This window comes from Carassius carassius, chromosome 5, assembly GCF_963082965.1.
Source record: "Carassius carassius chromosome 5, fCarCar2.1, whole genome shotgun sequence".
Classification (NCBI taxonomy): domain Eukaryota; kingdom Metazoa; phylum Chordata; class Actinopteri; order Cypriniformes; family Cyprinidae; genus Carassius; species Carassius carassius.
Genome location: NC_081759.1, coordinates 18,149,182 through 18,641,228, shown reverse-complemented (window position 1 = coordinate 18,641,228; position 492,047 = coordinate 18,149,182). Strand labels below are relative to the sequence as shown.

At 37.4% G+C, this 492,047-nt stretch overlaps 11 protein-coding genes and 2 pseudogenes across 20 annotated transcripts; 3 read left to right on the top strand and 10 right to left on the bottom strand.

The window, feature by feature from the left end:
* Positions 1–4,153: 4,153 nt before the first annotated feature.
* On the bottom strand, positions 4,154–4,978 carry nanos2 (nanos homolog 2). Its single transcript, XM_059549108.1, has one exon. It carries the CDS (start codon positions 4,866–4,868, stop codon positions 4,425–4,427), a length of 444 nt encoding a protein of 147 aa, XP_059405091.1. The 5' UTR covers positions 4,869–4,978; the 3' UTR covers positions 4,154–4,424.
* Positions 4,979–7,182: 2,204 nt separating this feature from the next.
* On the bottom strand, positions 7,183–215,191 carry abr (ABR activator of RhoGEF and GTPase). 4 transcript variants are annotated; one of them, XM_059549969.1, is made up of 23 exons: positions 214,318–215,191; positions 123,905–124,071; positions 114,443–114,541; positions 110,486–110,671; positions 104,052–104,159; positions 102,910–102,970; positions 88,962–89,014; positions 88,158–88,298; positions 85,955–86,076; positions 85,157–85,325; positions 82,808–82,930; positions 82,499–82,574; positions 81,966–82,070; positions 73,396–73,470; positions 66,932–67,029; positions 66,706–66,837; positions 16,626–16,685; positions 16,432–16,541; positions 16,002–16,141; positions 15,235–15,369; positions 15,009–15,114; positions 10,291–10,441; positions 7,183–7,871 (listed from the first exon to the last, which is right to left on the bottom strand). In XM_059549969.1, the coding sequence occupies exons 1-23, from the start codon at positions 214,988–214,990 to the stop codon at positions 7,782–7,784; spliced, it is 3,180 nt and encodes a 1,059-aa protein (XP_059405952.1). In that variant the 5' UTR covers positions 214,991–215,191; the 3' UTR covers positions 7,183–7,781. The 4 variants fall into 4 exon arrangements, with proteins under 4 accessions (XP_059405952.1, XP_059405953.1, XP_059405954.1 ...); XM_059549970.1 differs by lacking the exon at positions 214,318–215,191 and adding an exon at positions 164,072–164,374; XM_059549971.1 differs by lacking the exons at positions 123,905–124,071; positions 214,318–215,191 and adding an exon at positions 118,661–119,005.
* An 8,805-nt stretch (positions 215,192–223,996) lies between these two features.
* On the bottom strand, positions 223,997–231,762 carry aspa (aspartoacylase). Its single transcript, XM_059549966.1, has 6 exons — positions 231,257–231,762; positions 229,741–229,936; positions 229,107–229,200; positions 228,828–228,935; positions 224,486–224,595; positions 223,997–224,239 (listed from the first exon to the last, which is right to left on the bottom strand). The coding sequence occupies exons 1-6, from the start codon at positions 231,496–231,498 to the stop codon at positions 224,042–224,044; spliced, it is 948 nt and encodes a 315-aa protein (XP_059405949.1). The 5' UTR covers positions 231,499–231,762; the 3' UTR covers positions 223,997–224,041.
* Positions 231,763–232,495: 733 nt separating this feature from the next.
* Positions 232,496–254,560, bottom strand: pho (phoenix). The gene is made up of 5 exons (XM_059549965.1): positions 254,068–254,560; positions 251,065–251,350; positions 238,178–238,275; positions 238,038–238,095; positions 232,496–237,713 (listed from the first exon to the last, which is right to left on the bottom strand). Exons 1-5 carry the CDS (start codon positions 254,298–254,300, stop codon positions 233,142–233,144), a joined length of 5,247 nt encoding a protein of 1,748 aa, XP_059405948.1. The 5' UTR covers positions 254,301–254,560; the 3' UTR covers positions 232,496–233,141.
* A 6,187-nt stretch (positions 254,561–260,747) lies between these two features.
* Positions 260,748–266,799, bottom strand: LOC132140195 (15-hydroxyprostaglandin dehydrogenase [NAD(+)]-like). The gene is made up of 7 exons (XM_059549003.1): positions 266,521–266,799; positions 266,302–266,425; positions 266,122–266,228; positions 265,947–266,040; positions 261,267–261,343; positions 260,949–261,112; positions 260,748–260,871 (listed from the first exon to the last, which is right to left on the bottom strand). Exons 1-7 carry the CDS (start codon positions 266,611–266,613, stop codon positions 260,748–260,750), a joined length of 783 nt encoding a protein of 260 aa, XP_059404986.1. The 5' UTR covers positions 266,614–266,799.
* A 2,736-nt stretch (positions 266,800–269,535) lies between these two features.
* Positions 269,536–277,588, top strand: LOC132140906 (spermatogenesis-associated protein 22-like). The gene is made up of 8 exons (XM_059549964.1): positions 269,536–269,715; positions 270,041–270,124; positions 270,404–270,544; positions 271,550–271,688; positions 274,680–275,022; positions 275,202–275,307; positions 275,391–275,488; positions 277,099–277,588. The coding sequence occupies exons 2-8, from the start codon at positions 270,091–270,093 to the stop codon at positions 277,288–277,290; spliced, it is 1,053 nt and encodes a 350-aa protein (XP_059405947.1). The 5' UTR covers positions 269,536–269,715; positions 270,041–270,090; the 3' UTR covers positions 277,291–277,588.
* Positions 277,589–279,527: 1,939 nt separating this feature from the next.
* Positions 279,528–434,741, bottom strand: LOC132140905 (LHFPL tetraspan subfamily member 7 protein-like). The gene is made up of 3 exons (XM_059549963.1): positions 433,928–434,741; positions 393,900–394,038; positions 279,528–279,951 (listed from the first exon to the last, which is right to left on the bottom strand). The coding sequence occupies exons 1-3, from the start codon at positions 434,156–434,158 to the stop codon at positions 279,725–279,727; spliced, it is 597 nt and encodes a 198-aa protein (XP_059405946.1). The 5' UTR covers positions 434,159–434,741; the 3' UTR covers positions 279,528–279,724.
* Positions 434,742–435,708: 967 nt separating this feature from the next.
* LOC132140903 (A-kinase anchor protein 10, mitochondrial-like) lies at positions 435,709–451,654 on the bottom strand. Of its 2 annotated transcripts, none has more exons than XM_059549961.1 (15): positions 451,416–451,654; positions 449,818–449,865; positions 448,702–448,887; positions 445,490–446,041; positions 443,480–443,578; positions 443,032–443,116; positions 440,455–440,578; positions 439,806–439,942; positions 438,898–439,042; positions 438,611–438,781; positions 438,389–438,498; positions 437,916–437,998; positions 437,552–437,604; positions 437,302–437,397; positions 435,709–436,895 (listed from the first exon to the last, which is right to left on the bottom strand). In XM_059549961.1, exons 1-15 carry the CDS (start codon positions 451,435–451,437, stop codon positions 436,890–436,892), a joined length of 1,917 nt encoding a protein of 638 aa, XP_059405944.1. In that variant the 5' UTR covers positions 451,438–451,654; the 3' UTR covers positions 435,709–436,889. The 2 variants fall into 2 exon arrangements, with proteins under 2 accessions (XP_059405944.1, XP_059405945.1); XM_059549962.1 differs by having other exon boundaries at positions 437,916–437,995.
* A 3,711-nt stretch (positions 451,655–455,365) lies between these two features.
* Positions 455,366–458,439, bottom strand: LOC132140902 (selenoprotein W-like; annotated as a pseudogene).
* Positions 458,440–458,568: 129 nt separating this feature from the next.
* ehd2a (EH-domain containing 2a) lies at positions 458,569–464,254 on the bottom strand. 3 transcript variants are annotated; one of them, XM_059549960.1, is made up of 9 exons: positions 464,089–464,254; positions 463,448–463,556; positions 462,840–463,135; positions 462,065–462,241; positions 461,696–461,793; positions 460,706–461,118; positions 459,781–459,945; positions 459,184–459,645; positions 458,569–458,896 (listed from the first exon to the last, which is right to left on the bottom strand). In XM_059549960.1, the coding sequence occupies exons 3-9, from the start codon at positions 463,115–463,117 to the stop codon at positions 458,888–458,890; spliced, it is 1,602 nt and encodes a 533-aa protein (XP_059405943.1). In that variant the 5' UTR covers positions 463,118–463,135; positions 463,448–463,556; positions 464,089–464,254; the 3' UTR covers positions 458,569–458,887. The 3 variants fall into 3 exon arrangements, with proteins under 3 accessions (XP_059405943.1, XP_059405941.1, XP_059405942.1); XM_059549958.1 differs by having other exon boundaries at positions 458,569–459,645; XM_059549959.1 differs by lacking the exon at positions 464,089–464,254 and having other exon boundaries at positions 458,569–459,645; positions 463,448–463,854.
* A 1,408-nt stretch (positions 464,255–465,662) lies between these two features.
* Positions 465,663–475,134, top strand: znf541 (zinc finger protein 541). The gene is made up of 16 exons (XM_059549001.1): positions 465,663–465,769; positions 466,144–466,295; positions 466,392–466,629; positions 468,099–469,104; positions 469,182–469,228; positions 470,630–470,741; positions 470,816–470,941; positions 471,042–471,384; positions 473,130–473,175; positions 473,321–473,463; positions 473,675–473,778; positions 473,853–473,928; positions 474,013–474,101; positions 474,492–474,608; positions 474,716–474,792; positions 475,044–475,134. Exons 2-16 carry the CDS (start codon positions 466,163–466,165, stop codon positions 475,132–475,134), a joined length of 2,748 nt encoding a protein of 915 aa, XP_059404984.1. The 5' UTR covers positions 465,663–465,769; positions 466,144–466,162.
* A 245-nt stretch (positions 475,135–475,379) lies between these two features.
* LOC132140899 (zinc finger BED domain-containing protein 4-like) lies at positions 475,380–482,411 on the bottom strand. Of its 4 annotated transcripts, none has more exons than XM_059549953.1 (3): positions 482,126–482,411; positions 476,727–479,964; positions 475,380–476,660 (listed from the first exon to the last, which is right to left on the bottom strand). In XM_059549953.1, the coding sequence occupies exons 1-2, from the start codon at positions 482,382–482,384 to the stop codon at positions 477,287–477,289; spliced, it is 2,937 nt and encodes a 978-aa protein (XP_059405936.1). In that variant the 5' UTR covers positions 482,385–482,411; the 3' UTR covers positions 475,380–476,660; positions 476,727–477,286. The 4 variants fall into 4 exon arrangements, with proteins under 4 accessions (XP_059405936.1, XP_059405937.1, XP_059405939.1 ...); XM_059549954.1 differs by lacking the exon at positions 482,126–482,411 and adding an exon at positions 481,227–481,367; XM_059549956.1 differs by lacking the exon at positions 482,126–482,411 and adding an exon at positions 481,030–481,126.
* LOC132140900 (alpha-soluble NSF attachment protein-like) lies at positions 481,496–490,174 on the top strand (annotated as a pseudogene).
* Positions 490,175–492,047: the final 1,873 nt, after the last annotated feature.

Here is a 492,047-nt window from a genome sequence, read left to right as displayed (position 1 = left end):
ATTCTTCTGAACCCAAAAAGATGCCTAAAAACTTAAATCCATCTTTTTCCCACCTCACATTTCCAGGGATAACAGGTTTTACATTGATATGACCACATTCCTCTTTTTCAGTGCACCAAAAAGCTTTGGTTTTGCTCCAGTTCAGTTTAGCAGAAGGTGCTCTCTCATATAAAGAGATACTGTAAGTAACAACATCAATATCTCTTTGATCTTTCACGATCACAGTTATGTCGTCTGCATATGCTGTTAACTTAAACGCATTGCAGCTACCATCTACCTGACATTTCCTTTCTCAACATGCATAGGAGTGGTTCCACTGCTAATGCGTATAACTGACTGGATAGTGGGCATCCTTGTCTTATGCCTTTAAGCAAACTTATTGGTTTACTTAACCCACCACCTATTTTTAGAATACAAGAGGCATTCATATATAAGAGTTTGATCCACGACATGAAACCTTCTCCAAACCCAAAAGCAGTCATTGTATCATACAGAAAACCATGATCCACTCTATCGAATGCTTTTTCCTGGTCTAGGAACAGTAAACCAACATTCACTTCATGTAGTTTAGTGTCATCTAAAATGTCCCTGATCATTAAAATGTTATCATATATTGATCTTTCTGGTATGCAGTAGGATTGATCTTGATGTATCACGTCTCCTAATACAGTTTTCAGCCTATTTGCCAACACTTTAACTATTAGCTTATAGTCCGTTGTAAGAATTGACACAGCCCTCCAGTTTTTAAGATCACTCAAGTCCCCCTTTTTGGGTAATGTTAATACTGCCCATTGGCAACTTGTGGGAAGGCATTTTCTTTAAAACACTCTTGGATCACCTCATACAAATCTTTTCCGATGTAGTTCCACATAAAGTCCACTGATAGTCCATCGATTCCAGGGGCTCTTCCCGTCTTCATCTGTTTAACGGCATCAGTCAACTCCTCAAATAATAGAGAACTGTCCAAACTCTCCCTCTGTGTTTTAGTGAGAGAAGGCATCTGCTGCAGAATCTGTGAAACACATTCAGGATCCGTTTCTTCCTTTCTATACAAGTTTGAGTAAAAGTCCACCGCAATCTTTCTCATTTCTCTTGCCTCAAAAGTCTTTTGTCCATCGGGTTTTGTCAGACAATACATTTCATTTTGTTGTTTTGACACCTTTTCCAAATTAAAAAAATATGCAGTGGGAGCATCGATCTCATGAACAGACATAAATTGTGATCTTATCAGGGCACCTTTTGCCCGCACTGGCAAAAAATCTTCTAGATCTCGTTTCTTTTCACCCAACATGCCAGCTGAACATGCATTAGATTCCTGAATCATTCCAGATGTAATGTATAAAATCTCTTGTTTTATTTTTCTTGTTGAAAAACATGAATACTGCTGACAAAATATTTGTATTTGTGTCTTTCCTATTTCCCACCATTGTATCAAATTATCAAAATCCTTTTTCTTAGAAACCCATTCCTTCCAAAACATTTCAAATGAACTCTTTTTCTTTCAACAATGCAGTATTAAATTTCCAATATGGACTTTTACATTTTGCTTGAATCAAAACAATATTCACTGTGATAAAATTGCGATCTGATAGAAAACATGGAAAAATATCACACCCCATTATTCTATTATTTTCAGCACACTTGACAAAAAACCTGTCCAGTCCGGCTACACTTATCCTTCCCTGCGAAACTTTGGTCCATGTAAAGTGCTTCACCTCTTTATTCCTGTCTCTCTATACATCTACCAAATCATTCTGAACTATAAAACTTTTTAAAACAGCAGCTGATACAGGATGTGGTTCTTCATTATTCCTATCTACAAGAAAGTTAAGAGAACAATTCCAATCCCCACCAATGATTAACATACCATCTAAAGTGTAGCTTTTTAAAAACTCTCCTAGTTTTCTAAACATGATTATTTTATCTGCCCCTTTATTTGGAGCATAAATATTTATAAAAACGAATATCTGATTTTCACCATCAAAATACGTCCTCTCTCTATTTCTGTTTCTGATAAAATGTTAACATTAAGATGAGTTGCAAATAAAATAGCTACACCTGCTCTAACATTTGTACCATTGCTTGAACAGAAGTTTCCTTCCCACCACAAATTTAACTCCGATTCATTTTTTATATCACTGTGGGTTTCTTGTAAAAATATTACTTCTGAGTCTTTAAGCCCAAGAAACTCAGAGAATAAAACTCTTTTTCCTCCATCCCTTAACCCATTAACCTTCAATGATCCTAATCTAAGAATCTGCATGACATGGAAGATGGAAAATATCAAATGACAGAAAAGAAAACCAACAATTAGGATATATCCCACACCCATGTGCTTTATTTTTTCCATTTTGACAATTTTACGTTTTCTTTCTGAGTTTTACGTACGTTTGTTAGAAACTTTTTCAGCCGAAATCGTTTCTGTTTTGAAATGACCTCGTAGCCCGTCGACTTCTGTGCTTTCACCACGGATTTTATAAACTTATTAACATCTGGGAAATATTTTGCAACATCAACTTTTTTCCCTTTAGTTAAATCCAGAAATGCATTTCATTCTTCGACAGAGTCACTATCCTCATCACTGTTTTCACTCTCCATAACCACATTATTCTGTAGCACGCTTACACTCGCAACCTCTTCAACATACACACATTCCTTCTCCTTAACAACATCCACTACATCCCCCAAAACAATCGCGCCTACAGCCTTATCACCAGCTCGCATAGATGAAATAAACTCACTCACCTCCGACTTTGAGCTTGGATCTAAAGCACTCTTCTCGGGTGGAGAACCAGTCTGTGGGATAATGCTGGGTTTCTCTGCCGAAACCGTAGCCTCCGAATCGTTCTCGTTAACCGCGTTCATCTTGTTTTTTCCCTGGAATCATTCCATCCTTTGCAAATATGGGCCTTTTTTCTTTATCTTGACTTTCGCTTTTTTCGCTTTGCACTGTTTGCTTATCCATTTCGTTCTTTTCATTTTCTGATTGTATCTTATGCGGGCACGTGAACTTTTTATGTCCTAAATCCCCGCATTCGTAACACCTCAAGCTATCCGTTGTCGTTTAACAACATGAAAACTTGTCTTCGAATAGACAGCACATGTTTTAAAGCTGCGTTCTTACACCCCAGCGAACTTTCCAAAACGACTCAGTTCTTTTAGAATTTGCTTGTTGGAAATGAATGGCGGAGCATTTGAAATGGTAACCCTGGTAGCAGGTGCACTTTTCAACAAGGCTGTTAAGAGAGAGAGAGAGAGTAAATGCAATCGTTCCAAATACATATTTTGAGAGAGGCAGTTTAACTTAGATATCAGATATCTGCATAAGAATCACTGTAACTTTGAAAGCTTGTCTGGGGAATCTGTAATTATTTCATTACGTTACACTACGTATTGTTTATCTTTATTTTACATATCTATAAATGCGTAGTTAATTATAAAGTAAAGATAATTTATGTTGAGAAACGTTTATATTTAAATTAGTCTAATAAAGGATCTGTAAACTAACGTCAGCTGAAAACCAACCACCACCACATCGTATCTATCAAAGTAACTAGGATACGATTCGACAGCAGCTTCTGAAAGCATCAACTGTCCCGGTATCTGCTGGATATAATACGACACACAAGCAAGCACAAACACTGACCGTGTTCATGTTTCCCGCACCGGCGTGCGTGCGCTCTTCTTCTTCACTAGTTTATAAGGAGCATAACACACCGTTGGTTTATAGCACCACCTACAGTTCTTAGTGCAAGCAGCATGGACAAATTATTCTTAGAAATAATAATAATCCTTCAGAGTAAAATTTCCTTTATAGTATCTATTTAACTTTCAAAATATTTTAGCGTGTTTTTAGAATCAGAGAAGTCAAATACCTGAAAAAGTATTCCTTAACTTGTTAAATTGACAGATGGATTTAAGAGACAATTCTTTTCTTAAACTGATGCACAGATTGTAAAGAAACCTTCATTTACATCAGATGTTAAACCAAGATTGTGTATGGCCTTGAATGTAAACAGAGGGATTTTGAATTTGATGCGAAACTGGACCGGGAGCCAGTGGAGCTGTTGGAGGACGGGAGTCATGTGTTGAATCCTCGGAGGGGCTCCTTCGAGTTATGATGCGGGCAGCTGAGTTCTGGACCAGTTTGAAGTTTATGGAGAGATTTGTGAGGGAGGCCAAAGAGGAGAGAATTACAATAATCCAGACGGGATTATTATTATTATACGACTGTCAACTGCCAAATCAAATCAACAACGAGGAACGGATTCAAACCTGTTTTTGATGCACTAGAAAAATATTTTTATTTTAAAATTAACCATAGAAGCCCGTTTCAACCGTTAACATGTAAACAACCTTTTGAACACATTTTCACAACAGACTTCGAACACAGACGCACGGTGTTGTTGACGGAGTCCACTGATTCACGGGTCGCCGGTCTCAGGTGTGTTCCTCCGCGGACAGTAGTGGCGGGTGTGCGCCCGGTCTCCGGTGGCGGAGCAGAACGGACACACGTAGCTCCTCAGGATCGGGCAGAGGATCCGTCCGTCTCGGGCTTTCAGTCTGTGACTCATGTACACCACCGGAGTCTCTCCGTTTTGTCGGCAGAATCCGCAGGAGTCCCGAGGGGTCCACGGGTCTCGGCTGGAGGAGGCGGAGGTGCTGGAGACGCTGCTGCTGGATCCGGTTCTCACGAAACCCTCCGCGGGCGTCCCGCCGACATCTGCGGCGTGTTCTCGGTCGCGCTGCTCCAGCAGCTGCGACAGGGTCCCGCGGAGGTCCATGTAGTCCCGCCACATCAGGAAACACCCGTCAGCTGCGGGGATGCTCTTCTCTCGCTCGGTCATAGAGGGGGATGACTGCATCATGTCTGGTTTGAAGCAGGTGTGTGTCACCCATCTTCACCCCGAGCTATTTATAGTAGACTCCAGACAGGAATGTGGTCTGTCTGGGGCGATGAACCCCTGACCCACGCGTGACCGAGGTCATTGCAAGGTCACTGACGCAGACACGTGCTCCTGTTTGTTGTAGCCCTACGTGCCAGACTGAGAGCACGTGAGCGCTGTTGTCTGTCTGGCTGGCTCGTTTAAACATTGTAACACTTTCAGCTAGCACATGCCAACTTTTGCTGTTAGAAATAAGTTGCCAGAACCTTCCAGTAAACAGCCTCACAAAAGTATAAGCAAAGTATAAAATAAAACAATCCTTACAAAAATAAAGTTTATTCAGTTGTGCTATTTGTATACATATTTTAAACTAAAAAGAGGTATACTTTAAAATATAGGGTGAATTCAGGAAAACTGCCTTTCCCAGATGCTTTTCTTTTCTTCATTTACTGTTGACCCCCCCCCCCCCCCCAGTTCATATAATGTTATTTGCAAGATATATATTTTGAGATCATATACTCCAATAATCTTTGATTTACAAAAGATAATCGGTATCTTAATTAGAAATTATAAAACACACACACTGTATACACACATACACATATGTATTGTTTATTAACACTGTATTATAATCAAACAACAAACATATTCAACAACATATAAAACATATAGCCTGTATTAGAACATATAAGTGTGGTATTATTGTGTTCACTTGTTACCCCATACCCCAAACAAAATATGAGGATATAGTAATTTTAGTTTAATGGACTGACAAACATGATTCTAATTTAAGAGGGTTTAGATCTGGATGTTTGAAAGCAGCATACAAAACCACTGCTACATGAAACACACATTTGTGTAAGTGAACTATATAGACTGTATAAAAACAGGTGAACTATTGATTTAATAACCCTTTTCAGATACATACAACTTCCCCATGTGACAACTAGCCCCTGTGTGTTTAATGCAAAAAGTGCTACCTATTTGATAACTATTTAAACTAATGAAATCCTTTTTACTAAAATTACACCAACACCAAATGTGGTTACTGAGCATTTAATGAGATGCTGGATCATGAATTTGCTCTCATCTGTGGGGTCAATCTCTGTCATTGAATGATGGGATCCGACTCGCTCCTTTAATTCATCCCAAAGCTGTGCAGTCAGGTTCAGGTCCAGGTTTTGTGCAGGCCGGTCCAGATCTTTCAGTAAATTGTTTGTGCTTGGACCTCACACAGAAGCATAATCATGCTGAAAAAGTTAAGAAATAACTTTGTCATAAAGCTGTGTATGTAATGTAGCGTTGCTTGAGCTTTTTGCCATATAGTACCTGGCTTTGTACATGCTTTTCATATGTCATGCTATATCCGTTTTTACACCTATGCATAGATTACTGTGCCTTTTTCTTCTATCCAACAGTTCACACCTTTAAAGCCACCCCACATAAACATATTTAAGATATTTGATTTCAAGCAGTCCTTTAAAATAAAACGAAAACTTGCTGTGCTCAATGTACTTTTTATTTATTTTACTAAAAACGGGGGAAAAAAGGTCACATCAACATTTACCCTTGTTAATACAGTATACTCAATATCTTTCAAACAGAAATCAAATACACCAGTTTTTAACGTCCTTTTATATTAAAATATCAAATGGTCTGCAATCAAACAGTGCTTATGAAGTACGTCACTGGCTTTATAGAAGAAATGTTTAATTTTTCCCTCTGCTCTGCCAGTGATCTTCAGCAGTGGAGTAAAAATAATAACAATAACAATAATAATAATCATTAAATAAAATCAAAATACAAAGAAGAAAATGAACCTTTGTGTTATCCTGCCACTTTTCATCTGACAAGCTGAACATGCAAAAGAGGGCGAATAGCACAGATCTTTCTACAGAATAAACGGAAGTATCACCAGACACTTCAACTTGCAAAGATGACAGGAGATGATTTTTCTCCAAATCAAGACATAGTTTTGTGTTTTTCCGAGTATAATCTCACTACATTGCATACCACGACTTGTCCCAAAAGCTGGCATATTTAACAGTTAGTTTCTCTCTTCGACAGTATAATCAAGTCTATACTGACAGGAAGTTAAAACAAATCAAAAAATGAAGAAGGACTCCAAAGTGTACTGAACTGTACAAGCACATTAACAGTATATATTCATAATAAATAGGGTGATTTTTGGCCTGGATGTACTTGGACAAGGAAGGTCTGGGATTTCAATGTTTTGCCCAGAAGGAAACACTCGCAGCATGAGATATGTATTTTGAAAGATTGCATTTGCTCTCTCTCTCTCTCTCTCTCTCTCTCTCTCTCTCTCTCTCACACACACACACACACACACACAATGACAGCTCACTGTCATCGTTGACACATGCACAGAAGCTTTTGAAACTAAACAAAACAAACAAGTAATATTTCTAAAACATGTAAATGCTGATGTTTACTGGAACATCTCTCCAGGAAGAGAGCAATTGCAGTTCATTTCCAGCTCCGGGATCACTGAACTGGGCTTTAGAGGAGACGCCACAACTGATGCAGACATCCCAGCATGCATCTGCAACTCAGACCAACCAGCATCCCAAGACACGAACCTTCAGATGGGATGGTAAACGAGGTGCTTGACGTAGTAGGACATGTGTTTGTGTTTGGCAGGACACAAGTGTGATAAGGTGATGCTGGATCCTGGGCTGGCTCTGATGGTCCTCCTCTCGCTGCAGCTCTTCTCCGCGCTGGATCGAAGCGTAAGCTCCCTTTACACATGAACATGACTGGAGACAACAAACACAGGGGGAGAGCGGCCACAGTCTTTCACTGTCCCCCCGCTGGACCGTTGACTTTGTACACAAAAAAGACATTGTTTGAGAGCAAGGGAGTCTGTTGTTGGGGTTAGACGTCAGTTGAGAAATAGAGTGTGTTCTTCTTCAGCTCAGCGAAGGATATGGGTGGATGCTGCAGGTAGTACAGCAATACCTGAACCTGTGAAGACAGAGGAGCATTTACAGTGAGGCAGGGATCTGTCAGCATTATTCACCCACACCACTCCTACATGAATAACACTGTGAGTTTAGTCTGAACAAAAAAAGAAAAAAGAAACTACTACTTTATAGCACAGACCATGCCAGATCTATGTTAGAAGTTCAGAATTAAAACCTGTTCACACTAAGAATGAAATCTATAAAGATAGCTACTTAAGCGTCCACACCAGCAGATTATATCTTCTGTTTATAAGCACACACTCGTCTGTCGCTTAACATTCTCAAGCTCATTTTGGTGTCATAGTTTTTATCGTTCATCAGCTGGAAAAAATCATTCTGACAATGTCAATCTGGCTTCTCTGGGCCCTTAGTAATGACTGAAAAATAAGGAATGAGCAGAACATTGTGTCCTAACCAGAGGTCACGTTATTTATTATAATAACAATAATAATAATAATAATAATAATATTTTATTAATATTAATATTAATAATATTTTAGATAATACTTATTATTATTACTGTAGTAGTAGCAGTAATAATAAAATTTTTGTTATTATTATTTTTATTATTAGTAGTAGTAATAATACTAGTATTAAGGCTAAGAGTATATGAGCTCAAACTCAAGTGTCACTCAAAGACAAGTGTCTTCTTTCAAAATATACCAAAATTATTAATGTACTGCAATCATTTAAGTTTAGATGTTGAAAAAAAAAAATAATAATAATAATAATTGGTGAACCATGGAAACAGCTCATGTTATGGCTGGTTAAGATGTTTGGATCAGGCCATTCGTTCAGTTTCTGATATATCATGAACAAACCATAAGAGCCAACAACCTTTCTCAGGAGGTCTGCTTAGAACAGATGTTAGCCTGTCTAATTAATATTCATGAGCCTATCTCCTGATTGGCCTGTTGTTTTCTGAGTGACGCACGGCCAGGCCAACCACAGGTAACTAGAGTTAGCCGACATCACAGCGCTAGCTGGAGGCAGCAAAACAAAGTGAAACTGGAGGCGGCCCACTCAAACCAGCGCAGATTCAGCTACGTAAGGATCTTAAAATATAATCTTGTTGTTATGTTGGGTGCCAGAATCAACGTAATACAGCCTCAAATGAGAAATTTGATTGCATATCTGCTGCCACAGCCAGACAAACCAACTGAGACAGCTGTGGTTAAACATGATAAAACGAGCGGACTGGACAGAAACGATCGTCAAAAATGCTCGTGTTTGCAGCGCACACTTATTGAAAACGTTCAATAAAGTATTGTCTTTTGTTGTTATGGACGAGTCTACAGATTTCTTGCCAAATGTTTCTTGCATGTCAAAATGTCTGTGCCCGTGTGTAAAACAACAAACTGACGATTTATATATAATCATTTTTAAATATATATACATTGTTGTGATTTATTGTGGCTGAAACAATAATGTAGCTGTAAAAATAGTTGCCTGCTGAAATTGAAATATATAAACATGATCATCATGACATGCTAGATGAGTTTGTCTTCACTATGCACGTTAGATGTGATCCACCTCATAGTAACAATCCTGTCAGATCGTCCATCCTTTGAGTGAGAGTGTAACGTTACAGGTCGGCCGATCTGGTTTTGTGGTTAAAGTTAACCTTTTCGACATGTTTCAGTGCTGTTGTTGCTCAATGATCAGCAATGGCACGGACGGGATGTTGACAAAAGTAGAGTGGGACGGTGGGCGGTGCTCGGGGTGGTGTCTGAAGGAGGTGACTGTGTAGTTATGATGACAACTTTTTACGGAAGTCACAACGGTTCGTGAAAAATCACAGCTACTTTTAAGCAGGCTGTGTGCATTTTACTGTGGACAGACTATTTTGAAATTTATATGGCAGCTAAATAGCCCCTAGACCTCAGATATCGTGAAAAAAGCCTGGAAATTTCAACTTTGACAATATGGGACCTTTAAGCTTTTTTGGCATCTGATCGCAAATGTAGCCAAATTTTGGAGCACTTAGATTAGCAAGCAAGATCCTGGCAGATCGCTAGGTCCGGTCCTCACAGATGAAGAAAAAAAGTGCATAGGAATCTATAGATGGAATGAAATTTTAATTTGACAACAAGTATCCGATTCCTGACCTTAAGTATCTGATTCTGGAATCGGAATCGATTTTCGATTCCCAACTCTAATGCTGACAACATGAGCGCATAAATACACGAGTGAACTGAAGATGCCCAGGACTGTGCTCTCACCTGAGGTCAGTGTTATATGATAGCATGGAAATCAAGACAATGGAATAATCACAGAGCACATCAGCATCACAATGAGCGCTGATGTGCATCTTCAAACTGTCAAACACACCAAAACACAGGCCATTATGGTGATCTATGCTATATCCATGCTGGGAAAGACTCCAGGAGTGAGCAGTGAGTATGTAAGCCACGACTGACCTGTGCCATGACATCATGTGACCAGATGTCAGAGGCCAGCGTGATGTGGGCCTTATTGATCTCTGACTCCGACGGTCTCAGCAGAGTGGGGCCAAACACTGTGGCCAAATTATGCAGAGACATCTTATTGACCGGCTCCTTCTCTGCCACCCTGAAATGAGAGGAAACAAACACCAATACAGAACTGAATCACATCTTATAAACAATCATCAAGTTGAACACAGTTTATTAGAATGTGTGTGATGTATAGAGCTGGCCAGCAGGTGTCAACAGTGAGCAGTGCTGTTAACTCAATCCAGCATGTGTTGTGTCCGTGATGTGTTAATGGGCAGCAGTTACAGTTAGCAATAAGGCCTCCAGAGAGATTATTTCTGACACTGTTTATAAACCCGAGGCCTTGCTGGTGTGGCGGGATGCAGTTTTCTGGCTCATGCCTCCCTGGGTGACGCTTGATTTGCTGCAGCTGTGGGTGGTTCTGGGCAGGTAACTTTGAGCCAATCGCGAGGACTACTCCCCCTTTATAAACCGGGACTTTTCTTTGGATAAATGATGCCACCGGTATGCGACTTGTCTTGTTTACCTGCCCAGTGACCTGATGTCTGCCTGGTTACCTGTCTACCATAGCGCCGCAGGTATGGTTAGCTTTGTTTCTCTTTTCACTCGTTAACTCTATAAAGTGGGCTTATAAGGAATGTTTCATGTTGTAGAATCCCCGGTGCGGCAGCAGCCCTTTCACCAGCTGAGTGTGCGCTCTGCTATCAGCAATCAGAGCTCAGCGCCTGTGACGCAATGTTGTTAATCATAGGGAGTGCTATTTAACCGGGGGTGCGGCCGCCAGTTGGCTACATCGACGCTGAACAACTGCTGCTTTGCTTATACTCTTCACGTTACATGTTCACATATTTATGTCGTACCCGATTGCCTTTTCACACTGGACCAAGGAGGATTGAACTCAGTTGTGATGTTTTTCATTTGACCTTTTTATGTGATTTGTCTAGGGTTGATTGTTTATTTTTGATTTATTGTGTGATTGAGTCCCTGTTCATATTGCTAACCCCAGTATAATCTTGGGCCTTAGAACGGGTGACTGATTAGACATTGTGTTGTAATTGTTATTTTCGTTTGTTTAACTTTCAAGTGTCCATTTTGTCCAGGTGCTGAGAACTGCCAGTGGGAGCAGTGCCCCTTGCGGTGGTGGGTCCCTTGGTGTGTGCTGTGGCTGTGTTCACTGAGTGTGGCCATTTCCCTTGCGGTGCGTGTGTGTGTGTGAAATCGACACGTGTGATTGGGGTGTCTTTTAAGGATGCTCATTGCTCGAGCCACTAGTCTCCCACTGGTAAGATTCCGCCCTGTCCTCTTGTTCTCTCGTTCTAACCAGGCACTCAAGTTCGTGGATGGATCAGCCAGAGACAGTGGCCCGTACAAAAATGCATTTTTTATTATTACTTAAAAACACACAATGATCACACCCCCGAGAGAAGAGGGGTCCCATCCCATCGTGGCGTAGTCTGCTACTGTCCTATATGCCCCTCCACTGCCACATTTGGCATAGTCGGCAGGATCGCTTGGTAAAGCCAGAGACGTGTACCAAATTTTTGTTTTGGTTTTCCTGTTTGTGTGTTTTTTTTTTTTTTCTTTACAAGCAAAACAGCAGCTGTTCTTTGGTGGACCGGTAACAGGGCAGGTAAGGTGGGGATTCTTTTTTTTGCCAATTAGATTGTGCATTGTCAAAATATGGAACGGGGTGGCCAAGGGGAATGAGTTACAGGTGTCGAGGGGCTTGATAGCTCCGCTGAAAGCAGGTAATGAGCGCCTGCGTCAGACCCCAGGCCCTGTGCCTGCCCGGCTCCTGGCCCGGCTCTCGCGTTTCTCGTTGAGTAGCCGTCATAGCAAGTGTTTCTTGTTGTGTAGCCGTCATGGCAGAGCACTTGTAACAGGTGTCTGATGTTTCTCGTCGAGTAGCCGTCAAGGCCAGAGGACTTGTACCGAGTATCTCGTGTTTCTCGTTGAGTAGCCGTCATAGCAAGTGTTTCTCGTTGTGTAGCCGTTATGGCAGAGCACTTGTAACAAGTGTCTCATGTTTCTCGTCGAGTAGCCGTCAAGGCCAGAGGACTTGTATCAAGTATCTCGTGTTTCTCGTTGAGTAGCCGTCATAGCAAGTGTTTCTTGTTGTGTAGCCGTCATGGCAGAGCACTTGTAACAAGTGTCTCATGTTTCTCGTCGAGTAGCCGTCAAGGCCAGAGGACTTGTACCGAGTATCTCGTGTTTCTCGTTGAGTAGCCGTCATAGCAAGTGTTTCTCGTTGTGTAGCCGTTATGGCAGAGCACTTGTAACAAGTGTCTCATGTTTCTCGTCGAGTAGCCGTCAAGGCCAGAGGACTTGTACCGAGTATCTCGTGTTTCTCGTTGAGTAGCCGTCATAGCAAGTGTTTCTCGTTGTGTAGCCGTCATGGCAGAGCACTTGTAACAAGTGTCTCATGTTTCTCGTCGAGTAGCCGTCAAGGCCAGAGGACTTGTACCAAGTATCTCGTGTTTCTCGTGGAGTAGCCGTCATAGCGAGTGTTTCTTGTTGTGTAGCCGTCATGGCAGAGCACTTGTAACAAGTGTCTCATGTTTCTCGTCGAGTAGCCGTCAAGGCCAGAGGACTTGTACCGAGTATCTCGTGTTTCTCGTTGAGTAGCCGTCATAGCAAGTGTCTCTAGTGTTTTTTTCGTTGTGTAGCCATCAAGGCCAGAGGACTTGTACCAAGTTTCTCGTGTTTTTCGTCTAGTAGCCGTCATGGCAAGAGGACTTGTACCCCGGGTCTCTCTGTATTCGCTCTACTAGTTTCGCATAGCGAAGGTGAGTGTCTTGGGGTTATCGTCGGGGCGCCGATTTAAAAAAAAACTGGGGCGGATTGTGGCGGGATGCAGTTTTCTGGCTCATGCCTCCCTGGGTGACGCTTGATTTGCTGCAGCTGTGGGTGGTTCTGGGCAGGTAACTTTGAGCCAATCGCGAGGACTACTCCCCCTTTATAAACCGGGACTTTTCTTTGGATAAATGATGCCACCGGTATGCGACTTGTCTTGTTTACCTGCCCAGTGACCTGATGTCTGCCTGGTTACCTGTCTACCATAGCGCCGCAGGTATGGTTAGCTTTGTTTCTCTTTTCACTCGTTAACTCTATAAAGTGGGCTTATAAGGAATGTTTCATGTTGTAGAATCCCCGGTGCGGCAGCAGCCCTTTCACCAGCTGAGTGTGCGCTCTGCTATCAGCAATCAGAGCTCAGCGCCTGTGACGCAATGTTGTTAATCATAGGGAGTGCTATTTAACCGGGGGTGCGGCCGCCAGTTGGCTACATCGACGCTGAACAACTGCTGCTTTGCTTATACTCTTCACGTTACATGTTCACATATTTATGTCGTACCCGATTGCCTTTTCACACTGGACCAAGGAGGATTGAACTCAGTTGTGATGTTTTTCATTTGACCTTTTTATGTGATTTGTCTAGGGTTGATTGTTTATTTTTGATTTATTGTGTGATTGAGTCCCTGTTCATATTGCTAACCCCAGTATAATCTTGGGCCTTAGAACGGGTGACTGATTAGACATTGTGTTGTAATTGTTATTTTCGTTTGTTTAACTTTCAAGTGTCCATTTTGTCCAGGTGCTGAGAACTGCCAGTGGGAGCAGTGCCCCTTGCGGTGGTGGGTCCCTTGGTGTGTGCTGTGGCTGTGTTCACTGAGTGTGGCCATTTCCCTTGCGGTGCGTGTGTGTGTGTGTGAAATCGACACGTGTGATTGGGGTGTCTTTTAAGGATGCTCATTGCTCGAGCCACTAGTCTCCCACTGGTAAGATTCCGCCCTGTCCTCCTCTTCTCTCGGGGGTGTGATCATTGTGTGTTTTTAAGTAATAATAAAAAATGCATTTTTGTACGGGCCACTGTCTCTGGCTGATCCATCCACGAACTTGAGTGCCTGGTTAGAACGAGAGAACAAGATTCTTTGGGTGTAACTCCCATCGTGGCGTAGTCTGCTACTGTCCTATATGCCCCTCCACTGCCACACTGGCTAATTACTGACATTTCACAGAGATTTGTGTGAATTGCCACAGCAGTTTCACACGGACTAAAATAAAACAGAACCGTGCGTATTTTATGATGTACATTTGAAGCTGCCATCTTCACTGTCAACAACAAGTTAGTCCTGTCATCACTTCATTTTAATATATTTAAAAATTTAATTTATTCCCGGAAAAAATCTGGAATTAATCAGCAGCCATTACTTCAGTCTTTAGTGTCACATGATCCTTCAGAAATCATTCTGATATAATGATTTGTTGTTCAAGAATCATTTAAAGGTAGAAGGGGAAAAAAATCAGCTTTGCCATCACAAGAATTACACTTCAAATTTCAAACATATGTAATATCTTAACGTTTTTAAAAAAGTAATTTATTTCACAAAATTGCTGTTTTGCTGTATTGTTAATCAAATAGACGTCAAAATGTCCCACAAGGATAGTAAGACCCAAAATGTTTGATCTCGCAGGGACATTGTTTGATCCCCATTAAGAAAACACTCTAATAATAAAGAAATCATAAGAAAAGATGTTTTTTTGAAAATGTTTTCTGTAAGGGTTGTGTTTAGGGGTAGGAGATAGAATATAATTTTTACTGTACAATCTTTATAAATCATTATGTCCATAAAACATGGAAACCCAACATGTGTGTGTGTGTTTACCTCTTCAGGTGTTCCAGTAGGGTGAGGAATGTGATGAGATTTGGGTCTGGTAGTGACCGCAGCAGATGCATCATGCAGTTTTCTTTTGCTGCAGGATCTGAGAGAGCTGTGATAAAGAGTTTGACGAAGAGGAGTGTTATTACACCTCCATCACCTTAATTCTAAATGACTCTGTTACTAATCAAACGGTGATGCAGTTTTAAGTGTGAAAGGTGAAAGGTCATACCAATGCCCTCCATGAAGGCCGGGTACAGCCGGTCTGTGAGAAGAGGTTCTGGCAGCTCCCTGAAATACAATTTCAGTGTCCCTGCTATGGCATTAATGTCCATATCACTCAACATCATCAGGATATCTTTGGTATCTGAGAAAGAGAGAGAGAGCGAAAGAGTAAATGATTAGCCATCGAAACAAATACTCTTGGAAGCTGAGTAATAAGCTTCCGGCATGACATATGACATAACAGTTAGCAACACATGAAGGTACAGCTCTGGAGAGTCCCTACAGACTCTGTGTGAGTGGGTTTTTGAGTCAGCTGACAGCTGGAAGGGCTCAGACCTCTGCATGGCCTTTCCCACAGCACTGCTGCTGCTTTTAGACTCAAGCCACAGGCCTCCACTGACCACACATAACCAGACACTGATGGGAAATCAAAGCAAAATACTGTATAAGATGTAGTACGTATAACTGAATGGAGGAAAATCTCACTACTGTGTGCAAATTGCCACCTCGCAAATTGGCTTCCCAGCCAATCTGACCGCAAGGTATCACAAAATAAAAATAAAGACTAATTTTGCACTTTTGCATTTAAAAGCATGCATAATTATTATGCACTTTGATATTCAGTCCGAGTTAAACCTCTTTTTTGGCTAATTTTTTCATTTTTTTTTCTCTTTATTTATTATATATCACTATTATATATTTATTTATCTATTATATAATATGCACACGGTGTATAGTAGTTGGATGAGTGTATGAAGTGTAAGAGTCTCTTACTGGCGTCAAACGCAGCTTTGAGGGCCTGGATGTCCGTGGCCACTCCAGAGATCCTGTAAATCCCCACTTCATCAATCCCTCTCTTCTCCACCTCCTCAATGCACTGCCGCACAATGTAAGGCACCTTGGAGCGTTCGCGCCTGAGGAACGACAACAGGCAAAATGTACAGTACGTGAGAGTCTGTGCAGCTTTGACAGTGCCATATTTTTTTTGCAGTATATTTTGAGTGTTTAAAGTCATGGTGAAACTGACATAATAGATTTTTTTGGCCTTATTGTAACATCCAGTTCCTTTTAATTTAATATAGGCTATACTTTAAGGTCAAAAAAAAAAGAAGAAGAAACAAATGCATGGATGAATCATTCACAATAGGTTTCAATAGTTTGCATTCAGAAAACATGTCAACTTTAAGCTTGAGATTTCACTCACTTTGTTACCACACTTATTTTGACCCCAAACACGCCGCTCTGTTTCTTAGATGGCGTCCGCTTCAAGCTTAAGTCCCGACTGGTAAACTTCATGGAAAACTCCACTTTAATCTGAAAAATAACCATAAATGAGATATGAGTATAGGGCAATAATGCAAAAAGTATCAATATGTTTGATGAGAAATAAATTAGTACCCCATTCATTTCTATGACGTCCATATGCCAGTTTTTGGACTGCACAGTCTGTGGGTCCAGCTGTGAAGAGACAGAGAGAAATGAGTGTGAGAATTACTTCATCGTTAGCACAGAACATTATGATGCAATTATTGCTGCTCAGTACAATGCAAACACTATGTCCTCAGAAAATATTGTTTTAGGTCAAAGGTTAGTGCTGAGAGACCACAGCAGACCAAGAGTGCTGGATTATTATTAAATTAAGAAAAATATTTCAACAATGAATACCAATAAATTGCCTCCAGAATGAAAAAGGCCTGAGGCTCAGAACAGCCACAGTTTTGAGTATTTCAGTACAGTATCAGTATGCATGAGGGTGTTTCAGGTTTATGATGCAATATTTTGAGCTATGTATCTGTAAACACCTGCGTTGTATGTTAAATTTCAAATGTATTTAATGGTATAGCTCTCTTTACAACATACCTTGTTTCAAAGCAGCTTCAAAATCATTATGCTAAAGGTTCAGTATTTCTTAATGCCTTATAGTTGCATTTAGGAGATTAGAGCTGGGTGATGATAATATAGTTTACATTTTTGATGTTGCAATTTGCTATATAGTATGCGTTTCTACATGCCAACTCTTTATGTGAACATTTTAAACCTACAACAGCAGCTTACTTCTATTTCCTCTCCCCCACCCTCCCCTCTTTTTTTTTTTTGATAAAGATTACTAAAAATCATTTTGCTATTCTATCTAAAAATCCCCAGACAGTCCTTTCTATAAAAAACCCCTGAGAAACTCACAGTAGATTTCTTCCCTTGTTATTACATATCTAGACCGTGAAGTTAACTGTATTAGACTGCTGCATGAGAGCAAGAGTCCAGCATAGATGAATCAAACCTGAATGAAGCACAGCACTATAAACACAACATGAATCAAAGTGAGAATCACTACTATCCATGAGCTGGATGTGACAGTGACAAAACGGTTATATTCAGAGATCAGGCCATTTAGAGTGTTTAGTATTACCCATAACTCATAAGAACTCATGCATGCTATGATATTTAGGTACATTCGGGCTACTGTCCTGTGAACATATAAGGAAAAGCACTTGCGACAAAATCTGTGCTTTTTCCATTAACACACAACTCTCTAAGGAGAGCAGACTTAGTTACATTCTCTCTCACATACACACCAGTTTCCCATGCTACATGCCACAGACAAGATGGATGATGGGAAGGGCTATCTAGGAAGGGCTCTCCCCACTCTTAAACTAATCTGTCAATCAAACCCAAAGGTAAGAGACACAATAATAAATAATCTCAGCGTCTGGACCACATCTGAATCCAGTTAATGATCACCATTAGAAATCAACTAGATCTGCTGTGCTGTTCCACACTAAGACTCCGTCCAAAGCAATTCCTGTGCTTGTGCATTTAATTAAACTTCACTGACAATCAGCATGAAGTTGGCTTATGCATGAGGGAACACAAACAGCACACCTGCTGACAAATCTGCCATAAAATTAAGATTTACAGGAAAACATGCGTAGGTTGAGTAGCTTTTTATGAGAACGTCTGACAAAGTCCGTCAAGCACATAAACTGCATTAGCTTGTATAGCTAAAATCAATTCTCTCAATACAATTATTGGGCAATCATCATTACTGATGTTGTTTATACACATATTAGGGCTATAATGAGATTATTATTGGATATTTATGGAATGCTGCAGCCGTGTTATTATCCCACGGCTAAAACAATACAACATGTTTACACCAATCAAATTAAGAGGTTAATAAATGGATATTTTGAGATCAGCAGCGAGGACGCAAGTGGGTCTGGTGTTTACTGTGGTTAATCCAAATCAAGTTGATATTTTCTGATATTTTAAGAGATGCATTGAATGTATTGACCTTGACACAGACATGAGGGTCTGATGCAGGGGTCTCAATGATATCCTCTACGCATGTCAAAACACATGTAGCCGTCAATGAAAATAACAGTATTTATCACTCCAAACATTAGTGACAATTATAATATAATTTCTGCAGTCTGAACGTAGCCTTACAGATCCCAAATGTCTATGCTACACATGCCCTTACTTGAGCCCTTCTCTAACCTTCTGGTGCTTCTTACAGTACTTCATTCAAAATTTATGGACTCAAACGGGTCCATGATATGTCTAGAAAATCCTTTAATACAGCTAAACGGCTTACCCTGACAAAGACTCGCCTTGTAGAAACCTCATCTGTCCAAGTGCTTTTCTCCAAACTCTTAGTAAATGTCCTGAGGGATTTCACCTCACATTTTCCTCTGGGAAATCTCAAAGTTTGGGTTAAAAGAGCTAAAAACGAACGTCTGTGAGATTATTTTAACAGCATACTCAAATGATCCCCAATAAGCCAAACTGGATGATCATATTAAGATGAAGTGAAGGTCAGAGAAGAAACTTATTCTCATCACTCTCAGCACTGGCCAACCGTCTTCAAGACAGCAGTCAATAGTACTGTATCTTCAATGTCCTCACTGAACCGCTCAGGGATTGCACAACCAAAACAAAGACAGAAGCTGTCTTTCTAGAATATATTAAAATAGAAAAGTTAATTTAAACTGTGATTATACTTAATATTGGCTGTTTTTCTGTACTATAATTAAATAAATGCAGCATTGGTGAGTTTAATAATATTCTTTTTTATAAAAATGTAAAAATTTCTTCCAACCTCAAACTTTTAAATGGTTGTGTATTAATATACAACAAGGTCAGAAAAAAAGAGAGACTTCAAGCTCATAACAATTTCTTTGTCCCAGCAGTGTAGATTCAGTAAGAGTGCAGAAGTATTTTTGTATCTGTCAGCAAGAGCAGAATTATCCAGGCAATGAAGAACCAACATTGGAACCAAATGTCATGAAAAAGTCATAACAAAATTCATTTTTCATACAGTATAACGTGCAGTGCGCTGTCAGATGTATGAATGAATGGAGGCAGTTTTGTGTGACTGCTGTAGCTCTGTGCTCATCCTCCTTACATAAAGAGCCTTGGTATTGTATAATAAAGCTTAACGCATGGCTGAAGACTCATGTGACTCATGTTGTGAGCAAACAAGCACGAATACAGCAAAACACAACTTCTATTATTTATGCCACTTTGTTTATACTGTATGAACCCACAAGGAGCAATACAGGCTAAAGCACTAAAATAAACATGGCAAACAGCTTTGTTCAACAAGATATCAATAAAATATCAAGCCCTGTTTCATAATTTTCCTGATCAACTTATTTTTCATGACTATATGGCACGCTACAGCCAGACACCCAGCGTTACCCTTCACACATCTCTCTGTAGCATGTGGCCAGTAGTTACATCTCTCACTCTGGAGAAATCTTGGCTTTTGTAGGAAAACGCGTGTTTGCTCAGTGTGTGGTGTGCATGGGAAAAAGGCGTAATTTCTGTGGTATTCAGAGGTTGGTGTGGAGGTCAAACTGATGTTTGCTGTAGTGTTCTGATGCATTGTGCTGATGTCACAGGTTCGGCCTGCCGGGCTGGACTGGGCCTCTTCCAGTAAATTGAATCACATAGGAAATGCCAATAATCTGCTGATTCATAAACATGGTCATCAATCCCCAGCTCACATCTTTTACTATCATCGTACATATTTTTGTAAAACATATTAAGAGCTCTTCCATATAAGGCATGTAAAAACACGAGTTGCGACCGTCCTTGTGATGGAAGTACTAGTGGTGGTAATACCATAGAACTTTGATAAATACCACAGTACTGAATCATAATCATGTATAGTACATATACTAAGGTAAAAAGCATTTCTTTAAACTTTCTTTGAACCACAAAGTACCATTTACATTAATATCAAAGTCCCAGGTATTACTTTAGTACATTCATTTTTTATAAGGGAGGTTTCTTTAAAGAAAACAATAGCATAATTATAAAACATGGTCCAAACAAGTGTCCAAAAATATGACCAAAGGGTTTTTACTTGCGTGACTGCTAAAAAAATAATTTTAAATAGAAGTAACTACAGAAAATAAAAACAACAACTCCATGAGTCAAGATATCCAGCTATCGTAAATACCCTGAAAGTTATAAAAGCATAAGATATATTTTTAACAGACCATTGGATGCTAATGACTCTGTTGCTAATAAATGCAAGCCAGTTACCCTAACAGAGGACAGTGTCATAAATCAAGCTAAACATCTGCTAAAAGAGAACCATGAATAATACAATTCCTCATGGACCCATTTGGTCCAATTGGAAAAATTATCATGAAACAAAGCGTGAAAGAATTACTGAATCAGACACAAACAGTACAAAAGCATAACCTGTATATTTAACACAGTACAATCATGTATACTGGACACTGGACAAACAAAGTAAAATGGAAACATCCAGAGCCATGCTATATATCAAAGTACCATGGTATTGCCACAGCACTTAACTGTATAAAGAAGAAATCCAAACAGGACAACAGCTGTTGTGTCCAGTAACGAACCTCACCATCACCCTCCTCCACTTCATTAGCCCAATAAGCAAGGCCGTGTGGGGGTTCAGTAGCCCCTCACAGGGGTCTGGTGCCCTCACACTTGCAGCAGAAGATTTATGCATGTGATAAAAGCATCCATTAGCATAAAGCTGGCATTTAAAGGCCTTTAAAGAGGAGCAGGGTTCATCAGTTGTTCAGTCATTAGCATGCTATAACCTGGAGCAGTATAGGCTAAAGAGAAGATAGTTACAGCCGAGGATGGGTTCATCTCTGGGGACATATTCCTCTTGTGCATAATACATCTCTTTCACACAGACCCTCCCTCCTTCTGTTCTTTCATTCCTTTGAAAAGAGGAACAATTTCTGCTTCACCAAAAGGGCCACTATAGGGAGCATTAGTGTGAGCAGTCTTCTTACAATCAGTTTTCCTTTTTCAGGTCAACTACAGCCAAAAATTTACTTAATACAGAATAATAGCATAGGCTCTTTGAGTATTGAGGTTTGTTATAAAGGTAGTTCAACTTCAAATTAAAGGAGTGTCATTTACCCATCATTTACCCCCATGCTGTTCCAGAACTGTATGACTTTCTCTCTTCTGTGGAATATATAAGATTTCAATGAAAATCTAATTCTGTACAGTATGTACGAATGAATTACATTTCCAATGTATTCCAATGCATTTGATCTTGCATAAAAAGCAGTGATTCTCAACTGGTTTTGGTTCAGGACTAAGATTTTACATTGGAATTAACATTAAAGAAGTTCATTTCCAGAATGAAAATTCTCTGATAATTTATTCACCCCCATCTCATCCGAACTGCAGTTTCAATGCATCTTCAAATTGCTCTAAACAATCCCAGCCAAGGAATAAGGGTCTTATCTGGCGAAACGATAGGTCATTTTCTTTAAAAAAATTATAAAAAAATGTGTATAGATTTAACCACAAATGCTTGACTTGCACTAGCTCTGTGATGCACATGTGGGAATTCACACATTACGTAATCACGTTGGAAAAGACACGTTTGGCTAGTTCTTCATTCACATTTTGTTCTCCAACTAAATCAACTAAATCTAAATCATCCAACATCATTGTCAACCTTTTTTTTTAAAGGGTGTTTCACTTTCTTTTCACGTTCGCTTTGTAAACACTGAGTCGGTTCTTCCGCTAGTGCAAAACGAGCATCTGTGGTTAAAAAGTATATACATTTGTATTTTTTTTTGAAAATGACTGATCATTTCACTAGATCACCCTAATTCCTCGGCTGGTATCATGTAGAGCCCTTTGAAGCTACATTGAAACTGCAGCGAAACTTCAACCTGTTCGCTCCTACTGAAGTTCACCATATGGACAAAAATCCTAGAATGTGAAGTGAAGAAAGACATGAACTTCTTGGATGACTTGGGGGGAGTAAATTATCAGGATTTTTTATTCTTAAAGTGAACTTCTTCTTTAAGTGGTGATCCAAAACAGTATCAAAATTGTGTACAATTCTACAAAAATGTATTCTCAGTCAATCTAGTGACTATGCTTGGCATCTTCCAGGAAATAGAAATAAGTAGTATACATCGGTTGCAATGCATTCTGGGATTGAATGCATACACTTAATAATGTGCACTATGGATTTGGACACCACTTCAAATGGCTGTTTCCTCAAATAGTGAACTATATACCTTTCACAAAGGATTTATGGGGCAATTTTAGACACAGCCTATGTTTCTGGCCTGAAGGGCGGGTTCTGTTAAGAATTACGTTTATCAAATAAAAGTGCATCTGTGGAGGTCAGACATTATAAGCAGGTCATAAGGCAACACTGGGATCATTCATGACCATATCAAAGGAACACACTCGTACAGATAAACACACACACTCTCTTGACCACAAAGACTCATTCAATATTCAGTCAATGAGACTGGCCATCTGTGAGAGAGTGTTTCAAAGCATTTTAAAGTGCAAATGACTGCAAAAATGAGGTTTGTTTATAAATGTAATTGGTGGTATGTGGCAATTATGTGTGTATCTATTACACCTGTGTCTGAATACGAGCATATATGAGTAAACAGACAGTCTTTATCTGTCAATACCTGTGGGAAGACAAACACAAATACAGGTTGTGTCTGCACAGTACATTTGTGTGATTTACAGGCAATTTTCCTTCTATGAAGGAATTTTTATCAGATCAATTTAATATAGATGATGTTTCAGAAACAACGGAAGGAGTAGAAGTCAGAAAGACGAGGCAAGAGCCAGAGTACTTCAAAAGAGCATGTGCTTGGCAAATGGAAAGACATGGGTCTTGCTTTGTTGTGTATTAATAACAAAATCTATTATCATAGAGTCACAGGGGGGGTCTTTGTCTGTAACCTGTCTCTATAGTCAGACCTGTGTCAGTGGATCAGGAAGAGCACAGACCTGACTGGGCAGAGGACACACAGAAACACAGCAGAGGCTAAAATGCTTTGTTCTTATAGGCAGAAAAACTATGCACATAAATTACTGCTCAAAGTGCTGGCAGGGCAAATACCCCACGTGGAGAGACCTAGATCTCGCCGACTCACATCGGCACACAAACACACACACAGCTGCACACCTACTCCCACAGTTACATGCAGAGTGTGAAGGCACTGATCTCATCACAGCAGAACAATCATTCAGCAACACTGAGCACTGAGCTAAAATGAATAACATCACCAGTGCCATTCCATCAATGTTATACTAGTCACACTAGAAATTACACCGACGAGCAATCCTTCTCTCTATAGCAGGGGTCCACAACCTTTCTTACTGTGTGAAATTTTGATTTGAACTGCCGATCAAATGTTTGAGGTCAGTAAGAATTTTTTAAAAGAAATCAAAACTTTATTCTGCAAATGGGCCTTAAACTAATCAAAAGGGACAGTGAACACATTTATGTTACAGAAGATTTCAATTTCATAAAATCTTTTTATTCACCATAGAGTAATGAAAAAGATTATTCAGTTGTGTGTTAGAGTAAAGGTGTGATTAATTGACCTCCATCAGTGGGTGGGTGATACTTGCCAGGGGCCCTAAGGACAGCAGGTTAAAGTGATAATTAACCTGTAGCTGCAGCCAGCCCACACACACACACACACACACACACACACATACATACGATAGTTTCTGATAATTGTTGGCTTTCCACAAACTTCTATTGTTTTATACTGACCAAAAAATATGTTTTATCCCTAAGCCATCCATAAACCAACACTTTACAGAAAACTTGTTTGCATTGTCACACTTTCAGATAAACATCATTTAGTATTTTTTATATTATTATATTTTTGCTCCCTCATGAAGACCACAGGCCGGTCCCTACAATGTCAAACATTTCAGGTTTTACTATCCTTAACATAATAATTAACATATGGACAATGTAGCATAAACAAGTACACACAAACAAGACAGCCCAACTAACATCTAACAACCAACACATTCATCAAACGAGAGTGAACAAATCACTGCAGAGGGTGTATAAAAGTAAAGGAAGGAGAAAAGACATCATTTTATTACTATTAATTACCCCCAAAATATTTAAATGTCTTCATGTTCAGTAACTTTGTAATACGTACTCATCATCCAAAAAACAAACTATATACAGGTGAAGAAAGCAGGTACAAGAGAGAACTGATCAGCTACAAAGATGCAAACACCTTTCACCAAAAAATATCAGACAAAAAAGAATTTTAAAGGATCAACATTCTGCATTTCATGTCCATAAACAGAGCATGATAAAGTGATGGTTCAATCAGACTTTCAGTCAGTTTAAGACCAGGAAACAGGCAGAAAACAGACAGAGAGAATTAGAGCAGATGGAGAGAGAATGAAAGAGCGAGTAACCTTTTGTCGGAGCAGTTTACTGCGCACACGACCCCACAGTTTGGCGCCGGTGTTGGTGTGTCTTTTGATGGCTGAAGGATCGTCCACGCAGCAGTGCTGCTCCATGCGCTCACACACTGAGTTCAGATTACAGTCCGTCACCACGATCTCTGTCATCCTGACTGTGTTCCTCTCGCAGCCGTGCACAAGGGGCACTGACCCCCAAAAGACCAGTAGAATGATTCCCAAATGTAAAACCAAACTCTTTCCAAATTATTCACAGCAGACTGCTTAAAAATATGTTTTTAGAATATGTATATATATGTTTTTTATTTTTTTTTGGAGGTTTACAAGACAAAATTCTTCACTTTTTGTGTCTTAAATGCTCTGTAAGGATGGAGCGATTAAAAAACGATTAAAAATCAGCCGAGAAATGAACTCTGTGAAAGAAAGAGCTCATTTCTGGAGGAAAGTAAACATTGCCATGCTTTCGTCTTTTCTCAGGCTTAATAACTGAACTATAGATCCTTCAGTAAATGTTGAAGTAACTCTTTCCTCTGCCTGCATTTCTCTCCTGCTGCTCACTCCTGCGCTCTTCTCAGCATCTGATCTCCAGAAATCACAGAGACCGAGAGGAAGAAAGAGTGGGAGGAGAAAGGGAGAGCGGGAGGGAGTGAGGGAGTGGGTGAGCTGATTCTATCACCAAGCAGTTTTTAAGTCTCTAGATGCGAGACGGAAGGGGAGGCATTCTTTGTGTGCAGTTACCTCAGTATCTCACAAAACGTGTTTAACCCCCAAATTAAAAAAAATATTCAAAATTCAAAAGAAATTATGTTTAGCATAAAGAAAATAATGAATTTTTTCCATTGTGACACAATATTCACAATGAATTTTTTTTTTAATTCCCGAAATCAGATCAGTATTATGCAATAAATTAATAAATAAATAAACAAACCAACTGTGATATGTAATGCACATTATCTGTTAAGTGTTTTTCAGGGCCAATTCCAGTAAGATTATTACAGTTCAAGCAGACCGATAACCGATATTTTGAACTGATATATATGTCTGGTGTAAAAATGAAAATTAATGTCAAACTTAAGAATAACAAAAACTTTCTTTAAATGCTTTTAAAGTATTTTATTGGCAAATCGGTTTTGAAAATGACCAATACGATAAACATAAAAATGCTTAATATCAGCGCAGCTAAACCATCGAACCCTAATGTAAAGCAAGTGTAGTGTAAAAACGCACATATAATATGCAACAAAATTTTGGAGTGTATAATTTTTTATATAAAATTAATACTTTTCATCAAGGATGAACTAAATTATTCTACAGTTTATTGCAAAAATATTTATATTTAACATAAATGCTGTTCTTTTAAACTTTCATCAAAGGATCCTAATATTTACTGAAATATTAACCCTTTCGAGTTGATTAACACGTATACGCGTTATGAATCATTTTCTCCTGATAACCCCGAAAAGAACTTAAATGACACTTTCATTATTGATCGTACAGATAAGAGCAATACATCAATCGAATCTGTAAAGGGTCTACTTTTTTTTGTATACAGACATAATAACAACAAAACTTTGTGCACTTATAAAATAAAGATAACAAACAAGGTGTGCTGTCTGCAGCCTTTGTCTGCGCTGATCTTTATTTAGACAAGCGTCATTAAAATGAACTGTAACTCAGTGAATACTCAACGAAGAGACATGAGAGAGATATCTATAGAAAGCTTGACATGTCTACTTTTAAACTAAAAAAGTGCTGCCGAAAACAAATATTCTGTGATAAAGTAATCCATATGAAAACAACGCGATGTCTGTTTTTCACGTCTCCCTTCATTATATCTAATGTGACCACGCCCCCGCGCTGAACGCGCTATTCAGATTCTGATGTTTCATTGAAGCGCACGGCTTGAATACGCCCATACAACAGAAAACAACACAGCAAGACTGTTCTTCAAGTTCTTTTTATTTTACTGTTTGCTTCGCAATGAGAGGAATAAGACATAATTCACCCCAAAAAGATGTGATGTGGTTGAGGATTTGAGATTTGGATTTCCTCAGGAAAAAAGAATGAAGCACTTTATTCAGCAGAGATCATAAACATGAGTAAGTCTCTTTTTATTTATTTATATACTTGTACTAGTTTTCACATAACGTGTAAACATTTTACTAGTTAGGCTTTTTCCAAAGACTTTTTCCAAACTATAATTTCTGACTAAATATATAATCAAGTGAAACATTATGAAGTTCCAATAACAATATACAATACTATACCATTCAAAAGCTTGATGTAAATAATATAAATGTAACAAATAAATGTAACTGTAACAAATGTAACAAACAATGCTGTTCTTTAAATTTATCCCCCCTAAAAAAACTGAAAAAAAATATTCTCAGCTCTTTTCAACATTAATAGTAATAATAATAATGATAATAATAATAACAATAAATATTTTTTTGTAGAAAATCAGATTGTTAAAAAGATTTCTGAAGGATTGTGTGACTGGAGTAATGATGCAAAAAATTCAGTTTGAAAGTCAGTTTTGATTGTTCCTAATACACGGTTTAACTGCTCCCCCAAGTGGATATTAAATTATGTTGTGGGATAATTAAATATATTCTAAATAAACTACAAACATAAAATTATATACATTTATTTTCTCCTCACATTCTTTCTTGTAACTCCTTCCTCTCAGTGACACAGCTGACTGAAAGGCTCATTATGCAGCTCATTATGCAGGCCTTTGTCTTCTCAGGTGTAAATCACAATGATATTCATGATAGGTGATGCCTACTCGCACATGACTTTTACCAACAAAAAGTGGCTTAGAAAATTTAAATAAATATATATTTTTTTGTAACTGAGTAAACAAGATCATTTTTGCCTCAATAAACATTCGTCTCAATAAACTCCTAATTTGCTGCTTATTAATAGTAAGGTAATTATTAAATTTAAGTATTGGGTGGGATTAGGAATGTAGAATATGGTCATGCAGAATAAGTACTAATAAACAGCTAATATGATAATAACAGGTAAGCCAGTAAGGAACTAGTTAATAGTGAGAACTGGTCCCTATACTAAATTGTTACCCATCTATATTATATCCATATTTATTTATTCATATTTATATGTTATACGTTCATATTCATTTATTTACAGTAATAAGAATCACCACTGTGATTAATTAGAATAACTTAAAAAAGGAGTAAAATCTAAATAAAAACAAACTAATAATTTGATGGAAAACTTACTTAATTGTCCAAAAAAAATTAGTGTTAATCACACAGAAATCTTACTGTTCGGAAATATGACATTTTCCTCATACTCGCCCACAAACCCCAGTGAGACCTGACATGAACCACCATGCTCTCTACTTCACTTCAAAAACATCATAGACACAAAGTTAGAGACAAAAATACCCTTAAAGTTTGTGCGTCAGTGAACACAAACACATTTCATCATCTGACACTATAGTTACAGAGCACATTCTCTGCTTCTATAATCTCTGCAGTGTGTGTGACTAGGAGCCTGAGGCAGGTGTTGGTGTATATATGTTGGTTATGTAAGCAGGAGTGGGACTGTTCTACATCTTCTGTCCTCATGCTAGTCTTTAGAGCAGCACGCAATGGTTCCTACCAGGTAATTTCACTCTGCTTCCTTCTCTCTCTTTCCATTTGTCCTCTTGCCACCTTTCCTCCATCCAAATCTCATTTATATTGCATAAGACCCGGAAAAATCACTGTATTATTAGTTCTTTGTGAAAACCTCACAGGTGCTGCAGGAGCTTTGCCTGGTGTATGTGAAGATCAATCGGGTGTACTTAAAAATAATGTGGTACTAGTGCTGCACCATGCACCTAAGCACATCCAGTTACAAAGGATTCATCTGAGCACTCTGTGTTTCAAGGCTCCCACGGACTCAGCATCCACAAAACTCAGCAGCACATTCAAACACAAAAACTTCCATGTATCACCTGCTTCCTGCGTGTTAGTTTATTCACTATTTTGTCTAATTTGATTAGATTTAAAATTAACTCAGCTCTGCGTAAAACATTTTAAATGTATTAGACAGAATTCCATAGATTAAAAATCAATGCAGAAAGTGGCTTGGAATTATCACAATAGAATGGTTAAGACTGAAGTCACAGTGGCCAGTCTTTCCAATAACCTGCAGGAAAAAGTTTTACATAGTCAAGCTGTTGTTGATTTGTTGCTGGTTCAAGTCTAAAAGCTCTAACTAGCTTTGTTAAAGGAACACGCCACTATTTTTGAAAACAGAGTTACAGTGCCCCATTATGCCTTGTGTCATGTAGCTGTATGTGAACATAAACTATCTGCAAAGTTGTGAAGCCAACAGATAAATTTTTATCTTTGTCAAAAAAACAAACAAAAAAAGAGTCGGCTCACAATCGCCCAAATGAGTTGTCAGGAATTTGAATCTTATTCTGTTACGGCTCTATGTCACAAAGTAACACATTTGCATAATGTCCGTCCACATTTTAGGTTGCAACAACAAAGTTCCTTGATTATTACGCCGGAATGAGAGTATAGTTCCTAGCTGTATCAGCCTAGAAAATCACAACTTTTCATTTTAATATCATTTTAATAATATCAAAACTCTTTGGTCATTTTTGAGCGAGATGCTAATGGTCTAATCAGACTGAATGATCTATGCTACGCTGCAGCTAAAAGTGCTACCACCAGTGAAAAATAGTGGTGTGTTCCTTTAAGACTGTCTATCAATTCAATTATCAACATTGATTCAATTCAAACTCAGCCTTACCAACTCACAATCTGTCTGATAATACATTATATCCATTAATATTATTTAATGGACATGAGCTAAAAGTTAATTTTACATTAACTAAAAGGACCTTATTGGTAAAAAATTATATGCAAAGAAATCTGAACTGAAAATCCCTTACTTCAGATAATATTTTGTATGTAAAATAAAATAAAATATCTTTACATACAATGTACCATAGTGAAAAATAAATCTATTAAAATTTTTCATGCTAAGTATACTATTAATACATTTGCATATTTGTGTACTTCATACAAATAGCCTGGAATTGTACTTTTAGTATACTAAAACAGGTATACTTAAAGTCTGTTAAATTAGAACAACTAATTTTGTACTTAATGTAGTGCCGAAGTCCAACTCAAGATAAACAAGTATATCTTGTAAAACTATTGCAAGTATACTTCAGCTACACTTTAAATATCTTGCTTTTAAAGACCAATATTATTCAAAAATCATACAGTCCTCATCAATAGTGACATTAAAACATGTTTTAGGCTTAATATTAGGAAATGTGCATTGTGTACAAGTAGTACTCCAAATAAAATTTCATAAAAATTTGTATATCAGTAAATATACTTAGTATGAAAAAATTTATTTTAAATATAGTACTTTTTCTTACTAGGGTATGTTTATGTTTACATTTTAAAAAGGGGGTCACCATTAAATTTGGTGTTCCCTAATTTAAAAAAGTTTAAACCCCTCATCTAGACTATCTTGCAACAGCTAAAGATCAGCTTTGACCAACTAGAAATCATATAAAACTGGCTACCATTAACAGAATCCTTGCTCTCTGTAGAGTGTGTGTGTGTGTGTGTGTGTGTGTGTGTGTGTGCGTGTGTGCTGTGGTGGGGGTTTACATGTACTAAAACATATGGAACAATGATGAGCTTTGACCTTAATATATGATAACATTACTGACGTGTGCATACAGAAATGTGCTAATGCTAAAATCTTCAGATTATAGTTCTATCTCAGTCTGACACAAGACTGATAAAGAGTGAATTAAAGGCAGTGAGAAGTGAATGTCTGACACACAGCGGCACATCCCTGGATAGTGAGAATCTTAACCATTTCTACCAAAAAGACACATGCCAGATTCAAACCTGAATTTCCCAAATAAGCACCAGAGCTCAAAGTGTTCACTGTTAGGCCAAGGCTCTGTTAATAAAGTAACTCTTGGAAAATTCATTTGAATTTTTATGTATTCCTTTTTTAGATAAAGACCAGTGTGCAGCATACTAAATAACCTCCAATCTGAGGGCACGGCTTTGGCCCCAGGGCTGCTTCAAAGAAGACTTAATGGGCCAAAAGGAGACAGAGGGATTAAAACGGCTGCGGCATCAGTGATATAATTACTGATTAAGATGCGTTGGGTGTTCTCAGCAGCTTGAGCGCTCTACCTCTCTTTCTCTCTGCCTCCAGAGGGTAGTGGTAAGAGGACATGTAAGAACACTGCGACTGGTTATTTTTAAAATGGAGATGAAATGCAGCAGACTCATTCGGGCTATGCGTCATCGTTTTGAGGAAAGAATGTTTGGGAAAAATCAGAGAGGCGCTTTAGAATGAGGCAGCAAGGCTTAAACATGCCTTAAACGTTTTATGGGATTGAACAGTGAAACCTGTTTTTACTATAGTACAACTTTTCTCAAGAAGCATCATGCACCTTTAGAGTAAAGCAGATTTTGGAAAAAAAAAAAAAACTTATTTTACAAAAACATCATTATTTTTTTATCTTAAAAGGGTCCTATATGCCATTTTAGAAAGTCTTGATTTGGTACTAGAATAGGTTTTCATATATGTTTATTTCAGAAGCACATTATTTTGCACATATTTTACATTATTGTGGCATCTCTCTTCCCAGTCTGTCTCTAACGCACTGTTTAGTTCCTGTTTTAATGTAACCCCTCCTTCCGAAATAAAAAATGTGCTGTGATTGGTTAGCTGCACATACATACATATACATATACTGTAGCCCACATGTCCTTGCTCACTAAACAAAAATGCATTACACGTACACATAGAACTACAAACTATTTTCCTTATTGTCTTATCTTGCCTATGGCAGTGAGTCAGGACTGCTTCTGGTGCACCCTACAAAACTAAAATAGGTCTTCTCTAGGAAAGTAGAGCAAAAAATAAATAAATAAAGGAATTGAGTCGACTTTAGCATATAAAGGGGATGGTAAGTGCTTTATAAGGGCTCTCCCTTTCATCTCTTCAGAACTGAGTGACAGTGATGCTCATTAAACAGGTCAAGCTAAAGGCTGAAAGAGGGTGTTTAGATGAGGGCAGGCACTCTATTCTCTTGTTTTTCTCTTTCTTCTCTGCCACAGAGTGGCTTATGACAACAATGCATGAGGGAGGTGAACGATTTTCATCTCACAGCCGTTTTTCATTCCTTCTCATGTTTGAGGCCACGTCTTGCTCTATGTAGTTTTCCGTTACATTCGTTAAAAGTGATAGGCTTCCCACAGCCCTATGTAGGACAAATGGTTTGGAGAATTTATGAATGGATGGATTGATGAGGGCTTGTCCCTGAGGGCCTTGAGATATCTTCAGGTGGAAGTTTAACAGTGGATGAAGCAAAGCTCACAAGGGTGTTTGGTGACCTAAACTACTATTAAAATGAGTGACAACGGATGAACTTACACGAAAGGCACAATCATAACCTCAGTCCACAACCTTGCCTCACTAGTTATTCATGGACATAATGACTACATCTGAATGCGGCTTTTCGACCAGAGCCACACACACACACAAACACAAAAAGGGTGGCCCGGTAACCATACGCTTAAGTTTAAACCACACAGGTCCATTTTCAGACACTACTTCACAGTAATCCCAAACATACTGCTTATACTGACTTCATAATCACAGAACTCAACTTCAGAATATAATAATGTCTGTTTACAATGAGTTCCAGTTCTGGGGAAAGTGGGGCGAGGAAATTATATGGACTTTACTGTGTGAAGACGTCATCTGGGCATGTTTTAAAATGTAGATGGCCTCAGGGCATTACACATTATAGGATATGTCTGGGTTTAGGCAGACACATCATAGTTTACCATAGACCAAATCAATGTGGAAACTACAGATACAGTAGCAACTACAAGACATCACCAGTTAATGGATTTGGTGACATTTAAACAGTGTTTTAAAAGGGTATTTAATTTAAAAAGTTGCATTTATTTGATCAAAAATACAGTAAACGTTATAATATTGTGAAATATTATTATCATTTAAATCCCGGTTTTCTCTTTTAATATATTTTAAAATGCAATTTATTCCTGTGATGATAAATCTGAATTTTATGTCACAACATACATATTTATGTGTGTGTCTTCATAATTTTTAAACAATTTAACATCGTAATATTTTAAACATATTTTAAAATAATCCTTAACCTTAACCTAAAACCTAAGTGTTTTTTCACGTTTTAATACCCAATTAAAAATGCTTTTAATTAAGCAGCTTCTGCTTTAATATTTGTGTGATGATTTGGGATGGGTGCTACCCTTATGCCATAGGAATACAAATGAACATAGAGAGATGAAAACATGATGAGCAGAACTTCACAGATGTTTGTAATGGTGATGATGGGAGGGTTGGAGGGGGCTGGTAAAGGGGTGAGAGGTGTGTGTGTGTGTGTGTGTGTGTGTGTGTGGACGTACTGGATGCTGTATAAGCCAACAACCTCAAAGAAAATACCACAGTATTACCATTTGGGATATTTTTGGACACTACAAAGGACGTAATGCCACAGTATTTTTTAAAGTTGCTGAGAATACCAAGTAAATACCATAAATGAATGTGGTGGTTATTCATTACTGTGGTGTACATCAAAATACCACGATATTACCATCACTGCCCCATGGCAGAATGTAGATGTAACAGAAAAGCCATGGATCTGCTGCAGCACAGACGCTGAAACACTGTGTCTGTGAATCACAAAGATGCAGAAAGGATGGAGAGGGAGGAGGAATCGAGGACAGAAAACAGGATCGGGGCTCCAGCCTTTCATATGAAGAGCTGAGGGTTGGGTGGGTGTGGGTGTGTCCTGAGGGATCGAGGGGGGCTTTGAGTGCATTAGCAGACCCTGCATTCATGTGCGGAGTGCAGAGCCCGTCCCACATCAAACCCACCCTAATGATGGTTTAAAGAACAAAAGCAGTGCCGCAGTTATCATACATACTTCTTTCTGCACACGTGTGTGTGCGCAGCACCTGAGGGGCAGGAAAAGTATTAGAGCACCTTGACAGATTCGTAGATGATGCCGGGTTGCCGGGTGACTGTGTTTGCACTTACTATAACCACTTTAACTGAACCAATATTTAGAACAGTCACACTCTGATGTACTGCAAGAGGAAAACTGAAATTTAATAACAGCTCTGATGCATGCATCATTAGATATGCACTAATTAAATCTACACTAACAATGACCTTAATAACAACGACAACACAAAATACACACTCTTCTCATCCAAAGTCTTGACACAAAAGCAGTCTGTGAAATGTCACTGTAGCATCTGTGCGTCAGTGTGTTTTCGCTGAACTCGGCAGATTGTCCCAGTTTGATCTCATTTGAGCTTCACGTGGATGATTTTGTATATCGTCAAATATTCAACAGCGATGATTAAGATTCCTAATATTCGACAGGGGGATTCTGGGTGAATCTCATGAAGAAATGCCTGGGTCATATTTCAGCGCAAAATCTAAACAAATAATAAAACTTAAAAAATATAAAATAATTAAAAAAGCATATTTTATCATAAGTTATTTTAGTATGATGTAATGGTAACACTTTATAATAAGGTTCATTAGTTAACATTAGTTGACTACATTAGTTTACATGAACTAAGAAATGAACAATACTTCTACAGCATTTATTAATCGTTAATTAATTGTGTTTGCTAACATTAATGCACTGTGAACTAAGTATACAATGAATGACTGATTATTATTAACCAACATTAACAGAGATTAATAAATAGTGCAATAGATGCATTATTCATTGTTCATTAGTTACTAGAGTATATTATTGTACATACAGTACACAGCATATTCATGACACTATTATGAATGTGTTCACAGTATGCACACGTGACAGAATCCGTGCACAACAGCATATAAAAATAGCTTTAGATCAACTTAGGTTTTATTTTTACATTTCAGTTTACATGTTAATTTTATTTTGTTTAATTATTTTGCTGAGCTTTTAAAAATGTCATTAGTTTTGTTTTTTAAATTAAATTTTTAGATTTGTATTTTATTACAGTTATCCTTTTAGTCATTAGTACTTCAGCTTTCAGTCAGGCAAGATTTTCAAGTTTAAGTGTTTCATTTAGTATTGATATTCAATTTTATTTCAGCTTTTTTAAATTCACAGTTTTTAATATTTTTTTTTAATATAGCCTAATAGCCCACAACGGACTCTCACGCAGTGAGTGTGTCCAACTGCAGCTCTTTGATACATACTGTATGGCTAGAGTAATGAAAGGAGAAAACTCTCTCACATTCTCTTTCTCTCAGAGGAAATCCAATAACCCTTGAGATCAAGCAGTTTCCCCTTTCTGAATAGCATAGAGACAGGCAGAGGTAAACATCCTGCCAGAGGAATGGAGGTATGAATGGAGAGACAGAGCAGATGAGTTTCTGTATGGTTACTGCTACAGTACAAATACAAGGGATCTCGGATCAGATGAACTCTACAGTACGGATCATCGTACACAGCAGGGGTTCATGTCATGTCATGTCGGGCATCTATCAGATGTTCTCAGGGGATGTGTGCTGGTTCTGACATGAGTGTAAGCAGTGTACCTCGACTGTGGGGTGACTCGAGTGTGTATAAGTGTGGACACTGATGTGACAGGTGTGTGTGCTGTGACCTACTTCCAGACAGATGGAGGCAGGAAGCAGAGTTCAGAGATTTTTCGGAAGTTAATAATTCAGTCTCACACCAAAGAACAGGCACAGGAACTGTCTGCCACACAGGGACCGACAGACAGAGAAATAAAGGCTCTGTTCCGAAACCTAGAGAGCTCCCTGTAAAGATGTGATCATGCTGACAAAGGTTAAATCACTGGAGTTGCTAGAGTAAATTATTCATTTAAAATTTGCACCCCACACATTAACACACAGCACACAAAACTATTGGAAGTAACAGTAATTTATACTGATAGTGGAATAACATATAAAATGATTTTTTTTCACTAGCCTTTAGCAAAGCATCTCGGGATTGCCTTACCCCAAAGCTGCCTTAAAATTTGGTCATAATGGGTAATCCTCAAAGGCAGCATAATACTGTTGCTAACCTTTTGCAAATGCCTTCACATTAGGAGCGTGCCTTAAATGTAGGGAGCCTAGGTAGGGAGTGATACAGACAGAGAGTGAGCATTATCTGTGATCACAGGCATTAGCATGTGAAAGCTCATAAAAACACAATCAATATCAAGCCTGAAAACACAAGTCATACATTCACATAATGAGCTTTTCCATGGGCACATGGCGCTAACATCATTACAGCAGCGCTGAGGAGAGAGAAGCATCCTGAGGTGTACAGAGCACATATATCATGGTTATATCCTGCGTGTTGATCTCTCTCTCTCTCTCTCTCTCTCTATCTCATATAAACACACTTTAGTCAGGGACCAGGGTGTTGAATGATTACACTGAGGAGAGATTTTAGACACGGCTGCTAGCGATATCCAGAGGTGGAAAGTAACGAATTACATTTACTCGCGTTACTGTAATTGAGTAGCTTTTTTGTGTACTTCTACTTTTTTAAGTATTTTTTTTAATCTGTAATTTTACTTTTACTTAAGTATATTTTGTTTGAAGTATTGTACTTCGCTACATTTTAAAACACATTAATTACTGAGTAAAAAAAAAATCGCTCCCTGGAAGCTATGTCAGTAAATAATGGGCAGGAGGGCAAACTGGCGCTAAAATCACAAGAAAGATGCAGACGGACAAAACAGGCGTTAGTGGTGCAGACACCGCTGAAAACGAAACCCCGTCATATTCTAAAGTTGAACTCGAAGGAAATGAAGTGAACCCCTGGCCATATGTATGCTCTATTATGCTGTGTATGCTGTGCTTGCCTAGGGAGACCAAACTAGCAGTTTATAAAATCTCGACAAGACATCAACCCCACGTAAGCATATAGAGGTGAGCTAAATAATTGCGTCATTGCATAGGTGGTTAAAATGATGCTTTGACATTTTAGCAAGAGGTTTTGCACAAATTAGCCAAAAAGACTGGTGCGGAGTGTGCGATATATATTGTCTGCGATAATATCATAATTGTTGTTTTAATGATGTACGCGCGCATTTAGAGTGTTCTTTCACTGTGTGATTCAGTCTGTTGAAATGCATTTAGAATGAAATCAATCAAAATGATTTAGAAGCAAATCACACAAAGAATGCTGTCTTTTCCTCTAAAAATCATAATCACACACACACACACACACACACACACATATATATATATATATATATATATATATATATATATATATATATATAGATCAGTGGGGATTTCTTTAAGACTGCAAGGGAAGCTCAGCTTCCCCTCTAATGTAAAAAAAAAAAACCCAACGGTCAAATATGTACTATTGTGTATTATGTATTGTGTTAATCAGCTACATGTCGGCTGACTCGATTTTCTTCTCATACATTCCCGTAGCGTCACAGTGCATTTCCCTGTTGAAGCCGAGCGTCCATTGACTTCGATGGGGCTGCTTTGAACAGTTTTTTTCAGTGCTCCGAAGCTAGACGGTCATTGGATAAATGCTGCGATTATGTCCCGCCCACGGACGCTCAGCGTCTCTGGAGGTGAATGAAGACTGGGCTTCCGCGTGATGATTGGAGGATCTGTCGATCTCCTTTTGACTGACAGCGGTCTGCACCATAAGAAGTCGGTGAAGCTGTTTCAAGCTCAGTCCCATGATCGCGGATTTCTCAAGTGTATTCGAAAGACAAACTGCGGCAATATTTCTTGATTTTTGTAAAATGCAGAACCACCACAAAATTAAATTGGTAACTAAGACAGATTGAAAATGTGCGCGCGCACACACACACACACACACACACACACTATAGCCATCTAGTGATTTATTACAATTTTTAAACTGAATTTCCCCAAAAATGGGCAAAAATCTTACATTAAACCTTATAAAATTATCCATGGTATCCCCATGTATGAAAGTTAAAAATCTGGGTCTTTTATGAAGTGAATTTTACCTGAAATGCTTTTTTCTTTTTTTGTAAAAAAAAAAGCCTATTTAAATAAATATTTATTTATTTATAGAAATGTAAAAGATTTAAATCCTCCAAAAACTGTACAAAGTTTAGTAAAAACATAAATGAACAGAGTAAAATTATATTTGTAAAAAATTTAAATATTTTACTATTACAAAATGAAATGTTATTGTCTGGGGTCAAAAAGACCCCGAGTGTCACTACAAATGAAGACCATCAGAGGGTTATAATGTAGGCCGAAAATTAGCTTCCCCTCTTTGAAAGACCAGCAGCCGCCACTGATATATATATATATATATATATATATATATATATATATATATATATATATATATATATATATATATATATATATATTTTTTTTTTTTTTTATTTTTTATTTTTTTTTTTTTTACAACAGGACAGTAAACTAAGAGACTTGCGTTTTAGACACCATATTGCCATTGTTTTTGCTCTATTTCTACAACAAAAATTTATTCCAAACACAGCCACCAAAGCAAAATTTTGCATCTCTGAGCAACATGACAGTGTTTCGTTTCTGAATGAATCAACCGTTTAAATGATTTGGTTCAATCGCAATGACTCACTTATTAACAGTGACTTGCTGACACATACTGGCCATTTTAATTTCACATTTAAAGTATCTTTTGATTTTTTTTTTTTTTATAATTAAGTTTTTATAATTTCAAATGAGTATTCAACATTTTATGTCTGGCATATCAAAACATTATTCATGCATTTGTAACTGCAGGTTAAATGCATTCTTGTCCTGCACTAAACAGTGTAATACATCTAAATGCCACGTCCGATGAAGCTTTTGCATTTCCTCTGTATTGAAAAGATGAGTTTGTTGATACTGATTTGCCAGATAACAGCCCAAATGTTTTATTATTCTAAATAACTGATTCCTTTAATTAAAAACTACTAGTTTGAGATTAATAGACCTATCCCAGGGGTGTCAAACTCAGTTCCTGGAGGGCCATAGCCCTAACCCTGCTCCAGCACACTTATCATGTAGTTTTCAAATAAACCTAAATGATTAGATTAGCTGGATCAGGTGTGTTTAATTAGGGTTAAATCTAAACTGTGCAGGACTGTGGCCCTCCAGGAACTGAGTTTGACACCCATGGCCTGTCCCATTTTTGACTCCCTCCCACTGGTTAAAATGTAACTAAGTAATTTTTACTCTGAGTAAATTTTAAATGAGCTACTTTTTACTTTTACTTGAGTGGATTTTTTAGACTGGTACTTTTACTTGTACTTAAGTAAAATTTCATTAATGTAATGGTACTTTTACTTGAGTAGAATATTTTTGTACTCTTTCCACCTCTGGCGATATCATGAGGTAAAGTACACAGATATCAGAAAATGTGCAGTCTAGTTATCAATACTTTTTCAATGTCAGATGCAGATAAAAATATCTAGAAAGATGGATGGTCCACATATATAATCTAATGTTAACAAATGATATGTACAGTTCACAACATCTGAACTGAGGTTTCACACAATAGTTATTTATTATTCACAAATCATGTATGTGTTTTTTGTAAAAAAAAATTAAATAAAAAAATTAAAAAAAAATTCCAATTATGAGTTTTTGTTATAAAGCAGGACATCATTTTCATACATGTCCACTGTAGAGGATACCAGGAATTAAAGCATGTTTATTACATATTTTTCTAAACACAACAAATGACTAGGGAAATAAATTATATTTAAATATCCCTATGAAATATAAGATGTTATAATGAAAATCTTGCCAATTATGGCTTCCATTATTACACTTCTTTATTCCGATTAATATGTAAATTAGATACAGTGTTTAGACACATTGTATATAATGGAAAACCTTCTTATGGCCTTTTTACACATATTGCAATTAGCAACATGGTAAAACATTTTTTTGTAATTTTTATTTTATTTTATTCTTGATGTCTTTTACAGAGAACATAACATAGCATAACATATATATGTTATAAATGAACATATAAACATATAAATATACATATGTCTTATTCCTGTGATGGTAAAATACATCTACTTTATATATCTATACATGATACAAGTGAAGTGCAGATTTTGAAATAAAAATATAGCAAATGAACATGAGTCCAAACTTCCTGTTGCAAACGAAAACACTTTCACACAGGAGCCACATTATCTTTCTCTCACACACTTACACATCCTAAGATGCAACACTTAGGTGGATTGATTCCCTCATGAGAAAGACAGCAGTGATTTAGAAAGAGTTTATGAGAACGACCCCCTGTGCCCGATCTGTCCTGCACTTCCTCAGTAATAACAGACACGAGTGCTCAAGCAGTCTGCAGGGGACAGGAATATATGAAGCTGTGGGTTGGGGTTTGTATGGAGGCTGACAGATGCTCCAAATGATACAGACTGATGTGCAGAGAAAAAGATAAAGAAAGAAGAGACAGAAAAATAGGGGACTAAAGAATGAAAAACACACTGTGCCTGTGTTCACACAGTGGGTGTGCAGTGGGCGACACTAACTCTGTGTGAATATGTGTGATTACCAGCCACTTACTTTCAATCTGTTATGCAACACTTGGTTTAAAGACTACATCAGCACATGCTCCACTTTTCAGCTCAAGTTGCTCTATCTTCACACAGGAGTGCTATGTTTCTTAATTATTATGCGGCAGCACTTATATGCATGAATGTGGCATGACATCTATTATGTAAGACAGAACTGCAAAAGGGGACACCGAAACAACCCTGGCGAGATGTAGGGGGGAAAATCCAGGCTTAAATACAGCTAAGACAATTATAATAACCTAGTACAAATTTTCATTAAAGCTGGGGTCTTCAACAGGGGGTCCAACAATTATTGTTGCAATTTTAGTGATACAAAATAAAGTTATATATGAGTTTCCTTCTTAAATATTTTGAAGTTGGTAACAAAACAGTTGACGGTAGCCATTGACTTCCATAAGTATTTTTTTTTTTTTTTAATTTTCAAAATATCTTCTTTTGAGCTCAGCATAAGAAAGAAACTCATAAAGTTTTGGAACAATGTGAGAGTGAGTGAATGACGACAGTATTTTTATTTTTAAGTGAACTATCCCTTTAACCCATGTAGTTCTCTTATACACGTAAGTGCACATACTGTGATTTAAAGTGCAACCGATGTTCCTTAATCTGCTAATCTTATTTTATCTAACAGAAAGAACTAGAATGATAATTCAGGGTATCCATCTTTAAAAAAACACAACAAACAAATGCTGACAATAAAATACAAAACAATAAGTCCTTTTTTTTTTATTATTTACAAGAACCCAATTATTTAACTTCAATCTCACCCATTCTTAAGCAGTTAACCCTTGAAAAAGGTCACAAAATGATCCCTGAGGTCAAGCACAGATGATGAGGCACATATATATATATACAGTACAGACCAAAAGTTTGGACACATCTTCTCATTCAAAGAGTTTTCTTTATTTTCATGACTATGAAAAATGTAGATTCCCACTGAAGGCATCAAAACTATGAATTAACACATGTGGAGTTATATATGGAATTATATACATAACAAAAAAGTGTGAAATAACTGAAAATGTGTCATATTCTAGGTTCTTCAAAGGAGCCACCTTTTGCTTTGATTACTGCCTTGCACACTCTTGGCATTCTCTTGATGAGCTTCAAGAGGTAGTCACCTGAAATGGTCCTCCAACAGTCTTGAAGGAGTTCCCCGAGAGATGCTTAGCACTTGTTGGCCCTTCCGCCTTCTGTCTGTGGTCCAGCTCACCCCTAAACCATCTCGATTGGGTTCAGGTCCGGTGACTGTGGAGGCCAGGTCATCTGGCGCAGCACCCCATCACTCTCTTTCTTGGTCAAATAGCCCTTGATGCCTTCAGTGTGACTCTACAATTTTCATAGTCATGAAAATAAAGAAAACTCTTTGAATGAGAAGGTGTGTCCAAACCTTTGGTCTGTACTGTATATATATAATGTTAATATTTATATATATTAATATGAAAAGTAATATTACTAAACATTCTTCAATAAATAAAAAATACTTATTGACGGTTTTTATTATCATTATCATTATTATTATTGAATTTAAATTTAGAGTTTGATTATTTGAATAAAACTAAACAATTTAGTAATCTGAAGTCATTCTGGAGACCCCTTCAAAGATTTCTCCAGCCCCCGGGTTAAGAACCACTGTTATAGACAACATGAAAACAACAGTTTTATTACATAATGTATACAATGTGTTCTAAAAGTCAGAAGCAGGGGTTTTGGATAAAAATATAGGAAACTAAATGACTTCTTAAAGATATAAGTGAAATGAAGGGATGATAAAGTTTCAGCTTCAATTTCAAGCTGAGCACATCAACATTCAAAATAAAAGAATAGACAAGCAGTTGTGTGAAAGGAATGTGTGCAGTGAAGACCTGGACCCGGGGAGATCCACAGGAATGACAGAAGTCCATAACAATGAGCTCACACAGCTAGAATGAAGGAATGATCTGGGAATCTATTCACAGAAATGATGTTGATGTGCAAATCTGACATTCTTAGCATAACAGTCACACAGAGTTCAGGTTAGCACAAGAAGAAAACTCAAACCCTGTATAGGGTCCATTAAAAGCATTATATGATCACGATATATGATCACAGCCCTGCAACAGAATGATTGATATTTAATAATTAGACTAGTAGCACACTAGAAACGCAGGTTTACGGAACGTATTCTAAACAGACCATTCGTCACAGTAGAAAATATGAAAGCCTACAGTAATAGTTCTTGATATTTACAGTAAAAATCAGTGGATTTGTTCTAAATGTTCTGCTTTGATATCTGTAGTGGTAGTGCTTTAACAGGAATTAATTTAGTGATGCAACTTCCCAGAGAGGGTTTATGAATGCTAATGCTAACACTCTGATAGCTAAAACAGTCTCTCTGCGAAGCCTCTGTGATGATTATTCAAAAGAGGTTAATTCTTGTCAGACTAAAAAAGATACTAAAACCCGTCACTACTGTTACAGCACCACTGTTACAAATATTAACACTAAAAACGCAGATCTGAAACATATTTATATAGCTTACAACATGACCTTAAAGCTTTATAAACAAACCACAAAAGTTAATGTGAGCTGTTTTACAATTCATTATTCAAAAATAGACCTTTACAAAAGCCTGTTATGCTGCCCTTTCTGTTATTCTCTCTGCCTCAGAAAATTTCCACACACACACACACACACACACACACACACAGAGAGAATATTTTCAAGAAGGGTCCCACAGCTGGGATTCAGTATCCGTACCAAACAAGCGTCTTGAACTCGACAAACTGCCAATCACCTCTCATCAGCACATTAACTTCCTGCATATGGTCATACTGTCAGGACCCACCAACTGCTCTAAGATCTGCTTGTAGACACATGCCAAAGATAACTAGTACATTATCGTATGTTTCCCCCTCTGCTAGGTCTTCGATGACCAGATCTAGTTGATATGATGCAATAATAAGGTGTATTGAATCAGCTTTTGGTTCTCTGTGGTCCAGAAGCAGGTCTGAGAGCTTGCAGTCAGCTGATTAAACAGACTGTCTTGTGGCACCTTCTCGAGTGTTTATTTGGGTCTTGACCCATTTGGATCAGATTTTCTGGGAGCAAAAAGAGGCTAATGCAACCCTTCCAGCATTTAGAGAAATATGCTCATACACAGAGAACCACGTCCAAACATACATAGCCAAAACAAATAAACAAATAAAATAAATATACATCTTGATCTTAAATCTATATCCTAACATACCGTAATTCCTCAAATAAAAACCGGTAGTCAAATAAACGCCGGGTCTCTTATAGTGGCCGGGGGCGTGGTCAACACGGACAAATAAAGGCCGGGGGGAAAATTTGTGCAGCAGAGCCAGATAACGAACGTACACGCCCACTGCCGGAGCGTTTCTCGTTCTCGAGTCAAGAACCGGTTGCATCGGTCGTCGGAAACCGAGAACCGTTTCTGTCGGACGCGTCCGATTCGAGAACCGAGGAGCTGATGATACTGCGCATGCGTGATTCAGCGTGAAGCAGACTGACACAGAGCGCGTCTGAACCGACCTGGTTCTATTGGTGATTGATTCTGAACTGATTCTGTGCTAATGTTATGATCTCTGCCCACTGGAACGCTATCACTTTTAATTTAAAACAGGTTATTTAAAACAATTACTTATCAAATAGATGGTATTAGAAATAAAGGCCTGCCTCTAATAAAAGCCTGCTTCAAATAAAAGCCTGTTACCTTCTGCAGTTCAGGTAAATAAAGGCCCCGGCTTTTATTTGAGGAATTACGGTATACTATATACAGTATCTTAATTTTGATATACACTACCAGTCAAAAGTTTTTGAAGTGAGATTTTTTAAAGAATATTCTTCTGCTCACCAAGCCTGCATTTATTTGATCCAAAACACAGCAAAAGCAGTAATACTGTGAAATATTTCTACAATTTAAAGTAACTGCTTTCTATTTGAATATTTGAATTTAAAAATGTATTTATTCCTGTGATCAAAGCTACATTTTCTGCATCATTACTCCAGTCTTCAGTGTCACATGATCATTCAGAAATCATTGTAATATGATGATTTGTTGTTCAGGAATATTTTATTATTATTATCAATATTTAAAACAATTGAGTACATCAGGATTCTTTGATGAATAGAAAGATCCAAAGATCAGCATTTATCGGAAATAAGAATGATTATTAGAATGATTTCTGAAGTATCATGTGACTGGAGTAATAATGGTAAAAATGTTGCTTTCAAATCAAAGGAATTAATTAAATTTCAAAATCTTCAAATAGAAAATAGTCATTTCAAATAGTAAAAAATGTTTTTGCTGTACTTTGGATACTTTGCAAATAAATGCACGCTTGGTGAGCAGAAGAGACTTTAAAGACATTAAAAATCTTTCTGTTCAAAACTATTGGTAGTGTAAACTGGATACACACACACAAACTGTATACACTCACACACAAACAAACACACACACACACACACACACACACACACACACACACACACACACTCACTCACACTCACACACACACACACAAACTGTATACACTCACACACAAACAAACACACACACACACACACACACACACACACTCACTCACTCACTCACTCACTCACACACACACACACACACACACATATATGATGCATTAAATTAACCAAAAATACAAAGATTTTATTCTATTTTTTTTAAATTAACACTATTTTTTAAACTTTCTATTCAAAGAATCCTGAAAAAAAAGTTTCATGGTTTTCATAAAAATATTAGGCAGCACAACTATTATTTTCAACTTTTGTACATAAATAATAATAGCAAGGCCATCACAGGACTAAATTATAAATATGTTTACATTTTTATGTAATAAAAACTATTTAGTTTTATTTATATATTTATTTGTACATTTTCTAACAAATAAATGCAGTATATACATGAAGAAAATTTTGTTCTGATATGCTATTGGTCTAACAACCATTGAAGTAAATTTAAAATGTAATCTCAATGAAAAACAATAATAATCTCTTCATTGCATTAATTTCACTCGACAACCTCTCAGACAGCATTTAGACAGAGACACGTAAATCCCATGATATCAAAAAAAATTCTATGTTGATGAGCAGAGGCGTCTGTACTGAAAACAAACCCTAGATATCGCAGGGTGACGTACACTGTTGTGACATCTGACGCAATGTACAGGCGACACCTGGACTGGAATCCTGGATTCACTCCACAGAGCGTCTTTATATCAAGAATACAGCCTTCACCATATCAAATCGTATCACACACAAACATTCCCATTATAACACACCACCTACCTTAACAGAGCAAAGTTAAAACAACAAAAAGCTTTCTTCCTAAAACCTAAAATCTACAGCTGAATAACTGTGTGAGTGCATCTGCAGGAATGAGAAGGAAGTGACATTTAAAGGTGCGGGAAAATGTTCCTCTGACATTTCTGTCAAACTCCCTTTCGGAGTTACACTGATTTGTGTGGTGAAGAAGGGGATTTTCCATCGGGGGACTTGATGATGTCTGGGTCATGAATGAGGGATGTAACCTTTCCGTATCTCTTACTCTCTGTTGTTATCGGTTTCTCTGTCGTCATGTTTTGGTCATCTTTAAATCGCCAATCAGCTCAATGGTGAATCTCACAAAAAACTGCCTTGGAAAATCGATGTTTTAATCCCCAAATCACCCTTCCCATTGTCAGTAGCCTATTTTAAAGCCAAAATATCAATTTCATAACTCTATATCTCTCGGGCATTCTCATTTGGAACTTCTCTAGCAATGACAAAGTGTTTCAAAATAAGTTGGAAGGTCTTCAGGGATCCCATTTTTTTTTTAATTACATTACATTACATTTCCAGAGGTTTATAATTTACTGGGGAAGTATTTTTAGAACTTGGCAGTACTAGTAAAATGAATATTCTTGAAATCACACTTTTAACTACCTCATATAACCAGGATTTTCAAGGCTGTGGACCCTCGGTTCTTGATTATTTTTTAAAGCTTATTTTAATGCTTGTTTTATTTTAGATCATTTTAAGTAATCTTGTGGCCCCATTTGAAGTTTGCTGAAGTGCCCTGATGCTCTAATGTTAAAACACACACACACCAGTAGCGTAGCCAGGAATCACAAAGTAGGTGGGCCCAGAGAAAATCAGGTGGGCACAGCCTAAAATGCATCTGTTATCAAAATAGGCCAACACAACTACAGTACACCTGCTTCTTGAATACACCACAGTTTAATGAGAGCACAAGCATGTATCATGTCATCATAAGCAGTGTTAAGAACATAACGATAAGCATTTCCACTGCGCGCGGCCACACCACACACACACGCGCATCTGACAGATGCAAAAAACACCATCATTAAATCAGCAGGACAGTAGTGGACAGTGTGTAAAAACAATGCTTGGTCTGGCTCAGCGGCCACATAAACTACGTTATATAACAACATTAACTAGGCAACTAGTGTACATAGTAAACGTAGATTGGCTTACTTTTGATGCGCTTATAGACGGTTTCAACGGCCACAACATAAACAAACATTACTGCGCATGCGCGCTTTTTGGACCTAACTTAACTTCCGTTAGACTTCCAAATAGAATCAATAACAACAGCCAAGTCCCTCTAGAGTAGATAATTTTTGATAACAAACAAAATATGTTTGCCGCGTGGATCAGGCTGACTTAATGAAAATGCAAATTCATTCTTTGGCAGCAGGAGATGTTTTAAAGCATAGACATAAAGCGCGAGAAATAGAGGCTTCCCCAGTAACAGTTGTAAACAGAGCAGAGCTGGTACGCTCATACGCTGCTTTATCAGGCATATAACACGCAAGTCTTCCTTCAGAAATACAGCGAAATAAAAACACCTGTGCCTCGTTTTGATATTTAAACATATAAATGTAAGTAAATAATTATTATTATTAAACGTGCAGTACGTAACGTTACTCATGTTTATTCAGCGAAGCCTTTTTGAAAATCGATCAGTTTTAAAATTGTGGCGAGTCTCCAAAAATAAATAAATGTATGGGAAACACATCCCGCAGCACAACCACCTGACCCCAACTTCAGTCTACTCATCACCTTGACTTTAACTGCGTTTGTAAAAGGCACTGCAGCCAGACCGATATACACAACACAGACCGGAAGTTAACTTAGGTCCAGGCGCGTGCGCCCGATGAAACCGTCTATAACAGGAGACGACGGGGCTTTGAGTTGTTCAGCTCCTTACTACTGACTGATGGCTGAGGCTCCTGAACATCTGCATCATCTTCCTCCTGCGGCGGCTGTGGTCTTTTTGACACGAACTTTAATAAGTTGCTCTGTTTCATTTTTCATACTTAGCTAAACTTCAGTGTCCCTCTGTGAAATGTGCACCACGTCGTTGTGAAGGGGGGATGGGCTGTTCGCAATCTGACACGGGCATTTCATAATCACCATGACAACCAAACAAGAATCAAGAAACATTAAGATTTATTTTTATAGGTCAAGTATTGTGATAATTGCAACATAATTTACTCCTTCTGTTGCGATTATCACAATACTTGACCTATAAAAATAAATCTTAATGTTTCTTGAATCTTAATTTCTTCTTTAAATTTCTCATTTATAAGATCTATAGTAAATCTAATTTATTTTCTTTATCAATATATTTATATTATAATTTATTTTGGGGGTAAAATATCATCCAGACAACAGAAACTTAATAAGACTAAATTATGCTGTGCCAAAATGTCACTTTCGGTCAGCCTGCTGCTTTAACCCAGCAAATGACATTTGAGAGTGTAACAGACTCAAATACTGTAAGAACTGATCTTAAAGGGAAACTTGAGGGAAAATGACAGTTCTCCACTGCATTTGTGTGTGTGTGTGTGTGTGTGTGTGTGTGTGTGTGTGTTTTATGGAGGTCAACTATGGGTTCATGCTGAATTTAAGATTACTTACAATGGATAAGGTGATTGTCTTTTACAAAAAAAGCTATTAACAGTTGTGTCAACAGTAAATATCTTATGGGCTAAGTGTGTGCGTGTGTTTTGAAAGTGTTTTAAAGCAATAGCCTCATGGCTAAATAGTTCATCCTCATCCAGCAGGTCTGTAGCTACAGATAAGAGGCAGTTAAAGCTCGTCTAAAGCAGCCCAGCGGCTGAGCTATTCACTGCGTCTCACTCGGCTCAAGTGAATAAGCATCAGAAAATGTTTGAATGACGACGTGCATTTATTACCTGTATGAAAACACTGACTCCACTACCACTTGTACTCAACATTGGCCCAGGAGAATTATAGCAAGTTAAAGCAAACCACACGCACACACATCTTATTATCTACACAAAATAATGTGTATTCCTTAGATCCCACAGAAATATTGACATCTGAAATCACATGGTGTCTCTGCTGTCACTATACTACACATCAGCTATCGGTGCTGAGAAAGCAGAAGTGTGATCTGATTGTGTGATGGTTCCCCAATGAGCAGACAGTATTGATCAGACCTGACCACATGTGGACAACAGACACGGTCCATAACCATGAGAGCAAACACACATTACAGCCATGTGCAGGGATTCTGCAGGTATAAAATTTCCTATTACTGTTATTCCAATTATTAATAATATATAAATTCTCAGCACTTCCACGCAGGGCACTTTATTGGGCATTATTGTAAAAAACATGTTCTAAATAGGCAGAATGTGACATGTTTCCAGTCAAAATTTTCACAGCAAATTAGAAGTTGTTTGATGTTTGTACAGTACTGCGATTACTCAATGAACACAGTATCCCAGCTTAAAGCAGTCTCTTAAAACTTTCTCCAACATTTCTGTATGGTTGTCACATTTGGCCACATAGTGGAAGTCATATGCCGCGTTTCCACCGAAGTTACCGGGAACATTTGTACCAGGAACTTTTTTCCCCAGGAACTATTTTCCCCCCAGACCTGTTTCTTTTTTCGTTTCCACCGCGGTGTAAAGTACCGGGAACATTAGGCAAATAGACTGGTGACGTAGATCTTCGCGCGTTTCTCAATACAAAGTACGCTGATTTTGGACTTGCTTCCTCGGTAGTTCAGACTTTGCGCATTCGACTCGGGAGTGTGATGTCCGCGACGACGTAAGTCCGGTAATTCTGCAAACAGCAGCGTACTTGATAACATCAGTCAGCTCGCCTTGACTACTGCAATTTTCCTCACTGTATATTTATAATAAAATGAATTATGATATAAAAAACCACTGCCTCCTTTCGTTTTCATTTAAACAAAATAACAGCTGCAGAAATGTAATTAGTTCAGGGATATGTGTATATATACAGCCATTACAATGAAACGAAATATTATATCAATTTGCCTCTTTTATTTTCATTTTAACATATAGATAAATTGAATACAGACCAAAGATAACCTGTTAGATTTACCCAAAACTAATTATATGTTATGTTTAACCACTAAAGAGACATCAGAGCCAGCGGCACACATCAGAAGGTCTAGCCGAGGAGAGGCTGCTCTCTGCGGATAGATAAGCACTGAGCTCCCGCTGATCGCGTGGAACTGACCATCTCCGAAAGCGGCGAAACATATTTTTAAATAGACGCTGTCTTTATAAATAAACCTCAAATTTGAGTTTTAAACAACTACATTCTGACCTGAAATACTTTTAAAATTACATTTCATGACACAATAAAAGTAATATTTTGAAAATGATCCGAATAAATGGTGGTTGAAGTCACAATGGTGCATGAACTCAATGTTTAGTGACCAAGTCCCGCCCCCGAAAGTTCCGGAACTTTGAAAAAGTACTACCTCGCCAGCAGGGACTTTCTGAGGGGCATTTTTTTTTTTTACCAGGAACTTTATTTACTTCCTGGTTCCCGCGGTGGAAACGCGGCTATATATTGGGTACAGAGAATTGTTACCATCCTGAGCTTTAGCCACTATGCCACACCACCCACACCAAAGCATGATTTGAGGTTTGTGGATGTTTGTTCACAATCTTCTGCAGTACACAGTACATCATCTGTGATAGGTCTCTCAGCTGATCACTACACAGATCACCAGGCCTGACCAATGCAGAGAACCTGAGATAGGAAAGAGGACCAGCAGGAAATTAGGAGCAGGAGATAGGAAATGCTCAGAGGGCTTGACCAGAAAGTGAAGCATTGGAAAAACACAAGAATGGCTGGAAGAAAAAAATAGAGAGATCTGAAACCAAGAGTGGGAAAAGCAGGGGATGCAAAATGTTCCGTCCTGGTTCCTTAAGGGACAAAAAGAGAAAAGACGGATTACATTGAGGGCAAAAATCTGGCACGATTAATAATGGGAAATCTGATTAGCCGGCTGGCAAACAGAAATGGAAGCCCAGGGCAATGTGTGTGTGAACTCACTATATCTCACAGAGGCCAGCAAGAATGCCAAGAAAAGAAAGACAAATTCATCCTCACATACAGCACAAAAAGTCTCTTTATATCAGTCACACACATACTAGAAAAACTGGAACTACAACTGGAACTAAATATATCAATTACAGGTTTCACAATATAGCAGTATTGATGACAACGAAGTGCCAATCAACATTGTATGCTTTTGTACCTTTATAATAACAACATTTTTTACCAACACTTGTTATTTTTATTATTATTATTTATAATTTAATTATTCAAAATTTGGCCACAACAGTCACAAAAATTGATATTGTGACAGCCTCATATAAATATAGATACATATTTTAAAAAAACTAATTTAAATATAAAGTAAATATATAAATGTTTAACTAATTAGAATGCTAAAATCGAAATATAAAAATAACGCACAACATTGGTGCATAAAAAAACAGTGATCAACACACAACGTTCAAAAATGAAACCGATAATACAAATAAACATGATGAAAATTAGAGGAACTTGATGAAATTTATTAGAATAAAGGAAGTTATAATAATTTACAAGTTAAAAAATTTTTAAATATATACATAAAACAGTCTACAAGTGCCCAAAAAAGTAAAAGTGCACTGGGTGTATTGGTATGTTACTCTACTTATGTGTACTGATATGAAATCTCTGGGATACAAACACAGGACACGAGAGAACAACTGCTTTCATCCACCAAGCCTTCATACCAATATCATCTGCTATTCATGAAGAGAGAGAAGGACAGGAATGCTCTCTGGCTTCATCGTGGCACTTCTGAATCAATCATCTTTGGTATTCAAACAGGCACTTGGTCCAAATGTGCTCTCATGGGCTTTGTGTTTCCTGTAAAAAGTCATACATAGGGGTTCGGACTTCCCACTTTTTCTTAGCTTTTTTGTACATAAACACATACCATACATGATAAAACACCCCGTGGGTGAACTATTTTAGGTTGGAATATCAGATATACGCTTGATTAGATCCAAAAATATCATTTGAAACAAAAGGAGAACAAAAGAGAAAAAAAAGAGTAAAGGAGGAGCTGGGACTGCAAGCCAGTTTTCAAGTGAAAAGCAGCATTATGCTCAATTCTCCATCGTCTGGACATGTTCAGTTACGACAGACAGCTCAGTAAAACTCTCTCAAAGATAATCCAGTGGACCCACTATTATACTTCATTTGTAGATAAATGTCTATGAGTTTGAATAAAATGGCTTTATCTTGCTGGAGTTTATTGTTGTTTCTAAATCATGTTACTTGTTACCGTAGTTTTTAATGTGCACAGTAACTGAAATTTAAAACTATTAAAAGAAAAGTTTCAATAAACTGTTGCTCAGGTAAAATCCACTACGTATCAATATATCTTCCCTTGGTGCTTTGAACCAAAACTGAACCCCAGGTATCAGAAACAATATCGATGCAAAAAAAGACAGATTGAAGCATCCCTACATGCAGCCAACATACAGCGACTCATTAAAACAAAGGAATACCATAAACAAACTGTGTGAACCTGAGAGGGACAGCAGAAATCAGGTTAAGCGGAAAACAACACATTAAAACACATTCAATAACCCTGGGCTCTACTTTTTTCAAAAGAAAAGTCCAACATTTAATATGTAATAGTACAGTACTACAGTATGTACTGTAGACTATATACAACACACTAAATTAATAACATAATAAAGTTTAAATAAAAAATTATATGAATTAGTTTAATCCTACACACAAAAAAAGTTTTAAAGAACCGCATTTATTTGAAACAGAAATCTGTTATAACATCATAAATGTTTTTATATTGTCACTTTTGATCAATACACTGTGACCTTGCTGAAAAAACATTTTACTGACTCCCAACATTTTTAACAGAAGTGTGTGTGTGTGTGTGTGTGTGTGTGTATACAGTATATACTGTATAGATAATCTAAAATATTCTCAAATATGATGCTCTGTGACATAACGTTGCTTATTGCCACAGATTCAAAAGAGGAAAGCTTCAAAAGGGACAAAACATTTTAGAAATAATAGGGAAATGATGCTTTACTTTCATGAACTGAATATAACCAATACATAACCAATGCATTTTCTCAATTTATTCACCAGTGGCATGTGCATCATAAATTGAAATTTGAGCCTGAATGTACAAATAGAGCATTACTGGAAAGGCAAGAAGGTTTTGTGTGGATGGAGGATGTGTATGAGAAGAGGGTAGTTCCCAGGGGGTCTTCAGAGCAGCGTGTGTGTGTGTTTGTGGGGGGGGGGGGGGTTCTAGGGCTGTGCATGGAGGGTACATCTCTCTGATTTATGTTTTTGACATGCTGACATATTGTTTTATTGGACCACCTGCCATCATTCTTTCTTTGTTCCATGCTCTTGTGCTTTCTGTTGGGAGAAATAAACGACCAGCTGCAATCTATGATTAAATACTCTCCACCCAAACAATGCTGCTGTTCTTTCTTTCTGACTGTTGTTTCTGTCATAAACTTCAGGAATACATTTGCTCAGGTACATAGTTTTTGCCCTACAGCAAAAAGACAACACGCTGGCAGAATGGTGCACAAAAAGCTTACAGATGCCATGAAATATAATGGATTAGATTTTTAATGAATCTTTAGATCTAACTTTCAGCTGTGGAAAAAAAGTCAAGTTTAGTTAACGTCCTGGAGTATACTAGCATAAAGTTGGCCTCAAAACAAATGATTTTGCAGGGTCTATAATTTTCAAAATGAAAACAGGTGAATTGTGATGAGGATGATGTAACTCCACACCACGGGAAGCTGTGTTAACATCTCTATGAATGTGAGGGAGCTCTGCTCCGCTGAGGAGATGCTGGTGCTTTATGCTTTAAATGGGTCATATGATGTTGCTAAAAAGAACATATTTTGTGTATTTGGTGTAATGCAATGTGTTTAAGCGGTTTAAGGTTAAAAAAACACATTATTTTCAATATAATGTACATGATTGTTGCTCCTCTATGCCCCGCCTTCTGAAACGCTTTGATTTTTACAAAGCTCATCGCTCTGAAAAGTGAGGTGTGCTCTGATTGGCCAGCTATCCAGTGCATTGTGATTGGCCGAATCCCTCAAGCGTGTGACGTGTTCAGTTCGATTTGGTGAACTGTTTCAACCGATTCGCTAACAAGATCCGGTTAAATAGAAAGATTTGTTTGCAATCTGGACATCACTAGACCAGACAAAACCAACAAAACCCATTACAAACTAGGCATTTGTTGCATCCAGTGGGGACATAATTACTGATTATAATGACTTAGGGGCCGTTCACATATCGCGCCTAAAAATGCGTGGAAAACGCTAGGCGCGCCGCTTTCTCCTTCTTTCCAAAGCGCTCGGGCAGTTGCCCTGAGGCGTCTGCCTTTGCTAAGCAACCATGACATGCTCTCTCCATGAAGACGCAGAAATTTCAGCAAAGGAAAAATGGATTTGCAGCTCTAAAAATCCCTTGCAGTAGCTCTGCTACTAAAATCATTTCAAAATGACAATCCTATGGTCAGCTGTTCCTTCATCTTGGCTGAGCTTTCAACGTTGTTACGGGAAAGGATGAAGCTGATTGGTTAGTTCTTGTCACATGAACTGCGGTGCGCTTGCGGCATTCTGAAAAGTTGAGATGTTTTTAACTCGATGCGGTGCGGACGTGGCAGAAAAAAAAGGGCGCGTCGCACTGCGTGCGCATCGCAACCGCGTCGCTTCCATTATGAGCGCGCATTCCGCGCGCCTACATTGGAAATAACGAACTTGAGCACGCAAAAGGCGCGATATGTGAACGGCCCCTTATACTGTCTTTTTACACGTTGCGTATCGCGCTGCATAAACATAAAACCATAAAACCATAAAACCAAACGTGGTTTGAATCATTATTGGCAAATTATTTAAATATAAAAAACTTACTTACAGGTTGTGAGTCAGAAGCACCAGACTGTCCTTGCAATGTTTGAACTGCCCAACTTAATAGAAACAGCCTTTGTGCCACAGACGCATTGTAGGCTACTGGTTAAGGAAACAGTCCTCATCCCCCATAAACTGCACTGCACACATCTGAATATTTGGGTTAAACTGTTCTGGAACAGTGTTGTAAATACAACTTAACCACTGATTTCTATGTGTATCCTCTTTTGGAAGGCCAAACAAAGTAGTTTCGCTTTCACAATGAAACACACAGCATCTCCACAACATGGCGGCGGCAAAAGTGAGAATCAAAGGTTCTGCCTTCTGTTTTTGCGTGAACATTTGGGCGGCGTTATGCAAATCTAGACATGTGAAGGCATGTTAGAATGAGCTGTTTTACTAGGGTGTGGTTGACTCTTAACTTCATAAAAAATATCAATTTGGATTTGAGACTTTAGTCTTTGCAACTTTACAAATCTTCTTTATGCACCAAGAGCTTGTAACACTCCAAAGAGAAAGGAAAACTTGAAAATGCATCATATGACCCCTTTAATACATTTCGATTCAGTGTCGAGATAAATCTTTACACTGTGATTGTCTAATTTTCTTCCCTTGACATCCAAAAATATTAACAAAATTTGTCTGTAGCACTTCTGCAGTTCTTTAATACAAAACAGAATTAAGGCATAATGTGTGAATAATATATTATTTTTGCTTTGCTTGGTATACTTTTATGAGTAAACAGCCAATGCATTATTCATTACCAAAGGATTTGTATCTTTTTATTGCAGATGATATACTGTTGAAATAACTACTTACTAACAATGTAAACAAACATTACATTTAGGGTTGACCCCAAATAGTCGACAATTCGATGCTTCGATTTCAGGAGCCTGATTCGACTAACAATCTCACAGTCGAATATTCGCAGGCTGTTATGATTATGCCATCTGACTATATGGGGGAGCTCAAAGGTCTGATTTCACATAAAACTTGCATTTTTCTCACAATAAGTTAATATGCAGCCTATTATGATAAAGCTGTGAATAAGAATCTGGAAAGAAAGAAGCTTCAAATTAATATTTTAAAGTGCGTGAATAAATCCAACCACCCCTATAGATCCCCAGAGGCCCCTGATTCCATCAATCTTGACAGATGGGTGTTTTATGGCGCCCGCAGATACATACGCTCGCACACACAAACTTGCTGTAGGGTGCACATACTAGCAAATTGGTGGGACAGATTTGTTGCATATTAATGGAATCAGTTTGCGGGTCCAGCTGATGCTAGTGGCTGTCTACATGCGACAGTATGTGTTTGAGTCGATCAAAAAAGCTGCAACTTTGGCATCACTACTCAGTATTTTCTCAATCATCAAATCTTTTTACCTTGTGTATGGTGTATTGATGTTTATACTCATTCTGGCTTTATGCTTTAACCTTTATTTTTGCTTCTTTGGTAGTATACTGGTGTTCAATTGTTCCATTATTTTCGCTCTTTGCATCACCAAACAGCACATCGCTAATAGTGAAATCACCACTAATTACATTTATTGTCCTACAGGTTTTTCTGTCCATTTAGACAAAATCTCTTTCATCTGTTTTAAGGTTAATTCATTGTGTTCATAGACTGTTTTCTGTAACTTGACCTCTTTTAGATAACTAAAAGACAGATAGGGTACAAGTGACAGATAGGGTACAAGTGATTTGTGTAAAACATTTCAGAAACAGAAGTGAAAACATTTCAGCCGGTGTATGTATATCGTGTATATATTATTTACCTAATATAAGATGCATTTGGTTGAATCAAGCACTTCATTGTAGTAATATGGTGAAGTCTCTTCTTTTGTCTCTTGTCAAACTACATTGCAGAATATTAATAACCATGACTGGACTGTCACACCTATACTATTATAATGAGAACACCATTATAATAAAACGCTGTGAATTTAGAGTGTAGCTGCCGTGTTTCTGCGTGAAGAACGTGTCCGAAAAAAGGAGTTCATTCAGAGCCGCGTAGACACTTTCATTTGCATTCGGGCTCTTTTTGCAGATAACCTGAGTCAAAATATTAACGTTATGTTGTATAAATAAAGAAGCATATTCTATATGAAATTATGAGTTGAATCCCATTGATTAAAAATTTGCTATCAAATGCACTCTACTGGTCATTTTCAGCGCGTGCCTCTCAAAACAGAAATGCAGAACATTAATAACCTCTGTCAACACTATTGTAAAAATTGTGAATTGTTAGGGTTTTGCTGACGTTTAGTGTTAACTATCTTTTAATCAAAACATAAAAACATTATTTCCCCCGTTTATATCTGCGAGGCATTTATAACACATATTCCCTGTGAGTTAACATCAGTAATTATGGCTGTCGAATATCTGACTTGACTCAATGTGTTTTGCCCCGCCCCCAAACATATGATTCGACTATCAGTCGAATATCAGCAAGATTCGAAAATTCAGATTCGACTATGAAAATCCTTAGTTGGGGGCCACCCCTAATTACATTACATAATGCTTGTAATTTATGATGCATTTTGTATTGTAACATATTTATGTTTACAAACAACAGCAAAAAATATGCCCATCCCAAATTTTGTGCCCCAAAAATGTTAAAAGGTGTAGTTCACCCAAGTGCGTTCCTAGAGAAAAATCCCAGAACCTTGTTAGTGATGTAGAGATGATATAAGAGTGGAAAAATAGGGTGAACTCAGTGAACTCATTGTTGTTCTACTCCTTAGCTCCATAATGCACTTGAGCGTCACTGTTTTGAGCTCTCTGAGCCCTGATGAATATTTGAGCTGTGAAGGAGAAAAAGCAACCAAGAGAGAGGAAATGTATTTCTAGAACCGGGAGAGAAATTATCCTATAGTTACCCATTGTTCTTTTTCTCAGTCAATAAATACTAAATAATAAATAAGTCAATAAATTCTAAATCTGATTAGACTTTCCAAAGAAAGACTCAGATCAACACAAGCTGGCAGAGTTGTGAACTTTGGTGAATTTCAGCTAAATTAAGAGGTTTTCACTGGGGCTTTGTTTTCCACTTCCTGTCTAAACATGACCCAATTATATCCGATCCTCACTGCTAAATTCTGCTTTTATAGACAGATCAGTGCAGACTTGAATCTAGCAGGAAAAGCCTTCATTTCAGTAATCGGTAAACCTGGAATTAGTTATCTAAAAGAGGTCAGGTTACAGAAAACAGTCTATGAACACAATGAATTAACCTGAAAACAGATGAAAGAGATTTTGTCTAAATGGACAGAAAAACCTGTAGGACAATAAATGTAATTAGTGGTGATTTCACTATTAGCGATGTGCTGTTTGGTGATGCAAAGAGCGAAAATAATGGAACAACTGAACACCAGTATACTGCCAAAGAAGCAAAAATAAAGGTTAAAGCATAAAGCCAGAATGAGTATAAACATCAATACACCATACACAAGGTAAAAAGATTTGATGATTGAGAAAATACTGAGTAGTGATGCCAAAGTTGCAGCTTTTTTGATCGACTCAAACACATACTGTCGCATGTAGACAGCCACTAGCATCAGCTGGACCCGCAAACTGATGCCATTTACATTTACATTTATTCATTTAGCAGACGCTTTTATCCAAAGCGACTTACAGATGAGGACAGTGGAAGCAATCAAAAACAACAAAAAGAGCAAGGATATATAAGTGCTATAACAAGTCTCAGTTAGGTTAACACAGTACACCTAGCATGGGATTTTATATAATATAGTATAAAGAAAACAGAGAGAATAAAAAAAGAATAGAGCAAGCTAGTGTTAGAGGTCTTTACACATACACACACACACATACATACAATTGCATAATTAATGAAAAGAAAATAGAATATAAAAAGATTAGAAAGGTAGTTAGAGAATAGAATTAGAATAATGAGTGTTAAAGTTAGAGGGTCAAATAAAGTCATATATTTATATGCAACAAATCTGTCCCACCAATTTGCTGGTATGTGCACCCTACAGCAAGTTTGTGTGTGCGAGCGTATGTATCTGCGGGCGCCATAAAACACCCATCTGTCAAGGTTGATGGAATCAGGGGCCTCTGGGGATTGTAGGATGGTTGAGGGAAAGCAAGAGAATCAGAGGTGACATGACATATTACAAAAAAACCTGACAGATGGAGTTGTTATGATTAATGACTGTCCATAGTATTCAGATTACAATATGCTCCATGCATGCACGCACAGCCACTGGGAAACAATAACGGTACATGGATCCATCCTCAACCGTATCCACACAAAGACAACCCGAAGATGCCAAAACCAAGAAATCTAGCCTGACATACTAGTTTTTTTTATTTATTTTGTAACATAAACCAGATCAGGATAGAAAATGACACCACACCTCCGTGGCTAACCGCAAATCTTTCTAGGAAGACAAATAAAGTGTAAATGCTCTTCACGCCTGATGAACCTTTTGCTGAAGGTGTAGCTTAATCTATTTTAATACATGTCATCTGGAACCAGGCTGCCAGAAAGCTGTTTTCTTACACAATTATGTTTCGAGAAGGTGTGGGTTTGTGGAGAAACCTCAAAGCGCAAAGCTGGCTGTTGTTTGTCTCTGTGGGGAGCTCTAGAGGGGTTCGGGGTGAGAGGAGTTCTGTTCTCAATGGGTTTGTTCCAGCTCGAGTTACAGTGAATAAGAATACTGCCTCAAAGAGGACATGCCATCCTGTTCCACCAGCACATGGACAATGAGAGTAGAGGCTTCTAAGGCATTAATTCTTCTACTACTAAAGATACTATTACATTTTTTTAAAGAGTGGTCTAATACTGATCCAGACCAATTCAATCACTGTGCATACAGTTAAAATCCTTGACCTATGCATAAAAATAACTTATGCAAACAAAAAAAGTTTGTGAAATCTTCAGACTGTATATCTCCACCCAGGTTTACAAATCAATGTCTATTCAGCATTCATTCATTCATATTATTATTAATAATAATAAGTATTATTGTTGCATTAGTCTTAAACATTAGATGAAGATGATACCAAGTTCTGTTGGATTCAAATTAAATTATTTAATCATGATATACATAAACATACGCATTACTGTACAAAAGATTAGAGTAACTAGGGTAACCAAAAGATAAGGGTAATACGTTTTTAAAAAATATATTTTTTTTTAATTAACATTAAATTGATCGAACATGGTAGAAAAGCCATGTATAAGGCAGCAAAAGATTTATATTTAACATATTTTTTTTACTTTCTATTCATCCCAGACTCATTCAAAATGACCAGTTTCCACAAAATGTTAAGCAGCACAATTGTTTTAAACACTGATTAGAAAAGTTTCTAAAGTTTTAACATAATAAATGATGTCAGGGAATAAAAAAAAATGCTGTTGTAGTGTAAGATATGGCTCCCTTTAAACCACTTAGGCCATCCTTAAAATTATTGTTGTTTGCCGTAACCCGACCGACCCTGTCAATTTAGCACCGACTCACTTATTATTATTTTTTTTGCTTTTAGTCCGACCGACTTGCCGATTGTAAATTTGCGTTAAGACCGACCAATTATTTTTTTACTCTTCAAACAACTAATACAAACGCAATAAAATACTATTAATTATATTTAAGTAAGTATTGTTAATATATAAATTCCCTTGGCCTACATACAAATGAAGGCTATCTTCTTTAATTAAAAAAAAAACCCTTGACGTCATCTATGTTTACACAGATGTCATACTATGGCCTGTGCGTTCGCTTCGTCTCCTCTCACTCACTGTCAGAGTCAACGGTTCGCGCTTGGTAATGATGGCTGCGGCTGCAGTAAACCAAATGTTTGCGGTCACTGTTCAAAGTCATATGGGTTCGGGCACCATAATACATCTAAAAAAATTCATTAAAACAGCTCGACACCGCTTTAACTTGGCACAAAGTTCTGGAAAAACTGTGCCCAGATCTTTTCCCATTCCTTCTCCTCTCTAGTCTAAAACCGTGACCGTGTCGACTGTCACTTTATGTTCAAAAATCTATTACACGAATCAACCAACACAAGTTTCGAAAACGAAAATAAGAAAATGATTTTAACGACCTTTTCTCGGAGCGCGTCCAGGTATTTTTTTTTTTTTTTTGAACAGGCGTCACACAGCAACTGCAGCTTCGGACAAACACGCATAACAGCAAATAATACTTCTGCACAATGTTTCTCTTTTTACAACAGAAATGTGAATTCAGCCGGTAGTCAGACAGTCTCATACAGATTCGGTCTTGAATCGCCTAGGGCTGTCAAAATAGCTGAAAAAACGAAATTCGAATTTTTTACTTAAATATGATCAAAATTCGAATTATATTCGAATTTTAAATGCATAATTTCAGTTAGGGTGAAGAAAAGCTTTTTGCTTCTCTTCTGAGGCTCAAGATAGCGCATCGAGCAAAATATTACTGCATGTTTATTCAAAGCATTAGAATACATGACTGTGAAAAAAACATAATATTTAAAATAATGTTTATGAACCAATTATTATTAAGTGGCTTCAACTGGATAGGCTAACATAACCTTATAATGCAATGACACATATATTGTCATCGCATCTCGTCCGTGTACACGAGGTGAAAGATGATACAGCAGATCCTGCGTGTCGAGCTCGTCCGCCTTTGAAAGTTGTGTAGAAACAGCTGTGCGCGCGGCGAGATGGAATGGAACACGTACCGGGGTTCATAAGGCAGCTTCCTTAATGCACACCTAAAATTCATATGCGCATTCGAATGTGGATTTTTATATTAAATTCGACGAATATTCGAAAAAATATTTTTTTGATAGCTTAAGAAAATCGCCTATGCGATTTTTTTGTTGTTGTTGAAATTTAATCGTAAACACAGCAAACTGTAAACACAGTAAATGTTTTGCATTATGGCAGTCCTGCTTATTGTTTTTCGAAAATGTTGCGCTCCTGTTTGTCATTTTGCACGTAACTTCATGCCAATAAATCATCAGAAATATTGGTCTTTACCAATATATTGAATCTCCTCCTGCCTGTTATCCGTGGATTTACCTATATTTGGTGTTATTTGCCATATAAAACTTTAGACATGCAAAACCGATTTTACAATCGATTCAATGAACACTCGTCACTAAAATCAAACAGGATTTTTTTCACAAAAGTGACAACCCAAGAAAGCAAAGTAAACGTTCTCTCATTTGTAGGTTGCATTGACACCTAGCGGTGGATGCAAGTAAAACAGTATAACAGTACCTCATTTTTTTTCTCACCTGAAATTTATGCAATAAACATGTTTTTGACAAAGATTTAAATTTGTTTGTGGTCTATATAGCCTGCATCAAAATGAGGTTTGCAATGATGCGCCCGAAGGCACGGGTTGAAGACAGTCAGTGACGTCACGATATGCTAATTTGTTTAAATTCATAACAACGTCATCACCATCACAAAAATTTACTTTTTTTTTTTTACATTGAAACCTGAAAAAAAAAATATAGATACCTACCGACCCTTTTTTTTTTTTAATTACTGCTACTGCAAACCAAAATATTTTTAAGGATGGCCTTATGTATGAAAGAGAGCATTGTGTTGACAAAGCATAGCATTAGTTGCCTTACAGGGAGTAGAGGGGGATAAACCCCACCCAGAGAGATCGTTATAACTGAAAGAGTTTCCACAAGGACATTCAACACAACACTTCACAGCCGAAGAGCTGAAAACACATGAAAAGACCATAAGATACTGACTAAAGGGGGAGAGATAAATCGAAAGCAAGGCATGAAGAGAAAGAGGACTCCCTGAGGGAGAAGAGGAGGAGGCTGGTGAGGAGAGGAATAAAGCATAAAAGCAATCTTACACACTTCCTGCCTGTGAAATACTGCGGTTGTCGTCTGTGGCATTATATAACAAGCCACTACAGAGAAAAGCAAAACATCATATCACTATCTACATTGATGTAACACTCTCAGGTCACTGTGTTTGGTATGATGAAAGTGTTTAGAAAGTTAGACGATGAACTTGTTTTCACTAGTTTTTCATACTAGTTCTGGTACTTTGGAACAGTGTACAAATTTTACATTACAAAATCCAATAACTTTTTAGAAAGCATTAAAAGCAAAAAGTTAGTCTTCTCCAGAGAACTATTAAATACGTTAGATAAACTTCATTTTACAAAATGAAAATATATATTTTGCACTTTATTAATGTAAAACACCAGCATGACAGTAAATGTTAATAATTTTAAGCAACATGTCTTTTTCAATCAAGCTTCATTGGACAGGATCTGTGAGTGTTTGTATTTGATTTGACATAGTGACAGATATTGATTCGTTTTCCATCAGAAGAACCGGCCGGTTCACTCTTTACAAAACGGGAACAGCACTTAAAAGCTCTTTAATGGACAATAACAGATGAAACCCCCAGAGGTCAAAGATCAACTCCCAGTGGTCCCAAGCCAAGCAGATATGGTGAAATAAAAGGCCTGAGTGATATTAATAGATCACACCAGGTTCTGACTCAATCAGGATGATCCTGGGGCTTTTAGAAACACCGTCTTAACCAGGCAGGACAAGCGTCAAAGAGAGTTTACAGTGACAGCAACAAAGCCATTCACTGAGCTGCGATGCACAGCTTCTTCTGATTGGCTTTTATTTTGCTGTTTTGCACAGTACTGTGGTTTCAGTGTGGGCAGAAAAATTACTTTAAGCTAGAAACTTGATGAGGAATGTAGATGAAGATCTGGTGACTGTGATCATCATATTACTTTACAGTATTTTATCCACTTCATTAACAGTCTTTGGGTTTTTTCTCCCATAGAGTGACATGAATCATGATCATGCTGCTTTGTGGATGTGAATAGATGAATAGAAGTTTTCCCATCTCCCTATAAAACATGACTGTAGTACCAGGGTCCAGTAAAAGCAGAAGGGAGTTGCTACAATGAGACCATTTAAGGATTTTTACATGTAGGAGCCAGAAAGTTGTTAAATAAATCAGAATCTCTCAAGGGAGGGAAGGGAAACATTTGGGCTCCGTCCACCTCAACCAGAGAAGTTAAGAAAACAGACGCTCAGAGGGAAAGATTTAAACAGAAGATCAGGCTCAGATACTCATGATGGCAACACAATCACAGCATTACATAATCGAAATGACAGAGACTGATTAGTTTGGAGGATTGTGTGTTTTAGAGCATAAGAAGGTCCAGATGTTGACCTTGCCCGCAATATCACTGATCACAGACATGTAAAGTCAGTAGAATGTAACAAAGCACCTGGCATGTATTTAATATTATCCTCAACACATGACTGACAATGATTTAGCTCTCTGCAATTATATCTTTATTTTCATTCCTTTTGGCCAGCTTTTTTGCAGAATAAAATAAAGTTTATGCCTTAGTTTCACAAATCAAATCAGACAGCAATACTGGGTACAATATTTATTTACTGTATTTTATGAATATGTTATATATATATATATATATATATATATATATATATATATATATATATAGCTCTTGTAAATGTCATGCTAGTGATGCTTACTGTACTTACCTAATATTAGAATAAAACTGCATTTAAAAAAAGAATAAAAAGGCAGTCTTTTTTTTCATTTGCAGTAAAAAACATTTTATTCAGCAAGAATTAATTAAATTTATAAAAAGTGATATTTTTAAAATAAATGCTGTTCTTTTTAATCTTTCTATTCAAAGAATCCTGAAATAATAATAAAAACAGCGACAATAATAATAAATGCTTCTTAAGCATCAAATCAACATATCAGAATGATTTCTGATGGATCATGTGACACTGAACAATTGAGTAATGGCTGCTGAAAATCCATGCATGTACGTAACCATGGTACTTACACCAAGTGGTATTTGAAAAAAATATTTGAAATTACTATCATATATAAAAACGACTTGCTACAAGCATGGGATGCACATCAAGAAGCCATGGTGACAGCATACTTACAGTTGCTTAATGGTATACTTTCTAGTTAGTGAGTGAAAAGGCAACAAATCTAGTAAAATGGTGGTATATTTCACTGCTACACCTTTCCATACATGATTACATCCTCATGTTTCTCTGTAGCAGCTGTTTGACTGCACAGCCATTATCACATTAGAGGGTTGTGATGAGGTTTAGAGAAGGCCAGCGGACAGGTGCAGTATGAGTTTAATTAAACCTGATGAAGTCATCAAAGTATCCCATTCTCTCTGAGTGATGAGTACAGCTGCCTACTCCACACTCAGTAGCCCTCTCATACTGTACTGTGTGTGCATGTGCCATCATTATATCCACAGCACAACATATCATTCCACAGCTACATTCATGGCAATTGCTTTAAAAATGTGCTGCTCCTGGTGTTAGATCCTTAAAAAGAAGTACTGAAGTTAGACATACAAACCCAACTAACCGAATGAACTTGATGCAGAAAGTTACAAGGTCACAGACTGAATCAAGCATATATTATTGACCTAAAGGGTTGAGTGTCTCAGTAATAACCTGTATAAAGACCCTCAAATGAATCTAAATCTGCTTCAGTATCGACCTGTGCACTGCACAAAGTCTCTTCTCACCAGCGATTTAAACACCCTCTTTAAACTCACTTACACATGGACAAGGCCTCTCACATGCACAGAAAGAAGTGACTTTAGTTTCAGAAGCCGCTTGTATTCCTGTCCAGGAAGGAAGGTATTAACTAGAAGGCCAAGCAACCAAATATCTCTTAAAAATATACTTTACACCATAGGAGAGAGTTAAACGGGCCAGAGGTCACACATACTGAAGGGCGAGTGTGAAGTGCACCTCTATAAGAGCAGCTGTGCCCTTCTCACTTTGAAGATTTAGTTTCTATTATGAGGGAATATAAGATGCTTGTTTTACAGATTGTGCTACTTCCCTCAACAAACACACATACAGTGAAACACTGTGAAACTTTCTGCAAAATCTCATGTGCTCCAACATACTGGCCTACAATATTAAAGGAACACTGCTTTTTTTGAAAATAGGCAAATTTTCCAACTTTTTTTTTGCATGCTCATTGGCATAAAGCATCTCTAAGACCTCTCTATTCCCAAAAGACCATCACTATGAGTCACTATGAGTAGAAGCAGTGCTGTATGCATGTGTTTAGCGGGTTGTGATAACGTGTGTACTGTATATGACACACACCACATTCTCTGAGAAAACAGAGAATTATCTCTTGTGCTGTTAATTCACCTCTGGCTACAATCCCAAGAGAATAACATGAACATAAAACCGAAATAAACCTCCAGTCAAATTAAATCCACCTCATTTTTAGCCCCCAAAAACTGCTCTAGATGTTTAAGTGTAAAGCTTAGCAAAACAAGATCAAAATGGCTTGATAATGACAGCATAAAATAGCATTAACGGTTAAAATGGTTGTAGCAACAATGCATACAACTAAGAAAAAAGACGAGTCTTATCAAAGATTCTTCCTGAAAGGGAATTTTCTTCTGTTGATGCAAGTCCGGATATCTGCTTCTAATGTCAGCTTCCATACAGCAAACACACTGATCTCAACACACACACACACACTCTAACTTCAGTCTAACTGGTGCATTTCCCACGTTTGTGAAGTGAAAAAAATATAGACCATGGGTTCTCAGGAAGTAAAGCTGCCCATGTCAAAAACACAGCACCACAACACACCATCTGCAGAGCACATGCTCAAACCAGACAACAATAAAATGACTCTCATCAGGAAACCACAACAAATTAAGTCTGACCTTTTGTGGTCTAAACCAGTCTGGTGGGGTCTACTCAAAGACCTGAGTGTTTACGGTTTGCGTACACATCGTGGTTTAGCAATGTGTTTGTCTCTTTGTCCTACCTGTACTTGTCCCTTTCCCATGATCTTGTCAACGATCTCATTATTGTCCTTATTGAGCTTTGTTTTGTCATAACACTTCTCGTAGCACAGGATCCGCAGACACTGAGAGCCCTCCAGCTCTATTTCGAACTCCTAGAGGAGGACAAATTAATTAATGACAGATACATGATGGTGATTTGTCAGGTGATTTTTCTTTATTATAATGATACACTTTTAAAAAGCTGACCTCATTCCACTGTGGTTCTGTTGTGTCTCTGAAAACACGCGTTTTGGCCTTACTGACAAAGTAACCAAAAGAGTCCACCTCCAGGGTACAGTACAGATCTACAGAGAACACATGAGAAAAAAAATACTTTCATAAAAAAGGCCATATGGAAGCTGTTACATACACACACCTTAAAACACATAAAAGTTGAATTCCATATCAATGTGCTAAGTTGCTTTTATGTTAGAAACCAATAAACAACCTAAAGATCTGTATTACTTGGAAACAGAATTATTTATTCTATTCCATTTTATTCATTTATTTTTATTTAAAAATCAGAAATTGACATTGATAATTGGTACTAGATAATATTATATTAATATTTGTATTAAACTTAATATCACAACTACTACTACTACTACTTAAAAAATCTAAATAAATAACATACACATTGTTCTAAAATATTTTTTTTTACATTTTTATTCAGCAGCAATGCATTAAATTGATCAAAAGAGACAGTATAGACATTTAAATCAATACAAAAGATCACTATTTCAAATTAATGCTTTTTTTTTTACTTTCATCCAATAATCCTGAAAAAAAGAAGTATCAGTTTTCATAAAAACCTTTTCAACATTGATAATAATAAGAAATGTTTCTTGAGCACCGAATCAGCATATTAATATAATTTCTGAAGGACTGGAATAATAATGTTGAAAAGAAAGCTTTGTTATCACAGGATTTTTTTTTTCTTTTTACAATTTTTAAATGGAAAACAGCTATTTTAATTTATACAAATATTTCACAATATTATTATTTTATTGTCTTTTGACAAATAAAATAAATACACACGAGACTTTTGTCAAAATATTTTAAAATCCCCAAACTTTTGAATGGTACTGTACCTTTTATTACAGTAAATTGCTGTGGCTAAATGCAGTAAGCCATACAAATCCATGCACTACAGATTTTCCCACTGTTACGGGGGTTTTAGGAATTGAAAATATGAAAACCACTCCATACCAATCACTGTAATGCAAAGCCTCTCAGGGTTTATTGCTTTAATAAATGTGTTTATATTAAATTAGCACTGTAGCTTAGTGCAGTTAAAGAAAAATCGCAGCCTTAGTATGATTAATTTATTTGTGTTAATTAATCAAGGCATGTAAGTTTAGTTCTAACACTTAATGGTTCACTGTGTAGACATGGTGTCAGCATTTAAAACCTTAAACGATTTTTGCACCCTGCTGGTCTAGCATCTGTTTCAGATACATCCATTTGTGTCAATACTGAAACACAAATCAGTGATGGTCAGGACACACACACACACACACACACACACACACACACACACACACACACACAAAGGAACAGGGCATTTGTCTTATCAATCTGTCTGTGTCTTACAGCAACATGTCTCAAGTGCTCACACACTTCTCTAATAGAAAATGAACTTTATCACATTGCTATAGTTTGTGTGGCCAACTGACAGTTTGATGGATTACAGCTCGCCATGACCTCTGACCTCTGCAATGCGTGGGGTGTATTGTTGAGACAGGAGAGAAATGAGGTGATGTTCAATTAGTATGGAGGTGGTGTCACACAAGCGGTCGGTCGGCTTCAAAACACTTTGTGGGGCTTGTGAGCGTGGCTTTAAAACGAGTGTGCAGTCAATCAGGCCACTGGTAATTGATAGTGTGGTGTGTAATGTGTATGTTAATACATGTGGGGTGGGTGTGTTGCTTTATAATGAAGCTGTATGTGCACACATACACCCCAGCTGTGTCAGCACACACGTCTTCAGCTCGTGCCAAAATGATCATAATAATGAGATAACACCAAAATGTCACCATTGGGAATTTCAGGGTTTTCTCTGAGGCCAGCTTTTTGATTTGGGGGTAATTCAGTTAAATTTTTTTGGTGGAAGCAACCTGGCCCTTGTTAAAAAGAAGTACACTTTTTAAATATATTCACTTTAAATATAAAATAAAAGGACAAAAGATTATCAAAACAACGATTTAAATGTACTCTCTTAAAATATATTTAAGTAGCCTTTCCTTTCATTATTATTATAGTATCTGTTGATTCAGTTTTTTTGTTTTTTATATACTTTTAAGAATTAAAGTACACAGTACAAGTGCACATTCAGTATGGTTAAAGGGTTAGTTCACCCAAAAATGAAAATTCTGTCATTAATTACTCACCCTCATGTCGTTTCAAACTTTGGAATACAAATTAAGATATTTTTGATGAAATCCAAGAGCTTTTTCACAGCAACACAACTGACCAGTTCAAGGCCCAGAAAGGCAGTAAGGAAATTGTTTAAATAGTCCATGTGACATCAGTGGTTCAACTGTAATTGCTGTCTATTCAGGATCCGAAAGCTGTCGGATTTCATCAAAAATACCTTAATTTGTGTTACAAAAATTAACAAAGGTCTTAAAGGTTTGGAACAACAGGAGGGTGAGTAAATAATGACAGAATCTTCATTTTTGGGTGAACTAACCCTTTCTGCATTTCTATTGCAAAAGCTAATTGCCCAAATTAAGTTTAAAGGAACTATTCACCCAAAAATAAAAACTTAATTTACTCACCCTCATATCATTCTATATCTGTGTGACTTACTTTGTTTTGAGGAAAATAAAAGATAATTTGAGAAATATTTCAGTGTTGTTTTAGTTCATACAATGGAATTCAATGGGTGCCATACTGTTTAATTACTAACATCCTTCGAACTATCTATGTTTTGCATACAAAAGAAAGTCGTGCAGGTTTAAAATGGCATGTGGGTGAATAAAGGATGAGAAATGTTCATTTTGGCTGAACTTTCTCTTTAATTATAATTGCTGACTATACTTTTTTAGTTTGTATGCATTTATAACAGATGAAAATACACTACAACTCGAAAAAATAAACAATATTTAGCTATCACTGCTTGGGGCAACACAAATTTAAACCAAAATAAATATGAAGCATAAATTATCTATTTAGCATCTGCTAAATAAAAAAAAATCCATTCTTAAATAATGAATGATGTCTTAAATGAAAAGACCTTTACCCAAACCCATCCTGTCCCATTCAGTAGAGCTGTACTTCAAACATCACTCAGTTCAGCCCCACTTCCTTGCTCTCAATACTAAAAACATGAAATAAGGGCAGCTATATCTCTCCACATAGTCAGAGGACTTAGATTTTAGCAGCACCAGACACAGAAACCTAGTTCTTCAGAGAACAGGAAATGTATTTATAAAAACATCCTGCAGAGTGGACTAGGACGGTGAGGTTTGCAGATGGTGACCACTGAGTGTAAATCAACCCTCAGTGAGAGTAGTGCTTCCACGGAATGTGTTTTTAAAAGGGGTCAGATGCAAGAGAAGACCTTTAGTGGGCTCTAAAAGACTGATATAGTGCACCGTCATTACTTCAGCCATGCTTTTGACTTGACATGAGAGGTTTGTGTGGTAAAAAAAAGAGGTTGTTACTAAGAAGAGGTACCATTATATAAAAAAGTAATGAATAAATAATTGCAAAGCGGTTTTGCACTTTGGTGCATATGTAGAAAGACAATAATGGCTCTGTATTATACAAAGAGTGTAATTGTTTGGAGTTTTAAATTTGACCCAAATGTTTATGGTTGCCCCACACAATGGCGGATGGGAAGTTTCGTCATCTGGGTGAGGAACCGCATCCTCGGGCTGATGTTCCCAGATGAAATGAGATGGTGATGAGAGCCATATGGCAACCAGTCCCTTCACACACGTATACTGTAAACATGCAGATGAGTTTATACAGATGAAGAACATTCATAAAAACTTAACATTGGACTTCAAGCAACTTGGGCTATGCGCTTCTCCACTCTTTCTCCACATTCTAGGATCTTGGTTTACAAATTGAATACAAAACTTGCTCTCATCTGAAAAGAGGACTTTGGACCACTGGGCAACAGTCCAGTTCTTCTTCTCCTAAGCCGAGGTAAGATGCCTCTGACGTTGTTCGTGGTTCAGGAGTGGCTTTACAAGAGGAATACGACAACTGTAGCCAAATTTCTTGACACGTCTGTGTGTGATGGCTCTTGATGCCTTGACCCCAGCCTCAGTCCATTCCTTGTGAAGTTCACTCAAATTCTTGAATCAATTTTGCTTGATAATCCTCATAAAGCTGCAGTTCTCTTTTTCGGTTTCTTTTCTCTTTATCTTTTTCTTCCACACTTTTTCCTTCCAATCAACTTTTTGTTAACATGCTTGGATACAACACTCTGTGAACAGCCAGCTTCTTTGGCAATGGATGTTTGTGACTTACACTCCTTGTGAAGGGTGTCAATGATTGTCTGAGACCATTTTGAAGGCTCAGGAAACCTTTGCAGGTGTTTTGAGTTGATTGGCTGATTGGCATGTCTCCATATTCTAATTTGTTGAGATTTGTCGTGAATTGGTGGGTTTTTGTAAAATGTGAGCAAAAATCATCACAATTAAAAGAACCAAAGAATTACACTACTTCAATCTGTGTGCACTGAATTTAATACACCAGTTTTACAATTTGAGTTGAATTACTGAAATAAATTAACTTTTCCTCGACATTCTAATTTATTGAGAAGCACCTGTAAATTTGTATTGTGAAGCAAAGCTGATTTTTTGTTTCGTTTTTTGCATCCATTACTCCAGTCTTGAGTATCATATGATCAGAAATCATTCAGAAATCAATCTAATATGCTGCTTTGCTGCTCAAAAAACTATTTTTCTCATTATTATCAAACAGTTGTGCTAATTGAAGGAATCTGCTGCTGTATGAACTAGCCATATGCAACTGATAAGATTGGAAATCTTGGAGCAAAAGGATTAGATGTTGTAAGCTAGCAGAACAGTAAAGATAAATCATTTACTTTAAGCGTCAAAAGTTGTGGTTAGTATTCTGGGTCAGTATTTTTCTCCCTCAAACTCTTTTTATCAGGAAGCCAATGTCAACGACCCAGTTTTCATTAATGGCCCAGAGCGAAGATTTTGATGCATTTCCTGTCAGAGTGGTTCAAGGCATTTAATAAGATTTGGAGAGGAGGATTCAATCAGGGGCCGAGATGGAGCAAGTACATCCCATATAAAAAGATATTCAAACACCTGCATATCCATATGCGCAACACATGTTTTCTATCACTGTCACATTCAAGAAGACCACAACACCACAAACTCCATGACAAATGACTTGAGATGAGCCAAACACAAAAAATGAACCAAGAAAACAAGCATTTAAAAAAAACACAAAGCAGACTTACACAATGGCTCTTTTGAATCATTCTTAAGGAACAATATTGTGCGATTTATTAGGGCACTGTTATCAGGGCTGAGCTGATCTACAGAATCTGCTGGCCACATGCATAAGTTATGCAAATTCACTTTACATAAACGTGATTGGGTATTTCAGTCAAGCCCTGACCTCATAAAGCAAAGAGACATAATCAGTAAATACATATGTCCTGTGTGATGGAGCCATGGGAGAGAATTTTCAGATACAGATTCATCTCTGCCACTCTCATCTATACTAAAAAGGAACTTATATAACAGGAGTTTCTATGTGCATGAATCTTGTACATCTCCCACAGTGCACATATTTCATCCTTTGCAGAGGCTTTTGTCAGCTTGATTTAAAGGCAACATGACAATGTTAACACAATGAAATGTATTTCTATATAAAACAGGAAATACATAGAAAGAAAATGCTATGTTCTGAATAAAATACCTTGCACATTATACAGTATATATACAATATACTGTATACTCACACACATTCATCACTCAAGAAATTAAAGACTTAGAGTGTATCAGTGCCTGCCCTATTTTCAGCCGCCTTGGTTTCGGAAATATTTTTCACATTAATTTACTTCACGGACCATACTGCATTCCATTGAAATGTTGAATGGTACTTCCCCTAGTATGTTCTGTTGTACGCTACTCATTTTGTTGAATGTTGTACCCACAAGTCATTCAGAAATCTGCATTCAGTAAAGGGCATACATATTATATATATATTTTTAAAAGTCTGTAGGGAGGTTTGTGACTTCATTCATATTGTTTTTCTTTTTTTCCATCTAATTGCTCTCCTACACAATCATAGTAACTTACTCTTAGCACAAGTGCAACAGTAATATGCAATAGTGTTTACAGTTAACTGATGGAGAGTTCATCTAAGGTGAACACTTGAAAAAAAGTGTAGTTTTTCATTAACAACCTTCCTCTTTCTTCCTTTCTCCCCAACATATGAGGTCAATTACTTGTGCTCGGCATAATAAGACAATACATCTGTATAGATCAGCATTGCCCAAAGTGTGGGCTGCAGCTCCCCTGCTATACTTACTGGGCCACAGACCACACTTTGAGAAATGCTGATTCATACAAATGATTTTTTTCCATTATTCTTTATTATGCAGGATAAATGTGTTTTCAGTATTTTTTATATTCTATAAAAAATGAAACAGACAAGACACTTTGACTTACTGGCAGATTCTTTGAAGCCCGTGGCTTTATGGACGATCACATGCAGGAAGCCGTACAGACCAGGAGATTCCTCATCTGGAAGAGAAAAGAAACGCTCAGTAATTGTATGTGTGTGTGTGTGTGTGTGTGTGTGTGAGAGAGAGAGAGAGAGAGAGAGAGAGAGAGAGAGAGGGGGAGATGAATTTATGAGGTGTCCAAGTCCTTCCTTTTGTCATCTTGCAGCATCTCCATCTTTAATCTACCCACAATCCTCCATTTTCTGCCTATTACTGATGGATAACAGATAAAGACACATATGCAAGTGTCTATTCACCCACATGCTGATAAAACACATACTGTACATACTACTAAGATTAAAATTGGAAATTACCCAGACCACCCAAGAGTAGGTTCAAGCCTGTTTAAAGAGTGTGTGAAGGGAAGAGGGGAAAGAAGACACCTGCCATAGTATCCAATCCCCACTGTTTCTCTCTCTGTGCACATCAGCTGGTGAATGCATGTCTGCTGTAATGTGAACAGTGCTATTACAGAATATCTCTTGTTTGTGTGGTCCATTTCTGTGCTGGACTGGTGATAAACATCAGGCTATCTGAGTGTCATTGCATGTGTTTGGATTGTTCAGATCCATTACAGGACTTGATGCTCATCACACTCAAATTCCCATCTACAACATGAAATAAGACACTGCGATTAGAATGTGGTTATAAACAGACAACAGAGACTGATTTAAATGCTAAAACTAGCAATTAATATCTTCTAGTCATCCAACAATATAACCACTTTGTGAGGACAGGAAGTTTATTTACATTTTATTTTTAAATATAGTTGTTTATATGTATATTGGAATCTTCATTGTTTACATTGGAAATAAACATTTTAAAAATTATTTATTTATTTAGTTTGATAGTAAGTTGCCATGAGGATGGAGTCCTGATAATAAATAATAAAATAAATAAATAAAAGTTGTAGTTATATAAAGTAATATTATATATTATATTAGTAATATTAGTAGTATTATTATTATATCTTATCACATTTATTTGTAATACTTTTTTTTTTAGCTTTGTAAATACATTTATATATGTATTATATACAGAGTATCTGTAGATGAAGAGTGGCGTCTGAATTGTACTTTTTAAATGAGCATTTTTATTAATCTCCTGTGTTAAGGTTCAGTAATTTTACTTTAATGGCAATGTATAAGTCATTTTCTATTCCATTAAAATAAAAGAACTGAACATATACACCAGGGATAGGCAACTCCGGTCCTGGAGGGCCACTATCCTGCAGAGTTTAGCTTCAGCCCTCATAAAAACTCACCTGCCTGTATCTATCTAGTAATCCCGAAAACACTGATTGCCTTGTTCAGGTGTGTTTAATTAGGGTTGGAGCTAAACTCTGCAGGACAGTGGCCCTCCATGACCGAAGTTGCCTATCCCTGATATACACTCACCTAAAGGATTATTAGGAACACCATACTAATACTGTGTTTGAACCCCTTTCGCCTTCAGAACTGCCTTAATTCTACGTGGCATTGATTCAACAAGGTGCTGAAAGCATTCTTTAGAAATGTTGGCCCATATTGATATGATAGCATCTTGCAGTTGATGGAGATTTGTGGGATGCACATCCAGGGCACAAAGCTCCCGTTCCACCACATCCCAAAGATGCTCTATTGGGTTGAGATCTGGTGAGTGTGGGGGCCATTTTAGTACAGTGAACTCATTGTCATGTTCAAGAAACCAAGTTGAAATGATTCGAGCTTTGTGACATGGTGCATTATCCTGCTGGAAGTAGCCATCAGAGGATGGGTACAAAGTGGTCATAAAGGGATGGACATGGTCAGAAACAATGCTCAGGTAGGCCGTGGCATTTAAACGATACCCAATTGGCACTAAGGGGCCTAAAGTGTGCCAAGAAACATCCCCCACACCATTACACCACGACCACCAGCCTGCACAGTGGTAACAAGGCATGATGGATCCATGTTCTCATTCTGTTTACGCCAAATTCTGACTCTACCATCTGAATGTCTCAACAGAAATCCAGACTCATCAGACCAGGCAACATTTTTCCAGTCTTCAACTGTCCAATTTTGGTGAGCTCGTGCAAATTGTAGCCTCTTTTTCCTATTTGTAGTGGAGATGAGTGGTACCCGGTGGGGTCTATTGCTGTTGTAGCCCATCCGCCTCAAGGTTGTGCGTGTTGTGGCTTCACAAATGCTTTGCTGCATACCTCGGTTGTAACGAGTGGTTATTTCAGTCAAAGTTGCTCTTCTATCAGCTTGAATCAGTCGGTCCATTCTCCTCTGACTTCTAGCATCAACAAGGTTTTTTGCCCACAGGACTGACGCAAACTGGATGTTTTTCCCTTTTCATATCATTCTTTGTAAACCCTAGAAATAGTAGTGCTTGAAAATCCCAGTAACTGAGCAGATTGTGATATATTCAGACCGGCCCGTCTGGCACCAACAACCATGCCACACTCAAAATTGCTTAAATCACATTTCTTTCCCATTCTGACATTCAGTTTGGAGTTCAGGAGATTGTCTTGACCAGGACCACACCCCTAAATGCATTGAAGCAACCGCCATGTGATTGGTTGATTAGATAATTGCATTAATGAGAAATTGAACAGGTGTTCCTAATAATCCTTTAGGTGAGTGTATATAGGAGCCTGATAAAAAGTCATTTTAGATTAAAATTTAAAATGGCACTTAGAGACTTTTACATCTGAACTCTTCATATATGAACATAATTTATATACAATGTACCTGTACTGTATACAAAATCAATTCCAATATGTCCAAAATGTTTTGTAAGTGTCTAGATGGCAGCTTTGGTATCAGTACTGAAAAAGCCAAATCAATGGTCCAATAATGTAAAGTACTAACAGTAAAGTCATGTAGACTAAGAATTTGAATCACATCAAAGGTCAGTGCTGATCGGAAAACTTTATAAATTTCAAGTTTTGCTCAAGTTGCACTAAATATTACATACAGGTCAGATTAAAACAAGTGTCACAGCCCCTATTTTGGCTGGTCTTTTCTGGAAACACTAATGAAGAATTCTGTAAATTAGTGCTGGTGGAAAGAATGCAGATGTCAGAGTAAATGAAAACAGTGTAACATAAATGAAAGTCTACCGCTGCCTTAAAGTTGCCATAGAATGCAAAAATCACTTAAATTTTATTTATTTTATTTTATCTGTTTGAACACAGTTGTGTGGCACAGTGTGTGAAAACAACCAGCCTATAATGGTAAAAACCCACCCACTCATTATTTTATATTCCAATAATTCATAAACAGTCTCTCCACACTAGCAGTTTCAGGTTTCTCACTACTATGACGACATAGTTGGTGAAAGTCCTGCCCATTTGTGACTCTCTCTGCCCTATTAGCATATACACAGCCCTGAGTGAGAAGCTGTGGTCCGTCATTACTGTTCTCTGCTGTTGCTGTGCCAAAGAGCCATTAAAAGTGTCATGTGTTGGGATGCACCAATGAACATAGCAGTCTCCATAGACCGCTGAGGACACGGTGGTTAACTTTCATTTTCAAAGGAAATGTCATTTACTTTGTGCTAACACCAGACTCGACTGCCTCACAAACGAGGGTCAGTTCAATACCAATGCTTCGTGCACAAACGTCCAGACTCTAGACAAAGTAAGCATCACGCATTATATTTTGTTTTTCAAAATAGCTTCTTGGCTCTCTGTAAGGCTAATGTTGCTAAAGCTACCATTGTCTACCATTGCCTACATGTGCTACCAGAATGATCGTGAATAGGAATGTGGAAGTAAAAAATTGCATTTGGAAGAAATGTGAGGTCAGTAACATGGTCACCACCAGTTAACCATAACAATGATATGCTTGCGAGCATGAGCTCTTGAAGCTCAACCAGGGTTCCCAGGTTATCACAACAAGCCACCCGCATTCTGGTGGGATTAAATACGCATTTTTGGTGGGAATCTCCAGGTAAAATTAGCATTTTAGGGGCTAAATATCACGTTATTGGGGTCGCTTCAACCCATGGGAAAACCACAGACTTGGCAACACTGAGCTCCGCACTCATCTGAAAAGGGAGGCGGGAGCAGCAGCTCATTTTCTTTAAAGGGAACAAAGTCTTCTGGACTTAAAGGCTCTCGTCCAGAGAGGAAACCTGCTGCATGTGAGGGGTCTCTGGGCCTACAGAACCAGGAATGACTTCAGGGTGGCCTTGACCCTCAAGCACACACAGAGTGGCTTATTTTATCAATATTAGAAGCAGTGGGTGGCAGTGCTCAAGTTGCAGTCTCCCTTTCTCTGCGTTTATTTAGCAGGAAGTAATCTAGCCGAGATGCTCTTTGAACCTAAACTGCCTCATCAGAACAACAAGTGAGAGAGTAAACAATCACAAACCTGTGCGTATTTGTGGACATGTGATCATAATCCAGTCCAAAAGTAAGAATCAAATGTCATCTCATCACACAGTCCAGAAGCACTTTGAATAAACTAGCACCTTTAAGGACCTTTTATATATGATTCTACGCTGCTCAATGCATTTAAGTCAATGGGCCCTATTTTAACGATTTAAGCGCATGGTCTAAAGCGCAGGTCGCAGGTGCACTTAGGGTGTGTCCGAATCCACTTTTGCTAGTTTAATGATGGAAAAATGGTTGGCTCGCCTGGCGCATAGTCTATAATTGTTGTCCCATTCTCTTACTGAGTACTGGGTGTGTTTTGGGCATAATGTGCAATAAATTAATCAGAGTCTCATCTCCCGTTCCCTTTAGGAGACAGTTGCGCTCACGCCATGGCGGATTCGCTATTTACACGGCGGAATTTGCAAGCACAAAGACTGAATGTTTCTTCAGAGAGGAAACTGCTCATGCGTGCGGAATTAGGTAGTCTAATTATGAATATATGCAGTGACTATCCATTATGACATGTAGCCATTTTTATATTTATGTAGCCTACAAAATATTAATCTTTTGCATTGTAATCCTTTAATTTTCAATATTTAGAATGTCTGTGTGCTGCTGCGCATCCCTGAGTGTGTAATTAGCAGAGTGTTCACTTGTTGTTCAGACCAGCATGCCCATGGGCGCACAAATGGATGCAAATGCATTTGCTATTTAAACAACATGGTGCAGGACATGAAAATTATAACTGTATCAGGCTGAAACTAGCGGAAAACACTTGCACACCTGGCATCACTTTGCATAAGGTGTATAATAGGTCCCAATAAAGTGACGTTATGCACATTTTGGTCTTTTTTATGATGTCTTTTAGGAGTACAAGAAGGATATCTGCCATTCTGGAATGAATTTATAAGCCTTTTATATTCCAAATCAATTGTTAAATTTGAATTTGAGTTCTTGAATTGAAACAAAATCCTGAATTTGAATGTAATTTTATATTCCAAGTTCATTCTTGATTTTGAATCTAGCTTTACTGAGGTAAAAAGCAGGTTGTGGAATTAACATTCAACTTTTAAATATTTTGAATTAAATTATTAAAATAAATTGAAATAAAAAAAAAAAAATAATAAAAAATAAATAAAGTTCGTCAAGACAAACTTTGATAGATTAACTGAACTTTGTTTGAAGTTTGAAAGTTTTACAGGTTTTAGCCAAAAATGCAATTAATTCCAGCTTCCTATGTGGTTAGCTAATTCAGCTAATGAATTAAAAGATTTAGTTCTTGAAATTCTGAATTTTGTCCTTGAAGTACAAAGCAACAAGAACTGTTTAAAACATGAAGGGATCTTGAAAGCCACATATTTCATATTATTGTTGGTTCCTCAGTTCCTAATCTAATTTAAATTCACCAACAGCACCTTGAAACACTAACGTTTCGTGAACCCACGTTCAACCGCTCTTTTTCTGATGTATCAAAGCAATTGCCAGGACTTTTTTTCTGTTCTAAGTTCAAACATGTTTAAGCATTTCCACTTCTTCTTGCAACATCAACCTTCCACAACACTATTTGCAATGCCTTTCATGTGGAGGTCAAAGCGGCGCTTGATGCTTAAACCCTGATGTGAGTCACGTGAAGGGGCCTTAACGCTCTCACTTCACCAATGAGCACAAAACAGCAGCCGGCCATCATTTAATTACTGTTTCCCTCCATCTGAGAGCTCTCAATGTCAGACTGTTTCTGTCATAATGGAGACAAATGCTCCTTACAGCCCTGATTTGTCAGCTCAAACTGCTGGTGTCCAGAGGAAAGAGGGTATTTGTGAGTGTGTATATGGGGTTCATGGGGGGTGTATTTGAGGGTATGTGGCAGGGGTTACATTCCTCCACCAGCTGCTCCTTATTTTACCTCATTTGTGGCATCTTAAATTTCGTAGCAGGAGGGATGTTGTGGGGTTCAGTGCAAGTACAGAGGGGGTCTTTCTATGTGTGTCACATACAAGACACAGTAAACACAACTACTATGTACTTACACCAAAAGTCAAGCTCAAGAACCCTGGGCCAGATACGACCTGCTAGCAGCACTCTTTATACATACTCGAAAAACTGATATTTATATATGAACTCAAATGATGCTTCAAATCCAGTGTGATTTGTGCTTCCACAGATCAAGTTACATGAATTATTTTACATAATATTTAACTATTTCTCTCCTGATTCAGATGCTATGAATTGTTCAGTGGAGAAAGTAATACTATGGACAGGACTGTTTTGAAGATTAAAAAAATGGATGGATGTATTAGAACCACATTGATTTAAACTTCACAAGATGTTAATTGGTGGACTATGGATTGCTTGTGGATTATTGTGATGTAAGGGTGCAGGATATACATCGGTCGATGATTAATGCGCATCTCGTCAGTAAAGCCAGTTCTCTAATCAGCGGTAAATTCCATCAGGTGCGTGATTTCACATAGAGCAGCTGTTACTACACGGAGCCGTTGTTAACTGACAAGCTTCAAGCTTGAAGTGTCTAATTTTAAATGAACAAATTCAAATCGAAAACGAATATTCTCTGATTATGTAATCTGCATGAAACTAAAGTGAGGTACAGTCTTTCCCATATCTGAGCTCATTATATGCAGTCACCTGCGAGCAAACACCCTTATCTAGATACAAAAATAGATTAAAAAAATAAAGATTGTCCAATTTTTATCGTTTTTGAAAGAAGTTCTGCTATGAGGAATTTACTTCAGAAGAACAGCAAGATCTGACTGCTTTATTCAGCAGAGAAGATCATTTATGTAATTCATTCTTACCTACATTAGTTAACGTGTTATTTTTTTACCTAAACCTGTATGGATTTTACTAGTCGGGCTTTTCCTGAACATTTTGCCAAACTGAAATGTATTGTTGAACTTTTCTTAAGCTTTTTTGTTATTCAGATATGTTGTTTTTCAGAGTATTTATATTTGTTAACCAAAGTTTTATAAAAATGTTTAAGTATTACAGTTGTTTTAAAGCTAAAAGGCTAAACTATTCTATGTTTGACTGAAATTGAAAGAATAAAGAGTTTAATTCAATTAATATTTATAGGGATTTTAAGATGTAGCATAATTAGCCATTTGAATAATTAAGTTACGTATTGAGTAACTAAGTTACTTTTCAGAGTAATTAGTAATTTAAATACAATATTGATGATGTATTTAGTAATTAATTACTTTTTGAAAAGTAATTACCTGGCACTGAAGTGAAATTGAATAAATTCACTTCTTTTCAAAAGAAGAGTGACATAAGCAGCAGTTGTGAGTGGGGTGGCCAACCCTAGCCCCGCGCCTGCGTTAACTGCGTTAAATATTTTGAATGTGTTAAAGAAGACTGTGTTAACGTGCTAATTTTGACACCACTAATATATTTATTTATATACAGTTTTTATATATATTTATTTAGATTTATATCAACTCCACGTCTCTGGTGGTTGTTGGTCCACAGCCGTGGTAAAAATCTGCCACCGTCACAGCCCTAAATGCAATAATATTTCTGAACCTATCACCAATCACCCATAATTCACCAGGAGAGGTGTGCATTATGTGTACAGCAGCAGCACTTATAGGAGTGTTGCCCTTTTGATAGTGACCGACTCCAGCTCTGCTGACTGGGGTTGCATGTGGGAGGTGATGGACAGATGGCTTTAATGTCATCCAAATTGAAACATGTCAGGGTCCTCACAAAAATAAACAGCCAAGTCCTGAAACGCGGCTCTGGCCAGAAGTAAATAAAAGCAGCATCTACATGGCACGGGTTATCAGTGGAGTAAAACCACATTGTAAACTATATTTCTGAAAAAAAAATATTTGGATTTCCATGTGATGGAAAGAGAAATTGAGGAACAAAGAAACTGCGGTAGTGAGTACTGAGTACAAAGGAATTTAACTGGAATTTGAAGGGAAAGAAACAAGGTATAATCAGTACTGTTTTACTGCAGTTCTTCTAAATGTAACTTTCTGGACATCTGAACAATAATTATGATCAACAAAATTGATATCACAGACACATTTTACCCTACTCTCCTCTACTGTAAGTTCTTATTCAGTATTTGCATTTGATCCCTCCATCTATAGTTGAAGCTACGAAGCACTGAATCAAAGAGCAGAGTGCTGTTTGTCTCTTACCATCTTTGTTGCTGGTGACAGGGATGTTGTGGACAGTTCGGAGTTTGAAGCAGGAGCCGGTCAACACTTGTAGCTCTACTGAACTCAACACACAGGTCTGCGGGTCTGAAACACACACACACACACACACACACAGTGAGCTCTACACATCAAGGTTATTATCACTAATTAAAACCATTAAAACCATTTAAATAAAGCTGCAACAAAAAAAATAAAATATAAACATAATGTGAAAAACCACATGAAATAGAAATAAAATAAATTAAATCTAAATAAATTAATAGTGAGAGTTTACTATAATATTAGGACATACATACTGAATATAACTTAATATATGAATATATATATTATAAATAAAACCATCTTGCTGCCCTTTTTTAAAGTTTGCTGAGGCCCCCTAGTGGACCTTGGAGAGCAGTACAGGAGAGGTAGCTGGGCCAAATCAGAAATGAAGGATAGTGTCATTTTGTACTGATGATGTGATATTGTATTGTAATAATAAACCGATGTTTTAATAGAACAAGTCATCTTACCTTTCTTCTGCAGTTTCTGAATGCTCTCCCTCCATTCTGACCTCTCATAATCTGAGGACAGCAGGAACAGGTAGCTCTGGAGAGAGAGGGAGAGAGAGAGAGAGAGAGAGAGAGAGAAAGCGAGCTCAACAAAAACAATAGCTCCCTCTACTGGAATGCCATAAACAGCAGAAACATTTTATTTAACTGCAAAATATTTAATGTAACATCCAGTCTAGCAAGATATCTGAGAGATCATGTCAAATAAACATCAAACTAGCCTCCCACAAGGACTAGTGCAGTAAATCAGATGCTTGTGCGATGCGGTACCTTGCCGTGTTTGTTGTGGATGCGGAATGGGATGGTGGGAGAGTGTAAAAGCAGACACGACTCCTGCTCATTCATCTTCTTCCTGAGACGATCCACATTACGACTCTGAGCCTTCTGTGCTTTCTGTTCACACACAAATCAATCTGATATTAGAGCTTTAAAAATGTGCTTACAGTCAAAATATGCCCGAGACATCTGTCATCATGTGTTTCTCAGATACTAACACACACACAGCAGCCAGCATGAGTGTAATCAGTAATCTGCATTTCAATCAGAGCAACTTCCTGCTCTCATTAGCCCTCTCTTTCCTTCTCATTCTCTCTTATTACTCTCAGAACGGAGTTAATGAAGAAACCAAGAGCTCCACAGAGCAAAATTGCAAATTGAAATGATTTCTACACCAACGTACAACAGTGTCCAAAAGTCTGAAAATATTTCTTTTCCATGGTTTTCCATATCAGGACATAATAAAATATTCATCTGGTCCTTGGCAAGTCTTAGAATTGGGAAAGTAAAACCTCAGATGGACAGCAACACATGACATATCACACAGTGTCATAATTTATTTAACAAAAACTAGGCCTAAATGAAATGTAACAGTCAAGGGTGACAAACTGAGGAGACACAGACATAGATATATATGTGTGTGTGTGTGTGTGTGTGTGTGTGTGTGTGTGTGTGTGTGTGTGTGTGTGTGTGTGTGTGTGTGTGTATGTGTGAAATCACTTATGCATGCCAATGTTGCATATATTTATATATATAATATATAAAATAAGTAGTAAAAGTTAAGATAATATTTTAAAACAATCAAATTGTGAAACAGAATTAAAAATATATATAATTTATTTGTGTGATGTCATCGCTGACTTTTCAGCATCATTATGCCAGTGTTTCACTGTCACATGATCCTTCAGAAATCATTCTAATATGCTGATTTGATGATGAAGAAGCATTGCTCATTATTATCGAATACCTCATATTTTTGTGAAAACCATGATTTTAAAACAGTACAAAATGTTTGTTTGTGAAGAATTCAAAGTAAACTGTGTCTTAATGTTTGTGTGTCTGTGAGAGTTTACACGGTCCTCCTCTCATTGTGTGTATGAGCTTTCCTGGAAATGATGTTATCAGGCCTCCACAGCTAATTAAAGAGTCCAGAGCCCCGCTGCTCAGTCCGTTAGTGTGTGTGTCAATGTTATATTATGACGTGACACAATGGAATGGGCTACATGACTGTGGTGCAGTAATCGCTCTGAACAGAAGAAACTCCCAGAAGAGACACCCTGACAATCCCAGGAGCGAGTGCTTTCAGAGGGGAACATGTCAGCTAGGATAAACAAACCCACTCTTACAGTGAAGTCACCCACATTACTGAAGCTGAGAGCTGGGGTGTCACCTTTCCTCTGCGTGTGAGGTGCTGCCTCGCTGTCCTGTGCTGACCTCAGCTGAACAATGAAAGTGGGCGGTCTGAGATACTGTGACCTGCTTCAGCAATGCCAAACATCAGTAAACAAACCACAAAATCCACTTTCTCCCTTATCTACAAAACTATTCTTCAGAGTCTGGCATTACTTGAGATTAATAAAGACTGATAATTAAGTGAAGAATCTCATAGTTCTTTGTAGTAGAAAGAGGCTCTTTAGATTTTTTAAATGATCTTTATACTAAGAAAAAAAAAGCAATGCTGTCTGAAAGCTTCGTTGGGATACCAAGAATGGTTATTCAATGGCATCATTGCGAGAAAAATAAATTAAAAATAAAAACAGACAAAAACATACCCAAATCATTACTTATTTCACTTTAATGATGATTTGATTTGTTTCTTTTCATTGCCATTAAAGTGAAATAACTGGAACATAAACAAACATATAGGAGCCTGAGAAAAATGTGTGTGTGTGTGTATCAGTAAAGATTTTTTTATGTTTTTTTAAATGTTTTTCCTATGCTCATCAAGGCTGCATCTCTTTGATCATAAACACACCAAAAAAAAAAAAAAAGTTACTTTGTGAAATATTATTTAAATTAAAAAAAAAAATCTATTTTAATATAGTTTAAAATATTATTTATTAATGTGAAGCAAAGCTGAATTATTAGCATCATTACTCCAGTCTTTAGTGTCACATGATCCTTCAGAAATCATTCTAATATGCTGATTTATAACCAGTGTTGGAAACAGCTGTGCTGCTTAATAATTTTTTGGGGACCTGTGATACTTTTTCAGGATTCTTTGATACATAAAAAGTTAAAAAGAACAGTATTTATTTAAAACATAAAGTTTATATATATATATATATATATATATATATATATATATATATATATATAAAATGAATGTAAGAGAAACTGTACCTTCTCTTTCTGGATATCGCTCTTGATGGAGGAGATCTTGATCTTCATCTCCTCGATCTCATGTTCAGGGAGCGTCTGGACGTGAGGGAGAGAATCCGAGTCATCCAGAGTCTGGAAGCTCAGATCAGCCAGAGGGATGTACCATTTACATTCATACTGCTGATGTCTCCTGAAAAACAGATCAAGCAATGTTTAAATGTCAAATAGGAGCATATTTTAAATTGGCAACCATAGTAAATTTATATATTAAGTATATCACTTGAGTGCATTGTGTATAATTTGCTTCTGCTCACATACACATAAACACATGCCTCGTGATGTCTTTCTCTTCCTGTCCTGACAGGAAATGCCTATGTGGAGACTGATGTAACTAATTAATCGAAGCACTTTCTATTGTTTAAACACAAACATTCGCGCACACACGCTTCGGGTATCAGAATGTGTTTCCGCAGACAAAATTCTTGATAATGCGCTCTTATTATGAAATGATTATGATGCCCAGCATGGCTTTGCAGCAAAATATAATCTGCTCATCATCATGTATAACAACCAATTGAAAACATCTTCTGCCTAATTCAAAAAAAAAAAAAAGCTTTAGTTACAGAAACACAGAGCTGCATCAGGATAACAGCAGCTGTCAATCAATATCATGGTGTCTCTGGCACTGTAACTGCAACAACAACAGAGTGACAAATGAGGTCGCGCCTTTGTAAATCAAAAGACTTTATCTACTGGCACCAAACATACAGCGGCCTGTAGAGAGAATGTGAGTTTGTGTGTGAGTGTCCATGTTCATACCCAACTGCGGTCTTTTTCATCTTGGCACAGAGCAAAAGGTCTGTGAAGAGGAAGACATGACGGAGTTTACGCGTCCCCTCCGACACCTCCACCAGGAAGCCATCCTTCACTAGCTGACGAACCTGCCAGAGACACGAAACACCCAGCGTTACTTCCTGTGGACTCATCAGAGCAGAAGCACACAGAACATGAGGGATGACAAAGGTCATTCATCACTGACACTGTACAGCTTGATCATAAACAGTGGTGACACTCAAACATCAAATATTTATTTTAAATAATTGTGATGAAGAAAAGTGAGATTATGTTAACACATAAATACAGTTGATCCACTCATACTCCTATGTGGAGCTCATGAGCTCATCAAACAGTCACAGATAAAGGTTGGGAATAACGTTGAATAAATAACGTTGTGCCAATAATGTGGCTAACACTCAAAGCAGGTGGCTTACAATGCTTACAAATCTTATGGTGGCCGAGAGAGCAGCTTAAGAAAACACATGCAAATAGAAAAACACCAGCAAATCAAGAAAACATCTTCATCAGTTTGACAGCAGGTACTGAAAATGATAACAACTAGGGCTGGAAAAATAAATCGATGCATCGCAAATCGAGAAATGATTCAGCATCGATTCTGAGATTTTCCGACTGCATCGTGATTCTTTCTTGAATCGATTCTGAGATTAGTTTTAAACAGCAGATGGCACTGCATGCTTTAGAAACACCCGTACTCTGCTCGTTTCCAAAATTTTACAGACACTTGAACCTAAAATAATCATTCATAAAATTCGAAAAGGTTGAAGCGAATTACAAAGGTGTTCACAGTGGGCTGTTTACATTAATCTTGTATCATAAAAGCATTCTAAGATGAAGTGAAATTACATGACTCTTTAGCACTCTTCTTCATGAGCATTTGAGTGTGCGGATAAAAACTCGATTAGAGCGCCATCTGCTGTTAAAATATAAGCTCATAATCGATTCCAGAGGAATCGCGGTCCACGTATCGATTCCTGATTGATTTATCCTCCGAGCCCTACTAACAATGCAAACAAATAAAGAAACGCGCTGCAAATGCTCACAACACAACCAAATAAAGAATTTCTTTGTTTGGTTGTGTTGTGACTATTTGCATCGCGTTTCTTTATTTGAATTTGTTGTGAGTATTTGCAGCGCGTGTGTTGTCATTCAATCTATATCTTTTTTTCCCATAAATGACTACACCCCTTCTGAACAAATACAGAATATATATTTCCGTTACGATCACTAATACAATTAATTAAACGATGGAAAAACTGAAAGGTAATAATCATATACTTCATAAAAGAAGAGAAATATATGTAATTGACATCTGTAAAATAAGTAAATTAACCAGTTTTGTTTAAATTAAGGCTTGCGGAAATGAGTACACCCTAGATTTAATTCAACAAATATATAATATTCTAGTATTTTGTGTGTCCTCCATAATTTTAAATACACTGCTCTGATCTTTCTTTGCACAAAATGTACAAGTTCATGAAAAATGGTCACATCTGTCCTGTTTAACTCCTGGAGGAGAACCTCCTTAAATGCCCTGGTCTTAAATGGTGAGTGTTTCTCAACTCATCTCTACAGAATCCCCCAAAGGTGCCCAAGAGTGTTAAGTTTGGGAGAATGTACTGTATACAGTCATTGTCATGTTGAAAACATGCCCAACAATGCAGGAGAATGAGGAGAAGGTAGCATCTTCTGTTTCAGGTTTTGAATTACATCACACAGTGGTATGTGAGTTCATGACACTATTGATAAAGCACAAAACGCACCCCTGAATGATTGCAGCTCATAATTGATTAATCTGTTGATTGTTTATTTGATTAATTCAATAGTCAGGTAACAGAAAAGAAAATGTGATTCTTTTAATAAATTGAGACTCAACTGAGGTGGTCTTGGACTGATGGTTTTGCTGTAGGTAAAAGTGCATCTGGTGCAGTGGGAACGAATGCAACATAAAGGCCACAAACTGAAACTAAGTACACATACCAGGTGCCAAATTTAAAAGCTATTAATAAAGTAGGTGTGAAAACACTCTTATAAAAGGACTGACACCTCAACTGTCTTAGAAATGCCTCATTCTATAATTTTGCATACACAGCAGAGAACTGATTTTGTAAAATTCAGTATATTGTATCATCTTTCTCTGTTGGTAGAGACACACAGAGTCACACACCTCTCCCTTCGGTGTGGTCACGGCAGTCCTGCGCGGGTCGATCTCTTCATTGATGCTGGACAGGAAGTTCTGGGATATTCTCAGAGCATCCTGAAGCAGAGGGAAGTCTGGGTGATCCTTAGGAGTGTGTTTCAACAAGTCCTGAAAAACAGATAACATATCTGAGATTTACAGTATGTTTATTCTTTAAGTGACAATCCAACTATTAATAAATAAAAAGAAATAAGATAAACCTACACTACAGTTTATTTAAAAAAAAAAATCTTATGCTCACTAAGGCTAAATGTGTTTGAAATATATGTCAGATTTCTATTTGAATAGGTTTGATTTTTTTTAAGATTCCTCTCATGCAGGTTTTACCAGTTTTAATGATATATATCTGGATTTTGAATATCCTTGAGATTCATGAAGAAAAGTGGTTTTGACATGTTGTTACTGGTATAGCATATGTTGATCTTTACACAGTAGAGTTTGATAGTTGGAGTGCCTCTTTATGGCAAAGATCACACTTAATTACGGATTACAGGTCAACATCTGGACAAGGCCAAAATGTCATCACAGAAAATAAGCAAATAATTAACATGCAAAGAAAATCTTTCAAGTTAACAAATCAAGTGTTTTATTAATGACAGTGCCAAATCTCTATTGAATTAATTAACTTGGTTAAATTATAAGACTCATATTGTACAAATAGAGTACAAACATAACAGCATGTGAATTTGTCTTAGTAAAGGTGACCTTACAGTTTTAAACCTGACGACATGCAATCAATAGACGTATACATTTTTAAAGAGAGAAACTCACATGCAAGACTAGAGTGCTGCGAGTCACGCGGTCAATAGGCTTGTAGAGGAGAGCTGCAAAAACAAACATTAAAGGATTATTGATAGAGTCATCATAAGTCATGAAATAACCTTTTATACAGTAAGATTTATAAGATCTCAACTAAAAAAAACACTCATACTTCCAATCATACAAATGCTCCAAACAAACCCAAAGAGAAAAAATAAATGAAGAAACACCCTTCCCCAAACTCTATTACACAGCTGACTGAGCAGCCAGTCACTACAGATAATAGCATCATCTCTTCACAAACATGAGCATCCAGGACAAATGAATGCAAACACTGAGAGGAGATTCAGTTTATGTCTTTAGTTCTACTCTCTGTAAATCCACACACTCTCAATAAGCTGACAGATTGAGAGAGAAGGAAACGCATATCTGTCAGCTCACAGTATCATGCCCTCCCTCTAGCCACATCTGTGATTCTGAACATTGCAGTGGGATATGAATACCTCATACCATACACCCATGTCCAAGCTTCTGCTATTCTGTTCCATTTATCCAACTCATTAGATTCAACACAATGTGATTCGATGCAATATGATCGTTTTAACAATAACTTATTTGTTAGAATTAAATAAACAAAAAAATTATATTGAAAGTACATTGAAGATTTGAAAATAACTTTAAATAAATTACATTCAATTGCTGCATTTTATTAATTAGTTTATTTTCATAAAGATGCAGTGGTAACCTCAGTGAAAGTGACGTGACATACAGCCAAGTATGATGACCCATACTCAGAATTCGTGCTCTGCATTTAACCCATCCAAAGTGCACACACACAGCAGTGAACACACACACACTGTGAACACACACACACTGTGAACACACACCCAGAGCAGTGGGCAGCCATTTATGCTCATTTCATTTTATTAGAAGTAGGCCAACAGTGCCCCCAACAGAATTAAAACTCCTTACTGAATGGGCTTTAGGACCCGGGGGAGGCTGCCACTGCATGTGCTACTCTATCACACACCGGAACGCATTCTGTACATGCATTCTCAGTTTAAATGCGGTGATCCAAAACAGTGAATCTAATCACCATTAGTCAAAACTTTGCTTCAAAAATGAGCCACACTGCTGACTTGATTTAATCGCTAGCACACCCTGAGCACTTGTGAGTTAATGTATTCCTCTTATCGGCAAGACATATAGGCTTCATTTTTCATATCAGGCCAATGCCGATATTTAAATTTAAAGCCATTATTGACCGATTGCAATACTGGTACAATAGTATTGTGCATCCCTAAAAACAAATCATAAATTAAGTGTCTTCTGACTTCTAACCCCCAACAGGCCTGTTTCATAAAACAAGTTTACCAAGTAAGCCAGGCTTATTTCAGTTAGTCTGACTCAATGTCAAATGATTTGGTTTCATAAAGCAAATTTAACATACAGTAGATCAAGCTCAGTCAGTGTGACAAATTGTGCTGGGAAACTAACCTGGTCCGGGGCAGGCTAACTGTTTTTTATTTTTATGTGGAAGTTTTCACGTGAAAATAACTTGTTTTTACTCACTTCATAACGTCAGCCCAGTGTTTGAAATAAACCCTTCTGCGAGATGATGTGGCTTCTACACAGAATAAGGCACGCAACATATTTCATAGTATTCTAAGCAGTGATAAAGGCGATTAGCATTGCATTATTGATATATTTCATTATAATGAGAATTATAGTAAGAAGAACTCAGATAAACCATATATTGCTGTAGTCGTGTGTTTATTAGTCACATTGAATCAATGAAAGCATTTATATCTTCTGTTTATTCAGCAACCGCTGCAGGGATTTCCTGGGTTTCTTTTGTGGGGCATACTTGGAGGTCCATATTTGCAATTTCGATTTCATTTTGGTTTATCGTGCAGCCCTAAATGCAACATTATCTTTGTAAATATATATGGCTGTTAGATTTTATTTAAAGAGACAGTTCACCCAAAAATTATTTAATTATTTACTCAAGTTATTCCAAACCTGTGTGAATTTCTTTCCTGTGTTGAACACAAAAGAAGATATTTTAAAGAATGTTGGTAACCATGTTAATAGTATTTTTTTCCACAGACTGAGTTTTCATTTTTGGGTGAGCTAACGGTTTAATAGTTAAAATGGTGAATGTTATTCATCCTGAACTGAAGCTGTATCTCCCACTCGAGCAGCATTTCTGCAGCATTATCCACTAAAACAAGGAACAAAATTCATCAGTGTAGTAAAAGTACCATTTTAAACACCCGTTTAAATAAGAGTTCACACCAACAGATGATAACATTCTGCGTCCTAACATATAAATGCACAAGCTCTTTTAAAGTCATCTTTAAAAAATCATTCCAAAAGTGATTCTGCTTCCGCTTGCAACTTATCAAAATTAGACTACTGTCTTCCAAGAAGTACCAGGTACACACAAGGAGCACTGCTACATACAATTTCCAAAAGTGCACTGACACACACAGTCTTGTGAGCAATGATCAGGAAAGAGCTTTGTCTATCATTTCTTTGACAGTACTAGTGGAAGAATCCTGCACGTTCACATCTTCATTGTCTGACAGGGTTACGACAGGTCCTATGGTGATCCTGCTGTCTTTCACTTTAATGGACAATGATTCCCAGCAGTCCCTTCTTACTCATGCTCAATTCATTCAATTACAGTATCACATCACAACAGAGCAGAGCTCTCTGACAGGGCATATTTCCCACGAGCCTCTGCAAGGCTGATGGATTACAGTAGAGAGAGAGAGTAGAAAGAAAGGTTTGAGGAGCAGAACAGAGAAGTGAGCTAAACTAGTACAGCATCATTTATCAATTAAGATATAAAAGCAGTAATCAGTCTGGTCTCTCTCATGCCAGTGTTCATTTGCACTAGCCTTCAAATGGCATTATCCAGGGTTCTAAATTAACTTTTTTGATCACCAGCCAATGTGAATTTCCACTAGCCATTTTTTGTTTTTTTTGGTAAAAATAACAAATTACGAGTGCCACTGAATGCATTTGATCATTTTATTAACATTGTTGGCATGAAAAACACATATTAAGTACAATGCATACAACAAAATATACACTGACTCAAATTTTAAATTATTAGTTCCCACCACGAAATTGCTTGTTTTGTCTCATCTTTCTTATTAAATCTTTGTATTCCACCTCATACTACACTTGATAGAGAATCACTTAAGACACTTTGCTGTAGACCCATTCCACATAATAATATTCATTAAAACTGTATGTTAACACGTAGGAGCTTGCTGCATGAATCTGTGAGTACGGTTTACAAATCCATGGGAACGGATTGCGAAAGTGTGTGCACGGATTATGAATTCGTGGATACAGATTCAAAAACCAAGGGTGCGGTTTACAAAATCTGAGCGCACGGATTGGAAATTCGTGGGCACGGTTTGTTAAACCGAAGGAACAGTTTATGAATTTGTGAGTACGGTTTATAAACTGAGGGGACGGATTGCAAAACCGTCGCCACGGATTGATTGTTTTTTCTCCTACAGGTGACGTGCGGGGCTCCGTAATATCCTCATCCCCTGCCTCGTTCCTCTTTTCGCCCCCAGAAATCTGTCCCAACCACCGCCGCATTTAGTTTAATCTTAATTTTTTTCTTTAATAGCTAACTCCCTCCTCTTTCAATCTATGTTCCCTGCTCTGGCTCCATTCGTTCTTCTTCCTTGTGTTTTCTGATGGACGCTCTATTCGTTTCCATGTTTTTTCGCGCTGGTTTAACTGCAAACTGCGTGCAGCCAATGGGCATATGAAACGTCATCACGTAGCTTTACAGCACAGTGTTCATGGGAAATGTAGGAAGTGCTGCCAGGGGGATAAATGACCGAGAACAGAGCCTCATGCCATGGATCACCAGCCAAACTGGCTAGTAAGTTTTAATTAACACCCACCAAAATTAATTTTAACCCGCATTTGGCAGGTTGGCGGGTGTTAATTTAGAACCCTGGCTTTATCAGCATTTTGTATGTTGGATTTGGTGCAAAATATGTGTCATTTTGCTTGTCTGTGCAAAACATGTCAGCACAATGTTGGGGTGGTTGGAATGGTGCTGCGGTTGTTACATCTTCTGACTGAGTGCAAGCATTTTGCATTTTCCTGGGTGGTTTTTAGAAATATGCTAGTGTGTTATTTGTGGTTGCTAGAACACTGCTAGGTGGTTGCTATGGCATACAGTGTTAAGGATGGGCGCTAGGAAGTTGCTAAGATGTTCTTTGTGGTCACTATGGTGTTGTTGGTTGGTCGCTAGGACATTGATAGTCAGTTGCTATGAGTTATGGTGTTCTGTTTGGTCACTAGGTATTTGCTAGGGTGTTCTTTGTGGTTGTTACATCATGCTAGTCGGTTGCTAGGGCATTGCTAGGTCCTTGCTATGAGTTATGGTGTTCTGTTTGGTCACTAGGTAGTTGCTAGGGTGTTCTTTGTGGTTGTTGCATCGTGCTAGTCGGTTGCTAGGGCATTGCTAGGTCCTTGCTATGAGTTATGGTGTTCTGTTTGGTCACTAGGTAGTTGCTAGGTAGTCGATATATTGTCCAGCCCTAGTGGTTACTATGGGATATGCTGTTCAGGATTGTTGTCCTGGTGCTTGTTAGGCAGATGCTACAGTGTTCTTTGTGGTTGCTACAGTCTTGTTAAGTGGGTGCAAGGGTTGTGATGAGAGTTTTACTAAATGAATGGTTACTGTAAGTGTTTTAATTGCATTGGTGCTAGGCAGTTTCTATTCTAGTCCCTACTCAGTGGACTTTAGCTCATTCTACCTCACAAATCCTAACCAATCCCAGCTGATTGGATCTGGAAGGGAACCAATCAGGTCTTCATTTCCCAAAAGCATTGGCACCAGTGCTCTCTATGAGCTACTCAGACTAACAATGCTTTTGAGAGATGCAGCCCAGGACAGTCGCTTTAGATTGTGACATCCAATCACAACCTTGAAGCACATCTCAGCACAGACACTTGCATACTAATTTGAGTTCAAGATGCCCTTCACACAGTCAGTCTCAGAATAAACCCCTCTCGATCAATATAACTACTGATTTCCCATACATTCATCCTGCTGGACTGAGAGGAAAAGGACCAGAGTAATATGAGAGAATATGAGAGAAATAGAGCAGCGGGTGATGGAGTGATTACAGTAGGTACTGTAGACATCTGTACTATGTTTTTGTATTTGTGTCTTTGTATTGGGAGTTGTCAAGGTCAAATGGGACAGCATTGTGTGATTAATCATCAAATTTGGTCACTTTCAATCTCTGTCTATAATAGATGGATCACACACTTACGGTATATACATTTTACAAGGACTTTCCATAAAGGCAGCAATGACAATAATTCACATTTACAGTATTATATGCATTAAAATACACTGTTTAAAGTATAAACAAGCAGAATGGAGGGGAGCATCTCTTTAACAAAGAATACAGTTTAAATTCATATGCATCTGAAAACACTTTTAGGTGAGCTTCTGAGTCAGATCTCAACCTTTGAACCCTTTCCATATTTCCTAAATCCACCCACACTGAGTTGAGTGAGTTTAGTATCATTGGGAGATGAAATAATCTAAATGTCACTTTTATGAGTCTAACTAGCTTTGGAAGAGGAAAACAAATATTGCAAAAATTGCAGTGGGCTGACACTGCCTGAATCATGCTCACATAAGACAAATATTAGTCAGTTCTTATGCTTTGCTAAATACAAAAAAAAGTGTTTGAAGAATTCTGTCACATCAGCTAGGATCTGAAAGAGAAGAACTGAGATCTAGTATTGGATGGGACATACTGTACTCTGAGATATGATTGGACAAAGCAGGTTTCTCTCAGTGGCAGAAGACATTACAGGCAGGGGTGAAAATCTCATCTAAATGTTGGGGGGGACAATAAACATAACATTTCTTACGAGCAAGTTTTGAAGGGGACACCAATAAAATAGGCAAAATTGTACTTAAGGATATGTGTACAGAGAGGAAAGCCTTACTATTGCATGGAGACCGTTCCATTATCATCCTTCTCAAAGTTTCTTTCTGGTTCAATGAAAAAGCTGACTAAATTGACCAAAACATTCTTCAAAACAATTTTTTTTTGCAATGTTTTTGAAGTTGTTTACACAATCAAGCCACCAAAATACAATGGAATTTGAACTTAACTTCAACTTTTATTTATTTATATAGCACATTTAATAGCAAAGTTGTTGCTTCACAGTTATAATTAAAACATGCATATTTATAAACATTTGCCATGCCTAGCAAAATGAAGGCATACACACTCTTAGACATACACCCCCACACAACTGTATAGTGAGATCGGTATAGACGTGAAAGTGAGGGGGGGGGGGGGACAAAAAATAATAATTTATTACATCAATGACTGATTTGTTCCAAAAGTGGATTCACTCAGTTAGGAAACACCTCCTCAGTGTGTTTCTCAAAATAAGTGCTGTTACTGCTGTAGCTTAGTTTTCAATTTTTTCGTTGGTGAAATAGGGCTAAAACAGGCAATATGGTGCCTAAAATGCACTTAATATTAACTTCTTGTTTATTCAATTTTTATAAAAATCTAAATCACATTTATTATGCTAATATCTGGAGAACAACTGCACTCTATGATGTTATATTAGATTAACTATATTAAATAGTTCGGTTTGTTATCATTTTTGTTTGACAGGAAGCTGTTAATTTCTGTTAGATCGTTGGCTGGCTGGTTGTTCATCATTTCTAAATGGATTTAAATCTGCAAGCCTGTTTAAGGTTGTGTTTACAAGTAAGCATACTTGTACTTTGATAACTGCATTATTTAAAGTTAAAGAAAAATCAGGAGTTATCTTGTGGTGCTCATAATATACAGTAGCCTAGGCTACCCGGGCTGGGTAACGTTATGTGCGAATTTTGATTAATAATATGTTCTGTGATAATAAATAAATAAAAACGCCATGTGGAATAGCCTATTGCTGACTGTCTTTCCTGTTATTGTTATCCTGCAGTGTTAATTTAGTCGGATGACTGACGTTATTCATTGTCGGGAGTCACGACTTCTAGGTGCATTTAAAGGGGCCGGGGGCTGTGTCTGTCATGTGTGAGCCGCTGCAAACGGCTTTTAATTTTTGGTAACGCATGAGTACTCTAACGCGTTACTTTTATGAATAGGTAACGCTGTATCATAACTGATTACTTTTAATTGATGGTAACATTGTAACCTAACTAACTACTTTCCAAAGTAACTATACCCAACACTGGTGATCATACAGTAATAGCAAGCTGATTTGGGCTGATTTGCACTCAAACAGATGGTAATCATGCAGATACATTCACATTCAACATAAAACACACTCTCATATATATAAAAACTGTCTAAAATTAAAAGAAAGAAAGGAAAATGCGATCGCTGTAAGTTCTGCCTCCATCAGCATCAGGTGCGTCAGAGCGCGTCACCAGCTCTCAGGAGAGAGCGCCAAATTCAAATAAACTATCTTCCGCCTATTTTTCATTCATTCTTTTTTCCGGTGGATCGCCTCATTCTGTTTGTGACACTGTACGCTGCAAAACCATGCCGTGTTTTTACTACCAAGACGCAGTTTCCGACCGTGAGTTACTCCATAACGGACGCAAACAATTCTGTCGCTGAAGAAATGAAATGTAAACAAAGGAATTATGATCCATATTACAACGTTATTGCTTCGTTGGACTAAACGTGCTTCATGAGATGTCGTTCAGTGGACCCTTACCTTCCTAACTAAACCGGGATTTACAGCTGTGGATGTGTTTATGACTCGTTATTACGACGGATCTGGTATGTACTAGTGATGGGAAGTTCGATTCTTTTCCGCGAACCGGTTCCTTTCAGACGGTTCGATTCAATAAACCGGTTGAAAAAAACGGTTCACCGGTTCTTTTACGCTCGACGTAATGACGTCATTGGCGATGACGTTATGGCGTCACGTCTATCAAACATTCAAATATATAAAATCAGTAATCATAACTTTAGTCAGTTAAAAACCTCATAATCATGAAAAGTTTATAATTAAGTTTTGCAACAACGCACCCAAATACAGTAACAGCAATAATGTGCATATGAGGATTTAAGTCTTGAAGATATAAAGTAAATAAATTAGGTGTCATCAGCGCAGAAACCACTATACATAAACCATTGCGATGTATTTGTTATTAAATGAACTTACTTCGCCAGATTGCCCCTTCATTCAAGCCCTCGGTTTACCCGCGCTCATAACATTAGCACAGAATCAGTTCAGAATCAAATACCAAAAGAATCAGTTCGGTTCTGTGAGTCAGTCGGCTTCACGCTGAATCAGGGATGGGACGGTATCAAAATTTAATATCACGATTATAGTGACTAAAATTACCACGATTATCAATATTATCACGGTTTTGTTGAAACGAGATGAAAGTGTTCAAAAATAGTTGATGCTCACACTGAAAACATTTCAGCAAGTTTTATATTTAATAATCAACAAACAACTAATAAAACAAGCAACTCTATGCACTTAATTTAAAGAAAGATTAAATTCTGTGGCATTTCCTTCCTTACAATGAAAAGTGTAGAAGCATAGAAAAGTCACTGACTTTCGCCATTCCTTCTCGAAAAAAAACAAAAAAACATTGTGCGCTGCGCTTGCGTCAGACTGTTGCTGGCTGGACATGATTTAATAGCGAGTTATTAAAACCGCGATAATCAAACACGGTTTTAATGATAATTCATTTTTAAACGATATTACTAACCTTCAGCACATTTTATCACGGTTATCGATAAAACCGGTTATCGTCCCATCCCTACGCTGAATCACGCATGCGCAGTATCATCAGCTCTCCTCTGTTCTCAAAACGGACACGTCCGAAAGAAACGGTTTTGGTTCAGTGTACTGATGACCCGAAAACCGATGCAACCGGTTCTTGACTCGAGAACGAGAAACACTCTAACCGGCACGTGCTGCAGTTCATAGCCTAATCAGCGGCTCTACTCGTGTTCATGTTCTGTTTACTACAAACTCAATTTGTGAATGTGTCATCATTAGCTATAAATACAGTACACATATTTCATAAATCATCCCTTATTCCTATTAAACAGAGTCTTTAGAGTTCTTAATTATTGTCAAACTTCCCTGAAACCCCCTCTGGCCTATTCATAATCTACAATATACAGATTAGAAACATTCATCTTAAAAAAATAAATAATAATAATAATAATAAAAATGTATATAGATATTTTATCACACTTTCCGAAATACTTTACACGCATGCGCAGTAGCATCAGTTCATCGGTTCTCAAATCGGACGCGTCCGAAAGAAACGGTTTTCGTTGAGTGTACTGGTGATCCGAAAACCGCTGCAACCGGTTCTTGACTCGAGAACGAGAATCAGCTCATCGGTTCTCAAATCGGACGCGTCCGACAGAAACGATTCTCAGTTCAGTGTACTGGTGATCCGAACACCAATGCAACCGGCTCTTGACTCGAGAACGAGAACTGCTCCAGCAGAGGGCGTGTTCGTTCGTCATCTGGCTCGGCTCGGTGTTCATCTTCAGTTCGGTCTACACAGCAGTTCAGTCAGTGTACTGTTTGAGTAAATGAATTACTCCGGGATATTGGTTTATTCTGACTCAGAGGGAGTGTCAGTCAAATCTTAAGTAATTTGTGGATTAATGCTTATTGGAGACGTGAACCGTTTCAAACGATTCAGTTCGATTTGGTGAATTGGTTCAACCAGTTCACTAAGAAGAGCCGGTTAAATTGAACGATTCGTTCACGAATCGGCCATCACTAGTATGTACAGCGTTTTCATTGCTTATTTTTTTTGTGTGTACTGCTTACACAAATGTAGCAAATACAGTCTTTATAAGCTTTCCATTGAAAAACAGCGATCTGTCGTCGATGCTTGAGGCTTAGATCTTTATAATGATACATAGTTTGTCAAGATTAAATTTTTCCTGTTTCATTTAATCTATTCATAATCACTGACACGTGTGAGTGGAGAGGCTTTGAGGACGAGGGCGTTCTGGTGCAGGTTAACAGGTTAAAATGCCTTTTTGGTGGCTTTTAGTCAGAAACCATAAAGAAAATATATTCAATATCGATACTCATTATAAATACTTGGTAAATTATCAGCCCAGCCGCTCCGGGAGAAACCATAGACTGTATAAAAACAGGTTCAAACTACTAGCACGTAATTTACGTCTCTATGATGGTTGGTTGATATTCCAGAAGGGAGGCTAGCCTCCTCTATGATGTTACTTTTCTCAGCACTCCTCAGCGCTGAAAGTGAACACTCGATGCTGATTGGTTCACCTGGCCTCCCCCTCCCCTTCCCCTTCTCTTTTACTTAGCGGTGTAATTACATCAGCAGATTCGCCACATTCGTGATAGAAAAGCGGAGCTTTCATGTAATGGTATTACCACTGTGAAATTACAAACAAAATTATATACATTCTGAGACATGAACTGAAATGAATAGTGAATTTTATTAAAATGAAATCGTCCTTATTTTCAACAAAAAATTTGGGGGAAAACTGTGCCTCCCCTGCCTCACCCGACGAGCCGCCACTGAAACCGACTAAATCAGTGAACGCGGGAAAATATAAATGCGCACCCGCAAAAGACTTGTATATGGGTGTGTGTAAGATGTTATTAAATAAGCTAGGTAAACGCCTGTATAAAACAAAGGTAAATGTTAAAATCGCTAACAGCGCAGACTACATCGGTGACAAAAGTAAATTGGTACGCAATAATATTTTTGGACACGATTTATTAATGACTCAGCATAATCTATATTAAAGAGAAAATAATCGCGTCATCCGATGTTTAATGTGAATTAAGTAAGCTTGACTTATGGAGTTCCACAACTACCGAAACACGTTGTTTTCTTGCACCGGACTGTGTGTGTGTGTCGGTGGTGGTGGTGAGGTAAAACGGGAGCAGGCAGTAGACCAAACCAATGTGAGGCAAAGCAGGGAGAACTCGAGATGTTTAAAACTTTTTTTGTTGTTGCTCCGTTTGCATTTGTATTGTTTTACTACTTACACAATTAGTTTAACTATATATCATTATATTATTTAAAATACACATATTTCAATTATATTTCAGGGGGGGACAACCCTCAGATAGGGGGGGGTCTGGACCCCCCCGACCCCCTCGCGATTTCCGCCTATGACCAGGCATGTAAAGCATAAACAAACTTAATATATGCACTTGGGGTCGAATGACTATTGATTTTTAATGTCGACTTTTATGTGATGAAAGTCGAGTCAAAGTCGACTAGTCGCTGATTTTAATGAACTAATAATTCTGGAGCTGAGACTCAAAAATCTTGTGCACAGCTATGGCATATGACACAGCGCTGCCCACGTGGCTATTGCTTCTATAATAGCAAATTTTTATAAGTTCTTTTGTCTTTGGGTCTTTATATTTCTCACAGATTTCTGCTAGTTCTAAATCAGATACAGATAAATTAGCACAGTAAATATTACATTCATATGAATAAGAGCTGCATGGCTAATCGTTAAAAGATCGCGATCTCAATTCAGAAACCCACACAATCTCATTTCTAAATGACAACAATTCCCAGAGTCTAATAAAACTTTGACAAAGTCTTACCGGATCTGTGTTCGCACTGCCACTGACACAGAGGGAGCAGTTATCATTTTTGGTTAAGAAACATCTTCACAAACTGGTAAAAATTGGTATATATTATATATACACTACCAGTCAAAAGTTTTTGAACCATTAAGATGTATATTGTTTTTTACACCAAGCCTGCATTTATTTGATCGAAAGTACAGCAAAAAAGTTACACTTTTGCTGTGCTAGGTACCCCAACAGAAGGGTACCAAAAAATGCTACAGTACAGTTCGCTATTTTGGTACCATTCACAACTTCTGACAGTGGAAACGGAAATAACTGCGTACTGTACTGTAATGTACTGAACCTTACTGCTCAGTGGAAACAAGCCAATACTCTACTGCTAGACTCTACTAGCTGATCGCAGGGGAAAACTGTGTAACAATCTTTAACTGTCTATTAAGGCCATGATATTTTATTAATTAGAAGGATTGCAAACTTGGTGCATTCTCCAAAACATTCTCTATGTCTCAAAACAATTATTACAAAAGAAACTATAAAATAAGATAAAACCAAATACAAAGCAAAGCGAAAACAAAACAAAAATTTTTGTTGATGTGTTTTTTGTATGCCACAAATTTTTCAGATTACAACAGTGTGCATTCATCTAATGTCACATTTCTCACATTTTCATGGGTTTCATTTGCTCCATTTCATCCCTTAAACCTTTACACTCTGACACGGACTTGGCTCCACTCTTTAGGGGGTTGATTACATCTGATTGGCTATAATTTGGTAGCTAAAAATCTGATTGCATGAGAGAGAAAGTGCACAGGAGATTACTGATCAATCAGTCACTACAGTGCTACCTATCAAGTTTTTATATTGGTAATCAAAACCATAATTGTTTATCATACTAACTGTATGCAAAATGGTTTCAAAATCAACAAAATGTATAGAACAATTTAGCATATCCTTAATACAATTGTAAATTAATACAATGAGGCCAAACTGGAAATAAGGCCATTTTGGTCTAAATGGCTGTTGAATTTTAGTAATTCAATACACCACAAAAGCACATTTTGGATGGTGCAAACTTTGCATTCAAAAAAGTGAATGTGTTCTTATTTTGAGTCACATTTTTATTTTTATCTTGTGTTGTTTTGTAGAGTTTGAACATGCAGACTTAATTCGTGATGCGTGTCTGTCAACACCAAAAGATATGGGATAAAATGATCCAAAAATAAAGCAATTTTAACGCTGTTTATCTTTACAGTACCCTGTTGTAAATAGATGTGCAAATTATTTTTGAGACGTGACCCAGCTGAGCACATTCTGACATAAACATCCATTGACCAATTAGAACAGGACGAACAGTTCCAGTTGTTCATTTGGAAGTTAAATTTTACTGTGTACCAGCTTGGTTTCAAACACATTTGAATGTTTCCATATGGATTTTACACATTCCTATCCATCAAACACTTTGCCAGAGCTTTGTCTTGTACATACTTAAGCAATACATTATGAGAAATTTTTTTATAAATACAGTCATGGCTAAAGGGCATTATCAGGAACAACACATGAAAAATTTAAGACATACATTTTCCTAAGACATTACTTTAAGCTTATATATCACGACATCCTCTGACAATCTGACAATTTAGTCGCTGAAATATCATCTAAGATTAATAACTAATGACATTAATAACATGATGCTTGAGGTCTTACAACTGCATTGAAATATCAGACATGCATAATTACAGACAAATGCACTGAAATTAGATCAAACGTGTTTACCAGCAGAACTAAGCTCTAGAATGGTTCAAAACCACAGACAGAAAATAATTTCTTGAACCAATCTGCATAACAATCACAAATGGAAAGTTATCCAGACTATCAAAGCCTTAAAATGCGGTATAGTTACCATAGGTGCAGTTACAACACAACCGGAGAACCAGCAGGACCTCCATGACAAACTTCCAGTGATCCTGCAGACTGCTCTCTCACTACTTCATCCTCATTTTTGCACCCCCTTTTATCCGTCCCTCACAAACACCACCAAGACAGAGAGAGAGCGAGAGAGAGAGAGAGAGACTCTTGCTCTCCAAACCACTCAGAATGAGCAAGCACGCACTCTTCCTCACACTCACACACATTTGAGTTGTGGATGCTGCATACACAAGGAGGAAGGATGTAGAGCTGAACTCATTCTTAAAGAGACACTGCTCGCAGTTCACTCATTCAAACATAACCATCCACTCTCTCAATGAACCGTCAATCATCACACATTTTACTGCATTGTAAATGCAGATCGCTCATGCATGTCACACACATCACTGATCAATAGATACGCTCTTACCCTCCATGGTGGCGGATGTGGGGCAGTCCTTGGATTCTTTAGGACCTTTAACTTTCAGATTCTGTTGACAGAGAAGATGCTCACTATAAATACACACAGACACAAGCACACACACATACAGAGCTCATGGCTGGCTCAGGCAGCAGAATGTGAAGAATACTTCCTGTATGGAATAATGAAGAGAAATGTGATGGTGAAGGCTTCTTGTGTATGTGTGTGTGTATGAGCAAATGCACCAAGCTGATGATTATAACTAGACCTACATTCAGTGATGTAAATGCCTTACAATAATGTTGCTATGCAGATGTCCTGAGAAGTTTTAGCCCATTGCTATGTGGTTGCTAGGGTGTTGCAAGGTCAAAAGGGTCCACCTCCCATGATATATTGGGGGGTTAAGATATGGCTGGATGGTTCCAATGTAAGATTTTTACCCTTTTAATCATCTGTCAAACAAGTCTGAGGCATCAAAATATGACGCAGATGCAGGACACGATGCGAGCATTTTAATAGTTAGAGTTGGGGGGTTGTTCAAATAAGTATGAGAGATAGTAATAGCGAAACAAACACCACTTATATTGTAATGGATGTGTTACATGTATATAATGGATATCTGAATGTTTTGAAGAGCTTAATGCTGTTTTCTGATGTTTCAGAAGCTTTAATCAGTGTTTATTATAGAATGTATGAATGAATTAATTTTTTTAAAAAGTAAACATTCAAAATCATAATTTCTTAATGTCAAATTTGTAAATTAATGGGGATGCCACAAAAATTAATAAAAATGTCCTCGAAATTTAAGGTATGGTTTGAACGAATCAGTTGAGGAAATGATTCAATGACACATTCTTAAAGACGGTCACATTTTTAATTGTTTAGCCATTTTGAAATCTGAATAAATGGTAGTTTTAGTTTCATATTTAAAAGTAATCTATCATCTATTTGTTCCATCATTTCATATCTATATTCAAAATGTTAGACACAGATTTTCATTCACATTGGGGAAAACTTAATACTGATCATTTGACTAAACAACGGACAATTCTGGACCATTTCAAACATTAGCTCCTCATTAGTGAAGGATGTACTGCAGACAGTAATGATCAGGCCTATAGTGGCGGGTGGTAGGAGGCAGATAAGCTCACCTCAGAGATCTTCTGAAACTGGCTGTTGGCCTGGCTGCATTTCTCTGCCGTCTCCACTGCCCTTTTATAGTTGTCCACAAAGGCTTTGTACACACCGAGCTGACTGGCCTAAGAAACAAGCAGCGAAAATCTGTGTTAAATGCAGTACAAATACACAGACAGAAAGAGAAAGGTGGTGGTACGGGAAAACCACAGAGAAGAGGAGGAAAAGATTGGAAAAACTAGAAGCAGAAGACAGAAGGATGAAAAAGACTGAAAAATGGCAATGCTGAAACATTAATTTCATCTGTAGGCCTCTTAGAAAATTCATCAAAGTGTGTTCACAGTGGACGCTTTCTGCTGAAGTGAGTTCATCCTCAGGATAAGACATGAGATACAGACAACAGAGCTTCTGCTGAGAACTCTGGAGACTGAAAGACTGAGACGGGGAGTTTAAAGCAGACTTCATCACACCACTTCAGATCATTTGCTGTAATAGCAGTCAGAGGAACATGAAGAACTGTTATGAATCCCATACAGAGTGAAGCACAACCATCCTGGGGCCTGAAATTAAAGCACAAAGTTTGTCATTTCTTCAGTACTAGCATCGTCAAAAGGTATTGAGCAAAAAAAAAAAAAAAAAAAAAAAAATACTACTACTAATAATAATTTGTTAAAACTGCCCTATCTGCCTTGGGCCAGCAATCAGCAAGTTTTGCCCCAAAGTCAGGATGATCTAACAGAGGAATGTTTTGATGTTAACTAGCCAAAAATTAACTGTGTTTCAAATCCAGATGGCTGTGAGCTTATATCAGTATAATGAGTATTTAGCCTGCCTGTAAAATCTTGTAAAACTTGTCATTTTCAATACTGTTCCATAGCTCTCTTATCAAGGCTTTTTTAAAATTATCATTAATATTATTTTTTTATTTATTTGACAAGTTTACAAACAGTACAAAATAACCAGCACTTAAAAAAAAAAAAAACTGTAGAGATTAAAAAACACAATAAAAGCCATTGGTTTATTTCCATTGCGGTCCTCACTGTTAATATAAAGGACAGAGACTATGTACAGAAGTCCATAAGAAATAAAAAACAATATCTCCTAACCAAACATTATATAAAAAAATATATATATATTCCCTTTATTGACACTCCATGCAAAACATAGTTTTTCCCCATCAAACTTTTAAATTTACAAGGACAAATTAAAATTCCTTCCCCTAAGAAAGTTGTTGTTTCACCCTATGAAAGTAATTTTCTAAATAACCTGGAACCACATTATTTATAAAAAATGTTAAAAAAAAAAAAAATGTGTCATTGCCATTTAAAAAAAACACTCTTTTCCACAGTTAACAAACCCAAATCCTTAAAACACTGACTACACAAATGCGTTTGAGAATGAATTCTAAAATTATTCTAACTAATTTGTTTTAAGCCTTTTGTAATTTATCTTTCATAACCTGGAAACAACTACTACACTAGAAAGAGGTAGCAATCAAAATGGGGTTGAATCAAGGCCCCTGAAAACAATTTTAAGGAATGAACATCCATTAGTCGACTTGCCTCGCCAAAAACCTAACTTTACAACGTTTTCATTAATACCTTTTTATCCATAAAATCACGTTAATTTATTATCTATTAAACAACCTAAATAATTTGCTAATTTTTTTGACTCCATTATATCATTAATCTTAACCAAAAAAAGTGTCATCCTTATTTAATTCTATTCTAGAAGCAAAGAGAATGACTTCAGTTTTACCTATATGTAGATAATGTTTATTGTCTAGAAACCATTTGGACATCTCTTGTAACAGCAAACTCATTGTTTTCTCCAGGACTCTTTTATCTTGATGAAATACTAAAATTGCTCCATCATCAGCATAAAGAAAAGGTTCCACTGAACATGCTGCTTTAAGAAAATGTATATATAAGAGAAAAAAGAAGGGACCTAAAATACTCCCTTGAGGAACTCCACAATTGATTGATAAAGAACCAGAAAATATACCCTTAACATCAATCCTCTGACTTTTGTCATCAAGATAGGACTAAACTCCCCTCTAGCAGTACACTAAACTGTATATATTATGGAAGTACATTACACTATTTAATTTAAAGATAGTAAAAAACACAAGCATAACAACTGGTAAATTAATTTTATTATTTGATGTAATATTTCTGCTCTGAAAATGTGGAAAATATAGTTTCACTTCAAACTATTGTTTTCTATCACCAAAACTCATTTGATTTAAAACATCCCAAATATAATTTTTTAAGTTAAAAGCTGTAGTTTTTATTTTTCAGATGTGTTTGGTTTTTTTTTAAGCCAGATGCCGGTATCTTAAACAGCAGTTTGGCAATTGGCAGATACAGTATAAAGCTGATATATACAGATATATACACATGTGACCCTGGACCACAAAACAACAGGATAAATAAAAATTTTTTTGTAACTTATACATCATCTGAAAGCTGAATAAATAAGCTTGTTAGGATAGGATAATATTTGGTCAAGATACAACTATTTGACTAATTAATTTTACTTTGTTGGATCAGCAGCTATGCTAATGATGTCTCTATTTGTTTCTGTTTTGCCACGGGATTTACATCCCGTCTGGATCCAGAACACCTGAGAAGAGATGATGCTGACCCCTCAGAGGACCTCAGATGATGCTAACCCTGAATCAACAAACAGAACTAACAAATATTGCTACAAGTGTGACTGCATCATATAATAATTATCAATTATTAATAATATTAATAATGTTCATCGTCTGGCTGACTACGTCTTGTATTAATTTTTCTAAAAATCCTGTCATACGTACACAAACTGACAGTCACCACTTATAAGCTACATCATTTTCTGTAAAGTTGCTTTGTAACGATTTGTATTGTAAAAGTGCTATAAAAATAAACTTGAATTGAATTGAATTGAATTTGAAAGTCTGGGATCTGAGGCTGCAAAATGAGCAATGCATATTACAAAACAAAAATTATGTTTTGATATATTTACGGTATGAAATTAACAAAATATCTTTATGGAACATGATTTTTACTTAATGATTACTTAATGATTTTTGTCATAAAAGTAAAATTGGATCATTTTGATCCATACAATGTATTGTTGGCTATTGCTACAAAAATACTCATCCTACTTATTACTGGTTTTGTGCTCCAGGGCCACATATTATATTAAACTATCTAATTTAAAGATAGTAAATAACATAATCATAACAACTGCTGCAATTAACTTTATTATTTGATACATAATGAATTAAATTATGTATTCTTAAAGACTAGACAACACATAGAGTATACAGTACAAAGTGATTATGACATAGATATTACATGGCAGCCAACTGGATCTAATAGATCTAACATTGTGGAATTTAATATAAAGGCAATGGCGATATATTCCTTAACCACTTCAGATTTAACAAAGCAAAAAGATCGAAATCATTCAAAAACACCACTGTCATTCAAACTCTAACTTGACCTCTAGCTCGCTCTTTCTTCTTTCTATTGTCTTATGATCCATCTTCTCTGTGGTGATTCCTGACTTGTGTAAGGTAATGGATTGCTGTATATTTGTGCCCTGAAGTGAGAACTGCATGATGAGACCCTGTGTTCTCAATCTCCATCACAGCATGCTCTTCTCTCCCGCTGATTGAGAGAAGTCTGAAACACAACACATCACACGGACATGCTGTCGTCACCTAGCAACCCCGCATGAAACGCTCTGACTCTTCACCAAGCGTGTCCACAGACGTGCGCTGATACGCACGCACAAGTCACAAAGACGAAGTCAAGAGAGAAACATTTGTGGGAAGAGAAGTGCAGAGCTAATGAGTGGGGGAGTGAGAAAGAAAGAAAGAAAGAAAGAGTGAAGGGTGACTAATAGAGAGAAACTCTGCCTCTCTCCAATCCAATCCATCTGGATTTGCTCATCCTAAACATTTCCTTCTGTTCAAAAACAAAACTTTTTTCTTCTCGTCTCTTTTAGTCTTATTCTTTTGTGCTTCTTTTCCTCTTCACTAAATTTCCAGAGCAATAGGGAGTCTGTAATTACTCCATCTGCTAACTCAACCACTGTCACAATGTTTTACTAATCGTCTGTCTGTGTGTGTGTGTGTGTGTGTGTGTGTGTGTGTGTGTGTGTGTGTGTGTGTGTGTGTGTGTGTGTGTGTGTGTGTGTGTGTGTGTGCGTGTATCTGTTTGTGGAGAAAAATCTTTAGAAAAGTCCTGTTTCATAACCTCCTGCCATCTGCTGTTTGGTTCAAGAGATAAATGAAGTGTAACCTGTGATGAAAATCCATCCAGAGTGGAACACAGTGAATTTAACAGCACAAGATAACTTGCATTTACAATGCATTCTTTATTGTTTTGTTGTTTATGTAAAATTTAGCGGTATAATAAATGAGATTTTTGTTTGAGTTGTAATGTTTTATGCCATGTATTTTTTTTATATTGGTACTAATAAATAAGATTTATCAACTTATACTTGCATTGATTTTGTGTTAAACAGTGGACAAAATGATTGAATAATTTTTACTAGAATATTTTTTAGTCCATAAACATTTGAAATCTGCTTAGCAACAATAGTTTTGGGGCCTTACATGCTTCCCCTAACTGGAAGGGGAAATCACATTTACAAGTCATGCAGAAAATACTTAATTTTTGAAATATACATCAAATATTGTCAAAAGGATTGAAAATATTCAGACACATATTCTATATCACTCAGCTTTACTACACAAAAGACCAGAATGTTGTGGGCCACTTAACTTTTAACTCTACGGAAATCACCTGTTGTTCACATATCAAGACCCTTAGTAATTGTTATGTGAATATGCATAATTCATTTAGCTCTGAGTTACTGTAGTAGAGTATAGTACTGTATATTCCTGGTCCTATTTAACTCATATGCTTGAAGTAATTGAGATTTTTTTTTAAGAAATGTAACATTTTTTCTTCATCATTTCATAACAGATTTCCATTTAAAAATAAATGCTGTTCTTATGAATGTTCAGTTCATCCGAGAAAAAGAAAATGGGGAAAAAATGGATCACAGTTTCCACTGTATTTTGCTCAAATAAATGTAGCCTGTGTCAGCATTCCATAAGAGACTGTGAAAAAAAAATCTTACCCAACCCAAGCTTTTGAATGGTAGTGCATTTTAAATCTTGATTTTCCCAACATTCAGCACAGAAAATGTAAAAAACTGAACATCCATTAATGTCATTCAATTGAAAATAAATTGAGAATAAACAACAAGATTAATAAAATATTTAAATGCAGTTTGAAGAGAGAGCTAACTCCAGCAATGTGCTCCATCTAGAGTCCGTCAATGAGACACGCAATAGCCCACACCTAGACAGCTTTTCAGTCATCATAAACATGTGGCTTCTCTAGTTTCATGCAAACACATGCACAGTCTGCAAACACACAGGCCTAAATAATGCTGAGTGTTTCATTTTCATCTGGCACTACTTAGACATCTTCTCTCTGCTGTTTCTTTGAGTCTCAACAGATCCTCTTCTATCTTTCAACTCTCAGAGAAAGATGATTCTTATCAAGTGCATTTATGTAGTCTGGCAAAGTGTCTTCTAGATATGAGCCAAACAGTACATGCCCATATAAAGAGAGATCAATATATAATGCAAGAGTCTCAAAGAAGGTTTAAAAAGTAAAGGCTGAACCCAGTGTTCAAGTAAAAAGCACACTGTATGACTGACTCAAATCTTTACATATGAAATAAGCATTACATGAGGAAATCAAATATTTTTACTATAATATTTGTGCATTTACTATAACAGCCGCCAAGACTAATATGATGATTTGTTGCATATTAAGGCTCATTCACACCAAGCATGATGACTATAAAGATAATGATAAAGATAAAGTTCTAAAAATTTTTCTCAATATTAAAGAATAGGAGAGTCCACACTACAACTATAATGATAAAGGCACAGAGAAACAATATCGTTGGAATCATTCAGAACTATTTTTTCCAGCTGATGAACGATACAAACATTGACAGCCAATCGGAATCCATCCTGCTATAACGAGCTCGAGAATTTAAAGCAGCAGACGCACTTGAATAAACACATGCTATCGTTCACTGGTGTGGACACTAATATCGTAATTATTATAGCTATCTTTATAGTTATCGTTCTTGGTGTGTACGGGGCTTTAGCATTTTGTGCTACTTAATATTATTCTGGAAACCGGGATTTTTTTCTTTCAGAATTTTCAGATGAATAGAAAGTGTTAAAGAACAGCATTTTATTAAAATTGAAATTTTTTCAAACATCATAAATGTCTTTTCTGTTCATTTTGATAAATTTAATGCTAAAAAAAAAAGTGTTATTTTACTGACCCTAAACATTTGGTATTACCATCTAGGGCCTTTGAACAGTGTGTTTGTCAGGACACTATGTGCCAGGTGCACTCACCAGTTTCTGGAAAAGATGTCCGACAGTGACCTTCTCATCCCACTGCTGAATGTTGGGAGAAAGAGCATCGTAAAACTCCTTATGGATCTCAAAGATGTCTTGGATCATGAAGAAAATAGTGTCAATCTGCTCCATTGTCAGCACTGGCTTTGATGTAGTAGCTGTGGCTTTAAGAGGCTTCATGGGCTGAGAGAGAGAGAAAGAGAGGTCAATTAGTTAACATGTTCACTACTCGCATGCATTTATATATTAAAGGTACAATTTGTAAGATATTTGCAGTAAAATTTTCAAAAACCACTAGGCTAGTGTTATATATTTTGTCCAGCAGATAACTAACAATATCTCTAATGTTTTCAAGTACTTGTAAATCATGAGAAAATTCCCATTCTAAACAGTGACACGGGGCAGTGCAGTCGCCTGTCAATGACGTTAGTTACCCTTTGTTACCGCCTTTACTGACGTAGAAACCACGTGACAGTGTCGTGTGGACAAATGCAGAAGTAGCTTCGCGACAAATTTCAACTAGAAAGAGATGCCGATCTCGCTTGTTTTACTCGACAGGTGAGTTGTTTTGATTCGTATCTTTACAGAAAACGTATGCTATTATAACGATCAACAAGATCAGTATATTGTGGTATACACGCCAAACGCGGGGCATCGCGTCTCTAGACCGTGCGAGGACGCATCTGATCCATCGACTGATCGCGTCTTTGCATTGACTTTGTATGTAATCTACTCGCGCAAATTGTTGAACTCGCGTTAAATCCATGATTTGTCTTTCCGTCTGATTGATGGCCATCAGCGGTTGGGTAGAAGACAACAAATCCCATCATTCAACGCTCCTTCTTAGCATCATCAAACCACACTTGATTGTTATTTTTTTGGTAGTGCGCCCTCTAGTGGCAGGTCCTACAACCTGTACCTTTAAGTAATGCATTTTAATGTTAAGTAAAAAATGACTATACTCAAAATCCTTAAATTCAGTAATAAATGACTGAATGTTAACATAAAAACCCATGTGGTTTGGTTATGTGACCCCTGATAATAATAATGGCACTGTTGCATATTGTGTAATTTATACCCACAAACAACCTGCCCAGCAATCACTTCTGGGGTGATTTAAACTGAATTAAACCATTAAGTCCTTTTCAATGCATTTAGTTCTGCCAAAATTCATGTAGTTCTCATGTAGTACAAATTGACTGGTGGGTCAATTTCCCTCTCCACTTCCTGTGAATTGATGTATCGATTAACATTCATGTCTTTTGCATTTTCAGTGTCGACTAAACAGGGCAGAGGGGTGCTCTGTGTGTTTGTAAATCTGACAAGAGAAACCACATGAACAAACATTGCACAGCACATGTGTTCTTTCTTCAGGGCTGATAACACTGTCTTTAAGTGCAGGATGGTTATTTTCAGATAAGCGTGACTCATAGTAAGTTGCTCTCCTCTGCATCATGATACTGCTTGACAAATGCTGTTTTTTTTCCCCTGTACTGATATATTTCTGATTAAAGCAGGGGTTTGAGCGGGGCATGTCAACGAGCCTGTTTCTTTTAAAATCACCCATAATCTTTTGTTGCATCTAAGTCACAAACCATGATGATTTGCAGCTCAATGTGAGTCATCCGTAGTCGGTTTTGGGGAGCATTTGATTGGATCAGAAATACATTTTGTCCATTTTCCCAAAAGAGAACGATTTACAGTGACATTTGGAAGGCATAAACACTGAAAACTATCCAGGGTTCAGTAGGATTTTTGAATTCTACTTTCTGAAGGCCAAATGAAGTGCTTTTGTTTTCTCCTATATACACACAGCATCTCCCTGACATGGCTGCTTCAACACTAACTGATGTTACTGAAACCATGCCTTCTTTCTTTGCGTGAACATTTGGATGGCATTATGCAAATATTTCCACATAATTACATAGACATGTGGGTGCATGTTTGAATGAGCTGTTTTAGGGGGCGTGGCAGAGTCATAAACTTTATAAAGAATATCTCTTTGGATTTGAGACTTTATTCTTTGCAACTTTACAGATCTCCAAGAGCTTGTAACACTTCAAAGAGAAATACAAAATTGAAATCACATCATATGATCCCTTTGAGGAACATGGGCTCAGAAAAATCTACTTAATTCATGCTTAATCGACATTAAAATCAACTTCATTCAAAACAAGATTTCATTCCTATTTGTTCTTGTTTTAAGCATAAACTCATTTAATTTGTTTTCAGTTTATCAGAAAACATCTCCATCTCCAGCGAATGTCTCTTTATTTAAGGATGTTTAGATATTTCTACTGGAAAACAAGACAAATATACTGAGAAAGATAAAAAAAAATGTAGCAATCAATGCAACATCTAATACAACAACTTTATGAATCCAAGAATTTTTGCTCTGATTTAAGACATTTTTGAAGCCTTAATTTGTCCATACAACCATGTGTTATTCCATAGTTTTGATGAACTATTCTAAAAATAGCAATAACCTAAAGGAATAGCCACACAACTTTGAATGCGAAAAAATAAACATCTTTTAGCGTAAAAATTAAAAAATCTTTTAGCGTAAAAATAAATATTTCATGGACAAGTAGTGGAAAGTGCATTTATCAGTGCCATGTGCAGTGGTCTCTGTCAAAAAACACATTACTGGATATTCACAATCTTATCAGCAGTGCCAGACATCTGACATCAGCACGACAGGAATCAAGTTCCCCTCTGTAATTCCAAGAAATGACTGGAGAAGATGAATAAACCTGTGCTTGCTCTGCCACAGTATTTGTAGCTGTATCCTTGCAGGTCCAAACTGCTGAGTAATGTTTGGACAGGAAGTGTGCAGCAGAGAGCAGACACATAAGAACACCCATTTTTACATTCATTCATCAGCAAGTTTGCTTAAAGGAAGACAGGAGATATCCAGGTGTTCTTTGAAGACTGTAACAGCAGGTAGCACAGTGTGTGTCCCGCATAATGAGCACACTAAAAAAATACAGTGGATTTGTGTGCTTGTTACTAGTTTGATCTGTTTAAAGGTTTATTTTTGCTCTGTGTCCACTCTTATCAAACCCAATGAATGATCTAGAAATCCAATGTTGATTCAGCTTCTATTTGACTATGATTACTAATAGGTGGGCCGATACCGATATTAGGGAGTAAAAAAAAGCACATTCCGATATATCAGCTGATATTCTTTGTTTATATTATATTACAGTACCAGTCAAATGTTTGGAAACCTTCCCATTCGTGTGTCCAAACATTTGACTGGTACTATATATAGAATACAATATATACATATAAACAGAATATTATACAGTATATATATATATATATATATATATATATATATATATATATATATATAAATAGGCAACAGGCTCATATCGGCCGTTAATATTGACAAAAAGATATATCAGTCGGGCTCTAATTAGTAACAACAGCAAAGCAAGACAATACTGAGACGTAATTTCAAAGAATGAATGCTTTGAACAGCAGTTAAAAAAAGAGAAAAAGTCTGACAGGAAATGACACATTCAAACAGCAGAGGAACAAAGCATTGGTAGACATTACATTTCAGCATTTTCTATAAATAGGAAATGCTGCTTCCTGATTGGCTGAGTGTACGCATGCCCTTTACGCTGCACTCTAAGCAGCCATATTGCAGAAAACATGCTTTTCCTTGCTCTTATGAAATATAAGATTAAACTTATTCTAAATAAACTCTGATATCTAATCATAACTGGGGTTTATTTAGATTTAAAAAAAAATAAACTTAAAGTTTAAAGTAGTATAGCAAGCAACAAGGGTCATTGTTTTGTAATATAAAATAAAATAAGGCAAAAGGTCCCTTTACCAGCTTTAAAACACTATGCATAGAGTCACAAAGAACAGGACTGTGAAGTTCCCACATCAGGTTTCTCATGAAGTGTGAGTGACGACATTTGTGGCAGTGGTACTCACAAGTAGCAATGCCTCTAGCTGGTTAATATAGATCTCCTCACTGGCCAGAAAACCAGATAGAACCAGTTTCTTCATCTCCAGACCTTTCTCTGTGTCTCCCTGAAACAGAAACACATACAATACTACAGAATAAGTGAAACTGAAAAACATGTAACCAATTATTCTTTGAAATTATGAGTTTCTGAACTCTTTCCCCGCCAATGACAGAAATTTCCAGCTTTCCATGTTTTTACTGGTATACTGTAGGAGGTGCTATCAAACATCTTCTAAAGAGTATTGAACATCTGGATCAAAAACAGATGAAGAAAATGCAGAAAGTAATGATCGAAATGTAAACAGATGCATATGTAAAATAATGTGATCATCATACTTTAAGTGCAGCTGATGGACTTAATCTATGTTTTGATCTTTGTTCCAAATATCATCCAGATGTGGTCTTTGACAAAAACATGATTTTCTCAGCTTTTCGTTCAAAGATTCATTAAACTTAAAGTGTTGATAAAAAAAAAGGTTTTTTGTTCAAAAGCAGAGGCTCTGTTCCTTCTTTCAAAATATTGCATGTTCAGATATTCATACAACAAAATATTTTGGGAGCCATAATTTTGTGAAAATGCTCAAAAATGATTGCAATTTAAATATTTAGAAGGAGTTAAGTAGGAGTCAAGAGATATAGAAGGAACAGTTTTTTTTTAAATTCATAATTTACTCATGTATTGTCAACTTCCTGCTTCTGTGGAGCACAAAAAGTTTATTTTTAATAAAAATATCATGTGTAGTCATATTTACTACTACTCTGCAAAATATTGTTAGCAAAATCCAAGCCATTTCAATAGTACTTTGCCCAGTCTGAGGTTTCGGGCAAGGGTGAAAAAATTCCCCATGTAGATTTCGCTCATGTTCAAGGTTATTTTTGTGTGATCTGTGCTTCATACATTGCTACATTATTGACAATTAACTTTTTTTGACCCCAATAGAGTGGAGATGTCAATATTTTCAACAAACAACTTAAATGGCAGCTATTCTCATGCAGAAGATTTGAAAGAGTTTGGAAAAGCAACAAGAGTGACCAGAGCATTTTTCAAAAATTCACCTTTTGTGTGAGTTCCACAAAAGAAAGTGTCATGTTTTTAATGACAAGAAGATGAGAATTTTTGAATGAACTACATCTAAATAAGACAGGAGAAATAGGTTTCAGCTACTGAGCACCACCTGTAGGTAATAAAATAAAATCCTGTGCTTATCTTTACTGAAAAATCTACTATACTAGTCTGTTCTAATCTATCTCCCTCTCTGGTGTGAAATTTCTCAGGTACAGACACACCCTGTGAATTCACCCTTCAGAGTTCACACTGTGTGTGTGTGTGTGTGTGTGTGTGTGTGTGTGTGTGTAGTGGTATATTTGGTTTATGAGGACACAAATGTGTATAATGATATGGGTACTACAACGTAAACATGGTTTATGAGGACACTTCCTGAGTCCCCGTAAAATGCTCAATTGGTAGAGCATTGCGTTATCAAGCGCAAGGTTGGGGGTTCGATTCCCCGGGAACACCTGATAAGTAAAAATTGATAGCCTGAATGCACTGTAAGTTGCTTTGGATAAAAGTGTCTGCTAAATGCATAAATTAAATTTTCAATTTTATTTAAATGTATTTAATTTAAATAATGGTGTTTTATGAAATTCAAAAATTGCCAAAACAGTAGTTTTCAGTAAGGGGTAGGTTTAGGTGTAGGGTTGGTGTCGGGTGAAATAAAATACAGCTTGTCCAGTATAAAAACCATTACGCCTATGGATAGTCCCCGTAAACCACAAATGCAAGTGTGTGTGTTAAAAAAAGGCACAGACATGCTATTTAAACCCAGCCATTTGAACAATTACATGATTCAATCTGCGTGAAAGAGAAGTCCTCAAAGCCTTCAAGTATAATCCGTTTTTCAAATGTCTGCTTCAGTGTTATTAAGTCCCAACAAGTCACTCCTTTTTAACTTTCCATTTACAACAGCTCTTGCATTATTTCATGACTTCATAAACTGTATGTGTACTGTATTACTGTACATTATCAGTCTTGACATTACTGTATGTGTAAATTCTCCCACCATGTCTGTCCACCAAAACCACTACAAATATATGAGAATAACTCAAAACCCATGAAAGTTGATTACATAAAGGAATAAACAGCAGTTCTATCTTAAAAGACAGGAAGTACCACCCTTATGACTAACTACATCTGAAGAGAGCAGCCAAATATATCCACCATTGCCCTTATAATTCACTGACAAACACTCCTTTGTCAGAGCACTAGTGGATTTATTCTGTAACTCTGCAAAAATCTAAAAGTTCAGCCTGCAGTGAGGCAGCTAACACTGATACATACGTTAAGAACTTATGGTACAAATAAAAAGGAAATTACTTTTGAAACAGGTTGTGAAAACCCTGAGAAACCATTTAAAAACCATTAAAAAGGCAAAGTTTACCCTCCAACCTCCAAAAATATATATTAAAAAATGTTAATCATTTATTCTCTCTGATTTCATTTCAAACCTAAATGACTTTCTGTGGAAAACCAAATATAGATTGATATTTTTGAGGAAATGTTGGTAAGTGATTAATTTTCATTTTGGGGAGAAGTAACTCTTTAATGAATAGCTGTGACTTCTAGTTCTACGCCCAGTGCTGATAGTGATAAGATATTGATAAGGAATAATGACACAGGAAGGAAATTATTTATAATTATAAATAATTATAATTTTACTGTAATTTGTGTGAGAGAGAGAACGGGCAAACAAGACAGAAGAGGAAGTTACTGAGACAGAAGTTTTCTAGGCTGACAAAACGAACAATGTACTGACAGATTTAAAAAAAAAAAAAAAGGCATTTCTGTACCTGAAATAGTTTTTTATCTGTTCTATGTAAGTCATTATAAATGAATATCCATTTTGGACTGAGTCTGGTGAGTTAAGTTCAGAAAACAATTTAAAGGGTCACTTTGGTTGTACCACATTTAGCCAATTTTTTTTTTTAAAGAAATAATACTTTTATTGAGCAAGGGAGCATTGAAAGTAAAAGTAAAGACATTTTAAATGTTACAAAAGATTTATATTTAAACTCATTTCCAATAATCATGCTGGAAATCTTTTTTTTCATCATGGTTTCCACAAAAATATTAAGCAGCACAAATGTTTTTAACTGTTAATGAGAAATGTTTTGTGAGCTTCAAATCAGTACATTAGAATGATTTCTGAAAGGTCATGTGACACTGAAGACTGGAGTAATGATGCTAGGAATTCAGCTTTGCCATTACTGGAATAAATCACGTAAAATGTGTTAAAATAAAAAAGTTATTAATTGTAATTACATTTTACAATATTACTGTTGATTCTATTTTTTAACACATAAACTATCTATTTTAGATCTTCTGTCTTGTCAAAGGATGAACAGAAAACGTAACATGTGCTGCTCAACAGTCCTTTTTCCTCTTCAGCACCATTTTCTTTTTCCTTCTTTTGTGTACATGGAAAACAGTAACTCAAACTCCGACAGTTCAGCTCAGTCCTTGAGCTCTAAAGTCTTGAACGAAACTAAACCGGTTTAGAAGCACTGTGTTAAAAAAATGCAATGCTGTAAAGAATTTGCCTAGCCAAACTTATGAAAATTCTATCATAATTTACTGACACTTATGTCATTAAAAACCAATATGATGTTCTTATTTCCATGGAAAACAAATGGGAATGTTTTGGAGCAAACGGAGCATGTTCACCAATGCTTTTTTTCCACTTGACCTCTAAAGAAGTAAACAAGCAAATCATACAGGTATGGAACATAATGAGGATAAATAAACAATGATAATAAATAATAATACATAATGAAGAACTTTCATTTCAGGGTAACTGTCCCTTTAAGAGAATATCGTTCTAATGACAGCTACAATGTGAAGTCATTGCTGTAGGAGTCTTAGTCCCAAGTCAAATCACAGCACTGTTTTTGTCCTTGTGTTGGAGCAGGATAAAGACCATTCAGAAACCGTTTACACACTCACAGTTGCTACATATGACAGGTACAAAGCACAAAAGTCACACACACTCATGGAACTGAACAAAACCTAATGCCACGTCGCAAAAAGCTTTAATACTTTCCACCTCACTATTTTTAGCCATTGAAATGTCTGTCAGCAAGCCAGCAGAGGAAGAGAGAACTGCTACTCAGCCTGTCTCTCTCACCTTGAACGTCCTGAAGTCCACTGGTGTGAACGGACAGTCCAAGTCCATCTCATCGTCAAACACATCTTCATCCTCCAGAACTTTATCCAGAAAACCCAACACCTCCTCCTCATCCTCCTCCATGCTGACGGCCGATGCCTCTCTCTCCTCTCCCTCCGTTTCACTTGCTGCTTTCTTTCCTTTCAAGTTTTGACAAGCCGCCCGTGACACATTGGTGCCTCTGCTGGAAGTCTACCTTTTCTGTCCACAGAGGGGTTTTTTCTTCCTTTCTTTCTCTCTGGAATGGTAACGTGTCCTCCCTCTCACACAAACACAGAAACAGCCACTTGCTTCCTCTCTCTCTCGTATACACACACACACACACATGCACACTTCAACCTCAAATGGCCCGGCTCTGCACTCACACACACACACACACACACAGGCTTGAGCTGCTGACGTCCCTTCCTCTGAATGCGGTTCTGTCTTCCTGGTGTGTGTCAATTCCGGGTGCCCTGGGTTAAAAGACTGTCCACCATTTCCCTCTCTGGCCTTAACAGGTTTCTTTCTTAGTTTCTTGCTCACTTTGTTTGATTGTTCCTGTTGAGTTACTAAGTATTATAAGAGTGACTTAAATCTGAATGAGTTTAATAGCAGGTTTAATCACTGAGACAATGCTCTTAAGCTGTCTTCACACAGTAAAACAGAACACCATAACACCCCGAATTTAGACCTAGTGACCAACAATCACAAATTTGCTGAAAATAATTAGGCTGGTTATAAAATTAGCATACACTTTATGCACTTATTCTATGCTTTTTTAAATAGGATAAATAGTGTGAGTAGTGTGTTCACACTGGAAATTCCAACAAGAAATTCTCTTCAAATACCCTGATGATACTGGACATGTTGAAGTTAATAATGCTTGTTAAAGTTGAATGTTATAGTGTATAGGTTCTCCTTAAACACATATCATGCTCTCCTGTACTCCAGGTACTAACACATCAATAAAATACGTTCTCAGATCACATTACATTCATCAACACTTCATGCTATGTTTTTAAGGTATGCTGGTATTAAAGATTTGTTCATTTAACAAAGTTAAAACACTTGTAAAGTGACACTCTAATAGCTTTACCTGCAGTGCACACAGACACACACACACACACACACACACATTTTGTAAGTGACTGTGTGAAGAACGAGATCAAAGTCTGGTTGACAAAAAATTGGAACTCCACCCATACTTCTGAACGATCACACCCAAGCACACATCACACTCATGATGTCAAGCTCTTCCGTAACCTTCGTGATAAAATTATCATGGGATTTCCATAGCACATGTGAAATATTATTGGAAATCCTTGAATAGAAGTCAAAGAGGAATCCCTGATGATGCTCATCTAGTGCTCAAAAGAGGAACTAGAAGCAACATGACAAAAGATGGCATAATAGTTTAGTGTTCAGGGCTTCTCTTTTTCTCACAGAACACCGGCTGACACAACATTAACCACCGCTGGGAACTGATAGAAATTAAACACACCAGTTGGTCTCTCATTCATTTGATGTAGTGAGGTGAGTGAAGAGCGGAAAGTCCTCTGCTCTGTAAGATCAGCACTGATGTCAGAGGAGGTGATATATAGTCTCTGTGCAGCGGTTATATAGGGCTCTCAGAGCTCCTCACAGCACTGCCCACACGATCTGATCCTCTGAGAGGCCCTAACGAAAGCAAGAGAGGAGGCAGAGAAAACACACAGCACATTTCTCACGAGCAAATTGCCTGTGTGCTTCTCCACGCTTGACTTGATCTGCAGCCAAGCTCAAAGCAGGATATAAATAGTGGCAGGTGACTGCTTTTTTTCTATATCCTGTAGTTACAAACAGTCACTCAGGCATGCTAGTATAGGGGTGAGAGATATACTAGCTGAAGTGATGAACTGGCCAGTTCAATCACTTCACACTCACACATGGAAGAGCTTGATAATAAAAAAAAAAACAAGTTGTTTTCTTTGGTGTTGAACTGAACCCCACTCCCTTAATTACAGTTGCAAACAAAACAAAACAACAAAAATGGATTTTAAAATACTGTCAAACCAAAATAATGTTTTTAAATAAAACATTACATATTTAACTTAAATAATTTCACTATTTTATATATATATATATATATATATATATATATATATACACACACACACACACACACACACACACGTTTGTTTTTGTGAAAAGTGGGCACATCCCATAGGCGTAATGGTTTTTATACTGTACAAACTGTATATTCTATCGCCCTTCACCAACCCTACACCTAAACCTCACAGGAAACTTTGTGCATTTTTACTTTCTCAAAAAAACTCATTCTGTATGATTTATAAGCGTTTTGAAACATGGGTTATGTCTTCATAAGTCACCCTCTCCTTGTAATACCGGTGTCATACCCATGTCATTATACAGAGTGTGTCCTGATATGTCACAAAAACAAGAGCACACACACCTAGATACATATACAAACAAACATACATACAAATTTTATCATGCTCATATGTGTAGATTCAGTAATTTAACTTTTATGGCAAGAAATAGGTTATTTTCATTCCATTAAAGTGATATACAGTAACTGAACAAAAACAGGAGCATGAGGAAAATGCTAATTTTAGAAGAAAAGTTCAAAAGACACTTAGAGGCTTTTGCATCTGAACTCTTCAAATGTATTTTTGGTATACTAAACTAGTATAGGCCTACCTAAAGTCTGCAAAATTGAAACTAATTTTGTTCTTAATGCACTTTATTTGTGTGGACGTAGTGCTGAGGTCCAACTAAAGAGATACTGATGTATATTTGATTGTGGAACTACTGTAAGTAGACTCCAGGTACACTTAAAATATTTTGCATTTCAAGACTGATATTATACGAAGATCATACAATTCTTATTAATAATAAAACACATTTTAGGCATAAAATTAAGAAATGTGCATTATGCATTAAAGAAATACTCCAAGTAATACTCAAACTATAATTTTACATCTGTAAATCTTAAGTGATATGTCAATAAATATGTTAATGTATTTGAAATATACTTGGGATGAAATAAATGTATTTTAAATAAATTATGCCAAAAGATTTTTTTACTAGGGTGTGAGAAAGCACTTCATCTGCTCCACCACTAGATGGAGATGCTGTTCTAAAAGCTTGAGCCTGTGGCCACACACCTCACTATCAATTTCACCACTTCAACACTAATTATCTGTGGCACACAATGGAAACAGTCATGCATGTTCATAATGGGCATAAACACGTGACAAACACATACACCTCAATGTTAATTTATCTCTGAACTGCACATTATAAACAGCCAAATGCATTCATCATCATCACAGGATGATGTGATGTAGCGTGACACTTCAATTAACAGAAATAACTATTCCATTTCCATTTGACTGAAATCTATCTGAATATTTAACATTTTGACTTGCGTGTGTTTTCATTCATTAAAATAAATGACTGTTGGTTTGGTATTTTATTATGAATGTTACCTAAACTTAATATTGCCAGCCAAACACATGAGACCTAAAATATTTAACCCCTCAGATTTTAAATGAATATTTCAGTCATTTAAAACACATTCATGGTTCTTTGATATTACTTAATGATCACATGACATGCAGGTAAGCAAATAAAATGATTTGCATTTATGTACATTTTATCTTATTATGATAGAATTTATCAACTTTTCATCAACTCACAAAAACCCTGAAGCTCCCTCATGAAACCCAGTTTGAGAAACCCTGATCTAATGCAATGACATATAAACTTCAGAGTCCAATTAATTTAAGCTGTAATTTAGCTTTTATATGCATTTTGCATTTACACAGGAAAGCTCCACATATTCTTATTGTTTTGGCATTGGGGCACTGCATTTTATCTTGGTATGCTAAGACACACCAGGTGAGGATGGACTCCGCAAAGCATTCATTTCATTGCTTAAAGCTATGAAAGTGATTTAGCCAAACAACCACACCCTCATTTGTCATGTCAATACAGCACACCCATGTGAAAGCGAAAGTGATGAAGAGAGTAATGCTGACATTTACAACAAGGGCTGCTGGAAAGACACAGTGAAGTTCCTCAGAGCCACCGCAATCTTAATCGGTGCTCTTAGACTAAAGATGAAGTGTGTCACATGTTCTCTGTAACAGCCATTAAACATTTTAATAAAATATATGGCAGACAACAACAGATCCAAACATGTACACACCATGTCTGTGACACACTATAAAGCTAATCTTAAAAATAGTGTTTTTATTATCTTCCTATCCTTTGTATATGACATCATCTCATAACACTACAGACACTTCAACGCTCTTTAAGTGTTAGTTAGTTTACCCAAAATGAACATTCAGTCATCATTTACTCTCCCTCAAGTCATACGAAACCAGTATTGCTTTCTTCCTTCTATGAAACCGAGAAGATATTTTGAAGAATGCCCTGACCACTCAATAAAATAATAATGAATACATGATTCAGAATTTCCCCTATACCTTTCAAAAGCTTGGGGTTGGTAACACTTATATTTTTATTTTTAAGAAAAATAATACTTTTATTCTGCAAGCAATGCATGTCAAAAATGACCATAAAGGCATTTATAATGTTAGATTTCTATATCAAATAAATGCTGTTCTTTGAAAATATCTATTAATCAAAGAATCATGGTTTCCACAAAACTATTAAGCAGCACAAATGTTTTCAGCATTAATAATAAGAACATTATGTACATTATGTATTTCTGAAGGATCATGTGACACAGAAAAAAAAGAATCATTCAATCATTCCCAATAAACCATTTTGATATATTTTGTGACTAAATAAATACAGCCTTGGTGAGCTTATGAAAAATGTCTTCAAAAAAACATTGTCAAAAATCTTACAGACCCCAAACTTTCCAGGCAAAGCCCCTCTGCAAATATGGACAGCAAGATTTAAACATAATATACTTCACAGATTTAAAAAAAAAAAAAATATATATATATATATATATATATATATATATACACACACACACACACACACACACACACACACACACACACACATATATATATATATATATATATATATATATATATATATATATATATATATGTATATATATATAAAATAAAGAAATCGACAAAGAGATGTTTACCTGTTTAATGACATGTTAACTGTTTAATGACCTTTTCTTCTAATTCAAAGCACGCACACAAACACTTAAACATGCAGTCATACCCCTTCTGGTGGCGTGGGTGAGACGGCCTCTCTGTCCTGTCCCCGTGCGCAGAGGTGAGGGGACATGGTGGGCGACTCGTCAATGAATGGCATGGTCTCTGAGCCATCCTGAGACTTCCTGTCCTCTGCAGTTTCTCCCTCATAGCCATCAGTGTTGTAGTTAAAGTCTGGAAGGAGAAAACAGAAGAGTGTAAGATAGAGTTAAAAGAACTTGGCTCACACCACAGATTAATGCCGCCATGTTGGGCCGCTCAAACATTAGCGATGTTGACAGCACTACAGTGTTTACACTTCTGAAGAAAACCAATCCACAAATGGTGCAATTAGTTGTCTGTGCAGAACATAGGGTGTGCTGATGTGCAGAAGAGCGCGAAGACTCTGACAGGATCTGTAGGGTATGGTGGGAAGGGGCAGAAGGAAATGTGTGGGCATTTTAAGATGCTGTAGTGCAGTATCACATCGGCTGCAATGGCTGACTGTGCAGTGGGCGAGAAAGTGATTGATCAAAGCTCTGCCAATATTAAAGATTCAAAGCAGAAGCCAGCAGAGAAGCAAAACCTTTGAACGGCTAACTAATATACAACTATTTATTACTTAGTTTACACAATTAGACTAAAGTTGCAGCTTCAAAACAGAACCAATGAATGGGAAATGCATTTAAATGATATTTGAAATAGGCCTATGCCATTATCATACTTTTACAATTTGTTTACAATGGGGCATGCTTTCTGTTGTTAGTGATCATTCAAGTTAATGCATTTTGAAGCAGCAAGACAACTGAAAAACATTATTTGTGAGGTGACATGAAGAACAGAGACAAATGTATCATAAGCAAAGTCCAACAACTAGCTGACAAAAAATCTGGTGGCTAATGATGATATATAAATATCAAAATATAAAAAATATCAATAGACTAGTTGGCAGTGGTTTGCAATGGTTTTTTCGGGGTTGTGTGTGTTCGTGTGTGTGTGTGTGTGTGTGTGTGTGTGTGTGTGTGTGTGTGAGTGTGTGTGAGTGTGTGAGAGAGAGAGAGAGAGAGTCTGTGTGGTTGTTTGACACATTGAGAATATTGTATAGGCTCACCTCTTCATTTATGTGTGTTTGAGCTGCATTGTGTTGGATTTATTGGACAAATAAAAATAAAATGCTTTGAATTGTAATATTTTTCATTCATTTCCTATGGGAGAAAACCGCTCAGATTAAGGAAACTATTAAAAAATAATAAAAAAAAAATTAGTAGGCTACTCAATGGCTTTTTTTGGTGTGGGAGTGTATTTGTGAGTATGTTTGTGTGTGTGTGTCTGTGTGTGTGTGTGTGTGAGAGAGAGAGAGAGAAAGAGAGAGAGAGACAGTTTGACAAACTGAGAATGCTGTATAGGCTCAAACTTTCATTTCCTTGTATGTTTGATCTGCATTGTGTTGGATTTGTTGATTTTTATTAGACAAATAAAAAAAAATGCTTAGAATTTTGGTATTTCCCATTTTTGGACACAAAGGTCAAATTATGGAGTTTTTATTTTTTAACCACTTAACATTGTTGAATCAAATCCTCTTTGTGTGTGTGTGTCTGTGTTCAGGTGGCAAACTTACAAAAAGTAGCCAAGTCCTTTCTCAGATTAAAGAAACTATAAAAAAATTAAAAATGCCCAGATTTGTCCCAAAGGATGATTGAGGGTTAATGCTAAACCATGCTAGAAAAATGCTAGCAATGTATTAAAATGCCAGGTCCATTCTAATAATGCCAACAACTCCTAACAAAAGGCTAAAATATTATATAAACATGCTAGAATCATGTTAGCAATGTGATAAATTAGGGATGCACCAAATGTTCGGCATAGCAAAAAAATCTCTTTCAGTGTTCTGCCAAATAATGTGTACAGAACAATGACTAACACAACCAAATAGAGGCACGTAATAATGCAGCAAACATGTCGGCAGTGTGAAAGTATTTAAAACGAGAAACACGCAGAAATCATTATAACTTATAAGCATGAAGCACCGACAGCGAGAGACTGTTTAGAGAGTGTTTGTTTAGTGCTGCATCACATGTCTCCGATGAGAAGAAGAGCTGGCTGATGCTGGTGGTTAGGTTACTGTATAATGATTGAAATTATGAAATGGCCTCACACGATTAGTAAATAAACTGTAGAATGTAATATTTTCTAATGCACGCACGAAACTGCATGTATTCTGAAAGCACTGCACGAGCTCTGCAGAGAAAAAGCAACAACTCTATTCATCAATGATAGTATTTTCATTTTATTGCTGTTCTGAAAAATAAAATAAAAAAGACAATAATGATAATAATAATTACCCTACAACAGCTCTATTAATACATTTATTATAACATTAACACAAAGTGTTCAAATTGGGATCTGTGATATAGTAATGTTTTTAAAGAAGTATCTTCTGCTCAGCAAGGCTGCCTTTATTTGTACAGTAAAAAATACATGCCTGATTCAAGTTTCAACAATGGGCAAAAAATATTATTTCACTAACTAACTAGTTAAATTGTGCTTCACTGGCATAATGTCTGCTAGAAAAAAAATTCAGTGTAAATATTTTTAAATTGTTGTTTTGTAATTTTTTTTCTTTTTATTGAAAAGCAGTAAAAAGCACATTTTAGCTATGTAATTCATGCAATGGTGAAAAAAAACTGTTCGGTATTCGGCCCTTGGCCCAGTGTTTCATTTTGTTCAGCCAAGAATTTTCATTTTGGTGCATCTTTATGATAAATCAATCTAGAAATGTCAAACAATTTAGCTTCATGATAAAACATGCAAGAAACCTGCTAAAATATCTTTCTGTTCATCTTTGATCTACTGTATCCACCTATCTACTGTATCTGTCTAGACTGCAAACCTTTAAAAGCTTTTAAAACTACTTCAAACTTTCTGACCAGACTTTTACGGTTTTTAATTTAGTCTTTTTGTGACAGATGACAGCATTTCACAGAAATCACATTGAAAAGAACCCAGAATATTCCCAGTTAAATTAAACTTTAAGAGCACAAAGAGGAGCAAAAATCTCCTGTAAAAGTGTTAAGAGTTCAGCAGCATTCACAGGAGTCCCGTCTTCAGTCAAATGGAACATGCAGTGTGTTTGTGTCAAGACACACACTCCCACATGGCCAGAGACTGGCACATAAACAAAAGATCTGCTTGACAACCCAACCCCGGGGGGAGGGGCCAGCCTGTCTGTCACCACGGTTGTTACCGTGACGACCATTGATAACCAGTACAGGAACAGACCAATTGCAACTCAACTTAGTTACAATGGCGTGTTCCTTTCCCTTGAAAACACATTATGTGTCACGTCAAAGTGACACTGCCTGTCACTCAATACTCAAAGAAGAAACATAGCAAATACAAAAAGGCACCGTATGCTTTTTCTTCTTTTTACTACAAAACAAAGCTTTAGTTTGATCTTCTAACTGGTCTATGTATGTGAGCATGTTTACATTAGGAGAGATTAATGGTGTTCGATAAAGAGGCTGGTCATAAGACAGCACAGGAAATAACTGTGCCATTTAACTGCTGAACAGAAAAATGGGTTGAATGTGGGTCAACAGGCTCTCATATCCGTTTTGCCTACAGCACATTCAGACGGGCCCAAATATGAGGACACAAGTGTGTAAACATAAACATGGTTCATGAGGACACTTCCTGTGTCCCAATAAAACTAAAGGCTTAAAAAACTCATTTGAATTTTATGAAATTCAAAAACTGGCTGTAGTTTTCTGTAAGGTGTAGGGTTGGTGTAGAGCGATAGAAAACACAGTTTGTACAGTATAGTGTATTATAAGCTTACTGGGAACGGGGGGGTGCTTAAAGGGTACAAAAACGTACCCATTAAGCACAGCCAGACTTTTTGCATTTAATAATGTACATCTAAATTTTAATGCTTTTGTCATTTAAAACAAAATTTAATATTTTTGTGTGAGAGATTAATATTGAGCCACATGTTGGTGATTTCGCAAATAAGTTTCAAATGTGTCTGAGTTGTATTTGTATTTGTATTTTTCTGGTTGAATATCTAACAGCAGGCAGTCAAAATTATCAAGGCAGACAAAGTAGGTAGCCAAATTTTCAAAACTGGTTCAGTACAGTACTAAATGTTGTCTACATATGCAAATTACGTGTGCCTCATATCACACTGTGTATAAATGTGTGTTAGAGAGAACTAAACACCAAGAACACACCAGTAAATAGTTAATATACTGTACACTTCCTTTTTTTAAAAATGTATTACCCTCGTGAAGTAGCAAAAACACAACACACTGCCCTGTTTGGCCTTGATGCCCGTTTAATGCGTTTAGACAGCATACATGGGAAGAAAAATCGATTGGTACTGTACATCAGCAAACCTGTGCGGCTTTAGCGAAGAGAGACTGTAGTCACATGTGGCTCCATGTACATATACTGAATGCATTATGGGATTTTAGCAACTGGTTTCTTTAGCTAGGGAGCCACAGAGAAGAAAAATCCAATATAAATCTGATGGTATAAGAGATGTTTTAAAGAGATTAACAAAGATCCCACATAGTGTGGGGGCAAACAGTTTAAGCATTTAAGCTAAACAACATGGGTTATTCAGTCTTTTAAAGTAAATACTCTGATTAGAAAGACTCAACTGCCAATATTTAGACATGTTAAGAAAAATCTGTACACACACACACACATGCACCCTATCACATATACACACACTTAATCCGTCTTACTATGGGGTGAAATGATGGATCGCAGGATGCATGCAGCCTCAAAGAAGAAAGCCATGTGAATGCTATCCTAAACTAAAAAAGGTCCAAAGCACACAGCACCAAACAGACCTCATGTTATCAGAGGAACAACTCACACACGCACACACACACATTTATTCAAATACATGAAAATACGATTTAAGGTAAACAAGTGTCTGAGCTGTATCTGAAAAATGCTTCATAGTTCAACAGACAAAATAGACAGAGTTGCTATTATTTGCCACAAAGACTATTTTTGTTGTCTTTGAGCCATGTATTCTTGTATTTTAATAGAACCAAAAAAAATTTAACCAGGGAAATTTCACAATTCTCTATCCCACACTGAATTTCACAGCAAAAACTACTAGCTAACGTAACGTTCAAACTATGGCTGTGCAAATAATCAAAATTCAGTAAAATACAGTAATCGAGATAAAACTATTTTTGTGCCCCATTCCACCCCCATGTTTGATTGTGTAAAGGTAAATGGGATCCGTGTGGCTCTTAAAGTGACAGTGGGCTAATATTCTGCTTTATATTAATCAAACAACAGAAGACAAATTCAAAATCACTCACAGCTCTTGACTGAAGGACCTTTGCAGCTTAAATAAGAAACAAAGGATGTTTAATTCTTACAGTGATTTGTATCAGATTATTCAATTTATCTCATAGGCTGTTAACTAAATACTTTAGACTTTTTCATTTGTATAATTTTTATACTATTGTATTCCTTTGGCTTTTTATTACTGGCAGTTTAATTATTTTCAATAATTTTGAGGCCCTTTTTTTATATATATATATTTAACTTATATTAGTTATTCTAGTAATCTGCTGTGGTGTTGAGAATTGTGACATTTCGCTGGTCTCTAAAATGTATGTCATAGCAACCTTATTTACAGAAAACACATATTTGATATAACAATCTTTCATATAAAGTTTTGGTCATATGGCCACTAATAATAGTGTTAAATAACCGTGATTACAATATTGACCAAAATAATCATGATTATGATTTTTGTCAATCAAGCGGCCCTAGTTCAAACATTAGTAAAAACAAAAAATAAAATGAGAACAATTATACAAATACCAATAGCAACAGCACAAATAAATCTAATAGAAACAAAGATACAAATTAGGTAAACAATGCAATAATTTTTCAGCTAAGTCTAAAAGTTTTATTCAGGTAAGATATTATACAAACTGAATGAAGTAATCTACACTGTATAAATAGAATAAATAGTAAAAATATAGAATATAAACCTTATTAAAGCTGCAAAAAGTTACTCAGTCAAGACCAGTGAGTGATTTTCTCTTTTATGTTGCTTGAGTAACATTCAAGGATACCTATTATGCCCCTTTTTACAATGTGTAATAAGTTTCAAGTGTGCCTGTGAAGTTTCAGCTCAAAATACCCCACAGATCATTTATTAAATCATTTTGAAAATGGCTATTTTGAGTAAAACCGGAAACACTCTTTTTGTGCAGGTCTCTTTAAATGCAAATGAGCTGCTGCTCCCCGCACCCTTTTCCAGAATAGGGCTGCCTTTACGGCTTGTATCTCAGATACTCTACCAAAAAACATCTGTTTGGTATTGTTTATCATGTTTGTCACACTGAAATCATGTGTTACCATATTAGTTTACACTTCTGATATACAGATTTCTGAGAGCAAATATGCCAATTCAGAGCGCGTGCACAGAACATGGCTGTCACTTGACATGTGAGCACTAAACTAAGGCCTCTTTCAAGTTTTATTGCGCTTAAACTGTCAAATATACACAAGTTTATGTTAAAATCAACATACAAAGTTACAGAAAACTTTTGCCATAATATTAGAACTGGTATATAGTTCTATTCAAGCACACCAAGACATTACATTACATTTATTCATTTAGCTGACGCTTTTATCCAAAGCGACTTTCAATTGCTATATATGTCAGAGGTCGCACGCCTCTGGAGCAACTAGGGGTTAAGTGTCTTGCTCAGGGACACATTGGTGTCTCACAGTGGACTCGAACCCAGGTCTCTCACACCAAAGGCATGTGTCTTATCCACTGCGCCAACAGCAGCTTTGTTGTGTGCTCTGGGTATCTTGGGCATTAATGTTAAAACTTGCAAGACATAAAAAGACATCCTGACCTGAGTACTTATTGTCAAGCCTTTGCTGGTAATCATAGAGTTGAGAAAAACACACAATATTTATAGTATACTATACTGTCATTAGTTTTCCATTGATATTTTGATATTAATTTCCTTTCTAACACTAGTTAATAATAATATGTTTATTTTTTATAGCACCTTTCAAGGACACGTTACAAAATAATACAAGCAAATTGGCAAGAAAAATACACCAGACTAGGGCTGTCACTTTTTTTTCAATATTCGAATATGCATTCGAACATGACGTGAAATATCCGTAATCGAACTATAAATAAAATATCCGGTTTTTAAAATGCCATGTGTAGCGCATTTTTTACAGTCTATGATTAGACTGTAGACCGTTTGTTTTTTATTTTATTCTTTGCCATCTTATCCAGTAGAGGGCACTCTAGACGTACCAAATCACGCGAATAATAGCTAGTAGCCAGGCACGTCTGTGCGCTCCTAACGTGTGTTCTCCACCGTGGGGAACATTGTAAATAAAAAAGAGAGCCGCACTTAATCCAGATCAAGTTGATAAACTGGTGTTTCTTGCAAAAAATATTAAGAAATGAATTAGGCTAGGCTATATGCCTTACTCCTGCTGCTGTTTAAGTTGTAACATTATTGTTTGCGCCTGTTCTGAATTGTTTTTTCTTTTCTTTTTTCATTTAGCCTAATGTTGTGGGATATGCATAGTGGCACTTCATATAAGTTGATATTCTAAGTTGATAACCTGCTGTTTCAAACATTAAGTAAAAAAAATAATAATCCAGATAGTCCTGTTTATGACTCTATGTGAATACATTTGTGATTGAATCTCCATTAGGCTACGGTGTTTTTTTTGTTTGTTTTTCACGGGGGGCGGACACATAGATATTCGAATATATTCGAATACATTGCATGATATTCGATATCCATTCGAATTAGATTTTTCTCAAAAGTGACAGCCCTACACCAGACAGTCAAAAGCCCCAAGACATTTCACATGGAGTTAGACACAAATGTCAATGTGTCAGTTTTTTTTTTTTTACTTTACTTGTCCACTAAATGCACATAAAAGGTGCAACAAAAATCTACAGATTTCCTCTAGGCTACATCTGTAATGTCTTTGGAAATGATGAGTGCACATCCTGGTTCTTGAGTGGCTGAAGCAAAACTGTAAAATTTGATTTCAAGCCATTTTCTTGCAGACAAGGAGAAGTGTTCAGGCGTAAATGGTAAAAGGCTTGTAATAGTTGTTTACTGTCCTGCTTTCCATAATAGCAGCCGGTCGGAAAGGTCAACAGTCCGGTCTTTGTTCAGAGCTGTGTGAAAGAGCTGTCTAACCAGCACACAGGCCTGTTAAAACACGCCACATTAACACTGATTACCTGAGCCTTTCATGATATGAATGAAAGGAAAAACACACATCTGCTTACCTCACTAAATAATCTGCTATTAAAGGTGCTCTAAGTGATGTCACACATTTTTAGGCCAAAACATTTTTTGTCACATCCAGCAAACATCTCCTCACTATCCGCTAGCTGCTTGTCCCCTGAACACACTGTAAAAAAACGGGGTCTCTCTAGACACCACAGGCTCCACAAACAACAAGAAAAACAAACTGGGCTCACCCGCACCACAAAACATAACAAACTGTTCCAGCCAATAACCGACAAGAAAGATTTGGGGGTGGGGTTTGGGGGGTTAGTGCACGGATGAGGAGGAGGGAGGGTCTAGCTAGCCTCCGTTTGGTTTGACAACAATTTGAACGTCAACAAGAAGTTACGACTCCCGGCATCGCTTAGAGCACCTTTAAAGCAATAAACCAAAAAAAGCCATTCATTATACATCCAAGGTTAACGTTTTTTTTCTCTCTCTCTTTTTTTCAGGGGAATATAGATCTAAAATGTTTCATACTGCTTTTGTGTTTACTAAAATTTACTTGCAAGTCAAACTAACTCATTATGAAGGCCTGCACATAAGTTTTTCAGCCTGGTTCTCATAAAAGATCCTAGAGATTTGGTTTGGTCCTTACACTGCACATAGTGTGACCCATTAAATATATAATTAATAATTCATTTTTTCTAACATCAACAAAATCAAGAGTTCCTATTTAAATATATGACAGATTTATTTTTATTCAATTTAATCACTGTATGTTGTCAATATAAATTTAATTCCAACCGTATATGAAGTAATGAAGTAGTTTAATCAATTTACAGACAGAATATTAATGTAAAATCAATGTTAACAAAAAGAGAGAGGTATGGTAAAGGAGACAAATATCCCCTTAAAATTTCAGTATTTCAACTCAAATCGATCAAACTCAGAGAAACTGGATGGAAGAATGTTCCAGCAGTTATATTGACCCTGAGGACATTTAAATCTGCCACACTTATGATTGAACACCCAGCACTCTGTGCTCACAAACTGCCAGAAAGTTTTTACTATAGGTAAATGTGATCCATAACTCACAGACTGTAATGAAACAAAACCCTCAAGAGGACACATTAAACCTGTGTCATTAATCACATGACCTGGCCGAGCGCCACTGTGTCGACTGCATTTGGCATTTAAATGAATACACGGTTTAGTGTAAACAGAAGCAGGAACACAATCACTTCTAGCTATGCAAGCAGTATCGTGTAAAATATTTGAAAATATTATTACAAAGTATTCATTTTCTATTTTTAGCGAATTTAAAATGTTATTTATTCCTATGTAGGTAAAGCTGAAATTTCAACATCATTACTCAGGGCCCTATTTTAACGATCTAAACTCAAAGTGTTAAGCGCACGGCGCAGGTGCACTCAGGGCGTGTCCAAATCCACTTTTGCTATTTTAACGACGGAAAAAACGGTTGGCGTGCATGGGCGTATGGTCTAAACAGGTTGTCCTTATTCTCTTAATGAGTAATGGGTGTTTTTTGGGCGTAAGGTGCAATAAATCTATCAGAGTCTCATCTTCCATTCCCTTTAAGAGCCAGTTGAGCTCGTGCTATAATGGATTTGCTATTTACACGGCAGAATTTGGCAACCGCAAAGACAGAACGCGTCTCCGAGATGAAACGGAGCTGCTGGTGTGCGAGCAAATAGATTTTTCTGATACATGCGATGACTATCCATTATGACATGTAGGCATTTTTATATATATATTTATATATATTTAATTAGCCTACAAAAAATTATTATGCATTGCAATCCTATAATTTTTCATATTTGGCATGTTTGTGTGCTGCTGTGCATCCCTGTGTTTAATAAGCAGCGTGTACGCTCTTTAAATAACAAAGAAAAAACAGTGCCAGACTTTATACCAGGTTTGAGCTGGTCTATGGCGCAGTCTATTTTCAGCTTCTTAAAATAGCATTGCACCAGCCTGTTGAAAACAGTTGTGCTGTCATACTTTTTTCATGATTCTTTAATGAATGAAGGTTGAAAAAGTCACTTTGTGTTAAAATAATGATTAGTAAATACAGAAAGTAACATTAAGCTTCTACAGTAGCTTAATAAATGCTGTATTAGTATTGTTCATTGCTAGTTAAAGGGATAGTTCATCCAAATAGTAAAATTATGTCATTAATGACTCACCCTCATGTTGTTCCAAACCCGTAAGACCTCCGTTTATCTTTGGAACATAGTTTAAGATATTTTAGATTTAGTCCGAGAGCTCTCAGTCCCTCCATTGAAGGTGTGTGTACGGTATACTGTCCATGTCCAGAAAGTTAATAAAAACATCATCAAAGCAGTCCATGTGACATCAGAGGGTCGGTTAAAATTTTTTGAAGCATTAAAAAAAAATTTGGTCCAAAAATAGCAAAAACTACGACTTTATTCAGCATTGTCTTCTCTTCCGTGTCTGTTGTGAGAGAGAGTTCAAAACAAAGCAGTTTGTGATATCCGGTTCGCGAACGAATCATTCGATGTAACCGGATCTTTTTGAACCAGTTCACCAAATCGAACTGAATTGTTTTAAACTGTTCGCGTCTGCAATATGCATTAATCCGCAAATGACTTAAGCTGTTAACTTTTTTAATGTGGCTGACACTCCCTCTGAGTTCAAACAAACCAATATCCCGGAGTAATTCATGTACTCAAACAGTACACTGACTGAAATGCTGTGAAGAGAGAACTGAAGATGAACACCGAGCCGAGCCAGATAACGAACAAAAGACTGACTCGTTCACGAGTCAAGAACCGGTTGCATCGGTTTTCGGATCACCAGTAGTTCTTTCTGACAGTTAGATTCAATAAACCGGTTGAAGAAAACGGTTCACTGGTTCTTTTGCGCTCAACGTAATGACGTCATTGACGATGATTGCCCTTGATTCAAGCCTTCGGTTTACCCGCGCTCATAACACTAGCACAGAATCAGTTAAGAATCAATCACCAAAAGAATTAGTTCGGTTCAGATGCTCTGTTTGTCAGTCTGCTTCACGCTGAATCACACATTTAATGATTCCTAATGTGTTAACTAAAGTTGTGATGTAATGAAATGAACTTCATTGTAAAGCATAAAGGACAAAGTTGGCACAACTCTTCCACACCATGTAATGGTAATGAGTCATGATGTTACATCAGTGCTTCATGATGACATGGCTAGAGGTTTGATGATGTCACAGTTCTTGTACACACTACAGTATTTCAACATCAGCTCCCAATAACACACAAAGGCACACGGATCCCTCCTGATGGACAGCCAGCTACCCTTTAGCCCCGTCACTGTCAATCAACAGCTTGTTTCCATGCCGAGTGGCCAGGCTGCCATGACAACGTGAGATTCTTCAGTGCAGTCACTGGTTGAATGAGATTGAGAGGATCCTGAATATGAAACAATTCTCTATTTATAGGCATGCGAGTGAGTTTAAAGGTACCAACTATAATGGACATACAGTGAAAACAGCAGAAACACAGCACACTGACATAACACATCAAACTGTTTTCAGCCAGTATGGGGAGTCAATAAACCTTCCTATTAAGGATTAATTATTGGAGAAATAGATACTACATTTGCAAACTAAGTATTTCAATTGGTTACTGTCATTGTTGGTGGTGTCTAAAATAGTTTCTAATTAAATTGAGTTTGAAACATCTTTTCACCACCGCTGATTGAGGGCTCTTTGCAAGAGAAAATGAACTAAAAAATACACTAAACACATTTTTTCATGTACATGTATGTTGTTTTTGTTCCTTTTCATCTAAATTTCCATTACTATTATATAGAGAGACACAACATTTCAGGTGCAATTCCAGGAAAAGTCACATTTTGGTGGCAAAAATATGATTAGATAAAGGCATTTATATGATTAATACTGTGTAAAAAAAAAGAAAAGACAAAAGTAGCTTTAACGTCAGATGGCACACCTACAGTCTGCCAACGGATCATTCACACAACGTCTGATGCATACTGCTCACTAAAATGCCAATGAAAAAGCCAGAACGTATTACTTCCTGATGGAAGGTCTCCACACATTGTCCTAATTTGTTTATTGTTGTCTATAGAATATTCACGGTGACTGCTATGTCATCATTCTAAATCAGACACCACTTTGTTGCAGCACGGTCTATTATTGCGGTAGCATCGATTTCAGATTCACTCCAGTGTAAGTGGAATATCCTTGGACAGAACAGGCTACATACAGTGTGCAGCAGACTCTATGCTCTATGCCAGCAATCAAAAGTCTGTCTCCAGCCAAACCTGGGCTGAATTAGCATGCATGCACCTAAAATAGAATAGAACCCAGCAGGAATCATTCATCAACAGGTATCCAGTCATCCCTGGAAGATACACACAGCTGCTAAGAGGAAAATAAGCCTGATTAAACTCATACTGTACATGCTGTTACTGCTGGGCGCTTTGACCAAAAATCAGTATCACAATTTTTGTTGTTGTTGTTTTTTTCATGGTTTATCTTTTTTTTCTTTCTGACTGTGCCTTTTTATGATTCAAATTTAGTAGTCAAAGAGCGGAATTTTCACCATCATTACTCTAATCTTCAGTGTCACATGATTCTTGAGAAATCATTTGAATATTCTTGTTTGATGCTCAAGAAACTTTTATTATTAACACTTTAGAAAACAGCTGCTTCTTTTATTTATTTATTTATTTATTTTTTGTGGACAGATTTTTCTGAATAAATCTGATAGAAAGCTCATAACGGAAACATCTTTTGTAGCATTATAAATGTAACAAAATAAAACTGATCAAATTAAATGATAAAAGTATCAATTTAATTAATCCTCGCCATGTAAAAGCAATAACTGAAAAAATACTTTTGACCAGTATAGTGTACACATATTTAAATCTGAAAAAACAGACCAAAAATAGTGATGACGTATCAAAATTTTACAGCTGTATAAAAATTTAATGAGGTTACAACTACTCTTAAACAATGTTACATCCCTTTTCCCGGATCCTTACTTTCCAGCAAATACAAATCACTCCTTCATTAGACATTAAACATACAAAAAAACTATCCATTGTAGAGTCTGGTCTGATGAATTCAATCATCTGCTCATATCTGCTGGTGAAGACAGACATTATGACAGGAAGTTGATTAGCTTATGTAATCAGTAGGAATGAGTGCTAAACGTCTTCTGGAGGAAGAGAAAGAGACAAATATCTGAACTTGAACAAAACATTTCATTAAAAATGTAGAATATAGTACTATATTTGAAGATGAAGAGTTTGACAGATATTGTAGTGGAAAGATTGAGAAAGAAAGATTTCTGCAGATAAAGATGTATTTTAACATACTGTAACAACTGGCACACATCCGTGTTTAACACAAGTAAGTGTTTCCTGTCTCCTCTGAGGGCTGATGTTGAGCGGAGGCTCATTTCTCCGCTGTAATGGAGAGACTGAGGGGATGCATGTCTGGTTCACATGTAAAGTACATCCCACCCAGTCGACTCTGCAAGATGATTGATGAGCAGCAGATACACACACGCACATCGCCCATGTTAAAGTGGACAACTTAAATGTCATTTCATAGGAAACTGATTTTAGTGAATGCAATTAAATGTAAGGTATTAGACGCCCTCCAACACAGTGTTGGGCTGCTGCTGTTTGTATTATGTGTGCATGTGTTAAACAGAGCCCCAGTACTCTGCTGTGTTTGAAGAACGGCTGTAATCTAATTTGCTGAGTGCAGAGTGATGATTAGTCCCTCTGCTGTAAAGCCCACAGCACAATTCCGAGGGGATCTGAGATCACACTTCTGCCTCTCCACACTGATCTCAGCATGAGCCAAGAGAAAAAAACTCATTCACAAGCTCCTTATGCAGAGCTCCCTTCTGAAGAGCTCTCAGAGCTGCTGAGGTTTAATTGGTTAGTATTTATTTGTGTCTCATTGAATGGTTGGTTTACTTTATTGTATTTTTAAATAAAATAATTAATTTTGTTTCTATTTTGCATTTGTTTTGTATTTTATTTATTTATATTTTGTTGCTTTATTTTGTTTTGCTGTTTTGTTCTGTTTTGTTTCATCCCAATTCACCTTAACTATGCTCTAAAAGTTTTTTAAGTATTTAAAAACGTTATTTTAAAAGACAAATTTTTCCCCCATAAACTTGCCTACTCTTTTGCAAAATATATAATTTTACATGTGAAGCAAAAGAGTAGGCAAGTTTATGGGGAGAAAAAAAAGAGAACCTAAAATAACTTTTTTTTTTTTTTTTTTTTTCTTGTTTTGTATCCTGTTTTGTTGTCTTGTTTTTTTCTTGTTTTTATTTTGTAATTTTGTTGTGTTTTGATGCATTTTATTTTTGTTTTGTTTTGCTAAATTATTTTGTTTTACTCTTTTATTTGGTTTAACTTTTCTTTCATCCACATTCACAAACGTATAATATGTTCGTAAGGAATGTACTTTTATTCTGAAAAAATTGTCAAACTTATGTGTGTAACAGAAGAGTAGGCAAGTTTTAGAATGTATTTGCATCTTTAAAAGAAAGTTTTGCCACATAGTTACGTTCATCCTGTCACCATAAACTGGACTATCAACTTTTCTGGTTCCAAACCTGGAATTGCAGTTCTTTGCAGCAGTATATTCCATGTGTGGGTTGTGATCCAGCACGGATTAATCTGTTTTGAGGTGAATGTGTAGCTGTCAGTCACCACACGGGTGTGAATATTCACTGTACTTAGTATTCACAGATTCTAGCCTAAGTCTTGGAATATATTACCCAAATAAGAATTTTCACCATATATTGTCATCTGAACAAATAAGTAACAAGTCTGCCACGCTTTGTTCTGACCAACTGAGGAAAAAACATTACAATAAATCGCGCTACCCATGGTGATTGAATCTAATGATCGATTAGCTCATATCACATCAAACCCTGCAAATAATAATTATTGTTATACTTTATTCTCAAATTATTAATGTTAAAGGTGCCATAGAATACAAAAATCACCTTTATAAGGTGTTTGAACACAGTTGTGTGGCCGCAGTGTGTGAAAACAACCAGCCTATAAATGGTAAAAACCCACCCACTTATTGATTTATAATTCCAAAAAAATCATAAACAGTCTCTCTACACAAGCAGTTCCAGACTATGACGACATAGTTGGTGAAAGTCCTGCCCATTTGTGACTCTCTCTGCCCTATTAGCATATACACAGCCCTGAGTGAGAAGCTGTGGTCCGTCATTACTGTTCTCTGCTGTTGCTGCGCCAAAGAGCCATTAAAAGTGTCATGTGTTGGGATGCACCAATGAACATAGCAGTCTCCATAGACCGCTGAGGACACGGTGGTTAACTTTCATTTTCAAAGGAAAGGTCATTTACTTTATGCTAACACCAGACTCGACTGCCTCACAAACGAGGGTCAGTTCAATACCAATGCTTCGTGCACAAACGTCCAGACTCCAGACAAAATAAGCATCACTCATAATATTTTTCCAAAATAACTTCTTGGCTCTCTGTTAGGCTAATGTTGCTAAAGCATTAGTGTTTTCACTAATGCTGCCTTTACATGCTACCAGAATGATCAATATGTGAGGTCAGTGTCACGGTCACCATAACACCAGTATGCCCACAAGAATGAGCTTTTGTTTCTGAGGAAAATAACAGTACATTTTTGTCAGTTATTTTATCTAAACAGATCGAATAATTTCTTCAAGATTTCAAAATCAAATAGCCTACTGATAATGTAGTAGCACTGTAAGATTACATTTGTTTGAATGCATTATTGCTAAAGTGATTGCGTGTGAATGTGCTTTATCTGTTTAAATCATGCTTTAACCCGAAAATAATCAGTAAAAGAAACAGACAAACTCATATAGCCTTTAACATCCCGCTCGACTATTGCAGTCATTATAACCTGATCAAGCCATAGCTAAATATGTTTAACATGAATTCTTGCTGAATATGCAGTTATATGACAGGCTGTTGGCATGAATTGTACTCGTGATGGAGGCTGCAGTCAGAATCACACCGCTCAGTTCATCCTTTGCTCTGCGGCGTGTCTCTGTCAGACTCGTGGTGGAGGGTTGAGCCACTCTGAACTACGGGAGCCTGAGTGGTGCGTCGGTGGATGTTGAAAAGAAAACCGATTTTCATTCAAACAAACCGATGCAAATTACAAATTCGAGTTAATTGATAAAATCGATTTATCACCCAGCCCTAATTGCTTTCATATTATTTAATGAAAAAAAATGCAGCTGCATTTAAATGCAGGTGTGTAAAATATGTGCAAGATTTGCACTGCAGGTGTGATGGTAGATGTGCAGCTTTTTTTCTTATTTATTTTATCTTCATTACAAATCTTGTTTGGTTTCATTTTGGATAATTGCATGTAAAAAATAATTTTCGTTGTAATGCAAAATGTGAATTAATATTCATATGCAAGTATTTGTGCAAAAATTATTAATTCGCATTAATGACAGGGCGCATTAATATTCAACATTCAACAATCTGTGAATGTTGCATTTCTCTGTCGGAGAGAGCCAGCACTGTGAATTTCATCTTGCAGCAGACAAGAAAACATTTGTTTATTAATAAATAATTAAAATGTCTCATTTTTCACAATTATTAGGCTACTTCTGCATGTACTTTGTGGCAAACTTAATGCATGTGCTTGAGCGAGGAATATATTAAGATTTGATTATGTAAATTTAATATAAACCTCTGATTAGTTGAATATAACAAATGAACGACTAGAACTAGAAAAATCTTACGTGGGGACAGACCATTTTTTAGTCTATAACCAAAACAACAGTCCTATATAAACCGGTTCAGCAACTTTGAAAGCCTCATAAGACACTGTCCATATGAAAGAGCAATTCACACCTTTATCTCGACCCCCACAATCCACACATAACTAACCCCAAAAACCCAACCCCCTCCAGCTGAACAGAATTCTGTCTGTTTTTTGGCTGTGAAGAACGGTGTGTTACTGGGCTGAAACATGCCTGCACTCAGCAGCACTACTCTTTGTATTCATTATATTCTCGCAGCCCATATTATTATTTTCACAAGACCATAATGATAATAACAAATCATCAATTAATAATTAATCATTATTTTACGAAAATCATTGTTATTTGTGATCGTGGATGTTTGCGGAAGGCTTTAAGACCAAGCGGAATCCTATGTTCCCGCCTCACAGCGCGCGGGACTCGCGCTCAGTGACGCAGCTTTACTGTCTGCGGTTTGACTTTACTGAATCAGATTGAGGCGAATACAACTTATTGATCATGAGACCAACATTTAGCAAGCAGGAAAACATTCATTCTAACAGAAAGAAGACGTATTTTATTGAGCTAATGCTGTTAAATAGAGAGAGAGAGAAAGAGAGAGAGAAACAGTCTAGGGCTATTCTTAAACTTAGAGCTCATTATATTGAAGTACAAATCCAAACACCAGAAATGTTATGCATTTTATGAATAATGAAATGTTATAAAAAGTATGCATTTTATTTATTCACATGCTGTATGGTTGTTGGTATTTAGCAGTTAAAACCTATTTTTAAACTTGAATTTAAATACTATTAAACTAACTTTTAAAATATCAAGGAGTTTATAAATTAAAAATGGTAAAATGTCACAGTGCATGTTAAATAGCCTAAATGAACTTGTGTTAATAATATAATTTGATTTTTTTACATGAAAAACTCCTGTATAAAATGGGACAGCAACCTTTATAATCAAACATTTTGAAATCGTCCACAGCTGAGCAACGCGAGAGGGGGATCTGCACCAGAACGCGTGAAGTGAATGTGATGAACGGTCATTTTCAGATGCAATGGAAAAAACTAAACAAAAAAATAGCCTAGATTAGGCCCATGCAGGCTCTGCTCTCAAGTATATAATACTTATAATTACTGTTAACCCAGAGTAACACATTTTAACGGATTAATCGCCTTTTTTCAATTGGTGCATGTTTTCTTTATTTATTTATTTTTAAACACGCTAAAAAATTAAATTAAGTTTGTGAGAGAAAAAAAATATATTAATCATGTATAGGTTTAATTTTAATGTATTAATCACCTATTTTCGTTTGCTGCATGTTTTTTTTTATATATTATATAATTCATGTATAAATTGCATTTTATTACATTTAGAAATAATAACGGCTGGCCTAATAATGTTATCATGTACAAACAGGATATATTTAATTCCCTTCACTTTGCAACAAATCCTTTAAATTTAACAAATATATCAGGACAAAACAAGAATTAAAAATATAGAATTCTAATGAATAAATATAATTGCAGTATATAATAATATAGGCTTAGCTATAAACAAACAAAAAATAATAATAATTTAAAGCTAAGCATAAGGTAAGGTTGGGCTTTCTCTTTCTCTTACTCGGGAGAAATCCGTTTCCATATTCGTGATGTTGCCCATTTGAAGCTTAAGTATTATTTGTGAGGTAAAATAGGCTTTGTTGTTCACGCGTGTTTCAGTATCGATGAAAAAAAAAATCATAATTAACAATATGTGGAGTAAGTGGACCGCTGCTAATGCTGAATGTATGGTGAACGACTGCTGTTTCCAGTGAATATGTGCACGAGACACCAGCGCGATCAAACAACTGAAACAGAAAATACTCAATTTTTGGACACACATAAGGCATAATTCAAAAATGCAAAGTGTTAGTAGTTTGAAAAAAATCAAGAATAAAAACAGAGTTAATAATAATTATTGCTAAATGCTGGACCCTTCCCATTTCGCTCTGCATATGGAACCTGAAGATTTTTTTTAAACCAAGAATGAACCAAAATGAAAATGAAATGAAAACATTTAGCTTTTTATCTATCTATCTATCTATCTATCTATCTATCTATCTATCTATCTATATATTTTGAGATCACATGCACACTCTGGGGACATCAGAGAACATTAAAATATTGTATTAAGAAATTCTTTAAACCCAAAAAGCAAACTATGTGAAACCCTCTGCCAAAACCTTCCTGAACCACTCAAATAAACGTTGTGAATCGAGCCAATGTAAGGCGATAAATTTGAAAACTGGCTTGTTATGTACTTGCTCAAATATTGATTTTGGATCATTTTTACCCAAAAAATGTTACAGCTTTAAATATTTTTTTCAATCAGGTTAAATATTTATTATTAATCACTTAATAAAAATCCCTTTATTTAAATCGCTTTACTTATTTGTTGGATCTGCACATCTGCCATGTGTTTCGAAGCACAATGGGTTGTGCGCAATATTAGCGATTACAGTGTGTAAATCTGCACTTCAAACTCCTACTAGAAATAATAGACCATCCGGGTAACCTTGGGATACTCATTTCTAGAGCCTATGATTAGAAACACACTAATTCTTATTTTTAATATTTAGGACAGATGTTATGTGAATTAGGACACAGCATTTATTTGGTTTTGTTTTGTTTCTGACAGATAATGCTTTTACCAATGTTAAATTGTACCCAAACAAACTTGCCAAATAAGCACTCGGATATTAAATTTGAAACATATAGTCAGAAAGAGAAAAAAAAGAGAGCAGGAAAATGAGAATACAATGCCCTTCCTCAGCACTTTTGTGCAACTGTTCAGGAGAATTGTGTAATCTTTTGCAAAGCTCTCTGGCTCACGCTGTCTTTCTGCATCTCTAGATTTTTAACCCTGTGGAAACAGAGGCAAGAGTAATATCAGTGTGTGTCTGCGTGTATGTCAGTCTCATCTGGTGAGGATTATTGAGGGCACGAGGGGGATCACAGTTTCTCTTCAGGGACATCATTAGGAAAAGAATGAGGAGTGAAAAAGATAAGCGATCACAGTATATAGATGAATCAAATCTAGATCTTTACATTTTCCACAAGACGAAAATCTTAAAGCCAATCACTTAAAAGGTAACAGCACATTTCTAAAACAAAACTCTACAAGAGGATTTAAGTGTGTGTGTGTTATATTCGTTTGGTTACAGGAAATAAAAGTTGGTAAACTGTTCATCCAATGCAATGTCCATAGCACCCCTTTCCCTCAACATGAAAAACAGTAACAGTGAAGCTTGCCTATAAAAGATGAACAAAATGAGAGGAGGGGTTGAGAGGAAAAAGTGGGGTGGTGAAAGACAGTTGCCATCTGTTCTTTTCTGTAAAGACGAGACCGAACACACATACACCTCAGAACATGTAGAGCACAAATATCAACTCAGTTACAACTTTAGCAAACAATACAAACACTGTATCGAGAGCACTCGATGCCAGTGGCCAAAACACACACACACACACACACACTCCGCATACAACACATGAGCTAATAGTGGCAGAGAAAATTCCAATCAGTCTCACCATCACAGCGATAAATTGGAATTTCTCTCTATGGAAGCATCCCATCTGAGGAGCCAGAAGATGTTCAGCAGAAACGGACACATCTATTTTCCACAGTTTATTCTCTTTCTCTCTCACACATCATCACTACATTCATTCATTTTCTTTTTATATCTCCCTTTATTCTTACTCGTTTTGTTTTTCTACTGGATCTGGGCTTGGCTGATGCCTGAAACCCGTGGTTCTCTGTTACGCTTTGAATTACTGCTCGACCGATATGTATTTTTTGACAGCAGATGCTTATAACTTGGAAAGCAGGTGGGCCGATATGATTTTATTTTCATTATTATTAAGAAATTTTAATATTTCAAAAATTTCAAAAAAGAAATGTGTAAAAGAAATGCACTTATACTTTAGATGACCTTATTTTTACCAAATAAATAAATATTTAATACAAATATAATTAAAAAGAAAGTAAACACTGTAACCAACAGGGCACTCAGTATTCAGGAAAGTTTGTGTGCATTGGGAATCATATTTTTCAAATAAAGCCAATTTAACACTCATTTTACACACAGCACACAGAGAAAATGACATGAATATGACAGTGGGTGAATGCATAAAGCGCAGCACAAGTTTAAAGTTTAAAGCATTAAATTAACACGAGCCGACTGTCACACAGAGAACACGCGATCATGCTGGATTAGGGCTGTAGCTATCGAATATTTTAGTAATCGAGTATTCTACCAAAAATTCGATTAATCCATCGATTAATCGAGTAATCAGATAAAATGTGTTTTTGCTTAATTAAAGTGCAATATTAATTATGCAAGAGAAAATAAGACTCCTGGGTCTCTTAAATTGAACAACTAAGTTTCCTTTTTTAGAAAATTTTTATTTTTATTTTTAAATGCATAGAATGCAATGCATACATCAAAAATAAACATTTAATTATTACCCATTGTTTCTCTGTCTGTACTTGTACTGTGAACAATGACAATAAAGTTGACAGATGAATTAAGTGCATTTAAGTGCCATTCAGTTGGGGTTTTAAATAAAGCATTTTCTGAGATGCACATTAAACATTAAACACATAAAACATTATTTAAATTTTTTGGTAAACAAAGGGGATTTACTATTAAAAATAAAATGGAAGAAATGTTGTGTGATTAAACCGTAAAAAAAAAAAAATGTTTGATTTTTTTTTTTTTAGTAGGCTATGTACATTCTGCTGAACAATAGTCTTTAACCTGACTTTTATTTTGACGGGTTGACGTACCTTTACAGTTCTGTGTATGTGATGTTATGCTAGTTTTACTCAAATCAAACGGTCAAATGCTCATGAAGTGACTGTCAGAGCAGTTCTGGATCTACAGTTCTATCTACACACTCCACGAAGTTCTCTTTACGTTTGCCCGCGCCCTCAGATCAAAACACTGCAGACTCCTTGCAGTATGAGATTTCGGACTCAGCGCTTGTGTCTCCTTCCGCTTTGTGGGTGACGTAAAAGCGTTGTGTCACATTTAAAAAAAATCATTGCGAAAGAAGCTGACGTGAGATTTATAATAAATTAAAAGAAGCTTCAAGGCAGAGGAATTTGCCTCGATCATTTTTTGTAATCGAGTTACCCGAGTTACTTGAGGAATCGTTTCAGCCCTATGCTGGATACACATGCACACTTCACAAGACCACACAGCTCGATTCGACTGAGTTTGCAAGGATTTGTGAAATTAAATGTTCATTCGTCATTCAAAGATTTGTTTAAATAATATAAATGCATATTTGCTTAATGCTGACGGCAAACGAGAAAGTATTATAATGTTTGCCTTTCTATTACTAATATGCCTAATATAAAATAAATCATTATAATACTTTCTGTATACATTAATTCCTTTGTTTAACAGTTCTATCTGATTATTAGACAGACTTCTATTCATATTAGACAGAACTGTTAATGACGACGACAAACAAGAGAGAGAGAGAGAGAGAGAGAGAGAGAGAGAGAGAGAGTGTGTGAGCACTGTGTGTGCTCAGACGCTGCCTTTCTCAGCACTGTCAAAATAAATGTCCCACCTCGAACGTAACGGCCAAGCAGAAAAACTTATCGGCCGATGCCGATATTTGAAAAATGCCCAATATCAGCCAATATATAGGCCTTGCCGATATATCGGTCAACTACTACTTTGAAAAGCGCTGATGTAATGTTATCTATCTATCTGACATTAACAAGCTTCTGTTTGAAAGGGTGACAAGCTACGCAATATCGCGTTCATTATCGAAGGCGATTCATCTGCAATAATGAACACAATATTGCGTAGCTTGTCAATGATCTACGGCTGTGTCTATTAAGTGTCGCTCCATTTGAAAGCAGGTGATGGCAATTTAGCGGTAATCACGGAACCAGATTTACAGACTAGATGTGCATGATCACATCGTTAGATATATCGCCCAGCCCTACCCAGAACACATTAATGGCAAGCACCACTCACATTATTTCCAGAAAATGTATCTACTTGTTTTGCTTATTCCTCCAATTAATTGCTCTAATACACCTCTAAGATAATCACTGTTCTTTAGCAACCACCATTTTAGTAAATTTCCACAATGTTGGGCTAGACTGAAGAGGCAGTGCAAGTGATCTGTTCATCTGTAATACCACAATAATAATGCACTTTATACAACAAAAGGGCTGTTTTAGTAATATTATTGAACTTGGCTGGGACCTGCAAGCTTGAACATAACAAGCAGAGGAGGCTGAAGCTCATGCAGAGAGATTTGAGAAGATCTAAAAGGTCAACAGGCTGCTTGAGTCTCTAATGCATTCCAGACTGCATCGGTAAACAACACCTGAACCCATGAGAAGAGAGAAAGAGAGAGAGAGAGAACGATGGTGAATAGAGCGTCGCTCACTCAATGTTTTTCAAATACACTGGAGGAGAAAACTAACGTTTACCTCAATTCTATGTCTGTAATCTTTTTGCTTTTGTATTAAAATGCAGGGTTGTTGTACAGAATTTACTTAAAACTTTACAATTCACACAAATCAAAACTATTGTAACATTCCTTTGATAAGTTATTTAACAATAAAATAATATTATACTAGACTGTTATTATTTATTAGAGTGAACAACTTCTAAAAACCTTCTATCCAATAATCATAATAAGCTTTGTAAATTTTAAAACAAAACAAAAGCCCGAGCTTTCAAAAAACTTTATCATAATTTTATAAATTCAAACCATGTTGTTTTGATGCAGTTTAGTATGATATGACAGATCACTGTAGCCTCCTCATTTCAAGCAGCATCATCTCTTAATTTTTACTACGAGTTTCTTGCACAAAATGAACATGAATAAATATAAAAGAGTATGTTGAAAGAAATAGTACAATTTAGAGAAATATATAATGGTTAGTGTAATAATATTTCATATTTATAATATTTTTTCCATATCCTTTTGTCTTCATTATTTAATGTATCTTTGAATAAATCTGTCATAAAAACAAGCCACCATTTAAATGTCTATATTTCAAAAACAAACTGAAGTAGAAAAAATTATATCATTAAAATATATATATATATATATTAAAATGGCCTTTTATGCAAGTTCTGTTCATGTGTGACTCCTTTGAAAGGTTACAAAGATTAGGTAGCACTTAAGTACTACTACAGTCTACTAAGTTTTTCTGGAAAACGGGTCTTTGCGAACTTGACAGAAGAACTCTGATGTTTACCATTCTCCATATTCAGCAATAAGAACTAAATAGTAACACTCACAAAAAACCGGAGATGGCCTAACCTTTCAAAGGTCCTGACAACTCAATAATGGCATATAGAAGACTTCTTCTAAAAATAAGAACACTCTGATTGGATTGAAGCAGAAAAAGAGGGACAGAAAAAGAGACATATAAAATGACAGGGATGCTCCTGAGATTATGTGAAGCCGGCCTGGATCCGAGAAGATAAGTGATGTGTTGTAAATACCATATGCAAGCACCTCACGCGGTCGCCACGGCAACAGTCATGCGCATCCCCCATATGTCCTAATTATTCCGATTCTCCCAGATGGAGATGACATGACTCTTCAGTAATTACTCGAACGAGTTTCCGAGAGATTCTACCACTTGGTATGAGCTGGACGACACAGCGAAGGGAGGAAGAGAGAGAGAGATCTGTTTAAATCACAATATGAACACATCCTTCATCTGCTCATATTCAGTCTGAAGGCTTCCCTTTTTAGGTCACCAAGCTCCCAAATCACACCACACACATACTGTTGATATATGGGCATAACAACAGCATGCCAAGTACTAAAACGTTGTGAATGTGTACCTTTAAAGGGATAGTTCACCCAAAAATGAAAATTACCCCATGATCTACTAACCCTCAAGACCTAAGTGTATATGGCTTTCTTCTTTCAGATGAATACAATCATTAGAATACAGATGAATACAATCGTTATATAAAAAAATGTCCTGGCTCTTCCAAGCTTTATAATGGCAGTGAATGGGGGTTGAGATTTTGACTCCCAAAAAAGTGCATCCATCCATCATAAAATGAGCTTCACATGGCTCCGTTAATATATAGGCCTTCTTAAACAAAGCAATGCGTTTATGTATCCACTATCCAAGTCAAACTATCCATAGGACCTGACCAGGTCACATACAGGCATCCCCACAAAGCGGTTTTAAACAGACCAGAGACAAAAAGTCATAGTCGCAAAGTCATAAATTTATGATAAGACCTTCACGTTAACATTATTGCAGCACCGGCAGCGCTCCAAGCATCATAATTACACTGAGCAATGCAATGTCATGAGGAACTAGAAGTCTGAAGGGCTTTTAATTAGAAGGATTTAATTATCCTGATTACAGGAGGACAAAACATGCCAGGCAATCACAGGGAAAATGTCAGTTAACATATTAATTAATCAGCCTGAGGTGAAAAACTTAAAGAATTCTGCAAACTTGAGCTACTTCAAAACAAAAAACAAAACCTAACAGAACTAACAATAAAATGTATTGCTCAGAAAATGCAGTGCCTTATTTGCTTAAGTCATTAGCTGCGTTTACATGGACACTACTAATCCGATCGTAATAGGACTAGAAGCATAATCAGAATAAAAAAAGTCACATGTAAACACGTCAATCGGATTGAATTGGCCAGATCCGACTAAAATTTTGATCGGATTGTAAGGGGTGGATAATCCCTTTTGTAATCCGAGCGAGAGGAAATGTAAACACTTGATCAGATTGAAAACTGAAACGGGAAAGTACAGTGCAAGCGCAGTGAGGTAGACATAGCGTAAATACGTATGACGCACGGAACGAGCTGTTCTTCCTGGTGACTAAAGTGTCATAAATAAGTGTCCTGTCATTATAAAACTCCCCTTTCACTCAGCGTATGTGAAGTGGAACAGGACCACGTTCCACCAGTCCTTATTTAAAACTCTCATCAACAGACAACAAGTTTTGGGTGCGGGAAGGGACACTTTTACACTTTTTTTTTTTTAAGTAACATTAAGCAGCACAGCAGTTCATGTGCTGGTCGTCGCCTAATTAGGACCCGAAGTAGATAAATATCACGTGTGCTTTTTTAAAACAGCATGCGACAGCAGCGGGGAAACTCTGTATATTCATGCAGTGTGTGCATGTCAAAAGAGTAAATCCGATCAGAAGCTTGTGACATGTAAACGAGCATATCAACCCGATCACTTTATTCAGTGTTTATGTAAACACTACGTTCGGATTCGTCAATCAGAACAAATTCAATCCGATGGAAGCAAAAAGTGTCCATGTAAACGAACCTATTGTGTATCAAACCCATCGGTTTAACAAACATTAACTAGGGCTGGAAAATAATTCAATATTAATAGGCCTATATACACTCACCTAAAGGATTATTAGGAACACCATACTAATACTGTTTTTGACCCCCTTTCGCCTTCAGAACTGCCTTAATTCTATGTGGCATTGATTCAATAAGGTGCTGAACGTTCGATTTGGTGAACTGTTTCAAAAAGATCCGGTTACATCGAATGATTCATTCACGAACCGGCAGTGTTGGGGAGTAACTAGTTACATGTAACGGCGTTACGTAATTTAATTACAAAATTATTGTAACTGTAATTAGTTACAGTTACTAAGAAAAAATGAGTAATTAAATTACAGTTACTTATGAAATTTTTAACGATTACAAAGGGTTACATTTGAATATTTACACACATCCACATACAGATTTAACTGATATCTTTCCCAAATTTCACTGACTATTCTGAGACATACTGCCCTGATAATTTCCGGGATGCGGAAATACAGTCTGGTTCGTAGAATCCAGTCTTAAAAACGGAATGCCTAACGCGGACGGAATATGCCACATTTTGGATGACTAAATCAAAAGTAGGTCTGTACACTTGAATCAAAACATGACATCGACTAGTCTGTGAATAGTAAGCCCCACAAATGCAATATATGACTTGCACATTCTGCGTGTTGGAAATCAGGCGCGGACTGGACACCGGGAGAACCGGGACAATTCCCGATGGCCTGGCAGCCGATTTGGCCCGCTATTTAATAACATTATTGTATAATTGCCTGCCGAATGTACTAAAGCGATCATTTGTGAATCCGCCATTTGATAATTAAATCTCTAATAAGTCATGAAGTGTTAGTCGTGACTCGCGCGCTCTCCGCGCCTCCGCCAAACGGTTTGGATCAGACTCAGAGAGAGAGAGAGAGTCGACTGTGGAAGCGCACAGCTGGAGCAGAGAAGCAGAACTACTGTTTAGGGTTTCAGGTCAGTTTCATCTGTAAAGATGCTTTTTTGTCTTTGTTTTTTTAATCAAGCAGCAGCACGTTGCTCATCAGTCATCACTCAAAATACTATATAAAGGACATCATTATTATCTGTTGTAATGTCACAGTAGTAATTTAGCTGAAAAAAAAATCCGATTTTTTTATATAGGTTAAGGGGGAGCTACGACAGACAACAACACAACCCTTACGAAAATTAACATTTTAATATTTAACTATAAATCCAGAGAAAATGGTTACTATTGTTTAACTGTGGTAACCAAAAATGTAAAATTATTTTACAAATGTATTTATTTAAAAATAAATACAAATCCATTTGCAAAAAAACAAAAACAAAACAAGGTTATTTTAATTTTAGGCTAATAAAAGCATGGTTAATTTTTTGTTAGGGAAAAACATGACTCGTGTACAGTATCAGGATTTTTCTATAAAGATATTGTAGTATTGTAGAGTATTGTATTGTAAAGTATAGTTTTGTTCAATCTTGAGTATTAAAGTCATGAGAGAGATGGATAACAGGGCAAAATAAAGAGACTGAAGAGAAAAATGGAAGTGAAGGTGCAGTTCAGGAGAGAACTTTTAATTATTTTGCATGTCCCCAAATTAAAGATTTAAACCTTTTTTTTATGTCAGGTCCAAACAAAAAATAGTTTTGTCCATGAACTGGTTTGTATGAGTTTGAATTTTCCAGTCTGAATTTTTTTCCCAGTCTGCCCCTCCTGTAAATTAATGGCAAAGACATGGTTTCACTTACTACACATAAGCCTACTGAAGCTAAGCATTGTTTGCTTGACTAGTTTCAGCAATGACTCAATGACTATTTTTACATGCGCACGAACAATGCGATTATAATCAGAGCAAGGACTCAATCGCATTATGATGTTTACATGTCAAGAGCAAAGCTCTTCACTCCCGTTTACATGCAATTTCCAATATTCTTATTATTCGCTAAGAACATGGTTATTTTTTCCCTGCCATTATTTACATACCCCACTGCACAGCACAAATAATTGACTCAGAAAGAGCAGGTTTGTTACTGGCCGCGGTTTTAATTTATTTACGTCTAATGCAAAACACATTTGTATGGTTGTATTCCATGCTTTTCGGTGCAATAGAAATGTGATGGCAATTCGTTAGCCTACACTGCCGTCGCATTCTACTCGCCATTTCTGGATGAGGGTAAGGAGCAGACTGGTGGTCAAGGAATTGTGTTTTTCACAGAAATGCGATGCTTTCTTTCCCGCCATTGGTTCTAATCTATACATTACTACAGGTGCGCATCACGTCATTCATGTATGTCACAAGCACATGCGCACTTTAATCAGAGCAGCAAAACTAGGATTAAGGTGTTTACATGCCTGTATGTTTTGATTAAAATCGAAAAAGTTTAATCGCAATATTGCCAAAATCTCATTATAATCACATTAAGAGGGTGCATGTAAACACACTCAATGAGTGTTTATGGGAGTACTGGAAGAACCTGTAGTGCTTGACTTCACTTGGTACTTCCTGAAAATAATGGGAAGAAATAATAGAGGGGTATGAAGCAAGTGGACATGTTGCATAACAACTGCATAAAAGGCTTGTCAGCAATGTTCCTCTCATAGAATGCAGTGCTGTCTTCTGTCAGTGCAGATCGGTCATTACAGACAGACCTCGGAGAACTCTGATGATGTAAGATACACAGTTCACGACCCAGATTTGTCTTTTTTAACCATGCTCAAATACCGCCAGATTCAAAAGTTGACATTTCAAGCAGCGTTAGGTCAGGAAAACACAAAAACTTAGAATACTGGCTGCCATTTAATTTGCGAAGTGTAACCATATTGATTTAGTCAGTGAACAGCGCTGGCTTGACATGCAGTAATGATTAAGGGGTCACTGGCTGACAGCTCTTCCACAGGAAGCATTTAATATGGTCATGAATTTCATTCAAAAGCTCTGAACATCGGAGCTTTTGAACCCCATCGGAGCGGGGTTCTCTGAACATCATCCAGAGAACCCCGTGTAACGGATAGTTTGCAATTCTAATAGAGTGAATACATCTCCACACGGTTCTCAGGGGGAAAGTCAGAGTTGTTTTAGCGTATTGTGAGTGTCTTTCTGACAGCAGCTGTACACAGGCAGGCTGTGTGAATCAAATGACATAAATTATCGGGAGCAGAGGTGTTTTTCATGTGAAGGCAAAGAGATTGTGTTTGTATCGTCTCTCGTTCGCTGTATACAGGAAAGAACACACATTAAATCAGTGTCTATACGGCGCCATACATATTTCTGTCTGACGTGAATCAATTTTTCCCAGCCATGAAATCTCATTTCAAATCAGCCTGGTACCAAACGCAGACATGTCAATCAATCTCTGGCAGTATGAGAGATGAGGGAGCAATGAATGGATGGATGGAGACCAGAAGTCCTTCAGAAGTCCTTAAAGCAGAGTCAGTCAAACTCCCTGTTGATTGTGTTTCCTGAAGCGGTGTAACCAACAATGTTAAACGTTCAACCCCTTTTAAAAAACAAAGCATAATGAATGAAAGAAATGTTGAAATATATGTGAACACAAGCCTGAATCTACATAGTTCCACACTATAGTCAAATGCATGTCTCATGATTAAAACATGACTAAAATGTAAAAACAGCAAGAAAAATAGTACGTGTGTGTGTGTGTGTGTGTGTGTGTTTATGAGGGAGAAAGGGAGAAAGATATTCTTAAAATATGAAAGGAAGGTGGGAGAATACCAAGATTTGCATTTCCAGAAGGAAATACCAGATCTCACAAGGCAGGAGATTAAATGGTAATAAGTTTGTTTTGAGGCTCGGCTTCAGCATAAACAAAATAACACACCAGAGCTGCTTTACCACTGATGAAGAAGAAAAAGAGAAGAAGAAAAAGAAGGTGAACAAGGAGGAGGAGAAGGTGGATGACATAAATGAGAAGAATAAGGATAGTAAGACGTAGGAGAAGAAGAATAAGGAGGAAAAAGAGGAGAAGATGAAGAAAAACAACAACGAAGAAGACAGAATGATGAAGAAGAAAAAAGAAGAAAAAGACAAACACAAAGAAAGGCATGAATAAACATGAAGGGTGTAAACCGTAATCGTGCCATAGGGGATCTCTGACATTGATCAGTAGCTTCAAAGCAGATTAGTCTGGTCAGGAAAGATGACATCTAAAGAACATGAGAATGTGGCTCTGATATTAACTTAACATAGTGAAGACAAAGACTGATCTCCCCATCAAAGCTTCTATTAGAGAGAGCCTCAAAGTTCAAAACTGTGCAAAAAAATCGTAGCTACAGATCATTAGATAAGCATCATCATTACTTGATGTGATTATGTTTTTGACCTGGTGGACAATAATACTTTCTGAAGGAGGGACCTAAGCCATCATAGAGACTTAGAGATGTATTAATTTTACCTTCTAGTATGTTATTACCCAGAACACCCTCTGACTAATGACTAAAACATGTAAGGCTGGAAACACATGAAATGTTGAAAATGATTGGCGGTTCAAGAGGAGAATGCTCTTCATGACCATCCCTCCTCTCATCCTAATCCTCACCGCCCCTTTCTCCTCTCTTCCTCTTGACTGGCCTAAATGCTTAATCACGCCTTGTCTCCCCGGTGGAGTAAAAAGAGGCCAGAGGTCCCATTGGCTGAGCCATCTGGTGTGTGGTCTGTGATGCTGTGCTCTGATTGGTTAACAATCTGAGGGCAGAGTTAAGAGGTCCCCAGTTACCAGCTGAGAAGGGCAGGGCAGGGCATGTCTTCAACCATGACAACACACATTATACACACACACACACACACACACACATGCTCCTCGGTGGACAAAGAACCAAAAGGCATATGAGACAGGGCTCAGAGATCTAATTATGCATACATAACATACATTTAATATTTTAAAATATCATATTTCACATATTTCACTGCCACTTTATGTGTCTCTTCAGTCAACAATTATTTTAACCTCATCAGTTTGCTATTTGAATACAGAGGTTTACTTAATCCATTTCCATTAAGACTACATGAATAGTTTGCACTGAAAATTGCATAAACTGGGCAGGGATTTGTAGTTCCCCAGCATGCTTTGTAGAGGACTGGATGGGGAGAATGAATATTGAAATTAGTGTTATAGGGCATGTCTTCAACCATGACAACACACATTATACACACACACACACACACATTAAAATTAAAATCCTGGCCGGGACATGTCCCGTATGAACGGCGCATATGGTCACCCTAATATTAACTATTCAGGTGCTGTTCATATAATTAGAATATCATCAAAAAGTAGATTTATTTCACTAATTCCATTCAAAAAGTGAAACTTGTATATTATATTTATTCATTACACACAGACCGATATATTTCAAATGTTTATTTCTTTTAATTTTGATGTTTATAACTGACTACTATGGAAAATCCCAAATTCAGGATCTCAGAAAATTAGAATATTGTGAAAAGGTTTGATATTGAAGACACCTGGTGCCACACTCTAATCAGCTAATTAACTCAAAACACCTGCAAAGCAATTTATTTAGATTATTTCTGACAGCACCGACTAGTGCTTGAAGTAATCGATCACTCGACTACTCGACTAGTCTATGCAAACCCTAGTGTCTTTCTTTCTTCAGTCAAAAAGAAATGAAGGTATTTGAGGAAAACATTCCAGGATTTTTATCCATATAGTAGACTTCAACAAGGTCTACTATAGTTGTGCTTCAAAGGGCTCTACATGATACCAGAAAAAGAATAATGGTCTTGTCTTGCGAAATGATTGGTCATTTGGCCATTAAAAAAATAAAAATGTACATACTTTTTAACCACAAATGCTCTTCTTGCACTGGCTCTGCGATGCATGTCCGAAACTTTATGTATTATGTAATCCTGCTGGAAGTGTCACACGTGGTTAGTTCTTTTTCTGTGTACTTTGCCTTAAAATTATCACTTTAAAATCGTCTTTTTTTATTTTATTTTTTGCAAAAGATGTTTGATTTTCTTTGCACGTTTGCTTTGTAAACACTGGGTCGATACTTCTGCCTACTTCACATGAGACCTTTCCAACATGACTATGTAATGCATGAGGTCGAGCTAGTGCAAGACGAGCATTTTTGGTTAAAAAGTATAGAAATTTTTATTTTGTTTTGAAAATGAAAAAATGTTTCACTAGATAAGACCCTTATTCCTTGGCTGGGATCGTGTAGGGCCCTTTGAAGCTGCACTGAAACTACAGTTTGGACCTTCAGGCCACTGGGTCCCACTGAAGTCCACTATAAAGAAAAAAATACTAGAATGTTTTCCTCAAATTTTTTTATTTATTTTCAAATGAAGAAAGAAAGACCCAAACATCTAGGTTGACATTGGGGTGAGTAAACTCTCGAGAAAGTTTTATTCTGAAAATGAACTAATTCTTTAAAGTCCCTGTAAAGTCAATTCTAAAAATTGTTTCTGAATGCATTATAAATGTTACAAATGTATTGGGCGGGGCTAAAAGGGGGGTTTGATGATACACTGGAGCCCCCGAGCCATGGCCCCTCCCCTTACACTATAACTAGAGCACATTCAGCGGTTCTCAATTCCAGTCCTCGCACACCCAGCTCTGCATATTTTGCATGTCTGTCTTTGTTAACACACCTGATTCAGAATCAGCTCATTAGAAGTGAAATCAGTGCATGAACTGTGTTCCCATTGACATGGTCCCTACACAGTGTTCACTGCTCCCTACTCCCTGAGCAGGGGAAATCTGTTGAAGTTTACCTCACTTCAGAACATTGATTCATGAATTACATGGATCAGAGTAACTTCATATACCTCGGTAAATAAATACAATTTAAATTCACATCGTGCACACTTTAGTGCACTTTGATTGCAAATATATACGTTCCATTTGAACTGGAATCATGGTGGAATATCCTGTGATGTCCACTTCGCAGGGGCACTTACGTTCGATAGAACAAATGTCTGAAGCCATAAAAGAATCACACAAAATGTGCAGAGCAGGGGGCGCGAGGACTGGAATTGAGAAACGCTGCTCTAGTAGAGTCCATTCAGGCTGTAGTGGTATTTGACAGTTAAGAGCGTACACGCCCCCAGTGTTTGAGAGCAGAGGATGCCACCCATTTGTTCAAGATTTTGATCACTTATTTACTTGGTGGATTTTGGTTAATTTGGCGGGGTGGTTAATAATGCATTTTTTTGTGGTGTAAACTCAGAACACATATTAAATATTGCCTTTACATGGACTTTTAAGTTCTTCATTAGAGTGACACTTCAAGCTAAACACCCAGTCTTCTACGGATTCATGTTTTCCAGAAACCAAACAGGTGCCTTGGAGCTGTATCACTCACTACAGCAGAACGTGACTTGAGCATGAAATTAAGGGGGAACTACAGAATCACCAACATCAAATCAGTGCAGAATTATGTAAGAGCAAAAGAGAGACAGTTTCTATTCAGAACAGTTCTTAAATTGCTGTAATGGGTCTCTTTCCACTCTTTCTCTCTCTGTGCCTTAGAAGTCATTAGTCTAACTTCATTCATTGTTTATGAATAATTAATTAAAAGCCATATAATGAAAGTTAATGGGGTTCCAAAATGACAAAGAGCGCCATAAAAGTGGTCCATAGAATTTGTGTGCTACCTTCCAAGTCTTGTGAAACAAATTTAACCTAACCTCACTATACAACTGCAAGCAGAACTTGCACCTGTAAGCACCTTTACTCATTTCAAGCTGATATTTCAAACTGATATATTTAACTGAAAAGCTTAACTAAAGACCTCATCGGGGCATCAATAGGGTCACAGTAGAGACATTGAGCTCAAACATCATACACAAGTGCTTCTCTCTTAAAAACTGTTCTTACACCATGTGGCTTGAAATGTGTGTCTTGTTCTTGTGCAGTGTGAGTGAGATTCAAAACTGCAGCTCACTCCCTGCTTCAACAATCCCCTTTACAGCTCTACATAAAACCCAGGAAAGCCATCTCTCATAAAGACTTCACTGCCCACATTCATCCATGAGAACAGAGCTCAAACAAAATGAAGGCTGACATGGCCACAGTGCACAAACTAAACACAGAGACCACATCTCAATAAACGAAAGGAAAATTCTGTATTAAAAACCAATATTGGAATTATGGAGCTCTATGGACACCGCTGCATTGTTTGAAACGTTACTTGATCAGCAAAGCAGCATACAGGTGCATTTCAATAAATTAGAATGCCGTGGAAAAGTTAATTTATTTCAGTAATTCATCTCAAATTGTGAAACTTGTGTATTAGATCAATTCAGTGCATACAGACTGAAGTAGTTTAAGTCTTTGTTTTTTTTAATTGTGATGATTTTTGCTCACATTTAACAAAAACACACCAATTCACCATCTCAACAAATTAGAAAACTTCGTAAGACCAAAAAAAAAACTTTTTTAGTGAGTTGTTGGCCTTCTGGAAACTATTTTATTATACTGTACATGTACAGTACTCAATACTTGGTAGGGGTTCCTTTTGCTTTAATTACTGCTTCAATTCGGCGTGACATGGAGGTGATCAGTTTGTGGCACTGCTGAGGTGGTAAGGAAGCCCAGGTTTCTTTGTCAGTGGCCTTCAGCTCGTCTGCATTTTTTACTCTCTTGTTTCTCATTTTCCTCTTGACAATAGCACATAGATTCTCTATGGGGTTCAGGTCTGGTGAGTTTGCTGGCCAGTCAAGCACACCAACACCATGGTCATTTAACCACCTTTTGGTGCTTTTGGCAGTGTGGGCAGGTGACAAATCCTGCTGAAAAATCAAATCAGCATCTTTAAAAGCTGGTCAGCAGAAGGAAGTATGAAGTGCTCCAAAATTTCTTGGTAAATGGGTGCAGTGACTTTGGATTTAAAAAAAAACACAATGGACCAACAACAGCAGATGACATTGCACCCCAAATCATCACAGACTGTGGAAACTTAACATTGGACTTCAAGCAACTTGGGCTATAAGTTGTTCCACCCTTCCTCCAGACTCTAGGACCTTGGATTCCAAATGAAATACAAAACATGCTCTCATCTGAAAAGAGGACTTTGGACCACTGGGACAGTTCTTCTTCTCCTTAGTCCAGGTAAGACGCCTCTGATGTTGTATGTGGTTCAGGAGTGACTTAAAATGAATACGACAACTGTAGCCAAATTCCTTGACACATCTGTATGCCTTGACCCCAGCCTCAGTCCATTCCTTGTGAAGTTCACTCAAACTCTTGAATCGATTTTGCTTGACAATCCTCATAAGGCTGCGGTTCTCTCGGTTGGTTGTGCATCTTTTTCTTCCACACTTTTTCCTTCCACTCAACATTGACAAGCTTGGATACAGCACTCTGTGAACAGCCAGCTTCTTTGGCAATGAATGTTTGTACCTCCTTGTGTCAATGATTGTCTTGTGGACAACTGTCAGATCAGTAGTCTTGCCCATGATTGTGTAGCCTAGTGAACCAAACTGAAGGCTCAGGAAACCTTTGCAGGTGTTTTGAGTTGATTAGCTGCTTGGCATGTCACCATATTCTAATTTGTTGTTGAGATGGTGAATTGGTGGGTTTTTGTTAAATGTGAGCCAAAATCATCACAATTAAAAGAACCAAAGACTTAAGCTACCTCAGTCTGTGTGCATTGAATTTATTTAATACAGCGGTTTCACAATTTTAGTTGAATTACTGAAATGAACTAATTTATTGAGAAGTACCTGTATTAGAATGATTTCTGAAGGATCATGTGACACTGAAGCCTGCAGTAATGCCTGCTGAAAATGAAGATTGGCATAACAGGAAATAAAATTGCACTTAACAATATATTACATTAGAAAACGGTTGTTTCAAATTGTGATAATATTTCAAGATTTACAAAAACTCCTTTAAAAACATTTTTAAAGAAAATCATAACAACACCAAACTTTTGACCAGTTGTGTATATTTAATCAAAAATATTTCTCCTAAAATAACAAATCAATCAACAATTGAAACACTTACTGCACGGTTATAATGAATTATTCAAATTTTCTTCTATGAAAGCATGTGCTGCTGAATTAAATTTCAACAGATAAATCAACAGATTTATAAATCTGTATTAGTGTAATAAATATAAATACTTTCTTTTTTTATTTTATAATCTGCTTCATATCAAGCCGAAAAACTCAACTCGTATACAGCTTCTTTTAGACCCCTGACCTCTGCACACCTCTCAAATCACTGCAGAGAGCCTCTCCAGTCAGCAGGATTCCACAGACTCTAGCTCATCCAGCTTTAGTACTGCACTTGTGCTCTTGTCTAGCTGCTTTGGTAAATGCCACTAAGCTAGTTTGCTTAGAAAATGTCGGTAAATGTCAATGTCCCTCCTGTAGTAGTAGGTATGTCTCTCTCTCTTATGTAAAAGAGCTCTTCCGATGCTCTTGTAAAGTCACATGAGAGTGATTGTGCTCAATATTTCTGCATGCCTATAGAATGAATATTATGGAATACAGGATGATAGAGATAGTTGTATGAAACAATTTGCATGGGAGAGTCTTGCTAAGGTTATTATATGGGACTGAATGACAAAATGAAATGGCTTTTTGATAAGAGGTGTGCTGGTGTTTTTCAAGGTAAAAAAAAATTGCAATTTCACAGAGAACACTTTAGAGCAGTTAAGGTACATCACAGAGAAATTTCAGAAAAATTGTGTGTGCAAAAATGGTAAATTGTTTCCAGCCTCACATTTACAGTGTATTTTGTCTCACATTTTCTTCAAAATCTACTGAGTGCTTTTCAAAAAGGGGGGTTTATTTTATCAAAGGGTTTGCTTACAACAAATTATCTTGATTTGTTTTCCTAACAAGAAAGGAAAAACACTCCCATAGAGCAGGAAAATGTAGTAGAGCGTATCAGTGAGCTACTGTATCTCACAGCATCACGACTAAAGCTCTACAGAGTGCTCAACTCACTCCAGATAACATACATCAAACCAATATGATAGCTGGGAGACTCTAAAGGAGAGGATTGGAGTGGGAGTGTGAATCTGACACACAACAAGAGTAAAAAAAAAAGATGCAAATATACAGGAAGTGACATGAGGAGGGAATATCTCGGTGAGAGAGAATAATCCCACGAGACACATGTTCTACCAACCTGATTCAGTCTAACAAAGAGAGTTTGACTACAGCTGCTGGACATGAACACACACACACACACACACACACTCCACATCAATGTCTGACTAAGTTTACTGCCTCTCAACCACTCTGAACAGAGGAAACCATGACAACTGAGCAGAGAAAGAGTGTAGAGGAGGCAGGAGATGATATCAGCGAGGCAAATGGAGAAAATGCTGTGAGGAGGTGGAAGAGAGATCCACAGAGATCAACTGAATATATGGCTTTAATAACCAGAATGAATCCATTTCCATTCCAGAGACACAACTGAAATTAACAGATAAACAAATTGATGAAGAGATACATAAATACATTGATGACTAATGGATTTTATTTTTATGCTTTCGTGAGAAAAAAAATCTGGCAACATGAATTCCCCATTGACAAGTTATGGAAATAACAAATACGATTATATTTGCTGCTGTTAATATACTCTTGCTAATAGCCTCTATGGAAACATTGTGTCATTTGAAATGTACATCCTTTATTGAGCAAGAAAGCCTTTTAATGTTTAATAACGGCCATCAATTATTAAATGGCAGTACCATACCACCTTCAGCACTGAACAAAAAAGGTTCAAACAATAAAAACAGTATCAGTCAAAGCCAATCCAAAAACACTGTTATAACTGTTTCAAAGAAGTTAATGAAGCTTGTTAGTGTATGTTAATGAGTGCTGGGGTAATTTGTTAAAGAGCTCATGACTGGCAGAGACTGAGGAGGGCTTTGATTTGGGTTTGTGTTTTTAATGGTCTCTTCACTGGTAAGGTCATCAAAACTAGACAAAAGCTGAATGCGTCCTGCTGAAGATATGTTTTTCCCCTGTGAAAATATCTACATATCAGGGGCTGAATTTTCTTAATGAATTCTCACTTGCTCTTTTGTTCTCTTGAGATCTTCCTTTCACTGTGTGTGTGTGTGTGTGTGTGACCCTGGTCTTAAGTTGCTGGTGTATATTTGTAGCAATAGCCAAAAATACACTGTATGGGTCCAAATTATTATTTATGCCAAAAATCATTAGAATATTTAGTAAAGATCATGTTCCATAAAGATATTTTGTAAATGAACTGTAAATATATAAAAACGTATAAAAACATAATTTTTGATTAGTGATATGCATTGCTAGGAATTCATTTGGACAACTTCAAAGGCGATTTTCTCAGTATTTAAATTTTTTTTCACCCTCAGTTTCCAGATTTTCCAGCTTTTAGATCCAGCTTTTAAATCTCAATTTCGAAAAATTTTGTTGTCCAGGGTCACATATATAAAATTTCATTTTTTTATTTTATGTTCAAACTAAATTTGATATACTTTTTTAAATAAAGTTTTTTATTTATAAAATAAAAAAATAAAAATTCAATATATATATATATATATATATATATATATATATATATATATATATATATATATGGAGCACTGACATGGTAATACTAGCGCGCGCACACATACAGACTCACACACACACACACACGTGATTGTGTAAACAGGGGCGGATGAGGGGTGAAACTAATAACATCTTGTGGGGCGATTGCCTCTTTTCCTGAATTACCAATCATATACATTATCATACAGACACACACACACAGTCACTCACACTCAAATCTCACGTAATTCAGTGTGAAATGATGGGGTGGGGAGGGGGTGTTTGCAGTGGATTAGTGCTTTCCTGTTAACTCAATGGATTCTCTGTCGTGAATGAAATAAGCTCTCGCTCTCTCTTTCTCTCAGCGTTCATTATCTCTCCATCCCTTCCAGCGTGATCTGTGCCTTTCTGCCAGCCTTTCCTCCATTTAACGTTCTCTGAAAGCCCTTTATGTAACTCAACCTTACAGCGGGAGCAAATGAACGGCAGACTAAACAACCACAACAAGTGCATCTCCTCAGTCCAGCATTACCCACAAACCCCTGCTGACCGCTTCTGCCCATGACTTCCACCCAAAGATAAATATCCCATCTGACTTTAAACAGTCAACACAACATTTGAATATTCATGAGAACAGCATGTACTTTGGGTCTCCTACAAACAAATTTGGCATATTACATTCAGCCATGGAAATGTAGTCAAGGCATATTTTATGTGACAGACGAGACGAGAAGAAAAAAGGAGAAAGTAAAAGTGAGAAATATAGAACTGAGGAAGTAGAAAACGACAAGGAAGAAAGGAATGATAGAGAGTAAAAGGAAACAGAAGAAAAGAAAGTAGAGAGAAGGATGAGAAATGGACAGAAAGGAAACAGGAGAAGGAAAATGTTATCTTTTTTAGTATTTATTATTATTCTGAATTTGCTGTTATTTTTTTGTTTTCAGTTTTCGTTTTTTATTAAAAAATTTTTTTTTAACTTTTTTAGTACCAAGGCAACATTTCTACATTCATTTTTTAATATAATAATTTTAACAATACTTTTACTTCAATATTGTACTTGGCCAGATAGTCATCACAGATCAAACAGTTAATAAACAACAAAACACGACATGTCTGAGAGCCTAATTCAAAAAGAGCTGAAGATAACAATATGAGCATAAGCAAATTCAGCAAAACACTCTCTCTCGCTCTCATTCACACACACACACACACACACACGTTGAGGACAGAGGCTCCAGTACATACTGCTGTAAAGGGTGTCTATCCAGGAGAGCCTGGGCAGCTCGCGAGTGCTCAGGTGCTCCATCCCCCCGCCTGCCGTCTCCTCCAGCGCTGCGTCTCCTCCAAATGCTCCCCCGCTGTCTTCACACACTCTCTCGCTCCCCTTCACTCGCCTGATCTCCTTAGTGATTACGGAGAGAGCTGGACATATCGGAGTTTGAAATATGAAGCTGCTGTGTGTATTGCTAAGGAGCGATCCACGAGTCAGTGTGTGTGAGATGGTTAGTACTACAGCTCCTCACATGTAAGACATCAGCCTGGAGCCGCTCGCTGCCAACGGTTGCTATTGGAAGGGAGGCACTCCTCCTCCGCTCTCTCTCTCTCACTCACTCGCTCACTCACTCACTCAATCCTCTTTTTTTTGATCCACTGCCTCTTTCCTGTTATCTTTCATCCTCTCTTTCTTTTTCATTCACTCTTATCTAATTAGTGATGCTTGCTAAGGCAAGTACACCATTACTATTGTTTATGCTTAGGATTAGGGATTGGAACAAATGCTTAATAATATTGCCTGACTTTTGGTGATTTCGATTTTCACGTGGTGGATGATAAAAATCTTTTAAAACAAAGCTGTGGAAAAAACCCTGCTTAAGGTGTTGGACAAATCTTCATTGAAAGTTTGTGGGCAAAAAAGTCACATTTCTATGTCGCTTCATACATCATTACATGTTTCTCATTACAGTTAAGTAAAAGGGCTTCAAAAACATCTGTTTAAATGTGATCAAACAAAGAAATAAGCCCCAAAAAAGCTGTGGTTTACAGTGAATTTATAACTCGTGGAGTGCCTAAAACCCCCTTAGCTATTATAAATTCACTGTAAACCACGGCTTCATGGGGCTTACTGCTTTTTAACACGGTCATTCCATAAGTAGCAAGGTTTCACAGAATAAAACAATAAATAAAGTGTGATGACGTAAATAAAAACATTATTCTTCTACCAAACAATGAAGTTCCTCAGAAACAGTTGAGGTTCCAACAAAGTGGTTGCCGAGCAACACACAGAAGTAAACAAAGGTGTATGTTTGTATAGTAATTTATAACAGCTTCGAATGTGGCTCAACCAATCAGAATCAAGAACCGGAACTATCTGTTTTATAATGAAATATTTATAACGTTGCTTACTTATCACTGCAAATATATGCTAAGTATTGAATACATTTCTCGGTGTGTGTTTACACGTTTTGAAGACAGCAGGAAAGCTAAACCAGAACCACTAACCTCAGGAGAGGAACGAAAACACTAAACTGGAGGAGAGGAGATGGATGGAGAAACACGCGCAGCAGGGTGCTGGTTCAGAGACATGAAAGAATGAGGGATGCAAATAGATGGAAGGAGAGAGGGAAGAATCCACTGAGGAGTGTGTAGGGTCTGAAGCTGATGGGCCGTGTCAAATCTCTCTCTGTGGGTTCCTGTAGCAGCTCATCATCTCATTCTCACTGGTCCTGGAGAGGCTGATGCATAGACATATAAATACCTAGACGCCTCATTGGCCGCTCGACCGCACGTCAACGTCGCCGCCATATTGGAGCGGGCAACTCTCATAACTCTCACATCAGGACAGCAGAAAACGTACCTGACTCATCGACAGATTGGACACCTACAAACCGTCACACGATAATAAAAACAGATCTCGGGGTGTTATCTTTCACAAATAAGACTCAGCTGTTCTTTCTCGATGTTTTTTGGTCATTTTTAACATTATGTTGACAGCTTAATTAACCACCAGTGTCAGACTATTAATAATAGCTAGCGATATCGCTAACGTAGTTAGCAGTGAAAGCTGAGACTTTATAATAATTTTAAATGAATTCTTATTACGTTTTAACTTATATTGCCGTTTATATAATAAACTAAATGGTGTTATGAGCACAATATACAGAGTGAGCCCTTTGACTGTCTAGATTAATTATGGAGCTAAAGCTTCTCTCTTTAATTTCACTACCGTTACTTATTTACAAAGATTAAGTGCTAACACTTTAGAATAATAGTCCTTTAGTTAGTTAATGTTAATGTTAGTTAATTCATTAATTAACATGAACAAACAATGAACAATACATTTATTACTGTATTTATTCATCTTTGTTCATGTTAGTTAATGCAAATACAGTTTTTCATTGTTAGTTCATGCTAATTCAGAGTACATTAACTTATGTTAACAAGCACAACTTTTGATTTAAATAATGCATTAGTAAATGTTGAAATGAACATCAACTAAGATTAATAAATGCTGTAGAAGGATTGTTCTTGCTTAGATCATGTTAACTAAAGTAGTTAACTAATATTAACTAATGGACCGTTATTCAAAAGTGTTACCGATTAAGTTTATCATCACTTGATTATAAGGATTTCATTGCTTTTCATAAAACTGTGAACTGATTCTATGTATTCTTTTTTCTTCCCTTTTAGCCTTTTGCAAACAGGACAAAGACAGCCTTAAGGAAAGCTGAGGAAAGCTGTTCTCTGCATTTCCAAGAGACAAGACTATACCTCCACAGATTAGTGTTAAGTTTGTACTAAACCCAGAGCAGCCCTGAATGAATCGACAGAATGACCCTGCTCATATTCTAATACTATAGACTGCATTTAAAAAGCTTTGCACAGGCTGTTTAATGCTGATCATGTACTGCGTGTCTTTACACAAAAATGACATGATGTAAATAGCCTAGATATGAAAAACACAGGAACTCATAGTGAGTTCAGCTACAATATCACATTGAACTCATTGTGATGTTGTTATAATGATTACTAATTTTGATTAATCTAAAGTTTTTTGAGGGGAGCATCTCATATTCTGGTCTGTGATAAACATAACTATACTTTGAGATTTTGTTGTGCAAGGTTAACCTCACACACTCACACCCAAACATTCATATGTGTTAACATACATGGAAAAATAAACCACTGTTTCAAAATGTGTGTGCATTATAGAACAAAATGTCAAGCATCATCAAGTTATGAGGGGCCGTGCAAGACTTAATTCATTCTGGCACTCTTACACGCTTACATTCTCCTTTCACATACATATATTCTTGCTTTCACACACTTACATTCTCCTTTCATATGCATATATTTTTGCTTTCACGCGCACAAACATTCTCCTTACAAATACATATATTTTTGCTTTCAAACTCATACATTCTCCTTATACATATATTTCTACTCTCACACACATACATTCTCCTTTCACATACATATACACACATACATATATAGAATGTATGTAAGAGAAGAATGTATGTATGTGCGAGAGAGAGTATAGTGGAAACGGAAGGCGTTTAGTTGAAACAGAAGGCAGGTTAGGCACGATCAGGCTCACCGTAACAGGTCTTGATCAGCATGGCTGAGGTAGATGAGGAAGCCGCAGATGTATTTCAGCAAGCTATCTGGGTTTTAAAAAATAAATAAATATTATTATTGTGAAAAGGTTACATGGCCTCGTCCTTTGAGCGACTTGTGATTGAGGACGTGAGCTCAGCCTCAATTGTGAAGCGTCCAAGGTTTTTTTTTTTTTCATTTAATTTAGGAAGTGAATAAAGTGGGAGGTTGCAAGTTAGGGACAGCGATATCTTTATGTTATTTAAATAACTCAAGACTCATTGTGGTTTATTTATTTTTAGATTTTCATTTACTTATTTAATTATTTTTTTTCAATTGCAGTTCTGCTTGCAGCAATAACTCAGTGCTAGATTAGTGATCTATAAGTGCCACCTGTTGTCAGAGATTGAATTAGCATTTTCATCAGAATCAGAAAGAGCGTTATTGCCAAGTGTTTACACACAGAAGAAATTTCAGGAGCTTCCAGTACAGAAAGTACAAACATAGTGCAGACACACATATAATTAAGGAAGTAAATTAATTCAGCCAATCTGATGTTTTTGGTTTTGTGCACTTGCTTCATGTTGCATATATTTTTTGTTTGTTTGTTTGTTTGTTTGTTTGCTCAAGGTTAGTTTGGCCAGTAACAGAGCAAAATAAACATTAAATAAATGTAAAAAAAAATTAAAAAAAAGAACTAAATAAATTGGCAACGAGAATGGGAATCGGCTCATTTGATTGTAAAATAAATAAAATCCTGATCAGTGCATCCTTAACTGGAATAGTTAGGCCTACCTGAAAGACCTGAAAAAGCATGGTTTATTTCAGTTTTATCTTTGAACTATTGTACCTATTTGTGCAAAGTGGTTATTATTTATTACAATACAATGTTACAGTCAACAATGAAAACAATAAGTCTTATTGATTGATTGATTGATTGATTGTGGCAAGTCCTGTAAAAATTTTGCCAGGGCAAGTAAAGAAACAATTAAACTACTGGCCAAACCGGACCAGTAGAAAATGTCTTTAGCGTTAAGCCCTGTTAATACGATCAAAATCAGTGTCTTAGAACTTGTACACAGATCTGTAGAACACGTAGGTTACATAATGATTTGTTAAAAATAAAAACTTAAAATATGTACTTGAAAAGAAAACAGGATGACTTTAAAAGAAAATAGCATAACTGTAAAATTGTGAGGAAGAGCTGAGCAGGTCTTGCTCATGTATTTCCTGGTCTGAGAGTGACTTCCTGCTTATACAGGAAGTAATGGATACCAAAAAAGGTAGAAATATATATATATGTAAAAGGAGAATGCATGTGTGTGAAAGCAAAAAAAAAAATATGTATGTGTAAGGAGAATTTATGTGTGTAAAGCAAGAATATATGTATTTGAAAGGAGAATGTAAGTGTGTGAGAGTAGAAATGTATGTATGTGAATGGAGAATATATGTGTGTGAGAGTAGAAATGTATGTATGTGAATGGAGAATGTATGTGTGTGAGAGTAGAAATGTATGTATGTGAATGGAGAATATATGTGTGTGAGAGTAGAAATGTATGTATGTGAATGGAGAATGTATGTGTGTGAGAGTGCCAGAATGAATTATGGCTTGTATGGCCCCCCATATCAAGTTTTTAACATTATTTGACTCATTAATTGCAATAAAATAGAAAATCTTGAGGGAAGCGGCGGATAATTAATCTTTATTAGTCAGGTTTTGTCTTCACAACTAAACCACTCTATTCCCAGAGAAAGACAGAACTGAAAACTGAAATAAAATGTGTATCTTGAGCTGAGATTGATTCAGAGGAATTAATTAATTAAACACAATTTGGAACTCATGTCCACAATTTTTTTGTGTTGTGTCATAAATTGTGTCTTAATTAGATTAATAATTATTACACAAATAGTATTTTAAAATTACATTTCAAATTTTTTTATTTTACTCTTTAATTTACTAATAATTTATTCTTCATTTTTGTCTATTCTGTATTATTCCACCCTTGATATTACATATTCTTCTTGCTATTATTAACCTATTGTTGTTCAGTTATTTATTATGGTATTATACATATTATACATATAATTTTATGCTATTATAAATCTATTATATCACATACCGGTATGTTATTGTACCGTTGTACTCGCTTTTCATATTATTCACTTTACTTTAAGTTGTACTACATATACTTTTTAATATAACATATCACTTTTACTATATTTCTACTGTGCACTGTATCAGTGCACATTTTTATTTTCACTGAATCCATAAAGCCTCATCAGTTACATGTGTTATTATTTGTTGTGGAGTTCATCTGTAGGCTATAGTGCTATCAAAATGAAAAGCAGACTACAAGTGTGTCACTCTTTGATTTGTATTTACTTGTTTTATTCAATTTTCTCAACGATAGTAAATTATTAGTGTTTAAAGATGTATTATTTAGATTTTATCCCAGTATTTCAAAGGGAATGAGCTGTGTTCTGACCTGAGACACAAGAAAGAGAGAGAAAAAAGAAAAAAAGGTTGGGATTGAACACAGAGAAAGTAATAAAACAACTACATTTAATCTAATGTACATTCAAATTACATTACATGCATATTTCACAGTTATACTAAATTAATAGGGATGCACAGAATTTTCGGCCACCGAAAATTTTCGACCGAAAATGGCCCAAAAGTGCATTTTCGGCTTTCGGCCGATATACTTTTATCACCGAAACAACACGGCCGAAATGTTGTGATGACGCAAACAGAAACCGCGACCTCCACGTGCACCTGCATAGCGCAGACCATGAGCTCCCCGCGATATTCACTTCACACCAGTGAGAACATTCTCTCTCTTCTTATTCCTTTATTCGCAGCACTAAAGCGTCTCCTAACAAAGAGATTAAGACGGACCACGAAGTGAAAACAAAGAAAAGTACAGTCTGTTAGCACACGTCTCACTGAGATCTTTTCGGATCCTCTGCACTTCACGGCGAATGTGCTTGATCCGCGTTATAAAGACCATTACTTGGATGCGGAAATAAGGCAGCGCGCACGAGAAATGATCCGCACACGGAGAACCCGCGTGGAGACGGAGAAGCGCCAAGCGCAGGAGACTGAGATCAGGAAAGTGCCTCAAATAATAATAATACGTTGCCTATTTTTTCTTAGGTTACTATATATGTGACATTATATATATATATATATACACACACACACATATACATACATAATATCAGATTGTAGCCATATTTCTGCTAGATTTCTGCTTTAATTTGATAAAAATGTTTATTTATGCCCTGGCCCTATTTAAATACACTCTCTCAAATATTTCTCAAATGTCAGGCAGATGACAAGCTCAACTGCTTAACAGCTAGATGGTTTTCTGTCTGAAGTCCCCATCCCCAGAAGTGATAACCCTCTTGCCTATACTGGAGAAGTAATGCACTTTCTAGTCCTACAGAGAAAAATTTCAAATGCACTTCACCTAAATGCACTTTGTTTTTATGAGAGACCAGTTCATTTTAAAACCTTTCTGTAGGCCTGTACATTATTATTTAATATTCACATGAGTGGGATAAATTTTTAGTTTGAATTTTATTTTATACTGTGCATTGTTGCAATGTGCTTAATAAATATTTGCATAATTTGTAATTATGTATTTTTATGTTTTTTGTTTTTTTTTAAATAATTTATGTAATTGTAATTATCTTTGAAACTAATATTAATTTATGCAATTGCAATGTCTTAATTTAAGTAAAGTTAGTACACGGTCATAGCAATAAATGCAATGGTACAAATAATTGGCATAATTTCTTTCGGTGTTTCGGTTTCGGTTTTCGGCCTTGGTTTTCTCTTTTTCGGTTTTCGGTTTCGGCCAAGAATTTTCATTTTGGTGCATCCCTATAAATTAACATTAGAATTGTAAACCGAAAAAATCTAAGTTAGCTTTCACAATTCTTTACAAAAATTAATAATTTTCCAAATTTTCCATACATCCATATGAATGTACTTCCCATGTGTCCAGGGTCTCATACAGTACATGGATCAAAGGAGAAATGGTCTATTATTGGTTGAATAATGCATTTATAGTATTTCAGTTTCAAAACCGAACTATTTTTTATCCATTTCAAGCTTAATATCAAAATAAGTTCAACAGCATGTAATATAATGTGTTGTGACAATCATGTGGTGAGGCATGTATGTTTATCCATCCATCATGACATAGTACAGATTATAACTGCACTAGTGTACTTTAGTAAATCTTCAACTGAAACTAGTTATGATGATGTGATTTAAGTTGTTTAAATAAGTTAATAATATAACTTCCAGTTATCCACATAAATGTTATTTTTTTCCATATCAAAAACCATATGTTTCATTGTGGAAGGAAGAAAGAAAGAAAGAAAGAAAGAAAGAAAGAAAGAAAGAAAGAAAGAAAGAAAGAAAGAAAGAAAAGAATGAATTTATGTAGCACCATAGTCCTGTGAGACACGACATTTCTTTCCACTGTATGTCCACACATGTAGCTGAATGACAATAAAGCTCAACTTGAACTTGAGATTTAAAAATAATAATAATACTACTATTATCTGAGTATCTCTAATGGTATACCAAACAAATACAGCTCATCTCAATACACAGTATCATGCTCTTTCATTAGGATGCCTTAATTAATCTCACTGAAATACAAAGGACCGCTTACTTTACAAGACATCTCACCCGATCATGTCTATGACAATGAAATCAATGTTTACAAGCTCTCCGTTCATTCCACTGATAAAGATGCCAATTAACTGAGAGAGAGAAAGAGAATGAACTTCATGCATCATGCCTTGGGCAACAAGAAACCCCCATTACAAACCCCTAAATAGACAGCCCTCTTCACCCAAACCCCACCCCCACATATCCACACAGGGCATGGGTTGTGATAAGCCAGACTGAACAACTTCTATTAGGACACAAAGGCTCTGTGAAAATTCCCCCCAACCTCTCACAGCAAACTGCCGGCACTAAACCCAACACAAAGAATACCATCCACACACACACACACGTCCAGTATACTTGCTCATTACAGATTCATACATAAGCTAGGCACCTCAGAGTATCCACTTAAACACTTAAGATCTATATATGTGCACAAATGTCTCTAATGTCTCATCAGAGGTCTTCTGAAGTCAGACTGTTAGAAAGGCCCCCAAAGGCCCCAAATTAAAGCACTGTCTTTTGCCAAGTGTGTGTGTGTGTGTGGGGGGGGGCATGTAAACGTGTGCACTCTATGCTAGCACAAAGCAATCTCTGCACAATCCAGTTGTGTCTATGCATGAGACTATTCAAAGTGACAGAACGTTAAAACAAAGAGCAGAATAATATAGGTCGAACACACACACAGAAACACAGAAGTTCTTACATATGTGCGTGTAGCGCTACTCGTGGCAGAGATAAGTAGCAGTTCATCAAATATAGATCTGGCATAACACACACACATATATATACACCCAGCCCTTTGTTTCTGGATGAAGGCCAAAAGGACACCAACACAACGGGGGCTTGTGTGAGTGATGTGCTACACAAACTGGGCACAAAAGAAGAATAACATTACGCAGACACGCTCAAGCAAACATAACAAAAAAAATTCTAATATATACATAGATTCAAGATTCAAGTAGCTTTATTGGCATGGTAAAAAAGTTATCTTTACATTTCCAAAGCGAAATATATATATATTATATATATATATATATATATATATATATATATATATATATATATATATATATATATATATATATATATATATATATATATATATTGAAGTCCATTATAATGGAGAAAAATCTTTTCCACAAAAACCTTAATTTCTTTACAACTGAAGAAAGAAAGACATGAACATCTTTGACATAGGGATGAGTAATTTTTTTATTTTTATTCTGGAAGTGGACTAATCCTTTAAATGTTTGTATAAAACTCGTTTGGTATTTGAGAGGTGATTATTAAATACATTTGATTAATTAATTGATAATTAATTAATTAACAGTTTGTAAAAAAAAAATAGTAGTGTTATTAAATTATTCATGTTCATAAAGATTAACTTCAATTTAGCACTATGACAGTAATGGTAAAACATAGCAGAAATGAACCTGCGTAAAAATAAATATCCAATACTGGCCAATACCAAAACCTCACTAAGACTGTCCGATAACTGATATGGTTCCAATATCAGGGGCAGCGGAACAGTCAATGGAAAACATACTAAATGATCACCTACTGACCTAAATACTGATGGGGGACACACTGTGGTGGTAACAGTCCTGTGGAAAACCAAAACAAAAGAACCCACTTCATAGTAGACAGTAGACCATAACAAACAAACATACCACATGACACACACACACACACACACACACCACATTTGTTCTCTTCCTGTTGAATCGCAAATGGCCAATAAAAAATTGATGCTTGATCCCGCTGAGCGGTCAGAAAGCCATTAACATGCTCTGAGATCGCTGTCATTAGAACTAAATGGAGCTGGATCTCATTGCTCAAGAACATACAGAGTGTCGCCCTCTGCCCCACTGACTGATGGGAAATAGAGCCATAGAGCCCAATAGAGATTTTTAGAGCCCATAGAGCTTTTCCAACAAAATGGTGTTGTGCACTTTTGACAAGTTGTCTATATTTTTTGGTATAATTATAATTTATGTACTGCTTTATTTATAGTCTCTTATGCTCACCAAGGCTGCACAGCACTTATTTAATAAAAATACAGTAAAACACTGGTATCATATATATATTATTATTTTTTTTTACTATTTGTATCCTGTTGTTGTTGTTTTGTGCGCTGAAAGCTTCCTTGTTTTTAAATTCCTTGTTTTTAAACATACTTGGAAATAATCTCATTCAAATTCTAATTCTGATTTTATCTCTTAGTTTTCCATCTATTCCTTCACCCTTCACCCACCTCATCTTCTCTTCTCTCTGAGCTGAAGACAAGTCCCACAGCGGAGGCTATGACTGATGCTATAGACCCTCTGCTTTCTGGCAGCAGCAGCGTGGGCATATGACTGCAGGGAGGAAAGATAAAACAGAGAGAAAGCAAGAGAAGGCATGCAGGCAGAGGGTGGGTACTGAATCATGGGAGTGTGGGTACTGAATCAATCACATTAATTAAAACTGACAGGTCAAGTAATGCACTTGCAAACACTATAATCAGTCCCGAACCACACACAAGTTGAGCTTTTCTATCCCATCATCCACTCTGCTTCTGTCCCTCTGTGTGTTCTCGTCACCGCTATCTTCCTCAAATCACCAGCCCTGTTAAGCAATTAACCCTCTCACCCCTCTCTCTCTGTGCAATTTCAAAGCATGAGTGTTTAATGGACTACTATACTGCTAAGATTCTATACAAATAACACAATAATAAATAAACTACCAGACAAAAAAACAAAAACATAAAACAAAACAATGCACAAACGCAAATAATCCTTTTGAGGGCTTCTATACAAATAAAGCATTTACTTAAAGAAAAGAACTACTTATAAGCACAATATAAATCTGAACAAAACAAATGTGCCTGTTTAATTGAAAATGTAAAAACAACACAAAAACAAAACACAAAGCGTAACAAAGACACATACACATACACACACATTCATAGTTGCATTTGTAATTTACAGGGACTCTCCATAGGCGTAATGATTTTTATACTGTACAAAATTTATTTTCTATCACCTTACACCTAAACCTACCCCTAACAGAAAATTGGCATTACTGGCATTTTTTGAATTTCATAAAACTTTGTTTTGGATGTTTTGTATGGTTTTTGCACCTTTTTTTTACGAGGACACAGGAAGTGTCCTCATAAACTATGTTTATTTTGTAGTATCCATGTCATCATTATACACATTCTGGAGTCTGGACATGCTTGGACAATAAGTACTGGGCTTCATTTATTTAACAGTGAATTTGCTGTGTTTACAAGCTTCAGTCTGCAGGTGGGACAAGAGAGCTGTTCCCTGATCAGTCTGGGAGGGCTTTTCATTCAGAAGAATGAGACAAAGACTCACGCCCTTCTGAGTGGATCTGCAAGCACACATTCTGTACCAACCAAAATCACTTTGATCTATTGAGGTCACAGCATTGCTCTCTGATTGGCTAGTGGGTATGGTGGTCGGATATATGCTTTGTTTTCATGCACAGAGCTTCTCAAAGTGTACTGATCAAATATGAATATCAGTGATGTGAATTATATACCTGGTATTTTTATTTGTATTCTTTTACAGTGTGCGAGATGTTTACTTAGGGGCAATAGATGCCTATTGAGCTGTGCATAGATAACCATACTCACTCTATGTCTGAAATTTACACTGCAAAATGTACATTTTAGTTAGAAATAAATTAAGATTAAGATAGAAATAGAGAATGCGAGGTAGCTAGCAGACCTCTTCATATCAAAATAACAATCATATCATGCCTGGTCCAAACAGTGCTCTCTGAGAAACTAAAATCCATTCATTTATACACATACACGCACTCAAAGCCAGCTGAGCACACTGACCACACAAACACTCTGCTGCCATCTAGTGATGCCATCAGCAGTAATAGTTGTAATAGCAGTAGAAATATTTTTATTATTATTATTTTTTTTTTTTTTTTAGGTTAAAATACTTACCTCTATCCGTCTGTAAGCAAGCCAATAGTAGCTTGAATCACCTAACATTGTGGCTCTGTTTATTTATCAAAAATGCACTCAAAGATGTACAGTGTTAAAAAAAATAGTCAAAGCTAAACACTGTTGTTAGCAGATGCTTCTTTAGCCATGAATGTATTTAAAAACAACATGACCTTAACTGCACCACTGCTTTCGTAAAACAGTTATTAGACATTAACAATTTCACATTTAATTAAATTCATAAAGTGCCATCCCTAATAGAGAATATCGTGCACATAAAACCTAAGATTAAAGGTTCATCAAAAAAATGTATTCACTCTGATGTCATTCCAAACCTGTCCTTGTGTTTAACACAAATAAAAAATAATAAAAAGTCAATATATCTCTTTTTTGTGTTTTCCAGAAGAAATCACCCATTTTTAGTGGGTGCGGCCATTTGTAAATTTGCAAACTGGTTTGTCTCACCATATTATTTGATTGTATTATCCTCCTAATTATGAACACACTGGTTTGTAGTGCAACATTCACATTCACAGAAAATGGCTTACTTCCAAATTAAAAAAAAAAGGTAGATAGGTTTGGAATAAAGTGGGTAAATAATGATAGAATTTTCATTTTTGGCTGAACGATCCCTTAATAGATGGCCTGTACAATGATATGTCAACATTGTTTATTGTTATCTGTTTCACAGCTGTTACTACGTATATTGTTTATTATCATAACTGAAACACTGTATTGACCAATCAGCTACCAAAAGGAAAACAATGGTAACCATAAAAATGTAAAATAATAGAAAAGTCCCTCTTGTAGCTTTAATGAAATCACTTCAATCATAAAATTTTCTAGCGAACAAACAATTAAAACATAGAAACCAAATTAGAATCCACCTTACTCCTGCATTTAAATTGGCAGGCGACAAAAAGTTATTGTGCACTGATGTGGATATAGAAGCAGATTAGTCTCAAATATAATTCACGCAAAAAACACGATTCACACATGCGTAGACAATTTCACATGCATGAAACCTAATTCACGTACACACAAAAAAAATTCACGTGCGTGAAAAAAAAATATATTCACAAAAAGCAATTCACAAGCGCAAAATAAAATTATATATTTATAAAATACATTTCACAAATGCAAAAAACTATTTGTAGATATACAACTGTGCACAAAAACCTTTGAATGTTTAAAATGTACGAGTGTCTAAATGTACGAATCGTCATTTACTACGAATCCACTCGGATTTGTGTGTGTGTGTTTTTGAGACTTTCCTGGCAGAGCTCTCTTCCCATGTGGGTCTGTCGTACTCTTTAGCCAATCAGATGCGAGCTTACCATTCAACCAATCATATCATAAGCCACTGAGTGCATTCAAGGAGCACGATTCTGCGCACCTTTAGCGCAATATGGATTAATTAGAACGGAGATTAAGCCTTTACATCAGTAATCCAGCATGGCGAATGAAGAACGGGAAGCACGGGTAAGAGTTTAGTTTATTTCATAAAGGGGGCTGAGTTTACACATTTTATCGTTTACACATTCAATCAAGACAGTTTTTCTAGTTAGAAAACTCCAGTTGTAACAGGACAGTTACAGTAATTATAAATTAAACTGCAATCAGGATAGTAAAAAGAAAGACCTGTAAAGACAAAAGTAACATTTTGAGAGTTGTGAAATTATAATTCTAGATAATCTTGTTTTATAAATTGATGTCTGTTAGGTCAGTGTGTACTTTCTTACAGTAATACATTTTAAAACATGTAGCCTAGTCATTGTTACGTTGAAGCAATGTAGTTCGATCAAGATAAACAACATCACATATTTAGAAACGTTGTTTAATTTGTAAATATATTGTCTGTACATTGTAATGCATCTTTCTCTTCTTATAATTTAGGAATATCTAAAGCAGTATATTCTTCAGCGACTTCACAATCGTTTAGTTCAGGGATTCCCAAAGTGTGGTGCGCGAGAGGAAAAATGTAATGGCAGTCTGTTTTTTTTTTTAAATGGGATTTTTCCATACAATAAAAAAACATGAACAGTAAACATTTCCTTTGTAATCGCTTTTATTTAAAAAAAACTATAATTTATTAGTTTTCGATGGAAACGTAGAAAACAGATGCTGTCTTCAACGCACTGTTCTTCTTTTATGTACTGCAGGCTAATATGCGTGCCAACTCGTTTCATTTATTCCATAATATATATTATAAATATGCTTAACTGGCTGAAATCAGAGAAACTGTCAGGTCGGACATCTTATGATAAAGTTGTTAGTCAGGAGGAGAGGGGCCAAGAGAGAGTGAGGATTTGTAGGCAACAGAGACGAAGAGAATAGAGAAAGAAAATGAGCAAATAAAAAATCTTGAGGAAATCTCTCTCTCGCTGCAGACTGAGCGACTTTTGCGCTGCACTCGAAAAGTTCCAGATGCATCCTCTTTCATTTTATTTTATGTTTGAGCCTATGCTCTTTGCAACTTAATTATGTTGTGGATCGTGTGTAGGTTATTTATTGTCGCACTTGAAAAGTTTCAGATTGATCCTCGTTTTTATTTATTTTATATATTTCGGAGCTTATTCTCTTTGTGATGTGGATCGTTTGTAACTTCATTGCAATTTAATTGAATGTACTGTCGTTCTAATTTCCATAAACGTTATGTTATGCAGCGGTTCCCAAACTTTTTTTCCTGTGCTCCCCCTTCTATGTCCCAACCGGGTTGGCGCACCCCCAATCCCCACTTAAAAAAAACGCAACAAAGCTGTCTTTTATCGCCATATAAAGAGTCATGAACAAAGAACATTAACAAAGTTTCAATATAATGCAACAAAGCACAAGCTTCCACTTTTAAGAGGACGAGTGACAGACACAGGCTCAGTAACAGAAAGCACGGTTATTTTCAGCCGCGTAAAAGAAACAATAGGCTAGGTCTATTAAATGAACATGGAGCTAGCAACAGCATCATCTCAACCCGCGGCCCGTCACGAATTCAAATGCGTCCCACCATGCTGAACACAATTAATTTTTTTTTTCAGTTTTACAATTATTATTAATATTTACATTAATTTAAACATTTACTTAAGAAATATAAGCTATAGCCTAATGTTTTTTTTATGTTAAATTATTTTGTGTTTCATATATTATTTTCAGACATGAGCAGACCTACTCACATAACATTACGCATTTAACGAACACATACAAGCGCCCACTTTGGCAGAATTCAATCAACAGCCATTAGTTCGGTAAAATTGAGCATCATAATGGACAAATTTGTTTTTAAGGGAGAAAAAAAGAAACGTGAAAAATGCCAGCGAATGAACACGTATAAAAAAGAATAGTCGCAGTATCAGTAGTGGAGGAGAGTGCTGGATTTTCGGTTTGCCTCGCAACCTACTTGAAGAAGTTCAGGCAAATGGGAACACCATATATTACATAGCAATCATCCTTAATTGAAGAAATGTGGCAAAACATCTCTGGAGAGAACCTCATATTATTAAATTCGAATGTGCTTTCCATATTTGGATCAACATAGGCTACATTTGTGAATGCACATTTTCTGCAATGTCGCGTCAAGTCATGCTCCCGTGCGCATCTTACAGACTGCATCTTAAGCCATATTTTAAACTTTCCGCGTCTGTGGGGATATCGTTATGGACCGCTAGGTAGGCGTGACGTAATCATCGTCATGGGAGAGTGTGTGCAGAGGCTCTGAGAGGACGAACGCGTAGGCCTACCTCACATTTTTTTTATGACCGCGCAGACAGGTGCGCGTGGTCAGTAGGCTTCAAAAGCACAATTGCACATGTGGAGGCAGTGTGAAGAAGCCCACTGCTACTCGAACCTGTGCAATCCGCTTGCACTTGGACTTGGACCATAGTGCGGCCCAGTGGAAAAAAAGGTTGAGAACGAGAATCACTATAACATATATAGTTACAAATTAAACAACGTTTCTAAATATGTGATGTTGTTTATCTTGATCGAACTACATTGCTTCAACGTAACAATGACTAGGCTACATGTTTTAAAATGTATTACTGTAAGAAAGTACACACTGACCTAACAGACATCAATTTATAAAACAAGATTATTTAGAATTATAATTTCACAACTCTCAAAATGTTACTTTTGTCTTTACAGGTGTTTCTTTTTACTATCCTGATTGCAGTTTAATTTATAATTACTGTAACTGTCCTGTTACAACTGGAGTTTTCTAACTAGAAAAACTGTCTTGATTGAATGTGTAAACGATAAAATGTGTAAACTCAGACTTTTATTAAATAAACTAAACTCTTACCCGTGCTTCCCGTTCTTCATTCGCCATGCTGGATTACTGATGTAAAGGCTTAATCTCCGTTCTAATTAATCCATATTGCGCTAAAGGTGCGCAGAATCGTGCTCCTTGAATGCACTCAGTGGCTTATGATATGATTGGTTGAATGGTAAGCTCGCATCTGATTGGCTAAAGAGTACGACAGACCCACTGTGGGAAGAGAGCTCTGCCAGGAAAGTCTCAAAAACACACACACACAAATCCGAGTGGATTCGTAGTAAATTCGTACATTTAGACACTCGTACATTTTAAACATTCAAAGGTTTTTGTGCACAGTTGTATATCTACAAATAATTTTTTGCATTTGTGAAACGTATTTTATAAATATATAATTTTATTTTGCGCTTGAGAATTGCTTTTTGTGAATATATTTTTTTTTCACGCAGGTGAATTTTTTTTTGTGTGTACGTGAATTAGGTTTCATGCATGTGAAATTGTCTACGCATGTGTGAATCGTGTTTTTTGCGTGAATTATATTTGAGACTAATCTGCTTCCATATGTGGATGCTAATACTAGAGTAGAGTTAACTTTAGTTATCGTTCTTGGTATAAACTTGCTAGAGACATATTTTTACTTGAGCAAACATGAGTATTTGCTTTTATTCCTTCTTATGCGTCACTTTACAACCCTCTACGGACACCTTGGCAATTGCATCGCCATTGGCTAGTAAATTTTTTTGTTTACGCGCCATCTTTCAATGGATATTAGTAATTTTAACGGAACATTTTAACTGCATTGGTGGTGGTGCTGCTTATTTGGTCATTCAATGTTTCTGTAAAAAAAAAAAAAAAATGCTAATTGGGGAAAAACTAACAAAAATACTGATAAGATAATAATGATACAATTTCTAGTAATAAGAACAATATGAGACTGAGAAGATGCGCAAATCCACGTTCATTTTCAGCGTTTATTGGCGCATATTCTCAGTTAACAATGGCTCTGTGTAGTAACAGCTGCTCTATGTGAAATCACGCACCTGATGGAATTAACCGCTGATTAGAGAACCGGCTTTACTGACGAGATGCGCATTAACGATCGTCCGATCGTGATCGGAGCACCCCTACTAACATTACTGGATTCATGAATATTAATCCAGTTGTGAGCGTTCGCTCAAACTGATTTGCTGAAATCAATACAGGGATGATAATAGGTGAGCACCAGCCAATGAGATGTCGTTTGTGCATTAGGTCCGCCCACTACCGGAAAATCCGACAAATCTGAGAATTTATTAGCCATTGGCCAATATTACACATCATTTAGTAGCCCAGAGTGAAGATTTAGTCGTAATGTAGAGGGTTGCTTTAATTGAGCTTCATGAGCACAAAATAGCTTACTGTATATTAACAGCATTCCACTTACTCACACACTTAGCCCACATCACCTCCTGTGTTTGATAAAATATGATACTTCTAATCTGATTAAAGAGTTCACAGAATCAAGGCAGGATTTTCTATTTTCTGTTATTTTAATCGTTTTAGTGGTTTTCTAAACCAAGCAGAAATGATGGTGGGCTCTGCCAGCAGACACTGTAAACAGTGTTCTCCACAAACACACACCCACCTCCCTCTTCCTGTTTAGAGAGTCTACCCTCTGCAGGGGCACAGTGCAACATCATTAGATCTGTGAGTAACCTGAAAATGAACATTAAATGTGTTCTTGCTGCTAAAAATGTCTGAATGCGTGTATCTTGCATAAAAACATCTAATAGTGTATAAGGTTCTTTAGAAGTTCTGTTCCACACACTTTCACACATACAGTCTTTACTGGAAAGTTACTGTTAAGAGATTATGTGTGAACAAACCAAAACCAGTAAATGTGTTCTGATCATTTCCTGGTATGAGAAGCTGTAATATTAACAGTAATGTGCTCTGTGTGAACGAATGCAGATTGAGATTACCAGTATGAGCATGTAGAATGCCTTAAAGAATGAATGTGCACTAGATAGACATCTTTGACCATTGCACCTCCTCTCACAGCTTTTCCAGCGTGTCGCACTCAAGACCCAGCCTGACCATCCCCTTATGCCGGTCACTCAGCCCTTTAAATGTTGTCAAATTGACAGAAACTAAAGCACTTCTGCTCGTGCAGGCGAACGGTGCAGCTTTTAAAGATTGCTTCTGATGACTGACTGACATCACAGAATTGATCTGCATTTTGGTGCTGATGTTTGAATGGTCTTTTAACAGTAAAAAACATTTACTGCACATTTGTGTCATACTGGTAATTTTACGGCAATTTACCAGGATTGGAAAGGGGTTTTTGATGCATCAACCATCTTGGAATGGTCACTGTTTTGTCACTCATGGTAAAAATAAATGAGCTTTCCAAAATGCTGCAACATTGCGCAGCCAGAGATTTAAACTCCTGAAGAAATGGGATAACCTTTCAAAGGTGAGAAATGTATTGGTTTGTGTTTTTATATATGTTAACTCAATATTAAAGATAATTAAACTATTGTAACTTTTAAAACTCCAGATATTTTTACATGCATACAACTACAGTTGCAGACACACAATCAACTTGCTATGAAGTGTTCATGGCCCACCTTTGACCGTTCCAATATACCAGACGGCTTATGTATTGCGGCCCACAGAAACAGTGATTTCAGAAGTTAACTTGACACTTGAAAATGCAACACTCAAGATGCAAGTTTTTAACTCACCCACTGAGAGGTTAGTGAAGTGACAAACTGGAGACAACAACAACAGACTAAAAATAACATTACCTTCAAAAGCATCCTACACCATTTAGGAAACTGTCTGTTTGTGTTCAACCGTGAATGACTCATGTAGAGCATTATTTGTTTGTTCGGTTCATTTGGATTCTTTAGCAAAACAGTCAAGTTATACAGTAGGAGGACAAGCTAAATGGGCTTTACCGCCGCGCATACCGCGTTTCATTAAGATGAAAGGACAAGTAAAACATCAATAGCATTATATTATATATTATATATATATATATATATATAGGAACACAAACACACAGATTAAAAAATATATATTTTCATTCTGGTTTGCTCTTAGCAAAAATAAATAAATAAAATCCTTCAAGTTTCATATGAGGAACGAAATGAGAACGTTCCAGCATTAAGACCGCACTAACAGCAATAATTCTTATTAACTGGTGTTGTTCTTGATTTTTCAAACTGTCTCCAATTATGCCCTAACTGTGTGAGCAAAAATTGAGTATGGTATATTTCAGCTGTTTTATGTGCTGGAGCCTCACGCGCACATATTCATTGTAAACAGCACAGTTCAGCATGAGCAGCGGTCTACTGTGGCATATTTTTGCTCATTATAATATTTTTCCGTCGCTACTGAAACACACGTGAACCACAAAGCCTATTTTACTTAATAAATAATAGTTTAGCTGCAAATATGCAAAATCACGAATATGGAAACATTTGGATGTCTCCAGAATGAGAGAGGTAAACCCAACAGGTAAGCTAAGTGGATATACTGTATATAAATTTATTGTATTTACTTATTTATTTCTTGTTTATCCCATTTTTTTCATTGCATATGAAAATTTAAGAATAAAAAAATCCTCCCACCCCCTAAAAATTCTCTTCACATTCACTTGTGCGCTCTTGCGCAATACCTTCCTCTCGCGTTGCTCAATTGTGGACGACGTAAAAGTGTTTGAAATAAAGGTTGCTGTCCCATTTTATACATGAATTTGTTAATTTAAAAAAAAATCAAATTATTTTGCTAGTTTCATGGTAACATGCAATCAAGGTCTTCTGTTATTTAGGCTATATTTAACATTCACTGTGGCATTTTCACCCGTTTAAACTTAAAATTCCATGAGATTTTAAATTCAGTTTAATAGTATTAAAAATTCAGATTTAAACTAGTATAAAAACGCATTAAATTGCTTAAATTATTTCTATAAGTTAAAGTAGCCAACCTTAAAAATTTGTTGTCATATGACTTTTTCATCGTATTTTTTTTACAGTCTGATAACGAGCTGTATTCGTTTTCCTTTTTTTTTATTATTGTTTTGTTTTAGTTTATTGAAAATAAATTGGCTAAAATAGAAGCAGACACGTTTAAATTAAAACAACCACAAAAACATAACTAATCTTGAGGGAAATATAGGTTTTATTATTTTTATAAATCGCAGATCTCACAGACGAACGTCTTAATATGATCGCACATTAGAAATGTTTGGTGAGATAAAATGTGCACGATAACATTAAGCAAATCTCTTCGCCATCGTCACTCTTTATTATTAAGCAGGAGTTTACATACAGTTAATGCGTGTGCGTGCGCCGCGCTCGTTGTGTGTGTGTGTGTGTAACTGACAGACAGCCTCCGCGGTGCGCATGAGAGATCTCGCAGATCTCACAGACAAACGTCTTAATATAATCACACATTAGAAATGTTTGGTGAGATAAGATGTGCACGATAACATTATTAAGCAAAAATACTTAGTACATTTATTTATTTTTTCCCCTCCAGTACCGAAAGCAGAACCGATAGCATCAGATCTTAGCCTACAGTCAATACAGATATTTAATAAAAACATTAAAACAAGCAGTAAAATCAAACAATAAAAAACGCACGCCAGGTCTACACCGGACACAAGTGGAGCGATCCAACAAAAGACAACAGAACACAGTGATGGATACACTGGACACGATCCCCATCAGTGAACTGATGCTCGTTCTGTTTATGACAAAATGTTCTGACACTGTGTTCAGATGATTTTACACTATAGTGTTTAGTTTAGACAAACTTTTCGCTATGGGGCACGGATGACAACTCTCGTGTCTGGTGTATTTACAAATGAGTTCTATAAGAAAAAAAAAAAAAAACTAAACCAGCGGCATAACGAGATGGATATATAGACTAGAAAATATATTAACAGGTCCTGCGTCCATGACACTGACTCACTGCTGAGCTGCCAGTTTTAATCTTAACAGCTCTTAACGCCGAGTGGATGGTTAGATGCATGATGGGCTAGTATTAAATAAATAAATAAATAAAAATAAAGGTCTTTCCAGCATTAAGGTAATAACATTACTGTTTTTTTTAATCATATTGTTGCAGTTATAAATTTGACTGCTAAATGAAAGATAAAGAACTATGTTAAAACTTGTTTTGTAAAATTTCCTCGTCATTTGAATATTGATTTAAAAATCGGTTTAAATCATAAATCAGTTTAAAAGCAAGTAAAGAAGGCTCCCTTTAAAATAACTTCAGTTGTCAATTACTACAGCTATTTTTTACATCTTGTGTATTTTGTTGATTATAATGAAAGAACTTGAGTTTAATCATAAGGACAGTTTATTAATCCGTCCATTTATTAGAGTTTCAAAGATTTAATCATGCAGGTTTAATTTTATTCGTTTCTTGTTTTAGGCTAATTAGGCATAAATAATGGGAACGAAATTATACAGTGCTTCATGTTTAAACATGCAACAATTTCTTAATCAGTTTACAGACAAATGTTTTTTCCCCAATAAGTTAAAGGACAGGTAACGAATAACAAAAATGCATGTTGTTTTATTAAAGGAAAAAATATATTTATATTAAAAATATAAATTAAAATATAGGCATAATATATGAAAATATTGACATTTTGCATATTAATCCATGTAGCCTACCCCCCTAAAATAGGCTACCACTTTTAATGCTCCGATACAAAGTAAACCTCAATTTCTTTTGAATAATATAATGCATAATTAATATAATATAAATAATACTGCACATCTTTTAAATGTGTCAAATCTAAAATATGGTTTAATACCATGTAGCTTAGAGAAAATATAAGCACAGGCTCAGGCACAGGCTTGACATTTATCCTGCTTGAATTCGTTCTAAGAAATGCACATAACTTCATAAGTACCAAACTTTCATCTGTGGATATTAAATATTAAATATTTTAACTACATTGTTTTTCTTTCATTTTCCCTGACTGAAGCCATCAAATCTAACACATCAGTGAGGCAAAACTGACGTCTATTAGCGAAAATGTGCTTTGATGCGCTTGTTTGATAACTTGTGGTTAAAGCGCCACTCAGCGGTCAAAAGCTGCAAATGCACTTTATACCGCCGTCGCGGCGGTAAGTGCGGCGGTAAAAAGGGCCTTTTGAATGTCTACTTAGTGTAATACATTTATGCTGCCTACACTGCACAATGAATCTCTTACTTGTGTACAGAAATCGAGTTGCAATGGCAATCGCAGAAGCTGTAATAGTAAAAATGTGACAGTAGGCTAGGTTTCAAAAAGTTTCCACACGAGTTGAAACTAGAAAAAAAAGTTGAATAGCTTGAGAACCCTCTCAAAGGGAAATGCTAACCACACTTCAGTTCATACACAATATGTTTGTGTGCGTTCGTATACTTGAGAATGAGGGAGAAAAGAGACAGAATCATCCATTAAAACAGCAGAGAGTTTAGAAAGCCCAGGGTGAGTAAACTCCCACAATGCACTGCTACTGTAAGTGCATCATCTCCTGGTCTTACTAACCCTGCACACCACATTGACAGTTTAATTGCACTGAAGAGAAAAAAAGAGAGCTATGAAAGACTTAATTCAGAATCAAAAGTAAAAGAATATCCAACAAAATTCAAAGATTTTGCTTGTTATTGAGCACAAATCAATCTCTGAATAAACTCTTCTGGAAAAACCTATAAACTGAAAAATGTGAATATCTTTGAAATATCTTCTTTCATGCTTTATACAGGTTTGAAACGACATGAAAGTGAGTAAATGATGACAGAATTTTCATTTTAGGGTGAACTATCATACTTCTGCTCTGATAGACTAACACCAAAGTCATAGGAAGACAATGACTTTTGACAAAATCATCTGTTAACTTCAAAACACAGAATGCAAGCCTCGCAAAAATGTCCAGCACTTCTCTATTTCACCAGGTCTGAGACAGAAGTGAGACTAATGAAGAGAAGAACGCTCTGAAAAGACAGAGATGCACTTATATTAACACACACACACACACACAACTGAAAGAAGAAAAAAAAGGTGAAATGTGAAAAATGTACCAAGCAAGATACAAAAAAATGTGTACTGTAAGCATTTATGTGCAGGGATGGATGTAAATGAGGTAAAGCACACTTGCTGAGCCACATGGTTCAGTATTTTAGATGTTAGGTTTTGAAATACAGTGTTACTGTGCCAGACATGTGAGATGAGTACGCTGAGAAACAGAGAGAGTCAGACAGACAGAGGAGGAGGAGGAGGAGGGAAATACCATAAAACTAACCTGCTTCCCACAAGTCCACATTCTCTGTGGTTTCTGGGACAGCAGTGAGTTTCAGTTAAACGGTTTGACAAGGGGTCTTCCATGGTTTTATAATGGGGTTTTGTGATGAATTAGTTGAAAATATTCCCATTGCAGGAGGTTTCTCCCTCCCACTGTTTTCTACAGAATCCTGTGGCGGGGAGCCCCCATCCACCATTGATGCATTTTATAATTCATTACCAAAATTTTTTTGTCACAAACAGCCAGTCAGAAATTATTTGTGTATAGTGTTGTCAAAAGACCCGGTACTTCGGTACCAAGTCGTTACAAAAAAAAATTAAAATGTCACGGTACCCGGTTTCTTTAAGTACCGGTGGTACCAAGTACCTGGTCAACCCGGTTCTTGATGCATACAGCGCTTTGATTTCAACAAAGCAGAAAACGAGGACAGAATCTCAAAATCCAGTCATGAAAATTATACTTACATTTTAATATGGACAGTCACGAAATTTGTCAAAGTTAGAATAAATTAATCAAATCAAATCTCCATATGGACCAGTATCTGTAAATGTTAAGCCGCAAATGTTGGTTGAAATATGAATCCTGCAAGTTCTGCACGTCTCTGTGTGAATGAATGAATGAGACGTGCGGGTTTGTTTACTACATAGACTGAAGCGCGTGACGCTTGCAGTAATTTCAGTATCTGCCATCTCAATGAGGACATAAATACATAAACCAGAACTGTTCTGAGTCACTTCACACACATTTTACCGTTTCATTTGAATAAAACCAGTGTCAATGTAAAGGTATTCACGGCAACCCGTCAAAATAAAAGTTCATTTTTACATAACGGCATTGTGCTAGAAATATTACTATTATTTAGTAGAATGTATGTGACATTGCTTCTACTGTTGAATTTTTTTTTAAAGAAATAAATCACACAATATTTCTTCCATGTTTTAATTTTAATAGCAAATCCCCTTTATTTACCAAAAAATTAAATTTGTTTAAATTTCATTAATTAAAAGACAAATTAAATTTGGGTGAAACATGTTTACTGTTTTTCATAATTATATTACTTGTAGAAAAACTTTAAACACAATTGTAAATAAGTATAAAGAATGGCACTGGTTTTATTTGTAGTGATAAAAAGTTTTTTTTTTAATTAGCATATTTTTGTGTTTTGCTTTGGTACCGAAATTGGTACCGAGAACCGTGGATTTTCACAATGTGCACAATGTCATTCACACAAACAATAAACACCATCATGGTAAAATACATGATACTGAAATAATGCAATAAATATTCATTTAACAACATTAGATGTAAAATAAAGCCCTAATGTGATCTAATCAGAAAAAACTAAGAAACATATTTATTTTTGTGCAAATTTACAGTTTTTCACTGTAAATTATACAAAGACTTTTTATTTTTCACTTCCAAAAAAATGTAATTTTATCAGTATTTTACTTTTAAATGTTAAAAGATTAAATGTAATCACAGTTATTCACCATATATAGTATTTAGAATTGATACTGAACTGATAACCAATTAACAGGTTTTTACTGTAGCATTTTTACATTCCTTTACTGTTAAAATCACAATAATTTTTTACAGTGCAGACTAAATGACTGCTATATGTTATGAAATATGCTAGAAAGAAGTCTGTGAGTTTGTCAGAAGACCAATAGCATGTTGATTCAGTCACTGCTCGGACTGATTCAGAAAAGGATTTGTCAGACTGATTCAAAGCTAACTTGTGACCAGTTCTGATACCACTTTGATCTGTTCATTCATAAAAGAGTCATTTCTTTTTGACCCTGACTACACACTGCTTGTGCTGCATGTGACTTTTTGTGTGCAGTTCTGGAAACATATTGTACAATTTGAAATTTTATTCAAATTTTGAAACAAAATGCTTATAGGTCATGAGCACTGAACACTTGCTTACGAGAATTTAAAAGAAAAGATTAAAATAAAATAAAAATTACTTTAAAAGGGAGGCAGCAGGACATCTGCCTAAAAATGTCTGCTCTTGTTATGACACAACAGACATTAGTCAGGGTAACACTATAGTGTCATATTTAAAGTCCACATGAACCGTAAATTCCTGCAGACTTCATTTCAGTATAGTGATCAGTGTTTCCCCTAGGTTTACAGCTTTGGGGGGAGGGGGGAGGGGGGTTGGTTGGGTGGGGAAAATTGACACAGACATAAACACTTAAAGGAGTCATGGTGTTCATTTGTTTCTTTTAATGGCAGCAGTGAATATATTAACTTGACAATTGTTTGAACTGTAAATTAAACTAAACAAGTAATTTATCCACAAAGTGGATAGCAGCTTTTCTCAATGCAGTGTATCTTTCTGGGCTTCTGGAAGAACATTTCCAGAGCCTCTTGATATGGAAAGTCAGAAACGTCTGGCCCATTTATTGAGATCCGCATGCATGCTGCAAGATTGTCTCCTTGCAGCCTATTGCAGATGTTTGTCTTGACCTTCAAATGCATTAACTGTTAAATGTGATAGCTTAACATATAGCTAAAAGCAGCAAATCCTATTGTGAAGTTTGTATTACCCTGTTCATGGTTGAGAAGTCCCTTTCACAGTTTAGCTGGGTCAAAACCTGTCATCCGATGCTTGTCAGGGGCAGGATGAGCAGCACTTAACACTTTTCCACACATCCTCCGTCTGCAGTGCGTATGCTTTACGTATTTTTTAATGCACCCATGTTCCAGCGTTCATGCATTTGCGGTCCGTCAGTGCGTTCCAGGAGCGGTCATTATAAATACAACTAATTATATACTCTAACACTTGAAAAGAGACAGGAATGTCGATGTTTTTGGAGGGATGCTCATTTTTAAATCATACCCTATTTATTGCATCAAAGTTTGTTAATACTATATTTATGGGGTGGATAATTTTATCAGTTGTTTATTATTCATGCAATTATTCTTTATTCACCAAGCAAGTTATTTTCGGATAGTCAATATTACAAAAGACAATACTTGACAGTCACCTCCAGTGGTGCAGAAGGTAATACGTGTCACATACATTTTGACGTGATCGACACTGCATTTGCCGAATTTTTTTCTCTCTTTCCAAATTTCAAATCACATCAGAAAAGCATTTATTTTCAGTTAAAATTAAGTAAATAATCAAAAAGTAAAGGTTAGGGGCAGGGAGGGCTTTATTGTCCCTATAAGGTGGCATCCATTAAATTAGACTCAATAAGTTATTATTGCATACTGTTTTATAATGTACTACAATACTGAGGTGCAGATAATTGCCACTATTTGCAGTAAGTAGTATAAATAGCAGAAAATCCTATAAATAGAATCTATAGATATTTGCACTTAGTGTAACTAGCCGCTGCCTTTTTTGATAACTGCCAGAATAATGCCGATTGCATTATTTGAAATTTGGATGCAATGTTAAAATAAACAAAAACCTATAAATAAATAAAATAAACAGAAAATATTTCAAATATTTTGTAAATTAGATAAAGTTATCGCTGACCCTAAACCGCAACTTCCTAAATTATTAACTTTCTAAAGTGTCGCACGGCGACGTGCTGACAAGATGGCGACGGCCCGCTCTGCACACTTAAGGCTTCAAAAACACACTTAGTCTACGGGTGACGTCACAGACACTACGTCCATGTTTTTATACAGTCTATGGGAAAAACAAGTCAAAAAACATTTATAAAAGCTGGAGGCATCTGTTTGACCCGACATATTTCCTGCCGAGCGCTCTCTGTCCACTAGTGCGAGTAACCCAGAGTGCAGTCTGGACGATGGGGAGGGGCGACACTTGTCAATCTGCCTTGAAGTGTTTTCCCTGCCTTTGAAATTTTGCTCCGAGCCAGCAGGGGGCAGTTTGCGTTGAAACAAACAGAACGGTGGCAACTGCAGCAGCAGAGTAATAACGATACCATGTTAATTGCATGAGGTGAGTAGAAGTGGTTGTGTACATAACTTATGTTGACATTAAATGCGATGTTCGATCAATGTGAAAATACTAACATGCCTAATACTTCTGCACAGTACTGTATATTAATATTTTATTAGTAGTATTATAAAAGCATGAGTATGCAATTGTGACAACAATCTATAAAGTTTGTTTAAAGGAAGGTTGTCTGTAGTCAGTGTTTATATAATGTTTAATATCTTTTATATATACATGTATGTTTTTGTTTCAGCAGCTTCCCCTGGAAATCCTCAGTGAAGTTATTTTGTCAACAGGTGACTCTGCATATTTGACACTTTCTCTGGTATGCAGATGGTTTAGAGATGTGCTCACTCAAGAAGATTTTCGGAAATTATTAATTGATATTAGAATATTAATTGATGTCATTTAAAGTTAAACTTTGCAGTGTACAGTTTTTTAATAAAAAAGCTATGGCAAACACGTGCATGACAGCAGGTTTCAGTCATTTACATCAGTCTATCGTTCTTTAAGGTTTCTCATTTTTTGGTAACATCATTTGCTATGTATTGCTTAAAGCAGGCATGAAGTCCATCTAATTAATGAATTCTTAATTTAGTTGTGACAATTCTGTGTAATATTTCAATTACCAATGATTTTAGAAAGGGTTTAAAGGGGTGATTAAATGTATTATGTTTTTATATAGAAGCAGTTAACTACATAAATTCAGGATTAATTACAGAAAAAGTGACGAGTGTTTTTTGGGTTCAAGTTCTTTACAACCTGTATAGTTCCTTGCTTGCAAAAAGTAACCATGGATTTATTTGTAGTAAAAATATTTGTTGGCATATTAATTACCATGTGTTGAAACCATAAAAACACCATAGATAACTATAGTTTTTGTAGCAAATCCATGGTAAATTTTCGTAGAGGCTGGGTTTTATTTTAGCATTTCTTTTCTTCATCTCTCTCTCGCAGCAAACTAACAGCAGAAGAGACGTAACTTAGAATATTTTGTCCAAACCATCAAACTGTCGTTATGACAGAAGGAAGGCCATTCCAGAGCGGAAGCAAATGTTCACATTTTGATTTAAGTTTACTAAAACAAACCATTATTTTCATGGGAGTAATTTACAGTTCATGGATTGTTTGTTCACTTCAAGACTAGCAATGTGTGTATTTAGTAAATAGTATAAATTTATATATAAATAGTGTAAAGAAGTACAGTGTGTTTCACTGATTTTACTATTGTTAAAAAACATTTTTGAAAGTTTAAAATGTTTTTAGTTGTGAAAATTACATGCGATCTAGGATCAGAGCAGTGCATGCCATTGTAAGTCAATCTCTCACAGCCTCATTTTCATCCGTGTACATTTAATCAGGCTTCTAGCCTGACTAAAGATCTACAACTGAGGGGCAAGTCTGTGTCTTTTCAAAGACTATTCATTACTGTACAAATGAAGCTGGATTAAAGTCCTGTTAAATTACTAAAGATGTCAGGCTCGTGACAGTCTAGCCTGATGACATTAGTTGTGATGTCAGCCTAAATGCTCCTCAGGAATGTTTCTAAAAGCAATAGTCAGCTGCTAACACTCACTAATCATGCTCCAAAGTCACTTGGTCATAGCACAGCTGTAGAAATCATTGTGCTCATTATCCAACACTAGTATGACCTGACTCACCCTCATTACATCCGCTTTGCAAAGCAGACGGGAAATCATCAAGCAAACAGGAAAGACCAGTAAGCTGTCAGCAGATGTGTCCCTTGCGTAAAACTGCCTTGATCATGCTGCATGACAAGGTCCATGCACACAGACTGAACATGTGTACTTCAAACATGCTATATAGGTCAGAGAGATAAAAACTGCTGAAGAAGTTTTGTGCATCCATCACGATTTTCAGGATGGTCAGAATCTGATTGATTTTGACAGACAAGCTTGACCTTACAAGAATTGACCGTGATAAATAGTGCCTGACCTATATTTCTTTACTGATTCTGCTAATATGTATCAAGTAAAGTGGACAATGGCTGACAATAACACTAACATATGTATAATATAGTTGAGATGAGATGTACACAAAATTGTTAAATAAAAAATGTATTCATGTAATATGGCATAAATGCACAAACAATATTTTGGTATGGGTTAGTGTTAGTTTGGTAGGCTAAATAGGTAATTTGTCTCTGGCAAAAGGACATTTAATAGGACTTGGGGTCTATGCAGTAGAGAGAGTAAGGTTTTTTTTAATGCGAGGTGCTACCTGCTAGATCAAACAGAGAAAAAGGACTGTGGCGTTGGTCAAAACGCATCATCTGATGGCCTTTTGCTGACAAATAAACGGATATCTGGGAGCAGGTAACAAAAACAAAGAGTACACATAAACATATAGCTTCCACCAGAATACTACCATTGAAAACCAAATTAGTCACTAAAAACAACCTGATACCAACATGACAAAAATCTATTAAATAAGCTGCCTTACCAAAACCATACGTTAGCATGTTGCTAAGCTAATTACGTGAAACATCACATACACAAACATACATGGCACACACACAATTGTTTTTTAAATTTTTGATTAGGCTTAACTATTTTTATAGACTTCACGGCATCTAATAACATAATAGAACAGATTCAGGCAATGCCTCCTCTGAATATATCCAATTCTGCTTTATAATGCAGCCAAAAAAGCAACACTTTCCTGACTACTGTTTGAAATATCCTTCTTGTTAGGAGTGTATCTATAATGTCTTTAAATGCTCACTGGGTTTCGGAAAAAATATTTGACTGTTTCAATGACATCATATTCTGATTTACAAGTTTTACAGCAGCAATAACTGTAATATAAGCTACTATACTAAATGTAATAGAGTAAAACAGCACTAAAACCACAGGAAGGGCAAATAAAACATCCTTTATTATGCAAATGAATAGAAAAGGATTCATACTAGAACACTAAATAAATAAATCAGCATCCGATTTCAGCAGAATGGGTTTCCCGAATGCTTATCAAAATCTGAGAGGTATCAAATGACTGTGAACCAGCGGTGTGTTGGCCTTGAACAACAGACAATGTTGTCTCTGCGGTTAAGGAGGACTAGCCTCTGAGGATAACACTGCAAACCTGTTAACACCACGGTAAAGGCATTGAGGTGTCGATGGTGCTGAATGAATTATGGGGTAAATCGGCATGACACAGCAGGAAATGAGATGCATCTTGAACTTGATATGGTTTTCTTTATTCACAGGCTTTGCAGAGCTGCAAAGTGTTGCTGATGCATGTGCAGAAACACTGCAGGCATTCCAAACCAGTTGACATACACCATACAGTACAAAAGTCTCCCCACACACTAGGGGTGGGCGATATGGAAAAAATATAATATCACAATTATTTTTCTTTTTAGAAATATCACGATTCTCGATTACACAATGCTTTGTCATGTTGGTTTTACTATTTTGCAGGTTGTCTGAGCATTACAGCCAAACTATTTTCCCTATTATAAAGACAACGCCTTTCAAGGTAACAAAAAATAAAAAGAATGGCAGATATTTAGGCCAAAGAGGGTGAAGATAAGAAATAAACTTTTGATTTGATTGAAGATAAAAATCTTTGTTCTTATTTTTTAAAAACAAAGATAAAAGAATGACAAAGATACACATTACAACTACACATAATATACAAATAAAACAAACAGTGCTTTATTTTCAGGTAAAATAGGTGTTTTTAGCAGGAGCAATCAAGAAGTTGAATGAACAAATATAAAAATAAAACGCTATATATAAACTGATTCCTAAAGCAACTGTATTCAATTTTTTCAATCACTAGCAGTGAGTGATTTTTCTCTTTGAAGATTTTTCTCTCACTCAAAAGTGGTTTTAAACCTGAATGAGTTTCTTTCTTCTTCTGAACATACAGGTCCTACTCAAAAAATTAGCATATTGTGATAAAGTTCATTATTTTCCATAAAGTAATGATGAAAATTAAACTTTCATATATTTTAGATTCATTGCACACCAACTGAAATATTTCAGGTCTTTTATTGTTTAAATACTGGTGATTTTGGCATACAGCTCATGAAAACCCAAAATTCCTATCTCAAAAAATTAGCATATCATGAAAAGGTTCTCTAAACAAGCTATTAACCTAATCATCTGAATCAACTAATTAACTCTAAACACCTGCAAAAGATTCCTGAGGCTTTTAAAAACTCCCAGCCTGTTTCATTACTCAAAACCGCAATCATGGGAAAGACTGCTGACCAGAAGGCCATCATTGACACCCTCAAGCGAGAGGGTAAGACACAGAAAGACATTTCTGAACAAACAGGCTGTTCCCAGAGTGCTGTATCAAGGCACCTCAGTGGAAAGTCTGTGGGAAGGAAAAAGTGTGGCAAAAAACGCTGCACAACGAGAAGAGGTGACCGGACCCTGAGGAAGATTGTGGAGAAGGACCGATTCCAGACCTTGGGGGACCTGCGGAAGCAGTGGACTGAGTCTGGAGTAGAAACATCCAGAGCTACCGTGCACAGGCGTGTGCAGGAAATGGGCTACAGGTGCCGCATTCCCCAGGTCAAGCCACTTTTGAACCAGAAACAGCGGCAGAAGCGCCTGACCTGGGCTACAGAGAAGCAGCACTGGACTTTTGGACAAATTTTGCATGTCATTCGGAAATCAAGGTGCCAGAGTCTGGAGGAAGACTGGGGAGAAGGAAATGCAAAAATGCCTGAAGTCCAGTGTCAAGTACCCACAGTCAGTGATGGTCTGGGGTGCCATGCCAGCTGCTGGTGTTGGTCCACTGTGTTTTATCAAGGCCAGGGTCAATGCAGCTAGCTATCAGGAGATTTTGGAGCACTTCATGCTTCCATCTGCTGAAAAGCTTTATGGAGATGAAGATTTCGTTTTTCAGCACGACCTGGCACCTGCTCACAGTGCCAAAACCACTGGTAAATGGTTTACTGACCATGGTATTACTGTGCTCAATTGGCCTGCCAACTCTCCTGACCTGAACCCCATAGAGAATCTGTGGGATATTGTGAAGAGAAAGTTGAGAGACGCAAGACCCAACACTCTTGATGAGCTTAAGGCCGCTATCGAAGCATCCTGGGCCTCCAAAACACCTCAGCAGTGCCACAGGCTGATTGCCTCCATGCCACGCCGCATTGAAGCAGTCATTTCTGCAAAAGGATTCCCGACCAAGTATTGAGTGCATAACTGAACATAATTATTTGAAGGTTGACTTTTTTTGTATTAAAAACACTTTTCTTTTATTGGTCGGATGAAATATGCTAATTTTTTGAGACAGGCATTTTGGGTTTTCATGAGCTGTATGCCAAAATCATCAGTATTAAAACAATAAAAGACCTGAAATATTTCAGTTGGTGTGCAATGAATCTAAAATATATGTAAGTTTAATTTTTATCATTACATTATGGAAAATAATGAACTTTATCACAATATGCTAATTTTTTGAGAAGGACCTGTAAATGCTATTTTGAGGAACGTGAAAAACCAAACAGTTGCTGGTCCACAGTGACTTCCATTAAATTCAATGTGGACCAGCAACTGTTTGGTTACCCACATTTTTCAAAATATCTTGACAGTAATGACAGTAGGCTGCATGTTTAATAGGCCTACTGTCCCTTTGAGACCTGCACGCATCTAATATACAGGCAAGTATATGTTTTTCTCTCAACTGATTACTTTCATTTTAGACATAACCAACTTGAGTCTACATGTAAAGCTTGTGTGTTTTGACAGTAATAGTGCAAAAGATAACTTAGTTCAATAATCAGGTTCTGTTTGACAGGCTTTAGCGTGCTTCGAGTGTATGCAGCGCTCAGAAAAAGCACAGATCAGACCAGCACACGAATGAAACATTTAAAAGCACAGGCAAATAATGAGAGAGTAACTCTACCACTGAGTTAACACTGCTGTGAATGCGTGTGGTGTTGTATAGTATATGACGGAGGTGCCAGGTCTGATAGAATGAACTCTCAGACTGATAGAGTGAACTCTCAGAAAAGCTTTATATCTAATTTTATGCCAAATGAAATCATAACTGAGTAAGGAATTCTACACCAAAACTATCACAAAAATGACAAAGCAACAACATCGTTTGAATCTCTTCCTTTTTTACCAGATGATAAACAATAAAAACACAGCCAATGAGAATCCATCATGCTTTAAAGAGCTTGAGAGTATAAAGTGGTTGACAACATAACAGCAGTGAAAGCTTAGAATAAACATAACATTTTCATCCTTTGGCTAACATAGTATTTAACAGTTATCTTTCTTGGTATAAACAAGATCTTAAAATTAAGCACTAGGGTCTGTACCATGATGGTAGCTGAACAAATTCAGAATTACAGGATTAGTTTTAAGGTAACAAAACCAAACCTCTCCAATCCGGCTTTGTTGGTACCATGATGATGATCATCAACTTTCTTTGTCTACTCAGGCTTTGATCCTGAGTTTGTGGAGCGCGTGCACATGAATTAGAGGTCGACCGATATATCGCTCGGCCGATATATCGGGTCGGTATTTGTCATTATTTAATATATTGGCATCGGCCGAAATCCATGTTTAGTAGCGCTGATTTAAAGTCAGGCACGTCGGCGGGCAGCCCCGTGTTATTGTTGCAGTGGAAAGTGCTGCTAAGCATGTGAAGGACCCCAAGCTAAAACTTTTGGAAGATTCAACAACAGTCCTGGGAGATAAAGGTAGTCAGAGAATTTCACTCTGTGAATGGGGTGGAGAAGTTGGCTGCTCTTACAAACACTGCAGCGTGATTGAGGGCTGCGTTACTCTGACCCGCTCACAGACAGCAGCGTGCTCGGAGAGACAGCTGTCCTGGAGCTGCCCAGAACCGTGAATCACATTTGTTCGGAAGCATGGTTTGATGCAGACAATAGCCAGGTTTCCATCCAACTCATTTGCATTTAGGGATGTCAATATTCGATCATTTCCATGATCGATCGACGTTTAAATTAATGATCAATTAATAACCTTAATACTGCAAAATGCGTCTGCAGCGGTATTATTATTATTATGTGCAAAGCCACTTGGAAAAAAGCTTTCTCACCCGAATTAAAGGGGTTTTAGTCTGAATTAGTGGTGGAAATTATGATTCTTTCAAAAGATCCGTTCATTTTCAGTTTGTTCACCAAAATGATTCATTCAGAATCGTTCACTGATTCGTTCAGTGATCATTTCTTCATAATACACAAAATATGCCAGCAGGTGGCAAAAAAGAGTGTATTATGTGTTATGTCTTAACTCAACGAACGTATTCACTTAAAATTAATTAAAATGAAATTAAATTAAAATGTGTGCATAATCGCATTCAATATATAAAGTCTAATAATGTTGTTCAGATGACCAAAGCACAATATTTTCTTGCCTAATTAGCATTTTAGGCAAGTGGATTGCGTGAACAAGAACGATTCGTTCACCTAAAAGATTCGTTCAAAAAGAACGATTCGTTCACGAACGACACATCACTAGTCTGAATAAAATGCTAGTAGCTGGACTGTAAAATGAATAGATGTGATTATGATCATTTGATAAAATGAAGAGAGTGCGCCATACGTTTTAGATCATGTTACTTTGTTGACTGTTTCCTGTCAAGGAGACCGCTGAATGCGTCTCTTTAAATGGTTTCGTGGTTGTTGTATTTTAAAACGCAGTTGCAATGTTTTCAAATGACACTATAGTATTAAAAATAAAATGATCCCAAATGTAACTGTGGCGCTTGTGGCTGTGCTGCGCAGTCAATGAACCGCTTTTTCACATCAAACATTTTATGCAAGTATTATGACCAGTACTTTTTTTGTTTGATCCTGTTCTGCAAAATATTCGATTTAGAATTTTTGCATTCCGCTAGGCCTATTTGTTTTAAAATCCTGAATTTACAGAGCATTAGATCGCGGCGCATGAGTGCATGAGTGCGTGCATGCATGCGTGCATACAAGGACGAGCGAGCGCGGGTTTGACTAGATGTATTTGGAGGTTATTGCTCAGGTCTCGTTCTGCGCATATCCAAATGTTTCCACATTTGCAATGTATCTGAATGTTAAACTATAATATATATATATATATTTTTTTAATGTAAACTAGACGGAAAAGATCATCCTCTTCACATGAGCAAAAACGTCCTTGGCATAACAGCAGAGTGGACCGGTATACTACAGTCTAGTGTTGTCACGGTACCAAAATTTCAGTATTCGGTACCGATACCAGTGAAAATCCACGGTTCTCGGTACCAATTTCCAATTTCGGTACCAAAGCAAAACACAAAAATATGCTAATTAAAAAAAAAACTTTTTAGCACTAAAAATAAAACCAATGCCATTCTTTATACTTATTTACAATTGTGTTTAAAGTTTTTCTACAAGTAATATAATTATGAAAAACAGTAAACATGTTTCACCCAAATTTAATTTGTCTTAATTTATGAAATGTAAACACATTTTATTTTTGGTAAATAAAGGGGATTTGCTATTAAAATTAAAACATGGAAGAAATATTGTGTGATTTATTTCTTTAAAAAATAAAGTTTTATAAATTTTTTCAACAGTAGTAGCAGTATCACATAGGCTACATTTTACTAAATAATAGTAATATTTCTAGCACAATGCCTTTATGTAAAAATTAACTTTTAGGCCTAATGAATGCATATTTGTCATTTTAACTGAACTTAAGACTGGTGGTGATGCTTAAGATATTTTTGGTAATTGAGGGTTTCTGTAAAAAAAATAGTAATAGATCATATTAATTATTATTAAAAGATAATACTACTACTACTAATTCTACTATCATACTAATGTATATACAATGGACTATGAATTGATGAGCTGCTGGGTTCATGAATGTTAATCACGTTGTCTGCGTTCGGTCAAACTGATTTGCTGAAATAGATCAACGCCAGCCAATGAAATTGGCATTTGCGCATTAGCTCCGCCCACTACCGGAGAAACCGGTATGTCTTCTTCTTGTTAGAAAATGAATATGAATAATTCTAAATGAACTCCATTATTTTGACAGGAGAAGACAACAAAGAATTGTTTACATATAGCGTGTCGATTCAGCGTGGTAAGACTCTCGCTCTCTCTCTCTTTGCATGTGTGAGAAACAGCGCTATCAGTAAAGCGACGGAAGAGTTTACAGAGCATCAAATACAGGTGCGCTGTGCGTCCATTGAGATGAACTGAAAAGTTCAGATCGCTTGATGGAGAGAGAACTCTGAAGCTCAGATGCTGAAATTAATGCAAGCGTCATGCGCTTCAGTCTATGTAGTAAACAAACCCGCACGTCTCTGCCATTCATTAATTCACACAGAGACGTGCAGAACACGGATTCATATTTCAAACAACTTTTGCTGCTTAACATTTACAGATACTGGTCCATATGGAGATTTGATTTGATTAATTTATGCTAACTTTGACAAATTCCGTGACTGTCCATATTAAAATGTAAGTTTCATTTTCATGACTGGATTTTGAGATTCCGTCCTCGTTTTCTGCTTCGCGGAAATCATAGCGCTGTATGCGTCAAGAACCGGGTTTGAACGGGTCCTCGGTACTACCGGTACTTACAGAAACCTGGTACCGTGACATTTTCATTTTTTTAGTACCGACTTGGTACCGAAGTACCGGGTCTTTTGACAACACAACTACGGTCTATGTAAACTGACCAGTGTAACCTTTTAAATGTTTGGTTGACTGTACTTTATTTTAATAATGAACAGACTGCGATGTAAGTTTGAAATTAGAATGCACTTTAGATGTTCTGTGTCATTTATACCAAACACAAATGTTGCTGGTTGCTAGTGTGTTTGCAGCACTACTATAATTTTTTTTTAATATATTTTATTTTTTATATTGTTCAGTTTAATTGATTTTTATTTATAACATTTTATTTATTTTATTTAAATGTATGTTAAAGTTTACATTTATGTTCCAAGAAACTTGAAAAATTCTGCTTGGTAAATGCTCTAAAACTTTTTTGTAAATGATTGACTTTCTGATTGACTTCTGTCTATGCTCAATAAATGATGATAAGTTTAGAAATGTTGTGCATCCACAACCATTATTAGTGTGACATTTTAGCATGCAAATGAAGGGGATAACTTCAAGATATCGGCCCTAAAAATCAGCAGCACATATCGGCCATCGGCTGACCCTGACCTCTAGACATCGGCATCGGCTATAGAAAAACACATATCGGTAGATCTCTAACATGAATGTATGACATCACTGGTGAACAGCCAATCACGAGCCTTGCAACACAAAGCAAGTTTGATTTACTTCTCACGAGACCCAACAAGATTCAAAACTAAAGGTTAAAAGTTTTGCTAAAGGTTAAGAGATTGAAGAATATGACACGTTTAAAGCTCATATGAAACATGAAGGAGGACAAATAAAATAAATGATCTTGCTCTATCAGTGCAGTCACAAGTGAAAATTGTTAAGTTTATACATTTGAAAATATATAGTGATAGAGATTCGAACATGTAAGGTCAGATTTTTTTTAACAGTGCAATCTGTTGATACTACAAATTGTATATTACATGATCTGTTTACATTAAATTAAAATTAAAATTAAATTAAATTTATGCATTTAGCAGACGCTTTTATCCAAAGCGACTTACAGTGCATTCAGGCTATCAATTTTTACCTATCATTACATTTTTTTTAAAATAAACTATTTATAATAACAGTTAAACTAAAATTGATTGTGTAAAAGGTAAATAATACTCATAATATGAATCATAATAATTATATAAATCATAAAATGACTCCGTAATTATTATTAAAGCCATTAATTAATGCATTAATGACCTTTAATTTGGAGCAAGATAAACTGGGGGAGTGACTTTGTGTCAGACATGTGTCCCTTCTCTCACATCTGATTGGTCCAACTTCAGTTTGAGATCTCTAACCCAGAACACAATCTGCCCCAGAGCAGATTAGCCGTGGAGTGTAAATTACTATGGCAATGAATGCTGCTAAAAGCCAAGCCACGTACGTGGTACCTAAAACCCAGGATTGGTGCAAACTAACCTGAAACTTGCCTGGCCAGCTAGCTAATCCAGCTTCATGGTACAGGCCCCAGGTCTCTCTTTTCTTCTTCAACATTCTGTTTTACTTGGAAATAAATCACAAAATTGGTTGTAACATCCAGTTCTAGCTGACTTTAAATGCTTTTAATAGACAGGACAGTTGGAGGGAGAGGAAGAGAACAAAAATGTCTTTCATGCACATTATGCAACAGCTTGTTTTCTGCTCAGATACTATGACGCATTAGAGCAAATCAAAATAAATGAATATCTACACACATCTGCAAAGCTTTTGTGGATTTTATCTCTATACAAACAGACACATGCTCCCAAAGATAACAGATATTAGTACAAAGAAGACCTGATGAACCTATGGATCTCTAATAGGGGTGTAACGGTACGTGTATTCGTACCGGACCGTTTCAGTACAGGGGTCTCGGTACGGTGCACGTGTGTACTGAATGACCGAATGCAATATTTTGTGTGCGGAACATAGGTACATTTTTGCGTTTTCAAACGAACATATTAAGTGGTGGAAGTCTCCGCGTTCAGCGCAAATCCTGCCCTGCAGCTGATTCTAAGGCCGGTGACACACTGGATGCGTGGCGTGAGCGTGGCGTTTCTGCTGTGTGTCAGTTGCGTGACGGCTGCTTTGCGTTTTCTTTCTTTCTTCGCGTCGGAGGCCACCGACAGACCAGGCTCTTGTCTCCACGACAACAATATCTATACTTCATGTTGAGCATAAATATAAAGCCTACTGATAAAGGACACCGTCAACAGTATTGATGGCAAAATAGACTATGTTTGACAGGTGCAATATGCCAGTGTGTCACCGGCCTAAGGTTTTCAAAAGGCATCACGCGAGTGTGAACATCACTACAACTAGGAAAAAAATGATTGTAATTCAAACGCAGCTCCCGTCGGCATTTAAACAGACCTTTGCTCTTAATTCCGATCGGGCCAACGCAATAACGAAATCTGAGCAGGTCTTAAAACTGAAACTGTTGATGCTGCACTTTACACTTTGTAAAAGTTATATATATATATATTAAATATGAGCAGGCCTACAAGCTGGGATAGGTAATGCTGCACTGTAATCATAGTTATTTATTTATATTTTTCATTATATTTTATTATATGATATTGGTTTGAGACTTTGCAGCAGTATTTTATTTCTTATTTTTTTTTTATTTTATATAAATTTTATTAAAAAGTATCAAAAAAAACAAATTGTTAAAAACCTGCAGTTTAATGTTTACATTTCTTTCCCTTACTATACCGAAAATGAACCGAACCGTGACTTTAAAACCGAGATTTTTGTGTACTGTTACACCCCTAATCTCTAATATTCTGCTCCACTTTTCAATATATGAACAGTGAGCAGTGTAAACATAAACTGTGAACAAATAAACGTTGGAGGTTAACAGACAATTCTTTAAGAAATAATGATTTCTTAACCTTTAGAATTGTAGCATGTGAACAGCTAATTCAAGACTATTCTACGGAGCTGTATTTTTTACATTTTTATTCTTTAATTTAATGTAGTTATCAAAACTTAAATTGTAAATACAAAAACTTCATTATTTTTGTATAATATTGATTTGTAAAATTGTTATTTGCATCAAAGACAATAAAATACCCAAGATGCGTCACTCGTCACTAGTTTAAAAAAAGGGAAAATGCAATGCTTAATATGGCTGCTCAATCACAGGAATGAAATGAATGAGCCAGTCGCTAATCGTTAAAGTCAGCACATCATTGCAGCTGCTGTTAGAAGCGTCCCGGTTGCAATAGAAATAGTCAGCATTCTTAAACATGTGCTTGGGACTGTGCATGCGCACTGGCTGATTTAGCCTAAAAAAATAAGCTTTGTATAACGCTATTTGTGCAAAATAAACTACATTTATATCACAGTTGTTGTATTGCACACTGCAATAAAAAAGATGATTATTCAAGTTTTCATAACCTCTGACCAAATTCAAAAACGAAAACTAAAATTAAATCATCTCTGAGTGCAAGGAGGTCCCCTGGGATCGGTTGCACCAGCTAGATTTAAAAAGCTGGGTGTAAGTCTTATACTGGGCTTTGCAACGTCCAGCTTTACAATAAATATTTACACCTGTTGCACCAAAATCAGGCACAACTATGCCTGGCGCAGACAATGCATTGATTGCAATTTTTCTGGCCGATTCAGATTTCCGGTTAGTGTGAGCTGCTGATACCGATTTTTGCCGATTTAGATTTTTTATTTTCTAAGCAAAGTTTCATAAAATAAAAAAATTGTAAAAAAAAGAGTAAAAGGTCAGTAATAAAATAAGAACAAATAAAAAAATTCCAATCACAAGCGCATATAAATGCAATAGAAAAAAAGAGAGCTATGGACCTAAGTTTTTCAGGTTAAGTAAGTTTTATTCAGGTAAGAAATACTACATAAATTAAAGTTATCAAATGTAAATTTTTATCAAAGGTAATTTCTGTAGTCTTCATTGTAAACATTACATAAAAATTAATTTTTACCATTAAAGTTATAAAACGTATTCAGTCAAGAGCAGGAAGTTATTTTCTTTGTCTTTTGTTCTTTGATTAACATGACAGACAGCAGCAGGAATATTGGACAGCGGTCCCTTTAAGAGTTTATCCACGGACCTAATATACAGTTACACAACATGCATTCTCTTTCTTAACTATTTAACGTTCCAAAACTGACTGTGTTTAACTGGATACCCGCCAAGAAGAGCACTTTGACATAATTTTGTATGTATTTGAATGTTTTAGTGCAGTTAGCCACTCATTTTGGTATTTTTGGCTCACAAGCTGTTGGAGACTGAGCGCTGGTAGCTTATGCGCTCCACTAATAACCTATAGATCAGTGGTGGTGCACGCTTTTGGTGTAAATGCAAAACCAGCAGGAATTACTAAAACAATGCGCAATACAAGCACCATTTAACCGGAGCGAATGAGATGTGTGTGAGAGAGAAGTGGTCTTCAGAGAGAAGAGATCGAGGCTGACGTGACGTTATTGCCTGTGCCGCGAGTAACAAAACTGATCGGCTCAAAATCAGAAAGAGGTGCGACTGATTTTTTTACTTTACACCTACCTCTGACTAGTCATAAATTTTTGTCTCGGACGTAGCATTACGCCGAGATGGTGCAACGGATATAAATGGGAAACACTTGTGATATATATCAAATATATATTTTCTATAACTAAGGTTGCTATGATGATGTAGTGATGTTGCATTTTAATGTTTTATTAATCTAACCCAGGAGACACGCCGCTGCTTCATTACTCATTCAAAATATTAGAGAAGATCTTGATTAGGTTAAATCTGAAACCAACCCAAGAGATGTATAGAAGGCCATCCAAAGTTAGAACAGTTTAAATTTTAGAAAACACGTCACAAATTTGTGGAAGTTTATACCTTCTCTCTGCATCTCATATGTTTTTAAAGGCAATCTGTGTGATGGGTGAATATTAGCATGCTGTCACTTTAAGAAATACAATTTACAGTTTCACAAGTATTTCCATTCTCAACTCTTTACGTTTATTTATTACATAACCGGTGAGGGTTTACATGAATAAACAATAAGCGCTGCATTTTTACACATATTTGCGTGTATTTGACCGTTTTGGCACTAAAAGTTGACTTTACATGTCCCTGTTGTGTTCCTATTCTGAGCACATACACGGTAATCCTCCAGAGGAACATTATTTTTCAGTTTAGTGAAATTAACTTCTGCTTTAAAAGCCTTATTTTTGTTTTCAGAAATGTAATGTGACAAGATGACAGCCGATGACGATGTAGAGGCCTTCCTTCAGGTCTTCGAAAACACCGCCCACCGTGAGGGATGGCCTGAGGACAAATGGGCACCTGCGCTGGCACCACTCCTGACCGGTGAAGCACAGAGGGCTTACTTCTCGCTCCCCTTGACGACTGCCGACGATTATGCCGAAGTTAAGCGAGAGATCCTCGCGAGGCTTGGCCTCTCCCCTGTGTGTGCCGCCCAGCAGTTCCACGAATGGGAGTACAAGCCCCGGGTGCCAGCCCATGCCCATGCGGCCAAACTCAGCCGCATCGCCCAGCACTGGTTGCTGGAGGGAGACCCCACCCCAACACAGGTAGCGGAAAGAGTGGTAGTCGATCGCCTCCTGCGCGCACTACCTTGCGCCCACCGACAGGCCGTCGGCATGAGGAACCCAAGTAACGTCCGGGAACTAGTGGAGGCGATCGAGCTGGCGGATGCTGTCCATCACAGCGGGGCAGGGGACCGGCTGCCGCCATTCCCCCGGGGGGTGGTCCAGGAGCGACGCCCGCTCGAAGGCGCCACGCGACCAGTCAGCAGGCCGACGGTTCCCCCGCCGCGAGATGAGCCCATGCCCAGCGCAGATCCACCGTCGCCTCCACGAGCCTGGCTGGCAGGCTGCATCGTCCACCAGCGAGTACCGGCGGGAGCCCCCGAAGCAGAGGTGAAGGTGGATGGACGGAGGTTCCGGGCCATGTTGGACTCAGGCAGTGCGGTCACTCTCATCCAGTCGCGGTTGTGCGCCCCTCGAAGCGGCCGGAGAAACTTCCTGCCGATTACCTGTGTGCACTTGCCAAGTACCGGCCCGTGAGATGGTCATTTCGTCCCCCCAAGGCACCTGGCCGGTGGAGGTGGGCCTGGTGAAGGACCTGCCGGTGGCCGTACTGCTTGGAAGGGACTGGCCCGGTGCTGCTTACCGCCTCTACTCAGCCTGCCAGCCCCAAGGGAAACCATCGAAGACCGAGGCGGCCGCTTGGACCCCGCCACCGGCCGGCCCTGCTCGTCTCCGACAGTGGGAGAGAAGGTGAGGCCCCCTCCCAATCTACTAATATTTTCTATGATGTGTACCAACAGGCCGCTGGAGAGGGCTCTTTCGCCAAGGAACAGCGGGAGGACGACCAACTCAAGCACTGTTGGAGTCAGGTGCGAGTCCTAGATTGAGAGGACGTCCTCCCCCGGCCCCACCCTCTCCCACATTTTGTTGTAGAGAATGGCCTGCTGTATTGTGTCGCCCAGTGGAGGGGGGAGGAGAAAAAACTACTAGTCATGCCTCGAGCCAAGACCGAGACCATCCTAGAACTGGCACATTCCCACCCCATGCACCCTCGCAGCAGCCAACACCTCTCAACCCATCCGCGACCGCTTCCACTGGCCGGGCCTGGAGGCCGAAGTAAAGCGGTTCTGCCAAGCCTGCCCGACCTGTCAGGCCACGTCGCCCAGGACTCCTCCCCCCAGCCCACTCATTCCGCTGCCAATCATCGAGGTGCCCTTCGAGCGGATTGGAATGGACATAGTGGGGCCGTTGCCGAAGTCTGCCCGAGGGAATGAGCACATCCTGGTCATCGTCGACTATGCCACCCGGTACCCAGAAGCAGTCAAGCAAACGCTTAGACGCGTGGCGGCGGAGGACAAGCGGGATTGGGACCTCATGATCCCCTACGTGCTCTCTACGTCAAACCTAGGGGCCTCTTGGACGTGGCCCGGGAGGCGTGGGAGCAGCAGCCGGCCCCTCATCGTACCATCATCGAACACGTCCGACAAATGAGGGAACGGATCGACCGAGTGATGCCGTTAGTCCAGGAACACCTCACCAGGGCCCAGCAAGCGCAGCAACGTCATTACGACCGGGCAGCCCAACCACGGGAGTTCCAACCGGGAGACCGCGTCATGGTCCTGGTCCCCAGCTCTGCATGCAAGTTTCTGGCCTCCTGGAAAGGACCCTACTTGGTGGTAGAGAGGATTGGGCCGGTCACATACCGCCTGAATTAGCTCAGATATTCAATGTCTGTCAATTAATGATCTGCCCCAAACTTCACACATTAGATAAGAGTCCTGGAACACATCTTAAGACCAAAATTCAGTTATTTGTATAGCGCCACCTCCTAGTAACAGGAAATTACTTGTTATACACAAACTTATACATGCAAAGTCCAATCTGCACTAGATTTCACATGTTTGGTAAGATTCCTGGCCCGAAGACATCTAAAGGCCAATATTCAGTTATGCCCATAGCGCCAGCTGTTGACGACAGGATATTCCATGTTTTACACTAACTCAAACATGCAATGTTCAATCTGCACCGAACTTCATGTTTGATAAAAGTGCTTGCCTGAAGACTATAACTAAAATTCAGTTATAGTCAGAGCACCACCAGCTGGCAGCAGGAAGTTTGACACATATAAATGAATTTGACATATTACTCCTATATTAACTACTTTAAATGCATGTTGCTCATCTTTCACTGGTTTTCTAATGTGGCGTTGAGCCCAGGTGTGAGGGCCCTTTCAGTGCTGCTTATAGCTTTAATGTTTTCCTTATTTTCTCACTTGAAAGTAGGTTAATTTTTTGAAAGAAGTTTGTTTTGTTCATAGTTTTGGCATTGTCTTATATACGTGTGTAAACTTGTGAAGCAGGTAGCGGTCTTCCTGCAGATGAGGATCTAGTGAGATCTTGAAACTGAAACATCACAGAAGAACTCTAACAGACTGTGAAGGTGCGGTGAACATCCTAACCACATATGTTTTGGTCATTTTCATGTTTGATCCAGCTGCATCCTGCACAGGCAGCAGTGCAAACAAACGTTTGACAAGGTTGTTGGAACTTATGTGAAGTAGGGCTGTGATGGTGGATTTTTTCCACTGTGGTGGTAATGGGCTAACAAATTATATATATATATATATATATATATATATATATATATATATATAGAGAGAGAGAGAGAGAGAGAGAGAGAGAGAGAGAGAGAGAGAGAGAGAGAGAGAGAGAGAGAGAGAGAGAGAGAGGCTGGACAATGAAACTAAAACACTGGCCAAAATAGTGTTGGAGGTTTCATGGCTATATTTGTGCAGCCTGATGTCCAGTATTCAATGATTGCATATTCCACCAGTTAGAGCAGAGTGTGAAGGTTGAATAAGCAGAGCAATAGCACAGCTGTACATAAAATATTGCAATCCACACAACATAATGAGAGACATATAAGTGTTCAAAAGTGGACAAATTATTGGTGCACGTCTTGCTGGCGTATCTGTGAACAGGACAGCAAGTCTTTGTGGTTTATCGAGAGCTACGGTATCCAGGGTGATGTCAGCACGAACCACATCCTGCAGGTGTAACTGTTGATGCAAAAGGAAGCTGTCTGAAAGGGATGTCCAGGTGCTAACCTGGATTGAATCCAAATAGGGCTGGGACAACGCATCCCAAAATGGGACAAAAATACGTCGACGCAAAATATGCGCATCGATTCGTCGACCTGTTTTTATTTCTCTAAAAAACGTTTGCAAAACGTTTACCTTATGTGCGCTGAATATACGCGATGGCCGGATCAACATTCTGTCCAATGTTATATAACCAATCCAGGGGTTTTTCTGCATTGATCTTTTTTTTTGGCGGCTGTCAAAGCCTTATTTGATCGGTGAGTGATGTAGAATAGAATGACTGTGCTGCGCCTGACAGGGCGCGTACGAGAGAGAGCCCCGGCTTTGCGCACGCACTCACAGTCTTCAAACTACACGAGCGCTCTCTCTCTCTCTCTCTCTCTCTCTCTCTCTCTCGTGCATATTAACCAAAATCATTAGACACGATAGAAAAAGGGCGGAACGCCAAAGTTTCACGTGGAGCATTCGGAGATTTTTTTTTTCTCCATGACAGGCTGCTGGCTCCCACTGTTCATTTTTATTTTTTGGAAAAGCACTCTCTGTATTAGCTTAAAGCCCTAAAGTTTACATTGGTTACTGTATTCTTTCAATTGCTCTAAACAAGTATTTTGGGTGAACTTTTTTATTGAATGCTAGACATCAAGTTGTTGTTATTTTCATCTGAAAGAAGAACTTTTTTTCAGTAAGCTAGGCCCTATGTGTTCAGTAAGCTTGTTTCAGTAAGCTATGTGTTTTCAAGGCTTCAAGGTTTTATTGAATGCTATCTCTATACAAGTGCAAAGTAATGCATTCTTAGTCAGTCTTTTATTTTGTAATTTTAAGAGCAATAAACATATATTGCAATGTTAAGGAATTCATGTTTTTTTTTTCATTCAGATATGTAAATCAACATGTATAAATTGTTAGTAGTCAATTAATGGGGAGATAATCGAAATCGAATCGGTCTGAAAAATTAATCGTTAGATTAATCGATGCATCGAAAAAATAATCGCTAGATTAATCGTTTAAAAAATAATCGTTTATCCCAGCCCTAGATCCAAAACACATGAAACCACAGCTGGTTAACTCACTGCAGAATTAAATGTGCACCTCAGCTCTCCTGTTTCCATCAAAACTATTCGTTGGGAGCTCCACAGGGTCAATATACATGGTCGGGCTGCTATAACCAAACCTTTGGTCACTCGTCCAATGCCAAGCATCGGCTTCGATGGTGCCAGCAGTGGAAATCTTGGGTTGTGGACAATGTGAAACATGCATTGTTCTCTGGTGAGTCCACTTTCACTGACTTTCCCACGTCTGGGAGAGTTACGGTGTGAAGAACATGTCTCTGAAATTGTTTTCAAAACTGTCCTGGAGCAGACCAGCACTTTTTCACTCATCATCAAACACACCCGATTCAACTCGTCAGCTCATGTTTATTTTAGCACTTCCATCATTGAATACGCAGCCTGAAAAACACTAAAATAAATATCAAAGAAATAATACAGCTAAACAAGAAAGTAGCCTAAATAACAAAGTTAAATACACCCTGTCTACTAGACGCGAGCAGCACAGAGTGACAAAATAAGTGATGCTACACTGAATGCTACACGACACAACATGACAAATCCCAGACAGTAAACTGCCTTGTCCTATTTATGAGGTACTGACAAATGCAGATTGATGATATGAATGGAGATGGCTCCAGATTGGCGATGTAGTATTTGGTTTCCCAACAATGTCCATCGCCTAACACAAAATTAATTTGCTGAATGCATAAACTGTATTTTCCTGCGCTCCAGAGTGCCAAACTAAAGGAAACGCTGTGTATGGCATTTGAGATAATTTGTGAATTACCATAAAACAAATTGCAAATATTACTGTTATTACTTATTACTGTTACTATTATACTTGAGACATAAAAACTACATAGAATGAATCTAATCTGATTTAAAACTGAAACTACACAGAGGTTTTTCAAAGCCTTCAAGGCTTCATAAAACTGACTGATAATTAGGTCAGAAGATGCGCTTAATCAACTGTGGCAGTCAGACTGAGGCCAATTATAAACTCAAACTGTTTCATAGTGCAGAGACATCAGTATCAAAGGTATTTCAGCATCACTAAATTTTAGTGGCCGAAGCCTTGATTTTCACATGGTCAACATTGGATCTAGATGATATTTTAAGATTCACTATATAAGTACCACTGCTGTGTAAAGAGAATTAGAAAATTCAAAATATGCAACATGGCCAAATTATCATTATATTGTCCTCCCTAGTTCTCTTCTCATTAAAAAAAAACTGTCATGTGGTGCGACCAATAAAGTCATGTGGTAAACCGGCACATCAACTAATCATGTGCATCAAGGTCAATACATTTCTTAAAATATTAGATAATTTCGACTTTTAGGGCAAGGTAAGTTCAGGTTGTTAAAAAATATGTAGAAAAATATACATGTATACACAATATACATACAAATTTACAGAAATATAGACTAAATATATAAATACTGTTTCTAAACCAGAACAAACAACCAGCTAGACAAGGCCATTCGTACTGTGTATGAACATCATCCGTTATCATCACTGCACTTAAAGTCTCATCTCATTTTAAAACCGAACTTGTGCCCTTGATGGATATGAACATGATATGGATATGGTCAGTGGTTCTCTAATAGTTCATAAGAGTTTATATTCATCACTCTCTCTCTCTCTCTCTCTCTCTCTCTCTCACACACCCACACATCCCCTCCAGAGGCCCAGATGTTCTTTGCCTTCTAACCCACTACAGCACAATCAAGCCCAATCCCTGATTATCCCATATTAAATGAACTGGATCAGTCACAGACAAAGTCTAATAGAGCAAGTAATGTGCATGCTAACTTCACTGACAGTCCAAATGAGTGAAGTGACACTAAATAGACATGAAGCTGTTATGTTTTCATTGTACCACAATGGAACATCTCAACAATACTACGAAACTAAACTGTTTGCTTGGATACTTCTTATCAGTCCACTTAAGAATGAAAACTCAATGCAATTGCTAAATAAATACAAAGATTTTTGTTGTTGACAAAGGCTGTACAGGCAATAAGACTGCATTTTTTACAGATTTAATTTTAAAGATGTTTCCTCAATGAACACCCAGCACAACATCAAAGGTTTTGTAATATTTGTCCTGAGTCACACCACTGCTCAAATATACTTCCCTAAACTAACAAATACACAGTCTAACATGATGTACATAATGTCACAATTTTAAAGTAAATATAAAGTTTGGGGTTGGGAGCTGGCCTTTGATTAGCATAAAAGTTATGCATAATCTTTTACGCAGATGGGTCAAAGACAGTAGCAACATGTGACTATGTCTCATTGAGCAACACGTACGGTTCCATCAGATCTGGTGCCTTTTCCTCTTTCCTGTTTTAGTGTCATTGCGGAGGTTTTTAAAAGAGTGTCAAATCAGATAAAACTCATATCTATGTTACAGAGGTGGTGTGAGTTCAAATTATGGACACTTGGCTGATCATATTTTGAAATAATTTGAAATAAGTTCTTCTGACGCTTTCATACATTCTGCCTTTAACTGATAAAACTGTCAGGAGAGAAAGACGTGTGCACTGCAATTGACAGTATATGGACAACAAATGACAAGCATTAAAGCCAACATGATTTTTAGTGGATGAAGTCAGTTCTCCTCAAGTTTACACAGATGTCCTATTAGAGCTACCACAGGTATATGTTTTCATATGAAAAAGATCTGTCTGACAACCATAAAGTATCCAAATACTTATTTGGCTGTGCATGCATTTTTGTCAAATAAATGTGGAGTAACCAACCAAAAGAACTTAAAAATAAATCATGAGCATCATAGTTTGCAAACAAGATGCACACTGACTGAAAGCTGGACTAGATCATAAATGAGTAGAATGGAGCAACAAAGTTCCTCCCAGTGTCCTCACTAGAAAAAGACCTCCAATAATTTTCAATATATTAAAATATTAAAATGCAAGTAAATTCAATTTTAAAAGATCAAATGAATATTTACTCAAAAATAAAAAAAATTCTTAAAATGTACTCACCCTCATGCCATTTAGTATGTAGATTTAAAGACGTTTAGCATTACATCACTTGCTGACATAAGAATACTCTGCAGTGACTGGTTTGGTTTGAAGTTAAAAATGCCTTAATGATTAATGATTTATTACAAACATGCAGCTTTTTGCTTTGAGATTAATTGATGGACTGAAGTCAAGTGGATCCTCTGGTGAGCAAGTGATGTACGATACATTCGTTTCAATGAAGAAACAAACTCGTCTACATATTGGATGGCCTGAGAGTGAGTATATTTTCAGTACATTTTCATTTTTGAGTATGCAACGTCCTGTGACACACATTCCAAAAATGTATGTTTCGACTGACATGTGACGACATACGCATAATTGCCTATTTGATAATTGATAAACAGTGGCAGCCGTCGATCTTCTGAAGGGAACTGGTAAGAGAAAGGTGGAAAAACTGGTATGGTAGGAGTTTTGTGTTGTCAAGTCTGTACTACCTGCAGAGGAGGAGTCGTCATGCTCGGAGCTCAGGTATCCGTCAGGTGTGCTGCGTCCAGACCCGTGAGACCCGCGAGACCCGCGGAGCGCGAGGCAAGGAGACAGTCTGCCATCATCCGAGTCCAGCTCTCGACTTGAGCGGACGCGAGGATTCAGCCGCTGACTGTCAGGGACGTTAACCTTTGGGTTGAGGATGTTTTTTCTCAGAAAGTTTTCGTTGAGCTCCACGTCTTCATAATCGTGGTCACTGTCTTGCTCGTTTATCCGTTGCTCGGCAACGCACCGAGAGATGTCGCGCGCCGCGGGGAGTTCTCGCGGAATATCGGGCTTCCTCCGAGGAAGGACGAGGATGGGTTTCCCTGTCTTGATGCCCCGGGGTAACGTTATGTCCCCGCCTTTGCCGTCTGATTCGCAAGGACTGGCCTTCTTTGAATCTGTCTTGTTGCACCGACTTTCAAAGTCACAAGTTTTCTTCTTCTGCGCGATGGTGGTCTGCAGGTAGATCACCTTGAACTTCTCCTCCGTGAGAGCCTGTTGTAGCACCTTCAGATTGGCTTTGCATCTCTTTAGCTCTGCCTCGATGTCCTCCACCGAGTTGAGGTTCATCACGGGCGCTTCGCCGTCGGGAAACTCATTCCTCCAGTGCTTCTCAAATTCCGCCTGTTCCCACATTCTCAAGTCCTTGAATATGTCTCGTTCCTGCTAAAACGACTTGGGTTCACTGTCTCAAACGCCTGTTGTTAAATAGCGACTGCTCATTTTTTTTATCCTCTCACACTCACACATCACATATCAGTTTACAACTGAAAAAAAAAAACTTTCAGCTTCCGCTACATTGGAAAGTCGTTACGTCAGCTGGAGACGGAGCCAATCAGATCGTTTAGCCGTTTGCCTCTAGACGCGCAAAATCCCAGCCAGCATTGAAGCACCACCTGTTCAGTAAACACGCAGCTCAGGTTTACAAATAAATGTACTCCCAAATTTAAATCAAATTCAAATGAATAATAAAAAAGTAATAGTTACAATGTAGTTAATAGTTAAACTGATAGAAAAATAAATAAATAAGCCTAAATAGATTTTTAAAAAGGTCGAGTAAATAGAAAACATTTTTAAAATGAAAATAACAATAGTTAATCAAGCATCATAATAACATATTAAGTACATAATTCAGCCAAATATAAGCAAACACGTATAAAAAAAAATAAAAGTAACAATAATCATTTACCAATATTTAATGAAAATGTATTGTATTACAATATATCATATTAAATATAAATGCATCAAGATTGAGCAACAGAAATGACGAGTAAATGTTTAGTGATAAAGGCAAAGGCATACAAAATCTTTGTATTTCCTGAATAAGAGGGGTTTTATACTTTTTTGCATCTGTTTTATGCTTTTCGGCAAAAAAAAGGCTGCTACCAAACAGTAATAATGCATTTTGTGTCTTGATAATTCATGGATTTAATCCTTATTCTGCTCTCTATGCATTATTTACAAGAAAAAGTATTGCAGACATCACTAAAGAACTACGTTGATTATTGACATAATAATAATTGGGAAGAGAGTGGTCATTTACACAAAATGAATTTTCACTTACTCTTTTACTGAAGTGTCCTTCAGTACATTTGAGGTGAGATTTTTATCTCCCAGTTAAGTCTAATTCACGATCCATTTTCTGTTCAGAGCTGCAGGGCCTATTCTTCATTCAGATCCCCCTTCTCACCTCGATGTCAATACCATTAGCAGAGACGTGCGGGACAAATTTGATATGGGTATCATCGTGTCACTGGAGAATGGGAATGGCCAAGTTCCAGCAGTTCTATGAGAAACTGAAGATGAGAGATGTGTGTACTGATAGCCACATGTCACATCAGAGATGAGAGGGGGCAGAGGGATCTGCTGCATGGATCCATCCACTTTAGAAAGTCTTTAGGAGCTTGAGATGTTACAAATGCTACATTTTTTCTTTCTTTATAAAAATAACTATCGTTTTAATTTCTGCAGCTTCTCAGCGCATAATCAAACAAAGCCCTCACAAGGGTTTTAGTATTTTTGTTTATGCATTAGCACCAGACATACAAATGTAGTTTCAGCTGGAATCCATATTAATAATTCATGACATTTTGCATCCTTTGATCCCACGTTCAACCTGAGCCCTTGTAATATGTATTTTTGTGGGACATTCAGTGGTTTAGCACTAAATAACTATATTTATTTTAACATGTTAAAAAATATACAGAGGGTTTAAAGGGATAGTTCAGCCAAAATACAAAAACAAAAAAAAACTCACCTTGAAAACTCTGACATAGTTTACTCACCCTATTTAAAAATTAAATGTTTCAACTGTTTAGTCCTTAAAATGAAAGTCAGTGGGGTCCAAATCCAAATGAATCCAAATGGGGTCCAAATACAAATAATTGTCCAAAAACAAAATAATTGTCTTCTGTGGTTTGGAACTACGTGAGGGTCAGTGAAACATGATTATTATTATTAAACTGAAGCTAAAATTAAGAAAAAAAATGTTAACTGAAATAGAATGAAATTATTATTTTTTAAAAATTCACCTAGTTGTCAAAGCAACATTTGTTAAACTAAAACTGAAATAAAAATATATAGACATTAACAACAGTAGAAGACAAAACCTACAAAAAATACTGAAACGTCAACGTTAAAATTATAGTCACCTTTATAAAAAAACAAAATAAAACAATTTAAGAAAAAGAAATTGATTCAAATTATTAGAAAAACCATAATAGTATCTCAATATAATATCAGTATAAATTTGTGAAGGAAATTACATTTTCAGAAAAGAAAAGAAAACAAAGACTAGAAAAAAAGGAAAATTACTTGATTTCCTTGTACATGGATAAAACTATGTGTAAGATGGTAATTATGAGGCAGTTGGGGGAGGAAAGAGGAAGCATGCTCTGTTACATGAGAAACAGGAGATGAGTGCATTCACTGAAGCTAATGCAGTCATACCTCTGAAAGGCAGAGGGCTCGTCTCATCACATCTTCAGCTGATGCAGAACACTCAGTCTGCATCAACCCTTAGAAGGGTGTAAACATCTAACCTGATCTAGTAGAATTCTTAGCATACCTAACAATTATTCACCAATTATTGTAGTCGTGCCAAAGCCACCGGGTGTAGAGCCATTATAAAACTGGCATGTGTCAGAAATTAAATACCCGATTAGGTCATCCTTTATTTGATATGCATCAATGCATTTAACTCCTGTTTGAATAGCAGCCAAAGAGAGAAAGTCTTCCTGTAAATTCAAGCTTGCTTGAGTAGCTCTTACCATTATTCGATGGAAGTTCAGTACAAAATCTTTCATTTGGTAAAGAAAGAAACCTTTAGAAGACTTTGTTCCTTTTTTGGACTCTGTCCCAGAACTCCAAGGTAATTTTTACTAAAAGCCTATTAAACTTTTACTGATCAGCAGTGACTTGTAAATGGATGATACATAACTTGGTTCAGTTACCATGGTGATTCACACATTAAAATCACTCCACACTTTCTATCAAACTGATGAAATAGATTTTTGAAAAATGAGGGACACAGTGACATGCATGATGCACCACATTACCCATCTGTGAGTAAGACACAAATGACAATGAATCGACTAGAAAGATTTAGATGCCCATTTTGTGTTAGTATGCATATTAGCCCATCCCACAGATCATTTACAATTAGTAGTATGAGGGGAAAATTCACTATGTGGCATTTGTTCACTAATGAAAACATATATTTTGCTGATTAAAGCAAATGTGGCTAACAAACTGGATTTGGAAATTCATGGATCCAAGTACTGCAAGTTGCAAGTACAACAGTGCTTTTTAACATCTTGGAATCAAGGGCAGAAAAGGAAGTTATTTTCTCAATGATGAAGTGCTGCCCTCTAGTGGTCAATCTGTACAACCAAACATGTAACATGTAGGATCTTAAAGGAATAGTTTGCCTCAAAATGAACAGGCCATTCCTCAGGCCATACAAGATGTGGATCAGAACACATTGGGAGAAATTTAGTATTACATAACTTGGTCGTCAATGGATCCTCTGTAGTAAATGGGTGCCGTCAGAATGAGTCCAAAATCTTGATTGTAACAAAATAAGTAATCCACACAACTCCAATCCATCAATTAACTTTAAACCACATTCTATCCATTATACTTTCTTCAGTGAAAAAGATGTCTCGTCTGATTCAGGAGAGAAATCTGCACAGATCTAGCACTGTTTACAAAACCAGTCCAAAACAAATATGTTGGTGGATTTTGATCTAAGAGAACAACCGGAAATGGACTTTTACACTAGTGGCAGGAATATTATGGATTGTGGACAGGTATTTTGGCCAGAAGTGACAGTAAAATGCCTTAATGATGATGAATTTGTTTCTTATATTCACATAACATTTTGCTTCACAAGATGACTGGAGTTTATGGACTGGACTCAATTAATTGTGGATTTTTGTGATGTTTTTTCAGCTGTTTGGATCATTCTGACAGCACCCATTCACTGCAGAGGATCCATTGGTGAGCAAGTGATGTAATTCTAAATTTCTCCAAATCTGTTCCAATGAAGAAACCAACTTATCTACATCTTAGATGTAGGTACTTAAATGATGGCAAGTACATTTAGAGCAAATTTTCCTGCCGCTTTTGATACAGTTGATCACCGTTTATTAGTTGAGAGGCTTAGACAGCAGGTTGGCATCTCTGGAACAGCCTTGAACTGGTTTCCATCATACTTATCAGACAGGTCTTTCTCAGTAAGTGTTCAAAATTATACCTCATAAACAGCACCTGTGTCCTGTGGTGTTCCCCAGGGTTCTGTTCTGGCCCCATTGTTTTTTGCTTTGTATTTTCTGCCTTTAAGGAAACTGGTAAGTCATTTTGAAGGCATTCGCTACAATTGCTATGCATATTATATTCAACTATATATCTCTTTTAAGCCTCATGAAATTATAAAATTGTCTACTCTTTTAAATTGTATAAACTCTATTAAAGTACGGATGGCAAATAATTACTTGCAGTTAAATCCTGAAAAAAAAAAAAAAAAAAACAGAAGTACTTATCTCGGCTCCTGCTGGTGTTCTCCCAAAAGTGATGGAAAGTCTTGGTCCTTGTAATTTGTTCATATGGGACAAGCCTTTAGCCTTGATCAACATGTGAATTATTTGCATAATTGTTTTTATCAGTTGAGAAAATGAAGGCCAGTTGTGTCTTCAGTGGAGATGGAAATGATTATACATGCATTTATTAATTCAAACTTGCTTTTGTGTAATCTGTTCTTTTAATTGTCATGTTTATTTTGATGTAAAGCACTTTGTGACACTTCCTCTTGAAAGGTGCTATAGAAATAAACATTACTCACTTACTTATTCACCTTGATGTAATTCCAAATCAGTATACAATGTGAATGAGTAAATTAATGTTTCATTTTAAGGTGAACTGTTTTTATAATAGAGGATCTGTTGAATTAAAAAGTGCAAAGTAGATTTAATGAAGAACTTTTTTTATTGTTTGTTTTGAAAAGATCTTTGTGAGACAAAATAGAAATCTTGTGGCTTTATGTAAATGGTTTATATAATACATTTACATTATTAAATTATTTACTCCATATTAATTCATTTAATTAAGACTGATGAGACTTCATGTAATACAAATACATTGTGACAATGCCTATTACATTAAAGTACATTATAATCCATATTTTGACAACATTTAACTTTTTCAAGCAATACTCAATTACACCTGGACCTTAACGACATCATACAACACAGTATGTAATCAACTTGATGGAATAATTGGTAAATGTATTAAAAATAACCAATATTCTTCTTCAATTTGAAATAAACAAAAAACATCTATTCACATAAAGAGAATATATTATTCCTTGCATAGATAGATATGACATTTTAAAACATCACACTATTTCAAAAACAATGCACTGTAATGGGTCTTTCAACAGTTTACACAAGCCATTTACATCCCAAAACAAAATCACAGTGGAAAATGCACACAGATTTCTCTAAAATCTGCCAAAGCTTTTCAGTCGCTGCTGAGCAAAGTCCACCATATAGTATACCAAATCATGTTGTATATTACTGCATGTTCCTATTGTAAGAGCTCTTGTAACCATTTCTGACAAAAATGACTTTCTATTTGTTCAATTAAGGCAATATTTGGGTTGCACCACTGAAATGAGGATAAAGTCAAGAACTCCAAGACTTAGACTACAACACTTTCGCATCACAAACAGCACAAAATACAGAGAATTTCGACAGATGATTCATCTCCCATGATGCATGACATATAAGCACAGTGCTGAGAGGTTATTTTGTGGTTGTTTTAAGGCTGTTTCAGGTCAGTATTTGAGTCAACAGTGTGTGGCAGTGAAGACTGCTCCTGAGCTTGTGCATTTCATCAGGATCTGAACTGTGCAGACAGACATACACTAGAGGTAGACCTATATATTATTTAAAAAATCTAGCAATATAAATTCTCTCTTACATACCGTGGATTTCAATCAACATTTTCAATACAAAACACAACTTATTTGAATGACTCAAACAGTTAGAAAATTTTAAAAACATTAATTTTAATATTTAGATTTAGATTACAAATAAAAAACTAAAATTAGCTTTTTTTTTAATTTTAAGTGGGCAGATTTAAAGTATACACACACACACAACTGTTTTAAAGGTTTGGTGCAAAAAAACAGTAAAGATATTTAATCAAATATATGTAAAACAGTTTTCTATTGTAATATATTTTTAAATTATTTTCAATTAATTTCAAATCAAATTGTCAAATCCTAATTTTTACTCTGGTCCTCAGTGTTCCATGATACTTCGGAATATATATATATATATATATATATATATATATATATATATATATATATATATACTGTTTATACAGTGGTGTGAAAAAGTGTTTGTCCTGATTTCTTATTTTTTTGCATGTTTGTCATACTTTAATGTTTCAGATCAAACTAATTTAAATATTAGTAAAAGATAACACAAGTGAACACAACATGCAGTTTAAAAGAAAAGTTTTTTTGTTGTTAAAGGAAAACAAAATCCAAGATTACATGGCCCTGTGTGAAAAAGTGTTTGCCCCCTAAATCTAATAACTGGTTGGGCCACCCTTAGCAGCAACAACTGCAATCAAGCGTTTGCGATAACTTATAATGAGTCTGTTACAGAGCTGTGGAGGAATTTTGGTCCACTCATCTATGCAGAATTGTTGTAATTCAGCCACATTGGAGGGTTTTTTTTTAATGTCTTACAACAGCATCTCAATAGGATTCAGGTCAGGACTTTGACTAGGCCTCTCCAAAGTCTTCATTTTGTTTTTCTTCAGACATTCAGAGGTGGACTTGCTGGTGTGTTTTGGATCATTGTCCTGCTGCAGAACCCAAGTTCGCTTTAGCTTGAGGTCAGAAACAGATGGCCGGACATTTTCCTTCAGGATTTTTTGGTAAACAGCAGACTTCTTGATTCTATTCATCACAGCTAGTCTTCCAGGTCCTTGAAGCAGCAAAACACCCCCAGACCATCACACTAGCACCACAATATTTTACTGTTGGTATGATGTTCTTTTCTGAAATGCAGTGTTACATTTACGCCAGACGTAATGGGACACACACCTTCCAAAAAGTTCAACTTTTGTCTCGTCAGTCCACAAAGTATTTTCCCAAAAGTCTTGGGGATCATCAAGATGTTTTCTGGTAAAACTGAGACGAGCCTTTATGTGGTTTTTGCCCAGCAGTGGTCTTCGTCTCTGAACTCTGCCATGCAGACCATTTATGCCCAGTCTTTTTCTTATGGTGGAGTCATGAACACTGACCTTAACTGAGGCAAGTGAGGCCTGCAGTTCTTTGGATGTTGTTTTGTGACCTCTTGGATGAGTCGTCGCTGTGCTCCTGGGGTAATTTTGGTCGGTCGGCCACTCCTGGGAAGGTTCTCAACTGTTCTATATTTTTGCCATTTGTGAATAATGGCTCTCACTGTGGTTTGCTGGAGTCCCAAAGCTTTAGAAATGGCTTTATAACATTTTCCAGACTGATAGATCTCAATTACTTTCTTTCTCATTTGTTTCTGAATTTCTTTGGCTCTCGGCATGATGTCAGGCTTTTGAGGATCTTTTGGTCTACTTCACTTTGTCAGGCAGGTCCTATCTAAGAGATTTCTTGATTGTGAACAGGTGTGGAAGTTATCAGGCCTGGTTGTGGCTAGAGAAATTTAACTCAGGTGTGATAAACCACACTTTTAACAGGGGGGCAAACACTTCTTCACACAGGACTATGAAGTTTTGGATTTTGTTTTCCCTTAATAATAAAAACCTTCATTTAAAAATTGCGTGTTGTATTTACTTGTGTTATCTTTGACTAATATTTTAATTTGTTTGATGATCTGAAAAATTTAAGTGTGACAAACACGCAAAAAAAATAAGAAAACAGGAAGGGGGCCAACACTTTTTCACACCACTGTGTATGTATATATATATATATATTAATTGTATTAATCCAGTGATTAATTTTTAGATTTTTGTTTGCACAAGGAGTCTGACAGCAGCCAGTGCTCCACACAGAGATCTGATCTCATCATCATCATCAGTCTGTCTGGAATCACATGAAGAAACAGAACAAACTGAGACAGAATAAATCAAGAAGAACTGTGGCAATGTCTTCAGTGTCACACGATCCTTCAGAAATCATTCTAATATGCTGATTTATTATCAGTGCTGGAAACTGTTGTGCCGCTTAATATGATGATATATATATATATGATGTGATATTTTCTTTCAGGATTCTTTGATAGATAAAAAGTTAAAAAGAAGAAGATTTATTTAAAATATTAATCTTCTCTCACAATATACACTACAGTTCAAAAGTTAGGGTTCAAGATATGTTTATTCTTTCTTTTTTTAAAGAAATTAAAACTTTTATTCAACAAGGATGTTAAATTGTTAAGATGTGATACCAGAGATTTATAATTTTAGAAAATATTTATATTTTGAATAAATGCTATTCTTTTTAACTTTTTATTCATCAAAGAATCCTGAAAAAAGTATTGCAGTTTCCAAAAAAATATATTTGGCAGCACAACTGTTGCAAACACTGATAATTCTAACAATAAATCAGCAAATAAAATGATTAGTGAATGATTTCTTAAGGATCATGTGACACTTTATACTGGAGAAATGGCTGATGGAAATTCAGCTTTGCAGCAAAGAAATAAATAATATTTTAAAGGACACTAATATATAAACCAATTTTTTTTTATTGTAATAACATATTGCAAGATTACAGGGATTTTTCTCTGTATTTTTTATCAAATAAATGCAGCCTTGATGAGCATAAGAGACTTATTTAAAAAAGTCTAACTGATCCCAAACTTTTGACTGGTTGTTTGTGTGTATACATACATATATACACACACACACACACACACACACACACACACACACACACACACACACACACACACACACACACACTTTAAAAACATCTTACTGACCAAAAACATATATATATATATATATATATACATATATATGTACTTGTTATATATAGTGAATATTTTTGATTTTGTGACTTGTTACTGTCTCTTTTAAGACAATTTTAGTAAAAATTGTAAATAGTCCTATGGTGTTACAAAAAAAAAATTTTTTTTATATATATATATACACAATGACTGTTTAAAGACAGCATTACTTGCATGCTTTTCTGATAGCGTTAGCAGCTAGTATTTCTCTACAAGTGGTCATGAAGGCCTGCTGTTTTTCATAATATGCAGCCTCATTAATAAACGTGGGGTACACTGTGTTGGCACCTTCATAAAGGACTGTTCTCCCATCGAACGTTAGGAACATAGGGTCACCGTGGTTCAAAGGCTCCCAGTCACAGTCCTACACAGAAAGAGAAAGAGAGGAAATGGAACAGGACCATTACTGTGGAAAATAAGTAAAGCCTGGGAGTCAAAACAAGCCCAGCAAACATCTGAGTCATAGGACACATTTTCATACATGTGCTTCCCGCTCCCTGCATCCCTGTCATAAAGAGCAAGACTTTTATTTGTCGCTCGAGAGTATATGCTTTCCTTTCAAAAGAAACACACTTCTCTATGCATTTACTCGATGGTCCATTTAGAATACCTGTAGATGAGGATGCACCATAGCTGTGATGTTGCCGTTGGTGTCTCTGGGGTAGTCCATTCTCTCCTGGACTCTGAAAACATCCACTGTACATGGAGAGAACTCTACACCTATGGCAGTAAAAAAAATAAAAAATAGGTGCAGAAAAAAAAGGAAAGAAATAAGAAAAATCTAGATTTTTACCCTGTCGGTTAAAGGAATAGTTTAACCAGAAATGAAAAAAACCTTACATTTCATCTGAACAGATTTGGAGAAATTTAGCATTACACAACCTGCTCACCAATGGATCCACTGAAGTGAATGGGTGCCGTCAGAATGAGAGATCAAACAGCTGATAAAAACATCACAATGTTCCACAAGGCCGGCAGCCATATCACCCTGGAGCCCAAGACCGGTTTCCCTCTGAAGCGAAGCAGGGCTGAGCCTGGTCAGTACCTGGATGGGAGACCTCCTGAGAAAACTAGGTTGCTGCTGGAAGAGGTGCTAGTGAGGCCAGCAGGGGGTGCTCACCCTGTGGTCTTTGTGGGCCCTAGCGCCCCAGTGTAGTGATGGGGACACTATACTGTCACAAGCACTGTCCTTCGGATGAGACGTTAAAATTCCAGGATGTCTTTCGAAAAGAGTAGAGGTGTGACCTCGGCATCCTTGCTAAATTCGCCCATTGGCCTCTGACCATCATGGCCTCCTAACAATCCCCATATCTGCTGATTGGCTCTATCATCACTCTATCTCCTCTCCACCAGTAAGCTGGTCTGTGGTGGGCGTTCTGGCGCACTATGGCTGCCGTCGAATCATCCAGGTGGATGCTGCACACTGGTGGTGGACGAGGAGATACCCCCTGACTATGTAAGCGCTTTGAGTGCCTGGAAAAGCGCTATATAAATGTAATTAATTATTATTATTATTATTAAGTAATTCACACAACTCCAGTCCATCAGGTTACAACATGTGAAGTGAAAAGCTCTGTGTTTGAAATAAAAAATATCCATCATTAAGGTGTTTTCATTTGCTTCTTGTAAAAATGTGAGTCAGTAATCCATAAAAATGCTTCCTCTAATGAAAAAGTTCATTCCATGTTGTCCTCTCACGTAAAAAATCTTTTTTTGTTTGCATTTTGGCCAGAGGTGACAGGATTACATGTGGGATATTGTGATGTTATTATAGCTGTTTGGACTCTCATTATGACGGCACCAATTCACTGCAGAGAATCCACTGGATCTACAAACTCATCTACTGATCATCAATCAATCAATCAATCACTTTTTCTGCACTGTTTATTTCACTGGTTTGCACTCTCTACCATGTTCCTTATGCTACTTTATCTATTTTTTATGTCCTTATTTGTATATTTGAATAGTTGTGTTTTATATATATTTAATCTGTATTTTTATGTTCTACTGTTAGTGTTGACTACATCTCAGATGGCCTGAGGATAAGTTCTTTTTCAGCTAACTTTCTTTTTTAGACACCCAATTCTTTTAAGTATTAATCAGTGGCTTATCTAGAGATGCATTACATAGTTAAATCTAGAAACATGTTTATTATGCTTAGGTCATGCTGTATTTTTTCAGCTTTGGTTGCTTCAGCAGGGAGTGGGATCAGGCTGGCCTAAAAATGTTATAAAAGCCAAATCTTTTTGTAAACAAGCAGAGCTATATGCCTGCTTCTCTCTGTTCATTGGTCTAGAAATTCAGAGTATTTTTCCATCCTGTACCGTGTTAAAAAAATGTTAATAATATGTTCTAGCACTCATGTGATAAATGTTCAGCATTGTATGTCAGTCATGTGCTGACATAGTCACTAAAAATATCACTTTCCAATTTGCTAAAAAGAGTATGGCACACCTCACATTGAGGTACAGTCTTCCTTCACGTTATCACGGTCTAAAAGAAAAAAAAACATCTCATATTTCAAGTTAACCGGAACGTCTGAAATGACAATCATATGTTGTTTTACAGCCACATAACACCCTTACAAGAAAGACACATGCTGAAGGAGCATTTATTTCTTTATATTTACTCTTTGATGAGTTTATCTTTGATATGTTGTTTCATTTGTATAGTTGTTTCATTTTGTCGAACATAGGGTAAAATGCTAAAATATGAACCCTGCCATGTGGCATTTTATTTCTATAGTGACAAGCCATAAATTATATTATTTTATAATATGCTGCTGTTCAAATGTTTGGGATCAGTATGTTTTTTTTAAACACTTTTACTCAGCATGGACATGTAAATTGATCAAAAGTGACAAACATTTATAATGCTAAAAAAGATTTATTTCTGGCAAAAATGTATCACAATTAAAAATATTAGGCTGCACAACATAGATCATAATAAAAAATCATTATATTAGAATGATTTCTAAAGGATCGTGTCAATGGCTGCTGAAAATTCAGCTTTGCAATCACACAACTGACATGTTAATATTAAAACAGAAATTTTAAATAGCAATGCTCACAAATGTACTCTTTTGACTGTATTTTTGATCAAATAAATGCAGCTTTTGTGGGCATATGAGACAAGCCATGTACACAAGTAATAAAAAGATGCACATATGGATTAAAAAAACCTGTTCCATATCCCTTAAAGTGTAATAGGAGTAAAATTAAATGTCTTCTTAAAACAGCTGGAAATCCCTGAGTCTTCTAATTAATAGTTTCCATTATGTCAGATATCTTGTTTAGCTGATGTGGTCCAAACATGGTTCCACGCTGGCAAACGGAAAGCACGTCTAAACGCTTTCATCCACAACAATGCAGCCCCTCTACACAGCATGACACTACAAAACCCAGCAAGCTACTAATGACATGGAAACTAACCAAATAGCAAACAAGTATTCAAGTCACAAAACAGCAAAACGCTTGCCCAGCTCAACATGTTCCTACTTAGTGTGAAGGAAGGAGAAATGTGTATCTATGTCAGGCTGAAAGTACACGTGACTACCTTGTTGAAATGTTTCCACAGTTGAGGGAAAAGAAAAAACAAAGAGGAAGATAAATCTTTGAAGAAGAAGTCTATTCTTCAAACTGGCTGAAATGCCGAGGTCGGACAGTTCATATTTAAATAAGTGCTTGCTGACTCAATGACCTGAGAGCTTAACCGTTTGTCTTGAAATGCCACACACAAGCCTGGCTGAGGAACACATGACCACGGGGGAAAGGTAGTTATGTAAACATGAAGCATCTATAAACGATATGAGCAACGCATTATTCAAATGCATTATTGAAAACTACTCAAAATGTGAATTGTGTGATATCTGAAAAACATTATGGATCCATACAGTCACCGCACATTTTCAATCGGCTTATATTAGAAAATAATCCTATTGTATAGAAAATGCAGTAATCGGACACTGAAGACTACTGAAAATCCAGCTTTAACATCAAAGGATTTTTTTTTTACATTTATGAATTATACATTATTTTTAAATTGTAATATTCACAATATTATTGTTTTATTATATTTTAGCTTCTGTCAACATAAGAAACCACATTCAAAACTTACATTTGAATTGATACAAAATACTCAATTATTATAAAAATTAACAAAACTCATTATTTAAATTGTAATATTCAAAATAGTGCTGGTTTTCATGGAAGCCTGTTTCCTCTACAGAATAAAATAGGTACTTGCTTATTTCACAATTTTCTTTTTTTTAATAGTAACATAGAAAGTATATAAAGAAAATATAAAGAAAAGTCTGAATTGTGAGATATAATCTTGCAATTCTGAGGTAAAAAGTCAGAATTGTGAGATTAAAAACTAGGATTTATTTTTTATTCCCCAGCGGGAAAAAAAGAACTGCGAGATGTTGCTAGAATAAAGTCAGAATTCAGTTTTTTTTCCCGAGGTAAAAAAGGCTTCCATAATTTTACTGTAGTGTTTATCAAAATAAATGCAGCCTAAGACAGCACTAAAGACTTCTTTCAAAAATATATTCAGACGCCAAACTTTTGCGCAGTGAGTGTGTGTCTAAGTGTGTTTATATATAGCATAACCGTTTGTTCTTGAAATGTCACACAGTCTCCTGGCAGAGAAACAGATGGCCACAGTGGAGAGAAAGTTACGTAAACGTGAAGCATTAACAATACATCATCATTCAAATAGCGTTATTTAACATCGAAATCTTAAAAACACAACATTATGGTTCCATACCGTCAATACTATATCACACGTGATTACTAATGGTTTATATTAGAAAGTATCCCCATCTATCCTATTTTATAAGAAATATAGAAACTAATCCTATTGTGGCCACCTCAATTGACTTTAAAATCCCTTTATTGAAACACATTCCTGGTTCAATGCAGTAAAGCTTGCTGATCTCTGCTTAACCTCACCACTATTGAAGAGCTGGATGAAGTCCAGCGCATGCTTCAGTATCGTCCGCATGGATTCGAATACATTGCTCCTCAAAACACCCTGTGGCTGAGGGCCCACCTCAAGACCTGCAACACAAACACATCTATATTAGTCACTGGGTCACTGAGGTCTATTCCCAACACAGAAATCACTAAACCTTTCATTTTGTTCCTGGTTATTCCACTTTTTTGCAGCTGGCTGACTTTCAGGGGTAATATTAAACTTGATTTAACATTAGGTAGGACTTTGGTACTCACCAATAGGGTGTTTGGCCACAGAGCGTGTGGTTGAATACTTCAGCTGTGGGTGTTCGTTTAACAGTACTGAACAGGTGTGGGGAGCCAAAGCTTTCTGTAGGGGGAAGAGCACAGGTGTCTGTGTAAAGATGGCTTTTTTTAAATTTCTTTTTTACTTATTTTAAGACATTAAGCAAAATCTTTGTTGGTAAGATTTTTTTTATGCACACCAAGACTACATTTATTTGATGAACAATACAGTAAAAACAGTAATATTGTGCTGTATTACTACAATTTAAAACAACTGTTTTCCATTTTAATATTTTATACATGTAATTAATTCCTTTGATGCAATGCTGAATTTTCAGAATTCATTACTTTAGTCTTCTAGTGTCACATGATCCTTCAGAATGCATTATGAATATAATGATTTGGTGCTCAAGAAACATTTCTTATTACTTCAGTATTGTTTGATGAATAGAAATGTATTTAAAATAAATCTTAAATATCTGTCAGGTTTGACTAATTTAATGTGTCCTTGCTGAATAAAAGTGTAAAAAAGAAAAAAGTCTCATGTTTTGAACAGTAGTGTAGGTGCAGAGGGTAATAATTATTTTAATAACACTGTACAATATAATTGGAGCTAGCCTCTTACTTTAATATAATGCACCATCTGAAGGTTGAAGAGGTCTGTTGAGCTTTCCAGGATGAGGGTGGAGCCCATGTTTGAGGTGGTGTTGTGAAGGTCAAAGATGACATCATATGCATCTGAGCTTCCTTTGGGTCCGAACATCTGATTGATTTCCTTGGCCCTCTGGACTTCATATGGGAGACCTTCAACATCTGGAGCACTGTGTTTGGAAAGATTCTTACCAATATTAACAATAAAATAATCATAAATAAGACATGACATAAAATTATCAATTAATAAAACATTTAATGTTCTATACAAAACATAAACAGAAAATATGTTTTGAAGCATGTTTAAGTAGTTTCAATTCCACAATTAGTGACTTCAATAAACATGCACCAGTAAAATATAAGACACTAGAAGTTCAAACCTACCCAAGATCTTGAAATATTTGTCCTAAAGGAAAATAGTATGCAGGGACTGGTTTTAAAATTCCCTTGAATAGCCTTTAGGGGCAGGAGTATCATTAACTATTTTAACAGAGCAGTGGATGACAAAAAGATTACACTATTACACAAATAATAACTTATTTTCTTTACTACTTTTTTTTTTTTTTTTTAAACAAATTTCTGTTTAGATTTTAAACTCCTTTGAGAAAATGTTCCAGAAATATTCCTATTTCACAACATTGACAAAATTACACTTTGTCACCAGCAGGAATAAAAAAAAGCAAAGCGATGCATACAACCATGAACTGAAAAATAAAGCTCCTAGAACTTCATTAGGCTTTCCAACTTCATATTTGTTGTTTTACTGGTTAAATATACCAGAAAGCCCATTACAAGCTTTTTAATTGTGATGGGGCATGTTGTCACAAAAGGCCAACATGTTCAATAAACCTTTCCTCGAGTAACATCTGCGGAGCTGTTGAATTAACAATTATGTGTAGACTTCTGCAGACTCAAGCATTAAAGAAAAAAAAGTATGAATGTGTGCAATAGGCTACTGACAGTAAAATGTCGCTTTTTATAAAACTGACATTCTACAAACACATATAGAAATGATTAAGTGTCCTCAAATAGTCAGTTTTACAACCGTTATCCTAGAAAAAGTTATGCGTTGTCTAGAATGCAATATAGCAGGATCTTGTCATGACCCAAATCACGCTTCACTCACGTTTCTCAACAAGTCCTGACATGAGCGGCTCGGATCAGCTGACCGCTCGCTCCACTGATATACTATCGCTCGATTCAGTGATATTGTGTCATGAAATGGGACTGTTTTTTTCTCTCTCTACGGTCTACAAAGGAAGCGCTACTAAGCCCTACGTGATAACAGAACGTAGCGTTCAAAGAAGACGCGAGACGCAAAACACAAGACACACATCGGCCAAAAACGTCGACCTGACGTATGTATGACAACAATAAACACCTCCAACTCACAAGAGCGAGACATTTGCTTCAGCGCCCTTTTAAGAAACCGTTTCCAATTTAAAGTTCAAGGCATAACGAGCCGGACTTACAGAAAAGGTGTTGTTTACCTGAGGGTCTCAGGCGTGAAGGCTCTGTTCAGATCCGTGTCGATGTACCTGGAGCATTTCTCCACTGCTCTAGGGTTACTTATGAACGGCTTGATCACCAGTCCGTTTCTCTCGATCTCGGCTGAATTCTGTATCCACATATTTACCAGCGTTATGCCAGACATCTCATTTCCATGCGTGCCTCCAAAAATAGCCACTCGCGTGGCTTCTTGTAAACGAGAAATATTAGTTCGCGAACTCATAGCGACAGCGTTACGGACGCGCGCGGTTTACGGAAGACGATAACGCAAAGTTTCCACACAACTGCGGTTTCCTCTAGTCGCCGTTGCGATGTCACTGCTGTTATATAATGGTTATTTGAAGGCTAAGCCCAGGTCATAAACGCGTCTGTCATCTAGCCTACGTTTAACACGCATGGGTCGGGTTTCACAATCGCGCTGTGGCTTATTCAGCGATTAGATGTTGGACTGGTTTGTGGTCATATTGTCACAGATTACACGCGGGAAATAAATAAACGCGAGCAGGTGGCCTATGCACCTATGCAAACTAAACATAGTGGGTCAACTAAAAAAATCTAGTGATTAGAATACAAAGAATACTATTTATTTACCCGTTGCAAAATCGAAGTTGGTTTATGGGTTTTTAAATTATTCTATTTAAGTATTTCTATAGATTTCGATAATAAAAAGACTTAAAGACTGAAATCACACGAACAATGCTGTTGTAAGCTACAACAAGTAATCATTAGTGATGAAATTCATGAGTGTGATCTAGCTTTTACACATCAGTTCAACAAACTTAAACAGAAAAAAATAGTAAAAACAATAGAATACAAAAACAGAACTTTAACCTTTGCTCGTCATGAGCTATGCAAAAACTTTCTGAATTAATTGCTTCAGTGAATGATTACTGAATGACTAGTATAATGACATTCCTTGGAAGAAAAAAAAATCACTTAACTATTCCAACCACTAATGCATAGACATGGATTGTTTCAAATTCGAAGAATGGATGTGCTGTTTTTGTGAAATGTTAATATAAAGATGCAAGTAATATGTTGTTCCAAACCTGTATAACTTGGCCTACTTTCTTTGGTGAAACATTCTGATGAATGTTAGTAACCAAACTTTTCTGGTGCCCAATGGTTTCCATTTTAAAGAAACGATAGATAGATAGATAGATAGATAGATAGATAAACACACACAAAAAAAGATTTGAAAAAAAAATCAAGTCAGTAAAGATGTTTATCACACGGCAAAACCAGTTATATTTTATTTCTCTGAAGCAGTGTAACAAAGTGTCCATAATACAAATACTATATGGGTTGACTGATTCAGTGTATAAAATAAGTCTTTATTATATTGACCAAACACTTGCTTTTGTATAAAATACCGTTTCTGATAATAAAAATGATACAGTGCTCTAGAAGAGATCGTCTAATTTGGCTGTACAATGATTTGATAAATCGAATGAAAACGTTTTGATTATTAAAAATAAACCAACTGTCACTAGAATGTTGATCATCTTCACATCTGCAAAACAAGTATTGATAATGTACAGGTGTTTGTGTGTTTATCATGAAAGAAATTAAACAGAGATTTAATAAAAGATTTAGACATTTTGTTTATATTAATCTGTAAACCTCTTTTTGCTTTCACATTTTTCTTGGCCATTTATCAGGAACAGAAAACACTGTAAACAGCGTGTCTTAAAATCCCAAGAGTTCAAGCTTATTCTTTTGAAATGGTTTAACTGAGCTCTAAAACTATCTGCCACTGCATTATTACTTTTTAATTTTCATTTTTCTCCTTCCCTTATTATTCTGTGTAACTAATATACCATCATCATCTTCTGCCCACACCTTTCTATTGTGCACTGAAGAGTTTTAGCTATCAAGTACAGATAAACTTTCCTCCCTTATTTTCCTCTTTTTCTTGCTTTTGTGCAACACCGATGATTCTCTTGCCCCAGACCCTGTTCTGTCATGACACCTTTGCATCTGTTTTTCAGGTCTTTTGGGTGCGTCATCTCCATTGACTGCTGTAGCTGATTCATTGTTCTGAGACATGGACATTTCCATGATATTATTTTCAGTATTCTTCTTCCTCTTCTTTTTTTTCTTTCTAATATCTGCAGAATTTTCCAGTGAGTTAACAACGTTGGCCTGTCTTTCTGCATTGGTGTGTTGTATGACTGAGTCAGTCCTCATTGTTTGTATGGTTTCTAGTTCTGCATTTCTATCATCTGGTATGTGATTTATGCTTTCATTCATTTCCTTGTTTTTCTTTCTCTTGGATTTGTTTGTAATTGCTTTAGAAGTCGTCAACATCGGGCTCGGAGACTTTTCAAATGGCACTGTATGATCAGAACTTTCCAAAGTCAGTTCACCACCTACATTTATGATGTGTTCAGAGTTTCTTTTTTTCTTCCTCTTCTTCTCAGGTGCGACAGTTTCCTGGAAGTGTGCATCAGAAGAGCTGAACTCAGAATTGTTATTAACAAAGAAACTTGACTGTTTCCTCTTCTTTTTGTGTTTAGTATCATTTAATTCAGCTTCTGTATTTTCAAGAACATCAATTGGTCTTTCTTCAACAGTCTCTTGCGTAGTTGATCTATCAGTGACATTATCAAACGGAGACACCGAATATACATCCAGAGCAGAATCACTGCCATTCTTCTTCTTTTTCTTCCACACTGATTTGAATTCTGTGATTTCCTCTGATGTCTGGACGTGCTGAGGTTGTTCGGTCTCAGGAGCTTCACAAGTTTCATTTGACAGGATATCTGGACCATTATTGTCCTCTATGTGTGCAGTCTTTGTCCTCTCTTTGTCTTTTCTCTTCTTTTTTGTTCTTTTAGGTTGCATCTCTGTTGTTTGTGACTCACTAAACTGATCAATCTCAACTGATTGAACATTGTCTGCACTATGAGTATCTGCACCAGACTCTGCTTCCTCTTGTTCTTTTAATTTGTGCTTTTTCTTCTTTTTCTCTTTAATGGTAAACAAGCTGTCTGAAAGGACAGGTGAATTAATTTTTTCCAAATGTTCTGTTGTGTTTTCCAGTCCAATGATATCATCAACTTGAGATGGAGAGCTTGCATTCTGACTTTTCTTTTTGCGTTTGGCCACCTTTGACATATGTGCTGCATTACCTTCCAAATGTTCCACTGCACTGCCATCGCTCGGCCTTCTTTCAAGCATCTTCTGTGCTATCAGCCCAGAGACGACATCTAGCTGAGACCCATCCAGATTGGCATCAACAGATTCATGTTGTTTCTCACTTCTCACTTTTTTCTTCTTTTTCTTCCCTGAGCTTAATATAGTTACATTGGGTGAAGAGCATCTTGTTATTTCCTCTGTTGTCTGTAAATGCTCAAATTTATTGGTCTCAGTGGCCTCAATGGACTGAATCACATTATTTCCTCTCATTTCTGAAGGTCTACCATCCATGTGGTCCAAAATTTCATTTGCGGAGCGATCTGTTGTTCTTTCCCTGTCTTTGTTTGCTCTCTTCTTTTTGGTTTTTCTAGATAGCAAATCCGTAGTTGATGAATCACTTTGTTGAAACAACTGCACATTTCCCCCAATATCTGAAGCAAATTCAGCATTTTTTTGCTCCTTTAACTTCTGCTTTTTCTTTGTTTTCTTTTCCAAGAGCCCTTCTGCTCTTTCTGACTGCGAGCCTGATGCTAGTTTTTCCAGTCCAATAATGTCATCACTTTGAAACAAAGAACTTGCATTCTGACTTTTCTTTTTGTGTTTGGCAACCTTTAAGATATGTGCTGTATTACCTTCTAAATGTTCAGCAGTGTTGTCATCGCTTGGCCTTTCTTTAATGACCTGTTGTTCAACCACACCATCGACATAATCAAACTGAGACATAGAGTTCACATCCAGTTCAACAGATTCATATTCTGGTTCTTCAGTCTCATCTCTTTTCTTCTTTTTCTTCTTCTTTACTGATTTGAGTGTAGTTACATTAGGCAGCGGACATCCTGTGATTTCCTCTGATCTCTGTATATACTCAGGTGGATTCATCTCTGGAACTTCACTGGATTGATCATTTCCTCTCAACTCTGCTGGTCTATCAGAGTCAAAAGTTTCATTTGATGGGATGTCTGTAGCACTGTTCTCCTCTACATATTTTCTCTTCTTTTTAGTTATTTTGTATGTCAGTTCAGCAGTTTGTGAGTCACTGAACTGAACCGTCTGAACCGACTGATTTTCTACACTTGGCTCTACATCCTCATGTTCTTTTAATTTGTACTTTTTCTTCTTTTTCCTCTTAACCTTTGTGATAACACTGTTATCTGCCACCGTAGAAAATAAACTTTCCTCCAAGATCTCTGATGTATCCTCCAAATGCAAAACTGATGCTTCCCTTTGCTCTTCATACATTGTTACTCTGTTTTCCACTTCATGTGATTTCTCGTTCTCTCTGGTTGTGGTTTCAACTCCAGCTGGAAAGTCAGAGCTTATATCTACATTTGTATCACATTGTGTGAAATTAATGGCACCCAATTTATCCTTTCTCTTTCTTTTTTTTTTAATAAAGCTCAGTCCATCATTTTTAAACAAAGGAGTTTCCTGAGGATCTGTTTCCATCTCCTCCATCGCCCTTCGTTTACTCAAGTTGAGGCGCTTAGATGAAAATGAGTAACCTTTTTTTAATGGTTCATCAGCTAGTGGTAAATGTTTAGATGATGGTTGGACATTCATGTTCTCCTCTGTAACATCAGAATCCTTATGAGATCTCAACACTGTTTTTCTCTTTTCAGCATTTAGGCCAAGAGGAATCTGGTCTGTCTTTTGGGATTCTGGGTGTTTGGTACTGTTCCTGTCTTGAGTTGTAAACTGCTTGTTTGGTGTTCCTGGTCCAAACACGGACACAGATTTTCCCTCAGTCTCTAATTGAGTTTCATCACTGTCGTTGTCCTCATGTGCATGGAGGCCACCATCACACCATTTTGGTGTTCCTGGTCCAAATATGGACCCAAACTGTCCTTCTGTCTCTATTTGAGTCACATCACTGTCTTGATCGCTCTCCTCCATGCTCGCTGTAACAGATGCTGCTTTATGACTGTTCAATGGCCTGAATAAATCCTCTGAGCCAAAGTCACTGTCAGTCTGTTGAATATCATCCTGTATAGAAATGTCTCCCCCTTGGGGTGGCAACAAAGAATTGCTTTTGTTGAGCAGGTTAATGTCTGACATCAGGTCATCCTCATGATCCACTGCTGGTTCTGTAACTGCCTCCACAGAGTTTCTCTGTCTGGCTTCAATTACAGAAAAATTATCTAAATGAGAGTTCTCAGCACACTGGACAGAATCTGAGTGTTCAGCATCATTTAATTCAGTTTCTGTTTGATCAACAACATCACTTGGTCTTTCTGCAACAGTCTTTAAACTTGTTGATCTATCAGTGACATTATTAAACTGAGACACTGAATTTACATCCAGAGCAGAATCAACAGATTCATACTGAGATTTTTCACTGCCATTCTTTTTCTTCTTCTTCCTCACTGATTTGAATTCTGTGATTTCCTCTGATGTCTGTATGTGCTGAGGTTGTTCGGTCTCAGGAGTTTCACAAGTTTCATTTGACAGGATATCTGGACCATTATTGTCCTCTACGTTTGCCGTCTTTGTCCTCTCTTTGTCTTTTCTCTTTTTTTTTCTTTTAGGTGGCATCTCAGTTGTTTGTGACTCAGTGAACTGATCAATCTCAGCTGATTGAACATTGTCTGCACTATGAGTATCTGCACCAGACTCGGCTTCCTCTTGCTCTTTTAATTTGTGCTTTTTCTTCTTTTTCTTCTTTTTCTCTTTACTGGTAAACGAGCTGTCTGAATGGACAGGTGAATTAATTTTATCCACATGTTCTGTTGTGTTTTCTGATTGCAAATCTGACACAGTGTTTTCCAGTCCAATGATGTCATCAGCTTGAGATGGAGAACCTGCATTATCATCATGTTCAATGTGAACTATTGCTTCTGTAACTGCCTCTATTGAGTTCCTCTGTGTCTCTTCAATTACCACTAAATGATCTCCATCCATGTTCTCGGCACACTGGACAGTCTGCTTAGTAAGTCTATGTCTGCAATTGGCAGAATCTGAGTGTTCAGCATCTGAACATGAAGCTAAAGCCGCATGCATCTCATGTTGTTTTTGCTGCTCCATAAAGAGAGAGTCATCAGACGATTCTGATGATGTGCTGACTGTAGCTCTGCTTTTGGGAGCTTTGAGTTTGCTATCTGATTGTTTTTTAAAAGAAGCACTAGCCTTGTTTTTTTCTATAGATTTAGTTTTTCTTTTCTTCTCTTTTCCTTTGGTGTTCAATAGCTGCTCTTCGTTGTCATCTGAAACTGAACCCTGAATCCTCATCTCCAAGAAGGATTGTGGAAGCCATTTTTGTTTGTTTCCTTTAAAGTAACTTGGAACAAAAATGGATCTATCCTGGAAAAAAATAAATAAATCAATAGATTAGGTGAGCATGACATGATTCTTCAGAAATAATACTAATATGCTAATTTGCTGCTCAAGAAACATTTCTTAGTATTAATGAAAGTATTAATTTCTTTATAAAAATAAACAAAATACCAAAATTATATTAGTACTGTACTGTCAAAAATTCTAATTTTACACTACTTAATACAATATCTTCAACATGAATGTATGTAGATGTTACAGTGACTATATTTCTATATATAGAAACAAATGACAAATAAACATAAAACTTAAGCAAATTTTGTACTATGTAAGTCCATAGTAATTACATACCACTTTTGTGACCTCATGATCACTGTTGTGGTCGTCCCCCTCAGAGTTATCACTTAGTCTGAAAAGTTTATTCATCATGAAAAACTATTATATTCTGTTTAAACTTATTTCTGTTTTGTTTGTTTGTGATTAGAACTTACTCAGACTCCAGTAGAGATGGACTAATTGCTCTTCCTGTGTTCTCACAACCCTCCTCAATTTTCCTTATGCATTTTAAGAACCCTCCCATTTCTGAGTTCTAAAAAAAAAACAAGTAACATTTTTTAATACACATGCATAATTTAACAACATGTTATAGCATAGGAATGTAGATGCCACATTTGACCACTCCAGACCAGTCCACAAGTCTGGCATCTTTGAACATTCAACGTATCGTCACTCACAGTAAAAATCAATGACTTTGCCAAAATGCCAAAGAGATTTAATTTCCTGAATAAATGGGATAAGCTTTTAAATGTGTTAACTCAATATTAGAGGTTTTTACACTATGTTAGCTTTTGTGTAAGCTAACACTTTTGTCCTCTTGTGAAAAAAAGTGCTATAATATACACTATTTTAGATTAGATTAGATTCAACTTTATTGTCACTGCACATGTAAGGTACAAGGCAACGAAATGCAGTTAGCATCTAACCAGAAGTGCAATAAGCAGTAAGTACAGAATATACAAGGTCTATAATATGTACAATAACTATACAGATAATTATTATGGGCATAATTTACAGATTTTAAATACTATTAGCATGATATAAAGATAGGTGTACTATGGACATACTATACAGGTGGATTATGTAAAAGTGTCTGTACACTATAGGCATATTTTTAGCTTGTTGTAAATAAATAAATCAGTCAGATGTAGTGTTGAAGAGGGGGAAGAGTCTGTGTGTGTGGTGTGGGGGGTGTTGAGGGGTGTCAGGGGGCAGAGTTCAGCAAGGAGACAGCTTTAGGGAAAAAGCTGTTCCTGAATCTTGTGGTCCTTGTCCGGAGGCTCCTGAAGCGCCTCCCGGAGGGCAGGAGGTTAAACAGTCCATGGTCAGGGTAAGAGGAGTCCTTGAGAATGCTGTGAGCTCGACGTAGACAGCGTTTCCTCTGGATGTCCTCAAGAGCAGGAAGTGGTGTCCCTGTGATGCGTTGGGCAGTTTTCATCACCCTCTGCAGTGCCTTGCGGTCAGTCACTGAGCAGTTCCCATACCAGACTGTGATGCAACTGGTCAGGATGCTCTCAATCGCACACCGGTAGAAGTTCACCAGGATGGATGAAGACAGCTGGTTCTTTTTTAGTGTCCTGAGGAAGAAAAGGCACTGGTGAGCCTTACTGACCAGGCTGGAGGTGTTTGTGGTCCAGGACAGGTCCTCCGAGATGGTGGTTCCCAGGAACTTGAAGCTGGAGACATGTTCAACAACCATCTCATTAATGTGGATGGGGTCATGCGTGCTTCCTTTCTTCTTCCTGAAGTCCACAATGAGCTCCTTAGTCTTATTGGTGTTAAGGAGCAGGTTATTGTCAGCGCACCATGTGGCCAGGTGCTGTACCTCTTCCCTGTAGGCAATCTCATCGTTGTCTGTGATGAGGCCAATCATTGTGGTGTCGTCTGCAAACTTAATGGAGTTGGATCCATGCCCAGGCTTGCAGTCATGGGTGTAAAGGGAGTAAAGGAATGGGCTCAGCACACAGCCCTGTGGTACACCAGTGTTAAGTGTGATGGTGGTGGAGTGGGTGTGGCATGACCGAACATGCTGAGGCCTGTTGGTCAGAAAGTCCATAATCCAGTTGCACAGGGAGGTGTCAATGTCCAGGTCTCCAAGTTTTGTGGTCAGCTTGGAGGGAATGACGTTGTTAAATGCTGAACTGAAGTCAACAAACAACATCCTAACATACGTGTTGTTATGGTCCAGGTGTGTGAGTGCAGAGTGCAGCACTGTGTATACTGCATCCTCTGTGCTCCTATTTCTGCGGTAGGCAAATTGGTGTGGGTCCAGTGTGGGTTTGAGACAGTCTTTGAGGTGTGCTGGGACCAGTCGCTCGAAGCACTTCATAATGATGGGTGTGAGTGCTACGTGGACATGGGTGGCGGTGAGTTTGAGAGGTTGGTTGTCTGCTGAGTGTGTAATTTTGGTGGCCGTCTCCTTGCTGTCACTGTTGAAGCGAGCATAAAAGTGATTTAGCTCGTTAAGGAAGGAGACGTCCGTGACCGTTGGAGTCGAGTTGCTCGACCTGTAGTCACTGATGATCTGGATGTCCTGCCACATGCGTCGGGGGTCAGAGTTGGAAAAGTGTTCCTTTACCGTCAGCTTGTAGCAGTACTTGGCCTTTTCCGTGTGAGAGCCACATGCAGCCTGAGAAGCAAACATACTCCAGTCAGTGTGTTGAAACCTGTCTTGAAGTAAAGAGTCTGCTCCAGTTGGCCACACTTTGATGGTCCTCACTGATGGCTTCACACGATTGATGAGGGGTGAATACTTAGAGGTAAGAAACAAAGAAAGGTGATCAGACTGTCCAAGGTGGGGGAGGGGGGTCGCGATGTAAGCTCCATTAATGTTTTGTCTCCTCTGGTGTGGCAGGAAACATGCTGGTGAAATTTGGGGAGCACTGTTTTTAATTTGCAGTGATTAAAATCACCTGCGGCAATAAAAGCAGCCTCCGGGTGAGCAGTCTGTTGTTTACTAATGGCTGCTTTAAGTTCGTTCAAAGCAAGCTTGGCATTAGCATCCGGTGGAATATAGACTGCGGTTATTATGGTGGAAGTGAACTCCCGTGGCAGATAAAAAGGTCTACATTTAACCATGAGAAACTCTAGGTTAGCTGAGCAGTGTCTCCCAACAATTACAGTGTTCGTACACCAAGCTTTGTTGACATAAATGCACAATCCACCACCTCTTGTCTTGCCGGAGTCATCTGCTGTTCTATCTGCCCGGAACGTGTAGCGTCCGGCTAGCTCAATAGCATTATTGGGTACGTCGCTGTGTAGCCATGTTTCTGTGAAAACCATGACATTGCAGTCCAAAAGTCTCTTACTGTGGGTGATGCGAAGTCGTAACTCATCCATTTTATTCACCAGTGACTGCACATTAGCGAGGAAAATGCTAGGTAAAGATAGCCGGAGCGGTGTTAGCTTTAGCTTGACTCTTAGACCTCCGCGCTTCCCCCGCCTTTGTTTACGATCTCGACGCCGCCTGCGAGCACTTCCGCCCAGCCGGTTAGAGTGCGTAGCCTCGGGTGTTCTAGCGATCTCAGGGATGAGTCGAAGACTGGTGATTAAACTGCTGGAAAAGTCCTCACCGATATCCAAAAGCTCCTGTCGGGTGTATGATGTTAAAGCAAAGCTGTTCAGTACGAACAGACCCGAGATGAGCAGGAGTAATACTGCAAAATTGCAAAAACTGGAGAGACGCTGAGCCTCGCGATGTGTTCGCGGCGCCATCTTGGTCATCAACGTACCATAAAGTAAGTGTTTAGTACACTTATGGAGCCTTTCCACTGCACAGTACGGCTAGGTACATTCACTTTTGGGGGGTTTTCCACTGGATACAGTACCTGGTACTTTTTTTAGTACCACCTCGGTTGAAGTTCCAAGTGAACCGTACTGTTACCACAACATGACGTGAATCTTCACTATCTGCATCACTGAACTTGCAACACAAACGAACAGCTAGATTTAAATCAGCACAGCCAGCGAAGGATCGAACACAACTATTTTGAACAAGCACACCTTTATTTTAACAAATAAAAAGTTGTGTTGTCTGTTGCGGAAGTACAGACATTCCTCTCACTGATAGCAGAGGAGCAGATCCAGCAAAAACTTGATGGGTTTTTTTTTTTTTAGTAGTCCTGGCAGTAGAGGCGGCACAACTATAATGACGTGGATAATCCCACCCACTATTAAGCGATACTAAACTGCAGAGAAAATGCAAACCATGCCGAGCCATGCTGTACCGTACTGAGCCAAGGTGAATCGTACCACGTACTGGAAAAGTGCCATTAGAACACTTTCATAATGTACTTAAAGTGCTCTGTTATCATGCACAAATGTGTACTTAATATACCAAAAAGTATTCTTTAGTACTTAGTAAGTTAATCTTAAGAACATCTAAGTGTACTCAACTATGCTATTTTGGGACACCATGAATATGAACTAAAATGTGCGATTAAGATATTTTACTAGTAGTACAACTGAAACCAACATTTATACACTTAAATATACTCATCATACATAGAAAATACACATTTAAATCTCCAGTCCATAAATTTGGCCTCTTTATCGCTATCTTTGTTTGAAAACCTGCAAATGCAGCTCTTTGTGGAATTATCTTCATTGTGTGGGTTGTGCTCTGCTGCGGCTCCAGCAGGTTCACACCAAACCGTGCAAATGATCATTATTGTTATACAATAATTACCGTATTTTCCGGACTATAAGTCACACTTTTTTTCCATAGTTTGGCTGGTCCTGCGACTTATAGTCAGGTGCGACTTATCAAAATTAATTTGCCATGAACCAAGAGAAATGAACTAACAGAAAACATTACCGTCTACAGCCGCGAGAGGGCGCTCTATGCTGCCAGAGATGCTGCACAGTGCTCCTGTAGTCTACACTAAGCAGCATAGATCGCCCTCTCGCGGCTGTAAACGGTAATGTTTTCTCTTGGTTCTAAATAAGTGCGACTTATATATGCTTTTTTTCCTCGTCATGACATATTTTTGGACTGATGCGACTTCTACTCAGGTGCAACTTATAGCCCAAAAAATATGGTAATGTTAACAACATCAGCATTGCGTGACTGACTATTGTGTATTAGCATGTAGATTTCGATTTCTGTACAGTCTAATCTCTAATTGTCATACCACTCAAAGGTCATATTAAATTCTTTTAACCCAAAAGCAAACCATGCTCCCTTCGAACTGGCAGCCTGCGACTACACAAGATTTGTATTTTCAAGAGAATCAATCAGAAGCACACTGAAAATTGGAAAATAATTCATTTCACATGTGTTTCACAAACACACAATCCTTTCTGGATTACAATCCACCATCAAAATGGTATTTTAAATGATTCTAGCTGCTGTGAGAAAGGGCTATAAATGATCCCCCACCTGCAGGATCCTCACATGCGATAGCCTAGAAGCTGGGAAAACTTTTTATGTTTACAGACATGATCTAATGATGCAGCAGCATACTCTAATTTCCCACAAAAACCTACAAGTACCCCTCAAATTAAAGATAACCATTGTGAATCAGGCTAAAGTAAGGCAATAGTTTTGAACACTGGCTGTGTCAGAACACATATCAAGAACTCCCTTATTGGTTCTGCTATGACAAATATGACAAATAGGAGTGTTCTGTCACTCAATGTATGAGGTGACCAAAATGAAAGAACACTGGACAAAATAGTCTCAAGTCCAAATCACATTATCAGTGGTGAGAAGAATGTTGACAAATTCATTGTTTCTGCAAAGTAACTTACATTAGGTTAAGTGCTGATCTATATTTAGGATACATTTAATAATGATTCATTTCATAAGGCACAGTATACTATACAATTCATATGAAACACAGATCCAATTGAATCAGGTTAACATTGGAATGGAACACCTTTATTAAAATATCGTCGCTGTCGGGCGGAAACCTCGCATGTCCAAATTTAGTAAATTTCATATAATTTTTCACAAATCGATGCTATTGTTCAGTACCCACGTGGTTCTGTTATTTTTACAAATTAATAAACAATCTAAAGTGTTGAAAATAGATTGAGAGCAAATCTCTTAACTCCATTGGACACTTTAACTGTCTGAGAATCCTCGTAACTCCACCTCTTCTTCACTCCACGGCAGGAGCTTCCGCGGCATTTTGTGTCCTCAGGATTTAAAGTTGCAACGATTGAGAGATCCTCATCGAGCAACACGTAAAGCAAGCCTTAACTCTGATTTTATCTGTGTTAAACTATGAGATCAATTATTGATGTATTTTAAATGTCTACTTATTACTAGGCTTATACGTATGCATTGAAGTTTTAAAATGTATCTAATTTCTAATACTACTTGTATTGAATTAAATGTTTTGGATACCAGCATTAAATTATTGTTTTTATTATTATTCTACTGACTCGAAGTTGGCACTGTGCATAAATTGGCACTGTGTGTAAAAAACCCCCAAGTAGGCTAACAGGTTTTATTTATGGGAGAAAAAAGGTCTGTCTACTGGCACCATGTAAACCTGTAAACCTATCTTTGCATAACTCTGTTTTTTTTTTTTGACAATAACGAATGAAAATAGTTAAGTTAGATACATTTGAGTAGGCTTGTTTTGTTAAAAATCGATAGCTGTAATGCTTAGGTGCAGAAGGAAGCCTGTGAACCACAAAGGTAAGTTTGCGTGCAGATTAGGCTAATTTCCGCCTATTACAGCCTAGTCACCTCATCGTTTTTTGTTTTGCTTCACTTTTATAGCTCTTAAACGTTTAAAATGAGTTTAGGAAGATGTATGTAACCACAGTTAGCTTTGGTTAACTATTGAAGCCTTTTCTCTTGTCAAAAGGCTCAACGTGACCGCCGACTTTGTTTGAGGCAGATTAATTTCCGCCTTTATTTTTCCAATTGGATGTTTGCGGTGGTACGTGACGTAAGCAGTTACCAGCTCACCATGCCCTTGGTACAAGCTACCACGCCCTTGGCGGTATAAAACCATCCTGTTCCGTCAAAATCACTTTAGTGAGTCAGGAGTTGGAATTGCGAGTATTGAAAGCGATCAGGACAGAGTATTTTAGCATATATTTAGCATAGCATTTATATAGTTATTTTGATTATTTTGTGTAGCCTATGTCATTGATTAGCATAGTTGTTAGTGTAACCATAGTATTGTTAGAAGCATAGTTAGTTAGTAGCATAGTATTGCATCAGTTAGGATAGCTTCAAGTTAGCATAGATTTATTTACAGTGGTCAGGATGGTACGTGCTGGTTGCAACAGCATGGACTGTATAGTTTTCCAGGAGACTTGAAAATTAGGCGCCAGTGGTTGCATGCACTTGGCCTGAAAGACTGCGAGTTCCCATCTAGAGCTGGAGTGTGCAAACTGCATTTTACGCGGGATTGCTTCTCCAACGCAATGGAGGAGGAAATGGGCTTCTCCACACACTCATGCTGAAAAGCGACGCAGTGCCTTACTCTGAGACTTGGACCCATTCTCTCTTGCACGGCTGCTTCGCTAGCATCATTGGATGCCGATTGCAATGCGGGAGTTAAGACCGCAGTTTAAGCCAGCAGCTCGAATTGATATGGCTCAAACCCTGGCTCTGTGTCCACAGACACCTCGACATCCTCCACTTCAGGTGAAGGTAGGGGATAAAAGTCCTCTACTTCAAATTAACGCTCTGTTGCAAAGCTACTTGCGTCACTAGAGTCACTCTCCATTTTAGCGACTCTGACAGCAGCTGTCAATTAATCCGTCACTGTGGGTCTCAGGTTCACGCCCCACCCGCTCACCCCCGCCCTCGGTTCATCCCCTCTTTCTACGCTGTGCTCTGCCCACTTTTCAGCATATTTCAAATATTGCCAGTGGGTTGAGTCAGGCTCTGATCCGGGGTTTAGTTACCCTTTAAAGCCTTATCTCTTGTCAAAAGGCTCAACGCGACCGCGGACTTTGATGAACACTGCTGGCAGCAGCGACGTCTGTGTCCGTATCATTCTTATCAATGAGAGCGTAACCTTGTATCTCCCCACTCCCAAGTCATAAATTAAGTCACTAAATTACAATGTCACTTGCAATTGCTACTTTCACTCTCTGCTACCCGTGACGTCAATTGCAATCAACTCAAATCGTGCATGTTGTCAATGGAGACAAGACGCTGTGGTGGAGATTAGACAATTAAACCTAATTTAGTACTATAACGCACAGGGTTCTGCAAGAAAAAGACAAGACCGCAAGCAGGTGAGCCCAGAATAAACGCAGTTTCGCGTTAAGCATTTTTCCATATAGAATAAACTGTCTACAACTCATTTATATCACTGTCTTTGTCCATTAACCTACATTATGTGTTTTATTTATAATGATTTTCTATAGGAGGAAAACGTTTAATGTACAATTTAATGCACTGCTTTCTGTACTTGTCTGCTTGCCTGTACGGAGTTGATCCTTTTAAAATCACTTAATACATTTCATAATGCACGTTTATATTTGCTGGTCTGTATATACGTTGAGTCAACAACAAGACATATAGGCTAGGCCTACTCAGAGCTTAATTTGTAAATTGCGAGGTCCCGGAACAAAGCGGGGTAACGGATCCGGCATGTGATTACAGGAGGGAGAGGTAACGGAACACTCGCGCAATCGCATTGCTGGACCAGTTTAAGTGATTTTAAGAGCGTGCATCAGTTGCATTTAGGGTCATGAAAATACCATGCGATTTTAAAACAACAATTTCCGGGCAAAAAGTTGTGGAATTTTATTTTTCAAATCTCTGTGTTATAGTTATATTTAATCAGGTCCTACATTTCTGTGGTTTTAATAATTCTCGCAGCTTTCAAGTTTATAATGCGGTAAATCCCTGCATTTATTCAACATAGCTTGTAGGTTTAAATAATAAAATAAATCCACACAAACAAGATTCAATCAGTCATTCGAAATCATAAACTCTCTCGGAGCGCGCTTCACATCACGCATCTTGTGTGCACTTCAGCGACCTGCTGCAAGCTGCGATACAAGACTCACTCGCATTTCGATCGGGACAGCTGACAGAACTGTCACTTGACTTGACTAATCGGGTAATTGTTGCATTGTCAAAAAATTTATAATTTGCAAACCTTTTAAGTATTTTAAGCCATTTGGTACTCGCGCGCTCCACATGTTGTGCCCTCGCAGTCACATCCAAAGCTCGCGCGTATCAAGCCTCCTCGCGAGTATTAGCCTTTATAAGAGTTATTTTTCGTAGTTTGTTAAGCAACCAAATACACACAATATGATGTCTGATGGTTGTTGACAAATAAAACAGTTTCATGGCACTCTCTACTAAAATACAGGGGGGGAAGGGGGGGGGGATCAAATATTAAACAACACTGCGTCTTCAGTGTTTGTGTTGTATCAGACACTTGCAATTAACATCAGGCTATATGAAAAACAAGCTCAAATTGAGTTAACAAGGTCTTTGGCCGGCGAATGATGAGATCTGTGTTTTGTCCGCATCTGAGGCAAGTGCAGCGCATTATATGCTATCATCACCTTTTACAGGCTATATAACGTTTATTGTTGCTATATGGGTGCTTAGTTTTTCTTGTTGTTTAGTAAACTTGGCCAATTTCTTATGATATAAACGATAAAGCGCTTATGCACAGGATATTCAAAACGTACAAAAGTATTTTGGCTAGAAGGGAAAAAACACTTCTCCAGTCTTCAAACACACAAAGACATTAGCCTTTACAGACAGTGTTTGAGTAAAGAAAATGCAGACTATTCAAACAGTTATTGGTTTACCCTTGCTTTGCGAATAAGCAGAGATCTGTCTCATTCAGGCGGTGCATCAGGTTTCGCTTAGAGCTTGAGGATCCAATGGCGTAATTAAGTTTTACTGACAAGCGTTTTAAATACTTATCATTGGTTAAATATTTTTAAAACCCTCTGATTTAAAATAATAATAACTAATTATAATAGAGATATGAATTTTGGTTAATTTTTCATGGCACATATCTGTCTGCCGTACGGAAACGCCAGCCCTGGAGGAGGGGGATCCGCCAAAATGAGGTGCAGGATCGGATTTCGGAGGTGCTGGATCCGGATCCGGCTTGTTCTGGCACAAATTAAGCTCTGGGCCTACTGAATTGACTTTATCATCTTAGTGTGTTATTAGGCCACATTAAGAGTTTTGCAGTATGGGAGGACAAAGTTTGCGCATTGTGTTCATAGCCACCTGCTTACCTTTTAGTACTTTAAATAATAACTATATATCGAATTTGGTCTTTTAATTGAACTTAATGTATCTTAATACATTATGCCATATTAAGTGTTTGTTTTTTCTACAGGAGGAAAACGCTTAACGAAAGACTTTGTGCATTGCGTTCATATTCTGCTGTTCTGTGGCCACGGTCCGGGATTGTCTTTTTCTTGCAGGACCCTGTATGTTATAGTACTAAATTAGTTTTAATCGTTTAATCACCACCACAGCGTCTTGTCTCCATTGGCAACATGCACGATTTGTGTTGATTGCAAGTGACGTCACAGGTAGCGGAGAGTGCAAGTAGCGATTGCAAGTGACATTGTAATTTAGTTTCTTTTTTCTTGTCTTCACCACCTGGCTACTGTTGTAAAATTTTGAGAGAATAAAACAAAAAGTAATAAAAAAATTCAACAAAATAAAAAATAAAGACTGCAAGTGACGTCGCTAGTGGAAGCACAAGTGTCTGAGAGTGGAAGTCTGAGAGTGCAAGTGCAAGTCTGCAGCCAGACCTTTCTCGAATGGTTACCAAAAGCAGTTTTTTTTTTCAAATGGTTGCTGCTAGAAAATAAACTAAACCGCCTGAGAAGACAGGGCTCATTTGCCCAAAGAGTGTTTGTTTGTTTAGTTAGATTGCCATTTGTTTTAAGACAGTAATTTAATTTGTATTGTGTGAAGTTAAGTTATAGTTTTATTAAAAAGCTCATTAAGTTCATACTGCAATCCTGACTCCTGGTTTCCTGTTTGTGCTATGGTAAGGTGTTATCTTTCGATTTCAATCTTTGTTTCCATATAGTACAAGGTGCCATATGAAATATTTCATTATTAGATGTATCTTATATTTGAATTTCTCAACATTCTTCTCACCACTGATAATGGGCTTTGGACTAAATTATGTCAGTGTTACATTTTCATTCATTTTGGACACCACATACATTGAGTGACAGAACACTCCTATTTGTCATGCTATATTTACATTTATTTATTTACTATATTTACATTTATTTGGTATTGCTGGATTCAGCACAACCCCACCTTTCCAACAAGCCATCATATGTGTTTCTATGATAATCCCAGGCAAAGCAAGCACAAAGTAAATGAAAACATTCTGCATACATATTAAATTTGTGCATGTCCGCTTATTTTAGGTATGTGTTTACACGTCTCTAGTTATTCCATACATCAAGATATTCACATCCAGTCTTTTCTAGTAGTTGAATCAACTTCCTGACTACGAACATGTCAAGTTTCAAAGCTCTCAGAGCTTGTGTGATTGATCTGCATTAGTTTATATGCCTTAACTCCCATACGGACAGGCTATATTTTAGTCCTTTATTGGTTTTGGGGTTTATAACAATATCAGTTAATTTAATCTTAGCAATAAAATATTTTTAGCCAAGAATCCATTTCATATATGGGAGACCTTAGAGATGAGGAAAAACATTGTTGGGTTTAGTTCTACCTCCGGTAGGGGTATCTCAAAAATTCAGGGGCATTGTCACTAGCCTAACACTACACAAAGGAATTTTATAATTGTTTTAATGGAAACTATAAGAATTTCTATGTTTTTTTTCAGCAGGGTAATGATACCCATACTGTGCTGCACACTAACAATATTAAGCTGAAGCTTGACTTTGCAAAATTAGCAAATCAAATTGCAATATCGGTCAAAAAAAACCTGCAGTAAGATATTTTCCCCAAACCGCACATCCCTACCCCCTCTCCAAAATAGAGGATTACTCAGTAAATATTCATCCATAACATTTTATATTTTGGCTTTCATCACTGTATATGTCTATCTTTCTTTAGAGAAAATATTAGCAAAATCTAAATTTTGAGCCAGGGACCTCTGGTTGAGTTGACACGGAATGACCCTAATGTTATTGTATTAGTTTAGCTAGTCACAGCTAAACTAGTCACAGAACGTTCTCCCAACATTCGTTTTTGGTTCCCGTTTGGTTATTTTTTTGGGAACCAAATACTAACGTTAGGGAAACTTTCTTTTTAGGTTATATTTTTTTGTAATCAGAAAATAACGTTCCCAGAACGTTGCAGGGTGGTTATTTTTAAATAACTTAACTTATACAGAATGTTCCCTAATGGTTATTCTCAGGTTATTTTTATAACCCTATAAAACTATCTTTCCAATGAAAACATTGCAGATGTTAGTGTAATGACCTTTACAGAGCCCTGAAATTTAATCCAGCATTTATTCAAATACAGACATTAGATCAATCAAAACGCGATTTTAATAATAATATTTAGACAGGGTTAAGCGCTGAGTGATAACAGATATAAAAAAATTGTGGGATTGTTTAATATTCATTTACTGCCCGCCTCTGATCTGCACGTACTTACACCTGTCTTCCACAGAGAGTCACATACACGCAGAATTGAAAAATTAACGGTCATTCAAAATTTATATATTTATGAGTGTAAATATGATTTCAGGAGGATTTAAAATGCCTAACTGAAGAGAACACGAATGGGAAAGTGTCCAAACATTTGACTGGTACTGCACTATAATATACACAAAGAATATTGGTCGATATCAATATTGATATCACTTTTTTTAACTCCTAATATCGGCCCCAAAAACTCATATCAGTCGGGCTCTAATATTCATACATGTGAACATGCGACAAAATTCAACTGTGCATCTCCAATCATAACTATACACATGCTGGCTTTGACCATTCCTCATTTCTAATGAGGCATCTATGTACAGTGGTGGCCAAATATATTAAAATGGTTTTGAGTCAGTTATTTCTATCTATTTCCAAAGATTCATTTTGCCATTAATTGTAATAATTTTTGTTTGCACAAGGAGTCTGACAATGGCCAGTGCTCTACACAGATGTCTGATCTCAACTTCATCCAGTCTGTCTGGAACTGTGACACACTACAGCAAAAGATAGAAATAACAGACTTAAAACCATTTTTTAGCTTTTAGAATATACTAGTGTTCTAATAATTCTGGCCACCACACTGTATATCTATGATCACAAGTTCACAACTACCAGTGACAGGACTGCACTTTTTAATTTATTTACATTTAATATAAAATAATTATAAAAGGACATAAGAGAAATTAATAACATAAATAAACCCCACCTCTAGAATCTGGCTCTTCTTTGAGGACAGGTTCTGTCGTCTGAGTGATTTCAACAGAAATGGAAAGGTAGTTCTTTGAGGAGGAAGATAGATTAAACTCTTTCTTCTCTTTGGGCACTCCACACGCTGACCTCCACTTCCCCTCTCATGTTCAGTGTCTTCATGCTCTCTCCCATTACCAGAATCATCAGAGACGGACTCTGGTCTCTTAGATGATCGAAGTCGTCTTTCAGTTCGGACTGCTTTAGTCCTAGACTGTGTTATAAACAAGCTCTCACCAGAGTCACTGTACAGGGGAATGCAGAGATGTGATGCAGTGCATGAGAAATCATGTTCAGGTGAAAGACTTCAAATTAATCATATTTGTGGTCTTTGGAATCTCAAAACATTATTAGATGATTTTTGCTAGGGCTACACAAAGATTAAACAAACTGATTATTCTGTTCAAAAATTTCGTTTGAGAAGTTGCACTCATATGAGCAAAAAAAAAAGAAAAAAGAAAAAGTCAACTCAACTGCAATGTTTATTTTAATTTATTTCTCTTCTCCCAAAAGATAAAATATTGAAATTCCAAAAATTACAATAATTTCAAATTATGTTAATGTTTCTATTAAAACAACAACAAAAAAAGACTTTGTATTGTAGCACATGAGAAACAATCAAGCATTTTAAAATGTCAAACTAATGTATACTTGGATCATTTTCAGTCTGGTTTCGGACGGCATCAGACCATAATCTAACTGCATCATAACCTCCACACCAAAATCTCAAATGGACAAGAAAGGGATTGATTTTTTTGTGAATCGCTTAAAAATAAAAAAAAATTGTGAGGCCGGAGATTTCAAGCTTAGCTTGAAGTTGTTCCATAAATGGTGCTCAGAAGTAGCTGTTGAAACTTGAAATGGAGCAGAGGAGGCTTGAAGGTCAAATTTATTAAAAACTGCAGGAGTGTGTGATATATTATCTGCGATAATACTGTAATTGTTGGTTTAACAATGTGCAATTTGACATTGATTATTTAGCAAAAAACAAAAACACATAAATTACTTGAAGTCTAGAGACTAAATTTAGAGCGAGGTACACATTTAGAGTTCTTTCACTGCATGATTCAATCTATTAACAATACATTTAGAATGATCACAAATTCAAAACGTGGTCATAAAATGTTTATATTAATACCACTTCATATAGTTAATCAAATTAAAAATTATCAATTAAAAAAATCAAATTAAAATTAATCAAAGTGTCGCTCTCTCTCCAAAAATTACCAGGATTACAAATGTAATATAGATTTTTTTACAGCTGTTAAATAAACAAGAGGAGACACCATATTTCCTGTTTGTGAGGTATTTTGACAAAAAAAAAAAAAAGTCAAATTGATTCAACCGTTTAATGATTCAGTTCAATCGCAGTGAATCACTTATTAACAGTGACTTGCTGCCACCTACTGGCATTTTCTTTTCACATTTAAAGTCTATTTGTATTATTTAAATAAATTCAAATAACAGTATTCAAAGTTTTTTGTTTAATATATCAAACATAATTCATGCTTTTGTAATTGCAGGTTAAATGCATTCATGTCCTGCATTAAACAATGTGTATACATCTGTATGCCACTTTAGATGCAGCATCTGTGTTTCCTCTGCATTGCAAATATTAATTTAGTTGATACTGATTTCAGAATTCAATTATTAAATGTAAGAATTTGACTCAAGCTAAATGGACACTTTTTTTTTCTTTAGAAAAAAATGGCTTTATAAATCTAAACATGCCCATAAAATGTACAAATCTATTTAAACTTATCGGAAAAGATTAATTTTTATCAGTGTGAACTGACCACCACACAGAATATGAAGAATATAAAAAAACTTAAGGAGCCAGCTGTCCATGGCAGTCCTTAAGATACCAGCACAATAACACACTCAGCAAAATATAGTATAATTATTATTTTGAATAAAATCCCAGAAAATATTGAGATATTATTTTCCATAAATATCGCACACCCCTAATCATGACTTAATTACTTGGTGTGATTCTGGAGTTTCAGTAGTTCTGAAGTAACAACTAAACACATTCTGGTGTCTTAGAAATTTGACAAGAATATGTTTTGTATCCAGTTGTTCATGTTTTTATCACTAGCAGGGTGTAACATCAGTGAGGTTACTCAATGACGTTCCCAAAAAGACCATTAGCTTCGTCTGACCAGATGTGACCAGAACAAATAATCTGACTACATCAAACCAGGCCTATCTTCACATTAGATTCAGTTACATTTAGACTTGGCTATTAGTTGTTTATAAATTACATGATGTCCTAGGCTAGAATCTAATGCCATATTTATAGACACTATATTATTTTTGAATAAACCTAAAAGATCACTCAAATCATCATGATAAAGTCAATAAAAATACTAAAGTGTTCACTCAAATAAAGTAGTCTGTTTAGCAATTATACCACGCACAACTGGCACCAACTGCCAGATGTTGCATTATATGATTTTACTTCTGAATATCTGAAAAATATTTATCATATATTAATAATTTATTTTTAAAATACTATTAAAACATCAATTATTAATAATTTTAAGGACAATTTTATTTCTAACTTCAAGGTGTCCCCGTTACAGTGTAATTTCACAAAGTGCTGAGGAAAATTAATTAATTAACATGAACTTAGGTTAAATTGATTCCAGTGCATGTTCAGCCTCTCACTGAGGAGGTACTTTCCCCCACTTTTCTCAAAAACTATTGGTCCTAAAGACATCACTCAAAGTGTGGACTGTAAAATAGGTTTTCCCCCCAGAGAATGAGCAGAGCACACAACTTGTTTGTTTGTCTGTCTGTCTGTCTTTCGACAACGGAGGAATGGTCGCTGGCGTGCGGTGAATAGCGAAAAGTGTACGGAACATGGTCTAGTCTACGACGTTATAGAAGGCAAAATATTTTAAGATTTATAGAAGCAACACAAACGCACGTCTAGTTTCCAATTCAAGTCTTGTTTTACCTGTCCGAGGAAAGCTTGCGGGGTGTAGCATCGCTTCTTTTCTCCACGGTGCTGGTGAACTGCTCAAAACACTCGTTGATAGAGTCAACAACATCAGGCGGCGGAGTTTCGAAGATGAGCTCCGAGTGCGGATCAATGTCGATCAGATCGCCGACGTGCGCCACAACCGGCGCCTTCTCCCGCGTGCTCGGCGACGCAAGCTGGGCTGTGTCGTCTTCGCTGACGAGAGCCATACTTCAATCCACTGATCTCGTAAATTATCATGTATTCCTACCACGAGAGACTTGCGCGATGTCGAATATCACGGAGTCGCGCAGCCTTGACGGGTGCTTTTGAAATACCGGCTGTTTCTGCAGCAGATTACGCACGAACACAAAAGAACTGGTCAAAAGTACATTAAAAAAAATTGGAAACGTTGTCTCTATGTTAAACATATCCACGTGTTGCACGGTTCTGTTTTCATTTTGCGGGCGCCATTCGGTTAGCCAGTCTTCTTCTTCCAATTTAAGGGGGGTTGGCATCCAGCTTATTGGTGCATTACCGCCCCCTTCTGCTCCGGAGTGTGGATCAGATATTAAAATAAACTTATCCGATTCCCTTTTCCCTAACACTTATATACCACTCACATAAAACACACACACAGCACACTTCAATTATCCAACAAATTCGGTTTAAGACGCCTGCTTCTCTTAAAAATATCATCAATATTCTGCTCTGTGCCTTATTTATGCTTACCCTTATTGCAATCTCCTGCAACCCAATCTCTGTCAGCTTATTCTTCAATGCCGTCCTCTCAGTGTTGCCAGCTGCTTTTAGACTAGCTAAAACTGGTAGTTAAATGTCACTAGATGACATCATAATGGCAAATTCACAGATCTATATAAAGAGGAACATAGATCAGTGGTAAAGATGAGAACTTAGATATGGTTCGTCCAAGAAGTTGATATATTTGTTCATAAACTTTTGAAAAATGTCTCAAAAAGGGTGGGGAAGTCACTAAATCTAGCTACAAAATTGCTAAATTGGCAACACGGCTGCCTCTGTGCTTTGTGTCATGATTACATGCTCCACAGATTCCTCTTCTCAACATTCCTCACACAATCCTGTCTGGTGCCCGCCATTCAGTTCTGCCCACTTGCCCAGGAAATACATCAGCAGGTGTTTGGTAGCGTGCATGTGCACGTCATCCATCTAAAATTCAAAATCTAAAAGTGTTTAATCAAATGATTCCACTTAGGTTTTTTCTTTCTTTCTTTTTTAAATACAATTCAAGTACAAACCTTTATGGCATACAGTATCTCTAATCAAACACATTATTTTGTGGGTGTTGACACGATGTTTAAGAAAAACTTAAAAAAAATAAAAAATACAAGGTAATATAATATAATATAATTAGTGGTGGGCATAGATTAATTTTTTTAATCTAGATTAATCTCACTGTGATCTTGAAATTAATCTAGATTAAAATGGCTCATTCGAATTCTGCCGAAGGCATTCAGAATATGTATGCTACCCAAATAAAATTGACAAACAGTAAGTCTTTGAGAAGGGGTTTATCAAGCTAGGTGGTGCATTCTCCTGTTTCCAAAATGCATCACAAAGTGCTTGAAAAAGCTGTAAACTAATTCCACATTGCACAAGGTGCAAACATCCTTACGCCTGTTTCACACTTACTCCGTCTGCAGTGCGTATGTGTTTTTTACGCACCCATGTTAACGGATTCCAGTTGCGTTCCAGGAGCGTTGCGTCTGCAGCAGTGCAGCGATCGTTTATGTACCGAGTAGCGAACTGCAAACGTGTCCTGTGTGAAAGCACATCGAGTCTGTGCTGCACCACATACGTAACGCACACGGACTGCATACGCACTGCAGACGGAGTATGTGTGAAACAGGCGTGAGCAGGGCCGTAGCTGGGGTCAGCGGGGACCCGTTGAAGGTTGTACCAGTTTGAAATTGTTTAATTTGTATGTTCGTTTATATTTATTTATTTGTGCTATTTACACCATGTTTAATTTTTAAATATTTCTTTTTCAAGTTTGTAGGTGTCAAGGTACAGAAACCAAATAATTAAATGTAAAATAGCACTGGATAGTCTTCAATGTAAAAATGAAATATACAATCAAACCTACATTTATCCAGACACCTTCAACATTTTTCACATTATTACAGTTTTGCTATATATATCAAAAATTATATCTGGTGTCTGAATAATTTTTGGTTTGACTGTTAAAACTACAAAGTAATTCCGTCAAGAGCAGTGAGTGATTTTCATTTTCATTAGAAACATTAGAGCATTAAAGCAGCCAGTAGCTAAATTAGGCGCGGTCACTTTAAGAGACGATGAACGCATCCAATATAATACACATCCCATTTTTTTCCTCATCTGTTTACTTTCACTTAAAAAATAACTGACAGTTTTTTCGAGCATAATTTCCAAGGTGGATATTTTGATATATTTTGTATGTATTTGTCGGCACAAGAGCAAAAATAAGCAAATTCGGTGTTCAAGTGTTTTGAGACACCTTTCTCTGCGTGAGCCCTGAACACCAGAACACCACGAGTACTGAACTGGGCTCTTCACATCTTTTTGATTGTTCAAACTGTGATTTGTATTTGTTCGTTCAGGTGCAGGAGGGACTTCGAGTAGAACTTCGCAGAAGAGCGCTCGGTTCAGTGTTGCTGTCCGTGATCCGCGGCTCTCTCTCTCGTGCGCACCGAACACAGCGCGCGTGTAACCAGCTACTCTTTTCCGCGTCTTGTGTTTGGATGCTTTAATGTTTAAATCGACAAGCGGTAAGGCTTAAAAACACGTGAAAAAGATAAGCTTTCGTGACGATGCGCAGCAGTGGCCCGTCAACTGTCCTGAGCATCTTTTTAGGCTGGCCTCAGCCAGGGTGTAAGTCATCATAGCTTGCTTAGTATAGACCCAGCTCCCAACCCAACTTTGAGAATAGATTAACGGCAATATTTTTTTATCACCCCATAAGAGTCTCACGTTAACCAGCACGTTAACGCCGATAACGGCCCACCACTAAATATATAATATATATAATATAATATATAACATACCATGGAAGCAGTACACAAAATATCTTGAAAGTCTCTGCAAGAAATCACAGTGGTTTCGCTCTACAAATACACAAAAAAACATTGAATAAATCTTTGCAAGTTGTATTTGCCTTTTTCTTGTGTTTACTTTATTTTGTGTGTGTGTGTGAGTGAGTGAGATAGAGAGATTAATGTAGTGTTATTATTAAAACTATAAAGCTTTCTGAAAATGTGCGTTGTTCATGAATATTACATTTAGCAAAATGCTTATCATATGCATGTGTATGTCTTGATTTCCCAAGAGACATGTTCCATCAGGCACATGCAGACATAGACATCAAAGGGGGCTTGAGCACCTGCCCTTTTTCTTCCTCAAGAGAAAGTGCCCTTTTTTCTGGGCAGTGTTATATATATATATATATATATATATATATATATATATATATATTTATATATATATATATATATATATATATATACAGTGCCGGTCTGAAGGGTTGTGGGGCCCTAGGCAAGATAATGAAAATGGGCCCCACTAGTCATTGAAATCTGACGAGTGAAGAGAAAGCACATAAAATGACTATTTCAATATTTAAGTGTAAATAAATACATATACATAAAGTATACATTAAAAAAAACGAATCACAAAAAAAAACATACTAATATGACAAGAAATAAGGCCTGATTGATGATCACAAAAACAAAAAACAAAAAAAACATTGCATTAGACATTGGATCAGGGTTTGTAATTATTTGTGACCATGTACCACAAAACCAATCATAAGGGTAAATCTAAATAAATAAAAAAAATCGATATTGAAGTATTTTTAAGTTTTTATATAGTTATGTTAGGAAATGTACATAATCTCTTCATGGAACATGATCTTTACTTAAAATTCTAATTATTTTTGGCATAAAAGAAAAATCGATTTTGATCCATACAATGTACTTTTTGCTATTGCTACAAATATACCCATGCTATTTATGTCTGCTTTTCTGGTCAGGGTCACATTTAATTCACCACACTAAATTTGGCTCAATTTTCGGTCTGTGATCATGGAGCATAATTTCATTCATAAAACAAGTACTAATAAATAGTATGTATTATGTATATAGCTGTCAAAAAAATTATTTTATCATTCTTTAATTTCAAATAAATAAAAATAGCATCAGTGTGTAGCAAGACTTCATGATGTCATGAGAGACTATCCTCAGAGGCATGATTAAGTCAATTCTAAAATCTGAACTTTAACAAAAAAAAAGTTTTTCAAACTTTTTCTTTATTTACCAAAGATGGTAAAGAACACAGAATGTGTTATGCCTTGTTTTTTAGGGCTGCACAATTTGGCCAAAAATGTTGTTGTTTTTTTTATATATCAATATGACTAATTCTAAATAGGTGAAAAATAACTAAACTAAATAAAAACATTAAACAAAACAATCAATATTGAAAATTATTGATTATTATCAATATATTTACAGAACCCTGCAGCATGACCATGTAGGAGGTCTATAACTATAAATGTCTAAGGATTATTATAAAATAAATTATGATTAAAAATCATAGAAAACTCCTCAACACTGGAGAAAAAATATTATTATTCCTATTTTAACCCAAAATAAGTTGTTGTGAGCTTTAGTCATTGCTGCACATACTATGTTTCATTCATACTGGGTGCCCTTGCACATTAAATCCATACATGCAAAATCCTAAAAAAAAAAAACCTCAGCGAAGCCATAAATCATATGACATTCCATGAAATCCCTAATATGGACAAAGGCATAGGTATCGCATAACTGAATAAAATGCAGATAGAGACGTTTTAGTTGATGAAACATGGGAGACATACCTGTACAATTAACACACCTTATTCAGATAACCAGCTCATTAGAAGAGAGCTCCGTGCATGAACTGTGATTGATATGATCCCTACACCGTGTTTATTGCTCCCTACTCCCTGAACAGGGGAAATCCGTAGACTTTTACTTCACTTCTGAACATTCATTAATGGATTTGCTCTGTGCCACCGCCTGCAACGTCTTCACACACAGACGAATAGACATCGTATACCTCTGTAAATAAAAACAATTGAAATTCACATCTTGCACACTTTAATGCACTTTGAATGGAACATATACGTTTCGAACTGGAATTATGGTGGAATATTCAGTGATGTCCACTTGGCAGTGCACTTACGGTCGAATAGAACAAACATTGTACGTGATAAGAGATCTGTAGATGGGGGGGGTGGGGGGGTGTAGTGAATCACAAAAATTCAATTGATAACCTCACTGCTATGGGGCACTCTCCTTAGAGGCCTAGGTGACCGCCTGTACTGCCTGTTGGACAGGCTGGCACTTTATATATATATATATATATATATATATATATATATATATATATATATATATATATATATATATATATATATATATATATATATATATATATATATATATATATATATATATATATATATATATATATATATATATATATAAATGAATATATTTACATGTGTGTGTTTCTTTTTGCCCACAGCTTTCCCGGTCAAATAATCAAAATATCATGTCAGGCCAGGAAATGTTGAGACTCTGTCGATGTCTTTCTCCCCTTCACGTCTCTGCTGCACATCAGTGTAGCACACATTGATCGTCACATGCACATCACTGTCAGGCAGAGAGCTGCAAAAGTGAAGCCCTCCATCCCTTTCTAGTTGTGTTTGTACATGTGATGTACAAAAGACTAAGCTATCTGTGCCTCAAATTTACAGCTTATTATCCAAAAGGCATTTATTGTTAGGCAATCAGTCTTTGTCCGTCAGGTGTGTTTATTATGTGTGACGTCACTGAGGTGCCATTTTGAAGGTATCTTTGCATTTAGCAGTTAACTGAAAGTATACGGAGGCAGTCTGACCTCCACGACTGAGGTGCGTGCCCTTGAGCAAGGCAATGAACCCCCAACTGCTCCTTACAAATGCTCTACGAAGTCATAAATTATGTGGTTTGGAATGCAGTGGACTTATATATTTCAAATATGAACCTCACTAACAGAAGGCTGCTTTCAATTTCAAATGCTGACGCGCTTTGTTTATGAAGACTGTTCGCGCATGCGGGCTGTGCGTAACTCAGTGTAAGGTAATGCAATTGCGTCTTAAAAGTTTTTTTTTTATGACGCAAAGTGTATGTACACACAGCCACGGTTGCCACCTGTCCCTTAAAATACGGAATCGTCGTCAAATTATCCCATATTTTACAAAGGCAAACACATATTTGAATAAACAAATACGTATTTGGCACTCTTTTTAATACTAATAGGAATTATAATTAAATTTAAAATTAAACATTTTAAATATATGGTGTGTTTAATATTCATTGTAACATTCACATTCAAAGCCAAAGAATAATATAAAGATACCTTTCACGTGACTGTTTATTTAGTCAAGAGTTAATATTAGCCCTGCATCAAGTTTACTTATTGTCTACTGCCAACTAGAACTGAGGAAGATTAGTACATTTTCAACCACACAAAATTATAGGAGCTAAGCCTTAAAAATTTCAATTCTAATCTGACATTAGGAATCCGTTCTGAAAGTTATGGCTGTGGCAGGGAAAAAAGCTGATTGGCTGCTTTCACATGGCTGGTATATCAGGAAGGGATATGAACTCCATACCATCAGCATCGATCTTCAGAGTTTTTCCATTCTTGCTTTCATCTATCACAAGAGGAAGGGAGGCCATGGCAACATCCTCAGGCCTATAAATAAAGCAATGACACTGTGAAGTAGTTTTCACAGCAAAATCTACTGAAAAGTATAAGGACTGTTAACTCACTTCACAAACTCATTTCTCTCCAAAACCATCTCCTTTAGTTCCTCTAGTTGTGAAAACTGTCCAAAACAGTCCTCTGTATTAGAAGAGGACAGCAGGTTAGTGTTCATCACACCTGGACAGAGAGTGTTGATCCTCAACCCAAGGTTGGACTTCATAGCAACAGCCTGTTAAACATACAAGATCAATAAAATCTGCTTTATTGTTAGCAAGAGATGTACTCCTCGTTATCTATCAAGGCTTTAAGTTCATGTGAGTTATTGCTGTAATTATATTACAAATAAAAAAAAGCTTGTTTTCTTTATATATTACTAAACATACCGCAATAGCACGGCTGAATCCCACCACTGCATATTTAATCGCTGTGTAGATGGGCGCTGTTGGCACATACCTCAGACCTGTAGCCAATATGAAAAAAGTTGAGTAAACGTATACACAGGGTTTAAATTGGGCCGGGGCTGTCCGGGGTTGAGGCTCAACATTTAAGTAACATGATTAAAACATCAGTAACCAAAAATAACTATGTAAACACCAAAACATTATTCAGATTTTATTGCATTTAGAGCAAATAGTGGATATAGCTACTGTATATAATGCATCTTTTGATGGTATGCACTGCTGAGGCAAGGCTCACACAACACTAATAAACGTACTCAGTTACTTAACGTGACCTCGGTTCGCTGAGATACAGGAATGAGTACTGCGTCTTGCTAGAAGTATATGGGAAAAAGCCTTTTTTGTCCTGAACTGAAGCCGTTTTCATTCACTCAGTGAAACTGCACAGCAAGTGGTTTGTGCTGTGTATTAAAAAAACGAACCAATGGCTAGGCAGCGGTGCTGCTCGAGTCTATGGCGACGAAGCCCACCAAGCCTGCCAAAGCCCGCTAGAATGGGCGGGGTACTCTGGCCATGTAAGCGGGTGTTCACCACAGGATTCTCAGTTTACTTAGACTGAAGTGACAACAGTAGAAGTACAGTGCAATCACGCATGCTAATGTAGTGGAACGACTAAGATATCAAACTTCCATTAGCAATTCATTGCCATAGAGAAGTTAACAATAATCCAAGGTGAAGACGGGTTAAGTTCCTTGAGGGCAAACCCGGCCTGGTTAATCATTCCAAAGTACTCCTGTCACTTCGATGCCAAAGAGCTTGAGCGTGATATGGTCAAGGGATCTCTGCCAGATTTGTTTACGCAGCACGTATCACTTAAGCGGAAAGGACCCTGGCCTGTAAGGCCGGGACTTCCAGGTTGTAAAACCTTGCAAATGTGGACAGCGAGGCCCAGGTGCCCGCCTCACAAATATTCACAATGGTCACACCACTGGACCCTCAATATAGATTCTCAGAACCCTCAATATAGATTCTCAGAGCTCTGACTGGGCAGAGCAGAGATAGCTCACTGTCCTCTTCAGAGGGAGAAAGCGCAGAGAGCATAATGACCTGGGCTCTTAACGGAGTGGAGAGCACCTTAGGTACGTAACTGTGCCTTGGTTTCAGGATGACTAAGTGTCATTAGGCCCAAATTCCAGGCAGGTAGGGCTAATAGAGAGTGCCTGCAGATCCCTTATTCACTTTACTGATTCCAGTGCTAGAAGCAGGGCAGTCTTAAGCAATAGCAACCAAATGCTGGCAGACTGTAGCAGCTCGAGGGCAGGGCCCTTAAGGCCCCTCAGAACCGTGGGCAATTCTCATGAAGGGACGGTAGAGGGATGAGTTGGATTCAGCCTCCTGGCACCCCTTGGAAAGCAGATGACCACGCTGTGTCTGCCCACAGATTGGCCCTTGATAGGGGCATGAAAACTGCTATGTCTGCCACATAGACTTTGAGCACGGATCGGAAGTCCACTTTAAGGTGTAGAGGCAACTCATACACAGGGCTCTAGCCTCCGAAATTCTATGCAAAACTTGCTCTGGGAGGCTGGAAGGTGAAAGCGTCCAGAGGTGCAGGGCCCATAGGTCAGGCCGAGGGTGCCATATTGTCTTTTCCGCTTGAGAAAGGAGATTCCGTCTCAGCGGAACAGGCCAAGGGGCCGCTATCAACAGCTGAGTTAGCTCTGATAGCCACAGATGGTTCAGCTAAAGGGCATCACCAGGGGAACCTTGTGTTTCTGTTCCCTTACTCGCCTGATTACTTGTGGGATCAGATTGATCCAGGGACCAACTGGGCCAACTCATCCTTGGTTTTTAAGAAATAAACTGGGCAGTGAGAGTTGTCTTCTGAGGCGAAGAGGTCTCCCAGATCCTCTGAATCATTTGCAGCTGGAGCATCCACTACAAATTGCTCCTTGTTAACATGTTCCCTTTTTGGTTCAATTAGCCCGGTATATGTGCTGCCCTCAGCAATCTCTGAAGAGACGCTATGAGGAGAGGCCTTCCTGGTGATATATGTAGGACACAACAGACATGTTGTCCGAACTAATTAGCACATGGCATCCTTTTAGGACTGGCAAGTAGAACTGACAGGATCGACATAATGCAAGAATCTCCAGGCAGCTGATGTGGAAGCCCCTTTTCCGCATTTGATCAGTGGTCGAAAGTTGGTGTGCCTTCACACAGCGCCCCCCCAACCTCAGTTGGAGGTGTCTGTCGTGACAACTGTCCTTTTGCAAGCCATCCCCATGGCAATGCCCCGTTCCATCCCATGGGAATTCAGGGCTAGGGCTGTTACACAGGCCTGACTCACCCTGAATCTGTGATGCCACGCATGGGATTGACACTCGTGGTTTCAACCAGCACTGGAGGGGGTGCATACGAAGCAGACCCAACTGTATCCCTGTCAATACTGCTGCCTTGAGGCTCAGCATCAGTTGAAACACTTTGAGGGGGCGAGTGGAATCTATCTTGAAGCAGGTCACCAGCCTCTGTATAGCCAGAGCACGATCCGTCACGACTACAGCTCTCATTTAGGCTGAATCGAAAATTATTCCCAGGAACTATATTTGCTGGCTGGGGAACAACGTACTTTTGGTAAAATTGACACTGAATCCCAGGCACTAAAGGTGTTTTGATCTGTCTGGGAGGATTAAGCTGCTCATATAACGAGGTGCACACATTGGATCGTTCAACCTGCAAAACCTTTGTTGCTTACTCCAATGGTAACTGGGAGGAGAGAAACATGAGCATGGGGAGGCGGGGCTGCCTTCTGCGAATGAACAAAGGCAGACTGCTGCTTTCGTGATAAAATATAAAAAATCTCATATTATTATTTAATGCAGTTGTATTTTTCAGTGTAAATGATTTAATTTCATAACATTTAGATATTCACATTATTATAATTGAATTTATAGATCAAATGTAAGAATTTGAAATGAAAGTATTAATGAGATTAGTGGGAAAATGCCACTAATGTTAATGGTAAAAAAAAAAACCTTGAATAAAATATAAAAAAACACGCAGATTTATGTGTCACAGCTGATGGAAAACTAATGAGAATATTGCTTAAGAATAAATCATATTTGCAAACACACTAATACAATAGATATTAATTTAATTGCAGAAATTTTTTTTAGTATTGTGAAATATTGTTACAATTTAAAATAACTGTTTTCTATTTGAATTATAAGTTATGTCTGTCTAAGTCTCAAATCCAAAGAGATATTCTTTATCAAAGTTAAGACTCGCCCCCCTAAAATGGCTCATTCAAACACGGCCCCACTTGTCTACATCATTATGTGGAAATATTTGAGTAATGCCACCCAAATGTTCATGCACAGAAAGAAGGCATGGTTTTCAGTAACCACAGTTAGTGTTGAAACAGCCGTGTCAGGGAGATGCTGTGGGAGATGCTGTGTGTATCTAGGCAAAAGCACTTTATTTGGCCTTCTGCAAGTAGATGCATTAAGGAATCTTTAAGATTACTTACAACAGAACAGCAACGCATTTTATGGATGGCTGTTTCGTGAACCTAGGAGAGGAGGTCAATCTGACTTTGCTACGACAATCTGGCGCTTCTGAATCAGCTACTGTAAGCATGTTTTGTTATTAATTTAAATATTTGCTATTGAATGTTCAAATGCTGAGTTTTGCACATTGTGTGTGTGTGTTCGTGCGTGTGTTTGTAAGAGAGCGAGAGAGAGAAAGACAGGGTCACACAGTGGAGTCAGCTGTCCTAACCGTCTGTGGCTTGTGTACTGCAAACACGTACGAGCTTCATCACTGTGTCTGTCATGAGACTCTGTTCCCCTTTCGGAGTTGAAATGATGGTATAGCTAAGGACTTAAACTGTCTTTACATATAATTTGAAAGATGAAGATCGCGATTATGGAAAGGAGTGTTACATTTCCGACAAGTGGTGTTCGGCCAATCACAATGCACTGGGTCAGTTGGCCAATCAGAACAGGGATTGTCGGAAGTCGGGACTTTGTAGAAAACAATGCGTTTGAGAGAAGCTGGGCATAGCGGACCTACTATAATGTACAATATTTGAAAAATAATATGTTTTTGGAACATTAAAGCATGTCAACATATTCTGTTATACCAAATTGCTGGCTTGTTGCCTTATGAGGCACATGTAGCACAGGTCACGGAGCACATGGGGAAGAAAAACACAACAAAACAGGAACACAAAACGTCCAGGGGCATGACAATACCACGATGCATTTTTTCCTTTAATTAATTAATTAATTAATACAATTTCAACAGTATTTATTTGTAAAATATAATTATTTTGTAACATTATAAATGTCTTTATTACAGTCAGATTTGCTTTTAATTTAATGCATCACTTGAGTTTCTTGAGCAAAAAAACTCTATATTAGAACGATTTCTAAAAGATCATGTGACACTGAAGACTGGAGTAATAACTGCTGAAAATTCAGCTTTCATCACAGAAATAAATTACATTTCAAAATATATTCAACTCGAAAACAGTTATTTTCAGTTGTAATATCTCTCAATGTTGCTGTATTTTCAATCAAATAAATGCATATTATTAAATAAATATTATATAATATACAAAAATATTATTTATTGACTAAATTAGTGTATTAAGTTCCAAACCTGCAGTAGATGATATGTTGATAATTGCACCTTTGCCATTAGGATTGTCCTTCATGTACTGCAGAGCCAGATATGTCCCCCTCACCAGCCCAGACTATAAAAGCCATTTGAACAGTTCAACATGTTGCCTGATGAACAGACAGACAGATAAACTGAGGCATTATTAAAATCATACCATATTTATGGCAATGGTTTTCTCCCAGTCATTTTCATTGACAACCCCTGCATTGTTGTACATAATGTCGATGTGGCCAAACCTGTCCACAATTTTCTGAAAAGCTCCTGAAAAGAAATCTGCTGATGTTATTTCTTTACTGCCAGACAAATTAAAAATCTAAAAAAAATCTTCAAATACCTATAAATTCCTCTTTGGATGAGACATCCGCAGCATAAAATTCAACCCTGTCAGGTCCATATTCTTCGGCAAGCTCAGTCTTTAACTCTTTTCCAAGTGGTTCATTCATGTCAATGAAGGCCACCTGTAATCAAAATTAATCTGTAAAATAAGTAAAATGTTGCTGAAGCTGGTTGACTGAAATTTATACACATGCAAGCAAACAAGAAGAGTGATTACATTTGACCCCTGTTTTAGGAGCATTTCGACAAATGCTCTGCCCAAACCCTGAGCACCTCCAGTCACCACAGCCACTTTATTCTTTAAATCCATCTTCAGTCAAGTTCCTGTGAAATAAACACATCAGCCAAATACCAATCACATTTAGAAAGTAAGTGAAAGTTGATCGTAGAATTACTGTACCTCTTCACCAACTACCGAGATGTTCAGCTCAAGCACCGATGAACACTGACACTTCACATGCAGCAAAAACCATACTTATATAAGCGCAATTTTAATCATTTGTTTGGTGGTTTCCATGTGATTTGCATTTGTGCCTTGAAAGTATGATACAGTATGTCTTGAGGTGATCATAAAATGCAAATGTAAAACATTTTGTGTATTCTTCATTTACTTTAGTATGACATACATATGTGCTTGGATATATTTAGGACTGTAAATGTTCCTTGAACATGAAGGCCTAGAGATCTAATGTCTTTAGAGTGTGGAGTTTAGTTCCTAGCCATCAAAGTGTGAATTATGTGCCCAAGGACTGTCTTTGACAGCTTATTTGACGTGATTTACATATAAACCAGCTACAAGCAGTTTTATCTGATCAAATGCACATTATTATTCTTTAGCTTGGGTTAAACAAATCAATTTTGCTTGGTTGGAACAGCAGCTATACGCTAATTATGTCTCTAGTTATTTCTCTGTTTCTGGTAACCAGGATTTACTCAAGATTCAGTCTGAATCCAGAACACCTGAGAAGATATGATGCCAAACCCTCAGAGGACCTCAGATGATGTTAATCCTGAATCAACAAATAGAACTAACAAATATTACTAAAAGTGTGATTGCATCATATAACAATAGCTGTTAATAGTGTTCATTGTCTATTTGATTACGTCTTTAATTGATCTTTTCGTACTAACAATCAACATTGATAAGCTACTAAATATTGTAGAAACTTAATTTTCTGTAAAGTTGCTTTGCAATGATTTGTATCGTGAAAAGCGCTATACAAATAAACTTGAACTGAATTCAAATAGCCTATTCAAATCTTATATGTGCTATAGATAGACAGCAATTGTGACAAAAATAATTTTTGCATAATATTCTTGTGGAAATCAGGATACATTTTTTCTTTAATGAATGGAATTTTCAACATCATCTGTTTGTTAAACAGAAATTGTTTGTAACATTTGAAATGTCTTTATATAATGACTTTTGAATGAAATGCATAATTTATTATTTAATGTGTCAACCTCTGGTCCTTGGAGGGCCACTCTCCTGCCGAGCTCCAAAACACATGCCTGGAAATTTCTAGTAATCCAGAAGACCTTGATTAAGTGGTTCAGGTGTGCTAAATTAGGGTTGAATCTTAACTCTGCAGCTCTACAGTAACTGAATTTGACACCTTATATGATTTAATGCATCAAAGTTATCATTTTTGTGTTTTTTTGCACTATCAACACCTGAACAGGTTATCCATCGAAATATATACTTTAATTCCATATAAAACACTTTGCTATTTTTTAAATGTATTATTATTATTATTATTATTGCACTATTTGCTACAGATATCACATGGATTTATTATGAAAGTGAAAGTGACATGACATTCAGCCAAGTATGGTGACCCATACTCAGAATTTGTGCTCTGCGTTTAACCCATCCAAAGTGCACACACACAGAGCAGTGAACACACACACACACTGTGGATACACACCTGGAGCAGTGGGCAGCCATTTATGCTGCGGCGCCCGGGGAGCAGTTGGGGGTTCGGTGCCTTGCTCAAGGGCACCTAAGTCGTGGTATTGAAGGTGGAGAGAGAACTTTACATGCTTTCCCCCCACCCACAATTCCTGCCAGCCCGGGACTCGAACTCACAACCTTTCGATTGGGAGTCCGACTCTCTAACCATTAGGCCACAACTTCCCCGATATTCCCGATAGCACTGCTATTACCCTCAAAACTAATAGCAGTAAAAAAAGTATATCACTCTGGTAACTAAAACAGCTCCAAGAACACAAAATGTTAATTTCTTTGTCATTTGCATAATTATCCATGTAAAACAGAGGATAATTCAGTGGATCAGAGACAGCTATTTGGTGTTGGCTATATGAATTCTCTGAGGTGACAAACTATCATGAGAAATCAAATTTCTGACTGTCACACACTTAGCTGTTTCCAGTCAAACAATAGAAGGAATGTTAAACTAACCATACTATTAAGATGATAGTAATGTAAATAGATGTACATAGGGAATACAGATTCTAATACATTAACCTCTAAATAATAATTAATAAGATGGTAGAAAAAAAGTGTACTAACAGCAATGTTTTGATTGACCTGTTTGTCTCATGATGACTGGACGATTTTTTATAATTTTATTTATTGTTTGTTTTTATTAAAACAATCTTTTTGCTATATCGTTACATTAAGATCAAATCAAAACAACCTGTCTTCATAATTCATTACCTTTTTTTATTTTATTATACATTTATTTATTTTAAAGTAATTAATCGTTTTACCCTAACCAAAAAACAGGCTTGTAACCCTAAAATATGAAAATATATCATAAAATTTGCAGAGATTTGTGTAAATAAATATAAGTTGCCTCTTGGCATATAGGCCTTTTTTTGTGCATAATTTTGTGCATTTTTGTCTCTAACTAACAATTTTGCCGCTAACAAGTGTTGTCCCAATTTTTTTTATGAGTAGCCTACTTGTTTAAAAATTAGATGACAGAATTTATGAGACAAATAACCCCTGGTTTCACAAACAAGGCTTAAAGGCGGATAGTTCCAGACTAAAATGCATGTTTGAGCTGTCTCAACTCTGTCTCAAGATGCACAATTGTAACTTTTTTTTTCTGAGGCATTTTTATAAAAGATGCTTAAATATCTTAATCTAAATGTCTAGTCCTGGTTTAAGCTAAGCCCCGCCTGTGTGAAACCGGGCCGTTATGTGGAAAGAACCTCTGAATCAGTGTTTAATTACTAGCTCTTTGAAACGAACTGTTCGAAAGAACCGATTCGCGGGTATGACTCAGAGTTCACTAGCGCACGCGCCACTCGCGCCAAAACGAATTTGTCGAAACAAAAATGTATTTACGTTAAAGAAATAATTTAAGGTAAAACTACAGACACGCCGTAAACTACTGAATAAGTGCTTCCTATTCACATCTTTTCACTTCATTGACGACATTTCGTACTGGTAAGCACAGTTTCATTCGCACATGAAGGACGTTTTACCATTATCAAAATCAATTTAGCAAATCCTAAAAAAGCAAAAACAACAACAACAAACAGCTTAATTATTACATACAAAGTAATTTTTACTTAATATTTCAAAAATAATTAAGCTTTAGAGGCGAGTTTAGAGAGTGAAAACAAAAATAGACAGAAAAGGACATAACGTACATTAGGACAGAGTCTCTTATTCAACGGCTAATAAAATGTTACATATAAGTTACAAGTTTACGAATAATTGGAAATGAATAATGACAATGAATTATTGTTCTACTTTTACACAGTAACGTTAATATTGTTAATTCTCAGTCAGTGTGAGAAGTGATTTGTCGGGATGTGGAGGAATGAAAACCAGAGACCAAATGCAGGTAGGATTTGCTGTCTTTTATATGCTTGTGTCACTTGGTTGGAAATGCACTACAGAAAGTAAGAGTTGGATTAGTCAAAGTCTGCCATCTATCAAAATAATATAGCTAACTACTTGCAATTGAATAGATATTATTTTCAGGGACCTCCCTGTGCATAAATTTGCCTTATTTGTCAAAATAATTGAACTGCTTATCTGCTAATACAACACTCAGCTTCAGTTAAAGTTTTATTCAGGTTGCTGGAGCCTGAAATCAAAGCAGTGTTTTGTCTTTCTGCAGGCTGTCTCTCCATGCCTCTGTTTAATCAAAGGAAAAGGAGCAGGCTTCCTTTGACGTCTAATCCGTCAGAGAGTGAGCTCTTCACTACCAGCCACTACAATGAGACACAAAACTCCTCCACTTCCTCCTCTGCTCTTCCCTGTATGTATTTCCACTGAAATTTCCACTCAAATCCTGCTTCAGCGCTTTTTTTTGATGTTCAGATGTTGGATTTTCACTTTTCTAATTCATGGTCATTTTGTTACACTATAACACACTGAAATGAAATTGTCAGGAAACTTTAATTTGTGCTTAATGTGGTCGCATCTAAATTAACAGTTTTTATTTATTCAAAGTGAAATTTTAATTAAATTACACCTGTACATTTTATATATATATATATTTTATCTTGATATTAGTCAGTAGACAGCTCATAGTTTATATTTTCAGTTTAGGTCAAGTTATTTATTTGTGTAGCGCTTTTCACAATACACATTTTTAAAGCAGCTTTACATATAAGGAAATCCGCACACTATCTTAACATGCAAAATACAATTTTAATCACACCAACGTTTCCATAGGATGAAGGTCGTGTGACCGAAACGTTGGTGTGATTAAAATTGTATTTTGCAAGTTAAGAAATTGTGCGGATTTCCTTATATGTTGACACGACCCACCTGGTCTTAATTTTCTACGCACCTATCACTTACAGGTGTGTGATGGAGTTCGTTCACTAAAGCAGCTTTACAGAAATGTTAGTTGGGAAATAACTATTACTAATATAGTTACTAATAAAACTAACTATTAACAAATGTGCAGTTTAGAGCTGGGTTATAGGATAGTTTTATCATCACTGGTGATATCAACAATAAATCAGTTGAGAATTGTTGTTTAGTGTATACATATGTATATGTATACACTATAAATAAATAAATATATATACATATAGTTTTATGTGTATGTACTGTATGTATGCAGGTAAAGCTGGAAATATATTGTGAGTTGGAATTATTCATTATGGTGTGGTATGGAAATCAGTACATTTTGAACTGTTAGGCTAAATACAGTATGTATGCAGACAAATCTGATTGTCATTTCTTATAATAATGTATTTTTTTGTCTTTCGTTATTATGTTTTTAAAAATATAACCCAAGGTTTCTCTTTAGCTTTGGGTCAGAGAGGTCAGTGGAACCATGGAGCCTACCTTTCATCACAGCAAGCCAGCGTGAGATCTGCTTCTTCACCTGGTGTGGCTGGACGAGGATATGCACCTTTACCTCACCCAAAGAAACCTGCCTATGTCTGGTACTCAACTTATGCTAAGAAATGAATACATACCAGAAAGTTGTTTTAGAAGATTGTAAATAAGCTATTTTTTCCTGACATGAGCCATAAGATTCACTTATATAGTATTTAAGTAACCTTAGGTAACACTTGAAAGGAATAGTTCAGCCAAAATGTAAGTTTGGTGAAAATGTACTTATCCTCAGGCCATCCAAATTTTGGAGAAGTTTGTCATTACATCACTTTCTGACTAATGAATCTGTGCAGTGAATGGGTGCCATTCAAATATAAATATAAATATTCACAAAATGTTCTTTTTTTGTGTGAACTATTCCTTTATCTACATTAGTTAACATAAACTAACACTGAAAACATTTGTAAATCATTTATTAATCTAAGTTCATGTTAATTTCAACACATTCTAATATAGGGGTTTTCAGAGTCTAACACAGTGGGACTCCTTTTTGACTGGCCCTCCCTGTTTTTCACGTACCACATATATGTTAACAGCTAAGGTCAGCTGGCCACTTCAGTGGATTCGTCGATCTGGAGTGCGAAAAATGGGCTGTGTCTGACTTGCGTCTTCATTTTCTGTGCCATGTCTGAGATGTGACGACTTATTGGGAGAGTGAGTGTGGAGAGTGGAACAGAATCGATATCGCAATATGAAGCTTCAGTGGCCTTTCCAATTAATTTGACAAAATCTTCAACAATATTTTCTCTGACCTTGAAAGCTTTTGGATCGGTGGGGGTGGGAGAGGGGGTTGGGGGGTCTCAGAAGCCGCTCCATTGTATTTATAGGCATATACCTGTATTGGAGCGAATTCACAGCTATGGCCTTCTGGGTGAAAAATGTTTCTCATATTTTTGACTTAGTATTTATTTTTGTATAGTTTAAATAAAAACATTTAATTATAATAAAAATACATATAATAATTTAACTCAATAATTATATTTTTAATTTATTATAATTTTCCCTGTGCCTCCCTTGACATGCTCTGGTGCCCCCCTGGGGAGGTGCGCCCCACACTTTGAAAACCCCTGTTCTAATACATTATTAAAAAATTAAATCAATAATACAACATTTGTATCTGTTAATATAATATGACTTGAGCTAACATGAGCTAACAATGAACAGCTGTGTTTTTATTAACTAACTTTATCAAAGATTGATAAATACTGTTACAAAAGTACCATTCATTGTTAGTTAAGGATATGTAATGCGTGTTATATATTTGAACAAAGTGTAACCTAACCTCAGTACATAGTCAAGTTGATTAACTTATACTGTATAATAGTTTGAAGTTAAATAAAAATAGCTTTTTTAGAAGTTTTACTACAACCCGAATTCCGGAAAAGTTGGGACGTTTTTTAAATTTTAATAAAATGAAAACTAAAGGAATTTCAAATCACATGAGCCAATATTTTATTCACAATAGAACATAGATAACGTAGCAAATGTTTAAACTGAGAAATTTTACACTTTTATCCACTTAATTAGCTCATTTAAAAATTAATGCCTGCTACAGGTCTCAAAAAAGTTGGCACGGGGGCAACAAATGGCTAAAAAAGCAAGCAGTTTTGAAAAGATTCAGCTGGGAGAACATCTAGTGATTAATTAAGTTAATTGATATCAGGTCTGTAACATGATTAGCTATAAAAGCTTTGTCTTAGAGAAGCAGAGTCTCTCAGAAGTAAAGATGGGCAGAGGCTCTGTGAAAGACTGCGTAAAAAAATTGTGGAAAACTTTAAAAACAATGTTCCTCAACGTCAAATTGCAAAGGCTTTGCAAATCTCATCATCTACAGTGCATAACATCATCAAAAGATTCAGAGAAACTGGAGAAATCTCTGTGCGTAAGGGACAAGGCCGGAGACCTTTATTGGATGCCCGTGGTCTTCGGGCTCTCAGACGACACTGCATCACTCATCGGCATGATTGTGTCAATGACATTACTAAATGGGCCCAGGAATACTTTCAGAAACCACTGTCGGTAAACACAATCCGCCGTGCCATCAGCAGATGCCAACTAAAGCTCTATCATGCAAAAAGGAAGCCATATGTGAACATGGTCCAGAAGCGCCGTCGTGTCCTGTGGGCCAAGGCTCATTTAAAATGGACTATTTCAAAGTGGAATAGTGTTTTATGGTCAGACGAGTCCAAATTTGACATTCTTGTTGGAAATCATGGACGCCGTGTCCTCCGGACTAAAGAGGAGGGAGACCTTCCCGCATGTTATCAGCGTTCAGTTCAAAAGCCAGCATCTCTGATGGTATGGGGGTGCATAAGTGCATACGGTATGGGCAGCTTGCATGTTTTGGAAGGCTCTGTGAATGCTGAAAGGTATATAAAGGTTTTAGAGCAACATATGCTTCCCTCCAAACAACGTCTATTTCAGGGAAGGCCTTGTTTATTTCAGCAGGACAATGCAAAACCACATACTGCAGCTATAACAACAGCATGGCTTCGTCGTAGAAGAGTCCGGGTGCTAACCTGGCCTGCCTGCAGTCCAGATCTTTCACCTATAGAGAACATTTGGCGCATCATTAAACGAAAAATACGTCAAAGACGACCACGAACTCTTCAGCAGCTGGAAATCTATATAAGGCAAGAATGGGACCAAATTCCAACAGCAAAACTCCAGCAACTCATAGCCTCAATGCCCAGACGTCTTCAAACTGTTTTGAAAAGAAAAGGAGATGCTACACCATGGTAAACATGCCCCGTCCCAACTATTTTGAGACCTGTAGCAGAAATCTAAATTGAAATGAGCTCATTTTGTGCATAAAATTGTAAACTTTCTCAGTTTAAACATTTGCTATGTTATCTATGTTCTATTGTGAATAAAATATTGGCTCATGTGATTTGAAAGTCTTTTAGTTTTCATTTTATTAAAATTTAAAAAACGTCCCAACTTTTCCGGAATTCGGGTTGTACATTATGCACATTTTTAGTTATCTTGAAAAACATTTGTGACATTACATTTTGTATTTGTTACCATTTTACCTCCAGGTCACAGACAGGGCAACAGAGGCCTCCAGTGAGACAGGATTCGATGCCAGCAGTTGGATCCCAGCTTCATGGTGGTTTTCCAAGGAACAGCTCAGTTTCACTCGGCCAGCCCAGACAGTCCAGCAGCATCCAGAATCAACAGTCATTTAACAGGCCGACAAATTCCCCCAGAATGCCGTACCGTCCCCAGCATTGTACCCCTACAGCATTAAGCACTCAGGGCCCTGGAGCTCAGAGTTACATTGGAAAGGGGAACTTCAGACCTGTTGGACAATCAGCCAGTGGAATGTGTGCAAAAGAAAAGATGGACACCTCAAGTGTCCAGACCACTCTTCAGCAGCAGGTGTGTGTGACTTTATTTAAGGGGCACCCCATTCTAAAGGGGCAGGGCACATTCATATTAAAAACATATGCAGCATTTTTGTGTGCTGCCTTGTTCAAATATTTTCTGCCTCACAGTATAAAATGCAGTTTTATTTGTTCGGCTAACATTTCTGATTTACTCTCTCTCCTGCTGGATAGAAGCCCCCTCATGAGACACTGCTGCATGTTATTACTGCTGTTATTGAAGGCATGAAGCACTGGAGCCAGTACAAGAACAAAGTACCAATGCTGTTTGAGCTGTTTGGTGAGGAGACTATCACACATGATTTAACACATGATCACACCTTGATTTAAATCTGTGTCTAACAGTCCTGTCTCTCTTTACAGCTACACTGGACTCTGCAGTTACAGTTGGAGAACACGGAGCAAAGAAATTTCTTATGAGGGATGGTAAAGAAGTGGTCTACTGCATTTACTATGAAAATGTGAGTCTGAGAATATTGGTTTTCTTGATGTGCATATTCTCTTCTTCCCTGTAACACATGTATTTTTACAATTGTATGATTTTTTTTATTATTGTTTTATTTATTTATTAAATACACTACCATTCAAAAGTTTGGGGTTGGTAAGGAAACATTAGATTGAATATTGTAAAAAAAAAAAAAACCTACTTCTTTTTTTAAATCATACTTTGTAGTCAGTAATTGTATATATTTAAGTTTCCACAAAAATATTAAGCAGCACTATTATTTCTTCTAACATTATTTCTATATCTTCTAACATCAAATCAGCATATGTGACCATGGATCACAAAACCAGTCACAAGTAGCACAGATATATTTGTAGCAATAGCCAAAAATACATTTTATGGGTCAAAATTATATATTATATACATTTTTATTTTATGCCAAAAATCATTAGAATATTAAGTAAAGATCATATTCCATGAATATATTTTGTAAATTTCCTATAGTAAATATATCAAAACTTAATTTTTTATTAGTAATATGCATTGCTAAGAACAATTTTCTCAATATTTAGATTTTTGTGCACCCTCAGATTCCAGATTTCAAATAGTTGTAATCTCGGCCAAATATTGTCCGATCCTAACAAACCATGCAAGAATGGAAAGCTTATTTATTCAGCTTTCAGATGGTGTATAAATCTCAATTGTTATGACTGGTTTTGAGGTCCAGGGTCACATATTAGAATGATTTAGAAAGGATCATGTGACACAGACTGGAATAGTGGCAGCTGAAAAATAATGTTTCCCATCACATGAATCAGTTACATTTAAAATATAATAAAATAAAAAACTGTTATTTCAAATTGCAACATTTAATTATAATATTAATATTTTTATTGTATTTTTGATCATATATAGATGCAGCCTTGGTAAGCTTAAGAGACTTCTTTCACAAACATTAAACATTGAACCCTAAGTGTTTGAATGGTTGTGTGTGTGTGTGTGTGTGTGAGTGTGTATAAGTATTTTATTTTATTTTTACATTAATTGAATTTTATATTTCTAAGTTCCATTTAGCATGAAGATGATTTAAAGGAATAATTGTCCCAAAAATGAAAACTGTTTTTATTTACAAAATGTGATGTTGTTTCAAATCTGTATGACTTTCTTTTTCTCACAGAACACAGATGTTTTGAAGAATGTTCACATTGTTCTCTTCCATGAAATTCAAATTAATAGTTACCTTGGCTGTCAAACTCAAAAAATTATATAAAAAAAAATTATAAGTACCTCTTGTGATCATACCACAGTATTACTGTAGTTGGCAGTAATATAGTAATAAAAGTATATATATATAAATATTATATATATTTTTTAATATGAAAGTTTTGTTTAAATATTGAAGTATTTGGTTTATCTTAGAGTTGACATTATAGATACAGATCTGAAGAAACAATTAAACAAGGTGCTCTCTCTAGTTTATGACACTCACTTATTTTCCATTGCACATTTTTCTATTTTTCAAATAAGATAGACCATTATGACTGTACATTGTTATGTGATGTTGGCAGTGGTAGAGACATCATAAACCTTTATGTATAAGTCATTGTATGTATATTTGTTCTTTAGGATCAGACACTGCCCAGACTGATCAGAGGTCAGGTGCATCGCTGCGTTGGAAACTACGACAGCCAAAAAGACACAATGACTTGTGTGTCAGTCCGAGCTGCTTCACTGTCAGAGCAAAGGAATGCCCTGGAGGCTGTGAGAGTGTCAGATGCAGAAATGAGGGAAGTGGCACTGGCTCTCAGTGAAATGTGATGTGGATCGAGTGAGTAACAGGAGAAAGATTAAACTAGCACAGACTTATACTGAAGTTAGGGTTGGTTTTGGTTTAGTTGTGAAGTAGTTGAAGAATGACCTATAATGGTCAGTGAATGTAAAACAGTTTTAAATTTGTGATTTGTATCTGGAGATTTTGATTCACTTTGCAAAATAGATGCATTAATAATATTTGATTTATTTTAATTTATATGCATTTAAAATATTTCCAATTTAAATGCATATATCATCTCAAATTTAAAATTTATATGCAATTATAATCAATTTATATGCATATATAATCTGGATATACATTTAGTTCCCATTAAACTATGCATACATGGTTTATTTAAATTTGTGATAATATATTTATTTAGTATTTATTCTAATTTGTGTGCATATTTGAGTTCTACTTTATACATTATTATATTGTTAATTGTTGTATTAAAAACTATTTGTACTCCATTCCCAAACTTGGCAAATATTGTTTTTTAAAGATTTAATGGTGTCTTCATTCAAAAGACATCAGGTTGCTGAGTTTATGAAATGCTTTATTACAAAGAAGAAACACATAACAGCAATTTTTTAAGATGTCAAAGGTTAAACAAACACAATGGTGAGGTAACATCGCAAAATATAACTTTCAAAAGGGAACCAACCATCAGGATGCCATGTTACAGAATTATTTACAACCAAAACACAGTGGGAAACCCACAGCACTAATCTAAGATCTACCAGTGGTCAGACTTTACATACAAGAACTCAATAATGCAAGTTTCCATCACCATAAAGGCAATCAGGACGCCAGTGTACTACTGCATAAACACATTTAGAGGGGCCTGTTATATTTGACATCTCATGCCAGTTTAAAGTTGTGCTCTGTCCTCTGAGCCTCAGCTACCCTTAACAGTTACAAGTACACACATCTTGGGGGGGTTCGCTGTTAGCACATCTATATCATAATAGAATTTGGTGTTAAGTCTATGAAAGAGGGCATTTGAGTGCCAATGTTTTAGCCAGTCTGAAGACATAACACACAAATGGATCAACAGAACAGCAAAAGTGAGCCAAGTGCAATATGGAATGATCCAAGTAGAAGCTTTAACTTCACCGTATTGCTGTGCCAAGTGTCAATGCAATAGCGCACTAGCATAATTTGATCATTACAGCAAATTTCCCAAAGATTTGTTCAATGACTTGCTAATTTAGCTTTCATCGTTTTGTTCTTTTTTGCAACCCCTTCAAAACAAAACAGGCCATCAGCTTGGCGCCAACATTAAAAACGTTCAGCTAAAACTAATCATCATTAAAGATAGTGACATACAGAAATAATCACACAATGTTAATCCAACAAGAAAGCATTTACAAAGATTACCTGATGAAAGGTACTTAAGTCTTAGCAATGGTCAAAAGGCACAAGTTGGTTAGCAGTTGGTATTTTCCAGAACATAGTGTCTCAGTGTTAACTAAGCCCAACTTTAACTAAGAACAGTCCTGCTCCTGATTTGTGTAGTCCTGAATAATTCAGTACTAGTAGGTGTTACAGTAAAGAACGCAAAAGGAGACTTCACAACATATCCTGTTCACTCAGTTTGAGAAAACAAATGGTTTTACTTGTGGGATCATTTCACTTTCACATACAGCTGAGAAAAGTCCATGCTTGTGGTCCATCCATGGCAGTTTGAAGCAACGGCCTGGTCCATAATGTCAAACACAGTTCCTTAATGGCTCTCGCAGAGTTATGAGAAACAAAATCAAGAAAATTCAGACAGATGCCAGTAAATTAAAACAAGTACGGAGGATAAAAATGTTTCAGTTTACTGAAGCCACAGTGTTGGTCCTTGAATAGGTACTTATATCAGGTGCTAGAAACTTTCAGACTTGAGTTCAGTTTTTCTCAATGAACTTGATGCCTTTAAACCTGTTGGATCCTTTAGAAGAAGTCCATTTAAGAAGGGCCTACCATTTGTTTTTGTTATCCTTTCATTGCATGCTGACAAATCTTAGTTAAATATATTGGAAATTGTTAATCAATTTTAATTTAATTTGCTATTTTTGGTTTTGATCCTTGCAAACAAAATTTAAAAAATACTAATTTGCACCATGGTCCATTGTCCGATATTTTCAGTAGTTAGTCTTTAAGAGGTCTTCAATCAAAAACAGAGCTTGAAAATAAATTAGAAAGAAGGGAAAAAGAGAGCAAAATTTTTCACCTGGCAGGTTGACTGTGACAAAAAAAAACAACAAGAACAGAAGGGATGAAGGGTCTTGAGTTCTGCTCCAGAGCAACATCATCTTCATGACATCATTATTACCAACCACGGCAAATGATGCTGAGACTTTGCAATCTGTCCAACAGCAAATCTTTGATCATTTAATAATTATTTATGACGGTTGAGCAGGTTGAATATTATAGGTGGTGCACTTTAGTGCTCTATAAAAGAGTGGGCAGTGGGGTGGGTGACAGCTGCTCTTTGGGGGCGTACTTGGCGAAAAAGGGCAGGAAGAGGGTGAGCATGACACCTACGATAGCCAGCATGTAGCCCCATCCTATCTGACACTCCCCAGAGTAGTAGATGTCCGAGTCTCCGCAGAAAGACTTGACCAGGCTGGAGTTGAGACCGAAGGGGTATACCAGTAAACCAGATGCCATAATGACCACTAGAGCAGAGAGACAAGAGAGGAAGCAAATGAAATATGGGTGCATTTGAGAGAAGTACAAAGTGTAAATGTTAACACGGGACAGTAACAAAACATGACTTACTGTTAACTTTGAACTGAAATTTGCTTTTTAAAAAATTCAATCAAAACTGTCATTTGAAGTACACATAAAATACATAGAATTTGTATGGTATAACATATACATTTTGAACATATGGGAATTATGCATAATCTTGTTAAATATAAACAATTTATTAATCACATCAAAATGACAAACTGTAGACCCCACAGAAAATGAGAAGTGGTTTTAATATGACCAACAGCTAAGTGGTTTGTTATTATCAGACAATTTTGTCCCGTTTATTTTAAGCAAATACATAATTATTAAAATAAAAAAGTATAATGAATAAATAAATTTAACATACATCAATCAGTAAAAATTAAAAAGGCCCGTAAAATGCTAAATAAAATTAATAAAAACCTGTTTTACCAGAATAATTATTAAAGAAACAATTTCTAAAATTATTAGTTACAACTTTTATAAAATTAGAGATTTATGAATATCTACATTTAAATGTTCATAATTTGTGTTGGTTATTTTATTTTTTTCAACCCAACCAAATTTATCATTTTTGCCCATAATAAACCCTTTTCACAGACTCAAATATTAACATTTATAGTAAAGTTTCTTTTTTTTCTTTTTTATACAATGGCTAAGAGAGCGACAGCAATTTTGCATCTTTCTCTCTTCTGACAACTATAGTCTATCACTCAATTAATTTCCTTTTTTGTAAAGTCATAAAAAACATTATTGTTTTTATCCTTAGCTTTTGAAACAGCTGGTAACACAAAAAATGATATTTATGGTTGTTTCTATTTATCTCTATAGTTTAGCCACCATTGACTTCTGCTTCTTAGATCCCCAGAAATGTACCTTCTATCTTCTGATCAGTTACTAATACTTGTAGAAGCAACAACAGTGCTCAGGGTGGCAGTAGAGAGCCGTGTCTCTACTGAACTGATTATTAATGGAAGAATACTGTTTCCAATTTTGCCATGGAAATATCAAATATACACAAAACCATCAGCCCATGTATATCTGAAATCAAAATTCATGGAATGATGACTGACATGCCCTGAATGTGGGGTGTATACTGTGACTGAGGAAAGCCATTAGGAGACTTTCTGGGTGATCCATTTTCTCAGTGGATGGCTGCCCATGGCAGAACAACTAAGTTAAAATCATTTGCTGTCAGATATCTATTGAATCAGGATCCATAACTATGCTGGCAGGGTATATGCATCAACAATAAAAGCAATGCCTAACTATTATAAACTGTTAAAAGGTTAATGACTATTTAAATACTACATAGTGAGGGAAACATAGTGAGGGAACACATTAAAATGTTATGAAATAATATTCTACACATACACTACCATTTTTTAAAAGATATTAATACATTTATTCAACCAAAAGTCAGTATAAGGTTACAAAAGATTTTGATAAATTATAAGATAAATTATATTATTTTTTAACTTTCTATCAATCAAAGAATGCTGAAAAAAATGATGACAGTTTCCATGAAAATGTGAAGACGTTTCCAACATTGATGAAAATGTTTTTGAATACTAATTAGAGGCATATTAGAGTGATTTCCGATCACACGAATAGATTGTTAAAATACATGAATACAGAAACTTTTATATTTTACACTGTAATAATATTCCACAGTATTACTGGTTTTACTGTATTTTTGATCAAATAAATGCAGTCTTGGTTATAGAGGCTTTCTTCAAAAATTTCACAAAATCATTCCAATCTCAAACTTTTGAATGGCAGTGTATATTCAAATATTATAAAAGATAACAGCATGTTGTTCAACTGGTGCGGTGCAGTGGTTTGGTGAACAGGGTTTCTATATAGAGTATTTTAGCATAATGGTTTTGACCAATCAGCATCCAAGTTTAATCATTGCAAATATCCCAAGGAAACCCCTAGTATTACCAAAATTCTGCACAACGGGTTAATAGCTTTTTTCACCCAGGGGCACTGAACATCTTTATTAATCTATTTATTATCCTTCTTCAGCTTCTCCACACAAAACGACCCAGAAGCCCCTCTCGTCTCTGCTAGCACACTAAGAACAGTGCTTTTCCTTCAGTTTAATGGCCTCAGATCCAGCTGTGCTCTACATTGGCCTGTGTTTATCAGCGGAGGCCTGACATCTCAAAGCTGCTCTGCTAATGACATCGTAATGTCCTTCTCTATCTTTAAGTGTATCTGCACAAAGACGCAGTCAAACGCAGCTTCTCCGGCAGAGGGAAATAACTGCTATCGGGATGTTTACACTCAGATGACAGGGCATTCAATGAGACTCAACAAGTCATTCAATAAAATTTCATTTTGAAGGCAATCTTCAATGAAAACACACACACAGATAGCACAGCTGTATGGAGTTTAATTAAAGCGGGTCAAATCAACAAGGGCTTCACTGCAGAGGCTTGTGAAGCTCAGGGCCAATTGCAGTCTGGATCAGATAAAGTCTTGAGCCTGTGTGTGTGTGTGTGTGTGTGTGTGTGTGAGTCAGGAATGGCACACTGCTGTGTGACACTTGAAAGTCCACATCAACCTGTTTCTTAAATTGCAGTGTTACAAAGTGGACTTGATGGTATTTTGCTCATTTGTTTTCACATGTGGCTTTGATTCACAAATGACATAGGCACTTAAAAGTGGCTAAATTTAGATTCAGGGTCAGCGAGTACATAAAGCTAAAAGAGTCTGTGTGCTTTAAAAAGGACATGCTTTAATAAGACCCACTTTAAAGAATTATTACACATCATTTAAGCTCTACTGACAACATCTAAGGCATATTGTCAGCTACCATAGTAAATCATTTAAAGTCAGCAGGAAAGAGAAGTTGCAAATTTTTTTTCTTAACGTGACATAAATTGAAGTGAAACTGCATCTTGACCAAGACAAATGTAGGGTGGGACTTAATTATCTATCCCCAATTATTAGATCAATACAGTTGATTTTGCGATTTGATGGTGACTTTAACTCATCTATCAGCTTGTAAAATGAATCAAGTAACAGTTGTAATAATTGTATTATGAGCACTTCTCATGTTTATTTGCCTCTTAATAATGAATGACTTGTATTTCTTTTGATTGCATTGGATAAAAGCCTCTGCTAAATGAATCAATAAATGTAAATGTAAAAATAAGCTGATTAAAATACACTTAGAATGGAAGTTTATGGGCCAATTGTAGAATGGTACAGTTGCCACATAGACTTTCTACAGTATACACACATTTTTTGTTTTTGTTTTTACAATTTTTACATTTTGTGGTATTTAAAAGAAAGTTATTCAATTCATTTTGAACAAACATGCACTGATAAGTAATGAGTTGATGAAATGGTCAATTAATAACCAATTTTGGTTCTCCAATCAACCTGCAGATTACTTGTAACGACTATTTGTATGTTAACTTTGTGTGAGGAACAGACTGAAATTTAGTCGTAATTTGCTAATAATGTTTCCTCTCCACCAAAGCTCTGAAATCATTTCAGAATCTCATTTGTGTCCACATTCAGATTAAAAAAACTGCCCAACAAATGTCACTAGTTGTTGCATGTGTTGTAACCAAATGTGGACACAGCAGTTTGAATGTGCAGAATGGAGGGTCCCTTTTGGCTGCGTTCACTCTCAGTTTTTGGAACTGTGAACCGATCAGCTCTTTCTCTTTACTAGCTATAGCAAAAAATAAATATGAATGAACATCAAAAGGTATATAGTTTCAACCGTGGAAATTGTTTTTCAAAGTCCACCGACGTTAATCTGTCTGGTTTGTTTGTTTGTTGGACAAAATGGCAAATTCGGTCAATTACTTAAATGTTGTGAGTCTCAAAATGTCCTGTTCAACACATCAGCTTACAATACTGGCTTAAATGAAAGAGTAACCAATGTCAAGCCTGACTATCACCTGATGTAACCATAGACACTGAATTAATATCAAAGATGGCAAGAGATCTCATCACATTGTCTGCTGTAGCGTGAACTTGGCCAAAAATCAGCTTTCAGGTTGGAATAGCATGAAAGCGAGTATATCATGACAGAATTTTCATTTTTAGATGATCTATCCCTTTAAACTCAGTCCAGCAATTGATTTTTGCAAGCACAAGTGTTGTAGACACAGAGACATGACATCGGTTATGCAGTCAGCAAGAGACCTCCTCCAACCTTCAAAACTGGATATATCATGCAGCTATATTCTATTGTCTCTCTAATTTTAACATTTTCGTAGTCTCCTATGTGAGGGCTGTGTTTGGTGTGGAGAGGTTAGAGGTTATATGGCATATGTTATCTGTCCTATTCCCATCCTCAATCTTAAAGTAATACTGAGCCGCAGAAAGCACATTTCTTGCTTGGCAGGGTTGACTAAGCACACATACATGCGACCTGTGGCCGCTGCTGTAATCCACTGGCAATATGTCCTTTGGTGACAAATGATTTGATGATGAGATTCAGTGAATAGTGTAATATAATTCTCTCGTGGGGCACGTCTCACAGAGCTTGATTCTGAATCTGCTCACCCCGACCACAGCAGAGCGTTTCCAGTGCAGCCATTCATTATGACATGTTCACTGGATGTGATGAGGTCAGCTTCACCATCACTTTGAATGATAGTGCTGTACCGATCTCTTTGGGGACGATGGGAGACACGTGATAACCGAGGGTGAACTGCACAAAAAAAGACCCCTTGTATGTGATTGAATTGCTACTGAGAATGAGTTGGAAATGTTATCTGTGAACAGTGGCGTAGACAGGGGAGGGGCCATGGGGGCACTTGCTCCCCCTGAAAACTGATTGGCCCTCCAGTGTGCCCCCACCTTCTACATGTCCATCACAAAAATAAATAAATAAATAAATAAATAAAAAATTTGCATTTGAATAATTAACGATTCCGTGATGCTTCTCAATAACCTGGATTGAGGATAGCGAGCGAACCTTGTTTGCAGAGGCTTTTTACACTAACTCCGCCTACCATTGGGTAGGTGTGGGAGGGCTTTATTGTACCAATAAGGTGGCATCCATTTAATAATATTTTGAATTAAAATTTACATTTACATTCAATAAGTTATAGCATACTGTTTTATAATGTACTACAATACTGAGGTTCATATATTGCCACTATTTGCAATAAGTAAAAAGCGGAAAATCGTATTTTAACATAGTGTAAATAGAATATAGCTGTGCAAAAGGCAAAAAGCATATCAAAAAAAAAAATGCTGCTATTTGCACTTAGTGTAAATAGCATCTATTGATATTTAAACATATATTAGTGCAAATATCCGCTTCCTTTTTAAAATATATTTTTTTTATTTTTATAACTAGCGAGTTGGTGCAACTAGATTTTGGTGCTGTCTTTCAGTGTTAGTACAGACCAGGTTCAGTGTTAGCTCCTAGACCAAGATATTGCTAATTTTAATGCTTTGTGGCAGAATGTACAAGTACAATAAGGGTTTTACTGCATTTTTTTTCTGACAAATTATTAATACATTAATAATACATATTATTATAAAAAAGTGTATATTTAAGAAGTTCTTACTTTTAACTAGTTTCTTGTTAGCATGCCTATTATTACTAACATATTGTCTGTTTGTTAGTAATTATGAAGCATTTATTCTGCATGACTTTTATTCTACTTGCCTAATTCTACTTAACACACAAACTTAACACTCACCTTACTTACAATTAACAAGCATCATATTAGACGTTTTTTGAGACAAAAGTCATAGTTGATGTTTTGTAAATAGCCATCGAAGATGGTTTGAAATTCATTACATGTATTGAAAGAGTTATTTATGCCTATTATTAACATATTGGCTGTTTCCAAATCACATATTCTGCATGACCATATACTACATGACATGCATGACTACTTCCCTAATGCTACCAACTACCTTACTAACTATTAATAAGCAGCAAATTAGGGGTTTATTGAGGCAAAAGTCGTAGTTAAAGGTTTGTTAATAATGAGGATTGAATATTAAAATAAGGTGTGACTGGTATCTTATGTGTAATTATACTTTAAGTGAATATTATCGGATTGACAGCATGATCAGAGCTGGAAAAAGGTTTCTGATTAATATTTGATGTTGTCTGTTTAGAACTTTAAAGAATGCAATTAATACAGCATCCATTTTTCCACTTCCTGAGATAGCTATGCTAATTTTTAGCTATGCTGATTAATCTATTCATCTATAATTACATACATTTGTTTGATTCATTAATTACTTTTTTTAACCCATCAACAGCAGTAATATTTATACATAATTGATATTTAGTAATATTTTTAGTTTTATGTTTTTGTTTTGCTTTTTACAGCTCATTATTTTCTCTCCAATCTTTTAAGTAAAAAATTCAAGCGATAGGCCTAGAAGGAATCTGAAAACTACATTTATATTTGATATTTTTATATATTTATTTTGAGGGGAAAATCTGTGGAAAAGACGTGTGTTAAATATTTAAAATTGTGTTAAATACTTAACTCTTTTTTTTTTTTTTTTGTTAGCTGAAAACATTATCAAATTAGCCTAAATATTGACACAACACAAATCATTTTGGTCACAGATTTTGTGTGGCTTATGACAGAAATTCATCTGATATAAAAGATGTGAAAACCCTGCACTGACCATAAAACAACAACTCAAACTTGCTCTGAGTTTAAAGGTACACTTGAGACTACAGACTTCTCTCTCTCTCTTTCTCTTTACTCTCTCACCACACATGATCTGAGAGTCTCATGAGTAATGAGGCTGTACAAACAGTGCAAACTCCTTCTGAAGCTCACTCTCTGAAACACACACACACATACATAGAGTAAACAGACGAGCAGAAGCAAGCTGTCTTCACACCCACAGCTCTGTCTCTGTAAATACAGCTCTAGAGTAGTGACTGAGATTCTAATGATACTTAATTATCGAGCAATGCTGCGGCCAGCGCTGCGCTCTCTTTGAGCCTCTGAATCCTTCACAAATTACAGCACAAACTGTTAAGCCTTCAGATGAAGAGCAAATTCAGTTAAGCTATGCAGTGTACATCAGAGAGCAGGCCTGAAGGGTAGTGCAGCACTCTGACTTGTTGAGGTGCGAGTTTGAGTCTGGCTCATACCGTTTCCTGAACCCATTCCCGCTCTTTCTCATTTCATGTCTCCTCTCTCATTACGCTTTGCATTACAATTCATCTCAGGCTTTAAGAGAGAAAAAAAGTTTAGTACAGCATTGTACAATGATATATTGTTAACACTGTTATTAATTATATTAACCACGCATCACAGGTACTGTAACAAAGATAGAGATAAAAATATAGAGGGGCCCTCGAATAACTTAATAGACGGCCTTAAAATAACTTAATGAATTAAAATAAAACAAAACAAGCATTCAAATAAAATGAACCAGTTTAAAATGATAATATATTTTATTTAAAATTATCCATTAATTCTTTTTTTTTTTTTCTCAACAAAAGTTTTTTTTTCCTGTGAAAACCTCTGATTTCTAGATCAGGAAAATAACAAAACAACAAAGTTGTATTCAGCTCAAAAAACTGTATTTTTTGGTACACATTTTTTTTAGATGTTTGTATTTTGTACGTAATTTAGGTAATTGAAAATTAGTTTTGTATATGTTTGACTTCAATAAAAACAGTGAATTTAGAAAACCATTTGACATTTTATTTACAGTGTTTTCCCCCAGTAAACTGTGCTAATTCATATTGTTTCATTTGATGCAAATTTATCACATTTTCTACTGTAAATAAACAGCTTTTGTAATTTTTTTCAGCTCTCAGCTCTGTAAAAAATGGGAAATGTTATTTAATTACAGTAAGTATTCATTTTAATTGCAACTTTGCATCTCACAATTGTGACTATGGCTGTGTCTGAAAGCTTAGGCAGCAGGCAGTGATTGTGCATGAAGGTACCTCATTTCAATAGACTTTTGAAGCAGCATAACAGAATAATGATCTACAACAAAATAAAGTGAGCTTTGCTGATAACTAAGCAAATATTTCATTACTACAAAACTCATTTCCTGCTAGTCATCAAAAGTGGAAGTCAGTCAAAAACCTGGGTTTGCACACAAACTGACTACCAGCCCTGACTTTCATACGCCATTTTTATTTTTTAGCTTAACTGAACGCACAGGATTGTGGGATATCAAAAACAGCCAAGGATACACCTATGCTGCTTTCAAAAATCAATTAGATGTAGGTACATCAGGAAACCGGCTGTAAAGCTAACACTGGATTCAGACATGCCTATGACTGTACAGTTTTTCACAATTGTTTATTTATTTCACATAATTTTGACTTTGTATTTTACTTTAACAAATTTATATCTCACAGTTATCTTCATTATGTCACTGTGTGACTTTATATCTCACTTTCTAAAGTCTCTCTGAGGTGTGAAGAGCAAAATTATGAATTAATACATTAACTGATTTTTTTTATTTTTTATTTTGAGGTACAAATGGGTTACTATATTTTACTTGAACTGTTAATAAAATCTTTTTTTTTTTTTAAGTGTGAAGTGCTGCTCTCTTATCAGAGTTGTATGCTGAAACATTAAAGCATGATAATATTCATCACAGGTGTGTGGATTAATATAAGGCTTTTCCAAATGAATCTCTACTGTCATCTTATGCAGTCACGAACAGCTACAACTCATGACCAGACAAATAAATGGTTAGCAAAACTTTATTACCCATAATTCTCTTGGTGACTCTGCAGCGGGCTGATTTAGAGGCCTGTCTCTGAGCTGTTGGCAGGCAGTCTAACTGCTCCCTAATGCATTTAGAGTTAATTAGACAGCAGCGAACGCCACCCAGATTGAGTCAGGCCGTCCAGAAGTCCTCTCAGACCCTGCATGATGGCTTCATTACACCTGCTCTGCATCTCTGCTCATGTCTGCTCCTTCAAACCACACAACCTCTGGCTCTGGTCAAAATGAATTAACAGCAGGAGTGGGATGTTGTGATTTGGTTAGTGTTGGGAGGAGCACAGGACTGGATTGAGTTACTTTTGAAAGAAGAGTGAAGTGAGAGAGAAAGATGCTCACAATGTCTGTCTAGCTTGTCCTAACAAGCTTAATCAGCTAGAGATCATGCAAAGATTACTATCTCTGCATGATTACCTCTATTCACTATTCTACAAACACATTTTTTCTCCTCTCTTCCTTTCTTTCTTTTCTGTTCATCTAAATGGGCACTTCTAATGTTTTTATACACTCTCTTGTATAATATAATATGATAATATTTCCACATTTGGATGAGTTAGATTTTTGAAGGTTTTTGAAAGAAGGCTTCTTTTAACTTCATAAAAAAAATATTTTCTGGGAAATTTGTAACAAATTTATGTCAAGATTCTGATTAACAGAAAGTTCAAAAGAACAGCTCTTTAAAATCCATCCTTAAATTAAATTATATACTAGCTTAAATTATATACTAGAAAAAATAATACATTTTAATTTCATTTAATTTCTGAACACCCGTGGAATTTTTGTCTGAATTCACAGTTAGGGGGAATTTCGTCTTTGCAAACTACATCTAAGCCTGCACACATAACTGATACAGACAGGGAGAGGAAAAAATACGAAAAGACAGTCTAAATACAAGGATAAATGTTGCTGTGCTTATCTGTTCTGCACTATGAACCTGCATTGAAGCCAGCAGGCACCCATATACACACACGCATGCATTTACATATACACACACTGAATAGACATGAGGGAAATGGGTCTCCCCATGATTGTGTGTAATATGAGTCATCACCCTCATAGTCATCAGCAGTCTGTTGTTTTCTTTCTCAGGGTGATGTTTGCTCTTACAGTATCTGTCCTGCAGATTTGGCAAATAATCCAGGCTACTATTTCAAAACTTGCATGGCTCTGTTATAATGGCCAATTTAATACACTAACAAGGTTAACAACTGAAAACCAACTATTAATGCCCAGTATTTGCTCTGTTGTTATCTCATGCAGAAACATCCCATGAAAAAAGATATATATATATATATATATATTGTTTTTCATGTAAATATATTTAAAAGAAATGGAATAAAAGCACGAGAAAGGTATAAATATATAAAAGTCTAATAAATCCTTATTTGCCGGCCCTGCACTGGTTTATTTGCTGAGGCTTGTGTGCTTGTCAATGATGAAGTGAGGTGACATACGGCATATGCTGAGGGGCTCCACCAAAGCCCAGAAATATTGTTTAATTATGCCTCCACGACGCTGCAATATATCAAATTGAATTTTTCAAAAGTTGTTCTTGCTTTTGTTTTAACCTTTTTTGCTTAAGCTCTTTGTTGTATCTCGCTTTCACTCACTTTTACTAATGCAAAATGGAAAAAGATCACTAAAGGACAGGTGCTCAACTTCTACCACTCCATTTACAATCATTTCCAATGCTTCTTTTGATCTCTTACTGTTGAACAGATAAATAAGTACTTAAATAAGTAGAATTTGTAAACACAATATATGAAAGCATGTTTCATATAAACCTCCCTAAACACGTGATGTGATCCAGATTGGCCATATCCAAGATGTAGATGAGTTTGTTTCTTCATCTGAACAGATTTGGAGTATGTGAGCAGAGTGGAGTGATTTTGACTGGAGCGAGGAGCAGATCTTTTAAAAGTTGGAGCGTCGTGGTTTTCACTCACTCCACCACCGCTCCATCACGAGTACAATTCATGCCAATCGCCTGTTTTATAACTCTATATAATATTTAGCATTGATTGATATGTAAAACATATTTAGCTATAGCTTGATACAGATGGATCTCGCAGATCAGAAGATCATAATGAAGGCAAATAGCCTAGCGGGAAGTTATAGTTCTCAAGGAGTTTGTCTGTTACTTTTACTGAATATTTTCAGGTTAAAGCATGATTAAAATAGGTACAGCACATTCACACGCAATAGCTTCCCCAATAATGCATTCAAACAAAAGTAATCTTCCAGTGCTACTTCATCTGTAACTTCATTTGTAACTGATGAATGAGCAGAAATCTGTAAGAAATGCATCGATCTGTAGTTAAAATACACTGACGAAAATGTACTGTTATTTTCATCACAGACAAAATTTGCACAGCAGAAAGCAGCAATTATACCTTTTAATGCTGACAACCATGTTATTAGTTTTGGTGTGTGGTTGGAAAAATGTTTGCACACAATAGCCTAAGCCACTTTGAAACTATCCTGTTATTTTATGTATTATTTTTTTTATTATTATTTTAATATAGGCTACGTTATGAACATTTCAAACATACTGAAATACTTTAGCCAAGGAGCGAAGGCAGACCGGTGATTCTGGTATCAGTGAGCGTGGAGCGAGAAATTGTGAATGCGGAGTGAGAGCGCGGAGGGGAAATTGTTGCCAATCCACTCCGCTCACATACTCTGATTTGGAGAAATGTAGCATTACATCACTTGCTCACCAATGGATCCTCTGCAGTGAATGGGTGCCATCAGAATGAGAGTCCAAACAGCTGATAATAACATCACAATAATCCACAAGTAGACTTCAATCAGGACCACTCTTGTCAAGTATATTTATGACAATTATAATTGCAAACCCCCCTGGGGGTACAGAACAGAACCATTATAAGCATATATAATTACAATTAACAATTACGTGAGTTGTAAACAAAATGTGAGAGACTGCTTCCAATGAAGAGACTGTAAAGAAAGAACAAAGTTAGATCGGATTACAGGTTCAGTTGGTGGAGTTGGGGTTGGAGGAGGGAGTTAATTGCAAGCAGCGATGCGATGGAAGAGACACTGAAGAATGGGAATTTAAATACAGAGGTGAGTAGAGTACCCAAAAACTGTACTGAAGTAAAACTAAAAGTACTTCTAGAAATATTTACTCAAGTAAAATTAAAAGTACTAGTCTGAATAGTTACTTGAGTAAGAGTAAAAGAGTATCGGATAAAAAATCTACTCAAGTAGTTAGTTACTAGTTACTTTGGGTCATATATACTGAGCCTATTTTTATTTAGATATATAGATAAAATGTATGTAATGTGTGTGTATAAATGTATATATTTCATCAGCCTTTACTCCAATTTATGTAATTTATTATAAAACCATGTCTGTTTACTTAAGTAACAGATATAGGTGTCATGCCATAACATATTTTTAATATGAATGACTTTATATTAAATGTGAATTTAACATTGAAAGTTAATGTGATATAAAAATTGCTACCAATCTTTCATTGTTCAGAAAGAGAGCAAATAACATTTACATTATTAAAGATCATTTTCACTAACAGTTTAGAGTTCAATCACTCTCAGAAACTCCCATTAAAATCACTGAAACTGTTAACACTGTGAAATCAATATCTTATTTACCAATTCGTACACACATCTGCACTTTGTTGTTTCTGATGAGAGAATTCGCCAGAAAGAGGTCTCCAGTCAGCGAGCGAGTGAAGGAAGCACCGGCATTTTAGCGATGACTCATCTGAACGCCTCTTATTGGCCATTGCATTCAAAAGCTCAACAGAATCTTGTGTGATTGGCAGGGGCGTTGCACAAGATCCCGGGCCCTATGCATAGGCAGTCCTGATGGCCCCCCCATGAAAATATCCAGGTAAAAAAAAATATATTCCAGACTTTTCTTTGGCTCAGCGCCAGCAAGTGATCACAGATCTGAAATTAGCAGCTGATGATATGACTTGCTGAACATACTCGCACCGGTGTGATTGATTTGGGGAAGTCGTGGCCTGGTGGTTAGAGAATCGGACTCCCAATCGAAAGGTTGTGAGTTCGAGTCCCGGGCCGGCAGGAATTGTGGGTGGGGGGAGTGCATGTACAGTTCTCTCTCCACCTTCAATACCACGACTTAGGTGCCCTTGAGCAAGGCACCGAACCCCCAACTGCTCCCCGGGCGCCGCAGCATAAATGGCTGCCCACTGCTCCGGGTGTGTGTCCACAGTGTGTGTGTGTGTTCACTGCTCTGTGTGTGTGCACTTCGGATGGGTTAAATGCAGAGCACAAATTCTGAGTATGGGTCACCATACTTGGCTGAATGTCACTTCACTTCACTTAAAATTAATAAAATCTTTTTTGTCTTTTGGAAGCTGCATTCAACTTGACTCCCCTCTGTTATAAGCAACACGTACCACAAACTAATGTCACAGTGGTATCGTGTACTGTAATCGAATGTAACCCAAGTTATTACCTGTTAAACAGTAGACAGCACACGCAGTGTTCATCTAATAAGGATCTCCATCGCAAGCAAATATCCTTTGCAGATAGCCACGTTTTCAACGCTGCTGATGTTCTTAAACATTACAACTCTGAGTGAACCGCTTCAGACACTCAGCGCGTGCGGCAGGGAACTGAACGAATCATTCAAACTGATTCATGAACCTATTCACTCGTTTGCCAACTGGTTTGATCAAGCCTCTGAACAGAATTGACAAAAGAATGAATCATTCGCGAATGGGCATCGCTCATTGTCCAGAGAAAAGTAGACGGCGCGTTTGGAATAAACTGAAGCATTTATAACATTTATTGCATTAAGATTAAGTAACGAGAGGAGCGTCGCCCACAGTAACGAAGTAACGAAGTAAAAGTACAGATTTTTCCCAAAAAATGTACTCAAGTAAGAGTAAAAGTACCCATCTTTAAATATACTCCAAAAAGTATTAGTTACCCCAAAAAATTACTCAAGTACATGTAAAGAAGTAAATGTAACTCGTTACTACCCACCTCTGTTTAAATAGACCGCAGGTGATAGGTGTCAAGACTGGACTGGTACACGTCAGGAACAGCTGACTGTCAGCTGATGCAGGCTTGACTGACGTGGCCTGACTGAACTAACGCGATCCTCGATTTCAGTCCATCTATTAATGTGAAGTAAAAAGCCAACTTTAAATTGTCATTTCAGGCCAAAATAGACTTAGTCCATAATCCATATTGCACAGGATTCCATGGTAAGCAAGTGATGTCCTAAATGTTAAATTTTTCGAAATCTTTTCTGATGAAAAAAAAAAAAAAACTAAACTAAACAAACAACAACAAAAAACAATCTTGGATGGCTTGAGGGTGAATTATTCCTTTAGGCAACACTTTATTTTATACTTTAGACATTCTACTAACAGCAAGGAACTTAATGTCAGCTAGCAGTCATTAGACTATTAGTAGACTGTCTGCTTAATATCTTCTAACACTTTATTTTGATGGGTTCACTACATACAACATATTGACTATAAGATACTTTGCAAGTATATGTCAACTTCTACTAAACCTAAACCTAACCTAACAGTCTACTCTGAGTTTTAGTAGACATGTGGTTGCAAATTAATGAGAATTAGTTGACATTTAGTTGCAAATAGGTACTTATATTTATTATATTATATTTATATTATATTTAGGTACTTTAATTTATATTATATTTAGGTACTTATAGTTAGTAAAATGTCTAAAGTGGACTATCAAAATAAAGTGTAACCTTTCTTTAAGTAACTGTTAAGATTTTGCACTTATTCTGCATTTCTGTAAACAGAATTGGAAAATTAGAAATACTTTCCTGAACACTCCCCCAGTCTGCCATTGGTCAGAAAAAGCAGGCAGTCTCGCCCAAACTTCATGTCATTGGTTGAGCCTATCTCACTGTTGGGGTTGGTATACTAATAATCAAAGCAATGTTTTGATACCAACATTTTCAGGGGAATCAACTTGCAAAATTTAACAAAAAAAAAAAAAAGTAAAATGCAAAATTTTACTAGTGGTTTCTTACGTCTGGACCCCACTGTACTCACACAAACACTTTCACCATCCTGTAAGTCATTTCCGAGAGTAATAATGAGAAGAGGAGATGTGGTGGAGGGAAATCACACATCTCTTGGAAATTGCTATTCATTTCCATTTCCCTGTGCAGGCGGCCAGCTGACCCTCTGCTCCCCTTCACTCTCTCTCGCTCTCTCTCTCTCCTCCTGTCGCTCAATCAGTCTGAGAAAGAGACGGGAAGAGGAGAACCTTCAAATGTCCAATATTACATTAAATTACTAACCTGACTGAAATTCTCTTACTCTTTCTCTCTGTGTGTGGTTGACTATGATTAAAAAACAGCACACTTTTTCAATATAAAAAAGATGAGGAAATTAAATATTGGTGGTTTCTATCTAAAACGAACACTGAAGTACAGCAAATCTAATCATGGCACATGCATTATTCTGTATAAAGCAGAGAGCTGGAAAAGAGTCTGGAAAGTGAGCGGCCGTTTGTAATCACTGCATTTGTCAAATTCCAGCGAGCGGAGTCTGATTTTCTGCGCTCACTCTAATCATAATTACATCTGAAGTGTTTACTGTCTGTCAGACTCATTCATTATGAGGGTCATCTCAGAGAGACAGCAACAGAGAAGAACTACACAGCACACCAAAAGCTATAAAAGCTCAATGAAAGAGAAAGAAGAGAGTGGAAGTGAAATACTCAGCGCCTGAGTGCTAAAGACAAATGATAACAGGAATAACAGCTATCAGAAACACAATGATTCTTTAAAATGCTCAATACAAGCAGAATATAAATTGAAAATAGATCTTCAGTAGTCTAAACATGTGCACAATTGGATGCAAGATACATTTTAAAAGTACAAAAAAAAATCTAATATTTATTTTAAATAATGGGGTAAAATTACAAAAAAATTATATTTATTTATAAATATTTCTATTCATTTTATATTGCAAGTCTATAGCAACTACAGCACCATTCCACTTTTGGTGGAAATTATGTCTACCGTGGGTCATTTTCATAAGAGTTACTATTTTACAGTATTTCATACAGTAATATAACTGAGCTGTTGGCAGGCAGACTACCTTACTTGCTGAAATATAAATTCTCCAGTACACATATACTAAATCTGTATCCTACAACACATAATGATTAAATGCACATGATCCTAGTATGTGCACACTGCCATTAAAAATGTATCAGGTGCATTCATGAGGTACTGGATCTATTCATGCATGTGTCATGTGTGATTTGTGGAGCCTGTATAAACTGGTCATATGCATCAATGTAAGCGCTTAACCAGTCATCTGAATAAGACTGAGGACTCTATGCATTGATAATTAAGTTTAAGATCTATTCGGGCACTAGGCATTTGTCTCTATGTCACAGGCCATCTATCTTCCTAATTGCTTTCACGTCCAGGTATCCACTCACATCGTAACACATACAGCCAATTTACATGCGAAACGAAGCGCTCATCTTTAAAACTATATACTCTGTAGGACCTGTAGAAGCCCTTTGCTGTAAAGGATGAATTTTGTCAAGAACATGTCTGGATTTTATTAGAAAAATAAAATAAAATAATTTGGATAAATAATTCAAAATGAAAAAAAAAAAAATGAAAAAAAAAAAAAAAATATATATATATATATATATATATATATATATATATATATATATATATATATATATATATATATATATATATATATATATATATATATATATATATATATATATATATATATAAATTACAGTAATGTGAAATAGGACAAATTTAGGTAAATTTAAATGGAATATGCCAAGAACATCTCACAAGAACACAAAACAAAAAATAACTTATTTAATAAGTAATAAAAAAAAATGGTTAGTTATTTTAAAATGAGTTTATGCATTAAGATCAAATAAAATAAAATAAAAAATAAAATTATCTTTAAACAAATTATAATTTCTCTATTTTAATTTAGGCGTGAAATGTGAACTGAACATGCTTTCATAAGTTTATAAGTCTAAAAAGTCTCAACTTAATTCGAAATGCTTTTGAATAGACTTGTTACACTCCTGCGACCTCATCACCTGTGAGCTGAACATCGATTTCCAAACAATGAGGCAGACTATGTGTTTGTGTGTGTGTGTGTGTGTGTGTGTGTCATGCTCTGTTGCTCATGCAGGTGGACACACTACAGTAAATACAAGAGGACTCACTCAGGTGTGATGACTGAATTAGAGCTACAGCCAGACCTGTCTGTCGGAGCATGAACACATGCTTTAAGATGACTAACTAACTCAGCTCAAGCAAGTCTCCTGGTGAAGCCCTGCTTGACCTAGTATCTGAACATCATTCAGTGTGTGTGTGTTTGGGTGTAGCTGGTTCGTCTCAAGAGAATATAGTCTGTCAGAAAGACAAAGGACACACACCTGAGCACTGAGCTACCATTAATCTGTCTGAGAGTGTATATGTGTGCATATGTGTGTGCGTGTTGATATACATCCTTATTTTTTTAATGCATATCTATGAATATATGTCAGACTGTCCTGATTTTGCAGAGGTGTGCCTGCATAGATATTTCTCAATCTCAGTCCAGACTCAATCTCATGGCCATGTCTGTTATACATATATATTCTTATACACACATATATAGCTATGTGTGTGTGTGTGTGTGTGTGTGTGTGTGTGAGATGGTTTGAATGGTAATGAATTCCTTCAGGAGCAGACAGAGTTCGTGCAGAGCCGCGGTGATAAAGCTGGGGTCTGTCATGTCTGTGGCCCCTCTGGAATTAAGATGAGATAAAAACCATTCCCATTTCCCGCTTTAGGACCAGCAGGGGGCCAACAGGGTTGACAGATGCCCGAATGAGAGAGACACGCGGGAGGTAAAGAAGAGCCAGACAGAAGGATGAGAAGTCATATCTGATAGATCTGAGCGCAAGTGTGTGAGCTAAAAGAATGTGTGTGTGTGTGTGTGTGTGTGTGTATGTGTGTGTTATGTTGTAGTGCTTCATGTGAAGTCAACATCTGAATTTTGTATGTGTTTTTCAATGACAAATAAAAGCGTCTATGATAAAGACAAGGAAATATCTTTTAAAATCGAGTGTATGAAATGCCAAAATCTTTGAATTCATGTTGGTTTTTGAGAAATTCTTTAATCATTTACAAGAAAACCTTACATTTAATGATTTAAAAATATCAATATCAAAACATCATTTTCTGAATACATATGAGTGTACACATCCTTTCCTAAACAACTTTTATATATTTTTACAGGCATTCAATCATTCATTAACTAATTTATTCATTTATTCAAATACCCTGGATTAGAATTATTGCATATGCGAATAATTAATTAATAAATATAATTTATTTTGTGGGGAGTGACACCCCATGATACTGAACTAACTTTGCCATTTCATAAAAAGGTCAAATTATCTGATATTTTAAGAAACTTGACGGACAGTGAGGAGGATCTTCAGAGGATGTCAGGCTATAAAATATCATGTGGTCTGACTTTCATGATATTTGTTACAAATTAAAGATGTTTTTAAAAAAGTTAAGAAATACATAATGTAAATATGAAATTTCTCAACCAATACAATAACTCAGAATGATATCTACCGATACCGATACCGATAGTTTGGGGGAAAAAAATCTCTCCCAGCTAATGCTGTGATATACACCAGGAATCCTCTCATTTGGTACATTAGAAATAATTGTCACAGTCAAATAAAAATGTTTATATACAACTCAATTGCACACAAGATTTCATAAAAACAATTTGGGATGGTCTGGGCAGGTATAAATAAATTATATATTATAAATTATATGGTTTCTTTACAGATCGGATGATTTTCAGATAAGCATGGAACAAGAAATTTAAAAGGTTTAAAATTGCTTGAACGTTTTAACTGGCAAATGAATCTCTAAATAACACGTGTGCCAAACAGTGGGCTCTGGTCTGTAGGAATCACAGATCAACAGATCAGCGCAATCTTTCATTTACTATTTCAACATTAAATCTTTAAATTGGTACTCCATATCAATTGCATACAATGAAAACAGACTAATTAGAACAATCAGTATAAACACAATAAATAAAAGAGTGTAATATGATCATATTCATATCTATAGGCTACACATTTTCGCAGAATGTTCTTGTGACCCAGTAGCAATTCTTCCACAGTCTAGTAGTGGGTCATGAGTGGATCATATGCGTGAGTCAGCATAAACCATAAAACATATCAGACCTTTTTGAATTCTATGCAGAATGCTAGGTTTTATAGCAATATGGATGAGATTAGGAAAAGAAACAATTAGACATACTTGGTATTGATGAGTAGAAGAATTACTGTTTTGCTTTAGTAACAGTTTCACATTGAATCTAAAGGCCAAAGCTGTTAGACTGGCTGTCATAAGCATTTCATATTTTTTTATAAGTTTTTATTTATTATAAATAATTTAATGAATTATATATTACATATTAGTAACATTTGTAATAATAATAATAATAATAATAATAATAATAAAAATCATTAAAACATGCTAAAAGGAAGAATTGTCACTAGTAGTGTCAGGCATTTAGACCACACAGTATCCGTGTGTTGGAAAAGAAAATGTTCACAAAGCCACAGACTCACTCAGCCATCACTGCACACCAAACACATCCAGGGCCAGAACACAGTGAGTGATTCAGTTCAGTGCTGATCCTCTGTTTAGGCAGTTTAACTTTTCAGACACTGTGCTATCTAATCAACACAGCTCACCGAACACATCATACACACACACACACACACACACACACACACTGTAGTGACCACCACTGTCAAGCTGAGCAAAGAAACAAAGCAAGAACTTATTTATATGCTCTGATCTGAAAACTTCTGAAAAGATCAGCAATAGGCCGTAACATGTCATTCAACAGTTGCTCATTCTTCAACTCCAAAAGGTTTTTCCTTAGGCTAAAGTCATGTACAATGATGGCACACATTTTTGAATGTTACTTTTTTTGGTAAAAACATTCAGTGGTTTTACAACATTTTCTTATGTATGAATCTAGTAATACAAAGAACCTTGCACGATTTTTTATTTTATTTTTTCATTTCTGTTTAGCTGACATGTTTACCATTCGTTTAAAGCCACAGCAGCAATGTTTTCTCCAGTCTCTCTATGAGCTATAGTGAAATCTTTAAACAAAACGCAAATAAATATATTGTGATTGCTAATATACATCAACTCATGCACTCCTGCAAATTTGGATTATTTAACTGAAGTTAGTATTATCTGGTTATCTTTATGCTTTGTCTTGCAGTTCATTGTTTGCTGTAACACCACCTGTTGTTCCCCACCTGCCTGGCAACACCCTCAAATCCCTGAGCTGCTCCTGTCTGTGGTCTGTTCCCCAGTTAACCTCTGCTGCTAATCAATGTCAGAGAGACTATATGGCCCTGCTGAGCCCGAACCACACATAATTTAGGGACCAGAGACTGTCAAGCTCCAATAAAGTCAAGGAGTCCATGTGTCTTGTGCACTTAATTCCAAATGTTTCAAGGCCGCCTGATAGTGTTGTCTGTCTTTAAAAAGCCTGGATAAAAACAGTGTGGATGAAAGGCCAAAAAGTGATGCATTTTCAAGATTAATGTGCATGTGGCCTCAATGTCACCTGTTTACTGACATGTCAGCGGTGCTCAAACAATTTATCAAAATATAAAATAAAATGTAAAAAGATTTCATTAACACACACACAGATCTTGTGACACGCTTCTAAGTAGGACATAAACCCTCCACATCCTGAGAACTCTCAATCTCGTGAATTCATCTCTGGTGTAATAAAAAGACATGAGATTATCAGCTTGTAATATAACACAGTTTTTCACTTCACAAAACTTAAATCGTGTGGATTATTTTAATGTTTCTGTTGGCACACATTCACTACAGAGGATCCATTGGTGTGATGTAATGCTACATTTCTCCAAATCTGTTCTGATAAGGAAACAAAGTCATCTGCATCTTGGATGGCCTGAGAGTGAGTATATTTCATCTAAATTTATTTTTTGTGTAAACTATTCCTTTAATGTCACTTGTCATATGATCATGTTTCAGGTAGCCTAACAAATATGTTCATATAATGAAGCTCTTTGGTATATAACTTTCCAAATGCAGGCTGTTTACTCAATAGTTTTTTTTTAATCTATTGTGTCTGATATTCTGTGTGTGTATCAGAGGTCGACAGGGTGTAATTTCCTGTCATTCCACTGCTATGATGCTAAGATGAGGTATTTTCACCCATAAAGAAACACAAGACATGAAATGATGGGTGTACAGACAGGGTCGGAAAGGTGTTTTTAGAGGCAGAGGAGAGGTGATGACATGGTCTAACACAGGTACGACACACGCTTTAATCACCGAGTCACTGTGGTTTGGCCATAAGCCACAATTTAGAGGCTTGATCCGACCAAAAACGCTCAAAACGTTGGGATGCAGGTGTTCAAACTGTATCCCCATTTTACCTGGCTGGTAATGCATGATCAATAGAGTACAATACATTTCAAAGATTATCTGGACAATACATTCAATATTAATAAAAAATCTTTATTTTGTGAATAATAATAAAATAGAATAATTTTGGTCCAAGATGTCAACTGGACAATACAAAGATGAACAAAGGGCTTACAGGTTTGGAACAACACCAGGGAGTAATTAATGACAGAATTTTCAATTTTGGGTGAACTATCCCTTTAATTGCAGTTAATATGCAATTAAGTGTCTGAAAACATTACATTTACAGTAGTTCACTCTTAAGTACTTCCTTTTAAATATATTGTTTTTCATATTATTTCCACAGTAAGTACTGCTGGTTTTAAATGGGCTTGGGACTTTTGACAGCCTGGAGACCAGTGGGCTGACTTGCTAAAAACTAGCTTAGCAAGGCTGCAAGACAAAGCTAGACTAAGATAGACCTGGAAGATAACAGAATTTGATGGGGGATAGGGAAATGACTGGATGGTAACCTTCATTCTGTGAAAACTCTGAAGCAAGCACATTTTCTGAACCAAGCCATGGTTAGGGTGAAACGACACAACAGAGAATTTCAGTGTATTAAGTGCTGTCTCATACTTGTAGCATTTAAATGAGCAGGATTACATTAACTTGATCTTACCAACCTTCATTAGGACTTTATTTAGTATGTATGTGCGTGTGTGTAAGCGACAGCTGTGTGCCTGCTGGCCTGTATTGAAGTCACGCTCTCTGCGGCCCGATGCCATTAGGAGCTATCAGCACAGAGCGGCAGGGCAAACCTAATGGAGCTGTTATCTGTCAGACAGGTGTATGTGTGGAAAGTGGGCTCTTGGGAGAGACACTGGTGGAGAAATTATAGCGCTCATTGATGAAAATTACAAAACACATACAGAATGACTCATATCAGTGCTTCTCAAAGTATGGAGGTTAGGGAGGCATGGCAGACTGCCCTAGTTCCCTATCTGATGGTCACTACGAGTTATGTCGAACGACATATGGGGTCTCACTTGGGATGCCAACGGGTATAAATAGGGCGACAGGTTCATCCACTTATTAGATTTTTGCTTCGGAGCCGAGTGGTTGTATGAAAGCTGTTATACTCCACAAAGCCATTCATCTACTGTGTCGGGAAGCTGTTCTGGTTGGAGGTACGGCGCAAACAGTGGTGTTCCTTTCAGCGATTCCCCTGGGTGCTTCAACTAAGAGAGCAGATTTCCTAAAATAGCAAATCGCGTCTTTTTAAAGACGCCGTTTCGTCTGCGTCCTTCTGGATGCGGTCGTTTCCTGTTCTCTGACAACGTCAAGATCGTTGTCTTCCATGTCTGGGCATTCAGCACGCTGAAGGCGCGTTCGTGGATGGTTCATGCACGCACTGCGTGTGTGACCATGGCAACGCTGCGATCGCGTCTCTCTTTTCTTAAAGGGAAAGGAGCAGACCCCTCTGTCACTACCCATTCCGGTTTCTCTGCCACAAGAGAGGACCGCCGGCTAGTGCTCTGGGAGATTTGAAGGTGACAGTGAGAGCTTCTCCGCCGGGCCATGCCCCACGGACCTCTTACCCCTTCCGCAGTGTTTGTCCTGTGCGGCTGCTGGGTGATTTTGCTGGGCTGTCTTATGGCAGTCCCAACGGGTCATTCAGAGTGCTCATGGCTATTCGATTGGTTCTCGGTGTAGAGCGCGGCTCACAACCACATTTTGCTCTGGTTCCCTTCTTCCCGGATGTGCATGGATGGCCCCTTATTACGGCCGGAAGCAGCTCATTTCATTCCTCCGTCCTCACTACCCTCGATGGCGGGGCAGCTAGGGGTGCGTCGACATTCCCCAGCAGGAGAGTGCGATTGCGGTGCACTTGTGTCTGCAAAACGCCGCCACTGGGAGGAATAGTCCGCGCCTCTCACCCAAGGCCTGTAAGCTGTCGGCCGCTCTCGCTGCCAAGGCTTACAGTGCTGCGGGCCAAGCTGCCTCTGCTCTGCATGCCATGGCTATCCTGTGAACTCACCAACCCAGGGCTTTAACAAATGCACGAGGGTAGAACCAACCCGAGGTTGATGCAGGAGCTGCGCACAGCGACTGCCCTCACCCTTCCGGGTGACGGAAGTCACGACGCAGTCCCTCGGGAAGGCGATGTCCACTCTAGTGGTCCAGTAGTGCAGTTTCTGGCTCAGCCTGGTCTGTATGAGAGACGTTGACAAAGTGCCTCCAACACGGGCTGGGGCGCGACATGCAACGGGCAGGCAGCTTCAGGGTCCTGGACAGGACCTTGACTGCTTTGGCACATCAACTGTCTGGAGTTGCTGGCAGTGCATCTAGCCTTACGGCGGTTTCGGCCGCTGTTGCTAGACAGGCACATGTTGGTCCGCACGGTACATCAACCGACAGGGCGGTCTACGATCACGTCGCATGTCTCAACTCGCCCGCCATCTCCTCCTCTGGAGTCGCTGCACGCTACCCACATCCCGGGGGAGCTCAATCGTGCAGCCGATGCACTCTCATGACAGCTCACCTTTCATGGTCCAGCTGATCTGGAGTCGATTCGGGGAAGCCCAGGTAGACCTGTTCGCTTCCCACGAGTCCTCCCACTGCCAGCTGTACTATTCCCTGTCCCAGACCCCCCTGGGCATGGATGCACTGGCACACAGCTGGCCTCGGGCTCTATGTAAGTATGCGTTTCCCCCAGTGAGCCTGCTCGAACAGATGCTGTGCAAGGTCAGGGAGGATGAGGAACAGGTCCTGTTGGTTGCGCCTTACTGGCCCACCCGGACCTGGTTTTCGGAACTCCTTGTGACAACCCCTCCCTGGCGCATCCCCCTGAGGAGGGACCTCCTCTCTCAGGGGCTTGGCACCATTTGGCACCTGCGTCCAGATCTTTGGAACCTCCACATGTGGCTCCTGGATGGGACGCGGCAGACCTAAGTGATCTGCCACCAGCGGTGGTCACTATCACTCAGGCTAGAGACCCCTCTATGAGGCAGGCCTATGCTCTGAAGTGGAGTCTGTTCAGGAATTGGTGTTCTTCTCACCGAGAAGAACCACGGAGATGCCCGGTTAGAGTCGTGCTTTCTTTCCTGCAAGAAAGGCTGGAGCGTGGGCTGTCACCCTCCACCCTGAAAGTGTATGTGGTTGCCATTTCAGCCCATCACGATGCAGTGGACGGCCAGTCCCTGAGGAGACATGACCTGATTGTTAGGATCCTAAGGGGTGCCAGAAGGTTACATCCTCCTAGGACACCCCTGTTTCCCTCCTGGGACCTCGCTATTGTCCTGGCAGGACTTCAGAGGGGTCCCTTTGAGCCGCTGGATTCAGTCAAGCTTAAGTTCCTGTCTCTCAAGACAGCGCTCCTGATCGCGCTCACTTCCATCAAGAGGGTAGGGGACCTCCAAGCATTTTCGGTAAGTGAAGAGTGCCTTGTGTTCGGGTACTCTCACATTTTCCTGAGACCGCAGCCGGGATACGTGCCCAAGGTTCCCACCACTCCCTTCCGAGACCAGGTGGTGAACCTGCAAGCGCTGCCCCTGGAGGAAGCAGATCCAGCCTTGGCGTTGCTATGTCCCGTAAGAGCGCTTCGCATATACGTGGACCGCACCCAGAGCTTCAGAAGCTCTGAGCAGCTCCTGGTCTGCTTTGGAGGTCAGCAGAAGGGGAAGGCTGTCTCCAAGCAGAGGTTGGCCCACTGGATAGTGGATGCCATCGCCTTGGCGTACCATTCCCAAGGTACGCCGTGCCCCCTGGGGGTGAGGGCCCACACCACACGGAGTGTGGCCTCCTCCTATGCGCTGACGCATGGCACCTCTCTGGCGGACATCTGTCGAGCTGCGGGCTGGGCGACACCTAACACCTTCGCAAGGTTTTACAACCTTCGTGTAGAGCCAGTGTCTTCCCGTGTGCTGGGTAACAGGTAAATTGGCGGGAAGGGCTGGCTGGGTGTCACGCTTGCTGCGCCATTCCCCCTAACACACGGATGCGAGCGCCTTTCTTCTCCCAGTAGAGTTCCCCGGTTGGCGCATCCTGGTTGAGCATCCTCCAGCACCCTCGGCAATCAGACTTGGTGGTGCAGTCTGTCGCCAGGCCCAGTACTGGTGTTAGCATGCCCGGAGCTCCGGTCAGCCCCTGTACTGGGCTAGGTGTCCATATGGCTTGATTCCCTACAGGTAATCCCATATGTCTATTTTTCCATGGTAAGTTTTCCCTCTTGGCACACCCGTGTCTTCCCTTGACAGACCCGTTCTGTCAGTCTCTTCTGGCAGCCGTTCCATCCCTACTCTAAGGTAGGACCTGCCTCAGATACCCCCTTACATATGTAGTACTGCCCCCTGGGTCAGTCCATATCAGTATCTCCACATGTCACCTCCCTACGGGTAGGATGTGGTTTCCGTAGCGACCTTTTCCTAAGGCTCACTTCCCCATTGTCTTGCCAAGCTGAAATAACAAATAGGGAAGATTTGAAGCAATCTTTCACTGAAGGTTGAAATCCCTTCCATTAACTTTATGGGGGCGGAACAGCAGCGTGGCCTTCTCCAGCAGCGATGTACTCACCCTCTGGCCCCTTCGGTACCAAGGTCAGTGAATTTGCGCTGGGGCTTTGGGAAGGTTAACACCTTAAGCGTAGCTTTTGTGGCACGCCACGTCTTGCCGACAATTGCAGCGCCACAGGGCTGTGACGGTGTTCAGGTTGTGGCGTTTTCCATAGGACCCCATATGTCGTTCGACATAACTCGTAGTGACCGACAGATAGGGAACATCTCGGTTACATACGTAACCCTCGTTCCCTGATGGAGGGAACGGAGACGTTATGTCCCCATGCCACAACCTTGAACCGGTCGCTGTTGCTGGGAAACGTTCTCGGCTCCTCAGCGTAAAACCTAATGAGTGGATGCACCTGTCGCCCTATTTATACCCATTGGCACGGGGAGTGGCTCAGGTATGTTAAATCCACTAGCCAATTTTCATTGGCATCTATATTTTCTAAAAATAATATATAATATTATATTAAATTGCTAATAATGTTTTGTTTTCAGTAATTTCATTCTTTTTCATGATTATATCAGGACAGTTGTATGTAATGCTATTTTAGTTTCATTGATATACTGTATACACAACTATATACAAAACTATAGTTTGTAATATTTTGAATTTTCTTTATATATATTTTCCTTTTTAATTTTAGTTAAAAGTTAAAGTTTTTTTTTTACTCATTTTGTTTTTATAAGCTATATTTTAAGTAAATATATATTATTTTGATATCTTATTAATTTCAGTTTATTAAGTTATTTTAGTGCTTCAAAGTAATTTTTTAGAAAGAAATTTGAAATTTAGCTTTGGCAACTAGCTTAAGTTAATGTTCATTTTATTTCAAGAAAAGTTTTCCTCATGGTTTTAGTTTTAGTTAATAATAATTACTATGGTTATGTGACGCTAAAATGTTTTTTACTTTATGCCCCATAAAATCACAATCAATTTTAATTCAGAAATTAACATATATAACATATTCATCATAGAAAAGGGATTTCAAGTAACTAGTTGTGTTAACTGCATTCTAATGTATTTTTGAAAAAAATTAATAGATAGGACAGAAAGAGTGTCATTAACTCAAAAGTCAAACAGATTGCTTTTGTCCATTAAAATACTCTGTGCAACAAGAATTTTCATTTTTATACGAATTATTTCTTTAATGGACCTGTAATATAGTGGGTTTTGAAAGTAGCTTTTAATGACTTTCTTTGTGGGTAGAAATGTGGAACAATGCGATGATGAACAAAGACATGAGGTCAGATCTCTGGCTGTGTGTGTGTGTGTTGAGAGGGTTATTGAACGCCACAGTCCCTCTAAAGAGACTTTCACAGCACTGTGGACTATAATGATAATCTATGTCCGCAGTAAAGGGATTAGATTATACTGTTTGAACTGTCACTCGGCATCATTAAAATGAAATCAACCCATTAAGCATATAGATATGCCTTCATACACACACTCACTCTCTCACACACCCATCCTGGGCATCACAAAACACCCTCATTAAATGACCTGGAGGAGCGAAAGACACATGTCTTGTTCTACACGGTCGCCCACCCCACGCTGCCTCTCTCATCTCTAATGCATTAGTAATTAAAACGTAGAAGCCGTGCACGAGTGTGTGTGTGAGTGTGACACAGCACATCTGTGCTATAGATTACTCCAACGTTCCCAGCTCACGGCTCAAATTCCCCTCTGAACATTAGTGAACGTCTTGAATGCAGAGCTCAATGCACGTGTGTGAGGTGTATCTAAGGTCACTGTTGCTGCAAACATATAACAGCCAATGGACAAATGAGGAAAGCTATACAGTATATTATTTAATCAATTTAAGATTACTTTACATAGACATTTGGATTGCTAGACCATCTCAAAATATGCAGGATGCACTCTCAGAAAACAAAAAAGGTACCAAACTGTGGTGGTATCCTTTATGTACACTTAAGATATTAACATGCACTTTTTAAAGTACTAATGTGTACCTTAATATGCATCATTCAGTGAATAAACAGTGAATGAAATACATATAAAATTGTGCATAATTTTCACAATTGTCAATAATAACAATTTCTTACTTACAACCAATACCAATTATTATGAAATGAAGTTTGATAAATTTGACTTATTTGTTGGTGTTCATACTGTAAATATAATCATTCAAATCAACCTCATCCTTAACGAAATATTAAAAATTGAATTTATAAGAAAACCTGAAATATGACAAGAGAGTAGTAAGGGACACTTTTTTCATATGCATGTTTTTTTTAGCATTATCATTCTATACAATGAATATATGTTTTAAAATAGTGTTCCACAGAAGAAAGATAAAAATACTTGTTTTGAAGAACATGGTACAGTAAATACAGAACTTTTCTTTTTCAGTTAAATGTCTAGAGTTAAAAGAAGAAAGGGTTAATTCACCCAAAAGCTTCATTCCAAACTCATAAGACTTCTGTTCAGCTTCAGAACACAAATAAATAATATTCTATCATCATTTTTGTCCATCTGTTGAAACTCAATGCAACAAAAACTTTCAGCAAAAAGTATAAAGTGACAAACATGTGATTTGAGCAGTTTAGACTTGATTTCTTCATATGATGAAGTTTAATCACATCCAAACCTTCATACTGTATGAACAGACCTCAAGTGAGGCAAGTATGGCTGAGCTGCAGTTTACCATATTCAATATTCTCTTTTTTTTATGTGCGACGATCAGTGTTTATAAAGGCCTCAATTAAATCATTCATATAAAGTGATCATGTTTATATGAATAAAGGCCACAATTCAATTTATTCATAAAGCAATTGTGTTTCTTCAGTAGAAGACACAAAATGCACGATTCATATGGATTACTTTTTATGTAGATAGACAAAAACTAAAAATATGTTTTGGAATATCAGGAGGGTTTAGAGGGTGAGTTAAAGATGAGAGAACTGTTATTTTTGGGTGAACTGTAACATGTGGCTTGAACTCGGCTCCAGCTTCATGAAACCGCAAACTATCAGTTCAAATTCAAGTTCTTTGTTCTTATTGCATGAGGCTGGAACAATGGAGTCAATCTGCTGTTCTTTCACAGTACATCAGCGATAGTTCAAGCGTTTGTCTTCTCACCAACCTATCGAGATCTGGGTTTAGCTGTGATGTTGAGTTAATGAACTGTTTTAATGTCTCTATTCCTCTACTGTGGTGACACATTACTCATGTAAAATGCAGCATGGACTGACCTGATGGATGGCGACTATTTGTATTGATTGATTGCCGTCGTGTAGCTTTCCAAATAGATTTAACAGATTCCACATCCAAGGGCAGCACCCATTGATTTTAGCAGTACAGCCAATCACAGACAGCAAAGAGAGCAAAGAGAGGTGCCGCTAACACCACGCTTCATGTACTCACCCCTCATGATACCAGACATAACACTGTGCACACAGAAGCAGACATTACCACTGTCGGAAAAATACACACAGAATTGATTTTCTTTCTCCATACGTCTTCTTACTTGAGCTCTTTCCATTTGTCTTCCTCTCTTCTAGACACTGTTCTGTCCTTGTTTGGTCTGTAAATAATCACTTGTAAAGTAATACTAAATATGCAAATGGGTTTTTTCTAATCTCATAACAGCAGGAGATTAAATGAAAACCAGCTGAGATTTCAGCAAACAGGTAGGCTTTGGAGAGCGATGGGGTGGAGGTGGTGAAGGAACAATAATCCAAAAATCTTTTCTTTTCTTTATATATACAGTACAGACCAAAAGTTTGGACACACCTTCTCATTCAAATGTGTATAATTCCACATGTGTTAATTCATAGTTTTGATGCCTTCAGTGTGACTCTACAATTTTCATAGTCATGAAAATAAAGAAAACTCTTTGAATGAGAAGATGTGTCCAAACTTTTGGTCTGTACTGTATGTATATATACAGATATTTATGCTTTCCTACGTGGTTATGATTCTTCAATATCAAAACATAATATTAATAACAATAACAAAAAATAAAATTTTTGAAAAAAAATGTTGTTCATTTAATTGAAAAAAAAAACTCAAATTAATTCTCTCACTCTTTGACTAAACTTTCAATTTCCTTTTCTTTTATAGTTTTAACAGCATTTCTAAATCTCTCTTCTGCACACTCTCTTCTGTCTCGGGCTTCAATGACATTTTTCACATGCAAAGATTTCCCATCTGTCACTGGCATCTCTCTTTATCCATTTTCAATTTAAAACTATTTTACTGCCATTATTTTTATTCTACATCTTTAGTCCATGTACAAATGTACATGATATTTAAGCATTTGGGAACAATATTTGATCAGCTTATAAATTCTCTAGGGGCCGAACCCATGACTTTGGCATTTGTAGCACTATGCAAGTGAAACTAAAGGAACTATTTGTGATTAAAAAAAATGTCTCAGCTCTCATAAAAATAATAATGATATAAATGCACAATACACAATAAATATAGAACAGAATGGAAATAGAACAATCAATACATCTATAATATTCTGTTTTACATGGATATGGAGATACACTAGCAGTGGTTGGTGATAACGATGTGCAGCTCAAAAAACGAATTTTGCTCTTACAGATATAACTACATTTGACATATTACATTTACATTTGACTGAAACAATGTGCAATGATGGTTAAAAACATTTCTTCACTTCTCTCTTATCTAAAGGAGAAAGTATGCCTTGTAATTCTCTCTCTTTTGTCTGTGTTGTACCCCTTAATATCACGAAGGGTTTTAGGTAAAGGCTTTTTAATAATTCAGTAACCAGCTTTTCAACAGCTCAGAAACCTCAGCACAAATCCCATTAACAAGCCATGAATTATTTCAACCTTCACATCTGTCCACAACCCTTGTGAACACACACACACACACACAGACGCGCGCACGCTCGGCTCAATTTGCCTAATGGCCTTAGTCTAAACAGTTTTTTTTCCTGTGATCCTTTCAAGTGTGGTCCTCAGTGCACACAGCAATATTACAGTCTGTTTAAGATGCAGATTAGATTGGACTAAACACATTGTGACAATATTGGATTATTTAGGAGTGTCAACACAAACATATATTGTTTTAAAGCAAGGTTAGCATAAAACTGACATGATAAATGCTTTACATAAAACAGAAATTCAATGTTAAAAAGTTAATACAGGACTTTTTAGGTGTCACCTGAATGCAATATGCCTTTAAATCAGCCAGGAATTGATTTAGCTGCTTCATACGACTGGTTTGCTTATGATTCATAAATCAGCTGCCTTCAAGTGGAGATGAAAATATTGCTATCTTGAATTACATGCACATGAATGACGAATTTAAATTTGAGTCAATGACAAAAGAGTCATAAAAAAAAAAATCCTTTCTTTCTAACTATGTTGGTTAAAAAAAAGTTTGTATCATTTCAAATAAATATACATTTTTCAGTTGTTTGTTCTTTATTTTTCATTCTTTCGTTCATTAGTTCTAAATATCATGAATTATTAATATATAAATACACATAATTACATTTAATATAATGTTATATATGGCATGACATACGTACAGTACAGTACAGTACAGTACACCACACATGGTTCAGGTTAATGTCTGACAGGGTAATAAGAATAGTCTAATTCATAAAAGAGATTATTGTGCTTGAAATCAACAATAGCCTCAAACAGCATTCAACAGGCCAGTCAGTCAGTCACACACACACACACACACACACACACACACACACACACACACACACACACTTTGAAAAAAGGTGCTTGAACGTATAGCTTTGGGATCCTGCTGCAGAAAGGCCAGCACCTTGCTAGAGCTGCACAATTAAGAAGTAATTGGCAAAACCAGCACAATATCTTGGTGTAATTTGTGCATGTAATGAATCCATTAAGGCTGAAGCAGCCAGGAAGCCCTGGAGGTTGTATATGCCGACCCATACCAAGAAAAAGTATACTTCAAGTTTATTTTATTAAGTCCTAGGTGTATGTGACTTTCTTCTTTCAGAATAACCCAATCGAAGTTATATTAAAAATTATGCTTGCTCTTCCAAGCCTTTCATTTGGTGTAAGCGGATGTTTCTTGTCAACAGTTCAGAAGATAAAGAAAATAAAGTGCGCAAATCTGTAATAAAACGTCCCTCACACGGCTCTGGGGGGTGAATAAAGGCCCCCTGTAGTGAATCCATGTGTTTTTGTAAGATAAAAAGGAAATTCGAGAGTAGAAGATGGACGAATTTTCATTCTTGGGTGAACTAACCATTTAAGTAAAGTTCAAGTATATTTTTAAGAATACTTTATGTAGCAAGTATACAAATATCAGTGCACTAGAAGAAGTATACTTGTAAGTGTACTATTTCAATACTCCTTGGGACTAAATTGGCCCACTTTGTAGAATATAAAAGTATACGTTTAAGTAAACTTCAAGTATAACAGTAGTAAACTTTGAGTACAAAACTAGTCTACATCTATGATTTTAGTTTGTACTGCAGCTATACTAAATGTGAACTTAGGTATAGTTCAGGTATAGCCTACTGATAGTTTTACCAATTAAATACTTGTAGAATTTTTGAAGTATATTTATTTATTTATTTAAGCTTCATGCATTAATTTTGTAAACACTTGAATGTGGGTAAGTTTCATAAAAAAAGAAAGAAATAAACAACATTTTAAACGAAAGCTGAAAAAGACTCAGATTGATAATCAAAATGTAGATGGAATTGATTAACACCCCAAAGCTTGACAGTCATTACTGCTTCATGGGTCGACAATTTTTTTTCATAACGTTACATAGTTTTGATGCTCTTTTATATCTGATCTGTTAGATTACATGTGGAAGCATCTGTTGTTTTGGTTTCTTCTTTGCTTGTTTCTGTACAGAAGATGTGTAATAGCGCCCTCTACTGTATAACAATGAAAACATGGATTTACGGAGCACTAGTGTAGCTCAAATAGACTTTTTCTAAATATATATTTACTTTTGCTAAATATATATATATGTATATATCAAGTATACTTGAATTACATTTTAAGTACTGTATTTTCACCACTATAACATATACACTATAACACAACATTTTGACGCACTGTTGTTTTTTGAGAAAATTAAAGGCTTTTAAGTGCGCCTTATAGTGCGGAAAATACGGTATATTTCTGAGAAGTACATAAAGCACATTTCTGAGAAGTAAATAAAAAGTAGACAAAGTATACTTTCCTATTTTTTTTGTTTAAATGAATTAAACTAGCACACTTGAATAAACTTCTTTTTCGTAAGGGGAGCTGAAGAAATGAACTTTCGACAGGGAAGACAAGTCTAACAACAGTCACGGAGCAGGAATACAACATCCATGAGGAACCCAAGAGCTCTTGATGTTAATGAGATTAAAGAGCAGTTCACAAAACACACGTTCCTGCATTCAGAAACAGCACAAAGGAGTGAATCTGAACAAAGGGGTTTAAGACATTTACTACTATATTTGTACTATTTTTACCAAGAAACATTATCTAAAAAAACGGACATTAAATGCATTAAATGCTTGGTAAAGCAAACCGTATAGAGTCTTAGTATAGAGAATCAAGTATACCAAAGAGCTGTGTAATAAGAATAGACAATATCTTTTTAATGTACAATGTAATGCATCATGCCGTAGATTTAATCAGCATTTTTTGTCATATGAGGTCTGACATCCATTAATCAGACACTAAAGCCCCACCAGCTCGTCGTCATCTATCCTGCTAAAGGTCAGAGATACTAATCACACTGGTTAACATCTCAGTGAGACACAGCTGAAGTCACAGACATCATTTGGCTGTGTTTAACGCAGAGGAATGAGCAGAGCTTGTTTCTGTGCATGCAGTAGAGCATTTGCTGCTCATTATTTTGCTCTCATCTACTCTCTGGGTTGATCTCTCCACCTCTACTGTCCCCACTTTACTCTGAGAGATTTGACAGATGGTCGCATCTCAGTTCACTTCGTGGCCTCAGTGATGAACAAACATAAACACAATCACACTTTAATATGAAATACAGTCTACAGTAGGGTAAATATCACAAAGATACAATACTGTTCAAAAGTTTGGGGTTGGAAAGATATTTTTACTGATTTTGTAAAACATTGTTCACCAAGGCTGGATTTATTTGTATTGTTATATTGTCATATATTATTAGTGTTATTATATTTACAATAACTGTTGTTATATAGTGTATATAAAATCAGTGTTGAAAACAGTTGTGCTGATTATTATCTTTGTGGAAACAGGATTCTTTGATGAATAGAAAGCTCAAAGAATCAGTATTTTTAATATTTTTTTTTTATTTTATTAAATTATTTATTAAATGATATAAAAGTATTTACTGTCATATTTGATCAATTTACTGCATGCTAGCTGAGTTAAAGTAGTAATTCATTTTTTTTGTCACATTTCACCCCAAAAACAAGAGAAAAATTATTAATTTTATGTAGCTTATATTTTGCTTTGAGTTATGATTTTATGTATTGTGACATTATTTTAATGACAATTTCACCCCCTAATTTTCATGACATAATGCATTCAGATGTTGCACAATGCAGTTTTGTTTTTGTAATTCAAATAATTTTCTTTTTTTCTATTACTGAATTACAGTAACACAGTTCACCATATTGACAGTTTATTTATTTATTCATGGCAGTATACACCTAATATAAATACTACTTTATCACATTTATTTATTTTTTTATATTTAAAAATATTTTTTTTAGCATTTATTTGGTAGTTTGAAAGGACTTGAAGTGAGGGCCTTGAGTGCAGCTCATAAAGCTGAGGCACCAACATTTAAATTGTAAGTATAATTTTAATGATATATAATTCTTATTATTTGCACACAATAGTAATTAGAATAAGATTATTTAGCATTACCTTAATAAGAAATGCCATTAAAAAATAATGCCTCAATGCACCAAATCTTAATGGGCCCAAAATAGGCTTCACTTTCTTTCAGCAAAATATGATTTCTTATTTCTTTCTTTTGATTTTGGGGTGAAATATATTACAGGGGCATGTTTCTAACAAGTTTTTTGTGAGATTCACCCCCTTTGGCTTCAGAGCTTGAAAAACTCAACCAAAAAGACTGAAAAAGAAAAAAAATGAATTAAAGGTTAAAAGAAAAAAAAGACAGAAGAAAGAAACCAGCAAAGCAAAACTCAGAGATAAAGAAAATAGACATTCTAAACCCAAGAAAGAGTGTTGGAGAAAAAGGGCAAGAGATACTCGAATAGACTCAATTATACTGAGAGAATAAGAGACAGACAGTGAGAGAGAGACAGCGCTTTTAAGTCATACTATAACAGTCTGAAAGTAATTACAGAGAAGTGAAGATAACATACTCCAGGTTATATGATGCCAGAAATCCACCAACACTTTCAGAAGTCTCTCAGATTAAGCTTAAACTCCTGAAATTTAAAGTAAGACTTAAGTGCTGTGCTTCAATCTGACATGCATCTTCAGCTCCAGGCACTCCAGGGCTTCTGTGACCCATTCACCGTTTGACCTTTTTCTCCCACATGAGTTCACCCAGAGGCCTCAATCCAATGTGCTTTTTTCATTTCTCTACAGATTAATCCACTTGGATTACTTCAAAAATGTCACTAAGCAACCCCCCCCCCATAGCTATAATATCTATTTTTTTAAAAATCCCAAAATGTGCATGTAGAAATGATAGATGATGTGATGAGAGTTGAAAGTCGGCAGTTAATATTAATTTTAATTAATATTATTATTTGCTTAACCACTTTAAAATGGCATTTTTGTTTGCATTTAGTTAGAACACGTAAAGTAAACGACACACATACAGCAAGATAATATAATTTCATTTTCCTGGCCTATGACTTGAAGCAAATATCCATCCCTTCTTAAAAATCTGTGTTAAAAGAGAGCTGCCTGTTGTGCCATTTAATTAAGCCACCTGCTATAGACTATATCCAGCTTAGGCGTGTTCTCCCTTTATTTTTTATTTGTATATATACTGTTTGAATGACAGCTTGGTAAACCTGTTGGCGATCAAATATTCAATATCCCTACTCATCATAAGTACTTGGTATATTATCAGCGTAGCGACAGACTTTCAAACTAATCAATAGCTTTCAGTCACGTGACTGGCTTGAAGACCTGGAGGGCAAAACATCCACAGCACAAGCCTATCAATTTTCCATCTGGTTCACAACCTCAAATATTTAGATCACCTCTCAAAAAAAATAAAACAAAGGTATGTGAACAAAATGCTCGTTTTGTCCATTTGTAATCCATATTATGCACCCACGCGAATTTTTCAATCATTAAACAGTGCGCCAAACATTGTAAAAACACTTGAAGTGCCTTAATATATCTAAAACAGTAATATTAAATTGAGTAATCACTATATTTATGTTGCATAGTTTAAATACGCAAGCAGATGAAGTCGGAATATGAATGCAAGTTCAGTGTTTTCCTCATAATGGTTTTCTATGGCAAACCCTTTAATGTGAAACGTTGCAAATTGTGTTTACCTGTATTTTCTGGGTTCATATGGTTGCTTGTACAAAATATACTGTACATCATCAATAAGGTGTTTACTGAATTTCACCTTTTAATATCTGTGTTTTACTACATTACTAAATGCAAACTGCATAAAAATAACTGGCGGTCAGTGGAGCATAGCTTCATTTTGCATGCCAGGTGTGTGTTCCTATGAGTGTGTGACGCCACGTGAAAACTATCAATAGCACGTCATTTACGTCTCTATGATGATTGGTTAATATACCAGAAGGGAGGTAAGCCCCTTGCAAGGTTTCTTTTCTCAACCCTCCTCAGCGCTGAAAGGCAAAGGCAAGAGAACTCTTCCCGAGCCTCTTCCTTCCCTTCTCTGTCACTTAGCGGTTTTAATCACGTCAGCTTTGGCACATTCGCGATAGAAAAGCGGCGCTTTCCAATTTCAGTAACATGTTATGGTATTACATTTTGAGACATGAACTGAAATGAATTGTGAATTTTATTAACATTAAATCATCCTCAACCCATTTTTACCTCAAAATTTTGGGGAAGTTGTGCCTCCCCTGCGTCCCCAAACGAGCCACCACTGAAAGTCAGTGGATGACACAGAGAAGAAAAGAGCAACTTGGACATTCTGCATGATATGTCCCTTTATATTCTACACAATAAAAGAAACACAAACATACAGTACACACACATATCCCATCTGAACCAAATGCTGTGATGACAAAGACGTGGGCTTGTACTTTATTTGAAGAATTTGAATGCGCTGACTCTCCAGCTTCAACACACACACAAACACAACTGTAGTTTATCATTTAGCAAGCTAAGAATTTCAGCTCAGCATTGGTCTCTTTAGTCACAGTCTTCATAAATAAGCATACTGTAACAAGGAGTCGAAGGCGTTCGGATCCATATGCAGCATTTATTCAACAGAATGGTAATACAGGCAGAGATCAGAAATGGCGTCAGGTGTGTCAGGGATAACCAGAATCGTAACCAGAAACAAGCAGAGATCGGGACAGGCAGCGGAGAATCAGAGAATCAGTCCAAAGGTCAAAACACAGGAATAACAAACACTGGGAAAACGCTCGGAAATGTCAGACTGGCTGAACAAGACTTCGCAGTTAGTGAGAGTGAGTGTGCTGCTTTTATGTGTGTGTGTAAATGAGGTGCAGGTGTGACAAGGAAATTGGCTGATGAATGAGGTGCAGGTGTGGCAGGGTGATTGTGATGCAGTGACTCATGGGTAATGTAGTTCGGGTGTGGTGCAACAGTTTGAGAGGTGCTAGTGTCCAAGTGACAACTGGTGGTGAATGGGTGAAATGGTCCTGACTGGAGTGCCCTCTACTGAAGCTCATGGGCACTCCATCTAATGATCGTGACATAGCCCCCCCCCCCCCCCCCCCCAAAGGAGCGGCTTCCAGACGCTCAAAACAATCTAGGAGGGCGGTGGAGCGGAGGCGGAACAGGTGGAGGGATGGAGGGCTAGGTCCATGAAGAAGTGCCGTGGTCGGGGACCGGGGCAGAGCAGGCAGAACTGGAGCCCTTCCTGGGCCTAACTCAGGAAAACAGGAGCCCCTCCTGGATCTGACATAGGAGACAGGGGCCCGCCATGGGCTTAACTCGGGAACAGGAGCCAGCCATGGGCCTAACTCGGGAACAAGGGTCCACCAAGGCAGAGCAGGTGGCGTGGGGGCCCACCAGAGTGGAGCAGGTGGAGCTGGAGCCCACCAGGGAGGAGTAAAGGACCACCACAGCCGAGAAGATGGGACAGCAGCCCACCAGGGCAGAGCAGAGGACCACCACAGCTGAGAAGACGGGACAGAAGCCCACCAGGGCGGTGCAGAGGACCACCACAGCCCAGCAGACGGGACAGAAGCCCACCAGGGCGGAGCAGAGGACCACCACAGCTGAGCAGACGGGACAGAAGCCCACCAGGGCGGAGCAGAGGACCACCACAGTGGAGTCGATGGCACAGGACAGCAAGTCTGCTCAGGTGGGACTGAAACAGAGAACATTAACAGGTTAATAGCGGCCTCCGTGGCCGTGATAAGATGGTAGCTGGCCTCCGTGGCCATTACAGGGCAGGCGGTGAGTTCATGGAGGACCTCCGTGGCCATGACAGGACAGACAGAGAGTTGGTGGATGGTCTCCGTAGCCCTGACCGGAATGAATGAGAGCTCATTGACGGCCTCCCTGGCCGTGACAGGATAGAACGAGAGCTCTGAGATTTGACGAGGCTCTGGGAGTTCGGCTGAGATGTGACGAGGCTCTGGTAGATCTGTGGTGATTTGATTGGGTTCATGAAGATCAACTGTGACTTGACTGTGCTCATGAAGATCGTTGGTGACTTGACTTTGCTCATGAAGATCGTTGGTGACTTGACTTGGTTCCTGAGGATCAACTGTGACTTGACTTAGTTCACGGAGGTTAATGGTGACTTGACTTTGCTCATGAAGATCACTGATGACTTGACTTTGCTCATGAAGATCATTGATGACTTGACTTTGCTCATGAAGATCGTTGATGACTTGAATTTGCTCATGAAAATCGTTGGTGACTTGACTTGGTTCCTGAGGATCAACTGTGACTTGACTTGGTTCCTGAAGAACGACTGTAATTTCACTTAGTCCTTGAAGATCACCGGTGACTCGACTCGGTCCTTGAAGATCACCGGTGACTCGACTCGGTCCTTAAAGATCACCGGTGACTCGACTCGGTCCTTGAAGATCACCGGTGACTCGACTCGGTCCTTGAAGATCACCGGTGACTCGACTCTGTCCTTGAAGATCACCGGTGACTCGACTCTGTCCTTGAAGATCACCGGTGACTCGACTCTGTCCTTGAAGATCACCGGTGACTCGACTCTGTCCTTGAAGATCACCGGTGACTCGACTCTGTCCTTGAAGATCACCGGTGACTCGACTCTGTCCTTGAAGATCACCGGTGACTCGACTCTGTCCTTGAAAATCACCGGTAACTCGACTCTGTCTTTGAAGATCACAGGTGACTCGACTTGACTCTGAAAGGTCAACGGTGACTAGCCTTGGCTCTGGAAAGTCCATGGTAACTAGTCCTGACTCTGGAAGGTCAACGGTGACTAGCCCTGACTCTGGAAGGTCAACGGTGACTAGCCCTGACTCTGGAAGGTCAACGGTGACTAGCCCTGACTCCGGAGGGTCCACGAGCACCTGACTAGACTCTGGAGGGTCAACGGTGACTAACCCTGACTCTGGAAGGTCGACTGTGACTAACCCTGACTCTGGAGAGTTCACTGGAACCTGACTCGACTCTGGAGAGTTCACTGGAACCTGACTCGACTCTGGAGAGTTCACTGGAACCTGACTCGACTCTGGAGAGTTCACTGGAACCTGACTCGACTCTGGAGAGTTCACTGGAACCTGACTCGACTCTGGAGAGTTCACTGGAACTTGACTCGACTCTGGAGAGTTCACTGGAACCTGACTCGACTCTGGAGGGTCAACTGGAACCTGACTCGACTCTGGAAAGTCAATGGGCACCTCCTCAGCCTCGGGAACAGCATCGGGCACCGCCTCGGCTTCCGGAACAGCATCGGGCACGTCCTCCTGGACGGCAGCGGCCCGCTTGGGAACGTCCTCCTGGACGGCAGCGGCCCACTCTGGAACGTCCTCCGGGCTTTGAGGAATGGTAGACGCCTGTCTCCTCCTCCTCCGCCCTCTATGATGGCGAGCCAGTGGCACCTTGATGGAAGACTCAGGCGTTGAGTCAGCCATCTTGTCTGGCAACACAGGTGTAGATTCGGCCATCCTGTGCAATGGTGCTGGGCTGGCGGCCATCTTGTGCAGCGGCGCTGGGCTGGCGGCCATCTTGTGCAGCGGTTTTGGGGCTTTAAAGTCCTCTGCCTCTCCCACAGTGAAAGGAGAACCACATAACAAGAGTGCAAAGTCCATTATGTCCCTTAAGCTTCAATTAAACTCGCCTCTAGGTAACCATGATTTTACTGGTTCATTGAGTCCAAAACGGAATAGATCCTTAAACAAGACTTCATCGTCTAGAGGAACTCTATAAACCAATTCACAGAACTGTTGAACATAGTCCTCAATAGGTCGATCTCCTTGCTTTAGATCTAACAGCAGGTCTACTGAATCTGTGGTTAGGCTGGATTGGTGATATGCTGACATTGAAACAGGAACCGATACCTCAGTGACAAGGGGATACCGGGCTGCTGGATCCTGGTATGGCGAAGTCTTCTGTAACAAGGAGTCGGAGGCGTTTGGATCCATATGCAGCATTTATTCAACAGAATGGTAATACAGGCAGAGATCAGAAATGGTGTCAGGTGTGTCAGGGATAACCAGAATCGTAACCAGAAACAAGCAGAGATCGGGACAGGCAGCGGAGAATCAGAGTCGGAATAAACAGTCCAAAGGTCAAAACACAGGAATAACAAACACTGGGAAAATGCTCGGAAATGTCAGACTGGCTAAACAAGACTTCGCAGTGAGTGAGAGTGAGTGTGCTGCTTTTATGTGTGTGTGTAAATGAGGTGCAGGTGTGGCAAGGAAATTGGCTGATGAATGAGGTGCAGGTGTGGCAGGGTGATTGTGATGCAGTGACTCATGGGTAATGTAGTTCGGGTGTGGTGCAACAGTTTGAGAGGTGCTAGTGTCCAAGTGACAACTGGTGGTGAATGGGTGAAATGGTCCTGACTGGAGTGCCCTCTACTGAAGCTCATGGGCACTCCATCTAATGATCGTGACACATACATTTGTTTAGCTGTCCATATAGATGCTAATATAGATCATGTATAATGCTTTTGTGCTCTTTTATGCATACACAAATAGAAATGCACACTTTGCAACATGTCTGAAAGGGACAAGGTAAAGAATTCTAAAAGCATTTTGCATTCATACAAACAAACACTGCTTTAACCTGTAAAAAAGGCTATTTTACAGCATGTTTACACAATAATGATTGCACTAAAAACAGAAATGTTATTCCTTTGTGTTTTAGAAAGTTTTGCATACGGACAAAATGTTTTCAAAATGACTACAAAAACTGTATTATGCATGCTAGGAAAGTAGTTGGCGATGTTACATTGTAAAGACTCACTACATGTCTGTGCACATATATAAACACATACGCTAAACATAATGTGCATGCACATAACGTCACCGTTTTCATAAATTCACGATTTCGTAGTTTATACAAAGATGATAACGTTATCATTTTCAAAAACCTTTAGCAATTTACAAACAATTGAATTTACAGGCACCCAAGACATGTTGCTCTGTTTATGAATGGCCATATACGCATTTTAAATAAAAACAGTGTCGTGCAAACACCCCCTACATTATTATCCTTACATTAAATCTAAATTTGATAATAATGTCACCTTTAATAGTTGTGCTGGATCTAATATTAAGATATACAATAATATAACAACCCAGGTTAATTTGACAAAATGTACCTATGGACAAATTTCTGCAAAATAATATTACATTGTGTCTTGCAAATTTTGTGGCAGTTTCAAAGTGCAGTGTCCAGTGAGTGTAAAAAAAAAAAAACACATTATTTTCCACATACTGTACATTATCGTTTCTCCTATATGCCCAGCCTTTCTGAAAGGCATCGATTTTTACAAAACTCATCGTTCTGAAAAGCGAGGTGTGCTCTGATTGGTCAGTTATCCAGTGCGTTGTGATTGGCAGAATGTTTCAAGCATGTGACAGAAATGTTACGCCCCTCAACATATACTGCTATGGCATGTCTCGCATGTGGGGGCATGTTTAAACGAGCTGATTTAGGAGGGTGTGGATAAGTCTTAACTTTTATAAAGAATATCTGTTTGGATTTGAGACTTTAGTCTTTGCAACTTTACAGATCTTCTTTATGCAACAAGAGCTTGTAACACCCCAAAGAGTAAGGAAAAGATTGAAATCGCATCATATGACCCCTTTAAAAATTTTTTGCATAAATCTTAAAAATTCAGCAACCAGACACATAAATATAAACCTTTTACCAGAATCTTGTGAGTGCTGACCAATACGTATTGATCCATGTTAACACTAGTTAAATAGCTCTTGTTTCCTTTATTTTTATAGTCTAACAGAAAGATTTCAGTGCATTTAGGAGTCTGATAGAGCAAGGTTTGGCGTGTTCAGTCATCTGAATGAATTACGCTTGATGTGTACGGTAGTATGACAGAGATTTATTGTGTTTGGAGTTAAATAGAGTGAGGCTTGATGTGTTTAGCAGTCTAACAGAGGTTTGGAGTATTTGGTTGTGATGGCACTCAAATGCACTGCTGAATACTGATGAAGTACAGACACACCATTTCAATTCATGGGCTGTCTGATATCAAAACAAAGTCTTTTAAGACATCTTGGGCAGATGTGTCCATGTTCAACACATCAATAAATATATGGAGGCTTACAGAGGTCTCTCTCACTCTATTTATCTAGCTCTGCTCTTTTGTTTTTGTCCTAAGAGGTTTATAAATGAAATGGGGATATCTTTAACGATTCTTCAGTACTTTAATCCTTTGGGACAGGATGCAGACAATCATCTTGAAATAGAAAAGTAATTATGGCACATCTCCTTTGCCTGATGATATAGGATAATTACTTTTTTAGTCTCTCGCTTAAACAAAAATGCATGCCTGGTGTTCAGGGAGAGACGTAACCTTTGGCGAACAATGTTTGATTGATGAGGTGACTCATTTTCCTGTATGAAATGATTAGCGATCACAATCAGAGGCTAGCACCTCTCCAGCTCTGTGGCTCTCCAATTTGCCTGACCAAATTGTCAAAACCACAGTCATGGAAAGAAAAAACTGTCATTACTCTAACATCAGATACTTGTGACTCAAGTGGAGGCCACTCATTTACAGGGGAAGTCGTGGCCTAATGGTTAGAGAGTCGGACTCCCAATCGAAAGGTTGTGAGTTCGAGTCCCGGGCCGGCAGGAATTGTGGGTGGGGGGAGTGCATGTACAGTTCTCTCTCCACCTTCAATACCACGACTTAGGTGCCCTTGAGCAAGGCACCGAACCCCCAACTGCTCCCCGGGCGCCGCAGCATAAATGGCTGCCCACTGCTCTGGGTGTGTGCTCACAGTGTGTGTGTGTGTGTGTTCACTGCTCTGTGTGTGTGCATTTCGGATGGGTTAAATGCAGAGCACAAATTCTGAGTATGGGTCACCATACTTGGCTGAATGTCACTTCACTTAAGGGAAGTCGTGGCCTAATGGTTAGAGAGTCGGACTCCCAATCGAAAGGTTGTGGGTTCGAGTCCTGGGCCGGCAGGAATTGTGGGTGGGGGGAGTGCATGTACAGTTCTCTCTCCACCTTCAATACCACGACTTAGGTGCCCTTGAGCAAGGCATCGAACCCCCAACTGCTCCCCGGGTGCCGCAGCATAAATGGCTGCCCACTGCTCCGGGTGTGTGCTCACAGTGTGTGTGTGTGTGTTCACTGCTCTGTGTGTGCATTTCGGATGGGTTAAATGCAGAGCACAAATTCTGAGTATGGGTCATCATACTTGGCTGAATGTCACTTCACTTACAGAGCCGTGCTTTTATCTGGGGGATGAACGAGACATGCGTTCAGCATACAAACATCTGATGTTTGTCAATCGGTAGGGGCCGATTGATCTGTCTTCAGCTGAGAGGAGCTTCTGCCTGCTAATGACAGTGACGAATGCACTCACATTTGATACATTTTGACTTCCAGTTCTAAAGACAAGAAAAAGCATGCCATCTGAAATGAACATGAGGTTTTATTTGTTTGTGTGTAGAAGCTGAACAACAGTAGCTGAGAAAGTGACTTGATCTGCATGTTTTGTGATAGACTCTGCTATATTCTTATATTATTTTATATTTTTTATATTTAAGTTCTGTCATGAAACTCTAGATGGCTTAGACAGATTGGTCAAAAACATTAAACTACTTGGCACAAACTGTTCATGTTTTATATGCAGCCAATGAGTTTGCTGCTTTACATTTAAATGTCTGGCTAGCATTCTCTAGAGCATTTTGCAGCGTGCTTTTTTTGCAGGGTTCCTCTGAAACCCTCCACCTTCCCCAGCTCCACCTCTATAGATCTGCAATGGGTTATTTTATGTTATTTGTGCAGAAGCAGTATGTCTTAAATACAGGACCGTATTGTTGTATGTACTAGCAGTAGTAAGTTCCTGTTCTTGTTTGCAGCAGTAGCAGAAATAATATACAACAGCAATAACCAACAGCAGCAGCATAGTAGCTGATCTATTCCGCCAAGACCAAATACATTAACATACATTAACAAAGTTACTTGTAATACGTACACTGTCACAAGAAAACGTTACTTTACGATATTTATCTGCCCATCACCATATCACACTGATTTTTAAAATGTGTTTTAACAAATGTAATTACATTTTACTTTATATTGTAAAAATATGTATACAATGTCGGTTTGCTTTATTGAATTGGTTGCACAATTCACAATCTATGTCTACAATAATTGATATTTTGTCATATTGGTTTAGCAATTTCTGTCTGCGTAGATAACAACTAAATATAAAAAAGGCTTCAGAGATTAATCTGAAACAAGGTTAAAGTGTTCCCTGAGCGCAGTTTTGTCTGTTTTGTTAAACACAGCAAGATAATAGTTTCTCTTGTGAAGCTGACCTGTATCAGCAAATTTCACCTGAAAAATAAATAAATAAATAAAATCAAGGAATCCATGAAGAACTAAATCACCTACATTATTCTGTCCACCTCTCTGATATACGGAAGAGTGAGATTCACTGCATCCCCAGCTTACATATCCAGTGTCCTGCCTGACAGTTGATAAATGTGTGGCTGCATTCTTCACCTTGTTACTCACAGCTCCCCCAATGATGGGGGCTTTTGGCTGTTTAATACCTCTGAAATACAATTATTCCTTTATTGCTGCATTATGGGAGCAGTAGAGATGGATGGCAGTGGTAGACTCTAGTCGAGGAAAAACAAGCGAAGTCAGAACATAAAGAGCACCACCACGCTGTTTTATCCAAGGGTCAAAAATCAGAGATGAGAGAGTGAGAGTTGCTTGAAGGGACTTTGTGAAAGAGTCAAACCATTCTGGTACATAAAAAAAAGTAAAGTGACGTGACATACAGCCAAGTATGGTGACCCATACTCGGAAATTTGTGCTCTGCATTTAACCCATCCAAAGTGTTCACAAACAGCTGTGAACACACACACACATCGTGAACACACACCCGGAGCAGTGTCCTGTATCACATCCTAATATGAAATCAATCTAACCCACAATAACCAAGGCCAGTCAAGCACCAGTGTTGAGAAATAAACATAAACAACCAAACTATCCTCTCATTCATTCCACTACACTTACTCTTAATGCATGATTTACTAATTATAATTGACTAATGTATTATAAATGATAATTTAATAACTTTATACCTCTTATTACTCGTACTATACTTCTGCAACATAATGTCAATATCAATGCTTTTCCAGCTTAAAGGAAAAGCACAGTATCATAAATTTATTTATGAACAAAAGTGTTACTGAAACCATTTGATAGCTGTCATAATGGAGTGAAAATTCTGTAGCACTTAAATCTCATACTTGACACACGTTTTTGTCCTGCTCTAATTTATTTAATCTATTCATTTATGCAAAACCATATAAAAAAATTATTCATACATACAATGACTTGAATATGTCTATTCTATGAAGAGCATGCTTTTAATTTTTGAACTGGAATTAATTTTGATATTTTTGAGGGTATAAAGCCCTGACACAGCTGTCTTGGTATCATAAAAAAAGAAAGAAAAAAGCCAAATCATATCAAGCATTTCTCACAAAGAAATGAAAAGAAAATGAATGTACCCATATGAGGTAATAGCATAATGTTTTCTTATTATTTTTTAGTAACAAAACGGATTCACTGCTTAATAATATTTGCGGAAAAACTTAATCAAATGTATATTTTTATTCAGCAAGGACATTAAATTGATCAAAAGTGATGTAAAGACATTATACATTCTATTTACACTTGCTGGCAGAGGCTATTTACACTTACTCTGCCCACCAATGTGTGGTTGGGCTAGACAACATTACAAAAGACGCCTACTATGTAACAGCTACAGTGGCGTAGGTGGTGAAGCAGTGGCTTTTTGAAACGATCAACCTGAGTTTGTATCTGCCTTTTGCCGAACTAGTTCATTCTCCATTTTCACAAAACATATCTAATCAGCAAGGCATTTATTTTCAATAAAATTAAGATAATTGAAAATAATTGAAAAGTGGAAAATACAATGTCTGAAGGGTTTTTAGGGGTTATGGTTAGGGGTAGGAGTAGAGAGGGCTTTATTCTCTCAGACAGTATCCATTTAATAATTTTAATAAACATTTACACTTAATATGTTATTATTTCATACTGTTTTATAATGTACTTCTGTTACAGTTTACGCTGCCGGAAGGAACACGGAGCCGAGGATACACGAAATAAGGCTTTTATTATATCCAACACATGGAGCACAGAGGTAGACACACGTAAGTGGATATTAGACCCGACAAAACTGAACTGAAAGGACAAGGTTTAAGTACCTGGGATAATGGGGAAACACAGGTGGATGGAATCACTAAATTAACAGGGACATGGAACACATGGTGAATAGAATAGACACACCTGGGAACTAATCAAACCAAATACGGAAGACAGAAACTGGGTCACAGGGGCAAAAACACACAAAATGAGTCCAGGTATGTAACAGTACTCCCCCCTCCTGGTAGGTGCGTCCTCGCACCGTAGAAACAACAGAGGGAGGCGTGGGTGGGAACTTGGGAGGAGGTTCCGGTGGAGGACAGACTCCCAGGAGGGGGCCAGCAGACAGGGACCATGGAGGAAGGAGCCAGGGAGGAGACGACGGAGGGAGGAGCCAGGGAGGAGACAGGAGCAGGAGGAGCCAGATGGTCCACCAGAGACCAGCCAGGACGGAGATCCATGGTGGAGTCGACGGCGGGAGGAGCCATGGTGAAGGAGGGGTCGACGACACCAGGGGGCCGACAGGTGGAGACTGCACCGGTGGGTGAGGAGCCCAAGATGGAGCAGCACAGCCACAGAGCCAGGGTGACGTCGAGGACCCGGAGGGCCTAGGTGGAGCAGAAGGCTCAGGCGAACAAGGCGGAGGCGGGGTCCTGGAAGACCGCTGTGGAGCCAGAGCGACTGAGGATGGAGCCAGAGGGAATGAGGAGCCTGACAGAGCCGGAGGGATGGAGTGACGAGGTGGAACCAGAGGAGTGGAGTCCCGAGGCGGCGGATGATCGACGACTGACCAGGGTGGAGCCGGAGGGACGAGGGAGCCCGGTGGAGCAGGTGGGATGCCAGGCCACGGTGGAGACGAGGAAGCTAAGAGCCAAGGCGGAGCCGCTGGTTCGAAGGACCGAGGAGGAGTCCAGGGCTCGGAGGCTGGAGGCGGAGACAGGGCCTTAACGCGCCAAGGCGGAGCTGGAGACTGGCAGTCCAGCGGCGAACCATCGCGCCCAGATGGCGCGGACTGAGGGTGAGCTGCGGGACTGACTGGCACCAGCTGGGATGACGAGGAACTGGCTGGTCTAGGAGGAGGAGAGAGAGGAAGGATGGGAGGAAAGACAGGAGGATCAGGGCTGGACGGAACCAACGGAAGTGGAGCAGAGGGACCAGCAGGTCCAGGAGGAGGTGGGAGAGGGAGGCTGGGAGGGAACACAGGAGACACAGAAGATTCAGAACTGGGCAGAACCAGCGGAGACACAGAAGATTCAGAGCTGGGCGGAACCAGCAGAGACACAGAAAATTCAGAGCTGGGCGGAACCAGCGGAGACACAGAAGATTCAGAGCCTGGCGGAACCAGCAGAGACACAGAAGATTCAGAGCTGGGCGGAACCAGCGGATAAACAGAATATTCAGGGCTGGGCGCAACCAGCGGAGAAACAGAATATTCAGGGCTGGGCGCAACCAGCGGAGAAACAGAAAACTCAGGGCTGGGCGGAACCAGCGGAGAAACAGAAAATCCAGGGCTGGGCGGAACCAGCGGAGAAACAGAAAATTCAGGGCTGGGCGGAACCAGCGGAGAAACAGAAAATTCAGAGCTGGGCGGAACCAGCGGAGAAACAGAAAATTCATGGCTGGGCGGAACCAGCGGAGAAACAGAAAACTCATGGCTGAGCGGAACCAGCGGAAATGGAGCATAGGAACTGACTGGAGGAGGTAGGAGTGGGAGACTGAGAGGGTATACAGGGGGATCAGGGCTGGACGGAACCAGCGGAGAAACAGGAAAATTAGGGATTACCTCCATAGACTAGTCTATAAGATCCAGAAGTTGCTCCATATTTTCTGAGACCGGATACAGCTCACCCTCAGTCGCAGGAGTGTGGGCAGGGCTTTCCTCCACGCCCTCGATCTCCACGAGGACTCCCACGATGCACGGTGTTGCCGGCTCACACACCTGGTCAGTCGCGCTCTCGAGATCCTGCTCCTTGTCACTGGATGGCTCGGGCTCTGCGGCTGCGGTGGACTCTGGCTCTGTGTGGCGGGATGGTGGCTGGCTGGTCTCTGGGTCGGGAGTGGGACTGGCGAGATCCTCCATGGGGCAGACAGTGAGAGGTGACCCATTTCTCACCAGAGTCCACTCCACGAATGCGGAGAATTCCTCCCGAGGACCATCTTCGGGCGACAACGCTCTGCACCTGGAATTCAGGCTGGCGTGATAGAAGGAGCAGAGCGCGTGGTCCGGGTAGCTGGTGGCATTAGCTAGCAGTAGAAACCGTCTGGTATGGTCCTCGAGAGAACGTCCTTCCTGCTCCAGCAGGAGGAGGAGGAATTCGGGGCTATAGAGGGGATCCATTGACACACTATGGAAAGAAAAAGACTGAAAAAACGGAAAACAAAACGGAGGGAAAACACGCAGTTTTTAAACTTTTTAGGTCGGGTCTTCTGTTACAGTTTACGCTGCCGGAAGGAACACGGAGCCGAGGATACACGAAATAAGGCTTTTATTATATCCAACACATGGAGCACAAAGGTAGACACACGTAAGTGGATAGTAGACCCAACAAAACTGAACTGAGAGGACAAGGTTTAAGTACCTGGGATAATGGGGAAACACAGGTGGATGGAATCACTAAATTAACAGGGACATGGAACACATGGGGAACAGAATAGACACACCTGGGAACTAATCAAACCAAATACGGAAGACAGAAACTGGGTCACAGGGGCAAAAACACACAAAATGAGTCCAGGTATGTAACAACTACAAGACTAAGTTGTAAATATCTGTCACTATTTGCACTAAGTAGTAAAAAATAGCATCTAACAAATATTATTGCAAAGAAAATACTGCTATTTTCACTTAATTTACATAAAAATTAGGGGTGCAAAATATATATCGGCCGATGATTAATTAATTATTAATTAATGATTATCTAATCGGCGGTAAATACCATCAGGTGCGTGATTTCACATAGAGCAGCTGTTACATCCACATTCATTATCAGCTTGGATTTGCGCAGCTTCTCAGTTAACAACGGCTCTGTGTAGTAACAGCTGCTCTACGTGAAATCACGCACCTGATGGTATTTACCGCTGATTAGAGAACTGGCTTTACTGACTAGATGCGCATTAATCATCGGCCTATATGTATCGTGCACCCCTAATAAAAATCATTGCTATTTGCACCTAGTGTTAATAGCAGCTATAGCTACGTATTTGCACTTAGTGTTAATATCATTTAGTGCAAATGGCCACTGCCCTATATACTATATATTATTTGCACTTAGTGCCTCATACATTACACATTTTTCTATATTAAATGCAGTTTTTTTTTTACTTTATATTCATCAAAGTATCCATTAAAGAATAAAAAGCATATTTTTGATCAAATAATAAATAAAATGAAAAAATCGTACCATCCCAAATTTTTTAACCGGTACAGTATTCTGTTCTGACAGTGAGTGAATGAGTGCTCAGTACACATGAATAACAGAAAAAAAGTGATTCAGAGACTATTAATTAACTAAATAATTGTCTATTAACAATTTTACAACAACACTGCCACGTTTACAAACATCCCCTGTTGCTGAGGCTGATGCTGCATAAAGAACCCTTGTGGGAACCCTAATTTGTACAGGGTCACAGAACAAAAGACTCAATGGAATTATTTTCGCCGAATGTTTGGCAATGCAAAGCTCCCTTCTATGAAGAAAAAGAGAGGAAAAAAAGGCCCTCCTTCTTTCAGTCTTTCTTCGTCTTTGAATCCTTCATTCAGACAGCGCTCTACCTCGCAGTGAATGGCTTGTGAGTTCAGTCTTTGGATTTGAATAGCAGAGAATAGCCCAGCTTCTGTATTCTCCTTCAAACACAATTAGTTATGGAGGGCTTGAGTCTGTCCTCCCTACATTTAGGCTGTGGTTGCCAGATCCATGACTTCATCCAGCCTGGATACCGCTAACAGCTATTGCAATGCAAAACAGAAGATGCCCCTCACAAACTGTCTCCATGCCAAAGCTGAAGGGGGAAGAAACAGTCTAGCGCAGCCTTTAAGCAGACCATCATTGTGTGATGGCCAATAATGTGTATGATTTGTGCATGCCAGATTTGGAGTAAATAAGATTCTTTGGGAATTTGACTGAATGGGATTTCTGAATGGCTCATATGATGATGGGAAAGATGTTGGACTCTTCACCAGATGCAGAATAGAAGAAAAAGAAGCAAAGACATACAAAAAGAAAGAATAAAACAGAGAAATAAAATACAGGTTTGGAGGTTGAGATCAGCCTAAATGAAATATGAGGACCACAAATCAATGAGCCAACATATGAACTGACCAAAACTGCGTAGACAAACAGTGGTGCATTTCCTGTACAACTTTGTAACTGATTAACAACAATAGTGTGATGCATTAAGAAACTAGCCATCTAGGCATGACTGGTTCCTATAAAAGCGTGTGTTTTGTTTTAGGGTTCAACCTACAGTCGGCTTTCAGGGATATAACAAAGTATTTTAACAGCTAAAAATAGCATAATACATGTTAAAGTAATGTTAAAAAGAATGTCCTGGGTTCGATAAAAGTTTAAGTAATCAATTGAACACGAGTATAAACAAAAATACAAGCAGCACATTTGTGCTTTTAAACCCTCCAAAATGTCTTGTTCCACTGACTTCCATTAATGTCAATGAAATATGTCTTCCCTGTGGGAACAACATGCCACAGATGCTGTTGGGTGATGTTAGCATGCAAACACAAACTTAGATTTTATATCAAATTATCTCATAAACATATATCAGAGAGGCATTTTATGATGGCCATCCCATCTAATGTGGAAACATAAATCTTAAAGAGGACACATGTCCTTCAATTCCCATCAGTGCAATTGTGAAGTACATCACACTGAAGGGTATTTGGCATGTATCATGTCCACAGCCTGAATGGCAAGTGCTTAGCACACCCTTTGTGACAAGGCCATCAAAGCACAAATGTTCCTTAAAGCCTCAATTTAAAGGGTTTGTTCACACAAAAATGAAAATGTACTCACCTTCATGTCATTCCAAACTCTTAGGATTCTCTTTAGAACACAAAAGAAGATATTTCTTCACAAATAATTTTCAAAAAGTAATTCTTCTTTTATGTACCACAGAATAAAGTCTCTGATATACTTCACTTAAAATTGAACAAAATCAGCCAAAAGCAAAGTTTTTTCTGTTCAATCTGTTGCGGTCAGATGTGAGTAAAAAAACAAACTCACTTAAAAGTTGATTTCCAATAGAAGCTAAAATTGTAATTCTACTTTAAGAGCAACATTGACTCTCTTTCTTTCATATTTATACAGTAAAGCTACTTGCTTCAATGCAACCTAATGTATGATATGCTATTTAAATAGAAACCCGATTTTCAAAAAAGTTGGGACACTGTACAAATTGTATAGTGTAAAAAATTTATGGAATAATTTACAAATCTCATAAACTTATATTTTACTCACAATAGAATATAGATAACATATCAAATGTTGAAAGTGAGACATTTTGAAATGTCATGCCAAATATTGGGTCATTTTGGATTTCATGAGAGCTACACATTCCAAAAAAGTTGGGACAGGTAGCAATAAGAGGCCGGAAAAGTTAAATGTACATATAAGGAATAGCTGGAGGACCAATTTGCAACTTATTAAGTCAATTTGTCATCATGATTGGGTATAAAAAGAGCCTCTCAGAGTGGCAGTGTCTCTCAGAGGTCAAGATGGGCAGAGGATCACCAATTCCCCCAATGCTGCAGTGAAAAATAGTGGAGCAATATCAGAAAGGAGTTTATCAGAGAAACATTGCAAATGGTTTGAAGTTATCATCATTTACAATGCATAATATCATCCAAAGATTCAGAGAATCTGAAACAATCTCGCTGCGTAAGGGTCAAGGCCGGAAAACCATACTGGATGCCGGTGATCTTTGGGCCCTTAGACGGCACTGCATCACATACAGGAATGCTACTGTAATGGAAATCACAACATGGGCTCAGGAATATTTCCAGAAAACATTGTCGGTGAACACAATCCACCGTGCCATTCGCCGTTGCCGGCTAAAACTCTATAGGTCAGAAAAGAAGCCATATCTAAAGATGATCCAGAAGCGCAGGCGTTTTCTCTGGGCCAAGGCTCATTTAAAATGGACTGTGGCAAAGTTGAAAACTGTTCTGTGGTCAGACGAATCAAAATTTGAAGTTCTTTTTGGAAAACTGGGATGCCATGTCATCCGGACTAAAGAGGACAAGGACAACCCAAGTTGTTATCAGCGCTCAGTTCAGAAGCCTGCATCTCTGATGGTATGGGGTTGCATGAGTAGTAGTAGTAGTAGCCCTTTATTGTCACTAGTCACAAGTACCAGCGAAATTAGCCATCAACCTGTCCATACATAGATACATACATACAATATGACAAGGGGGTAGACAGGACAGGAAGACAGGGAATTGAGGAAGAAATAAAGCATAACGTTAGGAAAGTTAGGATAAAAAAAACAACACCCAGACTATGCTCCTATTGGGAGTACAGTGTGAGAACAAGAAAAACACCTCAGCAACAAAGCACATAATCAATACAAACACAAGACTTTGCAACGGAGGATGGAAATTGGGGGGGTCTAGGTAATCCAGCGTAGGCAAGCAGCCGTCCGGTCCATCAGCCCTATGGCCCTGGTCAAAGACCTGCTTAACAGACTGGTGGTACAAAGCGGCGAAGGCGAGGGATGGGGGTGGGGGGGTGAATGCATATCTGTATATAAGTGGGTATGTGTCTGTGTGTGTATGTATGTAAGAGTTTGTGTATTTATACATTCTGGCATTCAAATCTAAGTGCCTCAGTCCGCAGATTGTGATAGCATCACAGCAAGTTGCCATGGAGGCATGCTGGTAAAGAGAGCTGAAAGAAGATAAGATTCCAATTGTTTGGTCTTGGGGCGAGTAGCCGCATTCCAATTTCACGGTCACTCTCTTGTCCATTCTGGTCTCCAAATCATGACGGGCCGCATTGTGAGGCTTTGGACAGCTGTTCCGGTTTTCTGAATTTTTCGATAACCCAGGACAAAGCCTAGTCCAATCAGCAGAAGACCCGTTATCTTGGTTCCGAATAGGTATATGTCTTCAATGTCCACCACAGAAAGAGCAGCCAGACACACGACCCACCACCTCTCCCACGCGTCCATATTGTAGCCAGCTGTGAACGTTCCGGCAGGGCAGTCAGGTTCCCCCGAACCCAAGCTTCTCGTCAAGAAGATGGTGTCAATTGCGTTTAGAGACCAGTCGATCAAATCAAATCCATGTATTCCAGTTTTGGAGAGCAGTGCAGAGAGAGTCTCTCAGAATAGACAAGACTAGAGAGCAAGCAGAGAACAAGGGGAGGAGAGGGAGAGAAATGTGTCCGCCTCCATTGAGAGCCGAAGAAGAATGACTGCGTGTGGCATGGGCAGCTTACACATCTGGAAAGGCACCATCAATGCTGAAAGGTATATCCAAGTTCTAGAACAACATATGCTCCCATCCGGATGTTGTCTCTTTCAGGGAAGACCTTGCATTTTCCAACATGACGATGCCAGACCATATACTGCATCAATTACAACATCATGGCTGTGTAGAAGAAGGATCCGGGTACTGAAATGGCCAGCCTGCAGTCCAGATCTTTCACCCATAGAAAACATTTGGCGCGTCATAAAGAGGAAGATGCGACAAAGAAGACCTAAGACGGTTGAGCAACTAGAAGCCTGTATTAGACAAGAATGGGACAATATTCTTATTCTTAAACTTCTCCAGATGTTTGCAAACTGTTATAAAAAGAAGAGGGGATGCCTCACAGTGGTAAACATGGCCTTGTCCCAACTTCTTTTGAGATGTGTTGATGCCATGAAATTTAAAATCAACTTATTTTTCGATTAAATTATACATTTTCTCAGTTTAAACATTTGATGTCATCAATGTTGTATTCTGAATAAAATATTGAAATTTGCATTCTGTTTTTATTCACAATTTGTACAGTGTGCCAACTTTTTTGGAATCTGGTTTGTAAAAGTGATGTGACTTGTGATGAAGACCGTAAAGCCTGGTTCACACGGCAGGATAATTAGGCCGATTTTAGCCCCGATTGACACCTTCCGACAATCTTAAGGATGCTCCGATTATCGTAAAATAATCTGATCAGATATTCCTGCAGTGTGTGGTGTGTTAAGACTGCTCTCCTCTGCTCGGAAGGACATCGGGACCGCTCCGATCTCAAATCGAGGATATCCAACATGTTGGATTTATTTGGCCCGATTTCTTCTCGTGTGTGGTGTCCCCCGAGGACAAACGATCACGCAGCCTTCGGACTGTGGCGTGTAGCCAATCAGAAAGCGAGGTGACGAGGCAGCGAGGAAGTACCGGGAAACAAAATCAAAACAGCCGGCGGCTTGGCGCACCAGAAAGTCTGGTGGACGTCGGAGATGGAGGACTTTGTCTCCACTTCTTTGACCATCGCCTTTTCTTGTTTTTCTTATGTTTTTTTTTCGGTTACAAAGCACAAACTATGGCCACTGCATCCTCTTCGTCCACCATGATTGTTTACTCTGAAGTCACGTTTGATCTCGAGGGATTTTGCGAGATTTCCCGTCTGACCTGGGAATGCTCGGGAGTCAAATCGGTTCGTGTGTGATGTGTTGATTTTGCCGTGTGGCTGCACACCACACACTGTATGAACAAAACTGTTAGACCCGTGATTTTTTATCGCCGTGTGTGGGGTCTCTCAGGTTTGGAAAATAGGCCGACAATTTTAAAATCGTCCCATGTGAACCAGGCTTAAGGAAAGTCATGCAGGTTTGGAACAACATGAAGTTAAGTAAATGATGACAAAGTTTCCGGTGAATTCGCCTTTTAATTAGAGTAGGAGGTTGGGAATAAACCATGTACATATTAAATAAATGCTTTTTTAAAATAGTTTAGTTGGAGTAAAGCACATCACACCCCAGTGTCTGTCAACCTTCCACATTTACTACAAGTCAAATACCCAAACATAGTCTCAAAATAGTTCAGAAGGGCACAGATCTATAACAATAAGATGCAAAGAGATATATAAAATACAGTGGGACACAGAAAGGAGCTGACAGTTATTTGATTAACATTGACTGCAGCCGAAGCATCTACACCTCACTATAACAAAGCACTGAGGGCTCCCATGGGAGGGTGCACTGGTAAATGAGACACAGTAAAATAGAAACTTGCCTTGCCAATGTATGTGCATGCAATGTGGGAGTGTGTTTACTTCAGCACCAATTACAATACTCCTTGCAGACTCATCTGATATAGAACTGGTGAATAAATACATTTTTAGCACTCTTATAAAATACGAGAGCAGATGACAATAACGGGAGGGAGGACAAGAGAGACAGTGACAGCAGCTCTCTAAAGGCAGAATGAGAACAAAGGGTGGAGAAAGAATAGAGCTGACAATAAGAGTTCAACAGATGCAGGAGGAGGAAGAAAGAAGTAAACGGGACATCGGGGCAAATTTACATGTCTTGACAGTCTACGCATGAAGAGTCAGAAAGAGCAGACAAAAATGTTTCAGGGAACAATGACACGAGTTTAAAAGAGCAGCATAGAAAGGAGTCATCGTTGCTGGTTTTGTTTTACTGGTGTTATTAAAATTTAGGTTCATTTTTATCAGTTATGTTCAGTGTGGGATACTCAGGCTCTTGAGGGAATGTGCAAATACTCTTAACCTTGGCTAGTAAACACCAACTTGTTGTCATGGAGCCAGGGGTCATGAGTGTGTGATCTTTCAAAAGTTCACTGTGGGTGGCTGATGGAGGTAAAACCAGGACATAAAGAGAATTGAGGTATTAAACCATTAGACAAAGAAGTATGACCACACACACACACACACACACACACAAGGAATCCTAATGAGGTGCATTATAGAAGCATCATCGATGGTTGCTTCAGGAACTCATATTTGTATGTCAATACATAATTTCAACCTCCATTATCTACCATGACCTTTAACTTTTATGCGGTGATAGCTTATTACTTAACAATCAAGGACATTTTTTCTTGACTTGTTACTTAACATGCGCTCTACTTCTCAGTGTCATTTCCTTTTTATATACCTCATATATACCCTGGCAAAAATTGCTTCATAATAATTGATAATTTCCCGTTATAAACAAAGAAACAAAATACTATATAACAAAATTAAAAAGTATTAAAAAAAGAAACAAAATACTGACTCAAAACTAACCTATTTTACAGAATTAATAGTCCAGTTTCATTTACTTGTGTCTTCAGGAGTTTGGCATTAATTCTTTCCTTGAACTTACTGAATATCTTCAAAGCATAAGCTGAGTGTGTGTGCATTGTTAAAGGAAATTGCTTTTTGTTATGGTATAAAAAATCTAATTAAATTAAAGTGCTAAATACATTTATTTTATGGTCTTATATTTTACATTATATTACATATACACTGCCTACAATTGAATGTGGTGTATGAATTGTAAAGGAAACTATTTTAAAATAACTTTTTAACAATTTTTTAGCTACCTGGAATGTGAGCTTTGAATACAGATTTTCTGATTATTTCCAATCTGTTTCTACCACACACGGTCTTTATCTATCATTTTGCCTGCATGTCTTTCTCCTTTCTTTGAGGAGAAGCATTTATCCACACTCTCATAAACATGAAAATGGCACGAAAAATGGCTCCCTAAAGCATCCCTCCTGTCTTTTAATCCTTATTTAATCCTTATCATCTTTTTTTTAATACTTTAGATTAATTTCTCTATTCCAGATCAATTAGAGTAATTGCTGAAACATGCATGTCATTGATATGAGCTACCATGTGGTGCTTCTGGCTCATTCATCTTAATACAGCAGCAGGCCTGTACAACATCCCAGAAAGCAGTGCCAGCGGTAATTCAGTTATCATACACGCACACAGTCACATGTGATGCCGTTTACCTCCCGTGCCAGATTGTTTCTCAGTTTTCATTAGGTTAAGCATTGAACGCAGAAGTATGACCTTCATATACACTTCATCAGAGAAATCCAAAGAATGTAAGAGAGAGAGAGCTTTCACAGTGATATACCGCACCCACCCAAATCACAAATGGTATTATGGAAAGTGGATATAAATATTCAACAGCTGGTTAATGAGAAGTGCATAAATATAATTTACATGGTCACATATATTAAATGGAACTGTATCAATACAAACAGGAAAACTAAAGTGATAAATAATGAAGCATATTTATGCATAAGACTTTGTTTAGGTTCGGATGCAATCATGTTTATTAATATGAATTTACTTAAATGTTTATTTTTTTTAAAAATCGTACACTGCTATTAGCCATGACAAAATCTTTTTGAAGATAAACATGTCAAAACTGTCACCACTGATTAAAAAAAAACATAATTCTTCACACTTCACTTCACACTGGAATAACAACTGAAAAATAAACTTTAAAAATGAAATTACCCCCCTAAATGTGTGTATGTCACAGTCTGTGCAGATGGAGGTTAATGATGTTTGACACAACATTTACTTTTTTTCTTGGACCAGCAGAGAGAGACACTGTTAAAGGGTTAGTTCACCCAGATAGCAAAATTATGTAATTAATAACTTACCCTCTTGTTGTTTTTTGTAAGACCCGTTTATCTTTGGAACACAGTTTAAGATATTTTAGATTTAGTCCGAGAGCTCTCAGTCCCTTCATTGAAGCTGTGTGTACGGTATACTGTCCATGTCCAGAAAGGCAAGAAAAACATCATGAAAGTAGTCCACGTGACATCAGAGGTTCAGTTAGAATTTGTTGAAGCATCGAAAATACATTTTGGTCCAAAATAGCAAAGACGACGACTTTATTCAGCATTGTCTTCTCTTCCGTGTCTGTTGTGAGAGAGAGTTCAAAACAAAGCAGTCTGGATATCCGGTTCGCATCTCTAATACGCATTAATCCACAAATGACTTGAGCTGTTGACTTTTTTAATGTGGCTGACACTCCCTCTGAGTTCAAACAAACCAATATCCCGGAGTAATTAATTTACTCAAACAGTACACTGACTGAACTGCTGTGAAGAGAGAACTCAAGATGAACACAAACAAAACAAAAACAACAACAACAACTTGGGACCAGATTTACAAAGAGTTAGCGCCATTGCAAACTCTCTTTTAGCATAAAAAAAATGCTGTCAGAATTTACTAAAGACACATTGGGCCCTATCATACTCTCGGCGCAATGCGGGGCAGTCGTGATGGGAAGTTCAGATTATTTTATAGACTCTGACCTTTGAGTCCCATTCAGCAAAATTTAAAAAAAAAAATTTCAGAGTCATTTCCTTCTTTATCCCCATATAATTAAAATGTTACGTGTTACTTCCCTAACATGTCTACTAGTACTTACGCAAACGCTTACACACTACAAGCAATACAAAACTACAATGCTATAAGAAACAGAAAAGATTAATTCATTGTTAACCTGGGTCTTCAGTCTATGATTAGTTCACCTCAGCTCTTATCTGACAAGTCTTCAGGTTTGATTCGTTTTTTCATCAAGTGACAGACCCATAAGCTATGACCATAAAAGGAGTTACCCGGGCAACAAATCTGTGAGTATATTTTTGTCTTTATGATTTTAAGTGTACTGGCTTAATGTTTTAATGTTTGTTTTGTTTAATAATAATAATAATAAAAAAGACTGTATAAAGGCTTTAACCTATCGTTCGTTCTTTGGTCACGTGACGTGACAGCGTTGGACAGAGAAATTAATTTACAAGCTTTTTATAAATGGGTGCATAGTCATTAGTATTATCATCATCATTATAATTATTATCTACTCTTACAGTTACTGCATTTCTGGTCTAAAATTTTAGCTTTTTACTTCTTACAGTTTATAAATGTGTGAATTTCTGGCATGATGGTTATTTTCCATACATTTAATGTTGTAACAAAGGTAATAAAGAGTTGGTTATTATTATTATTAAGTCTCTTTCCAGCTTAGACTGCATAGGTTAAAGCTTATGAGTCTGTCACGTGATAAACGAAGACTCGAAAAACCCGAAGACTCATGAGATGAACTAATCAATTCCCTTTCCGGCTCAGACTGCATTGACTGAAACTATTACTATTAAAAACTGAAACTATTACTAACTAGACTAATTCCAGTACATAACCTAAATGAGAGAACAACGGAACAGGAGAAGATGGCATTCTTTCCATCTCCACAAGGACTTGTACCACGGCAGATCAACATTGTTTTTCGCAGACGACTACTGATGTATAATGCTATTTAGTATAATAAATGATAAGACATGTTACTTGCTTTGTTTTATTTTATATAAGAAGATGTAACATTAAATCGTTAGATTGTTAAAATAGGGCCCGTAGTGTAAAATTTGCGATGGAAAGGTTATTTTTGCTGCTGACCTTATATGCATTTGTGGGAGTTTCTATTAGATGCAAAATTTATGGGAGGTGATTATTTGAATAAGTCATGCAATGTGATTTACTAGGGGTTGTGGTATTCAATTTACTATTTTGTGTGATTATTTAACACCTAAATGGCATGTCTTAACCTATTTTGCACTGCTATAGTAATTCTCTTGGTAGACGTGATTGATCATTATGGAAATTACTTATTTAGTATATGTGGCCCCTAAAATATTTAAACTTACATTATACACACACAAAAAAAAAACATTTGAAGTAACTGCAAAACCTGCACAGATTTTGATTTTAGATCTTTTTTTTTTTAAGTTTTCTTTTCTTTTTTTTCTTTTTTTTGCAGCTTCAAGTATCATTTACACATATATGAGAGTCAGTTAACAGGGGCTTAATAGTGGGGCCAGAACATTTTGGCTTATGTTGTGTGACAAGTTAACAGAGGAATGACAGATGCGGGGAAAAAGACCCTATGAAACAATACTGATGACAAGATCAGGTATGAGAGATTCCTGACAGCTCATCACCTTTAGCACTGGAAGAACATTTGAACTGTCAGTGTGTGCAGAGACACAAAACATGTTTTCACCCACAGACAGACAGATGCTTAAACAACAAGACCATGTGTTTGTGTATTACACATACAATCAGAAAGAGGTCTAGAAAGCAAACGCATCTCCATATGCACATGAACACGCACCCGTCGCTGTCAGTGAAAGTGTGTGTACACACTGTGACGGTGAACATAAATTGGGGAGCAGCTGTGGAATTAATGTTGCATATCTGAAAGGACAAAGAAAGGGACACCAGAGAGAGACAGAGAGAGAATACAAAATGGAAAGAGAATTCAGTAAGGCCGCTGATATTGTCATTTATTCACGCATACTTCCTTTTCCTTTTCACTGAAGGAATTATGCAAATCAGATAACGGTGCATCCGCATCCACAAACTAGAATGTTAAATGCAATTTGAACTGTGAATTTTACCTTTTGCAGGTCATTTCTGAATGCTCAGCTGTAAAGGATGCAGCAGGCTATCACAATCTGACATGCTTTACAAGGACAGTAGTGTTGTCAAAAATCTAGATTTTCTAAACATATCCATACTAAAATTTCTGTTTTACATAGACATCTGCTGACACACACTACAGGACAGCATCGCTGCAGCTCATTGTTTGTTTGAAGACATGAAACCACAACTCAAATTAGTTCTACTAACTTTAAGATAATTTATAAGCTAGCGTACTTCTAAACAAAAAAACTCATATAAGATATATGGATTTGTATATGTTATATACAGACTTAAAGTTTACAGTCTCATTCTTCCACTTAATCAGACCAAAAAAAAAATTTGAATCATCAAGAAACTTTGTCCAGCCATATGTTTCCTGGAGTTTTACATGGACTGCAGGTGAAAGCACTGAAATCCTGGACACAAAATGGTGGTTTCAACTCAATAGTTAACTCACCACAGAAAAAAAGATAGCAGAACATATTAAACTCCAGCTTCCTCATGCCCCCTCCTCAATTAAAGCTGAATGCAGGAAGCAGTCTCTCTCTCCCGTTAAAGAGGATGAACTGTGTGAACTCTCCATGGGCTGCTCCCCCACAGATATATCATGGGGCTTCATTTCTTCAGCTGCAGGACTATCGTGTTGACAGATACTAACAATAAACATAGCAATAGAAAACCTTCACAAAGAGAATAGGCAAATGGCAGAGAGAGAGAGAGAGAGATTGCTATATACTTCATTTTTACAATTCCAATAAAAAAAAAAGCTCTTTCAACTTTACGTAGTCACATGCTGGACTATTGCATAAAGTCTGGTTCACATTATGCTTCATTCAGACCAAGAACCATTTATTTAGACAGGAGTTTTAAAATATAAATATATTCCTTGGATGGCAAAGCTGATTTGTCATTACTCCAGTCTTCAGAAATCATTGTAATGTACAGATTTTCTGCTCATAAGGCATTTGATATAAATTAATTTCAAAAGAACTGTGCATACATGAAATAGAAATCTTTTGTAACATCATAAATTTCTTTACTGTCACTTTCAATCAATTAAATGTGTCCTTACTGAAAAAAAGTATTTCTATTTAAGTTTGCAAACTGCAGGACTGTTTCAATCATTAACTCTAAGCATGAGCAATATAGTGCATTAGCAAGCACTAATTACTGTACATAACATAGCATTTCTTCACAGGATAAGGTCATTAACTCCTAAACATCATCAGTTCATGTACAGCACTCAATGTGGAAAACTTGACTTTACATGATTTGTGTTGCAGTGATTGAAGCAGCAATTTGAAAATGTCACACAATCTGACAGAAAGCACTTTAGAAATTCCTTTGCGGATGAGTTATGGGCTATGTCTGAGATTTGGGACACGAACCCAGACTGAGAAGCCTGATGGAGAAGGGCACAGCTATGGAGAAACCAGCTGTTTAATTGGCTTAGTTAATTACTTATCAGGACCTGCTGGGGGCAGATTTTTTTGGAGAGGGCAGCTGGTGTTACTGCTCTTTATGATTCATCAAGTTTCATGTTATAAAACTGTTGTGTGGGATATTGTACATTTATAGAGTGTTGTCCATAAAAAAAAAAACAGTCATCATTCAAGAACCCTCATTGTTCCAAACCTGTATGAAATTATTTTTTATCTGTCAAAAACAAACTGATATAGTTTGCAAAACGTCTAAGCTGCAATTTTCTATACAACAAAAGTAGATGGGGATTTACAAAAAAGACATAATTTAAGCACCTGAAAATATGACGTGAGATAAATTCCAAGTCTTCTGAAGCATATGACACTTTCATGCATAAATTATGACACAATCTTTAATTTTTGAGAGAATGTTAAAGATTTGTATTTACTTACTTGATGTATAATTGTAAATATTTTACTTTGTTTAATGCATGTTTCTGGATTAACTGGTGAATATTTTCCCAGTGAACAAAAAAAGTTCTCTAACACTTAATCATGTAGTAACTTGTTCTTCCGCTGAAATGACTATCCTTTTCTACTTATGTTCCTCGGGGCTCTTAATGGTAGTCAATAATGTTGATTATTCTGTTTCACTTGAAAATAAGTCACATTAGACAAGTAAAATGGGCTGCAAATGACAATTCCCATTGACTTCAGCACCAATTTATGTATATTCTAGGTCTGTGAGAAAATCTCCCCTTATAAAAATATTGATTTTGCCAATGAGATAATTGTTTTTTAACATAGAGTGTCTAAAAAAGGTCTGTGTGTGACAAAAATATGTTCAGTGATAAATGTTCCTCATAGCTACCCATCCATCATAACCCTTGTCAGCTCTAACAAGGTCTTCATTAACATAATGATACTCTGAGCAATGTGGCCAGTCATCCCAATTACGTCTGATCGCTGCAGCTTCCCTGACTGATGGAGCCTCTGCAGAAGCTCTCAAGAACATTTGGATATATCTGTAAGTGCACTGAGGATCTCCATTTGCTTGAGGGGTTAACAGCAAGCTAATAGCAGTCATTCTTCATTACTCAAGGGTAGGACTTCACATTGTCCACCATTCTGAGAGTCAATTAAATTACACTGCGCATTGTGCATGGATGCTTTGTCACCTAGAGCAATTCACACCCTGTAGGCAAAGAGTTAAACATCTCTCACCTACATCTTCTCACGCTATCACTCTTTTCCTCCGGTAGATGAATGAAGCTCTATCCATCCGTTTATTCTTCTTAATTACGCACTCTATCCATCTGGATGGCTGCCAGGTTCATGACCATGGGAGGGAACGTAATTCTCTCTCATTACTATATGGATGTACCATCATTTATCATCTTTGGGGGGAAAACAATCATACACAAACAATGAAACTGAAACAAGCACACTACTCACATACACAGTTCACAAAAGACATAGAAATAGTGTTAAGAAAACAAAAGAAAAACATGAGAATGCTGCTCAAAAGAAAATAAAAAAAATCATAATTGTTTCTCTAATGAGATTAAATGTAGGCGACAACTTTAGTTTTTTCTGAATCTTCTCCAGAGAAAGAAACCAATTTAACTGATTTTGCTTCCAAAATGTATGTTTTGACAAAAGATATCTCAACAATGTATCAAACTGATTAGATTTGCCAATGAATTAAAACTCCTCCAAGATTAAAATATCTGATGTTCATTTCAATTTTATAGCTCTATACTTCTATTATTTCTCAATAATTGCCTCAATTGTGTCTCAAATGTATTCTAAAGAAGTCTAAAAAAACACCTGAGAACATGTTGATATTCAAGACAAAAGATGATATTTTGAAAATTAGTGCAGTCCAAACAACATTGAAGCCCATGGACTCATGTATGAAACAAACCAAGCAAAGCAAAACAAAGTAAAGCAAAACAAAAGCAAAGCAAAAAAACAAAACAAAACAAAACACATTTCTCAAAATAAAGATTCAATAAAAATAAGATTCAAAATACCATTTTGTTGTTGTTGTTGTTTTATGTCTCCTTGAGTTCTGAAAGAACAGCATTTAATAAATAAAATGTTCCTCTGTGTACTCAATCAAGTTCTGCTATGCTGGTTGCCTTCACATACTTTTCACACCCACTATCAATACTGCGTGTATGGCTGCTCTTCTTTCCATGCTTGATAATGCTTGTCATCATACATGACAGAACATCTGTATTAAAGTGTTCAGCCTCTAAATTGATCAAATGAAATGATTCATTAATGTCAGCGCTGTGGAGAGATGGATATGAGGAGTGGTCTCGCCTCAACACTTTATATAACGTTTTAAATCATCTCTGTCTGTCTCAGAGGACGTATGAAATCAATACTCAATAGCCAGATATAACATGAATGAATGTGCATGTGTCTGAGTTTATTAACTAATGCTAGTTTTATTTGAACTCATTATTCATTAGTCCATTGCACACAATGCTCTCCTGCAGTCTTGTGCCAAGTAAATTTAGAATGGCTTGCAACTACTCACATTGTTGCAGTATGCTACAGTAAGCTAACTTTTTATATGTCTGAAATATGCAGACTGCCTGCAAATGTGCAGTGTCCTACCAGAGATACTAGATACTGTATGCCACTCTTCAATGCAGTCAGCTGTTCAAGTGTGATGGATGAGACGAAAGCAATATCAACAACAGTTACAGCACATTTCTTTCTTGGTTCTTTGGTCAGACTGCCAAGTTCAGACATGTTTAATACAACATTGCAATTTACTACTGTTACAAATGTTTATTGTTTCAATTTGAACATTGCTAAAAATACAGTATATTGTTCAATTACAATAAGCAGTATACTACTATAGCGATATTTGATCTGAACTATACATTAGCCAGACTTTAATAAGGAGAGCTCACACATCAGACCAGTCAGAGAGTGAGCATGAACTTCCAAATCACATCATACATGTCTAAAATCAAGACATACTTCCTCAACTAGAAAAAGATTGTCACCAAACACATTTTATCAGTGACCTAAAATCACCAACAACCATTAGCATCATATGTTTTCTTTTCTAAAACTTCACAAAACAAGACTGATAGTTCTCTACTGTTTAGAATTGACTGAAGTTTAGAATTGACTGTAATGTTTACATTACAGTACATTATTTTTCTTAAGTTTCCCCTTTTGCATAGATGGTGATGAAACTGAAAGACTACCACCTGTGTAGGTGTTCAGCTACATCTAGCTGTTCTGACAGTATTAAATTTTCTAGATTCTGTATATATTTCAATATTTTATTACTGTGGAAATGAAAGGAAATCACTTACTCAGTTATGCATTGTTAAATTTTGACCTAAGTTTACCCTTTAAAAAAAAAGAAAGAAAGAAAGAAAGAAATGTATAACGTGCAAACTGGCCTGTAGGTACACTGAGCTTTGTTGGAGGTTGTGTTTGAGTGAGAAAATAATTAATGTATTTTAAAACATATAGTCAGTGAATGCATTCTGTGCCTAAACAATGGAAAATGATCCACCGTTTAACCCACTGCCAGATGTGCTCACGACTGGGTGAATAGCTCTGAAAAAGTCAAAGCACTGAGAAATGGGATCTAATGATGACTATTGTTATACAACTTATTTATTTTTATTCTTTATTTGTTTCTGTTTTGTTATGGATTTCCATATACATTTTTCTCTTAAATTATTTTACATATTTTCATTTTCCATTTTTTATTATGTCTATGTAAAAAAAATATTAAAATATATATTTTTTAAATATGTTATATGTAAAATATGCATGCAGAATATAGGTAAAATAAAACTCGGGAATTTTTTTTCTATTTTGATCTATTAAATCAGGGGTCAAGAATAAGATATAAAAAAATCATAGCTCACAATGAATGGTCAAGTAAGTTGCATTGTGGGATACGGAAGGTCATTCATATTCCTTAATACCAAAAATGCAAAGAGCACAAAGCACACATACTGTACTACTCTGCATATGGCTCTTGTGAAGCTGGACTTTATGACTGATGGCTTCATTTTCATCTTTCTTCTGGTCATATGAGTGTTAATATTGACATATGAGACATTGATGTACCTGCTAATCTTCACTCCTCTCTTCTCTCCTCCCTCTCATTTCTCTCTCCTCTCTCTCTCTCTCTCTCCGAGTTGGCTGTGTATACGAGAAAATCCACATTGCATTTCTCAATCTTCTGTGCAGCAAGAACAATATTCTAACAGTCTCTGTCCCTCTATCTCACAGACACACACAACCTGTGCTTGATTAATTCAGCTTGAAACACGTATGAGTGAGACTATCACCACAGTCCAGATGTTCCACAGACCCTTTGTTTAGCCCAGCAAACTAACACTACATAACAACACCTGCTTCCATCAGTTTGCAGAATCATGCCATTATTAAAAATTAAAGGGTGCCGTTTTTTCACCCCTTTATTTATCTTTTTGTTGCACTCTGCTCTCTGAGACTATCACTGTGATATAAAGAAAGCTGATGTACCAATCCCAGACACAAAGATAACATCAGAGTCTGTGAGGTGAACATCAGAGGAAACACACACACACAGACACACACACACACACACACACACACACACACACACACACACACACACACACACACACACACACACAACAACAACACACACACACACACACACACACACAAGCACACTGACAGACTGTAGGTAAGATATCGCCAGGTGTTTTGTTGCACTGAAATCAATTACATCTCTTTCTTTTTCAATATGCAGTGTTCAAAGAAGCTTTACTGCATGATACACAAGTTTCACAGTAACAAAGCATTCATAAACATTACATATACACACTTAAAATACACAATAAAGGAAACAATATCAGGCCTTTGTACATGAAGATGTTGCTAGTATCCTTTCTTTAAACTGATTCTCCTAATCCTATATAAGAGATTACAATTTTCACAGTGTAAAAATATCCTATTAAAATGCATGGTTAAAAAAATGACTGCGGTGGCTGCTGGTAGACTTATTGTGAGAAAGAATATTTTAGTGTTTCAGGGTGGCATATTGTTGCCTTTATATTTATAACTTTTTGTCCCTAACAAATGTTGAGATTCTTGTCCTTTGCATGTTTTTGGCAAATGGAGAAGGCCATCGTGTTACACCTGTTTCACACATACTCAGTTTGCAGTGTGTATGTGGTGCATTCTTTTTCTGTACCCATGTTAATGGATTAGAGCAGGGTCATTCAATTAGCTTCATTTGAGGGCCAGATGATCAAACTGAAAATATGAAGGGGGCCAAGGGGGTGGGGTCTGTCCCGATTTAATTCTGGGGGGACCTATAAAATTAGTAATTAAATTTAAATCTAAAATCTATAAAACGTTATCATTAGTGCTGTCTGTCAGTCGATTACAAAAATAATTAATCAGTCATTTTTTATAATTAGTTATGATAAACCGCATATTATAATTTCACATTGAACATCCAAATTAATGTAGAAGCAACATAAAGATATATATATATTAAATATGTTTTTAATGGCATCTTTTTACTAAGTAGCCTATTATTAATGAAGAATTGATATCAATACTGCTACTGGTGTCTCTATTAAATGCATTTTCTCTCAATTTCCCCTATTAATTATAGCTATTCAACATCACAGTATGATTGAAAGCCATTGCTTTAAACATTTAATAGGCTCTGAAATATTAAGTGATTTTCAAACAATCTTCACATAAACTATACATTATATATGCATAAACTATACAGATTAATCTTTATTCAAGCTACAAAAGTTAACCAGCGACTAGAGCAGTCAAGTGATTTGTCTTTTTCTTTTGTTCTTTGTCTTACATCAATGACAGACTTCACAGGTTTAATTTCAAATAGCGCTGTCTCTTTAAAATCTGATGCACATGACACAGATCTGACACATATGCTATTTTTTCCAAACTCTTTATGGTCATTTAAGACTTTAGAACTTATTTACTCACCAAAACAGCATATTTTGACATAACTGTGTGTGGTTCCATCTGTTGAAGCACTACTGGTGCGCTGTCTGAAGCGGCTCAGCGTATGTGTATAGCTAAATGCGCACAGCCTTTCAAACTATAACCTACTTCTCGGTTTCTAACTATAAGCTAGACCCTGCGGTGTTTAGGCGCCGTAACCCCAGTTCCCTTTCAGTAGGTCATGTTCTACGTTACGTCAGAAAGAGACTAACGAATGGGATCTCGCCCGAGAGCCCAATCACCTTCGAGTCAAGTCAAGTCAAGTCAAGTCACCTTTATTTATATAGCGCTTTAAACAAAATACATTGCGTCAAAGCAAATGAACAACATTCATTAGGAAAACAGTGTGTCAATAATGCAAAATGATAGTTAAAGGCAGTTCATCATTTACTTCAGTGATGTCATCTCTGTTCAGTTTAAATAGTGTCTGTGCATTTATTTGCAATCAAGTCAACGATATCGCTGTAGACCTAACCACTTCGAGTGGTTACAAAACGGGCCAATGGTGCGACGAGTACCTTGATCTGCGGAATTTGCATCGCAAGCTCCGCCCCACAGAGCAGGTATAAAAAGAGCAGCGCAAGCAACTCGCATTCAAGCTTTTGCTTCGGAGCTGAGCACATCGCTTGCTGCTTTCATCAGAGTGGTTTAAGACGAATTAACTGGTGTTGATGGTTCAGCGGTTCATCTGGGTTTCCTGCGTCAGCTCCCGCATTCCCCTGAGCGCTTCAGCACCTCTAAAAGAGCTTTTTCTATTAAGCTAAAAGAGTAACGGTCTGAATTTGCGTCTTTTTAAAGATGTCATTTCACCCGTATGCTGAGACTGCGTTTGTGGATGGCCCATGTTCTCATTGCGGGGACGTGACCATCTCGGCATAAAGATCTTCTAGCTCCTTTTCTCATAATAGGGCTACTTCGGCTGGTGGCCAGGGTTATCTGAGGGTTACCATGTGGGCTTCCCCGACTAGCCAGCCTCCTCGGGCAACACCCCCTCACAAACGCAGCAGCCGGTTGAGTTTCCGGATGAGTTTGCTGGACCCTCTCAGGCTACTGACATCTCATTCGGGGCTCGGGAGGCGGACCTTATGTTGATCGCCGCATCACAAGGCGGGCTTGAGTCCTCGGGAGATGAGGATTCGGCTGCGTAGCCTCCCTCTGCAGTGCCAGCGTTGCCCGAGTCCGATCCCGAGCTGGCGGCCGTGCTTTCCCGGGCAGCTGAGAGCATCGGGCTTGAGTGAAATCCTCCACCCTGTCCTGAGCGCTCGATGCTGGATGATTGGTTCCTGGGGGCTGCTTGTGCTGATCGCCAGCACCCCCCTCTGGATCCTTTCTTTAAGAGTGGCCAAGGGGTATGCTTGGGTTCCCCCAGTGGAGCGTTCTGTTGCGTTCTGTGTCCGCAGAGCGCCTCCGCATGGCGTGGTGGTCCCAAGCTGCCCTCCAAGGCCTGTAAGTTATCATCAACGCTTGTGGCCAAGGCTTACAGAGCTGCGGGCCAGGCAGCATGCCATGGCCTCCCTTCAGGTTTACCAGGCCAAGCTGCTTAAGCACGGGGATAGTGCTGACCCGGGGGTTTTGCAGGAGGCACGCACTGCTACTGACCTCGCTCTCCAGGCGACGAAGGTCACTGCGCGCTCCTTGGGTCAGGTGATATCCACTTTGGTGGTCCAGGAGCACCACCTATGGCTAAACCTGGCGGACATGAGGGAGTCTGATCGGGCTCAGCTCCTCAACTCCCCGGTCTCCCAGGATGGCCTCTTCGGCGATGTGGTAGAGAGCTTTGCCCAGCAGTTTTCTGCCACCCAGAAGCAGTCTGAAGCCATCAGACACATCCTGCCCCGGCGGCCCACTGCTGTTTCCACCCTGCCACCGGCGCAGCCGCCTCAGCCTGCTCGTCACCTCCTCCACTCCCGCTCGGCCACAGCAGCAGCCTTCACCCCAGCCGCAGCGAGGAGACAGCTGCAGAAGGGCGGCACAGCCAGTCTCTGCCCCTAAACCTGGCCAAGCGGCGTTCCTGAGATGGGCAACCCGGAGTTGGAGACGTCAGATCGCCAGGAGATGGTAGCAGGACCACTCCTTCCCCTGGAGGAGGGCCGGGGGAGAATCCTTTGTTCTCATTTTCTTTCAGTTCCGCCCCTTGGCCAGTGGTCCCCAAATCTTCACTAAAAAGCTGTTTCCTCTACCTCCGCGTCCCAAGAGGCCACGAATGTCAGTGGGTGACATGCTTCCTCGCCGATCTCGTTCCCCTCTCCCCTTGCCAGTTTCCACGCAAAGCCGTCTCGAGAACGCTTTGCCTTTTCATGCCCTCTTTGCTACTTGGAGTCAGATGAGTGCTCGCACTCCACCCCCGCTAAGGGTGCCTCCCATGCCGCTATGCCTCCCATGCTGGGGCTGTCTGTTCCACCTCGCTGCCCCACTGTGGGTATGCCTGTAGTCCCCTTGACCCCGCTGGATCGGTTTCTGGGAGCCTGGCTAGAGCTTTCCAGGCCTTCCCGCTGGCTCATCCAGATAATAAGGCTCGGCCACACGATTCAGTTCGCCCGGCGTCCCACCGGTTTTAGGGTGTTCGCACGATGATGGTGGGCAAAGATGCTCCTGTCATGCGCACGGAGGTCGCGACCTTGCTGGCAAAGGGCGCGATAGAGCCGGTCCCTCCAGTCGACATGAAGTCCAGCTTTTACAGCCCTTACTTCATAGTACCCAAGAAGACAGGTGGGTTACGGCCAATCCTGGACTTGCGTGCCTTGAACCAAGCTCTGCACAGCATAAGGGAAAGACTGTCTCCAAGCAGAGGTTATCCCACTGGATAGTGGATGCTATTGTCCTGGCTTATCAGGCTCAAGACCTGCCATGCCCCCTAGGGGTGAGAGCTCATTCAACTAGGAGTGTAGCTTCCTCCTGGGCGCTGTCACATGGCGCCTCGCTAACAGACATCTGTAGAGCTGCGGGCTGGGCGACACCTAACACATTCGCAAGATTTTAGAATCTCTTTAGAATCTGTAGAGTCCGTGTCCTCCCGGGTACTCGCCTCTTCAGGCCAGTAAGGACATGCTCGATGTCAATCCGCTTGCTGCGCTATTCCACTCCACGGACTGGATACGTGCACTATTCCCCTCAGGTGAGTTCCTCAGTTCAGAACCCTGGGTTCCTCCAGCACTGTTGATGTCCAGCACTTGTGTACTTGCCCCTGGGGTCAGCCCTGTGTGGGACTAGGTGCCTCCATGTGTTGTGATTCCCCTTTCTGGGCAATCCCACGTGTATGTCCACAGTAAGTCTCTTCGCAGCTTGTGTCTTTCCCTTGGCAAGCCCCTTGCCAGCTCTGTCATTGAAAATTCCACCCTTTGGGCCGGGTACCTCAGAGTTCATGTGTATTACCACCTTGGTGGATACCTGCCTTTTGTAAGTCCTCCTACGAGCAGGCAACCTGCTAGCATACGTCCAGCTGGAATATGCTACCCAGTGCATTCTGTGAAAGCTATAGTCCCTCACTCGTGCTGGCCTCACGACAGGGTGCTATCACTCACACGGGTCACTGGAAGACAGCCATGTGGCATTTTGTAAGGGACCCCATTCGTCAGACTCTTTCTGAAGTAACGTAGAATGTGACCGACTAAAAGGGAAGGTCTCAGTTACGTATGTATCCCTCATTCCCTGAAGGAGGAAACGGAGACGTTACGTCACCTTGCCACAACGCTGTTCCGCTGAACGGCCGTGTCACTGGCTTGGCTCCTCAGCGAGGACTTGAATGCGAGTTGCTCGCAGTGCTCCTTATATACCCGCTCTGCGGGGCGGCGCTCGCGATGCAAATTCCACAGACCAAGGTACTCGGCGTACCACTGGCTAGTTTTGTAACCACTCGAAGGTGATTGGCTCTCGGGCGAGATCCCATTCGACAGTCTCTTTCTGACGTAACGTCTCTGTTCCCTCCTTCAAGGAACGAGGGTTACATACATAACCGAGATGGTATGTGTCGCCGCCACATTCTCTGGTTTTGAAGAATAAAGAAGGGAGAAGTTAATCTTCCAAAATGAAGCAGCAATATCTACCAGGTAAAAGTTATTAGAACCGAGTCTAGGGACAAGAGCGCCATCACACAGCTCTCATCTTATCAGTCCGTTTGTATCTTATTATTTGATTCGCTCTTGTCGCTTATGACAGAACAGCTATTCACGATGATCTGGTCTTTGGAAAAGATTATTTTATTTGCTTATGTCAGAAACAGCGACTCTCTTTAAAAACTGGCTGTTGTTCTCACTACATTGCATTGTTATATTTCATAAAAGTTTTACCTGCCAGCTGGCGAATGACACGGTTCCATATACACCAATGCTGATTTATACTCACGCTTGATGAGTGTTAATTTTAGGCTGTGCTTCTAACTATAACCTTGTAACAATTAATGATATATTTATTTTTTAATTAATTGATTAAATGTTAATATACCTCCAACAATAAATATTTATAAATTTACAATAGGGTACTGTTTTTCAGTGTAAAAAAATTACAATCATTAATCTGTTTAATTTTATATATATATTGTCGCGGGAGGAAGGGTCCAGGTAAGGGGCGGAGTCCGGTGACCGCACACGGTCCCCTCCTCGGTCCGGGGCGCGAGGGGGGGGGCGGTTTACTCTAGCGGCCGCATCTCTCTCGTTGGCCGCGGCGCTGGTAGGGGATGGACGGCCCGGCATCCTGGACCCTTCCTCCCGTGACACTGGTGGAGAATGCGGGCAAGGCGGAGCCTAGACAGTGCAGTCGGGAAACATCTGAATGATCTGAATATAAAGAAAAAGGCGTATAAATAAAAGCTGCATGTGTGTGTAATGATATATATTGTGACGAGTCAGCTGCCTCCTCCCTAATTGTCACCGGCACCCCGTCCTAAATCGCCGCCCTTCACCAGGCTCCCGACTGGAGTGGGTGTGTGAGAGGAGGGGCGCTGGACGAGTCAGGGCTGGCGGCGTGTGATGGGGCACACCTGAAGGAAATGGAGCCTCATCACTGCCGCTGTTTAAAAGCCCAACGCGCCTCTCCTCGTGAGACCGGTCTCTTCCCCGTGCATGCACACTGGTGTCCTCGTGGGTCCAGGAAGGGTGCGTTGAGGCCGTCCCGCGCCACTGGAGATGTGAGCTGCCGGACCTGCGATCCGGATTGGAACCGCACCTGTTTGCACGGCCGACGGGCCAGGATGCCGGGCCGTCCATCCCCTACCAGCGCCGCGGCCAACGAGAGAGATGCGGCCGCTAGAGAAAGCCGCCGCCCCTCACGCCCCGGACCGAGGAGGGGAGCGCGTGCGGCCGCCGGACTCCGCCCCTTACCTGGACCCTTCCTCCACGAACACTGCCCGACCCACACGAGGACACCAGTGTGCATGCATGGGGAAGAGACCGGTCTCTCGAGGAGAGGCGCGTTGGGCTTTTAAACAGCGGCGGTGATGAGGCTCCATTTCCTTCAGGTGTGCCCCATCACATGCCGCCAGCCCTGACTCGTCCAGCGCCCCTCCTCTCACACACCCACTCCAGTCGGGAGCCTGGTGAAGGGCGGCGATTTAGGACGGGGTGCCGGTGACAATTAGGGAGGAGGCAGCTGACTCGTCACAATATATATCATTACACACACATGCAGCTTTTATTTATACGCCTTTTTCTTTATATTCAGATCATTCTAACCTTTGGACCCTTAATAATAATCACTTTTCCCTTCTATATATCTATATATTCTATATTCTCTCTTGCAATGTCAAACCATAGACGCAAAGAGAAAATGAGAGAGAGTATGAGTAAAATGGTTCATAATACCCCAATCATATGAGTCCATTTTATGGTCAAGCAGGAACAAAAGAGGGTCACAGGTACAGACGTAGATTTAGTATCCCATAAAGCCTGCAGCACAGTAGTTAGCCAGTGTGAATTATTAGTTCAGTCAGAATGGGACAGCAGCACCTCCCTGTACTACATCAACCCATTACTTACTGTAACCTGTGATCAAATATCTTGTACACACTGCAGTATTAAAACCATTCCTGAGCAGACACACTAACATTAAAGCCATTTTTCTTTGGTAGGGTTATTTCACCCTTGTTTGGAGTAACTGTGGTGAAAAGGGGCCCAGGCTGTGTGATTATCAGCCATCACATGTTTACAGAGAAAAAGAGACCCAGTTAAATGGTTGAAATGAATTAAATAATTGTGCACATCTCATTTATATGTAAAGAGACTTCAATTTTTTAAAGAAAGGTTTAATTTAATTTAATTTAATTTAGAAATGACCATTTGAAAAAAATAAATCACTTTTCAAAATCAAGTAGATATGACACAGATATGGATGATATGGACAGAAACAAAAATGTTCTAATAACTTGATGGTTTTTAATGTACCAAAATATAACAATGATAACTGCAGAAATGTCCTGTTAATTATATTTATGTTTTTAAATTATTTTTAAATACACATTTTTATTTAAAACATAAAAACTATATTTAAACATGTTTTTATTTATTTATTTTTCATCAAGTTTATGTTAAGCACACTGAATTACCTTATTGCCTGTAGCTGTAAGCATTTTGTGTGTGTGTTTTTTAATATTATATTATTTTTTATTATTATTAAAGAATCTCAAATGATGTAATCTCATGAAATAATGAGTCAAGAATTAGATGCTAAAAATCACGGCTCACGCACATTGCATCATGGGATACAGCACTGCTTAAAACCTTGTAACAACTAATAAAAACATGAAATACATCAAGTTAAAAGTGTTACACAACAATAGTTTACACAAAAAGAGTCATGATTCCCTGTGGGGGAGTTAGGACTCTCTGCACTTAAATCTCTATCTAAACAAAACAAAAATCATTCAATGGAACAACAAGAGTGCAAATGCCAGTTGATCCCACATCTCAGAGGAAATCCACTGACAACAGCTCGTCTAAATACAGGTCTTGTGTGTTTCATGCGGTATGTGTTTGTGTTCTGTTGTCCTCGGCTGTCCCTCTGTAATCGGTCACATGCACAATTACAGAAGAAGAAAAAACTGAGCAAGATTAAACAAAGACAAGTGGCCCTACAATTTCTGGCGTGCAACAGAAATGCACCCACATAAGTGAGTATTTGACAGTGTGTGTGTGTGTGTGTGTTTATGTGAGCCTGTGTGTTTAGAGTGTAGCTCTCACACAAGTGTGCGCATGTCGAGGGCACATGCTTTTCCATTTGAGTCATTTTGAAATGCTTCTCCTTGATGAATTATTAATATCACAAAACCGAACCCACAAGGCAACACACATTATAATTGGTGAAGCAGCAGTGGATGGTGTGATTTACTGCAGGGTTAGTTGTGCATGTGTCGGGGAAAAAGGATGCAATGTCCACCAGCTTGCATCTGAATTGATTTATTGCTCGTCAACGCTCAATGCATGGCCATGTTGTTAGGTTTACTTTTTCATTCGGTCTTGTTCCTTTTTAAGGTTCTTCCTCACTTTCCCAATTGCTTTACTCTTACCTATTACCTATATATTCATTTGACTCTTGCTCTAAGATTAGTAGAAACCCAATATCACACCCGAATCTTTCTCATCTCAGGACATGCCATGCAGAGAGCTATACAAATACAACGACTGTCATTAGAAAGACAATGATGGAGAGGAGTATACCAACTAAAGAATACAAAAGTGTCTCTTTTTCTGTGTGGTGAGGGAGGATAAGAGCTAGCCTAGTCTAGATCGCCACATGTTTGTTTACACGAGTGCAGACTGATACACACCCCACTGTCAGATTGAAGGACCTATTAAGAGCATTTTTTACACTACACTTGCCATCAGACTCTCTCCCCATCACTGTAAGCTCAGAGGATGTGTGGAGATCAATGAGAGCCTCACATACAGTCCTAATGGAGAAGCAGAGAGGAAAAAAAAGAGACGTGGTGGACTTTAACGATTGTAAACAGCAGCAGAAAGGCACAGGAGGTCCACTGAGATTGTCTTAACTTCCAGGTCTTGTCTGACAATGTTAAAATCACATACTGCAATAAAAGCAATGTACAGTAAATAGGAAAGAAAATCTGTTTTACTGCATCAATTATTATGTAATTTTTTTCAGTTTAATAAGCTTTTATTTGGTTTAATATAATATAATTTTATGATGAATCAACATCTTAAATTCACTAAAAAAATCTATATTTGCTATGCTGAATCGAATGATGTGCGAGAGGAAAGGAATATAAAACTCTTTAGAAATTCACTTTTCACACATTTGATTTCCAGGAAATCAACTTTTTGGTAAAATGCATACACTGAATGTAAGTAAATAGGAATGTAAAAATTACATTGTTGTTCCACCTCCAAAATGTGTTTAAAGATGAAAGATAAGTAATAAATATGTATTTCTATTCAAGACCATGTAATGCCATGTAATGTAATGTATATATAATATAATATATATATATTACAAGATTGTAATTGTGTGTGTGTGTGTGTGTGTGTATATATATATATATATATATATATATATATATATATATATATATATATATATCATTTAAGATAATATATTTGTGGAAACAGTGATACATATTTATTTTCAAGATATTCTTTAAAATTTTTTGCACATTTTCCACAAAAATATTAAGCAGCACAACTTTTTTTTAACATTGATAATAATTAGAAATGTTTCTTGGGAATATTAGAATGATTTCTGAAGGATCATGTGACACTGAAGACTGGATTATTCAGCTTTTTTCATCTCATTTCAAAATATTAATGTTAGTGTAAATATACATAAAGTATCCTGTACAAAACGTCCCTTCCCAGTTGGTCTCTCCAGAGGACTGTCGAGGGGGTGGCAGTGTCCGTCTCTCTGCCTCCCGGGCTCAGTCTAAGATTCCAGCGTACTGCCATGATCTGATTCAGAAATACGATGAGATCAGTGGGCTTACTGTAGGAGATGACAAAGGAGAGATAATGATATGCTTTTGTGTAGACACACACACACACACACACACACAGAGAGACCTTGGGAGAGCCTCTACGGGGTGTTCAGTACACCGTCCCACACCGTCTGCCTGGCAGCAATGCGGGATATCTGATGCAAAAGTCTATTTATCACAGACAATGAGGAAAGTGACAATAATGTCAATGACTTATAATTAACATCAGTTATGTCATAAGTGGTTCTTAGTTTCTAAACCATCCACATGCTGTAAAAACTGATAGATGTTTTATTAAAATGATCGTTTCACTAACTGGTTTGGCTTTACTTTCTTCTGGACACACTTAACATTTTTTATTATTTCCTCATTAGAAGAAGCGCTTTGGCATTAACTAGGATATAGCCACTTGTTAACCAATTAAGGTCTAATTGGTTATTTTGCACAGGCGCTCTTGGTCCCTGATGCTCTGGTGCTGTTGACGCACTAATTAAAGATACTTTCACACATCTGTGAGGTTTTACAAAGCTCATTATTGTAAAACAGCACTGTATCAAAGAGATTAATGACAGAGCGGGATATGAATTGGCATAATTAGATGGTATGTAAACAGTGCAAAGAATTTGAGGATTCTCTATCAGAGGATTTAATCGTTAATGAGCGACATTCCACTCCTCAGAACAGACAAAAAAAAAATCGAATCGTGTTTATCATCTACTCACCCTCATGTTGTTTAGCTATGGACACTGTTGCTATTGCTAAAAAGCATTTTCGTTAATGGAAATAAAGCTGAAGTTAAATATTAGATGAAAAACATACATTTAAAAAAAAAGAGAGAAATGTTGCTTTATAAAATAAGATAATAAATAATTTGCATTTGAAGTACTAAAATTTGCCGTTTCAATTTGTCCTTTCTCTTTGGAGTGTTACAAGCTCTTGGTTCATAAAGAAGATCTGTAAAGTTGCAAAGACTAAAACCCAAAGAGATATTCTTAATCAAAGTTAAAAGTCAACCCCTCCTAGCTAAAACGTCTCGTTCTAACACTACACAAATATGTACACAAAGTTTTGTTTGTTAAATTTACTAATTGTTAATTAAACATATACATTCAATAGCGTTTGTAAATAATAACATGTTTCAATAGCATTGGATTTGCATGCAGTGTATTTTGAGACTTTGTTCTTAATTCACATGAGAAATCCAACATCCTCTTTAGCCAATCAAATCTGAGCTTAACAACGATGCATATTTGTTTTTCCATGTATCTTAAACTACTCTCATTCTAAACAGGCCTGGTTGTAACAAATGCTATATCCTATCAACATACAGTTAAAAGTCATTTATACGAAAACTGTATTTTATCTTGTAGTGGTTTTGTGAGTTGGTTTCAAACATCAGATTCATGTCTATTACTAAGAGTATGCAACTATATAAAGAGAGTAGATTAACTGAAAGCTTAAACTGTGTTTTAACCCAAAGCTTGAATTTAGAAAATGTACGGTTGAGAAAGCTATAACATTTTATAATGACACATGCATTTTACTCCAAAATTCCTCTGAACACTGCCAGTAAAACTCAGTGGCTTTGGGGTGAAACAACCAGAGACAGAATAAATAAAAGGAGAATTAGTCTAGTCTGATGGCCAAAAATGAAACGTTTTGTGGCAATTTCCCCACTGACCTCTCTCCTCAGCAGCCATACACATATGATTGCGGTGGTAATTGCAGCGCCGGCGGCATGTCTCTCCTCAGACATGACAGTGAAGTAAGAGGATGGCCTGCTGCTACAGTGCTTTCAGACAGAACGTCTCCTTCTGGCCTCCCACTTTAACACAGACGGCCAGCGTGACAGCTCCTGCTCTTGAAAGCCGTACCACCATTGTGAGAGAATGGTGCGTGTGGCAAAACCCAAACAGGTGAAACACTGCAGGAAAAAGACTCGCCCGGTTGGGTCACATCGATTTACTCTTGTGAAATACACATGAATTTACACTTATATCGAATGGGTTCTTGAAAAGATCTGTGATCAAATGATCTGAAGTTAGATCTGTGCTAGATGTTTCCTTGCATTATGATTTATCATTATATCTCTTCAAGTAATATATTTTAATATCCTGATATCCTTTTTTTATTGCGCTGTCTGTAGTCAGGGCAGTATCGTGTTTGTTAAGGACTTTGAGTTCATCCAACACTGACAAAGTCAAATAAATGAGAACTTGTCACACACAGGGAATCGACATGTTGTCAACACATCCTGCCAACAGCACAATTTTCCCTGAGTCTTTGGTTTCTGTTGGTCAGGCAACCCTTGAAAATAAAACTGCAACTTCAAAAACTAGGAGCCTGTTTAAATCTTTGACAGCTTGAGGCAACTAAAAACTCTCTGCTATAGCCACCAATTTTTTTGCTTAATCAGACCCCAAAATATCGTCAGGAAGCACAGATATTAATTTTGTGTTGCCTGATATGCTTTTTTGACTCGCAAAGTGACAATAGCCATTTTAGGAATCACCAAGGGACCATGGTTTCAGTTAAAATCTTCTTTACTGTTCTACCGAGGGTGAGAAAATTAACAGAAAATTGCAATTTTGGGGTGAACTATTCTTTTAAAAAGCTTTTTAGTTTAGGGATTCACAATATATCAGTGGCCATACATGCATTATATACTGTATGAAATGTTCATAATAAATGTAGTATATTTTTATGCTAATACTATTTATTATTACACAAGTGCATATAAATGAAAGTGATTGAATACTGTTCGAGGATTCATTTTAGTAAAACAAGACGATTAATTTTAACAAGCTGTTTTTATTTACTATATGCTTTATGTTATATGCATGCTTATTGTGTTTAATTCAATTTAAATTGTATTTTATTTCTTCTTCTTGACTACAATTGCTGGTTCCTCTGATATAAATACTGAGATGTATAAGATATAAGATGTAGCCCTAATGAATAGTGATTTTTCTTTCTTTTTTGTTTTGTTTAAAAACACTGGCTCTCAATAGCTATATTTCCATTCAAAGTTGTGAATTTAACAAAATTAGAATAACATAAGCATAAAACGTTTGCGGATAAAGTTAAAGAATACATGTTTTCATCCCATGTGTTTCAAAAGAATAAAAACATCACCTGGGAAACTGGCGCAAATTTCAATAAAAAAAAAAAATGTCTATCACATGATCTGTTGAGGCGAAGTCACATGACATTTGATGCACAATGAGGAATTTATTCAGTAAATATGTTTTCATATTTATTAATGTCTTCTTATCAGATTTAAAAAATAAAAAATGTATGCACATTTTAGAATTCATGACCATACTGACATTTCCATCCAGCGGTTTTTGTGCGATATCCCAACAAACACATAAAAAATAGGTGAATAAAACACAGCTAATTTAAGAAAAAAAGTTCTATGTTAGTACAGTATAATCCCTAATTTACAGCTGACCATGTCTCTTCTAACCTAAAGGACCTTTACCCTTTAGCTAATTGGCTGACATGTTTAAGTGGTGAGTGACACAAGTTAAATTAGTCTCAGTACAGCCGACTATCACAGCAGAGGATTCCCCAGCATCCTGCCGCTCCAAACACAGATTAGACGAACAAGGATTTGTCAAGATTAAAGCAGCAGATTTCAGTCGTTCTGCCCGAGCCAGAAGAATTAAATCCCTTCATTGGTTAGTGAAGACAGGCAGACAAGGAGTTCGGTGTTACTGTACCTGTGATACTGTGCGGTATTCAAATACTGTATTAAAGAAGATCATTCCGAAACTGTAGCTTGTCAAGTCGCTAGTTAAAAAAATCTGCGAATCAGTCATCCAGAAATGGTCAAAAACAATTATCTTGTTTTAACTTCTAATTATATAATTATTTACATATTACCTACAGTACATGGTCACATAACCTGTTCTTCTTCTCAAAAGAGTTGAGGATGATCAATCACAGTTGTTCGTAATTACACAAAAGCAATTCACAGATATTGCAGGAGCGATTTTTCTTGTATATTCATGTATTCAGAATTAATGGATTTCGGCAATCTTCTTTGGTACAAACGTCTAATAAAACTATTAGATGTTTTAAAACTATTGGCATATTGTGTCATATGGATTTAGTGTCATGACACTGTGTGTGTGTTTACAGTGTGCCTAGAGATGTGTTTCCTCTAATGAGTCTGTTGTGACATATTCAAGGGATGTTGGGACGCTTTGGACCTTCTTACTGTCCGCTGGCTGAGTGGGAGGATTGATTTCATCATCAAAGTGCATCAGCGAGAACAGCCACAGGCTACCAGATAGAGTAGACAAGAGAGGAGTTTAAAATGATCACATACACAATGGACGTACCGTGCTTTCAGCTCACTGCAAAACAGCATAAAAAAAAAGTTAAATATTTTGAGAGGTTTTCACATAGTACGCTGAATTAAGCTACAAATGAAAACATAAGATGACAAAATAGAGCTAAAAAAAGAAGTCACATGATGATAATTTATTGGTTTCAGAATTATATTGGTATTCTCAAAGAATTTAATTAACCACTAATATATTATTTTTAAAGCCTGTTCACACCAAGCATGATAACTATAAAGATAACTATAACAATAACTATAGTAACGTGTGCACCAACAAGAAGATAATATATATATATATATATATATATATATATATATATATATATACACAACCCGAATTCCGGAAAAGTTGGGACGTTTTTTAAATTTTAATAAAATGAAAACTAAAAGACTTTCAAATCACATGAGCCAATATTTTATTCACAATAGAACATAGATAACATAGCAAATGTTTAAACTGAGAAAGTTTACAATTTTATGCACAAAATGAGCTCATTTCAATTTTGATTTCTGCTACAGGTCTCAAAATAGTTGGGACGGGGCATGTTTACCATGGTGTAGCATCTCCTTTTCTTTTCAAAACAGTTTGAAGACGTCTGGGCATTGAGGCTATGAGTTGCTGGAGTTTTGCTGTTGGAATTTGGTCCCATTCTTGCCTTATATAGATTTCCAGCTGCTGAAGAGTTCGTGGTCGTCTTTGACGTATTTTTCGTTTAATGATGCGCCAAATGTTCTCTATAGGTGAAAGATCTGGACTGCAGGCAGGCCAGGTTAGCACCCGGACTCTTCTACGACGAAGCCATGCTGTTGTTATAGCTGCAGTATGTGGTTTTGCATTGTCCTGCTGAAATAAACAAGGCCTTCTCTGAAATAGACATTGTTTGGAGGGAAGCATATGTTGCTCTAAAACCTTTATATACCTTTCAGCATTCACAGAGCCTTCCAAAACATGCAAGCTGCCCATACCGTATGCACTTATGCACCCCCATACCATCAGAGATGCTGGCTTTTGAACTGAACGCTGATAACATGCTGGAAGGTCTCCCTCCTCTTTAGCCCGGAGGACACGGCGTCCGTGATTTCCAACAAGAATGTCAAATTTGGACTCGTCTGACCAAAAAACACTATTCCACTTTGAAATAGTCCATTTTAAATGAGCCTTGGCCCACAGGACACGACGGCGCTTCTGGACCATGTTCACATATGGCTTCCTTTTTGCATGATAGAGCTTTAGTTGGCATCTGCTGATGGCACGGCAGATTGTGTTTACCGACAGTGGTTTCTGAAAGTATTCCTGGGCCCATTTAGTAATGTCATTGACACAATCATGCCGATGAGTGATGCAGTGTCGTCTGAGAGCCCGAAGACCACGGGCATTCAATAAAGGTCTCCGGCCTTGTCCCTTACGCACAGAGATTTCTCCAGTTTCTCTGAATCTTTTGATGATGTTATGCACTGTAGATGATGAGATTTGCAAAGCCTTTGCAATTTGACGTTGAGGAACATTGTTTTTAAAGTTTTCCACAATTTTTTTACGCAGTCTTTCACAGATTAGAGAGCCTCTGCCCATCTTTACTTCTGAGAGACTCTGCTTCTCTAAGACAAAGCTTTTATAGCTAATCATGTTACAGACCTGATATCAATTAACTTAATTAATCACTAGATGTTCTCCCAGCTGAATCTTTTCAAAACTGCTTGCTTTTTTAGCCATTTGTTGCCCTCGTGCCAACTTTTTTGAGACCTGTAGCAGGCATTAAATTTTAAATGAGCTAATTAAGTGGATAAAAGTGTAAAATTTCTCAGTTTAAACATTTGCTACGTTATCTATGTTCTATTGTGAATAAAATATTGGCTCATGTGATTTGAAATTCCTTTAGTTTTCATTTTATTAAAATTTAAAAAACGTCCCAACTTTTCCGGAATTCGGGTTGTATATATATATATATATATATCTTATAGATTTTAATCCAATGTGTTACTTGCCATTTCTTTGTTGTTTGTGAAATTTGCTAGCAATATCTAATTGAAAATGTAATACTAATTATTTTTTGATAAAAAAAAAATCATTTCAAGAACTTTAGGCTTTAGGACAGATATTTCTCATTGAATGAAGCAACTGTTGCCTATATATATATATACATACATAAGTTAACACCAGGTGAAATGTACCATAAAAAAGTGAACATAAATGAAGTTATGACAAAATGTTCAAGAATTGGGTTGCTTTAGCTCAATTTAATTAACTAAATAACAAGCAGTGTGTCCACTGGAAAATCTCTGCATTCCTGAAACTTCCACGTTTCTACAGGAAAACAATTCTTTAAGCCCACAAATCTCAAATCCTCAAGAACCTCAAATGCACACACACACACACACACACACACACACAGTCTCACCGTATGACAGCACATGTTTGTTCGTGCATGTGGTTTAACGCTGATCAAGGGATTTCCAGACATGATGAAAGAGCTTTAAAATGGTTGTGAAAACAGTTCACCATGTCTACAGACAAACAAACATGTGATTTGAGCATGCTGGATCACTGAGGTGAGTGTAGGATGAGATTGTGTTGTCAACAAGTGTGTACAGTGCGCGTTAACAGCTGATATGAGTGTGTGTGTGTGTGTGTGTGTGTGTGTGTGTGTGTGTGTGTGTGTGTGTGTGTGTGTGTGTGTGGGAAGTGTGAAAGCCTTCACTGAAGTGGGGCCAGGTGATATTTGGATGGTGGTGCTTAACCAGTGAGCTATGATGGCTGATGACAGGAAAGGATAAACTCAATATATATGTACGTGAGGTATACGAGTAATGTTTAATTTGAACACAAACTTCAAACAAACAATGTAGTGTGACGTATACTACAGCTTGAAGAAATACTGTTGAATACTATACTATTTCACATACCTTATTTTAAGAAGTATATTTGTATATTTAACAACATACAGTGAAGTCTAGAGCAGGAAAAACATTAGTATTTACTGTGAAAATGTTATTGAATTTGAAAAAAAAAAACTGAAGCATTTTGATTAGTTTTGAGATCTACTGTTCACTGCTATGTAAATAGTTAACATCTCACACTCTTAAAAACATTTTCTTCATCTTGCTGACCTCATATTCAGACTCGTCCTAACTGCAATAATATTCCTAATTTAGTTCCATATCCATTTTCAGCTCAGTTTGTTATCTGTATTTCTGAATGCTGAATGTTTTGCTTGCCTGAACTCTATGAACCCTCAAAATGTGTGCACATTTTAGGAAAAGGGGGAAATGATGCTAGGATGCTGTTGCCATGGCATCACTGTCAATCACTGCAGTCCCAACGTTAACTGCTCATTGACCCATGCTGTGCCTTTCCCTTGAAACTGCCAGAATGTATGAGAGAAGAGGGAATGAGGCCAAAGGAAAGGATGGCGCGTAGGAAGTACCTTTTATTTGAATCACTTTCATTGAATAGATCTCACTCTGTTTTTGGGTCCTTCAGCGGTGAAGCTGATAAAAGCTTGAATGAGGATTATGGGATGTGTCCTTCAAACTCATCCAACAAAACCATTAAAAATGCATAGCAATGTCGCTCTCAGAAGAGGAGTGCTATACTGTATGTAGGTCAGCTGTATAGTGGATGTATGTATTTCACAGAAGAGAAGTGTCTGAATTCCTCACTGTGCTATTTGTTTACAGCTGAGCAGGTTTGATCAGCTCCTTGACTCTCAGTATTGATCAGATCAATCAAACAGTATGTGGGCCACATGTATTTCTGCTGAACACTCAGTGATAAAGACTCTGGCCATGCAACCAGAGCACAGACTACTAAAGCGGAGTATTCCACATCAAAACAAAACAATTTCATCATGTGTCTGTATGTCACTATGGCATCAGCTGGTTTGGAAATTGGAATGACATAACATTTAGTAAACGGGTCAATACTACATGGCAAGCTCTTAGAAATGGACTCCTTTTCAAGAAAAAATTCAGTTTAAAGACTGAAAATAATACAATTGCAACCATCTAATAATCATATAAAAATAAAAGTTATTGATTACCAATAAAAATCTTGATGTGTTATTTTCAAAAAGTATATATTTTCTAATATAATATAATAATTTTCCTTTTTTTTGTCATGCAAATTTGTTTCAACCTGATGTTTTGGCAATATAAAAATAAAGTGATTCGTTTTTTTTATGGCGTAAAGTCAAAGATAATTTTAATTATAAAATGTCCATCAAATAGAAGTTTTTTCAAGCATGAACTTCTACAAGTATATATTTTGTTAATTTGACATTGAAACCTTCCTTTGAACATAAAACACAATAATCCAATCTGTAATTCACGCATTGCACAATTAATAGAGAACATTAACGTTAGAGAAAACAGCACATTAATGTGGTATACTGGGCCATATTTTTACATAGGATTAAAAAAAACAATTATATATATATATATATATATATATATATATATAGTAATAAGTATCAGGTTACTAGCCCAAATGAAATAAAATTTTTGGCCAAACAAAATTTCTGCATCCTGCCCTCAAATTCACTTTCCTTCAAGCAGCACCAAAACGAGATTAAAAAATATCAATCTCTGTTTACACAATAGCTCAGACTAAGCAATCTTTTTATCCCAAAGCAAAACATGATTTGGGATAAAAGAAGCTCCCTCCATACACAATTTTCAGTGAAGTGCCATCAAAATCCATCCAATCAGTGTCCTATGACAAAGAGAGAATGCAACCCATGTATCAGTCAATTAAGACTTCTCTCTTCGTGCCATTTCCTTCCCGTGTGTGTGTTTAAGCGAGAGAGAGAGAGAGAGAATCACTTCACACCTTGTTGTACGCTCAAATAAAATCATCATCCCTGTTTACAAATCACCTGCTGGTCCAACTCACAGCCAGCTCCAGATACACACACTCACCCACTTCACCTGTGTGTCTTGTGTACAGGCTTTTAAATATCAGACTTTACAGAGATACACACATCCTCTGTGGCTCCACGCTGTGTTAGTGCACCGAGAGCTGAAAATACAGATGAGGAGCTGTAGCAGAGCTTTTAACACCAATAATATCAAAATAAAATAGACACACAACAACACAAATGATCTTATCATCTCAGTAAGCTCCATTAGCCACCTCTCAGACTTCCCTCTGAAGTCTTTCCTGTTTAGACACTAAAACAAAATTAATACTGCCTATCCTTCTCAGAGTAGGGTCTTTTTATCTATTCCTGTTCCAAACTGTCTAAATCTATCAACTATCACAATGCACATCTTCAGACCATTTGATCAAAGGCAACATTAAGTTCAGCAGAAGAGCACCAAGTTTAGAAGTTCACTATTTCTGCTGAAAAACACTTTAGCTTCAGATGTGGGCTGTCAACTGACTTTTCAATTGTGACCCTGGACCACAAAATCAGTCATGAGGGTCAGTTTTTCAAAATTGAGATTTGTACCACATCTGAAAGCTGTATAGATAAGCTTTACATATTATTAGGATATGACAATATTTTAGCCTAGATGCAACTATTTGAAAATCTGGAATCTGAGGGTGCAAAACAATTAAAATATTGAGAAAATCATCTTTAAAGTTGTCCAAATAAAGTTCTTAGCAATGCATATTACTAATCAAAAATTAAGTTTAAGATTATTTACAGTAGGAAATGTACAAAATATCTTCATGGAACATGATCTTTATTTAAATGTACTAATGATTTTTGGCATAGAAGAAAAATCAATCATTTTGACCCATACAATGTAATTTTAGCTATTGCTACTTTGATGCAGAGTCAGAGAAGTTTGGATCCATTTGCAGTATATTTATTATAGAATGGTCAGACAGGCAGTAATCAAATAACAGCACCAAGAATGTCAAAGGATATGCAGAAACAGTAACAATACCAGGCGGAGGTCGGGGCAGGCAGCAGACGAAGAATCGAGAATCAGTAAACAGTCAGGGGTCAGATAACAAGGAATCAGTCAATGTAGAATAAACACACAGAAATGTTAGCCGGGGCAGAATAAGACTGTGCAAGAGTTCGGAGGCAGTTTATATAGAGGGGAGAAGTGGATACACCTGTGCAGGTGGTCAGACCTAGGTACGGGGCTAATGGGAAATGTAGTTCAATACTCCAGTGACGATGTTCTTCGGTGATCGGAGAGAGCCACAGAGGTGCGGTCAATGACTCCTACAAATATACCCCAGCGACTTAGAACTGGTTTTGAGCTCCAGGGTCACACCTGTCATGAAATGCATTTTATTTTACAATTATTTTAGAATATTTCCTGAGGTGCACTTATTATCTCTATGCTTTTTTTCCCCATCAAAAACTGTCATAATTTAGGTATAAATGATTCGTTTCTACTCTTAAGTTAGCTCTCTGATTGAACGCTCCAATGGAGGGGCATTTTTGCTGACAAACTTCAATGTAAACGCCCACTGCTATGAAAGGGTAACAACTTTATATGTGCAATGCACAAGTAATCCACACAACTCCAATCTTTCAATTAACACCTTGTGAATTGAAAGGCTGACTGTTAAAAAATGAATGTATGTGTTTAAACCATTTAAAACATGCTTTTGGCCAAAATACCATAGTCCATAATTCATAATAATGCTTCTTCCAGTGAACAATTATGGACTGAGAACTCATATTTTAGCCTACAACAAAAGAAGTGAAGAACGTCTTAATGAATTTGTTATTACAAAAATTCACAAAATGTTAATTGATGTTCTGTAATTCTGTAGATTAGTAATTCGATTTTCAGTCACTTCAAAACAAAATTCAGGAAAAAACAAAACACTTAAACTAGCCTAACTTAGCTTGCAGGTCTAGCTAACCAGGCCAGTCTAATCTGTTTTCGATTTTCTTGTATGTCTCTGCAGAATGCTTATGTAATCATCTGAGGGTATACTTATATCAGACTGACCTTGCTTTATTCAGAGAATGTTATAACTTACAGGTATTGAAAGTCTTTGCCTGTTTTTAAGGCTATGCTGGACAACTGGCTAGACAAGAACCAAACCAACACAACATTTTTTACTTGATGAAATTTTCCTGGAAATTTTTGTTAATATATAACATTAATATATTATAGTACATTAACTAACATTAACTAATCAGACCTTATTGCAAAGTATTACAATTATTTGTTAATAAAGTTTATAAACACATTCTGAAACTATCTTTTTCTATATACTGTAGTGTAGTAGTTAGCTTTCTCTGTGTCATAGCATAATTTATGCTTGTCAAGCATAAAAAACACAAGTTTTATTTAAATTCTGAATCTCTCATGCAAAGAGTGCTCCCTTTAAATTTATAAAAAAATGTCACTCATTCATCACAATCAAAAAAACAAAAGGCAAAAAAAAAACAATGAACAATGAACCTGACTACACAATGAAACTTTTTTTAATGTCTTTGTAAGAAAAAAAGTTACATAAGAAAAAAGTTACAAGCATGGTAGGACCCAGCACTGGACACAAACGGTGACTGGAGTGGTGAGTGCGTAGATTCCAACCCAAACACCTCTGACTGGCCATTGCATTTTAGAAATCAACAAACATGTCTGTGATTGTCTACATTGCTTACCTCTGCAGAAATGCATTGTAACATTGTTTGACGCTTTCCAAAATCAAGTCAAGTCACCTTTATTTATATAGCGCTTTAAACAAAATACATTGCGTCAAAGCAACTGAACAACATTCATTAGGAAAACAGTGTGTCAATAATGCAAAATGACAGTTAAAGGCAGTTCATCATTGAATTCAGTGATGTCATCTCTGTTCAGTTTAAATAAGTAATAAGTACTTATAAATAAGTAAGAAGAAGATACACTGAATTGTTTGCCAAATCTATTTCGTTATGCTATTATTATGAAGAAAACAGAGGTTATGGGCAGCTTTTCCATCTAAAAGCAAACAGAAGCAACATCAGGCAGTTGTATGAGTAAGACTATAATGCTAAACTCAAGTCCGACCATCCCTCTTGGTCTGAAGCGGGTGCACAGGGATGCCCTTGACTTGGATAGTATAGAAGACTAGATCACTATTGGCTCATATATTGTGAAGGGTCAGTACATATGGCTATGGAGTGTCCCATACAGCAGTCCTGCAAACAGTGGCAATGGAAAGCCTCACTGTCACTCAAAATTCAAGGATGAATTGTTGAGACCTCCTCTCTGGTGTGAACTCATGCTGTCAGTCATAGTGTATGGTACTAGTGCTGTCATCTCATCTCTTGTGCACACTAGAGACCAGATGTTATTGTGCTGTCATAATGACCTGAGCTGTCAAAGAGGAACAGCAATCTATTAGGGACACAGACAGTAACTTACACATCAAGTTTACAATTTGAACCCTATGAATAGTTGTATTCATTGTTCATGAGTTAGTAAATAGGATACAATCACCTTTTTTGCTTGATAATCCAAAAACATGTGACCAAAGTCATATGAGTTTGGAACAACATGAGGGTGAGTGAATAATGATGTAATTAGTGTGAACTTTTGGAGTGAACTCTCTCTTTAAAACTGCAAAGAGAGCAGCAGAAGAGCAGGACTACTGAAAATGGCTTCCCCACAAAATGCTTCCCCACCAGTGATGCGTGGGTCAATGTATAAACAACTCGCACCCGACCGATGCTTTCAACGAACCCGCCCTCAACTCGGACTGCAAAAAAATAAAATATTGTACCCGACCTGCTTCCTGACCCACATTTTTTACAAGTAGTAAATGCGTCGCCCCTTCGTATTAATTTAAATACTTAAATAAGCTATAGCCTACAGGATAATAAGCGTTATGACCGCATAAGGCTTGCAACAAAGAACCGGTTAAAGTAATGATTATGAATGTGTCTAAATTAGCAAGGAGACAATTAATTGTTTAGTAATAAACTCGCCATGAATGCCAGAGAGAAATGCACATTTCATATGGATTCCATAATCAGAGAGTAGTATATTTATTTTTATTTGTATATTTTCGTTTAAAAGTAGGCATTTCAAGCTTTCTGTAATATATTGCCTATATTTCGTTTTAAACCCACCGACTACAAGATTAAGATGCTACCTGACCCAAAATATCACCCAAAGTTTCAACAGCTTTTTTCTTAGTTATTTTAGAATCTGGAAAAATGACTGGGGCTAACTTGTTACTGCAGTCGGTAGAGCAATATGAATGTGTGTGATGTACGGCATGATAAATGCTCGTCACTTCTGCTGCCCAAACTTTGTCAGCCTGTGGGTCATTTGGTTTATTGAAAAACGACTGCACTGATTTGCATGTTTCTTAATAATGTGCTTTTTTTCTGTGGTACTCGCATGCACCATGTCCCACAGAAAAAACGCTTTTGCATAAAATGCATAAAGCTCTCTCTGCTTCGCCATCTACAGGTCTTGACCAAGAGTATGTTGCTGTCCATTCGCTATTAAAAGTGCATCTTCTCTTTTTCGTGGCCACACTGACCATGACTGCTTAATCTGACCAAACAGCGTGCGCTCTCCAATTTGAGATTGTTGACAATGTTGAGGAGGCGTTCATGCACCAGTTAACAGTTTGATTGATGTATGACTCAGCCTATCGACTAATGCTTTTATTGCTTTCCATTTCGGATCAACCCGCGCATCACTGTTCCCCACCATGTGGCGGCCATAAAATAACCGGTGCAGAAATTAGAAAAAAAAAGACAAGGTGCAGTATCCGAGGTGCGGAAATTTCTGCTGAGTCCCTCGGAGCATGAAAGATTTAGAGGAACCATTGGTGGAGGACAGAGTCTGTTATTTATAGAGCTGTGCACTGATAGAACATGGTCTGCCCCTGCACTATCATATCACTCCCAGCACTGCCATCAAGAGTTAACACAGCTAACACAGCTGCTATGCCAGCTCAACAGATTCAGTGTGGAGGTAAAGAAACACAGCCACGGGTCTAAGAGCACAACATAGTACAAACATTGTTTAATCTATAACATCTAACTGGAAAAGAGGGAAGAAAGGTTAGTTTCTCAAAAGGCCAAGACTTTGCATATACAGACATCTTTGTTGTATCCTGCCTGCTTGTTTATAGTGTTAATCAACCAAAAAATCTAATAAGGACAGAAGCAAACTCCTTCACTTATACGCCATTGCACAAAGGCACGTCAAAAATACACAGGAAACTGTATGCCATCTGTGCACCTTTTAAATGCTATTTTCAACGTATGGGATGGGCCAATGATGGGCCAAATCTAATTTTGTGCACTATGTAGAGCGGAGAGCATGGGAATTGATATGTAAATCATGTTACACTAAAACAGACTGTAGATGAAGCCACTGTTGTTGCTGGATTCAAAATATTGGGTATATTCCTGATTAACTGGCCTATATTTAATTCCCTTTGAAATAATTGGTATCAGATAACTGTGCTTGATTAACCATTCTGCATATACTATATATATATCGACTCACTGGCCACTTTATTAGGTAAACAGGCAACACTTCAGTACAGAGACCAATTCTCACTATTACAGTCACTTATTAGCATGCCTATTATTAAACATATTGGCTGTTTATTAGTACTTATAAAGCACATTTTCTGCATGACCATATTCTACATCCCTAATCCGACCCAATACCTAAACTTAACAGGTACCTTACTGACTATTAAAAGCAGCAAATTTGGTGTTTATGAATTAAATTCAGTGCATTTAGGCATGCATACATGGTCAAGATGATCTTCCTGCTGAAGTTCAAACCAAGCATCAGAATGGGAAAGGAAGGTGATTTAATCAAATAGGTGACTTCAGAAACTGCTGATCTACTGGGATTTTCATGCATTTCATCTCTAGGGTTTGCAGAGAATCCAAAAGTGTCGCTGACCATTTCCTCCATGACCTCCATGACATGAGAACTGACATAAACATGAACAATCAGCTAATTTTGCATTGCATTATTCTTTTAACTGGTTGGAGTCAGGGATGGAAATTAACTTTTTTGTCCACCGGCCACTGTGGCAGGTGGATTTCAAAATCTACCAGCCACTCAATGTTTTTCCCAGCCACTTTCTTGTTTTTAACCAACAATGTGTAACTGCATGTGAAAATTAATACTACAAGATCTACAATACTTAAGCAGTTTATTTAATCTCAAGTCTCAATGAAATACTGACATTTTCTCTTTCAGTGATGCTTAAAAATGCTGCCTATCTAGGCAGCTTACTAGGTTTTGAAACAGCCGACTCTTGCTGAATAAGCTCATTCTCTCAACTCCGTAGCCCAACTGGATGATACACAGTGTTTTTAATACATTGTTTTTAAGCGTTTTTACGCCAGAGCTGTCAAACATGTGTAGAGATACAATGTTGTTTCTACATAATAACTTACAACCCTCTACGGACACCTTGGCAATTGAATCGCCATTGGCTAGTAATTATTTTAGTTTACTCGCCAGTCAGTCAAGCTTTATAAAAATCAAGTATCTTTTAAGAATAGAACTTCAGTTAACTTGATAACCATGTTTGAATGCTTATGAGTCACAACGGCGATTTGTGCTCCTTAACACTAGAGTTTACGGTACATTATACAGGTGCGTTGCGGATCCATTGAGGAAAAAAAAGCACAGATCGTCTGACGGAGAGTCAGATAGTGTTCGCGAGTGAAAATATCTGTGCTAAACTTAGCCTTCAACTAACACACTGGCGAGTAAAATCAGAGAATTTATTAGCCATTGGCTAATATTAGACATCATTTAGTAGCCAGAAGGAAGATTTAGTCGCATATGAGAGTGATTTACTCGCAATGTAGAGGGTTGACTTAGGCCCAATCCCAATTCTATTTTAAACCCCTTCCCCTACCCCTCTGCCTACCCCTTCCCCTTGTCCCTTGAAAACGAGTGTCAAGGGGTAGGGAAGAAAATATTCCCCTAAGGATTGGGACTTTTATTAAATACAGTTTAAATACTGAATCGCTACATTATATTTTCCAGTGACGAGAGGATACAATCGCTGTTTTTAAGTAAACTCACTCTAAAAAGATAAACGAACAGACGCGAATAAATGCAACTTCCATCTCTCTCTCTCTCTCTCTCTCTCTCTCTCGAATAGGCAATATTTGAGAAAATGGTTTAGCGATTTCTAATTATTGGGGGGATTAGCCCCCATCAGTGTCTACGGCAGTTATCTCCCCGATCAGACATATGCTGTGCCACTATCATGCAGTCTGTAATGATGTGACGTTAGCAAATATTATCGATTTTTTGCAAACATTTCTTTGACAAACATGACCGTTAATATGAACTCACAATTGACTGTAACATAAAACAAATGAGTACTTTTCGTTAAAATCTTTATTTATGCCATAAAAGCTTACATTTATGTGTCTTTTTGTTCGCTGTAGCAGCCATGTTGCCGAGATAATTCATACCCCTTCTTTTGAAGTGTGGTCCCGAAAAATCTTCGTTTGAAGGGCTATCTGGCCCTTACCCCTACCCCTCCAACCAAAAGAGAATTGAGACACCCATATTCCTTCACGTGAACGCGCGAAACTCAGGGGTAGGGGAAAGGGCTCCACAGAGCTGCTTCGGATGAAATTACCCTTTATTGCGTGTTGTACACACACCAGGGATAAAAATTAACTTTTTTTTGTCCACCGGCCAGGTGAAACAGTATGCTTTTGTTATTTACCCGCCACGGTGGCCGGTAGGTGAACACCCGCCACAACACAAAATCACCCGCAATTGGCTGGTGGCGGGTGCTAATTTCCATCACTGGTTGGAGTATTAATAACATAGCACTTCTGCATACAGTTGTATTATGGCCACAATCAATAAAGTCCAAACATCACATACATCTGCAATCCTATTACCATTGCCATGTTCTCATCCGCTAACATGTACACAAACAGAATAAACAAACAGCACACACAGCCCTGCTAAGCCACTGATGCTGTCTTATAGAGTGTCAACTGCCTTTCCTGAAGATGAGTGAGAGGGAACACAGGGATCTTTGGGACAGGAGAATAGGATGCATCGCAAACTAAAAGAGAAGTCATGCATACAAACACAAAAATGAACAGAAAGGGATGAGAGGCAGAAGGAGTGAGGCACAAAGACAGGCAACACAAGATGACTGATGATTTGAGTAGGAGAGAAAATAAAATACAAGAATAATTCCACCGAAACACAGGAAATGGTGTTGGACAGATTGTGAAAATTAACATTTTAAGGTGAGAAGAATCATGTTCAGAGAAAGGGTGAAGCAAAGGATAGACAGGGAGAGATAGGGATGGTCTCTAGGCTCCCAGTAGAGTGAGCTCCAGGCACCAGAAGTGAGATGTGACTGAATACATTACAGTCAAACAAGAGAAATGCATATCATAACTCAATTGGCTCTCATCTGCCTCTCAGTCTTTCTCTGCACACATTCACACAAGCCAATTAGTCATCCATAGTATGAAACATGAGCTAAGCTTGCCAAACAAATGGATGCAAACATCCTTAATTCACACATGCTTTAACAACCGTCTCACCATTGGACAGTTGCTCATCGTATTCCCCCGAATGTGTTTGTGTGTTATGATCTGGAATGCAGCTCCAGTTGCACGCATGACGAAACAAACCTGTAACAACCTGAACCGCAAATGAGAAAACAACGACAACCATAACTCAAGACTTTCAAAGAGAGAGAGTTGAGATAAGAGAGAAGTGAGGAAGCCAGCCATCAGTCACTCTCTCTGTCCCTCTCAAATACACTTCAGTATGTATTATGTCACAGTGCACAGTAATGATAATTTTCCAACCCAGAAACATAAAAAAAATGTGCCTGGGGCGACATCTTTGCAAAAATGTTGCTTATTGTATGTTTCATGGCAGTTTCAAAGTGAAGTGCCCAGTGAGTGGCGCTAAAAAGCACATTCAGTTATTCCTGAAACACAAGAATATGAATATGCCAACTTTTTTAACATTTTAGTTTATACTGTACATGTACAGGATCATAGCAGTTCAGAAATTAAATGTCGGTGAGTGGTGCTAAAAGGTTAATGCTTTAAAATATCATACATAATAGTGTCAACAAATGCAAATGTGAGATAAAAAAAAATAATTTACTGAAGCAACCTGAGATTTTTGCCTATCAAATTGTCAAATTGTGTTTACAGGACTTGTGCCCTAGCACTCGTATCAGGTGAGCTACCGAGCAAGTTTACCATGTCAGAAAATCACATACATATGGAGCTGGTTATGCAATGCAAACATTAAAATGTATTTGTTTATAAATCATGCACTGTGGTAAAAGTGTTCTGATGTCATTTGTTATGCAACATAGTTTTATGGATGGGGGTTTGTCTGCGCTGGGCACCCTCTCTGGTCAGGGCCCTTGGAGTTGTCTTAAATGCAAGCAAATTAAACATTTTAATTATAAACTAGTTTAATAGAATACATCAAAAATCAGAGTTTTTAGAGATATTATTTGGATGTCTTTCATTACCATGTCAGATGTCTCAAAATAAAAACAGTGTCCAAAGTTTAAGAAACCAATTTATGGCTAAGGTTACTGCTTGAATAAGCCTGCATGCAAATACTTGCCATAGAGATGAATGGGAATGCTAATGGATAGATCTTTCCATTTAATACAGACCATGTCACACACATTCTCTCTTGCACATACACACACACACACACAAACTTTTCTCCTCTATGTGTGAGCCCTGCCATGCACAGCAGGAGCAAACTCAATGAATAACTCCCCTGTCTCATTACCAATGTCCCATGGCCCTCATTACCTTTGTCTGAGATATTCAAAGAAACTGCATTTCCACCAATCAGTCTGACTGCCAGAGCCTCTTTAATGTCTGACTGTGATGTCACCAATGTCTGATTGGATGACACTTAATGTAGGACGTTTTGATTGATACAGTACATACTGGTGTTTAACTGCTGTGTTTGCAGGAAAACAACTTGTTCTGAATGTAGAATAAGATCAAATCAGTCCTCAAGTACCAACCTCAGTCCTGCAGTGATGTTCATGAAAGTCTGAACTGGTCATGTGTTCATGTAGCTGTGCGTTTCCCTGGGCCCTGGGAAGACCTGACACCATGGCCCACAGTCTCCTCTGCATAACGACACTCTTTTAAGACTGATGGAGCAGAGGCAGAAAGATCAGTATCTTTCTACTCTTGATTTTCAGAGATTAATCAAAAAAGGAAGGCCAACTGAAGTGGGGGAAAAAGAGCGGGATGAACAACTCGCACTGTGAGAGAGAAATATTTTACGAGAGAGATAACAAAAGAGAGAATAAGACATAGTTTTCACACTGAAACTGGCAATTATTAGAACAGGGAATCCTGCAATCACAGCTAATAAGACTAATAAGCATAACAGGCATGTGCTGGACTGCAAACAGTTTTGTTTCATGCAGACAGTACAGAATTACAGTTAATATGCTTGGTTATAGCAAAGAGACTCATTGTGATTGTTATAGTTATGTTCAAAACAACAGCTTTTATTTCTTTAAACCTGCTGATGTGATTTAAGCATTATTGAACTGAATTGCACAAAATAACAATTCTGACACTTCCTATTTAAAGTGCTATTTTAAGTACGCAAGTACATAACCAGCCTTACCTTTGCCCGATTCACAACGGTAAGCATCTAATAATGTTCTCTAATCTGAGTGGTACTGGCAGGTTTAATGGGAAATACAAGCTTGCCACCGTTCGTCTTTGTGTCATTACGTCACGTCAGTAACCATAAAGAAGAAGTCTCAGCTAGTAGGCTATATCGCACTTGAGGATGCTGCAGTGTAAATGTATTAAGTGCAAACATTAAGTGCAGCCATAATCAAAGTAGACTACTCTCTCTCAATATTCAAAGTCCAAATAGAGACTTAATTTCCCAAGCATGATACAGATAGAGAACTACACCTCCTATTAAAGCTTATATACTAAAAGCCTAGATATCAAAGAGTCGTTTTCAAAATGCAAGGTATTAAAATCGCTTTTGAATGCACGTGCGCGTTTTACTTTCAGTTTTGATTTTACGATTGTGTGAACTCTCTGCGGTGTTGAGCGTGCATTATATAATACAAGACATTATATAATACAGACGCTCTACAACGAATCCTCCTTTAATGTTTCTTATGGGCTATTGAGGGTATTTTCTGTTTCTCAAACTGAGAAAGTCAAAGTGTTCAAAAAATGCAATTAAATTTCTGAAAATATTATATTCAGTTCAAACCTAACTATTATGTAATAAGTGCTCTATTTAAAAGTATGCTAAAATGGACCTTTTTTTATAAGGATTTCTGTGATCCATGGTTTGGACAAACTGATATCACTGGTCGCTACTGTTCACTGTTTAGTATGGTAAAGAGCAGCGTAAATATATTCTTCAAAACATCTTTATGTTGTGTTCCAAAACAAGTTATTTTATTTTTTTAGTTCTGAGTGAAGTATTTCTTTGGGACAGAAGAAAGTATTTAAAATTTGACACAAACGCATCAGCTTTACTGCAGTTGTCTGCTTTGAAAGAGAGAAAGGATGGAACCATTTTCTTTGGTATCACCAGTAACAGATTGTCAGGGCAACCAGCCCAATGCGAACATTTGCGACATCAATGCACTTCCATCTCTAGTTAAATATATCCCAGGAGACTCTGCAGACAGAAGCAGGATCACAGAGTGCCTGTTCACTCTTCTGTACCCAGCAGAGAGGATGTACCCTGATAGTATCATAGATCATTTACAGCGCTAATCAACCTCACCAATAAATGTTTTGTTTTATTTCTCTGTTGTCTAAGCATATGTCTACTTAAGATGAACAAATGATTACAATAGAATTTAACTTTGTATACACCTACTCATTCTTTATTATTATGCTATAATGGTATTGGTTGATATCAGATAATCAATTGTGCTAATCAGTTATTTTACCCATGCTGTCGTATATATGCTCAGTTTGTTTAAAAACAAATAATTTACTAACATTTAGAAAATCCCATAATGAACATGCATGCTATATACTTAAAATAGTTTAAATGTTCAATTAAAATGATACATAAGCTGTAAGAAAAACATTTTATTTTTAGTGTTTTACTTTATTAATATACAATTATATACAGGTCCTTCTAAAAAAATTAGCATATTGTGATAAAGTTCATTATTTTCCATGATGTAACGATAAAAATTTAACTTTCATATATTTTAGATTCATTGCACACCAACTGAAATATTTCAGGTCTTTTATTGTTTTAATACTGATGATTTTGGCATACAGCTCATGAAAACCCCAAATTCCTATCTCAAAAAATTACTGATATCTACGTAATGTGAAGTTTGATTGGTTCTTGAGAGTGAAGGGGGAAAGGAGAGAAGAAAAGAGGAAGCGAATGGAATAGGTGTGTGTCGAAGCGCACCGTTGTATGTGTGAGAGAATCGCGATTAATCCGAATAGGATTGGTTGATTTTATTTCTTTGAGCAACCAAAAGTATTGAAATAGTTTATTTAGCAGTATTTGTTTTGTTTTCACAAGGTTCGCTGGCTGTAAGCTGAAAGCTGAGTTAACTTTTTGTTTGTCAGTACACTTGTGTGAGTTCCAGACGAGTTAGTGCTTACTACAAACGAAATAGTGACTGAGTAGCTGAATACTAAAGTGAACTTTTAATATCAACGTGAATAATGGTGATAAGGAGAAGCTTAGTGACTGGACATCCAGGTAGCGCCCTAAATTACCGAGAGATTCAGGGTTCCCCTGGCAACGAGGGATCGCGAGGATCACCAGGACGTGCATATCAGTGAGAACCGAGGGATTAAAGTTTCCTAACAATTCATATTTGTTTTAATAAACATTGTAATCGTTTTACTTGAATTGAGAGCTCAAGTACGTCATTGCTGAGAGGGAAGAGGGTGCTACATAAAATGGTGGCCCGTACGGGGACTTTCTTTTTTTTCTAACACCCTAGTTTAATAGTTAAACCATAAACACCCTTAACTTAGTTCTGTTCTAATCCTGCATGCAGTGATGGATTCGAGTGAAAACCCTGAGCTCCGAGCAGAACTTATTTCATGGTGCAAAGAGGCTGTGGTGGATGAAACGCATGCCATTTTGCTGGTAGGGGTTTCTGCTGAAGCTGATGTGGCCTATATTGAGGATGTAGCTCAGACTGTGAAAGCTTGGGGAAGGGTACGTGTAAGAGCTACCAAAACAGGTGTTAGCTCTAATACTTTAAAAGTATTATGTGAGTGTAGGGAAGCTGTGAACCCTTTGACTGCTCCACCAGTATTGCTGCCTGTTGAGGGGGAAGATCCCTGGAGGCTGGTAATAGTTCAGGAGTGTGATCCCTCTCCTGCAAAGTTTACTGAAAAGCTGGCAATGTTTCTCGCTAAAGAAGGGAAGTCCATGCAGGATTTGCAATCCTTAGTTTCTCCTTCCAGTCACAGTGCTGGTTCTCCTGAGTCAATCATCCAGGCTGTGGGGGATCTGTTGGACAAAAAGGGCAGACAAACCACTGACAGTAGTGCATATAGATGGTTATGTACTTTTTCTGGTTCTGTTCCTACATGGACGGGAGAAGAAAATATGGAGAACTGGATGGACCAAGCTCACATGGTGATCACAGAATGCGAGTGCTCTGAGAAAGAGAAAAGAAGAAGAATTGTGGAGAGCTTAAAGGGGCCTGCTCTTGATATTGTGAAAGCTGTGAGACTTTCTAGTCCTGATGCTGATGCTCTACAGTATCTAGAAGCTTTAGAAAGTACTTTCGGAACCTCTGAATCAGGCAAAGATTTGTATTTTGCTTTCCGTCTTCTCCGCCAGTGTCCTGGGGAAGCAATGTCTGATTTCCTCTGCAGAGTAGAGATTTCATTAACTAAAGTGGTAAAAAGAGGTGGACTGTCCCCACAGATGGTGGATAGAGTGAGAGTAGAGCAATTGATTAGAGGAGCAGTAGAGTCAGATCTGATGCTTCTACAGTTAAGGCTGCGAGAGAGAAAAATGCAACCACCTACCTTCTTAGCTCTGTTAAATGAGATCCGAGAAGCAGTAGAGAGTGAAGCCGCCAGACAGAAAATCAGAACTGCTGTAAAGACAGTACAGAGTCAGGAACAAAACTCAGCTTTGCAGTTGTAAGTGAGTTAAGAGCAGAGATCCAGGCCTTGAAAACCAGATTAAGTGATGAATCTCCAAAAATTTCAAATGCTCACAGGATGCTGGAGTCAAAATCTAAGCCCACTAAGAAAAGTGTAGAGACACCACCAGATGAAGTCGAAGCCCTGAAACAACAAATACAACAGCTGCAGCAGAAGTTAGGAGTAATGGAGGTAGGCTATGGTTTGCCAGTAACCCATGCTCAGCAACAGCAATCAACACCTGTTTCTGCTCAGTCAAGGACCAGATCTTCCACTGATAGGGAGGATTTCTTCTGTTACCGGTGTGGCGAAGATGGGCACATTGCCACAAAATGTAAAGCTCCTGAGAATCTTTCATTGGTTATTCAGAAACTGGTCCGTTCGCTAAGAAAGTCTCAGGAGCAAACTGCCTTCCAAAAGGGCTGGTGGGTCCTTCATCCACTGTTTCAGTGAAGATAAATGGACATCCGTGCAAAGCGCTGCTAGACATTGGGTCTCAGGTAACAATTGTTTTTGACTCCTGGTATTCCAAATACCTATCTGAGGTGCCTTTACAGCCTCTTCATGGACTTTCAATTTGGGGATTGAGCTCCTCAAGCTATCCGTACAAGGGGTACATAGTGATTGATGTCTCATTTCCTGTTCCTTTTACTGGAGTGGAAGAACCTATCTCCATTCTAGCATTGGTTTGTCCTGAGCCCCAAGGTTTTCAGCAAGTCCCTGTGATAATTGGGACAAATTCCAGTTTTTTTGGAAGACAAGCTGCATTGAGTGTAAACACTAATACTCCTCATGTGTTGCATGCACTACGAATCCAGTCCAACTACCCTGATGTTTGCTTAACCAAAGAGCCAGGTGCTCACATGTTTCCAACTGATACTGTCACAGAGACTTGCAGAGAGAGAAGCAAATCAAAGAAGATTGACCCAGATTTGTTTAATTTTGGCACGTGTGTCATTCCTGTTGAATGGGATAAAAGGTTACGGCAAACGCTGTCTGGAAGGATCAATGTGTTCTCCCTTGAGGAGTGGGATGTTGGATTGGCAAAGGGTGTGAAACATCACATTCAATTAAATGACCCCAGACCATTCAGAGAGAAATCCCGTCGTATAACTCCTGCCAACATTGATGATGTGCATCGACACATAAAGGACCTACTGGCATCGGGCATAATAAAAGAGTCTCGAAGTCCTTACGCATCACCCATTGTGATTGCTAGAAAGAAAAATTGAAGTGTGAGGATGTGCATTGACTATCGCACACTCAACCGTTGAACTATTCCTAACCAGTACACAACCCCGAGAATAGATGATGTGTTGGATTGCTTGTCTGGTAGCAGATGGTTTACAGTATTAGACTTGCGAAGTGGTTACTATCAGGTCGAGATGGCAGAGGAGAGCAAGGAAAAAACTGCATTCATATGCCCATTGGGATTTTATCAGTTTGAGCGCATGCCACAAGGAGTTATTGGAGTTACTGGAGTTCCTGCTACGTTCCAGCGGCTCATGGAAAAGGTAGTAGGAGACATGCATTTACTGCAGGTTATTGTTTATCTGGATGATTTGTTTGTGTTTGGTCGTACTCTGGAAGAACATGAAGAGAGACTCTTCAAAGTGCTTAACTTTCTCTTGGCAGAATTGGCATTTATCGATGGACACTTTTAGCCCAAACTCCTCAAGATGGTTAAGTATGTTGGACATATTGTTTCTGCTTCTGGAATTGCCCCAGGCCCAGAGAAGGTGGATGTAGTCACTCGCTGGAAAATGCCGACTGATCTCAAGTCCTTGCGGTCTTTCCTAGGATTTTGCGGGTTTTACCGGCGCTTTATTAAGGATTATTCCGCAATTGTGAGACCACTGACAGACCTCACCAAAGGTTATCCACCAGTGAAAGGGAAAGGAGACACTGCTTCAACAGGGAAGTATTTCAAGGAAATGGAACCCTTTGGTGAATGCTGGAATCAAGCATGTACAGAGGCCTTCAGGAAGATTGCTCACTGCCTTACTAATGCCCCGGTCTTGGCTTTTGCGGATTCCACTAAGCCACTATGTGCTTCATGTTGACGCCAGTTCCAATGGTTTAGGTGCAGTCCGGAATCAAGAATACTCAGAGGGGTTGCGTCCCCTGGCTTATGCAAGCCAAAAGTTGAGTTCTACCGAGCAGCATTATCCCACACACCAACTTGAGTTCCTGGCTCTCAAGTGGGCAGTAGTTGATAAGTTCCATGACTTCTTGTATGGCGTCAGGTTTGTTGTGAGAACTGATAATAATCTACTCACATCTTGACCAGTGCCAAGTTGAATGCCACTGGACATCGATGGCTTGCCGCATTAGCCACTTATGGTTTTAGCTTACAGAACAAGCCAGGAAAACAAAATGTGGATGCAGATGTACTTTCTCGATATCCTTCCAGCATGGAGTCTGAAGAGTAAGAAGAAATACCACAAACAGCAGTGAAGGCTGTATGTCAACTAACCAGCTCTTCTTTAGGTGGTGAGTCTCCTTCAAGGTTGATAGACCAACTCTGTGTCTCTCCACAAAGTATTCCAACAATGTATGCTTGTCCTGCCCAGCTTGAAACTGGTCAAATGGAGTGGTGGACACACGAAGATCTGAGGTCAGCTCAGGACCAAGACACCATCATTGCTCCAGTAAAAAAGTGGCTTCAAACAAGGTGCTTACCATGCCCAAAAGCTCAAATCCAGCTGTGGCACTATTACAACGACAAAGCCAAAAATTAACCATCAGAGACAATCTTCTATATAGCGTAACCACTGATCAAGATGGAAAAGAAAGATGGCAAATGGTTTTACCTGAGAAGTTCCATCCTCAGGTAATGAAATCCTTGCATGATGATGCAGGTCACTTGGGGGTTGAGCGGACTTTTGAACTGCTAAGAGATAGGTTCTACTCGCCTAAAATATACCAGGACATTGTGCGTTATGTGAAGACTTTTGGAAAGTGTGTGGTCAGGAAAACTTTGCCACAGAGGTCATCCCCACTGAATCGCATCAGTAGCAGTGGGCCTTTAGATCCTGTATGTATGGATTTCCTCTCCATAGAACCTAATTCAAAAGGGATTGCAAATGTACTGATCATAACAGATCATTTTACACGTTATGCTCAAGCCTTCCCTACAAAGGATCAAAGAGCTGTGACCGTGGCCAAGGTTCTGTGCGAGAAATTTTTTTTCCACTATGGATTGCCTGCACGAATACATTCGGATCAAGGCCGAGACTTTGAGAGCCGTCTCATTAAAGAGCTTCTGGGGATGTTGGGGATCCGAAAATCTCGTACCTCACCTTACCATCCGCAGGGTGAACCTCAACCTGAGCGATTCAATCGCACCCTTCTTTCAATGTTGGGTACCCTTGATCCTGCAAAGAAAGCAAAATGGAGCCAATATATTAGCCAGCTGGTACATGCTTATAATTGTACCAAGAACGAAGCGACTGGTTACTCGCCGTATTATCTATTGTTTGGATGGGAGGCTCGCCTACCTGTGGATCTTTGTTTTGGCACTTCACCTAATGGAGATAATGAAGTTCCATATCAGCAGTATGTGGAAAGAATGAGACATGAACTTCAAGAAGCTTACCAATTAGCAGAGGAGGCTTCTTTGAAAAACATCAAAGGAATAAACAACATTATGACAAGAGAGTGAAACCTCAAATGTTGGAAAAAGGAGATCGTGTTTTCATTCGAAACCAGGCTCAAACAGGAAAGCATAAATTGGAGGACAGGTGGAATTCTGTTCCTTACATAGTAGTGGAGAGGTTAAGACACTTACCTGTATATAAGCTAAGACCGGAGACAGGAACTGGACGATTGAGGACTCTCCACATCTGAGAACATCTGTTGCCAATTCGAGACAGTGTGGGAATTCCTGCTCTGAGTGGTGGAGAAGACATAAGACCTCCAGTAACTAGGGCACAAAGTGTGAAGAAAAAACAATTAAGAGAAAAAGTAGCTACTACGAATGAACCCAACAGAGTGGAAACGTCTTCTGAGAGCGAGGATGATATTTGCTACCATGTACCAGACCGAAGTGGAATGCGGACCAAGCCACTGCACACATTATTGCCTGAACTTGTTGGTGAGGAAGTTGTGCACAGTGCTGATGGAAGTAGAACTTTAAAAGACAATGTGTCTGAGGAAAGTCTGGAAGAGAATATGAGAGAGAATTCCTATTCAAACCCTGAAATTGAGGTGGAGGAGTTACCAAAAGAGAAAGTTCAAGTCAGCAACCTTCCAACAGTGGAGGGAGCATCTACGGATAGACGTTCAAGGAGAACCATGAAACCGGTCATAAAGCTAAGCTATGATAATCTCAGCAAGCCTTCATACAGACCTTTAGCTATTGTATACAAGGGTATGGTCATACATCTTGGGAACTCTCGGGAGAAGAAAAACGTTTGTGGTACCTTCTGGTGTTATCCACTGGCCCAGTGTGCTAAGTGTAACAAAGTAAACTCTAATTCAGCTTTAATGGCCACAATACAGACTTGAGTTTGACTTTCCCTGTAATCTCATGGGGACATGATAATTTTAGGGGGGGGGGGTGTGACCCAGGTATATTCCCCTCAAAGTTAAATAAAAAGATTTTAGGAACTTTAATAATAATGTTTCTTGGGTACTGAATTCATAGTTCTTTAGAATGTGTATATGGGCATCTACCCCTTTAAGAGCACCGTTTGTGTTATAGTTTGGTTGTAATGTACATGTGTAAAACGTGGGTTTTACTAACAAGTTAGTGTTTGTCCGTTATTCATTGGTGAATAATTGGATAAGCCCGCCTGATATCTACATAATGTGAAGTTTGATTGGTTCTTGAGAGTGGAGGGGGATAGGAGAGAAGAAGAGAGGAAGCAAATGGAATAGGTGTGTGTCGAAGCGCGCCGTTGTATGTGTGAGAGAATCACGATTAATCCGAATAGGATTGGTTGATTTTATTTCTTTGAGCAACCAAAAGTATTGAAATAGTTTATTTAGCAGTATTTGTTTTGTTTTCACAAGGTTCGCTGGCTGTAAGCTGAAAGCTGAGTTAACTTTCTGTTTGTCAGTACACTTGTGTGAGTTCCAGACGAGTTAGTGCTTACTACAAACGAAATAGTGACTGAGTAGCTGAATACTAAAGTGAACTTTTAATATCAACGTGAATAACGGTGATAAGGAGAAGCTTAGCGACTGGACATCCAGGTAGCGCCCTGAATTACCGAGAGATTCAGGGTTCCCCTGGCAATGAGGGATCGCGAGGATCACCAGGACGTGCATATCAGTGAGAACCGAGGGATTAAAGTTTCCTAACAAGGGAGGACTCTTCACTACGGTTAAGGTATCCCATTTAATATTTATTTGGCTCTTCGGAGTGAAGCGGCCAATTATCTTTTTGTTTTGCGGCCACAACGCACGCGAGCAACGGTTACAGGCCTGCAACGAGGGGTGAGCGTGATTCTATGTGTGTGTGTGTGGGGGCCCACGTGAGTTAATGTGTTTATCTGTCAAATTATAACTGCTGTTGTATTTCCTATGAGGGGTTTGATTTATTATTATTCCTTTTCTGTTAAAGGGAAGTTTCATATATTCTACATGTAAATAGATGGGCATTTAAAACCGTGTAAGAACCATATTGAGAGACATTTGATTTATTATTTGGTAAAAAGAGTCATACTCAACAGCCAACTCTATATTCCTCTGTAGATTGACATACAATTCTAAAAGTACATTTATCTGAGAATGTGTATCATTTAATATTCTAACTGCCCAATTGTGCTCATTTTAAAAGAGGCAGTTAATTGTAGTTTACCGTTTTCATTTAAATTCATACAACCTGAATTCCGGAAAAGTTGGGACGTTTTTTAAATTTTAATAAAATGAAAACTAAAGGAATTTCAAATCACATGAGCCAATATTTTATTCACAATAGAACATAGATAACATAGCAAATGTTTAAACTGAGAAAGTTTACAATTTTATGCACAAAATGAGCTCATTTCAATTTTGATTTCTGCTACAGGTCTCAAAATAGTTGGGACGGGGCATGTTTACCATGGTGTAGCATCTCCTTTTCTTTTCAAAACAGTTTGAAGACGTCTGGGCATTGAGGCTATGAGTTGCTGGAGTTTTGCTGTTGGAATTTGGTCCCATTCTTGCCTTATATAGATTTCCAGCTGCTGAAGAGTTCGTGGTCGTCTTTGACGTATTTTTCGTTTAATGATGCGCCAAATGTTCTCTATAGGTGAAAGATCTGGACTGCAGGCAGGCCAGGTTAGCACCCAGACTCTTCTACGACGAAGCCATGCTGTTGTTATAGCTGCAGTATGTGGTTTTGCATTGTCCTGCTGAAATAAACAAGGCCTTCTCTGAAATAGACATTGTTTGGAGGGAAGCATATGTTGCTCTAAAACCTTTATATACCTTTCAGCATTCACAGAGCCTTCCAAAACATGCAAGCTGCCCATACCGTATGCACTTATGCACCCCCATACCATCAGAGATGCTGGCTTTTGAACTGAAGGCTGATAACATGCTGGAAGGTCTCCCTCCTCTTTAGCCCGGAGGACACGGCGTCCGTGATTTCCAACAAGAATGTCAAATTTGGACTCGTCTGACCATAAAACACTATTCCACTTTGAAATAGTCCATTTTAAATGAGCCTTGGCCCACAGGACACGACGGCACTTCTGGACCATGTTCACATATGGCTTCCTTTTTGCATGATAGAGCTTTAGTTGGCATCTGCTGATGGCACGGCGGATTGTGTTTACCGACAGTGGTTTCTGAAAGTATTCCTGGGCCCATTTAGTAATGTCATTGACACAATCATGCCGATGAGTGATGCAGTGTCATCTGAGAGCCCGAAGACCACGGGCATTCAATAAAGGTCTCCTTGTCCCTTACGCACAGAGATTTCTCCAGTTTCTCTGAATCTTTTGATGATGTTATGCACTGTAGATGATGAGATTTGCAAAGCCTTTGCAATTTGACGTTGAGGAACATTGTTTTTAAAGTTTTCCACAATTTTTTTACGCAGTCTTTCACAGATTGGAGAGCCTCTGCCCATCTTTACTTCTGAGAGACTCTGCTTCTCTAAGACAAAGCTTTTATAGCTAATCATGTTACAGACCTGATATCAATTAACTTAATTAATCACTAGATGTTCTCCCAGCTGAATCTTTTCAAAACTGCTTGCTTTTTTAGCCATTTGTTGCCCCCGTGCCAACTTTTTTGAGACCTGTAGCAGGCATTAAATTTTAAATGAGCTAATTAAGTGGATAAAAGTGTAAAATTTCTCAGTTTAAACATTTGCTACGTTATCTATGTTCTATTGTGAATAAAATATTGGCTCATATGATTTGAAATTCCTTTAGTTTTCATTTTATTAAAATTTAAAAAACGTCCCAACTTTTCCGGAATTCGGGTTGTATTTGTTTTAATAAACATTGTAATCGTTTTACTTGAAGTGATTTCATCGAGTTTCACTAATTGGTTGGGTTGAAGGTTAATCTGAAAATTCCTATTGTGTTAATTTACATTCACCTAAAAATTCAGGGTTATAGCTAAACATAGGGAATAGTGTTTGTGCTGAAGGGTGTAAAGAGAGTTCCCTTATAATTAGTCGAGAGACTGCAAAGTTTGAACCCGGGTACCCGCCCTAAGAGCTCAAGTACGCCATTACTGATATGTAGGGTGCTACATATATATCATCCCACTAACAATCACACACACTCGTTTGTTTTTGTGAAAAGTGGGGAAATCCCATAGGCGTTATGGTTTTTATACTATACAAACTGTATATTCTCTCATCCTACACCTAACCCTAACCCTCACAAGAAACTTTGTGCATTTTTACTTTCTCAAAAAAAAAAAATCATTCTGTATGATTTATTAGCGTTTTGAAAAATGGGGACATGGGTTATGTCCTCATAAGTCACCCTCTCCTAGTAATACCTGTGTCATACCCATGTCATTATACAGAGTTGTGTCCTGATATGTCACAAAAACATGCCCACACACACACACACACACAGCGGAATCAATGAGTGCCATAAGAGGCTCTTGTTTGTTGTGAATAACTCTGAAGCTGCCATCATCACATTAAATGCAGCTCTGCTATCATTTCCTCTGCATAATACCTTCATTGTTTTCACAGGGCCATTATACTTCGGTTCCCTCATTTCACATCAGCAAACAAACACTCTCTCCTGTGATCTTTGCATCCATATTTTAGCTATAAATTAACCCCGGTTTACGAAGATACAGAGAACAAAGTGAACACACCAGAGAGTTAAATTTCTTATTACATGTGCTGGTCTAAAATTACAATGAGTTTGCGATCTAGACAGAGTTGTTTTTCTTACTCTTGTGTGGGATGTAATGTAGACAAAGCAGCAGGCTTTCCAATGCTTATGAGATGGTTTATAGTGCATCGGTATAAGTGTGATTCAGTGCTTTATACAATAATTCATCTAAATACAGGAAGCACAGACATAGATGAAAGACATGGAGAAAATCTGATACATAAGCAGCTAACCAACAACTAAACTTGATCAACACAGAAAACATATTCACAAGTTTTTGACAGAGTTCAAGTCCAGTTTCAAGTCTATGAAGGCCAAGTCATGTCTTAAGAGTGGTAATTCACCACAGACAAAAGGGATTTTAATATACATTGGCTGTCTATTCAAAAACATGACTTTTTTAATCAATGCTATACGACTAGAGAAAACAGAGAAAAGCCCTGGAGGGTTTTTATAAAGCCCCGGAACTGACAACTAAACAGTGATATCCTGGTGCAGGCTACGCATTGTTCAGTTACTTAGGCCACAAACACTGTAACAATACAAAGCTGGCTGAAAACTCCAAGTGAAAGTCCAAATCTCTTTGAGTACGTTTTCTACAGTATATGCAGAGAAAAAAAATACTTGAAGAGTCCATTTTGTATTATTTTGCTTTTTTTTTTTTTTTTTTTCTCAATTGATGAATTAATACGCATTGGACTCAGTGTGCAAGGAAAAACAATTAAATATCCTGTGTCTGCCCATACATATCCAGGACTGGCCGATACAATAGCCTACCTATATAAATGCTGATACAAAACTATCATTTAATGTAATCTTTCACAACAGATTCTGTCAGTTCTTCCTTTTATAAAACAGCTGAGCTTGTTTGCTTTTCATAAACTTGAACAGTTAAAGAGTGAAATCATAGAGACTCTTGATCTTAATTTAAACAGTGAATTCAAAACCCCCTTCAAGCTTCTGGATGGGAAACACTGAGCGTTATAGTCTAGTCTAATTATATCTGTTTTGTAGTTTGTGACAGTTTGAAAGTCTGACTGGCTGAGAATCTGCTCATACTTTAAAAGCAAGTGATAAGAGAATGTTTTTCTTTAAGCATAACAGCACATAAAATATTAAAAATAATCAGCTATACAGTACGTCTTTTGCCTTAAAGCAAACACACAGAAACTTTAGAGGCTTATTAGTTTACAAACTTTCTCCAACTACAGCAAAAGATAGAAAACTTTCTTGGAAAGGGCTATCAGCAATCTGAAAGGCTGGTCTTGTTTGCAGGGCTGTCTGTTTGGAAGAGGGCATCTATCAGAGCTGAAGATGATTACTAGTGTCTATACCCTTGAAAAGATGCTTCAATCAATGCTCAGAGAATACTAATGCAGTCTGTGCCCTTTTACATTCTCCATTATTACAGTACTTTTTTGGAAATATCATTACTTTCTAATTAGAACAGGGAAATATATCAGCATGAGGCACTTATTCTCTGCTGTTAAAATTATTTAAGGTTTCTCTGTAATAATCAATGTAGAGCCCAAAGGCTCAATTTTAACAAGCATTTAAGTGTACTGTATTCCCATCACCAATAAAAACTCCCAAGGCCTCAAGAATATCAAGGATATAATGGAAATCAGTGCTCCAAATATACATGTTCCTGGCATATAAACATAATATTTATTTAACGTGAGTGCCTGTAATTGCTTTTTGTGCAAGTAGATATGTAGGATGTTGTTGTTTAAAAAAGTATTTGTCAGTTGAATGAAGGCCAGTGCTGCACGAGGCATGTGGCCACCCCTGAACCGCTGGCCTGTGTTAAAGGGCTGTAATTGTCTTTTTAGTGTGACCACTAAATCTCTGAGTGCCCTCACCGTTCCATCGCAACATTCTGCCAATGGTCATCGCCTAGCAACCAGCGTCGAGAGCAAACACTTCTTTCTGTATTTATTCGAATTTAGCTTTTGTGATTGATGTGCTCTACAACAAAGTGCTTCAAATGGATGGGCTGTTCAGTCTCAAAATCCATGTTCAGAAAAAGTCTGTCTATCATGGCAGAGGGTGTGTATGAAGGAAATGTCTGGGACATAGCAACCGAAATTATGAATTACATTCCCCTGCCATATGGAATAATAAGCCAACCCTGCAAGAAATCCCAGATTCTGATGGATTCAATTAGGGATGCACCGAAATGAAAATTCTTGGCTGAAGCTGAAGCCAAACAAAATGAAACACTGGGCCGAAGGCCGAATACCAAACACGTTTTTTCACATTTTCCCCCATGTAGGTTTATTTTGCCTTTTTTTCACCATTGCATTAATTGAATTGCCAAAATGTGCTTTTTACAAATGCAAATGCTGCAATTTGTGTTTTGATGAATTCAAATCAATTAAAAAAACTATTATAAAATATTTTCTCAACACTGATGTTTTTTTGTTTGTTTTTTACATTCAGACATTATACCAACAAAGCACATTTTTATTTAAAATGAATAATAAGTTAATCAAATAATAATTTTGGCCATTTTTTGAAACTTGAATCAGGCATGTATTTTTTACTGTACAAATAAAGACAGCCTTGCTGAGCAGAAGAGACCTTAAAAAAAAAAAAAAAAAACATTAGTATAGCAGATCCCAATTTGAACACTGTGTGTAAATGTTATAATACATTTATTAATAGAGCTGTTGTAGGGTAATTATTATTATCTGCGTGTATATGCCACGTAATGGCCTCAGTCAGAGCAGTACCAGTCAGGTAAGAAAATCTAACGTTTTCCTTGTGTTAAGTCAAAGTCTTTAATTTCTCTTTGAGTTTCTGTTTTGGGGTGCTTTTGTTTTGCATTCTAGTATTGTGTAATCGGTTTATTGTGCTGTTAATAGATGATTTTGAGCAGTTGGGAGATGTGAAAGCGCATGACTCTCTGTAACGTATTGACTTTAGTATATATATATATACTAGGGCTGAAACAATCAGTCGACATTATCGACAACGTCGACGATAAAACAAATTGTCGGCAAATGTTGAGTTGTGGTTTGATCTCGCATCTACCTAATGTGAGAGCCTGCAATAATGCGGTTTGGCCAGTGTGGTGCTGTAGCGCAAGACTGTGATTCAGTTCTCCTGATTCAGTTCAAAAGAAGTGCTTCAGTTAACCTGAGAACCTGAGAACCTGAGGCTGCTGAGCGGCGTTTGGATAATTATGTAAATATATACTGCGCGCCTTTCTCTCAATAACTAAATAAACACAACAAAAATTGACCGCTATGTAGAAGCATTTAACCCATCCAAAGTGCACACACACACAGAGCAGTGAACACACACACACACACACTGTGAACACACACCCGGAGCAGCCATTTATGCTGCGGCGCCTGGGGAGCATTTGGGGGTTCAATGCCTTGCTCGAGGGCACCTAAGTCGTGGTATTGAGGGTGGAGAGAGCACTGTACATGCACCCCCCCCCCCCCCCCCCCCCCCCCCAATTCCTGCCAGCCCGAGACTCGAACTCACAACCCATCGATTTCGAGTCCGACTCTCTAACCATTAGGCCACGACTTCCCCAAACCTATATAAGCATATATGTTTTAATATAGGTTTTGATATAGGTTTTTAATATATGTGACATATATAAAATTGGCCGTTTTCCTATATTATATGTACATATATGTACATATAATATAGGAAAATGTCCATTTTTATTCTTTTTTATTCATTTTTATTTTAATTCGGGTTTTTCGAGTCATTCGTTCATCACGTGACAGACCCATAAGCTTTAACCTATGCAGTCATAACATACATATTTAAGTTGACTAAATAATGAAATTAAGTTATCGTATTGCTTTAGCTCATTAAGTAAATTAAACAAGCAGCAAAATCTTTTTTTGTTCCTCCAGTGTTATCTTTCTGTAGACCACTATGGACCAGCAACCATATTCCGAAAACCAGCATAACCTGTTATTAACCCCCAGAAGGGATCTGCTCACACTAAATATTATGCCTGGATTGTAAACAGCTTTTGAATAAACTCTTTCACGTAATTTAATGAAGGTGTAACATGAGTCTTTGCGTTTTTAATATGAAGCGCTACCTAAATTTGGCCTCAAGTGCTTTATACCACATCATATCAAATTGAATCATTCCTCCCTTGTTCTGCCAAAAATGAACAATGTACTTGAAACATGATGTCTGACAACACAACAGAATTCAGATGAGATAACCAAAGCAGCTAGCAAAGCTCCAGCATGTATCACATAATATCAGAGAGGGAGGTGAGAGAAGGTTTCTGAAGATCTCTGCTGTTCCATGTACTCAAAATCACAAGATCCAAGAGAAAAGTCTTCAACGTGAAGTGTGAGAAAGAGATTAGTTGAGGTTTTACTAGTCTTGTATAGATTTTGGAAAGTTCTTGCCATTTTTGTGTGCAATATGCCTCAGATGGTCTATGGGGTTCTGGTCTAAACCTCAGATTAGGGTTTTACTGACTAGGATCAGTCATGTAAAGCTACTCAGCAGGGTCCTCAAAGGGCTGGTGTTTAAGAGCTGATCAGAGGTCAGATAGTAAGTCGGCCACTAACCTGCAGCCATCTGCATGTATCCTGCCAATGTGCAGATCCTCCTCTCACAGGCTCCACTGGGCAGGAAGATGGTGATGATGGCCAGCAGGGAGCTGACTGCTAGCAGAGCACATCCTCCTGAACACAGCACCGCACTCGTCTGCAACACACACAACACACAACCCTTACAGAGACTGTTGCTCGTATAAGAATTCAAACTTTACTACTCAAGCAATACAAATTTAATTCTGTTCTCATTAAATGAGTAAATCTGTCCACAACTGGATTTAATAGGTCAAGGTAAAACCACAGATTTTAAATCCAAACTGCACTAAACACTGAACAAAATCATAACATGGCCAACCATGTAAAGCCTTACATTATAATATAATATAATATAATATAATATAATATAATATAATATAATATAATATAATATAATATAATATAATATAATATAATATAATATAATATAATATAATATAATATAATATAAAAGTAACGTTTTGTACTATGATACTATTAGGCTCTTATAGTAATTTAATAATCACATTCACAACTAAATATGTTTCTAATTGCATTAACAATCTTTAAAGTATTCTTATTGATTTTTTTTCTTCTTAAAGGGCTCTTCATTTTCATTTGGGATAGTCTAAACAAACATTGAAAGCAAGTTATAAAAAATATAAATATGCATCTACATTATATGTAGAATGTATTAATACAGTACATAATTGTGGATAATAAAAATAAATGGTACACAGAACAGTTATAGTGAAGATTAATGACGGTTTGTATCATTTTAATAATAATACGGCTGACTGCAAATAAATATAAATACAATAAAAATTAAAATACAAATAAAAATACACTAGGTAAATATATATACGTATATGTATAGTATTTTTTGGCAACACTTTATTCATTTAAGGACCAATTCGCAGTATTTATTAAGATGCATATTACTAGCATACTAGCTGTTTATTAAGACTTACAGTATATACTGTAGCACATATTGTCTTATTCTGTATGACCATATTTAATATCCATAATCCCCATACCTAAACTTAACAACTACCTCACTAAGCAGCTAATTATGAGTTTATTGAGGTAAAAGTTGAAGTGAAAGTAAATGTTGACCATCTCTGCGATTCATCTGCTTTAAAAAAAAAAAAAAAAACTCACAAGAATGGAAATTATGTGTGTTATGGCACAAATGAGTAAATGATGACAAAATTAATTTTTCTGGATTGACTATAAACTTAACATTAAACACTGAGCACAGAGTCACAGAAAAAAATGCTAGACAGGAATATAAGGTGTGAAATCAATCAATCTTTTCTAAGTGCTTACTCATTGGGATCAATTTAGTTAAACAGTGACAGTGTGTACTGACCCTCTTATCTAACCTCTTCATCAAATCAAACGCTTCATCAGTCAAAAGGCTCACTCCAGCACTACACAACCACCACAGGCCTGGTCCAAAACCAAAAAGAAAGGCCATCCCAAATAGGAGATCAATTTCTAAAATATGCGCTTTTTTAATCAGATGTTTGCAAAACCAGGCTGCAGGAGTTTGCATGTCTTTGTTAGACCATGACACAAAACTCTAAAGAGTAACTAAACAGTTTGCATTAAAATCCCTAAAACAAAAACACGGAGGACGAATATCAGAGACAAGAGGCAATTGATCTTACTCTGATGTAATACATTTAAGCCTGTGAGGCAGGACACAATGACATCATGAATTATTGATGTGAAAAAAATGGATTCATTTGGGTAGTATCTGTAACTTAACGCTTAGATGTTGCTATGAACCAATCTTTTCGTTTCCCATAAGCCTAACATTTAAAAATCAAAAGACTATAAAAAGACTAAAAGACAAAAAATCAGGACTATATTATTCCACATAGTGTCATTATCGTAAACCTAAAATCTGTCACAAACAAACAAACTGAAAAAAATATGCTACACATAATAATATCCATGTATAAAATGTACACTTACACAACAATTTAAATATACAAAAATAATACACATATATGGATAAACATACAAAAAAAGACTATTTTTAGTACCACCCCCTAGACACACAAGAATATTTCATAACAGTATTTTAGTATTAATACATTTTTCATTACAGTAGCCTATTCTAAAATGTGTTCAGATGGAGGCTTTCTATAGAGGTGGGTCACAGGTGGCTGCTTTTCAGTGAGAAACATTCAGAGATTTCAAACTGAGGTTTTCTTTCTGACAGTTTGATCTCACTGCCTCTTCATTAGATCAGCTGGAGTTTAGATCTGCAGTATCAAACTTACTAGACCAAATCAACAACAAAGTAAACACAACATATGTTAAAAAGATATCAGCACATCTCTTGCACAAACAATACACATACACAACAGAGTGCAGGTCTTAGAGCCATTGTCACATTAGCAGTACGTATCAGAAAGGAGTCACACGATAATAATACAATTGCCAGTGACTGCATTACCTTGTGGTCCTAATGGCGAAGACATTAATGGTAAGAGTGGAACGCTAATAAAGACGGGATGGCAGATTCATGGGTGACATCTGAAACTTGTAGTAACATTTGTAGTAATTATGACTGTTTGTGCTGATGACAACATTACAACATCTGTTCCAATAATTGCATGTCTGCACTGGAAATAGGAAAAATTCTAATAACGCAGAAAACGAAGAAGTGGAGCGTTGCAGGCACTCAGCGGAAACATATTTCCTTCAAACAGAACTCATTCCCCTTTAAATGGTATTCATATATTCATAGAAATGTCTGGTTTTCTTAGCGCCATCTCTTGATCTTGCCTTCTTTGAAGCCTTTAGATGAAATGAACTCTTGCCCACTGTGCTGTCAAACATTATCGTGTTTCATTACAACTAATAGAGACATATTAGGGCTGCAAAAGATCAGATCCAGAACTAAACGGTATCCTGGAAAATCATAAATAGGATGTCTATGACAGGTATGTTGATGATGCTCATAAGTTAAACAAGCAGTTTGCATATTTTATCCCTAATGTATATAGTCTACGTATGGCTAGGAAGTGGAAATGTACTTCCTGAAATCAATACTTCTAAGTGAATACTTCTAAGTCAATACAGTACTTACTGGTGCTTGCCAAGTGTGCTGTGACTTTTCAAAGTGATCAGACTCATGATTTTTAATCTAGTGGATGATATACTGGTTAAAAATGTCTATAAACTGACGCAGAAAGCAGGACCATTTCTAGAGACCAGAATATCTCAATAGAGGCTTGAGGTGGGCTGTTTTGAGGTGGGCAAGCGCTTAGAACACCACAGAAACTGCAATTACACTCTGACAACAGGCCATATCCAAAAGCCTTTTATGGCAATTGTAACAATCTTACATTTTGGTTCAATCTTAATTTTATGAAGCCACAAAGAAAACAAAATGCATCGTGGTACTCTTGTGCATAGTGATGGACGCTAACGCGGAAGAAAAAATTGTTGAATAAAGTCTTTGTTTTTGTTTCACCTATTCTTGTAGCTTTGTAAACTTAGAGCTTAAACACTGATATCACATGGACTATTTTAACGAAGTCCTTACTACCTTTCTTGGCCTTGAATGTGTCAGTTGTGTTGCTGTCTGTGCAGGATCAGAAAGCTCTCGGATTTCATCATCAATATCTTAATTTGTGTTCCGGAGATAAACGAAGGAATTTTAGCAAGAATTTTCATTTTTGAGTGAACCATCCCTTAGAGGGCAATACCTTCATGCTTATTGTTTAATGTAAACCATACATTTTCATATAACTCAAATCGTACAAGTTCCTGCAAATTTGCAACCAATTCTTATTTGGCCAAAATTAAAAATCATAAGCCGGTTTCTATCCAAAGTTGCAAATTTAACTTATGCGCAGAATTGTAATATCAAAATGTGTTTTCATCTCCCATTATTTGCACTAACCCCTTTTTTTTGAACAAGTCAAAAGTAACATAAAAAAAATTTTGCCCCTAAAATTTGGTTTCCACCATTCAATTCTGATGCGATTCTTCAAAATGTTGATAAAAACAGGGTTATAGAAACATAGCTATAGTTATGTTTTCTCATGAGATTATTTTGGCAACATTGCTAGTATTGTGGCATTAAGTTTTCTACAGACATCAGATTCTGGTAAAAGGATGTTAATTATGTGCAGCTGAGTGAGAAGTCATGTGACCCACATTTAATGCAGTCAGATTTGGCAGTGGCAGTGGATGTGTGACAATAAATTAATGGGACAAATCAGCCAAAAATTAAAATACTATATTTTAAGTATTTTTGTCCATTCACTGGAAGTCAATGGTAACCAAAAACTGAACAATCTTCAAAATATCACCTTGTGTGTTCTGTAGAAAAACAGCAATACAGTCATATAGGTTAGGAACAAAATGAGGTTGAATAAATTATGGCAAATTAATGGAATCAAGTAAATGGAATTAATAAGTAAATATAGACTCCAAACAAAGAATCCATTCTCATGTAGGTGAGGCAAGTTCAGGTCTGACCCACTCCGGGCTCCTGTCCCACTTGTATCTCCCCCTAATTTCTAATAATATTTTCATTTTCTGTATAAAGTGCAAAGCACTCAAGATAAAATTAGACAAAAAGAAGAAAAGAGAAAAGAGCTGATGATGCAAACAGAAGTCCTCAGCCCCTCACCTATTGAAATGTTAATACACAGCTTAACCGTTCGCATTCTTACTCATTTTGTTTTGGCGGAACAGCTTTGCATTTGTTATGCACCAATCAAGCCAATGTTATTTGTACAATATTTAGTGCAAACAATTTCATGTGTTTGCATGAACAGTCAGCTTTGCAAATCTACCCCTGTTTTGCCTAGACTAATTTTATTCATTCCTCAAAGACCTTAGTGTATCAACACACTGCCCAGAATTCAATTGTTCTTAATTAGTTTGACATTTCAGGCCTGGCTTTTGCCACAACTCCTATGAGCAATAATTAAAGATTATGCTTCTGCTTGACACTAGAATATAAAATCCATGATTACATTGTGTCCAACTACATCATATATATTCACACAATATTCACACAATATATGCAAGACTTTTCAAACTCCAGCTGCTGTTCATTTACAAGAAAATGGCTCCTAACAGCGCTGCCTCTTTCAGAGAGCAGGTTCCTAAATAGATGCTAATTATTTGCCTCTATACACACTGCAAACAGTAAATAGCACTGCAGAGGAAGTGCATTGTGAAGGAAAGAGGTCACGCTATGATGGAAACCAATTTCTGTACCTAGATGAAAAGAAAACAAACTTGAGAGAATTATTATAAGAAATTACACATCAGACATACTGTCAATTCGATCACATGTTGTACCTCACAAAACATTCAGAGTTCCTTGCTAATTTAAGTAAAGGAAAAAAATTATATTTTCTGCGAATTCTGTAGGACACAGAGAGAAAAATAGACTATGCAAGTCCATAACTGCAGTAGTTATGCGCTTTAATACTCGAAAGACATGAGACGAAACACATTAACAAAATTTTATTCTACAAATGAATAAATTCAAAATGAGATTATTTGCTGAAAACCCTGCCCTTCTGTGTTTGACCGTTTCCAAATTTTAAAGCAGGCAAATACTAATGCTAATGTACGGCTTCAGAAAACTTACAGCACAAAAATTCTGTAATTTCAATATTTTCGTCAACTTTATCACTAAATACAAACAATAAACAGTGGCATGATAGATCGCCATGCACTTCAGTTCAGGTGGCAGAGGGGAACGTTTTTATTTCAATGCAAATTATTAACAAAAAATACATAGCAGATGAAGTTAATAGTTGAACTGTTGTTGTTCATTTTATCCTATAATATATCATAGTAATGCACCAGCTGATAGAATTGAATGTGATTTTCATGCGCATCTCGTCCGTAAAGGCACTATTGTGATTAGTAGTATATCTCCAGCACGTGCATTCAGATCAGGATTGCCAGGTTTTCAAAACAAAACCTGCCCAATTACTTCTCAAAACTAGCCCAATCGCGTTTCGTTCCAGGCGATAAAGTAAAAATGTTTTGGCGGGGTTCCCTTGGTAAAATGTGCATTTTAGGGGCTAAACATCACGTTATTTGTATTGGGGTCGCTTCGAACCGCGGACATGAAAAACAACCGCAGACTTGGCAACACTGGTTGGCCTTTACTACACAGAGCCGTAGTTCACTGACAATCTACAGAAATCTACAGAGGCGATTCTTTGTCGATTTTGAAAGCGATTTTGTGTAGCTTGTCGGTGGACTATGGCTCTGTGTAGTAAATGCTGCTCCACCTGAACCAGTGTTGCCAAGTCCGCGGTTGTTTTTCATGTCCACGGGTTGAAGCAACCCCAATACCAATAACGTGATGTTTAGCCCCTAAAATGCGAATTTTACCAAGGCAACCCTGTGCATTTAAAAAAAAAACAGTGCATTTTAACCCCGGAATGCATTTTTTTTTTATCGGGGAAGCTCCTGGAAACGCGATTGGGCTAGTTTTGAGAAGCAAGTGGCAGGATTTGTTTTGAAAACCTGGCAATCTTGATCTAAACGCACATGCTGGAGATGTACTTCTAATCACAGGAGCGCCTTTACTGACGAGATGCGCATGAAAATCGCATTCAATTTTTTGCACAGCCCTACCAGCCAACATGATATTATTGTGTATAGTTTAAAGTTTTAGGGAGATTTTGTTTTTCCTTGAGAAAAAAATTTCATGCACTCTCTGATATACTTAATATTCAAATTAACATATAGTGAATTAAATAAAATTGAAAGCTTGAATCGTAAAATGCATCTACATTTTAGTCTACAAGTTTTATGGACTGACCATTTTAATTTTATAAAAAAAAAAAAAAAACAGGTTGAAAACCTTTTGTTATACCATTTTAAATGGCATGGGGCTGAATTAACGCTGACAGAATCTTCATGCAGGGGAGCTATTCGTTTAGGAGATGGAAAATGATGGGAAATAACTGGAATGGTTCATCCGACAGTCAAATTCTTTTCAAAAACCCAAATGTCACCAACATCAACTTCACTTGTCAGTGAAAAAGGACTGCTACAGTAACGAAAAGATCAGGCTTATTATTTTATAAGGGTTTTATATTCAGTGGAATCTGCACTTGATTTACAAGACATACAGACTGGAAATCAAGGTCGAAGCTGTCTTGTTACCATGGTGAAGTATTTTCTCATACATCTAAAGAGAGAGAGAGAGAGTGTGTGTGTGTGTGTGTGTGTGTGGATCAGGTCCAAAGCTGGCTTAGCTGTAGTTAAGAGGCAGAGTGGGCAGTGCCAATTAAGAGGGAGGTGTGTTGAAGCTCAGACTCTCGTTTAATGAAATAAAGTCCTTCAGCCCTAAAGAACATTAAGCTCTAATACACGTTTATTTCCTTGCAATCAAGCTCAAACCCACACGCACTCATGCCATATTATTATGTGTATGATCTATTGAACTACAAAAAATATATATTTATTTTTTATAAAAGATCAAAGCAAGACGCATATTGGCCAAGTCTTCTCTTGGCAGAACGGAAAAATCTATACCAGCATTTAGTCATTCTGCCCTCTGTTAGAACTCAATAAATGTATCCGTTTTCCATATTGTCCTTGCTGTAAGAATTCAGACAACTCCTGCATGCACTAACATTCCACAGGCCTCTTCCTTGAGGCACAGAGCAACCTACACAGAACACAAACAAACAAACAAACAAAAAAGTGTCTGAGGTTTTTTATAGTTCAGGTCACTATGTACAAATACTAGAGCACCTTTTAGGGTTCAGTTGATCACACTGGTGGAAACCTCTGGGGAACATATATGAACCCTTTTAAAAAGGCAGGGGAAACGTTGATTTAAAGCAACTACAGGCTTTTTGTTGTGACACTGGTCAATTTAGAAATTTGGCTATTTTGCTTTCATAACATAGTGTTCTTTCAGACTAATATCTAAAGCATTTAATTACATTAGTACATTTGCATCTGAAGATTTAAGTTACTATACATATTGTTAAGGTTCATAAAACATTAAAAAAAAATAAAAAATAAAAAAAAACCTTTCTGGACCAAATCACCTACCCTGTCTTTAAAGGCTATTTTTTTCTATTATTATTATTTTTTTAATCATTTAACTCTATGTCAACAAAATAAAACTCTTTTGGAAATGTATGCAACTTTGTGCAAATGTTATTAAATAATGTCTCATTTGCATATTTAAACATTTCAGAAACACTTTTGTTTAATAATTACTGTGAATAATCCAATGGAAAATGATGGTGATATTTATTAGTTAAAATGTTTCCCCTATTCACCTGTGGTCTCTTATAACTCCAGAGGATGACAACAATATTGAACAGTATCTTGGAGCTATAGAGAAAACACAGATGCTCTGTGGCTTCAGGGAAAAATCATGCAACTCCTCTCCTCAGATCAAGAAAGATTTGATTCAAAGTGATATAACCCATTTAACACATGGCAATTAGCTGTAACAGGAGGCCTTTCTAGTAAGCCACAGATAGACATCACATTAGCAATGTACTTCATGTCATACTTAAGTGTCCTGATCAGCATGGGTTAAACTTTGCCATTAGTTCGCGCATGCAGAGTAACATGTATGAGCATCTGTTCTTAGTGGCCTTCTACTGTGTTTTACCTCTCGCTCGTCCCGTTTGGAGGGGTAATAGCCACACCAATCACTCTAAGTGTCTGTCCTAGCATGTCATCTCTCTTGCTTTCTTCCAGTCTCATCAAAAACAGCCCATTATCGTCGTAAAAGACCTTCATGAACATCACTTCACACATGAGGATATGGCACAGCTCCAAAACATTTGGTCTTCTGTCTTCTTCATTCATTCAGTCTCTAAAAACATCTTTCACAATATTAATTTCCTTTCCATTCTATCCCATTATATGTAGTCAAATATGAAAGTTTAATAATCAACCAAGCAATAGGGAAACATGTTTGAAAAGTCTATAAATATGCAATTCTGATTGGTGATGTTAGTGGCACAGAAAGTACACACTATAACCTTAAATAAAATGCAGTGAGCCACAGTTTTTTACTTAAATACATTTCAGTTTTACAGGATAATTTATAGAATATTCTCTCTAGTGAGTAAGGACATCATTTTAATATAATGCTCATAATGGTCTGGGTTTTCTAAATATACTTGCTAGGATAACTTGAATATCCTATAATACTTCAGCTTTTTAGCCCAACCACCTCTCAATTCTGTAATGAAACCTAGCCATATAAATAAATTAATTAATAAATATATATTCTAGTCATGCAAAATTAGCAATAGTATGACATAAACGAGATGCTAGGAGGATTGCAGACCTGATGACCTGTAACCAATATGGTAGTTAGCATATGACAAAGTGTTAACATTAAACATTAAATAAGCAAAATGAGGCATCTATTTAAATTAACCTGATGAGATCCAGCACCAAATGTTTGTAATCTGTGATAATTACCAGCAAACTCCAAAGGCTTTTGCAATTAAAAGTGAAGGAAGGGAGAAGAATTGTGATCCATAATTAATTAATCGCTTTCTCCCATAAATGATAGTGTGACTAAATAATTGTTTTGTCTTTGTGTTTTTTTTCTGGACTCTGATGTGTTTCATAGTGGAATGCAAATCAGGGAATTGGGTTTCAATGTTTTTGTTAGGCAGCGCAGTAGCCTAAAATTTCCCATAACATTCCCGATTAGGGAGACTCATCCCATTTAGTGAAAGTCAAAAGGTAACACTAAACTGACCCTTTGTGTTGGGAAACAAATATCCTAGTGTTTTGTCATGCTAAGAGGATGTGCTGGAAAACTCCCTCCACTTTTAATGTGAGTGAAAATATAAGGTGACACATTTGATCCAAACAACAAAGAGAGAAGCTCATTCTCCATACTCACTGCCAGGCCCAGATGGGATCAGTCTTTTTTCAGCTAATTTTAAAGTCTGCATAATTCTAGACTAAATAGATTTAAATGTTTTTAAAATAATTATTTTATGCTCATCAAGGCTGCATTTATTTGATGGAAATATATAGTGTAAACAACAATATTGTGAAATATTATTACAATTTAATATAACTATTTTCTATTTGAAGATATTTTAAAATATCATTTATTCTTGCGGAAATAAAGCTGAATTTTCAGCATCATTACTCCAGTCTTCAGTGTAACATGATCCTTCAGAATTCATTTCAACATGCTGACTTGGTCTTTAAACATTTATTATTATTATGATTGTTGAAAACAGCTTCTTAAATCGAGATTCAAAGGACAGCATTTAAGTGAAATATAAATTTTTGTAACAATGCAGATGTCTTGTGTTGTTTAATCAAAATAAAAGTTTCTTTGAAAAGTAATATACAGGAGCATGAAAAAAGTAGAAAATAGTGAAAAAGTTTTTTTTTTTTTTTGGAGTGGACTGAAGCTGGAGTCTGTTCATCAAGAGTCCCCACCCTCAAGACGTCTTCAGGAAAAGGGCTACCAAGCCACTCCTGAATCAGAAATAACGTCACAAGCATCTTACCTGGGCTAAGGAGAAAAAGAACTGGACTGTTGCTCAGTGCTCCAAAGTCCTCTTTTCAGATAAAAGTAAATTTTGCATTTCATTTGGAAATCAAGGTCTGGGTCTGGAGAAAGACTGGAGAGGCACAGAATCTAAAGTCCAGTGTGAAGTTTCCAAGGTCAGAGATGATTTGGGGTGCTGTGACGTCTGCTGGTGTTGGTCCATTGCATTTTATGAAGTCCAAAGTCAATGCAGCCATGTACCAGGAGATTTTGGAGCTCTTTATGCTTCCATCTGCTGACAAGCTTCATGGAGATGCTGATTTCCTTTTCCAGCAGGACTATAGCACCTGCCCACTCTGCCAAAACCACTTCCAAGTGGTGTGCTGACCATGATATTACTGTGCTTGACTGGCCAGCCAACATGCCTGACCTGAACCCCACATGGAATCTATGGGATATTTTCAAGAGAAAGATGAGAAACTGTCGATCCAACAATACAGACGAGCTGAAGGCTCAATGGTGCCTCAACAGTGCCAAGGGCTGATCGCTTCCATGCCACACCTCACTGCTGCTGGAGTTTGTGCTAAAGATGCCCTGAACAAGTACTGAGTGCATAAATGAACATACAGTACTTTAAAGAACTTGAGCTTTTCAGTATTGCAAATCCATTTTTTTAATCAATCTTAGGAAATATTCCAATTTTTTGAGATACTGGATTTTTGACTTTCATGAGCTGTAAGCTCTAATCATCAAAATTAAAACATTAAAAACTTTCAAATATTTTACTTTACATGTAATGCATCTTGAATATATGAAAGTTTTTTTTTTTTATAAGTTACTTTTTAAAGATGCACCTGTATATTGATGAAATAAATGTTAAAAATATCTGTGAACAGTAATTTATTTAATAACATGCTACATTACTGGAGCTACAACAAAAAATAACTCCAGATCTCACACAAAAAATGTGTACACAAAATATGCCAATATTAAAATAAGACAACATCACAACAGTCAAAAGTTTGGCTTGTGAGACAAGTCATAATTACACAATACAATTCCTAAATAGTGAGAAAAAAACAAAAAACGTCCCACCTCTAGAGTCACCCATAGCTGAAAAGATAAGGACATTAGTCAAAATATTTAATAAGCAAAGGGAAAGAGAATGTTAAGGGTCTGGATTGTGTATTCTCCCTCTATTGGTTCAGCAGTTTGATTTCACCCGTTTGACCCTGTCGCTCACCCAGCACAACCAGATGCTTTGGGAATCAGAAGGTTGTAGACTAAAGAAGAAGAGCCAGAGGTCAAGTTCAAAATACAACTCCAGCAGGAAGGAAATGTCATGACGACAAGAGACGACAGCACTAGAGAGGCTATTGTTGCACCTCTCAGCATGAAATGGCTCCACTTAACAAGAGTCGCTGCTAGAGGAAGTCTCGGCTGATTTGTTTTATTGTTGCCCGGGTCAGAATGTGATGTACAAGAGGTTAGTATTGTGTTCACGCATTGTTAGTGAGCATGAACATCCTTGTGAGTACATTTGCAACTAAAGATAAAACTCAAGGGTAGGGCAAAGCATAACTTCACCATGACTTTCCCCATTCTGTCTTCTCATACGGGTATAACCAGCCATCTGAGCGCCACAGGCAAACCCTGGGCGTCCCGTGGAGATGGTGTTAAATGGATTTGAGTCAGCTCCAGCCGAAAGCCAACAGCCAAGCTCTGGTGCACCCATCCCTCATATAAACTCCAACCCAAATGCATGGCTGTCTGGGCTACTCAGCAGCATATCAGCCCACCTGCCACCAGCAGCATGAAGCCTACCATGTGTCCTTTGAACTGACTAAAAGAAGTACATTTTTGGCCATGTAGAGGTGTCACGTAGAGCTAAATCTTTTTTTTTTTTGCTGCATCTCATTTAATCTTTTGCCCTTCCACTTGGCTTGTATCTCCCCTCCTTTCCACAACCACTACCCCCTTAGCTCTTGCTCTTTAATTAGTAATTAGTCCCTCCTTAATTTAGCAGCTGCTTTTATCGAAAATGATTTACAGTACACTGTCTTATTACAGAAACAATCTGCCTGGGGACCTGGGGTTAAGTGAAGGGCAATATGGTGATGTTTCACTGCTTTCTGCTGGTAGGGTTCGAACCAGTTACCTTTTTATTACTAGCCCTGAAGTTCAGTCAGCATGAAATGCCATTCATAACTAATTTTATTTCCATAATGTGACCGTGACTGTAACAAACGACATAAATGATTAAGAGGATAAAAAAATGAAAATACTGTTTATGTTCATTCAACATCCTTCCCAATGATCTCCTACAAACACTGCGTAAATTGAAGGCTATGAAAACAAAAATGCATGAATGTAATCAGTACATTATGTGCACCGAAAGATTTTATATGGATGAAAACTAGCCTATGAAGGACATACTTACAGCCACTGTAGTTCTGTTCCTCACAGGCACAGAAATTAAATATGGTGCATCTAGGGCTATGGTCTATAAATATTTTTAATAAATATTGTAAATTTAAAAGCTAAATTTAACCTCCAACAACAAATAATCAACATTTCTGCACTGACATTCTCTGTTGTGCATACAAACACATTTTCAGTTTATTGGATTGCTGTCCGGATGAGCCTTTTTGCAAAATGCAAATACTTCCATGAATTTAAAACATTTACAGATAAGAATATAACCATTAAATTTAAGTTCTGCACTAGGGAAAATCATCTCTCAAGCACATTAAAGAGTACACTCACCCAAGGTCCCTTCTGACGTACCTGACATTGCAACCCCCAAGAAGTCTTTGAAGCGTTTAATACAGTTCACTCATGTTTTTGACAACCTGGGTTATGCACTTTTCCCACAGGTGCATAGTCTGTGACCATCCACCATTTTCAAACGCGTTTTTCACATAAGACATATTTTTTCATTACTGTTCAAATTAGTTAGCACAGCTAACAGGTAGACAGTTAGTCATGACAATGAAAACTTAATGAACGTAGTACAAAATTTAATTCATACTATATATAGAACATGCATTTTGATTGTCACACACATAGTTCTTGTTAAAATGAAGTACAGTATCTACTGAGAGAGTAGGCCTATACAATTTCAGATGGAGCCTTGATTTAGTGGAAATGCAGTTTCACGTTGGTTTGGAGAAGGCCGGATCCCGCACAGGAGAGAAATACACAGTTTTAGTATTTTAGTATTGAAATTGCTGAAGTTTTGGTTTGTTGTTCACCATAATCAATCAAAGCACTTGAAAAGTGATCACTGAGCCAAAGGTTTTTTTTTTTTTTGGCTAACTGTCTGATGCTTTACTATGCTTTAAATTAAGTCACAAAGTACTGCCAATTTATTAAATTCACTCAACCAAATATTCATTAAGCTATCTGTATTTGTGCAGGTGAAAGCAAGTCATACAGCTTCGAGGGAGAGTAAATGATGGCAGAATTTTCATTTTGGAGAGCACTTTTCTTTTAAGAAAGTAAATAGGGTCAAATTTGTCTTAATCACAAAGCCACACCACACTGGCAAAATGATTCAGCACATAAAGTTTCAAGGTGTGCCCAGCGCTTCACTGAACTGATCAAAACACTTCTGTTCTCCAATTAATTCTGTCCATCAGTTTGCTCACAGAAAATGGTACACAGAGAAATACAATGGTACACTGAGCAAACGCATCACCGACTTCATGCTACTCAAAAAAGGCTGCTGCTATTTATAAAAAACACTTTTGTCTTTGTATTGTCTTTCAGCATGAAAAACTTTTACCTGTGAGGGCTTCAACCAGAATACTTGAGTTAGGGTTGTAGAGCACTCTAGCCTCAATGTATGCTGGGTATTCACAGAGCTGCTGTGGGTGGGTGTGGGATTTACAGTATGCCCACTCTACCCATGGAGGTGGACTCAAGGAAGATGTTATGTAAGTCTCTTAAGACAGGAAAGTCAGCACAGCCTGCAGAAGCAGCAGGGTGGATGTTCTGAAGAGCCATATTTGGCATCTGAGCATTCGTGAGAAAATAAACAAGTTTACAGTAAGTGACCAGCAAGAAACACAGCTGGAATAACATTCCCAAACACAGTCACAACGCCTGGGTGAAAAATACATGAGACAAAATATATAAAGTTCAATAACATATTGCAGTAAGGTCACTTGATTGACTCATCATGGCTTAATATTAGGCTTAAAACACTGAAGGAGGACAAGCATTATTATTACATCTTAGCACTTTTAAATACTGTGTGTTTATTTTTACTATAAATAGTCGTTGGTATAAATTCCTTTAAAAAGCAATGGCCGGACATGAAATCATGAGTTCACATTCTTAAAGTGACAAATATGTTTTGATGAAAATAAAAACTACCACATTTATATTTCAAATAAAAGTTGTTCTTTTAAATATTCTATTCATAAAAGAATTCTGAAAAAATATAAGGCAGAAAAACTGGTTTCAACTTTGGTAATAATAAGTGTTTCTTGATTAGCAAATCGGCATATTTAGAATGATTTCTGAAGGATCATATGACTGAAGACTGGAGTAATGATGCTGAAAATTCAGCTTTACCATCACAAGAATAAATTACATTTTAAAATATATTAAAATATAAAACTGTTGCAATAAAAATGGCATAGTATTGCAGTTTTTACTACAACCCGAATTCCGGAAAAGTTGGGACGTTTTTAAAATGTTAATAAAATGAAAACTAAAGGAATTTCAAATCACATGAGCCAATATTTTATTCACAATAGAACATAGATAACGTAGCAAATGTTTAAACTGAGAAATTTTACACTTTTATCCACTTAATTAGCTCATTTAAAATTTAATGCCTGCTACAGGTCTCAAAAAAGTTGGCACGGGGGCAACAAATGGCTAAAAAAGCAAGCAGTTTTGAAAAGATTCAGCTGGGAGAACATCTAGTGATTAATTAAGTTAATTGATATCAGGTCTGTAACATGATTAGCTATAAAAGCTTTGTCTTAGAGAAGCAGAGTCTCTCAGAAGTAAAGATGGGCAGAGGCTCTCCAATCTGTGAAAGACTGCGTAAAAAAATTGTGGAAAACTTTAAAAACAATGTTCCTCAACGTCAAATTGCAAAGGCTTTGCAAATCTCATCATCTACAGGGCATAACATCATCAAAAGATTCAGAGAAACTGGAGAAATCTCTGTGCGTAAGGGACAAGGCCGGAGACCTTTATTGGATGCCCGTGGTCTTCGGGCTCTCAGACGACACTGCATCACTCATCGGCATGATTGTGTCAATGACATTACTAAATGGGCCCAGGAATACTTTCAGAAACCACTGTCGGTAAACACAATCCGCCGTGCCATCAGCAGATGCCAACTAAAGCTCTATCATGCAAAAAGGAAGCCATATGTGAACATGGTCCAGAAGCGCCGTCGTGTCCTGTGGGCCAAGGCTCATTTAAAATGGACTATTTCAAAGTGGAATAGTGTTTTATGGTCAGACGAGTCCAAATTTGACATTCTTGTTGGAAATCACGGACGCCGTGTCCTCCGGGCTAAAGAGGAGGGAGACCTTCCAGCATGTTATCAGCGTTCAGTTCAAAAGCCAGCATCTCTGATGGTATGGGGGTGCATAAGTGCATACGGTATGGGCAGCTTGCATGTTTTGGAAGGCTCTGTGAATGCTGAAAGGTATATAAAGGTTTTAGAGCAACATATACTTCCCTCCAAACAACGTCTATTTCAGGGAAGGCCTTGTTTATTTCAGCAGGACAATGCAAAACCACATACTGCAGCTATAACAACAGCATGGCTTCGTCGTAGAAGAGTCCGGGTGCTAACCTGGCCTGCCTGCAGTCCAGATCTTTCACCTATAGAGAACATTTGGCGCATCATTAAACGAAAAATACGTCAAAGACGACCACGAACTCTTCAGCAGCTGGAAATCTATATAAGGCAAGAATGGGACCAAATTCCAACAGCAAAACTCCAGCAACTCATGCCCAGACGTCTTCAAACTGTTTTGAAAAGAAAAGGAGATGCTATGGTAAACATGCCCCGTCCCAACTATTTTGAGACCTGTAGCAGAAATCAAAATTGAAATGAGCTCATTTTGTGCATAAAATTGTAAACTTTCTCAGTTTAAACATTTGCTATGTTATCTATGTTCTATTGTGAATAAAATATTGGCTCATGTGATTTGAAAGTCTTTTAGTTTTCATTTTATTAAAATTTAAAAAACGTCCCAACTTTTCCGGAATTCGGGTTGTAAACTTTAAAAAGGTAGAGTGTATATAGGCCTATGTATTCCACATTTACAACAACGAAGAAAGAGTAAACCAATTACCAAATGTTTTTTCTTTGTTAACTGTTGGATTAATCTTCCAAAAGGTATATTGTTCCATATAAAATTTTATAAACATGCAAAAAGTTATTTTATTGAATCAGTGATAACTGAATGCAACATGGTGAGGTCTACTGAAAACGATGTAGCATACTACTTCCTAAAAATAGTAGGCAGTATACTGTACAGTAGGGGTGTATAACAGAAGACACAATTAACTAGGAGAAAACACAATTAGACACCATCAATTTGGACTATAGTCTTTATCGTGGTTACATGCTCACATGACATTGCTGTACTACATGGTCACTAAAACATATAATTTGCACACGTTTTTATGCATTGCGGTTAGTTAACAAGTGATTTAAGTCATTAAAACACAATCAGCAGCAAAAAAAACTAATTTTACTGTTTGTGTCCACTGACTGAGTGGCTGCTTTTCAACCATTTTGAAATCCTAAAGACCTCTAAATCACAAATAACTATATCGTGATATACACTGTTACTGTGAAATATAATGACTCATACCTTGATGTAAGATTTTGGTCATATCGTCCACCTCTACAGCACAGTAAGCATCGAGTTAGTATTTCATTGTGAATGTAGCCTTTATGTATTTCTACAGGCAGTTATTGTTTGTATTATGCATAAGTCTAGATTTCCTCACTGTGTATGGTGTGAAGCCTCAGAGTTCTCTTTTGTTTTGTATAAAATAAAATAAAAAACACAAGAACACTAAAGCAATCAAACACTACTGGATATAGTTCACCAGAATTGAGCTGGAATGTAACTGCCCATAATTCATAGTATATTGTAAAACAGATGCTACAATAAGTAACAAGTTAACTATCGATCAATGGGAACCAGTTGAGGAATGCAGGACAGAGCCTGAATCTGATGTTTTGTAATGAAGACAAAAAGCCCCTGAGCAACTACCCCATTGGTCCACAATGTCAGCTCACTGGACACAAAAGCCATGTCTGCTCAATGGACGCTAATGTCTCATGGGGGTTCGCGCAGAGCGTGGGGCAAAAACAAGGAAGAAAAGATAAAACTGCACCCCCTCCCTATTATGCTTTCATCATTTTCAGACTCTTCCTTTTCAGTCCTCCTCTTTTGCAGCCTTCCTCCCCATCGGTAGGGCCGTAAATAATACATCAAAATGGTGGATGGTCTAAGCGCAAATGAGAGGGTTCGTGGATGTGGGGGCATTTCTAGGTGCACTAATGATGGTATGGAAGCTTTAGAGCTGAGAAAGTGTTCTTCATCTTTTCATCTTGTTAAAAACAAAGAATATGGGCCTTCAAGCATATCCTACATTTCTCACAGACAAAAGCTCTGGCTAAGCTTCAACATGGAGATACATGCAGAAACACGTCCGCTTTCTCATTTTGTGCCAAACATATTGCCAGAGATGACATGAATTGACAAAAATGATGGAGAAAGCATTTGCTTAACGATCATGAGAGAGTGAGAGTAAGCAAACAACACATCACTGTGAGAAAATCAGCACTCACACACATTAGCAAACCTGTTTACAAGTACTGTATATTGATGAAGGGATATTAATGCTTTTTCCTGGACATTAAGGGCTGGTAGAAAAAGAAGGAATGCTTATTGTCCTCTGTTAGCATACTTTGTGAGACAGTATGTGGTATAATATGATTCACCCAAGTAGATGGTAGAAGGGAACATGGGGATTTCTACCTTTAATGATTTTAGGCAAAAATGGAATTTTGTTATTTCTGAGATTATAACTTGATGTAACTCAGTGGTCACAGTTAGAAATATTTACTTTATATTGCAGTCTGTTTCACATTCCAGTTATAGCAGGCAATTTAAAGTATATTCTGCTTAGTATGCATTAAGCTGCATGCTAGCAATTCATTCATGGTTTAATGGAACTACTGTGACTGACTTATTCTGACAACTTATTCCTCCAGTCTGTCCTGAGGATGAGTTTCCCTATCATGCGCTGCTTCTCCAGACTCTTCCTATTCTCTGAATATTTCCTTGACATGATAGAGGCTCAAAGGAGGTATAAGATTAACTTTGGGTATGTTTACAAAACAATGAATGTTCTTAAAAAACGGAAAAGCTGTTCCTTTGCATTTCTGAAATGTTTCCTTAGCGTACAGATGACCATGTGGTGAAAATGATCCCTGTGCGCATGGTTCCATGCAAATGACAAAATAAGCTGTATTATGCATATCAGGCCAGTACTGTAGCTGCCAATGTCACTTAAAAAAACCACTGTGGTCTGTGCACATATGCATTTCTATAGACTGAACACGTAATTTGTGTTTTTACAAATTTGTGTTTTCATAGTTTACACAGATAAAATAATAGTATTGTTTTCCAAAACTTGCACTTTAAAACTTGTTTTTAAAAGTTTACATTTTCAGTAATTTACAGTAAGTTTTCCTTTTTAGTTTAAAATGGTAAACAGCCCTTCTTTCTGGAGCTGCTTTTTACAGTTACCAATACTGAAAGCACCAAATAACCAAAGCTGAATAATGATGGATGGATGGATGGATAGATTTTGAATTTTGAGATGGATGGATGGGTGGATTTGGAATTTTGAGGTGGATCAACGGATTTGGAATTTTGAGATGGATGGATTTGGAATTTTGAGATGGATGGATGGATTTGGAATTTTGAGATGGATGGATGTATGGATGGATTTGGAATTTTGAGATGATGCATGGACAATTATGGAAGATTTAACATAGAGATACATGTCCGCTTTCCTATTTTGTGTCAAACATATTACCAGAGATGACATGAATTGACAAACATAAAAATAAACCTAAAAACAATCAAAACAGGGAAACAGTTAACAAGAGCGTCAACAACAATAAACTTCAAAATAAAAGGCATGAACTAGAACATGAAACTTATGATGATCTAATAACAAAATATGAACTATTAAGACAAGATTTACATAGAAGTAGATGTACACACACAAACGGAATAAAGACCAAGGTCATTTAGCATTTGTCTAGGAGTTGAAAAGATGAGGAAAATGATTGTGGTAGTTGTCCTTGAGTACACCTCACCCGCTCTCCATAAAGCCACTCTGCGCACTTTCTCCTGCATTTATGCATGAGCGCTTCAGCCTGTCAGCGCTATTCTGTGCTGCCTGAAATACTACTGTAACTGCAGTGCTCACAGGCCAGGATGTTCAAGACGTCATCATGTCCCCATCTGAAGAGTTAACACAACTACCTAAATACCCACCGACAATGAATAATCATCTCAATCACAAACATGGTGTTTTGTATCTTGCTCATATTATGAAAAGAACATCTTGTGCTTGAGCAATCCTATCCTTATTTCCACAATAAAACTTAATACACTTCATAAAACATGCTTAAAATAAAAGGAAATTGGTTTCAAGGGCTTGAAGACAAATAAACTTAAAATTTGTTGGCAGCCATTTTCAAATAATGCGATGGAGTGAATTACAAACCCAGAAGCAGAGGTTGCATCAGCCTGACTGCAAAATAATTTACTCCCTCAAAAGGGCTCACTTACTCACTTAAAAGTGTGTCTCCTGCATCCTGACCAGTGCTGAGCTCTCTCCGGATTAAAGGGATGCAACAGTACACAAATAACATTTTCACAATTTATCAAAGACATTTGTCAAAACGTGTGCAACCATTAATTAAAACAGCTCAGTTCCACTCTAGAGATATGGACATGTGTGCTATGAGACAGAAATTCACCCTGACAGTTGAGCGGGAAGCACAAATAATAGGCTGAGCATCTTGATTATTGGATGAGCATGATGAGAGTTGTGTATAAGACCCTTTCACTCAACAAGGTTTCTTTTTTTTTTGCCGTGCATGCCTGTCAAACAATGTGTGCTGATAGACTTCTTTAATGTGCTTGTGGTGTTACTCTGACAACTGTGATCATTTTCTGTCAACAGACATTTTAGTTCCGACAGCTAGATTGTGCCTACAGAGGACAAACTCTTACTTCAAATATCCAAGAAAATCCAGTTTTCCATTTTATGGCTCTTTTAAAGTGTCCCCAGGTTGGGGAAAAATGAGAACTCTGTGTATTGTTTGTGTGAAAGAACAAACATTTATGAGAAGCTGGCTTCATAAAGGTTTTTGACCCGACATCAACAGCTCAGCTCTTTATTTGAAAAGATTTAACACATCTGCTCTGCAGGCTGTTGTGCGGTCAGTGATCCATCTGCTCACGTTACAAATGGCTTGCGCGCAAGGACCGCTGATGGAAACAAGCCCACAGCAGAGCATGTACCCTATGCATCAAGCCAAGCGAACAATCATTTACGCTAAAAAATGGTTCTGGGCTTACGGTTAAATCAATACATAAACTACCCAGAGGGTCTCCTGTGGAGCTGCTGAAGCGGACAGGCTGTTTAAGTAATGGACATCATGTGAAGTGAAAGTTCTTACTCAGCGTTTTGTCCTCCACCTAGAGGAAGGCGGAGACTGTTCTTTTTCTGGCTGCTCTCTCATCATTTCATCTCCTACCGATTTTCCTCGGCTTTGATACATTGTTCCTCCGTTCCCTTTTTAGCCTTCACTTTTACTCTGCCTAGTCCTTTCAGTTCTGTCCATTTGTATTCATTTTCTCTCTTTTCCACGCCTCACAATCTATTTTTTTTTAATAAGTCAGAACTCATCTTCCCTGCAACAGGCGGACTGCACTGCTAACAGGATCTTCAATGTCACAATGGCAGGGAAAAATCAATCAAGAGCAGAAACTGCTCAACAATGTGAATCATGACATGATAAACGCATGCCTCCCTTGGTGTCACAAATTAAGGTTTTTTAGTAAGGGGCAATATTTGCTCCACTGGAATAGAATTTAAGAAGCATTTTTTACCTTATAGTTTTTTTTGCATCTCTAAACGCATCACTTTGTCCATTTGTAATTATTTTAGTTGAACCGAAGAACTCAAATGTAAAGATTAAATAGTTTTTAACATTGTCTACATGTTTTGTGGAATTTTGAATATGCTTAAAGATAAACCATGTGCAAAATCATCAGTCAACATCATTCCTTAAAACTGCAATGTACCAAAGACCCACATTTGGGGTCTTGGCCATTAAGTCTTGTCCGAGGTCTCTGCACACTAAATCAAGAGATTTTGGAGAAACCTTTCCAGTGTAAGGTAAATGGAAGCGTCAGTGCAAGTACTAATAGGAAGACTTAATGCCACGTCATATTACAATAAAATATAAAGCCAATCAGCACTCAACACAAATATAATAGCCCTCTGCTTACCCTTTATTGCGTTTGCAGATACAGCCACAACTTTTTCCCCCATACTCCCCACCACCACCAGGTTGGCCCCATCCAAGTGGGGGTATGCTCCGCCCTGCCTTCATCTTCAGCAGTAATAGCTGGAAACTACTACGACTGATTCAAGCTACGGATGGGGCCTAAGCCAAAATAATTCTGTTCTTTGTATTGGTTCAATCAGGACCACTTCCGTCAAGTATATTTATGACAATTATAATTGCATTCAGTTAGTGTTGGTGGTATGGTTATGTTCTGGGCAACACTCCACACGTCGGTCCATGCAGCCATACTTGGACAGAGTATACTTGGACAACAAGACAAGCCCCCCTGGGCTACAGAACAGAACCATTATAAGCATATATAATTACAATTCACAATTACATGAGTTGTAAACAAAATGTGAGAGACTGCTTCCAATGAAGACACTGTAAAGAAAGAACAAGTTTGATCGGATTACAGGTTCAGTTGGTGGAGTTGGGGTTGGAGGAGGGAGTTAATTGCAAGATGCTCGATTTTTGTGAATAAATACTTTTGAGTTTTAGCTTTCATCTCCTGAGTCTTTCTGGTAGAAATATTAATAATAATGGCCACACATTATTCCCAAAGTGTGTCAAATTCTCGCTATTAACAAACCATTAAATATGGTTTTTGCCTCAATTAACTCATACTTTGCTGCTTGTTAATAGTTAGTAGGGTAGTTATTAAGTTTAGGTATTGCATAGGATTAGAGATGTAGAATATGGTCATGCAGAATATGTGCTTTATAAGTACTAATAAACAGCCAATATGTTACTAACAGGCATGCTAATAAGCAACTAGTGAGAAAACTGGTCCCTATACTAAAGTTTTAATAATTAGATATTATATAATTTGGTAGTAAAATTAAACTGTTGCACATGTTATTGCTGCAAAGATGAGAATGTGTATTTGTACAACATTGGCAACTGCTTTTTATTACTTAATTAGAAGTTTTTGTCTTTTACATATAGGACAACTGAGCTGACATTTAGACATTCATTTTAAACATTTTTAGAACACTTTTGGCCTGTTTACACCTGATCAATTCATGAGTTTCCTCTGATCAGATAGCTATCCAATCATTAAAATAGCAGATGTAAATGCCCTCCAAAACCCTTTCATAGAAGGATTTAAATCCAATCACTCAAACCACTTCAGGAGGTGGTCTGGGACGAATTCCAGACAAAACTGGATAAGTGTAAATGCATTTGACTGTTTAAGCCACATGTGTAAATTTTACTCCTCCCAAAATGTTAAATAATTTTTTGTGTGTGAGAGCGTGTTATAGGCTAATGCATCCCATCACTGTGAATGAGTAGTTGATTACCTCTTCAGAATGCTGATGTGCAAACTAGGGGTGTGCACGGATAGTCGAACAAAAAAGAAAAAAAAGTTCACCATAAAACTTAATTTGGTCACGCTGTGATTCTCCACGGCATATTTGAAGATGTATGCAAGCAAAAAATAATTAATGAATGAATAAGGGGCTGTTCACATATCACGCCTAAAAACGCGTGGAAAACGCTATGCGCGCCGCTTTCTCCTTCTTTCCAAGACGCTCGGGCAGAAGCGCTCCTGGGGCATCTGCCAATGACGTGCTCTCTCCATGAAGACTCAGAAATTTCAGCAAAGGATAAATTAATTTGCAGCACAAAAAAATCACTTTTAGTAGCTCTGCTACTAAATTTATTTCAAAATGGCAATCCATATACAGCTATGATCAGCTGTTCCTTCATCTTGGCTGAGCTTTCAACGTTGATACAGGAAAGGATGAAGCTGAATGTTTAGTTCTTGTCAAATGACCTGTGGTGCGCTTGCGGCATTCAGAAAAGTTGAGATGTTTTTAACTCGATGCAGTGCGGACGCGACTGGAAAAAACGGGTGCATCGCACCGCGAGCGCATCGCGACAGTGTCGCTTCCATTATGAGCGCGCATACCACGCGCCTACATTGGAAATAACGAACTTGAGCCCGCAAAAGACGTGATAAGTGAACGGCCCCTAAGAACTGCGGTCTTCTACAGTACTTCAAATATGCCGTGGAGAATCACAGAAAGTGACCGAATTCAAGAACATTGTTGCAGAATCTCTCAAGCAACGAATAAACACCGCTAACTTGGAGAATGCAGTGAAAACTCCTCTTCTATCTCCCTGCCCTAGACCCTCGGCAAAAACATCTCAGGTTTCTCGATGAAAACATGAGAGAAGTAAGAAAAAAACTTTTTGAACATTATCAGAATCATTATCATTTTCCTTGATGCGAGTGGCGCGGATGCAGCCGCCGTCACCAACGATGAAGAGGATGCAATGCCCACTCGTCGGAAAAGGCTGAGCCAGTTCTTCAGCGATGATTACAGAGAGTCCAGCCGAGACGAGTGGAAACAGTTCTTGCTGGAGCCATGTATTCCACCAGATGAGGATCCCATTCAGTGGTGAAACGAAAACACGAAGCGCTTCACAAAACTTATTCGCTTAGCACAAGGTCTGTGCCGTCAGAACGCGTTTTTTCCGCGGCCGGCCTTATTGTTAACAGACTAAGGAGCCGACTTTCCCCCGATCATGTTTACATGCCTGTATTTCTTAACAAGAACATGTAAAACAATAGGAAAAAAAAGCAAAAAAGATTTGCTTGTTTCAAAGTTTCAAAGTTAAGTGTAGGCTACGTTCTACAATAGCCTAATTGCTGCAGGCTGCTTTACATTTTTTTTGTTCACTTTTTTTTTTCTTTGTTCACTTTTTTGTTGTTGCTTTTAATCTGTACTTTTGTTTGTTTGCACGCATTGTTAAAGGTTTTCAGCTACAAAACACGATGTGTGATGTTCAAGCTTATTGTGTGTAAGCTTGTTCAAAATGACGGAAACAATAAATGTTGCTGAAAAATAATGTCTGTCTCATTAAACTTAATTTAAATAAACGAATATTCGAATATTCGTTTTTTTGTGAGCTCAAATATTTGAATGTGATATTCGCGGAAAACGCCCATCCCTAGTGCAAACTAGTGCAAATGAAACTGAAAGTAAGTCGCAGACACTCAAAACACAATTATCTTCATTAAAACTATCTTATCTTATAACTAATCTTATCTTACGAGTGCTGATGCCGCTATCTCTCCTATTGTGGTCTTTGATCTTGAAATTAGCTGATATTGAGTAAAATGCAGCACATATCTGTTTCTTGTTGAGGTGAACGTTAAATTTGCCTATAGCGTGGGATTTAAAGATCGGATTTATATCCGTTTTGCCAAGACATATTTAAGTGGCCAAGTTTAAATGGAACCATTTTAACAAATTAGGTAGATATCCCTTCACTAAAAACACATTAAGTGACCAAGTGCAAACAGTATAAGGCTAATGATAAACGGGGCAACTTTTTGTGAAATTTTGTTATGCAACTTTTTTCGAGCAGTGTTGTTTGGGCAATTTCTAACAAATTTTTATCTGAACACTTTATATCGGCCCTGTGCTTTACCTGGTTGGTTGCCTGCTGACGGCACCATTAACGAAAGTTGTCTAGCAACATTGCTCATAAAGTGCCCCATGTATCTTTAGCCTAAGTGTGTCCCATTTGGTAATGAAAAGTTCTAGATTTGTGGTCATCACACTTACTTGAACAATAGTGGAAAAAATGTAAAAAAAAACATCATGCAAGTAGACAAGTGACCAAGTGCAAAAAATGCAAATGTGGGTATTTGGACAGGCCCAATCTCAAAAGTGTGGTCTGAAACTGCCCTCATTTCCCATCTTCACAAACATGTAACCAATCTGTCAACTTGTGGGGTGGGGCTTTATATATGATTATCTTCACCAGTCATAGGTTTCTATTTACAAAAGATTTCTGCAGTGTTAAGCAATGTAGAAACACTTTTTAGGTATATTTGAAGCTCTAGTCACTATGAGCTGTCAATATGCAAAAACTATTTTTTCAACTTTTGGTTTTAATTGAATAGCACTTTTCTACAGAAATACAATGGATTATGAATGTTGTTTTATTATGACTGCATAACATCACCCACAATTCCCTCTTAGTCCATGCACTGCTAATGTTGTTAATCCCTCTTAATCCAATCCCAGGCTGGCATCTCAATCCATCACAGTTCACTCAACTGTCCAAGCAGCTGTTTTTTCAAAAGCATCTGATACCATTTCAAATACCATTCTATAGCATTTTCCTAAACTAAAGCCAGGAAAAACAAATCTAAAATCCCATGCCCAATGAATTCAAACACTATGACAAATACTGAAGCTTTTGTACTTCACCTAAAAGCCAAATTGCTTTCAGGCTGGTCTGTCTGCTAGAAAATTCCAAATCAGACAGACAGGACTGTGATTAGCCTTGCGCTGCGAAAAACCTAAACAGATGAGCTCTGATCAATGTCTGAATTAAAACCATTTTATAACAGTTTGGGGTTTCTCACATAATGTTTGAGGTTAGGCCTGGAAACCAATGATTCCTTACTCGGAGAGATTCAGAACTGAACCAAAATAGTCTTTCCTGAATTTACACTGAATCTGAATTGAGGCAGGAAACATGATTTGCTATTTGAATGTAAAAAGCAAAGTTTTAATTAACTGAAAAATAATTTAAATAGAAATAAATAAGTTACTGTAATTTTAATTAGAAATGTCAAGATTTTGTCTAGACTTCAAATGTCAAGACTTTGGTTGATTGGATTTTAATTTGCTATTCTGTAGTGGACAAATGGATGGATTGATAGATTTGTATTCTCAAGTGGATGGATGGATTGATAAAAGGATAAATGGACTCACATTCCTGTTTTCAATGATTGCATAGGTGGATTCACAATTTTAAAGTGGATTGATGGATGGATGGACAGATTTGCAATCAATTCTGCAGCGTGTAAGATTAAACTGCCTATACTTTTGCACTCAAAAATACTTTATTTCCTGTTTATGAAATTTTTATGTGGCAACCAGGACTCTGATCACAGTTTCTCAACACTATTGTGAGAACAAAGTCTCTATTATTTACTGTTATCTATCATGCCAGCATGCCATGCTATCCAAACTGTCGCCATATCTCTGCCACAGATGCTGACGCTGAGCTCTCTCATCCACAATCCTCTCACTGCAGCTCCCAAAGGAATCCAAACTCATTTTAATATGTGCCGTGTATTATCAATAAACCACAGCCAGATTAAATCCCATCAAACGCTGAGCTCACAATGTCACTCTTCTGTTGCTCTTTATTGCATTCAGATGCTTTTGCTACAATTAGGCTGATGATACACGGGCAACGTTTTGAGTCAATGTTGCCGGGCAACTTTTGTTAATGTTGAAATCAATGGGCAACCAAGCTGAGACACAGGGCCCACGACGAATATAAAGTATCCACATAGAAAGTTGTTACCCATTCTCAGTCGAAAAGTGCCCAAAAAAACATTGTTAAAAAAAAAGTTGCCTGGCAAAATTGCTCAAAAAGTTGCCCTTGAGTTCCTGAGGTAACAAAGCCTTGAGATGGTGAGGTCAATGTAGAAGGCATTCATGGAGAGAACAGCTCTGACCTAATAAGCAGTCAAAGACCTTAATTCTCATAATTGACATGTTTATTTAAGGCTGTCATAGCTGTGAAACTAAAACTCAAGTTTTTTTTAAATTAATCAAAAGGTTTTTTTTTACTTTTTATTCATCAAATAATGTCTCATGGTTTCCACAAAAAGGGGATTAGTTCACCCAAAAATTAAAATTCTATTATTAATTCCTCACTCTCAACTCATTCCAAACCTTCGTTAATCTTTGGAACACAAATTAATATTTTTGATGAAATCTGAGAACTCTCTGATCTGAGTTCACCCAATAATCAAAATTATGTCATTAATAACTTACCCTCATGTTGTTCCAAACCCATAAGACATTATGTGGAAGTCGTGGCCTAATGGTTAGAGAGTTGGACTCGCAATCAAAGGGTTGTGAGTTCGAGTCTCGGGCCGGCAGGAATTGTAGGTGGGGGGAGTGCATGTACAGTTCTCTCTCCACCTTCAATACCACGACTTAGGTGCCCTTGAGCAAGGCACCGAAACCCCCAACTGCTCCCCGGGTGCCGCAGCATAAATGGCTGCCCACTGCTCCAGGTGTGTGTTCACAGTGTGTGTCTGTTCACTGCTGTGTGTGTGTGCACTTTGGATGGGTTAAAAGCAGAGCACGAATTCTGAGTATGGGTCACCATACTTGGCCATATGTCACGTCACATTAATCTGCAAATGACTTAGGCTGTTAACTTTTTTTAATGTGGCTGACACTCCCTCTGTGTTAAAACAAACCAATATCCCGGAGTAATTCATGTACTCAACAGTACACTGACTGAACTGCTGTGAAGAGAGAACTGAAGATGAACACCGAGCCGAGCCAGATATCGAACAAAAGATTGACTCATTCAAAATGTTATTGCAGACTGCACTACATGCCTCTACGACGCAAGCTCTCATGAGCGGGGTTGTCAGATATCAAGAGTTCATATCCCCAAATCAGGCCGGAGTGTTTTGCTTATTTTAAGCAATCTAGCAACCAAGCACATGCACTCACTCCTCATTGCGGATGCGCCGTCACAGATGATTTGAAAAACAAACAAGCTGGAGTTCAGCGATCTAAATGAAAGTGTCACTCAGACGGTCTGTGTTCTGTCATGAGATCTCACTATATTGTTTGTGATTTTGATCACTGAATAAATACACTTAATCGCTGTTATTTTAAAGGGCTCTTATGATACGATTTCAATTTTTCCTTTCTCTTTGGAGTGTTACAAGCTAAAGAAGCTTAAAGAAGCTTAAAGTGCATAAAGAAGATCTGTAAAGTTGCAAAGACTAAAGTCTCAAATCCAAAGAGATATTCTTTATAAAAGTTAAGACTCTGCCACGCTCCCCTAAAACAGCTCGTTCAAACATTCCCCCACGTCTACGTCACTATGTGGAAATATTTGCATAATGCCGCCCAAATGTTTACGCGAAGAAAGAAGGCATGGTCTCAGTAACCTCAGTTATGTAAGGGAGATGCTGTGTGTATCTAGGAGACAGCAAAAGCACTTTATTTGGTAAAAAGTAGATGCATTTAGGAATCTTTAAGATTAATTACAACAGAACAGCAACGCATTTTATGGACGACTGTTTCGTGAACCTAGGAGAGGAGGTAGTTGCTAAAATGTCAAGTTTTCATTGAGTAAAACTAGACTAAAATGTTGAGACTTTTAGTCCACTAAAACTTGGCTAAAAATAAATACGATAAGGTTGACTAAATATGATAAAAATTAATAAGGACATTTTAGCCCTGGACTAAGACTAAAATGAAAATATCTGACTAAATTAACACTAGTCAGAAAGCTCTCAGATTTCATCAAAAAGATCTTAATTTGTGTTCCGAAGATGAACGGAGGTCTTATGGGTTTGGAACAACATGAGGGTGAGTAATTTATGACAGAATTTTCATTTTTGGGTGAATTAACCCTTTAAGCGGCATAACTGTTTTCAACATGATAGAAATTTTTGCTTGAAATTCAGCTTTGCCATCACAGGACTATATTACATTTTTGTATTTGTAATCATTTGAATAATATTTCACAATATTACTGTATTTACTGTATTTTAATCAAATAAATGCAAAGTTGGTGAGCATAAAAGACTTCTTGCAAAAAAAGGTATACATATTGGAGAAGACAAATGTCTTTCCGGATCTTGTGATTGAATCACCAAAGATGGATGTTAATACAAGCTGTAAACAGGGCTGAAGGAAAAAAGTGAATTAATAGGAATGACACTAATTTGCTTCCCCATCCTCTCTGGGCTTGATCTGATTTGGAGGTAACTTCTCCCCAGAGTCCTGTTCCACAAAAATAACTCTAATACATCTCTTACCTGCAAGCGACCATCACACACAATAGGAGGATATTTCCGTTAGTCAGAAGGTTTGTTGATTCACTGAATGTCCTGAAAAGAACAAGAGAGCCATCCAGTTCTGCGCATCAATTTACATATTCCTTAAGGAAACTCCAAAATGTAAAAAATAAATAACTAAAAACTGCAGTTAGATTTTGTTTCATATTTTGTATACGTTTTTATATTTTTTATTAAGTACTAAAACGTTTTTATTTTAATACAGAACAGACATTACAGATTGTTCAAGGACTATGTAAACTTATGTGCAGAACTGTACAGATAAAGAAGGAGAACTCTAACTATGATGCTGTAAATCTGCAGTGAGAAAAACCTTGGGTCATGTACTGACTTCGATCTGAAAGCTTCCTCCTCTTATGCTGCTCTGCTCTCAGTATAAATGCATGGAGTCGGGGTGTTGTATATCTCTCAGCCTGACAGCTGATCCGCTGGCCCCTGTGCCAGTTTAATATGTGGGTTCTCTCTGCTGGGACTGCCATGCTTCTGCCCTGCTTTGTGCACACTCTCTCTCATTCCTGCACTGAGAGGAAGAGAGAGGCAGAGTGAAAGATGGAGAGAGAGAAACTAGGCCTCATCCATCATTTCATTAGACAGCAATGTGGCGGCCATGATAAAACTCGCAGCTTCGGTGGTTTGGTTCCAGGGGCTGAGAACCCTTAACAGGTTCAGATGCAGGAAATTACTGCTGCCTTCTCAAGATACAGACTACAAGGACCTACAGGAAAAAAAGAGTCACAGCATGTGTGATGTTTGAGAGCAGATGGAAAGTGTGAGCTATTCTGTGAACTGTGAGCCCATCCCCTAGCGCATTACATTTATAGAATTTTAAATAAGAGGGTTTTAAACTGGGGTCCAGAGACTAGGGGTCTGTAGAAAATGTATTAAACTAAACTTAAATAAAACAATAAATAATAATAACAGCAACAATTAATACATCTAGTTCCTGGCTCAGGATGACAGTTCCTTTACATGTAATCTACTAGCAATCACATTGTGGCAAGTGGAGTGGGGCGGAGCGATGCCGGTGGTGTAAGTCATAATTAGCGACACTCACCGGTCTCGAGTCCCACGGACGAGCTCTGGAAGTATAAAAGGAGGAGTGATGACACTGCAAGACCATAGAGGACCAGGCCTGGATGTTTGTTTTGTTCTTATTTTGTTTTTCTGTGCAGTCGTCCGTGAGAGGCTGCCCCTTTATTTTCTTTTTCTGTTTATTTTTTGGGTTAAAAATGGGCGAAAAATTCGAGTATGCTGCTGCATCATTACATCACTTCTCTAAACAAGCTGTCCCGGCTTATAGGCTGTATCGCATTTGAGGATCCTACAGGTGGCAGATCGTTCAAAGCCTTTTCTCACAGCAGCTAGAATAATTACATTTATTTTGATGGAGGATTGTAATCCAGAAAGAATTATGTTTACGAAATTTACAAAATTAAATTACATTCCGGTTTTAAATGGAATTACACAAGATTTGTATTTTAAAGACAACCAGTTCAAAGAAAGAATAATTTTCTTTTTGGGTTAAAATAATTTTTGAATATGAAATCCGCATAGTATGACAATTAGAGATTAGACCGTACAGAAATTTTAATCTACATGTGAATACACATATTCACGCAATGCTGATGTTAAAGGGGTCATACAGTATGATGATATTTCAATTTTCCTTTCTCTTTGGAGTGTTTTAAGCTCTTGATGCATAAAGAAGATCTGTAAAGTTGCAAAGACTAAAGTCTCGAACACAAAGAAATATTCTTTATTAAAGTTAAGAGTCAACCACACCCTCCAAAAATGGCTCGTTCTAACACACCCACACATGTCTACGTCACGATGTGGGAAGATTTGCATAGAAGATGCTGTCGGTGATAATCGCATACTCAGCAAAAATCGCATACCCTTTAAATTGGTACTTTTTTTGAATAATTACTTTTGGACCATTAAAAAGTATGTTGTATATGGTATGGATGTGTGAGGTATAAATGCAATTCAGAAATGCCTAAAAGTTGTCATTGTCATGTGACCTACTACTGTCAGTTGGTTATCGCTTTACTGCTATTCGCTATCCTCTGGCCACATGGGATAGAGTGTTCACTGGATGCTCACTTCAAAATCAGAAATAGAATTAGAACTATTATTAAGACTTTAGCCTATAGTTACAGTGATGTTTTATCTTCCTTTTGTCCTATTTTTTCACATACCAGGAAAAATACAATATAAAAAAATCAAAAGTGTCTGTAGCACAAACTATGCAGAATGAGTTACCCAGTTAATTCTATCACTCAGGGTTCAAGATTTTAGGAAAAACCCTAACTGCCCTAGTGAAGACAAAATAGCTTTAATATAAGTCCAACTTTCAATATTAACTTCCTTACCGTTCTGTCACATCTAACAGTTTGAGTGAGACTTTACCGGTTGGCAAGCATTACTTCCTCTACACCCCGCTCTTAAAGCTCATTCATTGCTGTCCATCCACTGTAGCCCAGGGCAGAATGACTTCCTCAACAAGAACAAATAACTCGGCCTGTCAACAGCACACTTGTGCCCAAGAGGACTTGGATACTGATGGAAAGAAGCTCTATTAGTGATTATGGGTCTTCTCACTTTAAGGCATCAAGGCATCCAACCATGATGATGAAAAAGACCAACTGGATTTAGCCTGCCATCAAATCATGGTAATAAAAGACCACATTTTAGATGAACACACACACACACAAAAAAATGTCCCTTTTGTTTTCTTCTCTTTTTTCTTTTTTTTTTTTACAACCAAAACACATTGGTTTGATTTAAGCAACCCCTTTTTTACATATCAAACTCATACTAGTGGTTTTAAGATTGTGGCGAGTGGGGCGGGTCGAGAGCTGTGGGAACAGAGCGAGGCCGGTGGAGTGATTGGAAATGAGCGATACCTGCTCGACCCACCGGCCTCGAGTCCCACGGAGGAGATGGAAGGATATAAAACAGGAGCAATGACAGTTAAGGAGGAGAGAGGACCAGGCCTGGATTTTAGTTGTGTTTGGTTTTTGTTTGTGCGCGGCAGTCGTAAGCTGGCAGTAAAATCCCAGTCATGACTGTGCTCTTTGGCCCATGGGGGCTTTGAAACATGGAGATGATGGAAGCAAAGAGAATCACAAAAAATCAACCACAAAACAACAGGGTCTGAAGCAAGAATACAAACACAGAGTCTCTGACTGGAGACTAAGAACATGTCTCAATAATGCAGCACAAAAACATGAGAGGGTATTTTCACAAGATGAACTATGTGGCCACTGGGTTAAGGTTTTGCAGATTTAACTGTGAAAAATGTACTGAAAGAACTAAGATCTGAGAATAGAAACACATATTTGCAGTTCTATCATCAACAACGTTTTATGATTCCTACACATTTTGTTCATCAAGATAATGTTAAAATATGAATATAATTGTAATACATTTTCAAGCCTAAATACAATTGGGAAGCATGGTTGTATTCACTATAGACATTGAAGAGGACTAGTCTCCCCACTTTTAGGCTGGTCTGTGTCAGTGGTCCTATAGCGCTAATCAAAGTCAAAATGATTGAGATGGCCAAGTAGGCACGTTTACGGTTCAAAGAAGCAGAGTGCAAATTTTAGCACAAAGTGTAAATTTTTACATTGGAAGAGAGTGAAATAAGATTAAATAGGTGAAACATTTAATATATGATAATTATTTTATGTAAGAAATGTTAAATCACTGACAGTAATATAGTGATGCAAACTACTCATAATTTTTCTTATATTTTGCCATTTAGAATCGAAAATATGGCATCATTTATGTGTCTCATGTAATTACAAACTGGTTGTGATGAGAAAAGAAATTTTTTTTGTTTTCAACATATATTAGGCATATAAGTGTGAATGTATTTTAATATATTGTCAAATAGTTCAAAATGCCTACTTCCCAATGAGAAAAAAACGAATTGGTCCCATTGTTTAAGACATGGTTACAGACTTGTTTTCAAATGCAAAAAGCTAGAGTTAGAACATAAACAAGACTTTGTTTTGTGACTTAGGACAGCTACAGCTCTATATAATGCATTGTTAGTTATAGTACTTAGTTTACCACCAAACGTTCTATTACCTCTTCAAAACCTGCAGTACGTACCATTAGTTACGAAACTCCAAAAAAATGTTATGCTGTGAGCCTAAACACAAGCCCCATGAGCCTTTGCCTTCTACAGAGAAGGTCACTGGGCATGCTGAGAAACATGAGTGTTTGTCTGTATATGGGAAACATGTGACGGTGGGGGTCTTAAAATAAATAGAATAATCTGCACATCAGTGAGTTGAGGCAGGACTGTGGCGGCATGATGAAAAAGTACTGTATTTATTGCTTGATGGCCGAGTGGGCCGCACAACACTTAACATGAGACCACCCAAACCTGAGAGAGGCAGCCATTCATGCATGACAACAGCCTCTGTCAGCAAATCTGAGTGGAGAAGCAAGAGGAAAAAGATAGTGATAAGCCAGTGCTAATTGCATGATATCTTATGTGATTGAGCCAGTAAAGCATCTCAGAATAACATTTCATATCATGGAAATATATATTTATGGGTGTGGCCCATAATGACTAACTGGCCTATATCTTTTGAACACAATGTTCAAATTTGGCAAAACTTGGTACACATGGACAACAGGAAATTCTGAAGAAACATGACAAATTTCAAGAACTTCTTTATTCCCCCAAGGGTACAGTTTCTAAAATACAAGCCATCTATATCAATGGGAAAGACAAATGAAAGCAGAATTTAATATAACCAGTTTGCAAAGAAATCTGATCATTAATTGATTATTAAATTTTACCTTGCTTATATCCTCATAATATTGAGAACATACAATATTTGCTACCAGCCATGACTGAATATATTGCTGTCTGTCTAATTAAAATTTAGAGACAATATTATTTATCACTCCTAATACATAGAATAATACTTACATAATGGCGAATGTAGGTAACCAAACATCCCAACAGCCATTAACTTCCATATTATTTTCTGGAAGTCAGTGGCTGATGGGATTGTTGGTAACCAACATTCTTCAAAAGATCTTAATTAAGAAAGAAATTAATGCAAGATTGGAAAAGCTTGGGATAGAGTAAATTAAAGAAGTTTCATATTTGTGTGAGCTATCCCTTTAAAGTGTAATGTGTCTGGAATTACATAAGAAACAGAACAAACTGAGACAGACTAAATCCAGAAAAACTGTCACGTCTCCCAGACTCTTCAAGAAACCTACCTGCAAAGCAACAGTACTGTTATAAGTTTTAGGCACTTGTGTAAAAATGTCATAAATATATTTTCTTCATCAACTTACTTCTATTAACTAAATTAAATCAACATTTGGGATGACCATCCTTTGCGTTTAAAGCCGCTTTTGCCCTGTGCACATGCACATTGTTTTTCAGGTAGCTTTGCAGGTAGGTTTCTTGAAGCATCTTGGAGACATTGCCACAGTTCTTCTTGATTTATTCTGTCTCCGTTTGTTCTGTTTCTTCATGTGATTCCAGACAGACTGATGATGATGATGAGATCAGATCTCTGTGTGGAGCACTGGTTGCTGTCAGACTCCTTGTGCTAACAAAAATCACAAAAATGAATGTTTGGACATGTAAACTGATATTTCCTACTGACACACTACAGCAAAATACAATTTTTTACCTGTTGAAAATACTAGTGTTTTAATCATTTTGGCCGCCACTGTACATGAGACATTGGTGCTTGAACCCCAATAATTGCCACATACAGCTTTAACAGATCTTCATCATCAAATCATTTTCTGTTAATTAACATTTAATATGCAGAGACAATTAGGTGAGCAATGTCAATAACGTACACATGAAGCATGAGCTTTGCTAGGTTTTTTAGTGGGGCTATAGCATTTATCTCCATAAACTGTAACCAAATACGCGATTGCCTCAGAGTCTGTCCTCTTAAATTTCATTTGAAAACAGCGGCAGACCTGTCTCCTTCCCGTCTTTCAGCGCACTCTACAATCTGCAGACCGCAGCAGAGCAGCGCGAGCAGACTCAAACACAAACAGAGGACACAAGGTGTGTGTTTATCAACAGATTGTTAGAATATCTGTGCAGTTCTTTGTCATAAATACAGCTTACAAAAGGTAACAAGGGAGCAGTCGGTTTCTCATCTACTGTAAAGTTTTCGCTCCGTTCACCGCTCATCACACCACAGCTGTTTCCTCCAGCGACAATCGAGCCCTTAACACATATGAACACATACTTTAATTACACTAATTTAAATAAACTTAATCTAATTATACATACTTTATACATACACTGCTGTGCAAAAGTCTTTGTCTTAGGCAGTCTGTTGTCAGACTGCTTGAGCATTCAACAACCTCACTAGATTATTATTAAAATTAATGGCAAAATGAATGTTTGGAAATGTAAACTGATATTTCCTACTGACATACTAAAGCAAAAGATCTACCGTTTTAAAATTATCGAAATGGCACCGGTATCGAATAAAACCCAATCGATACCCAACCCTACTGTACCTCATATATATCCAAAATGATCAGTGTTGAATGAAATCAAATTGGTAATACAATAGAACCGCAGTCTTGTGAACGAGAATCAGTTCGAATCATGACATTTGTGTCAAAACCCAGCCCTAATAATTACTACTATTTTTCCTAAAAAGGCTTTTAGGAGGCTCCCAATCCTGCCTTTGGTCCAAACAAACAATGTTGCTCCAAACTCACACCATTGGTTAATTCAGAAGTCAACCAAACACCCAAATATATTACTCAGAAACATGATCAAACCCTGCCTTCACCTCCAAAACAACAAAGATGGCAGTGCTAACAATGCTCATAAATAAATTATTCGTCAGTCAGAGCTGTGTAGTGTGTACACTCAGTTATGTACTAAAGCATTTAGCAGAAGCCATACACACATCACTGCCAAACGTAGCTCCCAAATCCATTCCTTTCTCTCCTTCTGTAATGCCTTGAGTATGGACAGAACATCTTTATCCTCCGCCCTTCAAATTCTTCTACAAATCCAAGAAATGCAATTTATTAATATCTACTTTCAAATGCTAATTTTTGATACATAAATCATAAGACACAAGGTTGCTTGTGCTTCAGAGAAAACACAGAGAGAGAGAGAGAGAGAGAGAGAGAGGGAGAGGGAGAGATTTAGGGTATTAATGGAACTAGGAAGAGGAAGACTACTCTGTTCTGTATTATCTGAAATGGAAAAAGTCTCTTGAAAACAGGGCAACACAGATGCTAAACTACATTACTATGGACTTTATATATGTTCTTCTGGGACATCTGATAAAAAATAATGTACTAATTAAAATTTTATACCATGAAGAGGATTGCGTAAGATGTATTTTTAGAGGAAGGGTAGAGATATAGCTTAATTAAAAAAAAATTGAAGTCAATGGAAAGTCTTTGCAAAGCATTCAAAACATTATATAATTTGTATATAAGAAATAAAACCCATGAGCTTATTTTAAAATCTCTTTTTACATAAATCTGATCACAGTTGGTGACCTTGCTGAGATCTATGTTAAACATCTCCATTTACTGCTCAGCATTTATCTTTTAGCTGTGTATGAGCATCAGCTGAGATATTAGAGATCTCAATTGTGATCTTTTCTTTCTATGGGTTGTTTACTGACAACACAACTTTTGCCTTACACTCCTTAATTCCTTAAACTCTTGAATTCCTTTCATTCTTTGATTGCTTGAAGAGCCTTAAACATCCATGGAATCTTTCCATTTTACAAAATGTTCATTATAGTGGAAGTAGCTTCTTTAGATTATGAAAATGTTCTTCACACACACACACACACACACAAAAAGTTTGTTCAGAAATGTTTACTAAAAGATTCTTTGGCGAACCAAAAATGGTTCTTCTATGACATGCAAAGACCCATTTTTGGAACATTTATTTTAAAGATACTGTCCTAAGAAATTTGATCCTTATTGGAAATCATGAATAGAATACAACAGGTCTAAACACCTCCTTACTATATTTAATAAAAAATTATATTTATAAAGAATAAATATTATATATATATATATATATCAATTTAGCGAATGGGTGTCCTCTTTTCTTTCTGACATATTTCAGAACTTTCTGTTCAATTAACAAAATTAACACTGTACAGAGCTACAGTTTTAGTTATACACACATAAATCTACATTTTGTGAGGAGCTGTCAATATGAGCCCATTTTGCACATCCATCACAATAAATCAACATTTATGCAAAACAATCTGTTTCAATAGTACAGGTGTTTAGAAAGAGCTCATGTGTTTTTGTTGCCAGGAAAAAATTATATCCTAGGGGCCTTTTCCTCCAGGTGACCTTTAGCCTTATCATCTCTATCATGGAAAACTGTAAATGTGAGGGGCCAAATCTTACTAAATGCTACATATTTTAAGGTCAAACTGATTTGACGATTGATGACATTGGACGGTCAAATACAAGTGAAGCACTTTGTTAAAAAGGCTTTTGTTAAATTTGTTTGTTGCGATATCCTGACAGTGTGACAAAGCCGGATTTCCAAATCAAAAACAATTCCCCAAGGACAAATCAGCACTGAATTTACAAACATTAGTGAGGACAGTCCGATAAAGCCTGCAAAACACTCAGTGTTTGACTAACCCCTTCAGAAATCTCGAGCCTTATTTGACACAGTCCCCTTAGCTCAGATCACGGACTTTTTCATGTGACCCAGTTTTAAGACACACCAGATATTTTTTTACCTTTACAAAGTTGTAAACTGCAAAAGGACATTTCAACAGGTTATGTAACTATGTTTTCATTTTTACCAGTACGACTCATCAGCATTTACTGGGATGGTCCAATTTCAACTCTTGTTTTATGAGCTTTGAATTATTGAAAATGCTTGGTGCACTTTGCTGCTAAGAATAGACCTATGTCAAATGAGCAAAACTACTATGCCCTGCACTGAGATAAGCAATGCTCTTCTTTCCCATCATAAACAAAGAATGTGCCAAGAGCCATCTATGCCATATGATATATATATTACTTTCTCAATACATTTTTTTTTCAAAACAAGTATATAAAGCAATATCAAGCTGATTATTCAAAAGGAAAATCTTTCAAAAGGAAACTTCTTCACACTATGGTTTTGTCTTTGTTAAAACAGTAATTACATGTCCAAGAATAAAGATCTGAATATAGACTTGACCAACCAATCAAGAGGTATAATCTAATTTGGCTTGATGATGTGGATTCTTGATATTGTGTGTGAATGTATGATGACAATTGTTTCACTTTTTTGAGACTGCCTTCAAGAGGATGGTTGGATAAGCCTTGGAGTTGCTAACAAAAGCATCAAATAACTTCCAGTGTATAAAGATTAATTTAGTTTCTGATGTAGATTTTCAAATACGGACAGGTTAAAGTTACTCTTGTCATGTAAAAAAAAAAAAAGGAAAAAGAAGAGAAAAGAAAAGAAAAGAAACACAAAACCCTCTTAGAGAAACTCGACTCTAAAATGCTGGCATGATGCTAAAGTAATTTTCATCGATTGAATACCAATGGGGAAAATATCAAGATTGTTTAGTTTAAAAATGCAATGTTGCATTGCATTGATGTTAACACTTTTTATGAGTTTACTATATAAAGGAAATGTCAGAATTGAGACCATGATCAAAATCTTACATTTCAACTTTTCAAAAGTAAGACAGAACCTGTAATAACTATAAATAAATAAATAAACTTTCTGTTTCAATCTATTTTCAATCTATTCTAGAAATATTTAACCAAAACAATGTTCTTTAGAATCAAAGCCCAGGACAGAAAAGTTCCCCTATGTGGCTGGTGTAGGAGCCATCCTGTAATAATTCTGCAGGTCTGGCTACGTTTTATTCTAAAGTTGCGGTATCCTCAATTTTTATATCTAATACATTCAAACGTTTATGTGTTAATGCACGTTTACCATATATCCACTTCCAGCCTACCTGCCAAGAGCTTGAAGGAATCTCTTGAAATTTGCCCAGCCCGCCAAAGGTGTAACATCTGTACATATGATCCAGAGACTCGGAGCAGTGCCACAGAAGCCCGAAACTCACGGAGTCCTTGTTTTTCAGATGCTCCTTCACTATCCAAGCGGGTGAGATGAAACTAAAACTGCAAATCGCGACCAGGGCGGAGGACAGAAGCACCCAAAAACACCCGACACAGCTGAACATCCTCACAGCAGCGTGGGGCAGCGAGACCGGAGACAGATCGATTCCCAGCCCTTAACAATTGCGATCAAACAGCGAGTGCATCTGGAGCGCGCTCACTCACTGGGTGACATTCGACGAGCACCAAATAATCACAGGAACACATGAGTTACCGATGCGCTGAGAGTGTGCGGACACACGGATGCCCCAGTGAACCACGGAGCATACACACGCCTAACTTTTCAATTAAACGTAATTCCAGCTCGATCCAGTTCAATAGAGAGGATACTCCAGTTAATTCATCAGAGAGGAAAGCAGCTGGAGGACAAAAGACCACCGTCACACCCAGAGCTCAAGCTCTCAGAACTGCCTCCAGCAGGTGCTCACTATGTAGTAAGATCTGAATCCGCTCTGTTTGCGTTACTCACAGCCCGCATGCATCCTCATCATCATCATCTTCCTCAGCTCTGACACGCAGCTCGCGCGCTGCAGGAGTGAGAGCTCAAACTTACTGCGCCGCGCCGCACGCCTGCCTCAGTCACACGGACGTGGGCGTCACCGCCACTGCCAAGGTGTTCAAACGAGTCTTTGATTCATGAAAATTTGTTTTTCTTTTTTTTCAAAACCTCAATCGTGTAATAAACTCATACCATCATTATAGTTTTCATGCCCTGCGTTTCGTTTCGTACCCTTGCCTAACCTCATCAACATACACCGATAAAAGCACATTACATATAGGATGAATAAGTATAATTCAGCAACCCAAACAATTAAATGCGGTATTATTTATAGTTGTTGTTTTTTTCGTTTTAGCATTCTGAAATATTTGTTTAAAAAGTGTGAAAGTGTAGCGTGTCTTACAGTGCCCACTGCTGGTGACTTTTCACTTGTGTATGAGAATGGAAACAAATATTGAGCTTCACATAGTTAAAGCATCCTGGAAATTTCTATAATATATATATATATATATATATTTCTAGTTATGCTCAATATATTTCACTAAGTAGAAACCACCTAAAGGGAGACAGTGATGAAAAAAATACTGAGAGGGAAGGAAAAGTTATATTTCAATCATTGTATAATATATTATTTGTAAAATATATTTCAATGTTTTTGCGAGCGAAGGTGAATGCAATTTCTTTCAAATTCCAACGCTTTAAAATACGTAAAAAGTGAATACTGGAAGATTCATTAAGAATTATAATAATCGAATGGAAAAGTATATGTTTTAAAAACGTGCATACTACAAACAAATGAGAAAATTGGTAATGTCGTTTCAAAACTAACTAGCCAATGAGAAGCTTTGTCTCTGAGACCCGCCCACACAACTTAAACTGTGAAAGTGAAAAAGAAAAGTTGCTTTTTTTTAAAGCTTTTTATTTTAATAACATTTTCTTTTTTTCTGTTTTACAGGATTCTTATTTTCTTCGAATTCATTTGATCTGAGTTCCGCTCAATACGTCAGCACAAATCCAATTTCAAAGTGCAAATCAACAATATTCTGCCTACACAAGTAACTGTAAAACGCTGTGTCCAATCGAACCCAAGAAGAAAAACAAAAGACAAAGCCTGCGTCAAGAGACGTTTCAACAATATATGTATTTAAATCAAACACATTTAAATATATTATAGATCAAGTACACATATATTTCAGAAAACATATTAGTGGTACATAGTACCAAAAGTCTTTTTCCTGTTTCTCGTCCACATCTCAATGAGGTCCAAAGCAATAACTTCATGTCCAAGACAAGTTTCTAAAGGAACAATCAACATTGAGATTTTCTTAGACAGAGCTTGTCATATCATACAAAAAAGAAAAGAAAAGAAAAAGACAATCACCATCAAAAGAACTAACATTAATATATGGCGGTAAACCAGGAATCCACATGTATACAGAAGGGGGATAAACACTGCCCTAACAGTTCAGTTTGTGTATCTCTACAGTCTAGAATAAGATCTGGAAAGGGTTCTAGAGGGAGTTTTTCCAGGCCCGTATTCATTAGTTCCCATTCCCTCAGTCACTTCAGCTCCATGAGAGAGGGACAGAACGGTCTCTGACACTGGCTGACTTACATCCACTATGGCATTCCGTAAATCTGTAAATAAAACTGTACATAGCCACCTTAGGTGTTTATGCATTTCTGTTCTTCTGTTTACTTGTACTAAAAAAAAAAGGTCTAAGCACTTCATAGCCACTCTTTAAAAAAAGCGAATGAAAAAGAACGATAAAAGAGAAGTGTGAGATAAGAATTAAGATGAGGAAGGAAACATTTAAGTCACAGCCACTTTGTAGTTCCCGTTCAGATTCCTGTGCACTTCCTGTTGGCCGACATGGTAACAGCTAAACACAACAGCAGGTACGTTTTGAAATATTTGTGTCCGTGTTCATTCAGTCTTGTTCTGAAATATTGTTCTGTTCGTCTGCTGTGCGACAGCTCTCGCCGGATTATTCACACCTACAGTTAAACTCATTTAGCTCCTCTTCATATAATAAACAGAATTCCTTCGGAGTGCTAGAAATAATGGGATGGATCATACGGAAAACATATTGGCTATTAGTGTGCATATCTAAACACTCACGCTCTCACACACAAACACATGCAGGAAATCATGGAATGCCTCTTTCAAAGTCCTCACTGATATGTTAATGCAGTTCAGCTCTGTGTTCGTCTTCAGGTGGTTTGCTTCTCCAGTCGTTATGCAGAAGGTGACAGGAGCGGGGGGGTAGGAGCTGCTTCCACACTTGACCAGAGGGTCATAGCTGATGAAAACAGAAAACATCCCATTTACTGCATGGCTAAAATAAGTTCAAACATGACTAAAATCAAAGGGATAATGTGTTGTTCAGTCATACCATTTCTTACACAGCTTTTCATGTCCACATCAATAATTACTCATTTTACTATTATAATTTTACTAAAAAAAAATGATAACTGAAATTTATTTGTAGTTTTCTGCTAAATCCAAGCAATTTGGTAATCTGGTAAAAAAAGTTGGTGCATCGCTATAAAAAAGAGAACCATACAAACTCTAAGGAATTGCCTTTGTTTTCCACAGAAGAAGGTAAGTCTGGGTTTGGAACGACTTGAATAAATTACAGATTTTTTTTGGGGGGGTGAAGTTCAAGAAACAGATCTTTATGAACGCAAAGATAAAATAAGATGTACTTTTGTTGCCTTCACTTCAGGGCTTCCCTGGTGTCCCTGCTGCATGACATCATTGACGATCATTTTTGCAATCTTCCATGCCATCTCTTCTTGTGCCTGGCACACCAAAAACAAAGACAGTCCATATCATCATCTATACATCCATTTCCACTTAATAAAAAGACATTCAAAAAGATGATAAAGATGAAGATGATAAAGATGATAAAGATAAAGATGACATGTCTTTTGAATGAAATAAGAAGGGGCACACCTCATCCGAGTTTCCTTGAACCCATTTCTTCATTGCTTGAGAAAACATGGAACCTGATAGAAAGGAAATAAAGTAAGAGTGAGTGAGCTGGACAGAGCAGTGAATCCTGCTTTTCACTGCTCTTCAACACAATCACCCCACATCACCGGCTACTTATCGCCATGGCAACACACTCTCTGCACTCACACTGAAGACATCAAGAGCACTTCAGCAGAAGTCATAACTAAGAGCCAACTCACACAATACCAAACGTGCAAGTGTGTGTCAGTGAGAGAGAGGAGAAAAAAGTTCTCAAGAGCAAACGCACACGCGCGCGCGCGTGTGTGTGTGTGTGTGTGTGTGTGTGTGTGAGTGTGTGTCCTACCCTTGGATTTCTTCACATCTGGCTCTGGCTCAGCCTCTCTGATGAACTGGCCCAACTCATTCACCTTCCCAAAGGTCATTCTTCTGAGATGAAAGCAAGAAAAGCTGAATCTGGATCTAAATCCAGTGTTTTGTGCATAATACCAAGCTTCAACAATAAGAATCTTTTTCTGCTGGCCCAGGTGGACCTCAAAAAAACATACATAATATTTTTAACTGACTTTTTATGTGCCCAAAAAAGTAGGTATTTTTACTTCCATCTATGTCAGCCAATGAGATACCTAGATGTTGCCTTGATGTATATAATGTTCAACATGCAAGGTCTAAAACATATCCATGATCAATGAATGTTTATTGTAGTAATGGCCTTGATAAATCCTTTTTGTTGAACATTAAAGATGTTTATGTTGTACCGATCTGAGTTCCAGTGATGGGAAGGAAGTGTAGCATGAAGGTTTTGAAACGCTGACTCACCCAGCATACGGTCTCTGGTAGAGAGACTCGGGGTCCAGACTGGCGATGTCCACCGTTATCGCCTCATCGAAGTTCTTTAGGATCTTGACTGCTGCTTTTTTAGTACCTTGCTGCAATTAAAGATCAGGACAAAGTTAGCCATACCTGCATCCATATTCTTGAAGAATCCTTGTATTGTTCTGAAAAACATGTGCGATGAAGCTTTTGGGGAGAGTCAATCACCTGGACTTGTGACCCTTCTGTGATGCTTGAGTTGCGGTCGACTTCTGGTGTCCAGCCCTGGCTGGGGGTGTTGGCATTTGCTCCGGTAAACTCGTCCACCCGTACAGAGTTGATAAGGTCGCTCAAATACTTATAGTAAAGGTTGCTTGACAGAAAGCCTGGCATGTAAACCTGAGGTTGAAGAAAACAAGAAAACTTCAGAAGGATTGTTCGTCCTAATACCAAGCTTCCACCTTCATCATTTTTTGTACACTTTTATAGAAAAGTGTTGTGGTAACATAACCCACTTTCTCCATGGTGGTCCAGGCCTGTCTTAGTGGAGTGTTGAAGCAGTCTGGGAGAGGTCCGCCTTCTCGACAGATATTAGATTCGATCTCCATCCGCACAGAGTCACCAAAACCCAACGGATTTGTGGCTTGGAGTGAAAAATACCTAAGCAGATCACATGAATTGTCATGTCTTCTGTTTACCAAAAGTAATGGTTATGCTGTTGCCAGATCTTAAACACTAGAGAGGCATGTGCATAATTGCATAGTGTCAAAATCAACAGGCCTATGGGTTGCCTTAATGACTAGTTAGCAACAAAGAAGCTAGAAAAATGTAGAAAAATGCTGATTAGGGTCATGTCCATCATAAACCAAGCAGACAAGTTTAACGTCTGGGGTCAGTAAGATTTTTAACAAGGATGCATTAAATTGATCGAAAGTGGCACTAAAAACAGAGCACTATTTTAAACAAATGCTGTTCTTTTCAAGTTTTTATTAATTAAAGCATCCTGAAAAGAACAGTAACGCCAGAAATATTAATAAGCTGTTTTTTGTTGTTTGCTTTGTTTTTTGCATTTCTCCCCAATAAGGCATGCTTCTTTGGCAGCAAATCAACATATTAGAAATATTTCTGAAGGATCATGTGACACTAAGATTGGAGTAATGGCTGCTGAAAATTCAGTCTTGACATAATAGCAATAAATTACATTTTAAAATATGTTAAACATACATTAAACTAAAGAAAAGTTGTTCTAAATTGTAACTAATGATATTTCACAATATTACTGTTTTTGACCAAACAAATGTTTAATTGGTGAGCATACGAGACCAACTCCATTTGTTTAGTTGCCCATCCTGATCCATCCATAATAGTAGACTGGAATAATGTGCCAAAACAAAGATTACACTGGACTTCAAATAGAACATACTTGTCATAGAGAATCATGGCATCATTCTGGGCTTCCTGTCCGTCGTACTGGCCTTTCTTGGCAGCCAACTGATCTTGAAAGTTTTCTGCAGCCAGCCAGAACTGCAGCACATTCATTGCATCCTCCTTCTCCATGTACTATATTGACACACACACACACACACACACGCACGCACGCACACAAACACACTTTGAATTAGGTTTCAATCCTACTTTATAATCCCTTGGCACTTCAAATGTACTTGGATCAGAAGTCCATCGATTTATACGCACACTTGCACTTTTGGTGCATTCTGCCATTTAGAAACAGGTTTGGGGAAGATTGTCGAGCTCAGCATATTTCATGTGCTTATACAGCTCTATGCATAAATTCAACATAAATTCAACTTGAAAGTGTGTTCTAACAGGACACATAATATCTGGACTCATAAAACACTTAAATCCAATTTTAATGCACATTTAAAAAGTAAAGAACATTACACATAATTCAACATCTATACTTATATAATTAAAAGTGCATACAAGAAAGATAATCTACAGGAAAATTTGGGTTATTCAAGTTAAGAGGTAAACGTACTGTACAACCATATTTAAAAGTGTATTAATGCTATTACTTCCTTTTAAACAGAGGCTGAAGTGAGTGCCCTCACCTCAGAGAAGTAGAAGAGGGCTGACTCGCAAAACAGGATGTCAGCCAGGAACACAGAGCCACTGGTCAGCACCTCGATCTGGTACTTACAGAAATAATGGCTCCGCAAGAACTCACTAAAGTGCCTGTAAAACATTTCCATGTAATTACAGAATGAGAAGAGCTGGATAAACAAATACATTTCAAATAAATAGAGAGGAAACACTAGGCCTGTCAATTTATTGTGTCAATTTTGTATGACTAATTAAAACAAAATAACATAAAAGTAGAATTCAATAATATAATTAATTATGCAAAATAACAATTCATGGCCCCTGACCTGAAAATACAAGCAAATAAAGGGATAGTTCGCCCAAAAATTTTAATTCTGTCATTAATTACTCACCATCATATCGTGACCTTCATGACCTTAAGACCTTCGTTCATCTTCGGAACGCAAATTCAGATATTTCTGATGAAATCCGAGAGCTCTCAGACGCTGCATAGACAGCAATGCAACTGACATGTTCAAGGCCCAGAAAGGTAGTAAGGACTTCGTTATAATAGTCCATGTGACATCAGGGGTTCAACCCTAATTTTATGAAGCTATGAGAATACTTTGTGTGTGCAAAGACAACAAAAATATTAATTTTATTCAACGATTTATTCTCTCCTGGATCAGTCTCTGTCACCATTATCGAGAATATCATGTATTCTCGTAGCTTCATAAACGATTAACAACTAAGGTCACATGGAAAATGTAAACTATTTCCTTACGACGTTTCTATCCCTTGACCGTAGTAGAACTCTTTGTGGTCTATGGAAGGTAAGAGGCCTCTCAGATTTCATCAAAGTTATCTTAATTTGTGTTTCAAAGATGAACAAAGGCCTTAACGGGTTTGGAACAACATGAGGGTGAGTAATTAATGACCAAATTTTAATTTTGGGGTGAACTATCCCTTTAAAGCCCCAGCTTTACTACGAAAACCTTGTAACCCCAACTCTCCACCTTGCAAAACCATTTTTTAAGATCAAAAAAAGCTAGGAGAACAGATGGAGTGGAACAAAATACATTTCAATCATAACAACTCTCTGAATAGCATGGTAATGTCTGTGATTGTTAATCAATCAGCTTGCACCATGTAATAAATGATGTGAGTGCTAGCATATTGCATGTAAAGGACCTGTCAACTTGTGCCATCTAGAGTTTCGTAAATTAACTCTATGGGCCTCATTTATCAATCTAACGTAGAAACGAGCGCAGATCTGTCCGCACAAATCAACTTACAACAGAGTTCACATGTGATACATGAAACATTCATATGCCGCCAATCTCATCGTACGAATGATCGCATGCTGATAAATGAATCATTTGAATATCACGTCCCTAAAAACACCATGCTTCAGAAACCTCGCCCCTAGAGTTTACGACACGGAGAAAAGAAACACGGCCAAAAAGAGGAAGTTATCTCATAAAAGAGAAACTGATCTTACTCCAAAAACACATGTTAAGCTTGTAATTGCAAATAATTAGGCTACATTAATTTATGTAATATATATGTATATTAAAATACTGGTAAATGTAAACCGCTTATTTAGTTCCCCTCACTCTACAACAAATATTGTAAATTTAACGGTATTCAGAACAGAACAAGATTGAAAAAAAACGAAGTTTTTTTGGGCGCTGTACACTGATTTTACAATAAACACTGTAACTTTTATGTTTGGTTGACTGCATTTTAGTTTGATGATGAATGGCTGAAATGTCAGGCAACGCTAGAACTTATGTTGTTTGTGTGTGCGTGAGACAACTGCGCAATCAGATGGATTAAATCAAATAAAGATATAAAGAAAATAAATAAAATGTGTCACAAAAAATGAGCGTACAGCCTATACTTGTTGCACCATTTTTTTCCTTTCCTTTTGTTACACTGTAAATTATAGTATAGCCTATTGTATATTTTGTGTGATCCTATATATTTCATTCCTTTTATAGGCTTAATTTCTGTTTATCTCCTTTCACAGAAGCGCTGCAGGTGCATGATGCGACGACTGAAATCCTCATGGTCGTGTTTACGCTGCTATTAAATAAAATAAAAAAAGACAGTCTTATCTTACTGGTTAACGATCAACTAATGAGCTTCGTTTGATGGTCAGGAAAATAAAAATGAACAAAATGCTATCATTCTACAATTCTCCACAATATTTACTATGCTGCGCGAAAGTTCAGGTTCAGGAAACTCAAAAACATGCGTAAATGAACTGAGACCAGACGTGAGATTTGATCGTAGACACGCTCACGTCCATATTGATCAATTCCAAGTTTTGCGTTAAAACGCCAGTACGCACAATTTTCTGTCGTAAGTTTCTTTCGTAAATGAGGCCCAAGATGTCTTATAAGGGTTAAAGCTAAAATTATTCTTTACATATTGTTTTACAAATGCTTAATGAACAGCCAAAGACATCTCTCTGCATGTTTATACAGTCTGTTTCTTGAGTACACCAGATGTAAAGAATAAAAACTGATAAATGTACACTTACAGATATGATATGAGAGCAACGTGTGTGAAGGACAAACACTGAGAGTGAAATTACGTACTGTTGTTCGATGATGGAGAACACAACAGATTGTGCAATGACAAAGCAGTTCGGGTCCACTTGTCCGTCTTCCCCACAGATTTTCGCTAACAAAAGAAAAAAACTTGTTTACTCTATCCTAACCGAAGCTTGAAACATGAAAACAGGAAATTAAACATGTATAAGTGCTCTCAACATCCTAAAGAGCAAAGTGGTTCTATTCCATCCAATCAAAAAAATGCCTATTTTAAGATACTTCACATAAAAAAAAGTACTTAAAAACTTAAATAAGGTATGTAATGACAACAAGCTTCCTAAAGAAAAATCCATAAAACCAGGCCCTCATTTTCTAAACACCCAGTATCTCCTATAAATATAATTATCTTGTTCAAACAGAAAAGAAAAATCACTGGAGTGCATCTTCAGCCATCTAAACAGAGACATCATTGTGATGGATTGAATTTTCTTACCCACAATGTCGTTGCGTATCTGTTCGGTGATGGGAATTGGCCTAGCAGCGTCTGGAGATATGTACTTAGTGAAAATGTTAACAGCATCCCTCTCTATACCTAGAAATGACAAAAATCAGTATATGTGGAAACTGAAAATAGGATACAGAGGATAAAGATGAAGGACAAATCAGACTCGATCCACAGTGAACACCTTTATAATATTCAACATCCCTCTTCACTGACCTACAGAAGTGTACTAATTTACATTTCAGCCATGGCTAATCTATTCATCAAACCTCATGTGTGCTTGAGCGTCACTATTCATCAAAAGAAAAAATGAATAGTACAATCAGAGCAAAGGCCTAGAGACAAATCTTACAGCTACACATTGTTAAACATTAATATCAAACTCAAATACAGGACGGGCGCACATTTCATACAGAAAAGCATGTCAGTATGTTTGTATGCAGTGTGCTTGGGACACCAGAAAAACTAAAAAAAAGTATATAGTAACTATATTTATGAAATGAATAGATAAGGCCAATGATTTATTTGAATTATGGTTGATGATCAGCCATCATGAGTAGTATGCCGTGTTGAAAGTGTTTGAGTTTATTGGGGTTCTGTGAGATGAGGAATCTCTTCAGAGCATGTTTAAACGCTGAAGTGCTTATCATAAAATTAATTTAGATGCTGAGAAAAGCCAGAGACAATGCAATGAAGTGGACAAAGACTTATTCTTTTTTCAGACATCACAGCAGAGGCCACGGACTGATAGGATCTGACTCCCCTTCTAAGCTGATTTGATGTCTTTCGGCTCAACTGACTTTTTCCATTCACTGCTTTTACAGCCTAGAGCTTCTTTGTATTAGCCATTAATGAATACTCAGCTCCTGACTTCTGTTCATTGTAGTCTACTGCCAAGATGCTAAATGAGATCATTTACCAAGCTTGCTCTATAAAACCAATGCCGCATGGATATTAAAAGTCATCGTCTGATACAAAAGGAATATGTTGTAATGGTAAAAGACCACTAACCGTACAGACTATTCCCTAAGGCCTGCTCATAAAAACTCAATCTTAAGGTACAGTTTTCGTGAAATTACTAAGGAATACTGCAAACCCTGCAGTTTTAAAGTAGTTCTTTCTTAATTCAGCCAAAAGGTCACGTAGATGGATGCTAAACTGATCAAATGTCAAATTTGTAGGTCAGAAATCTTTTTTATTTTTTTATTTCAAATATGTATTTATCATTATGGACTTGAAAAGAAAGACAAGCAAGCATGCACCATCATAAGCATTTAAAATATGCAACTATGATGCACAACAATAAACTACTGGAAGGAATTGAGGAAAAGATGTCGTTTTTAAATTATTATACAAGTGTGTGTTTCTAATCCATGTGTAAAAATAGAGAAAATTAGAGTGTACAAACATCTATCTAAATGTGACCTTGGACCACAAAACCAATCATAATAGTCCATTTTTGCAACTTGTAAATAGTGTAATAAAATCACCTAACCTTGCCCCGGACAAAGCTTTATCTTTTAACTAGTTTCACACTAAGCTTTGCCTAGCGATCATGTCAGGATACCAGGAAGAAATGTGACATAACTACCTTGAAAGCGAAGGAATTATATAACAATATAACACACATCCAGATATTCATCAATGTAATACAGTAGGGCCACTTTAAGACCTTTAAGACAAATCAGCATATCCAGTAATAAACATTTGAAAGTGGTTTAAAACAATTCAAGCTTCGAATTACTGTTTTCAATTATTAATGCAATTCAACAAACACGTCTCCTGCTCTTACTGTGGTGATCAACAGCACGCCACAGAACATGCTATTGCTACTTAAGTAGAATTTAACTAAGAATTCTCCTTTAACCCTAAATAACTCAGGAGATCATCTCAGCCAGCACTTGTTTAAAAATACCAGCTGGAAGGACTAATTGCATTAATACAGTCAAAACAAACAGGTAAAAGAGTTTCAGCAATGAGGCTACCATAACTTGTACTCACTTTTCATTAGTTTGTCAGAGAGGCCACTAGTAGACTGGCCTTTAATTGGAGTGCCTGTCCTGGAGGAGGGCTGTCTGGTGGGCGTTTCTGATCTTAGGCTGGGCTGCAGGTGGGGAGTCCCAGGCCGGGCAGCCCCCTCTGAGCTAACAGAGTTCCGGTGGCCAATCAGAGCCCCGGTATGAGAGTTAGTGTCTTGGGGGCTGGGGGTGTGAGGTCTGGAGGAAGTCCGGGAGGAGAAAGTGTCCTCTTCATCTCCCTCATCCAGAGTTTGGTCGTTTGGGAACTCTGGCGAGTCGGGGGATTCCAGGGCAGCTGCAGGCTCAGCCAAGGTGCTGTGTTTGACTGAATTGAGGCTGTGCGCTCTGACCCTAGACCAGGTGGTGGATCGAAAGCTCTCAGCTTCAAGCCAGAAGCGGACCAGGTACTCAGCTGAGTGGGTCTCCATAAACTGTATGAAGTAGGGCATGGCCACATTATCCCGCAAGATCTGGTCTACAGTTTTAGAAAGCCGAGACCGAGTCTCTTGAACCTGGTAGTTGACACTGGAGCGACCTGAAAAGCAAAGACACTTTTTAAACCCCATTGTTACAATACACATTTTCTTATGTAGAGACAACCCACAAATTCACAATCACAGATTTGGACTGGTAACAACCAGTTAACGGATTTGTGTGTTCACACAATTTAAATTTCACCTTTTTTATATAAATGGGGAAAATTAAAAAAAACAAAATGAAACCCAATAAAAACCACAAAACAACACAGAATAGAACAAAATGTACAACAAAACATAAAAACAATCATTAAAATCAACACAGCTAAAAACAAGTCAAAAGAAAAATTTGAGACACAAAACAAGCAAAAAAACAAAACAAAATGAAAAACACAAACAAACCCCAAAATATATAAACAACTGAAAAAAAAACTAGAAAACAAAACAAAACATGGTTAAAAATAACCAATAATTAAAATCAAATCAGCTAAACAAATTAAAAACAAAACATGAAACAAAACAAACAAAAACAATACAAACCCCAAAATAAACAAACAATATAAAAATAACTAAATTAACAACCAAAAACAAAGCAATCATAGCAATCAAAAGTGACTTGACAAAAAAAAACCTTTGTCTGTCCAAACCTCTCTACTATAATCCCAAGGCATTGTTTTACGGTTGCTATAGGGCGATCTAGATTGTTTCTCTAGGTGGATACTTACTGGTCTAAAGTCAAAAGAGCCCACCTCAAGTCCCCATATTCTGGTATTGCCAATCAGCATATGTTTCATGTTCAATACTTGGGGTTAGATGTTTGTTCAAATCCCCTAAAGTATCAACAAGTGTAATAGTGATGCCTTTAACTAGCAATTGCTATACAATACTGAACTCAGAGCACCTTTAATGCCTCTACTTCAAACCCATGACTTCTCCAGACCACACCCAGACATCCATTTATAATATACAGTAGAAGCACAGACTTAGTTTCATAAATAAATACACACACAAAAGAGATCTTATAATAGAGCCGTGACCTCCACTGAATGCTTAGAAAGGCCACACCTTCCTCTTTCAACACCACAGGACACCAGAAGATGGTCTGATTAAAACATTTACTGAGATGTGAACACAATGAGTGCAGTATCAGAAAACGCAAAGGACTGTACCTGAGATGACAAACTACTAATCTGCTTTGTGTAGGAGGCAACACTTTTGACGTTAGAAGCAATTCCTTTACCAAAGTTCCCTTGCAACACTGGTTTGTCAACACATACGTTTCAATGTCTTTTTACATGTGAAGGAGGGGTTAGGACATCATAACAAAGACATTCTATCCAAGGGCAGATGATAACATTGAAGATGACTTCTAGACCAAATATGATTATGAAACCTTCTAATCATGGCCAAGTTTAAAAAAATAAAGTAAAAAAACTACAATAGTTGAAATGGGGAATTCCATGTAAGTTTACAGTAAATACTGTAAAATGTACAGTTTTTGAACATGAAAAGGAAAAAAGTGAAAAACTGTAAATTGATATTCCCAGAAATCTCTTGAGTCAAACTTTGCAGATGATGGTTTATCACTGAAAAAAACGGTTTCTCCTTGGTATTACTTCTGTAAAATTATGAACATTAGGGCTTTGTAACATCTTGTGTTATTAAATGAATGATTTGTTTTTGTGTATGAACCTGTGCGCCTTTTAATACTTAATACAAGTATTTACCTCAGCTTGTAGAAAAGCTTCTTTAATGAACTATTATTCATCACGTGGCTTTGTCTTTTTACTGTCTGTGTTTTCAGTATGGTTGTCAAGATGGTAATCTGGCAACCGCAGCTGCCATTTTTTTTTTTTTTTGAAGTTCTGTAAACTTCACAGATTTCATCACTGTAGGGCAGTCACTTAGATTTCAAGCCCACTAAAATCAAAATGGTTTTCTGTCCATGTTTCAAGACCACGCAGGCTGCAGGGAACAGAAGTCTTCTGTCTTTTTTTAATTAAGCATTTTTGTTAGTTGTATAATCAAAAAAGTCAAACTTTCTCACAGATCTTTCACAGCCTCATGTTAATTTGTGGTTTATGTGCAATTTATCTTAACAAAAGTGGATGAAATCAACTTTTAGAAAATATATGCATTTAAAATTTACATATTTAGTGTTTCTTTTCCTGGAAAACAGACTAAGAATAATGGTTACATTATATACTAATCATAATGACAACCAGCTGGTTATGTAATGCACCAGACCTATTTGTAAAAAGAAGCACTTGGAGAAGTAAGCAGACAAATAGGCATGGACATATATCGCAGTCTTCTTTGAAACCAGGTTAAAGTGAAGGAGCTTGTGCAGGTTTTCACCAATCACAGAGCTATGACAAGGTTAAGAGATTATGGCACTTCACAAACAAATCCATCAGGCCAGTGCGCTGCAAAAGCCATTTCAGTAACAGCTTCACAAAATACCTCCTCTAATGTGATAATTCCTTCTCTGCTCAGCACAGAACAGTAAGTCATAGATCAAATGTTGCTACCAAGCCCACCTTAAATATAAAAAATAAATAAAAAAATACATAAACACAGCAGCTTTGAGATCAAACAGTTAATAATAAATATTCCAGCTCAATCTCTCAGTTATAGACTTTAACAGTTGACAGGAAAAAGCCATTTAGCACATAAGTTAAAAGTCCCTTTCGACATGTTCATAGCTGGTGTACTGTACCTAAGTCTCCAAAGTGTGCTGCCTCCATGTGGCTAGGCTGTTTTTTGAGGATAGCAGTCCGGCCGCGGGCAAAGGAGTCCATGTTGGCTGAGATAGCATTGATGGCCACATGGCTGGGTCCCGCTGCCTCCAGGATAGCATGATGATTACGGCCGCTAAGAGAGGGGGAGTGGGGCAACACTTGGGCTGGAGAGGAGCACACAGAGCAGGAACATTAATACACAACTGAATAAACCTAAGCATGTCCTAACCTAGCCTATGCCTCAACTTGCTAGTTATTCATTTAAAGAGATCGCTGAAAAATGAACATTCTGTCATCACCACATGTCATTCCACAACTATTTTTACCTACTTTGATTAATCTTCTAAACAAGAGGTTTCTGTCCCTCTGAAGACCAGCTAACCAAAACATTGTAGATCCAAAAGTGACAAAGACGTCATAAAAAGAATCCATGTGTTAAATCCGAGTCTTGTGAAGACATAGTGTCTCTTATATGATAAACATATAATCCAGGCTTTCACGCATACATAGAGCACATCACATATGGCCAACAACATGGAAACATGTTTGAGCTTCTGCGTTTAGCAGATGTGATGTGCTCTCTGTGTGTGTCTGTTCTTCATATGAAGCTATCATATCTATTCATAACATAATTCAATATCCTAACTTTGTAGAGATGTTCCATTATTTCAAATCAAAGAACAAAGGATAAAAAACCTGCTAGTCTTAATGGCCATTTAAACAAAACACAAATAAATCATGCACGATCTAGATACATTTTTAAAAGCTGAACTCATTTTCACTGTCATTAGACGGTCCATTAGTCTCTCACTATATGAGACACAATATTTCCACATTAAGGGTCACAAGGAACTATATCTATATCCTGATACACATTAACCTGGTCTATTGTCTTCCATTCCAGCATGTTCTATGACATCTCAATACAACGTTATAAATCTGACAAAAATTACTACGATGACAAAGGACCAACATGAGAACAAGTGAGGCTGGAATGCAAAACACAGTCTTATGAAAATATCCAGTATACAGTGTACATATTACAGTGTATAAACCGCAGAACATAAGCACAGTAAACAACACAGGACTCTCACCTTTGCTGGCTTTGGCATCTGCTGGTCTCTCAGGTTCCTTTGCTTTAGCTATGAAATAAAGAACATAGGAAATATAATTTATAATTTACATAATCTCTTATCCTAACGCACCTGATTATTCAGCACTTAAGAAAAGTAACCATCTTGGGTTAATCCAGTAAAGCCCACATTTTTGACTCCTTCCACTTTATGTTTTCTGCATTATTTGCATGGAGTGAGGCCTTGTGTGAAAAAAAAAACAACTGTGGCAAAAGGTCTTGCATCATGAAGCACAAAACGACAAGAATTTCCATCATCGCTATCATTATTTGGAAAAGTGCAAGCAAAAAGTGGAGCTGATATTTGTCTTTACATTGTGCAAGCATGCATTACATAATTTCAAACAATTCATAGTCCTCTGCTGTGCTAATACCATACATTAACCCACATATCTCTGATGGATGAAGAAAACATACACTAAATTACAAAGACTGTTAAATAGGACACGGGCTAAGAGGGCATCCTTCCTTCCCTCAGGGCAGACACATTGATTAATGCACACTGACCGAAGTCACAGGATACATGTATATGGTCTTTGTCATGTGGGCAGGGATTCTGGGAATTTTGGAATGATCCGTTACTCTGTTCAGTAAAGATACAAAACTACAGATTAATTATAGTTTGTGTGTGTATGAACATCTAAAGACTGCAGCTTCACCACCCATTCTGACCAGTCAATTCTCACCAAATAAAGATTTTATAAAAATTTGTATATTTACTCTAAAGAAATTTCCACCACAAAGATTTTACATGCCTGGAAATCACAATTTAAACTTTGCAGACATATTTCCAGGTTTTCTATGACTATGAAATAAGTGGTTCTCAGTTTAGGAGCCTCAGCTAATTTCCAATGGCACCCCAATAAGTCTTAAAATTATGTAAATTAAATCATATTAACATAATATTAATTACAGAGTTACACATCAGCTTAAATAGGCCGGCCTTCAGATACTGTCTTGGACAAAGCAGCCCTTGGAGTCTACAAAGATGAAAACCAATCATCTAAATCCTATGAAATGGATAATGTACAAAATTAAAAGAAAAGAAAAAAAAAGCTTCAGATCAAAGATGTCAAAGAAAGCCATCCTTGTCAAAAAAAAATTCCAAACCACTTCCAATGTTATCAACATGAGTTCATTGAGTAGGATTCTATATTATTCTTAATATAATTTTTGTTTCATTCCACATTGTAAGGTTCCAACATGAGGGTTTTCTGACACGACTAGACTAACTGTATCATACGTGATACTTCAACGTATTTTTTTCAGTTAGCAGCATGAATTTTAACTATTAAATGTCTATAATTCACACAAAAAATCTCAAAGTTCTCATATGATAACCTAAAATAACAAAAATGTTCACTTGAAAGAGGAATATCCCATCTCTCTGAAGTTAATGTAGACGGTGTGGTGTGAAGACGAAAGCGATGCATAAGAGGAATTTCATGGCCAGAACAACAGTAAAGGAGTTTTAATGTGGACACGAGCTCAGCATCGGTCCAGAAAAGCCCACTCTGTCCGTGGATCATCCCATCATGATCGAGCGGAGCACTTCCTTACCTTTCCGCTTGAAGAACGACATGATGAATATGAGGCTGTGAAGGCTTGCTCAGCTCAGAGACAACATCCCGACAGCTCCCGAGTCCCTTCATTCATAACACCCTGTCGCGCACATCTTTCGCTTTGATCATCCACATCTGCGGTCACTGGCAAAACCCAAAACCGTCCAGTCCCCTCTCAGCCGGCCCGGTCGCCATATTGTCAATAAACGCCTCACTTCCGGAGTGTCTGCGGCACAGCGCTGCTGCTGGAATCATGGGAAAACACCTGACAAATGAAAAGACTTCATTCCTGTACATACTGAATACGATTTCTCTATAATAAGAATATACTGTGTTATCAGACGACAGGAGATCTGAAGCAGTGACAGCAGGGTCCTGCAGCTAGGTGACATTCTGACTGCTGTAAACAACATTGTACCTGCATCACTGCATACACATAACGAATGTATCATTATCAAATCAACTTAATAATTGCGTATTACTAGCACACTCTAATTTATTATTTAATTGAATATTTGATATGATCTATATTTATGTGCCCTATGTCTGCTATGACAGATGAGTCAGGATGTTTTTTCTCCCTCTTCACATAATCATCTGATATCCTTATATCTGGTATCTTTGCTATATTCATCTTTTACTTGCTTTGAGTACAGTGACGTTATGTACTTTTACAAATACCATCAAAGCTATATAGTAGCAAACTACACAAAATCAAAACAAAAATTGCAATTTAATATATAAAGATTGATTAACTTATCAAATTACCATATATCTCTTAGAAACTTGTCAAATTTTCATGATATACATATAGTGTGGGTCATTCAGATTATACATTGCTATAGAACACTTTGTGACAGTTTATTGCTGTATTTCTCAAATGTACAGGGACAAAGTCTGCTGCCACCTTTTAGAGCACCAATGAATGAAAGACAAACACGTCACCATTAACATCTTTTATTGCATGAATATCTTGAACAGTTCGTAAACTTGTGCGTTGTTATACAGTCTATGGTTGTAACAGAAGCAAACAGAGAATCTTTCTTTTTTTTTTCTTTTCTTTTTTTTAAATGTACTTCAACTGGACATGCTCGGTCCAAATTCTGTCTAATGTTATAATTTCCCTTTTTATTTTCCCTTATTATTTTAAACAGTTAAATCATTTATCTGAAGCAGTATTCATAGGGAGTTTCTGGCTCTGAGTGTCTTCTCCCAGAAAGAGCGGATAGCATCAAGCAACATCCATGCTAAAAACACTTTGGACGTCACCATCATTGTTGCACTGCCCAGGAGCCCAACAAACAGAAGAAAAACTACTGAGAAAAAACAAAACTAATTTTAATTAGAAGAAAAAGACAAGAAAAGGAGGTGTTAAAGGGATTGTCCACCCAAATTTTTCAATTCTGTCATAATTTACACACTCATTTTAACTTAATTTCTCCTTTGGAACACAAAAGATGACATTTTAAAGAATCGATTGTAAAAATCGATTTTCCATGTCAAAAAACTTAACTTAACATTGAAATCATTCGCGCCAGACGCTCTATTCGCATTTGGTGTGAACGCAGCATAAGAGGTCACTTTCGATGTCACTGGGTCTTATAGGCGCGTAAAATTGCTGGTATTTTCTGTCTAGCTTTCGCAACGCATACTGCACTTTCGGAGTTCTTTATTTTCTTTTTCTGCTTGTTTGTGAGTTTTGTTACATCTATATTTTTTAATTGTTTAATTATTTTAATTAGTGTACATATTTGGTTAAAATCGATTCCCTATTTTCATTTTTGAAACTTTTTTTGGTTTGGTCCGATCGATTGTGCAATCGATTTTCGAACTAAAAGTGACAGCCCTAATGTATATATATACCTGTACTCTGTGTGTGTGTGTTATATTTTATATATATATCAGTGTTGTGGGTAACGCGTTACAAAGTAACGCGTTAGAGTACTCGAATTACTTTTTTCCTGAAATGTGTAACTTAACGCGTTAGTTTCGTGCGCAAGTAATCAGTAACTTCGTTATTTAAAAAAAAAAAAGTAATCCATTATTTTAAGGAAAGGAAAATCCCGACTGCAGCCTGCTTTTTGTCAGACAGTAGGCCTAGGTCTACTGTGCCACTTGCGGATGTATCAGCGGAGCCGAAGCTCTGTGATCGTAAAGTCAATGGCTGTGATACGTATGTGCCCTGCGCCTGACCCTGTGTGTGTGTGGGGTTTTTTTTTTTCGAACTCCCGGCAAGATGGCAGAGAGGACAGCGCTTGGTTTATGGACTGTGTTAAAGCGAATTTAGGCTTGTGACTGTGAGTGACACTTTAATAATAATTAGTTCGGCTATTTAGCGATTTGTCATTTGCCTGTGTGGCAGTGAAGGATTTAATTCGGTTTGTTATCATTTTTGTTTGACAGGCAGCTGTTAATTTCTGTTAGATCGTTGGCTGGCTGGTTGTTCATCATTTCTAAATGGATTTAAATCTGCAAGCCTGTTTAAGGTTGTGTTTACAAGTAAGCATACTTGTACTTTGCTGCATTATTTAAAGTTAAAGAAAAATCAGGAGTTATCTTGTGGTGCTCATAATATACAGTAGCCTAGGCTACCCGGGCTGGGTAACGTTATGTGCGAATTTTGATTAATAATATGTTCTGTGATAATAAATAAATAAAAACGCCATGTGGAATAGCCTATTGCTGACTGTCTTTCCTGTTATTGTTATCCTGCAGTGGTAATTTAGTCGGATGACTGACGTTATTCATTGTCGGGAGTCACGACTTCTAGGTGCATTTAAAGGGGCCGGGGGCTGTGTCTGTCATGTGTGAGCCGCTGCAAACGGCTTTTAATTTTTGGTAACGCATGAGTACTCTAACGCGTTACTTTTATGAAAAGGTAAGGCTGTATCATAACTGATTACTTTTAATTGATGGTAACGTTTTAACCTAACTAACTACTTTCCAAAGTAACTATACCCAACACTGATATATATATATATACACACACACACACACAGTACAGACCAAAAGTTTGGAAACATCACTATTTTTAATGTTTTTGAAAGAAGTTTCTTCTGCTCATCAAGCCTGCATGAAAACTGAAAAAAATTTACTATTGTGATATATTATTACAATTTAAAATAATTGTTTTTAAATGTATTATACTTTAAATTATCATTTATTTCTGTGATGCAAAGCTGAATTTTTAGGATCATTATCACATGATCCTTTAGAAATCATTCTAATATGATGATTCATTATCAAAGTTGGAAACAGTTCTGCTGCTTAATATTTTTTCAGAACATGTGATACTTTTTTAGGATACTTTGATGAATAAAAAGTAAAAAAAAAGTAAAAAAAAAAAAAAAAAAAAAGAGGCTATGTTTTTAAAATATAAATATTTTGTAATAATATACACTACTGGTCAGTGATTTTTTTTCTTTCTTTTTTTAAATAAAATCAATACTTTTATTCAGCAAGGATGTGTTAAATTGATAAAAAGTGATAGTAAAGAAAATATATTATTAGAATATATATTATTAGAATTTTTTTTTTATTTTGAATAAATGCAGTTCTTTTTAACCTTTTATTCATCAAATATATTAGACAGCAGAACTGTTTCCAACACTCATAATAAATCAGAATATTAGAATGATTTCTAAATGATCATGTGATAGACTGGATGTTACATGTGACACTGAAGGCTGGAGTAATGATCCTGAAAATTCAGCTTTGCATCACAGGAATAATTTTTTTTTAAAGTATATTCAAATAGAAAACTATTATTTTAAGTTGTAATAATATTTCACAATATTACTGTTTTTTCTGTATTTTTGATCAAATAAATGCAGGCTTGATGAGCAGAAGAAACTTCTTTCAAAAACATTAAAAATAGTAATGTTTCCAAACTTTTGGTCTGTACTGTATATATATATATATATATATATATATATATATATATTTTTATGTGTGCATGGCTCTTTGTCAGATTATTCTCACCTCTATGATCAGTTCATGCTCATTTCCCCATGGCCTGCTCGATGGCAGTCACAACTGCTTTGAACTTTGAATCCGAGTCAACAAATCCATCTCCATTCTGTCAAAGAAAATATTGGTCAAATGTAAGACATCAGATGTACACAGATGTACTTTGCCATATTATATTTTAGTAGCACACTGGTCAATCAAAAATACTGTTCTGTGCAATAGTTAAGAAATGTAACGAGAGTTACGATTGTAATTGCTGTTCTATGAGTTCTGGATGACCGCCAGAGGCAATGCATCACACTTAATGTTATCTCATCACTAGGGATGTGACGAGATCTCGGGGCATGAGAACATGGCGATATCCTCGCAAAACAATCTGCATTGTTTACATTACAGCTGCACGATTAATCATTTAAAGGAGCTTACATTTATTTGAAAGAAAAGTAAAATTTAATTAAATAAGCAGTTAACTCAAGCTAAAACATTCCACTGTGTCAGTGTTGCTAGGTAAGATGTTCTAAAAAGTCTATTTCAAAATACTACATAAACATCCCGAGCTAATACACAGCCGATTGCTTGTGACTTTTATCACTATATTGAGATTTTTCTTCTTCTCTTCATTGCGTCGCTTCCTGCCTTGTGCACCTGATAATCAAATTTTTTTACTCATTTTTCTTTTAGAAATGATACTTTAAGAGCACATAAAAATGGCAAAACTATTTTAACTGCGTGTGCCATGCAAATTGCGTTATGATGTATTATAATTACATCATGATGCAGAAAGTGTTTAAATTAGTCCAACATGACAGTGTTGTCAAATCGTATGGTCAATTTTATTTTATTCAAACACTATTTTAATCAGTTTGATGACCGATCAGTGCTAAAATTATGTTAACTGTCAGTAATTATTTAGCTTAAAGTCATCATGAAATCAATTTAAAAAAATTTAATGGAATACTGCAGTGTTTATTATAAATAATTTATCCGTGCACTTCATTATTATTTTTTAATTCATGTGCCCTCATAATCTTTAAATCAAAAAAATGAACCTCCCCTCCCCCTCAAAACGACTCATCTCTTCTGGTCATGAGCTATGGCGTAAGGGCGGAGCTATTGACGTGTCAGGTTCCAGGCATTCTAAATTGTAGATGGCAAAAATGCTTCTGTATGCTTTTTATATTTATATACAGTAAATTTAATATAATTAACTTGATTTTCTGCAGATATCAGCATGAATACATTTTATACAAGTTTAGTAAAGCAATAAGTGACTTACATTGTAGACATAATATTGCTTGTTATTGCTAAATTTTACTATTGAAAATAGTTCCAAACAAAGAGCACTGTTTTGCATCTCTGAGCAATGGACCGTGTTTACTTATTGAATGAATCAACGAATTGGTTGATAAAAACTATTAAGGGATTCATTCATTAACACCTCAAATGCTTTGTTCCTGAATGAATCAGCCGTTTAAATGAATCTGTTGAATCTCAATGACTCACTCAATAAGTCACTTGCTGCCACCTACTGGCGGTTTTAATTTCTACAATTGTTGTCATGCATAAATAATTTCAAATATCACTGTTCAACGTTTTATGTTAAAAAAGGAAACATTATTTGTGCATCTGTAACTGCAGGTTAAATGCATCCATGTCCCCTCTGAGATACATAAACTGTAAATATATCTAAATTCTATCTGAATGCTATAATGCAGATTCCAGACATGTTGTTGCATTCAAGCAATTGACGCTGAACTGCTGCTAATTTGAAAATGAAAGTAAAATGCGCATGGCTATTTAAAGTTAAGGAAAGCAAAGAAAAAGGGAGAAATTCAAACAAACTTAAAATGAACAATTGCTTTATGCCAAATTGCTGCGATTTCAAAGCGAAAGAAAAATGAGCACATCACTTTTACAAGCTATTTAAAAAGCTAAGGAAAGCGAGGAAAAGAAGGAAGACTGTAAAAAACTTTGAAAGTGAAAACAGTGAAAAAAGATTCATTCTTACCTTTTTTGAGTGCACCAACTTTTTGTTTACCTCCACCTCAAACCACCCTGTGCTTGAGGGTGTGCCCTCACCCGTCTGAGGATGATTAGAAAGATTTTTATAAGAGAACAATACGTTGAGCTTTTGTAGATTCACGTTTAACAATACATGTTTTAGTTTAAAAATTACAACATTATAAACAAATGACAATAATCAAAAAACATACAATCTCAAGTTCGCCTGGTAACTCATCCTCAAGCAAAGTCTTGAGTTTGATGAACTGTTCACAAAACAGAAGAGACAGACATCATATAGTTGGACAAGATTCTCCCACAAGTTATGTTTGTTGTTGAGTTGATTATGTGGGTAAATAAAACTTACCTTGGGCCTGTACCCTCATCCACCACTAGGAGATGACAAACACACACACACAATTATTTAAATAACATTCACCTCATTGGTCAAACAGTCATTTGCATAGTTACTATGTTTTTTAATCTATCCGTTTCTGAAAAGAGAGATCCAGTGAATGAGGAATGCGTTTATTTAGATTAACCTAACGGATTCCAAACTTTTAATATACAAGACAAGGCTCGCGAACACATAAAGAGAAAAAGATTCGATCTATGCTGGAAACCAAACAATGCTGCTAAACAGAAACGCACGGGTGTTCGTGAGCAACACGAACAACAACAGCAAATCTGCCTGTTCATGTCGTGATCGTTGCCAGGCAAAAATTAAAAGAGCTTTAATCGATTTAGTTTTGTGTTTGTTTGTTTTTTTGTTTGTTTTTTTTTTCGAAAAAGCTCAATTTTGTAATAGTTTAAGTCAGTCATATTGATTCTTAAAAACGTTAAAAGGCGATTAGCTGAATTGAGCCTCAACAGCGAGGCAAAATAAACAGCACAACAACCTACCAGTAAATGATATGAACTTTGACGGTCATGCTGCTGTTCTTGCCTGGATCAAGCGGTGGTTGTGTTGTGGCGAGTGCAGACGCTGAACTGAGCGAATTACTTTCGCTTCTGGAAAATAAATGCTATGTCCTGGACTGTTATGAAAGATTTGAGGCTGAGCAGCAGCTCTCGCGAGATTTCAAGTGGCGCAGCTCTCGATCTTATGTAACTTACTTAGCAAAAAGGACATTTTCAGTAGTTATACAATTATGTCAGTTTATTTGCAATCATCCGGTCACTTTCTTAACAGACAGTTTAGGACATTTTATTCTGCAGTAAATGGACGCGACTTGAAATGGTATTCTTCAGTTCGGTTTCCTGAATAGGTCCGTTGTACATGTGATAGTGATCAGTCATTATTACATAAATACCATATAAGTTAAATTACTTTTTACCAACAATTTCTTGAAATAAACAAAATTTCACTTGACAAATAGTATTTAAAACCCCATATAAGGCACCCTGAAGTGTTGACATTCATGTGCCTCATAGCAACAGTCTCGGGGGAGTTTCTGCAACTAGCCAAGCAGGTTTCACAGAATAAGCTGTTCTCTACACTTAGGCAATCTGAAACATCAGAACAACTTGTCTTTTGAGATTCTTTCTTATGGAAGATTTATACATCCAAACTTTGCAAGCAATAAGTGATTTAAGGTATTATATGAGTGAATACATTCGTTTAATATTATTAATGACTTAAATGTTGAATAAACACTGTTATCATAAACATTAAGACATGCAGACTAATCATTATTGCCTCTAATCTCTGTGCCAGAGTTCTTGTGCTGTCTTTTGGATGGTGGCAGCAGTTGCGCAGGTAACTCATGAGGGAGCCCAAAGCCCTCCAACTTTACCTCAATGAGATGGCCGGCCAAAGCAAACTCTTCATCATCTAACATGCCATCATGGTCCACATCTGCGAGCTTCCAGATTCGTCCTAGAACTGAGCTGGGTAGATGAGTGCTCATCATCCAGCCCTTCACTTTAGACCCACTCAGCTTTCCCTCATGAGGCGAGAGGCTGTAAAAGATCTCATCGTACTTTGGTTTATATTTTGATACCACCCATTCTTCACCCGAGACATGATCATTTCCTCCATTGGATCCATAGTTATTAAATGAGTTCCCCACAATAAAAGGTCCCATTTGTGACCCTAGAAAAGGTCCTCCTTGCACTAAAAGTAGGTCAGCTGTTTCTTCTTCTTGGTGCAGAAGAGGCATTAGCTTGGCTGTGTCAGTGTTTAGGAGCTCATCCAGCTCTGCTAAGAGCTTAGGCTTGAAGGTTTTAAACTTGAAATCATGACTCATGAGTCGATCCTGTGTGGGAGGTAAGAATTAAGAAGCTTATCAGACAGATATCATATATGTTTGCTCAATTTAAACTCATACATATAGTAGTGGCAGAATATGGATTTCATAATGTCCATGCTTGATTGTAAATTATCTGGACACCTGCATCTTGGCACAGTCTGGAAAATCTCCAGGTGAAATCTGATATCTCTGTTGGATTCTTGAATAGATGATAGGAAGGTCATAGATTAGATCTCTCTTCTTCCTTTCTCTGCAGAAAACTAAAGGCATTTCTTCTTTTAGAGAGCTAATGATATAAGCATGGGCCTGTGGGTGAGGAAAAGAAATAAGAGAAGCCAGATTAATGATTTCAATTGACTAAAACAAAAGAAGGAGGTGGATGCTGATTAATTTCACATTTACTACATTAGACACAAAGTGTATTTTGTTTTCCCAAAAAGAAACCTTTCAAACATTTTATATGCTGTGACCTTCAAGAGAATCACATTTGCATTCTTAAATAAAAGCACATGTTGTGTAGAAGAGAAACGGCATATTAAGAGATGGAGAAAATTTCAATTCTGTCATTTACACGCCCTCATGCCATTCAAAATCCCTAAGACTTTAGTTTATCTTCGAAAACAACAAATGAAGATATTTAAAGATATGAAGAGATATGTAAGGATATAAATTTTAAATATATAATTGAATTGACACTCTTATTCACATGCAAACATAATTTTTTTTCCAGTTTGTTTTATTTGAAACGGGAGGTTCCATTGTTAATCAAAAAAACGTAATAAAGTTGAGTTTAAATCACATCATGATTTGCTACGTTATATCAGTAGTCAGTGTAAGTGGTATGTGGATGTGTCATAATTATTTTTGATTCATTTTCCTAGAAGAGAAAGACTGTTGTTGAATGTGGATGTGTCATAATTATTTTTTCTTTTCTGTTTTCTAGAAGAGAAAGACTGTACAATGACAACTTTGTCAACGTTTCTGAATACACTAGCATATAGATGACCTCAAAAATGGTTTGAAAGTTATTGAAGTTCACTTGTGATTTCATGAAACCAAATCTCACCCTCACAAGTCGTGCTCGCTTCACCAGATCATTGAGTTTTCTCAGTGCAGAATTTCGTGGCAGTTTCTGAATTTCTGCAAAAAGGTCTTCCTCTTCTTGCTCAAACAGTTTTCGATTGTCTGTCATGCGCATTGGAGAAGACCAAAAGGAGCCAACGTAGACCCTCAGAACCTCTGGTGTGCAGAACACCTTGCCAAGTGACCACATGAGTGCCCCATAGACTCGCATCAGCTCCTGGGAGTCCACCATGTCAGCCTTGTTGAGCACCACTCTGAGCTTGTCCTCATTGCCTCGCAATGCCATTATAGTGTGTGAAAACTCATCAGAGATTTCTAGTTTGTGTGCATCACACAAGAGGATGATGCGGTCAACATGCTCTGCAAACCAACGGATGACCGCTGGAAAGTCATACCCTGAAAGAACAATAAGATGTTGAAGAAATTCACAGGTGTTGGATCAGATATATGAAACACTTTAGTGTCATATAACGCGCACCACAAGACAAAAGGTTTCAAAGGTTTTTTTGCAGTGATGCCATAGAAGAACTATGCCTAAGAAGATTTCAGTGAATGGTGAAGAACATTTTAATAATCTGAATTACTGTTTCCACTATAAAGAACCTTCTGAAAGGTTCCATCAAAGTCACCTTTATTTATATAGCGCTTTAAAACAAAATACATTGCGTCAAAGCAACTGAACAACATTCATTAGGAAAACAGTGTCAATAATGCAAAAAATGATAGTTAAAGGCAGTTCATCATAGATTCAGTTATGTCATCTCTGTTCAGTTAAATAGTGTCTGTGCAATTATTTGCAATCAGGTCAACGATATCGCTGTAGATGAAGTTCCATGGATGTTAAATGTTCTTTGTGGAAACACAGCTGCCAAATATGTTTTGTTGAGTGTACTTAAACATTAAGTATAAAAGACGGCTTAGGTTGCATATTATGATTTGCATGACTTCCAGCACTATTTAGGACACTTTGTACCTCTGCTCATTTTGCGTTTGGCCACAGACAGAATCCCTGGTGTGTCAATGATGCTGATACTCTCCAGGACTCGGTTAGGCAGATGCACACACTGAAACCTGAAAAAGTTTAATTCACATTCGGTATCTTTCAAACTGACATAACATGGGAAAAAAACCCATCCACAGATGCTCCCTTAAAGGGATGCAGTCAGCTGAGCCAAATAATGATGCATTAGCTAATGTTTTCCTCTCTTGGCCATGTCCACCCTTTCACAGGAGTGATTTCTGCTGGCGGAGACATTTTGACTCTTTCAGTCCAAGTTCAACATAGCTCTCCCCCTGTGATTTGTATTTCTTCTTATTGCATTATTGCTTCTGTCTCACTCACCGATTGAGGAAGGTTGTTCCAAAAGAGCTGAGTTTGCGGAACGGTTTGTCGGGATCAACAGTTAAAGCATTGCCATGAATAATTCCTTCAATCTCTCCATGCATTATGGCAGTGAAACTGTCAGTTGTGGGCTCTGGGCCTATTCGGCTTCCTGGATACTCTTGTTCAAGAAGATATCTGTCGACACATACAGTAAGAGACAAATTGGGGTGAAAAATGATCCAGACATTTCTTAAGAGATTACAGATTACCTGGATACAGATAGGATTTATAATTAATCTTAATGCTATTATGAAACCTTCATTTTGTCAATAATTGTAATAATCCAGTGAGATTTTTGTTTGCAGAAGGAGTCTGACAACAGCCAGTGCTCCACACAGAGATCTGATCTCATCATCATCATCAGTCTGTCTGGAATAACATGAAGAAACAGAACAAACTGAGACAGAATAAATCAAGAAGAACTGTGGCAATGTCTCCAAATGTGCTTCGAGTGACAGACTGAATGATGATGAGATCAGATCTCTGTGTGGAGTACTGGCTGAAATGGCCAAATGAATTTTTGGAAATGTAAATTGATATTTCCTACTGAAACACTACAGCAAAATATAGAAATTACTGAATCAAAAACCACCACTGTATAATGCTAGTATGCTTTTACTTTTATGCAGTCAATTGATTAACTGACATGTAACAAACTTTTGAAGTTAATTTGTATAGCACTTATTATTGTGTATACTGTTCTGAAGCTAGATTTCATTATTGCAGTGTTCACCTGATAAATGTGGTCTTGCCTGTAGAGCACTGACCCACCACTAATATCATGGGCTTGTTGTCAAAATCTGCATCTTCAAGGCTTGATGAGTGGAATTCTGAGAATTCATAATACTTCTCCAGCGGGAGCAGTTTTTGTCGGTAAAGGGTCTTCAGAGCTTCAGTAACTGTATGAACTTCCTTAAGACATTTACCACCTTTGTTCTTCATTTCTTTGCCAGCCATTGAGCCGCTGCACTTCAGTAGAGATTTTGCCTTTGTACGTGTGGTTGTTGACATTTAGTTTGTTGCAGGTATCTTGGCATGTTAGAAGGAAGAAATCCCAAGATTATAAACATTGTGGTTTACCAATGCAAGACACAGAGCACAGCTGCATTTAAATCAGTCAAAGTCAAAGTCATAAAACCCAAGTACATAATAGTGTAAGAATGACTGCACAGGTTTAAAGTGGTTTCAAAAACTACTCAAACTACTGGCCCAAATCCATCTGACCATATATTAAACAATGCACTGTTTAACTATGAATTATTAACCAAATATAGCATTTAACATCTTATACTGCATGCTTTCAGAGATCACATTTAGCAAATAAAATGTAGCTGGACTCACTTTGACAGCGCTGTAGAGCTGAACAGATGTGCTCTTAGTGGTTACCCTAGGCACATCTGTACAACAGAGGGGAGTAGCCTGCTCTTTCTCAGGACTCTCTCAGATTTGCCTGATGGGAAGAAAGTGGTCCAAGTGGGTGGAGTGAGACATATGAAACATTCAGAAATGATAGTGTCATGGCATCTGGTGTCTGGATCTTAGCCTCAGAGCTCAAAAACATGCATGTTGATATGGTCCCAGAGCCCATGAATGGGTTTAAAGGACAAAAACACTGAGGGTGGACACCAGACTGTGGGGATTATTTCAAATTACTTCATAACAGAGACATGCACATCTACATACATTGTTTTATTAGATTTTGTAATGCAATAAATTGCAAAAACACTGTTATGAAAACCGTTATCAACAGCAATAATTACAGTGCTTAGACAATGATGGGAAGCAGATCTTGTTTTAAGATTAAATTTCAAAAGCAATCTATCGTTCTAAAAGTAGAATTAGTTCATTTATTTACAGCAATAATGGTTACTGCATGATTAACAAAACTAAACACACACACTTAAATTAGTCATATTAAAAATTTAGAAAGATAGCTAAACAAATTATAAACTTAATGCTTAAGCCATATCTGGAGCTCTTACCCGTTTACAGCCAGATGGGATTTTCTTCATGGATGCAACGGCAATTGTAGTTTATCACATCTCTTCTTCCTTTTTAGTCAAATTGCACTCATTAAAAGTTGAGGTATTCAATTTAAGTATTGTATTTGTAGGTTTTAGATGGTGGTGGTTTGTAGAGGTCTATTGTGTGCAGAGATCCAATGTAATATAAAGACAAATCTCCTCCTCCCCAGTAGAAACTGCAAAGCTGTAAGCATCGCCAACCATTTTCCACGCCTGTTCAACTCTGTTAAACAGTGCGTCCCTATAGTTCTATCTTCTTATATTATATGTAATTTACCGAGATATAAAGGAGAGGTCTGAGTAAGTCTTTTAATCATTAGGCCTTTACTGAGATTATGATGGTAAAAAGATCAATCAGTTGTCATATACTTTACTATCAAATTGTTCTCACAACAGTTCAATAGACTTTGATTTACACTGAACAAAATTATAAATGCAACACTTCTTCATTTTTCATGAGCTGAACAAAAATATCTAAGACTTTTTCTATGTACACAAAAGACCTATTTCTCTCAAATGCTGTTTGCAAATCTGTCTAAATCTTTGTTAGTGAGCACTTCTCCTTTGCAGAGATAATCCATCCACCTCACAGGTGTGGCATATCAAGATGCTGATAAATATGATTATTGCACAGGTGTGCCAGGCTGGCCACAATAAAAGGCCAATCTAAAATGTGCAGCTTTATCACACAGCACAATGCCACAGATGTCGCAAGTTTTGAGGGAGCGTGCAATTGGCGTGCTGACTGAATGTATAAACTTGTGTTTACAATTTGGTTCAGTGTAATTTCTCCACATTTATCTGCTACAAATTAAGGTTGAATCCAAACTGTGTAAATCAATACCAAGTAAAAAGAATGCTTTTGTTATAACTTCCTCCATGTAAGATGATTTGTGACATTTATGGAAATCAGTTTGAATTTTGTACATGCATTTTTATTTATTTTTATTTTATACCGACCCTCATCATTCCCTTCCACCCATTTCATTTTAGGAATTCCATTGAAAATTGAGAAGAAACAAAAAAAGTAAATTCATTTGAATTATTACATCATTATATAAGTTGCATAATCACATGTGTAAAAAATCAGCAATGGTATGTAAAGCAGATTTGTTAAGATCAACGGGTAAACAAACCTATGTCACTTTTACCTTAAACATTTTTTCAACAAAATGCTCTTGTAAATGCAGTTTGGTTGCCCTCTGCTGGTATACCAATTCAAACACATTCAGTTTTTAGGCAGATTCAGATTTGAAATATTTTAAATATTCAGCCACATTATTATAAAATCCTGCTAATTTTAAAACACATTTATACCAGGAACATGCAAATGATACTCGTTAACAAAATGGGTTCAATTACAAATGATTTCTAGTCCTGTAAAAAAAAAACAGCACACGGCTGAAATTAAAATCAGAAAATAAATAAATTTATTAATTAGTAATAATAGATGAATAAAGCACTCTTGGAGACACGCAACAGTTTGTACGTTTTGTTCAATTAAATGAATCGGTTCTCCGAATGAACTGAATCGAAGAACGAACCGCTCATCATTACTCCCCGCGCTCTCTAACGGCTTTTCCGCGCTATTAGCATTTAAGTAGTTAGCAAAATTTTGAGGGGACACGCAGCTAGCTTGGTAAAGACATAAATATTGATTTTTAAACAATTAAATAGGCTTGTTTATTTTACTTTTATACCACATGCGATTTGTATTTTATATGATGACGTTATTTTACCTTCCGACCCAGAAATTATCAGCTGTTTATCTTTAGGGGAAAATGCTTTAACCTGTTAAAATGACATCGTTTTACCTTAATTTCCGTTAGTTCAAAAACATGAAAATATCTGCTTTTCGAATTGGCTCGCGAGACTGTTATTTAAATGTTTTTACGTTTTTGGCCGAAATTGATATTTATATTAAACCGTGGTTCTTTAAAAAACTGATTTGCTGAATTTCTTTATGTATACTTATGATTTTTTTCTGAATTTCATTTCTAGTCTGAGCCACAGGGACTCGATTGAGCTGTTAATGGAGGTGGATGATTCTTCAGCCCAGAGTCTGTCTCTGCTCTCATCCTCCAAGAATGTGTCCAGAGATTCGACCAACACCATACCACCACCATCAAAGTCAGAACTGTGGCCAGACGCCATGTCTGATTCAAGTAAGAAAAACAGCAAGTTTAATCTATGTGCTCTTCGTGTTTTGTGTTTTTCTGCATGTTCAAAATGACAATTTATGCCTTTCTCATTTGATACAGAAAGCAGACAGACTTCTACACCCTCTCCATCATCCTCTGTCTGTCCTGAAGCAGAGCTCGAGTGTCGGACACCTGTGGGCTCAGGGAAGAGAACAAGAGTCTCTGTGAATAAGTGCCGTGTTCGCAGGAAAGAATTGAAAACATCCAGTGCACTTAAAACACACCTCTTGATCCACAGACAGGATGGGCCTCATTTCTGTGGTGTCTGTCAGAGAGCATTTAAACTCCATCATCAGCTGTAAGTATCTCACATGCTGGCACCGGACTGATTCAGTTATGATCACTGATTCTCTAGATCAGAGGTTTTCATCAGGGATTCAGGGACTCCCAGGGGCCACAAGGGAGTGCTAGTTGTCTGTGAAAAATGTAAAAGAAAACAAGAAAAGTAAAAAAACAAACAAACAAAAAAACCATAATATAAGGACAATTCACCCATAAATGAAATCAGTATCATCATTTACTTACTCTTAAGTTTAGGGTTCACCAGACTCAGTCCTGGAGGTCCTGCAGAGTTTAGCTACAACTTGCCTCAACACACCTGCCTGGAAGTTTGAAGTATACCTAGCAAGACCTTGATTATCTTGTTCAGGTATGTTTGATTAGGGTTGGAACTAAACTCTACAGGACCAAGTTGGGTGACCCCTGCTTAAGTTGTTCCAAACCTGTATGCATTTGTTTTTTCTGCTGAACACAAAGGAATGTATTTTGATGAATGTGTATAACCAAACAACTTCTAGTCCCCATTGACTTCCATAGTATCTTTTTCATACTATAGCAGTACGTGGGGACCAGCAACCAGACTTTTTTTTTTTTTTTTTTTTTTTTTCAGCCGAAGAAATAAACTTGAGGATGAGTAAATGATGACAGAATTTCAATTTTTGGCCGAACTGTCCCTTTAAATGAAATAGGTGTCAATCGTGTGTCAGTCAAAAAAAAAAGAGGAAAATTAAAATATGTAATACATTTGATTTTAAATAAAAAACATTTTATTAAAATTATTAAACAAAAAGTAAGTGATTGAAATAATACATCTAATAGTACATTTCTGTAAAATGTAGAAATAATATGTAATAATGAAACTACAATAGAAACTATACATTTTCAAAATAATATTGTTCGTATATAATATAGTTTCGTTTAAATTTAAGAGTGGGAGTCCCTTGCAAGAGCATGTTTATAATTGACCGGCATAATCTAGCTAGAAATCATGTAAAAGGCTTGATAACAAAAAGGTTTGTTGTATAAGACACTACTCTCTTGACATATAAATTAGTTTAATGCACTTTTAAATTAGACTAATCTTTTATATTTTCTACAAATATTAATATTTTTATTATATTGCATTTTACTGTAGCTCCATGCAATGGGAAACAATACTGATTGGTGTGTAGTTTTCAACACCATCAGTTTTGTAAATTAAGCAAAATCAAATACCATTATATTGGTGACAGAATTAATGATTATATTTGCAAGGTACAAAATGAACATGTACATAGATGTACAAAATTGACCCAAAAATCCCTTGAGTGAGGGGGCCATCCATTTTTGAGCCCTGCTTACTATGGCAACCAGTGTAAATTTACTGGATATTTCTGAAAGAAAAAAAAAAGGAAATCAAAAACAGAGTGTGGGCAGTTGAAATTGGAATGGCAGTGTGTATAAAATCAGTTTTGTTTACATTTTATAACTGTGCCAGTGTCATTGCAGCACTTCTCACATGATGACCCACCACAAGAGAAAGAGCTATAACTGCACTCAGTCTGGCTGCCACAAAACCTATGATGACAAAAACTCCCTAAAACATCACTGTGCCTCTCGACACGGAGTCCACCTCATGTCTTCTTCCTCCTCCAGCCTCTCTTCCAACTATGACCTGCTGGCCTCAGCGTGGGAGCCAACGGTTAATCTAACTGCGTCCGACTACCACTTTACCTCTCAACCCAAGCCTGTTTCAGCTCCTGTGCTAAAGAATCCCAGTCATTCTGGAAAACTCTTTGGTTCTTATGACACAGGAGATCTTGGGATGGGGCACCATGCAGAAGATGCCCATCCCTCTCAGGTTCAAAATTCAACATGTCAAGAAAGCTGGACTTTAGAGTCTGCCAATGACTCTTATAAGGTAAAAGAAAGCAAGGAGATGCTTAACTCCACCCAGTGGACTCTGGGTACTGAAAAAAATCCAGTGGTTTCACGGAACCCATTTGATGTCCACGGTTTAGAAACCGGTTTCGATTTTCCTGAATCTTACCCAGAAGAATTGAAAGAGATGCTGTCATTTCAGCCTAACAGAGAGGCACCTACCACCAGCATGAGTTGCCCTGTGAGGCTGCGAGCTTCAGTTTCCTCCAAACAGCATTGTCCCATACTGCTGAAACACAGTCTGAAGGAGCCCAGACCTCCGAGCAAGTTAAAGCGTCGGCGCACATTTTCCAGTTTCAGTTATCCTGCTGAATTATACCCTGAACCAAGGAGTGATTTTGACCGTAATCTTGATGATCCTGTACTTGATTCTCCTCCTGCAACATTGACCAACAGTAGAAAGAGGAAGTCCTGCTCTAAGGATGTCCTGTCTGATGTTCCAACTCCTCCACTGCCTGTTCCTCAGCCCACTTGTCATAAACGTTCACGACCACGCTCTTCATACCTTGTCTCACCAAGTCAAGTGGCACTTGCATCCTTCAGCACTTACCTTGGAAAACAGTTTTTACAAAAGGTACACAAGATTGCACTTTTTCATATGCCATCGTAATCAGTGTTTTGATAATCAATGTTTTACATTTTATCATGTAGGAGCCCGTTTTAAAATCAACAGGAGAGGAACCGAAGGCTGGTTGCAGGTTAGAAAACGATCACACTGACTTGAGGGCAATTATGTACCTATATAATAGTTAAATGTAGTGGTCGACCGATATATTGCCAAGGCTGATTTATCGTACGATATTTTGCATTTTTCAAATATCGGCATTGGCCGATAAGTTTTTCTACTTGTCTGGTGTGTTCGAGGTGGGACTTTTATTTTGACAGTGCTGAGAAAGGCAGCGTCTGAGCACACACAGTGCTCACACTCTCTCTCTCTCTCTCTCTTGTTTGTCGTCGTCATTAACAGTTCTGTCTAATATGAATAGATGTCTGTCTAATAATCAGATAGAACTGTTAAAGGAATTAATGTATACAGAAAGTATTATAACGATTGCTTTTATATTATTAATAGAAAGGCAAACATAATACTTTCTTTTTTGCCGTCAGCATTAAGCAAATATGCATTTATTTCATTTAAACAAATCTTTGAATGACTAATGAACATTTAATTTCACAAACCTTGCAAACTCAGTCAAATCGAGTCGATCTTGTGAAGTGTGCATGTGTATCCAGCATGATCGCGTGTTCTCTGTGTGACGGTCGGCTCGTGTTAATTGAATGCGCACTTTATGCATTCGCACACTTTAATTTTCACTGTGTGCTGTATGTAAAATGACTGTTACCTTGGCTTTATTTGAAAAATATGATTCTCAATGCACACAAATTCCCAGATTGATTACAGTGGTTACTTAATTTTAATTATATTTTTATTAAATATTTATTTATTTGTGAAAAATACTTTGCCATCTAAAGTATGTTTATTTTACACATTTATTTTTTCATCCATTGTCAAATAATTTCAAATTTCTTAAATATGAATTAAAAAAAATATATACATATATACACACACACACACACACACACATACACATACTGTATATCGGCCATCGGCCCCCTGCTTTCCAAGATACCGGCATTGGCAACGGCAGTCAAAAAAAATAAAAAACTATATCGGTTGACCACTAGTTAAATGTAAAGTTTTAGAACACTGAAAAAGCATAAAGATATATATCAAAAGATAATTTTGGATTAAAATTGTTTTTTTTTTTTTTCATCACAATTGTATAATTTGCTGTTATTTTGTGGTTTCCACAACTGTGGGAAGACTATTGCAATTCAGTCTTTTATGTTACTTTTAAAGAGCTTTTTTGTCAGTTTTGGAGCATGACAGCTGCTAGTCACTAGAAAAGAGTGCCATGAAAGTTTATTTGTTTGTTTATGATTTAACGCTATGACAAATTACAAAATTCTCTGGAAAACTATTCCTTTGAAGAGTTGCTTTCACTGTGGTATTGTATGTTTGCTAGCAGACCTAACACAAGATTTTCAGCAGATCTATGAAAAATCAGTTGAGTTTACTCTGGTTTGTTTCTCTGTAGAACATATAAAAGAACTTCATCTGTTCGTAGAGCTCCATCGCAGCCCTCATGTTCTCAAGAAGTTGTTGGAACAAAGGAGGAACATGATTCACAATCATCCACCTCAACACTGGTGCTAACATTAACTCAAGTATTATTGTGATAAGCACAGTACTTACATTGAAACTTGTCTATTTTTTGTCACAGGATGATGGACAGAAGAGGGCTTCAGGACAAAAGTCCAAAGGAACAGACCTGTCCCCATTAATCATGCCTGTGTCTGTCCCAGTCTCTGCGACAAACATTTTTGGCCCCCAAGCTTCCACACAACAAGTAATGTTGTAGTAGATTATAATATAATACCAATATACATTGGATATGCCATGATGACTTGTTATCATTGTTCAGAGTTCAAAGTTTCTGTCTTCCCTAGGCCAAGAGGTCACAGACTCGTAAAGGTGCATCTAGGAGTTCTTGTCATCTTGACCCTTTAAACTGCCTCATCATCCCCAGTCCACCTCTGCCTCTACTATCTTCCCCACAATGCACAGATAATAAGGAAACCCAAGGTTTGCAGAGAAGCTGTGGCATAGGTGTTTACCCCAGCCAGCTGCGCTCGCCACAATATCTGGCAGACCACCCGCTGAGCCCTAGTTTTCATCCCCCACCGTACACCCCTCAGCCTATGCTGAGCCCTCTCCGTTCTGGGACAGGCCTCTATTCTAAAAATCTACCGCAAAATCTACCGCCATGCTCATCTCTACCCAGCACCTTTGGTGAGCACTAAACCCAGGATTTTAGCTTTGACTCGATGTCCAACCTATACAGGTGCTGGTCATATAATTAGAATATCATCAAAAAGTTGATTTATTTCACTAATTCCATTCAAAAAGTGAAACTTGTATATTATATTGATTCATTACACACAGACTGATATATTTCAAATGTTTATTTCTTTTAATTTTGATGATTATAACTGACAACTAAGGAAAATCCCAAATTCAGGATCTCAGAAAATTTGAACATTGTGAAAAGGTTCAATATTGAAGCCACCTGGTGCCACACTCTAATCAGCTAATTAACTCAAAACATCTGCAAAGCCTTTAAATGGTCTCACAGTCTAGTTCTGAAGGCTACACAATCATGGAGAAGACTGGCTGACAGTTGTCCAAAAGACGACCATTGACACCTTGCACAAGGAGGGCAAGACACAAAAGGTCATTGCAAAAGAGGCTGGCTGTTCACAGAGCTCTGTGTCCAAGCACATTAATAGAGAGGCGAAGGGAAGGAAAAGATGTACAAGCAATTGGGATAACCGCACCCTGGAGAGGATTGTGAAACAAAACCCATTCAAAAATGTGGGGGAGATTCACAAAGAGTGGACTGCAGCTGGAGTCAGTGCTTCAAGAACCACTACACAAAGACATATGCAAGACATGGGTTTCAGCTGTCGCATTCCTTGTGACAAGCCACTCTTGAACAACAGACAGCGTCAGAACCGTCTCAAGACAAAAAGGACTGGACTGCTGCTGAGTGGTCCAAAGTTATGTTCTCTGATGAAAGTAAATTTTGCATTTCCTTTGGATATCTGGGTCCCAGAGTCCGGAGGAAGAGAGGAGAGGCACACAATACACGTTGCTTGAGGTCCAGTGTAAAGATTCCACTGTCAGTGATGGTTTGGGGTGCCATGTCATCTGCTGGTGTTGGTCCACTGTGTTTTCTGAGGTCCAAGGTCAACGCAGACGTATACCAGAACGTTTTAGAGCACTACATGCTTCCTGCTGCTGACCAACTTTATGGAGATGCAGATTTAATTTTCCAACAGGACTTGGCACCTGCACACAGTGCCAAAGCTACCAGTAGCTGGTTTAAGGACCATGGTATCACTGTTCTTAATTGGCCAGCAATCTCCTGACCTTAACCCCACAGAAAGTCTATGGGGTATTGTGAAGAGGAAGATGCGATATGCCAGACCCAACAATGCAGAGGAGCTGAAGGCCACTATCAGAGCAACCTGGGTTCTCACAACACCTGAGCAGTGCCACAAACTGATCGACTCCATGTCACGCCGCATTGCTGCAGTAATTCAGGCAAAAGGAGCCCCAACTAAGTATTGAGTGCTGTACATGCTCATACTTTTCATGTTCATACTTTTCAGTTGGCCAAGATTTATAAAAATCCTTTTTTTGTATTGGTCTAAAGTAATATTCTAATTTTATAGAGATACTGAGATACTGAATTTGGGATTTTCCTTAGTTGTCAATTATAATCATCAAAATTAAAATAAATAAACATTTGAAATATATCAGTCTGTGTGTAATGAATGAATATAATATACAAGTTTCACTTTTTGAATGGATTTAGTGAAATAAATCAACTTTTTGATGAAATTCTAATTATATGACCAGCACCTGTATTTACTGATTAAGTTAACTTTTGTACAGAACTGAGAAAAATAAATAAATGCTTTTTATTGTAGCTCCAATTTCTTGCCAAATCATTTTAACTTTAAACCCCACAGATGGTGTCTCCTTCCCAATCGACAACACAGCAATCAACATACAGCCGTGAGTCTGTCATAAATTCTTTCATATTAAATTTAAGTTTTTAATTAGTCCACCAAGTTAGACTGATTATTACAGTTAAAAATTAGAATTAATTACCTAGATACAGATGATCATGCTTTTGTTTACATTTCTCTGTGTCCTTTAGAAGGATAAATGTGGGTTCACGGTTTCAAGCAGAGATCCCCCCAGTGCGGGACACGCTGTACATGCTGTATGAAGAACACCCCGCTCAACTTGTTTGGACTCCTTGGAAAGATCTCTCTACTAACACAGAAACACAACAGAGGGGTAAACACCAACACACACTCTTACTAAAAAAAAAATAGTTTAAATGAAGTCAAAATGATCAAGAATCACTGTGGCTGTGCCCAAGTTTCACAAAATGTAATCATCATACATTCAAATTTTACATAAGGTTGCAATTTACAACTTGTAGCCTTTTATTCTTTAAGAATGTGTAAAGGGTTAAAATGATCACACTTGGTCCTTTGTGTTTCAGTCAAAGAGCTGTTAGACATGTGCTGTTCCAGTTTGCTACCAGGAGGAGGCACCAACATTGAATTCGCTCTCCACTGCCTTCATGAAGTTCAGGGAAACATAATGGTGAGTTTATTCATCATACCGAGTGTGAAATTTATAGATATTTGTTTATTAAGGCTCACTTATTCAACTGTCAGGCAGCACTGGATTTAATCTTAATAAGAGGAGATTTTTGGACCTCCTGGCACCCTCTGAATGATTACCACTACACAGGTATAAACTCTTTACTGTATATCAAAATACATAAAGCATTCATAAGTCCTTCATGAACTTGATGTCACTCATTGTAATCGGCAGGGTCAGACCACTGGACAGTGCAAGAGATGAAAGTGTTCAAGAAAGCTCTGGTTGAACATGACAAGGACTTTCAACAGATTCATAATGTGGTATGAAACTTCAGAAAAAAAGTTATTTCTAAATGAATATTTCCATTTTTTTATGGCAAGGGTTGTCCCTCACTCAAATTCAATCTATGGGTCTTTTCCAATTTCACCATATACTGGTGGAAATCACACATTTAATAAGTTAGAATAATAGCACAAATTTGATGTATAATTCATATCCATAATAGAAATGATAATGGATGAATAACATACTGATAAGCAGTATTTTTGTGGTAAGGGGTTTGTTTAAATCCCTATAAAATTCCTTAAGAATGAGTCCCTTTTCCATCATTTTCGCATGGGTTTTGGATTAAACACCTGAAGAAAGGTCTATGGTTTTTACATGCTTAAGAAATTCTCTCTAAATATACTAAATTGATATTTGCTATGTAGATGCAGACAAAATCAATTGCCCAGTGTGTGGAATATTACTATAACATGAAGAAGCTGAAAAAGTTCAAGCAATGTGTCCGAGCCTCAAATAAAAAGGATGAAGGTGGAGAGATCTCTGTAAGTTTCATTTCAGTGAATGAAAACAAGATCGGCTAGAACATCTGAATATACATCATCTAAAAATATTTATTAAATTTGTCATGTACTGCTATTTTATAATTAAGGCATTCAAATTCTCAGAAGAGCACAAGTCTGAAAAGGATAATTTGGAACACAGGACAGAAGACAACAACTACTCAGAGTGAGTCGTGTGCCAGGTTAGAGACATATATATCAATATATGTGTGTGTGTAAAAAAACTCACTCAGAAAATATTTCATTTTGTGAAGTTAAGCTAAAAATAATACATTTATGACTATCCTGTCTTTCCTTCATAGTAATATTGGATATTTTTTGTACGTTATGGGATTTTTGTTCTAACCAGCTGTGACATGAATTCCATAATTCCATGAATAAATTTTAAAATGACATTAATTTTACCTTTAAATCCAGAGGTGTGAAGAGCCACAGTTCCCTCTCAGTGAGGATAGAAACTCCAGATGGTGGTTGGCTTGCAAGGACACAGGTCAGAGCAGAAGACTAAAGTGAACTCCATTTCTAATCTGTATTTCATAAAAATCCTTTATGAAGTGCTGAAGTGTTTTAGACTACAGTAAATAATCAACGCATTGTCCAGCGATTAATACGGACCTTTAAATTCTCATCAAAAGAACAGACAAATTAAAGTAGTTTTTGATGTTCACATTTTGAGAGGTGCACAAGGCACTAAAGTTAGTTGTATTTGATGTTTTTAAAATGTACCAGACTGGGGATTTTAAAATGACAGGGTTTCATGAAAAGGATTTCTTGGTTTTTATTTTGAGTATTTGTTCAACTGTTTGACAAATTTGTGTTCAAAAGGTTCTCTCAGTTCAGATTTGTCACTACCAATCCTTACAAACCTACATAGTTTTACAATTCTACTTATTTTCCTTTTTCCATTTATTATCTACAATCCATTTAACCTATAATAAGGTTATTAAATTGCAGTTTTACTATCTCATGCCATTAAAACAGCTGATGATGTCAATGTATAACACAATCTCAATGCATAACGTTTGCATTGTGTGTGGTTGTCTAAGCATTACTTTGTTGTTCTAATAGAACAAATGTTTTCTAGTATTGTTAAGCATGTTATACAAAATAAAAAACTGAAAAACACAATTTTTCCATTGGTTATTCACAGACTCCGGAATATTTCATTTAATCTGAACATGCTACCGATAGAATACATTGTAAATTTTTACTGTTGCAAGTATGAAAAAGATAACTAATACCTCATTTGGATGTACATAATATCCCCCATAAGTATAAAGGAGGAAGTGGTAACGTTGAAATGCATGCATGAGGTTAACAGTGCATTCCATGTAATGCCTACAACACTGTAAAGTAACAATAATATTGTAACACTAACAGTATATGCTGAATGAATCAATAATACAACTGTTACTTTCTGGCATGGAAATTGATTGACCAAATTTGATTTGCGGTGTTCCATAAGATCAAAGTTGGCCTGATATCTGCACAGCATTGATTTTCTATGACCAAATCACAGCCGTGCTGACATTCAGAACAGCAGCATGGTTGTTCATATTGCGTAATTGAGTAATGCTTTAGAGACAAGTTAAGAATGTAGTAAAACAGATTTAGGCAACATTTAGTAAAACATCTACATAAGTCACAAGACAATGACTAAACGAATCCTCAGACCTCTTAGAGACCAAAGACTATATTAAATGAGTGTCACAAATTCCTTGTAAAAGGAATGTGCTATTTCATAACCTATTTACATAGCAGTATAACTGTATTTATCGTAACCATTGTGTCTAAAATAACCAAGTATTTCAAACCTGTATGAATTTCTTTCTTCTGTTGAACAAAATAATATAATTTGAAGAATGTGGTTAAAGGGATAGTTTACCCAAAAATTCTGTCATTAATTACTCAATCCATGCCAAACCGCTTAAGCAAGGAAATCGGTAAAATAATCCATGTAACATCAGGGGTTCAACCATAATTTTATGAAGCTACGAGATTACTTTTAGTACGCAAAGAAAACAAAAATAACGACTTCATTCAACAGTTCGTCTCCTCCGTGTCACCCTATAGCGCCATTTTGTAGAGTATCCACTGAACGTAAACCGCATATGCTGTTCTGTGTCAACTACGCCATGCGGATACATTGTTTTTGTTCAAATCAAAGCGTAAACAACATAGCTGACAGAACAGAATACACTGTTTACATTCAGTGGATACTCTCCAACAACATTGTTGAATTAAGTCGTTATTTATGTTTTGTTTGCATACAAAAAGTAAAATTATGGTTGAACCCCTGATGTCATATGGATTATTTTACAGATGTTCTTGCTAGGTTTCTGGACATTGATCGTGTTAATTACATTGCTGTCTACGGGAGGGTCAGAGAGCTCTCAGAATTAATAAAAAATATCTTAATTAGTATTTCAAAGATGAACGGAGGTCTTAAGGGTTTGGAATGACATGGAGGTAAGTAATTAATGACAAATCTTTCATTTTTAGGTGAACTATTCCTTTAACAAAACAGTTGTGGTCCCCATTGACTTCCATTGTATTTTTTATTAAGGGTGAGTAAATTTGGGCTAAATGATGACAGCGTTTATATTTTTGGGTGAACTATCCCTTCAATGTGACTTTGTACATATGTACATAAACAGGGATCATGACTCCTCCTCAGACACGCGAACCTTACTTTCATAGGACACTAGAGTCTGGTAAATACTTTCTCTGCTTTGGTTTCCACTGACACTGTTCCACTGCTCATTTTCGCGTGCAGAGGAGCCACCTTTCAGCAGATCCACATAGTCAGTGTTCTGATGAAGAAACAAAATGTGGTCAAGGTGTTTAGACCCCAGTGTGGCCCTTCTTTGGGTCACTGGGGACTCCCTAGGGGCAAAGGCCCGATTGGCGGACACGGAAGTTGCAGGTATAGACAAGTATTTCCGTGCCAGTCTGGCCACAGCAGGAAAGCGATGCTCCTTGTTGCGCCACCATTGCAGGGGTGAGAGACTTCGTCGGCAAAGTGGCTCTGCTATGTAATTCTCCAGCTGCTGGTGAATCTCTGGCATTCGCTCAGTAGGATCCTCGCCCAGAAGAATATCGTACATACTCTGCGGAAGAGGACTCATCCGTATACGAGGCGTGAGATGTAAATCCCCTCTCAGTGGCGAGGTCATACTGGTCCCGCTAGAACGTCTTTTACGGTCACTGGCATTCTTGAAAGGTGATCCAACCTCAAGCGTGTTTTCATTGACCTGTTCTGGAGATGATACAGCAACAAAGGGCTCGCTCGGTTGCAGCTCAATGATGTCACCTTCCTCTGCCGATCCAACTGATTCTGGAGAATCTAAAGAAGCCATTGCAGGAATTGGCAAAGGATCATCCAATCCAAAATCTGCAGGTTCTCCATGTTCATCCACAGGCTCTTCCATTACCATACTTTGTCTCCTCTCTCCATTCATTCCTTCGTTACTTGTGAAAGCCTGAACAGATAGCAGCTCTTTCACTTTGTCATGCAACTTGCTGCGAGCATGTGGGCTGAGAAACCGCAACTCTTTAAAACGTGGGTCCAGAAATGAGGACAATACAGCAGAGCAGTCCAAAAGAGCATCTTCATCACTCAGACTCCAACGTTTGTCCATACCAGCACGAATTCTCTCCATAACTCCCCTAACCACTGGACAGGTGCACTCTGCAATTTTCTTTCCCAGGAGCCGAGAAACTCCTTGCAGGCACGGCATTAGGGCTGAAATGGGTCCATTGATGTCCTCACTCAAAAACGATGCTGCAATGCGAACTGTTTTGAGCACGGGAACCAGTTCATGTACAAGACGCCACTGGTGATCTGCCAGATTTGTTGCTACTTTTTGCTCCTCTAGGACAGAGCTTATTACCCACTTGAGGTCCAGCAGACTTTCGCACATCTCAATGGCTGTGGTCCAGCGCCCTGGATCATTCAAGACCAGGCATGCGGACTGTTTATTAACAGCCTCTGCTTTCTGGCTCAGTGCTGTAGAAGCATTCACATCGTGCTGGAAATGTAGGACGATGGCACGAGCATCTGACAGAGCTTGTCTGACAGTCTCCACACAAAGTCCTTCCTGGACACAGAGTTTCAGGGCTTGTCCTGCACAAAGCAGTGGTGTCCATCCCTCTGGAAGATTGCCCGGAGGAGGATGGCTGGGTCCAGCAAATTCTTGCTGATATTCCTGATCAATGGCCATATTGTCCTGCCCTCTGGACTCAGATCCACTGGGGGTGTCATGCACGACACAGAAAACAAAGTTTTCTGGAAGCTGGAACTCAGAGAGGACTGCTCTCAAGGTGTCCGCAAAGCTCGCTTGCCCTTTCTCAGAAGGGTTTCCTTTAAATTCTGCTACCGGTCGGGTCTCGAGCACACAACGAGCCAGGCGCCAGTGAGAGTCGACAAAATGAGCACTGACTGTAAGGTAGTACTGACCATCCCCATCAACCCCACACACATCTACAGATCGCCAGTATTCAGTGCAGAGGGTCAGACAGTGAGAAGCGAGACTTGTCTGTAGATGCTGCTGAAGGCATTGCTTGAGGTTGTGGTAGCGATGCCAAAGTAGACTTCCAAGCAGAGATGGAGAAGGCACAGGGTAGTTAGGCTCTAGGCAACTCAGTAAGAGCTTGAACCCCCTTTCTTCCACCACAGACAATGGCTGAAGGTCTCTGAAGACCATTTCCAAGATAAGATCGGTCAATACCTCTGCTCGCTTGTTGCTGCAGGCCCTTGTGCCACTGCGGATGCTGCTGCCTCCAGCAGTGCTGCTCATCTCCCCTGCAGGAAAATTATACATTAGGCAGCCCAAATCTGTTTCTTGGTGTACAATGGCATTTGAACTGGAAGCACCACTTCCTGCTGCACAATCAGGGGCATATGTTGTCCGGGCAGGATTGGTCTCCACCATATCAGCTGCCAGTATTTCTTCCTGCTCCTCCTTGACAGTAACAGGTAGCACTGGTTGAAATGGAGCATTGCCTGTGGTGTTACATCTGTTACCATGTAAAGAGGTCTGAATGTGAGAATGCAATGCTGCAGGAGTGGGAATGCCTGCTGTGTTGTGAGGGGGAACGGCTCCTTCCCGAATACTGTGTTTGCGTCCCAAGTGTTCTCTCATGGAAGTAGTGCTGTTGTGAAAGGAAAGCTGCCTTTTACAGTGGTTGCACTCAACACGATACAGACTTAACTGTGTGTAGTGGTTCCACACTTTTGATGTGCGCCGATCAGAAAATGGTAAAAAACGTTGCATTCTCCGACGAAGAATTTGACCGTTGTGACTTCCAGGATGCCTTTGAGGTGGGAGATCCATGTCTGTAGTGAAAGAGAATTTGAAAAAAACAAAAAGTCACAACTGGGGTCAACAAAATATCCCAATTGTACAGAAACACCAGTGCTGTACACAATCTTTGTAAATCTAAAGAGATAGTGTTATCAGCACTGTCTTCTTGTTTATATTCTGACTTAATTGTAACATTTTTTTAATGCTGTGACGTACTCACATAGAGCTTTTCTAATATTTTGTCTTGAAGTGTCTCACCTCACCCGTCCAAGTCACTGCACAAATTAGTTGTCATAATCATTTTGTGTGCGTTTTAGAGAGAGAAAGAAATATAAGCTATTTAACTATTGAAATGAAAACGTCTAGCTAAAATATACAAAAATAGTAGTTTGGTCTGATTATGTGTTCACTGTAAAAATGTTTTTGTGGCTGCTCAAAACCTCTTGTACAATTATTTGGTTATATAAATTTAAGATGTTTTTGCAGCTAAAATATAGCTTTCAATGTGCAGTTTGTTTTGTTTTTAATCCAAATACCTAAAATACTAGTCCACTATTTGTTTTATCTCAGATGTGGCCAGTTGTAGAACACTTGTCACATAACACAAAAAAATACATACAAAATGCAACACAGTGAAAAGCTATAAAAGCGCAATTATATGATGAGGGAAAGGTGAATATTGATATATTTGATTCTACAACTTGACACAATTTCATAAGTTCATCAACTTTTGGCTTATTTGCCATTTATATCAAAAGGTCTGACTGTGAGAAATTATTTTAAAACTACAAATAAACCATCCACTTAGTAACTTAGGTTATTATTACTAACGTTACTTGATAAACCGTTTAAATAATAATTACACCAGAAAAAAGGTTGTAAATGTTTAACAAAAAGTATAGCATGTCACAGCGGAACAATCAAATCATTTCTTTGTTTTGTTTTTTCGCGGGAATATTTAGAACAATGATAAGATTTGTTTTAAGAAACTAACTCCGTGTCAGGTATAGCTCTCTCTTTCTCGTTACAAGAGCGTTTAGCCAGAGAACAATAACCATGCAATATGATACTAATGAAACAAATCCGCTATTATTCACATCAAATGTCACTGGATGTTCTTCCGGGCGAGCATAAGGGCCTTTACGATTTCATCCGCTTTCAACTCTCGTCTTTCCACTAATAAATAGTACACGCTTCCGCAATGCTGACTTTTACAACTAATTTGTTTTCTCGTCGGAAAAGAAATAATACACTACCAATAGCATTTGTAAAAAATCTCAGAATTCCTGCTAACACTTCGCTCGTTTGCGACCTGCACACTGGATGTCCTCGCGCTGTGGTCGCTAGGGAACCAGGGTAAGTTGTACAAAGACAAGAGAAACGAAAAATGTACATCCGTCGCGTTTATATATCATAACTGCTCTACTCTGCTCGTGTGTTTATGATATAGTAATTGTTACAAAATTATAAATATGCAATTATTAACTGATAACTACTAATAATTTGTAATGCAGAAACCACAGTTCGGTTATTTTGAAAACAACTTTTTTGCGACGATCCCCAAAGTCTTAGCGAATTTACTTCCGTTTTCCGCATGATGTGTCAATAAAACAAATAACTTCATTTCAGGCGAAGTAAATGGGATATTGCTTGGATATCATTCCCTACAGTCTGATTCAAATTTAATCAAAATGGATTATTCTGGAAAAGAAAAGGAAGCTATGGCCATCATGGCTGAGGCAGACAAGAAAATGAAAACGTCACATTCGTTGTTCGGATCGTTTTTTGGGTAAATCCATTAATTATGTTTCAAATTTAATGTGCAAATCTTTAACATCACAATCTAACAAAAATAATAAGCATCAAATACTATTCGTTTGCAACAAGCAATGTTAAAATATAATTTGAATTAACAGATATAATCGATAAGCAATAATTTCGTGATTGCATTATTTGTAATTCAATCCTGTTCGCATTTAGCTGTCATCAATCTACCAGAGTTTATTTTTCCAGATCGCACAAAAGTGAAAGCAGCCAGTTAGCCGAGTAGCATCGCATTGCACGTATAAAGCATCATAATAAACAGAGTTGCGTGCGTTTAATGCAGCGTTTCTCTCTCGCCTTCGTCCATACGCAACTCCAAACTAATGCGCACTGAGACATGCAGCTCGATTTAACACGTCTGAAACTCACCCATGCTGTCTTCGTTGGGCTCTTCCGTGCACAGTCTCTCTCCGCTGTTGGCTACAGTGGGGATGTTGAGTCGATGTTTCACTCTCAGGTGTTTTATCATGTTGGCTGTATTCGAAGAGAACTTATAGTCCGTCTTACACAACCTGCAGTGAACAGTGGCATTGCTCTCATTTTTGATGTAGTACTTCCAGGCTACAGAGCAATATCGGGCCTGTGTTTTCGGACTGATTTCTAACTCCTCTTGCTTCATGTTGGCCATATCAGGTCTGGAAACACGTTGTGTGAGTGCAAGCGACCGCTGCTGATAGCGCCTCCTATCGTTTTCAGTGAATTAAATGAATGAACCTCCCCTTGCTTTTGTTCATTCTAGGTGTTCCTCCAACGTCGAGGAGGCCTGTGACTTGTACGCGAGAGCTGGCAACATGTTCAAGATGGCAAAGAACTGCGGTGGTACGACAGACAGCAACTTTTGCACCATAATATGAGGGTGTTCAGTAAGCACGTGTCATTTGTACTGCTGCTTTGTTCCTCTATCTAAGCTGCAGGAGATGCCTTCTGCAAAGCTGCACAGCTGCATTTACAGGTGCAGAGCAAGCACAACGCAGCCGTGAACTTTCTTGATGCTGGCAATGCATTCAAAAAGGCTGATCCTCAAGGTACAACTCACGTTGTTTACATTATGAGCAATAGAAATCTCTCATTATGTAGCCTGAGTGTCTGTAATTCAAAAGAAGGAATTCTATAATGGCTTTTCTGCAACTTTTCTACACAGAGGCCATAAGCTGTTTCTGTCAGGCCATTGACATCTACACAGACATGGTGAGAGAAATTAAGTCTACTTTAAGCATTCAAAAACAATTCAGCATGGTAATACACTATTCTGATTAGGGATTTTTTTTAGTTACGAATCTGTTTCCACAGGGACGTTTCAACATTGCAGTGAAACACCACATATCAATTGCTGACATCTATGAATCTGAGTTACTGGACATAGATAAAGTAAGTGGGAAGTGAACTATTTATGTTAATGTACGCATTTATCAATAAGTGGCTATAGGTAGAGTATAAAAATACTCTACCTCTCAAACGTTTGGGGTCAAATATAAAAATAATACTTTTATTCAGAAAAGGGTGCATTAAATTGATCAAAATAAAAGTAAATATGTTTGTTACAAAGTTTTTCTATTTCAAATAAATGGTCTTATGTTACTGTTCATCACAGAGTGCTGAGCAAATTAACAGTTTTTAGTATTGATATAACACAAGTTTATTGAGCAGCATATTAGACTGATTTCTGAAGCATCATGTGAGTAGTGGCTGCTGAAAATTCAGCTTTGCAAATCACATTTTAAAATACTTTAAAATAGAAAACAGTTATTTTTGCAGTGTAGTAATGTTTAGGAAAAAAATAAAATGTTTACATTTGAAAAGTAGTGTTTTTAATGCATCCAGATGATACCATAATGACCAAAATAAGAGCCCTTCATGAAACATTAATTGTTAAATTGCTATTATTTGTGACCAGAATACTTATGTTTATTTGTTTACAGGCCATCGCTCATTATGAACAGGCAGCAGATTATTACAAAGGGGAGGAGTCCACCAGGTAGTCTTTGGCTGTATCCGAGATCGCTCCCTATACCCTCAAATAGGGTACTTTTTGAGGGGATAGTCATTTTAAGTGGTGTCCGAAACCATAGTGGGCATTCTAAAGTGCATCATTCAATCCCACAATGCGTTGCAAAAAATGAGTGTAGAACCGATGTACAATCAACGGCTGAAGATGACACATAATGCACTGTGAGAGTCGTGTGCAGAATAAATAAATAAATAAAAATAATGCAAAGACTGGTATGAACTGTGAGAACAGAGACAGCTAGAATCACTATTCATATATAGCATGAGAATACTCACCCTCAAAATTGTCGATGTAACTCGAAAAATATCATTTGAAGCCCTTCTCTTTCTTACTGTTGGGTGTAACAGCTGATTGCCTCACGATACAATTAACGAAATGTACAAATGCACATGTACAAATTGATTGTAAATTAACTGTTAAATAGTTTAACTAGGGTTTATATACATAATTTACTTGACACAGTTCAAGATAATTCCTTTAGTCTCTCTACTGGACCTCCCCATTTCTAATGATTATTATTACAGCAAGCGAACTATGCTAAAGCGGCAGTCCTTCCAGTGCACTTGTTTTCATTCACTCCTTCAAGTGAACTGAATGAATGGACTAATTTAGAGAATAATGAATGAGGGTATAGGGGGCGATTTTGGATACAGCCTTTATCAGTGTTGATAAGTATTGTAGAACAATTTAGGTTTGAGCACAAAGCTGTGTTGTAATTAAATGATTTTTTATGATGAATGATAATTTTGTATTATTAAACTAAATGAACTCTCTCTCTCTTTAGTGCAGCCAACAAATGTCTTCTCAAAGTCACAATCTATGCAGGTCAGATGGAGCAGTACCAGAAAGCCAGTGAAATATTTTAGCAGGTCTGTGTGATTTAATCTTCTGTCGAAAAGCTGTGTTCATTTGTCTCATTCATCCTTCATGTTGTCTGCTCAGATTGGGACTTACTCCATGGACACTACTTTGCTGAGGTATGGTGCTAAAGACCACTTCTTTAAAGCAGCTCTGTGTCACTTCTGCATGGATATGCTCAACTGCAAGGTTACTGATTTACTCCCTTCCCAATCTGAAAACATTTACAATGACTTGTAACTTTGCGCTTTCTCTTTATTTAACCCTTGTTCTCTTCTGTCAGGGGAAAGCAGGCTGAATTCAGATGCGGGTAAACTCAAGGCTTTATTTAAGCAGAGGAGACAGAGAAGATGAGTCACGGTTCACAGGTTTCACTCGCAGTGAGAGGATGAGCAGCAGATGAGTCAAAGCAGATGAGTAATGTTCCACAGAAGTACGTATAACCGCCGAAACCGGAGGGATGACAGCTGGAAGCTACTAGGAGCTCTGGGCTTGTAAGAACAAGGGCAGAGAAATCAGCTGAACACACTGGAGCCTGAGGACAAGACACGACAAGGTGAGTACAAAGAGCTGCTAGATGATCGGAGCTATTGGTACGAGTAACAACAGTCTGACAATAGACAGAGAAACACAGGGAATAATAAAGGGGAAAAAATTAGAAGGACATAGAGAACAGGTGGCGAACAATTAAGGTTAACAACGGGGAAACAAGGGAGGCGGGGAAAACACAAACAGGCAGATGCGGTGAGCTGTCAAACCATCCCAACACACACACACACACTCACCAAAAAGGCAGGTGATTAGCCCCGAGACCCGACACTCTTCAATAGCTGGCTGTACAGAAGTATGAGGAAATGTATCCAGCCTTCTCAGATGCTAGAGAATGCAAACTTCTTAAGGTTGGAGTCTTTCTTGCCAATACATTTAGTTTCTTGAAGATTCTTCTATAGAACAGAATTGTGATCTCAGTTTCATGGTCAACATCCATTTGAGACGGAAGGTGGATGTATTGCACAAATCCTTATATTTTAGGTTTCCATTGCATCTATTTAATGTCGTATTGTTTTGTATTTGAAAGGATGGAGTTGGTAAGATTTTTTTTGATGCTGTAAAAAAAAAACTGAAAATTTGTAAAAAAAAAAAAAAAAAAAAAAATTAATTTCAGAAATCATTAAATGCTTATTTGCTGCTCATTTCGTATTATCAATGTTGAAAACAGTTGTGCTACTTAATATTTATGTGGAAACCATTAACATTTTTTCTGTATTCTTTAAAGTGGTGGTTGATTGGGATTTCACAATGTTGCTGTTTGAGCATAAATAATATCTGCAAAGTTGCAGCACTGAAAGTTCAATGCAAACGGAGATATCATCTTTTAAAATTCTGGCCATTTAATGCCTACAACTGTTACATCACAAACCCAGATAAACCCTGCCCCCGGGAACACGCAACAAAGGAGGTGAGGCCATGTTGTGCTGCTGTAGAGAAGACGAAGAGAAAACTAGGGGTGCACGTAAAAATCTGTGCATATGAATCGTGATTCTTTCTTCTAATGATTCTAATGGATTTACAAGTTTCAAAACCAGTGTTCTAAAGCAGCGGTTCTCAGTCCTGTTCTTCGCATCGCCCTGTCTGCATCTCTCTCTCTCTCATTCAGACCGTCAGATCAGCTCCAACATACGGAGCCCTGAACATGACATGCAACGAAAAATTAATCGTGCTCACAATTTACAAATTCATTCCCTCGATGTACTAAAACATGCTCACAATTCCTATTTAGTTCCCTCTATTTGCTAAATCGTGTGCACAATTTACTAATTTGTTCTCTAGATTGATAAATCATGTGCACGATTTAGCAAATCGAGGAAATGAATTAGTAAATCGTGCGCACGATTTAGCCTACTATTTTTTTTTTCCTGCATACCATGTGCGGGCTCCGTACAAACAAACTGTTCCATTTATACACTTATTTTCACAAAGCAATGAGAAGTGTTATACATGGACGCGCGTACAGTTGCTGTGCTGTATTTAAGCTCTAATCAGAATAAAACCATATATTACAAGCTAACAGAAGCTGTAAAATTTACAAACAACAGTGTATCTAAAAGTATGAGACAACCAACAAACATACAAACCATTAAGGTTTTGCGTGATCCTCTTTATTAATAATCTCTGCGTCTCAATTGGGCTCAAATTGATAAGCAATATAGAAGACATTATTATTTAAAATACAACCGGAGCACATTCTGAGCTGGAGAGGGAAGGGATGTTCAGACGTGCTCTAGAGTAGTGTTGTCACGATACCAAAATTATTGTTTCGATACCGATACCTAGTCAAGAATTGCGATTTCGATACTTTTTCGATACTTTTCCTGAAAAGGGAAAATACACTCTAATATCATTGCTGTGCTTTATTTTAAAACCGTGACAACATTCTAATCATATAACATAATAATAAATGAACATATGAACAGCAGATATATTAAACATTAACAAAATATGAAATATCAAAATATAAAAAATAAAATTGACATTCAAGGTAAAGAAAGAATAAATTTAGCAGTATTACCAGTTATCATAAGAAACATAAGAGTAATAAATTTATCTTGATTCTGAACTTTGAATAGAAATATGAACAGCGATTATATTAAACAATGTTTCTGAAGTCAGAAGATTAAATGTCAAAAGATAAATAATATAAATTTAAGCAATTGCATTCAAAAAAAAATAATAATTTAGCTGCAATATCTCAGATATTGTAACTTATTCTGTCAGTTATGCAACCTTTTCTTTCAGAGGAGAAAACTCAGCCAGTGAGCTTTGATGAGTGTCATCTTTTTCTGCCAGTCGTGGACCGGCGGCCACAGTATCACTTGTGCTAGCTCATGCAGCCTTTTAAAAGGGTCCCGCTTTTATGAAATTACTCATGCAGCCTAGTGATGCGCGGGTCGGGTTTTTTTTCCAACCCACGGGTCCCGCTTTTATGAAATTATTTGGCCCGCCCCAGCCCGCAAATAAAGTAACATTTCTTTACCCACCCCGACCCGCGCATCGGGGACATCACGGAAGATACGTTGCTACTAGACTCATATTTCTTGTTCACTGAAGTTCCTCCCTCCACAGTAGCGCGCGAGCTCGGCGCTATTAGCAGCGCATGCGCAGCTCGTGAACAGCTCTGTGAACTGTTTCATCCTGTCAAAGAGTTACTCAAGATGTGACGGAGCATGTGATTTGTTGAATGTAGTGAACGAATCCGCCCTTCACTGAACGAGACCGAGAGATCTTATCATTCGTGAATAAGTTGAATGAACGGATACATCGCGTTTATGAACGTAATGAATGAGTATACAGGGTCAGTGAGCCAAGTATGTAAATCTCGATCAGCAATCAGCAGATACAAAGCGCAGTTACAGGTGCTGTGCAGATATGCTCATGTTTAGCATACAGAAGATAACTCCACGTTTTATCCCCGATTAATGTGAATATTATATATGAACTGTCTGACCAAACAAATCGCTGTAGTGCTTTATTGCTGCTTGCATGAGGAGAAATAAACAGACGTCCATAGGGAGAAACTGGAAGCGTGTGTTGCACACACCAACATGAAATACGTCTCTTACAAATCTGGAACGAAGTAATTCTTTGAAGTATCGATACTAATAAATTTAGGAATCGTGACGTTTTTAATTTCCGAGAATCGCGATACTTTTGAACTATCGGTGCACCATGCAACACTACTGTAGAGGCGGTTTAGCAAATCAAAACACACTAAACCAGCTGACCAATCTCGGCCCATCGTGTATTTCTGAGGCAGGAGCTTCATAATAACAGGAAATAAATTGAGGCATTTGTTAGAGAAGGGACAGATCAGTGTGGAATAAAGATAAATTATGTAAAAAAGGAATGCATTTTAAAAAACCAAAGCATAAACACATGTTAGATTGCACCCCATAAACACAATCAAGCCTAGAAAAAAACAGTCAACCACCTCTTTAAGTTGCAATAGATATTTTGTAATAATGAGTCTTTGCTGATACTTTTGATCAATTCAATGGTTCCTTGCTGAATAAAACAATTAATGATTTACATAAAACTCGTACCAACCCCAAACTTTTGAAAAGTAGTTCAGAGTCTTTAAAAATGTTGTGAGACTTTATACAAAGAAATCAATCACAATTTAAGTTTCTGCATTTCACACGAAAAAGAAACTTATTGATGCACATGAAGAGCAGAATATTGATGCATATCTTGATGCAGTAAGTTTTCTTAGTATATTGTTTCATAATTCACTGCACACATTAACTGTGGTAGTTCATTCATGAATTACTCCATCTAAATTCTGGATTTCTTTTATTTCATAAGGTAAGGGAATTTGACTCCATCACACGGCTTGATCAGTGGCAGACCACTATGTTACTAAGAATCAAGAAGACCATTCAGGACGAGGAGAATGACCTTCGCTAATGTGAAGTCATGATTCCAAGCTCATTTCCCATTCTTTCTCTCACTTAACAGTGATTCCTACCTTCCTTTCTTACCATCTTTATTATTTATTCATATATGTGAAAACAAAGGTCACCCCAAAGGTCATCCCAAATCCTACTAAAGAAATGTATCTTTCATCCCAAAGAATACGATGAAGTCTTCTAGAATGACATTAAGGTTGAATTTAGGTTACAAGGGGTAAATGCCTAAATCTCATTATTTTATGTTACCATTTGCGTTCATGCTTCAGTAGTTGCTTTATTTATTATTCTTTTATTAATGGTTATAAATTATCATTTGATTTTCATTTGATACATACCAAGTTACAAGGCTTGTATGTGTCCATATTTATTAGTAGTGTTATTAGTGAAGATAATTCTAGATTTGTGCAGAACTGTGTAACTGTGATGATCAGCTTGAATCAGCTGAAACAGTACTAACTACTGTCTTTGTTTTCCTCTATGGAGGAGAGCTAGATCTTAAATTTTTTTTTTATATATATAATAAATTTAGCTTACATTATTTAGTTTTGTTGTACCAACACAAGAATGGTAATTTATTTGGCAGGACTCTATGACGTGAGGATTTATCAGTCCTCTTTCCACTCTGTCTGAAGGTGGACTGGTTAATTAATGTATAGTAAATGAAATACCTGAGGAACCAGCTTGGCATGAAAATGTTTTAGTTCTTTTTTAGCTAATATCAGCTGAGTTGAATTTATTGATGTATCACAATAGGCTCATCATTAAAAGTCATATTGTTTGTTATCTAAAATTAACAATTAACTTAAATTATTAAGCTTCTTATTTATTAAGTTATTACATTTTGACATTCAGTGCTTTTTGTGTTGACCGTTTCACCTACATACATGTTCAGATGCTTATGACTAGTCATGAACCAATACAGGAACTTAAGCATGGAAAAAGCATGGCAGAATAAGCTTAATGTTTCAAAAAATTAAGTGTAACCCGAAGTATAATGTTTGGAGGCAAGCAGTGGAAACCTGCATGAATTCATCTAAATCTATGTTAAACTTAAAAAGCTAATAAATTATTTGATTCCCTCCATTTTTGTTGAGTATTAATATTTCAACAATGTGGGCATACATACAAAGAGCAATGGACTGTAAGGAACTGCACATTTAAAACTAAGCATCTGGCCATCAATTCACCTTCTGAAGCAGGTTTATTTTTGTCAGTTTTAATCTTCCTCCTCATCTTCCAGATCCTTTGTCTCATCCAGGGCTGCTTTCAAAGCCTGCTCTTCCTCCACACTGGGGTCCAGGGCCTCTGTGATTTCAGGCCCACTGACATACTCGTTTTGGGTGGTTGAAGAATGGTTGGGGTGTATGCTTCTCCAATACATTTCATGCCCCAACCAAATGTATGTTTCTAAACCTCCTGTAAGGGGGCAGAAGAATCTCGGCATCTTCATCCACGTCATCCGCAGACTTCTTAGTCAGCGGCCCTAACATTCACACATGTACAGTCCTGTACATATAAGTACTCAGTTTAAACTAATGGTTAGAGAGTTGGACTCGCAATCGAAGGGTTGTGAGTTCGAGTCTCGGACCGGCAGGAATTGTGGGTGGGAGGAGTGCATGTACAGTGCTTTAATACCATGACTTAGGTGCCCTTGAGCAAGGCACCGAACCCCCAACTGCTCCCCGGGCGCCGCAGAATAAATGGCTGCCCACTGCTCCGGGTGTGTGTTCACAGTGTGTGTGTGTGTGTGTGTGTGCACTTTGGATTGGTTAAATGCAGAGCACGAATTCTGAGTATGGGTCACCATACTTGGCTGAATGTCACTTCACTCACTTACTTTCTCAGAGTCAGTGCATCCATTCAGTCTTATTTCACATGGCATCAGTCACAGCGCTTTCTTCTGCTTCTGGAAGCACATCCTCTTTGGGTTGGTCAGGCGCATCCACAGGCATCGCAGCGGACTCCTCCATGCGTTCGTCTGTCTTCTCCTCAGACACCTTCATCTGGTGAAGCTTACATTTACTTACATCTCTAAATGTTTTTAATTACATCTCCAAAAGAAATATTTTATGTGTGAAATAAGTTGTATTAAGAACTGTATTTAATGAAAATGTATGTGTAACTTCACTTGCCTAGATGAAATCCCATTTGAAGTCCATTCGATTTTTTAGTAGAGAGGCAACCTTTGGATTGACTGTAGTAGATTTCTTATTCACCACCTTCCCCGTCTTCTTGGAGACTACCTTGCCTCTGCAGGTCTTTGAGCCTCTTTCTGGGTTTATTCCATAGAAACATCTAAGGAAAGTTGCATTACACATTACCGAAGTGTATAATAACCATTTTTCAAAATTCTGATTAATTAATTTGGTTTAGAATTTAGATTAATTTGGTAAAACTTTATAATAAGTATAAAGTAATAAAGTACTTATAAATCATTTGCAAACTATCTATATATATATTCTGATTTGTTTGGATTTAATGTGGATCTACATGCCTTTCTCCTATTTTCTCCGTGCCTGGCATGCGAATAAAACCACATTTGACAGTGTTTCAGATGATGAACTGAAAAAACTGAAATGGAAGAACACAAGGAGAACACAGGAGAAAGGTTGAGGTAACTAGTTTGCAAATAATGTATTACTTTACTACTGTATACTTATTATAAAGTGTTACAATAGATTCTAAGAGAGTGTTAAAAACATACGCAAAAAGGAAAACACTTACCTTTCTTACGTGCAACAAGCCGCCTCTTGATACTGCAGGTTGAAGATGTAGTACACAGAAAACACTGTTGCAACTGCAGTCAAAAGTGTTGACTGGACACTCACAAAAAAAAAAAAAGCAATTTTAACATTTGTGCACAACAGCAATGTTACAATTTTATATCTTAAACATCAGTAAATGTCTCTTCATCGTGTGTAATGACACACTAACCCAGCAAAATCAGATGAGGATT

Excerpts from the sequence above, each read along its gene's own strand:
- LOC132140905 (XM_059549963.1), bottom strand. The coding sequence starts at position 434,158 with ATGTTCAGCTGTGTCGGGTGTTTTTGGGTGCTTCTGTCCTCCGCCCTG. Across the intron at positions 394,039-433,927 it reads TTCCTTCAAGCTCTTGGCAG|ACGAGTGCGGTGCTGTGTTC; the intron begins GTAGGCTGGAAG and ends TGTGTGTTGCAG. Across the intron at positions 279,952-393,899 it reads ATACATGCAGATGGCTGCAG|TGGTCATTATGGCATCTGGT; the intron begins GTTAGTGGCCGA and ends TCTCTGCTCTAG.
- LOC132140903 (XM_059549961.1), bottom strand. The coding sequence starts at position 451,437 with ATGTCGTTCTTCAAGCGGAAAG. Across the intron at positions 438,782-438,897 it reads CCTGGACCACCATGGAGAAA|GTTTACATGCCAGGCTTTCT; the intron begins GTGGGTTATGTT and ends CTTCAACCTCAG. Across the intron at positions 437,999-438,388 it reads TACCAGAGACCGTATGCTGG|AAGAATGACCTTTGGGAAGG; the intron begins GTGAGTCAGCGT and ends CTTTCATCTCAG.
- pho (XM_059549965.1), bottom strand. The coding sequence starts at position 254,300 with ATGGCTCTCGTCAGCGAAGACGACACAGCCCAGCTTGCGTCGCCGAGC. Across the intron at positions 238,276-251,064 it reads AGAAGAGCCAGATTCTAGAG|AACTCAGAAATGGGAGGGTT; the intron begins GTGGGGTTTATT and ends TTTTTTTTTTAG. Across the intron at positions 237,714-238,037 it reads ATCATGAGGTCACAAAAGTG|GATAGATCCATTTTTGTTCC; the intron begins GTATGTAATTAC and ends ATTTTTTTCCAG.
- ehd2a (XM_059549958.1), bottom strand. The coding sequence starts at position 463,117 with ATGTCAACAACCACACGTACAAAGGCAAAATCTCTACTGAAGTGCAGC. Across the intron at positions 462,242-462,839 it reads GGCAAGACCACATTTATCAG|ATATCTTCTTGAACAAGAGT; the intron begins GTGAACACTGCA and ends ATGTGTCGACAG. Across the intron at positions 459,646-459,780 it reads CAGACTGTGCCAAGATGCAG|GATCGACTCATGAGTCATGA; the intron begins GTGTCCAGATAA and ends CCTCCCACACAG.
- znf541 (XM_059549001.1), top strand. The coding sequence starts at position 466,163 with ATGGAGGTGGATGATTCTTCAGCCCAGAGTCTGTCTCTGCTCTCATCC. Across the intron at positions 470,742-470,815 it reads AATCATCCACCTCAACACTG|GATGATGGACAGAAGAGGGC; the intron begins GTGCTAACATTA and ends TTTTTGTCACAG. Across the intron at positions 471,385-473,129 it reads ATCTCTACCCAGCACCTTTG|ATGGTGTCTCCTTCCCAATC; the intron begins GTGAGCACTAAA and ends TAAACCCCACAG.
- abr (XM_059549969.1), bottom strand. The coding sequence starts at position 214,990 with ATGTGGGAACAGGCGGAATTTGAGAAGCACTGGAGGAATGAGTTTCCC. Across the intron at positions 88,299-88,961 it reads GCAGCACTCTAGTCTTGCAT|GACTTGTTGAAACACACTCC; the intron begins GTGAGTTTCTCT and ends TCTGTTTTTCAG. Across the intron at positions 10,442-15,008 it reads CTACTGGAACACCTGAAGAG|GGTGGCAGAGAAGGAGCCGG; the intron begins GTAAACACACAC and ends CTCTCATTTCAG.
- nanos2 (XM_059549108.1), bottom strand. The coding sequence starts at position 4,868 with ATGATGCAGTCATCCCCCTCTATGACCGAGCGAGAGAAGAGCATCCCC.
- LOC132140899 (XM_059549953.1), bottom strand. The coding sequence starts at position 482,384 with ATGGCCAACATGAAGCAAGAGGAGTTAGAAATCAGTCCGAAAACACAG. Across the intron at positions 479,965-482,125 it reads GCCCAACGAAGACAGCATGG|ACATGGATCTCCCACCTCAA; the intron begins GTGAGTTTCAGA and ends CTTTCACTACAG.
- LOC132140906 (XM_059549964.1), top strand. The coding sequence starts at position 270,091 with ATGTGGAGGAATGAAAACCAGAGACCAAATGCAG. Across the intron at positions 270,125-270,403 it reads AAACCAGAGACCAAATGCAG|GCTGTCTCTCCATGCCTCTG; the intron begins GTAGGATTTGCT and ends GTCTTTCTGCAG. Across the intron at positions 275,489-277,098 it reads ACTGCATTTACTATGAAAAT|GATCAGACACTGCCCAGACT; the intron begins GTGAGTCTGAGA and ends TTTGTTCTTTAG.
- LOC132140195 (XM_059549003.1), bottom strand. The coding sequence starts at position 266,613 with ATGGATTTAAAGAATAAAGTGGCTGTGGTGACTGGAGGTGCTCAGGGT. Across the intron at positions 266,041-266,121 it reads AAACCATTGCCATAAATATG|TCTGGGCTGGTGAGGGGGAC; the intron begins GTATGATTTTAA and ends TGGCTTTTATAG. Across the intron at positions 260,872-260,948 it reads GAGAGAAATGAGTTTGTGAA|GCCTGAGGATGTTGCCATGG; the intron begins GTGAGTTAACAG and ends CTTTATTTATAG.
- aspa (XM_059549966.1), bottom strand. The coding sequence starts at position 231,498 with ATGAGTTCGCGAACTAATATTTCTCGTTTACAAGAAGCCACGCGAGTG. Across the intron at positions 229,201-229,740 it reads AGATGGTGCATTATATTAAA|AAAGCTTTGGCTCCCCACAC; the intron begins GTAAGAGGCTAG and ends TTCCCCCTACAG. Across the intron at positions 228,936-229,106 it reads TGTGGCCAAACACCCTATTG|GTCTTGAGGTGGGCCCTCAG; the intron begins GTGAGTACCAAA and ends TTTGTGTTGCAG.